Below are 552386 nucleotides of genomic sequence, written 5' to 3' on the forward strand. Positions count from 1 at the left end.
ATAGCACGAACACCACAAACAAACGAATCCGAGGACGAGCCGGTAGCCAAACTAGCGTATCTACGGCGCAGGAGAGGAAAGAGGTCACATACAAGAAAAGGAAGGAGGTCACCAGGAAAAACAGCAAGGGATTGCTCAAGGAAAAGGCGCGACCGGATACTATAGTCATCTCGGCAAAAGGCGAAGCGAGCTACTCACAGATACTGAGGAAAGTTAAATACCATAGCATTTGCAAATCTGGTAAGCGAAACGTTAGGCGAAAAGGCAGAGGTCTAGACGCTGTCCCACTGAGTGACCGTTGAGTGCAAGGACCTGGACGAGTTTACGACTAGGGAGGATATCTGTGAGGCGCTGAGGGGTCAAATCCAAGTACTGGACATAGCCCCTGAGAATATCAAACACAGACGGCGACGATAAAACTGCCAGCGGGATGCGCGAAAAAGGCCCTTTCAGTAGGTTTCCTGAAAGTAGGCTGGGCTAATTCAAGAATCCGCAAACGGATTAACATCACCAGATGTTTCAGATGCCTCGAATTTGGACATTTAGCAAGACACTGTACTGAATATATGCCGACGATGCGGAGGAAAAATCCATCTGGCTAAGGAGCGCCCTGGCCAACAGAAAATGAAGTGGACACAGCTGAACCTCAACCACTGCAAGGCTGATCAGGCCCTGCTGAAAATGCAGTAAATGTGTAAAGCGGCCATTTGGTCTCTCAAATCCCCGGTTCAGGAGGTCAGAGCAGCAAACGACGGATTCGTGAGAGCAAAAATTAATGGAATCACCGTCGCAACAGAGCTCCTCTCGTCATGGCCGGAGACTTTAACGCCTGGGCCGTGGAATGGGGAAGCAAGGAAACTAACGCGAGAGGGACCATCCTGCTAGAAGAGTTCGCGGCACTCGACGGGCCTTGCAAACGACGGGCAGGAGCTCACGTACTGCAAAGCCGGTAGAGGCTCTATTATAGACCTTACCTTGCTCAGCAGCTCACTTTATAGGGTAACTAAATGGAAACTCAGTAATGAATTCACAGTGCATTTCGAGATCCACGGGAGAGGATGGAGAAAACAGCAGCCCAAAACAACAGGCCGCAAATGGGACGACAACAGCCTAGACGAGGAAACCTACACGGAATCCTTACGTCATTCTCAATGGACTTGGGCCACGGAGTATGCAGACGACATGGCGCGACAGCTCATGGGAAACATTTCGGAAGAGGAGCACCTTGCTACTGGTGGAATGAGCAAATCAGCGACCTAAGGAAGGTCTGCCTGCGTGTTAGAAGGCGCTCTCAGCGTCAGGAGAAGCATTAAACGAAGCAAATCCAGCTTCCAGAAAAAATGCGATGAGGTCGTCACGAAGAAGATCCGCAGCCAGGTGACCTGCCCTACCACACTTGTTACTATAGTTGAGACACATTTCCCCCAACACCCACGACTGGAAGTAGCCAACCGCTCACTGAGCACGGAGCTAGTGTAGCAGATGTCGGCAGACGACGTATTAGCGGCAAGCCAGAAGGACCAGATGGGGTGCCAAACAAGGCGCTAAATTTAGCAATGCTAACGAAACCCGACCACTTCGCCAAAACATATACTAGATGTCTACAGGACGATGTATTCCCTAAGAGATGGAAGCGACAGAAACTAATCCTTCTACCGAAAGGGGACAAGCCAATAGAGGATGTAGGCCAATCTGCCTACAGGACACGGCGGGAAAGATACTGGAAAGGATTGTGTATGATCGACTATTTAGTGTCGTCGAAGAGAAAGAGGCCCTGTCCAAACAGCAATATGGATTTCGCAAGGCAAAGTCTACGGTCGATGCAATTAAGGCGGTGGTAGATATTGCCACTAAAGCAATAGAGGGAACCAGATGGAGGTAGAGAGACAAGGAGTAAATCAGCAAGCTGGTCGCGTATACTGGAAGCCTTAGACCGTATAGGGATACCGTCCTCCATTTTCCGTATAATATCCAACTACCTGTCCGATCGTGTATTGAGTTATGATACGGATGACGGTGCTAGGAGTTACACGGTCTCAGCAGGGATCCCACAGGGGTCGGTCCTGGGACCACCCTTGTGGAACATAATGTACGACGAGGTGCTCAGACTGCGATTGTCCCAGGGATGCAGAATCATAGGATTCGCGGATGACCACCTCTAGAAGTGGTGGGCAAATAAATAGAAGACGTGGATGCTGGATGCGTGGCGCTAGCCTGGAGCTGGCAGGCCACAAAACAGAGGCGGTGCTCAACACATCGAGTTTTCTAGATTTCAGGTAGACAGCCTTAGTATCGAGCCAAAGGATTCAATTAAGTATCTGGGGTCATGTTAGACAACAGGCTTAGTATTCCACCGCACGTAGATTACGTTAGCAAGAAAGCAGCCAAAATGCAGACGGCCCTTTCGAGGATGTTGGGACATAGGAGGACCTAAAGCAGGTAGACGCCTGCTCCTCGCGGGAGTTGTAGCCTCCGTGCTGCTATATGCTGCACCGATATGGGCTTTAGCGGTTGCAGGCCAGAAAGGCCTCCGAAGGAAGATGTCAATCCCCTATAGCCTCAGTGCTCTGCGCACCATTTCCGGATTCCGGATTGCGAACGGTGTCTGACGAGGCAGCTACAGTATTGGCAGGAATGCTGCCAGTACATATACTGGCTAAGGAAATGGAGAAAATGTACATGGCCCGAATAGCCACGGGAGACGCCGTCTCAATGGACGTCATCCGGTCGGAGAGAGCAACATCAATGGCAACTTGGCAGGAGAGATGGGACACCTCGAACAAGGGGAGATCACAAACTGATCTCCAGTCTGGAGCAATGGATCAGGAGACGGTGTGGCGAAATGAACTTCCACCCAACAGTTTTTCACTGGACAAGGCTGGTATAGGAAGTATCTCCATAGGTTCAGGCATGAGGACTCTCCAGAGTCCCCGAACTGCCCAAATATGGACGAAGACCCGGAGCTTGTGCTGTACCAAAGCTCGAGGTACAGAGAAGTTGTGGGCTCTTTACCTCCACTGTAGGGACTGGTAGCGTTCATGCTGGAAGGAGACAAGTGGAGAAATATAAGCTAGCTCATAATAGGCATCCAGAGGGATCTGAGACGATGCGAAAAGGAGCGACGACTAATGGATACTGCCTAAAATAGGCAACCCATCCCCGCGGGGAATGTGGTGTGTGAGTGGGGGGTGAGTTTAGTATCGTGCATACGACTGGCCCGGGCCATCAGTAACGAAGATTTTCACCTCCGTGCCGTAAGCAAAAAAAAAAAAAAAAACACACAGCCGTATGGCAAGCGGCCCACAGAATACTACCACAGTTGGTCATTGCTTGTCGTACGAGGCGACCGAAAAGATTCTGACTGCCATTAACCTGGCAATGGCCAGATCGATTACCTTCCTGGGCACTTAAAACAACTCGTGACCTCCGGCAGTGTCCAGGTATCCCCTGGGTAGGCAATGCACACCCGTGACGCACCTAGCTAATATGAGAAGTCGACTAAGACTAAGACCAGTAACGTCTTAGGTTGCAAAATCTGGAGAACTCTACACGACAAGACGACCCCTGGGCTGACGGCTGACAGTATTTTAGCGTCTCAGTAAGCGGAGAGAAATCTGGCCGAAATGACTGGTAGGTTAATGCTGTAACCGCACCCGTCCCGTTAAAACTTGGCAAATCTAGCACGCTCCTCGAATCGTCGCCATTTAGTTGGCAGTATAGGTTCAGATGTGATATTCCTGATTAACCCGGATCTGGCTCTGAACACTCGACATTATAAAGGCGGGTATCAACCCTCGCATGGCCTCACTGCTTTCGAAGACAACCATGAGATCTAAACGCGACTGTACAACGACCAAGGACAACGGCTTTGGAGTTGGGACCCTGTAATGTTTCATTTATATTTGATTTAAAAGTTTACTTGGGTTTTCAGAATGAGTTTATTCAAAGTAAAATATTGCGCTTAAGCTATGTATTCATGTATATACTTATGCTATTATTGGTTAACAGATACAAAGAGAGGGAGAGTGAGTAGCTTGCATATGCCTGTGTTAGTAGCATATATGTTGCTCATGGTATGCGCTCAGACGGAACGTGGGAAATGCAGCGTAAGCATAAACGGTCAGCTAGAGAGGCTAGTGAGCTACGCTGCGTAATATGAGCCAGAACCAATATATAAAGTGGCTCTGGGCTTGTTTAATGTATAATTGTTATTGTATGCGACAAAGTGTCGTATTCTTTATATTTGTATATAGGCTGTGCTTTTAATGAAATTAAATATTTTATTCAAAGTAAAATATTGCGCCTAACCTATGTATTCATGTATATACTTATGCTATTATTGGTTAACAGATACAAAGAGAGGGAGAGTGAGTAGCTTGCATATGCCTGTGTTAGTAGCATATATGTTGCTCATGGTATGCGCTCAGACGGAACGTGGGAAATGCAGCGTAAGCATAAACGGTCAGCTAGAGAGGCTAGTGAGCTACGCTGCGTAATATGAGCCAGAGCCAATATAAAAAGTGGCTCTGGGCTTGTTTAATGTATAATTGTTATTGTATGCGACAATGTGTCGTATTCTTTATATTTGTATATGGGGTGTTCTTTTAATGAAATTAATTATTTTGTTCAAAAATTTTTTGTATCTAATTTTTTTTATTATAGAATAATAAAATGTAATAAAATGATAAATATATTATAAATATAAAAATTATAGAGAGTTATCAGTTGAGAGTGATTGACGTGTTTTCCTTGTGCTCCAAGAATTTTATATATTGTTGCGCTTTAATCCATCTTTTTATTTTAAAATTTTGCATTTTTCTGTGCTTTATTTAATAAACTTATAAACTATGCGAAGTGTTATCTGTTGTGCAGCGTAAGTCTGTTAAATTTATAAAACGCGGCGTCAGTTCCGTGTTGTTGTTATTGCCTGTTTTAATTCTTTGCTTTTGTTTGTGCGTGTTTTCGCTGCATACTTTCTGCTTGTGCATCGCGCTTTCGCAAATTTTTTCTATTGCTTTGCGCTCAAAACAATTTGTTTCTGTACGAATAATTATTTTTTGAGTGTTTACTTGCTCCATCTTGTGCACCGTTTTAGTTTTGCTCTGCGCTCTCGCAACTTGCATACGCATTTAATAATTATGTCGTGCTGTAAGAAAGCGTGCACGTTCAAGCAGGCTGACGATTCTGCACTGCCACAATTTGTTAATTGCTCGCTGTGTGAGAATATGATGCATGCTTAATGTGCAGGTCTCACTGGGCGTGATTTCGGCAAGATCGCTGCAATTGCCAAGGGCTGCGGTGGCTTGCGTTGGTCGTGCCCAGAATGCATCGACAAGCAAATTGATTTCTCCAATATATCTAGGTATGGTAATATGATTAAGAAATAGAAATTTGTATTCTATCCTTATGAACTGTTTTTTTTTTTATTTTTATTATTCATTATTATGACGTTATTTCTATCTCTTATTTCCGTAACTTTATACGGACCAGTATATTAATAATCTAACTTATGACCTGGTTCATTTCTTAAGAAATACAAATTTTTGGTCTATCCTTATGAACTGCTTTTTTTTTATTTTTATTATTCATTATTATGACGTAATTTCTATCTCTTATTTCCGTAACTTTATACGGACCAGTATATTAATAATCTAACAAGATCGCTGCATTTGGCAAGGGCTGCGGTGGCTTGCGTTGGTCGTGCCCAGAATGCATCGACAAGCAAATTGATTTCTCCAATATATCTAGGTATGGTAGTATGATTAAGAAATACAAATTTTTGGTCTATCCTTATGAACTGCTTTTTTTTTTATTTTTATTGTTCATTATTATGACGTTATTTCTATCTCTTATTTCCGTAACTTTATACGGACCAGTTTATTAATAATCTAACTTATGACCTGGTTCATTTCTTAAGAAATAAAAATTTTTGGTCTATCCTTATGAACTGCTTTTTTTTTATTTTTATTATTCATTATTATGACGTTATTTCTATCTCTTATTTCCGTAACTTTATACGGACCAGTATATTAACAATCTAACAAGATCGCTGCATTTGGCAGGGGCTGCGGTGGCTTGCGTTGGTCGTGCCCAGAATGCATCGACAAGCAAATTGATTTCTCCAATATATCTAGGTATGGTAGTATGATTAAGAAATAAAAATTTTTTGTCTATCCTTATGAACTGCTTTTTTTTATATTTTTATTATTCATTATTATGACTTTATTTCTATCTCTTATTTCCGTAACTTTATACGGACCAGTATATTAATAATCTAACTTATGACCTGGTTCATTTCTTAAGAAATAAAAATGTTTGGTCTATCCTTATGAACTGGTTTTTTTTTTTATTTTTATTATTCATTATTATGACGTTATTTCTATCTCTTATTTCCGTAACTTTATACGGACCAGTATATTAATAATCTAACTTATGACCTGGTTCATTTCTTAGTAGGACTTTATCACCTATTGATATATCTATTTTGTTTGTTTTGTGGTCATATACTATCTTATTCTGTTTCTTATGTTTTTCTATCATTATTCTAGCTCTTTTGTATGCTACTTCCAATCTATATTTACTTTCTTTAGCATAATCATCTATATTATATACGGGTTCTATATTATCTATAATATTAAAATGTTTTGGTAAATTATTTGTTCTACCAAATACTAGCTCATATGGACAATAAATGTGTGCCATTGAGGGGGTTGTGTTGAAACAAAAAACGATATATTGAAGCCATACGTCCCAATCAGTTTTATCTACCGATATATTTGAACGTATGTATTCATTGAAAGTTCTATGACTTCTTTCTATTGTTTCAACTGTCTGGTGGTGGTGTGCCGTAGATGTTATATTTTTAATTTTAAGGTATTTCCACAAATCATCTGTCTGGTTACGCAGCCAAAACAACTGGAGCGACCTCGCAACTGATAAGAGCAGCATCTTAATTTTATCTTATAATACTCGCTCTGCAAAGCAAGTGCCTAAATTTCGCTCTTAAGAATTCATTAACATAGAGCTGCCGCTCTTCGCTGTAACGATCGTTTTATTGCCCTAGCTTTACTTATGCGAAGGCCTCGATGCTGCGCATCGAATTTAGTTAAGTTCGTTCGCTTTATGCCTTTGGTACGTCCCAATCAGTTTTATCTACCGATATATTTGAACGTATGTATTCATTGAAAGTTCTATGACTTCTTTCTATTGTTTCAACTGTCTGGTGGTGGTGTGCCGTAGATGTTATATTTTTAATTTTAAGGTATTTCCACAAATCATCTGTCTGGTTACGCAGCCAAAACAACTGGAGCGACCTCGCAACTGATAAGAGCAGCATCTTAATTTTATCTTATAATACTCGCTCTGCAAAGCAAGTGCCTAAATTTCGCTCTTAAGAATTCATTAACATAGAGCTGCCGCTCTTCGCTGTAACGATCGTTTTATTGCCCTAGCTTTACTTATGCGATGGCCTCGATGCTGCGCATCGAATTTAGTTAAGTTCGTTCGCTTCATGCATTTGGTACTCATCGGCCACTTGCATTACTCAAAATTATAACTAATAATTGTTTCTTCGCTAAAATTGGCACGTTCTAATTTGGGTTCGCTTGCCTATATACCAACTATTGTTCTTAAATAATAAGCACAGACCAATTCGGGTCTGTCTGCTTTTCGTAACTTTGAGAAATATAAAACAATTTTGAACACAAAAAATAAATAGTTATTTATTTCTATTGAAAGCTATTGAAAAAGCTCAATAGCGCAACATTTGGTGACCCCGACGTGATCTTTATTTTTGTTGTAAGATTATTTGCTTTACATTAAAGCAATAATCGGTACCTATGTAAAAGCTATTGCCGTTGCTTCATTACATAGCTTGACACTTGCGTTCGCCGAAGTTCTTATTGGACAACTATTGTTTTTTGAACGGTTTGCATGTACTAGCGATCACCGTTGTTGTTACTCAGTTACTCAGCTAGTTTCGCACGCGCTTTCTATCGCGCTTCTAATGGCAACCGAAAATAATGCCTCTAGTGCAGTGCCCTCTGCAAACAGGGTGACCTTTCTGAAGCGCAAAGTCATTTCAATTTATGACAGTTTGCAAACACTTCGAAATGCTCTAACTAATTCGCCACTTAGTGCAATTGATGAGTGCGGTCTTAGTGTTAGGCTGAAGCAAATCGAGCGGCTTCAGACCTCATTTGATATTATTCACACTTGCCTCGAAGAACTAGACTTTGATGAAATCGGTAATCAATTGCGTGAGGACTTCGACGAGTTAGCAATTTCTATGGAAATTTCGGTTCGAAGTGAAATTGCGAAACGTGTCTCAATATTGCCCTGCTCAACATTTCGCGACCAATCTGTGCTGCCCTCGCAGACAGTTAGAGCTAAGGCACCACAGTACCCTCAATAAAGTTGCCTACGTTCAGTGGTGGTTACACAGAATGGGCCGACTTCTATTCTATGTTCACAACCGTCATAGAAAATCATCCTGATCTAGCAGATATCGAAAAGCTGCAGCATCTTCGATCGTGCCTGAAGGATACAGCGCTGGACGCTGAACGCGATTCGATCATTGGAAATAACAAACGATAATTATGCCATAGCACTTAATTTATTGGAGAAAAGGTTTAATAATAGACGTTTGGTTTTTCAGGCACACATACTTGAGATATTGGGGCTCAAGAGGGTGGCAGGTGGTAGGCCGTGTCGCTAAGGCAGTTATCCGACCAATTCAACGCACATTTTCTCGCGTTAAAGAGCATGGGCAACTCCGAACAAATCGCTGGATGCATCATTGTGCAGATTATTTTACAAAAGCTGGACCCAATATCACAAGCCAAATGGGAAGAAAGGCTAGAGGACTCGTCGTTCGATAATTTAAATAATCGTGGGAGCATATGGCTACGTTTCTGGAGCAGAGATGCCGAACAATGGGAACCGTAAATTTTGCTATGGCAAGCTATGCCCCTAGCCATCAGGTGGGAAAATCTAGAGCAATTAACACCAGTAGATCGTCATTTATCGCCACTAACCACGACGCCCCTGTCTGCGTCTTTTGTGACAGCTCGATTTGAAAATTTGACCCCTGCATTACGGCTTAGGGAGGCAAAACGAGTTGCATTGTACTTGAATTGCCTAAAGAAAGGTCATCAATTGCGATCATGCAGCTCTGGATGCTGTCGGACCTGCGGGGCGAAACATCACTCTCTGCTGCATTTAAACAATTCCGTATTTCCGTCTGGTCAGCTGACTGAGCCTGCAAATTCATCGCCGATAGCCCATGCCTCTTTCGCTAAGCCATCGCCATCTACCTCCACATCTCTTGTTGCCCAGTATTTCAGTAGTGATGTTGTCGTCTTGGCTACGGCTATGATCTTTGTAAGAAATCTCTCCGGCACTTTGATACCTTGTCGTGCCCTTTTGGATTCTGGTTCTCAGCCTCACCTTATAACGTCGCGTCTTGCTCAACAGCTTCAGCTAAAGAAGCACAAGTCCGCAGCCATTGTCTCTGGTCTAGGAGATTCCCGTTTTGAAACAGAAGGAAACACGGTCACTATCACAATACAGTTTCAAGTCTCTGAATACTCAACATGCCTTACAGCGCTCTGGTAGCACCTAACATAACTGATAGTCAACCGAGTTTTACCTTCAACACGACGAATTGGAACATTCCCGCTAACATAAAACTTGCAGATCCGTCTTTCTTTAAACCTCAACACGTGGACTTGCTACTTGGAGCTAGCCTGTTTTACGACCTTCTCAGCGTCTGCCAGATAAGGCTTCTCCCAGGACTACCGTGTCTTCAAAAAACACGGCTTGGTTGGGTAGTTTCTGGAGGCGGACCCCGCTTGAGTGGTTCTATGCTAATGGCAAAGAATACTGCGGGCAAACTTGAGTCAAGTTCTGAAGAACGTGCTGATGAATTGGTTCGAAGATTTTGGGAGGAAAGTACACCTACCACTTCAAAGGAAGAAAACATCTGTGAAGAACCTTTCGTAAAGACTCATATCAGATTGACTAGTGGCCAATATTCAGTTCGTTTACCCTTCAAGCGAAGTTTGGAATGTCTGGGGACTTCATACCAACAAGCCTTTCGTCGCTTCCTGACCCTGGAACGCAAACTACAAAATCGTCCAGATCTGAAGATTCAATATTCAAACTTTCTAAAGGAATATTTGGATCCTGGTCATATGTCGCCTGTTGCTCCAGAGTCTATAGGACTTTGCCAATACTTTCTTCTTCATCACTGTGTCTTTAAAGAAGACAGTTCAACGACAAAATTGCGAGTCGCTTTCGACGGCTCAGCATCTACCTCGTCAGGTTATTCATTAAATGATCTATTGATGGCTGGACCTGTTATTCAAAGCTCGCTGTTTCATATCCTTCTTCGCTTTCGTAATTTCCCAATCGCCCTAACAGGAGATATTGGAAAACTGTATCGCTGCGTACGCGTTTCAGCACCGGATGATTTTCTCCAATGCATTCTATGGCGAGACTCGCTAGAACAGGATATAAAGATTTTTAAGCTGGATACAGTAGCATACGGAACAAAGCCAGCTTCATTCCTCTCTATCTGTTCTATGCATCAGCTGTCTATGGATGAGGAAACTAATTTTCCAATTGGATCTCGGATTTTGCGGCGTGACTTCTACGTTGATGACCTCATTTCAGGGGGTGATTCAATTCAAGAAGCAAAGGAACTTCTTAATCAGACGGCTGGAATCTTGGCAAGTGGGGGCTTCAAGTTGCGAAAGTGGTGCTCAAACAATTCTGCTGTACTGAAAGGGATACCCGTAGAGGACAGAGAATCTTCCCTAAAGTTTGATGATGGTAGCGACATCACCAAAACTCTTGGACTCGCTTGAGACTCAGCGTCGGATCGATTGTTGTTTTCGTTTTCGTCCATTCAGCAGAGATCTAAGCCATCAAAAAGGTCAATACTATCGACCATAGCTCGCTTGTATGACCCGCTTGGACTCATAGGGCCGATAATTGCCAAGGCTAAAATCTTTATGCAGCAGATCTGGAAGGAGAAGCTTGGGTGGGACGAGAGCTTGCCATCATCACTGGCAACAGCTTGGCATGATCTTTGCTGCAGTTTTGAGAAGGCACAGTTTCTTAAATTTCCTCGGCTCGTGTCAATACCTGCAGCAGAGTTAGAAGCTCACGGTTTCTGCGACGCCAGCATCGAAGCATATGGGGCCTGTGTCTACGTCCTTTCTCGACGAACATCAGCCAGTTGTCAGCTGTTGTGTTCCAAATCGCGTGTAGCTCCTCTAAAAACAATCACAGTTCCAAAGCTAGAGCTCTGTGGTGCCGTCTTATTATCTAATCTCATGCGTGAGATATCTAAAATGAATCTGTTTGATGGAAAATTCTACTGTTGGTCGGATTCTTCTGTATGCCTTTCCTGAATAAGGACCGAGCCCTGGAAGCTCAATGTGTTTGTGGCTAATCGCGTCACAGCAGTTCAAGAGCTAACTAATGGCATGGAATGGCGTTACGTGCCTACTTCACTCAACCCAGCAGATATACTCTCGAGAGGATCTACGCCCAGTGAATTATATCAATCGTCACTGTGGTTCAACGGCCCAGAATTTCTAGTTAAAAACAAATTGGACTGGCCTGCTTCTTGCTTGTCAGAAAGGACAGAACTCGAACTTAAAAAAAGGGTCCTTATTGCGTCATCTCCCTTCGTTGATATAACTGTCACTTGTAAATACGTCAACTCATTTGATACAATGCAGTGTATATTCGGATATATTTATAAATTCATACACAGAAGCAGGCATCCTGGACTAACAGTGTCTGATATACAACATGGGACCCAACTCTTACTAAGGCTTGTCCAGAGAGCACACCTGTGGGAAGAGATCAAATCATTGCAATCGAGAAGAGTTGTTAAACCATCCAGCTGTATCGCATCACTTAACCCTTTTTTGGATGATTTCGGAATTCTGAGAGTTGATGGGCGCTTGAAAAACTCTTCGCTGGATTTCGACGCTCGCCATCCAATAATTCTCCCGTGTCAGCACCCCATCACAAACTCGGTCATCACACGGTTTCACAATCGGGACTTAAACGCTGGTCTACGGGCACTTCTTGCTCATATTCGGTTGCAGTATTGGCCGATTGGTGGAAGGAAGACCGTATCCAAGGTGGTTGGAAAATGTGTGAGATGCTTTCGTGCCAAGCCTCGATTAATAGAGCATATAATGGGTGATCTGCCCAAAGAACGTTTGACTGCTTGTCGAGCCTTTGAAGTCTCTGGTGTTGACTATTGTGGAACATTTTTCTATAAGCCAGACGTACGAAATAAAGCTCCAGTCAAATGTTACATGGCTGTCTTCGTATGCTTCGCGACTAAAGCGGTTCACCTGGAACTGGTCAAGATTCTGTCGACAGCTTCTTTCTTGAATGCGCTTAAGAGGTTTATATCGACTCGAGGCTGGCCATCTCAGATATGGTCGGATAACGCTACCAACTTTGTCGGCGCCAAAAACGAGCTTCTGGATCTCAAGCGTCTATTTACAAGTCGTAATCATATTGAGTCAGTGCATAATTGATGTGACGCGCCTTCAATTCAATCGTCTGGATGGTTGGCAACGCGTAACGTACCTCCAACATTTGTTTTGGTCTCGCTGGCGTGAAGAATACTTAACACTGCTTCAGCAGCGCTCCAAGTGGCGTACTCCGAAACCAAGCCAATGCGTCAACGACATAGTCCTCGTAAAGGATGAAAAGCTGCCGCCTCTAAGGTGGCCACTGGCGAGAATCACAGAGCTAATCGTGGGAAAGGATTAAGTCGCTCGAGTGGCCATTTTGCGCACCGCAACAGGGGAAACGAGGAGAGCTGCAAACAAGCTATGTCTATTGCCCATTAGGGAATCTGTTGAAAGCCCATGCCTTCCAACGGGGGGAGAATGTCTGGTTACGCAGCCAAAACAACTGGAGCGACCTCGCAACTGATAAAAGCATCATCTTAATTTTATCTTATAATACTTGCTCTGCAAAGCAAGTGCCTAAATTTCGCTCTTAAGAATTCATTAACATAGAGCTGCCGCTCTTCGCTGTAACGATCGTTTTATTGCCCTAGCTTTACTTATGCGAAGGCCTCGATGCTGCGCATCAAATTTAGTTAAGTTCGTTCGCTTCATGCATTTGGTACGCATCGGCCACTTGCATTACTCAAAATTATAACTAATAATTGTTTCTTCGCTAAAATTGGCACGTTCTAATTTGGGTTCGCTTGCCTATATACCAACTATTGTTCTTAAACAATAAGCACAGACCAATTCGGGTTTGTCTGCTTTTCGTAACTTTGAGAAATATAAAACAATTTTGAGCACAAAAAATAAATTGTTATTTATTTCTATATGTGAAAGCTATTGAAAAAGCTCAATAGCGCAACATCATCTATAATTGAATTCTTGTATTCTGTTCCCATGTCCGTAATTAACGTCTTCATTGGACCGAACTTCAGAATAAATGATTCTAAAATTGCTTAAGCGACTGTGTTCGCCTTCCTTTTTGGAAGTGGTATGGCAACTAAATATTTAGTTAAGTCACATATTAGAGTGATTTTGGTAGCGGACCAATAGTGTCCACTATCACTCTGTCGAACACATTTATAGGCGTATCAGTTATTATTAATGGGGTCTTATTATGCTTGGTTATTTTAGCTTTTTGGCATTTCTAACATTTTGGTATGTAAACAGTAATATTTCGAAATATAATGTCTTTTGACCTTGGCCAAGGTTTTTGCAATGACTGTATGACCTCCTTGCATTGGATCGTCATGGAATATAGACAGTATAGCTTCTTTCTCATCTTGTTTTTCTACAGGGGTCACCGGGTTGAGTAGCGCTACTCTTAATGTATTCAATATTTTATTGACCATTTGTTTGAAATTGGCGGCAGCGGCAAATGCCCCGTGTTTAGGAGCGCCCTGGCCAACAGAAAATGAAGTCGACACAGCTGAACCTCAACCACTGCAAGGCTGCTCAGGCCCTGCTGACACAATCAATACGGGAGAGAAATACGGACGTCGCAATAATCTGCGAGCCATACAAGCCTATCGCTGGAAGTGGCTGGGTGGCAAGTAAATGTGGAAAAGCGGCCATTTGGTCTCTCAAATCCCCGGTCCAGGAGGTCAGAGCAGCAAACGACGGATTCCTGAGAGCAAAAATTAATGGAATCACCGTCTACAGTTGTTACGCACCCCCAAGCAGGGAACTGCGTCAATTTCAGACCATGCAGGAAGAAATATCAGAATACGCTCGCGATAGAGCTCCTCTCGTCATAGCCGGAGACTTTAACGCCTGGGCCGTGGAATGGGGAAGCAAGGAAACTATTGCAAGAGGGACCATCCTGCTAGAAGAGTGCGCGGCACTCGACTTGGGCCTTGCAAACGACGGGCAGGAGCTCACGTACTGCAAAGCCGGTAGAGGCTCTATTATAGACCCTACCTTGCTCAGCAGCTCACTTTACAGGCTAACTACATGGAAAGTCAGTAATGAATTCACGGTGCATTTCGAGATGCACGGGAGAGGACGGAGAAAACAGCAGCCCAAAACAACAGGCCGCAAATGGGAGGACAACAACCTAGACGAGGAAACCTACACGGAATCCTTACGTCATGCTCAATGGACTTGGGCCACGGAGTTAGCAAACGACATCGCGCGACAGCTCATGGGAAACATTTCAGAAGAGGAGCACCTTGCTACTGGTGGAATGAGCAAATCAGCGACTTAAGGAAGGTCTGCCTGCGTGTTAGAAGGCGCTCTCAGCGTCAGGAGAAGCATTAAACGAAGCAAATCCAGCTTCCAGAAAAAATGCGGTGAAGCCGATGAGTTACCGCGTGGGGCACGGCATACAAGGTCGTCACGAAGAAGATCCGCAGCCAGGTGACCTGCCCTACCACACTTGTTACTATAGTTGAGACACATTTCCCCCAACACCCACGACTGGAAATAGCCAACCGCTCACTGAGCACGGAGCTAGTGTAGCAGATGTCGGCAGACGACGTGTTAGCGGCAAGCAAAAAACTAGGCGACAACAAGGCTCCAGGACCAGATGGGGTGCCAAACAAGGCGCCAAATTTAGCAATGCTAACGAAACCCAAAGTCTACGGTCGATGCAATTAAGCCGGTGGTAGATATTGCCACTAAAGCAATAGAGGGAACCAGATGGAGGTAGGGAGACAAGGAGTAAATCAGCAAGCTGGTCGCGTATACTGGAAGCCTTAGACCGTATAGGGATACCGTCCTCCATTTTCCGTATAATATCCAACTACCTGTCCGATCGGGTATTGAGTTATGATACGGATGACGGTGCTAGGAGTTACACAGGGATCCCACAGGGGTCGGTTATGTACGACGAGGTGCTCAGAGTGCGATTGCCCTAGGGATGCAGAATCATAGGATTCGCGGATGACCAGCACTAGAAGTGGTGGGCAAAGAAATAGAAGACGTGGATGCCGGATGCGTGGCGCTAGCCTGGAGCTGGCAGGCCACAAAACAGAGGCGGTGCTCATCACAAGCCGCAAAATAGTCGAGTTTTCTAGATTTCAGGTAGACAGCCTTAGTATCGAGCCAAAGGATTCAAATAAGTATCTGGGGGTCATGTTACACAACAGGCTTAGAAAGCAGCCAAAATGCAGACGGCCCTTTCGAGGATGCTACCCAACATAGGAGGACCTAAAGCAGGTAGACGCCTGCTCCTCGCGGGAGTTGTAGCCTCCGTGCTGCTATATGCTGCACCGATATGGGCTTCAGCGGTTGCAAGCCAGAAAGGCCTCCGATGGAAGATGTCAATCCCCTATAGGCAGGCTCAGCGCTCTGCGCACTATTTCTAGATTTCGGATGAGGCAGGCACAGTATTGGCAGGAATGCTGCCAGTAGATATACTGGCTAAGGAAACGGAGAAAATTTACATGGCCCGAATAGCCACGGGAGAGGCCGTCTCAATGGACGTCATCCGGTCGGAGAGAGCAACATCAATGGCAACTTGGCAGGAGATGGAACACGGCGAACAAGGGGAGATGGACACATAAACTGATCGCCAATCTGGAGCAATGGATTAGGAGACGGAGTGGCGAAATGAACTTCCACCTAACACAGCTTATCACTGGATACGGCGGGTATAGGAAGTATCTCCATAGGTTCAGACATGAGGACTCTCCAGAGTGGCCGAACTGCCCACTGGTCGAAGACCCAGAACACGTGCTGTACCAATGCTTGAGGTACAGAGAGGTAGTGGGCTCTGTACCTCCACAGGAGGGTCTGGTAGCGTTCATGCTGGAAGGGGAGGACAGTGAAGAAATGTAAGCCAGCTCATAATAGGCATCCAGAGGGATCAGAGACGAAGCGAAAAGGAGCGACAACTAATGGATACTGCCTAAAATAGGCAGCCTATCCCCGCGAAGTAATGCCTTGCGGTGAACCCGCGGGGAATGTGTGTGAGTGAGGTGTGAGTTTAGTACGTAGTCACGTACTACGTGACGGAGTCAGCAATCGTGCATACGTTTGGCCCGGGCCATCAGTAACTTTCGAAGATTTGGACCTCCGTGCCGTAAGCACAAAAAATAAAGGAAACACACACATACACACACACACACACACACACACACACACACACACATTGTTCACACACGCACACACACACACCCGCACATGCGCACACGCGCACAACGCGAGATTGTACGCGCGATTTGCGACTGCTCCGTGAAATAAAACAAATAAACCTGTGAAATTAAAGTAAAGTTAGTGCACGTGTGCAGGGAACCGAGACAGGCCTAAGACACCAAAAGGTGCGTGGTGGTACTCACTGCGAAGCCCGTGCAGACCATTCCTGGGGTGGCGTCTACAGTTCCACGATCCAGGCGAGGGGAGTGGAGGAGTCTACTTGGCGTGTTTGTGCGCTTTGTGAGTTTTACCACTCAATTGTATTAGCCGTCTCGCAAAGCTATTTGTGCAGTTGGTTGTATTCACTCTAACAGCTGTTAGTAGTGTTGGCTAGCGCTGTTCACAGTCAGCTGATATGCACTACAGAGCCAGCTGCCAAACTGCGTAGCGGAGATTCCAACCAGGTGATAAGCTGTAACTAGCAGAATGTACAGCATACTTCGGGCTTACGCTGTTCTTGCTAAGCATTTAAGCTTTGGAGAAAGAACAGGCAAAGAAGCCGATATCGGTGCTCACTACAGGCTTCAGGGCAAAAAAGGAGCAAAAGGTCGGGGAACAGACCAATTTCCAACCCCCCCGCCGCGGCGGTGCCCATAAAAACGGGGCTCTGGTGACCGAGTCGGAGCGGTATAGCTCCCAGCGGTTAATAGCCAGATGGAAACCGTTGGCCACCGAGGGACTTTGCTGTAGAGCCCTGATAGTTAGAGCAGGTGCCCAGAGTGAAAAATGGAGGATGAGCTGCATGCCTTTGCGCGCCGCTCTGCACTACAGCGATCACCGTCACTCCAGGCGGTCACGCCAGTGCAGCAAAGAGTGGCTGTGTCGTCGCCGGCAAAAGCGAGTGAAGAGCTGCCAAGAACGCTAAGAGGCACGATTGAGAAGATGGGCTTAGTCCTAAACGGCTTAACGGCGCTGTTCAGCGGACAACGCCACATTAACGGGCTAATGCGAGAGGAACTCGCGAGAGTAGAAAGCCTGCAGAAGGTGGCGCTCAAGCTCTGTGCGCCGGAAACGAAGTGCGACGAGGCGCAAACGACGCCGTCATTAGCCAGACGTGCGGAGCCGAACGTGCTAAAAACGCGCCCAACGAAGCTCGGGGGCCAAAAAGAGGCAAGCACGCCCAAATGGATGGGGGATGGCGTGCCAGAGCAGCGCAGAACTCCCTCCAAGAAGGCTAAACGCCAGGGTCAAAACCCAGCTAAGCAGGCGGTGCTCAGTGAACGGAAGTAAGCGGACGCAGAAGCGTCCGAGAGCCGACGCCATTACAGTCCACGGAGTGGGTGACTGCACATATGCCGATATGCTCAGGCTCGTGAAAAGCGACCCGGCGCTCAAGCACCTAAGTGGCGATGCGCATGGCATTCGCAAGACCGCGAAGGGCGATCTTCTGCTGCTCCTCAATAGGAAGCCGGAGCACTCCGCAGTTGGATGGGTTGTCTGCCGTATTCGTGCAATAGACCAAACAAAGCGATGCTGAATGCGCGTTGAGTGGCCGGTAGTCGATGCATATGCGCCATTGCTAGTCTTCTTTTTAATTAAGACGATTGGGGCGCTGTGCGGACTACGCGACAGCTCGATGGCACCTGGCAGGATCAGCTCATCTACCTGTTCGTCAATCACCCTAGGCATGGCCGGACTCTTCGGGGATTCTTCCTGTGCTCCGCGATATGCGAGACTCCCTGCAGCCCGTCGAAGAGTTCCGACTCCAGTTCCGACTCCAGGAACTCCCAAAGTTCCGGATCCAGATCCGCTGGCCACTCTGCCGCTTCGATTCTGGGCTCTCTTCGCGTGTCGTCGCCTCCACCACTCCAACCTCTGGCAGTCGCTCCTGAGCACCTGTGTCCGTATGGATTATAGCCATTGCTCCTAGTCCCTCCGTTATCTGGCACCTTTCCGTGCCGCCTCCATTTACCAGCGTAGACCTGTCGCTGAAAGTCTACCCTACCACTACGAAGTCAACTGACTGTTTGTAAGCCTGGAGGAGAAAATATGAATGATATTAAAAGGGAAATGTATATTTTTTTGTACTCTTTACTTACCTTGATAGGTTCTTAATCCAGGTATAATGAGATATCTTGCTCTTCCAAAAGCAATAGATTAATATTTTGCCCCCGGTGCTCTTTGGTTATATATAGTGGTCCAACAATTTCATTAATTTCTTCATCATAGCCAAAGACATTTATCCCCAAGTAAGTATTTTGTTGCTCAAACAATTTAATGTCTTTGAGCTTTAATGGAAATTCCATATTAGATCTCTCTCTTGGAATTCATCTATCTTTGAACTTATGATGTATAAGTGGCTTACAATTATTTCTTCTAAGTCAGAAGACTTAGTAGCCACACACATTTCAGTTTGATGGGATTTAATCATTATTTCAAAATCTTCGTCTTCAGTATTCTTATTATTTATTTTCAAAAATTCAGCGAAAAGTTCAAGGGTGATTTTATACGAGGTGTGCACCAATAAAACGTTTTCGATTGTTGGAAGTAATAAGCTTCCTGCTTCCAATAGAAACTTTTCAGGGGACATAATGTTATCCGAAACATTGCTAAATAAACAGTGTTAGTCCTGTTTTGGAATCCGAATGCCGCACGTTGAACAGAGCCATCCAACGGTGTGAAGGTCTTTTTTTTGTGCTTATTTGTCCGCAAATGTTGTGCCCAGTGATTATGACCCACCGTTACTCCACAAACTTTTTCACTTTAAAACTTTCAGATAACTAAATAAATTTTATTTAAAAATAATACTCACTTCACTTCAGTTTCCCCCAGCCACAGCTCGCTGATAACATAGCACATATCACACACATACACACACACATACACACACACACTCACACACACACACACACACACACACACACACACACACACACACGCACACACACACAACTGTACACATAGAGATTGTTTTCATAGAGTGCGGACCTGTGAAATTAAAGTGAAGTTAGTGCACGTGTGCAGGGAACCGAGACAGGCCTAAGACACCAAACGGTGCGTGGTGGGACTCACTGCGAAGCCCGTGCAGACCATTCCTGGGGTGTCGTCTACAGTTCCACGGTGGTGTCAAAACCCAGCGAAGCAGGCGGTGCTCACGCATCAAAAGACAGCCCCTGCAAACTCCAACTTAGCTGGCCATAGTGGCAACCCAGAGAGCTGGACAGCAGTGAACGGACGTAAGCGAACGCAGAAGCGTCCCAGAGCCGACGCCATTACAGTCCGCGGAGTGGGTGACTGCACATATGCCGATATGCTCAGGCTCGTGAAGAGCGACCAGGCCCTCAAGCACCTAAGTGGTGATGTGCATGGCATTCGCAAGATCGCGAAGGGCGATCTTCTTCTTCTGCTGCGCCTCAATAGGAAGCCGGAGCACTCTGCAGATGAGCTTCAAGAAGCTGTGGGAAAGGCATTGGGTGACCGGGCAGTAGTAAGAACGCTAACCGAAACGTCCCAGGTGGAGATCAAGGACCTGGATGAGCTGGCGACTAAGGAGGAAGTACTCGAAGCGATTAAAAGTGCCTTACAAGACGATTCCTTGTCGATTGAAACGATCAAATCGCTGCGACCAGCATTTGGCGGCCAGCAAAGGGCCACAGTTACTCTCCCAGCGCCAAAAGCCAGGACGCTTGTCGAGAAGGCCAAAGTGAGAATCGGATGGGTTGTCTGCCGTATTCGTGCAATAGACCACCCAAAGGGATGCTTTAAATGCCAGGGTTTTGGGCACATTGCGGCGAACTGCACAGCGGAGACGATATGAAAGGAGCATGCTTCAGATGCGGGGACACAGGTCACTAAGCAAAGAGCTGCTCCAAGCCACCAAAATGTTGCCTTTGCATACGGAAAGGAGAAAAATCAACGGACCACGCTACAGGAAACTTTAAGCTCTGCAGCTCTGCGAATTTACAGCTGCATTAGATGCATTAGTAGACGACGCAAGGGGGCGGAAGGTCATTATTGCTGGTGACTTCAACGCCTGGGCAGTGGAATGGGGCAGCCAAGCAACTAACGCAAGAGGTCGTGCCCTGTTGGAAAGCTACGCAGCCCTAGATATAGCCCTGCTAAACTTCGGCTCGGAAAATACCTTCACTCGAGGTGGTATCGGATCCATAATCGATCTTACCTTCACAAGCTCGTCACTTTTTAGCGCAACAAAATGGCAACTAAGCGACTTATACACCGCAAGCGACCACTCCGCAATAATATGCACGATTGGTGAAGGAACTGCAGCCAGCACTAGAAGCCTAAGTCGGAAAGCTTACCGCCTGGATACTTTCGACCCCGTGGCCGTTTCGAATGCAGCCCACTCGCTTGCCATTGCCGGCAACGCAGAGTGAAGAGCCTCCCAAATGGCATGCCAGCTATCGCGTGCCTGTGATGAGAGCATGCAAACCCGGAAAACGTTTCGGCGCCACCTTGTACCCACGTACTGGTGGAACGAAAATATTGCCGAAGCACGACGGAACTGCATCCAAGCAAGGAGGATATACCAGCGAGCCCGAAGTAGACCCAACTATGCCGAACAGCAGCTAAGGCATCAGAGTGCCAGAAAAATACTAAAAAAGTCCATAAGAGATAGCAAACGAGAATGTTTCCTGGAGCTATGCGACTCAGCCGAATATGATCCTTGGGGCAAGGCGTACAAAACTGTCGTTAAAACGCCGGCAAACAAGCGCAGCCTTCTGACGCAAGTGAGCTGAAGTTGATTGTGGAAACGCTATTCCCAATCAGACCCGACGTATTACACACGCAAGCCATACCATCGAGCCACGTAGCAGCCATGCCGTCTCTCATCGACGAAGTCTCAGTCGAAGAGGTGCTGACGATCGCCAGAAGCCTAAAGCCCAGTAAGGCACCGGGTCCGGACGGAATCCCCAACCGAGCACTGAAACTAGCCATGCCCTTGCAGCCCGCGCAGCTCGTGCAGCTTTTTAACATGTGCCTAATGGAGAGAACTTTCCCCAAAATATGGAAACTCCAAACGCAAGTTTTATTACCGAAGCCTGGGAAGCCGCCCGACGACACATGGAGTACGTGCACAAAAAAGCAGCAGAGTCCTGTCGAGCGCTATCCAGGATTATGCTGAACACACGGGGACCGAAACAGCAGAGACGCCGCCTCCTTATGACCGTAAACCGAGCGGTAATAATGTACGCGTCCCCCATCTGGAGCAGAGCTATGGCTGTTCCCAGCTACAGCCGGGGCGTAAACTCTATTTATCGCCTACGGGTCAGCTGCGCATTTCGGACGGTATCGGACGAACTGGCAACAGAAGCTGTAGTTTGCTATAGAGCCCACGATGGAAGCGACAAAGGAAACTCGATTCGCACTGAGGCAAGTATGCAGAGCGTAGCACGATGGCAAGCACGCTGGGATCGCGCATCTAAAGGACGCTGGACGCATAGGCTTATCCCAAACTTGGATGCTGCTCAGGCCCTGCTGACACAATCATTACGGAAGAGAAAAACGGACGATGCAATAATATGCGAGCCATACAAGCCTATCGCTGGAAGTGGCTGGGTGGCAAGTAAATGTGGAAAAGCGGCCATTTGGTCTCTCACCGGTCCAGGAGGTCAGAGCAGCAAACGACGGATTCGTGAGACCAAAAATTGATGGAATCACCGTCTACAGTTGTTACGCACCCCCAAGCAGGGAACTGCGTCAATTTCAGACCATGCTGGAAGAAATATCAGAATACGCTCGCGATAGAGCTCCTCTCGTCATAGCCGGAGACTTTAACGCCTGGGCCGTGGAATGGGGAAGCAAGGAAACTAACGCAAGAGGGACCACCCTGCTAGAAGAGTTCGCGGCGCTCGACTTGAGCCTTGCAAACGACGGGCAGGAGCTCACGTACTGCAAAGCCGGTAGAGGCTCTATTATAGACCTTACCCTGCTCAGCGGCTCACTTTATAGGCTAACTACATGGAAAGTCAGTAATGAACTCACATTCAGCGACCACCGAGCAGTGCATTTCGAGATCCACGGCAGACGACGGAGAAAACAGCAGCCCAGAACAACAGGCCCCAAATGGAAGGACAACAGCCTAGACGAGGAGACCTACACGGACTCCCTACGTCATGCTCAATGGACTTGGGCCACGAAGTTAGCAGACGACATGGCGCGGTAGCTCATGGGAAACATCTCGAACGCGTTCGACTTATCCATGCCCAGGAGGATGCTAAACAGAAGAGGAGCTCCTTGCTACTGGTGGAATGAGCAAATCAGCGACCTAAGGAAGGCCTGCCTGCGTGCTAGAAGGCGCTCTCAGCGTGTCCGAGGCCACCCAGACTTTGCATCTAGTCTGTAACTCCTGCGGACAGCCAAGCGAGACCTCAAGAGAAGCATTAACCCAGCTGCTTCCAAAAAATATGCGATGAGGCCGATGTTAACCCGTGGGGCACGGCATACAAGGTCGTCACGAAAAAGATCCGCAGCCAGGGAATAACCTAGGTGACCTGCCCTACCGCCCTTGCCACTATAGTTGAGACACTGTTCTCCCAACACCTACGACTGGAAGTAGCCAACCGCTCACTGAGCACGGAGCTAGTGCAGCAAGTGTTAGCAGATGACGTGTTAGCGGCAAGCAAAAAACTAGGCGACAAAAATTCTCCAGGACCAGATGGGGTGCCAAACGAGGCGCTAAAGTTAGCAATGCTAACAAAACCAGACGCCTTCGCCGAGACATATACTAGATGTCTACAGTACGGTGTATTCCCTAAGAGATGGAAGCGACAGAAACTCATCCTTCTACCGAAAGGGGACAAGCCAATAGAGGAACCCTCGGGATACAGGCCAGTCTGTCTACTGGACACGGCGGGAAAGGATTGGAAAGGATTGTGTACTGGAAAGGATTGTGTATGACCGACTAGTTAGTCTCGTCGGAGAGGAAGAGGCCTTGTCCAAACAGCAATATGGATTTTGCAAGGCAATGTCTACGGTCGATGCAATTAAGGCGGTGGTAGATATTGCCACTAAAGCAATAGAGGGAACCAGATAGAGGTGGGGAGACAATGAGAAACTCAGCAAGCTGGTCTCGTATACTGGAAGCCTTAGACCGTATAGGGATACCGTCCTCCATTTTCCGAAAAATATCCAACTACCTGTCCGATCAGGTATTGAGTTATGATACGGATGACGGTGCTAGGAGTTACACGGTCTCAGCAGGGGTCCCACGGGGGTCTGTCCTGGGACCACTCCTGTGGAACATAATGTATGACGAGGTGCTCAGAGTGCGATTGCCCCAGGGATGCAGAATCATAGGATCCGCGGATGTCCAGCTCTAGAAGTGGTGGGCAAAGAAATAGAAGACGTGGAAGCGGCTGCGAATACATCCATAAGGATCGTGGCCAGCTATATGCCAAGCCACAAAATAGTCGAGTTTGCTAGATTTCAGGTAGACAGCGTTAGTATTGAGTCAAAGGTTTCCATTAAGTATCTGGGGGTCATGTTAGACAAGAGGCTTAGCTTTTGACCGCACGTAGATTACGTTAGCCAGAAAGCAACCAAAATGCAGGCTGCCCTTTCGAGGATGCTACCCAATATAGGAGGATCTAAAGCAGGAAGACGCCTGCTCCTCACAAGAGTTGTAGCCTCCGTGCTGCTCTATGCTGCACCGATATGGACTTCAGCGGTTGCAAGACAGAATGGCCTCCGAAGAAAGATGTCAATCCCCTATATCCCCTATAGTGCTCTGCGCACCATTTCTGGATTTCAGACGGTGGCGGACGACGCAGCCACACTATTGGCAGGAATGCTGCTAGTAGATATACTGGCCAAGGAAATGGAGAAAATTTACATGTCCCGAATAGCCACGGGAGACGCTGTCAACAAGGGGAGACAATTTGGAGCAATGGACTAAAAGACGGAATGGGGAAATAAACTTCCATCTAACACCGTTTTTTACTGAACACGGCGGCTACAGGAAGTATTTCCATAGGTTCAGTAATGAGGACACTTCAGAGTGCCCGAACTGCCCAATCTGGAAGAAGACCCAGAACACGTGCTGTACCAATGCTCAAAGTACAAAGAGGCTCTGTAGGCTCTGTAGCTCCATCGGAGGGACTGGTAAGTTTATGCTGGAAGGAGACGACAACTGGAGAACTATAAGCCAGCTCATAATAGGCATCTAGAAGGAGAGACGATGCGAAAAGGAGCGACGAATTATGGAGACTGCCTATAATAGGCAACCCATCCCCGCGAAGTAATACTTTGCGGTGATCCCGCGGGGAATGTGGTGTGTGAGTGGGTGGTGAGTTTAGTTCGTAGGTGCTGACGGAGTCAGCCAATCGTGCATATGCAGAGAAGCTGCAGAGAGCAACTGAGGCTTTGATTTCTGTTTACATTAATGCATCGACGCAGGGGCTCTGGCTCTGGGCTGATCGATTGGGAATTGCTTATATAAAGTGGTCACCATCAGTGAAGCTGCTGTGGCGACTTAACCGAATTAATAATGGGATCTATTTCAAAAGAAGTTGCGTCGTATGTATGAGTCGAAATATTTTATAGCACTTCGATCCTTAAGAGTTGGATTGTGTTTACATTAGATTGGATTTCAGTACAGCGGATACAGGGCTTGCAGCCTCAACTTGTTTGAACTCGACATTATATTGGTGTGAATGGGGTGGTGACAAGGGCTTAGCTCGCGCGCGCCCACACACGCGAACACGCACACACACTAACACAATGAGAAGTGAAAGTGTGTTGCGTTCAGTTCCCCGCTCCCATTATTTCCTATCTCGTGCAGCGATGCCTACAAGAAATACAAAACGCGTAGGTACTGTGTAAACAACAACGCCAATACGAACCTGTTAGGGTACTCTGCCACGTGTCCGACGATTCCTCGGCTGTTGATATGGAGAGGGAGAAATCACTATCACACTACTCCAGCAAGAGGAAAATGTCTCCGACCATAGAAATACGGGATATACCGGGATGGTCAACCAGCGTCGACCTGCTAGGAGCCGTATTTGCCAAAATCGAAGACGACCCGCCTGCTGCAGCCTCACTGATGCTTATAAAAAGCATACCGCGGCACTCTGACGGCTACTATGCAACTGGACACACGGCCGCAAGATGCCGAAGTAAGCCTGGCGCTTCATTATGCATCAACTGTGGAGAAGCCAACCACCCGGCGAAGGAGTGCACCTGTAAACCAAAACGCGTTATTTGCTCTAGACACGAGACTGTGAACGCGGCACACAATACCCTTAGCAGGGCATGCCCGTGCTTTATTAAAAAAGTTAATTAAATCAAATTAATCCAAATTACCTTAAACCACTGCAGAGCGGCCCAGGACCTACTTGACGAAACAGCACGGGAAGAGATTGCTGACCTCGCCATCGTCAGTGAGCCATACCATCGCAAACGATGGCATCTGGATCGCGAGTAATGACGGTGGCGCAGCAACTTGGAGCTGCGATAGCTCACCGGGGCAAATTACCTGCAGGAAAGCAGCAACCGGATACACTAGAGTCAAGTGTAGCGGTCTTTAGGTGTATAACTGCTACGTTGCTCCCAGTGTAGAAATCAGCGAGTTCGACAATATGGTGGATAGCATAACGAACGGTGCAAGAACGCGTTCACTAGTAATCATAGCGGGCGACTTTAATGCGTGGACTTTGAATGGAGAGGCAGCAGGACAACTCAACGTCGGCGTCTTCTGCTAGACGCGTTCGCAGCCCTCAATGTGACGCTTCTCAACGTTGGCAACAGGCAAACATTCAACAAAGCAGGCTTAGGATCTATTATCGACTTGACCTTTAGCCTATGCCTGCCGCCACGCGCGGCCTGATGATGTCAGACTTATACACACAGTGACCACCAGGCGATAATAAGACACTTAGCCGTCCAGCCCAAGTTAGAATACTGCCAGCTAGGAACTTGGAGCCACGACTCGCTCTGCCCAGAAGCGCTGTTGATAATGGTCGAGAGCATGCAACTTCCGGCCAGTAAATGTGCCGACCACTGTGCAAACCATATAGGAAGAACAACGCAGCCATGCTTAGACGTAGAGCCAGAAGACGCTACCAACGCTACCAAACAGGAGAAACGATTGCCAGGAAATGCAGAAAGACTACAGAGCGAAGAAGGCCGCACTTAAGAAGGCCATCAAGGCCATCATCGCTGAAGCCGACGTGGTAATGGGAAGAATATGCAGGATGCTAATGCCCACAAGTGAGGTCTAACTAGAATCAAACGTCACCACGCTCTTCCCCTCGCAGCCACGTACACTGCAAGGTCGACGGTAAAGTTGACGGATTCGGAGTAGGACCTGCAGACCCTGCCCCGGATACAGCAGAAAAAAGCCCCAGGACCTTACGGGATTCCAACAAAAGCGCTGAAGCTAATAGTGGCCAAGCAACCAGCAGTTTATGCAGCGATATTCAATAAAGGCATGCACGATCGCCGCTTCCCTACAAGGTGGAAACGCCAGAGCCTGGTGTTGCTTCCAAAAAGCGACAAACCACCAGAGGACCCGTTTGCTTATAGGCCACTATGCATGCTCGACGTGGTTGGCAAACTGCTCGAGGGAATATTTTGTAACCGACTGCACGACAAATTAGAAGAACGGCAAGTGCTATCTGAGCATCAGTTCGGATTGGGGAAAAAACGTTTCGCTACCCAAGCTATCAGCCATGTGGTAGACATCGCCACACAAGCCATCGAGGGGACCCGTTGACAGAATGTTCCGAAAAACTACTGCCAGAGATCCGAGTACCTGGTAAGCCTGATTAGTAATAATTTCTCCAACCGGGTGTTTCTGTATGACGTCTCTACAGGACAGCGGCAGTACGCCATACAAGGCGGCCTATAACAATGGAAGAATGGTAAGAGAAGTGGAGAGCTACTACCAATGGACACGATTGCTGATCCCGTACATACGCCCTTGGGTGAGTAGAAAGCACGGTCAGACTTATTTTTATCTAGTTAATTACTGACAACACGGGTGCTTTACATCCTATCTATAAAGGTAATAAACATGAGAACATGGACCCGTTTTGAACACACTGTGCGCAGGCCATAGAAAACGCTGATCATGTCTTTTTCGTCAGTCCTTTCTCTGCTGAGCGGCAAGAGCTTAGTCAAACTATTGGGAAACCTTTTATTATCAACGACTTACGAGATATCCTACTAAGCTTGCAAAACAATTGGATTGCGTCGCGAATAGCAAATAATGCAATACATGGCTTTTGCGACGCATCTACATAAGATCTAAAATGTAAGCAGTTGTCCCATCGCATCTGCTGGGCTTCAAATCTAGCGTGGCACCTCATAAGATGCAAATGATCCCGAAGATTGAACAACAGGTTAGATGCAAATACTATTGCTGTACAGACTCAATTATATCGCAGCTTTGGTACGGCCGACCAACATTCCTACGCTCCAGCTGCTCGGAATGTGGACCCACTTATGTAATCTCCGCTGAAGATTTCTGTGTCGTAAGGAGGTAAGCGACAGCCGGTGGAAACATATGACGGAATGGCGGACGGTCTGTTTTGGGCGTTAGCAGTGCCGATTTACTCACTAAGATTAGCGGCGCATCTCTCATATACCGAGTAATAGTAGTCGTACTTGGACCGCATGACAGAAATTGTTCCCATTGAAACGGCTTCTGATATGGCTCGCACTTGATCCAGCCGTGTAATATTTTGGGCCTTTTTTTCGGAATACTTCTTGTACTAATGGTTGCCTTAGTGCGGCCGACTGCTGCTGTTGGAGTCGGAGAAGCTCTGGAGGTGCTTGCGGACGGAACTGCTAATTGGTGTTTTGTCTCATCCCCTTTCCCAGTTAGCACTAATATATTCGTTTGCGCTATGTAATAAATTATACGTTGAGAAATTGAAATGGAGTTTGTAATTATTTTTATTAATATTACAATGTTTTATGGTATAGTGTGTGTACTTAAAATGCGATTTGGATTTATTACATCTTGTTAGTTACTAAGTATATATGTATGCATGAACTTGGTGTATGCTTGTGTGTTGGACTAAGCATATGCATTAACAATATTAATTGGGAAATAATGTTGTGAAGCACCTTGTCGGATTTATTGTGAAAACGTAATTCCCCATTTTCGTTTGATAGTTAGGAAAAAGTATGAGTGTGTACCTATGTACATACAAAAATTTTAAATTAGAATTATTTTGTAGTTGGAAGTAATTTCCACAAAATTTAACTAAACTGATTTTAGTTTAGATATACATATGTATATTATATACATAAAAACTAACGGGTATAGCCTGGCCTTGCCCATGACACTTATGTTATAAAATCAATACTCTGGCGTAGAATTTCGCAAATCGCTGAAACCCGTATTCATTATATTCTTATATATAGCTTTGAAAATAAGTTTGATGCAAATCGGACACAGCTTAAAATGCTCAAAAAATTACTTTAAAACAAGTCTTAAATGATCTTTTATGTAGATCTATGCATATGAATTTGAAGGTTACAGGTCACCCACCAAATTTTTGACTCCCATTTCCACAAAGGAGGAGGTGGCGAAGTGAACGTGCCAACCAAACCATACCGTTCTCTCTATGTACATACCAACTACTCCGCTAGGTCACAGCCCCGTACTACTTATTCTAGCGGACAGTAGCCTTACGCCCCAGCTACACTAGCGGGCCTTGGCCACGCACCAGCTACACTAGCGGGTCTGGGCTACGCATCAACAACACCTGCCGCACTGCTTTAGAGCCCTAGCGCTTCACTATTCACCTCTTTGTTATCACTCGAGCTCCTTGCTAGACACGTCTACTGGCCCTGATCGTTCTCCAAGAAGTGCCTGCACGCTCGCTAGCGAGCCGTGCGCTTGCCTCGCCCGCTCAACTTTGCCGCGAGCTTTCGCAACTTCGCCTCGGAGCTTTCGCTCTTCGCCGCCGAATTGAAGTTGGTCTCGAAGGCGGTGTTGAGCAACTGATCAGCAACGCACGGTTGCTGCGACGGCCGGCGATTAAATTCAACGGCTACTTGCCCATAACTACGCACTTATTCTAATAATACACAGACTATGCGCTTAACGGCTCCTTGCCTTTTAATTTTACTTTAACTAGCATAGTTTTAATACCTCCGCACATTGCCTTAACTGTTCTTATTACTAATACAATATTTACATACCATACAATACTTATATCCTATAACTATAATTTTGAACTATGGGGAGGCCACCTTAGTGGCCGCCTCACACATTAAAGAACATGATACCGATAAAGCTTTTAAGTGCCTTAACAAAAGTGCGCCGATTAAAAACGACACAAAGTTAAAACTAAAATTCTTAAAGATTCTTACAACACCTACCGTCAACTTATTTTTGGAGCGAGCCCCTTCTTAAACCTTTTTGTTGACTTCGCCTGATAGTTACTTCAAGTGCATCATGTTGAATTCTTTAAATTGGGTACAGTAACATACTGGACCAAATCAGCGACATTTAAGTCCGTGCGCGCAATGCACCAGCTTACCTTTAATGAGATGCATTTCCAATTGGATCTGATGCCATCAAGCAGGGTTTTACGTTGACGATCTCATCAGGTGCCAACTCAGTTGCTGAAGCCAGAGAGAAAATTCGTCAGACGTCCGGAAACTTCAACTTTAACTTTAACCCTGCAGGCGATCAGTTTGTCTATTGTTCCCCGTTTTTATGATCCGCTACGACTTTTTGAACCAGTCATAACTAAGGGAAAGATATTTCTTCAACATCTTTTTAAGGACAAATTAAATTGTGGTGAAAGCTTGCCAATAGCACATTATATGACCTGGAGCGAGCTATGCACCAGTTTTCGCAATATTCGCCATGTATCTTTTCCCTGAGTAGTACTCTTCGAAGAAGCTGATGTTGAAATACATGGATTATGCGATGCCACCGTGGAGGCCTATGGAGCCTACAACTACGTGGTGGCCAGAAGTCTACTGGCCACAAGTCGTATCCTTTGCTCCAAGTCTCGAGTTGCGCTTTAAAAACATTGACTGTCCCAAAACTGGAATTATGTGCGAAGGTGTTGGGTAATCAGATGCATGAAGTCAAGCGCACAGGCATCTTTGTCAGCCAGTTGTATAGCTGGTGCTATTCGTCCGTTATCTTATCCTGGATAAGAAATGAGCCCATCAAATTTAACTTTTTCGTGGCAAATAGTTTGGATGCCATACAAGAACTAACTGCCAGTTCCGACGTGCAAAAAATCCAGCTGATACTCTTTTTAGAGGCACAGTTCCCGATATCCTAGCTCAATCAGAGATCTGGTTTTATGGCATCATGGACTCACTGTTACAGACATTCATCACGGCACTCGCATTCTACTTCGGGTTGTACAGATAGCCAACATATGGGATGACATCAAGGAGATTCATTCTTATGGAAATATGAAAAAATCCAGCTCCGTTTCATCTCTTGCACCATTTCTGAATGAAAGGGTTGCCAGCTTAGCAATTTGTCCTTGGACTATGATGCGCAACATCTCATCCCATACAGCATCGGCGTCATGCAATGACCTTCACCCACTTTAGAACGAGGCCTTTTTTCGTCGAGCTTATGCTAGCAAGTTTTCCAAAGGAGCGTCTGGAAGTCGTTCGAGTCTTCAGTTTAACTGGAACCGATTATTGCGGACTCTTATTCTATAAGTCGGAAGTTTGTACAAGGCCGTCCATCAAGTGCTACGTCAGCGTCTTTAGTCTACCTCCAAGCTGTCGGTGGCGAGCCGGCGACGGAAACACTGTTCCTGTGATTCATTCTCCAAGACACCTTGGAGTCGCGTGCTATCTATGCTGGGACTATCGGGATGACGAGGAAACTCCTGTTCCCGCCAACACCGTCGTTTCGGATTCCTGCGTTGAGGGCGAGTCGGCTATTCGGGTCTACCTCCAAGCTGTCGGTGGCGAGTCGGCGACGGAAACACTGTTCCTGTGATTAATTCTCAAAGTCACCTTGGAGTCGCGTGCTATCTACGCTGGGACTATCGCGATGACGAGGAAACTCCTGTTCCCGCCAACACCGTCGTTTCGGATTCCTGCGTTGAGGGCGAGTGCTCGCCTGTCTCGAGCGTTATGTGTTCCTCCTCGTCTGGTGGATTGGACACCTCGTCGGTCGCTGTTGGGACTGTCGTCCCAGGCGACACTGGCGAGGGTGATGCCGGCGGGGGTGCCGGGGGCTCTTCCGACCCCATAAAGTATATATATCCTTGATCAGCATCAATAGCCGAGTGGATCTAGCCCTGTCCGTCTGTCTGTGACAGGACTCAAAGGCTGCAGTCTAGTTAAACAAACTGCGAAGTGCACAATGACATAATGTGAAGTAAAAAAAAACATTAAAACATTGCAAAAATCAAAGTATGAATCGTTCAAGTCTCGGACACAATACGAAAAAATGCCATCGAATTTGTTGGCAGTGGAAAGTGTCCAAAGGCAGCTAAAGAATTGAAAAAAAAAAAAAAACGACAGCATCAGCAGCAACAACGAGAAAAGAAAAAAAACATTACATGCCTCCAAGATACGTCATCTACTGAGAATTAAATTAAATTTAATTAAACAACAAAAGCTGCAAATAACCAGTGGATTATTTATTTGACGCCACCCCCACAAACACGGGGAAATCGGCTATTCGGGTCTACCTTCAAGCAGTCGGTGGCAAGCCGGCGGCAGAAAAACTGTTCCTGAGATTTATTCTCCAAGTCACGTTTGAGTCGCGTGCTACCTCCGCTGGGGACGACGTGACTATCGGGATGACGAGTAAACTCCTGTTCCCGCCGACTCCGTCTACCGTCCGCTACCCCCCAGAGCCATAAATCAAGTTAATAACCTGTAACATATCCACCCTACCATTATCATAAATCAAAGGGTATAACAATCCGTTAATACATTGTAACACTTTGTCATAATAAATAAAAATATACAAACGCCCAAGGTACATCAAAGGACCGCTTAGAATTACATAAACATTCCAGCGCACAATACGATCCATCGCTTATACATAAGCCGATCGCGGCGCGGGGGATTGCTTAGCATGCACTTTGCTGCTCAACTGGTCAAACCATTCACAACATATGCATGCCTTCTGCATATATATGCATATACCAACATACTTATACATACATATAAACACTTAGATATAAGCCAACATATAAGAACAATTCTCAATAAAGTAACACAACAGAGCAGACGCTCCAATCTTAAACGGTCTGTGTTTGAACTCATTATTTTGAAGTTAATACATGGCGACCGTGACAGGACTCACAGGCTGCAGTCTAGTTGAACAAACTGCGAAGTGCATAATGACATAATGTCAAGTAAAAAAAACATTAAATCATTGCAAAAATCAAAGTGTAAATCGTTCAAGTTTCAGACACAATACGAAAAAATGGCCGTGAATTTTTTGGTGGTGGAAAGTGTTCAAAGGCAGCTAAAGAATTGAAAACAAAAAAAATAAAAACAGCAGCAGCAGCAACGAGAAAATAAAAGAAACATATTACATGCCTCCAAGATAAGTCATCTACTGTGAATTAAATTAAATTAAATTAAACAACAAAAGCTGCAAATAATTGATGGCAGAGGAGCCCAAGTTCGAAACAGCTGTTCCTATTGAACAAAGGGAAAATACATAGACAATACTGCCAACGTTGTAAACAACGTCAAGATAATTGATCAAACAGGCGATATAAAATGGTATAGCAACTACATGGTTAGTACGCTTTCAAAAGTAAGAAAATTCCACTAAAAGAATGGTATGGAACGAAATTAAGAAACATCGAAGCATTTCGTTACAAATTTGATAAATCTTATAAATGCATCAATAAAGATGCAGTTATAAAACCGGAAACTTTAAAAAACCATATAGAAATAAAAGGGAATACAATAATATAGTTACCTTAGTAAATAGATATGAAAATAAATTCACATCTGAGCGCAATAGTAAATGTTTAAGGGTAATAATAACCCTAAACACAAGATTGATTACTGTCACCAATGGGCGACATATTCAGATACACGTGCCAGAAATTCTAAATCAATTGGCGGAGTTTGATCCCGACCAATTTAAAGAATTAAACGAATAAATTCTTTGAATCTATTAGAAACCTTAAAAGGCACACATAAGCATAGGGCGTTACTACATACATTCCAACTTTTCCGCTAGGTCACAGCCCCGTACTACTTATTCTAGCGGGCAGTGGCCTCGCCCCAGCTACCCTAGCGGGCCTAGGCCACGCACCAGCTACACTAGCGGGCCTTGGCCACGCACCAGCTACACTTGCGGGCCTAAGCCTCGCGCCTCCTGTACGGCCGTGCCTTGGCCTCGCAGCAACCACACCAGCTCCTTAGGTTAGGGCGAACCTCGGATATCTCCGATGTTTAGTACAAAGGTGACCGCCCGAGGATATAAAAGTCAGCATTTCCTCTTCTCCACTTCATTGCTACTCTTATTTACCTATTAATTTAAGTTTTCTAAACTAAGGCCCCGCCGCACTGCTTTTGAGCCCTGACGCTCCTTGCTCAACATGTCTACTCAACATGATCGTTCTCCAAGAGAGGTGTACAGAAGTTTTGTTATAAAAGGATCGTTAAACTCTTTAGATTATTGTTTAATGAATCCAAGTACATCTTTTGCCTCATTAACAATGGTATCTATGTGAAGATTGAAACAGAGTTTAGAATCAAAAATAACGCCTAGATCCTTAACTGTTAGTATACGTTGCAAAGGGATATTGTCGATTGTATAACTGACAAGATAAGATGTAGTACGATTAAATGTCATAAACATACACTTTGAACAATTTAGATGCAATTGATTGGCCGAACACCAAAGTTGCATAGCGTTCAAATCGTCTTGTAGACGAGAATTATCTAGGGGGTTAGTGTATGATAGAAAAAGTTTGACATCGTCCGCATACATGAGTACACGGGCATGTGATATAACAGAGGGAAGATCATTTATAAAAAGTGTAAAGAGATGACTACCTTGAGGAACACCAGAAGTAACGTGAACCCTTTTAGAGGTAGTCAACCTCAGTATTACTCTTTGGGTCCTACCTTTTAAATAAGAATTAATCCAAAGTAAAAGGGAGAGAGGGAAACCTATTCGGTCAAGTTTAAAAAGTAAAATGTCATGGTGCACAGAGTCAAACGCCTTACTGAAGTCAGTGTAAATGACATCAGTTTGCATTTTCGAAAGGAAAGCATCATTTACCAAGGAAGTAAACTCAAGCAGATTGGTCGTAGTTGACCGATTCTTTACGAATCCATGTTGAACAGGGGAAACAACTGATTTGCAGAAATGCTGCAAATTCGAAATGATTATTTTTTCAAATAATTTAGGAATAGCAGACAGTTTTGCAATGCCCCTGTAATTTTGTATATCACTCTTCCCACCTTTCTTGTGAAGAGGAATGATATAAGATTCTTTCCAAAGAGATGGAAAGACAGAAGTTTTAAGGGATAGATTAAAAAGCTTTAGCAATGGATAAAAAAGGAAAGAACTACATTCCTTGAGTAGGCAACTAGGAATATTGTCCGGCCCAGGAGAGTAAGAAGATTTTAGAGAGTTTATAGCTAATAGGAGGGAGGAGTGAGGCATGACCGTAGATGCTGATGTTTTTCAATATTGGTCAAATACGGATACTTATCAGTAGCCGTGGTGAACATATTCGAGAAGTCAGTCCATTCTGTGTAGCCTCCACTTAACTCCGGCAATTATGGTTAAGGCATCATCGGCTAAGACGGAATTGAAAGTGGAGAAATGTGGAGTCTGCTGAATTTTGCTTCGATTTCCACGCTCGCGTTAAAGGGACACTCGTAGCCGACTAATGGTTGACTCAAAGCTTGACTGAAGATACTCTTCAGCGCTGGCCTGACTCACATCCAACAAACTATCATAGATTGTTTCAAATTTCGCCTGCAAATCAGATCCCATACATATGTAATCTTGCAGCTCGTAGTCATCAACATCGCGAAATCGCACAGGATCAAGTTCAGAGGACAATCTATTGACTTGATCACTTAAATTCTTAATCTTTACATTAAGAACTGCAGCCTGTGTTGCAACCGCTTGATTAACAAATGTCGCCCCATTTACATATGCACTTGCACCTTCATCAAACATTGTTAATGTAGCGCACAACAAAGTTCACACAGCCGAAGTAAGCAGAAGGTTGTAAGTAGGAAAAAAGTGATCTCAAGTGAAATTAAAAATAATCTTAATTTGCTATATTAATAAAGAAAATACAATAAATAGGAAAAAAGAAAGTAAGAAAATTGTTAATAAAGTAAAGCAATGTAAGTTAGATAAAGAGTGTTAAGTGGATAGGAGAAAGAGAAAAGTAATGGGAAATCACCGACACGGTGGGGGAAAATTTTTCAGCCTGTCCGGCTAGCTATGCCCCTGCTCATAGCTGGGAATGGTCAGCGACTTCCCGAAGGTATCCTGAAAGCAACGATTTTATTAGGGGTAGAGACAGTTCGGTAGAGAAAACGTGATGCAAATTATTATAATTTTTACATAGCACGCGAAAAGAATTGTGCATAGCGTAATCAGTTGTGCACGTGGATAGTAATAAGGGGCGATAATTTCTGGTTGGTCTAGCCGGAACAGAGAATTGAAGACGCCCTAGCAGAAAAGTAGAATCAATGTCGCCAATAATCAACTTATGTAGAAGGACAACACCGAGAATTGTCCTACGGTTGATTAACGACGGAAGGTTGAGAAGAAGCAGTCTGCTGGAGTAGGACGGCAACCGAAGATTAGGGTCCCAATTTAAACCTCGTAAGGCAAAAAGCAGAAATTGCTTCTGAACAGATCCAATACGATCCTGGCTGTTGATATACTGTGGAGACCAGATGCAAGAGCAGTATTCAAGGATAGGGCGAACAAGAGAGATGAACAGAAGTTTTGTTATAAAAGGATCGTTAAACTCTAGACCATCGTTTAATGAATCCAAGTACACCTTTTGCCTCATTAACAATGGTATCTATATGAAGATTGAAACAGAGTTTAGAATCAAAAATAACGCCTAGATCCTTAACTGTTAGTATACGCTGCAAAGGGATATTGTCGATTGTATAACTGACAAGATAAGGTGTAGTACGATTAAAAGTCATAAACATACACTTTGAACAATTTAGATGCAATTGATTGGCCGAACACCAAAGTTGCATAGCGTTCAAATCGTCTTGTAGACGAGAATGATGTAGGGGGTATGTGTATGATAGAAAAAGTTTGACATCGTCCGCATAAATGAGTACACGGGCATGTGATATAACAGAGGGAAGATCATTTATAAAAAGTGTAAAGAGTAAAGGTCCATGATGACTGCCTTGAGGAACACCAGAAGTAACGTGAACCCTTTTAGAGGTAGTCAACCTCAGTATTACTCTTTTGGTCCTACCTTTTAAATAAGAATTAATCCAAAGTAAAAGGGACAGAGGGAAACCTATTCGGTCAAGTTTAAAAAGTAAAATGTCATGGTGCACAGAGTCAAACGCCTTACTGAAGTCAGTGTAAATGACATCAGTTTGCATTTTCAAAAGGAAAGCATCATTTACCAAGGAAGTAAACTCAAGCAGATTGGTCGAAGTTGACCGATTCCTTACGAATCCATGTTGAACAGGGGAAACAACTGATTATTTTTTCAAATAATTTAGGAATAGCGGACTGTTTTGCAATGCCCCTGTAATTTTGTAAGTTTTTGGAAAAAAGTAGTAAATAGGTTAGCAGAATCAGTGTCATTGTTAGCTTTATTCATCCCAAGAGAAAAAGAAGATTTTGTGCAAATTGCCTTTTACAACGAGTTAGATAATTCGCATAGCATTGAGATAATGACCTATTTATGGTGTTGGGTGATTTTAATGGCCGAATGTCTTGGTCATTATTCACTGTCGAAAATTATCTAGTGCCCTCACCACAGCACGATTTTATAAATTGCATGATTGATCTATCGTTGTTTCAAATCAATTCAATTTCTAATCATTTTTTAACGATTTTTTTATTTCTTATGTGTTCAAGTCCCCTCCTTTTGTTCTTTCTGAGTATATATATCATCCCACCTTAGAGATTGCAATGCTCTACTGTAATCTCCTCACTTCGTGCTCATCGGCCAATAAGCCTCACCGTTGATTTCGTAAAGGAAGCTATTTATTGCTGAATCAGCTTATTTATGCAACCGATTGGCTCTCTTATATGTCTCGGTTGATATGAATACTGCTACTATTTGACGTTCACTACCGACGATGGAAGCTCAGCATCGCGGCCGACGCACTAGCAGGGCATCCTCTAGAGGCCTGTCAGCAAGCAGTAGTGGCCAAGTCACAATACAAATAAGTCGCAATTATGCGTGCTATAATCGCCGTAGAACCAAACAATCTCTCAGACTACACAGCAGAGAATAGCCAGTTATATAGGCATTTGGACCAACTGTCGGACGACGAGGCCTGCAATGCCCCTGTACTTTTGTATATCAGACTTCCCACCTTACTTGTGAAGAGGAATGATATAAGAATTTTTCCAAAGAGATGGAAAGACAAAAGTTTCAAGGGATAGATTAATTAGCAATGGATAAAGAAGGGAAGAACTACAATCCTTGAGTAGACAACTAGGAATATTGTCCGGCCCAGGAGAGTAAGAAGATTTTAGAGAGTTTATAGCTAATAGGAGAGAGGAGTGTGAAATAATGGGGAAGGTATAGAACTGGCGGAAGAAATAGTATAAGGGTAAGAATAAGTATTAGGACAGACTGAAGGGTAAGTTGATAGGAAAAAATTAGAAAAGAGGTTAGCAGAATCAGTGTTGCTAGCTTTATCCATCCCAAAAGAAAAAGAAGATGGCAAACTTGAAGATTTACGCTTTAAGTTTAAAAAAATTATAAAACTGTCTCGGATTTTGGGCAAAGTGCCCTTTACAACGAGTCAGATAATTCTCATAGCATTGAGAATTAAGAAGAAATAAGTTCGACTTGGCTATGGAATATTTAGCCAAGTCTGTACACGAACCAGACTTATAAACTTTTTAAAATATTTGGATTTTACATTTTATAGATGTGAAAATTTTGGAGTAAACCAGGGTGGTTTTGAAAAAGTAGTCGAAGGTGTATATACTTCTATCAGCTCGACTCTGCAACTATCCTACGTTGTATGTATAAGAAGGTATTGACTTAGGAATACACACATCAAAGAGGGAGTTTAGGGTGATATAAAAACGAGAAAGAAGGGCTATCTTCGGCACGCCAAAGATCTAATACTCTTGCAGACCCAACCTTTTCATAATGCTCATAGTGCTTTGCCCCTATCTAAGAAGTACCGGGAAAATAGTATATCCGAGTTTGGTCAAGATATCTTGATAATCCAAATGTTTTTTCATACGACTTAATTTTCGACTGATCGTTCCTATGGCAGCTATATGATATAGTGGTCCGATCTTAATAGGATTTTGCATATATATGAGCAGCATAGTAAAACTAATAAATGCCGAGTTTGGTCAAGATATCTTGAAAAACAAAATGTTTTTTCATCCAAAAACCTAAATTTCGACCGATCATTCCCATGGCAGCTATATGATATAGCGGTCCAATATTAATAAAATTTTGCACATATATGAAGTAAAACTAATAAATGTCGAGTTTGGTCAAGATACCTTGAAAAACAAAATGTTTTTTCATACAAAAACTTAGTTTTCGACCGATCGATCCTATGGCAGTTATATGATATAGTGGTCCGATCTTAATAGGATTTTGCATATATATGAAGAGTAAAGTAAAACTAATAAATGCCGAGTTTGGTCAAGATATCTTGATAAACAAAATGTTTTTTCATACAAAAGCTTAATTTTCGACCGATCGTTCCTATGGCAGCTATATGATACAGTGGGCCGATCTTAATAGGATTTTGCATATATATGAGGAGTAAAGTAAAACTAATAAATGCCGAGTTTGGTCAAGATATCTTGATAAACAAAATGTTTTTTCATACAAAAATTTAATTTTCGACCGATCTTTCCTATGGCAGCTATATGATATAGTGGTCCGATCCAGCTGGTTTTCACATATGTGCTGCGTGCAACAGAAAGACGGAGTTCTGCAAAGAATCAGACAGACGGATAGACGGACATGGCTATATCGACTCGGCTGTTGATGCTGATTAACAATAAATATACTTTATGGGGTCGGAGATGTCTCCTTCTATGCTTTACACATTTCACGACAAAATTATAATACCCTCTGCAAGGGTATACAAATTAATGGCTGTATTCATATCAACTAAGTCATATAAGAAACCAACCAATCGGTTGCATAAATAAGCTGATTCAGCAAAGAATAATTCCCTTTGCAAATGCAACAGCGGGGCTTATTGGCTGATGAGCACGAAATGAAAGGATTACAATTTAGCATTGCAATCTCTAGAGTAGGATGATAGACATCCTCAGGAAGAGATAAAGGAGGGGACCTAGACACATTAGAAATAAGGTAGTCGTTAACAAATACAAGGTCAAGTGTTCTATTCAAATGATTAGAAATTGAATTGATTTGAAACAACGAAAGATCAAGCAGGCAGTCTATAAGATCGTGCTGTGCTGAGGGCACTAGATAATTTTCAGCAGTGAATAATGACCAGGAAATGTTCGGCAAATTGAAATCACCCAACACCATTAATAGGTCATTATCACGCACGTGTGAAGAAACTTCTTTAATACAAGTAATATGTTTCATATAAACTTGAATATCAGGAGAAGGTGGAGCATGTGACATAGATACAAGAGCAGTATTCAAGGATAGGGCTAGCAAGAGAGATGCACAGAAGTTTTGTTATAAAAGGATCGTTAAACTCTTGAGACCATCGTTCAATGAATCCAAGTACACCTTTTGCCTCATTAACAATGGTATCTATGTGAAGATTGAATAGAGTTTGGAATCAAAAATAACGCCTAGATCCTTAACTGTTAGTATACGTTGCAAATGGATATTGTCGATTGTATATCTGACAAGATAAGGTGTAGTACGATTCAATGTGTTAAACATACACTTTGAATAATTTAGATGCAATTGATTGGCCGAACACCAAAGTTGCATAGCGTTCAAATCGTCTTGTAGACGAGAATGATCTAGGGGGTTAGTGTATGATAGAAAAAGTTTGACATCGTCCGCATACATGAGTACACGGGCATGTGATATAACAGAGGAGAGATCATTTATAAAAAGAGTAAAGAGTAAAGGTACAAGATGACTACCTTGAGGAACACCAAAAGTAACGTGAACAAGTTTTGAGGTAGTCAGCCTCAGTATTACACTTTGGGTCCTACCTTTTAAATAAGAATTAATCCAAAGCAAAAGAGACAGAGGGAAACCTATTCGGTCAATTTTAAAAAGTAAAATGTCATGATGCACATAGTCAAACGGCTTACTGAAGTCAGCGTAAATGACAACATTTGCATTTTCAAAAGGAAAGCATCATTTACCAAGGAAGTATACTCAAGCAGATTGGTCGAAGTTGACCGATTCCTTACGAATCCATGTTGAACAGGGGAAACAACTGATTATTTTTTCAAATAATTTAGGAATAGCGGACTGTTTTGCAATGCCCCTGTAATTTTGTAAGTTTTTGGAAAAAAGTAGTAAATAGGTTAGCAGAATCAGTGTCATTGTTAGCTTTATTCATCCCAAGAGAAAAAGAAGATTTTGTGCAAATTGCCTTTTACAACGAGTTAGATAATTCGCATAGCATTGAGATAATGACCTATTTATGGTGTTGGGTGATTTTAATTGCCGAATCTCTTGGTCATTATTCACTGTCGAAAATTATCTAGTGCCCTCACCACAGCACGATTTTATAAATTGCATGATTGATCTTTCGTTGTTTCAAATCAATTCAATTTCTAATCATTTTTTAACGTTTTTTTTATTTCTTATGTGTTCAAGTCCCCTCCTTTTGTTCTTTCTGAGTATATATATCATCCCACCTTAGAGATTGCAATGCTCTACTGTAATCTCCTCACTTCGTGCTCATCGGCCAATAAGCCTCACCGTTGATTTCGTAAAGGAAGCTATTTATTGCTGAATCAGCTTATTTATGCAACCGATTGGCTCTCTTATATGTCTCGGTTGATATGAATACTGCTACTATTTGACGTTCACTACCGACGATGGAAGCTCAGCATCGCGGCCGACGCTCTAGCAGGGCATCCTCTAGAGGCCTGTCAGCAAGCAGTAGTGGACAAGTCACAATACAAATAAGTCGCAATTATGCGTGCTATAATCGCCGTAGAACCAAACAATCTCTCAGACTACACAGCAGAGAATAGCCAGTTATATAGGCATTTGGACCAACTCTCGGACGACGAGGCCTGCAATGCCCCTGTACTTTTGTATATCAGACTTCCCACCTTACTTGTGAAGAGGAATGATATAAGCATTTTTCCAAAGAGATGGAAAGACAAAAGTTTCAAGGGATAGATTAAAAAGCTTTAGCAATGGATAAAGAAGGGAAGAACTACAATCCTTGAGTAGACAACTAGGAATATTGTCCGGCCCAGGAGAGTAAGAAGATTTTAAAGAGTTTATAGCTAATAGGAGAGAGGAGTGCGAAATAATGGGGAAGGTATAGAACTGTATAAGGGTAAGAATAAGTATTAGGACAGACTGAAGGGTAAGTTGATAGGAAAAAATTAGAAAAGACGTTAGCAGAATCAGTGTTGCTAGCTTTATCCATCCCAAGAGAAAAAGAAGATGGCAAACTTGAAGATTTACGCTTAAAGTTTAAAAAAATTATAAAACTGTCTCGGATTTTGGGCAAAGTGCCTTTTACAACGAGTTAGATAATTCTCATAGCATTGAGAATTATGAAGAAATAAGTTCGACTTGGCTATGGAATATTTAGCCAAGTCTGTACACGAACCAGACTTATAAACTTTTTAAAATATTTGGATTTTACATTTTATAGATGTGAAAATTTTGGAGTAAACCAGGGTGGTTTTGAAAAAGTAGTCGAAGGTGTATATACTTCTATCAGCTCGACTCTGCAACTATCCTACGTTGTATGTATAAGAAGGTATTGACTTAGGAATACACACATCTAAGAGGGAGTTTAGGGTGATATAAAAACGAGAAAGAAGGGCTATCTTCGGCACGCCAAAGATCTAATACTCTTGCAGACCCAACCTTTTCATAATGCTCATAGTGCTTTGCCCCTATCTAAGAAGTACCGGGAAAATGGTATATCCGAGTTTGGTCAAGATATCTTAATAATCAAAATGTTTTTTCATACGACTTAATTTTCGACTGATCGTTCCTATGGCAGCTATATGATATAGTGGTCCGATCTTAATAGGATTTTGCATATATATGAGCAGCATAGTAAAACTAATAAATGCCGAGTTTGGTCAAGATATCTTGATAAACAAAATGTTTTTTCATACAAAAACTTAATTTTCGACCGATCTTTCCTATGGCAGCTATATGATATAGTGGTCCGATCGAGCTGGTTTTCACATATGTGCTGCGTGCAACAGAAAGACGGAGTTCTGCAAAGAATCAGACAGACGGATAGACGGACATGGCTATATCGACTCGGCTGTTGATGCTGATTAACAATAAATATACTTTATGGGGTCGGAGATGTCTCCTTCTATGCGTTACACATTTCACGACAAAATTATAATACCCTCTGCAAGGGTATACAAATTAATGGCTGTATTCATATCAACTAAGTCATATAAGAAACCAACCAATCGGTTGCATAAATAAGCTGATTCAGCAAAGAATAATTCCCTTTGCAAATGCAACAGCGGGGCTTATTGGCTGATGAGCACGAAATGAAAGGATTACAATTTAGCATTGCAATCTCTAGAGTAGGATGATAGACATCCTCAGGAAGAGATAAAGGAGGGGACCTAGACACATTAGAAATAAGGTAGTCGTTAACAAATACAAGGTCAAGTGTTCTATTCAAATGATTAGAAATTGAATTGATTTGAAACAACGAAAGATCAAGCAGGCAGTCTATAAGATCGTGCTGTGCTGAGGGCACTAGATAATTTTCAGCAGTGAATAATGACCAGGAAATGTTCGGCAAATTGAAATCACCCAACACCATTAATAGGTCATTATCACGCACGTGTGAAGAAACTTCTTTAATACAAGTAATATGTTTCATATAAACTTGAATATCAGGAAAGGTGGAGCATGTGACATAGATGTTCCGTGTAGGAAAAGACACCTTAACTGAGACAATCTCAGCGTCAGTAGGCGTACTAAAACAGAATAGTTCAGACTGAAGAGTGGCTTTAACGGAAATTAACACCCCACCACCTCGAGTCGGCCGATCATTTCTATACAAAATAAAGTTATTCGGTAAAATCTCAAAATCAGATTTGGTTGAGTTTAACCATGTATCTGAAAATGCTAAATTCTTTAAATCTCAGCAAGTCGACATGTTGATCGGAGCCAGTCTGTTTTTCGATCTGCTCTGACTTGGCCAGATCAAACTAGCTGCTGGACTGCCGATACTGCAAAAGACTCGCTTTGGTTGGGTCGCGACTGGAAGTGCTCCACACGAAGGAAAGTCATCGCTTGTGGCCAGGCGATTTTTGATGAATGCAGATCTGCTTGTAGACTCGCATCTGCAGACGAATGCACAAATTGATATATTGACATTCTGATAATAAATAAGGATTTGGTCAGGAGATGAAGCTAGAATTTCGGGGCAGAAATGGTACCCTGTATTGAAGGCACTGGAAGGGTGACAGGCTGGTTACACTTAAGGCTTGAACTCGTGAACAATCATGTGTGGAGGCCAAAATTTGGGATCACAAATGATTGGAAACATATCATGTGAAACATTTATTTTGAATGATGATATTTCACGAGGGGTGGAGAAATTAAATTTAGTTATTGACACGCTCGCAGAAGATTTGCTAGCAATATAGGCTGCCAATGACGCAGAAGTGGTGTCCGACGAAAGTCGAGACACAGAAACTTGCCTACGAGGGGCAACTACCGTTCGCATCTGAATCGGATGTCGCGAGTTGAGTCGCGTGTGTTGCGTGTTGTGTTTGATGGCTCAGCGACTACTGATTTTCTTTTAATGATGTAGTGATGGCGGGACCAATCATTCAACCTGTTATTTCACATTCTGATTCGCTTCCGCACATATCCTGTTACTCTGACAGCTGAAATTTGCAAAATGTATCGCTGTGTACGAGTGACTTCGCCTGATAGTTACTTCAAGTGCATCCTGTGGATACAGTAACATACGGGGCCAAGTCAGCGACATTTCATCCGTGCGCGCAATGCACCAGGTGGCCTTTAGTGAGATGCATTTCCAATTGGATCGGATGCCATCAAGCAGGAGTTTTACGTTGACGATTTCATGTCCGGAGCCAACTCAGTTGCTGAAGCCAGAGAGAAAATTCGTCACACAGCCGGGATTTTGTCTCATGGAAACTAAGCATCGAAAGCTTCCCCAATAATTTTTCAATGGAATAGCCTATGAAGATAGGGGATTTCCTCTAGGCCCTTGGTATGGGATCCAGCGATCGACCAGTTGTTATTTTCCTGCAGGCCATCAGTTCTCTCTATTGTTGCCCGTTTTTATTATCCGCGTGGACTTTTTGGACCAGTCATAAGTAAGGTAAAGATATTTCAACATTTTTTTTAATGTCATATTAAATTTGGATGAAAGCTTGCCAATTGCACATGATACTACCTGGAGAGAGCTATGCAGCAGTTTTCGCAACATTCGCCATGTATCGTTTCCCAGAGGTACTCTTCAAAGAAGCTGAAGGAGCGATACCAAGGTGGAGGCCTATGGAGCCTGCGTCTACATGGTGGCCAGAAGTCTACTAGCCACATGTCGTATTCTTTGCTCCATTAAAAACATTGACTGTCTTAAAATTGGAATTATGTTGAGCGAAGCTGTTGGGTAATCTGATGCATGAAGTCAAGCGCACTGGCATCCTTGTCAACCAGTTTTATTGATGGTGCAATTCGTTCGTTGTCCTATCCTGGATAAGAAATGAGCCCTTCAAATTAAACGTTTTCCTGGCAAATCGTTTGGCTGCCATACAAGAACTAACTGCCAGTATATAGTGACGATATCTTCCGACGGACTGAAATCCAGCTGACCTTGTTTTTAGAGGCACAGTTCCCGAGCTATGGTTTTATGGTCCACCGTATCTATTAAATGATTGCGTAAATTGGCCGGTTTCCTGTCTGCCTAATACTCCAACCATTGAATTGAGGAAAAGAGTAGTAAACAAGTACACTAACTCATTTGGCTCCATACAGCGTACATTCGGCTTAGTGTACAAATTTATGAAACGTATAAGGCATCATGGACTCACTGTTGCAGTCATTCATCACGGCACTCGCATTCTTCTTCGGGTTTAACAGGTAGCCAACATGTGGGATGACGTCAGAGATTCATTCTTATGGAAATGGGAAAAAATCCAGCTCCGTTGCATCTCTTGCACCATTTTTGAATGAAGGTGACCTCCTCAATGTGGGTTGCCGGATTTGTAATTTGTCCTTGGACCTTAATGCGCAACATCCCATTATACTGCCTCGGCGTCACGCACGCCTTACTAACAGTCTCTAAAGCAGTCAGTAGTTGTATGAGGTGCTTCAGAACAAGGCCTATTTTCGTCGAGCTTCTGATAGCAAGTTTTCCAAGGGAGCGTCTGGAAGTCCTTCGAGTCTTCAGTGTAACTGGAATCGATTATTGCGGACCTTTATTCTATACGCCGGAAGTTCCAACAAGGCCGTCCATAAAGTGCTACGTCAGCGTCTTCAGTTTCTTTACCAGCATGGCCATGAAACCACATTTACAACTACATTTGCAACTTCAGTTGGATGGAAGGTTGGTTGATTTGAAACGTCTCTTGCTAAATATTTACTTATTTCTTGGCTTAGGTTCTAAGTTTCTATAAAAACTTTAGTATCTTAACAGCTCAATTTCGCAGAAAGTACTATACTGTACTATTGCATATGTATAAACAACCACAAATATAAATTCTGAGTCCCAGTCGTCAAACCAAGTGGTCACATTCCGAGCCGCTCTGTATACTTCGGTCGGTTAACGGAAAGTACAAGTGTCAGCATAGTTGTCATATGCGGACCTCATATAAACATGAACTCAAGTGCATATCCCCTTGCGCTCCAGCCTAATCGAGCATAGCTTAATACCTAAGAACACATAACCGTCTCTCCGCTGCCTCTTCGCTGGTGTCAGCGCAGCTGCGAGACTTAGCCTCCTTTAGCTCCTAAGATATATTTCTAAAATCAGACACATGCACGGGACACTAGGTAATGGAGAGAGGTTAGGTAGAACACCGGTTAATAATGAGTCTTTATTAATTTGGCTCAGTTAACCTTATTTTTATTCACATCCGCTTACTACGTACTACTCTACACTATTTCACTAAGCCAAAACCCTGCCGCGCCATTTGGAGCCCTAGCGCGTCACTGCATATTCGAAGTCTCCCTTTTCTCTTTCTCTCGCTGACACAAGTACTAACCTCGGGGATCAATAGAAAAGTGCCGGCTCGCGCGCTAGCGATCTGTGCCCTTGCCTCGGCCGCTTAACTTTGCCGCGAACTTTCGCAACTTCGCTTCGGAGATTTCGCTCTCCGCCGCCGAATCGAAGCTGCGCTCTCGCAAGGAAGTGCTGAACAGCCGAGCACTTATTGTAGTAATATGCGGTTATCGGCTCCTTGCCTTTTAATGTTAACTTAAATTAATTATAATATCGGCGGCTTCTTGCCTATTACAAACCTACTATCTTGGCGGCTTCTACCCTCTTACAAATCTACTGCCGTATTCTAATACAATTAATGCTTATGAATTAGGAATCGATCAAAAAATACTGCCAATGGCTCCTTTCCATGACCTTAACGATGCAAGTGTCGGCTTCTCACTTCGAGCAGATGACGGTTACCTTACCCCTAGCATTTAACGTAACGTTGTATAGCCGTTCTCGGCGGATCCTCGTCTCTGCTTTGTTGTACACCATGTCGGTTGACAGGGATGTTCCTTGGGGAAACACCCGCCGTCCACAGGGGATGAAGGTCTCTTTGTTACGTTTTGAAAGGGCTCTTTCGGTGTGGGGTTTCTAGACCTCGGCAGCGGCGCTGCCTTTCGATCTCTGGTCCGGCACGCGTAGCTGCGGTTCTCCAATCGTCTCGGGTTCCGGGCGATACTTCTTGGGGATCGGTACCGGCGTCCCTCGACGCTGGCTTGTCGTTGGCTTCCACTTCGACGGCGCTTACCCCGGCGGCCGTTTGTCGACGGTGGTGGTTCCACCAGTGCCTTCTCCTGGGGTACACCACCCCCCTCGACGATCATTGGCACATAGTGTTCATGCCAGTTCATTGCTAGTCTGAACACAGCATTGAGTGAGCCTCACTCAGTGTAAGGCCCACCGCTATTGAGACTCGGGCCCTTATCGATCCATGTTGTTCAGGAAGCCACATAAATGCAACTATGACAAAGGCTTATGGCCTTTCCGTCACAAGCATTGGAGGAGTGTCCACAGCCGTGCTACGCTCGAGGCAACTCATATGTCTCGAGAGGTGGTCTTAATGGCTGACCCGCAACTCATGTTCATGCCAGTTCATTGCTGGTCTGAACATAGCATTGACATAACCTTGGGCCTCACTCAGTGTAAGAGAATAACTCAGTGAGACAGACTCACTCACTGAGAGAGACTCACTCATTAATACGATCCCAACTAAGATCAGCACTCTCCTTATAGTCTCCTTTCCACCTCCACAACTCCAACCAAAAATAGGTAAACTTACTTCAAATTATTTTTCTAATTATGTGAAATTACAAAAACCACTGGTTTCCTTCCATCATAACCAGTGGATTATTTATTTGACGCCACCCCCACAAACACGGGGAAATCGGCTATTCGGGTCTACCTTCAAGCAGTCGGTGGCAAGCCGGCGGCAGAAAAACTGTTCCTGAGATTTATTCTCCAAGTCACGTTTGAGTCGCGTGCTACCTCCGCTGGGGACGACGTGACTATCGGGATGACCAGTAAACTCCTGTTCCCGCCGACTCCGTCTACCGTCCGCTACCCCCCAGAGCTATAAATCAAGTTAATAACCTGTGAAATATCCACCCTACCATTATCATAAATCAAAGGGTATAACAATCCGTTAAAACATTGTAACACTTTGTCATAATAAATAAAAATATACAAACGCCCAAGGTACATCAAAGGACCGCTTATAATTACATAAACATTCCAGCGCACAATACGATCCATCGCTTATACATAAGCCGATCGCGGCGCGGGGGATTGCTTAGCATGCACTTTGCTGCTCAACTGGTCAAACCATACACAACATATGCATGCCTTCTGCATATATATGCATATACCAACATACTTATACATACATATAAACACTTAGATATAAGCCAACATATAAGAACAATTCTCAATAAAGTAACACAACAGAGCAGACGCTCCAATCTTAAACGGTCTGTGTTTGAACTCATTATTTTGAAATTAATACATGGCGACCGTGACAGGACTCACAGGCTGCAGTCTAGTTGAACAAACTGCGAAGTGCATAATGACATAATGTCAAGTAAAAAAAACATTAAATCATTGCAAAAATCAAAGTGTGAATCGTTCAAGTTTCAGACACAACACGAAAAAATGGCCGTGAATTTTTTGGTGGTGGAAAGTGTTCAAAGGCAGCTAAAGAATTGAAAAAAAAAAAATAACAACAGCAGCAGCAGCAACGAGAAAATAAAAGAAACATATTACATGCCTCCAAGATAAGTCATCTACTGTGAATTAAATTAAATTAAATTAAACAACAAAAGCTGCAAATAATTGATGGCAGAGAAGCCCAAGGTTGAAGCAGCTATTCCTATTAAACACAGGGAAAACACATAGACAATACTGCCAACGTTGTAAATAACGTCAGGATAATTGATCACACCGGCGATATAAATTGTTGGGGATCCTGTTATTATCACGATAGTGTCAGTTTTATAATTTCTGCTTACATAATAAAATTATTAAAAAAAGATACACGAGTGGGGCAAAAAACTTAGATAAGATCTAAAAATGAATAAGGATAAAATATATCACGTTTACGAAAGCTTTCCAAACTTACGCATTAATGCGATTAGAGTTTCACATTCCCATAGCGAATACGTATCAGTATATCAGTTCGAGACTGATTATATAGAAGCTTTCGGCGGAATCTGTAGCCCACTTATACACTACGATAAAGCAGAAAAGACAATGGTACTTTCAACACTACCATATGTCAGGGTCTAATTACCAAAAAAAAATACCCATATTGTTAGGTATAGCAACTACATAATTAGTACGCTTTCAAAAGTAAGAAAATTTCAGTAAAAGAATGGTATGAAACGAAATTAAGAAACATCGACGCATTTCGTTACAAATTTGATATATCTTACAAATCCATCAATAAAGATGCAGTTAAAAAACCGGAAACTTTAAAAAACCATATAGAAATATAAGTAAGGGAATACAATAATATAGTTACCTTAGTAAATAGATATGAAAATAAATTCACATCTGAGTTCAATAGTAAATGTTTGAGGGTAATAAAAACCTAAACACAAGATTGATTACTGTCACCAATGGGCGACATATTCAGATACACGTGCCAGAAAGTCTAAATCAATTGGCGGAGTTTGATCCCGACCAATTAAAAGAATTAAACGAATCAATTCTCTTAGGATCCTTAAAAGGCACACATGAGCTAACGCCCTATATACATACCAACTTCTCCGCTAGGTCTCAGCCCCGTACTACCTATTCTAGCGGGCCTTGGCCACGCACCAGCTACACTAGCGGGCCTTGGCCACACACCAGCTACACTTGCGGGCCTTGGCCTCGCACCAACAACAGTAGCGGGCTGTGGCCTCGCTAGCGAGCCGTGCGTTTGCCTCGGCCGCTCAACTTCGCCGCGAGGTTTCGCAACTTCGCCTCGGAGCTTTCGCTCTTCGCCGCCGAATTGAAGTTGGTCTCGAAGGCGGTGTTGAGCAACTGATCAGCAACGCACGGTTGCTGCGACGGCCGGCGATTAAATTCAACGGCTACTTGCCCATAACTACGCACTTATTCTAATAATACACAGACTATGCGCTTAACGGCTCCTTGCCTTTTAATTTTACTTTAACTAGCATAGTTTTAATACCTCGGCACATTGCCTTAACTGTTTTTATTACTAATACAATATTTACATACCATACAATACTTATATCCTATAACTATAATTTTGAACTATGGGGAGGCCACCTTAGTGGCCGCCTCACACATTAAAGAACATGATACCGATAAAGCTTTTAAGTGCCTTAACAAAAGTGCGCCGATTAAAAACGACACAAAGTTAAAACTAAAATTCTTAAAGATTCTTACAACACCTACCGTCAACTTATTTTTGGAGCGAGCCCCTTCTTAAACCTTTTTGTTGACTTCGCCTGATAGTTACTTCAAGTGCATCATGTTGAATTCTTTAAATTGGGTACAGTAACATACTGGACCAAATCAGCGACATTTAAGTCCGTGCGCGCAATGCACCAGCTTACCTTTAATGAGATGCATTTCCAATTGGATCTGATGCCATCAAGCAGGGTTTTACGTTGACGATCTCATCAGGTGCCAACTCAGTTGCTGAAGCCAGAGAGAAAATTCGTCAGACGTCCGGAAACTTCAACTTTAACTTTAACCCTGCAGGCGATCAGTTTGTCTATTGTTCCCCGTTTTTATGATCCGCTTCGACTTTTTGGACCAGTCATAACTAAGGGAAAGATATTTCTTCAACATCTTTTTAAGGACAAATTAAATTGTGGTGAAAGCTTGCCAATAGCACATTATATGACCTGGAGCGAGCTATGCACCAGTTTTCGCAATATTCGCCATGTATCTTTTCCCTGAGTAGTACTCTTCGAAGAAGCTGATGTTGAAATACATGGATTATGCGATGCCACCGTGGAGGCCATCGAATTTGTTGGCAGTGGAAAGTGTCCAAAGGCAGCTAAAGAATTTTAAAAAAAACGACAGCATCAGCAGCAACAACGAGAAAAGAAAAAATACATTACAGGCCTCCAAGATACGTCATCTACTGAGAATTAAATTAAATTTAATTAAACAACAAAAGCTGACAGTTTCGAGTAAAGAACATTCCAAAAATTATAATAAGCCAGCACTGACGTGCATGAACTTTTTCTCTAAAGCTTATTGCTGGTTTTAATAATTGCGTGCCGTCATTCTTTCTTACTTTAATCGCCAAAAAGTACAGTCGCATTATATTAATATAAAATAATATAGCTGTTTTACACGAAGAAATGATAAACCCACCTGCATCGGCAAGCAAGCTGGAAGTCTAACTCTTGAAAGGAAAGTAACCATATACATAATGCGTTCGCGGGCGCTAAAGCCTTACGGACGAAATAAATGGAAGGAGTTAAGGAACCTTTTCATGAGTGAGCCTGAACACAGCCTGATTGCCAACGAATTGCTGGCGCTGGGAATTGGCATTTTATTCGGCTACGATTGCCACATTTTGGTAGCCTATGGAAAGCCGCTGTGAAGTCATTTTTACCGCCTCGTCGATATACTCTTCTTTTATTTCATGATCTTGGAACCCTTATTTGCCAAGCATATGCCAAGTTAAATTCAAGACCTCTCTGTCCCATTTCAGAAAACCAAGCACCTTGGTGGTACTTAAGCCTGGCCACTCTGGGGCAAGTCAAACGCTTCTATTGACGAGCTCAACTTGACTCATCTGAACATCGATCTTAATTGCTGGCAACATATTAGATATCTTCTGCAGGAGCGTGGAAAGTGTCGCTATCACAAAGATCGCCGTTCTTCCTATTGATAACATTTCGGTTAAAAGCCTTCCATTTCCAAAAGGGGCAACATGTTTGCAGCAGAACGTCAATTAATTTAGTAAATGAATAATATCATGTTACACTGAACTGACATTGTCACTTAAAAAGACTTAAATATTCTTAAAATTTACATCACCAATCATCCATGTACTTCACCATTACTATTCATTTTAAACAGCAGCTTATAATACACGCACAAACTAAAACTCGGGTCTTATCTGGTTTTAAAAAATTAATAGTAAAAATTAAATAGATAAAACATTAAATAGATTGAAACGCATATATTATAAAAAGATACAAAGTCGTTGTGAGCTAAGCGAGATGCGGCTTCATACTGAAGGTTCGACTTTCGTGGCCTGCGTTCGGCTTCCACTTTCAGCATTCTTCGTCGCCTGGAAACAACGCTATCTGGAAACATCATCGCTTGGTATGGATCCACACACAACATACACCTAGCGTTGTGTACAACACCAGACACCAGATGTCCCTCTGGATGAGTTGGATCGGCGTTTTTGGCACGTTGAAAGCTTGGAAGAGCCTACAGTAATGGCCACCAAAGTAATCCCACCAAAGTGGGAGTGCAAGTAACATTTTGCCAATAATGTCCCGCTTACCATCCGAATATGCAGTGCGGTTGGCGTGAAGCGGAGTGCACAGCTTTTAGGAGAGTCTAATGAGCAGGCTTATCGTTGATTTCTTCGTCTTGGGTCCGAATTCGCATCTGAATGAGCAGTGCTCGGCATTCATCAAAGAGTTTTTGAATCTAAATCACATATCGCCAGTTAGCCAAGAGTAGATTGGCTGCGTTTTGTTGTATGTTGTGTTTGATAACTGAGCGACTACTGATTTTGGACTTTCTCTTAATAATGTACTGATAGCGGGACCAATCATTCAACCTAAGTTGTTTCACTTTCTGCAACTGACATTTGCAAAATGAATCGCTGCGTACGAGTGACTTCGCCTGATAGTTACTTTAAGTGCATCCTGTGGAATTCTTTAAATTGGGTACAGTGACATACTGGACCAAATCAGCGACATTTAAGTCCGTGCGCGCAATGCACCAGCTTACCTTTAATGAGATGCATTTCCAATTGGATCTGATGCCATCAAGCAGGAAATTCAACCTAAAGCTGCATTCAGAAATATGTTAATTTTTCATGCATGAAGTGACATTCTTAGGTCACAAATGCACTGACAAAGGAGTATTGCCAGATGTCCCTCATGATGCGGACAGCGCGAGACGATTTGTAGCATTCTGCAATTATTATCATCGATTTATAAGAAAGTTCGCCGATTATTCACGGCACATAACTAGATTATAAGGTGCGTAATCCATCTGGACCATCTAAATTAAACTTTTTCTCATCCGAAAAAATAACCTTTTTAAGAAAAAAATATTTAAAAATCTTATGTTGCATGTGTTGCATCTGCATGTTGCATGCAACATTACAAGACAACGATTCCTTACCAAGTCCCAGCACGTATCAAGGTTTTTAAAAGCGAATTCAAGTCGTGCTGCCTTGTGGTGATTTTTGAGAGTTGGCTGCTTCTTCATTACTCCTCGCACTATAGGTTTGGATGTTTTTAAAGTACGCCAAACGCACATTGGTGACACTGGAATGCTGGTGTATGCAGCAAGTTGACGACACGACAAGGTCGAATTACTTGCTTTTTTCAAAATTTGACGCTTGTTACGGCCAGACAGTTTGGATTTTCTTCCAGCATTATTATTTCTGCCGTATCCTTCCTCATTTTGTAAAAAATTATTGATTACGCAGCATGTTCGACCAATTAATTTCCCAATTTGGTTAATTAATAAGCCAGAGGCTTTAAAAGCGAGAATTTTCCCTTTTTCCTCTTCAGTCAAACGCGTTCCTCGTGGCATTTCAATGATTTTTTAAATAAAATTGATAAAATTCAAAACTACAAATCAAACAAGTTGATACGCACGCCTAAAAATCAGATTTTCGATTGTTTCGTATAATTTCGTTACAATAAAATTTCAGCAAAACAACGGCTATTAGAAGCAAACCTAACGGGACATTTCCAGCATAGGCTAAATATAGAATGTAACGGTTCTCTATTGCACATTATGCTTTGAATTCTCATTTTATTCCATCGTGCGAGTTGATTTAACAACATTTTCGATTTGTCGAGTGTTTGAAGTAATATTTTGATAGTTTCGTATAATTTCGTTACGAACCTTACATAAATAATGTTCCTTTTATTCAAAACCATTCGTCAAGTGAAAAAGCTAGTAAAAAAGCTTGCGCAGCGGTCGAACTCATAACAGTGACGGAATTCAGCTCCCAATAGCATATGCATCTCGTTCATTTACAAAAGGGAAAAGCAATAAGAACACAACAGAACAAGATATAGCGGCAATTCATTGGGCAATTACCCATCTTAGAGCAAATATTTATGGCAAACACTTTACTCTTAAAACGGATCATAGACCATTGACATATTTTTTTTCTATGAATAATCCCAGTTCGAAATTAACTTGCATGCGGCTAGAGCTAAAGGGGAGAGATAATTTCGTAGCAGACGCACTTGCGTGTATAAATATAAAATAGCTCAAAGATATGCTACATAAAGTCCTGAAAGTCACTACCAGGCGACAAAGTAGACAAAATAAAAACTGTACAGTAGAGAATTATGAACTTCTGCCAAGGCAGTCATAAAAATGTATCAAAGCCCAACGTACATGAAGTCACTACAAATGATGAAGTACGAACAGTAGTTATCTTGCGCATAACAGAATCTAAATATTTATTTTACCATGGACATCAAATTATCGGAAGAATTGAAGTTTGCGATTTATATACTAATAGAATCCTCGACTTAGGTTTCCATAGATTCTTTTAAAAATACGGGCAATAAAATATAAAAATCTTTAAGAGAAGCGCTACTCCAGCCGATAACCCAAATAATCGATGAAAAAGAAATACAACAAATACTGTCTACATACCATGTCGACCCAATTCAAGGAGGTCATAGCGGCATAACAAGAACGTTACGAAAGTCATATAACAGAGGACGTACGTATATGTCAACAATGCCAAATGTCTAAAACAAAGAAACACCTGTGAATGCTTTCGATGTAGTGATAGCGTACAGTTGACCCGCTATCTAAATCGGAAAATGGCAATGCATACATAGTCACATTTATATGCTACCTTACAAAATATTTGGTAGCCATTCCAATAAAAAGCAATAAATAATGTCGCAAAAGCAATATTCGACAATTTCATACTCAAGTTTGGTCCAAGGAAGACGTTCATCTCGGACATCGGACCAGAGTTTAAAAACCAGATTGTAACTGATTAATGCAAGTATATGAAGATCAAGAATCACACGTCTACTGCATATCAGCATCAAAAATTAGCGACAATGGAACGAAGTCATCGAACATTTAATGAATACATTCGTTCATACATCTCTGCAGACAAAACTGACTGGGATGTCTGTATTCAATATTTCACTGAAAGGCTTATAGGAAATTAGCATATGATGAAAAAACAATAAATTTTCAATCAAAAGTAGGAGCTAAAGTACTTGTAAGAATCGAAAATGGGCACAAAGATTTGCTCATGTCCAAGATTCTTGATAATCGTCCGTCCTCCTTCTTTATTGGCTTGCTGCTTTTTCTCTCCTGATGCTTAACTCGATACTTCTTCGCTTAGTTATCGATTCGCTGTGAATGGCAATGGGTTGAGATTGCCAGACGGTTACACAAGGATAAGCTAAAGAAATATATTCAATGAAACATTTCATAAAAATAGACTCTATTTTCATCAACCTGAAAAAAAGAATTTTTTTTTTGTTTTATTTCTTTTAAGAAAGTTAAAATAAAAATTTGTCAATGAACACAAGTGTTTTAAGAACAAGAGCTTCTAGTCGGGAGCTCCCGACTCGGGAGCAAAAAAACAGGATATCGATATCAATTTTTATCGATTGCTTGGAAACTCACTAAGTTATCGATTATCGGAAACAAACTAGACCTGCGCGGGCACTAGGAGTAACTACATCTAAAATTTCAAGTCTCTAGGTCATAGGTTCTGAGATCCTTGTGTTCATACATACGGGACAGTTGGACAGACAGACAGACAGACAGACAGACAGACAGACAGGCGGACATGACTAGATCGACTCGGCTATTGGTGCTGCTGATCAAGAATATATATACTTTATGGGGTCGGAGATGCTTCCATTTGATTTTGCACAGATACAATATACCCTTATATCCATTTTTGATGGGTTCAGGGTATAAAAAGAAATAAAACCACTTTCAATACATAAATTTATAATTAATAAATTAATCTATTTTTAAGATATACAATATATTAACAATAACACTAAATGACTACATGTATTACGTCATTACTTTAAAAAGGGAGGCGTGCATATCTACCTTACCATTATCATAAATCAAAAGGTATAACAATCCGTTAATACATTGTGATACTTTGTGATAATAAATACAAATATACAAATGCCCTAAGTTCATTAAAAGACTGCTAAGAATTATATAAACATTCCAGCGCACAAGCAATACGATCCATCGCTTATACATTAGCCGATCACGGCGCACGATGAACTCCGTCGCTACGCACTGGCTCATCTGCCTGCGTAACTGCCAACACCGGCTGTGCTCAAGCCTTCTTATCCGCTCGACCACCTAGTCACCGTACAAAAGACATTTCTGCGGTGTATTTCACGCCACATAACATCGACCAGAGCCGTGCGAAATGTACGTGTCACATGCAGAGGAATGGGCATAGCCACCTGCGTGTGCATCACGTATATGTGTGTGATTTAATTTCTTAGTTATTAATGCACAATCTGTCTGCGCAATATACACCACTTGCTAAGGTCAGCACAAATAGTACACCATATAATTTGAAGGTTTCCCAACACTCCCACGAAGCACTCCTTCGCTACGCACTGGCTCATCTACCTGCGTAACTGCCAACACCGGCTCTGCTCCAGCCTTCTTATCTATTATTTCTGCTGTGTATTTCACGCCTTGCTTAAAGAAGAATTAGATTCTTATTTGTATAATAAGACATGGACTTTAGTAGACCAAGCTCAAGGTAGAAACAAAGTTGATTGCAAGTAGAATTTTACCTTTTAAAGTGATGAAAATGGCAATCCAATTATAGATATAAAGCCAGGCTTATAGCACACAGGAGTATCTTATATAAGTTAACAACAAATAAATTCATACAGTCCCAACAAGAAGCATTGCAACACCTCATAAGAAGTGCAGCAAAATGCTGACTTGGTGTCTTTGCTATTTCCTCCACGCGCCGACCGGCAACCGCTGAAAATTCCAAGAATTGCCCAACGAGCCAACAACATCAACAGCGACGCCGCTGCCAACGCCGCTGCCGCTAAGCCGCAGGTTACTAGGGCTAGAATTGATTTAAGTTTATTTAGTTGCATATTAACATCCAATTAAGGAAGTCCTGCTTCCCTAAAAATTCTATTTTTTTTCTTCGTTTAGTAAACCTTTGAATTAACTGGCGCCCGAGCAGGGACCAGCTTGTGTTACAGTAGAACAAAACGTTCCTATGTACGCGTTTGTCGGTTATACGCGAAAATAAAACGAGTGCAACTTTCGTCGATTAAATTCAACGATTGGTGAAATTCGCGAGAGGCAATTGGAACTTAATTGTTCAATTTTGCCCATCGGTGGACAACGCATCTTGTAAGGCCCGCCCGCAGGATACTCTCAACGAAGACTGGTCGCAGGATCACCAGTAGATATCCAAAGGTTTCAAAAAGAATGAAGTCCGGACCGGCAGGGGAGGTTGCCACATCAGGAATAGTACTGTAAGTTAGAAATTAAGTGAAACACAAAAAAAAAACAACTAACACAAAAGGGAAATAGAATTATAAGAATAATAAATACAAAATAGTGTAGAACAATAAGCAAGATAAAGAAGTGTAAAACGATAAACAAATAAAGACTACGAATGTAGTATAAATTATTTCCAATATATTAGAGCCTACATCTTTGCGACTCCCAAGGAACCCTCCAAAGTAGAAGGAAGAAACCAGCCACTGCTTTTAAAAAAGAAAACAAAAACGATAAAAAATGCAATCCAAATATAGAGTAAAAAACGAGACAGAAGGGCTATCTTCGGTACGCCAAAGATCTAATACCCTTGCAGACCCAACCTTTTCATAATAATCATAGTGCTCTGCCCCTGTCTAAGAAGTAACGGGAAAATAGTAAATGCCGAGTTTGGTCAAGATATCTTCATAAACAAAATGTTTTTTCATCCAAAAACTTAATTTTCGACCGATAGATCCTATGGCAGCTATATGATATAGTGGTCCGATCCAGCTGGTTTTCACATATGTGCTGCGTGCAACAGAAAGAGGGAGTTCTGCAAAATTTTTATTAAGATAGCTTTAAAACTGAGGGACTAGTTCGCATAGAAACAGACAGACGGACATGGCTATATCGACTCGGCTGTTGATGCTGATTAAGAATATATATACTTTATGGGGTCGGAGATGTCTCCTTCTATGTGTTACACATTTCACGACAAAATTATAATATTCTCTACCCTTGCAGATAATAATATATTAGTAATATATCTCGTTTATGGCTGATGAAAGCAATTTAGTTGGGTCTCCAATAGTATCAGATCAACCACAGGTAGGCGGACATAACTTAAACAGACAGCAACAACGATAAATCGACAGACAAAACGAACATTTATAAATAGTCATGGCGAATAACGCAGAGCAGATGATAGCAGCCACGGTTACTCAGATTATGGAGCAACAACTGCGGACATTAGTAAAGCAGTTGGTCAACCCCTCTAGAGAGTTTAGCGTTGTACGCGACCAAGCAATTAACTAACAACCACAATTTGAATGACTTAGACAGAGTTCCGGATATGTTTAAAAGCCCCAGAGAATTCTCCGGTAATCCAGCGGAATTTAGAAGAAGAGCCTATGCAGCTGAGGCAGGTTCGCCAAAATACTTTGGCATATTGCACACACTGAGAAACAAAATCACTGGCAATGCCGACACGGCCCTCGAGTCGTATAATGTTCCCCTAAATTGGAACATTAGAATATCAGATGATAATGTTAGTGCAAGGTAGCAACCAACTTGTCGCTAATATTAAATAATGAAGGGGGATTTACCACGGATTCTTGGAATAAAGGAGCCGGCAGATTTACCTTCAGCCCTTCACTATTGTTTAATCAAAACTAACGCACTAACATGGCTTTGAATAGAATTCAACGAACACATTCCAGAAACCCAAATAGCAATGTACCACCACCAAGCAACGAACCTACCAGACCTAACCACAACAGGTATACGTACCCAATAGACCTTTTGCACCAAAACTACAACCACGTCCTGAGCCAATGGACGTGGACCAAAGCATCCGAACGAGGATGATAAATTACATGAACATACCCAATTTCGAAGTAGGGAAAAGACCTCCACCACCAGCAAACGCCACGGACAAAAAACAAAAAAAATGTCAACATACAAACAGAAGAACACCGAGACAGAAAACATTGACAACTATTTGACCATGGAGGAATACGTACAATCAATGCTAAATTACAAACAGCAGACTGAATACGAGCAGCCATTAAACGAATACGCCCAACAAATTGAAGAAACAGATGACCGACAAAATACACAATACGAACACTCAGACATTAATTTTTTAGTATAAAGAGCTCCTCTCTTCCTTACATAGAATGTAAAATGGGAAGCGGAAAGTTACTCAAAATATTAATGGATTCAGAATCAAACCGAAAAGATGGCCAACCGAAATTCGTGTCCGAACCTATTCCAAACGAAAATTAAAATTACACACCATAAGTTTGCTAATCTTTTCAATAGAAACGATTGAAAAATAAAATTCTTTCTCTTACCCACCCTTAAATCATTCGACGCAATAATAGGTAACGATAGTCTAAAGGAACTAGATGCTGCGATACAAAGTAATACCGATGACAAAACCTATGATAATAAACGAACAAAAAAATAGCCTTTATCAACTAGTTAAAATGCACCCACACCTATTCGCCAATCCGGACGAAAAACTGACATACACAAACAACGTCAGAGCAGAGATTCGAACAAAAACCAATTCCCCTATTTCCCCCTAATTCCTCCCCAATTTCCAATGTCTTTAAAAGACAAAGTACACAACCACATCAGAGAACTTTTAGAGGAAGGAATCTTCCGGCTGTGTGGATTGTTCCGAAAAAAGTAGAATCCTCCGGGCAAAAGAAATATCGCATGGTTATAGACTACAGGAAACTAAATAAAGAAACAAGCGCAAACAAATACCCTATACCCCAAATTAACGAGGTTGTTGGCACCGAGACTCGTGCCGGGGCGGGTATTCTGCAGGGACTTCTAGCGTCGAAAGAAACAACTCGATTCAATTCGATTCGTACGAAGCGGTACGATATAATATAATTCGAACGCTGAAATCTTTATTATTCTTTCATTATTTAACAACCTATATTTTACATGATTATGAGACTTACATTCGTGCTCCGCACGTGCTTCTGTTCTCTTTCACTTCTGCTCAGCTGCAAGCACAAAACGAAAATGAACCTCGACAGAAATGCAGCTTGTGCAGCTGCGTGCGATCGACTTATCATGTAAAAACTAATTCTAACGGTGCGCTTCCAGTGTAAGCAGCGAGAGATGCTTACAGAAAAAATGCGAGACCCAGTAGCACTTAGTCAACAGCTATTTTCACTTCGCCCCGTAACATTCCCCACCCCGTAATTCACGAACGTCCGTGCAGTGTGTTACCAACTTTAATGTCAAGCTTAGCTAGCTTGTCGGCGGGGCGAGTAATAATTCCATCGGCGGTTCGCACCACGGCACTTCGGACCTGGCCATCCCTTAAACGGTGCACGTCTACGACCACTCCTCTTGTCCAACACTTTCGCTTGGCACCGTCGTCCACTTTTATGACGATGTCGTCGACTGATATTGGTTCGAGTGGCGGTTGAAACCACTTAGTACGTCTGGTGAGTGTAGGCAGATACTCGCGCAGCCATCTCTTCCAAAATTGGTCAGCCAATTGACTGGCGACTCGGAAGCCTCGTGCCAAGCTAGCTCCGCCTTGCTCCCGTAATCCACTCACGCAATCCGCATGAATGACCTATAAGAAAATGATTTGGAGTCAGGGCTTCGGACTCAGATGTCTCCAAGGGAACATAAGTGAGTGGCCTTGAGTTGAGCACGCTTTCTACGTCAGCCAATGCTGCTCGTTGCACCTCCTCTCATAACCCAGAGGGCGGCAGAGTTTCCGACAGTATTGACTTTGTAGAGCGCACCATTCGTTCCCACGATCCTCCCATGTGGGGTGATCCTGGCGGGATAAAGGTAAACTCGAGTTCTGGGTACTGTCGCTCAATCAGAGCCGGCGATATACGTTCAATTTCATCTTTTAATACTCTGCTAGCGCCTCTGAAATTTTTGCCATTGTCCGACAGCATGCGGCGGGGGCAGCCACGTCTGGCCACGAACGACTTCAGAACGCATAAGTCTGTCAGTTGAGAGCGACGTAGCTATATCTAGGTGAACGGCGAGCACCGTGAGGCATGTAAATAGCACGCCCCAGCGCTTCTCGCGTCGCCGTCCAACGACAATGTCGTAGGGGCCGAAGTAATCCACTCCAGTATATGTAAACGGTGGAGTATAGAGCTATAATCGATCGATTGGAAGGTCGCCCATCCCTGGCGGCTTTGGGCGGGCGCGTCGTATGCGGCACGCTGGGCAGGTATTGGAAACTTCTCTCACCAAAGCTCGTAAGCCACAAACCCAGTACCGCTGCCGCAGTTCATTTACGACGATTTCGTTGTGTAGGTGATGATATCTGCGGTGATAAAACTCAACCAGCAGATACGTCAATTGATGTCTTGGCAAAATTATCGGGCGTCTTACGCAGACTTCGACTCCTATATTGTCTACCGGTCCTTTAATACGTAGAATGCCCGAGTCATCCACATAAGGGGAGCACTTAAACAGCAAGCTTTTGCAGATCCAGTCCTTCGTCCAATCTGACCTTCTTAGTAATATTCCGTAGGAAATCCAGTACGCATAGCTGTACGGCTTTCAATTTTTCTAGCTTGCTGAAACGCTGCAGATCCGGCAGAATACATCTCCAGGACGACGTGTGATTGGGTTGTTCTTCAGCATGGTACAACATGATTAATGGAGGGCCTATTTCCGATTGTGGCCACTGCGACTCTTCTAGATACAAAAATGGTGGTCCATTGAACCACCTGGTTGAGCCATGAATTTCAGGCGTTTTAGTCCATTTCGTACCATCGTCTGCCACGTTTTGAGCCGATGGTACCCATCGCCAGCTGTCCACATCTGATTCTTCTAAAATCTCTCCTATCCGAAGCACTATGAATTGCTGGAACTTTCGAGCATCGGAACGGATCCAGTAGAGCACATCCTTTGAATCTGTCCAGAATGTTCGTGTATGTATGCGTACCGACATTTCCTTTTGGATACATTTGGCCAGTCTCAGACCTAAGACCGCGGCCACCAGTTCCATTCGAGGTGTGGACACGGGCTTTAGGGGTGCTACTCTCGTTTTCGAGGCGACCAAACTGCAATGTACTTGGCCATCAAGTTCAGCCCGCAAAAATACAACTGCGGCGTAAGCATTCATACTGGCGTCTATGAATGTATGCATCTGCACAGCCTGGGCTGGGCTCACCCACTTCATCCACCGTGGAATGCGGACGGCATTCAAATTTGAAAGTAGATCAAGCCAGTGTTGCCAATCGGCTTCGTCTTCGTTGGTAAGGTCGTCATCCCACCCGGTATTGGATCGCCATATGTTCTGAAGGATGATCTTAGCGCGTATATTAAAGAATCCTAGCAGCCCGAGCGGGTCGAAAATAGACATGATCACACTCAGAACACCTCTTTTAGTTGGGCGCTCCTTAGATGCCTTCGCAAGCAAGTTCGGCGTCACCACAAACGTCGACAGATCTTGTCCAGGTAGCCACCACAGGCCTAAGACCTTCTCTTGCGCTTCATCCTGAGCGCTGATACGCTTGTCCAACTCCTCACAGTCATCTTCCAGCGCCTGTATAACTTGCTTTGAATTTGATGTCCAGCGGCGCATTTTGAAGCCGCCACTAGCATGAATCCTTTTTACAGTCTCAGCTAACTGTATCATTTCAGCTCCAGTATCCACCGACTGCAGCCAGTCGTCGACAAATGTGTTTTCGCAAATCGCCTTTACGGCATCCGGATGCTCCGCTACAAACCGCTCGGCATTGCGATTCTTGACGTAATTTGCTAGAGCTGGCGAGAAGGATGCTCCAAACGTCATGACTTGCATAACGTATGTTTCGGGGAAGCGTGACGAATCTCCATCACGCCAGAGAAACTTCTGTGCCGGTTGGTCTTCTAGGCGCACCTTGACTTTATGAAACATTTCCCTTATGTCGCCGGATACTGCGATAGGACGCTCTCGGAAGCGTATTAGCACCCCCATCAAAGATGCTAGTGTATCTGGACCTTTCAACAAACAATCGTTTAGCGACATGCCACTAACTTTGGCAGGCGCATCCCAAACCAGGCGCGTCTTTTTCTTGTTCGGATTGATGACTGTAAAGATAGGAAGAAACCACGATGTAGTGTTGCTACTAACTCACTTTCCTTCAACCGGCGGATATATCCCTTCTGTTTGTAATCGTGCATCGTATTCATCATGAACTCTTTCAATGGTGGGTCTTTTGACATCTTTGCCTCTAAACATTTCAGGCACTTAACAGCCATCTGATAAGAGTCTGGCAGGTGCATGCGATCGAACCTCCATAACAGGCCGGTCTGCCAGCGATTTTCGTCTTCCAGATAGGTTGTTGTTGCCTCCATAATCTGCATCGAGCGTTCGTCCTCTTTGGATCTCAGCGGATGTGAGGAAACGCTCACACCTAGTGACTCAATTGCACTGGCAAATATGTAGCTTCCGAGACTTGAGCAACTGTGGCCCGATACTTTGCTCTTGTAAGTCCAAGTTCGCTATTGTTCGCACGTTTTTTAAGGCATACTGAATTGTGTTATGTTCTGGAGCTGAAATGCTCACAGCCACGGACATCGACTCAGGTTCATTCTTGGTTATTTCCCCTGTCCATTTAAGACACAGCTGGGTCGCAGGACCATCTAATTCCAGCTCGTCTGCAAGCGCTCTTTCTATTAACGTACACTCAGCTCCTTCATCCACTAATGCATATGCGCGCACGCTTTTTGATTTACTATTGAGCGTGATTGGAACATATCGAAACAGTGTCTTACTTGCGGAGCTGCCGTGAAACATAACGGCAGACTCACTTGCCTTAATCCGGTGGTTGCTACCTTGGCCCGTGTGCTCGACTTTACTACCACTCATGGTAGGCGTATGCAGCAGCACATGGTGCGTTGACACGCAACCATCTACATGACACTTCTTCTTTGATTTACACTGTTGTGCACGATGACGTAGAAAGCAGCAAAAACAGACTTTCTTTTCCTTAACAAGTTCCCAGCGCTGATTTGTACCCATTGATCTGAAGTCGTCTCAATCTGATAAACGGTGGTTACCGGCGCACTTCGCACATGAAACCCTCCCCTGTTCCTGTTGTGAGCGTTGTTGCTGAGAACCCTCAGGGCTATCTACCGTGTTGTGCACAAAAATTCGCTCTCTAGTGGTTGCTCTTCTTTTCGTTATCAGCCAGTGGTGTCTCGTAGGGCGTGACCATAGTGGCGCACATTGCCACATTGAACAGCCAGTTATCAAAGGTGGCCAAACTGCTACCTTCATTCGACATTCGATGCCGGCCCCAATCCAATTTCATATCTTAGCAACAAGCTCGTTCAGCAGCGCGGGATAGTAAAGATATTCGTGCATACCAATGGCCGCTATCGTTGCGCAGTAGTTTTGGATAGCTAGGGCCAGTCGGATAACAGTGTTCAAGTTGTCCGAGTTTATTGCTGGTTCCTCTCAGAGCTTTTGCTGCAGAGCAGCATGTACTATTTCAGAGCGGCCATACAACATTCGCGATGTGCCTATAGCATACGGCACTTTAGCTGGGATCATACGGCACCGCATCCTGGGCTTGCCATCTGAGGCACTTCTGAAGCCTGATGAGATTTTTCTCATTGCTGAATCCACATCTCTCTGTCGATTGCTCATAGTTGCTGATAAAGATCAACCATTCCTCTGGTTTGCCTGTACAATGCACATTGAGCGCTCCCAGACCTGTGTGGCCCATGTACGCGGCAATACTGGGCTCCGTAGGCTGGTTAAACACCGCCGTATTTGCTTTATATGGCAAGCTGGGGTGTACACTCCAATTAGCCGCAAACCTGTTTCTGCTTGTAGATCACGTTCTGGTATCCCAAAGGGTCGACAAGAGCTCCCACTTTCTCAGTTCTTTGCTGCATTGGTGTTGAACTTTCCCTTGGACCAGTAACAGTGGACGACGTAGACGGACAGCCGCTATAAGTTTCTATGATTGCTGCCCCGCTACCTTTTTCTACACCGGCGACTTTATCTTGTACTCCAGCAGGAACAGGCGATCCGTTAGCCCTGTCCCGTTGACCATGCCGTTACAAGCGTTGCAGTTCCACCGGGTTGAATACTACTTGTCGTCCTTCTCGCACTTGCATCTTGCTCATCACCGTCAGCCATCTCGCCACACCAATACTATGAAATCCGCTTTGAGGTTATGGCTGCTAAGTGTGAGTCTAGCTCTTGTACCACGTGTCTCTCAATAGGCAGCTAAGGCTGTGACTTTGCAAGTCGCTTGCTTCGCAGAAATCTCCGCCGTAGCAGAGAATCCCTCGGACACCCTCTGCTGCAGAGAATATTTCAGAATGTTGGCACCGAGACTCGTGCCGGGGCGCGTATTCGGCAGGGACTTCTAGCGTCGAAAGAAACAACTCGATTCAATTATTATTCTTTCATTATTTAACAACCTATATTTTACATCATTATGAGACTTACATTCGTGCTCCGCACGCGCTTCTGTTCTCTTTCACTTCTGTTCAGCTGCAAGCACAAAACGGAAATGAACCTCAACAAAAATGCAGCTTGTGCAGCTTCGTGCGATTGACTTATCATGTAAAAACTAACTCTAACGGTGCGCTTCCAGTGTAAGCAGCGGGGGCTGCTTACAGAAAAAATGCGAGACCCAGTAGGACTTAGTAAACTGATCGGATCTTTGAGCGGAGACCCATCGTCGAATGGAAGTTTGAGTGAAACTCCCAAATTCAAGAGTAAGTTTGAGTGAAACTGCAAATTTGAGTTGAAATGCCATTTTGAGCAGATCTGAGCAGATTTCAGCCATTTTGTGAGTGAGGCACTGCCTACGTCATTGAGTGGATATTTGGAAACATAGTTGCAAATGGTAGAACGGGCTACAGTTATGGATAACTGCTCTACAACGTCAAGCCGCTCGACGCCATATTGCTCTGCAGGCATTGCACAGCCAACGCTCAGCTACACTCCGGCACAGGAGAACCAACAAGCGATAATTTTGAAGCCAACGCAGGCAACTGGGAACTTCGCATGGACGACTCCCAGGAACGATGTATGCCTGCCACGCAAATAACCAGATCTATCCGAGTTTGGAGGCCTGAGGATTGACCTATATTCTTCTGCGCGTTTTCGGATAAAACGTACAACTGTATGAATCTGCCGCCCAGAACAGCTAATACTCAGCCAGCTAATTAGTATTCGAGAGGTGCAGCCAATTCAGGAGCACAGCATACCTAAAATCGTGCCATATGCTATACGCGTAAGTAACCTTGCCGCCTTTCTACAATCGGCTAACGGGGAACAGCATTTAGCGAATCCTACACTACCATTAAGCAAGAGAGTGGAATGGGCCAGGCATGCAGCTACGATGAGGCCTTTTCCGACAGTCGTACATTTTAGCACGTGGTTAATGGACTACGCCAATGTGGTTTGTACGATTGTGGACGTCGATAGTAAGGAGCAAAGGCGTAGAGTGCTGCATGCCAGCATTGACCAGAATAATGAATGGCGTCACCGACGACGCACCAAACAGTGTCTTAACTGTAATGGACAACACACAGTGAGGGACTCCAACGAGTTTAATTTAGCCTCTCCGCCAAAAAGGTGGACAGTCGTAAAAAGGCACGGGCTTTGTTTTTCGTGTTTACGAGTTGGCCACATGGCAAGAGTCTGCAATAGGGCCAACGAATGCCAAGTTAATGGATGCCGCAAGAGACATCATGGACTTATACATGATCATGATGCCATGAGTCACAATGCTCCACAGCCAGCAGGTGATAGAGTGATGAATACTGGACAGATGCCGCAGCTAGCGGATCCTCACACAAGGGCACCGCAGTCAGTGAATGCTTCACTGACGCAACAAAGGAACTTAAGCTGTGTCGATTCGGATGGAGAACGCCTACTATTCGGCATATTGCCAGTGACATTGCACGCGGCCAATAAGCGGATCGATACGTACGCGCTCCTCGACGAGGGCTCGTCTGTAATGATGATCCACCACGAGCTAATGCGCGATCATACAGTGCGAATATACAGTGGCTTGGTGGAAGAACAACCAGAGAGCCGACCACAGGGGTAAGCATGGAAGTTAGTGGAGCGGACAAGCGCAAACGTCATGTGTTGCGAAATGTGTACGCCGTGCAAGTCATGTGTAAGTCATGCCTCCAAGCAGTGTCGCAGCCGATACCGACCCTTCGATGTGAAGATTACGTCACCAAATTCTATGCAAACTAGTCCCTCAGTTTTAAAGGTATCTTTATGAAATTGCATAAATCCCTCTTTATGTTGCACGCACCACAAATGTCAAAACCAGCTCGATCGAACAACTTTTTCATATAGCTTTAAAAAAATGTTGCTGATTATGATATCTTGACCAAACAATGCATTTATTCTTTTTACTATGCTCCTCATTTACATATGAAAACTCCTATTATAATTATTAATTAATTATAATCCTAACATATAACTGCTATAGAAACGATCGATAGATAATTAAGTCATTGTACAAAAAAAATTTTGTTATTCAAGATATCTTGACCAAACTCGGCATTTATTATTTTATCTATACTCCTTATATATATGCCAAATCCTGTTGAGATCGGAGCACTTCCATAGGAACAATCGGAAATTATTTAGTATTAAAAACTAACTTTGTTTATTATGATATCTTGACTTTACGCTTTTTATATGTGCAAAATCATATTAAGAACGAATCACCATAACATATAGCTGCCATAGGAACGATCGGTCGAAAACTAAGTTGTATGAGAAAAAAGTTTGTTTTTCATGATATCTGCTTGTGTGAAATACGAATAATTTCCGTTTGCAACTTGGGATTATAATATTTTAAAACAGGTCGACTGGTCAAAGCAGCATTTAATTTTTCAAATGCGACATGCTGCAATTTTAATGTCGGACAACGGTTTTACAATTACTCAACAAACCTACGAAAATAGGATTTCAGGTCCAAAAGTCCCTGAATATCCTTTATATCCCGGGGTATCGGAAAATTTGCAACAGCCTGGGTATTTTCCTTGCTGGCGGCTATAGTGCCCTTTTGCACTATATACGCTAAGAAGCTTGCTTTTCCTTGCAACAGTCGACATTTTGATGATTTTCCTGCATGTGGAGCACCTCCAGTCGTGACCCAACCAAACCGAGTCTTTTGCAGTATCGGCAGTCTAGCAGCTAGTTTGATCTGGCCAACGCAGAGCAGATCAAAAAACAGACTGGCTCCGATCAACATGTCGATTTGCTAAGATTTGAAGAGTTCAGAATCAGCTAGTTGTATGCTTGACGATATGTTCCATGATGCAGGGTGAAAAGTGAAACCAGGCTGATTATCGGTGGAGGAGGGTGCAATCAATGCCGGGATTCATGTGGAGTATTCTGACACTGGAGATTGGACATTGATGTTTACCGAAAAACCATCTGACGAAAATGCTGCAGCACCAATGCCAGAGACGACTGCTGTGGAATGAATTTGCGCAGCTTAACCTGATGAGCAAGACGAGAGGTGATGATATGCAATTGCGATTTTTTACATTGGTGACGGCATTGGCAAGTAGGAAGACATCGTGCTTAAGATGCGAGTCAATGGAGAGTGTCGACCATGAAGTCACCGCCCCGATGTTTTAAACATTGTATGAGCTAGAAACAACGCTGTGACTGCTTGTGTTGGCAAGATGCAACAGGCTATGATGTTTGCTTCCACAGACTTTGCAAGTGCTGGAACCACATACTCTTAGCTGATGTCCCCTTTTCAGGCAATTAAGGCACAGCGCAAGCCGTTTGTCCTCATGCAGGCGCAGCGAGGGCGATAATTTTGCGAATTGCAGACATTTATAAATGGAGTGGCCTGCGGCTTCACAAAATACACATGCATATGTTTCATTGTTGGTCACCACAAACGTTCTTCTTCTTGTGTTGTTCTGGCCCACCTGGGAGCCAGGCGTGTACATTGTAGTCGCGTGATCCGCATTTTCCAGCCTTTGACAACGCTTCTCAATGAAAGCTGTAAGCCGCTCACATAATGGTATGACGTCCAACGGAGCATCAGCCTCCCAGCTAACTTGCGTGGCGATATCTAGTTTTTGCAGCAGTGTATGTACTATGATGCAGCCGGCGATCTGTTCCACACTGCCCATCGATTTTAACGCACGTAAATGAGAGTTGACCTTATTTGAGAATTCGCGCAGTTGTGTCGTCGCACCCTTATCCACCTTTCTTAAACCCAAAATTTCAGCAATATGTGCCTGAAAAACAAGACGCTTGTTATTAAAACGATTATCAAGCAGTTCTAAGGCGGCAGCACATTTGCGTTTGACATTTTCAACGAGCGAGTTGTATCCCGCGCTGTTCCTTTGAGGCATGACCGTAGATGCTGATGTTTTTCAATATTGGTCAAATACGGATACTTATCAGTAGCCGTGGTGAACATATTCGAGAAGTCAGTCCATTCTGTGTAGCCTCCACTTAACTCCGGCAATTATGGTTAAGGCATCATCGGCTAAGACGGAATTGAAAGTGGAGAAATGTGGAGTCTGCTGAATTTTGCTTCGATTTCCACGCTCGCGTTAAAGGGACACTCGTAGCCGACTAATGGTTGACTCAAAGCTTGACTGAAGATACTCTTCAGCGCTGGCCTGACTCACATCCAACAAACTATCATAGATTGTTTCAAATTTCGCCTGCAAATCAGATCCCATACATATGTAATCTTGCAGCTCGTAGTCATCAACATCGCGAAATCGCACAGGATCAAGTTCAGAGGACAATCTATTGACTTGATCACTTAAATTCTTAATCTTTACATTAAGAACTGCAGCCTGTGTTGCAACCGCTTGATTAACAAATGTCGCCCCATTTACATATGCACTTGCACCTTCATCAAACATTGTTAATGTAGCGCACAACAAAGTTCACACAGCCGAAGTAACACACAACCTTTTGTTAATATATGCAATGAAATAATAAAATGAAATTATAAAATAAAATGGGAACAGAGGGGAAACGAAAGAGTAATGAAGAAAAAAAAAAGAAATCACGTGTAGTTACAAGCCTTTTTGTAACTAATTAATTAGCTCTGCTTTGTGTGCAAAGCAGTTCGAAGTTTTATATTTTGTCTTAAATGTATTTATTTACCGCACTTAATATAATTTTCGGAATGTTATTTATTTATTTATTTATTTATTTATTTATTAATGGTCGACAAAACGAGTGTCTTCCTCATTATTCGAAAGATTGTACAATAGAATTATATGCTTAAAGCCTAGTTAAAGGACACAATTTTCTAAATAGCATCACCGACCGATGGAGGTGTTTTATTTGCCAGTCCGGCCAGCTATGCCCCTTTTCACAGCTAATTTTGTCAGTGACGCTATTAGAGCCTACATCTAAGCAGAAGGTTGTAAGTAGGAAAAAAGTGATCTCAAGTGAAATTAAAAATAATCTTAATTTGCTATATTAATAAAGAAAATACAATAAATAGGAAAAAAGAAAGTAAGAAAATTGTTAATAAAGTAAAGCAATGTAAGTTAGATAAAGAGTGTTAAGTGGATAGGAGAAAGAGAAAAGTAATGGGAAATCACCGACACGGTGGGGGAAAATTTTTCAGCCTGTCCGGCTAGCTATGCCCCTGCTCATAGCTGGGAATGGTCAGCGACTTCCCGAAGGTATCCTGAAAGCAACGATTTTATTAGGGGTAGAGACAGTTCGGTAGAGAAAACGTGATGCAAATTATAATTTTTACATAGCACGCGAAAAGAATTGTGCATAGCGTAATCAATTGTGCACGTGGATAGTAATAAGGGGCGATAATTTCTGGTTGGTCTAGCCGGAACAGAGAATTGAAGACGCCCTAGCAGAAAAGTAGAATCAATGTCGCCAATAATCAACTTATGTAGAAGGACAACACCGAGAATTGTCCTACGGTTGATTAACGACGGAAGGTTGAGAAGAAGCAGTCTGCTGGAGTAGGACGGCAACCGAAGATTAGGGTCCCAATTTAAACCTCGTAAGGCAAAAAGCAGAAATTGCTTCTGAACAGATTCAATACGATCCTGGCTGTTGATATACTGTGGAGACCAGATGCAAGAGCAGTATTCAAGGATAGGGCGAACAAGAGAGATGAACAGAAGTTTTGTTATAAAAGGATCGTTAAACTCTTTAGACCATCGTTTAATGAATCCAAGTACACCTTTTGCCTCATTAACAATGGTATCTATATGAAGATTGAAACAGAGTTTAGAATCAAAAATAACGCCTAGATCCTTAACTGTTAGTATACGCTGCAAAGGGATATTGTCGATTGTATAACTGACAAGATAAGGTCTAGTACGATTAAAAGTCATAAACATACACTTTGAACAATTTAGATGCAATTGATTGGCCGAACACCAAAGTTGCATAGCGTTCAAATCGTCTTGTAGACGAGAATGAATGAGCCGACCACAGGGGTAAGCATGGAAGTTAGTGGAGCGGACAAGCGCAAACGTCATGTGTTGCGAAATGTGTACGCCGTGCAAGTCATGTGTAAGTCATGCCTCCAAGCAGTGTCGCAGCCGATACCGACCCTTCGATGTGAAGATTACGTCACCAAATTCTATGCAAACTAGTCCCTCAGTTTTAAAGGTATCTTTATGAAATTGCATAAATCCCTCTTTATGTTGCACGCACCACAAATGTCAAAACCAGCTCGATCGAACAACTTTTTCATATAGCTTTAAAAAAATGTTGCTGATTATGATATCTTGACCAAACAATGCATTTATTCTTTTTACTATGCTCCTCATTTACATATGAAAACTCCTATTATAATTATTAATTAATTATAATCCTAACATATAACTGCTATAGAAACGATCGATAGATAATTAAGTCATTGTACAAAAAAAATTTTGTTATTCAAGATATCTTGACCAAACTCGGCATTTATTATTTTATCTATACTCCTTATATATATGCCAAATCCTGTTGAGATCGGAGCACTTCCATAGGAACAATCGGAAATTATTTAGTATTAAAAACTAACTTTGTTTATTATGATATCTTGACTTTACGCTTTTTATATGTGCAAAATCATATTAAGAACGAATCACCATAACATATAGCTGCCATAGGAACGATCGGTCGAAAACTAAGTTGTATGAGAAAAAAGTTTGTTTTTCATGATATCTGCTTGTGTGAAATACGAATAATTTCCGTTTGCAACTTGGGATTATAATATTTTAAAACAGGTCGACTGGTCAAAGCAGCATTTAATTTTTCAAATGCGACATGCTGCAATTTTAATGTCGGACAACGGTTTTACAATTACTCAACAAACCTCCGAAAATAGGATTTCAGGTCCAAAAGTCCCTGAATATCCTTTATATCCCGGGGTATCGGAAAATTTGCAACAGCCTGGGTATTTTCCTTGCTGGCGGCTATAGTGCCCTTTTGCACTATATACGCTAAGAAGCTTGCTTTTCCTTGCAACAGTCGACATTTTGATGATTTTCCTGCATGTGGAGCACCTCCAGTCGTGACCCAACCAAACCGAGTCTTTTGCAGTATCGGCAGTCTAGCAGCTAGTTTGATCTGGCCAACGCAGAGCAGATCAAAAAACAGACTGGCTCCGATCAACATGTCGATTTGCTAAGATTTGAAGAGTTCAGAATCAGCTAGTTGTATGCTTGACGATATGTTCCATGATGCAGGGTGAAAAGTGAAACCAGGCTGATTATCGGTGGAGGATGGTGCAATCAATGCCGGGATTCATGTGGAGTATTCTGACTCTGGAGATTGGACATTGATGTTTACCGAAAAACCATCTGACGAAAATGCTGCAGCACCAATGCCAGAGACGACTGCTGTGGAATGAATTTGCGCAGCTTAACCTGATGAGCAAGACGAGAGGTGATGATATGCAATTGCGATTTTTTACATTGGTGACGGCATTGGCAAGTAGGAAGACATCGTGCTTAAGATGCGGGTCAATGGAGAGTGTCGACCATGAAGTCACCGCCCCGATGTTTTGAAATGACGTATAAGTTTCGGCTTCTTAAACAATGTATGAGCTAGAAACAACGCTGTGACTGCTTGTGTTGGCAAGATGCAACAGGCTATGATGTTTGCTTCCACAGACTTTGCAAGTGCTGGAACCACATACTCTTAGCTGATGTCCCCTTTTCAGGCATTTAAGGCACAGCGCAAGCCGTTTGGCTTCATGCAGGCGCAGCGAGGGCGATAATTTTGCGAATTGCAGACATTTATAAATGGAGTGGCCTGCGGCTTCACAAAATACACATGCATATGTTTCATTGTTGGTCACCACAAACGTTCTTCTTCTTGTGTTGTTCTGGCCCACCTAGGAGCCAGGCGTGTACATTGTAGTCGCGTGATCCGCATTTTCCAGCCTTTGACAACGCTTCTCAATGAAAGCTGTAAGCCGCTCACATAATGGTATGACGTCCAACGGAGCATCAGCCTCCCAGCTAACTTGCGTGGCGATATCTAGTTTTTGCAGCAGTGTATGTACTATGATGCAGCCGGCGATCTGTTCCACACTGCCCATCGATTTTAACGCACGTAAATGAGAGTTGACCTTATTTGAGAATTCGCGCAGTTGTGTCGTCGCACCCTTATCCACCTTTCTTAAACCCAAAATTTCAGCGATATGTGCCTGAAAAACAAGACGCTTGTTATTAAAACGATTATCAAGCAGTTCTAAGGCGGCAGCATATTTGCGTTTGACATTTTCAACGAGCGAGTTGTATCCCGCGCTGTTCCTTTGAGGCATGACCGTAGATGCTGATGTTTTTCAATATTGGTCAAATACGGATACTTATCAGTAGCCGTGGTGAACATATTCGAGGATTCAGTCCATTCTGTGTAGCCTCCACTTAACTCCGGCAATTATGGTTAAGGCATCATCGGCTAAGACGGAATTGAAAGTGGAGAAATGTGGAGTCTGCTGAATTTTGCTTCGATTTCCACGCTCGCGTTAAAGGGACACTCGTAGCCGACTAATGGTTGACTCAAAGCTTGACTGAAGATACTCTTCAGCGCTGGCCTGACTCACATCCAACAAACTATCATAGATTGTTTCAAATTTCGCCTGCAAATCAGATCCCATACATATGTAATCTTGCAGCTCGTAGTCATCAACATCGCGAAATCGCACGGGATCAAGTTCAGAGGACAATCTATTGACTTGATCACTTAAATTCTAAATCTTTACATTAAGAACTGCAGCCTGTGTTGCAACCGCTTGATTAACAAATGTCGCCCCATTTACATATGCACTTGCACCTTCATCAAACATTGTTAATGTAGCGCACAACAAAGTTCACACAGCCGAAGTAACACACAACCTTTTGTTAATATATGCAATGAAATAATAAAATGAAATTATAAAATAAAATGGGAACAGAGGGGAAACGAAAGAGTAATGAAGAAAAAAAAAAGAAATCACGTGTAGTTACAAGCCTTTTTGTAACTAATTAATTAGCTCTGCTTTGTGTGCAAAGCAGTTCGAAGTTTTATATTTTGTCTTAAATGTATTTATTTACCGCACTTAATATAATTTTCGGAATGTTATTTATTTATTTATTTATTTATTTATTTATTAATGGTCGACAAAACGAGTGTCTTCCTCATTATTCGAAAGATTGTACAATAGAATTATATGCTAAAAGCCTAGTTAAAGGACACAATTTTCTAAATAGCATCACCGACCGATGGAGGTGTTTTATTTGCCAGTCCGGCCAGCTGTGCCCCTTTTCACAGCTAATTTTGTCAGTGACGCTATTAGAGCCTACATCTAAGCAGAAGGTTGTAAGTAGGAAAAAAGTGATCTCAAGTGAAATTAAAAATAATCTTAATTTGCTATATTAATAAAGAAAATACAATAAATAGGAAAAAAGAAAGTAAGAAAATTGTTAATAAAGTAAAGCAATGTAAGTTAGATAAAGAGTGTTAAGTGGATAGGAGAAAGAGAAAAGTAATGGGAAATCACCGACACGGTGGGGGAAAATTTTTCAGCCTGTCCGGCTAGCTATGCCCCTGCTCATAGCTGGGAATGGTCAGCGACTTCCCGAAGGTATCCTGAAAGCAACGATTTTATTAGGGGTAGAGACAGTTCGGTAGAGAAAACGTGATGCAAATTATTATAATTTTTACATAGCACGCGAAAAGAATTGTGCATAGCGTAATCAGTTGTGCACGTGGATAGTAATAAGGGGCGATAATTTCTGGTTGGTCTAGCCGGAACAGAGAATTGAAGACGCCCTAGCAGAAAAGTAGAATCAATGTCGCCAATAATCAACTTATGTAGAAGGACAACACCGAGAATTGTCCTACGGTTGATTAACGACGGAAGGTTGAGAAGAAGCAGTCTGCTGGAGTAGGACGGCAACCGAAGATTAGGGTCCCAATTTAAACCTCGTAAGGCAAAAAGCAGAAATTGCTTCTGAACAGATCCAATACGATCCTGGCTGTTGATATACTGTGGAGACCAGATGCAAGAGCAGTATTCAAGGATAGGGCGAACAAGAGAGATGAACAGAAGTTTTGTTATAAAAGGATCGTTAAACTCTAGACCATCGTTTAATGAATCCAAGTACACCTTTTGCCTCATTAACAATGGTATCTATATGAAGATTGAAACAGAGTTTAGAATCAAAAATAACGCCTAGATCCTTAACTGTTAGTATACGCTGCAAAGGGATATTGTCGATTGTATAACTGACAAGATAAGGTGTAGTACGATTAAAAGTCATAAACATACACTTTGAACAATTTAGATGCAATTGATTGGCCGAACACCAAAGTTGCATAGCGTTCAAATCGTCTTGTAGACGAGAATGATGTAGGGGGTATGTGTATGATAGAAAAAGTTTGACATCGTCCGCATACATGAGTACACGAGCATGTGATATAACAGAGGGAAGATCATTTATAAAAAGTGTAAAGAGTAAAGGTCCAAGATGACTGCCTTGAGGAACACCAGAAGTAACGTGAACCCTTTTAGAGGTAGTCAACCTCAGTATTACTCTTTTGGTCCTACCTTTTAAATAAGAATTAATCCAAAGTAAAAGGGACAGAGGGAAACCTATTCGGTCAAGTTTAAAAAGTAAAATGTCATGGTGCACAGAGTCAAACGCCTTACTGAAGTCAGTGTAAATGACATCAGTTTGCATTTTCGAAAGGAAAGCATCATTTACCAAGGAAGTAAACTCAAGCAGATTGGTCGTAGTTGACCGATTCTTTACGAATCCATGTTGAACAGGGGAAACAACTGATTTGCAGAAATGCTGCAAATTCGAAGTGATTATTTTTTCAAATAATTTAGGAATAGCAGACAGTTTTGCAATGCCCCTGTAATTTTGTATATCAGACTTCCCACCTTTCTTGTGAAGAGGAATGATATAAGATTCTTTCCAAAGAGATGGAAAGACAGAAGTTTCAAGGGATAGATTAAAAAGCTTTAGCAATGGATAGAAAAGGGAAGAACTACACTCCTTGAGTAGACAACTAGGAATATTGTCCGGCCCAGGAGAGTAAGAAGATTTTAGAGAGTTTATAGCTAATAGGAGAGAGGAGTGTGAAATAATGGGGAGTGGTATAGAACTAGCGGAGGAAATAGTATAAGGGTAAGAATTAGTATTAGGACAGACTGAAGAGTAAGTTGATTGGAAAAAATTAGCAAAGAGGTTAGCAGAATCAGTGTCATTGCTAGCTTTATCCATCCCAAGAAAAAAAGAAGATGGCAAACTTGAAGATTTACGCTTCAAGTTTACAAAATTATAAAACTGTCTCGGATTTCGGGCGAATTGTCTTTTACAACGAATTAGATAATTCTCAAAGCATTGAGAATTAAGAAGAAAGAAGTTCGACTTGGCTATGGAATATTTAGCCAAGTATGTACACGAACCAGACTTTTTAAACTTTTTAAAATATTTGGATTTTACATTTTTTAGATGTGATAATCTGGGAGTAAACCAGGGTGGTTTTGAAAAAGTAGTCGAAGGAATTGACTTAGGAATACACACATCTAAGAGGGAGTTTAGGGTGATATAAAAAGAATTAATGGCTGTATTCATATCAACTGAGTCATATAAGAAAGACCAATCGGTTGAATAAATAAGCTGATTCAGCAAAGAATAATTTCCTTTGCGAAAGCAATAGCGGGGCTTATTGGCTGATGAGCACGAAATGGAAGGATTACAATTTAGCATTGCAATCTCTAAAGTTGGATGATAGACATCCTCAGGAAGAGATAAAGGAGGTGACCTAGACACATTAGAAATAAGGTAGTCGTTAACAAATACAAGGTCAAGTGTTCTATTCATATGATTAGAAATTGAATTGATTTGAAACAACGAAAGATCAAGCATGCAGTCTAAAAAATCGTGCTGTGCTGAGGGCACTAGATAATTTTCAGCAGTGAATAATGACCAAGAGATGTTCGGCAAATTAAAATCACCCAACACCAATAATAGGTCATTATCACGCACGTCTGAAGAAACTTCTTTAATACAAGTAATATCATTCATATAAACTTGAATATCAGAAGAAGGTGGGACATAAGAGCATGTTACATAGATATTCCGTGTAGGAAAAGACACCTTAACTGAGACAATCTCAGCGTCAGTAGGCGTACTAAAACAGAATAGTTCAGACTGGAGAGTGGCTTTAACGGCAATTAACACCCCACCACCTCGAGTCGGCCGATCATTTCTAAACAAAATAAAGTTATTCGGTAATATCTCAAAATCAGATATGGTTGAGTTTAACCATGTTTCTGAAAATGCTATTATGTCCGAATCGAAGGAAGTGCTGGCAATAAAAAGATTTTTTAGCTTTGAAGTGAGACCTCTGACATTCTGATAATGAATAAAGATTTGGTCAGAAGATGAAGCTAGTTTTTTGGGCCAGAAATGGTACCCTGTATTGAAGGGACTGGAAGGGTGACAGGCTCGTTACGCTTTTTAGGCTTGAACTCGTGAGCAATCATATGTGAAGGCCAAAATTTGGGATCACAAATGATTTGGAACATATCATGTGAAACATTTATTTTGAATGATGATTTTTCACGAGGGGTGGAGAAATTAAATTTAGTTATTGACACGCTAGCAGAAGATTTGCTAGCAATATAGGCTGCCAATGACTCAGAAGTGGTGTCCGACGAAAGTCGGGACAAAAAAACTTGCCTACGAGGGGCAACTACCGTTAAAGTAGGCGCTGATGGAGCTGTAGGTAATACAGGAGTTGGAGGAGCTAACGAGGCACAATGATTGTTTTTAACAATCTGGGCAAGATTGCGCGCAGGTCTACCTTTGCGGCCAAGTGCTGACGGGGCTGAGGCTATTTGATTAATTGGGACGGAATCAGGTACGGGCTCTACTGGGTCTAGTACAGGGCTTGAAGCCGGGGTAATTGGACAGTCGCTTGGAGAAGGCGATAAAGACAACATTGGAGATACCTCCAAGTTGCTAGGAAAAGACAAGAAAGTCGTAGGAGTCTGAACAGACGTAGAGGGCAATTGCAAAAGTTGAGGCTCCAACCGGCTATTGGTTGGGGACTCAAATTTATATTTGCCTAGCAACTCGAAACTCGAGTCAAAATTACTCGAGAGCTGCTTAGCCACATTATTTAATTTTAAGAATTGACTTCTCACAGAATTATACATTCTGGAGAAATCAATTTGCTTGTCGATGCATTCTGGGCACGACCAACGCAAGCCACCGCAGCCCTTCTTGGCAATAGCAGCGATCTTGTCGCAATCACGCCCAGTGAGACACAGCCAGCAATTAACGAATTGCGGCAGTGCAGAATCGTCAGCCTGCTTGAACGTGCACGGATTCTTACAGCACGACATAATTATTAAATGCACAAGCAACTTGCGAGAGCGCAGAGCAAAACGACACGAAAACGGTGCACAAGTAAACACTCAAAAAACAATTATTCGTACACAAACAAATTGTTTGGTGCGAAAAGCAATAGAAAGAAATTTGTGAGAGCGCGATGCACAAGCAGAAAGTATGCAGCGAACACACGCACAAACAAGTGTATGCACAGGGGAGCACAAAGGCAAAAGACTTAAAACAGCCAATAACAACAAACACGGAACTGACGCCGCGTTTTATAAAATGTAATTATTAACAGACACGCTGCACAACAGATAACACTTTGCACAGTTTATAAAAGCTTTTTAAATAAAGCACCGAAAAATGCAAAATTTTGAAATAAAAAGCAGGATAAAAGCGCAAAAATATATAAAAATCTTGGAGCACAAGTAAAACACGTCAATCACTCTCAACTGAGAACTCTCTCATGGTCGGCAGTCAACTCGAAATAGTTGTGCCTTGCTTGCGATCAAACGAAAAACTAAACTATATGCAAAACGAACGAAATTGAGCTCCGCTCAGAACGATGGGCAGTGGGCGTCAATGCAGGAGGCAAAGGGCCGATGAAGAGAGTAGGCAGCAACTTACAAAGAGCAGACATCATATGCTCTTAAGCTGTAATTATGTTTATTGTCTTCTGCTATTACTGCACGCAGCCGTCGCTGTTATCTCTTACGGTCACATGATCAAACAAAGATTTTTAATAAAGTAAAAAAATGTAAGTTAGATAAACAGTGTTAAATAGATAGGACAGAGAGAAAAGTAATGGGAAATCACCTAGCCCTTGGGGAAATATTTTTTCAGCCTGTCCGGCAAGCTATGCCCCTGCTCATAGCTGGGAATAGTCAGCGACTTCCCGAAGGGATTGTGCATAGTGTAGTCTGTTGTGCACGTAGATAGGAATAAGGCGCGATAATTTCTGGTTGGTCTAGCTGGAACAGAGAATTGAAGACGCCCTAGCAGAAAAGGAGAATCTATGTCGCCAATTATCTACTTATGTAAAAAGATAACACCGAGAATTGTCCTACGGTTGGTTAACGACGGAAGGTTGAGAAGAAGCAGTCTGCTGGAGTAGGATGGAAACCGAAGGTTAGGGTCCCAATTTAAACCTCGTCAGGCAACAAGCAGAATTTGCTTCTGAACAGATTCAATACGATCCTGGCTATTGTTCTACTGTCGAGATGCAAGAGCAGTATTCAAGGATAGGACGAAAAAGAGAGGTGTACAGAAGTTTTGTTATAAAAGGATCGTTAAACTCTTTAGATTATTGTTTAATGAATCCAAGTACACCTTTTGCCTCATTAACGATGGTATCTATGTGAAGATTGAAACAGAGTTTAGAATCAAAAATAACGCCTAATCCTTAACTGTTAGTATACGTTGTAAATCTAAGAGGTCTAAACTTACCTTACTACTACCAGGAGAGTAAGAAGATTTCAAAGAGTTTATAGCTAATAGGAGAGAGGAGTGTGAAATAATGGGAGGAGGAATGATATAAGATTCTTTCCAAAGAGATGGAAAGACAGAAGTTTCAAGGGATAGATTAAAAAGCTTTAGCAATGGATAGAAAAGGGAAGAACTACACTCCTTGAGTAGACAACTAGGAATATTGTCCGGCCCAGGAGAGGAAGAAGATTTTAAAGAGTTTATAGCTAATAGGAGAGAGGAGTGTGAAATAATGGGGGGAGGTATAGAACTAGCGGAGGAAATAGTATAAGGGTAAGAATTAGTAATAGGACAGACTGAAGAGTAAGTTAATTGGAAAAAATTAGCAAAGAGTTTAGCAGAATTAGTGTCAATGCTAGATTTATCCATCCTAAGACAAAAAGAAGATAGCATACTTTAAGATTTACGCTTGAAGCTTACAAAATTATGAAACTTTCTCGGATTTCGGGCGAATTGCCTTTTACAACGAGTTAGATACTTCTCATAGGTTTGAGATTTAAGAAGAAGGAAGTTCGACTTGACTATGGAATATTTAGCCAAGTCTGTACACAAACAGACTTTTTAAACTTTTTAAAATCTCTAGATTTTACATTTTTTAGAAGTGATAATCTGGGAGTAAGTAGTGAGTGAAAAAGTAGTCGAAGGAATTGACTTGGGGAAACTTCTTCAAAACTTATATCCTCATCTGGTACAACATTAAATTCGATTCTCATTTGAATGTTATCAATGACAGTGACTTTAACATCCAGTTTTCGTCTCGGACAATATTCGTCGACTTTTCATGTTTATCATTACACTGCACGGCACGGTGTCCTGGCTTACCACATTAAGGACAAGCAAAAGTATTTGTGGGACAGTCCTTTATTACATGTGATCGGCATCACATTTAAAACATTTATGGCTTTTGTTTGCTTGAAAGTGTTGACACACGGTAGGCTCTCTTTTTGCAATTGTCTATTCAGGTTAACTGGGCGGTGCGCAAGAACCACGAACTTTCTGATAGGTTTCTATCTGAGCTTTCAACTTAATACAATAGCGACTTGTTAGTTTTAGCATCCGGTATGCCTTCTATAAAATAGTCAAACTTTGCTCGTCGAGATCGATAGATTTTGTTATTTCCATCAACGCATATAAAAATTCTAACCTCAAATTCATTTTTAAACTGTTTGATTGTTCGAACTTGATACAATAGCTACTAAATAGTGTTAGAATCCTGTATGAATGTATCCTGTATCAATCAAACTCTTATCCTCGAGATCGATCCATTTTGCTATTTCCATCAACGCATATAAAATTTCTAACAATGACCAGGTATGTAAGTTCGTATGTCGGTTTGATCCTGTATCTATTAGTATTTTGAGTAATTTTCCGCTCCCCATCTTACATTCTATGTAAGGAAGAGAGGAGCTCTTTATCCTAAAAAATTAATGTCTGAGTGTTCGTATTGGGTATTTTGTCCGTCATCTGTTTCTTCAATTTGTTGGGCGTATTCGTTTAATGGCTGCTCGTATTCAGTCTGCTGTTTGTAATTTAGCATTGATTGTACGTATTCCGTTGTTAACGGAGAAGGCAGTTTTTTCTATGTCTGACTCCTTAATGGGTATTTGATGAAAGCCACTTTTCAAATCTAAGACAAAGAAAACGTTGTTATTGCCTAGCTGTGCTAGTACCTCGTTGATTTCGGGTATAGGGTATTTGTCTGCGGTAGTTTCTTTATTTAGTTTCCTGTAGTCTATAACCATGCGATATTTCTTTTGCCCGGAGGCATCTAATTTTTTCGGAACAATCCACACAGGTGAATTGTACGGGGATCGGGAGGGTCGGATGATTCCGTCCTCTAAAAGTTCTTTGATTTGTTGGGTATTCGTTTAATGGTTGTTCGTATTCAGTCTGCTGTTCGTAATTTAGCATTGATTGTACGTATTCCTCCATAGTCACATAGTTGTCGGTGTTTTCTGTCTCCGTCTATTCTTCTCCTGTTTGTATGTTGAAATTTCTTTGTTTTTTGTCCGTGGCGTTTGTTGGTGGTGGAGGTCTTTTCCCTACTTCAAAATTGGGTCTGTTCATGTAGTTTATCATCCTCGTGCGGATGCTTTGGTCCACGTCCATTGGCTCAGGACGTGGTTGGGGTTTTGGTGCAGAAGGTCTATTGGGTATGTATACCTGTTGTGGTTGTGTCTGGTAGGTTCGTTGGTTGGGGTATTGTGGAATCGGTCCATTAATGTTGTAGTCGGTGGTCCATGGTGTGTATTGGTTGGCCAAGGTGTATGGATCGGGAGTTGGGGCCTGAAGCTAATGGGTGGTGGCCTAAAAGTTTGAGCGAAAGAAGGCTGAGCTGTTCGAGGTGGCAGTGTAGGTGGTGGAATATTTCTATTTGGGTTTCTGGCATGTCTCTGTTGATTTCTATTCAGAGCCATGTTAGTGCGATAGCTTTGATTCTCTTGTTTTAAACAATGTGAAGGGCTGAATGTAGATCTGCTGGCTCCTTTATTCCAAGAATCCGTGGTAAATCTCCCTTCAAACCTCTAATGAAGGTATCTAATGCTTTATCTCGGTATAATTGGAGATAGCGCTTCAAATCAATACGACTCCAGGGCCGTGTTGGCATTGCCAGTGATCTTGTTTCTCACTGTATGTAATATGCCAAAGTATTTTGGCGAGCCTGCCTCAGCTGCATCGACTGCGAGTATACGATCTACACTCTTATTCCGCTGGATAACCGGAGAATTCTCTGAGGCTTTCAACTATATCCGGAACTTCGTCCAAGTCATTAAAATTGTGGTTAGAAGTTATTGTTTGGTCGTCTACATCACTAAACTCCCTAGAGGGGCTAACTAACGGCAATTGTTTTGCCAAAATCTGGCTAACCGTGGCAGCTATCATATTCTCTGCGTTATTCACCATGCGTCTATTTTGTAAACGTTCTTTTTTTAAAACCAGTGGGTGGTTTCTTACTTCTATTTGGGGTGTCCCTTGGTAGTCGAAAAGTTGGAATTAAGTTATACTACATTCATAGTCTTTATATTTGTTTGCTTATTGCTTCACAATATTTTGTATTTCTTGTTCTTTTAATTCGATTTTACTTATGTGTTAGTTGTTTGTTCGTTTGTTTGTTTTTCACTTCATTTCTAACTTACAGTACTATTCCTGATGTGGCAACCTCTGCCGATCCGGATTTCATCCTTTGGGTATCTACTGGGGATCCTGCGAACAGTCTTCGTTGAGAGTATCCTGCGGGCGCGCTTTACAAGATGTGTTGTCCACCGATGGGCAAAATGAACAATTAAGTTCCAAGTGCCTTTCGCGAATTTTACCAATCGTTGAATTTAATCGACGAGACTTGCACTGGCTTTATTTTCGCGTATAGCCGACTAACGCGCACGTAGTAGCACGAGCCGGTCGCTGCTAAATAAACTTAAATCAATCTAGCCCTAGCAACCTGAGGCTTAGCAGCAGCGGCGTTGGCAGCGGCATCGCCGCTGATGTTGTTGGCCCGTTGGGCAATTCTTGTTGGAATTTTCGGCGGCTGCGAGCGGAATTTGCGACATATGTTGAAGTCTGTGAGCGTCAGTCCGGATCAACGGACGTATGCTCTGTGTAGGTGAAACTCATAATTCTAGTTTTTAGGTTAAGTTTAATAAGGGTTGAAGTTTAAAATGAACAATCCCGCTCGTGAATTGGGATTCTTTTGCTAACCTCATCATACCCACCAATCGTGCAAAACCCTCAAAGCCGCCTCGGTTGATAGTCACGCCGCAGGCCGCATCATATCTACGGGCAGTTTGGGGCTCCGCACCTGGCGCAGCCGATATCCAACATATTTTTGGTGCCTCCTGTGAGGACGATTCTTGGCGATTGGACTGAGGATTTTGGATTGCTGAAGACAGTGCGACTTAATTGAAAAAGTTAGTGCAATTTGACAAAACGTGTAAGGTTAGGTATTCAGAATGGCTGAAAATCTCATGTATTTAACGCTTGAGCGAAGGAACTGGCAACCTCATGGAGAAATCATGAATCCGTACATACGGAAACCAAGCTCGAAGCCAGGCTAGAATCGCTGGTAGAATTTAACGCAGAATTTAAACGCAACTATCAGCACCTTGCACGAGTGCTAGATAACGAGGAGATTAGAACAAGGTATATCGATAAGGCAATCAGGGATGTGTTTAAAGAGTACGTTGTATGATCACAAGGAACACAGACATCCGACATCTTCCGCATTCAATGAGACGTGTTTGCATCAGAATATTGGCATTCACGGGGTTTGTGCAGACGTGTAGCTCATGTGTGAATTCGTTGGTATATTATATAGTGAAAAAGCTGCCTAAGCGATTTAGAGTAGGTTGGCGACGCTCAGATCTACCTACATTTGAAGAACTGTTTATTTACCTCGAGTCCTAATATAGAAAGATGATTACGGCATTGTCGGGAAGTTGCAAAAAAACGCGGCCACAGGAACAAAAAGCAAGGCGTATATGGCTTACATCCAAACCAAAGAGACGCAAAAGCTTCATTTATTACTCGACAAGCGGATATATGCATCGTCTGTGGCAAGGAGATTCCTCATTGGAACCTGTAATGTATTCAAAAAATTGTGTGCGTTGGATCGTAATTCAATTGTATTAAAACATCGGTTGTGTTTTAAGTGTCTTAGTCCGAATCATCACGCAGCTGCATGTGGCTGCTCGCGAAACTCTGCAAGGTGCTATGAGCGGCACCATACTTTAATTCACCTGTATAGAACGCGTGGTCAAATGGATGAGTCTAGAAACGACGCCTCATGGAAAATGGATACAAGTGCACAGCAAGTATCTACAAATCTAATCAACGGACAGGATGAAGTCCTACATTTTACAAGACAGGAGGTCTTGTTACCAAGAGCAATGGTGCTTATCGAGCCCAATCAGAACCAGGGTTCCCAAGCGTTGTTCATTTTGGAGAATGAAACCCAGCAACAAGGAAACGGGTACATATAAAAATCATTGGTTTAGTGCATGAAAGGAATACCGAAGCGTCTATAGGAATTGAGCTATATGATCCACAAGTAAAGCGCAAGATATTTGCGTATGTCCTGCCCAAGGTGAGTCCCAGAATTCGTTTAGCCAATCCTAATTATTTTTTCCGCAAGGTGTCGACATTTTTTTCTCGAGCGATATTTATGATGAGCTGATGCTAGGTGCAGCATACCGAGGACCAACATGATCACCTCTAGCACAAAATACGCATTTGGGCCATATCGTGTTTGGAAAGATCAACGAACCTGCATCGTTGGTATCCTCGCACACAGTGAAGATACACACTCATGATGTCAGTAAGGAGCTCGCAAATGTTTTACGTAAGTTTAGGGAACTAGAGCAATTCGACAATGAGTCCCCAGGTCTCTCACCGGAGGAGAGGTGGCGGAGGACTTTTTTGTCAATACTCATCGTCGCTTATCTTCGGGAAAATATATTGTGCGCTTATCCTTATTGTCCCCTCTGGGTCAAACTATGGTGATTGGTTCGTCATATCGAAGAGCACTGAAGCGACTAGATTATCTGGACAGGCGCCTGCGTGCAGACCCCAGGTTGAAAAAAGCATATTGTCACACCAAATGGAACGAGCTATGCCTAAAATTTATAACATCATGCAGTTATAAAGGAAACATCATCACCTACGAAGGTCCGAGCTGTGTTCGATATCTAGAGTAAGACAATCAATGGGAAGTCATTGAAGGATATCTTAGCATTTGGGCAAAAATTACACATGAAGCTTGCCTGGAGTTATTCTCCATTGGCGTGTTCAAAGATTCGTGTTTACGGCTGATGTTGAACTAATGTACAGGTGCATTAATATTCCAAGGGAAGATGCCCAGTACCACCGCATATTATTAAAACGCGATAAGAACGATGACATAGAGGAGTATACATGCTTCAGCACCCTATTTAGCTCTGCGAGTCATGCAACAGTTAGCTGCGGACGAAAAGGAGACATTCCCATTGTCAGTAGATGTAGGGAAACATCAGATATATGTTGATGACATATTTTCTGGAGCGGATAGTGTTGCAGAGGTGGCAGCTATCCAGAGTCAAGTCATTGGTATGTTACGCAGTGGCATATTTGAGTTGAGTAAGTGGGCAGTAATTGCCCAAAATTGTTAGAAAAGATATCTATCGAATTTCGAGAAACGAAGGGATTGTTGCAGCAGCAGAACTACATATCTTTTGTGATGTATCAACTCAAGCCTATGCAGCGGTTGTATATTTACGTGTTCCTTATCTTACGGAATTGCTGCTGTCAAAATTTAAGGTCTCGCCTGTAAAGACACAATTTACCATACCCAGCGCTGAGTTGTGTGCTGCTCGAAGCTGCAAAATTTTATAAGTATTAAAAGAGAATTTGTGAATTAATATAATATAGTTATGATAGCCATCGGTTGGATCCGTGGAGGAGGTACAAACTGGAAAAAAAAAAATCTGGAGGTCTCGAATGAAAGTCAATGGAGACAAGTTCCCTCGATTGATAATCCTGCCGACCATCTGAGGCGGGGAATTATCGTATCTAAGTTGACTGCATGTGAAATGTGGTGGACTGGACCGCAGTGGTTACAAGGTCCGTAAGAAGGATGGCCTTGCAATAACATTGATCAACAGTCACTCTCATATGTGTGTATTCAGACAATCTTGACTTGCCACAAGATATCATTGGACATGACTTCTACACGACTTCTTCAAATTATGCCATATGTTTAACGTTTTATTCGAAACTCTTGCATAATAGAGTTTGAGCTTAAGCGAAGTGAGTTATTAACAAATGAATTAGAGGAAAGCCTCAAAGAAGTAATAAGATTTGTGCAAAAGGACTGTTTTGAAAACGAATGAAAGACGCTCTCTTCAAGTAAGTCCGTCCCAAGAGAATGAGAAACATACATATTTATTGCCGCACACCACTCCAACTGTATACTTCTTCTATACACTTGAATTTTTATTTACTAAAAATATAGAGACATAAAAAAACGACACACACAAACTCCTAAACATGTATATACACATAAAACATATCACAAAACACAAAAATTTAAAATGTATAGAATTAAGGAAGTATATATCAATAAACTCTGGAGGGGGGATTGGTTCGGTGTGTGACGGTGGGCAAAGGGATACTTCGTACCGCTGCAGGATAGTGGCCTGTGTGTGGGTCTGTATACCCGTGATGGTTTGGAGCGGTTGACGAGCATGAGCTAGTAGGCACCTTTAATGCTGCCTCGCCATGTCTCGGGCCCTCCAGGCCACCACGCTCTCTGTGCGATGCGAATGCTCGATGCCCGACGCGAGCACTCGCTCGCCCATTCCTTCGGGGAGAGAATGAGTGAGAAAGTGAGTGTGTGAGAGATACCTTAGATAGATGAGTGTATAGTACGAGGGTGACATGTGTGTGAGAGCGGGAGTAAGCGAGTCGTAGTGTGACGGCATTATGGCGCCAACTCAATTTAAATCTAACTACTCTCATATCCATACCCCCTGTCACAACACACTGGTCTCACGCAGGACACCAAATATCAGAGATACCTCCCTCACGAACTCAGCTAGTCGTGATTGCACCTTGTATGGAGGCTCATAAGAAGCTGGAATCTTGGCAAGTGGGGCTTTAAGTTGCGAAAGTGGTGCTCAAACAATGCTGCTGTACTGGGATACCAGAAGAGGACAGAGAATCTTCTCTAACGTTTGATGATGGGAGCGACATCACCAAAACTCTTGGACTCACCTGGGACTCAGCGTCGGATTCAATACCTGCAGCAGAGTTAGAAGTTTATGTTGTCTACCAGCATAGAAGAATATGAGCCCTGTGTGTACATCCTTTCTCGACAACTATTAGCCAGTTGTCAAATGTTGTGTTCCAAATCGCGTGTAGCTCTTTAGAAGACAATCACTGTTACAAAGCCAGAGCTCTGTCTTATTATCTAATCTCATGCGTGGGATATCTAAATGAATCTCTTTGAAATATTCTACTGTTGGTCGGATTCTTCTGTATGTCTTTCCTGGCAACGACCGAGCCCTGCAAGCTCAATGTGTTTGTAGCTAATCGCATCACAGCAGTTCAAGAGATAACTAATGGCACTACGTTCATACTTCACTCAACCCGGCAGATACACTCTTGAGAGGATCTACGCCCCCCAGCCCTCTCCCTAACCAGTCTGCGTCTTATGTGATAGCCCTGGTCATAACATATAAAATTGTTATCGATTTGAAATTTGACCCCTGCAGTACTGCTTAAGGAGTAGAACGACATGCATAATTGCCTTATGAAAGGACATCAATTGCGATCATGCAGCTCTGGATGCTGTCGGATCTGCGGGACGAAACATCATTCCCTGCCCTAAATAATAATGATTCTGTTCTGGTCAGCTGACTACGCCTGCTGATTCATCGTCAATACCCCATGCTTCTTTCGCTAGGTCGTCGCCATCTACCTCCACCTCTCTTGTTGCTCAGTATTTCAGTAGTGATGTTGTCCTCTTGGTTACTTCGTTAAAAATCGCTACAGCACTTTGATAAGTTGTCGAGCCAATTTGGATTCCGGTTCTCAGCTTCACATTATATCGTCGCGCCTTGCTCAACAGCTTCAGCTGAAAAAGCAAAACTCCTCAGCTATTGCCTTTGGTCTAGTTGGAGATTGTCGTTTTAAAACAGAAGCAAATACTGTCATTATCACAAAACAGTCACAGCTCTATTAGCGACACGACGATTTGGAAAATTACCGATAACATACTTACAGATCCGTCGTTCCTTAAGCCTCACCGCATGGACTTGCTGTCAAAATTTGAAGAACGTGCGAATTGGTGCGAAGATTTTGGGAGACTCTTGCCTGGAAATTACACCTATTACTTCAAAGGAAGAAAATATTTGCAAAGAACAATTCGTAAAGACTCAAGTGAGGTTGCCTAGTGGCCAATATTAGGTTCGTTTACCCGAATGGAATGAATGGGTACCTTGAAGATTCAATACTCACATTTTTTAAAGTAAAACTTGGATCTGGGTCATATCCCGTGCCGTGACAGAGTCCTGATCACTGTCTTTAAAGAAGACAGTTCAACGACCAAGTTCTTAATCAATCTTGGCAAGTTAGGGCTTCAAGTTGTCGTCTCGTGTCCATACCTGCCACATATATAATAGTTCACGATGTCTATGGCGCCGTCTATCTCATGCTTGAAATATTTAGAATGAAGTTCTTTGATGAAAAATTCTACTGTAAAATAAAATTTGATTGGCTGGCTTCTCACTTCGTTGATATATCTGCCACTTGTATATAATGTAACGCGTATTCGCATATGTTTATAAATTCATACACTGAATCAATCATCCTGGACAAACAGTATCTGATATAAAACATCGTAACCAACTCTTAATGCGGCTCGTCCTACTGTATCAGCTGTATCACTTCACATCCCTTATTTTTGGATTCGACACTCGCCATCATTATCACTATAATTCACAATCGGTTCTTGGACACTTATTCGGACACAATATTGGCCGTGGTTGGAAAATGTGTAATTCCGCCCAAGACCAATCTTCCCAAGGATGATTGAGCGTTGAGTATTGTTGACAATTTTTTATCAGCCAAGCAAAATTTTCCAGTCAAACGTTACATGGCTGTCTTCGTCTGCTTCGCGACTACCGCAATACACCTGGAGCCGATCAGGGTCCTGTCGACGGCTTTATTCTTGAAAGCGCTCATGAAGTTTATCTCGCTTCCATTTTATCGGGGCCAAGATCGAGCTCTTGGACCATAAGCGTCTCTTTATTAGTCACAATATTATTGACTCAGTACATGGCTGACTCCAATAATCCAGCCAAGCATCACTTTTATGGTGCTGATGGCTTTTGTAGTCGCAATTTTGTAGAGTTTCGCACCCTAGTCACTAAGCATATATAATATATATAATAATGCTGGTTGTCTTTTATAGCACTGACATTAACTTAAGCCAAGATCTCGTTGCTGCGCTTTCGGTACACCTCGGCCTATTGCAGTATGCAAGCATATCGGCACGTATCTATTCGGGTTCGGTTGCCTTTGTAAACAAATAATAGTCCCCGACCAATTCTACCTGGCTCTAGTAATTTGCAAAAAATATATAAACAAATTGAAACAAATTAAATCTGTATAATTATTTCTAGTGTGAAAGTTATTGAAAAAGCTCGATAGTGAAAGATTATCCTATATGAAAGATATATACACACACATAAATGTAAGTGCTCAAAAATAAATGTTTGTGAATAATGTGTAAAATTTTTTTAAAAAGTAGTAATCTTTGACAATTTAATCTTTATTTATAAAAGTAGCGGGTATAACCCGGACGGTAAATAGACAACTTTCATACAAAAGTCCGCCAGTTTACCAAATCGGTAAAATTTGTATGTATTGTACTAAAAATAATTTTAAAGCAAATCTGAAAAAATTAACAGCACCAAAAATCTTGAATCGCATTTCACCCGGAGGAGTATAAATTTTTCGAAAAATGTGAAACACGTCTCAAACAATTTTCCATAAAGATTCTTGAAAATAAATTTGAGGGTACCAAATCACTGACCCACATATCCACCAAAGAGAATACATTTTTGAAAAAGTGGTGGAATTTCCCAAATTGCTGAAGCACGTATTCATTAAGTTCTTATGTAGAGCTTGTGTAGAACAAAACTTAACCGCATCAATAAAAATCTAGGAATCGCATTTCTAGCGGGATGCTTTGATTCTGCGAAAAATGTGGAACACGTCTAAAATGAATTTTCATACAAATCCTTGAAATCAAATTTGAGTGCGAAACATCAACCGATCGGATGGTAAACAAAAAAGTTTCATACAAACGTTTTGCGCGATGTTTCCATATTTGCGGGTGGTGTTACCCGAAACTCTGTCTTAACATAAGCCTTTCACAAAAGGTAACTACAGTATTAATTTCAGCTCCCAGCTCTTACGTTTTGAGCTGTGCGGGATTGCGTTAATCAGTCAGTAAGTCAGGACAAACAATTTTATTAAATATAGGGTTATTGTGGAATTTTTACATATTTTGTGATATTAAGTAGTAATTGAATGAGTCAATTAAATATTATTCTGGTTCAAGGGTCGGTATTTAAATATTGAAAACAACATTTATCTTATTACAAGCTTTGCAGAACTCCCTCTTTCTGTTTCCCGCAGCACATATGTCAAAACCAGCTAGATCGGACGACCGGACGAAAATTTAGTTGCTGAATGAAAAAACATTTTGTTTTCATATCATATAACTGCCATAGGAACGTGCCTATTTTATGTATCAAGATATCTTGACCAAACTGGGCATTAACTATTTTCCCTGCGCTTCTTATATACGGGCAAAGCACTATAAGCATTATAAAACGGTTGGGTCTGAAAGGGTATTAAATCTTCGGCCTGCCGAAGATAGCCTTTCTTTCTCGTTTGTCTTTTCATAGGTACCATATTTTCTATAACTTCTATAAAAAATATAAAGCACTTTATGCTCTTTAGATCTTTATCGAATTGGTAGTTATTGTCTAAATATTTCTGTATGCTCACTTCATGTGAGAGTATTTTGTTGTTGTAAATTACCCTCTCTCGTCGTAGCTTTAATTTAACTATAGGGCTACCGTGTTCCAAGTGCTGTAGGTTAATGTATTGTCCGGTCGTATATTTTTTCCGGTATGGCTTACTATACAGTTGTCACTAAAAATTAAATTTAATTTAAAAATCTCTCGCGTCTCAAAGCGCTGGGCAGATTTCGTCAGTGCAGACAAAAGGCCTCCGATATAGAGTGTGCAGCAGCTTACAAGCAGCCGGCAAGCATTATTTGCTTCTTCTAGGCTGTGATTGTGAGTGCTCTCTTTGGTTGTTGCCTACTCAGCTTATACATGCAAGATCGGGCTATACCCGCTAGTATTATTATAGCTAACAATTAAAACTTTACAACCATTTTTATTGGACTAAGTGCTGTCCATTTTCATACCGATTTGCGCAGTCTGCTATTTGACGCAAACATGTAATGCCAATGTAGCTTGCCTTCTGGGGTTCTCTCATATACATATAGATATACAATCGGAATCGTCAATATACAGCGTTTATAATTTGAAACCTAGCCGCTTTTGCTCTGAAAACCCTATTTGGAAGACTACTTCGGGCCGTCTGTGATATTAAGGTGATTTCAGAATTCATATGAAACCAGTTAATCATGTGTGTGTGCGATATACACTTACGATATCAAAATAAAATATACGACTATTAATTATATAGACTAATACAGCATACAAAGCCTGTCGTACGCAAGTAGACCTCCAAGCAAAAAGACCAGTATAGTAAATAATAATATATACCGTCAAAAAATTACAGCATTAATAGTTGTAAGCTATGAAAGCGACGAGCTTTTCACTTTGCTCATGTATTTTAAAACATATTTGAACGAGCTCCCTATTCTGTTTATCGCGCTTCCTATTCTCCCTGCTACTAAGAATGCAAATAATGGCAATTTTGCAGCAGGTTTAACTTTTTGATTATCAGACATTGTCAGACATTGGAATGTGCTAGGTACATGGGGCCCTGACAAGATCACTTTAATTTTTTGATATTAATTAAAATTCTATTACAGCGGATTATTGAATCATATGTTGAAAAACGACAGGGTACCACCTATGGACCTCCAAACCAACGATCAATGACTATATTTATAGATGACATTAACATGCCAGTCATCAATGAATGGGGTGATCAAATTACGAATGAGATTGTTCGTCAAATGATTGAGCAACGTGGATTTTATTCCTTAGATCGCCCAGGAGATTTCTCTACAATTATGGATATTCAAATGCTGTCAGCCATGATTCACCCAGGTGGAGGTCGCAATGATATCCCAAATCGTCTAAAACGCCATTTGTCTATATTCAATTGTACTTTACCAAGCAATAACTCGATTGATCAAATTTTTAAGAGTATTGGTGTTGGTTATTTTTCCCCGAGTCGATTTGAAGAAGATGTTGTACAGATAATACCATTACTGGTACCCCTGACTCGAGTTTTTTGGCAAAACGTTAAGGTCAAAATGTTGCCTACTCCAGCTAATTTCCACTATGTGTTTAACTTAAGAGACCTCTCACGCATTTGGGAAGGCGTTCTAAAAGTTAAGAGCGAAGAATGTAACACTGTAGATCAGGTGCTTAAATTATGGTGTCACGAGTGCACCCGAGTAATTGCAGATCGCTTCACCGTTGAGAAAGATAAAGTTTGGTTTTTAACTCGTATGCGCATTGATGCAGAATTTTATCTAGAAGAGTTTTTTGAACATTTTCCTGAAGAAGCATCTTATTGGGTAGACTTTTTGCGCGATGCCCCGGAACCAATGGAAGACGACGATGAGGATATTTCATTAGAACCCCCTAAGATCTATGAGGAAATACCAAGGTAATAATTTATTTTTTCTTTTTTAAAATTATTAATTAAAACTTTTTTATCAGTTTTGAATTTGTACGAAATAAAGTCATGTTCTTCATGTCACAATTTAATGAGTACATACGTGGCCTTAATATGGATCTTGTATTTTTCTCAGATGCACTGAAACATTTAATGATAATTTCCCGTATACTTAGTAATCCTCGTGGCAATGCACTGCTGGTGGGCGTGGGTGGGTCGGGAAAACAGAGTTTGACTCGACTGGCTTCATTTATAGCAGGATACAAATTTTTTCAAATTACTTTAACACGTTCCTACAACACCGGTAATTTAACTGATGATCTAAAGTTTATGTATCGAACTTCTGGCTTAGAAGGCAGCGGCATGACCTTCATATTTACAGATAACGAAATAAAAGAAGAGTCATTTTTAGAATTCATTAATAACATATTAAGCTCTGGTGAAATAGCTAATCTGTTTGCTAAAGATGAGATGGACGAAATTTACAATGAACTTATCCCAATCATGAAAAAGCAACAACCAAGAAGGCCACCAACTCAAGAAAACCTATATGATTTTTTCATAACGCGCGCTCGTTCTAATCTTCATATAGCTCTCTGCTTTTCACCGGTATATTTGTAACGTAATAATCATTAAGTTATTTAAATAATTTTTTTACAGGTCGGGGAGAAATTTCGACTGCGTTCACTTAAATTCCCTGGCCTTATTTCCGGTTGTATAATTGATTGGTTTCAGAAATGGCCAATAGATGCATGTGTGGCAGTATCCCGTCACTATCTTGGTGAGCTGGAACTTATATGTAGTGAAAAAGTTAAAGATCAGGTCGTTGATATTATGAGTTGGATTCACGAATCTGTACAAGATGCATGCTTTAGTTATTATGATCGTTTTCGCCGCCTAACATTTGTCACGCCCAAATCTCTAATATCGTTTTTGGAAAGCTACAAAATTCTTTATAAACAAAAGCAAAATCATATTGTCATAATGTCGGAACGTATGAGCTCTGGCTTAGACAAACTAGATGAGGCAGGCGCTTCTGTATCTGTGCTTAAAAAGGATTTAGTTGAAATGAATAAAGTTATTGCATTAGCTACTTCGGAAGCAGAAGAAGTGTTAGCAACTGTGGAACAATCCAAAGGAGCAGCTGAAATTGTTAAAGTAGAAGTGGCACAAAAGAAAGGTTCAGCGGAAGTTCTCGTAAAAAATATATCTGCTGTAAAACAAGTGGCAGAAGCTAAGTTAGAAAAGGCCTTGCCTGCTTTGGAAGAAGCCGAAGCAGCACTTAAAACTATTAAAGCGGCTGATATTGCTACTGTTCGCAAGCTTGGAAAACCCCCATACTTGATTACTCTTATTATGGATTGTGTCTGTATATTATTCCGCCGTCAGATTAAACCCATTCGTCCTGATACGGAGAAGACTTTTATACAAAGTTCCTGGGATGAGTCCCTTAAGGTGATGTCGGACACCAGCTTCCTTAGAAAAATCGTTGAATATCCAACTGACTTAATCAATGCTGAAATGGTTGACATGATGATCCCATATTTTCAGTATCCGTAAGTATATTAATAATTAAGTTTCATTGAGTAGATTCATAAATAGCCTTTTAAATGTAAATGAATATAAAATAATTTTACCGAACATAAAACTTAGCGAAATATAAACTTTCATTTATCACTTTGTATGCCTCGAACCTCGAATAAAAATGTGTAAAACCGGTATAATATAGTTATTCAAATGTATGTATCAGGCAGAATGAAGCTTTTCCGACCCCATAAAGTTTATATTTTCTTGATCAGAATCAATAGCTGAGCCGATTTCTGTCCCTCCCTCCGTATGTATGAACGCAAGGATCTCAGAACTAGAGAGTTGTAACGAACGTAGGTCCTCCTAATGCCCTCATAGTACGAATTTCTTCCGAAACCGTTTTCAGGTACAAATCGAAATCAAAATTCCGATTTTCGATAATAAGAGCTAAAGTCACCAAACTTTTAATATATATAGCTTCTAGAATATTATGCACAGATCAAGAATCTTTCATTTAATAGCTTTCGTGGCCTCCCTGCAACCACCATTAAACTTAAATTATTCCCTTAGCACCGCATTGCACCGATCGTTCCCATAGATTCCAGGGAATGTAATCCTCATCATCCATCTGGTTGCCCAAATGTCTATACAGATGCTTATTTTCTTCTATGTAGTCCGAGGACTTGACTGAAAAGTAGAATTTGGCCGAAAAGTCCGGACAAGCCAACACATTCGAAATCGTCTTATCCATGACCATTACTACACTTTCTTAAAGAGCGCCGTTGGCGGCTGTACCTGACTCGCGAAGTTAGCAACGAAATGCCTGTAACACGAAATTATCCCGAGAAACAGCCGTAACTTCTTACGATTAGTTGGGGCTCTAAGGTTACTTATCGTCTCTGTCCTCCGGATCGGTACACATCTCTTCCCCGCCAATGACATGTTTCAGAAAGACCAATCTTTCCCTGAATAAGCAGCATTTCTTTCTATTCAACCTGAGATCGGCAAGATGCTCCATCTCCAGCCTTGTCCAATGCTCGATGGAAGTCGCCAACGCTGAATGATAATACCTGTCCTTCAATTGCTTGTTAGTCTTCAGCCAGATCTTGTGCATACCTACCAGTTCCAACTCCATGAACTTCCGTAGTTGCGGATCCGGCGGCCACCCCGCTTTCTGGTGTAATTTTCCTTGAGACCAGCCAATAAAATCTGAAAATAAGGTTCCGTGGCGCCGTATATTTCATGCTTGAGATATTTAGAATGAAGTTCTTTGATGAAAAATTTTACTGTGAAATAAAATTTAACTGGCCGCCTTTTTACTTCGTTGAAATATCTGCCACTTGTATACAATGTAACGCGTATTCGCATATGTTTATAAATTCATACACTGAATCAATCATCCTGGACAAACAGTATCTGATATAAAACATGGTAACCAACTCTTAATGCGGCTCGTCCTACTGTATCAGCTGTATCACTTCACAGCCCTTTTTTTTGATTCGACACTCGCCATCATTATCACTATAATTCACAATCGGTTCTTGGACATTTTTTCGGACACAATATTGGCCGTGGTTGGAAAATGTGTAATTCCGCCCAAGACCAATCTTCGCAAGGATGATTGAGCGTATTGTTGACAATTTTTTATCAGCCAAGCAAAATTTTCCAGTCAAACGTTACATGGCTGTCTTCGTCTGCTTCGCGACTACCGCAATACACCTGGAGCCGATCAGGGTCCTGTCGACGGCTTTATTCTTGAAAGCGCTCATGAAGTTTATCTCGCTTCCATTTTATCGGGGTCAAGATCGAGCTCTTGGACCATAAGCGTCTCTTTATTAGTCACAATATTATTGACTCAGTACATGGCTGACTCCAATAATCCAGCCAAGCATCACTTTTATGGTGCTGATGGCTTTTGTAGTCGCAATTTTGTAGAGTTTCGCACCCTAGTCACTAAGCATATACAATATATATAATAATGCTCGTTGTCTTTTATAGCACTGGCATTAACTTAAGCCAAGATCTCGTTGCTGCGCATTCGGTACACCTCGGCCCATTGCAGTATGCAAGCATATCGGCACGTATCTATTCGGGTTCGGTTGCCTTTGTAAACAAATAATAGTCCCCGACCAATTCTACCTGGCTCTTGTAATTTGCAAAAAATATATAAACAAATTGAAACAAATTAAATCTGTATGATTATTTCTAGTGTAAAAGTTATTGAAAAAGCTCGATAGTGAAAGATTATCCTATATGAAAGATATATGCACACACATAAATGTAAGTGCTCAAAAATAAATGTTTGTGAATAATGTTTATTTACATTTAGAATAACAGTGTCTTTAGTATAAATTTTTTAAAAAGTAGTAATCCTTGAAATTAGTTATGTTTAGAAGGCACTACTGAATTATGAACCCTTGTCATGGATTAGCTTTTACGAATAACCAACAGGCATATGCGTGCTTAGAAAATGTACCAATACGAGACAGGTAGCAATTGACTTTTGAATTGTTCTGGAAAATTATCCTTTAATTTTGAAAGTACTTGTTCGCTTCTATTTTCTGGATTAGTTTTATGAATGTCATAATCTGTTAGATTTTCATAGAGGATTTTGCTTACTTTGACCAATCGGTCGAAATTAGTTGTGTTTAGAAGGCACTACTGAATTATTAACCCTTGTCATGGATTAGTTTTTTACGAGTCCCCAACAGAAACATGCGTGCTTAGAAAATGTACCAATATAACACAGGGTGCAAATGTAGTTAATTGTATAGATATCTATATGGCTGAAGTCTGGGGGGCTGTTCAGGTGAACTGGAATTATGTTATCTAACTTTGTCTGTCGTATTTCATGGCTAGGCATGCTAGCTTTGTTTGAAGTAAAGTGTTCTTTTTAAGTGAAAAGTTTCATTAATACCGTGATGGTTATCATTATTGTGATACTCGTTAAAAAGCATGTTGAATTGTGAATCCGTGTCACCCGATGCCGTAGGACTTCCCAAAGTCGACAGAAACAATTAATTTTACAACAGCCGCTAGAAGGCTAGTCGTCCGGATTACCGGCTGTTTTAAGTACCGCAGTTAATAGTGTTCCGACTGTCCTACCTGTGGCTAGAGGCGTAGTCTAGTCAGTTTCCACCGAAGAGACATCTTTTTGTTTCTAGGCTTGCCCCTCACTTCTGGATGTAAAAGCCTTTATACATGCAAAAGTTCATGCCCTCGATATAATGGAAGACAAATTTAAGTTCGCTTACTTTAAAATAATTATTTACCGAATTATAGGAATATAAGGCCAAATTGAAAAATCTGACTCCGATTTTATTACCACCTAATTCTAACTTAACTTGCTGAATAAAAAACTAATTTCTTCTTTCGAGCTTGCCTATCAGAAAGTTAGAGGTCTTAAATCTAAAATCGCCAACCTGTATTTAGATTAGCTTTTAATTTCCATATTATCGCCTTTACTGAGACCCTGATGAAACCGGATATTCTCAGACTCTTAAATTTGTACCTCCAAATAAGCCACTTATACTTACTCTTTCATAAGAACGCATTGATTGATTTTCGCATCTCGGAGATTGAGCTGGTGGCTGTATTTGGTATTTTGTCTATCTTTATTTCATGTTAATATTTACCTCCTCAAATCAGCTATCTATCTCCCTCTTCTTCGTCAAACGAATTTATTGATGGTCTATATAAACTGTCCTTACGGCAGGTTAAGGCAGGTGCGCAACTCAAGAAACACATCTCTTGATTTAATTTTCGTGTTGGATTCGTTCAACAGTGTTGTGTACAGGATCAATCCACTTACACTTCCTGAAGACTCTTTTCATCCAATTCTGGAAATAACCATTGATCATCAAAGAATTGACCTGATAAAAGACACTTTTCATCCAAATTTGGGGATGGTCATTGACTCACCAGACCGAGTCCCTATCAAGTTGTTTTCGAAAGGCTGATTTCCATAAGCCAATTGATCTTATTCTGCAAGTCGACTGGTCCCAACTGTACAATTGTGCACATATTGATGTTGCCATTAAACTTTTTTATTATACCTTGTACTCAATTTTTGATGACTGCGTCTTAATCAGCCAGCGATGCCTGTTAGGACTCCCTGGTCAAAAAACGTGAAGTCGAGGTGTTATAAAAAGCTTAAGCAGTTGCCCGACCAAATTTTTCCTCTCAAAATTCCATCCGTTACAAGAATTACCTTTGACGTTGTCGCCTTCAATTTTCACATAAAGCTGCCATAGGAACGATCGGTCAAAAATTAAGTTTTTTTTGTTTGTTTTTGTTTTTTGTTTTTCAAGAAATCTTGACCAAGCTCGACATTTATTAGTTTTACTACTTACTATCTTCATATAAATGCCATCCTCTTTTGATTAAGATCTTTCGATTAACTAAGCTCCCTTTCATTTTTGCAAAATCTTATTTACATCGGACTATTATATCTATTATCTGACATTGGTACGATCGGTCGAAAACTAGATTTTTGATTAAAAACCTATTTTGTGTATCAAGATATCTTGACCAGGACCGGCATTTTCTCTGTGCTTCTTAGATATGGGCAAAGCACTTTAATCATTATGAAAAGGTTGGGTTCGCAAGGGTATTAGATCTTCGGTGTGCTGAAGATAGCCTTGTTTTCTCGTTTTGATTTGTTATTGTATTTGTACACATAGTCGTAGCTTGTAGTTTGTACAATGGGCCATCAATGTCTTTACAAAATGCCGGCGTCTTAGTATTTTGTATGCATTATATTATGCAAAAGTGTCGTTATATGCTTCCTGAACCAAACTAAATCAGACTTTATTGCAGTAAATGTACAGGTTTGGTTACGTTTAAGGATGGATTTAAGGATTTAAGATATTTTATCATTGTCGAATAGACGCCAATTTTATTTTCATAAGGTACACTTAAGTTATATTTCTGTGGAGGACTTGATTCTAACATGAATTGCATACAAAAATCGTTAGTGGTTTCCTTAAAGTTCGGATTATTTTTTGGGTTGTATGCGACTGAGCGCATCTGTCAAAACATTAAGAGAGCACTGTTAATATATGAAGTTATAATCACAGTCGGCCTAACGGAGTTTCCAGCGTAAAAGTGCCATGTAAGTTGGGTTTGATGTATCGCCCCAAGTGGTTAGTGGTCCGATACAAGAGTGAATTTTCAGCCGTATAGGTCAGGTCAAAATTGTTTTAATGCTCACTTTCTATGGTAAAAGCTGTTATCTGCCTGTATACTATTCATTTCTACCCGGTGGTAAGTTGAAAACTAATTTGATTTTTCCAATTGATCTATAATATAATTAATCTTGGAAATGAGGTAGCGGTTTAATATTGAATTTTCATTGAGTTTTCTGTAATCTATTGCTAATCTCCATTTACATACCCTTGCAGAGGTTATTATAATTTTGTCGGGAAATGTGTAACGCATAGACGAGAAATCTCCGAGCCCATAAAGTATATATATTCTTGATCAGTATGAACAGCCGAATTAGCCATGTCCGTCTATCTAACTGTCTGTTTTTATGAGAACTAGTCTCTCAGTTAGTTTTAAAACTCTTTCTGTCGTTCGCAGCACATATATCAAATCCAGCTGGGTCGGACCGCTATATCAAGGTCAAGGTCAACATATCATGACTAAACTCGGCATTTATTAGTTTTACTAATTATTAATCCACTCTAACTTATATCTGGCATAAGAACGATCGGTCAAAAACTAAGATCTCGTATAAAAACTTTTGTGGTTTATCAAAATATCTTGACCAAACTTTTCCCTGTGCTTCTTAGATACAGGCTAAGCACTATGACCATTACGAAAAGGGTGGGTATGTAAGGGTATTAGATCATCTGGGTGCCGAAGATAGACTTTCCTTCTCGTTTGTTTTGTTCTTGAATTCTTTTTTTCGTACTCTCGACACTGAGCCCTTGTCCTTATAGAATATGTCGGTGTATTGGTTACATAATTGGATAAGGGATTTATTTCTTGTTTGTTAAGTTGCTCTTTTTTATTTTAATTAAACCATTAGGATTGGTATGCTAATTATAATTTTCATTTATTCATAAATAGTCGACAAAACGAGTGCCTTGCTCACTATTCAATAGATTATACATATTAATGCAAATTAATTGCTAATAGCTAAAGTTGGGTTGGTCAACCGAAAAGGACAATAATTATCAATAATCAACTAATGTAGAAGCACAACACCGAGAAGTGCGTATGGTTGGTTAACGACGGATGCAAGAGCAGTATTTAAGGAAGCGAGTGGGTGAGAGGAATATGAGTGAACACACAGGAGGAATTGGTTCCCACTTGACCATGCTGCAGCAGCATATTCCAAGCATACACGCTCCACATCCATATGTTGGCAGCCAAGCATTGTCCGGATTTATTTAGAATAGATGTTTACAAATTCCAGTTTATAAAATTTGAAGCTTAATATAATCACAAAGTTTTTGATATGGTATAGTTAAGGGTTTTATCCCGATATGATATAGCAAGTGTAATTATGTTTGTCTCATTTTTTCTTTGTAATTGATTGTGATTAATTGAGCATAACATCTTTAGACTGAAAGCGACGACAGCATTACTAGTATTTGGCATGCCATGCTGTTCTAATAAAGTTCTGTGAGGGAGAGGAGGTGACGTAAAATGGCAAGAGTGCAGGGCAACGCTAGGTGAAACATATCTGCTTGAGACAGAAAGCAGAATGCTGCAAATCAAAGTAATTTTTTCAAAAAATTTAGGAATAGCGGTCAGTTTTGCAATGATTACAATCATTTTGTATATCAGACTTCTCACCTTTCTTGTGAAGAGGAATTATATAAGATTTTTTCCAAAGGGATGGACGGTCAGAAGTTTCAAGGGATAGATTAAAAAGCTTTAGCAATGGATAAAGAAGGGAAGAACTACACTTCTTGAGTAGACAATAAGGAATATTGTCAGGCCCAGGAGAGTAAGATTTTAATGAGTGTAGCTAAAAGGGAAAAGGAGTCTAAAATAATGGGAGGAGGTATAGAACTATAGGAAGAAATATTTAGCCAAGTCTGTACACGAACCAGACTTTTGAAACCTTTTTTATCTTGGGAATACATACATCTTAGAGGGAGATTAGAATCTTTTAAAAAAAAAATATAATTATTCATATCAACAGAGTCATAAAAGGCCCATAAGGAACATAAATAAGCTGATTCAGCAATGAATAATTTTCTTTGCGAAAGCAACGGCGGGACTTGATGGCTGATGAGCACGAAATGAGAGGATTACAATTGAGCATTGCGATCTCTAAAGTAGGATGATATACATCCTCAGGAAGACATAAAGGAGGGGACCTAGACACATTAGAAATAAGGTAATTGTTAACAAAGACAAGGTCAAGTGTTCTATTCATGTGATTAGAAAATAAATTGAATTGAAACAACGAAAGATCAATTACGCAGTCTATATAATGTGCTGAGGGCTCTAGATAATTTTCAGCAGTAAATAATGATGTTCGGCAAATTAAAATCACCCAACACCATAAATAGGTCATTATCACGCATGTGTGAAGAAACTTCTTTAATACAAGTAACATGTTTCATATAAACTTGAAGTTCAGAAGAAGTAGGGACATAAGAGCATGTATAATAGATATTCAGTATAGTAAAAGGCACCTGAACTGAGACAACTGCGCTTCAGTAGGCGTACTACTATAAAAGTTTTGAGAGTGGCGTTAACGATAATTAATACCCCACCACCTCGAATTGGCCGATCATTTACCATATTTTATTGAAAATGCAATTATATCCAAATCGAAGGAAGTGCTGGCCGTGAAAAGATTTTTAAGCTGTGAAATGAGACATCTGACATTCTGATAATGAATAAAGATTTGTTCAGAAGATGAAGTTAGTTTGCTGGGCTAGAAATGGTTCCATGTAATGAAGGGACTGGAAGGGGGTGACAGCCTCTCTAAGCTTTTTATACCCTTGCAGAGGGTATAATAATTTTTTTGTGAAATGTATAACGCATAGGAGACACCTTCGATCCCATAAAGTATATATATTCTTGATAAGCATCAACAGTCGAGTCAATATAGCCATGTCCGTCTGTCTGTTTCTATGCGAACTAATCCCTCAGTTTAAAAGCTAATATTATAAAACTTTGCAGAAGTCCCTTTTCCTGTTGCACGCAGCACATACGTCAAAACCAGCTGGATTGGACCACTATATCATAGAGCTGCCATAGAAACGATGTTTTTCAAGAAATCTTGACCAAACTCGGCATATATTAATTATTTGTATACTCCTCATATATATGCAAAATCTTATTAAGTTCGGACAACTATATCATATAGCTGCTATTGGAACTAAATGTCGAAAATTAAGCTTGTATGAAAACACTTTTTGTTTTACAAGATATCTTGACCAAGCTCGGCATTTATTAATTTCACTATACTCCTCATATGTAGGCAAAATCATATTAAAATCGGACCACTATATCATATAGCTGTCATAGGCACGATCGGCCAAAAATTAAGTTTAGTTGTATGAAACAACATTTTGTTTTTTAAGATATCTTGAGCAAACCCGTCATTTACTAGTTTCACTATACTCTTCATACATAGGCAAAATCCTTTAAAGATCGGACCACTATATCATATAGCTGCCATAGGAACGATCAAACTTGGCCGTTACTAGTTTTACTATACTCCTCACATGTAGGCAATAATTATATTAAGATCGGAACACTATAGCATAAAGCTGCCATAGGAACGATCAGTCGAAAATTCATTTTTAGAAAAGAAATATGTTGCTTATCAAGACATCATGACTAAAATCGAAATTTATTAGTTTTACTATAATCCTCATATATATGCAAAACCCTATTATCATATAGTTGTCATAAGAACGATCGGTCGATAATTAAGTAGCATGAAAAACATTTTGTTTTTCAAGTAATCTTGACCAAACCCAGCATTTACCAGTTTTACTATACTCCTCATATATAGGCAAAATCTAATTAAGATAGGACCACTATATAATATAGCTGCTATAGGAACGATCGGCTTAAAATTAAGTTGTATGAAAAAAAAGTGTTGCTCATCGAGACATATTGACCAAAATCGGAATTTAATAGTTTCAATATACCTATCATATATGTATATGCAACATTTGGTGATCGGTCGAAAATTAAGTTTTTGTATGAAAAACATTTTTGTTTTTCAAGATATCTAGACCAAACTCGGCATTTATTAGTTTTACTTTACTCTTCATATATGTGCAAAGTCCTATTAATGTCGGACCGCTATATCATATAGCTGCCATAGGAAAGATCGGTCGAAAATTAAGTTTTTGTATGAAAAAACATATTGTGTGTCAAGATCTCTTGACCAAACTCGGCATTTATTAGTTTTACTATGCTCCTTATATATATGCAAAATCCTATTAAGATCGGACCACTATATAATATAGCTACCATAGGAACGTTTTATCAAAAGTTAAGTAATATGAAAAAGCATTTTATTTTTCAAGATATATTGACCAGATCATATATAGGCACAGTCCTATTAAGATCGGACCGCTATAGCATAGAGCTGCCCTTGGAACGATCGGTCGAAAATTAAGTTTGTTGAATTATAAAATTTTTTGTTTATGAAACTATTTTGACAAAACTCGGCAGTTATTACTTTGACTATACTCCCCATATGTAGGAAAAATCATATTAAGATCGGACCTCTATATATTAAATCTGCCATAGGAACGATCAATGGAAAATTAAGTTGTATGAAATACCTATGCTAACCTTGGTCATAACAAACAGCTGTTTCAATAGACTAAGATCACGACCTCTTATGTTTACATGAATGTTTGGCTTGTTAAGTTAAAAGATTTCGGTAATAATAAACAAGTAAGAGGTTCTAGTCGGGAGCTCCCGACTAGGGGATACCCTGAACCCTCTTATTTCAACACCAAATAAATTAATAAAAAAAAGTTCCCTTGGCAGGGCTCGAATTTGCAACTGACCCCATTACTTACTGTCGACTCTACTCAACCGCCACAACAGCAAAAAAAAAAAACATAAGACTTTCCCCGGTAGGGCTCGAACTCGCGACAGACCGCACCACTTGCTATGCCTCTACTTAGCAGCCACACCAACAATTAAGTACTTATGATAAAAAAGGAACTAAAATAACATTACGAAAAAAAAGATGGAATTACCATGCTATTAGAATGCGAAGCAGACGCGCATGAATGTGTGTGTGTACATGTATACATAAATTCTTAAAGCTGCTGCCCCATTCAATTGCGCAGTTGCATATAACTTTGGTTTTTCTTCTTCTTGATCTTTCTAGAGTATATCTTATTGTACCATAGAATATTTGTGTACTCTGAAAAAATCAATTGCATTTAAATTGTGGTTTAAATTGGTTGGCAATAAAAGATGGGTTATTAACTTGATTTATAGGTCTGTGGTGGTAGCGGGGTGGTAGCGATAGGTATAAAATGAAAGATACTTGACATATATAATATTCTGGAAGCAATATCATGTTTTATTATTATTATTTTCCCAATTTGCTCCAAAAAACAGGATGTCGATATCGATTTTTATCGATTGCTTAGAAACGGAGTAAGTTATCGATTATCGGATACAAACTCGATCTACGCAGGCACTAGGAGGACCTACAACTATTTCAAGACTCTAGCTTTAATACGTTCTGAGATCCTTGCGTTCATACATACGGGCGGACAGACAGACGGACATGGCTAGATCGACTCAGCTATTGATGCAGATCAAGAATATACATACTTTATGGGGTCGGAGATCCTTCCTTCTGCCTGTTACATACATTTGGATTTTGCACAAATGTAATATACCCTTATACCCATTTTTATTGGGTTCAGGGTATAAAAAAAAAGACGTCTTATTACTTTCAAGCATTGGGCGAGAGTGTTTTCTTCGTTTTTATTTAATTTTATTTGTTGTTTATTACATACAATTTTCTAAGTGAGCTCTGCCGCTAAGAGCTTCGGTAGAGAGAGAGAGTTGCAGTACATATGTGCCTATGTAATTATGTATATATATAAATATATATATATATATGTACAGATGGTACATACTCAAGAAGTGCTTACGCTAGCGATCTCACGCTGCGGCCAGTTTGCATAAGTGACGGATCCTATTACTGCACTTATGTATATTTAAGTTGGGCATATGACCACTCGCTATATTGAATACTCTACAATACTGTGGGCACATGATCATTTGGCATACAACATACTACAGCCTGACTTTCAAAAGAATCCTCAAGGGGCAGCAGAAACAGCTTGTTTACGGCTCTTCGGATAATTCCAGCTGTGGTCTTCAGATAAGCTACATGATTTACTCCATCATTCCCAGGAATGAAGTTAATTGCCCTACCAAGCGGCCACTGCATGGAAGGCAGATTTTCGTGTTTAACGAGTATCATATCGTTGATGCACAAGTCTGGTTTTTGAGTTTTAGCTCGCAGTTGTAGTAAGGTAGACGGTAGTCTTCACAAAATCGGGCCCAGAACACCTGTTGTAGCTGCGTCACACGCTGCCAGCCATCCAAACGGTCGTAGTTTAGTTTGGTGAAATCTGGCTTAATGATGGCTGTTGAAGGACCATCATGCAGTAGACGAGCAGGAGTCAGGACATCTTGATCTGCTGGGTTCTCTTTAAAGCGAGAGTAATGGACGTAAATTAACAATAGCTGTGATTGACAAACAAGAGTATGAAGATCTTCAAAGGTAAGTTAAAAGCGGCCGACAGAGTGACAGAAATGGTGCTTGGCCAAGTTCACTGCTGCCTCCCAGAGTCCACCAAAGTGCGGTGAACGGACGATGATGAATTTCGACTCGATGTCATCGGCGAGGCAGAATTGCCGAATTGTCTTCCATATGGGGATCGCTAAGCAAGAGACGTTTCAAATCAACCTGCTCATTCTTCAATCCAATGAAGTTTGGTGCGTTGTCGGATCAAATTTAACTGGGTTTAGGGGCACTCAAAAATGTAGCAGTCGATAAGTCCCTGACTAGATCTCTGTGCATTGCCTTGCTAGGAAGCAAATGAAGACGCTTACACATCAACTGACTGTTTTATAGACTGTTCTTAATCCAGCAATCGGCCAATATTTAAGTCGTCTTGGCTAGAAGTGTAGATTCCTCTCATGAAACTAAACGATGACAGCTAATCTGATTGCACGACGCCGAGGCAGTATAATGGTATTTTGCGCATCGTAGTCCAGGGAAGAATTACAGAGCCGTCCACCCACACAGAGGAGGTCGTGATGAATGTCTGAAACAGTAAGTCCATGATGCCATATACGCTTCATGAATTTGTACACATAGCCGGAAAAGTTGGAAATTTGAGCTCAGGTAGGCGTGTTCTGTTGGACAAAATCACGGTTTAGTTAGGCAAGTCCTCATGGAAGAAAGGTTAAGTGGGGCGGGTCGTTGGATTGATGAGCTGAATATTTGAGCGAACGCGAGCTATCGCGACTATGGCAATCAACTGGTCAAAATCACTGCGTACTTTTCTGCCAAGGTCATCGAAATCTAGCTCCTCTAGCGTCTTAACCGCAGCATTAACGGAACACTTTGTTTGTTCAATTAGCAATAGGCGCACTTCTAAGTCTACGGCATGAGAATTTATTTTCACTTGGCTCGTTCGAGTAATGCAGCCGGCCTGCGCTTAAGAAAGGAACGCTGTTTGCCTGCATATATATAATTCCGTTTATTTGATCGAATTTATATAAATTAGAAAGTTATTTGGCTGTGGCTCAGAAATAGTTTTTCGCTTCGCCTTGATCATCAAAGAATTAATCTGATAAAAGACGCTTTTCATCCAAAATTGGCGTTGGACATTGATTCACCAGACCGAGGGCCTATCAGGGAATCGGAATTAGCTGAACGTATGCGTTCTTTCCGAAAGGCTGATTTTCATAAGCTAAATTACCTTATTTCACAAGTCGATTGGTATCAACTGTACAATTGTGCAGACATTGATGTTGCAATTAAATTTTTTTTAAGATACCTTGTACTCGATATTTGATGTCTGCGTTCCTTTCCCAGTCGTCGACAGATCCTTGACCAGCTCTAGCTGAAGCAGACGAAGATACACATGTCACATTTGACTGGAACTTTATTTCGTATGTCTGACTTATAGACAAATGGCCCACAATAGTTGACGCCTGAGATTTCAAAGGCCCGACAAGCAGTCAAACGTTCTGTGGGAAGATCAGCCATTATATGCTCTACTAATCGGGGCTTGGCTAGAAAGCATCTCGCACATTTTCCAAACACCTTGGATACGGTCTTCCTTCCACCTATCGGCCAATACTGCAACCGAATATGAGCAAGAAGAGCCCGAGGACCAGCGTCTAAGTCCCGATTGTAAAACCGGAGAGTTTTTTAAGCACCCATAAACTCTAAGAATGCCGAAATTATTTATACTCTGAACCCATTAAAAATGGGTAAAAATGCAAATGCATGTAATAGTCAGAAGGAAGCATCTCCGACGCCTTAAGGTACAAATAGTCTAACCGTCTGTCCGTATGTATGAACGCTAGGATCTCAGAGCCTATAAGAGCTAGAGACATGAAATTTTAGATGTAGGTTATCCTAGTTCCTACACAGATCGCAGTTTCTTTCCGATTATCAATAATATACTCCGTTTCCAAGCAATCGATATAAACCGAATCAACATCCTGTATTTTGAGCAAATTGTTGCTTCTAGAATATTATAATTACATATGTACAACATATACTATAAGTACACATACACTCATGTATCCTAATACAGCATATATAACATATGTCCACAGCAGCTAATGCCAACCCCTCACACATAAGCCCTCAACTAAGCGCACCACATATGTACAATACAATACAATACACAATACACACCAATTTGTAACAAACAGCCCTAAACACCAAAATAATGAATTCTTGTTGAAAATAACAATTCTGGCGTGGGACCGATCATAAAATCAAAAACCAATAATAAAATTTATTTTGGGATCTTATAATCCCTGAGCGGTCACCATTTTTGCGGATACGATTTTCGAATGCGTTCGTGTCGATCATCGGCGCTGACAACGATTGTTCTTTAAAGGTCTTTTTCAATTCGCGTATCCCACCAGCTACCCCAATTACATAATCCAATACGCCTTGTGAAGAACTCATCGGCTGTCGGGATTTTGTCAATGCCTACGCCCTTGATCAGCATCAATAGCCGAGTCGATCTAGCCATGTCTGTTTGTCTGTCTGTCCGTCAGTCCGTTCGTCTGTCTGTCTGTATGTATGAACTTGAAATTTTAGATGTACGTGTGCTCATAGTGCCTGCGCAGATCCAGTTTATTTTCGATAATCGATAACTTACTCAGTTTCCAAGCAATCGATAAAAATCGATATTGATATCGTTTTGTTTGGGCAATTTTGGTAAATATTAAGAGCTAAAGTCACCAAACTTGACATATAGCTTCTAAAATAGAATATATATATGCATTTTATATTGGAAGACGAGGGTTCAGGGTATCCCCTAGTCGGGAGCTCCCGACTAGAACCTCTTACTTGTTCGATGACTTAGTTCTATTGTCCCTAATGTTTAATGATGATATGCAGTAGAGGTGAGATTCTTGTCTTTTTATTTTTACTAGCGTTCTTGTTATGCCACTGTGGCCTCCTTGAATTGGGTAGTCATGGTATTTAGACAATATATGTTGTATCTCTTTTTCATCTGTTATTTGGGTCACCGGCTGGAGTAGCGCTACTCTTAAAGATTTTAATATTACGTTGCCCATATTTTTAAAAGAATCTATTGAAATTGATTCAAAGATCTTTTCGCTCGGTGCCACTTTGAGTTGGCTGATTTTTAATATACCGGCTTCTGTTTCAAGCCTTCGGAAGAACTGACCTAGGTCCAGAATTCCATTGGTATATAAATCGCTAGCTTCAATTCTGGCGATAATTTTATTTCCATGTTTAAATAAACATTTAAATTCTGTTATGCGCGAGGTACAAACCAGTCTTCACTTGTTTTGAAGTCTAATTGGCAATTGAATTTTTTAATAAAATCAATGCCTATTATTCCATCACACGGTATTGAAAAATCTGTATCTTATAAATGAAATTCGTGTGGAATAATATATTTTGTGGATTGAAGTTCTATTGAAGTTGTTCCTTGAGATTTTATTACACCTTGGCCTTTGCCTTGGATGTTTATAATTTTTTCTTCTTGAATTTCGAAATTGTCTGAATTTATTTTTAAAAGTGAGATATCTGCACCAGTATCTATTAGGAATGTGAGTTTATTTTCAGTTGAATGATTATAAAAAGTGCCTAATATATTAAGACTGTAATTGATGGAAGGAACCTTTACAGTTACCGGCTGTTTCCTAAAGGGTTCTGAGAGTTTTCTGGCGTATTTTGCGCCATTCTCACATTGTTACTATTATAACCTTGGTTGGAGTTACCTCGGCCTCTTCCTCTATTTTGGCCTCGTCTTCCTCCACGGTTATTGTAATTATTGTTATTGTTGTTACCGTCTCGGTTATAATTGTTGTGGTTGTAATTTCTGCCACGATTATAACCTCGGCCTCCTCTATTATTATTGTTTGCACCTCGTCGATAATACAGGACAGTGTTACTTTGACCTGTTATCTCCGTGCAGCTATTAACAAATTTGGAGACTGCATCCTTCATATTTATGAATGTGCCTGCCTGCATAATAAGTTTTACCTTATCAATTGAACAATTTTGGGTCATAGCTTTTACAGCTGTTGTAGTGCTGTATTTGTTTGCTAGTGATTGGCTTAGACCTTCACTGATATAGGCGCCTTCAAGGGCCTTTGCCAGTTTTTCCACCTCTTGGGTGTATTGGTTAGCCGTTTTATTTTTCTGTTGCAAATTAAGAAGCTTAGCAGATACAACTTCAACCGATTCTCCTTTTACTGCATTACTTATTAAATTTCTCGCATGGCCTTTTAGCTTTGTTTTTATAAGGCTTATGGCCGTTAGCTCATGTGTGCCTTTTAAGGTTTCTAATAGATTCAAAGAATCTAGAAAACTGTAGATTTTCCGGCTTACCGTCAAACTCTGTTATCAGAGATGTGGCTAGCTTGATCAATTCTACAACTGTTTGTGCCATGTTTACTAATTTTGTATCTTCTATTTGGTCGTTTGTCAGTAGTGACTTATCAAATGTTACCGGTGTATTTAACACCGATGGTAGATAAAGCTGGAGATCATACTTTTTATTTAAGTTTACCAGATTATCGCAGATCAGTTTATTTTGACACTCGGTAACTAGACTCCTGATTTCATTGTACTCATATACAAGGATCTGAGTATGTTTAATTATGGTGGGTCTTAAAACTGGTGCGCTTTTATTAAGGCACTTGTATGATTTATCGAAATTTCCTCTATGCCGCGTTATCTTTTCTACTATTTGGGACCAGTCCATGTAAGCTTCCGCTACTTAAATATTTTATTTAAGCAGTGGCTTAGACCTTGTATAAGTCGTTGGCTCGAATCATGTAACGCTTCCTCAGTGATTTTTTATGAAGAAGATAAATCTTCAGAAGGATGTTTACTGAAGCTATTACAATGAGTATTATTAGCAATATGTTTGTTAACTGCACATGGGGACTGGTGTCTACGATTTCTACTACGTTAACTACATTGGCAGTGTTATCATCTGCCTTTGATTGTTTTCCCCCCATATTCCTATATAAATATTCTTGCTTTTTGATTTGACTACTACCTATGCAGACGTACTAAGACAATTGTTGTCTGCCCTAGAATCGGATGCTCGTCAATAATTGTTTTTATTTTGACGTAGGGTAGTGTAGACAAGATTATTCCTCTTTCTATTTTAGAACATGAATAGAGTGGACTTGTCACTGTGCCGAATATTTCTATATATTCGGATTCGAACTCATATACTGATATGAATTCTCTATGCCTTTGCAAAATTTGTATTGCTCGCATACGAAAATCTGTATAGTCGTTATATACTTTGTTAATCTTGTCCTCGATCATGCTAATTCTTGATCATAATTTTGAATTCCCTAATGAGACAAGCGGAGCACTTATTTCTTTATATTCTAACTGAACGAATTATAACTTTTTAATTTCCTCTTTTTAATACTAATATTTATATATAGTATGGAATCATACATAAAATTAAAAAGGAATTATCTAAAAAAATTTACAAATGCGTAATGTTAAATTTGTTTTCGTTTACTTTTACTGTACAAGTTGTTGTTTGTATCGTTCATTTGAGGTTTTATTACATATATTTATTAAATTTGATGCTTTTACTGTTCACAAGTCGGGTTTTGTTTTGCTTGTTTGTTTTCTGCTTAGAACGCATCTTAAAAATTTTTTTTTTTACAATCTGTATTTTTCCTACCTATTGTTTCGAATGGCTGTACGGGCCAAACGTCTTGCCGGTCGACTGAATTGTCGTCGGGCATAACAATTTTTAAGTTTTATTTATTACTATTTAATTTAATATGTTGGGCGCTGCCGGTACTGTTGTTATAGGGTCTTCTTCTTCTTCTTCCCACGTAGGCTTAAGGGGCGGTTTGCCTCTCATGTAACTCGTCTTAGTTGCTTAGTATTCCCTCGTAGGCATAAGCGGCGGTTTGCCTCTCATGCAACTCGTCTTAGTTGCTTAGTATTCCCTCATAGGCATAAGCGGCGGTTTGCCTCTCATGCGTTGGTTGTCTCTGCTTCCTTAGTGCGGCAGGTGCCCTCGCAATGGGGGCTGTGGAGGGGGCCCTCACAATCTGGTGGGCATCTGCGTGGGCGTGCTGGTATCTGTCTTGGCGGTGGACGATGATTCTTTGTTAGTTGTTTTATATTTATATCTGAGGGACAGAGCTCGCTCTTTGATTTTAATAACGATTCGAGATGCTCGAGCTCGTCATTTAGTTTTACTGCAGTGTCCCATGGGAGGAGATTTTTGCATTTATAAAGTAGTCTTACAATTTCAGACTTTCTCCGTCTGCGTCGCTCCTTAACGCCACTGCGTCTTGGCTTATTTTTTGTCTTAGAGCTCATGCCCTGTACTCACTTAGTATATTTTTGTTTTTTTTTTGTGTCCAGCTCCAGTCCAGCTCCAAGCAGGTTGTAGTTATTATTTGCTGTGTGTGTGTCTACTTTATGGTGAGCATGGCCCCGGCCGCCTGAGTGTGGGTGACATCGGTTTCACGCCATGTAAAAAGAGCATTTATTGTCAATGTAAAAAAGCCAGCACGTCAGTGCTGTTTAGTATCTTCGTTCAGAATGAATTTATTCAGTTGGATATACATATATACTTATGCTGTTATTCGTTAACAGCTACAAAGAGAGGGAGAGTGAGTAGCTCGCATATGCCTGAATTAGTGAGCATATATATTGCTCACGGAATGCGCTCAGACGGAGCGTGGGATATGCAGCATAAGCATAAATGATCACCTAGTGAGGCTAGTGAACCGCGCTGCGTAATATGAGACCGAGCCAATACATAATGTGGCTCTGGGCTCGTTTACCATATTATTGTTATTATATGCAACAAAGTGCTGCATACTTTATAATTAAGTACGGGGTATTCTGAAAGGGCATATACGCACTACACAGGTTTTAAAAAGAAATATTTAAGCAGGGCAATGATCTGGACAAAATGTTATATTGGACTATAAGTAATAAATAAAATTATTCATCATACAAATTCCACAAATTGAATGGTACCAGACAGCTGAAAAATTAAAGCTGCATATATCGCATTTCGACAAACCATATAGGTGCCTAAATAAGAGCGCATCAGTTATGCGACCAACCATAATTAAACACACTGAGATTCTTGTATATGAACACAATGAAATCAGGAGTTTAATTGAGAAGTGACAGAATAAACTCACAAGCTTACACAGAGTCCAAATTTCAGACATTTTACAACGTCTAAGGGATAATCTGGTAAGCTTAAACGAAAATAAAATATCCAGCTTTATTTACCATCGGCGTTAAACATTCCGATAACATTTGACAAGTCACTCTTGACAAACTCAAATAAAAACGACCAAATAGAAGACATAAAATTAGTAAACATGGCCAGACAGTTGTAGAGCATGCTGAGCATTCACTTTGCAGCTTAAGTGGTCAAGATATACACAACATATGTATGTCTTCTGCATACACATGAATACACCAATATACTTACACATAAATATAAGACATAGATGTAAAAATTGCATGTTTCGGATTAGCTGAACCCAGCACGAATATATAAGAAGCATTCAAAATAACTAAAACGTTCTCGTCTTTAACTATCGAACATGGCGACCGTGGCAAGTCTCAGGAGTAGTCTCCCGTCAATTAGAGTGTGAAAACGTGACTCTCCACAGGAATGGCAAATCAAACGGGCCCGCTACAGAGACATCCTTTCGCAGGATACTAACCAAAATATTACATATATACACACACGCGCAACAACAATAGCAGAAAAAATTAAAACAAATTAAATGAGAGCCGAATGTGCAATCTGAACGAAAGCTTCCGATTTAGGTAACGAACCAACTGTATCCACTATCACTATATCGAAAGCATTTACAGGTGTTTCTGTGAGAGCGAAAGGAGTTTTCGTGTGTCTTTCTTTTAGACATTTGGCATTTTTGACATCTACGTACGTACTCTTTTATATGACGTGTCATATTTTTAAAGTAGTGGTGTCTTTTTATTTTCGCTAGCGCTCTTGTTATGCCACTGTGGGCTCCTTGAATTGGGTCGTCACGGTATGTAGACAATATTTGTTGTCTCTCTTTTTCATCTGTTATTTGGGTCACGGGCTGGAGTAGCGCTACTATTAAAGGTTTTAATATTTTATTGCATATATTTTTAAAAGAATCTATAGAAACTGATTCAAAGATCTTTTTGCTCGGAGCCACTCTGAGTTGGCTGATTTTTAATATAACGGCTTCTGTTTCAAGCCTTTGGTAGCGGACCAACTGTATCCACTATCACTATATCGAAAGCATTCACAGGTGTTTCTGTGAGAGTCAAAGGAGTTTTTGTGTCTTTATTTTAGACATTTGACTCTTGTATGACGTGTCATATTTTTCCAGTAGTAGTGTCTTTTTATTTTTGCTAGCGTTCTTGTTATGCCACTGTGGCCACTGTAGACAATATATGTTGTATCTCTTATTCATCTGTTATTTGGGTCACCGGCTGGAGTAGCGCTACTCTTAAAGATATTAATATTTCATTGCCCATATTTGTAAAAGAATCTATTGAAACTGATTCAAAGATCTTTTCGCTCGATGCGTTGAGTTGGCTAATTTTTAATATACCGGCCTCTTTATGAGCCTTTGGAAGAACTGACCTAGGTCGAGAATTCCATTCGTATATAAATCGCTAACTTCAATTCTTGCGATAATTTTATTTCCATGTTTAAATAAACATTTAGATTCTGTTATGCGCAGGGTCACTACTTTTCGAACTTCATCATTTGAACTGACTTCATGTACGTTGGGCTTGGATACATTTTTATGACTTTGCCTTGGCAGAAGTTGATAATTTTCTACTGTACAGTTTTTATTTTGTCTACTTTGTCGCCTGGAAGTGACTTTCAGGACTTTATATTGCATATCTTTGAGTTATTTTATATTAATAGAGCAAAGTGCGTCTGCTACGAAATTATCTTTCCCCTTTAGGTATTCTACTGTGAAGTCGTATTCTTCAAGCTCTAGCCGCATGCGAGTTAATTTCGAGCTAGGATTATTCATAGAAAGAAGATATGTCAATGGTCTGTGATCCGTTTTAACAGTAAAGTGTTTGCCATATATATGTTGGTCTGGGATGGGTAAGAGCCCAGTGAATTGCTGCTAATTCTTGTTCTGTTGTGCTCTTATTGCTTTCCCCTTTTGTAAATGAACGAGATGCATAAGCTATTGGGAACTGAATTCCGTCACGGTTCTCAGTTAGAACTGCTCCGCAAGCTTGTTTACTGGCATCTTTATGAGCCTTTGGAAGAACTGACCTAGGTCGAGAATTCCATTCGTATATAAATCGATAACTTCAATACTTGCGATAATTTTGTTTCCATGTTTAAATAAACATTTTGATTCTGTTATGCGCAGGGTCACTACTTTTCGTACTTCATCATTTGAACTGACTTCATGTACGTTGGGCTTGGATACATTTTTATGACTTTGCATTGGCAGAAGTTGATAATTTTCTACTGTACAGTTTTTATTTTGTCTACTTTGTCGTCTAGGTAGTGACTTTCAGGACTTTATGTTGCATATCTTTGAGTTATTTTATATTTATACACGCAAGTGCGTCTGCTACGAAATTATCGCTCCCTTTTAGGTATTCTACTGTGAAGTCGTATTCTTCAAGCTATAGCCGCATGCGAGTTAATTACGAACTGGGATTATTCATAGAAAAAAATTATATCAATGGTCTATGATACGTTTTAACAGTATAGTGTTTGCCATAAATATATACTCTAAGATGTGTAATTGCCCAATGAATTGCCGCTAATTCTTGTTCTGTTGTGTTCTTATTGCTTTCCCCTTTTGTAAATGAACGAGATGTATATGCTATTGGGAGCTGAATTCCGTCACTGTTATGAGTTCGAACCGCTCCGCAAGCTTTTTTACTAGCATCTGTTATAATTCAAAATTCTTTGCGAAAATCAGGATATTGTAATTTGGGGTGCATACGTTCTTTTTAAGGTATTGGAATGTGTTTTGGCATTCACTTGACGAATGGTTTTGAATAAAAGGAACATTATTTCTATTTAATCTAGTTATGTGCCGTGAATAATCGGCGAAGTTTTTTGTAAATCGACGATAATAATTGCAGAATGCTACAAATCATCTCGCGCTGTCCGCATCATGAGGGACAGGATAATATTTGATGACGTCAAATTTCTTGTCATGTGGCAATACTCCTTTGTCAGTGCATTTGTGACCTAAGAATATCACTTCATGCATGAAAAATGAACATTTTTCTGAATGCAGCTTTAGGTTTTATTTCCTGCATACATTAAAACCAATAATTAAGTTTTTAATCATGTGTTTTTCGGAACATCCTATCACCATTAAGTCATCCATATAAACGAATGTCTGAGAGGGTTCTAGGCCCGAGAATGCTAGTCTTCATTCTCTGAAATGAATTTGGTGTTATTTTAATACCAAATGGTAATCGCGTGAAGCGATATGAGCCATTGATCGTTGAAAAAGATGTTATATTTATCTAATTTTCTTCAAGTTCAATTTGGTGGAATCCCTGACATTAAGTCAAGGCATGAAAAGTATTTAGTTCTGCCCAGTTGGTCTAGAATATTATCAATACTGGGGAGTGGGAATGCATCAGAAAGTAGTTCTTTGTTGATTTGGCGATAGTCAATTACTAATCGCCATTGGTAAAGTTTTTTTTTCGGAACTAACAAGAGTGGGCTGTTATACTCGGATACAGATGGTTCTACGATTTTGTCATTTATTAATTTCCCTACTTGTTTTTGAATTTCTTTGACGTGGCTATGCGGGCTTCTGTAGTTTTTAATATAAATGGTTTCATCATCTTTAAGTCGTAATGTTTGTTTATAAAAATTATTTGTCGCTATTGGTTGGGTTACCAGTCCGAACACATCACTATACTTGTGCATAATTCTGTTAGTTGACTTTTGAATTGTTCTGGAAAATTATCCTTTAATTTTGAAAGTACTTGTTCGCTTCTATTTTCTGGATTAGTTTTATGAATGTCATAATCTGTTAGATTTTCATAGAGGATTTTGCTTACTTTGACCAATCGGTCGAAATTAGTTGTGTTTAGAAGGCACTACTGAATTATTAACCCTTGTCATGGATTAGTTTTTTACGAGTCCCCAACAGAAACATGCGTGCTTAGAAAATGTACCAATATAACACAGGGTGCAAATGTAGTTAATTGTACAGATATCTATATGGCTGAAGTCTGGGGGGATTGTTCAGGTGAACTTGAATTATCTTATCTAATTTTGTCTGTCGTATATCATGGCTAGGCATGCTAGCTTTGTTTGAAGTAAAGTGTTCTTTTTAAGTGAAAAGTTTCATTAATACCGTGATGGTTATCATTATTGTGATACTCGTTAAAAAGCATGTTGAATTATCCGTGTCACCCGATGCCGTAGGTCTTCCGACTGTCGTCCTACCTGTGTCGCCTAAGCCTCTAGTCAGTTTCCACCCAAGATACATCTTTTTGTTTTTAGGCTTGCCCCTCACTTCTGGATGTAAACGCCTTTATACATGCAAACGTTCATGCCCTCGATATAATGGAAGACAAATTTAAGTTCGCTTACTTTAAAATAATTATTTACCGAATATAGGAATATAGGGCCAAATTGAAAAATCTGACTCCGATTTTATAATCACCTAATTCTAACTTAACTTGCTGAATCAAAAACTAATTTCATCTTTCGAGCTTGCCTATCAGAATGTTAGAGGTCTTAAATCTAAAATCGCCAACCTGTATTTAGACTAGCTTTTAATTTCCATATTATCGCCTTTACTGAGACCCTGATGAAGCCGGATATTCTCAGACTCTTAAATTTGTACCTCCAAATAAGCCACTTATACTTACTCTTTCATAAAAACGCATTGATTTTCGCATCTCGGAGATTGAGCTGGTGGCTGTATTTGGTATTTTGTCTATCTTTATTTCATGTTAATATTTACCTCCTCAAATCAGCTATCTATCTCCCTCTTCTTCGTCAAACGAATTTATTGATGGTCTATATAAACTGTCCTTACGGCAGGTTAAGGCAGGTGCGCAACTCAAGAAACACATCTCTTGATTTAATTTTCGTGTTGGATTCGTTCAACAGTGTTGTGTACAGGATCAATCCACTTACACTTCCTGAAGACTCTTTTCATCCAATTCTGGAAATGGCCATTGATCATCAAAGAATTGACCTGATAGAAGACGCTTTTCATCCAAAATTGGGGATGGTCATTGACTCACCAGACCGAGTCCCTATCAAGGAATTGGAAAAAGCTGAACGTATGCGTTGTTTCCGAATGGCTGATTTCCATAAGCCAATTGATCTAATTCCGCAAGTCGACTGGTCCCAACTGTACAATTGTGCACATATTGATGTTGCCATAAAACTTTTTTATTATACCTTGAACTCAATTTTTGATGACTGCGTTTAATCAGCCAGCGATGCCTGTTAGGACTCCCTGGTCAAAAAACGCGAAGTCGAGGTGTTATAAAAAGTGTAAGCAGTTGCCCGATCGGTCGAAAATTAAGTCGTATGAAAAAACATTTTGTTTTTCAAGATATCTTGACCAAACTCGACATTTACTATTTTCCCGGTACTTCTTAGATAGAGGCAAAGCACTATGAGCATTATGAAAAGGTTGGGTCTGCAAGGCTATTAGATCTTTGGCGTGCCGAAGATAGCCCTTTTTTCTCGTTTTCTGCTAATTTTACTCTGACGTATGGTAGTGATGAAGGTATCATTGCTTTTTCAGCTTTATAGCAGTGTATAAGTGGGCTACAGATTTCTATTTTCTCCTTTCTATTTTATAGATAAAGAGTAGATTATTTGCCCTACTCATGTATCTTTTCAACGATTTTATATCGTCTGTGTGATCAATTATCTTGACGTTGTTTACAACTTTGGCAGTATTGTCTTTTGCCTCACTTGAATCACTAAACCATCCCATTATGTAATTTCATTGTTTATATATATATATTCGACATTGGTCAAGATCAAACTGTCCCCCTTTGGTAGACATTAACAATACACCCTAAATATCACGCCACTGTCAATGTTCCCATCAGAGCACTATCCCACGCATAATTGCTGACGCAACTCAAACTTCACTCAATTTTGACTCAAACTCTCTCAAAGCGAAGTTTGCTAAGCGACCGCAACAGTTAGATAAATTAGTTCATATTCGGGAAGCAAATCTGAATGTACTCAACAAAAGTAGCCGTTAAGTGAAAATAGTAAATTGAAATATATTTTTTTATAGTAACCTAACGTGTAAAACTTAATTATATATATGTCAAGTATCTTTAATTTTATACCTATCGCCACCTCCCAGCTACCACCCCACTGCTATAAATCAAGTTAATATAGCACCTTTTACTGCCCACCAATTTAAGCCACACCTTAAATGCAATTCACTATTTCAGAATACACAAATCTTATAAGGTACAATAATATATATTGTAGAAAATTTCATAAAAAACTAAAGTTATATGCAACTGCGCAATTGAATGGGGCAGCAGCGGATAAAACTATATTAAATCATAATTGTATAAATAACGAAATAACAATAGAAGGAAACAATATAATAAAAATCTTTAATTGTTCACTGCAAATTAATGGAATTTCAATTTCAAACAATGTTAGATTATACTCAAAGCATTTACGTAAGCAATGATGTTATAAAATTAAAACCAATCTCGTTTGTATAAACGAAACAAATTATAAATGAACATACAAAATTTAACAATGTATTCCAGATAATTACAATAACCATATTTGTAATCATATTAATAAGTTTAACAATGTATTTGACATATAAGTTCAAAAGCATACCTAAGAAATTAATTATAAAATATAAAAAACCCAAAGTAAAAGAAACACCTACAATAATAGGAGATACACCAATTGTAAAAGAAGAAAATGTTACACTATATCCAAACTTAAACACCTGAGGACAGGCACTTTTCTAATGGTTGGGGGAGTGACATATCCATAGTCGCACCCACCCTTTAACATAACTTAGCACATAAGCATAAGCACAATTATAAACATTTCTAATATTGTAAACAAAGAGCCTGGTGATAACATCGACATTGGTCAAGATCAAACTGTCCCCCTTTGGTAGACATTAACAATACACCCTAAATATCACGCCACTGTCAATGTTCCCATCAGAGCACTATCCCACGCATAATTGCTGACGCAACTCAAACTTCACTCAATTTTGACTCAAACTCTCTCAAAGCGAAGTTTGCTAAGCGACCGCAACAGTTAGATAAATTAGTTCATATTCGGGAAGCAAATCTGAATGTACTCAACAAAAGTAGCCGTTAAGTGAAAATAGTAAATTGAAATATATTTTTTTATAGTAACCTAACGTGTAAAACTTAATTATATATATGTCAAGTATCTTTAATTTTATACCTATCGCCACCTCCCAGCTACCACCCCACTGCTATAAATCAAGTTAATATAGCACCTTTTACTGCCCACCAATTTAAGCCACACCTTAAATGCAATTCACTATTTCAGAATACACAAATCTTATAAGGTACAATAATATATATTGTAGAAAATTTCATAAAAAACTAAAGTTATATGCAACTGCGCAATTGAATGGGGCAGCAGCGGATAAAACTATATTAAATCATAATTGTATAAATAACGAAATAACAATAGAAGGAAACAATATAATAAAAATCTTTAATTGTTCACTGCAAATTAATGGAATTTCAATTACAAACAATGTTAGATTATACTCAAAGCATTTACGTAAGCAATGATGTTATAAAATTAAAACCAATCTCGTTTGTATAAACGAAACAAATTATAAATGAACATACAAAATTTAACAATGTGTTCCAGATAATTACAATAACCATATTTGTAATCATATTAATAAGTTTAACAATGTATTTGACATATAAGTTCAAAAGCATACCTAAGAAATTAATTATAAAATATAAAAAACCCAAAGTAAAAGAAACACCTACAATAATAGGAGATACACCAATTGTAAAAGAAGAAAATGTTACACTATATTTATTTATTTATTTATTTATTAATGGTCGACAAAACGAGTGTCTTCCTCATTATTCAAAAGGTTGTACAATATAAGTATATTCTAAAAGCCTAGTTAAAGGATACAATTTTCTAAATAGCATCACCGACCGATGGAGGTGTTTTATTTGCCAGTCCGGCCAGCTGTGCCCCTTTTCACAGCTAATTTTGTCAGTGACGCTATTAGAGCCTACATCTAAGCAGAAGGTTGTAAGTAGGAAAAAAGTGATCTCAAGTGAAATTAAAAATAATCTTAATTTGCTAAATTAATAAAGAAAATACAATAAATAGGAAAATTGAAAGTAAGAAAATTGTTAATAAAGTAAAGCAATGTAAGTTAGATAAAGAGTGTTAAGTGGATAGGACAAAGAGAAAAGTATTGGGAAATCACCGACACGGTGGGGGAAAATTTTTCAGCCTGTCCGGCTAGCTATGCCCCTGCTCATAGCTGGGAATGGTCAGCGACTTCCCGAAGGTATCCTGAAAGCAACGATTTTATTAGGGGTAGAGACAGTTCGGTAGAGAAAACGTGATGCAAACTATTATAATTTTTACATACCACGCGAAAAGAATTGTGCATAGCGTAATCAGTTGTGCACGTAGATAGTAATAAGGGGCGATAATTTCTGGTTGGTCTAGCCGGAACAGAGAATTGAAGACGCCCTAGCAGAAAAGGAGAATCAATGTCGCCAATAATCAACTTATGTAGAAGGACAACACCGAGAATTGTCCTACGGTTGATTAACGACGGAAGGTTGAGAAGAAGCAGTCTGCTGGAGTAGGACGGCAACCGAAGCAGTATTCAAGGATAGGGCGAACAAGAGAGATGTACAGAAGTTTTGTTATAAAAGGATCGTTAAACTCTTTAGACCATCGTTTAATGAATCCAAGTACACCTTTTGCCTCATTAACAATGGTATCTATATGAAGATTGAAACAGAGTCTAGAATCAAAAATAACGCCTAGATCCTTAACTGTTAGTATACGTTGCAAAGGGATATTGTCGATTGTATAACTAACAAGATAAGGTGTAATACGATTAAAAGTCATAAACATACACTTTGAACAATTTAGATGCAATTGATTGGCCGAACACCAAAGTTGCATAGCGTTCAAATCGTCTTGTAGACGAGAATGATGTAGGGGGTTAGTGTATGATAGAAAAAGTTTGACATCGTCCGCATACATGAGTACACGGGCATGTGATATAACAGAAGGAAGATCATTTATAAAAAGTGTAAAGAGTAAAGGTCCAAGATGACTACCTTGAGGAACACCAGAAGTAACGTGAACCCTTTTAGAGGTAGTCAACCTCAGTATTACTCTTTGGGTCCTACCTTTTAAATAAGAATTAATCCAAAGTAAACGGGACAGAGGGAAACATTCAATCAAGTTTAAGAAGTAATATGTCATGGTGCACAGAGTCAAACGCCTTACTGAAGTCAGTGTAAATGACATCAGTTTGCATTTTCGAAAGGAAAGCATCATTTACCAAGCAAGTAAACTGAAGCAGATTGGTCGTAGTTGACCGATTCTTTACGAATCCAGGGAAACAACTGATTTGCAGAAATGCTGCAAATTCGAAGTGATTATTTTTTCAAATAATTTAGGAATAGCAGACAGTTTTGCAATGCCCCTGTAATTTTGTATATCAGACTTCCCACCTTTCTTGTGAAGAGGAATGATATAAGATTCTTTCTAAAGAGATGGAAAGACAGAAGTTTCAAGGGATAGATTAAAAAGCTTAAGCAATGGATAGAAAAGGGAAGAACTGCACTCCTTGAGTAGACAACTAGGAATATTGTCGGGCCCAGGAGAGTAAGAAGATTTTAGAGAGTTTATAGCTAATAGGAGAGAGGAGTGTGAAATAATGGGGGGAGGTATAGAACTAGCGGAGGAAATAGTATAAGGGTAAGAATTAGTATTAGGACAGACTGAAGAGTAAGTTGATTGGAAAATATTAGCAAAGAGGTTAGCAGAATCAGTGTCATTGCTAGCTTTATCCATCCCAAGAAAAAAAGAAGATGGCAAAGTTGAAGACTTACGCTTCAAGTTTACAAAATTATAAAACTGTCTCGGATTTCGGGCGAATTGCCTTTTACAACGAATTAGATAATTCTCATAGCATTGAGAATTAAGAAGAAAAAAGTTCGACTTGGCTATGGAATATTTAGCCAAGTATGTACACGAACCAGACTTTTTAAACTTTTTAAAATATTTGGATTTTACATTTTTTAGATGTGATAATCTGGGAGTAAACCAGGGTGGTTTTGAAAAAGTAGTCGAAGGAATTGACTTAGGAATACACACATCTAAGAGGGAGTTTAGGGTGATATAAAAAGAATTAATGGCTGTATTCATATCAACTGAGTCATATAAGAAAGACCAATCGGTTGAATAAATAAGCTGATTCAGCAAGGAATAATTTCCTTTGCGAAAGCAATAGCGGGGCTTATTGGCTGATGAGCACGAAATGGAAGGATTACAATTTAGCATTGCAATCTCTAAAGTTGGATGATAGACATCCTCAGGAAGAGATAAAGGAGGTGACCTAGACACATTAGAAATAAGGTAGTCGTTAACAAATACAAGGTCAAGTGTTCTATTCATATGATTAGAAATTGAATTGATTTGAAACAACGAAAGATCAAGCATGCAGTCTAAAAAATCGTGCTGTGCTGAGGGCACTAGATAATTTTCAGCAGTGAATAATGACCAAGAGATGTTCGGCAAATTAAAATCACCCAACACCAATAATAGGTCATTATCCCGCACGTGTGAAGAAACTTCTTTAATACAAGTAATATGATTCATATAAACTTGAATATCAGAAGAAGGTGGGACATAAGAGCATGTTACATAGATATTCCGTGTAGGAAAAGACACCTTAACTGAGACAATCTCAGCGTCAGTAGGCGTACTAAAACAGAATAGTTCAGACTGGAGAGTGGCTTTAACGGCAATTAACACCCCACCACCTCGAGTCGGCCGATCATTTCTAAACAAAATAAAGTTATTCGGTAATATCTCAAAATCAGATATGGTTGAGTTTAACCATGTTTCTGAAAATGCTATTATGTCCGAATCGAAGGAAGTGCTGGCAATAAAAAGATTTTTTAGCTTTGAAGTGAGACCTCTGACATTCTGATAATGAATAAAGATTTGGTCAGAAGATGAAGCTAGTTTTTTGGGGCAGAAATGGTACCCTGTATTGAAGGGACTGGAAGGGTGACAGGCTCGTTACGCTTTTTAGGCTTGAACTCATGAACAATCATGTGTGGTGGCCAAAATTTGGGATCACAAATGATTGGGAACATATCATGTGAAACATTTATTTTGAATGATGATATTTCACGAGGGGTGGAGAAATTAAATTTAGTTATTGACACGCTAGCAGAAGATTTGCTAGCAATATAGGCTGCCAATGACTCAGAAGTGGTGTCCGACGAAAGTCGAGACACAAAAACTTGCCTACGAGGGGCAACTACCGTTAAAGTAGGCGCTGATGGGGCTGTAGGTAATACAGGAGTTGGAGGAGCTAACGAGGCACAATGATTGCTTTTAACAATCTGCGCAAGATTGCGCGCAGGTCTACCTTTGCGGCCAGGAGCTGACGGGGCTGAGGCTATTTGATTAATTGGGACGGAATCAGGTACGGGCTCTACTGGGTCTAGTACAGGGCTTGAAGCCGGGGTAATTGGACAGTCGCTTGGAGAAGGCGATAAAGACAACATTGGAGATACCTCCAAGTTGCTAGGAAAAGACAAGAAAGTCGTAGGAGTCTGAACAGACGTAGAGGGCAATTGCAAAAGTTGAGGCTCCAACCAGCGATTGGTTGGAGACTCAAATTTATATTTTGCCTAGCAAATCGAAACTCGAGTCAAAATTACTCGAGAGCTGCTTAGCCACATTATTTAATTTTAAGAATTGACCTCTCACAGAATTATACATTCTGGAGAAATCAATTTGCTTGTCGATGCATTCTGGGCACGACCAACGCAAGCCACCGCAGGCCTTCTTGGCAATAGCAGCGATCTTGTCGCAATCACGCCCAGTGAGACCTGCACATTTAGCATGCATCATATTCTCACACAGCCAGCAATTAACAAATTGCGGCAGTGCAGAATCGTCAGCCTGCTTGAACGTGCATGGTTTCTTACAGCACGACATAATTATTAAATGCACAAGCAACTTGCGAGAGCGCAGAGCAAAACGAAACGAAAACGGTGCACAAGTAAACACTCAAAAAACAATTATTCGTACACAAACAAATTGTTTGGTGCGAAAAGCAATAGAAAGAAATTTGTGAGAGCGCGATGCACAAGCAGAAAGTATGCAGCGAACACACGCACAAACAAGTGTATGCACAGGGGAGCACAAAGGCAAAAGACTTAAAACAGCCAATAACAACAAACACGGAACTGACGCCGCGTTTTATAAAATGTAATAATTAACAGACACGCTGCACAACAGATGACACTTTGCAAAGTTTATAAAAGCTTTTTAAATAAAGCACCGAAAAATGCAAAATTTTGAAATATAAAGCAAGATAAAAGCGCAAAAATATATAAAAATCTTGGAGCACAAGTAAAACACGTCAATCACTCTCAACTGAGAACTCCCTCTCCAAACTTAAACACCTGAGGACAGGCACTTTTCTAATGGTTGGGGGAGTGACATATCCATAGTCGCACCCACCCTTTAACATAACTTAGCACATAAGCATAAGCACAATTATAAACATTTCTAATATTGTAAACAAAGAGCCTGGTGATAACATCGACATTGGTCAAGATCAAACTGTCCCCCTTTGGTAGACATTAACAATACACCCTAAATATCACGCCACTGTCAATGTTCCCATCAGAGCACTATCCCACGCATAATTGCTGACGCAACTCAAACTTCACTCAATTTTGACTCAAACTCTCTCAAAGCGAAGTTTGCTAAGCGACCGCAACAGTTAGATAAATTAGTTCATATTCGGGAAGCAAATCTGAATGTACTCAACAAAAGTAGCCGTTAAGTGAAAATAATAAATTGAAATATATTTTTTTATAGTAACCTAACGTGTAAAACTTAATTATATATATGTCAAGTATCTTTAATTTTATACCTATCGCCACCTCCCAGCTACCACCCCACTGCTATAAATCAAGTTAATATAGCACCTTTTACTGCCAACCAATTTAAGCCACACCTTAAATGCAATTCACAATTTCAGAATACACAAATCTTATAAGGTACAATAATATATATTGTAGAAAATTTCATAAAAAACTAAAGTTATATGCAACTGCGCAATTGAATGGGGCAGCAGCGGATAAAACTATATTAAATCATAATTGTATAAATAACGAAATAACAATAGAAGGAAACAATATAATAAAAATCTTTAATTGTTCACTGCAAATTAATGAAATTTCAATTTCAAACAATGTTAGATTATACTCAAAGCATTTACGTAAGCAATGATGTTATAAAATTAAAACCAATCTCGTTTGTATAAACGAAACAAATTATAAATGAACATACAAAATTTAACAATGTATTCCAGATAATTACAATAACCATATTTGTAATCATATTAATAAGTTTATCACTGTATTTGACATATAAGTTCAAAAGCATACCTAAGAAATTAATTATAAAATATAAAAAACCCAAAGTAAAAGAAACACCTACAATAATAGGAGATACACCAATTGTAAAAGAAGAAAATGTTACACTATATCCAAACTTAAACACCTGAGGACAGGCACTTTTCTAATGGTTGGGGGAGTGACATATCCATAGTCGCACCCACCCTTTAACATAACTTAGCACATAAGCATAAGCACAATTATAAACATTTCTAATATTGTAAACAAAGAGCCTGGTGATAACATCGACATTGGTCAAGATCAAACTGTCCCCCTTTGGTAGACATAAACAATACACCCTAAATATCACGCCACTGTCAATGTTCCCATCAGAGCACTATCCCACGCATAATTGCTGACGCAACTCAAACTTCACTCAATTTTGACTCAAACTCTCTCAAAGCGAAGTTTGCTAAGCGACCGCAACAGTTAGATAAATTAGTTCATATTCGGGAAGCAAATCTGAATGTACTCAACAAAAGTAGCCGTTAAGTGAAAATAGTAAATTGAAATATATTTTTTTATAGTAACCTAACGTGTAAAACTTAATTATATATATGTCAAGTATCTTTAATTTTATACCTATCGCCACCTCCCAGCTACCACCCCACTGCTATAAATCAAGTTAATATAGCACCTTTTACTGCCCACCAATTTAAGCCACACCTTAAATGCAATTCACTATTTCAGAATACACAAATCTTATAAGGTACAATAATATATATTGTAGAAAATTTCATAAAAAACTAAAGTTATATGCAACTGCGCAATTGAATGGGGCAGCAGCGGATAAAACTATATTAAATCATAATTGTATAAATAACGAAATAACAATAGAAGGAAACAATATAATAAAAATCTTTAATTGTTCACTGCAAATTAATGGAATTTCAATTTCAAACAATGTTAGATTATACTCAAAGCATTTACGTAAGCAATGATGTTATAAAATTAAAACCAATCTCGTTTGTATAAACGAAACAAATTATAAATGAACATACAAAATTTAACAATGTATTCCAGATAATTACAATAACCATATTTGTAATCATATTAATAAGTTTATCACTGTATTTGACATATAAGTTCAAAAGCATACCTAAGAAATTAATTATAAAATATAAAAAACCCAAAGTAAAAGAAACACCTACAATAATAGGAGATACACCAATTGTAAAAGAAGAAAATGTTACACTATATCCAAACTTAAACACCTGAGGACAGGCACTTTTCTAATGGTTGGGGGAGTGACATATCCATAGTCGCACCCACCCTTTAACATAACTTAGCACATAAGCATAAGCACAATTATAAACATTTCTAATATTGTAAACAAAGAGCCTGGTGATAACATCGACATTGGTCAAGATCAAACTGTCCCCCTTTGGTAGACATTAACAATACACCCTAAATATCACGCCACTGTCAATGTTCCCATCAGAGCACTATCCCACGCATAATTGCTGACGCAACTCAAACTTCACTCAATTTTGACTCAAACTCTCTCAAAGCGAAGTTTGCTAAGCGACCGCAACAGTTAGATAAATTAGTTCATATTCGGGAAGCAAATCTGAATGTACTCAACAAAAGTAGCCGTTAAGTGAAAATAGTAAATTGAAATATATTTTTTTATAGTAACCTAACGTGTAAAACTTAATTATATATATGTCAAGTATCTTTAATTTTATACCTATCGCCACCTCCCAGCTACCACCCCACTGCTATAAATCAAGTTAATATAGCACCTTTTACTGCCCACCAATTTAAGCCACACCTTAAATGCAATTCACTATTTCAGAATACACAAATCTTATAAGGTACAATAATATATATTGTAGAAAATTTCATAAAAAACTAAAGTTATATGCAACTGCGCAATTGAATGGGGCAGCAGCGGATAAAACTATATTAAATCATAATTGTATAAATAACGAAATAACAATAGAAGGAAACAATATAATAAAAATCTTTAATTGTTCACTGCAAATTAATGGAATTTCAATTTCAAACAATGTTAGATTATACTCAAAGCATTTACGTAAGCAATGATGTTATAAAATTAAAACCAATCTCGTTTGTATAAACGAAACAAATTATAAATGAACATACAAAATTTAACAATGTATTCCAGATAATTACAATAACCATATTTGTAATCATATTAATAAGTTTAACAATGTATTTGACATATAAGTTCAAAAGCATACCTAAGAAATTAATTATAAAATATAAAAAACCCAAAGTAAAAGAAACACCTACAATAATAGGAGATACACCAATTGTAAAAGAAGAAAATGTTACACTATATTTATTTATTTATTTATTTATTAATGGTCGACAAAACGAGTGTCTTCCTCATTATTCAAAAGGTTGTACAATATAAGTATATTCTAAAAGCCTAGTTAAAGGATACAATTTTCTAAATAGCATCACCGACCGATGGAGGTGTTTTATTTGCCAGTCCGGCCAGCTGTGCCCCTTTTCACAGCTAATTTTGTCAGTGACGCTATTAGAGCCTACATCTAAGCAGAAGGTTGTAAGTAGGAAAAAAGTGATCTCAAGTGAAATTAAAAATAATCTTAATTTGCTAAATTAATAAAGAAAATACAATAAATAGGAAAAAAGAAAGTAAGAAAATTGTTAATAAAGTAAAGCAATGTAAGTTAGATAAAGAGTGTTAAGTGGATAGGACAAAGAGAAAAGTATTGGGAAATCACCGACACGGTGGGGGAAAATTTTTCAGCCTGTCCGGCTAGCTATGCCCCTGCTCATAGCTGGGAATGGTCAGCGACTTCCCGAAGGTATCCTGAAAGCAACGATTTTATTAGGGGTAGAGACAGTTCGGTAGAGAAAACGTGATGCAAACTATTATAATTTTTACATAGCACGCGAAAAGAATTGTGCATAGCGTAATCAGTTGTGCACGTAGATAGTAATAAGGGGCGATAATTTCTGGTTGGTCTAGCCGGAACAGAGAATTGAAGACGCCCTAGCAGAAAAGGAGAATCAATGTCGCCAATAATCAACTTATGTAGAAGGACAACACCGAGAATTGTCCTACGGTTGATTAACGACGGAAGGTTGAGAAGAAGCAGTCTGCTGGAGTAGGACGGCAACCGAAGATTAGGGTCCCAATTTAAACCTCGTAAGGCAAAAAGCAGAAATTGCTTCTGAACAGATTCAATACGATCCTGGCTGTTGATATACTGTGGAGACCAGATGCAAGAGCAGTATTCAAGGATAGGGCGAACAAGAGAGATGTACAGAAGTTTTGTTATAAAAGGATCGTTAAACTCTTTAGACCATCGTTTAATGAATCCAAGTACACCTTTTGCCTCATTAACAATGGTATCTATATGAAGATTGAAACAGAGTCTAGAATCAAAAATAACGCCTAGATCCTTAACTGTTAGTATACGTTGCAAAGGGATATTGTCGATTGTATAACTAACAAGATAAGGTGTAATACGATTAAAAGTCATAAACATACACTTTGAACAATTTAGATGCAATTGATTGGCCGAACACCAAAGTTGCATAGCGTTCAAATCGTCTTGTAGACGAGAATGATGTAGGGGGTTAGTGTATGATAGAAAAAGTTTGACATCGTCCGCATACATGAGTACACGGGCATGTGATATAACAGAAGGAAGATCATTTATAAAAAGTGTAAAGAGTAAAGGTCCAAGATGACTACCTTGAGGAACACCAGAAGTAACGTGAACCCTTTTAGAGGTAGTCAACCTCAGTATTACTCTTTGGGTCCTACCTTTTAAATAAGAATTAATCCAAAGTAAACGGGACAGAGGGAAACATTCAATCAAGTTTAAGAAGTAATATGTCACTCTCTCAAAGCGAAGTTTGCTAAGCGACCGCAACAGTTAGATAAATTAGTTCATATTCGGGAAGCAAATCTGAATGTACTCAACAAAAGTAGCCGTTAAGTGAAAATAATAAATTGAAATATATTTTTTTATAGTAACCTAACGTGTAAAACTTAATTATATATATGTCAAGTATCTTTAATTTTATACCTATCGCCACCTCCCAGCTACTACCCCACTGCCATAAATCAAGTTAATATAGCACCTTTTACTGCCAACCAATTTAAGCCGCACCTTAAATGCAATTCACTATTTCAGAATACACAAATCTTATAAGGTACAATAATATATATTGTAGAAAATTTTATAAAAAACTAAAGTTATATGCAACTGCGCAATTGAATGGGGCAGCAGCTTCAAGAATTTTCTGTATATATGTACACACACCCATTCATGAGCGCTTGCTTCGCATTCTAACAGCATGGTAATTTCGACTTTTTTCTGTAATGCTGTTTTAGTTCATTTTTTATCATAAGAAATTAATTATTGGTGTGGCTGCTGAGTATATGCATAGCAAGTGGTGCGGTCTGTTGCGAGCTTGAGCCTTACCGGGGAAAGTATTTTTTTATACCCTTGCAGAGGGTATTATAATTTTGTCGTGAAATGTGTAACGCATAGAAGGAGACATCTCCGACCCCATAAAGTATATATATTCTTAATCAGCATCAACAGCCGAGTTGATATAGCCATGTCCGTCTGTCCGTCTGTCCGTCTGTCTGTTTCTATGCGAACTAGTCCCTCAGTTTTAAAGCTATCTTAATGAAACTTTGCAGAACTCCCTCTTTCTGTTGCACGCAGCACATATGTGAAAACCAGCTAGATCTGACCACTATATCATATAGCTGCCATAGGAACGATCGGTCGAAAATTAAGTTTTTGTATGAAAAACATTTTGTTTATCAAGATATCTTGACCAAACTCGGCATTTATTAGTTTTACTTTACTCCTCATATATATGCAAAATCCTATTAAGATCGGACCACTATATCATATGGCTGCCATAGGAACGATCGGTCGAAAATTAAGTTTTTGTATGAAAAACATTTTGTTTTTCAAGATATCTTGACCAAACTTGGCATCATATATATGCAAAACCCTATTAAGATCGGACCACTATATCATATAGCTGCCATAGGAACGATCGGTCGAAAATTAAGTTTTTGTATGAAAAACATTTTGTTTTTCAAGATATCTTGACCAAACTCGGCACTCATTAGTTTTACTTTACTTCTCATATATATGCAAAATCCTATTAAGATCGGACCACTATATCATATAGCTGCCATTGGATGGATCGGTCGAAAATTAAGTTTTGGTATGAAAAAACATTTTGTTTTTCAAGATATCTTGACCAAACTCGGCATTTATTAGTTTAACTTTACTCTTCATATATGTGCAAAATCCTATTAATTTTGGACCGCTTTATCATAGCAGTTCGAAATAAATTGAAATGCGCTAATAACATACAAGGATTGCAACATTGTTATAAAATACCAAATGTTTGAAAACACAGAAACTAAAGTAGAAGGCAACATCAGAACTACGATACCACTTTACAAAGATGTAAAGGTAAACAATACGACAGAAGAACTAAACTTAAAAGGCTACATTTGAAGACCATTAAGTCCCATAACCGTATATCATTAAGAAGATCATAACAAATAACCTTATTACAATGTAAGCATGTCTTATAATAGTTACCGGGATAATACAACGCCTGCTGTACTTAAAAAGGACTACAACCGTCTTCACGCTGACAAATACACCAACGGCATACCTCCGTTATGGCCCTCCGCTTACTCCGCTTCCAAGTAAAGCGCAATAAGAGCCAGAAACAATATATAAGGTATTTCTGGGCTTGTTTAATGTATAATTGCTATTGTATATCGGGTGTTCTTTTAAGGCATATATTTACTTCGAATAAAGGCATTCTTAAAAACGAAGTCAATCAGCACTGGCGTGCTTATGTTGTTATTGTATAATACATATTATACATTATGAGAAGCATAGTAAATCCAAAATGTTTAATACAACATAATTATGGCTGCTATATGATATAGTGATCCGATCTTGATAGGATTTTGCATATATTTGAAGAGCATAACAAGAATAATAAAAGCCGAGTTTGGTCAAGATATCTTGATAAACAAAAATGTTTTTCATACATTTTAATTTCCGACTGTGCGTTCTTATGGCAGCTATATGAAATTGGCTTCCGACTTAATAGGATTTTGCATATATATGAAGAGCATGCCAAAACTAATAAATGCCGAGTTTGGTCAAGATATCTTGATAAACAAAAATGTTACTCATACATTTGTATTTTCGGCCGCTCGCTCTTATGGCAGCTATATGATACAGTTTACCGATCTCAAAAGGATTTTGCATTTATATAAAAAGCATAGTAAAACTAATAAATGCCGTTTCTATGGAAGCTATATGATAAAGTGGTCCGATCTTAATCGGATTTTGCATATATATGAGGAGCATAGTAAACCTAATATATGCCGAGTTTGGTCCTGGTATCTTGATATACAATGTTTGTTTTACACAACTTAATTTTCGTCCGATTGTTTCTATGGCTGCTATATGAGTAGATAGGAATCGTATGTTCTGGCACAGGAAGTGATGTCACCGGACGCTCATGGCCAAGGTGGAGCGGGGGTGTGCTATGTTTATATTTTTGTGCGCGCGCTCGCAAGTGAATGCTCATTGGAAAGGGGGAGCGGGGTGTGCTATGTTTATATTTTAGTGCGCGCGCGCGTTAGTGGATGCTCATGGGAAAGGGGAAGCGGAGCGTGTTATTTTTATAATTTAGTGCGCGCGCGCGCAAGTGGTCGCTCAAGGGAAAGGGGGAGCGGGGTGTGCTATTTTTATATATTTGTTTTCTGTCGAAGGGTTGTTGCTAGCACAGAGTCAGAACTATTTAAGTCTTTGGTATTTTACAGAGCTCTCTGAAAAGCTGGTATCATTGGTATTTTTTTCTCGTTATTCGGTTTAGCTTGATTTTGATATATTTTATATTTTGCTTCTTTCACCTTATCTTCACGTCCACTCTCACGGCCGGTTAAACGATGGGAATCGCTTATTCTTGACGCTATTAGAACCTACATATATGCAGAAGGGTGTAAGTAGGAAAAAAATGTTCCTAAGTAATTGTTTGGTCAAGTTACCGGTAGAGATAACAGCGACGGCTGCGTGCAGTAACAGCAGATGGAAATAATCATAATTACAGCTTAAGAGCAAATGATGTTTGCTCTTTGTAAGTTGCTGCCTACTCTCTTCATCAGCCCTTAGCCTTCCGCATTGACGCCCGCTCTTCATCGTTCTGAGCGGAGCTCAATTTCGTTCGTTTTGCATATAGTTTAGTTTTTCGTTTGATCGCAAGCAAGGCACAACTATTTCGAGTTGACTGCCGAGCAATATTATAACATTTCGTAAATTATAAGTGCCCTGTGCGGTAAATGAATACATTTAAGACAAAATATATACTTCGAACTACGTTGCACACAAAGCAGAGCTAATTAATAAGTTGCAAAAAGGCTTGTAACTACACGTTTTGGTGACCCCGACGTGATTCTTTATTACTCTTTCGTTTCCTTTCTGTGCGCATTTTGTTTTAAAATTTCATTTTGTTTTATAATTTCATTGAATATATATACAAAAGTTGTGCGTTACATGCTGTGAGCCTCAACATAAATTGATAAATGTAACCAAGTCTCTCTAATAACTGTACCTCACCGCATGCTTGTGCATATGCATACAGTTCGTCGTTGTACAAAGACGCCGTAGCAAAATCACCGTTAATCGTTCCGCGCAAATTTTGTATTGTAGTTCGGCTTTGTGGACTTTGTTGTGCGCTACATTAACAATGGTTGATGAAGGTGCAAGTGCAAATGAAAATGAGACGACATCTGCTAATCAAGTGGCGGCTGGTACACAGGCTGCAGTTCTTTAAGTAAAGATTAAGTATTTTAGTGATCGAGTCAACAGATTGTCCTCTGCACTTGATACCGCGCGACTTCGCGATGTTGATGACTTCGAGCCGCTAGATAACATATGAATGGCATCTGACTTGCAGGCGGAATTTGAAACAATCTATGATGGTTTGTTGGATATGAGTCAGGCCAGCGTTGAACAGGATCTTCAGTTTTGAGTCAACTATTAGGCGGCAACGAGTGTCCCTTCAACGCGAACGCAGAAGTCGAAACAAGATTCAGCAGACTCCACATTGCTCCACTTTCAATTCAGCCGCAGCCGATGATCCGTGCTCCACTTTTGTTGCTCCAAACTATAAAGATAAGGATCCGTATTTGACCAAAGAATCTTAGATCATTCCTCTTCACAAGAAAGGTGGGAAGTCTGATATACAAATTTACAGGGGCATTGCAAAACTGTCCGCTATTCCTAAATTATTTGAAAAAATAATCATTTCGAATTTGCTGCATTTCTGCAAATCAGTTGTTTCCCCTGTTCAACATGGATTCGTAAATTATGCTTTCCTTTCGAAAATGCAAACTGATGTCATTAACACTAACTTCAGTAAGGCGTTTGACTCTTTGCACCATGGCTGTTGGCACCGAGACTCGTGCCGGGGCGCGTATTCGGCAGGGACTTCTAGCGTCGAAAGAAACAACTCGATTCAATTCGATTCGTACGAGGCGGTACGAAATAATATAATTCGAACGCTGAAATCTTTATTATTCTTTCATTATTTAACAACCTATATTTTACATGATTATGAGACTTACATTCGTGCTCCGCACACGCTTCTGTTCTCTTTCACTTCTGCTCAGCTGCAAGCACAAAACGAAAATGAACCTCGACAAAAATGCTGCTTGTGCAGCTGCGTGCGATCGACTTATCATGTGAAAACTAATTCTAACGGTGCGCTTCCAGTGTAAGCAGCGAGGGCTGTTTACAGAAAAAATGCCCTGTAACATTCCCCACCCCGTAATTCACGAACGTCCGTGCAGTGTGTTACCAACTTTAATATCAAGCTTAGCTAGCTTGACGGCGGGGCGAGTAATAATTCCATCGGCGGCTCGCACCACGGCACCTCGGACCTGGCCATCCTTTGAACGGTGCACGTCTACGACCACTCCTCTTGTCCAACAGTTTCGCTTGGCACCGTCGTACACTATTATGACGATGTCCTCGACTGATATTGGTTCTAGTGGCGGTTGAAACCACATAGTACGTCTGGTGAGTGTAGGCAGATACTCGCGCAGCCATCTCTTCCAAAATTGGTCAGCCAATTGACTGGCGACTCGGAAGCCTCGTGCCAAGCTAGCTCCGCCTTGCTCCCGTAATCCACTCACGCAATCCGCATGAATGACCTATAAGAAAATGATTTGGAGTCAGGGCTTCGGACTCAGATGTCTCCAAGGGAACATAAGTGAGTGGCCTTGAGTTGAGCACGCTTTCTACGTCAGCCAATGCTGCTCGTTGCACCTCCTCTCATAACCCAGAGGGCGGCAGAGTTTCCGACAGTATTGACTTTGTAGAGCGCACCATTCGTTCCCACGATCCTCCCATGTGGGGTGATCCTGGCGGGATAAAGGTAAACTCGAGTTCTGGGTACTGTCGCTCAATCAGAGCCGGCGATATACGTTCAATTTCATCTTTTAATACTCTGCTAGCCTCTGAAATTTGTGCCATTGTCCGACAGCATGGGGCGGGGGCAGCCACGTCTGGCCACGAACGACTTCAGAACGCATAAGTCTGTCAGTTGAGAGCGACGTAGCTATATCTAGGGCTTCGGGCAATTTAACCGCTGGCTGCCGCTGCAACCGAGCGTTGTTGATCGGTTGCTCAACACCGCATTCAAGAGCGCAACTCCAAGTCGGAGGCAAAGAGCGAAAGCTCCGAGGCGAAGTTACGAAAGCTCGCGGCGAAGTTGAGCGGCCGAGGCAAGCGCATGGCTTGCAGGCGATCGCGCCGGCACTTTGGAACGAACGCTCAGGGTGAGTAGATGTGCATTGTGAGACGAGGAAGGTCATAAAAAGGTACAGCGGAGCACTAGGGCTCCAGAAAACAGTGCGGCAGGGTTTAGCTCGTGAGGTACTATAAAGTAGTAATAAGCGAGGAGTGAATTCTTTGTTTTCTGGTAACCTGGCTTACCTTAACATCGGAATTAAGTGTTTGGGTAGTAGATTTGGCTGGAGGCTCCGACCCAAAAGAGTAGCGGTACGAGGCCACGGCCCGATAGAGAGTTTGGGTAGCAGAGTTGGCTCGAGGCTCCGGCCCGATAGAGTAGTGGTACGAGGCCACGGCCCGATAGAGAGTTTAGGTAGCGGAGTTGGCGCAAGGCCACGGCCCGTTAGTGTAGTTGGCGCGGGGCCACGGCCCGCTAGAGTAGTTGGTGCAAGGCCACGGCCTGCTAGTGTAGTTGGTACGATAAGCCACGGCCCGTTAGTGTAGGCGTGCAGAAATAGAGCTAGGCTTTCTTTGGTCAGGATACTCACTCCCCTCCCCCTTATGCCATCCCTCCCAGCGAAATTATAAATATCTTGTAACTCGCCAGACCTGATGAGACTGAGAGTTATACCCCGTCCAGAAGCATCTTTACAGATGTATGAGTGTTCGTAATCCACTCACACATCATAAGTTTATGTTTCTTCTAGGTCATTATTTAATCATTAGTTTGATGGGATTCGAATAAATATGAAGATGAAAAGTGAATATGGTTAATGCCGAGTTTGGTCAAGATATCTTGATAAACAAAAATATTTTTCATACAACTTAATTTTCGAATGATCAGTCCAATGGCAACTATATGATATAGTGGCTCGATCCTAATGGAATTTAGCTTATATATGAGGAAAATAGTAAAACTAATAAATCAGAGGTTGATCAAGATATTTTGATAAACAAAAATGCTTTTCATACAACTTAATTTGCGGCCGTTTTTTCTGTCTGGTTACGCAGCCAAAACAACTGGAGCGACCTCGCAACTGATAAGAGCAGCATCTTAATTTTATCTTATAATACTCGCTCTGCAAAGCAAGTGCCTAAATTTCGCTCTTCAGAATTCATTTACATAGAGCTGCCGCTTTACGCTGTAACGATCGTTTTATTGCCTTTACATTGCTTTACTTATGCGAAGGCTTCGATGCTGCGCATCGAGTTAGTTAAGTTTGTTGGCTTTATGCATTTGGTACGCATCGGCCACTTGCATTACTCAAAATTATAACTTATAATTGTTTCTTCGCTAAAATTGGCACGTACTAATTCGGGTTCGCTTGCCTATATAATAACTATTGTTCTTAAATAATAAGCACAGACCAATTCGGGTCTGCCTGCTTCTCGTAACTTTAAGAAATATAAAACAATTTTGATCACAAAAAATAAATAGTTAATTATTTCTATTTGTGAAAGCTATTGAAAAAGCTAAATTGCGCAACATTTGATGACCCCGACGTGATTTTTATTTTTGTTGTAAGATTATTTGCTTTACATTGAAGCAATAATCTTAAAAGATACCACCTGGCATTTCGTTTTGATTATCAAGATATCTTGACCAAACTCGGCATATACTATTTTCCCGATACTTCTTAGATAAGGGCAAAGCTTTATGAGCATTATGAAAAGGTTGGGTCTGCAAGGGTATTAGATCTTTGGCGTGCCGAAGATAGCCCTTCTTTCTCGTTTTTTTTTAAATTTATTTGGTGTTGGAATAAGAGAGTTCAGGGTATTTCTTAGTGGGGAGTTCCCGACTAGAATTTCCTCAATGCTGCGCATCGAGTTAGTTAAGTCATTTCGCTTCATGCATTTGGTACGCATCGGCCACTTGCATTACTCAAAATTATAACTAATAATTGTCTCTTCGCTAAAATTGGCACGTACTAATTCGGGTTCGCTTGCCTATATATAAGCTATTGTTCTTGAATAATAAGCACAGACCAATTCGGGTCTGCCTGCTTTTCGTAACTTTAAGAAATATAAAACAATTTTGAACACAAAAAATAAATAGTTAATTATTTCTATTTGTGAAAGCTATTGAAAAAGCTAAATAGCGCAACATTTGGTGACCCCGACGTGATTTTTATTTTTTGTTGTTGTAAGATTATTTGCTTTACATTAAAGCAATAATCTTAAAAGGCATCACCTGGCATTTCGTTTTGTGCACTTTATATACATACATACTTATCGCCGTCGCTTTGCCTACTCTCTCGGTCGCTTAAAGTCTCTGCTCATTCGTGCGGTACTTACGTAAAAGCTATTGCCGTTGCTTCATTACATAGCTTGACACTTGCGATCGCCGATGCTCTTATTGTACAACTATTGTTTTTTGAACGGTTTGCATGTACTAGCGATCACCGTTGTTGTTACTCAGTTACTCAGCTAGTTTCGCACGCGCTTTCTATCGCGCTTCTAATGGCCACCGAAAATAATGCCTCTAGTGCAGTGCCCTCTGCAAACAGGGTGACCTTTCTGAAGCGCAAAGCTATTTCAATTTATGACAGTTTGCAAACACTTCGAAATGCTCTAACTAATTCGCCACTTAGTGCAATTGATGAGTGCGGTCTTAGTGGTAGGCTGAAGCAAATCGAGCGGCTTCAGACCTCATTTGATATTACTCACACTAGCCTCGAAGAACTAGACCTTGATGAAATCGGTAACCAATTGCGTGAGGACTTTGACGAGTTAGCAGTTTCTATGGAAATTTCGGTTCGGAGTGAAATTGCGAAACGTGTCTCAATATTGCTCTGCCCAACATTTCGCGACCAATCTGTGCTGCCCTCACAGACAGTTAGAGCTAAGGCGCCGCCAACACTACCCTCAATAAAGTTGCCTACGATCAGTGGTGGTTGCACAGAATGGGCCGACTTTTATTCTATGTTCACAACCGTCATAGAAAATAAACCTGATCTAGCAGATATCGAAAAGCTGCAGCATCTTCGATCGTGCCTGAAGGATACAGCGCTGGACGCGATTCGATCATTGGAAATAACAAACGATAATTATGCCATAGCACTTAATTTATTGGAGAAAAGGTTTAATAATAGACGTTCGGTTTTTCAGACACACTTACTTGAGATATTGGGGCTCAAGAGGGTGGCAGGTGGATCGGCCGTGTCGCTAAGGGAGTTATCCGACCAACTCAACGCACATTTTCGCGCGTTAAAGAGCATGGGCAACTCCGAACAAATCGCTGGATGCATAATTGTGCAGATTATTTTACAAAAGCTGGACCCAATATCACAAACCAAATGGGAAGAAAGGCTAGAGGATTCGTCGTTCGTTAATTTAATACCATCGTGGGAGCATATGGCTAAGTTTCTGGAGCAGAGATGCCGAACAATGGAAACCGTAAATTTTTCTATGGCAAGCTATGCCCCTAGCCATCAGGTGGGAAAAACTAGAGCAATTAACACCAGTAGATCGTCATTTATCGCCACTAACAACGACGCCCCTATCTGCGTCTTTTGTGACAGCCCTGGTCATAGTATATATAATTGTTCTCGATTTGGAAATTTGACCCCTGCATTACGGCTTAGGGAGGCAAAACGAGTTGCTTTGTGCTTGAATTGCCTAAAGAAAGGTCATCAATTGCAATCATGCAGCTCTGGATGCTGTCGGACCTGCGGGGCGAAACATCACTCTCTGCTGCATTTAAACAATTCCGTATTTCCGTCTGGTCAGCTGACTGAGCCTGCAAATTCATCGCCGATAGCCCATGCCTCTTTCGCTAAGTCATCGCCATCTACCTCCACATCTCTTGTTGCCCAGTATTTCAGTAGTGATGTTGTCGTCTTGGCTACGGCTTTGATCTTTATAAGAAATCGCTCCGGCACTGTGTCGTGCCCTTTTGGGGTCTGGTTCTCAGCTTCACCTTATAGTGTCGCGCCTTGCTCAACAGCTTCAGCTAAAGAAGCACAAGTCCTCAGTCATTGTCTCTGGTCTAGGAGATTCTCGTTTTGAAACAGAAGGAAACACGGTCACTATCACAATACAGTCTCAAGTCTTTGAATACTCAACATGCCTTACAGCTCTGGTAGCGCCTAACATAACTGATAGTCAACCGAGTTTTACTATCAACACGACGAATTGGAACATTCCCGCTAACATAAAACTTGCAGATCCGTCTTTCTTTAAACCTCAACGCGTGGACTTGCTACTTGGAGCTAGCCTGTTTTAAGACCTTCTCAGCGTCTGCCAGATAAGGCTTCTCTCAGGACTACCGTGTCTTCAAAAAACACGGCTTGGTTGGGTAGTTTCTGGAGGCGGACCCCGCTTGAGTGGTTCTATGTTAATGGCAAAGCATACTGCGGGCAAACTTGAGTCAAGTTCTGAAGAACGTGCTGATGAATTGGTTCGAAGATTTTGGGAGATAGAATCCTGCTTGGAAAGTACACCTACCACTTCAAAGGAAGAAAACATCTGTGAAGAACATTTCGTAAAGACTCATATCAGATTGCCTAGTGGCCAATATTCAGTTCGTTTACCCTTCAAGCGAAGCTTGGGATGTCTGGGGACGTCATACCAACAAGCCTTTCGTCGGTTCCTGACCCTGGAACGCAAACTACAAAATCGTCCAGATCTAAAGATTCAATATTCAAACTTTCTAAAGGAACTTTTGGATCTTGGTCATATGTCGCCTGTTGCTCCAGAGTCTATAGGACTTCGTCAATACTTTCTTCCTCATCACTGTGTCTTTAAAGAAGACAGTTCAACGACAAAATTGCGAGTCGTTTTCGACGGCTCAGCAGCTACCTCGTCAGGTTATTCATTAAATGAACTATTGATGGCTGGACCTGTTGTTCAAAGCTAGCTGTTTCATATCCTTCTTCTCTTTCGTAATTTCCCGATTGCCCTAACAGGAGATATTGGAAAAATGTATCGCTGCGTACGCGTTTCAGCACCGGATGATTTTCTCCATTGCATTCTATGGCGAGACTCGCCAGAACAGGATATAAAGATTTTTAAGCTTGATACAGTTACATACGGAACAAAGCCAGCTTCATTCTTCTCTATCCGTGCTATGCATCAGCTGTCTATGGATGAGGAAACTAATTTTCCAATTGGATCTCGGATTTTGCGGCGTGACTTCTACGTTGATAACCTCATTTCAGGGGGTGATTCAATTCAAGAAGCAAAGGAACTTCTTAATCAGACGGCTGGAATCTTGGCAAGTGGGGGCTTCAAGTTGCGAAAGTGGTGCTCAAACAATTCTGCTGTACTGAAAGGGATACCCGTAGAGGACAGAAAATCTTCCCTAAAGTTTGATGATGGTAGCGACATCACCAAAACTCTTGGACTCGCTTGGGACTCAGCGTCGGATCGATTGTTGTTTTCGTTTTCGTCCATTCAGCAGAGATCTAAGCCATCAAAAAGGTCAATACTATCGACCATAGCTCGCTTGTATGACCCGCTTGGACTCATAGGGCCGATAATTGCCAAGGCTAAAATCTTTATGCAGCAGATCTGGAAGGAGAAGCTTGAGTGGGACGAGAGCTTACCATCATCACTGGCAACAGCTTGGCATGATCTTTGCTGCAGTTTTGAGAAGGCACAGTTTCTTAAATTTCCTCGTCTCGTGTCAATACCTGCAACAGAGTTAGAAGTTCACGGTTTCCGCGACGCCAGCATCGAAGCATATGGGGCCTGTGCCTACGTCCTTTCTCGACAAACATCAGCCAGTTGTCAGCTGTTGTGTTCCAAATCGCGTGTAGCTCCTCTGAAAACAATCACAGTTCCAAAGCTAGAACTGAATTCTACTGTTGGTCGGATTCTTCTGTATGCCTTTCCTGGATAAGGACCGAGCCCTGGAAGCTCAATGTGTTTGTGGCTAATCGCGTCACAGCAGTTCAAGAGCTAACTAATGGCATGGAATGGCGTTACGTGCCTACTTCACTCAACCCAGCAGATATACTCTCGAGAGGATCTACGCCCAGTGAATTATATCAATCGTGACTGTGGTTCAACGGCCCAGAATTTCTAGTTAAAAATAAATTGGACTGGCCTGCTTCGTAACTCATTTGATACAATGCAGCGTATATTCGGATATATTTATAAATTCATACACAGAAGCAGGCATCCTGGACTAACAGTGTCTGATATACAACATGGGACCCAACTTTTACTAAGGCTCGTCCAGAGAGCACACCTATGGGAAGAGATCAAATCATTGCAATCGAGAAGAGTTGTTAAACCGTCCAGTTGTATCGCATCACTTAACCCTTTTTGGATGATTTCGGAATTCTAAGAGTTGATGGGCGCTTGAAAAAAACTCCAAGGTGGTTGGAAAATGTGTGAGATGCTTTCGTACCAAGCCTCGATTAATAGAGCATATAATGGGTGATCTGCCCAATAACTTTTGACTGCTTGTCGAGCCTTTGAAGTCTCTGGTGTTGACTATTGTGGACCATTCCTCTATAAGCCAGACGTACGAAATTAAGCTCCAGTCAAATGTTACATGGCTGTCTTCGTATGCTTCGCAACTAAAGCGGTTCACCTGGAACTGGTCAAGGATCAGTCGACAGCTTCTTTCTTGAATGCGCTTAAGAGGTTTATATCGACTCGAGGCAGGCCATCTCAGATATGGTCGGATAACGCTACCAACTTTGTCGGCGCCAAAAACGAGCTCCTGGATCTCAAGCGTCTATTTACAAGTCGTGATCATATTGAGTCAGTGCATAATTTTTGCATGGCTGATTCCATTGATTGGAAATTTATACCTCCTCGTTCACCGCATTTTGGCGGCCTTTGGGAAGCAGCAGTGAAGACAGCGAAACATCATTTTTATCGTGCTGTGCACCCTAGTCTGCCACTGAGCATCGATAATTAATTCCAGGCCATTGTTTCCACTTTCAGAAGATCCAGCAGATCTAGATGTGCTCACTCCAGCTCATTTCTTGATTGGTGGACCCAGCTCATCGTTCCTTGAACCTGATGTGACGCACCTTCAATTCAATCGTCTGGATGGTTGGCAACGCGTAGCGTACCTCCAACAACTGTTTTGGTCTCGCTGGCGGGAAGAATACTTAACACTGCTTCAGCAGCGCTCCAAGTGGCGTACTCCGAAACCAAGCCTATGCGTCAACGACATAGTCCTCGTAAAGGATGAAAATCTGCCGCCTCTAAGGTGGCCACTGGCGAGAATCACAGAGCTAATCGTGGGAAAGGATGGAGTCGCTCGAGTAGCCATTTTGGTCAAGATATCTTGATAAACAAAATGTTTTTCATACAAAAACTTAATTTTCGACCGATCGTTCCTATGGTATATGATATAGTGGTCCGATCCAACTGGTTTTCACATATGTGCTGCGTGCAACAGAAAGAGGGAGTTCTGCAAAGTTTCATTAAGATAGCTTTAAAACTGAGGGACTAGTTCGCATAGAAACAGACAGACGGACAGACGGACTGACGGACATGGCTATATCGGCTCGGCTGTTGATGCTGATTAAGAATATATATACTTTATGGGGTCGGAGATGTCTCCTTCTATGCGTTACACATTTCACGGCAAAATTATAATACCCTCTGAAAGGGTATAAAAAGAAGACAACAAACGCGCCTGCAACAAGATATTCTGGCGGCAGCGACGACACCAGAAGACCGACAGCGCTACATAGAGCGCATCAAAGAAAATAAAAGCTGAATTAAGACTTCGCAACCGAGCGAAGCCATGCAAGGGGGCCGCAAGTATGCGTAAGCCTTAACTTGCCATAGATTTAATTTCTACATGCGATTTGACGCACGTCAGTGCGAGTCGCAAAATACTAAACCTCTTAGACTTTCATTACTAACATATCTGGTTCGACAATTTGTTTTTTATATATATAAAATGTAATTTGAATTGTGAGCCAACCACATAAACTAAATAACTAACTTTTCCACGTCTCTGGCGCTGAGTATTTATACTTAGCTGCGTTTAGAATCTTAGTGTAATTGATAAATCTTGCAATAAGTTCATTGCAATGAAAATAACACTCCAAGATTTTGAAAATAAAATTCCATTTTCTTTCATGAACCTTAGATCGAAAAAAATTATTTTCATTGAATATATAAAGACTATTAAGACTACATAATGGGGTGGTTAAGTGACTCCAGAGAGGCAAAAGATAAGACTGCCAACGTTGTAAGCAAAGTCAAGATAATTGATAACACGGATGACATAATTGTGGATCCTGTTATTAATTATCACGATAGTTAACACTCTAACAAAATGTTCAAGAAAAGATACATGAGTAGGGCAATAACCTAGATAACATCTAGAAATGAATAAAGAGAAAATAGATCACATCTACAAAAGCTATTCAAATTTTCGCATTAATGAGATTAAAGTTTTACATTCGCATAGTGAATACATATCAGTACATCAGTTTGAGACTGATTATATAGAAGCTTTCGGCGCAATCAATAGCCCACTTATTCACTGCGATAAAGCAGAAAAGGCAATGGTACCCTCAACACTACAATATGTCAGGGTAAAATTAATAAAAGAAGACTATATGGTTAGTACGCTTACAAAAGTAAGATTTTTCCATTAAAAGAATGGAATGGAACGAAATCACGGAACATATAGACGCATTTCATTACAAATTCGATAAATCTTACAAATGCATTAATAAAGATGCAGTTATAAAAGCAGAGACTGAAAAATCATAGACATTTTAGTAAGGGATTATAATAATATACATAGTTACCTTAGTAAATCGTTTCGAAAACAAATTCACATCTGAGCACAAAAATAAATGTTTAAGGGTAATAAAATCCCCAAGCACAAGATTAATTACTGTCAGCTGTTGAGCTTATTGATGGTATCTTGATAACTAAAATTGTTTTTCATACAAAAACCTAATTTTTGACCGATCGTTTCTATCGCAGCTATATGTTTTAGTGGTCCGATTTTAATAGAATTTTGCTTATATATGGTGACCATAGAAAAACCAGTGAATGCCGAAATTGGTCTAGATATCTTGAAAAACGAGCAAATTTTTCATACAACTTAATTTGCAACCGATTGTTCCTATGGCAGCTATATGATATACTGGTCCAATCATAGTAAGATTATGCATATATATAAGGAACATAGTAAAACCAATGAATGCCGGGATTGGTTAAGATATCCTGTTAAAAAGAAATGTTTTTTTATAACAAAACTTAATTTTCCAACGATAGTTTCTATGGCATCTATATGATAGAGTGGTCCGATCTGTATAGAATTGGATATGTTTGAGGAGTATAGTAAAATAATATGTGCCGAGGCTGGTCAAGATATCTTAATATACAAAAATGTTTTTTATACAACTTAATTGTCAACCGATCGTTCCTATGGCAGCTGTATGATAGACTGGTCCAGCAGTAATAGGATTTTGCATAAATATAAGAAGCATAGTAAAGCTAACGAACAAATTTGTCATACAACTTTATTTTCGATATGGACGCAATACGATATTGGTTCGATCTTAAAAGGACTATGCATATTTATAAGGAGCACAGTACAACTAATAAATGCCTAGTTAATTCATGGTATCTTTATTAACCAAAATGTATATCAGACAGCAGACTTATTTTCGACCGATCGCTCCCGATGGCGGCTATATGCTATAGTATCCGGTCTTAATAGAATTGTGATATATATATTTAAGGAGCATAGTAAAACTAGTGAATGCCCAGCTTGGTCAAGATATTTTGATAAATAAAAATATTATATAGTGGTCCGATCTTAATAAGATGTTGCAAATATGTGAGGGGCATAGTAAAACGAATAAGCGCCTAGTTTAGACAATATATCATGAAATACGAACAAATATTCCATACAACTTAAATTTTGACCGATCGTTTCTATGACAGCTATATAATATAATGGGCCGACCATAATAGGAGATTACATATATATAAGGAGGAAAGTTAAAATAGCAAATGCCGAGTTTAGTCAAGATATCTTGATAAGCAGATATAAAAACTCAATTTATGACCGATCGTTTTTATCGCAGCTTTATAATATAATGGTCCTATCTTAATAGGATTTTGCATATATATAAGAAGCATAGTAAAAATAATGAATGTCGAGTTCGGTTAAGATATCCTGTTAAAAATAAATGTTTTTCATACAAGTTAATTTTTGACAGATCGTTCCTATGGCACCTATATGATATACATATACATGAGGAGCATAATAAAACTACTAATATTTAGATCATAATAGGATTTTGCATATATTTGAGGCGGAAGGTTGGTCAATATATTATAGTGTGTATATGCATTTAAAGAACACCCTTTATAAAGTATGCGACACTTTGTCACATACAATAACAATAATACATTAACATATCTGGTTGGACAATTTGTTTTTTATATTATATATATATTATATTATATATTATATATATATAAAATGTAATTTGAATTGTGAGCCAACCACATAAACTAAATAACTAACTTTTCCACGTCTCTGGCGCTGAGTATTTATACTTAGCTGCGTTTAGAATCCTAGTGTAATTGATAAATCTTGCAATAAGTTCATTGCAATGAAAATAACACTCCAAGATTTTGAAAATAAAATTCCATTTTCTTTCATGAACCTTAGATCGAAAAAAATTATTTTCATTGAATATATAAAGACTATTAAGACTACATAATGGGGTGGTTAAGTGACTCCAGAGAGGCAAAAGATAACACTGCTAACGTTGTAAGCAAAGTCAAGATAATTGATAACACGGATGACATAATTGTGGATCCTGTTATTAATTATCACGATAGTTAACACTCTAACAAAATGTTCAAGAAAAGATACATGAGTAGGGCAATAACCTAGATAACATCTAGAAATGAATAAAGAGAAAATAGATCACATCTACAAAAGCTATTCAAATTTTCGCATTAATGAGATTAAAGTTTTACATTCGCATAGTGAATACATATCAGTACATCAGTTTGAGACTGATTATATAGAAGCTTTCGGCGCAATCAATAGCCCACTTATTCACTGCGATAAAGCAGAAAAGGCAATGGTACCCTCAACACTACAATATGTCAGGGTAAAATTAATAAAAGAAGACTATGGTTAGTACGCTTACAAAAGTAAGATTTTTCCATTAAAAGAATGGAATGGAACGAAATCACGGAACATATAGACGCATTTCATTACAAATTCGATAAATCTTACAAATGCATTAATAAAGATGCAGTTATAAAAGCAGAGACTGAAAAATCATAGACATTTTAGTAAGGGATTATAATAATATACATAGTTACCTTAGTAAATCGTTTCGAAAACAAATTCACATCTGAGCACAAAAATAAATGTTTAAGGGTAATAAAATCCCCAAGCACAAGATTAATTACTGTCAGCTGTTGAGCTTATTGATGGTATCTTGATAACTAAAATTGTTTTTCATACAAAAACCTAATTTTTGACCCATCGTTTCTATCGCAGCTATATGTTTTAGTGGTCCGATTTTAATAGAATTTTGCTTATATATGGTGACCATAGAAAAACCAGTGAATGCCGGAATTGGTCAAGATATCTTGAAAAACGAGCAAATTTTTCATACAACTTAATTTGCAACCGATTGTTCCTATGGCAGCTATATGATATACTGGTCCAATCATAGTAAGATTATGCATATATATAAGGAACATAGTAAAACCAATGAATGCCGGGATTGGTTAAGATATCCTGTTAAAAAGAATTTTTTTTTTATAACAAAACTTAATTTTGCAACGATCGTTTCTATGGCATCTATATGATAGAGTGGTCCGATCTGTATAGAATTGGATATGTTTGAGGAGTATAGTAAAATAATATGTGCCGAGGCTGGTCAAGATATCTTAATATACAAAAATGTTTTTTATACAACTTAATTGTCGACCGATCGTTCCTATGGCAGCTGTATGATAGACTGGTCCAGCAGTAATAGGATTTTGCATAAATATAAGAAGCATAGTAAAGCTAACGAACAAATTTGTCATACAACTTTATTTTCGATATGGACGCAATACGATATTGGTTCGATCTTAAAAGGACTATGCATATTTATAAGGAGCACAGTACAACTAATAAATGCCTAGTTAATTCATGGTATCTTTATTAACCAAAATGTATATCAGACAGCAGACTTATTTTCGACCGATCGCTCCCGATGGCGGCTATATGCTATAGTATCCGGTCTTAATAGAATTGTGATATATATATTTAAGGAGCATAGTAAAACTAGTGAATGCCCAGCTTGGTCAAGATATTTTGATAAATAAAAATATAATATAGTGGTCCGATCTTAATAAGATGTTGCAAATATGTGAGGGGCATAGTAAAACGAATAAGCGCCTAGTTTAGACAATATATCATGAAATACGAACAAATATTCCATACAACTTAAATTTTGACCGATCGTTTCTATGACAGCTATATAATATAATGGGCCGACCATAATAGGAGATTACATATATATAAGGAGGAAAGTTAAAATAGCAAATGCCGAGTTTAGTCAAGATATCATGATAAGCAGATATAAAAACTCAATTTATGACCGATCGTTTTTATCGCAGCTTTATAATATAATGGTCCTATCTTAATAGGATTTTGCATATATATAAGAAGCATAGTAAAAATAATGAATGTCGAGTTCGGTTAAGATATCCTGTTAAAAATAAATGTTTTTCATACAAGTTAATTTTTGACAGATCGTTCCTATGGCACCTATATGATATACATATACATGAGGAGCATAATAAAACTACTAATATTTAGATCATAATAGGATTTTGCATATATTTGAGGCGGAAGGTTGGTCAATATATTATAGTGTGTATATGCATTTAAAGAACACCCTTTATAAAGTATGCGACACTTTGTCACATACAATAACAATAATACATTAAACAAGCCCAGAGCCACTTTATATATTGACGCAACTCGCCACTCTATTAGTAATATATGTAAGAAACAATTAATAATACCACCACCGCCGTGTCAGATCCCAAAGATGAAACAAACATGCCCTAAATACTGTAGTGGACCGCTCTTCAGTGGAGCATGCAACTCAACGTACATGACGAATACGACCTGTGCGATGACCGGAAACGTCCCCGCCTGAGCCCATAGGCCCAGGACATCAGCAGCAGCCAATCAATAAGGGCACGAAGGGCACACCGCCACTTGCGTGAACGAGGCAGCATCAGCGTGACACATCCGGCGACATCTAGCTGATGTAGCGGACGAGCAGCAGATGCAGCATAACTACACTTATTATTAATTTAATTATAAACATAAAATTTTTTTTGTTAAATTGAGCAGAATCTTTTCTGCCCAATAAGAAGCATAGCCCGTCAACCTGTGCGAAACGATAGGCAATTACCATGCTGTTGGAATATGAATGTGTGTGTGTACATGTAAACAGAAATTTTTATTCTGCCCCATCCAAATGCGCAGGTGCATATAACTTTGGGTTTTTTTTAACCAATCTTTACGAATTTATCTACAGTATATATTATTGTACCATAGAATATCTGTGTATTCTGAAAAAGTCAATTGCATTAAAATTGTGGCTTAAATTGGTTGGCATTAAAAATGTTGGATTATTAACTTGATTTATAGCAATGGTGTTTTGGCGGGGAGGCGGCGATAGGTATAAAATGAAAGATTAATGGGATATTTATAATATTCTAGAAGCAACATATAAAGTTTGGTGACTCTAGCTCTTAATACTTACCCAATTTGCTCAAAAAACAGGAAGTCGATATCGATTTTTATTAATTTCTTGAAAACGGAGTAAGTTATCGATTATCGGAAACAAACTCAATCTGCGCAGGGAGGACCTACTACTAAGATCGAGAAAATATACACTTCATGGGGTCGGAGATGCTTCCTTCTGCCTGTTACATACATCTGAATTTTGCACAAATACAATATACCAGGTTCAATGCATTCAGGGTATAAAAAGGAACTAAAATCGCAGTACAGAAAAATGTCGCAATTAGCATGCTGTTACAATGCGAAGCATACGAGCATGAATGTGTGTGTGTACATGTGTACAGAAATTCTTAAAGCTGCTGCCCCATTCAATTGGTTTTTTCTTAACCGATCTTTATGAAATTTTCTACAGTATATATAATTGTACCATAGAATATTTGTGTATTCTGAAAAAGTCAATTGCATTTAAATTTTGGCTTAAATTGTTTGACAATAAAAATTGGGCTATTAACTTGATTTATAGGTCTGTGGTGGTAGCGGGGTGGTAGCGATAGGTATAAAATGAAAGATACTTGACATATATATAATATTCTGGAAGCAATATCATGTTTTATTATTATTATTTTCCCAATTTGCATAAAAAAACAGGATGTCGATATCCATTTTTATCGATTGCTTGGAAACGGAGTAAGTTATCGATTATCGGAAACAAACTCGATCTGCGCAGGCACAAGGAGGACCTACAACTATTTCAAGACTCTTGCTTTTATAGGTTCTGAGATCCTTGCGTTCATACATACGGGCGGACAGACAGACGGACATGGCTAGATCGACTCGGCTATTGATGCTGATCAAGAATATATATACTTTGTGGGGTCGGAGATGCGTCCTTCTGCTTGTTACATACATTTGGATTTTGCACAAATACAATATACCCATGAACCCATTTTTAATGGCTTCACGTGTAAAAAGAGCACTTATTGTCAAAGAAAAAAAGGCAGCACGTCTGTGCTGTTTAGTATCTTCGTTCAGAATAAATTTATTCAGTTCTTATAATGTTCGCTTAGCCTTTGGATATACATATATACTTATGTTGTTATTCGTTAACAGCTACAAAGAGAGGGAGAGTGAGTAGCTCGCATATGCCTGTATTAGTGAGCATATATATTGCTCACGGAATGCGCTCAGACGGAGCGTGGGATATGCAGCATAAGCATAAACGGTCAGCTAGTGAGGCAAGTGAACCGCGCTGCGTAATATGAGACCGAGCCAATACATAATGTGGCTCTGGGCTCGTTTACCATATTATTGTTATTGTATGCAACAAAGTGCTGCATACTTTATATTTAAGTACGGGGTATTCTGAAAAGGCATATACGCACTACACCTCCCTTTTTAGAGAAATAACGTAACATTATGAATGTGTAGTTATTAAAAGAACTTAATTATTGAGGTTTTTTTTATTGTACAAAAAATTGAAATGTTTTTTTTTTATATAAGGTATAAAAATTTATAATTCGTTTATTTGTAAAGAATTTTTTTTTTTCATTCGGTTGATCAGGCCGTCATATATTTTTATTATATTTTCGGGTCTGCCTGCTTTTCGTAACTTTAAGAAATATAAAACAATTTTGAACACAAAAAATAAATAGTTAATTATTTCTATTTGTGAAAGCTATTGAAAAAGCTAAATTGCGCAACATTTGGTGACCCCGACGTGATTTTTATTTTTGTTGTAAGATTATTTGCTTTACATTAAAGCAATAATCTTAAAAGGCATCACCTGGCATTTCGTTTTGTGCACTTTATATACATACATACTTATCGCCGTCGCTTTGCCTACTCTCTCGGTCGCTTAAAGTCTCTGCTCATTCGTGCGGTACTTATGTAAAAGCTATTGCCGTTGCTTCATTACATAGCTTGACACTTGCGATCGCCGAAGCTCTTATTGTACAACTATTGTTTTTTGAACGGTTTGCATGTACTAGCGATCACCGTTGTTGTTACTCAGTTACTCAGCTAGTTTCGCACGCGCTTTCTATCACGCTTCTAATGGGAACCGAAAATAATCCCTCTAGTGCAGTGCCCTCTGCAAACAGGGTGACCTTTCTGAAGCGCAAAGCCATTTCAATTTATGACAGTTTGCAAACACTTCGAAATGCTCTAACTAATTCGCCACTTAGTGCAATTGATGAGTGCGGTCTTAGTGTTAGGCTGAAGCCAATCGAGCGGCTTCAGACCTCATTTGATATTACTCACACTAGCCTCGAAGAACTAGACTTTGATGAAATCGGTAACCAATTGCGTGAGGACTTCGACGAGTTAGCAGTTTCTATGGAAATTTCGGTTCGGAGTGAAATTGCGAAACGTGTCTCAATATTGCTCTGCCCAACATTTCGCGACCAATCTGTGCAGCCCTCACAGACAGTTAGAGCTAAGGCGCCGCCAACACTACCCTCAATAAAGTTGCCTACGTTCAGTGGTGGTTGCACAGAATGGGCCGACTTTTATTCTATGTTCACAACCGTCATAGAAAATAAACCTGATCTAGCAGATATCGAAAAGCTGCAGCATCTTCGATCGTGCCTGAAGGATACAGCGCTGGACGCGATTCGATTATTGGAAATAACAAACGATAATTATGCCATAGCACTTAATTTATTGGAGAAAAGGTTTAATAATAGACGTTTGGTTTTTCGGGCACACATACTTGAGATATTGGGGCTCAAGAGGGTGGCAGGTGAATCGGCCGTGTCGCTAAGGCAGTTATCCGGCCAATTCAACGCACATTTTCGCACGTTAAAGAGCATAGGCAACTCCGAACAAATCGCTGGATGCATCCATTGTGCAGATTATTTTACAAAAGCTGGACCCAATATCACAAGCCAAATGGGAAGAAAGGCTAGAGGATTCGTCGTTCGTTAATTTAATACCATCGTGGGAGCATATGGCTACGTTTCTGGAGCAGAGATGCCGAACAATGGAAACCGTAAATTTTGCTATGGCAAGCTATGCCCCTAGCCATCAGGTGGGAAAAACTAGAGCAATTAACACCAGTAGATCCCCATTTATCGCCACTAACCACGACGCCCCTGTCTGCGTCTTTTGTGACAGCCCTGGTCATAGTATACATAATTGTTCTCGATTTGGAAATTTGACCCCTGCATTACGGCTTAGGGAGGCAAAACGAGTTGCATTGTGCTTGAATTGCCTAAAGATAGGTCATCAATTGCGATCATGCAGCTCTGGATGCTGTCGGACCTGCGGGGCGAAACATCATTCTCTGCTGCTTTTAAACAATTCCGTATCTCCGTCTGGTCAGCTGACTGAGCCTGCAAATTCATCGCCGATAGCCCATGCCTCTTTCGCTAAGTCATCGCCATCTACCTCCACATCTCTTGTTGCCCAGTATTTCAGTAGTGATGTTGTCGTCTTGGCTACGGCTATGATCTTTGTAAGAAATCGCTCCGGCACTTTGATACCTTGTCGTGCCCTTTTGGATTCTGGTTCTCAGCTTCACCTTATAGCGTCGCGCCTTGCTCAACAGCTTCAGCTAAAGAAGCACAAGTCCTCAGTCATTGTCTCTGGTCTAGGAGATTCTCGTTTTGAAACAGAAGGAAACACGGTCACTATCACAATACAGTCTCAAGTCTTTGAATACTCAACATGCCTTACAGCTCTGGTAGCGCCTAACATAACTGATAGTCAACCGAGTTTTACTATCAACACGACGAATTGGAACATTCCCGCTAACATAAAACTTGCAGATCCGTCTTTCTTTACACCTCAACGCGTGGACTTGCTACTTGGAGCTAGCCTGTTTTAAGACCTTCTCAGCGTCGGCCAGATAAGGCTTCTCCCAGGACTACCGTGTCTTCAAAAAACACGGCTTGGTTGGGTAGTTTCTGGAGGCGGACCCCGCTTGAGTGGTTCTATGTTAATGGCAAAGCATACTGCGGGCAAACTTGAGTCAAGTTCTGAAGAACGTGCTGATGAATTGGTTCGAAGATTTTGGGAGATAGAATCCTGCTTGGAAAGTACACCTACCACTTCAAAGGAAGAAAACATCTGTGAAAAACATTTCGTAAAGACTCATATCAGATTGCCTAGTGGCCAATATTCAGTTCGTTTACCCTTCAAGCGAAGTTTGGGATGTCTGGGGACGTCATACCAACAAGCCTTTCGTCGGTTCCTGACCCTGGAACGCAAACTACAAAATCGTCCAGATCTAAAGATTCAATATTCAAACTTTCTAAAGGAACTTTTGGATCTTGGTCATATGTCGCCTGTTGCTCCAGAGTCTATAGGACTTTGTCAATACTTTCTTCCTCATCACTGTGTCTTTAAAGAAGACAGTTCAACGACAAAATTGCGAGTCGTTTTCGACGGCTCAGCAGCTACCTCGTCAGGTTATTCATTAAATGAACTATTGATGGCTGGACCTGTTATTCAAAGCTAGCTGTTTCATATCCTTCTTCGCTTTCGTAATTTCCCGATTGCCCTAACAGGAGATATTGGAAAAATGTATCGCTGCGTACGCGTTTCAGCACCGGATGATTTTCTCCATTGCATTCTATGGCGAGACTCGCCAGAACAGGATATAAAGATTTTTAAGCTTGATACAGTTACATACGGAACAAAGCCAGCTTCATTCTTCTCTATCCGTGCTATGCATCAGCTGTCTATGGATGAGGAAACTAATTTTCCAATTGGATCTCGGATTTTGCGGCGTGACTTCTACGTTGATAACCTCATTTCAGGGGGTGATTTAATTCAAGAAGCAAAGGAACTTCTTAATCAGACGGCTGGAATCTTGGCAAGTGGGGGCTTCAAGTTGCGAAAGTGGTGCTCAAACAATTCTGCTGTACTGAAAGGGATAGCCGTAGAGGACAGAAAATCTTCCCTAAAGTTTGATGATGGTAGCGACATCACCAAAACTCTTGGACTCGCTTGGGACTCAGCGTCGGATCGATTGTTGTTTTTGTTTTCGTCCACTCAGCAGAGATCTAAGCCATCAAAAAGGTCAATACTATCGACCATAGCTCGCTTGTATGACCCGCTTGGACTCATAGGGCCGATAATTGCCAAGGCTAAAATCTTTATGCAGCAGATCTGGAAGGAGAAGCTTGAGTGGGACGAGAGCTTACCATCATCACTGGCAACAGCTTGGCATGATCTTTGCTGCAGTTTTGAGAAGGCACAGTTTCTTAAATTTCCTCGTCTCGTGTCAATACCTGCAGCAGAGTTAGAAGTTCACGGTTTCCGCGACGCCAGCATCGAAGCATATGGGGCCTGTGCCTACGTCCTTTCTCGACAAACATCAGCCAGTTGTCAGCTGTTGTGTTCCAAATCGCGTGTAGCTCCTCTGAAAACAATCACAGTTCCAAAGCTAGAACTGAATTCTACTGTTGGTCGGATTCTTCTGTATGCCTTTCCTGGATAAGGACCGAGCCCTGGAAGCTCAATGTGTTTGTGGCTAATCGCGTCACAGCAGTTCAAGAGCTAACTAATGGCATGGAATGGCGTTACGTGCCTACTTCACTCAACCCAGCAGATATACTCTCGAGAGGATCTACGCCCAGTGAATTATATCAATCGTGACTGTGGTTCAACGGCCCAGAATTTCTAGTTAAAAACAAATTGGACTGGCCTGCTTCTTGCTTGTCAGAAAGGACAGAACTCGAACTTAAAAAAAAGGTCCTTATTGCGTCATCTCCCTTCGTTGATATAACTGTCACTTGTAAATACGTAACTCATTTGATACAATGCAGCGTATATTCGGATATATTTATAAATTCATACACAGAAGCAGGCATCCTGGACTAACAGTGTCTGATATACAACATGGGACCCAACTCTTACTAAGGCTCGTCCAGAGAGCACACCTATGGGAAGAGATGAAATCATTGCAATCGAGAAAAGTTGTTAAACCGTCCAGTTGTATCGCATCACAACCCTTTTTTGGATGATTTCGGAATTCTGAGAGTTGATGGGCGCTTGAAAAACTCTTCGCTGGATTTCGACGCTCGCCATCCAATAATTCTCCCGTGTCAGCACCCCATCACAAACTCGGTCATCACACGGTTTCACAATCGGGACTTAAACGCTGGTCCACGGGCACTTCTTGCTCATATTCAGTTGCAGTATTGGCCGATTAGCTGAAGGAAGACCGTATCCAAGGTGGTTGGAAAATGTGTGAGATGCTTTCGTGCCAAGGCTCGATTAATAGAGCATATAATGGGTGATCTGCCCAAAGAACGTTTGTCGCTTGTCGAGCCTTTGAAGTTTCTGGTGTTGACTATTGTGGACCATTCCTCTATAAGCCAGACGTACGAAATAAAGCTCCAGTCAAATGTTACATGGCTGTCTTCGTATGCTTCGCAACTAAAGCGGTTCACCTGGAACTGATCAAGGATCTGTCGACAGCTTCTTTCTTGAATGCGCTTAAGAGGTTTATATCGACTCGAGGCAGGCTATCTCAGATATGGTCGGATAACGCGGATAACGTCGGCGCCAAAAACGAGCTTCTGGATCTCAAGCGTCTATTTACAAGTCCTGATCATATTGAGTCAGTGCATAATTTTTGCATGGCTGATTCCATTGATTGCAAATTTATACCTCCTCGTTCACCGCATTTTGGCGGCCTTTGGGAAGCAGCAGTGAAGACAGCGAAACATCATTTTTATCGTGCTGTTGGATCTTGTGTTCTCAACTTCGAAGAGTTTCGCACCCTAGTCTGCCACTTAGCATCGATAATTAATTCCAGGCCATTGTATCCACTTTCAGAAGATCCAGCAGATCTAGATGTGTTCACTCCAGCTCATTTCTTGATTGGTGGACCCAGCTCATCGTTCCTTGAACCTGATGTGACGCACCTTCAATTCAATCGTCTGGATGGTTGGCAACGCGTAATGTACCTCCAACAACTGTTTTGGTCTCGCTGGCGTGAAGAGTACTTAACACTGCTTCAGCAGCGCTCCAAGTGGCGTACTCCGCAACCAAGCCTATGCGTCAACGACATAGTCCTCGTAAAGGATGAAAATCTGCCCCCTCTAAGGTGGCCACTGGCGAGAATCACAGAGTTAATCGTGGGAAAGGATGGAGTCGCTCGAGTAGCTATTTTGCGCACCGCAACAGGGGAACCGAGAAGAGCTGCAAGCAAGCTATGCCTATTGCCCATCAGGGAATCTGTTGAAAGCCCATGCCTTCCAACGGGGGGAGAATGTCTGGTTACGCAGCCAAAACAACTGGAGCGACCTCGCAACTGATAAGAGCAGCATCTTAATTTTATCTTATAGTACTCGCTCTGCAAAGCAAGTGCCTAAATTTCGCCCTTAAGAACTCATTTACATAGAGCTGCCGCTCTTCGCTGTAACGATCGTTTTATTGCCCTAGCTTTACTTATGCGAAGGCTTCGATGCTGCGCATCGAGTTAGTTAAGTTTGTTGGCTTCATGCATTTGGTACGCATCGGCCACTTGCATTACTCAAAATTATAACTTATAATAGTTTCTTCGCTAAAATTGGCACGTACTAATTCGGGTTCGCTTGCCTATATAAAAACTATTGTTCTTAAATAATAAGCACAGACCAATTCGGGTCTGCCTGCTTTTCGTAACTTTAAGAAATATAAAACAATTTTGATCACAAAAAATAAATAGTTAATTATTTCTATTTGTGAAAGCTATTGAAAAAGCTAAATTGCGCAACATTTGGTGACCCCGACGTGATTTTTATTTTTGTTGTAAGATTATTTGCTTTACATTAAAGCAATAATCTTAAAAGATGCCACCTGGCATTTCGTTTTGATTATCAAGATATCTTGAACAAACTCGGCATATACCATTTTCCCGGTACTTCTTAGATAAGGGCAAAGCACTATGAGCATTATGAAAAGGTTGGGTCTGCAAGGGTATTAGATCTTTGGCGTGCCGAAGATAGCCCTTCTTTCTCGTTTTTTTTAAATTTATTTGGTGTTGGAATAAGAGGGTTCAGGGTATTTCTTAGTAGGGAGTTCCCGACTAGAATTTCCTCGATGCTGCGCATCGAGTTAGTTAAATCAGATCGCTTCACGCATTTGGTACGCATCGGCCACTTGCATTACTCAAAATTATAACTAATAATTGTCTCTTTGCTAAAATTGGCACCTACTAATTCGGGTTCGCTTGCCTATATATAAACTATTGTTCTTAAATAATAAGCACAGACCAATTCGGGTCTGCCTGCTTTTCGTAACTTTAAGAAATATAAAACAATTTTGAACACAAAAAATAAATAGTTAATTATTTCTATTTGTGAAAGCTATTAAAAAAGATAAATAGCGCAACATTTGGTGATCGGTCGAAAATTAAGTTTTTGTATGAAAAACATTTTGTTTATCAAGATATTTTGACCAAACTCGGCATTTATTAGTTTTACTTTACTCTTCATATATGTGCAAAATCCTATTAATATCGGACCGCTATATCATATATCTGCCATAGGAATGATCGGTGGAAAATTAAGTTTTTGGATGAAAAAACATTTTGTTTTTCAAAATATCTTGACCAGACTCGGCATTTATTAGTTTTACTTTACTCTTAATATATATGCAAAATCCTATTAAGATCGGACCACTATCTCATATAGCTGCCATAGGAACGATCGGTCGAAAATTAGGTTATTGTATGAAAAACATTTTGTTTTTCAAGTTAATTTGACCAAACTCGGCACTTATTAATTTTACTTTACTCCTCATATATACGCAAAATCCTTTTAAGATTTGTATGAAAAACATTTTGTAAAGTAAAGTAAAGTAAAACTAATAAATGCCGAGTTATAATTTCTGTTTGGTCTAGCCGGAACAGAGAATTGAAGACGCCCTAGCAGAAAAGGAGAATCTATGTCGCCAATAATAAACTTATGTAGAAGGACAACACCGAGAATTGTCCTACGGTTGATTAACGACGGAAGGTTGAGAAGAAGCAGTCTGCTGGAGTAGGACGGTAACCGAAGATTAGGGTCCCAATTTAAACCTCGTAAGGCAAAAAGCAGAAATTGGAGACCAGATGCAAGAGCAGTATTCAAGGATAGGGCGAACAAGAGAGAAGTTTTGTTATAAAAGGATCGTTAAACTCTTTAGACCATCGTTTAATGAATCCAAGTACACCTTTTGCCTCATTAACAATGGTATCTATATGAAGATTAAAACAGAGTTTAGAATCAAAAATTACGCCTAGATCCTTAACTGTTAGTATACGTTGCAAAGGGATATTGTCGATTGTATAACTGACAAGATAAGGTGTAGTACAATTAAAAGTCATAAACATACACTTTGAACAATTTAGATGCAATTGATTGGCCAAACACCAAAGTTGCATAGCGTTCAAATCGTCTTGTAGACAAGAATGATGTAGGGGGTTAGTGTATGATAGAAAAAGTTTGACATCGTCCGCATACATGAGTACACGGGCATGTGATATAACAGACGGAAGATCATTTATAAAAAGTGTAAAGAGTAAAGGTCCAAGATGACTACCTTGAGGAACACCAGAAGTAACGTGAACCCTTTTAGAGGTAGTCAACCTCAGTATTACTCTTTGGGTCCTACCTTTTAAATAAGAATTAATCCAAAGTAAAAGGGACAGAGGGAAACCTATTCGGTCAAGTTTAAAAAGTAAAATGTCATGATGCACAGAGTCAAACGCCTTACTGAAGTCAGTGTAAATGACAACATTTGCATTTTCAAAAGGAAAGCATCATTTACCAAGGAAGTATACTCAAGCAGATTGGTCGAAGTTGACCGATTCTTTACGAATCCATGTTGAACAGGGGAAACAACTGATTTGCAGAAATGCTGCAAATTCGAAGTGATTATTTTTTCAAATAATTTAGGAATAGCAGACAGTTTTGCAATGCCCCTGTAATTTTGTATATCAGACTTCCCACCTTTCTTGTGAAGAGGAATGATATAAGATTCTTTCCAAAGAGATGGAAAGACAGAAGTTTCAAGGGATAGATTAAAAAGCTTTAGCAATGGATAGAAAAGGGAAGAACTACACTCCTTGAGTAGACAACTAGGAATATTGTCCGGCCCAGGAGAGTAAGAAGATTTTAGAGAGTTTATAGCTAATAGGAGAGAGGAGTGTGAAATAATGGGGGGAGGTATAGAACTAGCGGAGGAAATAGTATAAGGGTAAGAATTAGTATTAGGACAGACTGAAGCGTAAGTTGATTGGAAAAAATAAGCAAAGAGGTTAGCAGAATCAGTGTCATTGCTAGCTTTATCCATCCCAAGAAAAAAAGAAGATGGCAAACTTGAAGATTTACGCTTCAAGTTTACAAAATTAAAAAACTGTCTCGGATTTCGGGCGAATTGCCTTTTACAACGAATTAGATAATTCTCATAGCATTGAGAATTAAGAAGAAAGAAGTTCGACTTGGCTATATCGACTCGGCTGTTGATGCTGATTAAGAATATATATACTTTATGGGGTCGGAGATGTCTCCTTCTATGCGTTACACATTTCACGACAAAATTATAATACCCTCTGAAAGGGTATAAAGAAGATGGCAAACTTGAATATTTGCCCTTCAAGTTTACAAAATTATAAAACTGTTTTGGATTTCGGGCGAATTGCCTTTTACAACGAATTAGATAATTCTCATAGCATTGAGAATTAAGAAGAAAAAAGTTCGACTTGGCTATGGAATATTTAGCCAAGTCTGTACACGAACCAGACTTTTTAAACTTTTTAAAATATTTGGATTTTACATTTTTTAGATGTGATAATCTGGGAGTAAACCAGGGTGGTTTTGAAAAAGTAGTCGAAGGAATTGACTTAGGAATACACACATCTAAGAGGGAGTTTAGGGTGATATAAAAAGAATTAATGGCTGTATTCATATCAACTGAGTCATATAAGAAAGACCAATCGGTTGAATAAATAAGCTGATTCAGCAAGGAATAATTTCCTTTGCGAAAGCAATAGCGGGGCTTATTGGCTGATGAGCACGAAATGGAAGGATTACAATTTAGCATTGCAATCTCTAAAGTTGGATGATAGACATCCTCAGGAAGAGATAAAGGAGGTGACCTAGACACATTAGAAATAAGGTAGTCGTTAACAAATACAAGGTCAAGTGTTCTATTCATATGATTAGAAATTGAATTGATTTGAAACAACGAAAGATCAAGCATGCAGTCTAAAAAATCGTGCTGTGCTGAGGGCACTAGATAATTTTCAGCAGTGAATAATGACCAAGAGATGTTCGGCAAATTAAAATCACCCGATCGTTCCTATGGCAGCTAAATGATATAGTGGTCCGATCTTAATAGGATTTTGCATATATATGGAGAGTAAAGTAAAACTAATAAGTGCCGAGTTTGGTCAAGATATCTTGATAAACAAAATGTTTTTTCTTACAAAAACTTAATTTTCGACCGATCGTTCCTATGGCAGCAATATGATATAGTGGTCCGATCCAGCTGGTTTTCACATATGTGCTGCGTGCAACAGAAAGAGGGAGTTCTGTAGAGTTTCATCAAGATAGCTATAAAACTGAGGGACTAGTTCGCACAGAAACAGACAGACGGACAGACGGACATGGCTGTATCGACTCGGCTGTTGATGCTGATTAAGAATATATATATACTTTATGGGGTCGGAGATGTCTCCTTCTATGCGTTACACATTTCACGACAAAATTATAATACCCTCTGCAAGGGTATAAAGAAGATGGCAAACTTGAATATTTGCCCTTCAAGTTTACAAAATTATAAAACTGTCTCGGTTTTCGGGCGAATTGCCTTTTACAATGAATTAGATAATTCTCATAGCATTGAGAATTAAGAAGAAAGAAGTTCGACTTGGCTATGGAATATTTAGCCAAGTCTGTACACGAACCATACTTTTTAAACTTTTTAAAATATTTGGATTTTACATTTTTTAGATGTGATAATCTGGGAGTAAACCAGGGTGGTTTTGAAAAAGTAGTCGAAGGAATTGACTTAGGAATACACACATCTAAGAGGGAGTTTAGGGTGATATAAAAAGAATAAATGGCTGTATTCATATCAACTGAGTCATATAAGAAAGACCATTCGGTTGAATGAATAAGCTGATTCAGCAAAGAATAATTTCCTTTGCGAAAGCAATAGCGGGGCTTATTGGCTGATGAGCACGAAATGAAAGGACTACAATTTAGCATTGCAATCTCTAAAGTTGGATGATAGACATCCTCAGGAAGAGATAAAGGAGGGGACCTAGACACATTAGAAATAAAGTAGTCGTTAACAAATACAAGGTCAAGTGTTCTATTCATATGATTAGAAATTGAATTGATTTGAAACAACGAAAGATCAAGCATGCAGTCTAAAAAATCGTGCTGTGCTGAGGGCACTAGATAATTTTCAGCAGTGAATAATGACCAAGAGATGTTCGGCAAATTAAAATCACCCAACACCAATAATAGGTCATTATCCCGCACGTGTGAAGAAACTTCTTTAATACAAGTAATATGATTCATATAAACTTGAATATCAGAAGAAGGTGGGACATAAGAGCATGTTACATAGATATTCCTTGTAGGAAAACACACCTTAACTGAGACAATCTCAGCGTCAGTAGGCGTGCTAAAACAGAATAGTTCAGACTGGAGAGTGGCTGTAACGGCAATTAACACCCCACCACCTCGAGTCGGCCGATCATTTCTAAGCAAAATAAAGTTATTCGGTAATATCTCAAAATCAGATATGGTTGAGTTTAACCATGTTTCTGAAAATGCTATTATGTCCGAATCGAAGGAAGTACTGGCAATAAAAAGATTTTTTAGCTCTGACATTCTGATAATGAATAAAGATTTGGTCAGAAGATGAAGCTAGTTTTTGGGGCAGAAATGGTACCCTGTATTGAAGGGACCGGAAGGGTGACAGGCTGGTTACGCTTTTTAGGTTTGAACTCATGAACAATCATGTGTGGTGGCCAAAATTTGGGATCACAAATGATTGGGAACATATCATGTGAAACATTTATTATATCAGTGCAAGTCGCAAAATACTAAAATTTCTTAGACTTTCATTACTAACATATGTGGTTGGACAATTTGTTTTTTATATATATAAAATGTAATTTGAATTGTGAGCCAACCACATAAACTAAATAACTAACTTTTCCACGTCTCTGGCGCTGAGTATTTATACTCAGCTGCGTTTAGAATCTTAGTGTAATTGATAAATCTTGCAATAAGTTCATTGCAATGAAAATAACACTCCAAGATTTGAAAATAAAATTTCATTTTCTTTCATGAACCTTAGATCGAAAAAAATTATTTTCATTGAATATATAAAGACTATTAAGACTACATAATGGGGTGGTTAAGTGACTCCAGAGAGGCAAAAGATAACACTGCCAACGTTGTAAGCAAAGTCAAGATAATTGATAACACGGATGACATAATTGTGGATCCTGTTATTAATTATCACGATAGTTAACACTCTAACAAAATGTTCAAGAAAAGATACATGAGTAGGGCAATAACCTAGATAACATCTAGAAATGAATAAAGAGAAAATAGATCACATCTACAAAAGCTATTCAAATTTTCGCATTAATGAGATTAAAGTTTTACAATCGCATAGTGAATACATATCAGTACATCAGTTTGAGACTGATTATATAGAAGCTTTCGGCGCAATCAATAGCCCACTTATTCACTGCGATAAAGCAGAAAAGGCAATGGTACCCTCAACACTACAATATGTCAGGGTAAAATTAATAAAAGAAGACTATATGGTTAGTACGCTTACAAAAGTAAGATTTTTCCATTAAAAGAATGGAATGGAACGAAATCACGGAACATATAGACGCATTTCATTACAAATTCGATAAATCTTACAAATGCATTAATAAAGATGCAGTTATAAAAGCAGAGACTGAAAAATCATAGACATTTTAGTAAGGGATTATAATAATATACATAGTTACCTTAGTAAATCGTTTCGAAAACAAATTCACATCTGAGCACATAAATAAATGTTTAAGGGTAATAAAATCCCCAAGCACAAGATTAATTACTGTCAGCTGTTGAGCTTATTGATGGTATCTTGATAACTAAAATTGTTTTTCATACAAAAACCTAATTTTTGACCGATCGTTTCTATCGCAGCTATATGTTTTAGTGGTCCGATTTTAATAGAATTTTGCTTATATATGGTGACCATAGAAAAACCAGTGAATGCCGGAATTGGTCAAGATATCTTGAAAAACGAGCAAATTTTTCATACAACTTAATTTGCAACCGATTGTTCCTATGGCAGCTATATGATATACTGGTCCAATCATAGTAAGATTATGCATATATATAAGGAACATAGTAAAACCAATGAATGCCGGGATTGGTTAAGATATCCTGTTAAAAAGAAATGTTTTTTTATAACAAAACTTAATTTTCCAACGATAGTTTCTATGGCATCTATATGATAGAGTGGTCCGATCTGTATAGAATTGGATATGTTTGAGGAGTATAGTAAAATAATATGTGCCGAGGCTGGTCAAGATATCTTAATATACAAAAATGTTTTTTATACAACTTAATTGTCGACCGATCGTTCCTATGGCAGCTGTATGATAGACTGGTCCAGCAGTAATAGGATTTTGCATAAATATAAGAAGCATAGTAAAGCTAACGAACAAATTTGTCATACAACTTTATTTTCGATATGGACGCAATACGATATTGGTTCGATCTTAAAAGGACTATGCATATTTATAAGGAGCACAGTACAACTAATAAATGCCTAGTTAATTCATGGTATCTTTATTAACCAAAATGTATATCAGACAGCAGACTTATTTTCGACCGATCGCTCCCGATGGCGGCTATATGCTATAGTATCCGGTCTTAATAGAATTGTGATATATATATTTAAGGAGCATAGTAAAACTAGTGAATGCCCAGCTTGGTCAAGATATTTTGATAAATAAAAATATTATATAGTGGTCCGATCTTAATAAGATGTTGCAAATATGTGAGGGGCATAGTAAAACGAATAAGCGCCTAGTTTAGACAATATATCATGAAATACGAACAAATATTCCATACAACTTAAATTTTGACCGATCGTTTCTATGACAGCTATATAATATAATGGGCCGACCATAATAGGAGATTACATATATATAAGGAGGAAAGTTAAAATAGCAAATGCCGAGTTTAGTCAAGATATCTTGATAAGCAGATATAAAAACTCAATTTATGACCGATCGTTTTTATCGCAGCTTTATAATATAATGGTCCTATCTTAATAGGATTTTGCATATATATAAGAAGCATAGTAAAAATAATGAATGTCGAGTTCGGTTAAGATATCCTGTTAAAAATAAATGTTTTTCATACAAGTTAATTTTTGACAGATCGTTCCTATGGCACCTATATGATATACATATACATGAGGAGCATAATAAAACTACTAATATTTAGATCATAATAGGATTTTGCATATATTTGAGGCGGAAGGTTGGTCAATATATTATAGTGTGTATATGCATTTAAAGAACACCCTTTATAAAGTATGCGACACTTTGTCACATACAATAACAATAATACATTAAACAAGCCCAGAGCCACTTTATATATTGACGCAACTCGCCACGAATTGCCTTTTACAACGAATCAGATCATTCTCATAGCATTGAGAATTAAGAAGAAATAAGTTCGACTTGGCTATGGAATATTTAGCCAAGTCCGTACACGAAGCAGACTTTTTAAACTTTTTGAAATATTTGGATTTTACATTTTTTAGATGTGATAATCTGGGAGTAAACCAGGGTGGTTTTGAAAAATTCATAAATCAAAAATACAACGGGTGACTAAAAACTTAACACATAAAAAACGAGAAAGAAGGGCTATCTTCGGCACGCCAAAGATCTAATACCCTTGCAGACCCAACCTTTTCATAATACTCATAGTGCTTTGCCCCTATCTAAGAAGTACCGGGAAAATAGTATATGCCGAGTTTTGTCAAGATATCTTGAAAAACGAGCAAATTTTTCATACAACTTAATTTGCAACCGATTGTTCCTATGGCAGCTATATGATATACTGGTCCAATCATAGTAAGATTATGCATATATATAAGGAACATAGTAAAACCAATGAATGCCGGGATTGGTTAAGATATCCTGTTAAAAAGAAATGTTTTTTTATAACAAAGCTTAATTTTCCAACGATCGTTTCTATGGCATCTATATGATAGAGTGGTCCGATCTGTATAGAATTGGATATGTTTGAGGAGTATAGTAAAATAATATGTGCCGAGGCTGGTCAAGATATCTTAATATACAAAAATGTTTTTTATACAACTTAATTGTCGACCGATCGTTCCTATGGCAGCTGTATGATAGACTGGTCCAGCAGTAATAGGATTTTGCATAAATATAAGAAGCATAGTAAAGCTAACGAACAAATTTGTCATACAACTTTATTTTCGATATGGACGGAATACGATATTGGTTCGATCTTAAAAGGACTATGCATATTTATAAGGAGCACAGTACAACTAATAAATGCCTAGTTAATTCATGGTATCTTTATTAACCAAAATGTATATCAGACAGCAGACTTATTTTCGACCGATCGCTCCCGATGGCGGCTATATGCTATAGTATCCGGTCTTAATAGAATTGTGATATATATATTTAACGAGCATAGTAAAACTAGTGAATGCCCAGCTTGGTCAAGATATTTTGATAAATAAAAATATAATATAGTGGTCCGATCTTAATAAGATTTTACAAATATGTGAGGGGCATAGTAAAACGAATAAGCGCCTAGTTTAGACAATATATCATGAAATACGAACAAATATTCCATACAACTTAAATTTTGACCGATCGTTTCTATGACAGCTAGATAATATATTGGGCCGACCATAATAGGAGATTACATATATATAAGGAGGAAAGTTAAAATAGCAAATGCCGAGTTTAGTCAAGATATCTTGATAAGCAGATATAAAAACTCAATTTATGACCGATCGTTTTTATCGCAGCTTTATAATATAATGGTCCTATCTTAATAGGATTTTGCATATATATAAGAAGCATAGTAAAAATAATGAATGTCGAGTTCGGTTAAGATATCCTGTTAAAAATAAATGTTTTTCATACAAGTTAATTTTTGACAGATCGTTCCTATGGCACCTATATGATATACATATACATGAGGAGCATAATAAAACTACTAATATTTAGATCATAATAGGAAGGTTGGTCAATATATTATAGTGTGTATATGCATTTAAAGAACACCCTTTATAAAGTATGCGACACTTTGTCACATACAATAACAATAATACATTAAACAAGCCCAGAGCCACTTTATATATTGACGCAACTCGCCACTCTATTAGTAATATATGTAAGAAACAATTAATAATACCACCACCGCCGTGTCAGATCCCAAAGATGAAACAAACATGCCCTAACGACTGTAGTGGACCGCTCTCCAGTGGAGCATGCAACTCAACGTAGATGACGAGTACGACCTGTGCGATGACCGGAACCGTCCCCGCCTGAGCCCATAGGCCCAGGACATCAGCAGCAGCCAATCAATAAGCGCGAAGGGCACACCGCCACTTGCGTGAACGAGGCAGCATCAGCGTGACACATCCGGCGACATCTAGCTGATGCAGCGGACGAGCAGCAGATGCAGCATAACTACACTTATTATTAATTTAATTATAAACATAAAATTTTTTTTGTTAAATTGAGCAGAATCTTTTCTGTCCAATAAGTAGCATAGCCCGTCAACCTGTGCGAAACGATAGGCAATTACCATGCTGTTGGAATATGAATGTGTGTGTGTACATGTATACAGAAATTTTTATTCTGCCCCATCCAAATGCGCAGGTGCATATAACTTTGGGTTTTTTTTAACCGATCTTTACGAATTTATCTACAGTATATATTATTGTACCATAGAATATCTGTGTATTCTGAAAAAGTCAATTGCATTAAAATTGTGGCTTAAATTGGTTGGCATTAAAAATGTTGGATTATTAACTTGATTTATAGCAATGGTGTTTTGGCGGGGAGGCGGCGATAGGTATAAAATGAAAGATTAATGGGATATTTATAATATTCTAGAAGCAACATATAAAGTTTGGTGACTCTAGCTCTTAATACTTACCCAATTTGCTCAAAAAACAGGAAGTCGATATCGATTTTTATTAATTTCTTGAAAACGGAGTAAGTTATCGATTATCGGAAACAAACTCAATCTGCGCAGGGAGGACCTACTACTAAGATCGAGAAAATATACACTTCATGGGGTCGGAGATGCTTCCTTCTGCCTGTTACATACATCTGAATTTTGCACAAATACAATATACCAGGTTCAATGCATTCAGGGTATAAAAAGGAACTAAAATCGCAGTACAGAAAAATGTCGCAATTAGCATGCTGTTACAATGCGAAGCATACGAGCATGAATGTGTGTGTGTACATGTGTACAGAAATTCTTAAAGCTGCTGCCCCATTCAATTGGTTTTTTCTTAACCGATCTTTATGAAATTTTCTACAGTATATATAATTGTACCATAGAATATTTGTGTATTCTGAAAAAGTCAATTGCATTTAAATTTTGGCTTAAATTGTTTGACAATAAAAATTGGGCTATTAACTTGATTTATAGGTCTTTGGTGGTAGCGGGGTGGTAGCGATAGGTATAAAATGAAAGATACTTGACATATATATAATATTCTGGAAGCAATATCATGTTTTATTATTATTATTTTCCCAATTTTCTCAAAAAAACAGGATGTCGATATCCATTTTTATCGATTGCTTGGAAACGGAGTAAGTTATCGATTATCGGAAACAAAATCGATCTGCGCAGGCACTAGGAGGACCTACAACTATTTCAAAACTCTAGCTTTTATATGTTCTGAGATCCTTGCGTTCATACATACGGGTGGACAGACAGACGGACATGGATAGATCGACTCCGCTATTGATGCTGATCAAGAATATATATACGTTGTGGGGTCGGAGATGCTTCCTTCTGCTTGTTACATACATTTGGATTTTGCACAAATACAATATACCCATGTACCCATTTTTAATGGCTTCAGGTGTAAAAAGAGCACTTATTGTCAAAGAATGTTGTTATTCGTTAACAGCTACAGAGAGAGGGAGAGTGAGTAGCTCGCATATGCCTGTATTAGTGAGCATATATATTGCTCACGGAATGCGCTCAGACGGAGCGTGGGATATGCAGCATAAGCATAAACGGTCAGCTAGTGAGGCAAGTGAACCGCGCTGCGTAATATGAGTCCGAGCCAATGCATAATGTGGCTCTGGGCTCGTTTACCATATTATTGTTATTGTATGCAACAAAGTGCTGCATACTTTATATTTAAGTACGGGGTATTCTGAAAGGGCATATACGCACTACACCTCCCTTTTTAGAGAAATAAATTTACATTTTTTTTTTTTTTTTGTATAATAAGAAATTTTAAATGTTGGAGTATAAAATACAAAATTATTTAAGGTATAAAAATTTATAATTCGTTTATTTGTAAGGAATTTTTTTTTTTTCATTCGGTTGATCAGGCCGTCATATATTTTTATTATATTTTTTTTTGGAGTTCGAATTCATAAAGAGAATTTTGGACTATTAAGAATTAAAAACTTTTAATCCATTCTTATGAACTTTTTGTTTTTTATCTTTACTATCTTTAATAAATTGTTGTCATTATCTTCTATTTTCTCTTCTATATATGGTCCTAAATATATTGGGTCTAATTTGTGCCCCGTTTCGTTTTTTATAAGTTCTTTATCTCCTACTTTTAATTATAGTTTTTTGTTTTTTCGTCATATGCTAATTTCCTATAAGCCTTGGCTTTTTCTAACATAATTCTAGCTCTTTTGTATGCTATTTCTAATTTAAACTTTATTTCCTTAGAATAGTCATCTAAATTATAAATAGGATCTATGTAATTAGTTTTGTTTAAATCTATGAACCGTTTCGGAAGTCTGCCAAATACTAGTTCATATGGACAATACTCATGCGTTGCTGATGGTGTCGTGTTGAAGCAATAATTGAAATATTGAACCCAGACATCCCAATTCGTTCTATTGTCCCTAATATTTGATGATAATATGCAGTAGAGGTGAGATTCTTGATCTTCAAATACTTGCATAAATCAGTTAAAATCTGGTTTTTATACTCTGTTCCCAAGTCCGAGATGAACGTCTTCATTGGACCGAACTTGAGTATGAAATTTTCGAATATAGCCTTTGCGACATTATTTGCGCTTTTGCTTTTTATTGGAATGGCTACTAAGTATTTTGTAAGGTCACAAAAAATAATGTGACTATATATTCATTGCCATTTTCCGATTTAGGTAGCGGACCCACTGTATCCACTATCACTATATCGAAAGCATTCACAGGTGTTTCTGTAATTGTCAAACGAGTTTTCGTGTGTTTTTGTTTTAGACATTTGGCATTTTTGACATCTACGTACGTACTCTTTTATATGACGTGTCATATTTTTAAAGTAGTAGTGTCTTTTTATTTTTGCTAGCGTTCTTGTTATGCCACTGTGGCCTCCTTAAATTGGGTCGTCATGGTATGTAAACAATATTTGTTGTATCTCTTTTTCATCTGTTACTTAGGTCACCGGCTGGAGTAGCGCTACTCTTAAAGATTTTAATATTTCATTGCCAATATTTTTAAAAGAATCTATTGAAATTGATTCAAAGATCTTTTCGCTCGGTGCCACTTTGAGTTGGGTGATTTTTAGTATACCGGCTTCTGTTTCAAGCCTTTGGAAGAACTGACCTAGGTCGAGAATTCCATTGGTTATTTTTAAATAAACATGTTTAAATAAACATTTAAATTCTGTTATGCGCGAGGTACAAACCAGTCTTCACTTGGTTTGAAGTCTAATTGGCAATTGAATTTTTTAATAAAATCAATGCCTATTATTCCATCACACGGTATTGAAAAATCGGAATCTAATAAGAAACTCGTGTGGAATAATATATTTTGTGGATTGAAGTTCTATTGAAGTTGTTCCTTGAGATTTTATTACACCTTGGCCTATGCCTTGGATGTTTATAATTTTTTCTTCTTGAATTTTGAAATTGTCTGAATTTATTTTTAAAAGTGAGATATCTGCACCAGTATCTATTAGGAATGTGAGTTTATTTTCAGTTGAATGATTATAAAAAGTGACTAATATATTAAGACTGTAATTGATGGAATGAACCTTTACAGTTACCGGCTGAGAGTTTTCCGGCGTATTTTGCGCCATTCTCACATTGTTACTATTATAACCTTTATTGGAGTGGCTTAGACCTTCACTGATATAGGCGCTTTCAAGGGCCTTTGCTAGTTTTTCCACCTCTTGGGTGTATTGGTTAGCCGTTTTATTTTTCTGTTGCAAATTAAGAAGCTTAGCAGATACAACTTCAACCGATTCTCCTTTTACTGCATTTGATAGTTGCGTAATGTTTGCAGCAATTGTATGCTCATTACTTATTAAATTTCTCGCATGGCCTTTTAGCTTTGTTTTTATAAGGCTTAGCTCATGTGTGCCTTTTAAGGTTTCTAATAAATTCAAGGAATCTAGAAAACTTTGTAGATTTTCCGGCTTACCGTCAAACTCTGGTATCAGAGATGTGGCTACCTTTATCAATTCTACAACTGTTTGTGCCATGTTTACTAATTTTGTATCTTCTATTTGGTCGTTTGTCAGTAGTGACTTATCAAATGTTACCGGTGTATTTAACACCGATGGTAGATAAAGCTGGAGATCAAACTTTTTATTTAAGTTTACCAGATTATCCCTTAGACGCTGTAAAACGTCTGAAGCTTGGACTCTGTGGAAGCTTGTCAGTTTATTTTGACACTCGGTAACTAGACTCCTGATTTCATTGTACTCATATACAAGGATTTGAGTTTGTTTAATTATGGTGGGTCTTAAAACTAGTGCGCTTTTATTAAGGCACTTGTATGATTTATCGAAATTTCCTCTATGCCGCGTTATCTTTTCTACTATTTGGGACCAGTCCATGTAAGCTTCCGCTACTTAAATATTTTATTTAAGCAGTGGCTTAGACCTTGTCTAAGTCGTTGGCTCGAATCATGTAACGCTTCCTCAGTGATTTTTAATGAAGAAGATAAATCTTCAGAAGGATGTTTACTGAAGCTATTACAATGAGTATTATTAGCAGTATGTTTGTTAACTGCACATGGGGACTGGTGTCTACGATTTCTACTACGTTAACTACATTGGCAGTGTTATCATCTGCCTTTGATTGTTTTCCCCCCATATTTCTATATAAATATTCTTGCTTTTTGATTTTACTACTACCTATGCAGACGCACTAAGACAATTGTTGTCTGCCCTAGAATCGGATGCTCGTCAATAATTGTTTTTATTTTGACGTAGGGTAGTGTAGACAAGATTATTCCGCTCTCTATTTTAGAACATGAATAGAGTGGACTTGTCACTGTGCCGAATGTTTCTATATATTCGACCAACTCATATACTGATGTGAATTCGTATGGCTCGCATACGAAAGTCTGTATAGTCGTTATATACTTTGTTAATCTTGTCCTCGATCATGCTAATTCTTGATCATAATTTTGAATTACCTAATGAGACAAGCGGAGCACTTATTTCTTTATATTCTAACTGAACGAATTATAACTTTTTAATTTCCTCTTTTTAATACTAATATTTATATATAGTATGGAATCATACATAAAATTAAAAAGGAATTATCTTAAAAAATTTACAAATGCGTAATGTTAAATTTGTTTTCGTTTACTTTTACAAGACAAGTTGTTGTTTGTATCGTTCATTTGAGGTTTTATTACATATATTTATTGAATTTGATGCCTTTATTGTTTACAAGTCGGGTTTTGTTTTGCTTGTTTGTTTTCTGCTTAAAACGCACCGTAAAAATTTTTTTTTTACAATCTGTATTTTTCCTACCTATTCTTTCGAATGGCTGTACAGACCAAACGTCTTGCCGGTCGACTGAATTGTCGTCGGGCATTACAATTTAAGTTTTATTTATTACTATTTAATTTAATATGTTGGGCGCTGCCGGTACTGTTGTTATAGGGTCTTCTTCTTCTTTCCACGTAGGCATAAGGGGCGGTTTGCCTCTCATGCAACTCGTCTTAGTTGCTCAGTGTTCCCTCGTAGGCATAAGCGGCGGTTTGCCTCTCATGCAACTCGTCTTAGTTGCTTAGTATTCCCTCGTAGGCATAAGCGGCGGTTTGCCTCTCATGCGTTGGTTGTCTCTGCTTCCTTAGTGCAGCAGGTGCCCTCGCAATGGGGGCTGTGGAGGGGGCCCTCACAATCTGGTGGGCATCTGCGTGGGCGTGCTGGTATCTGTCTTGGCGGTGGACGACGATTCTTTGTTAGTTGTTTTATATTTATATCTGAGGGACAGGGCTCGCTCTTTGATTTTAATAACGATTCGAGATGCTCGAGCTCGTCATTTAGTTTTACTGCAGTGTCCCATGGGAGGGGATTTTTGCATTTATAAAGTAGACTTACAATTTCAGACTTTCTCCGTCTGCCTCGCTCCTTAATGCCACTGCGTCTTGGCTTATTTTTTGACTTAGAGCTCATGCCCTGTACTCACTCAGTATATTTTTTTTTTTTTTGTGTCCAGCTCCAGTCCAGCTCCAAGCAGGTTGTAGTTATTATTTGCTGTGTGTGTGTCTACTTTATGGTGAGCATGGCCACGGCCGCCTGAGTGTGGGTGACATCGGTTTCACGCCAGAGCTGGGTAACGGTTTTGGTCGTGTGAAGAAGAAGTCCTGTCACGGTCGCCATGTAAAAAGAGCATTTATTGTCAATGTAAAAAAGCCAGCACGTCAGTGCTGTTTAGTATCTTCGTTCAGAATGAATTTATTCAGTTTTTATTCAGTTTTTATAATGTGCTGTTATTTGTTAACAGCTACAAAGAGAGGGAGAGTGAGTAGCTCGCATATGCCTGCATTAGTGAGCATATATATTGCTCACGGAATGCGCTCAGACGGAGCGTGGGATATGCAGCATAAGCATAAACGGTCAGCTAGTGAGGCAAGTGAACCGCGCTGCGTAATATGAGTCCGAGCCAATGCATAATGTGGCTCTGGGCTCGTTTACCATATTATTGTTATTGTATGCAACAAAGTGCTGCATACTTTATATTTAAGTACGGGGTATTCTGAAAGGGCATATATGCACTACACCTCCCTTTTTAGGGAAATAACGTAACATTATGAATGTGTAGTTATTAAAAGAACTTAATTATTGAGGTTTTTTTTTTTTTTTGGTAAAAAAAATTGAAATTTTTTTTATTTATATAATAATAAATTTTAAATGTTGGAGTATAAAATACAAAATTATTTAAGGTATAAAAATGTATAATTCGTTTATTTGTAAAGAATTTTTTTTTTATTCATTCGGTTGATCAGGCCGTCATATATTTTTATTATATTTTTTTTTTTTTGGAGTTCGAATTCATAAAGAGAATTTTGGACTATTAAGAATTAAAAATGTTTAATCCATGCTTATTAACTTTTTGTTTTTTATCTTTACTATCTTTAACAATACTCATGCGTTGCTGATGGTGTCGTGTTGAAGCAATAAGTAAAATATTGAACCCAGACATCCCAATCAGATTTGTCTGCAGAGATGTATGTACGAATGTATTCATTAAAAGTTCGATGACTTCGTTCTATTGTCCCTAATATTTGATGATGATATGCAGTAGAGGTGAGATTCTTGATCTTCAAATACTTGCATAAATCAGTTAAAATCTGGTTTTTATACTCTGTTCCCAAGTCCGAGATGAACGTCTTTATTGGACCGAACTTGAGTATGAAATTTTCGAATATAGCCTTTGCGACATTATTTGCGCTTTTGCTTTTTATTGGAATGGCTACTAAGTATTTTGTAAGGTCACAAATTAATGTGACTATATAGCGGATTCACTGTAACCACTATCACTATATCGAAAACATTCACAGGTGTTTCTGTAATTGTCAAACGAGTTTTTATTTTTGCTAGCGTTCTTGTTATGCCACTGTGGCCTCCTTGAATTGGGTCGTCATGGTATGTAAACAATATTTGTTGTATCTCATTTTCATCTGTTACTTAGGTCACCGGCTGGAGTAGCGCTAGTCTTAAAGATTTTAATATTTCATTGGCCATATTTTTAAAAGAATCTATTGAAATTGATTCAAAGATCTTTTCGCTCGGTGCCACTTTGAGTTGGGTGATTTTTAGTATACCGGCTTCTGTTTCAAGCCTTCGGAAGAACTGACCTAGGTCCAGAATTCCATTGGTATATAAATCGCTAGCTTCAATTCTGGCGATAATTTTATTTCCATGTTTAAATAAACATTTAAATTCTGTTATGCGCGAGGTACAAACCAGTCTTCACCTGGTTTGAAGTCTAATTGGCAATTGAATTTTTTAATAAAATCAATGCCTATTATTCCATCACACGGTATTGAAAAATCGGAATCTTATAAATGAAATTCGTGTGGAATAATATATTTGGTCGATTGAAGTTCTATTGAAGTTGTTCCTTGAGATTTTATTACACCTTGGCCTATGCCTTGGATGTTTATAATTTTTTCTTCTTGAATTTTGAAATTGTCTGAATTTATTTTTAAAAGTGAGATATCTGCACCAGTATCTATAAGGAAAGTGAGTTTATTTTCAGTTGAATGATTATAAAAAGTGACTAATATATTAAGACTGTAATTGATGGAAGGAACCTTTACATTTACCGGCTGTTTCCTAAAAGGTTCTGAGAGTTTTCCGGCGTATTTTGCGCCATTCTCACATTGTTACTATTATAACCTTGGTTGGAGTTACCTTGGCCTCTTCCTCTATTTTGGCCTCGTCTTCCTCCACGGTTATTGTAATTATTGTTATTGTTGTTACCGCCTCGGTTATAATTGTTGTGGCTGTAATTTCTGCCACGATTATTGCCTCGGCCTCCTCTATTATTATTGTTTGCACCTCGTCGATAATACAGGACAGTGTTACTTTGACCTGTTATCTCCGTGCAGCTATTAACAAATTTGGAGACTGCATCCTTCATATTTATGAATGTGCCTGCCTGCATGATAAGTTTTACCTTATCAATTGAACAATTTTGGGTCATAGCTTTTACAGCTGTTGTAGTGCTGTATTTGTTTGCTAGTGATTGGCTTAGACCTTCACTGATATAGGCGCTTTCAAGGGCCTTTGCCAGTTTTTCCACCTCTTGGGTGTATTGGTTAGCCGTTTTATTTTTCTGTTGCAAATTAAGAAGCTTAGTAGATACAACTTCAACCGATTCACCTTTTACTGCATTTGATAGTTGCGTAATGTTTGCAGCAATTGTCTGCTCATTACTTATTAAATTTCTCGCGTGGCCTTTTAGCTTTGTTTTTATAAGGCTTATGGCCGTTAGCTCATGTGTGCCTTTTAAGGTTTCTAATAGATTCAAAGAATCTAGAAAACTTTGTAGATTTTCCGGCTTACCGTCAAACTCTGGTATCAGAGATGTGGCTAGCTTGATCAATTCTACAACTGTTTGTGCCATGTTTACTAATTTTGTATCTTCTATTTGGTCGTTTGTCAGTAGTGACTTATCAACGCATGCGTTTTCGTTTACTTTTACAAGACAAGTTGTTGTTTGTATCGTTCATTTGAGGTTTTATTACATATATTTATTGAATTTAAATGCTTTTATTGTTTACAAGTCGGGTTTTGTTTTGCTTTTTTGTTTTCTGCTTAAAACGCATCTTAAAAATTTTTTTTTTTACAATCTGTATTTTTCCTACCTATTCTTTCGAATGGCTGTACAGGCCAAACGTCTTGCCGGTCGACTGAATTGTCGTCGGGCATTACAATTTAAGTTTTATTTATTACTATTTAATTTAATATGTTGGGCGCTGCCGGTACTGTTGTTATAGGGTCTTCTTCTTCTTTCCACGTAGGCATAAGGGGCGGTTTGCCTCTCATGCAACTCGTCTTAGTTGCTCAGTGTTCCCTCGTAGGCATAAGCGGCGGTTTGCCTCTCATGCAACTCGTCTTAGTTGCTTAGTATTCCCTCGTAGGCATAAGCGGCGGTTTGCCTCTCATGCGTTGGTTGTCTCTGCTTCCTTAGTGTGGCAGGTGCCCTCGCAATGGGGGCTGTGGAGGGGACCTCACAAGCTGGTGGGCATCTGCGTGGGCGTGCTGGTATCTATCTGTCGAAGCGGTGGACGATGATTCTTTGTTAGTTGTTTTATATTTATATCTGAGGGACAGGGCTCGCTCTTTGATTTTAATAAGGACTCGAGATGTTCGAGCTCGTCATTTAGTTTTACTGCAGTGTCCCATGGGAGGGGATTTTTGCATTTATAAAGTAGTCTTACGATTTCAGACTTTCTCCGTCTGAGTCGCTCCTTAACGCCACTGCGTCTTGGCTAATTTTTTGCCTTAAAGCTCATGCCCTGTACTCGCTCAGTATATATTTTTTTTTTGTGTCCAGCTCCAGTCGAGCTCCAAGCAGGTTGTAGTTATTATTTGCTGTGTGTGTGTCTACTTTATGGTGAGCATGGCCACGGCCGCCTGAGTGTGGGTGACATCGGTTTCACGCCAGAGCTGGGTAACGGTTTTGGTCGTGTGAAGAAGAAGTCCTGTCACGGTCGCCATGTAAAAAGAGCATTTATTGTCAATGAAAAAAAGCCAGCATGTCAGTGCTGTTTAGTATCTGCGTTCAGAATAAATTTATTCAGTTTTTATAATGTTCGCTTAGCCTATGGATATACATATATACTTATGCTGTTATTCGTTAACAGCTACAAAGAGAGGGAGAGTGAGTAGCTCACATATGCCTGAATTAGTGAGCATATATAGTGCTCACGGAATGCGCTCAGACGGAGCGTGGGATATGCAGCATAAGCATAAACGATCAGCTAGTGAGGCTAGTGAACCGCGCTGCGTAATATGAGACCGAGCCAATACATAATGTGGCTCTGGGCTCGTTTACCATATTGTTGTTATTGTATGCAACAAAGTGCTGCATACTTTATATTTAAGTACGGGGTATTCTGAAAGGGCATATACGCACTACACAGGTTTTAAAAAGAAATATTTAAGCAGGGCAATGATCTGGAAATAATGTTATATTGGACTATAAGTAATAAATAAAATTATTCATCATACAAATTCCACAAATTGAATGGTACCAGACAGCTGAAAAATTAAAGCTGCATATATCGCCTTTCCCACAAACCATATAGGTGCCTAAATAAGAGCGCATCAGTTATGCGAACAACCATAATTAAACACACTGAGATTCTTGTATATGAACACAATGAAATCAGGAGTTTAATTGAGAAGTGACAGAATAAACTCACAAGCTTACACAGTCCAAATTTCAGACATTTTACAACGTCTAAGGGATAATCTGGTAAGCTTAAACATAAATAAAATATCCAGCTTTGTTTGCCATTGGCGTTAAACATTCCGATAACATTTGACAAGTCACTCTTGACAAACTCAAATAAAAACGACCAAATAGAAGACATAAAATTAGTAAACATGGCCAGACAGTTGTAGAGCATGCTGAGCATTCACTTTGCAGCTCAAGTGTTCAAGATATACACAACATATGTATGCCTTCTGCATACACATGAATACACCAATATACTTACACATAAATATAAGACATAGATATAAAAATTGCATGTTTCGGATTAGCTGAACCCAGCACGAATATATAAGAAGCATTCAAAATAAAGCTATCGAACATGGCGACCGTGACAAAAGTCACAGGAGAAGTCTCCCGTCAATTAGAGTGTGAAAACGTGACTCTCCACAAGAATGGCAAATAAAACGGCCCCGCCACAGAGACATCCTTTCACAGGATACTAACCAAAATATAACATATATACACACACGCGCAACAATAGCAGAAAAAAAAAATTAAATGAGAGTTGAATGTGCAACGTGAAGGAAAGCTTAAAAAATGTGCGTGTGTTCCACGCTGAACGCTGAAAATAAAGCAGTAGAAATCAACGAAGTCGAAGTCCACGTCGCCGTCAACGTGGCGACCACTCGCTAAAAAGCAATGGTAGTCTAACTGCAAATAATTGATGGCAGAGGAGCCCAAGTTCGAGACAGTTGTTCCTATTGAACAAAGGGATTTGCCGACGTTGCAAGACGCCTTGCAGGCAAATCCAGCCGCGGGACCACGCCCACTCAACAGTACCGGGCACGGCAGGAGAAAAAATCCAAAGAAAAAAAGAAGACAAAACGTGGAGGACAAGTGAGAAAGCTACTTCAACAAAAGCGCCTGCAACAAGATTTGCTGGCGGGAGCGACGACACCAGAAGACCGACAGCGCTACATAGAGCGCATCAACGAATTAAAAGCTGAATTAAGACTTCGCAACCGAGCGAAGCCATGCACGGGGGCCGCAAGTATGCGTAAGCCTTAACTTGCCATAGATTTAATTTCTACATGCGAATTGACGCACGTCAAGATACTAAAACCTATTAGACTTTCATTACTAACATATGTGGTTGGACAATTTTTTTTATATATATAAAATGTAATTTGAATTGTGAGCCAACCACATAAACTAAATAACTAACTTTTCCACGTCTCTGGCGCTGAGTATTTATACTCCGCTGCGTTTAGAATCTTAGTGTAATTGATAAATCTTGCAATAAGTTCATTGCAATGAAAATAACACTCCAAGATTTTGAAAATAAAATTCCATTTTCTTTCATGAACGTTAGATCGAAAAAAGTTCTTTTCATTGAATATATAAAGGCAATTAAAACTACATAATGGGGTGGTTAAGTGACTCCAGAGAGGCAAAAGATAACACTGCCAACGTTGTAAGCAAAGTCAAGATAATTGATCACACGGATGACATAATTGTGGATCCTGTTATTAATTATCACGATAGTTAACACTCTAACAAAATTTTCAAGAAAATTTACATGAGTAGGGCAATAACCTAGATAACATCTAGAAATGAATAAAGAGAAAATAGATCACATCTAGAAAAGCTATTCAAATTTTCGCATTAATGAGATTAAAGTTTTACATTCGCATAGTGAATACATATCAGTACATCAGTTTGAGACTGATTATATAGAAGCTTTCGGCGCAATCAATAGCCCACTTATTCACTGCGATAAAGCAGAAAGGCAATGGTACCCTCAAGACTACAATATGTCAGGGTAAAATTAATAAGAGAAGACTATATGGTTAGTACGCTTACAAAAGTAAGATATTTCCATTAAAAGAATGGAATGGAACAAAATCACGGAACATATAGACGCATTTCGTTTCAAATTCCATAAATCTTACAAATGCATTAATAAAGATCCAGTTATAAAAGCAGAGAATGTGAAAAATCATATGGACATTTTAGTAAGGGATTATAATAATATACATAGTTACCTTAGTAAATCGTTTCGAAAACAAATTCACATCTGAGCACAAAAATTAATGTTTAAGGGTAATAAAATCCCTAAACACAAGATTAATTACTTTCACCAATAGGCGACACATTCAGATAATAGTGCCAGAAATCCTAAATCAATTGGCGGAGTCTGATGCCGACCAATTAAAAGAATTAAACGATTCAACTCATTCAAGCGACGCTGAATATGGTAGTGACATTGAAACACTAGAAGAAAGTGATCCAATCGAAACAATAATAATATATAAAATTATTCACCATACAAATTCCACAAATTGAATGGTACCAGACAGCTGAAAAATTAAAGCTGCATATATCGCCTTTCCCACAAACCATATAGGTGCCTAAATAAGAGCGCATCAGTTATGCGAACAACCATAATTAAACACACTGAGATTCTTGTATATGAACACAATGAAATCAGGAGTTTAATTGAGAAGTGACAGAATAATAATAAACTCACAAGCTTACACAGTCCAAATTTCAGACATTTTACAACGTCTAAGGGATAATCTGGTAAGCTTAAACAAAAATAAAATATCCAGCTTTGTTTGCCATTGGCGTTAAACATTCCGATAACATTTGACAAGTCACTCTTGACAAACTCAAATAAAAACGACCAAATAGAAGACATAAAATTAGTAAACATGGCCAGACAGTTGTAGAGCATGCTGAGCATTCACTTTGCAGCTCAAGTGTTCAAGATATACACAACATATGTATGCCTTCTGCATACACATGTATACACCAATATACTTACACATAAATATAAGACATAGATATAAAAATTGCATGTTTCGGATTAGCTGAACCCAGCACGAATATATAAGAAGCATTCAAAATAAAGCTATCGAACATGGCGACCGTGACAAAAGTCACAGGAGAAGTCTCCCGTCAATTAGAGTGTGAAAACGTGACTCTCCACAGGAATGGCAAATAAAACGGCCCCGCCACAGAGACATCCTTTCACAGGATACTAACCAAAATATAACATATATACACACACGCGCAACAATAGCAGAAAAAAAAAAATTAAATGAGAGTTGAATGTGCAACGTGAAGGAAAGCTTAAAAAATGTACGTGTGTTCCACGCTGAACGCTGAAAATAAAGCAGTAGAAATCAACGAAGTCGAAGTCCACGTCGCCGTCAACGTGGCGACCACTCGCTAAAAAGCAATGGTAGTCTAACTGCAAATAATTGATGGCAGAGGAGCCCAAGTTCGAGACAGTTGTTCCTATTGAACAAAGGGATTTGCCGACGTTGCAAGACGCCTTGCAGGCAAATCCAGCCGCGGGACCACGCCCACTCAACAGTACCGGGCACGGCAGGAGAAAAAATCCAAAGAAAAAAAGAAGACAAAACGTGGAGGACAAGTGAGAAAGCTACTTCAACAAAAGCGCCTGCAACAAGATTTGCTGGCGGGAGCGACGACACCAGAAGACCGACAGCGCTACATAGAGCGCATCAACGAATTAAAAGCTGAATTAAGACTTCGCAACCGAGCGAAGCCATGCACGGGGGCCGCAAGTATGCGTAAGCCTTAACTTGCCATAGATTTAATTTCTACATGCGAATTGACGCACGTCAAGATACTAAAACCTATTAGACTTTCATTACTAACATATGTGGTTGGACAATTTTTTTTATATATATAAAATGTAATTTGAATTGTGAGCCAACCACATAAACTAAATAACTAACTTTTCCACGTCTCTGGCGCTGAGTATTTATACTCCGCTGCGTTTAGAATCTTAGTGTAATTGATAAATCTTGCAATAAGTTCATTGCAATGAAAATAACACTCCAATATTTTGAAAATAAAATTCCATTTTCTTTCATGAACGTTAGATCGAAAAAAGTTCTTTTCATTGAATATATAAAGGCAATTAAAACTACATAATGGGGTGGTTAAGTGACTCCAGAGAGGCAAAAGATAACACTGCCAACGTTGTAAGCAAAGTCAAGATAATTGATCACACGGATGACATAATTGTGGATCCTGTTATTAATTATCACGATAGTTAACACTCTAACAAAATTTTCAAGAAAAGATACATGAGTAGGGCAATAACCTAGATAACATCTAGAAATGAATAAAGAGAAAATAGATCACATCTAGAAAAGCTATTCAAATTTTCGCATTAATGAGATTAAAGTTTTACATTCGCATAGTGAATACATATCAGTACATCAGTTTGAGACTGATTATATAGAAGCTTTCGGCGCAATCAATAGCCCACTTATTCACTGCGATAAAGCAGAAAGGCAATGGTACCCTCAAGACTACAATATGTCAGGGTAAAATTAATAAGAGAAGACTATATGGTTAGTACGCTTACAAAAGTAAGATATTTCCATTAAAAGAATGGAATGGAACGAAATCACGGAACATATAGACGCATTTCGTTTCAAATTCCATAAATCTTACAAATGCATAAAGATGCAGTTATAAAAGCAGAGAATGTGAAAAATCATATGGACATTTTAGTAAAGGAATATAATAATATACATATACCTTAGTAAATCGTTTCGAAAACAAATTCACATCTGAGCACAAAAATTAATGTTTAAGGGTAATAAAATCCCTAAACACAAGATTAATTACTTTCACCAATAGGCGACACATTCAGATAATAGTGCCAGAAATCCTAAATCAATTGGCGGAGTCTGATGCCGACCAATTAAAAGAATTAAACGATTCAACTCATTCAAGCGACGCTGAATATGGTAGTGACATTGAAACACTAGAAGAAAGTGATCCAATCGAAACAAAGGCGGAAAGGACAACAATCTGTGAAATGGCACAAACAGTTGCAGAATTGATCAAGCTAGCCACATCTCTATTACCAGAGTTTGATGGTAAGCCGGAAAATATACAAAGTTTTCAAGATTCTCTGAATCTAATGGATACCTTAAAAAGACACATGAGCTAATAGCCATAACCCTTTTTTATAAAAGGCCATATGAGAAATCTAATTAGTAATGAGCAGACAATTTCTGCAATCATTACGCAACTGTCATATGCAGTGAAAGGAGAATCAGTAGAAGTTGTATCTGCCAAGCTACTTAATCTGCAACAGAAAAACAAAACGGCTAACCAATACACCCAAAATGTGGAAAAACTGGCAAGGCCCTTGAAGGCGCCTATATCAGTGAAGGTCTAAGCCAATCACTTGCAAACAAATACAGCACTACAACAGCTGTAAAAGCTATGACCCAAAATTGTTCAATTGTAAAACTTATCATGCAGGCAGGCACATTCACAAATATGAATAATGCCGTCTCCAAATTTGTCAAAAGTTACACGGAGGTAACAGGTCAAAATAACACAGTCCTGTATTATCGACTAGGTGCAAATCACAATAATAGAGGGCGAGGTTATAATCGTGGCAGAAATTACAGCCACAACAATTACAATCGATGCGGTAATAACAACAACAACAACAACAATAATTACAATAACCGTGGAGGAAGACGAGGCCAAGGTCGAGGAAGAGGCCGAGGTAACTCCAACCAAGGTTACAATAATAACAATGTGAGAGTGGCGCAAAATGAATCGGAAAACTCTCAGAACCCTTCAGGAAACAAGCAGTAAATGCAAAGGCTTATTCCAATTACAGTCTTAATATATATGTCACTTTTTATAATCATTCAACTGAAAATAAACTCACATTCCTAATAGATGCTGGTGCAGATATCTCACTTTTAAAAATAATTTCATAACATTTCAAAATTCAAGAGGACAAGGAACAACTTCAATAGAACTTCAATCGGCAAAATATATTATTCCACACAAATGTTCCATATCAAGAAATACATATTGGAATTTATGTTGCAAATACAATAGCAGCATCCAAACATGTATACATTCGCCTTCTAAACACAACTAATTTCGACCAATTGGTCAAAGTACTTTCAAAATTAAAGGATAATTTTCCAGAACAATTCAATAGTCAACTAACAGAATTATGCACAAGTATAATGATGTGTTCGGACTGAAATCACAACCAATAGCGACAAATAATTTTTATAAACAAACATTAAGGCTTAAAGATGATGAACCCATTTATATTAAAAACTACAGAAGCCCGCATAGCCACGTCAAAGAAATTCAAAAACAAGTAGGGAAATTAATAAATGACAAAATCGTAGAACCATCTGTATCCGAGTATAACAGCCCACTCTTGTTAGTTCCGTAAAAAACTTTACCAATGGCGATTAGTAATTGACTATCGCCAAATCAACAAAGAACTACTTTCTGATAAATTCCCACTCCCCAGAATTGATAATATTCTAGACCAACTGGGCAGAGCTAAGTACTTTTCATGCCTTGACTTAATGTCAGGGAGTCCACCAAATTGAACTTGAAGAAAATTAGAGAAATATAACATCTTTTTCAACGATCAATGGCTCATATCGCTTCACGCGATTACCATTTGGTCTTAAAATAGCACCAAATTCATTTCAGAGAATGAAGACTAGCATTCTCGGGCTGAGAACCCTCTCAGGCATTCGTTTATATGGATGACTTAATGGTGATAGGATGTTCCGAAAAACACATGATTAAAAACTTAATTGTTGTTTTTAATGTATGCAGGAAATAAAACTTAAAGCTGCATTCAGAAAAATGTTCATTTTTCATGCATGAAGTGACATTCTTAGGTCACAAATGCACTGACAAAGGAGTATTGCCACATGACAAGACATTTGACGTAATCAAATATTATCCTGTCCCTCATGATGCGGACAGCGCGAGACGATTTGTAGCATTCTGCAATTATTATCGTCGATTTACAAAAAACTTGGCCGATTATTCACGGCACATAACTAGATTATGTGGAAAGAATGTTCCTTTTCAATGGTCAAGTGAATGCCAAAACGCATTCCAATACTTTAAAGAAAACTTATGCACCCCACATTATTACAATATCTTGATTTTCGCAATGAATTTTGAATTATAACATATACTAGTAAACAAGATTGTGGAGAGGTTCTAACTCAGAACAGTGACGGAATTCAACTCCCAATAGCATATGCATCTCGTTCATTTACAAAAGGGGAAAGCAATAAGAACACAACAGAACAAGAATTAGCGGCAATTCATTGGGCTCTTACCCATCCCAGACCAACATATATATGGCAAACACTTTACTGTTAAAACGGATCACAGACCATTGACATATCTTCTTTCTATGAATAATCCTAGCTCGAAATTAACTCGCATGCGGCTAGAGCTTGAAGAATACGACTTCACAGTAGATAACCTAAAGGGGAAAGATAATTTCGTAGCAGACGCACTTTGCTCTATTAATATAAAATAACTCAAAGATATGCAATATAAAGTCCTGAAAGTCACTTCCAGGCGACAAAGTAGACAAAATAAAAACTGTACAGTAGAAAATTATCAACTTCTGCCAAGGCAAAGTCATAAAAATGTATCCAAGCCCAACGTACATGAAGTCAGTTCAAATGATGAAGTTCGAAAAGTAGTGACCCTGCGCATAACAGAATCTAAATGTTTATTTAAACATGGAAATAAAATTATCGCAAGAATTGAAGTTAGCGATTTATATACGAATGGAATTCTCGACCTAGGTCAGTTCTTCCAAAGGCTCATAAAGAGGCCGGTATATTAAAAATTAGCCAACTCAACGCATCGAGCGAAAAGATCTTTGAATCAGTTTCAATAGATTCTTTTACAAATATGGGCAATGAAATATTAATATCTTTAAGAGTAGCGCTACTCCAGCCGGTGACCCAAATAACAGATGAATAAGAGATACAACATATATTGTCTACAGTGGCCACAGTGGCATAACAAGAACGCTAGCAAAAATAAAAAGACACTACTACTGGAAAAATATGACACGTCATACAAGAGTCAAATGTCTAAAATAAAGACACAAAAACTCCTTTGACTCTCACAGAAACACCTGTGAATGCTTTCGATATAGTGATAGTGGATACAGTTGGTCCGCTACCAAAGGCTTGAAACAGAAGCCGTTATATTAAAAATCAGCCAACTCAGAGTGGCACCGAGCAAAAAGATCTTTGAATCAGTTTCTATAGATTCTTTTAAAAATATATGCAATAAAATATTAAAACCTTTAATAGTAGCGCTACTCCAGCCCGTGACCCAAATAACAGATGAAAAAGAGAGACAACAAATATTGTCTACATACCGTGACGACCCAATTCAAGGAGCCCACAGTGGCATAACAAGAGCGCTAGCGAAAATAAAAAGACACCACTACTTTAAAAATATGACACGTCATATAAAAGAGTACGTACGTAGATGTCAAAAATGCCAAATGTCTAAAAGAAAGACACACGAAAACTCCTTTCGCTCTCACAGAAACACCTGTAAATGCTTTCGATATAGTGATAGTGGATACAGTTGGTTCGTTACCTAAATCGGAAAATGACAATGAATATATAGTCACCTTAATTTGTGCCCTTACAAAATACTTAGTAGCCATTCCAATAAAAAGCAATAGCGCACATAATGTCGCAAAAGCTATATTCGAAAATTTAATACTCAAGTTTGGTCCAATGAAGACGTTCATCTCGGACATGGGAACAGAGAATAAAATTCAGATTTTAAGTGTTTTATGAAAGTATATAAAGATCAAGAATCTCACCTCTACTGCATATCATCATCAAACATTAGGGACAATAAAACGAAGTCATCGAACATTTAATGAATACATTCGTTCATACATCTCTGCAGACAAAACTGATTGGGATGTCTGGATTCAATATTTCACATATTGCTTCAACACGACACCATCAGCATGAGTATTGTCCATACGAAATAGTATTTGGCAGACTACCAAAACAGTTCATAGATTTAAACAAAACTAATTACATAGATCCTATTTATAATCTAGATGACTACTCTAAGGAAATAAAGTTTCGATTAGAAATACCATAAAAGAGCTAGAATTATGTTCAGAAAAATCCAAAACAGGAAATTAGCATACGATGAAAAACTTTGAATTAAAAATGGGAGATAAAGTAATTATAAGAATTAGACCCATTATATTTAGGACCATATTTAGTAGAAACGAGAAAGAAGGGCTATCTTCGGCACGCCAAAGATCTAATACCCTTGCAGACCCAACCTTATAGTGGTCCGATCTTAATAGGATTTTGCATATATATGAGGAGCATAGTAAAACTAATAAATGCCGAGTTTGGTCAAGATATCTTGAAAAACAATATGTTTTTTCATCCAAAAACTTAATTTTCGACCGATCATTCCTATGGCAGCTATATGATATAGCAGTCCGATTTTAATAGGACCTTGCACATATATGAAGAGTAAAGTAAAACTAATAAATGCCGAGTTTGGTCAAGATATCTTGATAAACAAAATGTAAAACTTAATTTTCGACCGATCGTTCCTATGGCAGCTATATGATATAGTGGTCCGAAATTAATAGGATTTTGCATATATATGAGGAGTAAAGTAAAACTAATAAATGCCGAGTTTGGTCAAGATATCTTGATAAACAAAATGTTTTTCATACAAAAACCTAATTTTCGACCGATCGTTCCTATGGCAGCTATATGATACAGTGGTCCGATCCAGCTGGTTTTTACATATGTGCTGCGTGCAACAGAAAGAGGGAGTTCTGCAAAGTTTCATTAAGATAGCTATAAAACTGAGGGACTAGTTCCACAGAAAAAGACAGACGGACAGACGGACATGGCTGTATTGACTCGGCTGTTGATGCTGATTAAGAATATATATACTTTATGGGGTCGGAGATGTCTCCTTCTATGCGTTACACATTTCACGACAAAATTATAATACCCTCTGCAAGGGTATAAAGAAGATAGCAAACTTGAAGTTTTGCGCTTCAAGTTTACAAAATTATAAAACTGTCTCGGATTTCGGGCGAATTGCCTTTTACAACGAATTAGATAAATCTCATAGCATTGAGAATTAAGAAGAAATAAGTTCGACTTGGCTATGGAATATTTAGCCAAGTCCGTACACGAACCAGACTTTTTAAACTCTTTAAAATATTTGGATTTTACATTTTTTAGATGTGATAATCTGGGAGTAAACCAGGGTGGTTTTGAAAAATTCATAAATCAAAAATACAACGGGTGACTAAAAACTTAACACTTAAAAAACGAGAAAGAAGGGCTATCTTCGGCACGCCAAAGATCTAATACCCTTGCAGACCCAACCTTTTCATAATACTCATAGTGCTTTGCCCCTATCTAAGAAGTACCGGGAAAATAGTATATGCCGAGTTTTGTCAAGATATCTTGATAATGAAAATGTTTTTTCATACGACTTAATTTTCGACCGATCGTTCCTATGGCAGCTATATGATAGAGTGGTCCGATCTTAATAGGATTTTGCATATATATGAGGAGCATAGTAAAACTAATAATTGCCGAGTTTGGTCAAGATATCTTGAAAAACAAAATGTTTTCTCATCCATAAACTTAATTTTCGACCGATCATTCCTATGGCAGCTATATGATATAGCGGTCCGATATTAATAGGATTTTGCACATATATGAAGAGTACAGTAAAACTAATAAATGCCGAGTTTGGTCAAGATATCTTGATAAACAAAATGTTTTTCATACAAAAACTTAATTTTGACCGATCGTTCCTATGGCAGCTATATGATATAGTGGTTCGATCTTAATAGGATTTTGCATATATATGAGGAGTAAAGTAAACCTAATAAATGCCGAGTTTGGTTAAGATATCTTGAAAAACAAAATGTTTTTCATACAAAAACTTAATTTTGGACCGATCGTTCCTATGGCAGCTATATGATATAGTGGTATAAAAAAGATTTTAAAGAGTTTATAGCTAATAGGAGAGAGGAGTGTGAAATAATGGGGGATGTATAGAACTAGCGGAAGAAATAGTATAAGGGTAAAAATTAGTATTAGGACAGACTGAAGAGTAAGTTGATTGGAAAAAATTAGCAAAGAGGTTAGCAGAATCAGTGTCATTGCTAGCTTTATCCATCCCAAGAAAAAACGAGAAAGAAGGGCTATCTTCGGCACGCCAAAGATCTAATACCCTTGCAGACCCAACCTTTCCATAATGCTCATAGTGCTTTGCCCCTATCTAAGAAGTACCGGGAAAATAGTATATACAGAGTTTGGTCAAGATATCTTGATAATCAAAATGTTTTTTCATACGACTTAATTTTCGACCGCTCGTTCCTATGGCAGCTATATGATAGAGTGGTCCGATCTTAATAGTATTTTGCATATATATGAGGAGCATAGTAAAACTAATAAATGCCGAGTTTGGTCAAGATATCTTGAAAAACAAAATGTTTTTTCATCCAAAAACTTAATTTTCGACCGATCATTCCTATGGCAACTATATGATATAGCGGTCCGATATTAATAGGATTTTCCACATATATGAAGAGTAAAGTAAAACTAATAAATGCCGAGTTTGGTCAAGATATCTTGAAAAACAAAATGTTTTTTCATACAAAAACTTAATTTTCGACCGATCGTTCCTGTCAGTTATATGATAAAGTGGTCCGATCTTAATAGGATTTTGCATATATATGAGGAGTAAAGTAAAACTAATAAATGCCGAGTTTGGTCAAGATATCTTGAAAAACACAATGTTTTTCATACAAAAACTTAATTTTTGACCGATCGTTCCTATGGCAGCTATATGATATAGTGGTCCGATCTTAATAGGATTTTGCATATATATGAAGAGTAAAGTAAAACTAATAAATGCCGAGTTTGGTCACGATATTTTGAAAAACAAAATGTTTTTTCATCCAAAAACTTAATTTTCGACCGATCATTCCTATGGCAGCTATATGATATAGTGCTCCGATCTTAATACGATTTTGCTTATATATAGGAGTAAAGTAAAACTAATAAGTGCCGAGTTTGGTCAAGATATCTTGATAAACAAAATGTTTTTCATACAAAAACCTAATTTTCGACCGATCGTTCCTATGGCAGCTATATGATATAGTGGTCCGATCTTAATAGGATTTTGCATATATATGAAGAGTAAAGTAAAACTAATAAATGCCGAGTTTGGTCAAGATATTTTGAAAAACAAAACGTTTTTTCATCCAAAAGTTTATTTTCGACCGATCATTCCTATGGCAGCTATATGATATAGTGGTCCGATCTTAATAGGATTTTGCATATATATGAGGAGTAAAATAAAACTAATAAATGCCGAGTTTGGTCAAGATATTTTGAAAAACAAAACGTTTTTTCATCCAAAAGTTAATTTTCGACCGATCGTTTTTATGGCAGCTATATGATATAGTGGTCCGATCCAGCTGGTTTTCACATATGTGCTGCGTGCAACAGAAAGAGGGAGTTCTGTAGAGTTTCATCAAGATAGCTATAAAACTGAGGGACTAGTTCGCACAGAAACAGACAGACGGACAGACGGACATGGCTGTATCGACTCGGCTGTTGATGCTGATTAAGAATATATATATACTTTATGGGGTCGGAGATGTCTCCTTCTATGCGTTACACATTTCACGACAAAATTATAATACCCTCTGCAAGGGTATAAAGAAGATGGCAAACTTGAATATTTGCCCTTCAAGTTTACAAAATTATAAAACTGTCTCGGTTTTCGGGCGAATTGCCTTTCACAACGAATAAGATAATTCTCATAGCATTGAGAATTAAGAAGAAAGAAGTTCGAATTGGCTATGGAATATATAGCCAAGTCTGTACACGAACCAGACTTTTTAAACTTTTTAAAATATTTGGATTTTACACTTTTTAGATGGGATAATCTGGGAATAAACCAGGGTGGCTTTGAAAAATTCATAAATCAAAAATACAACTGCTGACTTAAAAACTTAACACATAAAAAACGAGAAAGAAGGGCTATCTTCGGCACGCCAAAGATCTAATACCCTTGCAGACCCAACCTTTTCATAATGCTCATAGTGCTTTTCCCCTATCTAAGAAGTACCGGGAAAATAGTATATGCCGAGTTTTGTCAAGATATCTTGATAATCAAAATGTTTTTTCATACGACTTAATTTTCGACCGATCGTTCCTATGGCAGCTATATGATAGAGCGGTCCGATCTTAATAGGATTTTGCATATATATGAAGAGCATAGTAAAACTAATAAATGCCGAGTTTGGTCAAGATATCTTGAAAAACAAAATGTTTTTTCATCCAAAAACTTAATTTTCGACCGATCATTCATATGGCAGCTATAAGATATAGCGGTCCGACATAAATAGGATTTTGCACATATATGAAGAGTAAAGTAAAACTAATAAATGCCGAGTTTGGTTAAGATATCTTGAAAAACAAAATGTTTTTTCATACAAAAACTTAATTTTCGACCGATCGATCCTATGGCAGCTATATGATATAGTGTTCCGATCTTAATAGGATTTCGCATATATATGAAGAGTAAAGTAAAACTAAGAAGGGCCGAGTTTGGTCAAGATATCTTGATAAACAAAATGTTTTTCAAACAAAAACTTAATTTTCGACCGATCGTTCCTATGGCAGCTATATGATATAGTGGTTCGATCTTAATAAAATTTTGCATATATATGAGGAGCATAGTAAAACTAATAATAAATGCCGAGTTTGGTCAAGATATCTTGATAAACAAAATGTTTTTTCATCCAAAAACTTAATTTTCGACCGATCATTCCTATGGCAGCTATATGATAAAGCGGTCCGATATTAATAGGATTTTGCATATATATGAAGAGTAAAGTAAAACTAATAAATGCCGAGTTTTTAGATGTGATAATCTGGGAGTAAACCAGGGTGGTTTTGAAACACATAAAAAACGAGAAAGAAGGGCTATCTTCGGCACGCCAAAGATCTAATACCCTTGCAGACCCAACCTTTTCATAATACTCATAGTGCTTTGCCCCTATCTAAGAAGTACCGGGAAAATAGTATATGCCGAGTTTTGTGAAGATATCTTGATAATCAAAATGTTTTTGCATACGACTTAATTATTGACCGATCGTTCCTATGGCAGCTATATGATAGAGTGGTCCGATCTTAATGGGATTTTGCATATATATGAGGAGCATAGTAAAACTAATAAATGCCAAGTTTGGTCAAGATATCTTGAAAAACAAAATGTTTTCTCATCCAAAAACTTAATTTTCGACCGATCATTCCTATGGCAGCTATATGATATAGCGGTCCGATATTAATAGGATTTGGCACATATATGAAGAGTAAAGTAAAACTAATAAATGCCGAGTTTGGTCAAGATATCTTGATAAACAAAATGTTTTTCATACAAAAACTTAATTTTTGACCGATCGTTCCTATGGCAGCTATATGATATAGTGGTCCGATCTTAATAGGATTTTGCATATATATGAAGAGTAAAGTAAAACTAATAAATGCCGAGTTTGGTCAAGATATCTTGATAAACAAAATGTTTTTCATACAAAAACTTAATTTTTGACCGATCGTTCCTATGGCAGCTATATGATATAGTGGTTCGATCTTAATAGGATTTTGCATGTATATGAAGAGTAAAGTAAAACTAATAAATGCCGAGTTTGGTCAAGATATTTTGAAAAACAAAATGTTTTCTCATCTAAAAACTTAATTTTCGACCGATCATTCCTATGGCAGCTATATGATATAGTGGTCCGATCTTAATAGGATTTTGCATATATATGAAGAGTAAAGTAAAACTAATAAATGCCGAGTTTTGTCAAGATATCTTGATAATCAAAATGTTTTTTCATACGACTTAATTTTCGACCGATCGTTCCTATGGCAGCTATATGATAGAGTGGTCCGATCTTAATAGGATTTTGCATATATATGAGGAGCATAGTAAAACTAATAATTGCCGAGTTTGGTCAAGATATCTTGAAAAACAAAATGTTTTCTCATCCATAAACTTAATTTTCGACCGATCATTCCTATGGCAGCTATATGATATAGCGGTCCGATATTAATAGGATTTTGCACATATATGAAGAGTACAGTAAAACTAATAAATGCCGAGTTTGGTCAAGATATCTTGATAAACAAAATGTTTTTCATACAAAAACTTAATTTTGACCGATCGTTCCTATGGCAGCTATATGATATAGTGGTTCGATCTTAATAGGATTTTGCATATATATGAGGAGTAAAGTAAACCTAATAAATGCCGAGTTTGGTTAAGATATCTTGAAAAACAAAATGTTTTTCATACAAAAACTTAATTTTGGACCGATCGTTCCTATGGCAGCTATATGATATAGTGGTATAAAAAAGATTTTAAAGAGTTTATAGCTAATAGGAGAGAGGAGTGTGAAATAATGGGGGATGTATAGAACTAGCGGAAGAAATAGTATAAGGGTAAAAATTAGTATTAGGACAGACTGAAGAGTAAGTTGATTGGAAAAAATTAGCAAAGAGGTTAGCAGAATCAGTGTCATTGCTAGCTTTATCCATCCCAAGAAAAAACGAGAAAGAAGGGCTATCTTCGGCACGCCAAAGATCTAATACCCTTGCAGACCCAACCTTTCCATAATGCTCATAGTGCTTTGCCCCTATCTAAGAAGTACCGGGAAAATAGTATATACAGAGTTTGGTCAAGATATCTTGATAATCAAAATGTTTTTTCATACGACTTAATTTTCGACCGCTCGTTCCTATGGCAGCTATATGATAGAGTGGTCCGATCTTAATAGTATTTTGCATATATATGAGGAGCATAGTAAAACTAATAAATGCCGAGTTTGGTCAAGATATCTTGAAAAACAAAATGTTTTTTCATCCAAAAACTTAATTTTCGACCGATCATTCCTATGGCAACTATATGATATAGCGGTCCGATATTAATAGGATTTTCCACATATATGAAGAGTAAAGTAAAACTAATAAATGCCGAGTTTGGTCAAGATATCTTGAAAAACAAAATGTTTTTTCATACAAAAACTTAATTTTCGACCGATCGTTCCTGTCAGTTATATGATAAAGTGGTCCGATCTTAATAGGATTTTGCATATATATGAGGAGTAAAGTAAAACTAATAAATGCCGAGTTTGGTCAAGATATCTTGAAAAACACAATGTTTTTCATACAAAAACTTAATTTTTGACCGATCGTTCCTATGGCAGCTATATGATATAGTGGTCCGATCTTAATAGGATTTTGCATATATATGAAGAGTAAAGTAAAACTAATAAATGCCGAGTTTGGTCACGATATTTTGAAAAACAAAATGTTTTTTCATCCAAAAACTTAATTTTCGACCGATCATTCCTATGGCAGCTATATGATATAGTGCTCCGATCTTAATACGATTTTGCTTATATATAGGAGTAAAGTAAAACTAATAAGTGCCGAGTTTGGTCAAGATATCTTGATAAACAAAATGTTTTTCATACAAAAACCTAATTTTCGACCGATCGTTCCTATGGCAGCTATATGATATAGTGGTCCGATCTTAATAGGATTTTGCATATATATGAAGAGTAAAGTAAAACTAATAAATGCCGAGTTTGGTCAAGATATTTTGAAAAACAAAACGTTTTTTCATCCAAAAGTTTATTTTCGACCGATCATTCCTATGGCAGCTATATGATATAGTGGTCCGATCTTAATAGGATTTTGCATATATATGAGGAGTAAAATAAAACTAATAAATGCCGAGTTTGGTCAAGATATTTTGAAAAACAAAACGTTTTTTCATCCAAAAGTTAATTTTCGACCGATCGTTTTTATGGCAGCTATATGATATAGTGGTCCGATCCAGCTGGTTTTCACATATGTGCTGCGTGCAACAGAAAGAGGGAGTTCTGTAGAGTTTCATCAAGATAGCTATAAAACTGAGGGACTAGTTCGCACAGAAACAGACAGACGGACAGACGGACATGGCTGTATCGACTCGGCTGTTGATGCTGATTAAGAATATATATATACTTTATGGGGTCGGAGATGTCTCCTTCTATGCGTTACACATTTCACGACAAAATTATAATACCCTCTGCAAGGGTATAAAGAAGATGGCAAACTTGAATATTTGCCCTTCAAGTTTACAAAATTATAAAACTGTCTCGGTTTTCGGGCGAATTGCCTTTCACAACGAATAAGATAATTCTCATAGCATTGAGAATTAAGAAGAAAGAAGTTCGAATTGGCTATGGAATATATAGCCAAGTCTGTACACGAACCAGACTTTTTAAACTTTTTAAAATATTTGGATTTTACACTTTTTAGATGTGATAATCTGGGAATAAACCAGGGTGGCTTTGAAAAATTCATAAATCAAAAATACAACTGCTGACTTAAAAACTTAACACATAAAAAACGAGAAAGAAGGGCTATCTTCGGCACGCCAAAGATCTAATACCCTTGCAGACCCAACCTTTTCATAATGCTCATAGTGCTTTTCCCCTATCTAAGAAGTACCGGGAAAATAGTATATGCCGAGTTTTGTCAAGATATCTTGATAATCAAAATGTTTTTTCATACGACTTAATTTTCGACCGATCGTTCCTATGGCAGCTATATGATAGAGCGGTCCGATCTTAATAGGATTTTGCATATATATGAAGAGCATAGTAAAACTAATAAATGCCGAGTTTGGTCAAGATATCTTGAAAAACAAAATGTTTTTTCATCCAAAAACTTAATTTTCGACCGATCATTCATATGGCAGCTATAAGATATAGCGGTCCGACATAAATAGGATTTTGCACATATATGAAGAGTAAAGTAAAACTAATAAATGCCGAGTTTGGTTAAGATATCTTGAAAAACAAAATGTTTTTTCATACAAAAACTTAATTTTCGACCGATCGATCCTATGGCAGCTATATGATATAGTGTTCCGATCTTAATAGGATTTCGCATATATATGAAGAGTAAAGTAAAACTAAGAAGGGCCGAGTTTGGTCAAGATATCTTGATAAACAAAATGTTTTTCAAACAAAAACTTAATTTTCGACCGATCGTTCCTATGGCAGCTATATGATATAGTGGTTCGATCTTAATAAAATTTTGCATATATATGAGGAGCATAGTAAAACTAATAATAAATGCCGAGTTTGGTCAAGATATCTTGATAAACAAAATGTTTTTTCATCCAAAAACTTAATTTTCGACCGATCATTCCTATGGCAGCTATATGATAAAGCGGTCCGATATTAATAGGATTTTGCATATATATGAAGAGTAAAGTAAAACTAATAAATGCCGAGTTTTTAGATGTGATAATCTGGGAGTAAACCAGGGTGGTTTTGAAACACATAAAAAACGAGAAAGAAGGGCTATCTTCGGCACGCCAAAGATCTAATACCCTTGCAGACCCAACCTTTTCATAATACTCATAGTGCTTTGCCCCTATCTAAGAAGTACCGGGAAAATAGTATATGCCGAGTTTTGTGAAGATATCTTGATAATCAAAATGTTTTTGCATACGACTTAATTATTGACCGATCGTTCCTATGGCAGCTATATGATAGAGTGGTCCGATCTTAATGGGATTTTGCATATATATGAGGAGCATAGTAAAACTAATAAATGCCAAGTTTGGTCAAGATATCTTGAAAAACAAAATGTTTTCTCATCCAAAAACTTAATTTTCGACCGATCATTCCTATGGCAGCTATATGATATAGCGGTCCGATATTAATAGGATTTGGCACATATATGAAGAGTAAAGTAAAACTAATAAATGCCGAGTTTGGTCAAGATATCTTGATAAACAAAATGTTTTTCATACAAAAACTTAATTTTTGACCGATCGTTCCTATGGCAGCTATATGATATAGTGGTCCGATCTTAATAGGATTTTGCATATATATGAAGAGTAAAGTAAAACTAATAAATGCCGAGTTTGGTCAAGATATCTTGATAAACAAAATGTTTTTCATACAAAAACTTAATTTTTGACCGATCGTTCCTATGGCAGCTATATGATATAGTGGTTCGATCTTAATAGGATTTTGCATGTATATGAAGAGTAAAGTAAAACTAATAAATGCCGAGTTTGGTCAAGATATTTTGAAAAACAAAATGTTTTCTCATCTAAAAACTTAATTTTCGACCGATCATTCCTATGGCAGCTATATGATATAGTGGTCCGATCTTAATAGGATTTTGCATATATATGAAGAGTAAAGTAAAACTAATAAATGCCGAGTTTTGTCAAGATATCTTGATAATCAAAATGTTTTTTCATACGACTTAATTTTCGACCGATCGTTCCTATGGCAGCTATATGATAGAGTGGTCGGATCTTAATAGGATTTTGCATATATATGAGGAGCATAGTAAAACTAATAAATGCCAAGTTTGGTCAAGATATCTTGAAAAACAAAATGTTTTCTCATCCAAAAACTTAATTTTCGACCGATCATTCCTATGGCAGCTATATGATATAGCGGTCCGATATTAATAGGATTTTGCACATATATTAAGAGTAAAGTAAAACTAATAAATGCCGAGTTTGGTCAAGATATCTTGATAAACAAAATGTTTTTCATACAAAAACTTAATTTTTGACCGATCGTTCCTATGGCAGCTATATGATATAGTGGTTCGATCTTAATAGGATTTTGCATGTATATGAAGAGTAAAGTAAAACTAATAAATGCCGAGTTTGGTCAAGATATTTTGAAAAACAAAATGTTTTCTCATCTAAAAACTTAATTTTCGACCGATCATTCCTATGGCAGCCATATGATATAGTGGTCCGATCATAATAGGTTTTTGCATATATATGAGGAGTAAAGTGAAACTAATAAATGCCTTGTTTGGTTAAGATATCTTGATAAACAAAATGTTTTTTCCTACAAAAACTTAATTTTCGACCGATCGTTCCTATGGCAGCTATATGATATAGTGGTCCGATCCAGCTGGTTTTCACATATGTGCTGCGTGCAACAGAAAGAGGGAGTTCTGCAAAGTTTCATTAAGATAGCTATAAAACTGAGGGACTAGTTCCACAGAAAAAGACAGACGGACAGACGGACATGGCAGTATCGACTCGGCTGTTGATGCTGATTATGAATATATATACTTTAAGGGGTCGGAGATGTCTCCTTCTATGCGTTACACATTTCACGACAAAATTATAATACCCTCTGCAAGGGTATAAAGAAGATAGCAAACTTGAAGTTTTGCGCTTCAAGTTTACAAAATTATAAAACTGTCTCGGATTTCGGGCGAATTGCCTTTTACAACGAATCAGATCATTCTCATAGCATTGAGAATTAAGAAGAAATAAGTTCGACTTGGCTATGGAATATTTAGCCAAGTCCGTACACGAACCAGACTTTTTAAACTTTTTAAAATATTTGGATTTTACATTTTTTAGATGTGATAATCTGGGAGTAAACCAGGGTGGTTTTGAAAAATTCATAAATCAAAAATACAACGGGTGACTAAAAACTTAACACATAAAAAACGAGAAAGATGGGCTATCTTCGGCACGCCAAAGATCTAATACCCTTGCAGACCCAACCTTTTCATAATACTCATAGTGCTTTGCCCCTATCTAAGAAGTACCGGGAGAATAGTAAATGCCGAGTTTTGTCAAGATATCTTGATAATCAAAATGTTTTTTCATACGACTTAATTTTCGACCGATCGTTCCTATGGCAGCTATATGATAGAGTGGTCGGATCTTAATAGGATTTTGCATATATATGAGGAGCATAGTAAAACTAATAAATGCCAAGTTTGGTCAAGATATCTTGAAAAACAAAATGTTTTCTCATCCAAAAACTTAATTTTCGACCGATCATTCCTATGGCAGCTATATGATATAGCGGTCCGATATTAATAGGATTTTGCACATATATGAAGAGTAAAGTAAAACTAATAAATGCCGAGTTTGGTCAAGATATCTTGATAAACAAAATGTTTTTCATACAAAAACTTAATTTTTGACCGATCGTTCCTATGGCAGCTATATGATATAGTGGTTCGATCTTAATAGGATTTTGCATATATATGAAGAGTAAAGTAAAACTAATAAATGCCGAGTTTGGTCAAGATATTTTGAAAAACAAAATGTTTTCTCATCTAAAAACTTAATTTTCGACCGATCATTCCTATGGCAGCTATATGATATAGTGGTCCGATCATAATAGGATTTTGCATATATATGAGGAGTAAAGTGAAACTAATAAAAGCCGAGTTTGGTCAAGATATCTTGATAAACAAAATGTTTTTTCATACAAAAACTTAATTTTCGACCGATCGTTCCTATGGCAGCTATATGATATAGTGCTGCGTGCAACAGAAAGAGGGAGTTCTGCAAAGTTTCATTAAGATAGCTTTAAAACTGAGGGACTAGTTCGCATAGAAACAGACAGACGGACAGACGGACATGGCTATATCGACTCGACTGTTGATGCTGATTAAGAATATATATACTTTATGGGGTCGGAGATATCTCCTTCTATGCGTTACACATTTCACGACAAAATTATAATACCCTCTGCAAGGGTATAAAAAAGGGAAGAACTACACTCCTTGAGTAGTCAACTAGGAATATTGTCCGGCCCAGGAGAGGAAGAAGATTTTAAAGAGTTTATAGCTAATAGGAGAGAGGAGTGTGAAATAATGGGGGGATGTATAGAACTAGCGGAAGAAATAGTATAAGGGTAAGAATTAGTATTAGGACAGACTGAAGAGTAAGTTGATTGGAACAAATTAGCAAAGAGGTTAGCAGAATCAGTGTCATTGCTAGCTTTATCCATCCCAAGAAAAAACGAGAAAGACGGGCTATCTTCGGCACGCCAAAGATCTAATACCCTTGCAGACCCAACCTTTCCATAATGCTCATAGTGCGTTGCCCCTATCTAAGAAGTACCGGGAAAATAGTATATACCGAGTTTGGTCAAGATATCTTGATAATCAAAATGTTTTTTCATACCACTTAATATTCGACCGATCGTTCCTATGGCAGCTTTATGATAGAGTGGTCCGATTTTAATAGGATTTTGCATATATATGAGGAGCATAGTAAAACTAATAAATGCCGAGTTTGGTCAAGATATTTTGAAAAACAAAATGTTTTTTCATCCAAAAACTTAATTTTCGACCAATCATTCCTATGGCAGCTATATGATAAAGTGGTCCGATCTTAATAGAATTTTGCTTATATATGATGAGTAAAGTAAAACTAATAAGTGCCGAGTTTGGTCAAGATATCTTGATAAACAAAATGTTTTTCATACAAAAACTTAATTTTCGACCGATCGTTCCTATGGCAGCTATATGATATAGTAGTCCGATCTTAATAGGATTTTTCATATATATGAAGAGTAAAGTAAAACTAATAAATGCCGAGTTTGGTCAAGATATTTTGAAAAACAAAACGTTTTTTCATCCAAAAGTTAATTTTCGACCGATCATTCCTATGGCAGCTATATGATATAGTGTTCCGATCTTAATAGGATTTTGCATATATATGAGAAGTAAAGTAAAACTAATAAATGCCGAGTTTGGTCAAGATATCTTAATAAACAAAATGTTTTTTCATACAAAAACTTAATTTTCGACCGATCGTTCCTATGGCAGCAATATGATATAGTGGTCCGATCCAGCTGGTTTTCACATATGTGCTGCGTGCAACAGAAAGAGGGAGTTCTGTAAAGTTTCATTAAGATAGCTTTGAAACTGAGGGACTAGTTCGCACAGAAACAGACAGACGGACAGACGGACATGGCTGTATCGACTCGGCTGTTGATGCTGATTAAGAATATATATATACTTTATAGGGTCGGAGATGTCTCCTTCTATGCGTTACACATTTCACGACAAAATTATAATACCCTCTGCAAGGGTATAAAGAAGATGGCAAACTTGATATTTGCCCTTCAAGTTTACAAAATTATAAAACTGTCTCGGATTTCGGGCGAATTGCCTTTTACAACGAATTAGATAATTCTCATAGCATTGAGAATTAAGAAGAAAGAAGTTCGAATTGGCTATGGAATATATAGCCAAGTCTGTACACGAACCAGACTTTTTAAACTTTTTAAAATATTTGGATTTTACACTTTTTAGATGTGATAATCTGGGTGGCTTTGAAAAATTCATAAATCAAAAATACAACTGGTGACTTAAAAACTTAACATATAAAAAACGAGAAAGAAGGGCTATCTTCGGCACGCCAAAGATCTAATACCCTTGCAGACCCAACCTTATCATAATGCTCATAGTGCTTTTCCCCTATCTAAGAAGTACCGGGAAAATAGTATATGCCGAGTTTTGTCAAGATATCTTGATAATCAAAATGTTTTTTCATACGACTTAATTTTCGACCGATTGTTCCTATGGCAGCTATATGATAGAGCGGTCCGATCTTAATAGGATTTTGCATATATATGAAGAGCATAGTAAAACTAATAAATGCCGAGTTTGGTCAAGATATATTGAAAAACAAAATGTTTTTTCATCCAAAAACTTAATTTTCGACCGATCATTCCTATGGCAGCTATAAGATATAGCGGTCCGATATTAATAGGATTTTGCACATATATGAAGAGTAACGTAAAACTAATAAATGCCGAGTTTGGTTAAGATATCTTGAAAAACAAAATGTTTTTTCATACAAAAACTTAATTTTCGACCGATCGATCCTATGGCGGCTATATGATATAGTGGTCCGATCTTAATAGGATTTTGCATATATATGAAGAGTAAAGTAAAACTTAGTGCCGAGTTTGGTCAAGATATCTTGATAAACAAAATGTTTTTCATACAAAAACTTAATTTTCGACCGATCGTTCCTATGGCAGCTATATTTATTTATTTATTTATTTATTTATTAATGGTCGACAAAACGAGTGTCTTCCTCATTCTTCAAAAGATTGTACAATAGAATTATATGCTAAAAGCCTAGTTAAAGGACACAATTTTTTAAATAGCATCACCGACCGATGGAGGTGTTTTATCTGCCAGTCCGGCTAGCTGTGCCCCTTTTCACAGCTAATTTTGTCAGAGACGCTATTAGAGCGTACATCTAAGCAGAAGGTTGTAAGTAGGAAAAAGTGATCTGAAGTGAAATTAAAAATAAAAATATTAATAAAGAAAATACAATAAATAGGAAAAAAGAAAGTAAGAAAATTGTTAGTAAAGTAAAGCAATGTAAATTAGATAAAGAGTGTTAAGTAGATAGGAGAAAGAGAAAAGTAATGGGAAATCACCGACACGGTGGGGGAAAATTTTTCAGCCTGTCCGGCTAGCTATGCCCCTGCTCATAGCTGGGAATGGTCAGCGACTTCCCGAAGGTAGTGGTCCGATCTTAATAGGATTTTACATATATATGAGGAGTAAAGTAAAACTAATAAATGCCGATTTTGGTCAAGATATTTTGAAAAACAAAATGTTTTTTCATCCAAAAACTTAATTTTCGACCGATCATTCCTATGGTCGCTATATGATATAGTGGTCCGATCTTAATAGGATTTTACACATATATGAAAAAAAGTAAAGTAAAACTAATAAATGCCGAGTTTGGTCAAGAAATCTTGAAAAACAAAATGTTTTTCATACAAAAACTTAATTTTAGACCGATCATTCCTATGGCAACTATATGATATAGCGGTCCGATATTAATAGTATTTTGCACATATATGAAGAGTAAAGTAAAACTAATAAATGCCGAGTTTGGTCAAGATATCTTGAAAAACCAAATGTTTTTTCATACAAAAACTTAATTTTCGACCGATCGTTCCTATGTCAGCTATATGATATAGTGGTCCGATCTTAATAGGATTTTGCATATATATGAGGAGTAAAGTAAAACTAATAAATGCCGAGTTTGGTTAAGATATATTGAAAAACAAAATGTTTTTCATACAAAAACTTAATTTTTGACCGATCGTTCCTATGGCAGCTATATGATATAGTGGTCCGATCTTAATAGGATTTTGCATATATATGAGGAGTAAAGTAAAACTAATAAGTGCCGAGTTTGGTCAAGATATCTTGATAAACAAAATGTTTTTCATACAAAAATTTAATTTTCGACCGATCGTTTCTATGGCAGCTATATGATATAGTGGTCCGATCCAGCTGGTTTTCACATATGTGCTGCGTGCAACAGAAAGAGGGAGTTCTGCAAAGTCGGAGATGTCTCCTTCTATGCGTTACACATTTCACGACAAAATTATAATACCCTCTGCAAGGGTATAAAGAAGATAGCAAACTTGAAGTTTTGCGCTTCAAGTTTACAAAATTATAAAACTGTCTCGGATTTCGGGCGAATTGCCTTTTACAACGAATAAGATCATTCTCATAGCATTGAGAATTAAGAAGAAATAAGTTCGAATTGGCTATGGAATATATAGCCAAGTCTATACACGAACCAGACTTTTTAAACTTTTTAAAATATTTGGATTTTACACTTTTTAGATGTGATAATCTGGGAATAAACCAGGGTGGCTTTGAAAAATTCATAAATCAAAAATACAACTGGTGACTTAAAAACTTAACACATAAAAAACGAGAAAGAAGGGCTATCTTCAGCACGCCAAAGATCTAATACCCTTGCAGACCCAACCTTTTCATAATGCTCATAGTGCTTTTCCCCTATCTAAGAAGTACCGGGAAAATAGTATATGCCGAGTTTTGTCAAGATATCTTGATAATCAAAATGTTTTTTCATACGACTTAATTTTCGACCGATCGTTCCTATGGCAGCTATATGATAGAGCGGTCCGATCTTAATAGGATTTTGCATATATATGAAGAGCATAGTAAAACTAATACATGCCGAGTTTGGTCAAAAAATTTTAAACAACAAAATGTTTTTTTTTAAACAACTTAAGATTCGACCGATGGTTCCTGTGGGAGCTATATGATATAGTGGTCCGTTCTTAATAGGATTTTGCATATATATGAGGAGTATAATAATATTAATAAATGTGTAACTAATTTTCAACCGATCGGTCCTATGGCAGCTATATGATATAGTGGTTCGACCTTAATAGAATTTTGTACATATATGGGCAGCCAATAGTAATCGCCCCTTCTGGCGCCGTGGAAAGAGGACGACGCTGCTGCCGTTACCTCTCGGCGATGAGGTTAGCAAAATATTCGTAGATATTCGTAGATCTTTTGCGTAAAAAACGCTAGCCAACGTCCCTGGAGTTCTAAGCCATTGGTACCTACTGCTCGATCGACGCAGCTCTTCAGGTTTTCCGGGCGAACATGGCATTGAAGGCTTGACCAAAGTTGAAACTGCGCCTCCACACTTTCTGCCGCGGTTCCAGATGGAGTTGGCGCGAGCGTTTATCATAGTGTCGACGAATTTGCTCGTACGCGGTTTACAGGTGCTCCGCGACCTACTTTCGGCTTACAGCCTGTCTGTTCTTCGCATCCGGAACCATTCAGATACATGTACTGGCTAAACTCCGCGAAGAATTGTGTCACCCCTGTAGCGCTGTGCATTGCATTCCGTGATTCCATGTGAACCTGCCCAAGTAGGTATTTATCGCAGACAGCACATTGCGGTTCACGCGTTCGGCGGCGTTACTCTGAGGCGAGTAGCCCGGGGTACTACTGCATCGAATGATTTGGAAATAAAGTGCCGCCCATTATCGGAGTGAATCACTTGCCGCACGCCAAATTTAAAGAATACCTTGTGGACTAGGAGGTTGACAACTTTCGCCGCGGCAGCTTTATTCATGGTTTTCAGAAGGGTAAACTTTGAAATGTGGTATACAACGAGGAATATCCCCGCATATCCTCCGTATCGCATCGCATTGACCGTGGATACATTCCCAAGAGGTTGATGTATATCTTCTGTATTGGGTGGTCGGTGCGTACTTCGGCCACAATTCCGAACTGCATCGGTAGTTCTGTGCCTTGGTCTCCTTGCAACTGATGCATTTCCGCACGTAGTCCCCTATTTGTATAGCCTTGTTTGGCCAAACGTCTTCTCGTGCACCGTCCTCTTGAACATAAGTCTTTGCGCAATTTCAAATCCGGAGAATTCTGTTGTCCCGCTTAAGATTCTTTCTCGGTGACCGAATAGTTAATCTGCTGCTTGGCCGATTTTTCCTGTTTCTGTCGTCCATCTGTAGCAGCACGGCTCCTACTCTGTAGTGAGATCTGTCGCATTGGATAAAAAAAGGTTATTTAATATCCGCGTGAACTAATACCGGAGTCGGGATAAGGACTAATTTCAAGCTTTCTACGGCATTTATGGCATCGTCGCTCAACGCAAATTGACACGTTCTTTCCTTTAGGACATCAGTCAACAGTACTGGAATGTCATTGAAGTTCTTTATGAATAGACGATACCCCGCCGTACCTAGGGAGCTTCGTAGTTCCTTGGGTTCGGGATTTTCCGGATCGCCTTCTCTCATACCGGTTTCTTTCGGAATGGCCCGCCGCTTAAAATAAAACACTATTAGTTAAGGTGGCGGAAAGAGAATTTTGACTTCGCCGTGCCTATCGTGAGGTTTACGTTCTTCAGATACTCGGCCACCAACTAGAGGTATTTTAGATGCGTCGGAAAATCTGCCGATTATATTTCTACATCGTCCAGGTAAACAAACGCGTTTGACTGCAGACTAACCCGCGATTACCACATTTTCGGATCTGTTACACGGTCGTTGTCGCGTGGCCACCTCTGGGTTCGTTACCAATTTCTCCAATGCCGCTGGAGGTGCTTCGAACTTTTCGGCTGAGCTTAGTAGCTCTGGGGCTATCGAAGGCCTGCCTAAAGTCGATTCCCAGGTATACTTCCTCTCGCAGGTCCGCAAATGTAAAATACTATCACTTCTTTTTTACTACCGTATCTTACAGCCAGGACAACGCGGCATAAAATTGAGCGATTGGCAACCGCCACTGTCATTACCATCGATGGGTAAAACTCAGGCTGAGTTTTCCATCCCATTTCCTCCACTAACTCCCGGCATCCTCGCCCAAGCAGACAGAGGCGCCAGTGTCTCACATACCTTTCATTTGGATCCCAGCGACCTCCAATACCCCGTATACGCGCGGGTCTAGGCTATCTTTCCGTTGCACAGTTTCAATGACCAGGCGCCGTATCCTTTCAAATGATAATTGGCATTTGTAGGTACTCCTTTCCTGCTTCTCCGCGGTGGCCGACCTTGAACACGTCTATCCCGTTACCATCACACTCTTGCTGGGGGTTCCCGAAAAATTTTCTCATTGCGAACAGAATGTGTCGGGCTTTCCACATCTGTAACAGAAATCTTTATTATTCTTTTATTTATTAATGGTCGACAAAACGAGTGTCTTCCTTATTATAACATAGATTATACATACATCTATTGTATAGATAAAGAGTGTTAAGTGGCAAAGAGAAAAGTAATGGGAAATCACCGACACGGTAGGGGAAAAATTTTTCAGCCTGTCCGGCTAGCTATAGCCCTGTTCATATCTGCGAATGGTCAGCGACTTCCCGAAGGTAGTGGTCCGATCTTAATAGGATTTTACATATATATGAGGAGTAAAGTAAAACTAATAAGTGCCGAGTTTGGACAAGATATCTTGGAAAACAAAATGTTTTTCATACAAAAACTTTCATACAAAAACTTAATTTTCTACCGATCGTTCCTATGGCAGCTAAATGATATAGTGGTCCGATCTTAATAGGATTTTGCATATATATGGAGAGTAAAGTAAAACTAATAAGTGCCGAGTTTGGTCAAGATATCTTGATAAACAAAATGTTTTTTCTTACAAAAACTTAATTTTCGACCGATCGTTCCTATGGCAGCTATATGATATAGTGGTCCGATCCAGCTTGTTTTCACATATGTGCTGCGTGCAACAGAAAGAGTTCTGCAAAGTTTCATTAAGATAGCTTTAAAACTGAGGGACTTGTTCGCACAGAAACAGACAGACGGACAGACGGACATGGCTGTATCGACTCGGCTGTTGATGCTGATTAAGAATATATATACTTTATGGGGTCGGAGATGTCTCCTTCTATGCGTTACACATTTCACGACAAAATTATAATACCCTCTGCAAGGGTATAAAGAAGATGGCAAACTTGAATATTTGCCCTTCAAGTTTACAAAATTATGAAACTGTCTCGGATTTCGGGCGAATTTCCTTTTACAACGAATTAGATAATTCTCATAGCATTTAGCCAAGTCCGTACACGAACCAGACTTTTTAAACTTTTTAAAATATTTGGATTTTACACTTTTTAGATGTGATAATCTGGGAATAAACCAGGGTGGCTTTGAAAGATTCATAAATCAAAAATACAACTGGTGACTTAAAAACTTAACACATAAAAAACGAGAAAGAAGGGCTATCTTCAGCACGCCAAAGATCTAATACCCTTGCAGACCCAACCTTTTCATAATGCTCATTGTGCTTTTCCCCTATCTAAGAAGTACCGGGAAAATAGTATATGCCAAGTTTCGTCAAGATATCTTGATAATCAAAATGCTTTTTCATACGACTTAATTTTCGACCAATCGTTCCTATGGCAGCTATATGATAGAGCGGTCCGATCTTAATAGGATTTTGCATATATATGAAGAGCATAGTAAAACTAATAAATGCCGAGTTTCGTCAAAAAATTTTAAACAACAAAATGTTTTTTTTAAACAACTTAAGATTCGACCGATGGTTCCTGTGGCAGCTATATGATATAGTGGTCCGATCTTAATAGGATTTTGCATATATATGAGGAGTATAATAATATTAATAAATGTGTAACTAATTTTCAACCGATCGGTCCTATGGCAGCTATATGATATAGTGGTTCGACCTTAATAGAATTTTGTACATATATGGACAGCCAATAGTAATCGCCCCTTCTGGCGCCGTGGAAAGAGGACGACGCTGCTGCCGTTACCTCTCGGCGATGAGGTGAGCAAAATATTCGTAGATATTCGTAGATCTTTTGCGTAAAAAACGCTAGCCAACGTCCCTGGAGTTCTAAGTCATTGGTACCTACTGCTCGATCGACGCAGCTCTTCAGGTTTTCCGGGCGAACATGGCATTGAAGGCTTGACCAAAGTTGAATCTGCGCCTCCAGACTTTCTGCCGCGGTTCCAGATGGAGTTGGCGCGAGCGTTTATCATAGTGTCGACGAATTCGCTCGTACGCGGTTTACAGGTGCTCCGCGACCTACTTTCGGCTTACAGCCTGTCTGTTCTTCGCATCCGGAACCATTCAGATACATGTACTGGCTAAACTCCGCGAAGAATTGTGTCACCCCTGTAGCGCTGTGCATTGCATTCCGTGATTCCATGTGAACCTGCCCAAGTAGGTATTTATCGCAGACAGCACATTGCGGTTCACGCGTTCGGCGGCGTTACTCTGAGGCGAGTAGCCCGGGCTACTACTGCATCGAATGATTTGGAAATAAAGTGCCGCCCATTATCGGAGTGAATCACTTGCCGCACGCCAAATTTAAAGAATACCTTGTGGACTAGGAGGTTGACAACTTTCGCCGCGGCAGCTTTATTCATGGCTTTCAGAAGGGTAAACTTTGAAATGTGGTATACAACGAGGAATATCCCCGCATATCCTCCGTATCGCATCGCATTGACCGTGGATACATTCCCAAGAGGTTGATGTATATCTTCTGTATTGGGTGGTCGGTGCGTACTTCGGCCACAATTCCGAACTGCATTCGGTAGTTCTGTGCCTTGGTCTCCTTGCAACTGATGCATTTCCGCACGTAGTCCCCTATTTGTATAGCCTTGTTTGGCCAAACCTCTTCTCGTGCACCGTCCTCTTGAACATAAGTCTTTGCGCAATTTCAAATCCGGAGAATTCTGTTGTCCCCCTTAAGATTCTTTCTCGGTGACCGAATAGTTAATCTGCTGCTTGGCCGATTTTTCCTGTTTCTGTCGTCCATCTGTAGCAGCACGGCTCCTACTCTGTAGTGAGATCTGTCGCATTGGATAAAAAAAGGTTATTTAATATCCGCGTGAACTAATACCGGAGTCGGGATAAGGACTAATTTCAAGCTTTCTACGGCATTTATGGCATCGTCGCTCAACGCAAATTGACACGTTCTTTCCTTTAGGACATCAGTCAACAGTACTGGAATGTCATTGAAGTTCTTTATGAATAGACGATACCCCGCCGTACCTAGGGAGCTTCGTAGTTCCTTGGGTTCGGGATTTTCCGGATCGCCTTCTCTCATACCGGTTTCTTTCGGAATGGCCCGCCGCTTAAAATAAAACACTATTAGTTAAGGTGGCGGAAAGAGAATTTTGACTTCGCCGTGCCTATCGTGAGGTTTACGTTCTTCAGATACTCGGCCACCAACTAGAGGTATTTCAGATGCGTCGGAAAATCTGCCGATTATATTTCTACATCGTCCAGGTAAACAAACGCTTTTGACTGCAGACTAACCCGCGATTACCACATTTTCGGATCTGTTACGAGGTCGTTGTCGCGTGGCCACCTCTGGGTTCGTTACCGATATCTCCAATGCCGCTGGAGGTGCTTCGAACTTTTGGGCTGAGCTTAGTAGCTCTGGGGCTATCGAAGGCCTGCCTAAAGTCGATTCCCAGGTATAGTTCCTCTCGCAGGTCCGCAAATGTAAAATACTATCACTTCTTTTTTACTACCGTATCTTACAGCCAGGACAACGCGGCATAAAATTGGGCGATTGGCAACCGCCACTGTCATTACCATCGATGGGTAAAACTCAGGCTGAGTTTTCCATCCCAGTTCCTCCACTAACTCCCGGCATCCTCGCCCAAGCAGACAGAGGCGCCAGTGTCTCACATACCTTTCATTTGGATCCCAGCGACCTCCAATACCCCGTATACGCGCGGGTCTAGGCTATCTTTCCGTTGCACAGTTTCAATGACCAGGCGCCGTATCCTTTCAAATGATAATTGGCATTTGTAGGTACTCCTTTCCTGCTTCTCCGCGGTGGCCGACCTTGAACACGTCTATCCCGTTACCATCGCACTCTTGCTGGGGATTCCCGGAAAATTTTCTCATTGCGAACAGAATGTGTCCGGCTTTCCACATCTGTAACAGAAATCTTTATTATTCTTTTATTTATTAATGGTCGACAAAACGAGTGTCTTCCTTATTATAACATAGATTATACATACATCTATTGTATAGATAAAGAGTGTTAAGTGGCAAAGAGAAAAGTAATGGGAAATCACCGACACGGTAGGGGAAAAATTTTTCAGCCTGTCCGGCTAGCTATAGCCCTGCTCATATCTGGGAATGGTCAGCGACTTCCCGAAGGTAGTGGTCCGATCTTAATAGGATTTTACATATATATGAGGAGTAAAGTAAAACTAATAAGTGCCGAGTTTGGACAAGATATCTTGGAAAACAAAATGTTTTTCATACAAAAACTTAATTTTCGACCGATTGTTCCTATGGCAGCTATATGATATAGTGGTCCGATCTTAATAGAATTTTGCATATATATGAAGAGTAAAGTAAAACTAATAAATGCCGAGTTTGGTCAAGATATCTTGATAAACAAAATGTTTTTCATACAAAAACTTAATTTTCGACCGATCGTTCCTATGGCAGCTATATTTATTTATTTATTTATTTATTTATTTATTAATGGTCGACAAAACGAGTGTCTTCCTCATTATTCAAAAGATTGTACAATAGAATTATATGCTAAAAGCCTAGTTAAAGGACACAATTTTCTAAATAGCATCACCGACCGATGGAGGTGTTTTATTTGCCAGTCCGGCCAGCTGTGCCCCTTTTCACAGTTAATTTTGTCAGAGACCCTATTAGAGCCTACATCTAAGCAGAAGGTTGTAAGTAGGAAAAAAGTGATCTCAAGTGAAATTAAAAATAATCTTAGTTTGCTATATTAATAAAGAAAATACAATAAATAGGAAAAAAGAAAGTAAGAACATTGTTAATAAAGTAAAGCAATGTAAGTTAGATAAAGAGTGTTAAGTGGATAGGACAAAGAAAAAAGAAAAAATTTTTCAGCCTGTCCGGCTAGCTTTGCCCCTGCTCATAGCTGGGAATGGTCAGCGACTTCCCGAAGGTAGTGGTCCGATCTTAATAGGATTTTACATATATATGAGGAGTAAAGTAAAACTAATAAGTGCCGAGTTTGGTCAAGATATCTTGAAAAACAAAATGGCAGCTATATGATATAGTGGTCCGATCCAGGTGGTTTTCCCATATGTGCTGCGTGCAACAGAAAGAGGGAGTTCTGCAAAGTTTCATTAAGATAGCTATAAAACTGAGGGACTAGTTCGCACAGAAACAGACAGACGGACAGACGGACATGGCTGTATCGACTCGGCTGTTGATGCTGATTAAGAATATATATACTTTATGAGGTCGGTGTTGTCTCCTTCTATGCGTTACACATTTCACGACAAAATTATAATACTCTCTGCAAGGGTATAAAAAAGGGAAGAACTACACTCCTTAAGTAGACAACTAGGAATATTGTCCGGCCCAGGAGAGGAAGAAGATTTTAAAGAGTTTATAGCTAATAGGAGAGAGGAGTGTGAAATAATGGGGGGATGTATAGAACTAGCGGAAGAAATAGTATAAGGGTAAGAATTAGTTTTAGGACAGACTGAAGAGTAAGTTGATTGGAAAAAATTAGCAAATAGGTTAGCAGAATCAGTGTCATTGCTAGCTTTATCCATCCCAAGAAAAAACGAGAAAGAAGGGCTATCTTCGGCACGCCCAAGGTCTAATACCCTTGCAGACCCAACCTTTCCATAATGCTCATAGTGCTTTGCCCCTATCTAAGAAGTACCGGGAAAATGGTATATGCCGAATTTTGTCAAGATATCTTGATAATCAAAATTTTTTTTCATACGACTTAATTTTCGACCGATCGTTCCTATGGCAGCTATATGATAGAGTGGTCCGATCTTAATAGGATTTTGCATATATATGAGGAGCATAGTAAAACTAATAAATGCCGAGTGTGGTCAAGATATCTTGAAAAACAAAATGTTTTCTCATCCAAAAACTTAATTTTCGACCGATCATTCCTATGGCAGCTATATGATATAGCGGTCCGTATTAATAGGATTTTGCACATATATGAAGAGTAAAGTAAAACTAATAAATTGAGAGTTTGGTCAAGATATCTTGAAAAACAAATGTTTTTCATACAAAAACTTAATTTTCGACCTATCGTTCCTATGTCAGCTATATGATATAGTGGTCCGATCTTAATAGGATTTTGCATATATATGAGGAGTAAAGTAAAACTAATAAATGCCGAGTTTGGTTAAGATACCTTGATAAACAAAATGGTTTTCATACAAAAACTTAATTTTCGACCGATCGTTCCTATGGCAGCTATATGATATAGTGGTCCGATCTTAATAGGATTATGCATATATATGAGAAGTAAAGTAAAACTAATAAGTGCCGAGTTTGGTCAAGATATCTTGAAAAACAAAATGTTTTTCATACAAAAACTTAATTTTCGACCTATCGTTCCTATGGCAGCTATATGATATAGTGGTCCGATCCAGCTTGTTTTCAGATATGTGCTGCGTGCAACAGAAAGAGTTCTGCAAAGTTTCATTAAGATAGCTTTAAAACTGAGGGACTAGTTCGCACAGAAACAGACAGACGGACAGACGGACATGGCTGTATCGACTCGGCTGTTGATGCTGATTAAGAATATATATACTTTATGGGGTCGGAGATGTCTCCTTCTATGCGTTACACATTTCACGACAAAATTATAATACCCTCTGCAAGGGTATAAAAAAGATAGCAAACTTGAAGTTTTGCGCTTCAAGTTTACAAAATTATAAAACTGTCTCGGATTTCGGGCGAATTGCCTTTTACAACGTATTAGATCATTCTAGCATTGAGAATTAAGAAGAAATAAGTTCGACTTGGCTATGGAATGTTTAGCCAAGTCCGTACACGAACCAGACTTTTTAAACTTTTTAAAATATTTAGATTTTACATTTTTTAGATGTGATAATCTGGGAGTAAACCAGGGTGGTTTTGAAAAATTCATAAATCAAAAATACAACGGGTGACTAAAAACTTAACACATAAAAAACGAGAAAGAAGGGCTATCTTCGGCACGCCAAAGATCTAATACCCTTGCAGACCCAACCTTTTCATAATACTCATAGTGCTTTGCCCCTATCTAAGAAGTACCGGGAAAATAGTATATGCCGAGTTTTGTCAAGATATCTTGATAATCAAAATGTTTTTTCATACGACTTAATTTTCGACCGATCGTTCCTATGGCAGCTATATGATAGAGTGGTCCGATCTTAATAGGATTTTGCATATATATGAGGAGCATAGTAAAACTAATAAGTGCCGAGTTTGGCCAAGATATCTTGAAAAACAAAATGTTTTTCATACAAAAACTTAATTTTCGACCGATCGTTCCTATGGCAGCTATATGATAGAGTGGTCCGATCTTAATAGGATTTTGCATATATATGAAGAGCATAGTATAATAAATGCCGAATTTGGTCAAGATATCTTGAAAAACAAAATGTTTTCTCATCCAAAAACTTAATTTTCGACCGATCGTTCCTATGGCAGCTATATGATATAGTGGTCCGATCTTAATAGGATTTGCATATATATGAGGAGTAAAGTAAAACTAATAAATGCCGAGTTTGGTCAAGTAATCTTGATAAACAAAATGTTTTTTCTTACAAAAACTTAATTTTCGACCGATCGTTCCTATGGCAGCTATATGATATAGTGGTCCGATCTTAATAGGATTTGCATATATATGAAGAGTAAAGTAAAACTAATAGGATTTTGCATATATATGAGGAGTAAAGTAAAACTAATAAATGCCGAGTTTGGTTAAGATATCTTGATAAACAAAATGGTTTTCATACAAAAACTTAATTTTCGACCGATCGTTCCTATGGCAGCTATATGATATAGTGGTCCGATCTTAATAGGATTTTGCATATATATGAGGAGTAAAGTAAAACTAATAAGTGCCGAGTTTGGTCAAGATATCTTGATAAACAAAATGTTTTTCATACAAAAACTTAATTTTCGACCGATCGTTCCTATGGCAGCTATATGATATAGTGGTCCGATCCAGCTTGTTTTCACATATGTGCTGCGTGCAACAGAAAGAGTTCTGCAAAGTTTCATTAAGATAGCTTTAAAACTGAGGGACTAGTTCGCACAGAAACAGACAGACGGACAGACGGACATGGCTGTATCGACTCGGCTGTTGATGCTGATTAAGAATATATATACTTTATGGGGTCGGAGATGTCTCCTTCTATGCGTTACACATTTCACGAAAAAATTATAATACCCTCTGCAAGGGTATAAAGAAGATGGCAAACTTGAATATTTGCCCTTCAAGTTTACAAAATTATAAAACTGTCTCGGATTTCGGGCGAATTGCCTTTTACAATGAATTAGATAATTCTCATAGCATTGAGAATTAAGAAGAAAGAAGTTCGAATTGGCTATGGAATATATAGCCAAGTCTGTACACGAACCAGACTTTTTAAACTTTTTAAAATATTTGGATTTTACACTTTTTAGATGTGATAATCTGGGAATAAACCAGGGTGGCTTTGAAAAATTCATAAATCAAAAATACAACTGGTGACTTAAAAACTTAGCACATAAAAAACGAGAAAGAAGGGCTATCTGCAGCACGCCAAAGATCTAATACCCTTGCAGACCCAACCTTTTCATAATGCTTATTGTGCTTTTCCCCTATCTAAGAAGTACCGGGAAAATAGTATATGCCAAGTTTCGTCAAGATATCTTGATAATCAAAATTCTTTTTCATACGACTTAATTTTCGACCGATCGTTCCTATGGCAGCTATATGATAGAGCGGTCCGATCTTAATAGGATTTTGCATATATATGAAGAGCATAGTAAAACTAATAAATGCCGAGTTTGGTCAAAAAATTTTAAACAACAAAATGTTTTTTTTAAACAACTTAAGATTCGTCGATGGTTCCTGTGGCAGCTATATGATATAGTGGTCCGATCTTAATAGGATTTTGCATATATATGAGGAGTATAATAATATTAATAAATGTGTAACTAATTTTCAACCGATCGGTCCTATGGCAGCTATATGATATAGTGGTTCGACCTTAATAGAATTTTGTACATATATGGGCAGCCAATAGTAATCGCCCCTTCTGGCGCCGTGGAAAGAGGAGGACGCTGCTGCCGTTACCTCTCGGCGATGAGGTGAGCAAAATATTCGTAGATATTCGTAGATCTTTTGCGTAAAAAACGCTAGCCAACGTCCCTGGAGTTCTAAGTTATTGGTACCTACTGCTCGATCGACGCAGCTCTTCAGGTTTTCCGGACGAACATGGCATTGAAGGCTTGACCAAAGTTGAAACTGCGCCTCCAGACTTTCTGCCGCGGTTCCAGATGGAGTTGGCGCGAGCGTTTATCATAGTGTCGACGAATTCGCTCCTACGCGGTTTACAGGTGCTCCGCGACCTACTTTCGGCTTACAGCCTGTCTGTTCTTCGCATCCGGAACCATTCAGATACATGTACTGGCTAAACTCCGCGAAGAATTGTGTCACCCCTGTAGCGCTGTGCATTGCATTCCGTGATTCCATGTGAACCTGCCCAAGTAGGTATTTATCGCAGACAGCACATTGCGGTTCACGCGTTCGGCGGCGTTACTCTGAGGCGAGTAGCCCGGGCTACTACTGCATCGAATGATTTGGAAATAAAGTGCCGCCCATTATCGGAGTGAATCACTTGCCGCACGCCAAATTTAAAGAATACCTTGTGGACTAGGAGGTTGACAACTTTCGCCGCGGCAGCTTTATTCATGGCTTTAAGAAGGGTAAACTTTGAAATGTCGTATACAACGAGGAATATCCCCGCATATCCTCCGTATCACATCGCATTGACCGTGGATACATTCCCAAGAGGTTGATGTATATCTTCTGTATTGGGTGGTCGGTGCGTACTTCGGCCACTATTCCGAACTGCATTCGGTAGTTCTGTGCCTTGGTCTCCTTGCAACTGATGCATTTCCGCACGTAGTCCCCTATTTGTATAGCCTTGTTTGGCCAAACGTCTTCTCGTGCACCGTCCTCTTGAACATAAGTCTTTGCGCAATTTCAAATCCGGAGAATTCTGTTGTCCCGCTTAAGATTCTTTCTCGGTGACCGAATAGTTAATCTGCTGCTTGGAAGATTTTTCCTGTTTCTGTCGTCCATCTGTAGCAGCACGGCTCCTACTCTGTAGTGAGATCTGTCGCATTGGATAAAAAAAGGTTATTTAATATCCGCGTGAACTAATACCGGAGTCGGGATAAGGACTAATTTCAAGCTTTCTACGGCATTTATGGCATCGTCGCTCAACGCAAATTGACACGTTCTTTCCTTTAGGACATCAGTCAACAGTACTGGAATGTCATTGAAGTTCTTTATGAATAGACGATACCCCGCCGTACCTAGGGAGCTTCGTAGTTCCTTGGGTTCGGGATTTTCCGGATCGCCTTCTCTCATACCGGTTTCTTTCGGAATGGCCCGCCGCTTAAAATAAAACACTATAAGTTAAGGTGGCGGAAAGAGAATTTTGACTTCGCCGTGCCTATCGTGAGGTTTACGTTCTTCAGATACTCGGCCACCAACTAGAGGTATTTTAGATGCGTCGGAAAATCTGCCGATTATATTTCTACATCGTCAAGGTAAACAAACGCGTTTGACTGCAGACTAACCCGCGATTACCACATTTTCGGATCTGTTACACGGTCGTTGTCGCGTGGCCACCTCTGGGTTCGTTACCAATTTCTCCAATGCCGCTGGAGGTGCTTCGAACTTTTGGGCTGAGCTTAGTAGCTCTGGGGCTATCGAAGGCCTGCCTAAAGTCGATTCCCAGGTATAGTTCCTCTCGCAGGTCCGCAAATGTAAAATACTATCACTTCTTTTTTACTACCGTATCTTACAGCCAGGACAACGCGGCATAAAATTGGGCGATTGGCAACCGCCACTGTCATTACCATCGATGGGTAAAACTCAGGCTGAGTTTTCCATCCCATTTCCTCCACTAACTCCCGGCATCCTCGCCCAAGCAGACAGAGGCGCCAGTGTCTCACATACCTTTCATTTGGATCCCAGCGACCTCCAATACCCCGTATACGCGCGGGTCTAGGCTATCTTTCCGTTGCACAGTTTCAATGACCATTCGCCGTATCCTTTCAAATGATAATTGGCATTTGTAGGTACTCCTTTCCTGCTTCTCCGCAGTGGCCGACCTTGAACACGTCTATCCCGTTACCATCGCACTCTTGCTGGGGATTCCCGGAAAATTTTCTCATTGCGAACAGAATGTGTCCGGCTTTCCACATCTGTAACAGAAATCTTTATTATTCTTTTATTTATTAATGGTCGACAAAACGAGTGTCTTCCTTATTATAACATAGATTATACATACATCTATTGTATAGATAAAGAGTGTTAAGTGGCAAAGAGAAAAGTAATGGGAAATCACCGACACGGTAGGGGAAAAATTTTTCAGCCTGTCCGGCTAGCTATAGCCCTGCTCATATCTGGGAATGGTCAGCGACTTCCCGAAGGTAGTGGTCCGATCTTAATAGGATTTTACACATATATGAGGAGTAAAGTAAAACTAATAAGTGCCGAGTTTGGTCAAGATATCTTGAAAAACAAAATGTTTTTCATACAAAAACTTAATTTTCGACCGATCGTTCCTATGGCAGCTATATTTATTTATTTATTTATTTATTTATTTATTTATTAATGGTCGACAAAACGAGTGTCTTCCTCATTATTCAAAAGATTGTACAATAGAATTATATGCTAAAAGCCTAGTTAAAGGACACAATTTTCTAAATAGCATCACCGACCGATGGAGGTGTTTTATTTGCCAGTCCGGCCAGCTGTGCCCCTTTTCACAGTTAATTTTGTCAGAGACGCTATTAAAGCCTACATCTAAGCAGAAGGTTGTAAGTAGGAAAAAAGTGATCTCAAGTGAAATTAAAAATAATCTTAATTTGCTATATTAATAAAGAAAATACAATAAATAGGAAAAAAGAAAGTAAGAAAATTGTTAATAAAGTAAAGCAATGTAAGTTAGATAAAGAGTGTTAAGTGGATAGGACAAAGAAAAAAGTAATGGGAAATCACCACGGTGGGGGAAAATTTTTCAGCCTGTCCGGCTAGCTTTGCCCCTGCTCATAGCTGGGAATGGTCAGCGACTTCCCGAAGGTAGTGGTCCGATCTTAATAGGATTTTACATATATATGAGGAGTAAAGTAAAACTAATAAGTGCCGAGTTTGGTCAAGATATCTTGAAAAACAAAATGGCAGCTATATGATATAGTGGTCCGATCCAGCTGGTTTTCCCATATGTGCTGCGTGCAACAGAAAGAGGGAGTTCTGCAAAGTTTCATTAAGATAGCTATAAAACTGAGGGACTAGTTCGCACAGAAACAGACAGACGGACAGACGGACATGGCTGTATCGACTCGGCTGTTGATGCTGATTAAGAATATATATACTTTATGAGGTCAGTGTTGTCTCTTTCTATGCGTTACACATTTCACGACAAAATTATAATACTCTCTGCAAGGGTATAAAAAAGGGAAGAACTACACTCCTTAAGTAGACAACTAGGAATATTGTCCGGCCCAGGAGAGGAAGAAGATTTTAAAGAGTTTATAGCTAATAGGAGAGAGGAGTGTGAAATAATGGGGGGATGTATAGAACTAGCGGAAGAAATACTATAAGGGTAAGAATTAGTTTTAGGACAGACTGAAGAGTAAGTTGATTGGAAAAAATTAGCAAAGAGGTTAGCAGAATCAGTGTCATTGCTAGCTTTATCCATCCCAAGAAAAAACGAGAAAGAAGGGCTATCTTCGGCACGCCCAAGGTCTAATACCCTTGCAGACCCAACCTTTCCATAATGCTCATAGTGCTTTGCCCCTATCTAAGAAGCACCGGGAAAATAGTATATGCCGAGTTTGGTGAAGATATCTTGATAATCAAAATGTTTTTTCATACGACTTAATTTTCGACCGATCGTTCCTATGGCAGCTATATGATAGAGTGGTCCGATCTTAATAGGAATTTGCATATATATGAGGAGCATAGTAAACCTAGTAAATGCCGAGTTTGGTCAAGATATCTTGAAAAACAAAATGTTTTTTCATCCAAAAACTTAATTTTTGACCGATCATTCCTATGGCAGCTATATGATATAGTGGTCCGATCTTAATAGGATTTTCCACATATATGAAGAGTAAAGTAAAACTAATAAATGCCGAGTTTGGTCAAGATATCTTGAAAAACAAAATGTTTTTCATACAAAAACTTAATTTTCGACCGATCGTTCCTATGGCAGCTATATGATATAGCGGTCCGATATTAAAAGGATTTTGCACATATATGAAGAGTAAAGTAAACCTAATAAATGCCGAGTTTGGTTAAAATATCTTGAAAAACAAAATGTTTTTCATACAAAAACTTAATTTTTGACCGATCGTTCCTATAGCAGCTATATGATATAGTGGTCCGAAAACTAATAAGTGCCGAGTTTGGTCAAGATATCTTGATAAACAAAATGTTTTTCATACAATACCTTAATTGTTGACCGATCGTTCCTATGTCAGCTATATGATATAGTGGTTCGATCTTAATAGGATTTTGCATATATATGAAGAGTAAAGTAAAACTAATAAATGCCGAGTTTGGTCAAGATATTTTGAAAAACAAAATGTTTTCTCATCTAAAAACTTAATTTTCGACCGATCGTTCCTATGGCAGCTATATGATATAGCGGTCCGATCTTAATTGGATTTTGCATATATATGAGGAGTACAGTGAAACTAATAAATGCCGAGTTTGGTCAAGATATCTTGATAAACAAAATGTTTTTTCATACATAAACTTAATTTTCGACCGATCGTTCCTATGGCAGCTATATGATATAGTGGTCCGATCCAGCTGGTTTTCACATATGTGCTGCGTGCAACAGAAAGAGGGAGTTCTGCAAAGTTTCATTAAGATAGCTTTAAAACTGAGGGACTAGTTCGCATAAAAACAGACAGACGGACATGGCTATATCGACTCGGCTGTTGATGCTGACTAAGAATATATATACTTTAATGTGTCGGAGATGTCTCCTTCTATGCGTTACACATTTCACGACAAAATTATAATACCCTCTGCAAGGGTATAAAAATAATCTTAATTTTCAAAAATTGTTAAGAAATACAAAAAGGAGAAAAAAGAATGTAAGAAGATTGTTGGTAAAGTAATAAAATTTAAACTAGATATAAAAAATGTTAAGTAGATCGGACAAGGAGAAAAGTAATGGGAAATCACCGATCCGGATGAGGAAAATGTACAGCCCATCCGGCAGGCTAAGCCCCTGCACATAGCTGGGAATGTTCAGTGACTTCCCGAAGGTATCCTAAAAGCAACGATTTTATTATGGGTTGATTATTGGCGATATAGATTCTCCTTTTCTTCTCGGGCGTCTTCATATCTCTGTTCCGGAGACACCAACTTGAAATTATCGCCCCTAATTCATATCTTCATGCACAACAGACTACGCTATGCACAATCCTCTTCTGGTTGGTCTATCCGGAACAGAGATATGAAGACGCCCGAGAAGAAAAGGATAATCTATATCGCCAATAATCAACTTATGTAGAAGGACAACGACGAGTATTGTCCTACGGTTGGTTAACGACGGGATGTCAAGAAGAAGAAGCCTGCTGGAGTAGGGTGGCAACCGAAGATTAGGGTCCCAATTTAAACCTCGTATGGCAAAAAGCAGAAATGGCTTCAGAACAGATTCAATACGATCGTGGCTATTGCTATACTGTGGAGAGCAGATGCAAAAGCAGCATCCCGAAGGTATCCTGAAAGCAACGATTTTATTAGGGGTAGAGACAGTTCGGTAGAGAAAACGTGACGCAAACTATTATAATTTTTACATAGCACGCGAAAAGGATTGTGCATAGCGTAGTCTGTTGTGCACGTAGATAGTAATAAGGGGCGATCATTTCTGGTTGGTCTAGCCGGCACAGAGAATTGAAGACGCCCTAGCAAAAAAGGAGAATCTATGTCGCCAATCATCAACTTATGTAGAAGGACAACACCGAGAATTGTCCTACGGTTGGTTAACGACGGAAGGTTGAAAAGAAGCTTTCTGCTAGAGTAGGATGGCAACCGAAGATTAGGGTCCCAATTTAAACCTCGTAAGGCAAAAAGCAGAAATTGCTTCTGAAAAAATTCAATACGATCCTGGCTGTTGATATACTGTGGAGACCAGATGCAAGAGCAGTATTCAAGGATAGGGCGAACAAGAGATATGTACAGAAAATTCGTTATAAAAGTGTCGTGAAACTCTATAGACCATCGTTTAATGAATCAGAGTACACCTTTTGCCTCATTATGTATGTGAAGATTGAAGAGTGTAGAATCAAAAAGAACGCCTAGATCCTTAGCTGTAAGTATACGTTGCGAAGGGATATTGTCGATTGTATAACTGATAAGATAAGGGGTAGTACGATTAAATATCATTAACAAACACCAAAGTTGCATAGCGTTTAAATGGTCTTGTAGACGAGAATGATGTAAGGGATGAGTGTATGATGGAATAAGCTTCATATCGTCCGCATACATGAGTACACAGGCATATGTTATAATAGAGGGGAGATCATTTATAAAAAGAGGAAAGAGTGAGTACAAGATGACTACCTTGAGGAACACCAGAAGTAAAGTAAACCTCTTTAGAGGTAACCAGCCTCGTTATTACATTTTGGGACCTACATTTAAATAAGAATTTACCCAAAGCAAAAGAGTAGGATGGAAACCTATTCGGTCAAGTTTAAAAAGTAAAAAGACATGGTGCACAGAGTCAAACACCTTACTGAAGTCAGTGTAAATGACATCAGTTTGCATTTTCGAAAGGAAAGCATCATTTACCAAGGAAGTAAACTGAAGCAGATTGGTCGTGATTGACCGATTCCATTGCAGAAATGCTGCAAATTGAAAGCTTTGCAATGCCCCTGTAATTTTGTGTATCAGACTCTCCACCTTACTTGTGGCAAGGAGTGATATAGGATTCTTTTCAAAGAGATGGAAAGAGAGAAGATTCAAGGGATAGATTAAAAAGCTTTAGCAATGGGTTAATAAGGGAAGAACTACACTCCTTGAGTAGGCAACTTGGAATACTGTCAGGCCGAGGAGAATAACAAGATTTTAAAGAATTTATAGCTAAAAGGAGAGAAGAGTATGAAATATTGAGAGGCGGTTTAGAACTAGCGGAAGAAATAGTATAAGGGTAAAAATTAGTATTAGGACAGACTGAAGAGTAAGATGATTGGAAAAAATTAGCAAAGTGGTTAGCAGAATCAAAGTCATTGCTAGCTTTATCCAAACTTGAAGATTTACGCTTCAAGTTTACAAAGTTAAAAAACTGTCTCGGATTTTGGCAACTTGCCATTTACAACGAGTTAGATAATTCTTATAGCAATGAGAATTAAGAATAAAGAAGTTCGACTTGGCTATGGAATATTTAGTAGAGTCTATACACGATCCATTCAATTGTGAAAGCAACAGCGGGGTTTATTGGCTGATGAGCACGAAATGAGAGGATTACAATTGATCATTGCAATCTCTATACGAGGATGATATACATCCTCAGGAAGTGATTAAGGAGGGACCTAGATACATTAGAAATAAGGTAGTTTTTAACAAATACAAGGACAAGTGTTCTGTTCAAATAATAAGAAAGCATGCAGCTTATAAAATCATTCTGTGCTGAGGGCACTAGTGGCAGTGAATAATGACCAAAACATGTTCGCCAAATTAAAACCACCCAACACCATAAATAGGTAACTATCGCGCACGTGTGAAAAAACTTCTTAAATACAGGTAACATGTTTCATATAAATTTGAAAATCAGAAGGAGGAACATAAGAGCATGTAATATAGATATTCTATGTAGGAAAAGGGACTAGTTCGAATAGAAACAGACGGACGGACATGGCTATATCGACTCGGCTGTTCATGCTAATCAAGAATATATATACTTTATGGGGTCGGAGATGTCTCCTTCTATGCGTCACACATCCCACGACAAAATTATAATATCCTCTGCAAGGGTATAAAAAGACGAATTCATATTTCGGAATGAGAAAAGACGAAACAAACTAACACTCCGATTCTCAATCTTGAAAGGCAACGGCCCAACGTTTATATCAACTTCGGCACGCCGAGAATCTAATACCCCTGCGGACCCAACCTTTTCATAATGTTTATAGTGCTTTGCCCGTATCTAAGAAGCACATGGAAAATAGTTAATACAGAGTTTGGTTAAAATATCTTGATAAACAGAAAATGCTTTCTAATCAAAAACCTAGTTTTCGACTGATCGTTCATATGGCTGATAAATGATATAGTTGTCCCACGTAAAGACGACCTTGCAAAAATAAAGGGAGCATAGTGAAATCTTGAAATGCCGTGTTCAATCAAAATATCTTGAATGACAAAAAAGTTTTCCATACAACAACTTAATTTTTGACCGATCGTTCCTATGGCAGTTATATGATAGTGTACCGATCTTAATAGGATTTTGCGTTCATATGAAGAGCATTGTAAAACTAATAATGCCGAGTTTGGTCAAGATATCTTGAACAATAAAATGATGTTTTATATTATATGATAAAGTGCTCAGATCTTAATATGATTTTGCCTATATATGAGGAGTATAGTAAAACTAATAAATGCCGAGCTCTGTCAAAACATCTTTTAAATAAAATGTTTTTTTCATACAGGAACTTAATTTTAGACCTATCGTTGCTATGGCAGACAAATGATATAGTGGTCTGATAAAGCCTTCTTATAATGCTTATAGTGCTTTGCCCATATCTAAAAGCACAGGGAAAATAGTAAATGCCGAGTTTGATCAAGATATCATCTTGATAAACAAAAGAGGTTTTTAATCAAAAACCTAGTTTTTGACCGATCGTTCATATAGCAGACATATGATATACTATTCCGATGTAAATAAGATTTTGCAAAAATGAAGGGAGCATAGTGATATCCCCATGTGCCGTGTTTTCCATACAACTTAATTTTCGAGCGATCGTTTCTATGTCAGCTATATAATATAGTGGTCGATCTTAAAAAAATTATGCATATATTTGGGAGTAAATTAAAACTAATAAATGGCGAGTTTGGTCAAGATATCTTGAAAAACAAATCGTTCCTATGGCAACTATATGATAAAGTGGTCCGATCTAGCTGGTTTTGACATATGTGCTGCGTGCAACAGAAAGAGGGACTTTTGCAAAGTTTTATAAACATAGCTTCAAAACTTAGGGACTAGTTCGAATTGAAATAGACGGATGGACAGGCGGACAGACGGACATGGCTATATCGACTCGGCCGTCGATGCTGATCCACAATATATATACTTTACGGGGTCTGAGAAATCTCCTTCCATGCGTTACACATATCATGACAAAAATATAATACCGTCTGGGGTACGGGTATAATAAATGCCGAGTTTGGTCAAGTTATCTTGAGAAACAAAATGTTTTCTTCATACAACAACTTAATTTTTGACCGATCGTGCCTATATCAGCTATATGACATATTGAACCGATCTTCATAGGATTTTGCCTATATATGAGGAGTATGGTAAAACAAATAAATGCCGAGTTTGGTCAAGATATCTTAAAAAACAAAATGTTTTTTCATAAAACAACTTATTTTTCGATGGATCGATATATGATATAGTGGTCCGATCCTCAGTAGATTTTGCCTATATATGAGAAGTATAATAAAACTAGTAAATGCCGAGTTTGGTCAAGATATCTTAAAAAACAAAATGTTTTTTTATACAACTAAATTTTCGACCGTTCATTCCTATGGCTGCTATTTGATATAGTGGTCCGATTTGAATATGATTTTGCCGCTATATGAGAACTATAGTTAAACTAATAAATGCCTAGTTTGACCAAGATATCTTGAAAAACAAAATGTCATACAACATCTTAATTTTCGATCGATCGTTCCTATGGCAGGTAATTGATATAGTCGTCCGATCTTAATAGGATTTTGCATATATATGTGGGTGTGTATTACTCGAGGCAAGCCATTGCCCACATTCGAAGTACTCATAACAACAACGAGATCCCTAGACAACAACCATTCAACACACAACGAAGGTGATTTCGCCAGTCGAATCCGCTAAAGCAGAAGACGAAAACTTGCACGATGCAGAGAGTAGCGAGCCAAAAACGACAAAGACGGGGAGTTGCTGTTCGGCCTTAGATGAGAGAGCCTGTGAGAGCTGTTTTCCGAAACGAGGAATAGCGGCGAATCGCTAATCAAATAAGTTAATGCAACTATTTGTATAACCTTATCCAAAATATAAACCCCACATATTTGGGAGCTCACCCAGGAGAAAAGAAGTAAAATGGTTAATTGCTTCAGAGGTGTAAAAAAGGAAAGACTGAAGTGTTAAAATCGTGTGCAAAATAAAAGATAGTACTATTTTCTTTCTTAAAATCTCATTTGTAAAATGGCAAATTTAAACGAGTTAATTCAAAGAAGTCTGAGCAACGTCAAAGGCAAATATTTGTGCATTCACAAATTTGTTTTTGAAGCCGAAGGTGACAGGAATGACAGACGTCGTCTGCGTGAATTTAGTGGTCTAAAATATAATGAAAGCGACGAAACATTTTTGGTGAAAATCGTATACATATAAGAAAAATTGTCTGAGAATGACCTTGTATCGATTTGCACAGTGTTGGGAATAAGCCACAGCGTTGAAAACATTCCGTTAAGAAGTAGCAGCAGAAGCGAATCGACGGTTGCCGACAACGTGTTAATGAATTGCAAACACAACTCCTTATAGAAGTATGGGTGGTAGAATTCGAAAAACAAGCTTTGTTTTTGTATTGGAGAGATTTGTAAACGCTCAATTTTGCAAAGAAATCATTGCAAGGCATTGCGAAATTATTTGTGTTTCGAGGAGATGCTGCTTTGCATCCCACTTCGGCATTTTATCTATTTAATATTAATTCTAAGTAGATAAGATCCGAGTCTTTGTTCAGTGCGTGTATTTAGCTGAAGTGGAAGTGACAATGTGAGTGCAGTGTAGCATGATATTATGTTTAATACTAAATCAATTGACGTGCTGCTGCGAACATGCTTCCCCCGTTGGAGGTCGAAGGCTTCCAACCAAAGTTGTCTCGATAGGCAGAACGGCGATCCTTGTGATAACTTTCTTGACAAGTCCGCTTGCAGTTTGAATGATGGCCACCCGCACGACACCGTCATCTCCATTTATTGTTATGTCGACTCGGCCGAGAGGCCATCTAAGAGGGGGAATGTTGTCCTTCTTGAGCATCACGATGTCGCCAAGCTGAAGATTTCTCTTAGGAGAGCGCCACTTTCCACGCTCCTGCAGCAGTGAGAGCAGTAAGCAGTGCTCCACTTCTTCCAAAAGGTCTGCTGCATGTAGGAAACACGTTGCCATCGGCTTAAACGATCGATGTTCAGATGGGACAAGTCAGGCTCGTCAATAGAAGCCTTGGACTTGCCGCAGAGAAAGTGGCCAAGCGTAAGTACCTCCAAGTCGCTTGAATTTTCTGTAATGGGACAGAGCGGTCTTGAATTTAACAAGGCAGATATTTGGCAAATAAGGGTTCGAATTTCATGAAACGAGAGAACAGCATTTCCAACGACGCGGTGAAAATGATGATTGGCTGACTTCACTGCGGCTTCCCATAGGCCACCAAAATGTGGCGATTGTGGCGGAATAAAGTGCCAAGTGATTCCCAGCGCCAAGCATTCGTTCACGATCAGGCTGCGCTCTTTCAATTCATTTCGTGCGCCGACGAATTTGGTCGCGTTGTCAGACTAAATGGAATTCGGCTTGCCTCTTAGACTGACGAATCGTCTCAACGTAGCCATCAAAGGCGGAGTCGATAGATCTTCTACTAGCTCTAAGTGCGTTGCATTTGTAGAGAAGCAGACAAAAATGGAGATATAGCATTTTGTTGGCGGCCGATTTCTGACCTCTGATTTTCAGTTACGTGGAACGTAGGACTGGGCTTCTGCTGGTAGTGGAGCCATGAATCGTTCCAAAATTTTAGGTCGCATGCGATAGCAACGAACACATTTGTTCACGACTCTAGAAACAACCTTAAGTCCTGCAATGGGCCAGTAACATTGTCGCAAGGTCGCAAGCAGAAACTGCAGGCCAGCATGAAATTATGTGTTATGGTAATGCATGATTACTGAATAGGTTACTAGATGCTGTTTGGGTAAGAGTATAGGGTGCTTGGCTTTGTATTCAAAGTTGGAATTCTGAAGCCGATTACCAACGCGCATAAGTCCTTTGGGATCTAATATGCGATACAGAGATCGGAGTTCGCTTTTAAGTGGCAGCGGCTTGTTGGAGCGGAGCGCCTTGTAATCCTCAATGAAATGTATAGTCTGAATACTTTTGATGAGTAGGTGTGTTCCTTGTGTAATAGATTTAGAAAGTTCACTACACGTCACGTCTGTACCTTTTGACTTTTGTTTACAGAATATTTTTTCAATATATTCTTATGATTAAGACCGCATAGCTGCGCTGCCATATTTTGTCTTATCAGCATAATCCGGAGATAGAGAGTTATGTACATTTATATATACATATACATAGTCGCACCCACCCCTTAACATAACTTAGCACATAAGCGACCGCAACAGTTAGAGAAATTTGGTCATATTCGGGAAGCAAATCTGAATGTGCTCTACAAAAGTAGCCGTTAGTTAGTTTTCAATATAAATGGGTTCATCGTCTCTAAGTCATAATGTTTGTTTATTAAAATTATTTGTCACTATTGGATCGGTTTCCAGTCCGAACACATCACTATACTTGGTGCATAATTCTGTTAGTTGACTCTTGAATTGTTCTGGAAAGTGTTTTAATTTTGACAGTAATTATTGTTTTTTTTTTTTTTTTTGGTTTAGTGTTATGAATGTCAATATCTGTTAAATTTTTCTATTGGATTATGTTTACTTTGGCCAATTGGTCGAAATTAGTTGTGTTTAGGAGGCGAATGTATATATGCTTGGATGCTGCTATTGTATTTGGCACATAAATTCCATTATGTATTTCTTGATAACGAACAAATATATAATCATTTACTGTATTAATGTCTATTTTTCGAATTATTTGGTGATTGGTGATGATTGCAGCAATTGTCTGCTCATTACTTTGTGGCAGTCTCATCGCCAAAGTAAAATATCCATATTCGATAAATGATAGTTAAGTCGCACATTGGTGACCCAGACGTTTGAATAAACGCAAAAGTTGCAGTAAAACATTCAGTCTACTACTTAGCAATTACCAAAATTGATGGACCCAATCGTCCACGTTTACCCACAAAACACCTCTCATCAAAGAATAAAGTGATTCCGATGAACGAAAATTGAACATGCTTATATACGAAGTGCGATTGGGCGATCTCAAGCCGTCACAGTTGTTGAACCGCATGAACCGACGAGGCCATAAAAGCACTTTGGTTGGAACGTCTTCCAGACAATGTTCGCGCCATCGTATCTATCGTTGACGGCGACTCGGCTCTCTAGCCGAGCTCTAGCCGAGTCTCCCTGCAAGCAGACAAAATATTGGAAGCCCAGCGCCACTCATCAGTATGCGCACTGCAGAAAGACACCAACAACGGCAAACTTCAAGCGGAAATCGACGAGTTGCGCAAGGAGATGCGAAAACTGCGAAAACCACAGTCAACTTCGGTCTACGCAGAAAAATAAACTGGCAATTTGTCATCGCTGACGTCACCAAACCAATGATTGGAGCTGATTTCCTACACGAATACGGGCTACGGCGACGTACGCAGAAAACTCCTTACGGACAGCTCTAAAAAGCTTTACATAAGGGCACAACGTCACTGTGTCTCCAGTGACCAACGACCGTTTCGAAGTACTGCTACGCAAATACAGCGACTTGTCCATGCCCTGCAAGTACGCAGCACACGATGTAATGACGACAGTACAGCATCACATCTTCACAAAGGACCAGACCGTATTATCAAAAGCGCGTCGGCTGAACCCTGAAAAATTAGCTATAGCTAAACGGGAATTTGACTACATGCTGAAGCAGGGCTTTTGCAGTTCAAGCAGCAGCCAATGGGCAAGCCCACTACACATGGCAGCCAAGAAGAACAAAAACATTGCAACGATTCATGGCTCAAAGTCATTGTTTACATTGATGTCATCTGCATCGCAAAATGAAGAGGACCATTATCAGCACGTCAAGGATGTGTTTGGCAGACTACGGCAGCATGGACTGCGCATAAACGCCTCAAAATGCATCTTTGGGCAACCACAAGTGGATTTCCTGAGCTATCATGTCACAAAGACCGGCATAGCTCCGACCAAGGATCGGATACAGGCAATCATAGGTTTCAAAAGACCCACACTGGCGCACGAGCTCAAAAGTTTTTTAGCGATGCTTAACGTGTACAGACGATGCTTACCTAATGAAGCTTTTAAGCAAGGACAACTGCAAAAGCTAACCAAAAGTAACAAAAAGTTGGACAAGACGCCAATAGTATGGAACGCCGAAGCAGACCAGATGTTCGAGCAGTGCAAGACCGATTTGGCACGCGTGTCAACATTATCGCATCCGTCCGCAAATGCTAAACTGGTACTGCATGTTGACGCGAGTAACTTCTGCGTGGACGCAGCCTTGAGTGAGTCCCGAAGCGGATCCCTCAAGCCGCTCGGTTTTTTCTCTAAACGGATATTGGAATCGCAGAAACAGCAAAGCACTTATGACCGTGAGTTGCTGGCGATTTTTCTGTCCGTCAAATACCTTTCACATATGATCGAAGGGCATCTGCACAGTACTGACCATAAGCCGCTTACTATTGTTTTTCTTCAGAATCCAGACAAAACGAAACCTAAGCAAACTCGACAGCTCAGCTTTATCAGCGAATATACAACGGTTATCCAGCACTTCGCGGGCAAACAGAACGTCGTCGCAGATACGGTGTCTAGAGTTGAAGCGATCTTTAACGACGATCAAATATACTTTATGGAGCTAGCCTTAAGTCAACAAGCAGACGCGGAATCGCAACAAATCCAACTTTACGACTCAACGACATTGTTATACTGTGAAATTTTGTCAAAACGAATCCGTGCGTATATCACACACAGCTACCGCAAGCATGTCTTCAATTCCATTCCACTGAGAACAATCATTTTTTCCTTTACGTATATGAAATATAAAGTAAGGTTATATCATTTGCAGCTGTGTATATAGATACCCATCGCCGAAAAATCGAAAATATTAGTTGTTATAGAATGTGGTTGGCTTACATTTCGGTTTACAATTCATCTTTGTTTTTTATTTTAAAAACATTCACAATTATGCAGCCCGTTTGCGTTGTTTCGCACCAACGCGAAACTGCTCATCTAAGTGTTGAGGACGTTCTGTGTAGCGTTGTCAACTTCCAGTCCAACGTTGCTCATTTACTTCTCGGTATCTGCTGCTGTCGTCCGAGGCCTATGGACTCAGGCGGTGCCGGTGCTGGTCATCGCACAGGCTGTCTTTGGTTTACTCGTTCGTGTCATCTGTAAAGTTGCTTCTGTTGTTGTTGGTTAATTGTTGTTGATTCAGATACATATACTGTTGCAATTTTTGTTTATATTATTAATCAATCGTTGTTTTTGACGCACTCTCATTATGCACTATTAATAATTAATTTTTTTTTATTTGCCGCACAATAATTTAGACATTTTAATTCTTATTTATTATTATTTTTTTTAAACACAAATGGTAAACCACTTTCACGCTCGCCATGTAATAGATTCAAGTAGTTAAATACACGGGCACTTCAGTGCGGTTTGACTTTAATTTTCAGAATGTTTTATTCAATGTATTCTTATGGCTAAGACCGCATAGCTGATCTGCCAGTTACGCCAGCAGCGGAGCGGTTTAATACATATTTTGTCTTTCAGCATAATCGGGAGAGAGAGAGTCTTATGTACAGTTATGTATATATTTATATATAGTGACATATACATAGTCGCACCCATCCTTTGACATAACTTAGCACATAAGCATAAGCACAAGTATAAACATCTCTAATATTGTAAACAAAGAGCCTGGTGATAACATCGACATTGGTCAAGATCAAACTGTCCCCCTTTGGTAGACATAAACAATTCACTTCATCAGAGCAATATCCCACGCATAATTGCTGACGCAACTCAAACTTCACTCAATTTCGACTCAAACTCTCTCAAAGCGAAGTTTGCTAAGCGACCGCAACAGTTAGATAAATTAGTTCATATTCGGAGTCTTAATGTACTCAAGTAGTCGTTAGTGAAAGTAATAAATTGAAATATTTTTTTAGTAACTGAACGTGTAAAACTTAATTGGCGCAGTCGGTAGGATACGTCGGGAAAAAGTAAAGTCGCTAAAGGACAATTCGCAGATCTAACGCACAATCGCGACCGTAATTGTTGTCGGTGTGTGGTAAACGTTTTCTCGAATACGTATCCGCACAAGAACCTTCGGATCACTAGTAGCCGAATAACATTGATCCTTTGGGCAATAAAGCTACTACAGCTAATAACGACTGACTTTCCATATCTTTTGATCCCTGCAATTCGTTATTACTGGGTCTTTTTAAGACACACACACACACAAAAAAAAAAAAAACATTAAAACAACAATCCATCACAAACTTAAACACCTCAACCAGGCCCTTTCACAACTGACAGGTGCCAAGCTTTGACGGATCAACGGAAAATCTCAACGCTTTCATTAAAAGGATCGGTTACATCCTACACCTGTATCCAACCCGTGATGTTAGACAACACAACATCTTATACGGAGCCATCGAATTGCAAGTCACAGGAGATGCTCAGAGAATTTCACAAAGGACAGCAGCCAACACCTGGCAGGAGCTGAGAAATGCATTGATTGAAGAATACAAAGTGCAGACACCATTTGAAGAACTCCTTCGACGCTTATACAATACGAATTACCAAGGAATCGTCCGTAAGTTCATCGAGGATCTCGAAAATAAATCTTTTGTTATAGTACGTTTTGTTAGCAGTACGACACTTTATACAAATGGCATGAATAACACAATCAAAGATTTAATAACAAAAAAATTTCATAATGTTAGCCAGATACGACATTACGTCGACACAAAAACTAAAGCAATTAGCGCAAAAAAAAGGAATGATGAAAATCAAAATGTTTCATTGACATAGGTTAAACCATAAATCTAATGAAAACAAACCGCTTAAATTTCCGTTTCCAACGAAACATTAAAGGTTCACACCATAAATGGTGTTATTGAATTAAAACAAAGCATACGATTAGGAGCAAGCAAGATTTGTCCGAGTAAACAAAAATTCTTCTCAGAGCATTATGATGTTCTGATTGGGAGAGAATACCTTGAAGCATGTCAAGCACAAATAGACTATGCACAAGGATACGTAACTTTAGCAGAATTTAACTTTTGTTTTAGATATGATGACGTGGAGGTCGATGAGGACATGACCGCACAAGAGTGCCTTGATCCACCCTCAACAGAGGACAGACCATTTAACTTTGCTATTAATAACGAATTAATAGAAAATAATGAGTTTAGAGTAGAGCACCTAAATTCAGAAGAAAAAGAAAAAATTAAAAAAGTTTTACATGAATTTCGTGATATCCATTACCATGATGGTGACAATTTGACTTTCACTAGTACAATTAAACACAAAATTCTAACAAATCATTAGGACCCAATTTACAAGCGCCCATACAATTATTCTCAAATATACGATGAGGAAGTAAATAAACAAATAAGCGATATGATAAAACAAAATATCATACGTAAATCCAAATCCCCTTACTGCTCACCAGTAATAATCGTTCCAAAGAAAAACGATGCATCTGGAAAGCAAAAGTTCCGGTTAGTCATAGATTACCGCAATCTCAATGAATTAACTATTAATGATAAATACCCTATCCCGATCATGGATGAAATATTAAAGAAGCCTTGAAAATGTCAATATTTCACAACCATTGATCTAGCCAAAGGCTTCCACCAAATCCAAATGGATCCTGGTTCAATACCCAAGACCGCATTTTCGACTAAACATGGCCTTTACGAGTACACTTACATGACATTTGGTCTTGAGAATACACCTGCTACGTTCCCAAGCCATATGAACATCTTAATCTTAGAAGATTTAGAAGCTTAGCGAAGCTAACCTAAAACTACAGTTGGATAAATGCGAGTTGATGAGAAAAAGAAACTGAATTTCTCGGTCACATCCTCACAACTGAGGGTATAAAACCAAGTCCCAAGATGCAAGCAATTGTCAAATTCCCAATTCCAAAAACCCCAAAAGAAATTAAATCATTTCTAGGATTATGTGGTTTCTATAGGAAATTTATAACAATTTCGCTAATATAGTAAAACCATTAACACTTAAATTAAAAAAGGGAGCAAAAATCAATATAAATGACAAAGACTACGAATTAGCGTTTGAAAAGCTAAAAGTACACATAACATCCGACCCAATTTTAATATACCCTAACTTCGAAAAACAATGTTCATTAACTACAGACGCAAGTAATATGGCAACAGGGGCCGTCCTTTCGCAAGAGCATAAGCCTAAATGCTATGCAGTAGAACTTTCAACGAGCATGAGATTAATTTTTCGACGATTCAAAAAGAATTAATAGCATTCGTTTGAGCCCCTAAATACTTGAGGTCCTATCTTTTTGGTCGACAATTTTAAATCGTTAGTGATCACAGACCACTCGTCTGGTTAAATAACTAGAGAGAACCTAACATGAAATTACAACGATGGAAAATCAAGCTAAATGAGTTAAATTTCCAAATTAAATACGTCCCAGGAAAAGAAAATTATGTGGCAGATGCTCTGTCCAGATTTCAATTAAACGAAAACTTCTTAGGCGAAGATACCATTAGCACAAAAGCAACCATACATAATGCTCAAGGAGACAACAGTAACAGTAACAAATCACAGAAAGACCTCTTAATTATTATAATCGACAAATAGAGTTTGAAAAGGGAATCGAGAACGAAACAAACGTTACGAATTACTTTCATAAACCCAATATAAAAATTACATACAAAGACATAGTTAAAGCGCATGCCAAAGAATTAATAAATCAATACTTATGCACTAAGAAAAGTGTGATATACTTCCACAACGAAGCAGATTTTCCAATTTTTCAAGAAGCCTACTTAGAAACTTGTCTGAATAATTCAACAAAGGCAATGAAAAAACTAGTAAAATATTAATAGACCTTCAAACATTCCCATAATTCAAAAAACTAATTTTCAGAAAACACAAAGAATTATTACATCTAGGAATTAAAAAAACTATTAATTGGTTTAAAGAAACCCACTCTTTCCCAGATTATCAAAATTTAATTTAAAATCTATTAAACGAATGTGAGATTAGCAACATCGCAAAAACAGAAAACAATGATACAAAATAAACTTTCGACATAACTCCGGAAATCGTTTATATCCGAGAAATATATGTAATGGATTTTTACATAGTAGGAGATAAACAATTTTTATCTTGCATTGATATCTATTCAAAATGTGCATCATTAATAGAAATAAAAAGTAGAGACTGGTTAGAAACCAAATGAGTTATAATACAAGTATTCAGCCAAATGGGTAAGCCCATCGAAATAAAATCAGACAAAGACTCAGATTTTATGTGCACAGCTTTACAATCATGGCTAAAATCAGAAGCAGTAAATATTAACATATCCACTAGTAAAATGGTATATCCGACGTAGAACGATTTCATAAGACAGTTAACGAAAATTAAGAATCATTAACAGCGACTCAGACGTCGAAAATACACTTCAAAAATTTTAAACTATAATCAACACTTACAATCATAAAACAAAGCACAAAATGACTAACAGAACACCAGCGGACATATTCATATACGCAGGTACACCAGAGTATGACACTCAAGCATTAGCTTGAATGTCATAAACTAATAAATAACCACAACAATAAACGAACAAATTATGATTTCGACTCTAGGTACAAACATTCACCATTAGTTGAATCAAAGACGACAACCCCGTTCAAGAAAATAGGAGAACTAAGACAAATTGACGACAAACATTTTGAGGAAACAACCAGAGGCAGGAAAATAACACATTACAAAACCAAATTCAAAAAGAAAAAGAAGACTAATCAAAGCAAATATAACAATTACAGGTCGTCAACAGACAGCGATCAAAATATACAAGCACCAGCTTAAACTAATTATTATAATATCACTATCAATAACTGTAAACCATATAAATGCACAAAGCTTTAAAAATTTATCCTATCAACGCTATCATAGACAATCCGACAAATTACGAATTCCACTGTTTAATGGTTAATATAACCGAAACCGAAGTTAAGAATTTAATAACCTAATACAAATCGAATACCTAGTAGAAAAATTAAACGGGACTCACTGGGCGTGATTGCTACAAGATCGCTACATTTGCCAAGAAGGGCTGCGGCGGCTTGCGTTGGTCGTGCCCAAGCAAATTGATTTCTCCAGAATGTATAATTCTGTGAGAAATCAATTCGATTTTCCAGTTGCTTGGTAAATATAAATTCGAGTCCCCAACAAGCTGGAGCCTCAACTTTTACAATTGCATTTTCGAAAGGAAAGCATCATTTACCAAGGAAGTAAACTCAAGCTGATAAAATGGTATGTAGTAGTACTATATATTTATGTATATATTACATTAATCAATTCCCTTGAATATATATGTATAAATTCATCATTCACTTACATCGCCCTAATACTCCTACATACCATTTTATCAGCGCATGAATTTTATGTATATATATATATGTAAAAAAAATATAAATAATATATTTCAGTTTATTATTTTCACTAACGGCTACTTTTGTTGAGTACATTCAGATTTGCTTCCCGAATATGAACTAATTTATCTAACTGTTGCGGTCGCTTAGCAAACTTCGCTTTGAGAGAGTTTGAGGCAAAATTGAGTGAAGCTTGAGCTGCGTCAGCAATTATGTGTGGGATAGTGCTCTGATGGGAACATTGACAGTGGCATGATATTAAGGGTGTTTATGTCTACCAAGGGGGACAGTTGACCAATCTTGAGCAATGTCGATGTTATCACCAGGCTCTTTGTTTACAACATTATAAATATTTAAACTTGTGCTTATGCTTATGTACTAAGTTATATTCAAGGGTGGGTGCGACTATGGATGTCACTCCCCCAACCATTGGAAAAGTGCCTGTCTTCAGGTGTTTAAGATTGGGTAGCGATCGCTAAAGGATAATTAATTCACAGATCTAACGCACAATCGAAACCAAAATTGTTGTCGGTGTGTAACAAACATTTTCTTGAATACGTATTCGCACAAGAACTTTCGGGTCACTTGTAGTCTATTAACATTGACCCTTTGGGCAATAATGATACAACAGTTAATAACGACTGGCTTTGCAAATCTTTTGATCCCTGCAATACGTTATTACTGGGTCTTCACTGGGTCGTCATTAAAAGGATCGATAACATCCTTCATCTTTATCCAACTCGAGATGTTAGACAACACAGCCTCTTATACGGAGCCATCGCTGGAGATGTTCAGAGAGTTTCATAAAGACAGCAGCCAACACTGCAAACACCATTTGAAGAACTCCTTCGACGCCTATACAAAACGAATTACCAGGAAACGTCCGTTCATCGAGGATCTCGGAAATAAATATTATGTTATATTAAATAAGTTAGCGTTAGAAAATATACCCAGTAATAAGACACTTTATACAAATGCTATGAATAACACAATCAACAATAAACAATCAACAATCAACACAATGTTAGCCAGAAACGACATTACGTCGACACAAAAACTAAAATAAGTAGTGCAAAGAGAAGGTTTATATGAAAAAAGCGTAACTGATAAACCTAAAACTAATAATGTTCAGGGAAATAAAAATAAAAATCGTAGGAAGAAGGGAAATTATCAGCAAAATGCTACCCCAACCACCTGTTAAAGTGGCTATTCCAACACGAATCTGAGTTATCACGTGCAAAATAAACAGCACAATAACTCCGAAAACAATCAGAAAGCTCACCAAGACTTCCATCTCAAATTGAGTCAGGGTAGATCCCAAAATCCCTTAAGTTGTCAAAATATGTCCCATTCACGCTTGAATGCACCGAACCCTCCGACTAAACGTCACAGAGATAGCACCAGTGGGCACATCCGACAACGTTCATCAACAAGCCTCGGAACAACCAGAAGAAATCCATTCATAAAATTTATTATGAATTACGAAGATCTAAAATGTGTCATTGACACAGCTTCAACCATAAATCTAATAAAAACAAACCGATTAAATTTTCCAATTTACAACGAAAAACAAGTAAGAGGTTCTTGTCGGGATCTCCCGATTAGGGAATTCCCTGAACCCTCTTATGCAAATAAATTAAAAAAAAATTCCCTTGGCAGGTTTCAAATTCGTAACTGATTGCTTGCTCTACTCAAAAGCCACACCAGCAATACAACAAAAAATTACTTTCCGTGGTAGGGCTTGAACTCGCGGCGGACCGCACTACTTGCTATGCTGCTACTCAGCAGCCACACCAATATCCTTATGAAATTGTATACAGTATTATTGTACTTATTGTACCATAGAATATTTGTGTATTCTGAAAAAGTCAAGCATTTAAATTGTGGTTTAAATTGGTTGGTAATAAAAGTTGGGTTATTAACTTGATTTATAGCTGTGTGGTGGTAGCGGGGAGGTGGTCAGCATCCCGAAGGTATCCTGAAAGCAACGATTTTATTAGGGGTAGAGAAAGTTCGGTAGAGAAAACGTGATGCAAACTATTATAATTTTTACATAGCACGCGAAAAGGATTGTGCATAGCGTAGTCTGTTGTGCACGTAGATAGGAATAAGGGGCGATAATTTCTGACGACCTAGCAGAAAAGGAGAAGATTAGGGTCCCAATTTAAACCTCGTAAGGCAAAAAGCAGAAATTGCTTCTGAACAAATTCAATATGATCCTGGCTATTGGTATACTGTGGAGACCAGATGCAAGAGCAGTATTCAAGGATAGGACGAACAAGAGAGATGTACAGAAGTTTTGTTATAAAAGGATCGTTAAATGAGTCCAAGTACACCTTTTGCCTCATTAACAATGGTATCTATGTGAAGATTGAAACAGAGTTTAGAATCAAAAATAACGCCTAGATCCTTAATTGTTAGTATACGTTGCAAAGGGATATTGTCGATTGTATAACTGACAAGATAAGGTGTAGTACGATTAAATGTCATAAACATACACTTTGAACAATTTAGATGTAATTGATTGGCCGAACACCAAAGTTGCATAGCGTTCAAATCGTCTTGTAGACGAGAATGATGTAGGGGATAAGTGTATGATAGAGAAAGTTTGACATCGTCCGCATACATGAGTACACGGGCATGTGATACTATAAGCAACATATCATATTTGGTGACCTAGCTCTTACTATTTACCCAATTTGCTCAATAAACATAAACAAACAATAAATATGTCGATACCGATTTGCCATTAGTCGATCTAGCCATTTTCGTCTGTCTGTCCATCTGTCCGTCTGTCCGTATGTATGAACGCAAGGATCTCAGAACCTATAAGAGCTACAGATTTTAAATTTTAGATTTAGGTGCTCCTAGTGCCCGCGCAAATCGAGTTTGTTTCCGATAATCTAACTTATAGCTTACTTCGTTGCCAAACAAGCGATTAAAATCGATATCAATATTTTGTTTTTTGGGCAATTTTGGTAAATAATAAGAGCTAGAGTCATCAAACTTGACATATAGCTTCTAAAATAGAATATATATATGCATTTTATGTTAGCAGAAGAGGGTTCATTGTATCCCGTGGTCGGGACATCCCAATCAGAACCGTTTGCTTGTTTTTATTTAATCGAAGGAAAAAAGAATCTGTTGAAGTATGGCGTTGCAGGGCTTCCAGGTAAAAACGGGCGAATTGCTGGTTATTGCGGGACCGTTTCTGTTCTGAAAAATTTAACTTTTTCCAAGTTGAAGAAAAACACGCATTTTCACCAAAAGGTAATTTTTTCGTCTCTCTGTATTTTTAGAATGTATATCTAGTTCTAATTCCGGTTCGATAGCGACGGCCAGATGCTCTACTTTGGTAAGCATGCCGCCCGCCTATTGTAGTATTACAAAAAAAAAAATGAGAAGGTAGTGGTTCTGTTTTTATTGATGAGCGCAGTTTTCGGACAGTATCCACCCTTGTACTGTGTTTTGGCCAATGGGTTGACGACATCGTTCGCAGGATACCTTGCAGAATTTACTCGGGATAGACATCGGGGCCCAACAACTGGCCCATCACTGGGTGGAACAAGCGATCGACTGCCAGTCGGACGTTGTGGAGTCCGGTACTAAAGTTTAGGCATCACCTACAGTATAACCTCTCGTTGGAAGATGGGGATCCAGGCCGATCCTGGATCTGACGGCCAAGAAAGCGTTGTCTGTACAGGCGCGGGAGACGGATAGTACGGAAGCCTTTGCTAAAGATGCATCGATAAGACTTACCGTAGAGCACGGGTCTAAAGTGCCGCCTTGCCGTTTCCAAGGGGGATTACTACTTTCGGGAGCACAGTTGTCCTCTTGTGCTCCATTAAGGTGAACAGGAAGATAGTGGTGTGGATTGGCTGGTCGCCCTAGCACTTGCGACACTTGCACTTGCGTCGACATGACTCCGGAGTGTTGGTGAGCTAAGCAGTTTGGGTGGAAGCAGAAGTGGACTTCTGAGGGTGCGGAGGGCACCTTGGCCCTGGCACGGTGGAACAGCATGTTGTGACGTCCCTTGCACGGAAAATAAATATGAACGCTAGCGCAATCTTTCAATAGTTGCTGTCTGGCGAACCAGTTTAGGCATGAGACAGAGTCTCGATCACGGGCATATGTAGGAAACGTGGCTATAAACGCACAGACCGGTTTTTCTTCTGACAATTGGCAGAGGTGTGACTTTGTGGTAACTGTTGCTTCGAAGGCTCTCAGGTAGTTGGATTCTTTTTGTGGGTTTGGCGGCTCCGTAAACAAGTCTCGGAAAGTAGGCCGGGCTAAGTAATCCCCACTGAAAACTTCAATAATGTCATATGGCGGAAGACTGCAACCCCTGGGCATGAAAAAGTTGGAAGTGGGATGTGCAGCTTGTCTATTTAAGACAATGGCTCTTTCTATTTTTGCACGAAGTTGAGCCGCACACGTCGCTTATAACCGGAGTACGAGTAATCATATTTTGCTTGCATACTAATACTCATAAGGTCTTAGTCTGATCGGAATTGTAAAGTGAACAGTGACACGTTACTGTACACTGCGTCATTAATCTTTACTTTAAACTGGCCTAGTCGGTCGGTTATCTAAACGAAGTGGATCAGTTCCATATCACTTGATTTCTGCATCTTTTACGTAGTCGAACTGGTTATTTTCGGGGTAACAGTTGTTGGAATCGGACTCACAGGTTTGCAGACGGATGTGCTGATACCCTCGACTTTGAGTTTCCCAAAACCGTTTAGGTGAAGTTAAAGGCCGCTTTTACTCCTTATCGAACGATGCTGTGAATTGGTTTGGGCTGTTTTGATAACCAGCGATAGGCATACTAGGCTCTTCACTGAATTATAATAATCGGATAAAATTTGGACAAAAACCTAAAAAATTTGAACTGGCCAACCGAAAACTGAATGAAAAATGGCACAGGCGCGATGGAATCGAGATATCAGAACAAATATATAAAATACTTTTTGCAACACTTTGCTAAAATATGAATTAATAAATACATAAGGCCAGCCACACATAAGCATATAAACATTCCACTCGATCAGCCACATATGCGCAGACCGAAAGAGGCGCATGAGAGGCGCTTAGCATGCATCTAGCCGCCAGAGACATTGGTTGTGTTATACACATATATTATGTTATACCGTCTGCATAAACATATATACCAAATATATAAAATAACAACATTGTTAATTTAGCTTAAGTTCATTACATGTATGAAATAAGAATTCAGAAAGAAGACAGAAGTCAAATGGAGCAGACGGTCCATCACCAAAACACGCTATTTTGAATACAAGAACCAGAGGTTTACAAAATGGAATGATGGAAATGATGTGCAGTATAGAAAACAACAAAGTCGGATAATTTTACTAAATTAAATAATTAATAATTAAGCGGAACAACAAATTGATGAGCTCGGAAAGAAACACGTTTATTTTTAACGCCGATCAGTGGAAAATTCTGAACAAATAATTATTATTTATAAATTATTATAATAATATAGAAAAAATAATGCATGTGTTACAGCCCTGGTGTTTGTGTTCTTTTTGCATTTGCCAATTAATTTGATAAAAGAAATCTAAATTGTTCTTAAGACTGTTGTGTAAAAAATGAAAAAAGATACACATGTATGTATATATACAGTGATTCTTTTTTAATTAACTAAATATATGGAAGAGTGCATACAATTCTAATCTAAATGGAGCGAAAGCCTTATTTTGCTGATGTATATTAATGTACTTACATTCATCAGTATGGTGAACGGTTAAATTTTAGGTATGCACATGTACAGACATTATTCTGACAATCTTTTGGTGGTACTGTATATTTGTGTTTGATTTTTTTGGAAAAAAATTATCTCGCTTTAATCACGAAAATGTGAAATGGAGAAAATATGTAAAAACAGATGGATTGGGCACACAAATATGAAATCGAACTCGAATTGCCGCCATTTTGGCAATGTCCCGGATTGCTACTTAACTTATTTGGCGTTGATTGGACTTGGAATTTGCTATTCCCGCATGTCCAGCCATGCGTGCTGGGACGAACTAGATATTCCGATTAAATTATGTGCAATTTTTCTAAGTTGAAGAAAAACATGTTGTTTAGTAGAGGGTTATTTTTCGTCTGGTCTCCAATTAAAACTTTGGTGGTTTGGTTATATGGTTACTTTTCGTCTGTATTTCCTAATTATATGTTACAATGTTTTTAGTGTAAATGTGAGTATAAGTGGTTTATGTTTTTATTCTAGTACCGGAATCAGAGCTAACTAGATACACTTCTTGTGTGAGCACACACGAAAAGGAGTAAAGTCAATAGACCCCACTATAGGGAGCTTTAATAGGCCAGGGTATCGCAAAATGAAATGTTACGGTTACTTCATCTAAACTCTAACCACTACATAGCTGCTTAAGCCATCTTAGAGCAGGCTTTTAGTAAAATGTGCAGAAAACTGATAAAAAAAGGCCACACGAGATTTGCCAGAATGCCAGAATGCTTTCTGCACCTACGTGACTCGCCCGAATATGATTCTTAGGGCATGGCATATTAATTGTCCTTGAATGTCTCTACGCTGGCAAGCAAATGCTTCCTTCTGTGATTTAAAGTTGATAGTGAAAACGCAATTCCCAATCAGACTCGTCGTACTACGTATGTAAGCCGGCCCACCGAGCCACTGAGCAGCCACGCGGGTGCTTATTGATGAAGTCTCAATCGAAGATGTACTGACGATCACCAGAAGCCCTATGGCTAATAAGGTGCCGGTTCTGCTTGGAATCCTCAACCTAATCTGAAACTAGCCATGCGATAGTTCGTGCGGCTTTTTAACGTGTTTGTAATGGAGATGGAAAGTCCTGGTATCATCCGACACCAAACGCGAGTCCTATTACCAAACAGGTAAGCCGCCAGAAGATCCATCGTCATACAGTCTGATTTGCCTCGTGGAAAGGTTGGGCAAAGTCCTGAAGAAGCTAATCTGCACCAGGCTTGAATCAGCTGTCGACAATAATGATGGAGGTGTTTTATTTGCCAGTCCGGCCAGCTGTGCCCCTTTTCACAGCTAATTTTGTCAGTGACGCTAATAGAGCCTATATCTAAGCAGAAGGTTGTAAGTAGGGAAAACGTGTTTTTAAGTAAAATTAAAAATAATCATAATTTGCTATATTAATAAAGTAAATACAATAAATAGAAAAAAACAAAGTAAGAAGATTGATAATAAAGTAAAAAATTGAATGTAATATAAAAGGTTGTTAAGTAGATAGGACAAAGAGAAAAGTAATGGGAAATCACCGACCCGATGGGGGAAAATTTTTTCAGCCGGCAAGCTATGCCCCTGCTCATAGCTGGAATGGTCAGCATCCCGAAGGTATCCTGAAAGCAACGATTTTATTAGGGGTAGAGAAAACGTGATGCAAACTATTATAATTTTTACATAGCACGCGAAAAGGATTGTGCATAGCGTAATCTGTTGTGCACGTAGATAGGAATAAGGGACGATAATTTCTGATTGGTCTAGCCGGAACAGAGAGTTGAAGACGACCTAGCAGAAAAGGAGAATTTATGGTGCCAATCATCAACTTATGTAGAAGGACAACACCGAGAATTGTCCTACGGTTGGTTAACGACGGAAGGTTGAAAAGAAGCTTTCTGCTAGAGTAGGATGGCAACCGAAGATTAGGGTCCCAATTTAAACCTCGTAAGGCAAAAAGCAGAAATTGCTTCTGAACAAATTCAATATGATCCTGGCTATTGGTATACTGTGGAGACCAGATGCAAGAGCAGTATTCAAGGATAGGACGAACAAGAGAGATGTACAGAAGTTTTGTTATAAAAGGATCGTTAAATGAATCCAAGTACACCTTTTGCCTCATTAACAATGGTATCTATGTGAAGATTGAAACAGAGTTTAGAATCAAAAATAACGCCTAGATCCTTAATTGTTAGTATACGTTGCAAAGGGATATTGTCGATTGTATAACTGACAAGATAAGGTGTAGTACGATTAAATGTTATAAACATACACTTTGAACAATTTAGATGTAATTGATTGGCCGAACACCAAAGTTGCATAGCGTTCAAATCGTCTTGTAGACGAGAATGATGTAGGGGATAAGTGTATGATAGAGAAAGTTTGACATCGTCCGCATACATGAGTACACGGGCATGTGATACTATAAGCAACATATCATATTTGGTGACCTAGCTCTTACTATTTACCCAATTTGCTCAATAAACATAAACAAACAATAAATATGTCGATACCGATTTGCCATTAGTCGATCTAGCCATTTTCGTCTGTCTGTCCATCTGTCCGTCTGTCCGTATGTATGAACGCAAGGATCTCAGAACCTATAAGAGCTAAAGATTTTAAATTTTAGATTTAGGTGCTCCTAGTGCCCGCGCAAATCGAGTTTGTTTCCGATAATCTAACTTATAGCTTACTTCGTTGCCAAACAAGCGATTTAAATCGATATCGATATTTTGTTTTTTGGGCAATTTTGGTAAATAATAAGAGCTAGAGTCATCAAACTTGACATATAGCTTCTAAAATAGAATATATATATGCATTTTATGTTAGCAGAAGAGGGTTCATTGTATCCCGTGGTCGGGACATCCCAATCAGAACCGTTTGCTTGTTTTTATTTAATCGAAGGAAAAAAGAATCTGTTGAAGTATGGCGTTGCAGGGCTTCCAGGTAAAAACGGGCGAATTGCTGGTTATTGCGGGACCGTTTCTGTTCTGAAAAATTTAACTTTTTCCAAGTTGAAGAAAAACACGCATTTTCACCAAAAGGTAATTTTTTCGTCTCTCTGTATTTTTAGAATGTATATCTAGTTCTAATTCCGGTTCGATAGCGACGGCCAGATGCTCTACTTTGGTAAGCATGCCGCCCGCCTATTGTAGTATTACAAAAAAAAAAATGAGAAGGTAGTGGTTCTGTTTTTATTGATGACGACCTAGCAGAAATGGAGAATTTATGGTAACAATCATCAACTTATGTAGAAGGACAACACCGAGAATTGTCCTACGGTTGGTTAACGACGGAAGGTTGAAAAGAAGCTTTCTGCTAGAGTAGGATTGCAACCGAAGATTAGGGTCCCAATTTAAACCTCGTAAGGCAAAAAGCAGAAATTGCTTCGGAACAAATTCAATATGATCCTGGCTATTGGTATACTGTGGAGACCAGATGCAAGAGCAGTATTCAAGGATAGGACGAACAAGAGAGATGTACAGAAGTACACCTTTTGCCTCATTAACAATGGTATCTATGTGAAGATTGAAACAGAGTTTAGAATCAAAAATAACGCCTAGATCCTTAATTGTTAGTATACGTTGCAAAGGGATATTGTCGATTGTATAACTGACAAGATAAGGTGTAGTACGATTAAATGTTATAAACATACACTTTGAACAATTTAGATGCAATTGAATGGCCGAACACCAAAGTTGCATAGCGTTCAAATCGTCTTGTAGACGAGAATGATGTAGGGGATAAGTGTATGATAGAGAAAGTTTGACATCGTCCGCATACATGAGTACACGGGCATGTGATACTATAAGCAACATATCATATTTGGTGACCTAGCTCTTACTATTTACCCAATTTGCTCAATAAACAGAATGTCGATACCGATTTGCCATTAGTCGATCTAGCCATTTTCGTCTGTCTGTCCATCTGTCCGTCTGTCCGTATGTATGAACGCAAGAATCTCAGAACCTATAAGAGCTACAGATTTTAAATTTTAGATTTAGGTGCTCCTAGTGCCCGCGCAAATCGAGTTTGTTTCCGATAATCTAACTTATAGCTTACTTCGTTGCCAAACAAGCGATTAAAATCGATATCAATATTTTGTTTTTTGGGCAATTTTGGTAAATAATAAGAGCTAGAGTCATCAAACTTGACATATAGCTTCTAAAATAGAATATATATATGCATTTTATGTTAGCAGAAGAGGGTTCATTGTATCCCTTGGTCGGGACATCCCAATCAGAACCGTTTGCTTGTTTTTATTTAATCGAAGGAAAAAAGAATCTGTTGAAGTATGGCGTTGCAGGGCTTCCAGGTAAAAACGGGTGAATTGCTGGTTATTGCGGGACCGTTTCTGTTCTGAAAAATTTAACTTTTTCCAAGTTGAAGAAAAACACGCATTTTCACCAAAAGGTAATTTTTTCGTCTCTCTGTATTTTTAGAATGTATATCTAGTTCTAATTCCGGTTCGATAGCGACGGCCAGATGCTCTACTTTGGTAAGCATGCCGCACGCCTATTGTAGTATTAAAAAAAAAAAAAAAATTAGAAGGTAGTGGTTCTGTTTTTATTGATGAGCGCAGTTTTCGGACAGTATCCACCCGTGTACTGTGTTTTGGCCAATGGGTTGACGACATCGTTCGCAGGATGCCTTGCAGAATTTACTCGGGATAGACATCGGGGCCCAACAACTGGCCCATCACTGGGTGGAACAAGCGATCGACTGCCAGTCGGACGTTGTGGAGTCCGGTACTAAAGTTTAGGCATCCTACAGTATAACCTCTCGTTGGAAGATGGGGATCCAGGATCCGGATGACGGCCGAGAAAGCGTTGTCTGTACAGGCGCGGGAGACGGATAGTACAGGAAGCCTTTGCTAAAGATGCATCGATAAGACTTACCGTAGAGCACGGGTCTAAAGTGCCGCCTTGCCGTTTCCAAGGGGGATTACTACTTTCGGGAGCACAGTTGTCCTCTTGTGCTCCATTAAGGTGAACAGGAAGATAGTGGTGTGGATTGGCTGGTCGCCCTAGCACTTGCGACACTTGCACTTGCGTCGACATGACTCCGGAGTGTTGGTGAGCTAAGCAGTTTGGGTGGAAGCAGAAGTGGACTTCTGAGGGTGCGGAGGGCACCTTGGCCCTGGCACGGTGGAGCAGCATGTTGTGACGTCCCTTGCACGGAAAATAAATATGAACGCTAGCGCAATCTTTCAATAGTTGCTGTCTGGCGAACCAGTTTAGGCATGAGACAGAGTCTCGATCACGGGCATATGTAGGAAACGTGGCTATAAACGCACAGACCGGTTTTTCTTCTGACAATTGGCAGAGGTGTGACTTTGTGGTAACTGTTGCTTCGAAGGCTCTCAGGTAGTTGGATTCTTTTTGTGGGTTTGGCGGCTCCGTAAACAAGTCTCGGAAAGTAGGCCGGGCTAAGTAATCCCCACTGAAAACTTCAATAATGTCATATGGCGGAAGACTGCAACCCCTGGGCATGGAAAAGTTGGAAGTGGGATGTGCAGCTTGTCTATTTAAGACAATGGCTCTTTCTATTTTTGCACGAAGTTGAGCCGCACACGTCGCTCATAACCGGAGTACGAGTAATCATATTTTGCTTGCATACTAATACTCATAAGGTCTTAGTCTGATCTCGTCGGAATTGTAAAGTGAACAGTGACACGTTACTGTACACTGCGTCATTAATCTTTACTTTAAACTGGCCTAGTCGGTCGGTTATCTAAACGAAGTGGATCAGTTCCATATCACTTGATTTCTGCATCTTTTACGTAGTCGAACTGGTTATTTTCGGGGTAACAGTTGTTGGAATCGGACTCACAGGTTTGCAGACGGATGTGCTGATACCCTCGACTTTGAGTTTCCCAAAACCGTTAAGGTGAAATTAAAGGCCGCTTTTACTCCTTATCGAACGATGCTGTGAATTGGTTTGGGCTGTTTTGATAACCACCGATAGGCATACTAGGCTCTTCACTGAATTATAATAATCGGATAAAATTTGGACAAAAACCTAAAAAATTTGAACTGGCCAACCGAAAACTGAATGAAAAATGGCACAGGCGCGATGGAATCGAGATATCAGAACAAATATATAAAATACTTTTTGCAACAGTTTGCTAAAATATGAATTAATAAATATATAAGGCCAGCCACACATAAGCATATAAACATTCCACTCGATCAGCCACATATGCGCAGACCGAAAGAGGCGCATGAGAGGCGCTTCGCATGCATCTAGCCGCCAGAGACATTGGTTGTGCTATACACATATATTATGTTATACCGTCTGCATAAACATATATACCAAATATATAAAATAAGAACATTGTTAATTTAGCTTAAGTTCATTACATGTATGAAATAAGAATTCAGAAAGAAGACAGAAGTCAAATGGAGCAGACGGTCCATCACCAAAACACGCTATTTTGAATACAAGAACCAGAGGTTTACAAAATGGAATGATGGAAATGATGTGCAGTATAGAAAACAACAAAGTCGGATAATTTTACTAAATTAAATAATTAATAATTAAGCGGAACAACAAATTGATGAGCTCGGAAAGAAACACGTTTATTTTTAACGCCGATCAGTGGAAAATTCTGAACAAATAATTATTATTTATAAATTATTATAATAATATAGAAAAAATAATGCATGTGTTACAGCCCTGGTGTTTGTGTTCTTTTTGCATTTGCCAATTAATTTGATAAAAGAAATCTAAATTGTTCTTAAGACTGTTGTGTAAAAAATGAAAAAAGATACACATGTATGTGTATGTACAGTGATTCTTTTTTAATTAACTAAATATATGGAAGAGTGCATACAATTCTAATCTAAATGGAGCGAAAGCCTTATTTTGCTGATGTATATTAATGTACTTACATTCATCAGTATGGTGAACGGTTAAATTTTAGGTATGCACATGTACAGACATTATTCTGACAATCTTTTGGTGGTACTGTATATTTGTGTTTGATTTTTTTGGAAAAAAATTATCTCGCTTTAATCACGAAAATGTGGAATGGAGAAAATATGTAAAAACAGATGGATTGGGCACACAAATATGAAATCGAACTCGAATTGCCGCCATTTTGGCAATGTCCCGGATTGCTACTTAACTTATTTGGGTTTGATTGGACTTGGAATTTGCTATTCCCGCGTGTCCAGCCATGCGTGCTGGGACGAACTAGATATTCCGATTAAATTATGTGCAATTTTTCTAAGTTGAAGAAAAACATGTTGGTTTAGTAGAGGGTTATTTTTCGTCTGGTCTCCAATTGAAACTTTGGTGGTTTGGTTATATGGTTACTTTTCGTCTGTATTTCCTAATTATATGTTACAATGTTTTTAGTGTAAATGTGAGTATAAGTGGTTTATGTTTTTATTCTAGTACCGGAATCAGAGCTAACTAGATACACTTCTTGTGTGAGCACACACGAAAAGGAGTAAAGTCAATAGACCCCACTATAGGGAGCTTTAATTGGCCAGGGTATCGCAAAATGAAATGTTACGGTTACTTCATCTAAACTTTAACCACTACATGGCTGCTTAAGCCATCTTAGAGCAGGCTTTTAGTAAAATGTGCAGAAAACTGATAAAAAAGGCCACACGAGATTTGCCAGAATGCCAGAATGCTTTCTGCACCTACGTGACTCGCCCGAATATGATTCTTAGGGCATGGCATATTAATTGTCCTTGAATGTCTCTACGCTGGCAAGCAAACGCTTCCTTCTGTGATGTAAAGTTGATAGTGAAAACGCAATTCCCAATCAGACTCGACGTACTACGTACGTAAGCCGGCCCACCGAGCCACTGAGCAGCCACGCCGGTGCTTATTGATGAAGTCTCAATCGAAGATGTACTGACGATCACCAGAAGCCCTATGGCTAATAAGGTGCCGGTTCTGCTTGGAATCCTCAACCTAATCTGAAACTAGCCATGCGGTAGTTCGTGCGACTTTTTAACGTGTGTGTAATGGAGATGGAAAGTCCTGGTATCATCCGACACCAAACGCGAGTCCTATTACCAAACAGGTAAGCCGCCAGAAGATCCATCGTCATACAGTCTGATTTGCCTCGTGGAAAGGTTGGGCAAAGTGCTGAAGAAGCTAATCTGCACCAGGCTTGAATCAGCTGTCGACAATAATGATGGAGGTGTTTTATTTGCCAGTCCGGCCAGCTGTGCCCCTTTTCACAGCTAATTTTGTCAGTGACGCTAATAGAGCCTATATCTAAGCAGAAGGTTGTAAGTAGGGAAAACGTGTTTTTAAGTAAAATTAAAAATAATCATAATTTGCTATATTAATAAAGTAAATAAAATAAATAGAAAAAAACAAAGTAAGAAGATTGATAATAAAGTAAAAAATTGAATGTAATATAAAAGGTTGTTAAGTAGATAGGACAAAGAGAAAAGTAATGGGAAATCACCGACCCGAGGGGGGAAAATATTTCAGCCGGCAAGCTATGCCCCTGCTCATATATGGAATGGTCAGCATCCCGAAGGTATCCTGAAAGCAACGATTTTATTAGGGGTGGAGACAGTTCGGTAGAGAAAACGTGATGCAAACTATTATAATTTTTACATAGAACGCGAAAAGGATTGTGCATAGCGTAATCTGTTGTGCACGTAGATAGGAATAAGGGGCGATAATTTCTGATTGGTCTAGCCGGAACAGAGAGTTGAAGACGACCTAGCAGAAAAGGAGAATTTATGGTGCCAATCATCAACTTATGTAGAAGGACAACACCGATTATTGTCCTACGGTTGGTTAACGACGGAAGGTTGAAAAGAAGCTTTCTGCTAGAGTAGGATTGCAACCGAAGATTAGGGTCCCAATTTAAACCTCGTAAGGCAAAAAGCAGAAATTGCTTCGGAACAAATTCAATATGATCCTGGCTATTGGTATACTGTGGAGACCAGATGCAAGAGCAGTATTCAAGGATAGGACGAACAAGAGAGATGTACAGAAGTACACCTTTTGCCTCATTAACAATGGTATCTATGTGAAGATTGAAACAGAGTTTAGAATCAAAAATAACGCCTAGATCTTTAATTGTTAGTATACGTTGCAAAGGGATATTGTCGATTGTATAACTGACAAGATAAGGTGTAGTACGATTAAATGTTATAAACATACACTTTGAACAATTTAGATGCAATTGAATGGCCGAACACCAAAGTTGCATAGCGTTCAAATCGTCTTGTAGACGAGAATGATGTAGGGGATAAGTGTATGATAGAGAAAGTTTGACATCGTCCGCATACATGAGTACACGGGCATGTGATACTATAATCAACATATCATATTTGGTGACCTAGCTCTTACTATTTACCCAATTTGCTCAATAAACAGAATGTCGATACCGATTTGCCATTAGTCGATCTAGCCATTTTCGTCTGTCTGTCCATCTGTCCGTCTGTCCGTATGTATGAACGCAAGGATCTCAGAACCTATAAGAGCTAAAGATTTTAAATTTTAGATTTAGGTGCTCCTAGTGCCCGCGCAAATCGAGTTTGTTTCCGATAATCTAACTTATAGCTTACTTCGTTGCCAAACAAGCGATTAAAATCGATATCGATATTTTGTTTTTTGGGCAATTTTGGTAAATAATAAGAGCTAGAGTCATCAAACTTGACATATAGCTTCTAAAGTAGAATATATATATGCATTTTATGTTAGCAGAAGAGGGTTCATTGTATCCCTTAGTCGGGAGCTCCCAATTAGAACCGTTTACTTGTTTTTATTTAATCGAAGGAAAAAAGAATCTGTTCAAGTATGGCGTTGCAGGGCTTCCAGGTAAAAACGGGTGAATTGCTGGTTATTGCGGGACCGTTTCTGTTCTGAAAAGTTTAACTTATTCCAAGTTGAAGAAAAACACGCTTTTTAACCAAAAAGTAATTTTTCGTCTCTCTGTATTTTTAGAATGTATATCTAGTTCTAATTCCGGTTCGATAGCGACGGCCAGATGCTCTACTATTTTCCCGGTACTTCTTAGATAGGGGCAAAGCACTATGAGCATTATGAAAAGGTTGGGTCTGCAAGAGTATTAGATCTTTGGCGTGCCGAAGATAGCCCTTCTTTCTCGTTTTTTTTCTTTTTTGTGTGCGTCGATCCGTGCTTGTTTAACACATGCCGAACACTACTGTGCCAGGTTTCGATGATCTTCCATGCTCCCTGTGCCCGTAATTCCGCTCCTGCTCCATTATTTCAGAGAGTGAGAAACTTAGCTTAGGAATTTCTGTATAAGTGCCAATCTGTGTACACCAGAAAATGATAATTAAAAAAAAGTACACGGCGCAGAGCACCTTTTGGGATTGGCACCAAAAATGAAAACATGGAAAGGTTGTTCCGTCCGACTTTGGGCTTTGCTTCTTCAAACTACGGTCAGCTATGTACCAATTGATAGCTGCCTGCATGGACTCAAGGCAATGGGAATTCTGTGGACCAATGCCATTAAGCATGAATTTCTTTTCTGTAGTATTTAAACTTACTGCCTTGGATTTTAAATTTAGCACAAAAAAAATACTACAAAAACGTGCTTGCAGATTAAGCTAAGCTTTAAGCTAAATTATTAAATGCGACTGCTCTGGTTGACAATCACTGGTCGAAAGGTTGAGTCTGGCTTGCAGAAGTGTCATCTAACCTCAACGTGTCGAAAATTCGCAGACAGGCATTTTTCTTGTAGATCGAACACAAGTGTGCAGTTTCCAAGTGTAATCGAGTAATTTTATATTTCAGCTAACAATTTAAATACATAAATATATATATAGTGACATATCCATAGTCGCACCCACCCTTTAACATAACTTAGCACATAAGCATAAGCCCAAGTATAAATATTTCTAATATTGTAAACAAAGAGCCTGGTGATAACATCGACATTGGTCAAGATCAAACTTTCCCCCTTTGGTAGACATAAACAATTCACCCTAAATATCACGCCACTGTCAATGTTCCCATCAGAGCACTATCCCACGCATAATTGCTGACGCAGCTCAAACTTCACTCAATTTTGACTCAAACCCTCTCAAAGCGAAGTTTGCTAACCGACCGCAACAGTTAGATAAATTAGCTCTTATTCGGGAAGCAAATCTGAATGTACTCAACAAAAGTAGCCGTTAGTGAAAATAATAAACTGAAATATTTTATTTATATTTTTTTACATATATATATATACATAAAATTCATGCGCTGATAAAATGGTATGTAGGAGTATTAGGGCGATGTTAGTGAATGATGAATTTATACATATATATTCAAGCGAATTGATTAATGTAATATATGTATAGTATAGTAACCTAACGTGTAAAACTTGATTGGCCCAGCCGGTAGGATACGTCGGGAAAAAGTAAAGATCGCTAAAGGATAATTAATTTCCAGATCTAGCGCACAATCGCGACCGAAAGTGTTGTCGGAGTGTAATAAACATGTTCTCGAATACGTATCCGCACAAGAACCTTCGGGTCACTAGTAGCCTAATAACATTGACCCTTTGGGCAATAAAGCTACTACAGTTAATAACGACTGGCTTTGCATATCGTTTGATTCCTGCAATACGTTATTAATGGGTATTTTTAAGACACACACATAAAAAAAAAAACATTTAAACAATGATCCATCACAAACTATAATCTAAAATAAAATAAAAATCATCTAACGAAAAAAAAAAAAGTGTATTACATCAAGATGACCATGGAATTATCAGAACAGCACCTCAACCAAGCCCTTTCACAACTTAGACAGGTGCCAAGCTTTGACGGATCAACAGATCAACTAAACGCCTTCATTAAAAGGATCGATTACATCCTACACCTTTATCCAACCCGAGATGTTAGACAACACAGCGTCTTATACGGAGCCATCGAATTGCAAGTCACAGGCGATGCTCAGAGAATTTCACAAAGGACAGCAGCCAACACCTGGCAGGAGCTGAGAAATGCATTGATTGAAGAATACAAAGTGCAGACACCATTTGAAGAACTCCTTCGACGCTTATACAACACGAATTACCAAGGAAACGTCCGTAAATTCATCGAGGATCTCGAAAATAAATCTTTTGTTATATTAAATAAGTTAGCATTAGAAAATATACCTAACAATACGACACTTTATACAAATGCTATGAATAACACAATCAAAGATGTTATTACAAAAAAATTACCAGATAGACTTTTCATGATGTTAGCCAGATACGACAATACGTCGACACAAAAACTAAAGCAAGTAGCTCAAAGAGAGGGATTATATGAAAATAGCGTTATTGAAAAACCTAAAAATAATAATGTTCAGGGAAATAAAAGTAACAATCGTAGGAACATGGGAAATTATCAGCAAAATGCTAACCCAACCACCAGTTCAAGTGGTTATTCCAACAAGAATCAGAGTTATCACGCACAAAATAAACAGCACAATAAGTCCGAAGACAATCAGAAAGCTCACCACGAGTTCCAACAGAAATTAAGTCAAGGTAGATCCCAAAATCCCTTAAATTGTCAAAATCAGTCCCATTCCCGCTTGAATGCGCCAAACCATCCGACTAAACGTCACAGAGATAGCACCAGTGGGCAGATGAAAATAGGCACATCCGACAATGTTCATCAACAAGCCTCGGAACAACCAGAAGAAATCCATTCATAAAATGTATTATGAATTACGAAGATCTAAAATGTGTCGTTGATACAACCATAAATCTAATAAAAACAAACCGATTAAATTTTCCAATTTACAACGAAAAACAAGGAAGAGGTTCTTGTCGGGATCTCCCGATTAGGGAATACCCTAAACCCTCTTATGCAAATATATTAAAAAAAAGTTCCCTTGGCAGGGTTCAAACTCGCAACTGACCGCATTGCTTGCTCTACTCAACAGACACACCAGCAATACAACAAAAAAGTACTTTCCCCGGAAGGGCTTGAACTCGCGGCGGTCCGCACTACTTGCTATGCTTCTACTCAGCAGCCACACAAATAAATAAGTACTTATGATAAAAAAGGAACTAAAATAGCAATACAGAATAAAGTCGCAATTACCATGCTATTGGAATGCGAAGCAGACGCGCATGAATATGTGTGTGTACATTCTTAAAGCTGCTGCCCCATCTAATTGCGCAGTTGCGTATAACTTTGGTTGTTTCTTAACCGATCCTTATGAAATTTTCTACTGTATATCTTTTTGTACCATAGAATATTTGTATATTCTGAAAAAGTCAATTGCATTAAAATTGTGGTTTAAATTGGTTGGCGTTAAAAGTTGGTTTATTAACTTGATTTATAGCTGTATGGCGGTAGCGAGGAGGTGGCGATAAGTATAAAATGAACGATTCTTGCCATATATATAATATTATTGAAGCAACATATCATGCTTGGTGGCTCTAGCTCTTATTATGTACTCAATTTGCTTATAAAACAGGATGTCGATATCGATTTTTATCGAGTGCTTGGAAACAGAGTAAGTTAACGATTATCGGAAACAAACTCGATCTGCGCAGGCACCTACATCTAAAATTTCAAGTGTAGCTCTTATAGGTTCTGAGATCCTTCAAACATACGGACAGGCGGACTGACAGACAGACGGACAAGGCTAGATCGACTCGGCTATTGGTGCTGATCAAGAATATAGCAATACGACACGACAAATGCTATGAATAACACAATCAAAGATGTTATTACAAAAAAATTACCAGATAGGCTTTTCATGATGTTAGCCAGACACGACATTACGTCGACACAAAAACTAAAGCAAGTAGCTCAAAGAGAGGGATTATATGAAAATAGCGTTACTGAAAAACCTAAAAATAATAATGTTTAAGAAAATCCAAATAACAATCCTAGGAACATGGGGAATTTTCAGCAAAATGCCAACCCATCCACCAGTTCAAGTGGTTATTCCAACACGAATCAGACTTATCACGCTCAAAATAAACAGCACAATAAGTCCGAAGACAATCAGAAAGCTCACCACCAGTTCCAACAGAAATTAAGTCAAGGTAGATCCCAAAATCCTTTAAACTATCCAAATTAGTCCCATTCACGCTTGAATGCGCCAAACCCTCCGACTAAACGTCAAGGAGATAGTAACAGTGGGCAGATGAAAATGGATACATCCGAAAATTTTCATCAGCAAGCCTCGGAACAAACAGAGGAAATCCATTCATAAAATTGATTATGAATGACGAGGTTCTAAAATGTGTCATTGACACAGGTTCAACCATAAATCTAATGAAAACAAACCGCTTAAATTTTCCAGTTTACAACGAAACATTAAAGGCTCACACCATAAATGGTGTTATTGAATTCAAACAAAGTATACGATTAGGAGCAAGCAAAATTAGTCCGAGCAAACAAAATTTCTATATTCATGACTTCTCAGAGCATTATGATGTTCTGATTGGGAGAGAATACCTTGAAGCATGTCAAGCAAAAATAGACTATGCACAAGGATCCGTAACCTTAGGAGAATTTGTTTTAGATATAATGACGAAGAGGTCGAAGAGGACATGACCGCACAAGAGTGCCTTGATCCACCCTCAACAGAGGACAGACCATTTAACTTCGCTATTAATAACGAATTAATAGAAAACAATGAGTTTAGAGTAGAGCACCTAAATTCAGAAGAAAAAGAAAAAATTAAAAAAGTTTTACATGAATTTCGTGATATCCATTACCATGATGGTGACAATTTGACTTTCACTAGTACAATTAAACACAAAATTCTAACAAATCATTAGGACCCAATTTACAAGCGCCCATACAATTATTCTCAAATATACGATGAGGAAGTAAATAAACAAATAAGCGATATGATAAAACAAAATATCATACGTAAATCCAAATCCCCTTACTGCTCACCAGTAATAATCGTTCCAAGGAAAAACGATGGATCTGGAAAGCAAAAGTTCCGGTTAGTCATAGATTACCGCAATCTCAATGAATTAACTATTAATGATACATACCCTATCCCGATCATGGATGAAATATTAAAGAAGCCTTGAAAATGTCAATATTTCACAACCATTGATCTAGCCAAAGGCTTCCACCAAATCGAAATGGATCCTGGTTCAATACCCAAGAGCGCATTTTCGACTAAACATGGCCTTTACGAGTACACTTACATGACATTTGGTCTTGAGAATACACCTGCTACGTTCCCAAGCCATATGAACATCTTAATCTTAGAAGATTTAGAAGCTTAGCGAAGCTAACCTAAAACTACAGTTGGATAAATGCGAGTTGATGAGAAAAAGAAACTGAATTTCTCGGTCACATCCTCACAACTGAGGGTATAAAACCAAGTCCCAAGATGCAAGCAATTGTCAAATTCCCAATTCCAAAAACCCCAAAAGAAATTAAATCATTTCTAGGATTATGTGGTTTCTATAGGAAATTTATAACAATTTCGCTAATATAGTAAAACCATTAACACTTAAATTAAAAAAGGGAGCAAAAATCAATATAAATGACAAAGACTACGAATTAGCGTTTGAAAAGCTAAAAGTACACATAACATCCGACCCAATTTTAATATACCCTAACAGACGCAAGTAATATGGCAACAGGGGCCGTCCTTTCGCAAGAGCATAAGCCTATATGCTATGCAGTAGAACTCTCAATGAGCATGAGATTAATTTTTCAACGATTCAAAAAGAATTAATAGCATTCGTTTGAGCCCCTAAATACTTGAGGTCCTATCTTTTTGGTCGACAATTTAAAATCGTTAGTGATCACAGACCACTCGTCTGGTTAAATAACAAGAGAGAACCTAACATGAAATTACAACGATGGAAAATCAAGCTAAATGAGTTTAATTTCCAAATTAAATACGTCCCAGGAAAAGAAAATTATGTGGCAGATGCTCTGTCCAGATTTCAATTAAACGAAAACTTCTTAGGCGAAGATACCATTAGCACAAGAGCAACCATACATAATGCTCAAGGAGACAACAGTAACCATTTACAAATCACAGAAAGACCTCTTAATTATTATAATCGACAAATAGAATTTGAAAAGGGAATCTAGAACGAAACAACAGTTACGAATTACTTTCATAAACCCAACATAAAAATTACATACAAAGACATAATTAAAGCGCATGCCAAAGAATTAATAAATAAATACTTATGCACTAAGAAAAGTGTGATATACTTCCACAACGAAGCAGATTTTCCAATTTTTCAAGAAGCCTACTTAGAAACTTGTCTGAATAATTCAACAAAGGCAATGAAAAAACTAGTAAAAGATTAATAGACCTTCAAACATTCCCATAATTCAAAAAACTAATTTTCAGAAAACACAAAGAATTATTACATCTAGGAATTAAAAAAACTATCAATTGGTTCAAAGAAACCCACTCTTTCCCAGATTATCAAAATTTAATTTAAAATCTAATAAACGAATGTGAGATTAGCAACATCGCAAAAACAGAAAACAGGGATACAAAATAAACTTTCGAAATAACTCCGGAAATCGTTTATATCCGAGAAAAATATGTAATGGATTTTTACATAGTAGGAGATAAACAATTTATATCTTGCATTGATATCTATTCATAATGTGCATCATTTATAGAAATAAAAAGTAGAGACTGGTTAGAAACCAAATGAGTTATAATACAAAGATCTTAACCTAATATAATTAATACTTATAACTAAAGAAAATTAATGCGTTGTCCCGCCAGCGGCGCTTTGCCGTAATTTGGCCAAAGGGATGACGGCTCCTTGCCGTGAAAACTGTGGGGTGGCTGGTATCCTTAGCCGCCTCTCAAGGGTTCGAACTCGCAGCTGACCGCGTTACTTGCTGCCGACTATACTCAACAGCCACACCAGAAAAAAAATAGAACTTTCTTCGGTAGGGCTCGAACTCACGACAGACCTCACCACTTGCTATGTCTCTACTCAGCAGCCACACCAATAATTAAGTATTTATAAAAAAGGAACTAAAATAGCAATACAGAAAAAAGTCGCAATTACCATGCTATTAGAATGCGAAGCAGACTGAATGTGTGTGTGTACATGTATACAAAAATTATTAAGGTGCTGCCCTATTCAATTGCGCAATTGCATATAACTTTGGTTTTTCTTGACCGATCCTTATGAAATTATCTACAGTATTTCTTACTTTACCATAGAAAAAGTCAAAAAGAAAAAAGTGAAAAAGTCAACTGCATTAAAATTGTGGCTTAAATTGGTTGGCAATAAAAGTTGGGCTATTAACTTGATTTATAGCTTTTGGGCAGTAGCGGGGAGGTGGCGAGAGGTATGAAATGAAAGCTACATGACATCTATAATATTCTAGAAGCAACATATCATGTTTGGGTATAAGCCAAAAGTAGAAGACATGAAGAAATGTTACACTACTCAAATTAATCACCTGAGGACAGGCATTTATCTAATGGTTGGGGCAGTTACATATCCCTAGTCGTACACAGCCTTTAATATAACTTAGCACATAAGCACAAGTATAAACATTTATAATCTTGTAAACAAAGAGCCTGGTGATAAAATGACATTGGCCAAGTTTAAACTGTCCCCCTTTGGTAGACATAAACAATTCACCCTGAATATCACACCACTGTCAATGTTCCCATCAGAGCATTATCGCACGCATAATTGCTGACGCAGCTCATACTACACTCAATTTTGACTCAAACTCTCTCAAAGCGAAGTTTGCTAAGCGACCGCAACAGGTAAATAAATCAGTTCATATTCGGGAAGCAAATCTGAATGTACTCAACAAAAGTAGCTGTTAGTGAAAATAATAAATTGAAATATATTATTTATATTTTTTTACAAAGCGAGGTTTGCGGTTTGGCTTGTCCCAAAATCATGAGCTTTTGCTGAAAATAACAATTCTGGCGTGGGAGCGATCATAAAATCGAAAACCACATAAACATCCGCCACAATCGTTATTCCCCCCAAGTGCCCAGTTTGCCAACGCAGCTCAGATTCAGGCTCTTACAATATTCTAGAAGCTCATTAAAAGAGCATTGTTAAAACAGAGCGAGCTCATGATCTTGAGCCCTCAGCCGAGGTTTGCTAAGCGTTGATAAGATTATTGAAGTTGAGTTTAACTGAGGACTTTAAATCTTCAAGTTGCATTGTGCACAAATAGTAAACTCCAATATCCCACGCCTGTTGAAATAAAGTTATATAGTTTTTAAACAACGCGTATTGGCCTATGTGATTGGCGCAGCCGATAAGATACGCAAGTGATGTAAGGCTATTAAAGTACAATCGTTGCCCCAGGTCATTAAGGCAAATAGTGGTCGGCGCTGATGATCGACGCGAACGCACAAGCATTCAAAAATCGTATCCGCTAAAGGACACACGCAAGACTTGCTGCGTGTACTCATTGACCGTTCACGGATTATAAGATCCCAATTCCATAAGATCAAACAAAAAACAAGACATTGCAATTATCTAGTACTCAACTAAGTATTGATCCTTCGAACAATCAGAGTAACTAGGTAAGGATTTTTGTTCACTACACAACAGTGAGTGTGCCCTTGGCCTTGTATATCTTTGATCTAAAAAAACTACATCAAGAACAATAAGAACAAAAAAACTGAAAAGTGAACACCATGGCACAACCAAATAAGCCAGTATTCCAACTAAGCAAGCAACACCTTTCACAAGCACTAGTCCAAATAAGGCAACTGCCAACATATCATGGAGCCACCCAGGATCTAAGCGTCTTTATAAGACGCATCGTCTTCGTAATGCAGTTATATCCAATGAGGGATATTCCAATCCAGGTCATTCGGAAAAACTCCAAACAACGGTCAAACAACAAAACAAAAAAAATTATAGGAACACTACATGAAAATCAAAATCCCAGGGCGATTATAGACCACTGACAAATTTAAAGTTTAGTCAAAATCTAAACAAAAGCAGGGCACAAAACCCTCTTAATTACCAAAGTCACCAAAAACATTCATCCGCCCCCAATCCGCCAACAAAAACGCAACGCAAAAACGGTAAAGGTCACATGAAAATTTTCATCAAACTGCCTCGGAAACCGAAGAAAACAAACCCATTTATTAAACTTACTATGAACATTAAAAACCTAAAATATGTAATGGATACGGAAGTTCCAACAATGGTACAATAGTACTAAATAAAAATATTTCGCTGAAACCCAGCAAATTTTGCCCCCCTCATCAGAAATTTTATCTACATAAAATTTCAAAAAATTGTGAGTTATTATTAGTTGGAGACTTCTTAGAGAGGACTCAAGCCCTAATAAATTACAAAGATAAAACCATACGGATAAACGAATATACATTTACCATGCAAAACTATTCGGATAGCGAAATGTCAGCGAATGAGTCAAAAATCGAGTATCTCATACCGCCCCCATCTGATGATAAACAATTTTTGTTCGCCATTAATAAAGAATTCCTCCTCGATCATCTAAACGATGAAGGGAAAGGCAAATTAACTAAAATCTTACATGAATTTGGTGATATCCAATACCGAGGTGAAAATTTGACCTTCACAAGCACGGATAAACACGTCATCCAAACTAAACATGAAGACCCGGCTTATAGCAAACCAAACAAATATGCTTAAACATTCGACCAAGTCGAAAACCAGATCAAACAAGGAATAATTCGTAAATCGAAATCCCCTTACTGTTCGCCAATTTGGATCATACCGAAAAAGAGGAATGCATCCGGCAAACAAAAATTTAGAATAGTCATTGACTATAGAAACCTAAATGATGTTACTATTGATTACAAATATCCCTTAGCAGCAATGGATAATTTATTAGACAAACTGGGAAAATGTCAGTATTTTACTTCCATTGACCTCGCTAAGCTTTCTCAACTAAAAATGGACATTACGAGTACACTCGAATGCCGTTTGGGTTGAAAACCGCACCTGCAACGTTCCAACGCTGCATGAACAATCTGCTTGAAGATTTTATCTACACAGATTGTCTTGTCTATATGGACGACATTATTATATACTCCACTTCATTGGTGGAACATATTTTGCCATTGAGGCAGGTATTCGAGAAATTAAGAGAAGCAAATAGACAAATGTGCAACTAGACAAATTCATGAAAAATATAATAACAACTGAAGGTATTAAACCTATCCCAGCCAAAATTGACGCAATTCAAAAATTACCAATGCCTAAAACAACGAAGGGATTAAATCATATTTAGGACTTTGCGGATTTTACCGAAAGTTCATACTAAATATTGCGAAAATAGCAAAACCAATGACAGCTAAACTAAAAAAGGGCGCAGTCATTTTTTTAATAGAAAAACCATACATCGAATCATTTGAGAAGTTAAAATTACTTATAATGTCCGATCCGCTACTTGTGTATCCCTATTTCGAAAAACAATTCTCACTACTAATATTGCTATAGGAGCAGTATTATCACAAGAGATTAAAGAATACCTATGCACTAAGAAATGTGTAATTTACTTCCATAAAGAAGCAGACTTCATTATTTTCAATAAGCTTATGTTGAAATAATCAAGCTAAATAACTTAACATAAGTGATGAAATCAACTAAACAAGTTATAGATATCCAAACCTATGTAAAGTTCATAGAAATCATCCTTAAAAATCATAAAGACAATGCACCCAGGCATAGAAAAAGTTACAGCCCTTTTTAAAGAAAAATACTATTACCCTGGCTACCAGAAGTTGATACAAGACATCATAAGTAATTGCGAAATATGCAATATAACAAAGACAGATCATACTAAACTCACTTCTTAAATGACTCCAGAAACGTTCAACCCCCGAGAGAAATACGTCCTGCATTTTTATATCATTGACAATAAACAGTTTCTATCATGCATAGATATTTACTCAAAATACGCATAATTAATAGAAATAAACAGCAGAGATTGGCTCGAAACGAAAGGATCAATCCTCCAAATTGTAATGGTCGCAATTTTCCTATTTAAATTAAACCGCGTAAGCGATCTAACAGCTTGCGTTTGTGTAACGAAGCTATAGCAATCAGCTTTTGTCTGTCACGGTCAGCTGCGAATGATTCTGCCGCTGCTATAAACCGCCTGCGTGCACGTTGGCAGCGCAGCTATCTTCAATCTAATCCGCGAAAGAAAAAAAAAGCTCTGAGACCCTATATAAGCCTGTAGGTCCCGGATATAACCCTTCTTTTTTTCAAAAATTTCTTTACCATCAAAGGTTTGGCTACGGCAGTTCGGACATAGCCCCACCAAAAAAAAAAAAATTAGACTAAAAGCATCAGTCGTTTAATTCGTTGAATTTAAATTCCAACTAAACTGAACCAAAAACAAAAAAATAAAAAACAAAAAGGAAAACCCTAAAAGTGGCCGATGGGCGAAACATCAATTTTTTTGTTCCTTTGATGATAAACCTTTCGCTACGCCAGCCGGCCACGAGCACCTCACCGGCATATATTTCTTTGTGCCAAGATCTGGTCACTGTTTTAACCAGTTCTTGTCTACGTGTCGAAAGTAATTTTTCGAGGAATCAATCTTGCCGCCGCCGTCTCTGACATAAAAACCCACTTATTTTGAGGCAACCGCCACGTGTGCCCATTGGACGGCACTGTAATTTCTTGGGACGGCAATGTCATTTCTGCCCCCTTTAAATAGACGTCAGCCTCAACTGCGGATCAGCTGCCATTCCCTTGCTCATGCCAGCAAGAACAGGCAGGCGCCGTTTCCACAGCCTGGAATCCGGAAGAGGGAGTAGCCTTTTGGGCCCCATTGATGCGCCGCTGATCAGAAGCCCAGATGACATCGCCCATTAAGTTGGCCGGAGCGTGCAGATGCATGAAAATTGCTGCTAAATGTTATTAGTAAAAAAATTGTTAATTAAATCTTGTGGGAGACTCCCAAAAGTTTGTGCTAAGTGCATTTATTAGGGCCCTCAAAAAACCGCGTGCAAGAGCAGGGAAAAAGAAAAAATTTACATCTATATACATATCTTTATATATGTAGAAAGAAATAATAGTATAAATCTATCCCCCTTCTTGTTGGGGTAGAGTCCAGTCATTTCTGAATTTTTTTATGTTTGTTTTTTAATTTTTCCCACTTAGTTTCGGAGAGTATCTTCTAAGTACTCACAATTTAAAAACCCTCCTGTGCCATAATAATATAATCAAAACAATTAAAAGCCCCAGAGAAGACAAAAGAAAACAAATGAAAGAAAAAAAATAAATAAAATTTGCTGCAAACTCTCCGCTGGAAGGCCTTTCATCGAGGAATACATGTAAGTCTGTACCTTTTGTTTTGAGAATATTTTCTTATTTTGGCACAGATAAGCACAGCCAAGCTGACATGCGCACCTGCTGAGTTTTTTTTTTTCGACTTTCTGTTTCACATTACGCTTTAGCTCCGATCAATATGTTTATGACCGTGTCAGTCTGGTGAATGCTTATCATCTTTCATTCTACCAACACCCCGCTCAATTATTAGCTGAAACAGAAGCAACCTAAAAGAAAAGATTTTTAACAGAATCAAATATATGTACACAAAGATGTTTCATCGTATTCATTGATTAGCTGGTTGCGCTGCGCTCCGATTTGCCCATGCGCTTCGATCTTAACCTTCTGTTGCCCATATTTTTTTTTCGACCATACAATTAATAATCAACTACAATTATATTGACTCTATTATAATAAATTTTTTTTTCTTTTGCCGAATACACTTTAGTTCAATTTACTAATGTCATTTTTTTTCTTGTCTTTATTAAAATGCACTTTAGCGAAATATTGAGATTTTTTTTTTATTTTGCTCAATAAGAAAAAAAATATTAACTGAATAGTTTATAAAATGAATTATTTTTGAAGAATATTTGAGCCATTGTAAAAATATTAACTGACTAGTTTTAGTTACGGAATTATTGTTGAATCATTAATGCCACTTGTAATAAGATGCAGATTATCCAACGGAAGGATTCAATTTCATTGAATAATGCTTTTGTTTATAATAAATATGGTGACATGGTGATATAATGTCGTAGAAGATTTTTTTTTTTTTTGGGATCTTCAAAACCTTAAACGCTGAAGATCATGGCTGGGAGAGTATCGAACGCGAGAATCAGCTTACATCCAAGACTTCGCCTCTTCGGAATATATATGCCTTAATGAAAGCTATCACCATTGTATTGGCACTCTAAGTGCTCGTTAAGTTATGCCTGTTAGAGATTTTGTTTCTTCGGAGTATCGGTCTCCAATTTAGATTCTGTAGGGATCCTAAAATAAAATTGTGTATGCAGGTCGAGACATGGCAAAAAGAACCCCCCCACCCGAAAGAGCTAGGGAGCAAGAGGATTCCGCCCTGCAATGCTAACTCAACCACGAGGACCCTCGGTGAATACTTCCCGAATTATTTTGTGAAGATTGGCTGCCAATCGCCGTCACCGTTGCTACCCGATATGTATTGCTAGAATAGCTTCACCACAGTACATGCGATATAAATTTTTGGCGCCCAATCATGGGTCCCGAGGTGTCTATAACAAAAAAAAAAATGAGTCTTTATATTATTGTCCACGCACGCTGACGTCGATGTGACAGTTTTAGACTATCTTCCGCATGCGCAGATACTGGTAGTATACAAGATAGTAATTATAACTACGGTGCTTACAATTCAGAGCTTAAATTATGCCGAGAATCTGACCTTACTATATTGTTGAGTGCCTATATATAAACACGACTATAGTTATTAACACCAGCTATACAATCGGTCCCATACATTTGCTCGTTTTCTTTCTTATAATTTTGGAGAAACAACAGATTAGGTTTGCTTACGTAGAAATACTTTCATATGCAATTTTAGAATACTGCATATTTTGATAAGATATCAGTACTGATTGCTACTTGATAGCTTGTGGATGGTTAACTAAATCTCAGTCTTCGTGGAGCCAAAAGTTATAAAGTCAGATTGAATGGTTTTGTATTAACGACACTATCAAAGATAGTTAGAATTTTGCCCGGAACTTGGCCATATGCTGCTATGCATATCCTTGCCGAACATTTCTGACTGGATTAAAATGTTGAATGTTACAAACCGTTTTCTAAAGTAGTTTCAATAAACCAGATAAATTACCAACTTTCATTATATTTCGTAATTAAAAAAAAAAAAATAAATAAAAAAAAAACTTCTACTCTATGTTGCCAAACCAATGTCACGAATCAGGAAAAATTTAATTAATCATGTTGCCTTTACACAGCCCACAAAATGTACAGCCGTCGTCAGAGAGAGCTGATAACCACTGTGTTCTATGCCAGTTAGTAATGGACAATACACAGTCTTGCTATTGCACCCCTTGTAGGCATGTTTTTCACAAACTTTGCTTGGAAGGTTGGTTGGTAAACCATGCTAAATATCCCAGTTGTAGTGCTGTGATTGACCCAGCCTCAATTAAATTAGTTGTTGGAGATTGCTCGCCGAGAGGAAAACAATTTGCCCCACCTCCACCTACGAACATAGGGAGAACGGTAACGGGCAGTCTAGCAAAATCTCTTAATCCTGGTCCTACCCAGAGTGGCGAGAATCCAACAGCAAGGTTATTAGATGGAAAGGGTGTTGCTTGTGATGTACCACAATCAGGACTCGACGCTAGCAATAGCACGAATCCACCTGAAATCGCTCCTGCACGACCAGCTCCTGGTGTAAGAAGAAGAGAAAGACCCACTCAGTCCAATAATACCCGCCAAAATCTGGGAGTGGACTATAGGATAATTCAGGAGATGATCGAACAATCAATCACTCGCGTTATGTCATCACTGCAAATACAAGCAACTCCCTTTCCAAGAGTGTTGCCAACCCCGATCCCGGTGTCGCCTAGTAGTTCTTCATTCCGAAATGGAAAAATTGCTGACACCATGCAAAAATGGAATCTTTATTTCGATGGGTCTACAAAAGGATTAGGGGTAGAAGAATTTCTATATAGAGTCAAAACATTGACTGATGATACTTTAGACAGCGACTTTATGGGTCTCTGTAAGCACTTACATGTTCTATTTTTAGGCAAAGCCCGTGAGTGGTACTGGCGGTACCACAAGCAGGTAGACCACATAGTCTGGACTGAATTTTGTACTGCACTTCGCCATCAGTACAAAGATTATCGCTCCGATTTTATGAGCAAGGAACTAGTAAGAGCTAGAAAGCAAAACCCTGGGGAATCATTTGTGTCGTTCCATGACGCTGTAGCGTCACTGATCGATAAATTTGCAATTCAAATTGACGAGGAATTAATCGAAATTTAAAAAAATAATTTATTTCCCGAAACCCGACATAAACTGCTATACCAGCCAATAAGTTCAGTTGGCCATCTACGTAGATTGGTCCAAATGAACGAGAATTTAGTTTATGAGCTCAGTTGTCGCACTGATGGTATGAATAAATCCAGGACTATTGGCCATCGCCAAGTATATGGACTAGAAGAGTCTTTTATTGAACCGGAGGTAGAAAATTCAGTAGATACAAACTTTGACATCGCAGCAACTCGTAGATGTCATGCCAACTTTAAATGTTGGAACTGCGAAGAGCAAGGGCATCTGTGGGAAAATTGCCTTGCTGACCGCCGTATATTCTGTTACGGATGCGGGGCACCCAACATCAATAAACCCCAGTGCCAAAACTGTATCCGTAAAGCTTCGGAAAACCAACAGAAGGGTGCATCCAGCAGCAGTCGGATGCCCCCAAAATTCTAATTAATTCCCATACGAACTGTGTACGTGTGGACCAAAGCAAAAGCTTGGTCCCTACACCGACTTTAAAGTCACATTCCAACAATTTAGAAATAGCTAAAACTATTAAATTACGATTTTTACCATATCATGAACGGTAAGCTAATTATTTGCATGTCCGAAATAAGATTTTTGCTGATAGATCCAACACCGTATAGATATAGGAGACGCACGTCCAGTGAAACAAAGATTCTATCCTGTAAGTCCGGCCGTAGAAAAGTTGTTATATGCAGAAATTGATCGCATGTTGCACCTTGGAGTTATTGAGCCGTCTGTAAGCGCTTGGAGCTCGCCTATGCGACTCGCCCTTAAGCCCAACAAGGTGCGCCTTTGTCTGGATGCTCGAAGACTGAAAGACGCCACAAAAAAATATGCTTATCCGATGGCATTTTTTCGCGGCTATATAATTTCCAAACATAGATTTGAAAGACGCCTATTGGCAAATAGAACTTTCCGAGGATTCAAAGCCTCTCACTGCTTTTACGGTCCCCGGAAGACCGCTATATCAGTTTAAGGTCATGCCCTTTGGCCTTTGTAACGCGCCTTCTACCATGTGTCGGTTAATGGACGAGATAATTCCTTCTGACCTGCGCTATTGCGTGTTTGGTTATTTAGATGATCTGTGTATTGTGTCAGAAGATTTCAGTTCACATCTGGCGGTATTGGTTCGCATCGCTGAGCAGTTTAGAAAAGCCAACTTGACTTTAAATATTTCGAAAAGTCAATTCTGTGTAACAAGTATCAATTATCTTGGTTATGTGATTGGTAGCGGAGGTATTTGCACAGATCCGGAAAAAGTAGCTTGTATTGTAAATTGGCCGCCGCCAAAAAACTTGAAGCAAGTTCGTGGATTTCTAGGAGTTTGCGGTTGGTCTCGTCGGTTTATATGCAACTTTTCCGATCTCACTTGCCCCATAACGGACATATTATCGACAAAGAAAAAGTTTGAGTGGACCCCTGAAGCACAGACCGCAATGGACAACTTAAAAACAGTGCTAACATCCTCGCCGGTTTTAAAAAATGGTGACTTTAAGAGGAAATTTTTCTTACATTGTGACGCTAGTGATTTTGGCATTGGCGCCGTTTTAGTACAGATGTCTGAAGATAATGAAGAACAACCGATAGCTTTCATGTCAAAAAAATTAAGCCGTGCGCAGCGAAACTATAGTGTTACCGAGCGTGAATGCCTAGCAGTCATATTAGCCATCGAGAAGTTCCGATGTTATTTGGAACTCCAGGAATTTGAAGTGGTTACCGACCATTCTAGTTTGCTATGGCTTATGCGCCAGCAAAATATATCGGGTAGACTGGCACGATGGGTGTTTAGACTGCAACAATTTAAATTTTCCGTCTCCCATCGGAAAACCAAAGAACACATTGTTCCCGACGCTTTGTCTCGGTTGCCTGAGAATGAAATCGCTCAATTAGACATGGGTCCTGTAATAGATCTTGAGTTTGATACATTTATGGACGCTAGCTATTTACAAATTAAAGAAAAATTTTCCCAAAATTTTACTCAGTTTTCGGACATAAAAATCGTTGATAAGTTTTTGTATTTTGTTTTTGTAGACTCGACACCAGAAAGTCCTTCATGGAAACTATGGGTGCCTGATCGATGTGCTCAAACAGGCATGCAAAAAAACCATTGAGAAAATCCGCAGACATTTGTTCTGGCCAGGATTAGTTAAAGATGTACGTGAATACATACGAAATTGCGAGATATGTAAAGAAACTAAGGCTCCAAATTATACCCTTTGGCCACCTATGGGTGCTCACATCCCAACTTGCAGACCGTTTCAAAGGCTTTATATTGACCTGCTTGGGCCATACCCTAGAAGCAAAAGCGGTAATGTGGGATTGTTAATAGTCTAAGAACACAGCTCTATATTCACCGCTGAGCAATGCTGCAGAACGAGTTAACCGCTCAATACTCGCCGCCATTCGCTCGTATTTAAAACAGGATCAGACCCATTGGGATGAACATATTACAGGAATTTCACGCTCCTTAAGGTCTGCTCTGCACCAATCGATTGGGTGTTCTCCATACCGTGCCCTATTCGGGGTGGGTATGATCACTCATGGTACCGATTACAAATTATTGAAGGAGTTGTCCTTATTGGAAGAACCGCTGGTCCCCCTGTTCCGGTCTGACCATTTGGCATTGCTAAGGACAGATATTCAGAAAAACAGCAGGAAAGCCTATGAGCGCAATGCGGCTCAATATAATTTACGCAGCAAGCCTGTTTCTTTTCGTGAAGGACAGGAGGTGTTCTGTCGAAATTTTGTGCTTAGTAAATTCTTACACAATTTTAATGCTAAACTGGCTCCCCAGTTTATTAAATGCCGTGTCAAAGAGAAACTCGGTAATTGTTTTTATTCCCTTGAAAATCAGCAAGGAAAAGAAATTGGCACTTTTCAAGCCAAGGACATTAGAGTCTAATTCCCGCTAATATACCCGTCTAACGGTAGGATATTATCGGGTGGTGTAATGGTCGCAATTTTCCTATTTAAATCCTGACCAAACCAAACCCAGATCTACCTCTACACACCTACGCCATCGGGCCGTGGCCTCGTACCATCTATGCTAGCGGGCCGTGGCCTCGCTCCAACCACACTAGCGGGCCGTGGCGTCGCACCAACTCCACTATCTAAACACTCTATCTTTCTACCGGGCCGTGGCCTCGTACCACTATGCTAGCGGGCCGTGGCCTCGCACCAACTCCACTAGCGGGCCGTGGCCTCGCACCAACTCCACTACCTAAACATCAACCGGCAATGCCCACCCCGGAGCCACAATCTTGTACCGCATGCCCCTCGTTCAAGGTTAGGTCAAACACCGGTTAGTTCCGATGTTAAGGTAGGCCGGGTTACCAGGAAACAGGGAATAATCCAATACTTTTTAGATAATTACAACGTTGGCACTTTATTCTCTATTATTCATTCCGACCTTATCGTAAATCCTAAGCTAAACCCTGCCGCACTGTTTTCTGGAGCCCTAGCGCTCCACTATACCATCTATGATTTCCTTTATCTCGCGCAGCACTTCTACTCACCCTTAACGTTCGATCACAATTGCCGGCACGCTCGCCGGCAAGCCATGCGCTCGCTTCGGCTGCTCAATTTCGCCGAGAGCTTTCGCAACTTCGCCTCGGAGCTTCCGAATTGAAGTTGCGCTCTCAAAGACGGTGTTGAGCAACCGATCGACAACGCACGGTTGCAGCGGCGGCCGAGAGCAGGAACTGCTTCCACGCCCGAGACGGTCAAACTCGGGGTGGGCGCCTGCAAAAGCCCGTACAGCTGGGAGCTTCTGAGGTCAGGTTCCGACTTTTGTTGTTGCCGTCCACCAAAGTCGGGTGGGACGCCCCAAGATGGCGGCTCAAGAGTTTTAGCATACTGGGATTCCAGCTCGGCGAGCCGAGCCCAAATCCCAGTCGAATGACCGCCCTCCTGCACGTAGGTGGACAGCCGCTTACGTAGCTCCTCCACGCGCCCCTCATTTTCCAGCCCAAACTCCTGGGCGATCGCCACTAACTCCTCTTTGCGTCGCTGGTGAATCCAGCGGACGCCTACCCCCGGGTTTTGGCACTCATCTGCCTCCATCCTTTATTATCTACTTCCTTGCTAGTCGAGGTCGCTGTTTCCCTCTCTTCCCGTTCTAGGGGTTCCGTCGGTCCCTTTACTATTCCTCTCTCCTTTTCTTAGTGTTGGTGTCTTTTCACTTTTTTTTTTATTTTTTTTTTTTTTTTTTTTTTTTGCCGTGGCCTCGCTTCAACCACACTAGCGGGCCGTGGCCTCGCACCAACTCCACTACTTAAACATCAACCGGCAATGCCCACCCCGGAGCCACAATCTTGTACCGCATGCCCCTCGTTCAAGGTTAGGTCAAACACCGGTTAGTTCCGATGTTAAGGTAGGCCGGGTTACCAGGAAACAGGGAATAATCCAATACTTTCAAGATAATTACAACGTTGGCACTTTATTCACTATTATTCATTCCGACCTTATCGTAAATCCTAAGCTAAACCCTGCCGCACTGTTTTCTGGAGCCCTAGCGCTCCACTATACCATCTATGATTTCCTTTATCTCGCGCAGCACTTCTACTCACCCTTAACGTTCGATCACAAGTGCCGGCACGCTCGCCGGCAAGCCATGCACTCGCTTCGGCTGCTCAATTTCGCCGCGAGCTTTCGCAACTTCGCCTCGGAGCTTTCGCTCTTCGCCGCCGAATTGAAGTTGCGCTCTCAAAGACGGTGTTGAGCAACCGATCGACAACGCACGGTTGCAGCGGCGGCCGGCGGTTAAATTCAAATTCACTATTTAAATCAATTATAATATTCGCGGCTCCTTGCCTCTTTGCTACTAATCGAACTGTTTATATCACTGATGGATCCTTGCCTCTTATTTCACTAAGATCTTAACCTAATATAATTAATACTTATAACAAGAAAATTAATACGTTGTCCCGCCAGCGGCTCCTTGCCGTAATTTGGCCAAAGGGATGACGGCTCCTTGCCGTGAAAACTGTGGGGTGGCTGGTCTCATTAGCCGCCTCACACCCCCCCCTCACTTCGGACAGGTGACGGTCACGTCGCCTTTCGCGTTCAGCGTCACGCTGGTCTCGCTCTCCCCGTCGGACACGAGGAACCGAGTACGTCACACCGGAAGCGGCGGATTCGCGCCTCTCTGGCGATTATGTCCACCACGCCCGACGACAACGGTGTTCCAAGAGGAAACACCTTCCAGCCTGAGGGGGTGGAATCGGGCACGGGTTCCTCGACGGGGCCTTCCGGTTTCATCCCAACGTCAGCACTGTGGGCGATCGCCTCGACTTCGGTGTCGGGTTTCTTGGGGTGGCTCTCCGGTGTGACCCTCACGTCGACACTGCGGGCGACCGTGTCGACCTAGATGTGGGGTTCCTCCTCCAGCACTGAGTCCAGGCTAGTGTCCCACCCGTCGATGCCAACGAAAAGGTCCACTATGTCGTCCCACAACTCGCTCTCCGTGGGAGTCTTTAGAGCCATGGGAAAGCTTGGGCGACGAAGCCGTCACCTCCGCGTCCTCTTCCTTGGCCCAGACTTCATCCCGGCCTTCCTGGTGAACCGTGAAGGAACTTTTTTGGGATGGCGCCTTACCTTCTTGGCCGAACCAGGCGTCTTCTAACTCCCGCCGGGCGATGCTGTCGGGTGTCTCGGCGCGGGCAACAGGCACGAGCGCGGGCATCTCGTCCTCGTCGTCGAGCCACTCCTCCTCCGATTCCTAAGGAGAGGTTCCGTTTGGCGCCTCGGCGCGGGTTGGGGAAACGGCCGAGTTCGCCGCGTCCTTGGTGCTGAGATTGTGCTCCTCCCCGACCTTCTGGCAGACCGCAATCGGTATCGGCCAGGCTTCGGGATGCCCTCCTCGAGAAGCGATCTGGTAGCGGCGGTTATCCTTCCCGAGCTGGGGAGGACCCTCCTGGAGCTCGCGGGGCGAACGCGGCACGCACCGCTGCGATCTTTGGGCTTCTCGGTCTCCGTGCGAAGTCTCTTCGTGGCCGACGAGGATGCTCCCTGGGGACTGGGTCGGCGATGGCCTCCACTCCGGCGACGCTCGCCCCTTGCGGCTCTCCGTCGACGATGGCGGCTGCGTCGGCGCTTTCCGCCGGGGCCTTCTTCGGCACCCCCCCATTCGCGCTTTGCGGGGTTCAGACGGGGTTTGTTGGCTACCACGGGGACTTTTGCTAGGTACCGCAGCGTTATCCTGGGAAACTGGCTGCCCGGGTCTACCTCCAGACGGTGGGTGGCAAAGCGGCGACGGAATTCCGGCTCGTCCTCTGTTGACGGGTCCCCTCCCACTAAGAGTTCTGGGTTGAGGCTCAGCGGGTCTGCTTCCCCGTCGTTTGCGCGGGTACCTTTCAGCACCTCCGTCGGTGGCGACTCCGCGTCGCCGGCCGACGGGGATATCTCTTCTCCTACCGCCTCCACGTCCTGCGCTGGTGGTATGTGCTCTTCCGTTCCGAACGGTGTGGACTCTTCCTCGTCCATCTCGCCGGCCGCGGTTGGGGTTGCCGGCTCTGATTATTGTGCCGAGTGGGATGTGAGGGGCGGAGATGCAGACTCTTCCGCGTACGGTGGCGAGTTCCGGGCGAACGGTGCCTTCACGAACATTGTCGTGACCTCGGCTGCCATCAGCAAGACCATCCCGTCTAGCCTCTCCATTATGCCAGTCCGCCGGGAGAATAGTGTATGGCGGAACTGGCGAGGCGGTCCTTCTTGCCGTTTTCTACTATAGTACTCACGCCCCTGGCGTGGGTCACACGGACGGCCTGCGGCTCCCGGCCCGGGTAAAGGCTCGGTGTCCCCGCTGCTGTTGTCTTCGTCTGACGATATGACGATAACTTCGGGTTCCATCTGAGATTGGTTAACTTACTCTTTACTTATTTGTTAATGCCCTATTCTCTAAGTGCGGGTCACACTTTACTATGCCTATTCTGAATTATGTTGTTAATGTTAGTTTTATCTACGCTTAATCATAATAGTTTCGTTGGGCGACGGGTGTTGCTCTCATCCTTCGCTTACTCGAGGGCAGTTGCGTTCCCTGGATCTTCGTCTTCTTCGTCGCTCATCGTCTTTCTTGAAACCATTCCAATTGTGAGATGTTGGCCACCCTCTTCTTGCGGTCGTCTGATTTCACCAGCCGCACAATATTGGGGGATATGAATTTGACGACTTTGTAGGGGCCGTCAAATTTGGGTGCCAACTTTGCGGCGAAACCTTCGGGAGCGTTGGACAACTGGTGTTGAATCAACAGGACCATCGAGTCGAACGAGGGCCGCCACTCTCGCCTCCGCAAGTTGTAATGCCTGCCCTGGTCCTTTGATGCGCGCTGGAGGTTGCTGTGGACGATATCAAAAATTTTTTTTAGCCTATCCGCCTTTGTCTTAGGGTCGAGCGGACTAGTTGCGGACCCCGGAGTTACCTGATCGTACAGAGCTGCGGGTAACCGAGGTTCCCTGCCCTGCATCAGGAAAGCGGGACTAAAGCCCGTTGAATCTGCCTCGCTCGTGTTGACCGCCAGCAAGATCTCGGGCAAGAGTTCATCCCATGAACTTTGGTGGCCCTCAATAAATTGCGCTATCATGGTCTTTACAGTCCGGTTAGTCCTCTCAGGGACCCCAAAAATGACTTGGAGCTCCGACTCGTAAATTGTACCCCGTTGTCGCACACAAACTTTCTAGGTACCCCGAACCTACTTAGAATCCTCTCTCGAAACGCAGTTTGCAGGTGTGCTGCCGTGGCTCTTCTGAGAGGGACCAACCCCACCCATTTCGAGAAAGCGTCATGGAACACCAATAGCATCGTGTTTCCATGTTTCGACCGTGGAAGGGGTCCGGCGAAGTCCGCGCAAAGTACCGCCATCGACTCTGCCACCTGCCTCGTCAGCATGCGACCAGCCGGTTTGAGTTGCTCACTCTTGAATTTTTGGCAGTCTTGGCAACATTTCACGTATCTGGCGGTATCGCGGAACATACCCGGCCAGTAGTACCGCTGGGCTAACCTCGCCACCGTTTTTCTGACACCTTGATGTGCGGCCGTGGGAGCATCATGACATTCCCGCAGCACCCTCTGGCGTTGACCACTGCCTACGCATAGTTTCCAAGGGATGTAGTCCTCATTGTCTATTCGGTGACCCAAATGCCTATATAGCTGTCCGTTTTCCTCGGTGTAATCCGGGAACTTGGCTGGCTCTTCGTCGATTCTAACACGCATCCTCGCGACCCATTTGCAGGGGGCCTCGGCCGCCACTGCTTGTTGACAGGTCTCTAGAGGATTCCTCGACAGGGCATCGGCCACGACGTTGAGCTTCCCTCGACGATAATGAACGTCAAATTGGAATTGCTGCAGTTCCAATGCCCATCGCGCAATCCTTCCTGACGGGCTCTCGATCGAATTCAGCCACTTGAGCGCTAGATGGTCCGTTATTTCGTCGAATCGGTACCCTTCTAGGTAGCAACGCAACTTCCGGATCGACCACACGACGGCCAGGCACTCTTTCTCAGTGGCGGAATAGTTTACCTCGGCCTTCAGCAACTTTCGGCTCGCGTATGCTATCACCCGCTCTTGTCCATCGATCGTCTGCGTCAGCACTGCACCGAGGCCATACTCACTCGCGTCAGTCTGCAAGACGAACTTGGCCGAAAAGTCGGAGCAAGCCAACACAGGGGCAGTCGTCAAGCTCTCCTTCAATTGACGCAATGCCTCCTCCTGTTCCTGCTCCCATGCCCATTTCTGCCCCTTCTTTAAGAGTGCTGTGAGCGATTGTACCTGTGTCGCGAAATTGGGTACGAAACGCCTGTACCATAACGCCATCCCGAGACACTGTCGCAGTTCTTTGCAATTTGTTGGGACCGTCAGGTTTCGTATCGCCTCCACTTTCTCCGGATCGGTCAGTATCCCTTCTCCGCAAATTACATGTCCTAGGTAGACTAACCTCTCCCGGAAGAAGCTGCATTTTTTCCTATTTAACCGGAGATTAGCCGCCCTTAGCCGGTGGAATACATCCCTCAAATTCTCTACATGCTGTGTTTTCGTCGCTCCTATTACCACGATGTCGTCTAGGTAAGCGAACGCATGAGGCTCCATCTGCGGGCCTATTACCGTATCCAAAGCGCGCTGGAATGTCGCACACGCCGAGTGTAAGCCGAATGGCATCACCCGCCATTGGAAAAGACCTCTTCCAGGGACTGTGAACGCCGTACACTCCCGGCTATCGGCTGCCATCGGTATCTGCCAGTACCCGTGCTTCAAGTCCAGAGTGGAGATGAACCGGGCGTGGCGCAACCGCTCCAGGATGTGGTTAATACGAGGCACCGGATAAGCGTCCGGAATGGAATGCGCATTGAGTTGTCGGTAGTCAATGCACATACGCCACTCGCCAGCCTTCTTCTTGACCAAGACGATCGGGGCGCTCTGCGGACTACGCGACGGCTCGATGGCATTTGCCCGGATCAACTCATCCACTTGCTCGTCGATCACCCTCTGCATGGCCGGATTCTTGGGGTAGTACCTTTGTTTCAGCGGCTTGTGATCCTTCAGCCGGATTCGGTGCTCCGCGATGTGCGAGATTCCCTGCAGCCCTCGAAGAGAGCCAGCTCTGACTCCAGGAACTCCCTCAGTTCTGGATCCAGATCCGCTGGCCACTCCGCCTCTTCAATGCCGTTCTCGCCTTCTTCTGGCAACACTTCGACTCCAGACAGAACTCCATGGCCGCTCGATTCTGGCAATCGCTCCTGGCCTTCTATGTCCGTTTGGATTCTGGTCATCCCTCCTACTTCGTCCTTTCTCTTGCACGTTCCCGCCGTGCCGCTTCCGTAGCCATTAAAAGTCTGCCTCTGCAGCTCTATGCGCCACCTCTTGGGTTCTCCAGGCTGTCGATTCGTGCCGGACTTTACTCCCCTTTTCCTGACCTTTTCCGTCGAAAGCCGAGCAGGTATTCGCTCCTCATGACTTGGGAGGCCTGCCTTTGGCTCCCTCTGTAGCCGAGCAGGTGCCCCCATCATGACTTGGGAGGCCTTCCTTTGGCTCCCTCTGTAGCCGAGCAGGTGCTCCCTTTCCATGCCTTGGGAGGCCTTCCTCCGGCTCCCTCTGTAGCCGAGCAGGTGCTCCCTTTCCATGCCTTGGGAGGCCTTCCTCCGGCTATCTCTATAGCCGAGCAGGTGCTCCCTTTCCATGGCTTGGGAGGCCTTCCTCCGGCTTCCTCAGTAGCCGAGCAGGTGCTCCCTTTTCATGCCTTGGGCGGCCTTCCTCCGACTCCTCGCTCGTTCCTGGCCTCACGCCCGGTGTCGTCGCTGCTTCTAGGACCAATTCCGCCTCGCCGCAGCGTATTGTGCTATTCATCGCCCCCAAAAAATCCATACCCAGGATTACATGGTCCAGCATTGAGGGCATGATGAGCATCGTCATGCTGATCGTTTTTCCCCCTAAGCTGGTGTCTACTCTCAAAGCCTTTTCTACCTCTAGGGTGGACCCATCTGCCAGTCGGATACGTGCCTGTATTTCCTCCGCTCTTCCCCGGATCGACCATTTGCGTACCCAGTCCTCACTCATTAAGCTACGAGTGGCTCCGGTATCGATCGTGGCGGGCATCGTTCGTCCACCAATCTCTACCGTAGCGACGATCCGGGCACCGTCCACCTTCAGCGGATGTCTTATTGTTCCGTGTGTATTGGCGCCGACCCGATCCTGGTCCGGACGACGCCGTTGCCCGTTTCCCGTCTCCGCGCGGCGGCAACACTCCCGACTACTTCGGCCCCGGCTTCCACATACCCAACAAAATAAGACAGGGGCGTTGGGACATTCCCTGACAAAATGCCCCTCCTGTGCGCACCTACGACACGCCCGTCGCGGATCATATCCGTTCCCGGCCTCTTGGCTCATCATCTGATGGGCCACCACTGCGTGAGTTACAGCGGGTGGGGTGGAGACCCTGTTGTCCACGACGGTCGTCCCGGATCCACTGGGAGCAGACCGGAACGGATTGAGATGTCCCGAGGACTGCGCCGTCCTCGCCCACTCTGCACTATTTGAACTAGAGACACCCTGACCCAAGGGTTGGCTGCCTGAGTACTCCGCCCTCTGCCTCACGACGGTCTCGTATTCTACGGCCAGTTGAGTTAGCTGGGATAGGATAGAAAAGTCTTGCCGTCATACATAGAGCCTGTATTCCGGAGCGGCGTTCTCGTAGATCCGATGCAGCTCTTGTGCCGGCTCGTATCTAGCGTGGTGCATAAGAGCCCTCAGCTCTATCAAATATTCCTTGAACGCTTCACCTACGCGCTGCCTCCGGGATCGGATCTCGTCCTCAAGCCTCTCGAAGTAACGAGGGGGCAAGAAAAACTCCAAGAAATCCCTCCTAAACACGGCCCACGTCACATCCCTTAGCCCACTGCTCAGAAACCAACGAGCAGCCCTATCGCAGAACACCTCGCTCATTGCCCTGGTCGAGGGCTATACCATAGGTGATAGCGCGCTCCTCGAGGTCCTCTAACAATCCAAGGGGGTCGGAGCGTCCATCGTACCTCATACCCCACTTCCGAACTTGCTCCGGGACATTGGGAAGTGGCCTCGCCTCCGATGGATGGTGCGGCAGGGACCACCACCCGGTTCAACAGGGGACCTCCCCACCTCTGCGTTGACCGCAGTTGCTCGGCGGTCTTTATTTCCACCGAGAGCAGGAACTGCTTCCACGCCCGAGACGGTCAAACTCGGGGTGGGCGCCTGCAAAAGCCCGTACAGCTGGGAGCTTCTGAGGTCAGGTTCCGACTTTTGCCGTTGCCGTCCACCAAAGTCGGGTGGGACGCCCCAAGATGGCGGCACAAGAGTTTTAGCATACTGGGATTCCAGCTCGGCGAGCAGGTGGACAGCCGCTTACGTAGCTCCTCCACGCGTCCCTCATTTTCCAGCCCAAACTCCTGGGCGATCGCCACTAACTCCTCTTTGCGTCACTGGTGAATCCAGCGGACGCCTACCCCCGGGTTTTGGCACTCACCTGCCTCCATCCTTTATTATCTACTTCCTTGATAGTCGACGTCGCTGTTTCCCTCTCTTCCCGTTCTAGGGGTTCCGTCGGTCCCTTTACTATTCCTCTCTCCTTTTCTTAGTGTTGGTGTCTTTTCACTTTTTTTTTTTTTTTTTTTTTTTTTTTTTTTGCCGTGGCCTCGCTTCAACCACACTAGCGGGCCGTGGCCTCGCACCAACTCCACTACCTAAACACTCTATCTTTCTACCGGGCCGTGGCCTCGTACCACTATACTAGCAGGCCGTGGCCTCGGATAATTCCGATGTTAAGGTAATCCGGGTTACCAGGAAACAGGGAATAATCCAATACTTTCAAGATAATTACAACGTTGGCACTTTATTCACTATTATTCATTCCGACCTTATCGTAAATCCTAAGCTAAACCCTGCCGCACTGTTTTCTGGAGCCCTAGCGCTCCACTATACCATCTATGATTTCCTTTATCTCGCGCAGCACTTCTACTCACCCTTAACGTTCGATCACAAGTGCCGGCACGCTCGCCGGCAAGCCATGCACTCGCTTCGGCTGCTCAATTTCGCCGCGAGCTTTCGCGACTTCGCCTCGGAGCTTTCGCTCTTCGCCACCGAATTGAAGTTGCGCTCTCAAAGACGGTGTTGAGCAACCGATCGACAACGCACGGTTGCAGCGGCGGCCGGCGGTTAAATTCAAATTCACTATTTTAATCAATTATAATATTCGCGGCTCCTTGCCTCTTTGCTACTAATCGAACTGATTATATAACTGATGGCTCCTTGCCTCTTATTTCACAAAGATCTTAACCTAATATAATTAATACTTATAACTAAAGAAAATTAATGCGTTGTCCCGCCAGCGGCTCCTTGCCGTAATTTGGCCAAAGGGATGACGGCTCGTTGCCGTGAAAACTGTGGGGTGGCTGGTCTCCTTAGCCGCCTCTCAAGGGTTCGAACTCGCAGCTGACCGCGTTACTTGCTGCCGACTATACTCAACAGCCACACCAGCAAAAAAAATAGAACTTTCTTCGGCAGGGCTCGAACTCACGACAGACCTCACCACTTGCTATGTCTCTACTCAGCAGCCACACCAATAATTAAGTATTTATTATAAAAAAGGAACTAAAATAGCAATACAGAAAAAAGTCGCAATTACCATGCTATTAGAATGCGAAGCAGACTGAATGTGTGTGTGTACATGTATACAAAAATTATTAAGGTGCTGCCCCATTCAATTGCGCAATTGAATATAACTTTGGTTTTTCTTGACCGATCTTTATGAAATTTTCTAGAGTATTTCTTACTTTACCATAGAATTTTTGTGTAGTCTGAAAAAGTCAACTGCATTAAAATTGTGGCTTAAATTGGTTGGCAATAAAAGTTGGGCTATTATCTTGATTTATAGCTTTTGGGCAGTAGCGGGGAGGTGGCGAGAGGTATGAAATGAAAGATACATGACATCTATAATATTCTAGAAGCAACATATCATGTTTGGGTATAAGCCAAAAGTAGAAGACATGAAGAAATGTTACACTACTCAAATTAATCACCTGAGGACAGGCATTTATCTAATGGTTGGGGCAGTTACATATCCCTAGTCGTACACAGCCTTTAATATAACTTAGCACATAAGCACAAGTATAAACATTTATAATCTTGTAAACAAAGAGCCTGGTGATAAAATCGACATTGGCCAAGTTTAAACTGTCTCCCTTTGGTAGACATAAACAATTCACCCTGAATATCACACCACTGTCAATGTTCCCATCAGAGCATTATCACACGCATAATTGCTGACGCAGCTCATACTTCACTCAATTTTGACTCAAACTCTCTCAAAGCGAAGTTTGCTAAGCGACCGCAACAGGTAAATAAATCACTTCATATTCGGGAAGCAAATCTGAATGTACTCAACAAAAGTAGCTATGAGTGAAAATAATAAATTGAAATATATTATTTATATTTTTTTACAAAGCGAGGTTTGCGGTTTGGCTTGTCCCAAAATCATGAGTTCTTGCTGAAAATAATAATTCTGGCGTGGGAGCGATCATAAAATCGAAAACCACATAAACATACGCCACAATCGTTATTCCCCCCAAGTGCCCAGTTTGCCACAGCAGCTTGGAGAAGGCGATCAAGACAACATTGGAAATACATCCAAGTTGCTTGGAAGGGATAATAAAGGCGTAGGTGTCTGAACAGACGTAGAGGGTAATTGCAAAAGTTGAGGCTCCGACCGGCGATTGGTTGGGGACTCGAATTTATATTTACCAAGCAAATCAAAACTCGAGTCAAAATTACTCGAGAGATGCTTAGCCACATTATTCAATTTAAGGAATTGATTTCTCGCAGAAATATACATTCTGGAGAAATCAATCAATCACAGAAATATACATTCTGGAGAAATCAATTTGCTTGTCGATGCATTCTGGGCACGATCAACGCAAGCCGCCGCAGGCCTTCTTAACAAATGCAGCGATCTTGTCGCAATCACGCCCAGTGAGACCTGCACATTTAGCATGCATCATATTCTCACACAGTCAGCAATTAACAAATTGCTGCAGTGCAGAATCATCAGCCTGCTTGAACGTGCACGGTTTCTTACAGCACGAGAGCGTAGAGCACAACGAAAACGGTGCACAAGATAGAGCAAGTAAGCACTCAAAAAGCAATTATTCGTACACAAACAATTCGTACACACAAAACTTACTCCGTTGCCAACCATTAGATAAACATCGGTGTCGACACCTGTTTTTGATCAAATCGGATAAATAATAAGAGCTTGACTCACCAAAGATGAGTTAAATTATACACGAAGTCGCTGGGCCGATGTGCCGCAGTGAAAGTCGAATTAAAAACTAAATTTAAAAAAGATTGATCAAAAATACCTAAGCTATTGTGTGCTTTCACAACGGCCGCTAGAATGCTTAGCTTGCGCATCGTGCGCTGCCGTCGTGCAAGAACATCCGGCCCAGAGCTATGTCAGCATCTGCGGCTGGTGTTATGTTGCATTTTGCTGACCCCTGTTAGCTCGTAAGAGCATCCGCCTCAGTGCTATATCAGCATCTGGAGCTGGTCTCATTGGCCTCTGTTAGCTGCTCCTTTTTTATGTTAAGGCCGCCCTCGGCCGTTCCTATCTCGGCAATCACCTTCTTAATCTCCTTGCCCCAACAAGATGGCTTTTACTACGCTGTCGACGCTTCTAATTTCGTCCTTGACTTCCTTGATGATCTCCAGGTTACGTTCATTCAGGCGATGAAGGTAGGGGAGACAACACGTCTGGTGGCCGGTGACGTTCAGAAGGGGAGATGTCGCGATGCCGGGGAACTTACTCTGGACGTTGTTGCGATTCAAGTACTTAGTTTCGTTGATCAGAGCCCAATTATTGAACGTGATTAGATTCGTTCCGTGAACCCAAGTCTCAGTACCGTTGTCAGCGCAAACTCTAGAAGGCCGGTTATTGATGATCAGAATTCCGTCATCGACCCATGTGATCGGGTCTAAGTGACTCGGCTGCATTTCGCAGTTTGCCAAGCCACCAGCATGCAGCTCTCTGGCACAAGAGCTGGTCGGTGAAAGTTGACAAAAGGTTCCTCCCGGCGTGGAAGTGCAATTCTTAAAGGCAAGCAGTTGATCTCCGCACTCAGCTATAATGTTGTCGTCAATTTGTAGCACAGCATTCACAGCATCACCTTTCTGCAAGCCATTTTGATTTCAAATCTGCGTGATCTAATATATTTGGGCTTATGATATTAATTTTTGCAAGGGTAACAGCGAGCATCAAATTCTGCATTTCCATCAGCAACATTCTATTCCGAGCTAAAAGAGTTTCGTATAAACGCCCGGAATCTATCTGATTCTTTTTTGCCTTTTAGTAATGTGTTGACACTTGTATTGAGTTGATTGATTTGTTCATGAACTTTTGTGTTGATAGCTACCTGTTGGTTGTAAGAGTTCACCAACTGTAACTCAGTGTATTTGATCTTCTCGAAGTCACTGGCGTCAGGTGTTCCCGCAACTACTTTGAGGGCTGTGCCCAAGAAATCTAAACTTCTTACCACCCTGTGGTGCACGCCAAGAGGTGGGTCGCATCTACGCTTAGAAGCTTTCTCATGTGTGACTGCGGAAATATTTAGCATAGCTCCATTGTTTCGTTTACCATTTTCTCGTACTCAGAGATGTTTGCTGTGTGCCTGACGAAATTGAATTCCTCCCAGACCAGAACTTGGCCCTGAACAATAGAAATACATTGGCGTGTGAGTAATTAGTCACACGCGCTGCCGCATTTGCAAAAAATAGAAATAGCAGAAACCCGAACCTGCGGAAGACAGACAAAACGGACCAAACCATTACAACGTATCTTCCTAAAGGAAATGCCAAGTGGCGTAAATATTAAAACTTGAACGTGAAGCCTAGTGGCACAAATGTTGAAACTTATAGTTAAATTCAAGATGCATATAATCGATGTTTTATTTCAGCTCTCGCCCTACTTAAGGTTGTCCTTGTGGACCACCCTCCCTCCAATGAGAACGGTCGTACCAAGGTCTGCCTCTACGATCCGTTCTTCACATAAGGGCGTAAGTTTATTGCCAAGCCTGCGGTTTCTTTTTACTACAACTTTTTCGCCTACTTCAAAGACTCTATTCTGTCGCTGGTCGTTCAACCTAGCACGGTTCTTGTGCACTTCTTAACTTTGCTGATATTTCCCTTTCGGGTTCGCCTGAGGGCACATGGAGGTCATCAACAGGTCTCTTGTTGATGACCGAATGTATTGTCTTGTTATACTCAATCGTGGCTAGCATTATGACTTCGACTGAGTCACTGATGTTTCTCTCCAGCTTGAGACAACGTGCCAGCTCGGCTAGCGTGCTATGGAAGCGCTCGACTTGACCATTGGAGGTGCTATGCAGCGGCGGCGCATTAACAATATGGATTCCATAGTTGTTTAACAACAGGGTCTTTATCGTTTGAGAATTCATCGAAGGCTCGTTGTCGCAATAAATTGTTCTGGCTCGTGGAAAGAAATTCGTGAACTGAAGTAGTGGAGCTTTTAAATCCCCGATAGTGCGCGACTGAATTGGTTGTACGACTACAAATTTAGAGAACTTATCAACACAGGTCAAAATAAAATTTGTTGTCCGTGGAAAAAATATCAATGTGTAGCAATTCCCCAGGAGTCTCAGGGATCGGAGTTTCTCCCAGCTCCTGTCTTTTCGGGTCTCTATCGTATTTGGCTGCTGAGCAGATTCTACAACTTTCCGCAATTTCTATATCAGCATCTGGAGCTGGTGCCGTTGGCTTCTGTAAACTTACACACACACATTCATGCGCGTCTGCTTCGCATTTTATCAGCATGGTAATTACGACTAATTTGTGCAATGCTATTTTAGTTCCTTTTTTATCATAAGTTCTTAATAATTGGTTTGGGTACTGAGTAGAGTTATAGCAAATGGTGCGGTCTGTCGCGAGTTCGAGCCCTACCGGCGAAAGAACTTCTTTTTTTGTTTTGCTGATGTGGCTGTCGACAGCAGGTAATGCGGTCAGGTGCGAGTTCGAGCCCTGTCAAGGGCATTTCATACCATATGTTAGGCAACGACATGAACACCACCAAGATTAAACCAAACATGTACACAGAAGTCGAGCTCGTAAAGCAAAAAGAAAAAACAAGTAAGAGGTTCTAGTCAAGAGCCTCCCGAGTAGGGGATACACTGATCCCTCTTTTTCCAACATCAAAATTAAAAGCTATATGTCAGCTCTTATTAACCGAAATTGCCCAAAAAACAGGAGATCCTTGCGTTCATACATATGGACGGACGCCCGGTCGGAAGGACGGACAGACAGACGGACATGGCTAGATCGACTCGGTTATTGATGCTGATCAAGAATATATACACTTTATGGGGTCGGAGATCCTTCTGCTTGGTACATACATTTGTATTTTGCACAACCCTATTACCCATTTTTAATGGGTGTAGGGTATTAAAAGTAGAGATAACGGTCGGTCGAGACCACGCTTGCACATGTGTGCACAAATGCGCGACGCAGTCAGCGTCGGCGTCAAAGGGCCGGTAAGGCGTTGCGGTTGTACAGTGGGAAGAATTCAGTTCACGCGCGGTGGTCACTGAATTCTGCGGTACAGTTGGCGAAGGAAGTGAATCATAAAAGAAAAAAGGAAAATGAAAAAAAAAATTAACTAAGACAATTAAAAAGAGCACCAAGTGGGTTAATTTTTTTGGTTCTCGTGAAATGAACGGAAGAAAATATATATAGCAGTGAGGGGAGTACCTGCTCGGCAACAAAAGGAGGATACCAGGGAGGAAGCGAGGAAGGCTTTCCAGGTCATGAAAGGGGAGTACCTGCTCGCAACAGAGAGAGGATACCAGGAGGGAACCGGAGGAAGGCCTCCCAGGTCCGGAAAAGGGAGCACCTGCCCGGCCACCGATGGAAAGAGGAAAGAGGAAGGGAACGTTGAAGGGGTTTCACGCAGGATAGGACAACGCGCTTAAATGTCCAAAAAGCGGCCAGATAACGGAGGGATTCGAAGAAATGGCAAGAATCCATACGGACACAGGTGATCAGGAGCGACTGCCAGAGGGGAGCGATCATGGAGCTCTATCTGGGGTTGGAACGGTGCCCGGAGGAGGCGAGACGCGAAGCGAGCCCAGCATCGAAGAGGCAGAGTGGGCAGCGGATCTGGATCCGGAACTTTGGGAGTTCCTGGAGTCTGAACTGGCACTCTTCGAGGGGCTGCAGGGAGTCTCAGAGAGATTTTTCACCCTTTCTCAAAATAGAGTGTTATAACTATTCATAAGTGATAAACTCATCTCAGAGAGAGACTTCTTTGTTGAGAGTGATTAACGTGTTTTACTTGTGCTCCAAGATTTTTATATATTTTTGCGCTTTAATCCTGCTTTTTATTTCAAAATTTTAAATTTTTAGCTGCATTTTTAAAACGCCGCGTCAGTTCCGTGTTGTTGTTATTGCCTGCTTGGATTATTTTGTTTTGGTGCTCCCCTGTGCATACACTTTTTTGTGCGTGTGTTCGCTGTTGCATATTTCTGCTTCGGCATAGCGCTCTCGCATATTTTTGATGTTCCTTTTCGTTGCAAACAATTTGTATGAATATTTTGTTGAGCATTTGCTCCCTCTATTTTTGTACACCCTCTCAGAACTTCTGTTTTGCAGCGTAAGTCTGTTAATTATTGCATTTATAGAACGCGGCGTCAGTTCCGTGTTGTTGTTATTGCCTGTTTTTATTCTTTTGCTTTGGTGCTCCCCTGTGCATACACTTGTTTGTGCGTGTGCTCGCTGCAACCTTTCTGCGTGTGCATCGCGCTCTCGCAAATTTTTATACCCTTGCAGAGGGTATTATAATTTTGTCGTGAAATGTGTAACGCATAGAAGGAGACCTCCGACCCCATAAAGTATATACATTCTTAATCAGCATCAACAGCCGAGTCGATATAGCCATTTCCGTCTGTCTGTTTCTATGCGAACTAGTCTCTCAGTTTTGAAGCTATCGTAATGAGACTTTGCAGAAGTCCCCCTTTCTGTTGCATGCAGCACATATGTGAAAACCAGCTGGATCGGACCACTATATCATATAGCTCCCATAGGAACGATCGGTCGAAAATTAAGTTTTTGGATGAAAAAACATTTTGGTTATCAAGATATCTTGACCAAACTCGGTATTTATTAGTTTTGTTTACTCTTCATATATATGCAAAATCCTATTAATATCGGACCGCTATATCATATAGCTGCCATAGGAACAATCGGTCGAAAATTAAGTTTTTGTATGAAAAACATTTTCTTTTTCAAGATATCTTGACCAAACTCGGCACTTATTAGTTTTACTTTACTCCTCATATATATGCAAAATCCTATTAAGATCGGACCACTTATCATATAGCTGCCATAGGAACGATCGTTCGAAAATTAAGTTTTTGTATGAAAAAACATTTTGTTTATCAAGAAATCTTGACCAAACTCGGCATTTATTAGTTTTACTTTACTCTTCATATGTATGCCAAATCCTATTAAGATCGGACCACTATATCATATAGCTGCCACAGGAACGATCGGTCGAAAATTAAGTTTTTGTATGAAAAACATTTTGTTTTTCAAGATATCTTGACCAAACTCGGCATTTATTAGTTTTACTTTACTCTTCATATATATGCAAAATACTATTAGATCGGACCACTCTATCATATAGCTGCCATAGGAACGATCGGTGAAAATTAAGTCGTATGAAAAAACATTTTGATTATCAAGATATCTTGACCAAACTCGGCATATACTATTTTCCTGGTACTTCTTAGATAGGGGCAAAGCACTATGAGCATTATGAAAAGGTTGGGTCTGCAAGGGTATTAGATCTTTGGCGTGCTGAAGATAGCCCTTCTTTCTCGTTTCTATTGCTTTTCACTTCAAACAGTTTGTATGTGTACGAATAATTGTTTTTTGAGTGCTTACTTGCTCAATCTTGTGGACCGTTTTCGTCTTGCTCTACGCTCTCGCAACTTTTATACGCATTTAATAATTATGTCGTGCTGTAAGAAACCGTGCATGGTCAAGCAGGCTGATGATTCCGCACTTCCGCAATTTGTTAATTGCTGGCTGTCTGAGAATTTCCCAACAAGGGCTGCGGCGGCTTGCATTGGTCGTGCCCAGAATGCACCGACAAGCAAATTGATTTCTCCAGAATGGAAATTGCACACTTGTGTTCGATCTACAAGAAAAATGCGTGTCTGCGAATTTTTGACACGGTGAGGTTAGATGACACTTCTGCAAGCCAGACTCGACCTTTCGACCAGTGATTGTCAACCAGAGCAGTCGCATTTAATAATTTAGCTTAAAGCTTAGCCTAATCTGCAAGCACGTTTTTGTAGTATTTTTTTTGTGCTAAATTTAAAATACTAGGCTGTAATTTTAAATACTACAGAAAAGAAATTCATGCTTAATGGCATTGGTCCATAGCTGACCGTAGTTTGAAAAAGCAAAGCCCACAGTCGGACGGAACAACCTTTTCATGTTTTCATTTATGGTGCCAATCCCAAAGGGGTAAATATTTCTTTCCTGTTGCGGACCAGCCGCTCATTGCTTTTGCGCTGTGTACTTTTTTCTAATTATCATTTTCTGGTGTACACAGATTGGCACTTATACAGAAACTCCTAAGCTAAGTTTCTCACTCTCTGAAATAATCGAGCAGAAGCGGAATTACGGGCACACAGTAGTGATCGCACACAAAAAAGAAAAAAAAAATAAAAGTTATAAGTGAGCAAACGAAAGTGCCGCCGTTTGTAATAGTCCGAGCCATAACCTACAGTGAAAAATATTTTTGATTTAACAAGTTTGCTATGCTCGAATAATTTAATTGTATAAGTTATAATAGTTAATTACCGAGCGGCCGACCTGGCGACTAAGAAGTGCATATTTTTTTTGTTTTTGTTTCGATAATATTCCCTTTTTATTTCTTAATGTTTTTTTTTTGCGTAGGGTATAATGTGCTAAAGCAAAAAGTTGCCGAGATAACAAAAGGTGAAAAGCAAAGTGATTTTTCTCGGCAAATGAAATTTTTAAAACTTTAATTCATCTAAAACAATGCGTCAGAAAAATATACCCTGCCTTTAAACATATTTATAAATACCACTCGTATGGACACCGCCGAAAGTACTTTCGTCGCTGGATCTGCTAAATGGTAAGCTGGAGCACCCCATTATAATTTACAATTGTTCTGTTTACCCAGGGTATTACTTGGCAGGTGCAGGAGCCAAATTAAGTTTTTATTTTCAACGACAATTTTAAACAGTTGTTGTTGTTTTATCGTCTTGTTGTGCCAAAGCGTGAACCGAGCTTATGTGAAACCTGAGTAAACAACGGTAAAAAAAATTGATATCAAATTGGCGAGTGTTTGATCAGTCGCATGTAATGCATATTAGCTGTGCACCGTACAGTAATGGCGCTAAATATTAAGCACACCTCCGGTAAATTTATTAAACAGCTAAAATGGCCTTTAGTCGCATAATATAATTTGCATGGCTAAATCCTACTTTTATTATAACGATACATATTAGTGTCTTTGACATATATAAAATATACATATTAACCCTTACTGTTTTCAGCAACTTTTCGCTTCGGTATATTAATAAAATAAATCAACTAGTGTTTGGCCTAGAGTAAGCAAAAGATATGTAAAATTTGGTTAGTGGTAGGGAAGCAACTATAATATAATAAATTATCATTGCTTCTAATTTAAAGTAAAATTAATTCATTTATATGTTGTAATATCTTTTGGAATGTTAAGGAATAACTACAACTTAAATGAAAGATCTAATTAACATATATAAAGAAGTTACCATGAATTCTAACTAAGACCCTTTCCCATTCCGGGATTTATGAAAAGCAGACTTGAGTCAATGTAAACAATATCGAGGGTGTACAAGGGATCGTCTCAAACATGTCTTGGCCCTTGGACGATCATGGTAGGGTGGGCATACCCTGCTTCCAATTTCCATCTCTGGGGTAGCTATCGTACACTATACATTCATAAATAAGTGCAGACCTACTTTTCTTTTTCTTCTCTTGTCTATGATGTCGTTCCAACCGATTGATAGGCGACCTGTTCCCCCAAAACAACACGCGAAATTTTAATAATAAATAATTTTCAAACGACATCTCAGAATTTTTTTCTGAACCCCCCATTGCCGACGAGATAGAGCCGGACTCTGTAACTATCCTACGTTGTATGTTATAGTTATTATTAATTATTACTGGCGCCCAAACTTGTGGGGACTGATCTGGCAAGCCCCGATCTTAAATACAATAGACCTATTTTTTTTCTCAATCAGTTGGAACATGGTTCCATTTCCCTTGTCCTTGTTTATTGTTGAAAGGCTATGGATTACCTAGCATTTCTAAATAGCTCAGGTCCGAGTCTAGAAAACAACAAATAAACGCATGTCCATTAGTTTTGATTGCTGGATAAGTTGGTTTTTCAAATTAACTGTGAGCTATCCTTGTAGTCTTAATTATTTTGTGGAATGTTTTTGTTCTACGGCCTACCGCTAAAAGGAAACAAGGTATTAGGATACGTGAATTGTTAAAATGATCACAACCCAGTTACCACATATCTCTTCCTCTTCTCTGTGTTACTTCAGCTTATTTCAGGCATAGATTATAACATTTTGTTCCCTCTTTCTACCTGTTAAAATCTTCCTGGATACTGTATTGGTGGCTAATGATCCTGGTGTAATTAGTGTTGCTCATGCGTTTTCTTAACTAGGAAGACAATTGGATTGATTAACCTTATATTACAGTATACCGCTGAATTTCAGTGAAAGACGGTAGCATACTTATCATACTTGATAATTCTAGCGATCAGGCATACTGCCGTTTGCTATGCGGCTGATCGTTGCTTTATCAACATATCAAAAAGAAACTATCGAATACAATATGTTGTAAATAATCGTATATTATAAATGCCTTTATTTGTTGCACATTTATGAACAGTGTTATTATTACTCAGGAAAGTGGCTCATAAGTTCCGGAGTTCCAATGATGCCAACAATGCAACAAGGCCCCAAAATTGAGCAACTCCTGTTAGGAACCGAGCTATGTCCAGATCGGATAAGCCAAATAATCGCCAATTGGAAACTGAAATTTTTCGGTAGGTCAGGCATATTTGTTGAAGACTTCATAAATCGCGTAGAGGCATTAACCATCCAAACGTTAGACGGCAATTACAAACTATTAGCACGTTATGTTAGTAATTTGTTTGAGGGAAGCGCAACCGAGTGGTTTTGGCGCTATCACAAAAGCGTACATGAAATTAATTGGGAAGAATTGAAAAGCGCCTTGCGAGTTCAGTTCAGGGTAGAGCGTACAGATGTAAGCATTCGAGCTGCAATAGACCGTCGCAAGCAAAAGGCCAACGAATCCTTCGATGAGTTTTACGAAGCTGTTGTTGCAATAGAAGATGCATTATCTGAGCCCTTGCCAGAAGCATATTTATTGGCATCTATTAGATCAAATCTATTACCGGAAATCCAACACGAGCTTTTATTTGAAAAGATCGAAAGCATAACTAAGTTGAGAAGCGTTGTTAGGATGCGAGAAGTGTTCTTCCAGACAATACCCCAAGTGGGGAAACCACGACCTGCTCCAAGGCCAGCACCCCGATTTGTACACGAGGTTGATACCAATTCTGACAATGAATCAGTTACAAGCGATAACGATGTAGCAGCCATAAGTCTGACCTGTTGGAATTGTGGCAGCAGTGGCCATCGTTATCAAGACTGCGTGGCCGATCGCCGCGTTTTCTGTTATGGCTGTGGTCAAGCAGACACATATAGACCAAGTTGTGCTAGATGCCGCGTGCACCTCCGAAAAGTGCACACAGACTATTAGAATCGAAAGCAGAATGCAGCACATATTAGAAGCTTCTAGTGCTTCTAATATATATCTACTGGACTTTACAGACTTACCAGAGGTACCTTTACACAATCGTTTTCAAAATACTGGTGCGTCCGTTAGTTGCATTGGTGGCAGGTTTGTTAAAAACATTACAAGATCGAATACCTCACAAACTCATGTGCTCTACTATACGAACTGCAAATGGTAACACACAGAGGGTTGTCGGAAAATTACGTACCGAAGTACAGTATAGAGGAAGTACAAAGACTTTGACCTTCTATCTAGTCCCATCGTTAGTTCAGCATCTTTATTTAGGTATTAATTTTTGGGCCGAATTCTATTTACTGCCGTCCGTCTTGACGAATACTGCCAATTTGGCCAACATCGAAGGTCCAGATATGGGTGTATATCGACCATTGACGGAATCGCAACGAATAATTTTGATTGCACTAGGTGTAATTGAGGAGTCAGACAGTGCCTAGTTGTCGCCAGTGGTACTTGTGTATTGAAAGTCGTAAAGTCAATGAAGTAACACGAAAATACGCATATTCCATGCCGCTAAGCGACGGGATACTGAGCCGCCTTCCGAAGGCTGAGTACATAACTAGTCTTGACTTAAAAAATGCCTATTGGCAAATACCACTAGAACCAAGTTCTCGGGATAAAACAGCCTTTACAGTGCCAGGTAGAGCCCTCTACCAATTTACGGTCATGTTTTTGGCCTAGCCAATGCACCGTCGACGATGTCAAAGCTAATGGATAGAATAATCCCTGTTAGGTTGAAAAATTAAGTTTTTATATACTTGGATGATCTGCTGATAGTTTCTGAATCTTTTGAGAAACATATTGTTGTATTGAAAGAGATAGCCATGTGCCTTTCTAACGCAGGATTGACAGTATATGTTGAGAAAAGTAAATTTTGCGTAAAAGAAGTGAAGTATTTAGGCCATGTGGTCGGCTATGGAACGGTAGCTATGGACCCTGAAAAAATTTCGCCGATATATAACTATCCAGTGCCCCGCTCATTAAAACAGCTTCGCCGTTTTCTGGGTATGACTGGATGGTACAAAAAATTTATTTGCAATTTTGCTTCTCTAGCATCACCGCTCACCGATGCCCTCAAGCACAAACGTCGTTTCGAATGGTCGGAATTAGCTTAAAATGCCTTTCAATCTCTGAAAAGGGCGATGTGCCAAGCTCCAGTATTGCATACACCAGATTTTGAGTCCCCATTTTATATTCACTGTGACGCGAGTTACACCGGTGTTGGAGGAGTCCTTATGCAAATAAATAAACAGGGCGATGAGATTCCCATTGCCTATATGTCACGAAAACTGAATCAATGTCAAAGAAACTATTCGGTTACCGAAAAAGAGCGTTTAGCCGCAATAGTATGTATAAAAAAAATCCGTGCATGTGTTGAGGGTCAGTCTTTTACTGCGATTACTGATCACGCGTCCTTAAAATGGCTGATGGCCCCAAAAAACCTAAGCAGACGATTGGCACGATGGGCGTTGAAGCTGCAGGGGTATACCTTTTCGATTCAACATCGTAAAGGATCCAAAAATATTGTGTCCGACGCGTTATCACGAACTTACACTGAGGACTTATCGGCCATCGACGTCTCCACCTTTATAGACCTGCAATCGCCTTGTTTTCAATCGACTGGCTATCAGGATCTGCGTACAAAAATAGAGAAAAACCAAAATCAGCTACCTGACGTCAAAATAGTGGATGGTTTTATCTATAGGCGAACTGAGCACGCAACAGGAGACAAAGTTGCCGATAATTTAGTTTGGAAATTATGGCTTCCCTTAGAGTTAGTTAGTGCCTATAGCTATAGTACATTCAGATTTGCTTCCCGAATAAGAACTAATTTATCTAACTGTTGCGGTCGCTTAGCAAACTTCGCTTTGAGAGAGTTTGAGTCAAAATTGAGTGAAGTTTGAGCTGCGTCAGCAATTATGCGTGGGATAGTGCTCGGATGGGAACATTGACAGTGGCGTGATATTTAGGGTGAATTGTTTATGTCTACCAAAGGGGGACAGTTTGATCTTGACCAATGTCGATGATATCACCAGGCTCTTTGTTTACAATATTAGAAATGTTTATACTTGTGCTTATGCTTATGTGCTAAGTTATGTTAGAGGGTGGGTGCGACTATGGATATGTCACTATATATATATTTATATGTATTTAAATTGTTAGCTGAAATATAAAATTACTCGATTACACTTGGAAACTGCACACTTGTGTTCGATCTACAAGAAAAATGCGTGTCTGCGATTTTTCGACACGGTGAGGTTAGATGACACTTCTGCAAGCCAGACTCGACCTTTCAACCAGAGCAGTCGCATTTAATAATTTAGCTTAAGGCTTAGCCTAACCTGCAAGCACGTTTTTGTATGATTTTTTTTGTGCTAAATTTTAAAATACAAGGCAGTAAGTTTAAATACTACAGAAAAGAAATTCATGCTTAATGGCATTGGTCCACAGAATTCCCATTGCCTTGAGTCCATGCAGGCAGCTATCAATTGATACATAGCTGACCGTAGTTTGAAGAAGCAAAGCCCAAAGTCGGACGGAACAACCTTTCCATGTGCTTTTGCTTCCAAAAGGTGCTTTTGCGCTGTGTACTTTTTTTTTAATTATCATTTTCTGGTGTACACAGATTGGCACTTATACAGAAATTCCTAAGCTAAGTTTCTCACTCTCTGAAATAATGGAGCAGAAGCGCAATTACGGGCACAGGGAGCATGGAAGATCATCGAAACCTGGCACAGTAGTGTTCGGCATGTGTTAAACAAGCACGGATCGACGCACACAAAAAAGAAAAAAAAACGAGAAAGAAGCGCTATCTTCGGCACGCCAAAGATCTAATACCCTTGCAGACCCAACCTTTGCATAATGCTCATAGGGCTTTGCCCCTATCTAAGAAGTACCGAGAAAATAGTATATGCCGAGTTAGGTCAAGATATCTTGATGATCAAAATGTTTTTTCATACGACTTATTTTCGACCGATCGTTCCTATGGCAGCTATATGATAGAGTGGTCCGATCTAAATAGGATTTTGCATATATATGAGGAGCATAGTAAAACTAATAAATGCCGAGTTTGGTCAAGATATTTTGAAAAACAAAATGTTTTTTCATCCAAAAACTTAATTTTCGACCGATCATTCCTATGGCAGCTATATGATATAGCGGTCCGATATTAATAGGATTTTGCACATATATGAAGTGTTGCGCTATTGAGCTTTTTCAATAGCTTTCACAAATAGAAATAATTAACTATTTATTTTTTGTGTTCAAAATTGTTTTTTATTTCTCAAAGTTACGAAAAGCAGGCTGACAAGAACAATAGTTTGTATATAGGCAAGCGAACCCGAATTAGAACGTGCCAATTTTAGCGAAGAAACAATTAATTTTGAGTAATGCAGGTGGCCGATGCGTACCAAATGCATGAAGCGAACGAACTTAACTAATTCGATACGCAGCATCGAGGCCTTCGCAAAGTAAAGCTAGGGCAATAAAACGATCGTTACAGCGAAGAGCGGCAGCTCTATGTTAATGAATTCTTAAGAGCGAAATTTAGGCACTTGCTTTGCAGAGCGAGTATTATAAGATAAAATTAAGATGCTGCTCTTATCAGTTGCGAGGTCGCTCCAGTTGTTTTGGCTGCGTAACCAGACATTCTCCCCCCGTTGGAAGGCATGGGCTTTCAACATATTCCCTGCTGGGCAATAGGCATAGCTTGTTTGCAGCTCTTCTCGTTTTTCCTGTTGCGGTGCGCAAAATGGCTACTCGAGCGACTCCATCCTTTCCCACGATTAGCTCTGTGATTCTCGCCAGTGGCCACCTTAGAGGCGGCAGATTTTCATCCTTTACGAGGACTATGTCGTTGACGCATAGGCTTGGTTGCGGAGTACGCCACTTGGAGCGCTGCTGAAGCAGTGTTAAGTATTCTTCACGCCAGCGAGACCAAAACAGTTGTTGGAGGTACGTTACGCATTGGCAACCATCAAGACGATTGAATTGAAGGTACGTCACATCAGGTTCAAAGAACGATGAGCTGGGTCCACCAATCAAGACATGAGCTGGAGTAAGCACATCTAGATCTGCTGGATTTTCTGAAAGAGGAAACAATGGCCTGGAATTAATTATCGATGCTATGTGGCAGACTAGGGTGCGAAACTCTTCGAAGTTGAGAACACAAAATCCAACAGCACGATAAAAATGATGTTTCGCTGTCTTCACTGCTGCTTCCCAAAGGCCGCCAAAATGCGGTGAAAGAGGAGGTATAAATTTCCAATCAATGGAATCAGCCATGCAAAAATGATGCACTGACTCAATATGATTACGACTTGTAAATAGACGCTTGAGATCCAGAAGCTCGTTTTTGGCGCCGACAAAGTTGGTAGCGTTATCCGACCATATCTGAGATGGCCTTTATTTCATGGGCTTTATTTCGTACGTCTTATAGAAAAATGGTCCACAATAGTCAACACCAGAGACTTCAAAGGCTCGACAAGCAGTCAAAAGTTATTGGGCAGATCACCCATTATATGCTCTATTAATCGAGGCTTGGTACGAAAGCATCTCACACATTTTCCAACCACCTTGGAGTTTTTTTCAAGCGCCCATCAACTCTTAGAATTCCGAAATCATCCAAAAAAGGGTTAGGTGATGCGATACAACTGGACGGTTTAACAACTCTTCTCGATTGCAATGATTTGATCTCTTCCCACAGGTGTGCTCTCTGGACGAGCCTTAGTAAGAGTTGGGTCCCATGTTGTATATCAGACACTGTTAGTCCAGAATGCCTGCTTCTGTGTATGAATTAATAAATATATCCGAATATACGCTGCATTGTATCAAATGAGTTACGTATTTACAAGTGACAGTTATATCAACGAAGGGAGATGTCGCAATAAGGACCCTTTTTTTAAGATCGAGTTCTGTCCTTTCTGACAAGCAAGAAGCAGGCCAGTCCAATTTGTTTTTAACTGTATATTCTGGGCCGTTGAACCACAGTGACGATTGATCTAATTCACTGGGCGTAGATCCTCTCGAGAGTATATCTGCTGGGTTGAGTGAAGTAGGCATGTAACGCCATTCCATGCCATTAGTTAGCTCTAAACTGCTGTGAGCTTGCAGGGCTCGGTCCTTATCCAGGAAAGGCATACAGAAGAATCCGACCAACAGTAGAATTTTCCATCAAACAGATTCATTTTAGATATTTCACGCATGGGATTAGATAATAAGACGGCACCACAGAGCTCTAGCTTTGGAACTGCGATTGTTTTCAGAGGAGCTACACGCGATTTGGAACACAACAGCTGACAACTGGCTGATGTTCGTCGAGAAAGGACGTAGGCACAGGCCCCATATGCTTCGATGCTGGCGTCGCGGAAACCGTGAACTTCTAACTGTGCTGCAGGTATTGACACGAGACGAGGAAATTTAAGAAACTGTGCCTTTTCAAAACTGCAGCAAAGATCATGCCAAGCTGTTGCCAGTGATGATGGCATGCTCTCGTCCCACTCAAGCTTCTCCTTCCAGATCTGCTGCATAAAGATTTTAGCCTTGGCAATTACCGGCCCTATGAGTCCAAGCGGGTCATACAAGCGAACTATGGTTGATAATATTGACCTTTTGGATGGTTTAGATCTCTGCTGAATGGACGAAAACGGAAACAATAATCGATCCGACGCTGAGTCCCAAGCGAGTCCAAGAGTTTTGGTGATGTCGCTACCATCATCAAACTTTAGGGAAGATTCTCTGGCCTCTACGGGTATCCCTTTCAGTACAGCAGAATTGTTTGAGCACCACTTTCGCAACTTGAAGGCCCCCACTTGCCAAGATTCCAGCCGTCTGATTAAGAAGTTCCTTTGCTTCTTGAATTGAATCACCCCCTGAAATGAGGTTATCAACGTAGAAGTCACGCCGCAAAATCCGAGATCCAATTGGAAAATTAGTTTCCTCATTCATAGACAGCCATAGCTAGCACGGATAGAGAGGAATGAAGCTGGTTTTGTTCCGTATGTAACTGTATCCAGCTTAAAAATCTTTATATCCTGTTCTGGCGAGTCTCGCCATAGAATGCATTGGAGAAAATGATCCGGTGCTGAAACGCGTACGCAGCGATACGTTTTTCCAATATCTCCTGTTAGGGCGATCGGGAAATTACGAATGCTGATGCTGAGATGCTGAGCCGTCGAAAACGACTCACAATTTTGTCGTTGAACTGTCTTCTTTAAAGACACAGTGATGAGGAAGAAAGTATTGACAAAGTCCTATAGACTCTGGAGCAACAGGCGACATATGACCAAGATCCAAATATTCCTTTAGAAAGTTTGAATATTGAATCTTCAGATCTGGACGATTTTGTAGTTTGCGTTCCAGGGTCAGGAACCGACGAAAGGCTTGTTGGGTTGACGTCCCCAGACATTCCAAACATCGCTTGAAGGGTAAACGAACTGAATATTGGCCACTAGGCAATCTGATATAAGTCTTTACGAAATGTTCTTCACAGATGTTTTCTTCCTTTGAAGTGGTAGGTGTACTTTCCAAGCAGGATTCTATCTCCCAAAATCTTCGAACCAATTCATCAGCACGTTCTTCAGAACTTGACTCAAGTTTGCCCGCAGTATGCTTTGCCATTAACATAGAACCACTCAAGCGGCCTCCAGAAACTACCCAACCAAGCCGTGTTTTTTGAAGACACGGTAGTCCTGGGAGACGCCTTATTTGGCCGACGCTGAGAAGGTCGTAAAACAGGCTAGCTCCAAGTAGCAAGTCCACACGTTGAGGTTTAAAGAAAGACGGATCTGCAAGTTTTATGTTAGCGGGAATGTTCCAATTCATCGTGTTGATAGTAAAACTCGGTTGACTATCAGTTATGTTAGGCGCTACCAGAGCTGTAAGGCATGTTGAGTATTCAGAGACTTGAGACTGTATTGTGATAGTGACCGTGTTTCCTTCTGTTTCAAAACGAGAATTTCCCAGACCAGAGACAATGGCTGAGGACTTGTGCTTCTTTAGCTGAAGCTGTTGAGCAAGACGCGACGTTATAAGGTGAAGCTGAGAACCAGAATCCAAAAGGGCACGACAAGGTATCAAAGTGCCGTTGCGATTTCTTACAAAGATCATAGCCGTAGCCAAGACGACAAAATCACTACTGAAATACTGGGCAACAAGAGATGTGGAGGTAGATGGCAATGACTTAGCGAAAGAGGCATGGGCTATCGGCGATGAATTTGCAGGCTCAGTCAGCTGACCAGACGGAGATACGGAATTGTTTAAATGCAGCAGAGAATGATGTTTCTCCCCGCAGTTCCGACAGCATCCAGAGCTGCATGATCGCAATTGATGACCTTTCTTTAGGCAATTCAAGCACAATGCAACCCGTTTCGCCTCCCTAAGCCGTAATGCAGGGGTCAAATTTCCAAATCGAGAACAATTATATATACTATGACCAGGGCTGTTACAAAAGACGCAGACAGGGGCGTCGTGGTTAGTGGCGATAAATGACGATCTACTGGTGTTAATTGCTCTAGTTTTTCCCACCTGATGGCTAGGGGCATAGCTTGCCATAGCAAAATTTACGGTTTCCATTGTTCGGCATCTCTGCTCCAGAAACGTAGCCATATGCTCCCACGATGGTATTAAATTAACGAACGACGAATCCTCTAGCCTTTCTTCCCATTTGGCTTGTGATATTGGGTCCAGCTTTTGTAAAATAATCTGCACAATGATGCATCCAGCGATTTGTTCGGAGTTGCCCATGCTCTTTAACGCGCGAAAATGTGCGTTGAATTGGTCGGATAACTCCCTCAGCGACACGGCCGATCCACCTGCCACCCTCTTGCGCCTGAAAAACCAAACGTCTATTATTAAACCTTTTCTCCAATAATTTAAGTGCTATGGCATAATTATCGTTTGTTATTTCCAATGATCGAATCGCGCCCAGCGCTGTATCCTTCAGGCACGATCGAAGATGCTGCAGCTTTTCGATATCTGCTAGATCAGGATTTTCTATGACGGTTGTGAACATAGAATAAAAGTCGGCCCATTCTGTGTAACCACCACTGAACGTAGGCAACTTTATTGCGGGTAGTGTTGGCGGCGCCTTAGCTCTGTCTGTGAGGGCAGCACAGATTGGTCGCGAAATGTTGAGCAGAGCAATATTGAGACACGTTTCGCAATTTCACTCCGAACCGAAATTTCCATAGAAACTGCTAACTCGTCGAAGTCCTCACGCAATTGGTTACCGATTTCATCAGTCTAGTTCTTCAAGGCTAGTGTGAGTAATATCAAATGAGGTCTGAAGCCGCTCGATTTGCTTCAGCCTAACACTAAGACCGCACTCATCAATTGCACTAAGTGGCGAATTAGTTAGAGCATTTCGAAGTGTTTGCAAACTGTCATAAATTGAAATGGCTTTGCGCTTCAGAAAGGTCGACCTGTTTGCAGAGGGCACTGCACTAGAGGCATTATTTTCGATTGCCATTAGAAGCGTGATAGAAAGCGCGTCCGAAACTAGCTGAGTAACTGAGTAACAACAACGGTGATCGCTAGTACATGCAAACCGTTCAAAAAACAATAGTTGTACAATAAGAGCATCGGCGATCGCAAGTGTCAAGCTATGTAATGAAGCAACGGCAATAGCTTTTACGTAAGTACCGCACGAATGAGCAGAGACTTTAAGCGACCGAGAGAGTAAGCAAAGCGACGGCGATAAGTATGTTATATATAAAGTTCACAAAACGAAATGCCAGGTGGTGCCTTTTAATATTATTGCTTTAATGTAAAGCAAATAATCTTACAACAACAAAAATAAAAATCACGTCGGGGTCACCAAATGTTGCGCTATTGAGCTTTTTCAATAGCTTTCACAAATAGAAATAATTAACTATTTATTTTTTGTGTTCAAAATTGTTTTATATTTCTCAAAGTTACGAAAAGCAGGCAGACCCGAATTGGTCTGTGCTTATTATTTAAGAACAATAGTTTGTATATAGGCAAGCGAACCCGAATTAGAACGTGCCAATTTTAGCGAAGAAACAATTATTAGTTATAATTTTGAGTAATGCAAGTGGCCGATGCGTACCAAATGCATGAAGCGAACGAACTTAACTAATTGGATGCGCAGCATCGAGGGCTTCGCATAAGTAAAGCTAGGGCAATAAAACGATTGTTACAGCGAAGAGCGGCAGCTCTATGTTAATGAATTCTTAAGCGCGAAATTTAGGCACTTGCTTTGCAGAGCGACTATGATAAGATAAAATTAAGATGTTGCCCTTATCAGTTGCGAGGTCGCTCCAGTTGTTTTGGCTGCGTAACCAGACATGAAGAGTAATGTAAAACTAATAAATGACGAGTTTGGTCAAGATATCTTGAAAAAAAAAAAAGTTTTTTTTCCATACAAAAACTTAATTTTCGACCGATCGATCCTATGGCAGCTATATGATATAGTGGTCCGATCTTAATAGGATTTTGCATATATATGAGGAGTAAAAAAAACTAATAAATACCGAGTTTGGTCAAGATATCTTGATAACCAAAATGTTTTTTCATCCAAAAACTTAATTTTCGACCGATCGTTCCTATTAAGATCGGACCACTTTATCATATAGCTGCCATAGGAATGATCGGTCGAAAATTATGTTTTTGGATGAAAAAACATTTTGTTTTTCAAGATATCTTGACCAAACTCGGCATTTATTAGTTTTACTATGCTCCTCATATATATGCAAAATACTATTAAGATCGGACCACTCTATCATAAAGCTGCCATAGGAACGATCGGTCGAAAATTAAGTCGTATGGAAAAACATTTTGATTATCAAGATATCTTAACCAAACTCGGCATATACTATTTTCCCGGTACTTCTTAGATAGGGGCAAAGCACTATGAGCATTATGAAAAGGTTGGGTCAAGGGTATTAGATCTTTGGCGTGCCGAAGATAGCCCTTCATTCTCGTTTTTCTTATTTTTTTTTTTTTTTTGCGTTGGGTATAGTGTACTTAAGCGAAAAGTTACCGAGTTAACAATAGGTGAAAAGCAAAGTAATTTTTGTCGGCAAATGAAATTTTTAAAACTTTAATTCATCTAAAACAATGCGTCAGAAAAATAAACCCTGCCTTTAAACATATTTATAAATTCCACTCGTATGGACACCGCCGAAAGTACTTTCGTCGCTGGATCTGCTAAATGTTCTGTTTACCCAGGGTATTACTTGGCAGGTTCACGAGCCAAAAAAAGTTTTATTTTTAACAGCCAAATGAGCATGCATATGACAATTTTAAACAGTTGTTGTTGTTTTATCGTCTTGTTGTGCCAAAGCGTGAACCGGGCTTATTTGAAACCTGAGTAAACAACGGTAAAGAAAATTGATAACAAATTGGCGAGCGTTTGATCAGTCGCATGTAATGCATATTAGCTGTGCACCGTACAGTAATGGCGCTAAATATTAAGCACACCTCCGGTAAATTTATTAAACAGCTAAAATGGCCTTTAGTCGCATAATATAATCTGCATGGCTTAATCCTACTTTTATTATAACGATACATATTTGTGTCTTTGACATATTTGCATATATAAAATATACATATTAACCCTTACTGTTTTCAGCAACTTTTCGCTTCGGTATAGTAATAAAATAAATCAACTAGTGTTTGGCCTAGAGTAAGCAAGAGATATGTAAAATTTGGTCAGTGGTAGGGAAGCAACTATAAAATAATAAATTTTCATTGCTTCTAATTTAAAGTAAAATTAACTCATTTATATGTTGTAATATCTTTTGGAATGTTAAGGAATAACCACAACTTAAATGAAAGATCTAATTGACATAAATAAAGAAGTTACCAAGAATTCTAACTAAGACCCTTTCCCATTCCGGGATTTATGAAAAGCAGACTTGAGTCAATGTAAACAATATCGAGCGTGTACAAGGGATCGTCTCAAACATGTCTTGGCCCTTGGACGATCATGGTAGGGTGGGCATACCCTGCTTCCAATTTCCATCTCTGGGGTAGCTATCGTACACTATACATTCATAAATAAGTGCAGACCTACTCTACTTTTTCTTCTCTTTTCTTTGTCTATGATGTCGTTCCAACCGATTGATAGGCGACCTGTTCCCCCAAAACAACACGCGAAATTTTAAAAATTAATAATTTGCAAACGAGCATTTGACATCTCGGAACCCCCCATCGCTGACGATATAGAGCCGGAAATCTAGCGCGTGCTCCGTAAGGTGTCTATACTTCTATCAGCTCGACTCTGCAACTATCCTACGTTGTATGTTATACGCGTCTGTAAAATTCTATGAATCTCTGCTGTGGATAATTCTATTGTAAATTCTTCACGAAGTGCGGCTGTAAAGACTCCCAATCTCTAACTTCTCGCAAACTTCTAACAAATGATTTTGCAGCCCCAGTTAACAACTGTTTGGCATATATAAAAAATTGTTGTTTGCTCCACTGCACTGTCAGAGACTGAGAATTGTTAAAAACTGCCTTCTACATCTTTTAACGTAAACCACGATCTGTTTTCTGTTCGTTCTTCATTTGGTGCAACATTCTGTCCTGGGCTACTTAAAGACTCATCGTCGTCTTCCTCGTCGTGGTGGCCATAATGAAGTAACAATCTGTTTTGTAATTCGCGTTTTACACCGGTCGTCTGCAAACTAAGCTCGGATAATTTTAGTCGCAGGTCCGTGACTCTATATACCATTGCTGTAGTAGGGCGTCCGCAAGGCTTCCAGATGAACTTTACGAATTTCTGTATCGTTGGGGGAGCGTTTCTGCTCTGCACAAATTTACTTAAGAAGGTTTTGAAAAAAAAACACGTTTGTTCGCTTGCAGGTTATTTTTTCTTCTGTTTTATATTTTCAGAGTACATTACAATGTATTAGTGTAAGTGAGGTGAATTTCATGTTCCATGGACTGGTTCCGGAGTTACATGGCGGTTGGATGGCGACTGCCGAAAACACTTCTTGTGTGAACATGCCGCCCGCCTTGCAGTATTGCGAAAAGAAAAAGGGAGAGGGAAGTGGCTCTGTTCCTACTGGAGAGCGCAGGAGCCGGACAGTATCCATACCGTGTTTTGGGCCAGTGGTGCGCCGCCATGGCTCGGCAGGGCGCCTTGGAGAATTAAATCTGGGTAGATATCCGAGCCCAAAACCAGATTGGAGATTTCCGGCTGGAACCAGCGATCGTCTGCCAACCGAACGTTGTTTAAAGGCTCAGTTTCTCGCTGACGAGCTTCGTTGGAGTTCGATACCGGAGATTAGGCATTACCTGCAGGATGACCTCTCGCTGGAAGCTAGAGGTCCTGGAACTTATAATGGCCGAGCAAGCGTTGTATTTAACGACGCGGGTGACGGGTAACCCGGAGGACTTTGTCAAGGATGCGTCGATAAGACTTACCGGACAGCACGGGTATAAAAGTGCCCGAGTGTCGCGGGTCGCCGTTTCCAAGTCGGATGAGTGCTCTCGGGAGCACGGTTGTCCTTTTGTGTTCCATTAAAGTCGACAAGGAGATGGAAATAGCGGATGAAGGCGGCGCGGAGCGTCGCGCTTGCGACGCATGCGACGCGCTTCTTGGGAATGAAGCAAGGTGTGATGGTCGCCCTGGCACTTGCGGTACTTGTAATTGCGGCGACTTTATACGGTTGGTCCGCAGAGCTGTGGATCTATGATTCTAGTCTTTACTGGAGATTCTACTGGATGGAGAATGGAGACTAGATTCTATCGGGAGCAGGATCAGCTTAGAGATAGGTCTCTTGGAGACACCTCGGGCTGTTAGCACGTCGACCACTCGGACTCTTTGGTCGTCGCTAGGATAGGTCGTTTGGATTCGACCTAGACGCCAGTCATTAACTGGAAGATTATCTTCTTTAATAATGTCTAGATGGTCCCGTTGTAAGTCCCGCATTGGAGTTTGCCATTTGTTTCTTTTGTGTAACTCTAAAAATTATTCGCGTTTCCAACGGAGACAGAACTGTTGTTGCAAAGCTTTCAAGCGCTGCCAGTGGTTGATGATGGATGCGGCGTTTTCCTTGATCTCTGGCTCAGTGACGGAAAGTAGAGGACCCCCGACTAGAAAATGACCGGGAGTCAGAGTTAAGAGATCAGTAGGATCTTCCGACATTGGAGATATTGGTCTTGAATTTAGGCATGCTTCAACTTTGGATAGGAGCGTGGAAAGCTCTTCGAAGGTGTATTTGGAGCTCTTAACACCTGCCTCCCACAGGCCACCCATATGCGGTGCACTAGGAGGGTTGAAGTACCAGGACAGCTCTTACACGACCATATGCTCATATAATTCTATTACCATCTAGAAAGGGGTTAAAATTTAGGAGTTTGCTGGAAGTGAGCTGTTTCTTCGTGCTCAAGCAAGTGTACTCTGACGAGTATGCTTGTCTCTGAATCAGGAGAATGAGTCTTTCTTGTTCATAAGAAATCTCGTTACTGTCAATTTCAATAGTTGACGGGAGCGACAATCGTTTGCAACGCTTGAAGAAGCGATAGATGTATGCTAAAACTTACAGGGCTCGATCGAACTTGGAGAAGCGCTCGAGGATAGAAAATGAGGGAGCCGTGTTTGCGAGGCTTACTTTAACCGTACGTTGGTCTATTGTCGTATCTGGGAGGGGATATGAAGGAATGGGCCATAAGTGCTGAGGTTGGCGTAACCATTCTGGCCCGTGCCACCACAGATCATTGTTAGCTAACACTTGTGGTGGGGCACCTCTGCTCGCTAGGTCCGCTGGATTGTACTCGGATCGTACATGGGACCATTTATTGGAGTCGGTGTCCTGAGTAATTTTTGTGACTCTGTATGCTACAAAGGTAGTCTAGGCGCATGGTGGCTTATGAAGCCAAGCTAGCACGATTGTGGAATCTGTCCAATAGAACCAGTCGCCGCCAGCGGAAGATAGCTGGGACAGAAGTGCTGCTCCGCACAGCTCTAGTCGTGGCAAGGATACCGTCTTGACCGGAGCGGCCCTCGTTTTCGCTGTTAGGAGATGTACTGAGATACGATCTTATTTCTCAGTGCGCACGTAAATGGCGGCCCCATATGCACGCTGCGAAGCGTCACAAACCCCGTTCTTAGAGCCAGATCTCCTGCATGAATATTTTTGCCTGAATAATGACTGGACCCAGCCAACCTGCTGATCGAACAGTTTGGCAATCTATGAAAGGACTTCACGTTTAGTTGTTAGCTTGGATGGAAAAAGAACTCATCGATGTCAGCTTTCCATCTGATCCCGAGAGTCTTTGCCGAACTGGCTTCTTCGATCTCTAAGAATTCTCTGATAGGGCATGTGTTTGGGATGCACAAGTATCTGCCGATACATTTTCGTGATATCGGCATTGAAGACATATCGGAAGAAGCGCCAATTTAGAACTTCAATGGTTAAGTCGGATTGCAGAACGGGCCCTGCATGTAGCACATCGTTCAGGCCTTTACCATTCGATGACAGGTGGTGCTTGTGAACAGCATGGTATGGTAGATAAAAGTTATCCAAACATTCCATTGCTTGGATGGACTTGTCGCATGTGACCTAAGTCCAGATATTCCTGGATCACCGCATCGTACTTCTCCTTAAGGGGGGCATTTTTTGCCAGACGATTCTCATTTCGACCTTGAATGGCCTAACCAAATGTGATCGGAATTCTTGAATGGAAGTGTGATCTGCCGTTTTTATCCCTTCTACTGTTTTTTTTGGAAATTGCGCTCACAAAACAGGTCGGATGCCTATTCCAGCATTACTGGAATATCCTCCACCTCTCAAAATTTTGTGAGCAGTTTATCCAAGCTCGCATTTGGATTCAGCGAGACTTGAGTCGAAAAGGATGCGACCGATTTGGCACTGGTCTTAGAAACGGGGCCTGTAAGGATCCAGCCGAAAATCGTTTCTTGACCAAGGAGAGTACCACATATGTTGGGATAGGAGCCACCTAACAATATTGATGGGAACGCGCCGAGAAGCATGTCTATCTGTGAGCTCCTATAGAAAGAGGGATCGGCCAAGTGTAATTTTGCAAGTTCTTCCAAAGCGGTTTGGGAGATGGTGTAGGAGGGCAAATTGGCTGCTAGCTTTGGAAGAGCATAAGCCGTGGTTTCAATATGAACCCTGGGCTTTATCGGAGAGCCAATATTAAAATGGCAAAGTTTTTGAGGTTGAGCCGAAATAGCTTGATTCAAACCGGAGACCTGTGCGTCGACGGGTTGATAAGTTTAACCCTTTAAACAATCGCTCTGAAATAAAGGTCGCTTCAGACCCAGAGTCGATTAATGCCCGAGCTGTATACTTTGTGCCCAAATGACACACTTGGATGACAGCCGTGCCGAGGAGAACACCATGTGAGTTTGCGGAAAAGTAGTGGACTGTATAGACGAAGGTGTTGTGGAATCTGAGGGCACCTGGGGTCTGTCACAGTGGAGCAGCGTGTTGTGACGTTCCTTGCACGTGAAACAACTATGTGCGCTGGTGCAGTCTTTCAACTGGTGCTGTCTGGCGAAGCAGTTTAAGCACAACTTTTGTTGCTTAATGACGGAAACTCTCTCGGGTACGGACATTTGTAGAAAACGTAGGTATAGACGCACAGGATGGTTTTCCTTCTGACACAATTTGCAGTGTTGTGACTTTGTAGTCACTGTTGCTTCGAAGGTTCTCAGGTGGTTGGACTCTTTTCTTGTAGGTTTGGACTGGGATGGCGTATGTGCGGTAGGTCGTACATCCTCTATCGCCTCCAAGGTGCGATATCGGTCGATCAGAAATGAATTCATCTTGGACCATTGAGGTATCTCTGCTTTATCGTGGAGCGATTGTTCCCATAACGACAGCGTGAGCTTAGGCAATATAGAGGAGCACAAGAAAATAAGCAGACAATCCCAATTTTCGGTGCTCACCCTGGACAAATCCAGAGCCGTTAAACATCCCTGGATTGTACCCTGAAGCTCTTTAAGGGCGGCTCCAGACTCATGTGTTGCTGAGGGGAGATTGAAAAGAATTTTCAATTGACTATTGACTATAGTCGATTATTCTCAAATCTCTCCGTCACGCTCGCCCACGCTGACTGAAAGCCGTCATTCGTGAGCGGGGACTTGGAGACAATTGCCCTAGCTCCGCCGCTGGTTTTGGAATTTAAAAGGAATAATTTTTCCACCGGCGTCAATCTAGGATTGTTAATATAAGCCGCTGTAAACAAGTCTCGGAAAGTAGGCCAGCGTAGGTAATCCGCACTGAAAACTTCAGTGTCGCATGTCGGGAGACAGCAACCCCTGGACATGGAGAAGTTGGAGGGAGTTTGCTCAGCTTGTCTATTTGAAGCCGTGGCTGTTTCTATTTTTTAACTTAATTAAGCCGCACATCGCTCGTAAATGGAGTACGAGTAATTATATTTAGCTTGCATAGCCACCAGGTCACTGCTGCTGCAAGCGCCTTTGTTGAGAGCTTTGGAACGTAACTTGTACTCGCGTTCTACCTTTTCCCATAAAGTCTTAATCTGATCTCGTCGGACTTTGAGAGTGAACAGTGACACGTCACTGTCTTACGGACGGTTGTACTTGTACAACCCTGAGTTTCCCGAAAACTGCTCTAGGTGAGGTTAAAGGTCGCTTTGACTCCTCAACGGACGGTGCTGTGAGTCGTTTGTGGCTGCTTTGATCCACACCGATTGGCATACTAGGCTCTTCACAGAGCCAAAAATTGTAATAACCAGGTGAAATGTGATCAAATACAAATAATTTGAATCAGCCGAGCGAAAACGGAATAAGAAATGGTACAGGAACGATGGAATCGAGATATCAGAATAAAATGGAATGACCGAAATGGTGCTCACTATTGAGTCCAACGAAATCGGAAAATTTTGTTAAATTAATTATTTAACTAATAATTTTCTAAATTGATGCTTATTTAGCTTCCTTTACTTGAGAAACAATCTAATTATTTCTTTATTGAAACACCAGATAAAAGAATTAATTCTCTTTTGACAAGGCGGTCGAGTAGTGGAAACGGATTGCGCAAAAAAATTGATGCTTATTGCTTATTACTTGTTGAGCTCAAGAAGAAGTAGGTTTATTCTAAACGCAGCTCAATGGAAGGTTTTTAGTCATAGAATTATTTGTATAAATTGTTATTTTTAAGAAAAATCGCACGGATATTCGATTTGTTACGCAACTTTATTAAGTAAACGCAGCTCAATGGCAAAGTGGAATGATACAAAAATATAAAAGTTTCTCAGAATCAGTTTATCGAAAACCGATCTTGATACTTCACATCCTTGATGTTTGTTTACCTTTTGCACTTGCCAATTAATTGGTAAAAATAAATATATAAATTGATCTTGAAGCTGCTGTGGAGGAAAAATAGAATAGAAAATAGAAAAATAAAATAGAAAACATATAATATGATGTGCGTGTGTGTGTATACATGCAGGTGAATTTGCACAGTGTGGTTTTAATTAACTAAATACCAATCAGAATTGTGTCTTTTTTTTATATTTAGGTATGTGATTATTTGGTGAAGGTTAGAATGGAGAAGAGCATACACTTGATGTACTTGCGTACATCAATATGGCGATCGGGTAAATTTTTGGGTATGCACTTGTACATATATGTATATACATACATATGTACAGACACCAATATGGCAACCTTATCGGAGTCACTTTCTGTTTTATTTGTTTTAATATTTGTCACTTTTTAGATGCACTTATGGCCACGAACAATATTTTATTTGCGGTTTTTTTTCTTGAATTTTTAAATACAATTGCCTGTCCCTTTAACTACGGACAATGTGAAGCGAAAAAATATGTTCAGACACACCAATATGAATTAATCGGACTGGGGTTGCCGGAAATTTGGCAATGGACGAGTTGAGGTAGGTGCACTGCTACTTATCTTGTTTGAATTTGTAGCTGTTCCTGAAACCTTTTATTGCAGATCCACCAATGCTTGCTGGGGCGAACTGGATATGCCAAATGTTAATGAAGTATCCGGCTCGAAGGACCAAATGATTTAGTAGGGCGTCCGCAGGGATTCCAGATGAACTTTACGAATTTCTGTATAGTTGGGGGAGCGTTGCTGCTCTGCACAAATTTACTTAAGAAGCTTTTGAAAAAACCACGTTTGTTCGCTTGCAGGTTATTTTTTCTTCTGTTCTATATTTTCGGAGTAAATTACAATGTATTAGTGTAAGTGAGGTGAATTTCATGTTCCATGTACTGGTTCCGGAGTTACATGGCGGTTGGATGGCGACTGCCGGATACCTGCATCGTTACAACTGCACGAATATTTTAAATCTTAAGAATTGATATTTTCAGATCTTCTATAAAATTATCAATAACATATTTCTAACATGGAAAATTCAACTGCATACGTTTATCGGATAATATCAATATAGCTCTAATGTATATATTCAGATAAATCGATAAATCCGAAAGTCGCAACTTCGTAATTTACATCAGCGTCAAACTTAAGCATCAACACACGTTGTATATACAATTTATGCCTATATAACACAGTCCTGCATTCGTTCTTTTCTTGTCTATTCAATCAAAAATTCCGGACGAGCCCCCAATTTGTACGATCCCAGGTTTCGGTAAAACGCAAATGTTTTTATTGAATGTGGAATTAACTTAAACGAACATGAATGTGGCTTAGATGTAGTTTTAATCTTTTAGGAGTTACAAAATTATACGTGCGTGCGATGCTCATGAGTTATTGGTATCGACTGACTCTAATTCGTTTACATTCTGTACACGTTCGAGCGACTTCTGCTAATTTATAGACGACACGATCAGAAACGACAGCTAGTAAGTGTTTGACGTTGATTATCATATCCTTTATATCATGTAAAACATTTATTTTGAATGATGATATTTCACGAGGGGTGGAGACATTAAATTTGGTTATTGACACGCTAGCAGATTTGCCAGCAATATAGGCTGCCAATGACTCAGAAGTGGTGTCCGACGAAGGTCGAGACACATACTTGCCCACGAGGGGCAACTACCGATAAAGTATGAGCTAATGGGACTGTAGGTAATACAGGAGTTTGACAAGCTAAAGAGGCACAATGATTGATTTTAACAATCTGGGCAAGATTGCGCGCAGGTCTACCTTAGCGGCCAGGACGGTGCTGAGGCAGTTTGATTAACTGTGACGGGAACAGGTACGGGCTCTACTGAGACTACTACAGAGGTAGAAAGAGTGGTAATTGAACAGTCGCTTGGAGTAGGCGATAAACAACATTTGAGATACATCCAAGTTGCTTGGAAGGGATAATAAAGGCGTAGGTATCTGAACAGACGTTGAGGGCAATTGCAAAAGTTGAGGCTCCGACCAGCGATTGGTTGGGGACTCGAATTTATATTTACCAAGCAACTCGAAACTCCAGTGCAGAATCATAAGCCTGCTTGAATGAGCACGGTTTCTTACAGCACGAGAGCGTAGAGCAAAACGAAAACGGTGCACAAGATAAAGCAAGTAAGCACTCAAAAAACAATTATTCGTACACAAACAAATTGTTTAGAGCGAAAAGCAATAGAAAAAATTTGCGAGAGCGCGATGCACAAGCAGAAAGTATGCAGGGAACGCACGCACAGGGGAGCACCAACGCAAAAAAATAAAATCAGGCAATAACAATAACACGGAACTGACGCCGCGTTTTACAAATGCAATAAATAAAAGACTTACGCTGCACAACAGAAAACACTTTGCACAATCAATAAAAACTTTAAATAAAGCACCGAAGAATGTAAAATCACGAAATAAAAAGCAAGATTAAAGCGCAAAAATATATACAAATCTTGGAGCACAAGTAAAACATTCAATCACTCTCAACTGAGAAATGTCTCTGAGCTAAGAGCTATAGACTTGATGTAGGTCCTCCTAGTGCCTGCGCAGATCGAGCTTGTTTCCGATAATCGATAACTTACTCCGTTGCCAACCAGTAGATAAACATCGATGTCGACATTCTGTTTTTTAGTCAAACTGGATAAATAATAATTGCTAGAGCCACCAAACATAATTTGTTGCTCCTAGAATATTATAGATATTTCAAGTTTCTTTCATTTTATACCTATCGCCACCTCCCCGTTACCACCCAACAGCTATAAATTAAGTTAATAACTCAGCTTTTATTGAAAACCAATTTAAGCCACAATTTAAATGCAATTGACGTTTTCAGAATACACAAATATTCTATGGTACAATAAGATATACTATAGAAAATTTCATATAGATCGGTTAAGAAAAACTCAAGGTTATATGCAACTGCGCAATTGGATAGCACAGCAGCTTTAAGACTTTTTCATACGCGTCTGCTTCGGATTTTATCAGCATGGATATTACGACTATTTTCTGCAATGCTATTTTAGTTCCCTTTTTATCATAAGTCCTCAATAATTGGTCTGGCGGTGGTGCGGTCTTTTGTTTTTCTGGTGTGGCTGTTGAGTGTGTCGACAGCAGGTAATGTGGTCAGTTGCGAGGTCGAGGCCTGCCACGGGAACTTTTTTAAATTTAAATTTTTAGAAAAAAGGGGTTCAGAGTATTCCCTATTCGGGAGCTCCCGACTAGAACCTCTTTCTAGTTTTATAATGTTTTTATTAATTATCCAATTAATTTACAATCTTATAGTGAATATCTATACAATAATCTATTATTATATCCTTGCAGAGGGTATTATAATTTTGTCGTGACATGTGTAACGCATAGAAGGAGATATCTCCGACCCCATAAAGTATTTATATTCTTGATCAGCAGCAACAGCAGAGTCGATAAAGCCATATCCGTCTGTCCGTCTGTCTGTTTCTATGCGAACTAGTCTCTCAGTTTTGAAGCTATCGTAATGAGACTTTGCAGAAGTCCCCCTTTCTGTTGCACGCAGCACATATCTCAAAACCACTATATCATATAGCTGCCATAGGAAACGATCGGTCGAAAATTAAGTTGTTGAATGAAAAAACATTTTGCTTATCAAGATATCTTTACACAAACTCGGCATTTATTAGTTTTCCTGTACTTCTCATATATATGCAAAATCCTATTAATATCGGATCACTATATCATATAGCTGCCATAGGTTCGATCGGTCGAAAATTAAGTTTTTGTATGAAAAAACATTTTGTTTTTCAATATATCTTGACCAAACTCGGCATTTATTAGTTTTACTATACTTCTCATATACAGGCAAAATCATATTAAGATCGGGCAACTATATCATAAAGGTGCCATAGGAACGATCGGTCGAGAATAAAGTTAAATGAAAAAATATTTTGTATTTTAAGATATCTTGACCAAATTCTACATTTATTAGTCTTACTATACTCCTCATATATAGGCAATATTCTATTAAGATCGGAGCACTATATCATATATTTGTCATAGGAACGATCGGTCGAAAATTAAGTTGTGTGAAAAAACATTTTGTTTTTCAAGATATCTTGACCAAACTCGACATTTATTAGGTTTACTATGCTCTTCATAGAAAAGTAAAATCCTATTCAGATCATTACACTATATCATATAGCTGCCATAGGAACGATCGGTCGAAAATCAAGTTGTTGTATGGAAAACTTTTTTGTCATTCAAGATATTTTGATTAAACACTGCACTTAAAGGTTTCACTATGCTCCCTTTCTTTTTGCAAAATCTGTTTTACATCGGACTACTATATTATATAGCTGTCATTGGAATGATCGGTCGAAAACTAGGTTTTCGATTTTAAATCTTTTTTGTTTATCAAGATATCTTGCCCAAACACGGCATTAACTAGTTTCCCTGTGCTTCTTAGATACGGGCAAAGCAGTATATTAAAAGGTTGGGTCTGCAAGGGTATTAGATCTTCGGCGTACTGAAGACAGCCATTCCATATCGTTCTATCATCTTGAGAACTTAAAGCTACTTTTGTTATTTTTTGAGTGAACAATTTATGTAAGTTAGATCTAAAAATTAACATATTTGTTGTATATGATTTATTATTGAATAGATATCCTTCAATGTATTTCGTTCCGATGTTTTTCAAAATTGATATTTGAATACCCTTTGCCTTTTTAACACAACCTACGTCCTCAAGTTTCAATTATCATCTCTAATATCTGCATAAAATTCCTTAGTCTTAATTGTATATATTAAGGAGCCTGTATCCATATAATTTAATGCTAGATCAGATCTTATACTGTAAAACCTATATATATGGGCTTATTATAATAGTTATGCAATCTTTTCATTTGGATTGCATACTTATTGTTCGAGGATTTCACTCAGCTATGAAAGTTTAATGCGTTTTTTGCGTTTTTTAACGTTTTCCATGGTTTTCCCATATACTGCATTATTTCATAGCTTAAAAAATCTCTTCAAAATTATTTTATATTTCGACTATTATTATATTTATTAATATCAATATATTTTCTTAACCAAAGAGACTGCTCAAACCGTAATATACGGTAATTCTTAGTTAACCGCAATCCAGTATGAATACATTGTTGAAGATTTCTATAATGTATAAGATATTTATATTTAAGACAGCGATACGCTTTTCAACTGTACATTTTGCAGTCGGTTTTTTATTGCTTGGACAAAACGGCAACTCGTTATGCATATCATGAAGGGATGCTGGGTATTCTAAATCTACTTCAAGAATATATCCATATTCTTACGTTTCAGAAATTGAAAATAAATAAAATGATCGTATTGCATCCTCACTTAACCACTGGAAATCACCATATGGAAGATATTGTGTCATCGATCACCCATAGATTATTTGAATCCAAATTCATTAAATATTCAGAGGGTTTTGTGCTATCATAATCATTCACTGATGATTAATTTATTAAATATTAAATATCTCTGACAACATTGTACTAATCCCACACGAATAACATTTTGTATAAATCTTAGCATATCTATGTCTGTAAATAATTCTAATTGTATTCCAGTTGTTTTTAGCATAGCATCCCAAGATGTGTAGCACCCCCCCTGCGTAATAATGTGCTGGTTCCAATGAATATTATTGCAAATTAAACGACAGTTTCCGAAAACACATCTAAGCAAAAGTACAGCTGTCTTTAAATACAGCTACATATAATCTTTCAGGGTTTTACAATTAAAAACCTCACACGTTCTGAGCGTATAAATAATCATCATGTAAACATTCTCTATTTGCAAGACTGTTGAAAAATTTGTCCCTTGGTGAAAGAGCAGTTTCTTGCATATATTCAAATTAAGTAAAGTATTCACTGTGGAAAACTCCCTTCCTATGTACTAGATTAAAGTGTGTTTCGTCCGGCTAGGTGCCATCGAGCTGTCGCGTAGTCCGCACAGCGCCCCAATCGTCTTAGTCAAAAAGAAGACTAGCGAATGGCGCATATGCATCGACTACCGGCTACTCAACGCGCATTCAGTCCCAGATGCCTATCCTGTTCCCAGGATTAATCACATCCTTGAGCGGTTGCGTCACGTCCGGTTCATTTCCACTCTGGATTTGAAGCAAAGGTACTGGCAGATACCGATGGCAGCCGATAGTCGGGAATGTACTTATGAATATCTCTGACAACATTGTACTAATCCATGAATATCTTTGACAACATTGTACTAATCCCCCACGAATACCATTTTGTATAAGTCCTTGCATATCTATGTCTGTAAATAATTCTAATTGTATTCCAGTTGTTTTTAGCATATCATCCCAATATAACCCCGGTGCTGTGTAATAATGGGCTGCGTCCAATGAATAAATATTCTTGCAAAATTAATGAAAACATATGCAAGCAAATATACATTTGTCTTTAAATACAGCTCCATATAATCTTTGAGGGTTTTACAAGTAAAAACTCTCCACACGTTCTGAGCGTGTAAACAATCATCATCTTAACATTCTTTATTTGCAAGACTGTTGAAAAATTTTTGACTTGGTGGTAGAGCAGTTTCTTGCAAACATTCAAATTTAGTAAAGTATTCATATGGAATAACTCCCTTCCTGTGTACTAGATTAAAGTATGTTTTGTCCGGGAAAACCCGTTTAACAATCTTGAAATTATTATGTTCTAAATTAGAGCTAATACCATCTAAACTTATCGCCATAAATCAAAATGCGTCTAAAAAATGTATATTCAAATTTGTATTATGCTCTGCTGTATACATGTGTATTGAGAGCTGTTCAGACAAGAGGGATACTTAGCCGTCGCTACTTCAATGAAGTCGGTTCTGACTCCGGAACCAGAACAAAATTATTCACCACTCACATTCACACTCACACTTAAGCATTGTAACATAGAATCATAAAATACAGACGACAAATAACCTAAAGAGTGGACAAACGTGTTTTTCTTAACCCAACGGAAAAAAGGTTAAAACATAATACCATTATTTGTTCGGCTTTATACGGATGGTCCACACACCTGTCGATCTACGATTTTGGTCTTCACTGAAGATACTACTTGATGGAAAATAAAAACTAGGTTCTATCGGAAGCAGGATCAACTTAGAGATCGGTTTCTTGGAGACACCTCGGGCTGTTAGCACGTCGACCAATCGGACTCTTTCGTCGTCGCCAGGATAGGTCGTTTGGATTCGACCCAGACGCAAGACATTAATTGGAAGATTATTTTGTTCAATATATATATATATATCCCGATGTATATATCGTGTTGGAGTTTGCCATTTATTTATTTTTTGTAGTTTTAAAAGATATGCATGTTTCCAACGCAGACAGAACTGTTGTTGCAAAGCATTCAAGCGCTCCCAGCGGTTGATTACGGACGTGACGTTTTCCTTGATCTCTGATTCTCCGGCGGAAAGTAGAGGATGCCCGACTAGAAAATGACCGGGAGTCAGAGCTAAGAGATCAGTGGGATCTTTCCTCATTGGATATATCGGTCTTGAATTTAGGCATGCTTCAACTTTGAATAGGAGCGAGGAAAGCTCTCCGGAGCTCTCTCTTCCCACAGGCCGCACTTGTGTGGCGCACTAGGGGTTTGGAAGGCCAGGACAGTTTCTGGAGACTGTAAGTGGCCTGGAGTTGCGACTTATAGCCTCAGTCCACTGAAAACATTTCTGACCGTCGTCTCTCGGTGGAATGGCTTCAGCTGCGAGATGTTGGCCATCCGCTTCTTATGTTCGCCAGGTTTCACTAAACGCACAATATTGGGGGATATGAACAAGTTTGGGTACCAACTTCGCGGCGAAAACCTTGAGGACAGTACGGGGCGGTGTACTGGACCTCTACGCCCAAGGACTCCCGAAAATCCATGTAGGTCCGGCTTGTGAATTGTACCCCATTGTCACAACCGAACTTTTTCCCTCCTTCGGAACGCGGATTGCAGATGTGCCGCCGTGGCTCTCCTGAGAGGGACCAGCTCCACCCACTTCGAGAAAGCGTCATGGATCACCAGTAACATGGTGTTGCCATGTTTCGACCATGGAAGGGGCCCGACGAAATCCGCGCAAAGTACTGCTGTCAGCATATGTCCAGCCGGCTTGAGTTGCTCTCTTGAACTTTTGGCAGGTTTCGCAACACTTCACGTACTTGGCGGATTCAAGGAACATACCCGGCCAAAAGTGCCTTTGGGCTAGCCTCGACACTGTTTTCCTCACGCCTTAATGACCGGCCGTTGAGCATCATGGCCTTCCGCCAATACCCTCCGGCGTTGACTATGGGCCACACATAGCTTCCAGGGAATGTAGTCTTCGTCGTCCGTCCGGTGGCCCAAATGCCTATATAGCTGTCTATTCTCTTCTATGTAGTCTGTGAACGTGGCCGGTTCCTCGGCGATTCTAGCACGTATACTCATGACCCCCTTGCAGGGTGACTCGGTTACCACTGCTTGTTGACAGGTCTCTAGAGGATGTCTTGGACGCGACAGTCTGGGACGAATCTGGCGGAAAACTCTAGACAAGCCAACACAGGGGCAGTCGTCAAGCTGTCCTTCAATTGTCGCAATGCCTCCTCCTGTTCCTGATCCCATGCCCATTTCCGCCCCTTCTTTTAGAGCGCTTTTAGCGGCTGCACCTGAGTTGCGCAGTTGGGAACGAAGCGCCTGTACCATGACGCCATCCCGAGACACTGCCGCAACTCCTTACAATTTGTCGGAGCCCTCAGGTTACGTATCGGTCTGGATCGGTACGCATTTCTTCCCCGCAAATGACGAGTCCTAGGTAGACCAACCTCTCCCGGAAGAAAGAGATATTTAATTGCTAATCATCAGTATATGAATGATTATGATAGCACAAAACCCTAACAATATTTAATGAAATTGGATTCAAATAATCTATATGGATATTTCCATATGGTGATTTCCACTGGTTAAGTGAGGATGCAATACGATCATTTTATTTATTTTCAATTTCTGAAACGTAATAATATGGATATATTCTTTAAGTAGATTTAGAAAGTGTACAGTTGTTTTTTTTTTTTTGTAGGCCACCAGGCCACCATTGTTGTTGAGAGCTACCTGAAGCCTGTTGCAGATTAGCTTCTCCAGCACTTTGCCTAACGTGTCAAGGAGGCAAATCGGCCTGTATGACGATGGGTCGTCTCCATTAGGCACATGTTAAAAAGCTGCACGAACTGCGCGGGCTGCAAAGACATGGCTAGTTTCAGTGCTCGGTTGGGGATTCCGTCCGGACCCGGTGCCATACTGGGCTTTAGGCTTCTGGCGATCTTCAGCACCTCTTCGGTTGAGACCTCGTCGATGAGAGACGGCATGGCTGCTACGTGGCTCGATGGTATGGCTTGCGTGTGTAATACGTCGGGTCTGATTGGGAATAGCGTTTAAACAATCAACTTCAGCTCACTTGGGTCAGAAGGCTGCGCTTGTTTGCCGGCGTAGAGTCTTTTGGGTCTACCTCGGGCTCGCTGGTATATCCTCCTGGCTTGGATGCAGTTCCGCCGTGCTTCGGCAACATTTTCGTTCCACCAGTACGTGGGTACATGGTGGCGCCGAAACGTTTTCCGGGCTTGCATGCTCTCGTCACAGGCACGCGATAGCTGGCATGCCATTTGGGAGGCTCTTCTCTCTGCGTTGCCGGCAGTGGCAAGCGAGTGGACTGCATTCGAAAGGCCACGGGGTCGAAAGTATCCAGGCGGTAAGCTTTCCGACTAAGACTTCTAGTGCTGGCTGCAATTCCTTCACCAATCGTGCATATTATTGCGGAGTGGTCGCTTGCGGTGTATAAGTCGCTTAGTTGCCATTTTGTTGCGCTAAAAAGTGACGAGCTTGTGAAGGTAAGATCGATTATGGATCCGATACCACCTCGAGTGAAGGTATTTTCCGAGCCGAAGTTTAGCAGGGCTATATCTAGGGCTGCGAAGCTTTCCAACAGGGCACGACCTCTTGCGTTAGTTGCTTGGCTGCCCCATTCCACTGCCCAGGCGTTGAAGTCATCAGCAATAATGACTTTCTGCCCCCTTGCGTCATCTACTTATGCATCTAATGCAGCTGTAAATTCGCAGAGCTGCATGCTTGGGGCCAGGTAGCAGCTGTATATCCACAGGCTGCCGTATTGTGCGCGTACAAACCCAGTAAAAAACTTTGTTGTTGTCAGCGATGTCGATGGGTCGCCACATACCCAGAGCGCCGCTTTTCCATCCTGATCCTCGGTCCATATTCTCGGGCAGTTGGATTCTCGGTGGTGGGGTTCGCTGATAATGGCAATATCAATGCTCCAAGATGTTAAGGTTTATTTGGAGTAACCTTAACATTTCATTTTGCGTACTGCCTCGCGTTACGCCGGACATTTAAAACTTCCTGTAGCGTGGTCCGTTGATACATTTTGGTGGCTTGGAGCAGCTCTTTGCTTCGTGACCTGTGTCCCCGCATCTGAAGCATGCGCCTTTCATATCGTCTCCGCTGGTGCAGTTCGCCGCAATGTGCCCAAAACCCTGGCATTTAAAGCATCGCTTTGGTTGGTCTATTGCACGAATACGGCAGACAACCCATCCGATCCTCACTTTGGCCTTCTCGACAAGCGTCCTGGCTTTTGGCGCTGGGAGAGTAACTGTGGCCCTTTGCTGACCTCCAAATGCCGATCGCAGCGATTTGATCGTTTCAATCGGCAAGGAGTCGTCTTGTAAGGCACTTTTAATCGCTTCGAGCACTTCCTCCTTAGTCGCCAGCTCATCCAGGTCCTTGATGTCCACCTGGGACGTTTCGGTTAGCGTTCTTACTACCGCCCGGTCACCCAATGCCTTTCCCACAGCTTCTTGAAGCTCATCTGCGGAGTGCTCCGGCTTCCTATTGGGGCGCAGCAGAAGATCGCCCTTTGCGGTCTTGCGAGTGCCATGCACATCGCCACTTAGGTGCTTGAGGGCCTGGTCGCTCTTCACGAGCCTGAGCATATCGGCATATGTGCAGTCACCCACTCCGCGGACTGTAATGGGTTCGGCTCTGGGACGCTTCTGCGTTCGCTTACGTCCGTTCACTGCTGTCCAGCTCTCTGGGTTGCCACTATGGCCAGCTAAGTTGGAGTTTGCAGGGGCTGTCTTTTGATGCGTGAGCACCGCCTGCTTCGCTGGGTTTTGACACCACCGTGGAACTGTAGACGACACCCCAGAAATGGTCTGCACGGGCTTCGCAGTGAGTCCCACCACGCACCGTTTGGTGTCTTAGGGTTGTCTCGGTTCCCTGCACACGTGCACTAACTTCACTTTAATTTCACAGGTCCGCACTCTATGAAAACAATCTCTATGTGTACAGTTGTGTATGTGTGCGTGTGTGTGTGTGTGTGTGTGTGTGTGTGTGTGTGTGTGTGAGTGTGTGTGTGTATGTGTGTGTGTATGTGTGTGCTATGTGCTATGTTATCAGCGAGATGTGGCTGGGGGAAACTGAAGTGAAGTGAGTATTATTTTTAAATAAAATTTATTTAGTTATCTGAAAGTTTTAAAGTGAAAAAGTTTGTGGAGTAACGCTGGGTCATAATCACTGGGCACAACATTTGCGGACAAATAAGCACAAAAAAAGGCCTTCACACCGTTGGATGGCTCTGTTCAACGTGCGGCATTCGGATTCCAAAACAGGACTAACACTGTTTATTTAGCAATGTTTCGGATAACATTATGTTCCCTGAAAAGTTTCTATTGGAAGCAGGAAGCTTATTACTTTCAACAATCACCCTTGAACTTTTTGCTGAATTTTTGAAAATAAATAATAAGAATACTGAAGGCGAAGATTTTGAAATAATGATTAAATCCCATCAAACTGAAATGTGTGTGGCTACTAAGTCTTCTGACTTAGAAGAAATAATTGTAAGCCACTTATACATCATAAGTTCAAAGATAGATGAATTCCAAGAGAGAGATCTAATATGGAATTTCCATTAAAGCTCAAAGACATTAAATTGTTTGAGCAACAAAATACTTACTTGGGGATAAATGTCTTTGGCTATGATGAAGAAATTAATGAAATTGTTGGACCACTATATCTAACCAAAGAGCACCGGGGGCAAAATATTAATCTATTGCTTTTGGAAGAGCAAGATATCTCATTATACCTGGATTAAGAACCTATCAAGGTAAGTAAAGAGTACAAAAAATATACATTTCCCTTTTAATATCATTCATATTTTCTCCTCCAGGCTTACAAACAGTCAGTTGACTTCGTAGTGGTAGGGTAGACTTTCTGCGACAGGTCTACGCTGGTAAATGGAGGCGGCACGGAAAGGTGCCAGATAACGGAGGGACTAGGAGCAATGGCTATAATCCATACGGACACAGGTGATCAGGAGCGACTGCCAGAGGTTGGAGTGGTGGAGGCGACGACACGCGAAGAGAGCCCAGAATCGAAGCGGCAGAGTGGCCAGCGGATCTGGATCCGGAACTTAGGGAGTTCCTGGAGTCGGAACTGGAGTCGGAACTCTTCGACGGGCTGCAGGGAGTCTCGCATATCGCGGAGCACAGGAAGAATCCCCGAAGAATCCGGCCATGCCTAGGGTGATTGACGAACAGGTAGATGAAGTGATCCTGCCAGGTGCCATCGAGCTGTCGCGTAGTCCGCACAGCGCCCCAATCGTCTTAATTAAAAAGAAGACTAGCAATGGCGCATATGCATCGACCAGGATTAATCACATCCTTGAGCGGTTGCGTCACGCCCGGTTCATTTCCACTCTGGATTTGAAGCACAGGCACTGGCAGATACCGATGGCAGCCGATAGTCGGGAATGTACTTATGAATATCTCTGACAACATTGTACTAATCCCCCACGAATACCATTTTGTATAAATCCTTGCATATCTATGTCTGTAAATAATTCTAATTGTATTCCAGTAGTTTTTGGCATATCATCCCAATATAACACCGGTGCTGTGTAATAATGGGCTGCGTCCAATGAATAAATATTCTTGCAAAATTAATGAAAACATATGCAAGCAAATATACATTTGTCTTTAAATACAGCTCCATATAATCTTTAAGGGTTTTACAAGTAAAAACTCTCCACACGTTCTGAGCGTGTAAACAATCATCATCTTAACATTCTTTATTTGCAAGAGTTAAAAAATTTTTGCGTTTCTTGCAAACATTCAAATTTAGTAAAGTATTCATATGGAATAACTCCCTTCCTGTGTACTAGATTAAAGTATGTTTTGTCCGGGAAAACCCGTTTAACAATCTTGAAATTATTATGTTCTAAATTAGAGCTAATACTATCTAAGCTTGCAGCCATAAACCGAATTGAATCTTAAAAAAGTATTTCAAAATTTGTATTATACTCTGTAATATATGTATATTTTGAAAGGGAAATGTAAATTGTAGGTAGAACCTTAATTTCACCTTCAATTTTGGACAACTCTCTTACAAACAAATGAGACAATTTTGTAATTTATGTTTCAGGCATTGGGAGCTGTTTCTCTATATTTACTAATTAAGTGGTAATGATCCCGTACTCTATCTAAGTTTAAAATCTTAGTGCAAATGTGGCAATTTATACCATTTTTAAATGTATGCTCATCTTCTAATCTAGTTTCGATTGGCTTTACAGTAGATAAATTTTTGCTATAAATCTCTGTTGCATCTGCAATGAGAGATGTTACAAGATGTAATTATACCTTTTTCCAATTCGTTATATAACGAATTTATCTAAACTAGAATCATGCAGATTTTATGAAATATGCGTAAGCAACAGGAATGTGTTCTTGGATGCTCATTACATTCTCGCTCACATTCCAGTTGATATATTTTAAAACGCACTAGAAATCAGCATTGATTATTTGCATATGTCATAAATTTTACACTCGACTTATCCGCTGTTGTCGTTATGCGATAAGCTTAAGCATACATTACAGAAATGTAATTTCCTCGTAAGCGAAGTCAACTGATTGTGTGGAAGCCTGGAAGAGAAAATATGATTGATATAAAAAAAAAGTGTATATCTTTTTTGTACTCTTTACTTACCTTGATAAATTCTTAATCCAGGTATAATGGGTTATATCTTGCTCATTTGTGTCGAACTCCTATGCATTTTTTCATTATCCTACCATTATCATCTCTAATATCTGCATAAAAGTCCTCAGTTTTAATTGTATATATAAAGGAGCCTGTTTCCATAAAATTTATTGCTAGATCAGATTTAAACTTTCCTACCATATAATCATAATGAAAATCATACAGCAAAATTTCGAAGAATCTTATACTGTAAAACCTAAATGTATGGGCTTATTATAATAGTTATGCAATCTTTTCAATTGGAGTGCCTACCTATTGTTCGAGGATTTCACTCAGCTATGAAAGTTTGATTTTGCGATTAATGCCCCTGATCCCAGCCCATGCCAATTTAATGTTCTTGCGTTTTTCAACGTTTTCCATGGTTTTCCCATATACTCCATTATATCATAGGATAAAAAAATCTCTCTCGAAATTATTTTATATTTCCATTATTATTATATTTATTAATATCAACATATTTTCTTAACCAAAGACTGCTTAAACCGTAATATACGTAAATCTTAGTTAACCGCAATCCAGTATGAATACATTGTTGAAGATTTCTATAATGTATAAGATATTTATATTTCGGTCTTAAGTCAGCGATACGCTTTTCAACTGTACACTTTGCAGTCGGTTTTTGTTTGCTTGAACATAACGGCAAGTCTTTATGCATATCATGAAGGGATGCTGGGTATTCTAAATCTATTTCAAGAATATATTTATATTCTTACGTTTCAGAAATTGAAAATAGATAAAATGATCGTGTTGCATCCTCACTTAACCACTGGAAATCACCGTAGGGAAGATATTGTCTCATCACTCACCCATATAGATTATTTGAATCCAAATTCATTAAATATTCAGAGGGTTTTGTGCTATCATAATCATTCATATACTGATCTTTAGCAATTACATATCTCAGACAACATTGTGCTAATCCCACACGAATACCATTTTGTGTAAATCTTTGCAAATGTCTATGTCCAATCTATGTCTGTAAATAATTCTAAATGTAATTCATTTGTTTTTAGCATAGCATCCCAAGATGTGTGGATTCGAGACAGACGCAAGTCATTAATTGGAAGATTATCTTGTTCAATATATATATATCCCGCTGTATATCTCGTGTTGAAGTTTGCCATTTGTTTCTTTTTTGTAGTTTTAAAAGATATGCATGTTTCCAACGGAGACAGAACTGTTGTTGCAAAGCCTTCAAGCGCTGCCTGCGGTTGATTATGGACGTGACGTTTTCCTTGATCTCTGATTCTCTGGAAAGTAGAGGATGCCCGACTAGAAAATGACCGGGAGTCAGAGCTAAGAGATCAGTGGGATCTTTCCTCATTGGATATATCGGTCTTGAATTTAGGCATGCTTTAACTTTGAATAGGAGCGTGGGAAGCTCTCCGGAGCTCTCTCCTCCCACAGACCGCACTTGTGTGGCGCACTAGGGGGTTTGAAGTGCCAGGACAGTTTCTGGAGACTGTAAATGGTCTGGAGTTGCGACTTATAGCCTCTGGCCACTGAACACATTTCTTTCGCCGTCACTCGGTGGAATGGCTTCAGCTGCGAGAGGTTGGCCACCCGCTTCTTATGTTCGTCAGGTTTCCCTAAACGCACAATATGAATTTGACGACCCTATAGGGCCGTCAAGTTTGGGTACCAACTTCGCGGCGAAACCCTTGCGGCCAGTACGGGGCGGTGTACTAGACCTCTACTCTCTACTAGACCTCCCGAAAAGCCTTGAAAGTCCGGCTTGTGAATTGTACCCCATTGTCACAACCGAACTTTTTGGGCACCCCGACTCGGCATAAAATCCTCCCTCGGAACGCGGATTGCAGATGTGCCGCCGTGGCTCTTCTGAGAATCACCAGCTCCAACCATTTCGACAAAGCGTCATGGAGTAACATGGTGTTGCCATTTTTCGACCGTGGAGGGGGCCCGACGAAATCCGCGCAAAGTACTGTCGTCAGCATATGTCCAGCCGGCTTGAGTTGCTCGCTCTTGAACTTTTGGCAGGTTTCGCAACACTTCACGTACTTGGCGGTGTCACGGAACATAGCCGGCCAATAGTGCCTTTGGGCTAGCCTCGACACTGTTTTCCTCACGCCTTGATGACCGGCCGTTGAGCATCATGGCATTCCACCAATACCCTCCGGCGTTGACCACGGGTCACACATAGCTTCCGGGGAATGAAGTCTTCGTCGTCCGTCCGGTGACCCAAATGCCTATATAGCTGCCCATTCTCTTCTATGTAGTCTGGGAACGTGTTCGGTTCCTCGGCGATTCTAGCACGTATACTCACGACCCCCTTGCAGGGTGGTCTGGTTACCACTGCTTGTTGTCAGGTCTCTAGACGATGTGTTGATAGTGCGTCGGCCACGACGTTGAGCTTCCCTCGACCTTAGTGGACGTAGAATTGGAACTGTTGTAGCTCCAGTGCTCATCGCGCGATCCTGCGATCAAGTTGTGCCACTTAAGTGCCAGGTGATCCGTTATCTCGTAGAAACGGTACCCTTCTAGGTAGCAACGCAGCTTCCTTATCGACCAAGCGATTGCCAGGCACTCTTTCTCGGTGGCGGAATAGTTCACTTCGGCCTTCAGCAACTTTCTACTCGCGTACGCTATAGTCTGATCCTGCTCTTCTATCGCCTGCGTCAGCACTGCGCCGAGGCCGTACTCGCTCGCGTCATTCTGAGATGAATCTGGCGGAAAAGTCTGGACAAGCCAACACAGGGGCAGTAGTCAAGCTGTCCTTCAATTCCTGATCCCATGCCCATTTCCGTAAGAGCGCTTTTACCGACTGTACCTGAGGTGCGCAGTTCGGAACGAAGCGCCTGTACCATGACGCCATCCCAAGACACTGCCGCAACTCCTTACAATTTGTCGGGGCCCTCAGGTTAAGTATCTGTCTGGATCGGTACGTATTCCTTCCCCGCAAATGACGTGTGTTAGGTAGACCAACCTTTCCTCGAAGAAAGATATTTAATTGCTAATCATCAGTATAGGAATGATTATGATAGCACAAAACCCTAACAATATTTAATGAAATTGGATTTAAATAATCGATATGGGTGAGCGATGACACAATAACTTTCATATGGTTATTTCGAGTGGTTAAGTGAGAATGCAATACGATCATTTTATTTATTTTCAATTTCTGAAACGTAAGAATATGGATATATTCTTGAAGTAGATTTAGAAAGTGTACAGTTGTGTGTGTGTTTTTTTTTTTTTTTGGATTCAGTTTATTTTGCTTAGTTATTTAGCTTAGGTTATAGTTGGCGTATTGTTTAGGTAGCGTGGATTGCCTGCGGAACGGCCGCGAAGCATTGCTTCACAGGCATGTTCTTGCTACCTAAATATCCGCGGTTCTCCGTCTGCTGCGCTCAACTCTCCTGAGTTCTCGCATTACTTCTGCTGCGAAGGTGCTGGCAGCGTCCCACTTTTGAGCGGTCTCTATCATGCTCGTGACCAGGTTGTCCACCGTGATAGGTCTGCCCATGATGTCCTCCAGTTTCTGTCTGTTCGCAGCGAAACGTCCACACTCGAATATGACGTGATTGGCGTCCTCTATGATTCCTCTGCCACACCAAGAACACTCGTCTGTGTTGTCGTGACCGAATCGCTTTAAGTAGCTCCTGAAGCATCCGTGGGATAGGAGCTGCGTTAAATAAAAATTAGTATTGCCATACTTGCGATTTGTCCAGGCTTCCAAGTTTGGGATAAGCCTATGCGTCCAGCGTCCTTTAGATGCCCCATCCCAGCGTGCTTGCCATCGTGCTACGCTCTGCATCCTTGCCTCAGTGCGAATCGAGTTACCTGTGTTGCTTCCATCGTGGGCTCTATAGCAAACTACAGCTTCTGTTGCCAGTTCGCTTAGCGGGACCATTCCTGCGATAACCAGCGCCGCTTCGTCCGATACCTTCCGGAATGCGCAGCTGACCCGTAGAGCGCTTAGGCGATATATAGAGTGTACGCCCCGGCTGTAGCTGGGAACAGCCATAGCTCTGCTGCTTTTTTGTGTACGTACTCCAAGTGCTTTTTGAACGACATTCTTGTGTCTAGCACGTTACCCAGGTACTTTAGCGCCCTTGCTGATTCTATTGTCGCACTGCCGACTCTTATGTGCGCTGTTTCCACTCTTTTTCGACTGCTGACTAACACCGCTTCTGTTTTGTGAGCAGCCAGCTCGAGTCCATCTGCTGCCAGCCATTGGTGCACACGGTCAATACTGTGGTTGCACGATTCCTCTACGTCCTTCAATTCCTTGCCGACGACTATAAGGGCCATGTCGTCCGCGAAGCCGATGATACTTGTATCGATCGGGAGTTCCAGTCGCAGGATGCCATCGTACATGATGTTCCAGACGAGGGGTCCTAGAACTGAGCCTTGGGGCACTCCAGCGGACACTTGATGTGTAGTGGGGCCGTCTGCGGTGTCGTATTGCAGCAGTCTTCCAGTAAAGTAGCTGCGTATCGTCTCCTGAAGATAATATGGGACGCGGAACGTTGACAATGCACCCAATATTTTTTTCCCACCTGGCTGTGTTAAAGGCGTTTTTAACATCCAGCGTGACGATGAGGCAGTACTCTTTTGTGCCGCTTTTCCATCTCGATCCTTGGATGGCGTTTGTTGCTATGCCGACCACTTTCTCGAGAGCGTCTTTTGTAGACTTTGCCTTGGTGAAACCAAATTGGTTTTGGGACAGGCCACCATTGTTGTTGACAGCTACCTGAAGCCTGTTGCAGATTAGCTTCTCCACCACTTTGCCTAACGTGTCAACGAGGCAAATCGGACTGTATGACGATGGGTCGTCGGGCGGCTTCCCAGGCTTCGATAATAAAACTAGCGTTTGGAGTTTCCATATTGTGGGGAAAGTTCTCTCCATTAGGCACATGTTAAAAAGCTGCACGAACTGCGCGGGCTGCAAAGACATGGCTAGTTTCAGTGCTCGGTTGGGGATTCCGTCCGGACCCGGTGCCTTACTGGGCTTTAGGCTTCTGGCGATCTTCAGCACCTCTTCGACTGAGACTTCGTCGATGAGAGGCGGCATGGCTGCTACATGGTTCGAAGGTATGGCTTGCGTGTGTAATACGTCGGGTCTGATTGGGAATAGCGTTTCCACAATCAACTTCAGCTCACTTGGGTCAGAACGCTGCGCTTGTTTGCCGGCGTAGAGCCTTTTAACGACAGTTTTGTACGCCTTGCCCCAACGATCGTATTCGGCTGAGTCGCATAGCTCCAGGAAACATTCTCGTTTGCCATCTCTTATGGGCTTTTTTAGTATTTTTCTGGCACTCTGATACCTTAGCTGCTGTTCGGCATAGTTGGGTCTACCTCGGGCTCGCTGGTATATCCTCCTGGCTTGGATGCAGTTCCGCCGTGCTTCGGCATATTTTCGTTCCACCAGTACGTGGGTACATGGTGGCGCCGAAACGTTTTCCGGGCTTGCATGCTCTCGTCACAGGCACGCGATAGCTGGCATGCCATTTGGGAGGCTCTTCTCTCTGCGTTGCCGGCAGTGTCAAGCGAGGGGACTGCATTCGAAAAGGCCACGGGGTCGAAAGTATCCAGGCGGTAAGCTTTCCGACTTAGGCTTCTAGTGCTGGCTGCAGTTGTGGGTTTGAGTGTGAGTGTGTGTGTGTGTGTGTGTGTGTGCTATGTGCTATGTTATCAGCGAGCTGTGGCTGGGGGAAACTGAAGTGAAGTAAGTATTATTTTTAAATTAAATTTATTTAGTTATCTGAAAGTTGTAAAGTGAAAAGGTTTGTGGAGTAATGGTGGCTCATAATCACTGGCACAACATTTGCGGACAAATAAGCACAAAAATAAGGCCATCACACCGTTGGATGGCGGATTCCAAAACAGGACTAACACCCTGATTATTTAGCAATGTTTCGGATAACATTATGTTCCCTGAAGAGTTTCTATTGGAAGCAGAAAGTTTATTACTTCCAACAATCGAAAACGTCTTAGAGGTGCACACCTCGTATATAATCCGCTTTGAACTTTTGGCTGAATATTTGAAAATAAATAATAAGAATACTGATGGCGAAGATTATGAAATAATGATTAAATCCCATCAAACTGAAATGTGTGTGGCTACTAACTCTTCTGACTTAGAAGAAATATTTGTAAGCCACTCATACATCATATGTTCAAAGATAGATGAATTCCAAGAGAAAGATCTAAAATGGAATTTCCATTGAAGCTCAAAGACATTAAATTGTTTGAGCAACAAAATACTTACTTGGGGATAAATGTCTTTGGCTATGATGAAGAAATCATCGAAATTATTGGTCCACTATATCTAACCAAAGAGCACCGGGGGCAAAATATTAATCCATTGCTTTTGGAAGAGCAAGATATATCTCATTATACCTGGATTAAGAACCTATCAAGGTAAGTAAAGAGTACAAAAAAATATACATTTCCCTTTTAATATCAATCATATTTTCTCCTCCAGGCTTACAAATAATCAGTTGACCGTAGTGGTAGGGTAGACTTTCAGCGACAGGTCTACGCTGGTAAATGGAGGCGGCACGGAAAGGTGCCAGATAACGGAGGGACTAGGAGCAATGGCTATAATCCATACGGACACAGGAGATCAGGAGCGACTGTCAGAGGTTGGAGTGGTGCCCGGAGGCGACGACACGCGAAGAGAGCCCAGAATCGAAGCGGCAGTGTGGCCAGCGGATCTGGATCCGGAACTTTGGGAGTTCCTGGAGTCGGAACTGGCACTCTTCGAGGGGCTGCAGGGAGTCTCGCATATCGCGGAGCACAGGATCCGGCTAAAGGACGACAAACCATTACACAGCGATATTACCCGAAGAATCCGGCCATGCCTAGGGTGATTGACGTTCGTCAATCAAGGTAGATGAGCTGATCCGGCTAGGTGCCATCGAGCTGTCGCGTAGTCCGCACAGCGCCCCAATCGTCTTAGTCAAAAAGAAGACTAGCGAATGGCGCATATGCATCGACTACCGGCTACTCAACGCGCATTCAGTCCCAGATGCTTATCCTGTTCCCAGGATTAATCACATCCTTGAGCGGTTGCATCACTTCCGGTTCATTTCCACTCTGGATTTGAAGCACAGGTACTGGCAGATACCGATGGAAGCCGATAGTCGGGAATGTACTTATGAATATCTCTGACAACATTGTACTAATCCCCCACGAATACCATTTTGTATAAATCCTTGCATATCTATGTCTGTAAATAATTCCAATTGTATTCCAGTTGTTTTTAGCATATCATCCCAATATAACCCCGGTGCTGTGTAATAATGGGCTGCGTCCAATGAATAAATATTCTTGCAAAATTAATGAAAACATATGCAAGCAAATATACATTTGTCTTTAAATACAGCTCCATATAATTTTTGAGGGTTTTACAAGTAAAAACTCTCCACACGTTCTGAGCGTGTAAACAGTCATCATCTTAACATTCTCTATTTGCAAGACTGTTGACAAATTTTTAACTTGGTGGTAGAGCAGTTTCTTGCAAACATTCAAATTTAGTAAAGTATTCATATGGAAAAACTCCCTTCCTGTGTACTAAATTAAAGTATGTTTTGTCCGGGAAAACCCGTTTAACAATCTTGAAATTATTATGTTCTAAATTAGGGCTAATAATATCTAAGCTTGCAGCCATAAACCGAATTGAACCTTAAAAAAGTATTTCCAAATTTGTATTATACTCTGTAATATATGTATATTTTGAAAGGGAAATGTAAATTGTAGGTAGAACCTTAATTTCACCTACAACTTTTGACAACTCTTTTACAAACAAATGAGGCAATTTTGTAATTTATGTTACAGGCATTGGGAGCTGCCCCTGTAAATTTACCAATTAAGTGGAAATGATCCCGTACTCCACCTAAGTTTAAAAATGTGGCAATTTATAGCATTTTTAAATGTATGCTCATCTTCTAATCTCATTTCGATTGGCTTTACAGTAGATGTTACGGGACGAAGTGAAAATAGCTGTTGACTAAGTCCTACTGGGTCTTGCATTTTTTCTGTAAGCAGCCCTCGCTGCTTACACTGGAAGCGCACCGTTAGAATTAGTTTTTATTCATGATAAGTCGATCGAACGCAGCTGCACAAGCTGCATTTTTGTCGAGGTTCATTTTCGTTTTGTGCTTGCAGCTGAGCAGAAGTGAAAGAGAACATAAGCGCGTGCGGAGCACGAATGTAAGTCTCATAATCATGTAAAATATAGGTTGTTAAATAATGAAAGAATAATAAAGATTTCAGCGTTCGAATTATATAATATCGTACCGCCTCGTACGAATCGAATTGAATCGAGTTGTTTCTTTCAACGCTAGAAGTCCCTGCCGAATACGCGCCCCGTCACGAGTCACGGTGCCAACAGTAGATAAATATTTGCTATAAGCCTCTCTTGCATCTGCAATGAGAGGTTACAAGATGTAATCATATCTTTTCTCCTATTCGTTATATAACGAATTTATCTAAACTAGAATCATGCAGATTTTATGAAATATGCTTAAGCAATAGGAATGTGTTCTTGAATGCTCATTACATTCTCGCTCACATTCCAGTTGATATATTTTAAAACGCACTAGAAATCAGCATTGATTATAAAAGGTGTATATAAGCTATTTGCATATGTCATAAATTTTACACTCGCCTTATCCGCTGTTGGAAGCTTCGCCATGGATCCTGTCGTTATGCGATATCCTTAAGCATACATTACAGAAATGTAATTTCCTCGTAAGCGAAGTCAACTGATTGTGTGTAAGCCTTGAGAAGAAAACATGATTGATATAAAAAAGGAAGTGTATATCTTTTTCGTACTACCTTACCTTGATAGGTTCTTAATCCAGGTATAATCGGATATATCTTGCTCATTTGTGTCGAACTCCTATGCATTTTTTCATTATCCTACCATTATCTTCTCTAATATCTGCATAAAAGTCCTCAGTTTTAATTGTATATATAAAGGAGCCTGTATCCATATAATTTAATGCTAGATCAGATTTAAACTTTCCTACCATATATTCATAATGAAAATCATACACCAACAATTTCGAAGAATCTTATACTGTAAAACCTAAATGTATGGGCTTATTATAATAGTTATGCAATCTTTTCAATTGGACTGCATACCTATTGTTCGAGGATTTCACTCAGCTATTAAAGTTTGATTTTGCGATTAATGCCCCTGATCCCAACCCATGCCAATTTAATGTTCTTGCGTTTTTCAACGGTTTCCATGGTTTCCCATATACTGCATTATTTCATAGCTTAAAAAAATCTCTTTCGAAATTATTTTATATTTCGTTTATTATTATATTTATTAATATCAATATATTTTCTTAACCAAAGACACTGCTTAAGCCGTAATATACGTAAATCTTAGTTAACCGCAATCCAGTATGAATACATTGTTGAAGAATTCTATAATGTATAAGATATTTATATTTCGGTCTTAAGTCAGCGATACGCTTTTCAACTGTACACTTTGCAGTCGGTTTTTGTTTGCTTGAACATAACGGCAAGTCTTTATGCATATCATGAAGGGATGCTGGGTATTCTAAATTTATTTCAAGAATATATCCATATTCTTACGTTTCAGAAATTGAAAATAGATAAAATGATCGTGTTGCATCCTCACTTAACCACTGGAAATCACCGTAGGGAAGATATTGTCTCATCGCTCACCCATATAGATTATTTGAATCCAAATTCATTAAATATTCAGAGGGTTTTGTGCTATCATAATCATTCATATACTGATCTTTAGCAATTAAATATCTCTGACAACATTGTGCTAATCCCACACGAATACCATTTTGTATAAATCTTTGCATATCCGTAAATAATTCTAATTGTATTTCAGTTGTTTTTAGCATAGCATCCCAAGATGTGTAGAAAAATCAGTTGACTTCGTAGTAGTAGGGTAGACTTTCAGCGACAGGTCTACGCTGGTCATGGAGGCGGCACGGAAAGGTGCCAGATAACGGAGGGACTAGGAGCAATGGCTATAATCCATAAGGACACAGGAGATCAGGAGCGACTGCCAGAGAATGGAGTGGTGCGAGGAGGAGGCGACACGCGAAGATAGCCGATGGCAGCCGATAGCCGGGAATGTACGGCTTTCACGGTCCAATGAATAAATATTATTGCGAATTAAACGACAATTTTCGAAAACACATCTAGGCAAGAGTACAGCTGTCTTTAAATACAGCTACATATAATCTTTCAGGGTTTTACAATTAAAAACTCTCCACACGTTCTGAGCGTGTAAATAATCATCATCTAAACATTCTCTATTTGCAAGTCTGTTAAAAAATTTGTCCCTTGGTGAAAGAGCAGTTTCTTGCATATATTCAAATTAAGTAACTATGGGAAACTCCCTTCTTATGTATTAGATTAAAGTGTGTTTCGTCCGGGAAAACTCGTTTAACAGTTGTGAAATTTATATGTTTTAAATTTAGAGCTAAGACTATCTAAACTTGCTGCCATAAATCGAAATGAGTCTAAAAAACGTATTTCCGAATTTGTATTATGCTCTGTAATGTATGTGTATTTTGAAAGGAATATGTAAATCTGTTAATTGAAAGGTAGAGCCTTAATTTCACCTTCAACTTTTGACAACTCTCTTACAAACAAATTAGCATCATAGAATGTGTTGCGGTAGAGCGTCCGCAGGGCTTCCACGTAAAATTTTATTGAATTGCCGAATCCTTTTTGTTCTGGTTGCGGAATCAGAACCAACTTCATCGAAGTAGCGACGGCTAGATACACTTCTTGTGTGAACATGCCGTCCGGATTGCAGTGTTGCAATAAATTGGAAAAATGAGGAGGTAGTGACTCTATTTACTGGTGCCACACCGGCTCCTACCGGACAGTATCCACCCGAACACTGTGGTTTGGGCCAATGGTGCGACGCCGTTGCTCGGCAGGACGCCTTGGAGAATCAGTTCGGGGTAGATGTCCAAGCCCAACACCAGATTTGCGATTTCCGGCTGGAACCAGCGATCTTCTGTCAGTCGGACGTAGTTGAAGGGCTAATTCAGTTACTCACTGATGAGCTTCGATGAAGTCCGATATTGAAGATGAGGCCGGCAGGACTCCACGGTGTGTTGGTGAGTTAGGCAGTTTAGACAATATTTGTTTACCAGAACTGCTCGGAGTCTCTTCTCGGAAGACAGCCCCATTTCCGTAGCGCGTGGACTTCTAGACATACTCGGCATCAGAACGATCCCGTTGCCAGGCGGCTCTTAGATCGGCCATGTTGTTAACGTGGAAACAGCGTTCTGCTACGTGAAGAAGGTTAAAACATAATACCATTATTTGTGCGGCTTTATACGGATGGTCCACACACCTGTCGATCTACGATTTTAGTCTCCACTGGAGATACTACTTGATGGAAAATAGAAACTAGGTTCTATCGGGAATAGGATCAGCTTAGAGATCGGTTTCTTGGAGACACCTCGGGCTGTTAGCACGTCGACCAATCGGACTCTTTCGTCGTCGCCAGGATAGGTCGTTTGGATTCGACCCAGGCCCAGACCCAGATTATCTTGTTCAAAATATATATATATCCCGTTGTATATCTCGTTGGAGTTTGCCATTTGTTTCTTTTTTGTAGTTTTAAAAGATATGCATGTTTCCAACGGAGACAGAACTGTTGTTGCAAAGCCTTCAAGCGCTGCCAGCGGTTGATTATGGACGTGACGTTTTCCTTGATCTCTGATTCTCTGGCGGAAAGTAGAGGATACCCGACTAGAAAATGGCCGGGAGTCAGAGCTTAGAAATCAGTGGGATCTTTCCTCATTGGATATATCGGTCTTGAATTTAGGCATGCTTCAACTTTGAATAGGAGCGTGGGAAGATCTCCGGAGCTCTCTCCTCCCACAGGCCGCACTTGTGTGGCGCACTAGGGGGTTTGAAGTGGCAGGACAGTTTCTGGAGACTGTAAGTGGCCTGGAGTTGCGACTTATAGCCTCAGTCCACTGAAAACATTTCTGACCGTCGTCTCTCGATTGAATGGACTCAGCTGCGAGATGTTGGCCACCCGCTTCTTATGTTCGCCAGGTTTCACTAAGCGCACAATATTGGGGTATATGAATTTGACGACCCTATAGGGGCCGTCAAGTTTGGGTACCAACTTCGCGGCGAAACCCTTGCGGAAAGTACGGGGCGGTGTACTGGACCTCCACGCCCAAGGACTCCCGAAAAGCCTTGAAAGTCCAGCTTGTGAATTGTACCCCATTGGCACAACCGAACTTTTTGGGCACCCCGACTCGGCTCAAAATCCTCCCTCGGAACGCGGATTGCAGATGTGCCTCCGTCTCTCTCCTGAGAGGGACCAGCTCAACCCATATCGAGAAAGCGTCATGCAACACCAGTAACATGGTATTGCCATGTTTCGACCGTGGAGGGGGCCCGACGAAATCCGCGCAAAGTACTGCCGTCAGCATTTGTCCAGCCGGCTTGAGTTGCTCGCTCTTGAACTCTTGGCAGGTTTCGCAACACTTCACGTACTTGGCGGCGTCACGGAACATAGCCGGCCAATAGTGCCTTTGGGCTAGCCTCGACACTGTTTTCCTCACGCCTTGATGACCGGCCGTTGAGCATCATGGCATTCCACCAATACCCTCCGGCGTTGACCACGGGTCACACATAGCTTCCGGGGACTGTAGTCTTCGTCGTCCGTGCGGTGACCCAAATGCCTATATAGCTGTCCATTCTCTTCTATGTAGTCTGGTTACGTGTTCGGTTCCTCGGCGATTCTAGCACGTATACTCACGACCCCCTTGCAGGGTGGTCTGGTTACCACTGCTTGTTGTCAGGTCTCTAGACGATGTCTTGATAGTGCGTCGGCCACGACGTTGAGCTTCCCTCAACGGTAGTGGACGTAGAATTGGAACTGTTGTAGCTCCAGTGCTCATCGCGTGATCCTGCCTGAAGGGTTCTCGATCAAGTTGTGCCACTTAAGTGCCAGGTGATCCGCTATCTCGTAGAAACGGTACCCTTCTAGGTAGCAACGCAGCTTCCTTATCGACCAAACGATTGCCAGGCACGCTTTCTCGGTGGCGGAATAGTTCACTTTGGCCTTCAGCAACTTTCTACTCGCGTACGTTATAACCTGCTTCTGCTCTTCTATCGCCTGCGTCAGCACTGCGCCGAGGCCGTACTCGCTCGCGTCAGTCTGGGATGAATCTGGCAGATAAGTCTGGACAAGCCAACACAGGGGCAGTAGTCAAGCTGTCCTTCAATTCCTGATCCCATGCCCATTTCCGCCCTTTCTTTAAGAGTGCTTTTAGCGACTGTACCTGAGTTGGGCAGTTGGGAACGAAGCGCCTGTACCATGACGCCATCCCGAGACACTGCCGCAACTCCTTACAATTTGTCGGGGCCCTCAGGTTACGTATCGGTCTGGATCGGTACGTATTCCTTCCCCGCAAATGACGTGTGCTAGGTAGACCAACCTTTCCTCGAAGAAAGATATTTAATTGCTAATCATCAGTATATGAATGATTATGATAGCACAATACCCTAACAATATTTAATGAAATTGGATTCAAATAATCGATATGGGTGAGCGATGACACAATAACTTTCATATGGTTATTTCGAGTGGTTAACTGAGAATGCAATACGATCATTTTATTTACTTTCAATTTCTGAAACGTAAGAATATGGATATATTCTTGAAGTAGATTTAGAAAGTGTACAGTTGTGTGTGTGTTCTTTTTTTTTTTTTTTTGTATTCAGTTTATTTTGCTTAGTTATTTAGCTTAGGTTATAAGTGGCGTATTGTTTAGGTAGCGTGGATTGCCTGCGGAACGGCCGCGAAGCATTGCTTCACAGGCATATTCTTGCTACCTAAATATCCGCTGTTCTCCGTCTGCTGCGCTCAACTCTCCTGAGTTCTCGCATTACTTCTGCTGCGAAGGTGCTGGCAGCGTCCCACTTTTGAGCGGTCTCTATCATGCTCGTGACCAGGTTGTCCACCGTGATAGGTCTGCCCATGATGTCCTCCAGTTTCTGTCTGTTCGCAGCGAAACGTCCACACTCGAATATGAAGTGATTGGCGTCCTCTATGATTCCTCTGCCACACCAAGAACACTCGTCTGTGTTGTCGTGGCCGAATCGCTTTAAGTAGCTCCTGAAGCATCCGTGGCCTGATAGGAGCTGCGTTAAATAGAAATTAGTATTGCCATACTTGCGATTTGTCCAGGCTTCCAAGTTTGGGATAAGCCTATGCGTCCAGCGTCCTTTAGATGCGCGATCCCAGCGTGCTTGCCATCGTGCTACGCTCTGCATCCTTGCCTCAGTGCGAATCGAGTTTCCTGTGTTGCTTCCATCGTGGGCTCTATAGCAGACTACAGCTTCTGTTGCCAGTAACGTGTCAAGGAGGCAAATCGGACTGTATGACGATGGGTCGTCGGGCGGCTTACCAGGCTTCGGTAATAAAACTAGCGTTTGGAGTTTCCATATTGTGGGGAAAGTTCTCTCCATGAGGCACATGTTAAAAAGCTGCACGAACTGCGCGGGCTGCAAAGACATGGCTAGTTTCAGTGCTCGGTTGGGGATTCCGTCCGGACCCGGTGCCTTACTGGGCTTTAGGCTTCGGGCGATCGTCAGCACCTCTTCGACTGAGACCTCATCGATGAGAGACGGCATGGCTGCTACGTGGCTCGATGGTATGGCTTGCGTGTGTAATACGTCGGGTCTGATTGGGAATAGCGTTTCCACAATCAACTTCAGCTCAGTTGGGTCAGAAGGCTGCGTTTGTTTGCCGGCGTAGAGTCTTTTAACGACAGTTTTGTACGCCTTGCCGCAAGGGTCGTATTCGGCTGAGTCGCATAGCTCCAGGAAACATTCTCGTTTGCCATCTCTTATGGACTTTTTTAGTATTTTTCTGGCACTCTGATACCTTAGCTGCTGTTCGGCATAGTTGGGTCTATATCGGGCTCGCTGGTATATCCTCCTGGCTTGGATGCAGTTCCGCCGTGCTTCGGCATATTTTCGTTCCACCAGTACGTGGGTACATGGTGGCGCCGAAACGTTTTCCGGGTTTGCATGCTCTCGTCACAGGCACGCGATAGCTGGCATGCCATTTGGGAGGCTCTTCTCTCTGCGTTGCCGGCAGTGGCAAACGAGTGGACTGCATTCGAAAAGGCCACGGGGTCGAAAGTATCCAGGCGGTAAGCTTTCCGACTTAGGCTTCTAGTGCTGGCTGCAGTTGTGTTGTGTGTGTGTGTGTGTGTGTGTGTGTGTGTGTGTGTGTGTGTGTGTGTGTGTGTGTGTGTGTGTGTGTGTGTGTGTGTGTGTCTGTGTGTGCTATGTGCTATGTTATCAGCGGCTGGGGGAAACTGAAGTGAAGTATTGTTTTTAAATAAAATTTATTTAGTTATCTGAAAGGTGTTAAGTGAAAAGATTTGTGGAGTAATGGTGGCTCATAATCACTGAGCACATTTGCGGACAAATGAGCACGAAAAAGCACGAAATGTTAAACCTGTGGCATTCGGATTCCAAAACAGGACTAACACCCTGATTATTTAGCAATGTTTCGGATAACATTATGTTCCCTGAAAAGTTTCTATTGGAAGCAGAAAGTTTATTACTTCCAACAATCGAAAACGTCTTAGAGGTGCACACCTCGTATATAATCAGCTTTGAACTTTTGGCTGAATATTTGAAAATAAATAATAAGAATACTGATGGCGAAGATTTTGAAATAATGATTAAATCCCATCAAACTGAAATGTGTGTGGCCACTAACTCTTCTGACTTTGAAGAAATATTTTTAAGCCCATCATAAGTTCAAAGATAGATGAATTCCAAGAGAAAGATCTAAAATGGAATTTCCATTGAAGCTCAAAGACATTAAATTGTTTGAGCAACAAAATACTTACTTGAGGATAAATGTCTTTGGCTATGATGAAGAAATTAATGAAATTATTGGACCACTATATCTAACCAAAGAGTACCGGGGGCAAAATATTAATCTTTTGCTTTTGGAAGAGCAAGATATATCTCATTATACCTGGATTAAAAACCTATCAAGGTAAGTAAAGAGTACAAAAAAATATACATTTCCCTTTTAATAACAATCATATTTTCTCCTCCATGCTTACAAACAATCAGTTGACTTCGCATACGAGGAAATTACATTTGTATAATTGTGCGGCGGGTAGACTTTCAGCGACAGGTCTACGCTGGTCATGGAGGCGGCACGGAAAGGTGCCAGATAACGGAGGGACTAGGAGCAATGGCTATAATCCATACAGACACAGGTGATCAGGAGCGACTGTCAGAGGTTGGAGTGGTGCCCGGAGGCGACGACACGCGAAGAGAGCCCAGAATCGAAGCGGCAGAGTGGCCAGCGGATCTGGATCCGGAACTTAGGGAGTTCCTGGAGTCGGAACTGGCACTCTTCGAGGGGCTGCAGGGAGTCTCGCATATCGCGGAGCACAGGATCCGGCTAAAGGACGACAAACCATTACACAGCGATATTACCCGAAGAATCCGGCCATGCCTAGAGTGATTGACGAACAGGTAGATCGTCTTAGTCAAAAAGAAGACTAGCGAATGGCGCATATGCATCGACTACCGGCTACTCAACGCGCATTCAGTCCCAGATGTTTATCCTGTTCCCAGGATTAATCACATCCTTGAGCGGTTGCGTCACTTCCGGTTCATTTCCACTCTGGATTTGAAGCACAGGTACTGGCAGATACCGATGGCAGCCGATAGTCGGGAATGTACTTATGAATATCTCTGACAACATTGTACTAATTCCCCACGAATACCATTTTGTATAAATCCTTGCATATCTATGTCTGTAAATAATTCAAATTATATTCCAGATGTTTTTAGCATATCATCCCAATATAACACCGGTGCTGTGTAATAATGGGCTGCGTCCAATGAATAAATATTCTTGCAAAGTTAATGAAAACATATGCAAGCAAATATACATTTGTCTTTAAATACAGCTCCATATAATCTTTCAGGGTTTTACAAGTAAAAACTCTCCACACGTTCTGAGCGTGTAAACAATCTTAATATTCTCTATTTGCAAGACTGTTGAAAAATTTTTGCCTTGGTGGTAGAGCAGTTTCTTGCAAACATTCAAATTTAGTAAAGTATTCATATGGAAAAACTCCCTTCCTGTGTACTAGAAAACGGGAAAACCCGTTTAACAATCTTGAAATTATTATGTTCTAAATTAGAGCTAATACTATCTAAGCTTGCAGCCATAAACCGAATTGAATCTTAAAAACGTATTTCCAAATTTGTATTATACTCTGTAATATATGTATATTTTGAAAGGGAAATGTAAATTGTAGGTAGAACCTTAATTTCACCTTCAACTTTTGACAACTCTCTTACAAACAAATGAGACAATTTTGTAATTTATGTTACAGGCATTGGGAGGTGCCCCTATAAATTTACCAATTAAGTGGTAATTTATAGCATTTTTAAATGTATGCTCATCTAATCTCATTTCGATTGGCTATACAGTAGATGTTACGGGGCGAAGTGAAAATAGCTGTTGACTAAGTCCTACTGGGTCTCGCATTTTTTCTGTAAGCAGCCCTCGCTGCTTACACTGGAAGCGCACCGTTAGAATTAGTTTTTATTCATGATAAGTCGATCGAACGCAGCTGCACAAGCTGCATTTTTGTCGAGGTTCATTTTCGTTCTGTGCTTGCAGCTGAGCAGAAGTGAAAGAGAACAGAAGCGCGTGCGGAGCACGAATGTAAGTCTCATAATTATGTAAAATATAGGTTGTTAAATAATGAAAGAATAATAAAGATTTCAGCGTTCGAATTATATTATATCGTACCGCCTCGTACGAATCGAATTGAATCGAGTAGTTTCTTTCGACGCTAGAAGTCCCTGCCGAATACGCGCCCCGGCACGAGTCTCGGTGCCAACATTCTGAAATATTCTCTGCAGCAGAGAGTGTCCGAGGGATTCTCTGCTACGGTGGAGATTTCTGCGAAGCAAGCGACTTGCAAAGTCACAACCTTAGCTGCCTATAGAGAGACACGTGGTACAAGAGCTAGACTCACACCTAGCAGCCATAACCTCAGAGCGGATTTCATAGTATTGGTGTGGCGAGATGGCTGACGGTGATGAACAAGATGCAAGTGCGAGAAGGACGACAACTAGTATTCAACCCGGTCAACGGCACAGGCTAACGGATCGCCTGTTCCTGCTGGAGTACAAGATAGTCACCGGTGTAGAAAAAGGTAGCGGGGCAGCAATCATAGAAACTTATAGCGGCTGTCCATCTACGTCGTCCGCTGCTACTGGTCCAAGGGAAAGTTCAACACCAATGCAGCAAAGAACTGAGAAAGTGGGAGCTCTTTTCGACCAATTGGGATACCAGAACGTGATCCACAAGCAGAAACAGGCTGCGGCTAATTGGAGTGTACACCCCAGTTTGCCATATCAAGCATATACGGCGGTGTTTAACCAGGCTACGGAGCCCGGTACTGCCGCGTACATGGGCCACACAGGTCTGGGAGCGCTCAATAGATCGATTGAGCACGTGCCACGGCAGCAATTTGACAATGTGCATTGTAATAATGCGATGTCATGGAATGGATCACTGACACCTGCGCAAATCAGCGCGCGACATGTCATCAGCAAATATTTACCAATTTTTACAGGCAAACCAGAGGAATGGTTGATCTTTATCAGCAATTATGAGCAATCCACAGAGAGATGTGGATTCAGCAACGCCCATCAGGCTTCAGAAGGGCCTCAGAGGGCAAGCCCTGGATGCGGTGCGCGGAAAACTGCGAAGTGCGCCGGTAACCACCGTCTATCAGATTGCGACAACTTCAGATTAATAGGTACAAATCAGCGCTGGGAACTTGTTAAGGAAAAGAGGCTCTGTTTTTGCTGCTTTCTACGTCATCGTGCACAACAGTGTAAATCAATGAAGAAGTGTCATGTAGATGTTTGCGAGTCAACGCACCATGTAGTGCTGCAAACGTCTACCATGAGTGGTAGTAAAGTCGATCACACGGGCCAAGGTAGCAACCACCGGATTAAGGCAAGTGAGTCTGCCGTTATGTTTCACGGCAGCTCCGCAAGTAAGACACTGTTTCGATATGTTCCAATCACGCTCTATAGTAAATCAAAAGGCGTGCGCGCATATGCATTAGTGGATGAAGGAGCTGAGTGTACGTTAATAGAAAGAGCGCTTGCAGACGAGCTGGAATTAGATGGTCCTGCGACCCAGCTGTATCTTAAATTGACAGGGGACATAACCAAGAATGAACCTGAGTCGATGTCCGTGGCTATGAGCATTTCAGCTCCAGAACATAACGCAATACAGTATGCCTTAAAAAACGTGCGAACAATAGCGAACTTGGACTTACCAGAGCAAAGTATCGGGCCACAGTTGCTTAAGTCTCGGAAGCACTTATCTACGCTTCCTATTCTGCCGTATAACAACGTCAAGGCTCAGCTTATCATTGGTTTAGACAATATCAAAATAACTGCACCCTTGGAGATACGAGAAGGTGAAAACGACGACGTCATAGCAGCGCGAAGCAGACTAGGATGGGCCGTATATGGCCGCCCCATTGTGGGAGACAGCACCACGCCTCGGCTGCTACACATTTGCCAGTGCAGTGCGGCGCGTGGGATGGACGAACCTCTGAAGAACTGTTTTTCAATTGAGTCACTAGGTGTGAGCGTTTCCTCACATCCGCTGAGATCCAAAGAGGACGAACGCTCGATGCAGATTATGGAGGCAACAACAACCTATCTGGAAGACGAAAAGCGCTGGCAGACCGAACTGTTATGGAGGTTCGATCACATGCGCCTGAAATGTTTAGAGGCAAAAATGTCAAAAGACCCACCACTGAAAGAGTTCATGATGAACACAGAACACATTACAAACAGAAGGGATATATCCGCCGGTTGAAGGAAAGTAAGTTAGTAGCTAACACTACATCGTGGTTTCTTCCTATCTTTACAGTCACCATTCCGAACAAGAAAAAGACGCGCCCGGTTTGGGATGCGGCTGCCAAAGTTAGTGGCATGTCGCTGAACGATTGTTTGTTGAAAGGTTAAGATACACTAGCATCTTTGATTGGGTGCTAGACGCTCCGAGAGCGTCCTATCGCAGTATCCGGCGACATAAGGGAAATGTTTCATCAAGTCAAGGTGCGCCAAGAAGACCAACCGGCACAAAAGTTTCTCTGGCGTGATGGAGATTCCCCGAAATATACGTTATGCAAGTCATGACGTTTGGAGCATCCTGCTCGCCAGCTCTAGCAAATTACGTCAAGAATCGCAATGCCGAGCGGTTTGTAGCGGAGCATCCGGATCCCGTAAAGGCGATTTGCGAAAACACATTTGTCGATGACTGGCTGCAGTCGGTGGATACTGGAGCTGAAATGATACAGTTAGCTGAGACTGTAAAAAGGATTCATGCTAGTGGCGGCTTCGAGATGCGCCGCTGGACATCAAATTCGAAGCAAGTTATACAGGCGCTGGAAGACGACTGTGAGGAGTTGGACAAGCGTATCAGCGCTCAGTATGAAGGGCAAGAGAAGTTCTTAGGCCTGTGGTGGCTACCTGGACAAGATCTGTTGACGTTTGTGGTGACGCCGAACTTGCTCGCGAAGGCATCTAAGGAGCGCCCAACTAAAAGACGTGTTCTGAGTGTGATCATGTCTATTTTCGACCCGCTCGGGCTCCTAGGATTCTTTAATATACGCGCTAAGATCATCCTTCAGAACATATGTCGATCCAATATCGGATGGGATGACGACCTTACCAACGAAGACGAAGCCGATTGTCAACACTGGCTTGATCTACTTTCAAATTTGAATGCCGTCCGCATTCCATGGTGCATGAAGTAGGTGAGCCGAGCCCAGGCTGTGCAGATGCATACATTGACGCCAGTATGAATGCTTACGCCGCAGTTGTATTTTTGCGGGCTGAACTACATTGTAGTTTGGTCGCCTCGAAAACGAGAGTAGCACCCCTAAAGCCCGTGTCCATACCTCGAATGGAACTGATGGCCGCGGTCTTAGGTCTGAGACTGGCCAAATGTATCCAAAAGGAAATGTCGGTACGCATACATACACGAACATTCTGGACAGATTCAAAGGATGTGCTCTACTGGATAGGAGAGATTTTAGAAGAATCAGATGTGGACAGCTGGGTACCATCGGCTCAAAACGTGGCAGACGATGGTACGAAATGGACCAAAACGTCTGAAATTCATGGCTCAACCAGGTGGTTTAATGGACCACCATTTTTGTATCTAGAAGAATCGCAGTGGCCACAATCGGAAATAGGACCTACATTAAACATGTTGTACCATGCTGAAGAACAACCCAATCACACGTCATCCTGGAGATGTATTCTGCCGGATCTGCAGCGTTTCAGCAAGCTAGAAAATTGAGAGCCGTACAGCTATGCGTACTGGATTTTCTACGGAATATTACTAAGAAGGTCAGATTGGACGGAGGACTGGATCTGCAGAAGACGCTGCTCCTTAAAAGAAGCAATGAAATGGATGTGATTTTTATCCGGATTTGTCAAGAAGAGGAGTCTTATAGTGAGATCACCTGCTTAAGGTCGGGGCGCCGCTTAACCGATCGCAAAAGCTTGCTGTTTAAGTGCTCCCCTTATGTGGATGACTCGGGCATTCTACGTATTAAAGGACGGATAGACAATATAGAAGGAGTCGAAGTCTGCGTAAAACTCCCGATAATTCTGCCAAGACGACATCAATTGACGTATCTGCTGGTTGAGTTTTATCACCGCAGATATCATCACCTACACAACGAAATCGTCGTAAAAGAACTGCGGCAGCGGTACTGGGTTTGTGGCTTACGAGCTTTGGTGAGAGAAGTTTCCAATACCTGCCCAGCGTGCCGCATACGACGCGCCCGCCCAAAGCCGCCAGGGATGGGCGACCTGCCAATCGAACGATTATCGCCCTATATTCCACCGTTCACATACACTGGAGTGGATTACTTCGGACCCTACGACATTGTCGTTGGACGGCGTCGTGAGAAGCGCTGGGGCGTGCTATTTTCATGCCTCACGGTGCGCGCCGTTCACCTGGATATAGCTACGTCGCTCTCAACTGACATACGCATGCCGTCGGACAATGGCACAAATTTCAGAGGCGCTAGCAGAGTATTAAAGGATGAAATTGAACGTATATCGCCGGCTCTGATCGAGCGACAGTACCCAGAACTCGAGTTTACCTTTATCCCGCTAGGATCACCCCACATGGGAGGATCATGGGAACGAATGGTGGGCTCTAGAAAGTCAATACTGTCGGAAATTCTGCCGCCCTCTGGGTTACGAGAAGAGGTGCTACGAGCAGCATTGGCTGACGTAGAAAGCATGCTCAACTCAAGGCACTCACTTATGTTCCCTTGGAGACATCTGAGTCCGAAGCCCTGACTCCAAATCATTTTCTTATAGGTCATTCAAGCGGATTGCGTGAGGGAGGATTACGGGAGCAAGGCGGAGCTAGCTTGGCACGAGGCTTCCGAGTCGCCAGTCAATTGGCTGACCAAATTTGGAAGAGATGGCTGCGCGAGTATCTGCCTACACTCACCAGACGTACTAAGTGGTTTCAACCGCCACTCGAACCAATATCAGTCGACGAAACTGTTGGACAAGAGGAGTGGTCGTAGACGTGCACCGTTCAAAGGATGGCCAGGTCCGAAGTGCCGTGGTGCGAACCGATGGAATTATTACTCGCCCCGCCGTCAAGCTAGCTAAGCTTGACATTAAAGTTGGTAACACACTGCACGGACGTTCGTAAATTACGGGGTGGGAAATGTTACGGGACAAAGGGAAAATAGCTGTTGACTAAGTCCTACTGGGTCTCGCATTTTTTCTGTAAGCAGCCCTCGCTGCTTACACTGGAAGCGCAGCGTTAGAACTAGTTTTTACATGATAAGTCGATCGAACGCAGCTGCACAAGCTGCATTTTTGTCGAGGTTCATTTTCGTTTTGTGCTTGCAGCTGAGCAGAATTGAAAGAGAACAGAAGCGCGTGCGGGGCACGAATGTAAGTCTCATAATCATGTAAAATATAGGTTGTTAAATAATGAAAGAATAATAAAGATTTCAGCGTTCGAATTAGATTATAACGTACCGCCTCGTACGAATCGAATTGAATCGAGTTGTTTCTTTCGACGCTAGAAGTCCCTGCCGAACACGCGCCCCGGCACGAATCTCGGTGCCAACAGTAGATAAATATTTGCTATACACCTCTCTTGCATCTGCAATGAGAGATGTTACAAGATGTAATCATACCTTTTCTCCAATTCGTTATATAACGAATTTATCTAAACTAGAATCATGCAGATTTTATGAAATATGCTTAAGCAATAGGAATGTGTTCTTGAATGCTCTTTAAATTCTCGCTCACATTCCAGTTGATATATTTTAAAATGAACTAGAAATCAACATGGAATATAAAAGGTATATATAAACTATTTGCATATGTCATAAATTTTACACTCGCCCTTTCCGCTGTTGGAAGCTTCGCCATGCATCCTGTCGTTATGCGATATGCTTAAGCATACATTACAGAAATGTAATTTCCTCGTAAGCGAAGGAACTCTTCAGTGGTGGGTCTTTTGACATAGTGCTGCATACGCCTACCATGAGTGGTAGTAAAGTCGATCACACGGGCCAAGGTAGCAACCACCGGATTAAGGCAAGTGAGTCTGCCGTTATGTTTCACGGCAGCTCCGCAAGTAAGACACTGTTTCGATATGTTCCAATCACGCTCTATAGTAAATCAAAAGGCGTGCGCGCATATGCATTAGTGGATGAAGGAGCTGAGTGTACGTTAATAGAAAGAGCGCTTGCAGACGAGCTGGAATTAGATGGTCCTGCGACCCAGCTGTATCTTAAACTGACAGGGGACATAACCAAGAATGAACCTGAGTCGATGTCCGTGGCTGTGAGCATTTCAGCTCCAGAACATAACGCAATACAGTATGCCTTAAAAAACGTGCGAACAATAGCGAACTTGGACTTACCAGAGCAAAGTATCGGGCCACAGTTGCTTAAGTCTCGGAAGCACTTATCTACGCTTCCTATTCTGCCGTATAACAACGTCAAGGCTCAGCTTATCATTGGTTTAGACAATATCAAAATAACTGCACCCTTGGAGATACGAGAAGGTGAAAACGACGACGTCATAGCAGCGCGAAGCAGACTAGGATGGGCCGTATATGGCCGCCCCATTGTGGGAGACAGCACCACGCCTCGGCTGCTACACATTTGCCAGTGCAGTGCGGCGCGTGGGATGGACGAACCTCTGAAGAACTGTTTTTCAATTGAGTCACTAGGTGTGAGCGTTTCCTCACATCCGCTGAGATCCAAAGAGGACGAACGCTCGATGCAGATTATGGAGGCAACAACAACCTATCTGGAAGACGAAAAGCGCTGGCAGACCGAACTGTTATGGAGGTTCGATCACATGCGCCTAAAATGTTTAGAGGCAAAAATGTCAAAAGACCCACCACTGAAAGAGCTCATGATGAACACGATGCACGATTACAAACAGAAGGGATATATCCGCCGGTTGAAGGATAGTAAGTTAGTAGCTAACACTACATCGTGGTTTCTTCCTATCTTTACAGTCACCATTCCGAACAAGAAAAAGACGCGCCCGGTTTGGGATGCGGCTGCCAAAGTTAGTGGCATGTCGCTGAACGATTGTTTGTTGAAAGGTTAAGATACACTAGCATCTTTGATTGGGTGCTAGACGCTCCGAGAGCGTCCTATCGCAGTATCCGGCGACATAAGGGAAATGTTTCATCAAGTCAAGGTGCGCCAAGAAGACCAACCGGCACAAAAGTTTCTCTGGCGTGATGGAGATTCCCCGAAATATACGTTATGCAAGTCATGACGTTTGGAGCATCCTGCTCGCCAGCTCTAGCAAATTACGTCAAGAATCGCAATGCCGAGCGGTTTGTAGCGGAGCATCCGGATGCCGTAAAGGCGATTTGCGAAAACACATTTGTCGACGACTGGCTGCAGTCGGTGGATACTGGAGCTGAAATGATACAGTTAGCTGAGACTGTAAAAAGGATTCATGCTAGTGGCGGCTTCGAGATGCGCCGCTGGACATCAAATTCGAAGCAAGCAGGATGAAGGGCAAGAGAAGTTCTTAGGCCTGTGGTGGCTACCTGGACAAGATCTGTTGACGTTTGTGGTGACGCCGAACTTGCTCGCGAAGGCATCTAAGGAGCGCCCAACTAAAAGACGTGTTCTGAGTGTGATCATGTCTATTTTCGACCCGCTCGGGCTCCTAGGATTCTTTAATATACGCGCTAAGATCATCCTTCAGAACATATGTCGATCCAACCTTACCAACGAAGACGAAGCCGATTGTCAACACTGGCTTGATCTACTTTCAAATTTGAATGCCGTCCGCATTCCATGGTGCATGAAGTGGGTGAGCCGAGCCCAGGCTGTGCAGATGCATACATTGACGCCAGTATGAATGCTTACGCCGCAGTTGTATTTTTGCGGGCTGAACTACATTGTAGTTTGGTCGCCTCGAAAACGAGAGTAGCACCCCTAAAGCCCGTGTCCATACCTCGAATGGAACTGATGGCCGCGGTCTTAGGTCTGAGACTGGCCAAATGTATCCAAAAGGAAATGTCGGTACGCATACATTCACGAACATTCTGGACAGATTCAAAGGATGTGCTCTACTGGATAGGAGAGATTTTAGAAGAATCAGATGTGGACAGCTGGCGATGGGTACCATCGGCTCAAAACGTGGCAGACGATGGTACGAAATGGACCAAAACGTCTGAAATTCATGGCTCAACCAGGTGGTTTAATGAACCACCATTTTTGTATCTAGAAGAATCGCAGTGGCCACAATCGGAAATAGGACCTGCATTAAACATGTTGTACCATGCTGAAGAACAACCCAATCACACGTCGTCCTGGAGATGTATTCTGCCGGATCTGCAGCGTTTCAGCAAGCTAGAAAAATTGAGAGCCGTACAGCTATGCGTACTGGATTTCCTACGGAATATTACTAAGAAGGTCAGATTGGACGGAGGACTGGATCTGCAGAAGACGCTGCTCCTTAAAAGAAGCAATGAAATGGATGTGATTTTTATCCGGATTTGTCAAGAAGAGGAGTCTTATAGTGGGATCACCTGTTTAAGGTCGGGGGGCCGCTTAACCGATCGCAAAAGCTTGCTGTTTAAGTGCTCCCCTTATGTGGATGACTCGGGCATTCTACGTATTAAAGGACGGATAGACAATATAGAAGGAGTCGAAGTCTGCGTAAAACTCCCGATAATTCTGCCAAGACGACATCAATTGACGTATCTGCTGGTTGAGTTTTATCACCGCAGATATCATCACCTACACAACGAAATCGTCGTAAATGAACTGCGGCAGCGGTACTGGGTTTGTGGCTTACGAGCTTTGGTGAGAGAAGTTACCAATACCTGCCCAGCGTGCCGCATACGACGCGCCCGCCCAAAGCCGACAGGGATGGGCGACCTGCCAAACGAACGATTATCGCCCTATATTCCACCGTTCACATACACTGGAGTGGATTACTTCGGACCCTACGACATTGTCGTTGGACGGCGTCGTGAGAAGCGCTGGGGCGTGCTATTTACATGCCTCACGGTGCGCGCCGTTCACCTGGATATAGCTACGTCGCTCTCAACTGACATACTTATGCGTTCTGAAGTCGTTTGTGGCCTGACGCGGCTGCCTTCGCCGCATGCCGTCGGACAATGGCACAAATTTCAGAGGCGCTAGCAGAGTATTCAAGGATGAAATTGAACGTATATCGCCGGCTCTGATCGAGCGACAGTACCCAGAACTCGAGTTTACCTTTATCCCGCCAGGATCACCCCACATGGGAGGATCATGGGAACGAATGGTGGGCTCTAGAAAGTCAATACTGTCGGAAATTCTGCCGCCCTCTGGGTTACGAGGTGCTACGAGCAGCATTGGCTGACGTAGAAAGCGTGCTCAACTCAAGGCCACTCACTTATGTTCCCTTGGAGACATCTGAGTCCGAAGCCCTGACTCCAAATCATTTTCTTATAGGTCATTCAAGCGGATTGCGTGAGAGAGGATTACGGGAGCAAGGCGGAGCTAGCTTGGCACGAGGCTTCCGAGTCGCCAGTCAATTGGCTGACCAAATTTGGAAGAGATGGCTGCGCGAGTATCTGCCTACACTCACCAGACGTACTAAGTGGTTTCAACCGCCACTCGAACCAATATCAGTCGACGAAACTGTTGGACAAGAGGAGTGGTCGTAGACGTGCACCGTTCAAAGGATGGCCAGGTCCGAAGTGCCGTGGTGCGAACCGATGGAATTATTACTCGCCCCGCCGTCAAGCTAGCTAAGCTTGACATTAAAGTTGGTAACACACTGCACGGACGTTCGTAAATTACGGGGTGGGAAATGTTACGGGACGAAGGGAAAATAGCTGTTGACTAAGTCCTACTGGGTCTCGCATTTTTTCTGTAAGCAGCCCTCGCTGCTAACACTGGAAGCGCAGCGTTAGAACTAGTTTTTACATGATAAGTCGATCGAACGCAGCTGCACAAGCTGCATTTTTGTCGAGGTTCATTTTCGTTTTGTGCTTGCAGCTGAGCAGAAGTGAAAGAGAAGAGAAGCGCGTGCGGGGCACGAATGTAAGTCTCATAATCATGTAAAATATAGGTTGTTAAATAATGAAAGAATAATAAAGATTTCAGCGTTCGAATTATATTATATCGTACCGCGTCGTACGAATCGAATTGAATCGAGCTGTTTCTTTCGACGCTAGAAGTCCCTGCCGAACACGCGCCCCGGCACGAATCTCGGTGCCAACTTGCATCTGCAATGAGAGATGTTACAAGATGTAATCATACCTTTTCTCCAATTCGTTATATAACGAATTTATCTAAACTAGAATCATGCAGATTTTATGAAATATGCTTAAGCAATAGGAATGTGTTCTTGAATGCTCATTAAATTCTCGCTCACATTCCAGTTGATATATTTTAAAATGCACTAGAAATCAGCATGGAATATAAAAGGTATATATAAACTATTTGCATATGTCATAAATTTTACACTCGCCTTATCCGCTGTTGGAAGCTTCGCCATGCATCCTGTCGTTATGCGATATGCTTAAGCATACATTACAGAAATGTAATTTCCTCGTAAGCGAAGGAGGAGAAAACATGATTGATATAAAAAAGAAGTGTTTATCTTTTTGGTACTACCTTACCTTGATAGGTTCTTAATCCAGGTATAATGGGATATATCTTGCTCATTTGTGTCGAACTCCTACCTACCATTATTATCTCTAATATCTGCATAAAAGTCCTCAGTTTTAATTGTATATATAAAGGAGCCTGTATCCATATAATTTAATGCTAGATCAGATTTAAACTTTCCTACTATATAATCATAATGAAAATCATACAGCAAAATTTCGAAGAATCTTATACTGTAAAACCTAAATGTATGGGCTTATTATAATAGTTATGCAATCTTTTCAATTGGAGTGCCTACCTATTGTTCGAGGATTTCACTCAGCTATGAAAGTTTGATTTTGCGATTAATGCCCCTGATCCCAGCCCATGCCAATTTAATGTTCTTGCGTTTTTCAACGTTTTCCATGGTTTCCCATATACTGCATTATTTCATAGCTTAAAAAAATCTCTTTCGAAATTATTTTATATTTCGTTTATTATTATATTTATTAATATCAATATATTTTCTTAACCAAAGACACTGCTTAAGCCGTAATATACGTAATTCTTAGTTAACCGCAATCCAGCAATACATTGTTGAAGATTTCTATAATGTATAAGATATTTATATTTCGGTCTTAAGTCAGCGATACGCTTTTCAACTGTACACTTTGCAGTCGGTTTTTGTTTGCTTGAACAAAACGGCAAGTCATGCATATCATGAAGGGATGCTAGGTATTCTAAATCTATTTCAAGAATATATCCATATTCTTACGTATCAGAAATTGAAAATAAATAAAATGATCGTGTTGCATCCTCACTTAACCACTGGAAATCACCGTCGGGAAGAAATTGTCTCATCGCTCACCCATATAGATTATTTGAATCCAAATCCATTAAATATTCAGAGGGTTTTGTGCTATCATAATCATTCATATACTTATCCCACACGAATACCATTTTATATAAATCTTTGCATATCTATGTCTGTAAATAATTCTAATTGTATTTCAGTTGTTTTTAGCATAGCATCCCCCCTGTGTAATAATGGGCTGGGTCCAATAAATAAATATTATTGCAAATTTAACGACAATTTTCGAAAACACATCTAAGCCAAAGTACAGCTGTCTTTAAATACAGCTACATATAATCTTTCAGGGTTTTACAATTAGAATCTCTCCACACGTTCTGAGCCTGTAAATAATCATAATCTAAACATTCTCTATTTGCAAGACTGTTGAAAAATTTGTCCCTTGGTGAAAGAGCAGTTTTTTGCATATATTCAAATTAACTAAAGTATTCACTATGGAAAACTCCCTTCCTATGTATTAGATTAAAGTGTGTTTCGTCCGGGAAAAACCGTTACATCGTTGTGAAATTATTATGTACTAAGTTAGAGCAAATACTATCTAAACTTATCGCCATAAATCAAAATGCGTCTAAAAAATGTATATTCAAATTTGTATTATGCTCTGTATACATGTGTATTGAGAGGTGTTCAGACAAGAGGGCTACTTCAATGAAGTTGGTTCTGACTCCGGAACCAGAACAAAATTATTCACCACTCACACTCACACTCACCCTTAAGCATTGTAACATAGAATCATTGAATACAGACGACAAATAACCTAAAGAGTGGACAAACGTGATTTTCCTAACCCAACGGAAAAAAGGTTAAAACATAATACCATTATTTGTGGGGGGATTTATACGGATGGTCCACAGACCTGTCGATCTACGATTTTAGTCTCCACTGAAGATACTTCTTGATGGAAAATAGAGACTAGGTTCTATCGGAAGCAGGATAAACTTACTTACAACTGTTACCACGTCGACCAATCGGACTCTTTCGTCGTGGCCAGGATAGGTTGTTTGGATTCGATCCAGACGCAAGTCATTAATTGGAAGATAATCTTGTTCAATATATATATATCCCGCTGTATATCTCGTGTTGGAGTTTGCCATTTGTTTCTTTTTTGTAGTTTTAAAAGATATGCATGTTTCCAACGGAGACAACAGTTCTGTTGCAAAGCCTTCAAGCGCTGCCAGCGATTGATTATGGTCGTGACGTTTTCCTTGATCTCTGATTCTCTGGCGGAAAGTAGAGGATACCCGACTAGAAAATGGCCGGGAGTCAGAGCTAAGGGATCAGTGGGATCTTTCCTCATTGGATATATCGGTCTTGAATTTAGGCATGCTCTGCGGAGCTCTCTCCTCCCACAGGCCGCACTTGTGTGGCGCACTAGGGGGTTTGAAGTGCCAGGACAGTTTCTGGAGACTGTAAATGGCCTGGAGTTGCGACTTATAGCCTCAGTCCACTGAAGACATTTCTGACCGTCGCGTCTCGATGGAATGGCTTCAGCTGCGAGATGTTGGCCACCCGCTTCTTATGTTCGAAGGTTTCACTAAGCGCACAATATTGGGGGATATGAATTTGACGACCCTATAGGGGCCGTCATGTTTGGGTACCAACTTCAGCGAAACCCATGCGGAAAGTACGGGGCGGTTTTCAGGACCTCTACGTCCAAGGACTCCAGAAAAGCCTTGAAAGTCCGGCTTGTGAATTGTACCCCATTGTCACAACCGAACTTTTTGGGCACCCCAACTCGGCTCATAATCCTCCCTCGGAACGCGGATTGCAGATGTACCGCCGTGTCTTTCCTGAGTGGGACCAGCTCCACCCATTTCGAAAAAGCGTCACGTATTTTCGAATTTGTATTATGCTCTGTAATGTATGTGTATTTTGAAAGGAATATGTAAATCTGTTAATTGAAAGGTAGAGCCTTAATTTCACCTTCAACTTTTGACAACTCTCTTACAAACAAATTAGCATCTTAGAATGTGTTGCGGTAGAGCGTCCGCAGGGCTTCCAGGTAAGCTTTTATTAAATTGCCGAATCCTTTTTGTTCTGGTTCCGGAATCAGAGCCAACTTCATTGAAGTAGCGACGGCTAGATACACTTCTTGTGTGAACATGCCGTCCGGATTGCAGTGTTGCAATAAATTGGAAAAATGAGGAGGTAGTGACTCTATTTACTGGTACCACACCGGCTCCTACCGGACAGTATCCACCCGAACACTGTGGTTTGGGCCAATGGTGCGACGCCGTTGCTCGGCAGGACGCCTTGGAGAATCAGTTCGGGGTAGATGTCCAAGCCCAACACCAGATTTGCGATTTCCGGCTGGAACCAGCGATCTTCTGTCAGTCGGACGTAGTTGAAGGGCTAATTCAGTTACTCACTGATGAGCTTCGATGAAGTCCGATATTGAAGATGAGGCCGGCAGGACTCCACGGTGTGTTGGTGAGTTAGGCAGTTTAGACAATATTTGTTCACCAGAACTGCTCGGAGTCTCTTTTCGGAAGACAGCTCATAAATCTTTGACATTTCCGTAGCGCGTGGACTTCTAGACATACTCGGCATCAGAACGATCCCGTTGCCAGGCGGCTCTTAGATCGGCCATGTTGTTAACGTGGAAACAGCGTTCTGCTACGTGAATAAGGTTAAAACATAATACCATTATTTGTGCGGCTTTATACGGATGGTCCACAGACCTGTCGATCTACGATTTTAGTCTCCACTGGAGATACTACTTGATGGAAAATAGAAACTAGGTTCTATCGGGAATAAGATCAGCTTAGAGATCGGTTTCTTGGAGACACCTCGGGCTGTTAGCACGTCGACCAATCGGACTCTTTCGTCGTCGCCAGGATAGGTCGTTTGGATTCGACCCAGACCCAGACCCAGATTAATTGTTCAAAATATATATATATCCCGCTGTATATCTCGTGTTGGAGTTGGTCATTTGTTTCTTTTTTGTAGTTTTAAAAGATATGCATGTTTCCAACGGAGACAGAACTGTTGTTGCAAAGCCTTCAAGCGATGCCAGCGGTTGATTATGGACGTGACGTTTTCCTTGACCTCTGATTCTCTGGCGATAAGTAGAGGATACCCGACTAGAAAATGACCGGGAGTCAGAGCTAAGAGATCAGTGGGATCTTTCCCCATTGGATATATAGGTCTTGAATTCAGGCATGCTTCAACTTTGAATAGGAGCGTGGAGAGCTCTCCGGAGATGTATTTGGAGGTCGAGGTAGACTTATAAAATAGAGTTTTAAAATTCATTACACCTGCCTCCCACAGGCCGCACATGTGTGGTGCACTAGGGAGGTTGAAGTGCCAGGGCAGTTTCTGGAGACTGTAAGTGGCCTGGAGTTGCGACTTATAGCCTCTGTCCACTGAACACATTTCTGACCGTCGTCTCTCGGTGGAATGGCTTCAGCTGCGAGATGTTGGCCACCCGCTTCTTATGTTCGCCAGGTTTCAATAAGCGCACAATATTGGGGGATATGAATTTGACGACCCTATAGGGGTCCAACTTTGCGGCGAAACCCTTGCGGACAGTTCAGGGCGGTGTACTGGACCTCTACGTCCAAGGACTCCAGAAAAGCCTTGAAAGTCCGGCTTGTGAATTGTACCCCATTGTCACAACCGAACTTATTGGGCACTCCGACTGGACTCAAAATCCTCCCTCGGAACGCGGATTGCAGATGTGCCGCCGTGGCTCTTCTGAGAGGGACCAGCTCTACCCATTTCGAGAAAGCGTCATGGAACACCAGTAACATGGTGTTGCCATGTTTCGACCGTGGAAGGGGCCCGACGAAAACCGCGCAAAGTATTGTCGTCAGCATATGTCCAGCCGGCTTGAGTTGCTCGCTGCTTGAACTTTTGGCAGGTTTCGCAACACTTCACGTACTTGGCGGCGTCACGGAACATAGCCGGCCAATAGTGCCTTTGGGCTAGCCTCGACACTGTTTTCCTCACGCCTTAATGACCGGCCGTTGAGCATCATGGCATTCCGCCAATACCCTCCGGCGTTGACCATAGGCCACACATAGCTTTCAGGGAATATAGTCTTCGTCGTCCGTTCGGTGGCCCAAATGCCTATATAGCTGCCCATTCTCTTCTATGTAGTCTGGGAACGTGGCCGGTTCCTCGGCGATTCTAGCACGTATACTCACCCCCTTGCAGGGTGACTCGGTTACCTCTAATTGTTGACAGGTCTCTAGAGGATGTCTTGATAGTGTGTATGTGTGTGTGTGCTATGTGCTATGATATCAGCGAGCTGTGGCTGAGGGAAACTGAAGTGAAGTGAGTATTATTTTTAAATAAAATTAAGTTATCTGAAAGTTTTAAAGTGAAAAGGTTTATGGAGTAACGGTGGCTCATAATCACTGGGCACAACATTTGGGGACAAATAAGCATAAAAATAAGGTCCTCACACCGTTGGATGGGTCTGTTCAACTTGCGTCATTCGGATTTTAAACAGGATTAACACCCTGTTTATTTAGCAATGTTTCGGATAACATTATCTTCCCTGAAGAGTTTCTATTGGAAGCATTGGATTTCATCTATCTTTGAACTTATGATATATAAGTTGCATACAAATATTTCTTCTAAGTCAGAACACTTAGTAGCCACACACATTTTAGTTTGATGGGATTTAATTATTTCAAAATCTTTGCCTTCAGTATTCTTATTATTTATTTTCAAATATTCAGCGAAAAGTTTATAACTAATTTTATACGAGGTGTGCACCTCTAAAACGTTTTCGATTGTTGGAAGTAATAAACTTCCTGCTTCCTACCTAAGCCTGATCCAAGTGGGTAGGTTGAGCGCTTTCTTCGCGAAGTTATCATGGCGACACTGTTTATGCTCAAGCACATGAGCAAGACAAAAGTTCTGGACGGCTGGTTGGTTGTACAGTGCTGCCAACTTGAACCGGAGTACATGCGTCTACGTAAAAAAGCAAACACGCGCGAAAGTATGCCACGCTATGTGGGTATACATGAAGACAGCTGCAGACTCAAGGTACGAAATTTTACAGAAGGTCACGGATCCGACCAAGTCAACTCCTGCCGCATAGCGGTGTACTAAAAAGGGGCGCTGGCGACCGAGCTGGAGCGTTTAAGCTCCTATCTGTAAAACGCCAGTGAGAAACCATTGGCCACCATTGGAGCCACAAATCAGCAGCGATGAGCGCCACAACTGGCAGCACGCCCGTTAATGCAAGCAAGCAAAACTCTATCCCCACACTGAGCCCAGTAAAGTGTGGAAGCGACCCACTGGACCCCCTTACGTAACTGTAGACATGGGCTGACAAGTCGGGCATTCTAGGACCTTAATAAGCAAGCTGACACCTTGTCGAAATAGCTCCTAGGTTAATGCTCTCCTCGCCCCCGTCCCGCTAAAACCTTGGCAGGCCTCGTAGAACGCTTGTCGTATGTCGCTTGTCGTATTTCACCATTGGCCGTGCAGGCTCAGTTGATATTCCCTGACCACCACTGATCTGGCTCTGAACTCCGCCTCCCATAAGGAACGGAGTCAACCCTCGCGTGGACCTCACTCCATGGAAAGGCAACCACGGGATCGCGAAGGTGACTGCACAATACACACGACAACAACGGCTTCGAGTTGGGACCCAATTAAGCACAATGATGAACTAAAACAACAAAAGCACCACCCCACTAGGTGGACAAGAGGAAGAAGGAATACGCCAGGCCGACCCGGCCAGCCCTACGAACAAGCCACGGAGCACCCCGCCCGAGAAGGGCAAGGCAAATACCCAGGAGATCGAAGAGATTGGCTCGATACTGGACGAGCTACTGTTCATGATTAATTGCAAGCAGCCAGCGATGAGGCACATAAACTTGGCCACTAAGGGCATGCTAGCGGGACTAAAAGAGCTGCAAGATGTAGTCAAAACGCAGCTTACGGAAAACCTGTGCAAATCAGCAGCAGGAGAGCTGATCCTCAAGCTCCAGAAGCCATCGGACCCAGCTACCGACCAGTTGCATGTGGCAATCAGCAGCGCACTTGCTGGAAAAGCTGCCGTCAGAACCCTGCAGGAAACGGTGCAAATGGAGGTTCTAGATATCGATGAGTCCACGACAGCAGATCGCTCAAGCCAAAGAGATGCTTCAGATGAATGGGATTCGGCCATACATCCACCAGATGCAAGAGCCAGCATCCGGTGGGAAATGAGACGTGTTTTAAATGCGCAGGTACTGGGCATAAGTCTGGACAGTGCACGCATGGGTCAAAGTGCATCCTCTGCACAAGAATGGGCACGGGCACTAGCCAAGCCACGCACTCAACTCTGAGCAGGAACTGCCCAGAGTATAAGAAGGCCTACAAAGCGCTTAAAAATGGTTAAGTTCCTGCAACTTAGACTAAACCATCAACTTAAACCTGCAACTTAAACTACCCATCATTAGCGAACCGTATACACCCAAAAATATCGGAGTGTGGCACGAAAGCCTAGACGCTGGAGCAGCACTATGGAGCTGCGGACAGGCACCACACCAGCTCACTCAACGGATGGCTCGCAAAGGGCTTGCTAGAGCAAAATGTGGTCGCATATACGTTAATAGCTACTACATACCACCAAGCATACCCTTGGCAGAGTACACAGCCATTATTGAAGACATCGCACAGGACGCGCACGGAAAGTCTCCAGTGATAATCGCCGGGGACTGCCACGCGTGGGCCACAGAATGGGGCAGCAGCAGAACGACACCAAGGGGAACCATCCTGCTGGACATACTTGCCTCGCTGATTGTCTGTCTGCTGAACATCGGCACAAGAAGCACTTACAGCAAAGTGGGTCGCGAGTCGATCATAGACCTGACGGTTGCCAGTCCAGACGTTGCCCGAGACACCCAATGGCATGTATCGGATGCATACACCCACAGCCACCACTTTGCGGTAATAACGGACACCTCCCACCTTGGAAGCAAAGGCGCCAGTAGAAGGCTCCAACACATTGGATACAAGATGGACACTATGGACCTGGAAAGACTCCTCCCTATGGTAGAAGGACTTGGTATAAGAGGCGATGCCAACAGCTATGCTGAGGGGATAGTAGAGACTATCACCAACGCATGTGACGCTATACTGACTAAAGTTCGCAAGGGTGGAAACTCACACAGACCGGTAGCCTGGTGGAACGAGGACATAGCCAAAGCGCGCAAAGAGTGCCTCGCAGCTAGGCGGAAGAGCCAACGGTCAAGACCGTCCCCCAATTTTGAGCACCATCTACAGAACTTCAGAGCCAAGCGGAAATTACTCAAGGAAGCTATCAGACGCAGCAAATCCCGATACTTCCAAGAGCTTTGCGACGCTGCGGACGTGGAGCCCTTTGGACTAGCTTACAAGCTAGTCATGGGAAGGCTATGCAGGCAACCAATGCCAACAAACCCGGAACAGCTGAAACAAATAGTTTTAACGCTCTTTCCTCGACAGACACCTAGAATTGCACCGCAACTACCAGCAAATGGAATAAACGACTGTGCACCCACCGACGACAATGAGGTACTGAGCATTGCTGCGAAGCTAAAGGCCGACAAATCCTCTGGACCAGACGGAATACCGAACGGGGTAATAATGGTAAAAATATTTGAGCGGATAATTTGCAATCGCCTAGAATGCAACGCTATCCAAGGCACAAGATGGACAGGTGGCACCAAACACTACTGCCTAGTCTGTACGTTGGATGCCAAGAACGCGTTCAACTCAGCCAATGGGACAAAAATACTGAAAGCGCTAACGGCCAGACACATCCCGAGCCAATTAATAAAGTTAGTGACCAGCTACTTCCAGGAAAGAGTGCTAAATTACGACACGGAAGACGGCCAACGTCAGTACAGGGTAACTGGAGGCGTTCGTCAGGGCTCTGTTCTCGGGCCGCTACTGTGGAACGTCATGTACGACGGAGTACTGCGCCTTTGCCTACCAGAGGGCAACGCAATCATTGGGATCGCCGATGACATCGCTGTTGTTACTGTGGCGAAGAAACTCGATGAGGTCACTCTTAGGAGCAGTGCGGCCATCAACAGGATAATTGAGTGGCTATCCCAGAACGGACTCACGCTAGCGGAGCAGATATCGGAGGCAGTCTTAATAAGAAGCAGAAAGATAGTTGAGACGACATCGTTGCGCGTTGGCAGTGCTATTATTAAGTCCAAGCCCGCCATCAAATACCTGGGAGTCATGATAGACCACAGACTGTCGTATAAACAGCACCTGGAGTATATTAGCCACAAAGCGGCCAGTGTTACAACAGCCATTAGCCGAATGTTGGCGAACACCAAAGGACCAAGGCAGAGGAGCAGAAGGCTAATCGCTGGAGTGGTGACGTCCACAATCCTCTACGCATCCAACATATGGGCCCCCGCAATGGAGGTTGCATCTTACAGCCGAGGATGCAATGCTGCATACCGACGATGTGCATTGCGTGCAGCCACCTGCTTCCGCACTGTATTGGAAGACGTGGCCTTAGTACTGGCAGGCATGATCCCACTCGGCCTGATGGCGGCCGAAAGGCAAAGTGGCGCAACCACCAACAGGCAACTGAGGGACAACACCATCGAACAATGGCAAAGCAAAAATATTGACTGGGCGTGGCTGCTTTAAAGCGCACCTGTACAGGCTTAATCATGAGGGCGAGCACTGTGGACACGGTGTGATTGAGGACGCGGAGCACGCATTGTTCCACTACCCAGTCTATAGACGCGAGCGAGACAAAGCGACGGCGGGCAGAAATGTTTTGTCTCCGGAGAATCTCTTGGCGCGAATGGTGGCCACTGAAAAAGGATGGACAGCCGTTGCTAGCATGGCATCGGCTATAATGAAGGAGCTGCGACGACAGGAGAGGATCCGACGCGGCATCGACTGATGAGCGGCTGATATACAGCCGTACCCCGCCCTGCGAAGTAGTACTTTGCGGCTGTCCCGCAGGAGCGGGCTACAACTTTCTACTCCCCATAAAATACCCTTTCCTTCTTTGTCTGTCTTAGTTCCCCCTTGTAAAATGTTAAGCCGTTATTTTCTTTTCTTCCAAAATAAATAAAAAAAAAATAAAAAAACACACACACACACACACACACATACACACATACACACACACACACACACACACACGCACACGCTCACAGACACACACACACACACACACACACACACACACACACACACACACACACACACACAAACACACACACACACACACACACACACACACACACACACACAGACACACACACACACACACACACACACACACACACACACACACACACACACACACACACACACACACACTCACACACATACACACACACACACACTCACACACACACACACAAATGGAAACATAGCACCCCGTACTTTTCCACATATCCATCCAATTCCCCTTCCAACCAAATATTATTTGCTCATAGGATGTAATTTTGATTGCTGTGTTATGCTGTTACGCAAGCACCCGCCGGTGTTGTCTCTTCTGGTTACTTGACCAAACACCTAAAAACCAACAAAAAATATTATTGTGTCTTTGGCCAATGGTCCCTGTTCCTGCAATAGAAGTGGTGGCTTCGCATGGACTAAGCGGATGTGGATGTGACGGTGTAGCAGGAGCGACACCCGCGAATTTTTCGAGTGGCTTGTTAATAAACACTACGTCATACCCTCTAGACAAGTAGGTTTAATCCATTTGAAACATTTTCCCCTCCAACCCCTTTATCCCAGCAAACCCTATCCAGTAGCTCCTTTTCAAGTGGCGCTTGAGCATGGACAGGTGGCATATTTGAGCTTCAAAACCTAAAATTTGTAGTTAGGTATACCCCAGATTAATATACCCAAAAATTAAATGTTTCGGTCCTGAACCACCAATTAATAAGTAAAACTGTTACTTTTAACTAACTTCTTATGTTTATTTCTTCCTAGTCAATACACGTTTGAAGCCGCAAAAGTAGCTTGTGGCAACGTCGCTGGTCTATTATCCTGGACAATGGCTATGGCTAAATATTTTGAAGTTAATAAAGAGGTTCTTCCACTAAAAGCAAATTTAGCCGTTCAAGAGGCAAAATATCAAAGAGCTTCGGAGGACTTACGTGAAGCCGAAGAGCTACTACAACAAAAAGAAAATGAATTAGCGGATGTCCAAAGGACTTTGGAAGAAGCTGTTTCTAAAAAACAAACCGTTTTGACTGAAGCAAAAAAATGTCAGGACAAAATGGATGCTGCAACTGCGCTAATTGGTGGATTAGTTGGCGAAAAAATCCGGTGGACAGAACAAATTGCATCATTTAAAAGTGAGACGGAACGTTTGGTTGGTGACGTTATTTTGCTTACTGCATTTCTATCTTATACCGGTCCCTTTAATCAAGAATTTCGAAGCTATTTTTTAAGCATTTGGACTAAACAAATTATTGAAAAAATGATTCCGATTTCAGCGAGCGTAAACGTTATAGATAATCTTACAGATCGATCACAAATTGGTGAATGGAATATCCAAGGTTTACCCACAGATGAACTGTCTATTCAGAATGGGATTATTGCCACGAAAGCAAGGCGCTTTCCACTGCTTATTGACCCACAGTCACAGGGCAAAGTTTGGATTAAAAATATGGAGAAACAAAATCAACTGATTATTACAGCTCTTAACCACAAATACTTTCGTAATCATATTGAAGATTCACTTAATTTGGGGCAACCTATTATTATTGAAGATGTGGCAGAGGAGTTAGATCCCTGCCTAGATAATTTACTGGATCGCAATTTGCTTAAGGTTGGAACACAATATAAAGTTAAAATAGGCGACAAAGAGGTTGACTGGAATCCAGACTTTAGGTGCTACATTACAACCAAGCTTCCTAATCCCGCTTATACGCCAGAAATATTTGCTCGAACATCTATAATTGACTTTACTGTCACAATGCGTGGATTAGAAGACCAATTATTAGGTCGTGTCATACTTACTGAAAGAAAAGAGCTGGAAGATGAACGTGTACAATTAGTGGAGACAGTCACTATAAATATGAAGAAAATGAAAGAGCTAGAAGCAAATCTATTACATAAACTATCTACCACACAAGGTAGTTTACTTGATGATGTAACAGTGATTGAAGTACTAAACACAAGTAAAAACACAGCCATAGAAGTCAAAGAAAAAATTGAAGTAGCTAAAGTAACTGAGGGCAAGATAAATGCTGCGCGTGAAGAATATCGCGTCGTTGCTACTCGTGGAAGTGTGCTATACTTCCTTGTTTGTAGTATGACAATGGTTAACAACATGTACCAAACTTCACTCGTACAGTTTTTGGACCGTTTCGATGCTTCTATGCATAACTCAGCCAAAACGCATATAACACAAAAGCGTATCAAACGAATTATAAACTACCTGACTCTTGAAATTTACAGGTATAAGTCCCGTGGACTGTATGAGAAAGATAAATTTCTTTTTGTACTTCTTATGGCATTAAGTATTGATCGACAGTTAGAGCTGATTACATTTGACGAATTCCAGACATTTATAAAAGGAGGCGCCGCGATTAATCTGAATGACTGTCCTCCGGTGCCATTTCGCTGGGTAACAGATGAAACATGGCTAAACTTGGTGCAGCTCACAAATCTATCCCCGTTTGTCAACATACTTACAAAAGTTAGTGGAAATGAGAGAGCCTGGTTCATATGGTTCAAAAAAGATTCCCCTGAAAATGAAATCATACCAGATGGTTTCAATTCACTCGATCCGTTTCGTAAGATGCTTCTTATACGCTCCTGGTGTATGGACCGAACTATTGCTCAAAGCCGAAAATATATATCTCACTCATTGGGTGAACGTTTCGCGGAACCTGTCGTTCTTAATTTTGAAGAGTTACTATTAGAGAGTAGAGAGCTTGTCCCAATGATATGTTTTCTTTCACTCGGCTCAGATCCATCATCTAATATAGAATTGCTAGCTAAAAAGAATGAACTCAAATGCCACCCAATATCAATGGGCCAGGGACAAGAGATCCATGCTCGTAAATTAATTTCGACATGCATGGATGAAGGCGGGTGGGTGCTTTTGCAAAACTGTCACCTTGGTTTGGAGTACATGAACGAGTTAATGATTCAAATTTTGGAATTAGAACGGCAAAGTAAACAATTAATTAATCCAGGATTTCGCATTTGGATTACCACCGAGCCTCACCCTATGTTTCCAATAACACTATTACAGATGTCACTTAAATATACAAATGAACCTCCAGCGGGAATACGAGCGGGACTTAAGCGAACTTATACCAATTTGTCCCAGGATTTTCTGGATTATTCACAGTCGCCATTTTATTTATCTCTTGTCTATTCTATATCCTTTCTTCATACCGTGGTACAAGAAAGACGTAAATTTGGGCCACTTGGATGGAATATCCCCTATGAATTTAATTCTTCTGATTGGTTGGCCAGTTGCTTATTTGTTCAAAACCATTTAGATGATCTTGAACCAGGAAAGGGTATAAGCTGGGTTACCGTACGTTATATGCTTGGAGAGGTACAATATGGTGGACGTGTTACCGATGATTATGACAAGCGACTTCTTAATACATTCACGCGTGTTTGGTTTCATGATGCTCTTTTCGAGGACAATTTTCAGTTCTTCAAAGGATACATCGTATACAGCTTCAAAGAACGTGAAGCATATTTATCAGCCATTGACAATATGTTGAATGTCGACCCTCCACAGGTTTATGGATTTAATTCGAATGCCGAAATAACATATCAAACTAATACGATGCGTAATATTTTGGAAGAAATAATGTCCATTCAACCTAAAGGTAAGCATTTAACAAATTATTATCTTATATTCCCTAACTTTTAAAGTAAAAAGTAACAGAAAGTGAGCAAAAATAAAAGTAACTTAAAAAAAACGTAACTTAAGAAAAAACTTAATTTTTCTACATATTTAAATAGAATCTTCAAGTGGAACTTCCGAGACTAGAGAGGATCGAGTTTCCCGTCAAGTTAGAGAAATGCTTGGTAAAACTCCTCCAGCGTTCGACTTATTTGATGTTAAGCAAGTTCTCATTGCTGCAGGTGCTACAAGTTCTATGAATATATTTCTACGCCAAGAGATTGATAGAATGCAAAGAGTTAAACACATTTAATTGATATAGTAAATACCTTATTTTTAAGACTTTTTCATTCTAGATCATACTTCTTGTGCGTAACACTTTTAAAGATCTCCTACTTGCTGTTGAAGGAACTATTATAATGAGTGAAAACTTAAGAGATGCTCTGGATAATATTTTTAATGCTCGGGTACCAACTGTATTTAAGCGTGGTAGTTGGGTTTCCTCTAGCTTAGGCTTCTGGTTTACCGAACTTATTGACCGCCATACGCAGTTCTACAATTGGTGCTTTGGCTCGCGTCCAGTTGTCTTTTGGATGTCTGGATTTTTTAATCCACAAGGGTTTCTTACGGCTATGCGTCAAGAAGTTGCTCGGGCGCATCAAGGCTGGGCCTTAGATCAAGTAACAATGCATAATGATGCACTGAAAGTTGGTCCAGAGGAATGCAAAAAGCCGCCCAAAGAGGGAGTATTTGTACATGGATTATATGTAGATGGTGCCGGCTGGGATAGACGTACATCGCGCCTTGTGGAATCAACTAATAAAGTTTTATTTACACTTATGCCAGTTGTGCATATCTATGCCATTTACTCAACAGCTGCCAAAAATCCAAAACTTTACACATGTCCTGTCTATAAGAAAATCAATCGCACCGATCTTAATTATATCTGCCCACTGTGGTTGCAATCTAATAAGCCACCAGATCATTGGGTCCTACGTGGCGTTGCTTTGCTATGCGATGTTAAATAAAGAATTATAGTTTATGTTAAACTGTCAATTACAATATATAAAATTATTAAGTATTGAACAAAATAATAAATGTAATTTGAGCTGACTGTGGTTGTCAACTTTCTATTTAAAAGGTGTCGACTTGTTAAATTGAGTAATAAATAAGTAAGTCCTGCCCTTAACCTATACTAGTTAACCGCTATGCATCACATAATTAACGTCGTGATGTTCCTGCCAGCTTACCGGTAAACAAACGAACTTAAATGAACTGCACCAGTCCTCTAGAAAAACCAATGAGTTATTATTCTGTTGTTATTACTGCATTTTCATTCCCTTACAGAGGGTATTCTAAGTTGGCCGTGAAATGTGTTACGCATGGAAGGAGACATCTCCAAAGCCATAAAGTATATATATTCTTGATCAGGATCAACATCCGTCCGTTTGTTTCTATGCGAACTAGTCTCAGTTTAAGGCTATCTTAACCAAACTTTAGAGAAATCCCTCTCTCTTTTGCACGCAGTACATATGTGGGAACAAGCTAGATCGGACCACTAAATTATGTAGCTGCGATAGAAACGATCTATGTTAGGTTGTGATGCCAAAGATAGGGAAGACCTCGTGTTGGCACCGAGACTCGTGCCGGGGCGCGTATTCGGCAGGGACTTCTAGCGTCGAAAGAAACAACTCGATTCAATTCGATTCGTACAAGGCGGTACGATATAATTTAATTCGAACGCTGAAATCTTTCTTATTCTTTCATTATTTAACAGCCTATATTTTACATGATTATGAGACTTACATTCGTGCTCCGCACGCGCTTCTGTTCTCTTTCACTTCTGCTCAGCTGCAAGCACAAAACGAAAATGAACCTCGACAAAATTCAGTTTGTGCAGCTGCGTGCGATCGACTTATCATGTAAAAACTAATTCTAACGGTGCGCTTCCAGTGTAAGCAGCGAGGGCTGCTTACAGAAAAAATGCGAGACACAGTAGGACTTAGTCAACAGCTATTTTCACTTCGCCCCGTAAACTAATTGTTCTAATAAATTTAAACGTATCAAATTATAAAAAAGCAATAGAGCGATTTCGCTCAGTTTCTGAAAATCGAAAGTTGTTTGTAATTATGCTCTTGCAGATCTCTTTCTGGCCACATAAACTAGGAAAAGATGCATTCCTGCCAAGCTATCTCCTCCAAAGAAGTCAAACACGCATACAATCTTTCCTTAAGTCAAAGTTGAAGTAACATGATAGTTGCGATATGCCCAAAGCGCTTACGGCATAACAAAATATACCAATATTTTAGTTGTACGTGCATTTTCAGGCATCTCGGTAATAGTGCTAGCCTGGTTCAGCAAGCCATCAAGAAAAGAGACAAGGCTCGTGCCTAATAGTATCGGTAAGAGCACTCGACCTAGAGGCAATTGCCACAAAATTAATTGTTAGCCCCAATCGAACCAATCAATGATATTATGAAGCAAATCCGCCTTACAAATACAATTTAGAAATGTTTTTTTTTTAATTCGCCTATAACTGAGTCATGGCCTATTGAACCGTTTCATGAAGCGTTGTCAGTTTCCGAACATTCAACTCAATTCATATCAATGTGGCAGAGGAGTCGTATCCCTTACTAGATATTTTAAGAGGCAACAAAGAGGCTGACTGGAATTCAGATTTTTTATGTTACGTTACAGACAAGCTTCCTAATTCTCCTTGAACGTCAGAAATAGTTGCATTAATATCACAATGCGTGGATTAAAAGATCAATAATTCATTAGTGGAATTTGTTCTGAGCTGGAAGATGCAATTAGTGGAGACTGTCAATATAAATGAAAAAAACCAAATTGCTGGAAGCAGATCTAATACATAATTTATCTACCAGACAAGGTAGCTTACTTAATGATGTAACAGTGGTTGCTGTACTAAACACATGTAAAATCTTAGCAATAGAAGTTAAGGATGACATTGAAGTAGCTAAGGAATATCGCATAGTAGCTCGCACGATTGTGATATACCTCCTCTTTTTGGAACGCATATAAAATATCAGTTTTTCAAGCTAATTATTTGACTCTTTTCTCTTTTGTGAGAAGAATAAATTTTGATGTGTGCTTCTTATGGAATTATATATTGATCGTAAGTTAGAGCTGATTACATTTGACCCTGAGATTAATTTATTTTAAAACGCCATTTTATTTAACTGTTTTTTATTCCATATCCTTTCTTCATAGTGTGATACAAAAAAGTTAAGCTTTACCTGAAAAATTATATATAATTATTTAGAAAACTGATGGCTTTAAAGCACGTATATTTGATGCTCCTCGTGCTTATTGGATAATACTATAATACTATACTATGTATAATACTATAACAGACACTAAACTTTATAAGCCTAAATTAAACTATGGCGGCGAAGCCAGGGGAATTCGCTCCCAAAGCAACTGATAACGTTTCATTACGCTCTCACTTCACATTTTAAATTCAATTAATTAAGCAATGTGCGGATCTTGGTGCTTGGGCGCTTCATTAAACAGGTAGCCAAGTTAACATTTGCCTACAAGCCGCGCCGTCATTTTGCCAATCAGGCACTGCGGGGTCGGCAGATTGTCCTCGGTGACGACGACAAACTCTATCACAAAAACGTTGGCCGGCGATGGTGCCGCGCTTGGAGACCTTGCACATACTCCTTCCGCATTGAAGGAGACATCTCCGACCCCATAAAGTAGATATATTCTCGTTCAGCATCAACAGCCGAGTCTCAGTTCTAACGCTATCTATATGAAACTTTGCAGATGTTCTTTCTGTTGCATGCACTATATCATGTAGCTGCCATAGGTACGATCAAAAAATTATTGTCATTACAATCGTCGTTGTCGTTCCCCTATTATACTCAACCACTGTAAATTATTAAGGTGTCCGAGACTAAGTGCTTGTATACTATTGCATAGCAAGCCAGTTGCAGCCCGGTTCTTTTGTCCAAATTATTCAAAACAATTTACATATATAATAAATATATAATGCTAAAAGCCTAGTGCGACTACACAATTTTCTAATAGCATCACCGACCGATGGAGGTGTTTAATTTGCCAGGCCGGCAAGCTGTGTCACAGCTAATTTTGTCATTGACGCTATTAGACTCTACATCTAAGAAGCAGGATGATGTTGTGCCTTGCTTGCGATCAAACGAAAAAACTAAACTATATGCAAAACGACCCAAATTGAACTCCGCAGCAACTTACAAAGAGCAAACATCCTTTGATCTTAAGCTGTAATTATGTTTATTGTCTTTTACTGTTACTGCACGCAGCCGTCGCTGTTATCTCTACCGGTCACTTGACCAACCATCCTCACCCCGTTGGAAGGCAAGGGACTTTCAACATCATCCGGTTTTGGCAGCAATCATAGCTTTCGTACGGCTCTGCGTATGACTCCATTCGCAGTCTAAAGCACTGCAACTCTATATACCCCTTCAGATCCCGAGATCAGCTCTAGAACTCTAGCTAATGGCCACTTCAATGGGCCTTCCTTCCTTAGTCCCTTGAAGTCATCGCCAAGAGTAGCCATTTGCACTGACCGCAGAAACAGATGTATGCCATGATCCACGTGGCTTAAAGTTACCTCGGATTCGATTTACAAACTTGTAAATATAAGCAAAGACGCGTTGCGCTGCAGTACCTTTTATCGGAGTTCGGGCAAGGATTCGACAGATACACAGGAGGCATGCCACTCTTGCCTTTCTTTTCTGAGAAAGCTCGAGCCATGGGCCCATAACGATGACCTGAAAAGCTCACTGGGCAGCGCTACTTGTGAAATTATTACCGCCGGGTTTAATTTAGTGGGAATATGATGCCATTCCATTCCAGTGGCGAGTTCTTGGATGGCTGCGTCCCGATTGGCAACGAAAATATTGAATTTGGAAGCATCATTGCGAATCCAAGCCAAAACTAAAGCAGAGTCTGACTAGCAGTAATAACGACAGTGAAACACATTCAATTGGCAGATTTCGCTGGGAAGCTCAGCCAACAATGCAGCTCCGCAGAGTTTTAGCTTTGGTACAGTGATGGTTTTCACAGGCGCAACACGCGACTTGGAACACAAGATACGTACGCTTGTGTTACCATGGCACTTTGAAACAGTATAGACGCATGCTCCATAAGCGCTCAGGCTGGCATCACAAAATCCGTGAATCTCAACTGTGCTGTCTGATGAGGTTGCACGACGGGGATACTGGAATTGCTGAGTCTGCTCAAAATCAGCGAAGAAGTTGACCCAGGCTGTGCTTAAGTGTACAGGCAAGCTCTCATCCCAGTCCAGTTTTTCTCTCCAGAGATCCAGCATAAAAATTTTTGATTTTGTTATTACAGGACCAACAAGACCAAGGGAGTCGTAAAAACGAGCAGTTGAGGAGAGGATTGATCGTTTTGTCAGTCTCGAGGCTAGCCTCAGTGGAGAAAAAGAAAAAAGAAAACAGTCTGAGACGGGATCCCAAACGAGGCCTAACTTTTTCGTGATATCGCTGCCATCGTTGAACTTAAGCAGCGATTCTCTATCCTCGTCCGATATGCTTTGGAGTACAGTAGCGTAGCCAGAAACTGGTTTTCGCAGCTTAAAGTTGCCCTTGGCGAGAAGTCCAGAAGTTTGCTTCAATATCTCAACTGCTTCCTGAACACAGCCACCACCAGAGATAAGATCATCCACGTAGAAATCCCTTTTAATAATGTCAGCGCCAATAGGAAATGCCTTCTGCTCATCCATGGCCAGTTGGTGCATAGCCCGCACTGAGAGCAACGATGCTGGTTTTGTGCCGTAGGTTACGGTGTCTACTTTGTAAGTCTGTAGCTTCTGGTGCTGAGAATAACGGCACAGGATACCATGAAGATAGGTTCGACTCGTACGCATCGATACATTTTGCATATGTCGCCTATGAGGGCGATTGCGAATGTACGTAAACGCATCAGTATCGAAAACAGTTTCGGTTGGATGGTAGGACCTGCCATCAGTGCATCATTAATTCATCATTCATCATTCACTCCATTCAGTTCATCATTTAGCTGATCCATCAAACACGACCCTTAGCTTGGTTGTAGTACTAGCTTACTTCAGCACGCAGTGATGTGGCAGATAGTATTTGCATTGGCCCAGTGCAGCTAAGCTAACAAGTGACATATGATTTAAGTCAGGATATTCCTTGATAAATGTTGCATACTGGGTTTTCAATGTTGGATTGCGGCCTAGTTTCCTTTCTAAGATAAGGAATCGGCGAAGCGCCTGTTGATAGGAGTCACCCAGCTGATCCAGACTTAGTCGAAGCGGTAAGCGAACTGAATACTCACCATTTGGCCTGAAAGTGTGCCTCGCAGTCACGCTCTCTAGCTCCCACAACCGACGGATTATTTCGTCAATTTGTGCATTCGTCTGCAGATGCGAGTCTACAAGCAGATCTGCATTCATCAAAAATCGCCTAGCCACAAGCGATGACTTTCCTGCGTGTGGAGCACCTCCAGTCGCGACCCAACCAAAGCGAGTCTTTTGCAGTATCGGCAGTCCAGAAGTTAGTTTAATCTGGCCAACGCAGAGCAGATAGAAAAACAGACTACCTCCGATCAACATGTCTTGCTGAGATTTGAAGAATTCAGAATGTTCCATGATGCAGGGTCAAGAGGGAAGCCAGGCTGATTATCGGTGATGGATGGTGCAATTAATGCCGGGATGCATGTGGACACTTCAGACACTCGAGATTGGAAATTGATGTTTACCGAAAAATCATTTGACGAAAACGCTGCATCACCAACGCCAGAGAGGACTGCTGTGGAGTTGAATTTGCGCAGCTGGAGCTGATGAGCAAGACGAGAGGTTATGATGTGCAATTGCGACCCAGACTCGAGCAACGTACGGCAGGGCACCAAGGAGCCAGCGTAATTTTTTACATTGATTACGGCGGTGGCAAGTAGGATGACATCGTGCTTAAGATGCTGGTCGATGGAGAGTGTCGACGATGAAGTTGCCGCCAGGATTTTATGAGATAATAAGTTTCGGCTTGTGAGCTAGAAGTAACACTGTGACTGCATGGGTTGCTACGGGTTGCAACATGCTATGATGTTTTCTCCGACTCTGCAAGTGCTGGAATCACAGACTTTCAGCTGATGTCCCCTTTACAGGCAATGAAGGCACAGCGCAAACCGTTTAACTTCATGAAGGCGCAGCGATGGAGATAATTTTGCGAATTGCACACATTTATATATGGAGTGGCCTACGACTTAACAAAATACACGTGCATATGTTTCATTCTTGGTTACCACAAACGTTCTTCTACCACTGTTGTTCTGGCCCACCTGGGAGCCAGGCGTGTACATTGCCGTCGCGTGATCCGCATTTTCCAGGCTTTGACAACGCTTCTCAATGAAAGCTGTAAGCCGCCCACATGATGGTATGACGTTAGCTTGCGTGGCGCTATCTAGTTTTTGCAACAGTATGTGTACTATGATGCTGCCGGCGATCTGTTCCACACTGCCCATAGATTTTAACGCAAGTAAATGAGAGTTGACCTTATCTGAGAATTCGCTCAGTTGTGTCGTCGCACCCTTATCCACCTTTCTTAAACGCAAATTTTCATTAATATGTGCCTCAAAAACAAGACGCTTGTTATTAAAACGCTTATCAAGCAGTTCTAAGGCGGTGGCATAATTAGCGTTTGACATTTCCAACGAGCGAATTGTATTCAGCGCTGTTCCCTTGAGGCATGACCGTAGATGCTGAAGTTTTTCAATGTTGGTCAAATACGGATCCTTATCAATGACCGTGGTGAACATATTCGAGAAGTCAGACCAGTCCTCCACCAAACTCTGGCAATTTAAGGTGAAGCAATCGAGAGTGGGTTGGAACAACAAAAGTAGAGCGCGGATCATCGGTTGCGGCGAAATTGAAAATGGAGCAACATGGAGTCTGCTGAATCTTGTTTCGATTTCCGCGCTCGCGTTGAAGGGCCTCTCGTAGCCGCCTAATGGTTGACTCAAAGATTGACTGAACGCTCTCTTCAACGCTGGCTTGACTCACATCCAACAAACAATCATAGATTGTTTCAAATTTCGCCTGCAAGTCAGATAACATGCATATGTAATCATGCAGCTCGTAGTCATCAACATCGCCATTTAATAAGCAGATGTCGCCCCATTTTTATTTGCACTTGCACTTTTATCAAACATTGTTACTGTAATAACAAAGTTCACACAGCCGAACTACAATACAAAATTTGCCCGCACAAGTGTTTGTCGAGCAACGATTAACGGCGATTTTTCTACGGCGTCTATGTACAATGACAAACTGAATGCATATGCACAAGCCTGCGGTTAAATACAGTTATTAGAGAGACTTTGTTAAATTGATCAGTTTATGTTGAGGCTCGCAGCACTTAACGAACAACCTTTTGTCAATATGCGCAATGAAATTATAAAATCAAATTATTAAACAAAATGCGAACAGAAGGTAAACGAAAGAGTAATAAAGTCGGGGTCACCAAAATGTGCAGTTACAAGCCTTTTTGCAACTAATTAATTAGCACTGCTTTGTACGCAACAAAACTTGAATTTTTATATTTTGTTTCGAATGTATTTATTTACCGCACAGGGCACATATTATAATTTACGAAATGTTATAATATTGTTCGGCAGTCAACTCGAAATAGTTGTGCCTTGCATGCGATCAAACGAAAAAACTAAACTATATGCAAAACGACCCAAATTGAGCTCCGCAGCAACTTACAAAGAGCAAACATCCTTTGATCTTAAGCTGTAATTATGTTTATTGTCTTTTACTGTTACTGCACGCAGCAGTCGCTGTTATCTCTACCGGTCACTTGACCAACCATCCTCACCCCGTTGGAAGGCAAGGGACTTTCAACATCATCCGGTTTTGGCAGCAATCATAGCTTTCGTACGGCTCTGCGTATGACTCCATTCGCAGTCTAAAGCACTGCAACTCTATATACCCCTTCAGATCCCGAGATCAGCTCTAGAACTCTAGCTAATGGCCACTTCAGCGGCGGTAGGCTCCCATCCTTTACAAGGACGACATCGTTGATGGAGAATCCTGGTTGAGGAGTGCGCAATTTGAAGCGCTGTTGAAGATCCTTGAAGGTAAAGTGCGAGTCAGGATGCATCGTTTTAGTGAAGCATATGATCAGGCTAATGTAGCGTTTCACGGGAGGCCTGTTGCGGACTTGTAGAGGAATGGTCCACAGTAATCAACGCCAGTGACCATAAAAGGATACGATGTGTCGAGACGATCAGTTGGTAGATTTGCCATTATATGCTCTGCCAATTGTGACTTGGCACGAAAACAGATTGTGCATTTGGCAACAATGCTAGAGACTGTTTTACGACCGCCAATGGGCCAATATTTGGCAACAATACCTCGCTGGCGAGGCAATATAATCGGATGTCGCGCTGAGAACAACGGTTAACGATAAATTTTTCTGCTGTCTACCGATGCAGAGTAAGCCGAAGTCGTCAAAGAATGGCGCGAGAGAGGCCATTGAGCTAGACCGTTTGACGGGTCTTCCTTCCTTAGTCCCTTGAAGTCATCGCCAAGAGTAGCCATTTGCACTGACCGCAGAAACAGATGTATGCCATGATCCACGTGGCTTAAAGTTACCTCGGATTCGATTTACAAACTTGTAAATATAAGCAAAGACGCGTTGCGCTGCAGTACCTTTTATCGGAGTTCGGGCAAGGATTCGACAGATACACAGGAGGCATGCCACTCTTGCCTTTCTTTTCTGAGAAAGCTCGAGCCATGGGCCCATAACGATGACCTGAAAAGCTCACTGGGCAGCGCTACTTGTGAAATTATTGCCGCCGGGTTTAATACAGGGCACTTATTATAATTTACGAAATGTTAAAAGATTTATCGGCAGTCAACTCGAAATAGTTGTGCCTTGCTTGCGATCAAACGAAAAACTAAACAACTATATGCAAATCGACCCAAATTGAGCTCCGCTCAAAACGACGGGCAGCGGGCGTCAGTGCAGGAGGCAAGGGGCTGATGAAGAGAGTAGGCAGCAAATTAAAGAGCGCAAACATCATTTGATCTTAAGCTGTAATTATTTTTATTGTCTTCTGCTGTTACTGCACGCAGCCGTTGCTGTTATCTCTACCGGTCACTTGACCAAATGTACCCTGAAAACAACGATTTAGAAGTAAATAAAGTTCCTTAGAGAAACAATCAACAATCAACAAGGAAGACAAAACCGAGAATTGCCCTACGGTTAGTTAATGACGGAAGATTAAGAAGAAGCGGCTTGCTGGAGTAAGATGGCATCCCAAGATAAGGGTCCCAAACAAAAACTTCTAATGCAAAAAGCAGGTTCTGAACAGATTTAATACCATCCTGTATATTGTTATACTGCGGAGACCAGATGCAAGAACAGATGCATTGTTCGAGCGAGCCAATGTATTGAAAATATTGTGCCGTCGACTTAGAAGTGAGCCTATTGCTTGTTGAACAAACGAAGTCTGCCGTTAATGCCATGCTTTACTCGGAAGAGGAGCTATATTTCGATGAAAATGACACCAAATTACGTGATGATGTTGGGAAGAACTCGCGTTCTCGTCAATATTCAGCGTCGTCAATCTAACTTACAAACCAAACCGTAATCTTGGCCAACAGAATCCGCCTGCCCGTGCTCCAAATGGATAGGCGCAATCAAAGGTTGGAGAGCATGCAACATGCCATTTCATACCATATAACCAATAATCAGATGAGCAAATTAAACCATAGGACTAATCACAGCAAAAGAATGCTTGTAGCTGAGACTAACCAAAATGGGTGCAGTTTTTGTGATGCATCTGGTAACGGGATCTACAGATTTAGTAATTTCGGAAATTTGTCTCCATCCCTTTGGCATAAGGAAGTCATGAAACATTGTTATAACTGCCTAAGGAAGGGACACAAGACTCGGACTTGCAGTAGTAGTCATTGGCGTACTCGTGGAAGAAATCATCATACACTCTTGCATTTTGTTGCTTCAAGAGAAGCTAAAGCGTCGACACCACTACATACATCGGCTGATTTGGGCGCTGCCCCTTCGACACACTCACTCTACTATCTCTGTTGCTGTCCAAGGACTTCTGTCTTGTCTTGTGCTCCTGGCCCCAGCAGTGGTACTGGTAATGAACAGTTCTGGTTCCTTGGTTCCCTGTAGCACCTTATTAGACTTAGGCTCTCAGTTGCACATGGTCAAATCCCGTTTCGCACAGAGACATCAGTTAAGAAAAACCAGATCGTCGACAGTTCTCATGGGTCTCGGAGACACAAACGTCTCTACTGAAGGATCAGCTGTTTTTATTCACATGATGTCACAAGACTCAGATTATTCAGGCACCTTTGATGCTCTTGTGACAACAATTACCGATAGTTAGCCCGTCTTCGTCATCAATACATCAGACTGGATATTTCTCTAGAACATAATGTTGGTAGTCCTGCGTTCAACAAACCACAGCTAGTGGATCTCTTAATTGAAGCGAGCCTCTTCTATGAGCTTTAGTCTGTTGGCTAATTACTTTTGCCAGGATTACCTATTCTGCAAAAAACTTGTCTTGGTTGGGTCGTGTCCGATTTGAGAGACCGCGCAGTATCTCGTTGTTGGCTGCCCGCCGCACTCCTGATAGCGAAGCTAGTCAGGTGGACGTCCGTCTGCATGACTTGGAAAGGCGTTCTCGGGAGGTTGAAAGCTTGGAAGAGCCTATAGTAAAGGCCACCAAAGAAGAGGCGGAATGCGAGCAGCATTTTGCCAATAACTTCTCCGCCTACCATCCGGCGAGTATTCAGTGCGGTTGCCTCTGAAGCGGGGTGCAGAGGTTTTAGGAGAGTCTTAGGGCCAGGCTCATCGTCGACTTCTCAGTCTTGAGCAAAAATGGGTCGGAATTCGCATCTGTAGGAGCAGTCGAGGCATTTATCAAAGTGTCTCTGGATCTAAGCCACATGCCGCGAGTTAGTACAGATTTAAGTGGCTTTTGTAAATATATCCTCTCACATCATTACGTTTTAAAGGAAGACAGAACCACAACCAAGTTGCGTGTTTTGGCATTCTCTTAATGATGTGCTGATGGCGTGACCAATCGTTTAACCTAAGTTGTTTCACATTCTGATATGCTTCCGCACATATCCTGTTGCTCTGACAGCTGACACCTGCAAACTGTATCGCTGTGTCCGAGTGACTTCACCTGATAGTTACTTTCAGTGCATCCTGTTGAGGGCATCGCCTCAATTCAATGTTTCCAATCATTTATGATCCCAAATTTTGGCCTCCACACATGATTGTTCACGAGTTAAAGCCTAAAAAGCGTAACCAGCCTGTTACCCTTCCAGTTCCTTCAATACAGGGTACCATTTCGGCCCCAAAAAACTGGCTTCATCTTCTGACCAAATCTTTATTCATTATCAGAATGTTAGAGGACTCATTTCAAAGCTTAAAAATCTCTTCATGGCCAGCACTTCATTTGATTCGGATATAATAGCATTTTCAAATAAAACTCAACCATATCTGATTTTGAGGTTTTATCGTATAACTTTATTTTGTATAGAGGTGGTGGGCTGTTAATTGCCGTTAAAGCCACTCTCCAGTCAGAACTTTTCTGTTTTAGAACGCCTACTGACGCTGAGGTTCTCTCAGTTAAGGTGTTTTTTCCTACAAGGAATATCTATATAACATGCTCTTATGTCCCCCCTTCTTATGATATTCAAATTTCTATGAAACATACTACTTGTATTAAAGAAGTTTCTTCACACGTGCGTGATAATGACCTATTTATGGCGTTGGGTGATTTTAATTTGCCGAACATCTGTTGGTCATTATTCACTGCTGAAAATTATCTAGTGCCCTCAGCACAGCAAGATTTTATAGACTGCATGCTTGATCTTTCGTTGTTTCAAATTGATTCAATTTCTAATCATGTGAATAGAACACTTGACCTTGTATTTGTTAACGACTACCTTATTTCTTATGTGTCTGGGTCCTCCCTTTTTCTCTTCCTGAGGATGTCTATCATCCAACTTTAGAGATTGCAAAGCTAAATTGTAATCCTTTCATTTCGTGCTCATCAGCCAATAAGCTCCGCTATTGCTTTCGCAAAGGAAATTATTCTTTGCTGAATCAGCTTATTTATTCAACCGATTGGTCTTTCTTATATGACTCTTCCTGAGGATGTCTATCATCCTACTTTAGAGATTGCAATGCTCAATTGTAATCCTTTCATTTCGTGCTCATCAGCTAATAAGCCCCGCTGTTGGATTTGCAAAGGGAATTATTCTTTGCTGAATCAGCTTATTTATGCAACCGATTGGTCTTTCTTATATGACTCAGTTGATATAAATGCTGCCATTAATTTTTTTTATTAGATGTGTGTATTCCTAAATACCTTCGATTACTTTTTCAAAACCACCCTGGCTTACTGCCAGATTATCACATCTAAAAAATGTAAAATCTAAATATTTTAAAAAGTTTAAAAAGTTGGTTCGTGTACAGACTTGGCTAAATATTCTATAGCCAAGTCGAACTTCTTTCTTCTTAATTCTCAATGCTATGAGAATTATCTAACTCGTTGTAAAAAGCATTTGCCTAACATCCTAGACAGTTTTAAATTTTCAAGTTTGCCATATTCTTTCTATCTTGGGATGGCAAAAGCTAGCAATGAAACTAATTTTGCTAACCTCTTTGCTAATTTTTTCCAATCAACTTACTCTTCAGTCTGTCCTAATACTAGTTCTTACCCTTTTACTATTTTTTCAGCTAGTTCTATACCGTCTCTCATTATTTCACACTCCTCTCTCCTATAAGCTATAAACTCTTTAAAATCTTATTACTCTCCTGGGCCGGACAATATTCCTAGTTGTCTACTCAAGGAGTGTAGTTCTTCCCTTCTTTATCCATTGCTAAAGCTTTTTAATCTATCCCTTGAAACTTCTGTCTTTCCATCTCATTGGAAAGTATCTTATATCATTCCTCATTACAAGAAAGGTGGTAATATTCAAAATTACAGAGGAATTGCAAAACTGTCCGCTATTCCTAAATTATTTGAAAAAATAATCACTTCGAATTTGCAGCATTTCAGCAAATCAGTTGTTTCCCCTGTTCAACATGAATTCGTAAAGAAGCGTTCAACTACGACCAATCTGCTTGAATTTACTTCCTTGGTAAATGATGCTTTCCTTTCGAAAATGCAAACTGATATCATTTACACTGACTTCAGTAAGGCGTTTGACTCTGTGCACCATGACATTTTACTTTTTTAACTTGACCGAATAGGTTTCCTCTGTCTCAAGGTAGTCAACTTGGACCTTTACTCTTTACTCTTTTTATAAATGATCTCCCCTCTGTTATATCACATGCCCGTGTACTCATGAGTGCGGACGATGTCAAACTTTTTCTATCATACACTTATCCCCTACATCATTCTCGTCTACAGCACGATTTGAACGCTATGCAATTTCGGTGTTCGGCCAATCAATTGCATCTAAATTGTTCAAAGTGTATGTTTATGACATTTAATCGTACTACACCTTATCTTGTCAGTAATACAATCGACAATATCCCTTTGCAACGTATACTATCAGTTGAGGATCTATGCGTTATTTTTGATTCTAAACTCTGTTTCAATCTTCACACAGATAGCATCGTTCATGAGGCAAAGGGTTTACTCTGATTCATTAAACGATGGTCTAAACGATCCATTTATAACAAAACTTCTGTACATCTCTCCTGGTCGCCCAATCCTTGAATACTGCTCTTGCATCTGATCTCCACAGTATAACAATAGCCATGATCGTAATGAATCTGTTCAGAAGCTATTTCTGTTCTTGCCTTACGTTGTTTAAATTGGGACCCCAATCTTCGGTTGCCATCCTACTCCAGCAGACTGCTTCAACCTTCCGTCGTTAACCAACCGTAGGACAATTCTCGGTGTTGTCCTTCTACATAAGTTGATTATTGATACATAGACATAGATTCTCCTATTCTGCTTGGGCGTCTTCAATTCTCTTTTCCGGATAGACCATGCAGAAATTATCGCCCCCATTCCTATCTGCGTGCACAACAGACTACGCTATGCACAATCCTCTTCGCGTGCTATGTAAAAAATTATAATAGTTTGCATCACGTTTTCTCTACCGAACTCACTCTACCCCTAATAAAATCGTTGCTTTCAGGATACCTTCGGGAAATCGCTGATCCACCGGATGATTTCCCATTACGTCTCTGTTTGTCATATCTACTTAACACTCTTTATCTAACTTACATTGCTTTATTTTATTAACAATCTTCTTACTTTCTTTTTTCCTATTTATTGTATTTTTTTTATTAATATAGCAAATAAAGATTATTTTTAATTTTACTTAAGAACACTTTTTTCCTACTTACAACATTCTGCTTAGATGTAGGCTCTAATAACATCACTGACAAAGTTTGCTGGCCGGACTACAATTAAAACACCTCCATCGCTTGGTGATGCTATTTAGAAAATTGTATTCTTTAACTAGGCTTTTAGACTATAATTCTTTTATCTTTTGTATAATCTATTAAATAATGAGGAAGACACTCGTTTTGTCGGCCATTAATAAATCAAAAAAAAAAAAAAAAAAAGGACATCGAAATCTTTAAATTGAATACAGTAACATACGGCACGAATTCGGCATCATTTCAGTCTGTGCGCGCAAAGCACCAACTGGCCTTTGTTGATCGTGATGCACTTCCAATTGGATCGGATGCCATAACGCAGTCATTTTATGTTGACGATTTCACTTCCGGAGCCAACTTAGTTGCTGAAGCCAGAGAGAAAATTCGTCAGACGGCCGGGATATTGACATCTGCGCAAGTCAGTGCTCGACACGTAATCAGCAAAGTCTTACCAATATTTACTGGCAGACCAGAGGGATGGTTGATTTTTATCAGTAATTATGAGGAATCCACAGAGAGATCAGCTATGAGGAAAATCTTATCCGGCTTCACAAAGCTTATGATACCAGTTACAGTGCCGTATAAGCATATTGCGAATGCTGTATACCCGTTTTGAAATAGTATATTCTGCGCTGAAAAAAAAGCTACGAGAGGAGCCAGCATAAAAATCGAAGAAATTTGAACACTGTTATCCGACTGCCGTTAGCTGTTCAAAACTATTGCGCAACGGGGCAAGGGCAATGAGCCCAGTTTACAATATTTTGCATTTGAGTCTAACCGCCGGGTAGTAATTAATAGACCGGTAAATAAAGTGAATATAACGAGGTTAACGAAAGAAATCGCGAGCTCTTGTATTCTCGGGCGGTATTATTATTCCTAACATCGGGGATAGCCGATGTTCACCCTAACCTAGTGCTTGCATGTGGTACGAGGCAATGGTACGGTAGAATAGGTGTCGTGAACATAGAGAGAGAGTGATGGTCATTCACTCCACACTCCACAGCGTGCGCGCGCCAGATGCGACAGCGAGACCACGTCAGCGTCAAAGGGCCGTTAAGGCGTCGCGACATAGGCTGTACGGTGGAAATTCAACTCTCGTGCGGTGAAAAGTTGAATTTGTCAGTACAGCCAGCGCAAGCAATGAGTATGCTTAAAACTAAATAAAACGGAGTAAACTAATTTTGTTTTTTTTTTTTTTTTGGTGGAGTGACCAGCGAAAAAAAAATTTTCATAATAAAATATTAATATTAAAATAAAACCATAAAGAAAATTAATTGAAGGGAATAATAATAATAATTGACAATAATCAGTTAATTATTTTGTCTTATTTTTTTTTAACAATAAATAACATCAATAATATTAATAAAAAGGGAAGCTAACGACCAAAGTGAAGGATGCTCGACGTTTGACAATATTAAGTGCTTTCTTGGTTGTTAACTCTGTGAAATCGACGAGGATCACTTAAGATGATTAAACCTACGGAGCGGAAGTTGTGGACACCGATCCCAAGTTACGGTCGGTGAAGAGTGAAGTTAAACCAAAAAAAAAACTCAGGGTGAGTGGAAAGCCTATCCCTGTTGTGGCCGTCACGGGGGTGGAAGAGGCTCACGGTTCCGAGGAAAATGGAGCTCAACGAGCAACCATGACTAACGTTGGTGTGGACAGGAACCCGATCGAGCCTATTAACATGGGGGACTGCCAGATACGAACACGCCACTCCCGAGGTGCACACAGGAGAAGCAATTCGCTAGGGAATGTCCAAACACACCTGACGTCTTCTGATGCGTATGTGGGAGCCAGGGCAAGAGTACTCAAGATTGTTGTCGCCGCACGGAGGCGGGAAATGGACTACGGCGTCGTCCAGGCCAGTATCGGGTCGGCGCCGACACACACGGGACTCGGAAATAGAACACACACTGAAAGTGGACGGTGTCTAAATCTTCGCTACGGTAGAGATTGGCGGGCGAAAGATGCCGTCTACCTTCGAAACCGGGGCCACTCGTAGCTTCATGGGCAAAGATTGCGTTCTCAGGTGGGCGATTCGAGGAAGAGCGGAGGACGTACAGGCACGCATTAGGCTGGCAGATAGGTCTACCCTCTCAGTAGGGAAAGCCTTGCGGTCAGACATTGGCCTAGCGGGGAAAACAATCAGCATGTTGATGCTAATCATGCCCTCCATGCTAGACCACGTCATCCTAGGGATGGATTTCTTGGGTGCGATGAGAACTGCAATTTGCTGTGGCAATGTGAAGTTGGACCTAGAGAATGAAAAGCGGGAGCATCTGCTCGGCAACAGAGAGTGGATACCAAGAGGGAACCGAAGGAAGGCCTCCCAGGTCATTGTAAGGGGAGCACCTGCTCGGCAACAGAGAGAGGAGACCAAGAAGGAACCGAAGGAAAACGGAGCACCTGCTCGGATCAGAGAGAGGATTCCTCGAGGGAATCGGAGGAAGGCCTCCCAGGTCAGGATGACGGAGCACCTGCCCGGCAACCGATGGAAATAGGAACGAGGAAGTGAGCGTCAAAGAGTCTAAAAGGCGGCGGGTAGAGTTGCAGCGAATGGTCTACGCTGGTCATAGGGGCGACACGGCGGGAACATGCCAGAGAGCTGAAGAATCAGAAGGAACGGTCAGGATCCACACGGACACAGGGGATCAGGAGCGACTGCCAGATTGGAGCGAACATGGAGCTCTATCTGGAGACGCAGAGCGAGCCTAGTATCGGAGTGGCAGAGTGGCCAGCGGGTCTGGATCCGGAACTTAGGACGATCCTGGAGTCGGAACTGGCACTTTTCGAGGGGCTGCAGAGTCTCGCACATCGCAGAGCATCGGATCCGGTTGAAGGATAACAAGCATTTGAAGCAGAGATACTACCCGCAGAATCCGGCCATGTAGAGGGGATCGACGAACAGGTAGATGAGCTGATCAAGGCAGGTGCCATCGAGCCGTTGCGTAGTCCGTAGTAAAGAAGAAGACTAGCGAGTGGCGCTGTGCATTGACTACCCACAGCTCAATGCGCATTCCGTTCCGGATGCTTATACCGTTCCCCGAATCAACCTCATCCTTGCGTCAATTTTAGGATAGCACGACTGCCCCTGTGTTGGGCACTCCGGACTCTTCCGCCAAATTCGTCTTGCAGAATGACGCGAGTACGGCCTCGGCGCAGACGCAGACGATTGAGGGACAGGAGCGAGCCGGAAGTAAGTGAAAGTGAAAGTGAACCTAGAGGGGTACCGTTTCGACGTGATAACGGCTCATCTGGCACTACGTCTGCCAATGCTGTTCGTAGCACCTCCTTTCGTACCCCAGAATTATTATTTTATTATTTTCATATATTCAGCGAAAAGTTAAAGTTCACTTTATATTAGTTGTGCACCTCTAAAACGTTTTCCATTATTGGAAGTAATGAATTTGCTGCTTCCAATAGGAACTCTTCATGGAGCATAACTTTATCCGAAACATTGCTTTAGGAATAGGTGTTAATACGGTTTTGGAACCTGAATGCCGTAAGTTGTACATAGCCATCCAAAGGCGAGAAGGCCATATTTTTGTGCACATTTGTCCGCAAATGTTGTACCCAGCGATTAAAATCGACCGTTACATTACAAACCTCACAAAAGCGCTGTGCACCTTGAACATTGTTTGCTGGTCTTGAAGAAATTGTTTTTGCTGTTGTTTGTTGACATTTTCACTTTACAATTTTCAGATAACTAAATAAATTTATTTAAAAATAATATTCACTTCTTTTCAGTTTCCCAAGCCACATTATAGCTCGCTGATAACAAAGCAGCGGACTCCCCCTCCCCTCAATTCCAACCAAATGTGATCTTGCTCCCCACACAAATGGAAATTTAACACCCCCATCCCCTTTGTCAACACACAAGTGTCAACATAAACAAAAATATTCCCCGCTCCTCCTTTATGTTATCTTGCTTCCCACACGAAAATAGAAACAGAAGACCGCCGCCCCTTCCTAATGAGCGTCAACTTAAGCGTGCGCAAAAATATGAACATTGCATAGGAAACATAAGTGAGCGGTCTTGAATTGAGCATGTTGTCTACCTCCTTTCGTACCCCAAAGTGCGGCAGAACGTTTGAATGAAACTTTTTTGTTTACCATCCGATTGGCCTCAAACTCAATTTCAGAGTTTTTTGCTTTAATTCGTTTGACAAGTGTTTCATACTTTTCCAAAAATGTATTCCTCCTTGTCGGAAATAGGGGAAAACGATTTGGTGGGTGACGTTTCGTGCTCAAATTCATTTTCAAAGCTATATGAAAAATTATTTGAGACGTATTTCAAATTTTTCGCAAAATCTAAACTCCTTTGGTAGAAATGCAATTCAAAGATTTTTTGGGCGATGTTTTAAGTGGTGTCCGATTTACTTCAAACTTATTTTTAAAGCTCTAAATAAGAACTTAATGAATACATGTTTCACTAATTTGTAAAATTCCACTCGAAACAGTTTCCAAATCATTTTTAAAGCTATTCGAGAGCATTGATTTTATAACATAAGTGATTTCATTTTATACCTATCGCCACCTCCCCGCTAACACCACACAACTACAAATCAAGTTAATAACAAGACTTTTATTGTCAACCAAGTTAAGTCACAACTAAAATGCAATTTGATTTTTCAGAATACACAAATATTCAATGGTACAATAAGATATACTGTAGAAAATCAAAAAAAAAGATCGGTTAAGAAAAAGACAATTGGATGGGGCAGCAGGTTTAAGAATTTCTGTATACATGTACACACACACATTCATGCGCGTCTGCTTCGCATTCTAACAGCATGGTAATTGCGACTTTTTTCTGTAATGCTATTTTAGTTCTATACTCTAGTTTTATACCCTGAACCCATTAAAAAAAGAATATAAGGGTATATAGTATTTGTGCGAAATCCAAATGTATGTAACAGGCAGAAGGAAACATCTCCGACCCCTTAAAGTGTATGTATACTTGACCAGCATCAATAGCCGAGTCGATCTAGCCATGTCCGTTTGTCTGTCCGTCCGTCCGTCCGTCCGTATGCATGAACGCAAGGATCTCAGAACCTATAAGAGCTAGAGACTTGAAAGTTTAGATGTAGGTGCTCCTAGTTCCCGCAGATCGAGTTTATTTCCGATAATCGCTAACCTACTGTTTCCAAGCAATCGATATCCATATCATGTTTTTTGTGAAATTTTGGTAAATAATAAGAGCTAGAGTTACCAAAATTGACATATCTTCTAAAATGGAATATATAGTTAAAAAAGTACTTAAGTACTTAATTATTGGTTTGGCTGATCAGTAGAGGCATAGCAAGTGGTGCTGTCGGTCGCGAGCTCGAGCCCCACCGGGAAAACTATTTTTTTTTTGTTGGTGTGGCTATTAGGTTTAGTCGACACCAAGTAATGCGGTCAGTTGCCAGTTTGAATCCTCCCAAGGTTACTTTTTATATACCCTTGCGAGGGTATTATAATTTTGTCGTGGAATGTGTAATGCATAGAAGGGAGTCCATTAAGTATATATATCCCTTATCAGCATAAACAGCCAAATCGATTTAGCCATGTCCGTCTGTCTGTTTCTATTCGAGCTAGTCTCTCAGTTTTAAGGCTATTTTAATGAAACTTTGCATAAGTCCCTCCTACTGTTGTACGCAGCACATATGTCAAAACCAGCTGATTCGGACCACTATATCATATAGCTGCCATAGGAACGATCGGTCGAAAATATGGTTATTGTATGAATAGCATTTTGCTTATCAAGATATATTGATCAAACTCAGCATACATTAGTTTTACTATGCTACTCATAAATATGCAAAATCGTATTAAGATTGGATCACTATATCATATAGCTGCCATAGGAACGATCGTTCAAAAATTAAGTTGTTTGAAAAAACATTTGGTTTTTCAAGATGTCTTGACCAAACTCTACATTCCTTAGTTTTACTATACTCCTCATATATAGGCGAAATCATATTAAGATCGAACCACTATATCATAAAACTACCATAGGTACGATCGGTCGAAAATTAAGTTGTTGTATGAAAAAATATTTTTTTCACGATATCTTGACCAAAATCGACAATAATTCGATCTACTATTATCTTCATATAAATGCAAAATCCTATTAAGATCGGTTCAATATATCATATAGCTGATATAGGCACGATCGGTCGAAAATTAAGTTGTTGTATGGAAAACTTTTCTGTCATTCAAGATATTTTGATTAAACACGGCATTTAAAGATTTCTTTATTTTCCCTTCATTTTTGCAAACTTTTATGTACATCGGACTACTATATCATATATTTGCCATAGGAACGATGGGTCGAAAACTAGGTTTGCGATTAAACACCTTTTTTGTTTATCAAGATATCTTGACCAAACTCGGCATTTACTATTACGGGCAAACCACCATAAGCATTATGAAAAGGTTGGGTCTGCAAGGGTATTAGATCTTCGGCGTTCCGAAGATAGCCTTTCTTTCTCGTTTATATTATTAATAGCTTTTTTCAAGCACAATTTTCATTTTCAAACGAATAATTCTTATGAAAATCCAACCACTATCTCTCTCTTGGAATTCATCCATCTTTGAAGTTATGATGACTGAGTGGCTGACGAATATTTCTTCTAAGTCAGAAGACTTCGTAGCCACGCACATTTCAGTTTGATGGGATTTGATCATTATTTCAAATTCTTCCCCTTCCTAATGAGTGTCAACTTAAGCGTGCGCAAAAATATGAACATAGCATAGGGAACATAAGTGAACGGTTTTGAGTTGAGCATGTTGTCTACGTCTGCCAATGCTGTTCGTAGCACCTCCTTTCGTACCCCAGAATTATTATTTTATTATTTTCATATATTCAGCGAAAAGTTAAAGTTCACTTTATATTAGTTGTGCTCTAAAACGTTTTCCATTATTGGAAGTAATGAATTTGCTGCTTCCAATAAGAACTCTTCATGGAGCATAACTTTATCCGAAACATTGCTTTAGGAATAGGTGTTAATCCGGTTTTGGAACCTGAATGCCGTAAGTTGTACATAGCCATCCAAAGGCGAGAAGGCCATATTTTTGTGCACATTTGTCCGCAAATGTTGTACCCAGCGATTAAAATCGACCGTTACATTACAAACCTCACAAAAGCGCTGTGCACCTTGAACATTGTTTGCTGGTCTTGAAGAAATTGTTTTTGCTGTTGTTTGTTGACATTTTCACTTTAAAATTTTCAGATAACTAAATAAATTTATTTAAAAATAATATTCACTTCTTTTCAGTTTCCCAAGCCACATTATAGCTCGCTGATAACAAAGCAGCGGACTCCCCCTCCCCTCAATTCCAACCAAATGTGATCTTGCTCCCCACACAAATGGAAATTTAACACCCCCATCCCCTTTGTCAACACACAAGTGTCAACATAAACAAAAATATTCCCCGCTCCTCCTTTATGTTATCTTGCTTCCCACACGAAAATAGAAACAGAAGACCGCCGCCCCTTCCTAATGAGCGTCAACTTAAGCGTGCGCAAAAATATGAACATTGCATAGGAAATATAAGTGAGCGGTCTTGAATTGAGCATGTTGTCTACCTCCTTTCGTACCCCAAAGTGCGGCAGAACGTTTGAATGAAACTTTTTTGTTTACCATCCGATTGGCCTCAAACTCAATTTCAGAGTTCTTTGCTTTAATTCGTTTGACAAGTGTTTCATACTTTTCCAAAAATGTATTCCTCCTTGTCGGAAATAGGGGAAAACGATTTGGTGGGTGACGTTTCGTGCTCAAATTCATTTTCAAAGCTATATGAAAAATTATTTGAGACGTATTTCAAATTTTTCGCAAAATCTAAACTCCTTTGGTAGAAATGCAATTCAAAGATTTTTTGCGCGATGTTTTAAGTGGTGTCCGATTTACTTCAAACTTATTTTTAAAGCTCTAAATAAGAACTTAATGAATGCATGTTTCACTAATTTGTAAAATTCCACTCGAAACAGTTTCCAAATCATTTTTAAAGCTATTCGAGAGCATTGATTTTATAACATAAGTGATTTCATTTTATACCTATCGCCACCTCCCCGCTAACACCACACAACTACAAATCAAGTTAATAACAAGACTTTTATTGTCAACCAAGTTAAGTCACAACTAAAATGCAATTTGATTTTTCAGAATACACAAATATTCAATGGTACAATAAGATATACTGTAGAAAATCAAAAAAAAGATCGGTTAAGAAAAAGACAATTGGATGGGGCAGCAGGTTTAAGAATTTCTGTATACATGTACACACACACATTCATGCGCGTCTGCTTCGCATTCTAACAGCATGGTAATTGCGACTTTTTTCTGTAATGCTATTTTAGTTCTATACTCTAGTTTTATACCCTGAACCCATTAAACAGGCAGAAGGAAGCATCTCCGACCCCTTAAAGTGTATGTATACTTGACCAGCATCAATAGCCGAGTCGATCTAGCCATGTCCGTTTGTCTGTCCGTCCGTCCGTCCGTCCGTATGCATGAACGCAAGGATCTCAGAACCTATAAGAGCTAGAGACTTGAAAGTTTAGATGTAGGTGCTCCTAGTTCCCGCAGATCGAGTTTATTTCCGATAATCGCTAACCTACTGTTTCCAAGCAATCGATATCCATATCATGTTTTTTGTGAAATTTTGGTAAATAATAAGAGCTAGAGTTACCAAAATTGACATATCTTCTAAAATGGAATATATAGTTAATAAAGTACTTAAGTACTTAATTATTGGTTTGGCTGATCAGTAGAGGCATAGCAAGTGGTGCTGTCGGTCGCGAGCTCGAGCCCCACCGGGAAAACTATTTTTTTTTTGTTGGTGTGGCTATTAGGTTTAGTCGACACCAAGTAATGCGGTCAGTTGCCAGTTTGAATCCTCCCAAGGTTACTTTTTATATACCCTTGCGAGGGTATTATAATTTTGTCGTGGAATGTGTAATGCATAGAAGGGAGTCCATTAAGTATATATATCCCTTATCAGCATAAACAGCCAAATCGATTTAGCCATGTCCGTCTGTCTGTTTCTATTCGAGCTAGTCTCTCAGTTTTAAGGCTATTTTAATGAAACTTTGCAGAAGTCCCTCCTACTGTTGTACGCAGCACATATGTCAAAACCAGCTGATTCGGACCACTATATCATATAGCTGCCATAGGAACGATCGGTCGAAAATATGGTTATTGTATGAATAGCATTTTGCTTATCAAGATATATTGATCAAACTCAGCATACATTAGTTTTACTATGCTACTCATAAATATGCAAAATCGTATTAAGATTGGATCACTATATCATATAGCTGCCATAGGAACGATCGTTCAAAAATTAAGTTGTTTGAAAAAACATTTGGTTTTTCAAGATGTCTTGACCAAACTCTACATTCCTTAGTTTTACTATACTCCTCATATATCGGCGAAATCATATTAAGATCGAACCACTATATCATAAAACTACCATAGGTACGATCGGTCGAAAATTAAGTTGTTGTATGAAAAAATATTTTTTTCACGATATCTTGACCAAAATCGACAATAATTCGATCTACTATTATCTTCATATAAATGCAAAATCCTATTAAGATCGGTTCAATATATCATATAGCTGATATAGGCACGATCGGTCGAAAATTAAGTTGTTGTATGGAAAACTTTTCTGTCATTCAAGATATTTTGATTAAACACGGCATTTAAAGATTTCTTTATTTTCCCTTCATTTTTGCAAACTTTTATGTACATCGGACTACTATATCATATATTTGCCATAGGAACGATGGGTCGAAAACTAGGTTTGCGATTAAACACCTTTTTTGTTTATCAAGATATCTTGACCAAACTCGGCATTTACTATTACGGGCAAACCACCATAAGCATTATGAAAAGGTTGGGTCTGCAAGGGTATTAGATCTTCGGCGTTCCGAAGATAGCCTTTCTTTCTCGTTTATATTATTAATAGCTTTTTTCAAGCACAATTTTCATTTTCAAACGAATATTTCTTATGAAAATCCAACCACTATCTCTCTCTTGGAATTCATCCATCTTTGAAGTTATGATGACTGAGTGGCTGACGAATATTTCTTCTAAGTCAGAAGACTTCGTAGCCACGCACATTTCAGTTTGATGGGATTTGATCATTATTTCAAATTCTTCCCCTTCCTAATGAGTGTCAACTTAAGCGTGCGCAAAAATATGAACATAGCATAGGGAACATAAGTGAACGGTTTTGAGTTGAGCATGTTGTCTACGTCTGCCAATGCTGTTCGTAGCACCTCCTTTCGTACCCCAGAATTATTATTTTATTATTTTCATATATTCAGCGAAAAGTTAAAGTTCACTTTATATTAGTTGTGCACCTCTAAAACGTTTTCCATTATTGGAAGTAATGAATTTGCTGCTTCCAATAGGAACTCTTCATGGAGCATAACTTTATCCGAAACATTGCTTTAGGAATAGGTGTTAATCCGGTCTTGGAACCTGAATGCCGTAAGTTGTACATAGCCATCCAAAGGCGAGAAGGCCATATTTTTGTGCACATTTGTCCGCAAATGTTGTACCCAGCGATTAAAATCGACCGTTACATTACAAACCTCACAAAAGCGCTGTGCACCTTGAACATTGTTTGCTGGTCTTGAAGAAATTGTTTTTGCTGTTGTTTGTTGACATTTTCACTTTACAATTTTCAGATAACTAAATAAATTTATTTAAAAATAATATTCACTTCTTTTCAGTTTCCCAAGCCACATTATAGCTCGCTGATAACAAAGCAGCGGACTCCCCCTCCCCTCAATTCCAACCAAATGTGATCTTGCTCCCCACACAAATGGAAATTTAACACCCCCATCCCCTTTGTCAACACACAAGTGTCAACATAAACAAAAATATTCCCCGCTCCTCCTTTATGTTATCTTGCTTCCCACACGAAAATAGAAACAGAAGACCGCCGCCCCTTCCTAATGAGCGTCAACTTAAGCGTGCGCAAAAATATGAACATTGCATAGGAAACATAAGTGAGCGGTCTTGAATTGAGCATGTTGTCTACCTCCTTTCGTACCCCAAAGTGCGGCAGAACGTTTGAATGAAACTTTTTTGTTTACCATCCGATTGGCCTCAAACTCAATTTCAGAGTTTTTTGCTTTAATTCGTTTGACAAGTGTTTCATACTTTTCCAAAAATGTATTCCTCCTTGTCGGAAATAGGGGAAAACGATTTGGTGGGTGACGTTTCGTGCTCAAATTCATTTTCAAAGCTATATGAAAAATTATTTGAGACGTATTTCAAATTTTTCGCAAAATCTAAACTCCTTTGGTAGAAATGCAATTCAAAGATTTTTTGCGCGATGTTTTAAGTGGTGTCCGATTTACTTCAAACTTATTTTTAAAGCTCTAAATAAGAGCTTAATGAATACATGTTTCACTAATTTGTAAAATTCCACTCGAAACAGTTTCCAAATCATTTTTAAAGCTATTCGAGAGCATTGATTTTATAACATAAGTGATTTCATTTTATACCTATCGCCACCTCCCCGCTAACACCACACAACTACAAATCAAGTTAATAACAAGACTTTTATTGTCAACCAAGTTAAGTCACAACTAAAATGCAATTTGATTTTTAAGAATACACAAATATTCAATGGTACAATAAGATATACTGTAGAAAATCAAAAAAAAGATCGGTTAAGAAAAAGACAATTGGATGGGGCAGCAGGTTTAAGAATTTCTGTATACATGTACACACACACATTCATGCGCGTCTGCTTCGCATTCTAACAGAATGGTAATTGCGACTTTTTTCTGTAATGCTATTTTAGTTCTATACTCTAGTTTTATACCCTGAACCCATTAAAAAAAGAATATAAGGGTATATAGTATTTGTGCGAAATCCAAATGTATGTAACAGGCAGAAGGAAGCATCTCCGACCCCTTAAAGTGTATGTATACTTGACCAGCATCAATAGCCGAGTCGATCTAGCCATGTCCGTTTGTCTGTCCGTCCGTCCGTCCGTCCGTATGCATGAACGCAAGGATCTCAGAACCTATAAGAGCTAGAGACTTGAAAGTTTAGATGTAGGTGCTCCTAGTTCCCGCAGATCGAGTTTATTTCCGATAATCGCTAACCTACTCTGTTTCCAAGCAATCGATATCCATATCATGTTTTTTGTGAAATTTTGGTAAATAATAAGAGCTAGAGTTAACAAAATTGACATATCTTCTAAAATGGAATATATAGTTAATAAAGTACTTAAGTACTTAATTATTGGTTTGGCTGATCAGTAGAGGCATAGCAAGTGGTGCTGTCGGTCGCGAGCTCGAGCCCCACCGGGAAAAGTATTTTTTTTTTGTTGGTGTGGCTATTAGGTTTAGTCGACACCAAGTAATGAGGTCAGTTGCCAGTTTGAATCCTCCCAAGGTAACTTTTTATATACCCTTGCGAGGGTATTATAATTTTGTCGTGGAATGTGTAATGCATAGAAGGGAGTCCATTAAGTATATATATCCCTTATCAGCATAAACAGCCAAATCGATTTAGCCATGTCCGTCTGTCTGTTTCTATTCGAGCTAGTCTCTCAGTTTTAAGGCTATTTTAATGAAACTTTGCAGAAGTCCCTCCTACTGTTGTACGCAGCACATATGTCAAAACCAGCTGATTCGGACCACTATATCATATAGCTGCCATAGGAACGATCGGTCGAAAATATGGTTATTGTATGAATAGCATTTTGCTTATCAAGATATATTGATCAAACTCAGCATACATTAGTTTTACTATGCTACTCATAAATATGCAAAATCGTATTAAGATTGGATCACTATATCATATAGCTGCCATAGGAACGATCGTTCAAAAATTAAGTTGTTTGAAAAAACATTTGGTTTTTCAAGATGTCTTGACCAAACTCTACATTCCTTAGTTTTACTATACTCCTCATATATAGGCGAAATCATATTAAGATCGAACCACTATATCATAAAACTACCATAGGTACGATCGGTCGAAAATTAAGTTGTTGTATGGAAAACTTTTCTGTCATTCAAGATATTTTGATTAAACATGGCATTTAAAGATTTCTTTATTTTCCCTTCATTTTTGCAAACTTTTATGTACATCGGACTACTATATCATATATTTGCCATAGGAACGATGGGTCGAAAACTAGGTTTGCGATTAAACACCTTTTTTGTTTATCAAGATATCTTGACCAAACTCGGCATTTACTATTACGGGCAAACCACCATAAGCATTATGAAAAGGTTGGGTCTGCAAGGGTATTAGATCTTCGGCGTTCCGAAGATAGCCTTTCTTTCTCGTTTATATTATTAATAGCTTTTTTCAAGCACAATTTTCATTTTCAAACGAATAATTCTTATGAAAATCCAACCACTATCTCTCTCTTGGAATTCATCCATCTTTGAAGTTATGATGACTGAGTGGCTGACGAATATTTCTTCTAAGTCAGAAGACTTCGTAGCCACGCACATTTCAGTTTGATGGGATTTGATCATTATTTCAAATTCTTCCCCTTCCTAATGAGTGTCAACTTAAGCGTGCGCAAAAATATGAACATAGCATAGGGAACATAAGTGAACGGTTTTGAGTTGAGCATGTTGTCTACGTCTGCCAATGCTGTTCGTAGCACCTCCTTTCGTACCCCAGAATTATTATTTTATTATTTTCATATATTCAGCGAAAAGTTAAAGTTCACTTTATATTAGTTGTGCACCTCTAAAACGTTTTCCATTATTGGAAGTAATGAATTTGCTGCTTCCAATAGGAACTCTTCATGGAGAATAACTTTATCCGAAACATTGCTTTAGGAATAGATGTTAATCCGGTTTTGGAACCTGAATGCCGTAAGTTGTACATAGCCATCCAAAGGCGAGAAGGCCATATTTTTGTGCACATTTGTCCGCAAATGTTGTACCCAGCGATTAAAATCGACCGTTACATTACAAACCTCACAAAAGCGTTGTGCACCTTGAACATTGTTTGCTGGTCTTGAAGAAATTGTTTTTGCTGTTGTCTGTTGACATTTTCACTTTAAAATTTTCAGATAACTAAATAAATTTATTTAAAAATAATATTCACTTCTTTTCAGTTTCTCAAGCCACATTATAACTCGCTGATAACAAAGCAGCGGACTCCCCCTCCCCTCAATTCCAACCAAATGTGATCTTGCTCCCCACACATTGCGGGAGACTGCAACCCCTGGACATGGAGAAGTTGCTCAGCTTGACTATTTAAGGCATTGGCTCTTTCTATTTTCTCACTTAGTTGAGCCGCACAACGCTCGTACACGGAGTACGAGGGATCACATTTTGCTTGCATAGCCACCAGGTCACTGCTGCTGCAAGCTCCTTGGTTGAGAGCTTTGGAACATAACCCGTACTCGCGTTATACCTTTTCCCATAAAGTCCCAATCTGATCTCGTGTGACTTAGAGAGTGAACAGTGACACGTCACTGTCCGCTGCGTCACTAATCTTTACTTCAGATTGGCCTAGTCGGTCAGTTATCGAAACGAAGTCATTCAGTGTCATTTCGCTTGACTTCTGCATCTTTTGCGTAATTTATCTTGGAATCGGATTCACAGGCTTGCGGACGGTTGTGCTGGTACCCTCGACCTTGAGTTTCCCAAAAACTGCTCTAAGTAAGGTTAAAGGTCGGTTTGACTCCTTATCGGACGGTGCTGTGAGTCGTTTTTGACTGTTTTAATCACTACCGATTGGCATATTAGGCGCTTCACAGAGCCGAAAATTGTAGTAATCGGGTGAGATGTGATCAAATACGAAGAAATTGAATCAGCCGAGCGAAAACGGAATTAGAAATGGCACAGAAATGATGGAATCGAGATATCAGAATAAATGGAATGACCAAAATAGTGTACACTTTTGATTCCAACAAAACCGGAAAAATTTTCTTAATTAAAAATTTTACGAATAATTTAATAAAAATAATTTAGTGGAAACTTCTTAACTTATAATTATTAATTATAAATTTTTTTAGAATTAAGAAGAATAATGCATGTGTTTGTATTTTATTAATTAAACGCAGTTCGATGGCAAAGTGGACACATACAAAAATATTAGAGTGGGTCAGAATAAGTTTATCGAAAACGGATCTTGATATTTAAAACCCGGGTGTTGTTTACTTTTTGCACTTGCCAGTTCATTGTAAATAATTAATATAAATTGTTCTTGAAGATACTGTGGAAAAAAATTAAAAAACGATACAATAGAATGTGTGTGTATGTACAAGTTAACACTTAAGAATTGCACCAAAGTAAGAAACTTGCACAATACTTATATTGACCCATTTACTACCTAACGCATTCCGCTGACACATGAGTTCAGCGGCCTGACCGCAACGGTCAGCAGCGGTAACCTGATACTTGACTATGCTGCAAGTTTCCGCGTTGTCGCTTATGCTGAGTCGGCTTACCGACTGTAGCTTTGTAGTTTATAGATCCAAGTTTTAGGTATAATTCCAATTCAATTTTATACCACAATTCAGTTTTGTATTTGACGTTTAAGAATAAACTTACACTACTCCGGCACGCTGCCGTAAATACCATTTGTTATATATTACAAAATCATTGCTGAGCCACAAGGCCAGTAATTAGCAAAGAGAGTGAAGTCAAACTCTCCACCATAATCGTCCTAAATATCACTGGACTAGGCATCGCTGGACGAGAGACGGATCAACTATCGCATCGCCGGACCAGCAGATCTATATAATCGGCGCCCAACGTGGAGCAGCACAGTGCAACAACTTCGCCCTCGTAAAGACACATTGGCAGAGGTGCACCGAGGCCACTGAAGCTATCTGGACAGCGAAGACTGCGGCGTTGGAGCTTAATTCCCGTTTAGTAGTTGTCTTAGAATCATGAAAGTGGGCTTTTCCTTAACTCTTTTCAAGTCAATTCAAAAGAAATTTTAAAAAAAAGCACATTATATTTTGCATTACCTATTACTCGATTATAAATCTATAAAGAAAAATAATAATAATAAGTTATACGGCATTGAGAGCTTTGATTGATAAATAAGCTAGATATTGGTCACTTGTATTCCCACTCTATTCATTAGTTGTCTTTACGTAACTTTGTAGTTAAACGCTTTGGCGTAACATGACACGCCAGCGTATTGGAACTCACGCTTAATCATCAAAATATTGAATTGTTTATCTGTAGCGAAGGCACATGAGCTCTTCATTCTGACAATACAGAACGCCCGGCCACTGTTCAAGTGACTCAGAATCTGACTGTGACACTCAGGCCCTTATTCGCAGACCAAAACTGGAACCCGTTGTTCCCCCAGCGCCTAGCAACATGAACGCTGAACAACTCAGGGCAATAATGCAGACGGCTATCTCCAGCGCCTTAGCTGAGCAAGCTGCTGCAAACCAACAGAGAGAACAAGAGTTAATTCAAAGAATTAACCAAATGTCTAAACAGATAGCGGCTGTGCGCATTACTACGCCAGAAGTGCAAACGTATGTGGCCATTGAAATAAACAATGAGATACGCTGCGACGAGCCACTTGGCGCCGTCAAATGCTTGCCCGAGTTTACCGGAGCACAAGAATCTTATGTGTCGTGGCGGCAAGCAGCGCTGGCAGCCTATCAAATTTTCAAACCATATAATGGCAGTTCACGCCACTATCAGGCGGTTATCATTATCAGAAGCAAGGTCAGGGGCCCTGCTGATGCAGTACTAGCTTCGTTTGGCACAGTATTGAACTTTGATGCGATTATAAATCGCCTCGATTTCACGTATAGTGACAAACGACCCATCTATGTAATAGAACAGGAGTTAGGCACCTTAAGGCAGGGGGGCCTATCGCTACTTCAGTATTACGACGAAGTAGAAAAAAGCTGACTTTACTGACCAACCAGGTTAATATGTCATATGAGCCAATTATGGCTAAAAGATTATGCGAGAAATTCCGTGATGACGCATTGCGCGTTTTTATATCAGGTCTCAAACGCAACCTCACAGACGTGCTTTTCGCGGCTAAGCCAAAGGACTTACCCTCGGCACTCGCCCCAGCACAGGAGGTTGAATCTAGAGATATGCCATTGCGGCTAACTACGCTAGAAGCCAGGAGGAAAAAGAGCGTAGACCAAGCACTAAAGTGCAGAATAGCCAGCAGAGGGAGCCACAGTCAAATGGCCAGAAAAACCCACACTACAATAAGCAGGCCAGGACGGAAAGCCAATCCGATCAAAAGAGCGGCCGACAACCGAGTAACAATACGGCACCAGTGCCCATGGAAGTTGACCCTTCCATATCGAGGATGCTACAGCCCTCACAAGCCCTAGCTTATGTAAACAAGAGATCAGCCCAATCTGATCGCACAAGTTCTCAGAGAAAGCAGCAAAGGGTAAACCACATTGCACAGGGCGCACCAGGGGGGTCAGAGTCATATGCCACAGCCGCTGATAGCGCGGTGTCGCAAATTGACGACGATGGCAACAGCGATGCTGGTTCGGATGTGCTCAATTTTTTAGGAGCAAGTCCCTGCTACCTCTCATCCGACGAAGAGTAGCGGGGACTGATATGAAATTCCTCATCGATACGTCGAAAAATTTCATTCGACCATATGAAGGATTAAAAGGCGTTTGCCCGGTTGACAAAAATTTCACAATTCATTCAATCCATGGCACGACAAACATCACACAAAAATGCCTTGTGTCGATGTTCAATACAAAAGCTACATTCTTTATTTTACCAGATTTGTCAATGTTTGATAGCATCATAGGCCTCACTTTGGTTAGCTTCAGGACAACTCAAGTGGGGTACGGAAGTCGAAAAAATCACCTTCCACACTTGTGCCAACGTAAATTTCACAAAAGGCTTTTGCAGACCCAGATGAAGCGTTGCCGTATAACACATCAGTCGTGGCTACCATTAGGATATCCATATCCAATGGGAGCAGCTGATTTCGTTAAAAAAGAAATCAAAGATCTGCTAAAAAATGATATAATTCAAAAGTCCGTCTCTCCCTACAATAACCCAATATAGGTAGTAGACAAGAAGGGCACTGATAAAGCAAGCAATATGAAAATGAGGTTGGTAATGGACTTTCGTAAACTTAACGAAAGAACCGTGCCTGACAAATACCCTATGCCAAATATATCAATGATATTGGGGAATTTGGGGAGAGTCAAATTCTTTTCAACATTAGACCTAAAGTCTGGTTATCACCAGATCATACTCGCCAAACGCGACCGTGAAAAACCTCTTTCTCTGTGAACGGGGGGAAATACGAGTTCAAAAGACTCCCCTTTGGATTAAAGAATGCAGCAAGCATCTTCCAAAGAACCATCGACGACATACTGCGAGAGCAGATTGGCAAATTTTGCTATGTTTATGTCGATGACGTAATCATCTTTTCAGAAGATGAGGAATCCCACATTAAACACGTGGATTGGGTCCTCCGTTGAAAAACCACGTTTTTTTAAAAAAATCGTGAACTTTCTTGGTTTCATAGTCACCAGCACTGGCGCCACGACGGATCCTGAAAAGGTAAGGGCAATACAGGAGTATCCAGAACCTAAAACACTGTTCGAGGTCAGATCATTTCTCGGCCTCGCAAGTTATTACAGATGTTTCATTAGGGACTTCGCCGTAATAGCAAAACCCATCTCGAACATCTTGAAGGGTGAAAATGGAACAGTCAGTAAGCATAGGTCCAGAAATATAAAGGTTCAATTCTCTGAGGTGCAGCAAAGGGCGTTTCAGAAGTTGCGCGATATTTTGTCATCCGAGAATGTAATGCTCAGGTACCCCGATTTTAAGAAGCCATTCGATCTAACAACCGATGCTTCGGCTCACGGCATAGGTGCACTTTTGTCTCAAGAGGGTCGTCCTAGAACATTGAAGGACAGCGAGGTTAACTATGCAACAAATGAGAGAGAGTTATTGGCCATCGTATGGTCCTTTGCCAAGTTAAGGCACTATTTGTATGGGGTGAAAGACATTAATATCTTCACTGACCATCAACCCTTGACCTTGGCAGTTTCGGAGTCCAATCCAAATGCGAAGATTAAAAGGTGGAAAGCGCGCATTGACGAGTCTAATGCACGTATCTTCTATAAACCTGGCAAGGACAATCTGGTTGCGGATGCCTTGTCAAGACAGCAGCTCAACGCTGTAAATGAACAAGAGGTTGAGTCCTGCGCAGTTTCACCCAAATGCGTAAATGCTCTCCACTGTAATTTACACACGCTTGCAAGGATACAAGATGCATTGGTTCGAAGATACCCGGCCACAAAATTCTGGCACTGCAAAAATCGCGTAGTGGACGTATTTGCGGTTGGAGAAAGAAGGGAAATCCTCACAGCCGAGCATAATAGGGCCCATAGGTCTGCACAGGAAAATATTAAGCAGGTACTCTCGGAGTACTACTTTCCAAAGATGGCAAAAATAGCCAATGAAATAGTACAAAATTGCAAAATATGTGCTAGGGCTAAATATGATAGACACCCCACAAAACCAGAGCTTGGGAAGACACCGATCCCCTCACATGTAGGAGAGATGTTACACATAGACATTTTCTCCACTGACAGGAAATACTTTCTCACTTGCATCGACAAGTTCTCTAAGTTTGCTATTGTCCAACCGGTCCCTTCAAGAACCATTGTGGATCTGAAGCCAGCTTTAATGCAACTAATGAATTTTTTTCCAAAAGCCAGATCCATTTACTGTGACATTGAACCGTCATTGAATTCAGAGACCATCGTGACTATGCTCGCAAACAACTATGGGGTCAGCATTTCAAATGCACCACCATTGCATAGCATCTCGAATGGACAGGTTGAGCGCTTTCACAGCACTCTGTTAGAACTAGCCAGATGCCTAAAGATCGATAAAGGTATAAGTGACACCGTAGAAATCATTTTACTGGCTACGAGTGAATACAATAAGTCGATCCATTCGGTCATCGACAAAAGACCAGTTGACGTGGCTCAGGCGCACCCAGACGAGCCACAAGAGAACATACAAAACAGGATCAGAGACGCCCAGACGGCGCTCAGAGCTAGGTTCTCCCAAACGGCAGAATAGGGTCTTCGACGTTGGTGACAAAGTTTTGGTCAAGTCCAACCGAAGGCTCGGCAACAAACTCACACCTTTATGTGATGAGAAGGCCGTTGAAGCAGACCTGGGGACCGAGGTCCTCATTAAAGGGAGGGTGGTCCACAAGGACAACTTGAGGTAATCACTACGAGAATAAGGCCCTTGAAGTCTTCTCTTATAATACCAATCTGTTTAGCCGCTTGGCTCGCTTCTTCCAATTAATTATAAGACTTAGATATTAGCGTGTGCCCTCAGTTTAAGTTCTGGTGGTGGTGGGTTAAACAATATTAAAACACAAAAATAGCTAAAATTCCCATTCCACAGGTTTGAACTAATTCTCATCTTGTCCCTGTCCCTGGCTTCGCCGCGCGTCACCGATTATTCAAACGCTAGGTACATCCCGATAGTGGATGGACGAATCCTGGTGTGGGAGGATTTCGCCTACATTAAACACTCGGCGAATCTTTCAGAATATGCACGTGTGGTGGAGGAAACGGTCAGTTTGCTTGACATGTTCCCACAATCTCACATGAAGAAGCTCCTAAAGGTGGACACAGCTCACCTGCAGGACCTGCTGGAAGCGTTAGGCGTACAGTTGACTAGAAGTTTTGACTTCCTAGGGTCCATGCTGAAAGTAGTAGCAGGCACTCCGGATGCCAACGATTTAGAAAGAATAAGATTTACAGAGCAACAACTAATACATGAAAACAATAGACAAATAGAGATTAATTCTAAGGTACAAGACCAAGTTAATAAGCTTACAATTACTGTCAATCAAATTCTCAAGGCCACGAAAAATACACAAGTAAACACTGAACACTTGTATGAAACTCTATTGGCTAGAAATAGGATGCTGATGATGGAATTGCAAAATTTAATGCTTGCAATATCATTAGTAAAAGCAAACATTGTAAGCACGAACATTTTAGACCATATTGACTTGAAATCAGTTTGGCTTGAGGAGCCCACCGACACCCCCCATAGCAGAACTTTTGTCCGTTTCGTCCGTTAAGATACTACAATCGAACAACGCTTTATACTTCATTATTAGGTTCCCAAAAGTTAAGCTAGCTTGTAAGAAAATCACAATTTATCCCGTCATTCAGAAAGGCGTAATACTGCGAATAACAGACAACACTGTGGCAGAGTGTGATGAAAACGTTCACGCTCTCGAAAACTGCACCGCATCCCCTGGAGCGACTTTCTGCAGATTCTCAAAGGAAAGCTCATGCGCCAGAGAGCTTCACGCTGGGGGGGTGGCTAACTGCGAAACCCAGCCTAGAAACCTGGAGCCAATTACTCAGGTGGACGAAGGGATGCTAATTATCAACGACAAGCTAGCAGAAGTGCAAGTTGATAACGGCCATAAGACCTGGCTCCAAGGCACACACCTCATTACGTTCGCTGAACGGGCTAACATCTTGGATAGAATCCCAGGAACGGCGAACTCTCTCTGAACATTACGGCCAGCCGAGATATACTAAGTCTTCCATATCTCCATCTATTGAACGAACGTAATGTGGAGGCAATTCAACAGTTCAGGGAGCAAATCAATGAGGACCGGGCCTACCGAGTTTTGTGAATAGCAGGAGCTATCTGTTGTGCAACCGTTTTTATTGGGTTGACACTTTGGCGAATCACCAAGAAGAGGAAGACTGCAAGGCGGCTGAGAGAGGTGATTGCCGGCATAGGGTCGACCGAGGACGGTCATAAACTCGAGGGGGGAATAGTTAACACTTAAGAATTGCACCAAAGTAAGAAACTTGCACAATACTTATATTGACCCATTTACTACCTAACGCATTCCGCTGACACATGAGTTCAGCGGCCTGACCGCAACGGTCAGCAGCGGTAACCTGATACTTGACTGCTGCAAGTTTCCGCGTTGTCGCTTATGCTGAGTCGGCTTACCGATCCAAGTTTTAGGTATAATTCCAATTCAATTCTATACCACAATTCAGTTTTGTATTTGACGTTTAAGAATAAACTTGCACTACTCCGGCACGCTGCCGTAAATACCATTTGTTATATATTACAAAAGCATTGCTGAGCCACAAGGCCAGTAATTAGCAAAGAGAGTGAAGTCAAACTCTCCACCATAATCGTCCTAAAAATCACTGTACTAGGCATCGCTGGACGAGAGACGGATCGACTATCGCATCGCTGGACCAGCAGATCTATATAATTTACATGCAGGTGAATTTGTAGATTTTGGTTTTAATTAAGTAATTGTGTTATTTTTTTTTTTTTTTTTATATTTATTTAGGTCTGTGCTATTTGGTGGAGAAGTGCATACACGTGCATACACGTATTGTTCAACGGAGCGAAAGCCTATGTATGCAGCTATCTCTTGATATACTTGCATACATCAATATGGCGATCGGGTAATTTTTTTTTTTTTTGGTACGCACTGGTTTATATATATATATATATACGGACACCAATGTGACGAATTGTTTTTTTTGGAGTCACTTTCTGTTTTATTTTTTTTAATATCTGTCACTTTTTAGATACCCTTATGGCCGCGAACAATATTTTATTTGAGTTTTTTTTTTTGCTGTTTGAATAAAACTGCCTTTCGCTTTAACCACGGAGAATGTGAAGCGAAAAAATGTGTTCAGACAAATAAATTAATAAGTCGGACTGGACTTGCCGGAATTTTGGCAATGGACAAATTGGAGTAGGTGCACTGCTACTTATCTTGTTCGGATTTGAAGCGGTTCCTGAAAACTTTTATTGCAGATCCACCGATACTTGCTGGGACGATACTGAATATAGATAGCCAAAAATTGTAAAAAATATCCGGCTCGAAAGACCAAATGTAGTGGTAGGGCTTCCAGGTAATCTTCTGATAAATTTCTAAATTCTTGGGGGAGCGTTTATGGTCTGCACCATTTTTTTTTCTTGTTGGAATAAGAAAAACACATTTATTTAATCTTTAGGTTAATTGTCGGCTGTATTTTCTCATTCTATGTTACAATGCTTTAGTGTGTCAGTGTAAGTGTTAGTTCTGAATATGATTTTTTGTTCTGGTTCCGAAGTCAGAATCCACTTCATTGAAGTAGCGACGGCTAGATACACTTCTTGTGTGAACAGAACTTATCGAATAAAAAGTAAAATGCATGGAAAATTTGCTGGTTTTTCGAAATGTATTGTCTAAAATCGGCATTTATTAGTTTTACTATGCTCCTCAAATATATCCAAGTAAGATCGGACCACTATATCATATATTTTCCATAGGTACCACCGCTTGAAAATTAAGTTGCTGTATGAAAAACATTTTTGTTTATCAAGATATCTTGAAAAAAAACTTGGCAGTTATTAATTTTAGTATGCTCCATATATAAATGCAAAATTCTTTTATGAACGGACCACTGTATTATATAGCTGCTATAGGACCGATCGGTCGAAAACTATACTCAAATATATGTAAAATACTATTAGGATCGGACCACTTTATCATACTGCTGCCATAGGAACCATGGGTCGAAAATTATGTTGTTGTATGAAAAACATTTTTTTTATCAAGATATTTTAGTTTTTAGTTTTTAATTTTACTATGCTCCCCAAATATATGAAAAATCCTTTTAAGATCGGACCTCTATATCAAATATCTGCCAGTAGAACCAATGGTCGAAAAATAAGTTGTTGTATAAAAATCATTCTTGATTATCAAGATATCTTGGCCAACCTCGGCATTTACATACATATATCTTATTTAAAAGGAAGAACCTAAAGAGTAATGCTGAGGCAGACTACCTCTAAATAGGTTCACGTTCGTTCTGGTGTACCTCAAGGCAGTCATCTTGGAACTTTACTCTTTACTCATTTAATACCCTAAATTCATTGAAAAGGTAACAGGCACAAGGAAGCATCTCCGACCCCATAAAGTACATATATTCCTGATCAGTATCAATAGCCGAGTGGATCTAGCCATGTCCGTCCATCCGTCCGTTCGTCCATCCGTCCGTATGTATGAACGCAAGGATCTCAGAACCTCTAAGATCTAGAGACTCGAAATTTGAGATGTAGGTCCTCCTAGTGCCTGCGCAGATCGAGTTTGTTTCCGATAATCGATAACTTACTCCGTTTCCAAGCAATCGATAAAACTCGAAATCGACATCCTAGCAAATTGGGTAAATAATTGGAGTGGATATTTTGCCTTTAGATTATTATATATATGTCAAGTATCTCTCATTTTAGACCTATTGCCACCTCCCCGCTACCACTATGAATCAAGTTAATAATCCAACTTTTATTGCCATCCAATTTAAGCCACAATTTAATTGCAATTGACCTCTTCAGTATACACAAATATTCTATGGTACAATAAGATATACTGTAGAAAATTTCATAAAGAACGCAAATTAAAAGTGAGTGACGACAAAATGGATTCTGCTGCTATTGAACAAATGGAAGCACCTTCCATTCAGGAGTACCTGGAGGTGTTTCCAAACGATGGACCACGCCCACTCACAATAGCTGAGTACCGTGCATGGCAGGAGAAAAAATCTGAAGAAAAAAAGAAGACAGAACGTGGAAGACAAGTGATTAAAATACTTCAACAAAAGCGCCTGCAACAAGATTTCCTGGCGGCAGCGACGACACCAGAAATTTGTGTAAGCCTGAACTTGCACATCAGTGCAAGTCGCAAAACACTAAAACCTGTAAGGCTTTCATTACTAACATATGTGGTTGGAGAATTTTTTCATATATAGATATGAAATGTGATTTGAATTATGAGCCAACCACATAAACTAAATAACTAACTCTTCCACGTCTCTGGCGCTCAGTATTTATACTCATCTGCGTTTAGAATCTATGTGTAATTGATAATTTTTGCAATAAGTTCATTGCAATGAAAAAAAGAGGAATATATGTTTTTCTTTCTTGATAAAATCCCATATAAGATTAAGAGAAAAAATAATTAAATGAAAGGGTACACCAAGATTATGAAAATAAAATTCAATTTTCTTTCATGAACGTTAGATCGAAAACAAATTCTTTTCATTGAATATATTAAGACAATTAAAACTTCATACAGTGATTCCAGTGAGGCAAAAGATAACACTGCCAACTTTGTAAACAACGTCAAGATAATTGATCACACGGATGACATAAACGCATTGTGGATCCTGTTAATAATTATCACGATAGTATTAGTTTTGCACACTCTATGTTAAGCATAACAAAATTATCAAGAAAAGATACATGAGTAGCAAATAACCTAGATAACATCTAGAAATGAATATAGCACATCTACGACAGCTATCATAATTTTCGCATTAATGCGGTTAAAGTTTTACATTCGCATAGCGAATACATATCAGTACATCAGTTCGAGACAGATATTATAGAAGTTTTCGGCGCAATCAGTAGCCCACTTATTCACTGCGATAAAGCTGAAAAGGCAATGGTACTTTCAACACTACCATAGGACAGGGTAAAATTAATAAAAGAAGGAATTCCATATTTAGGTATAGGAACTATATCATTAGTACGCTTACAAAAGTAGGATAATTCCATTAAAAGAATGGAATGGAACGAAATCGCGAAATATATAGACGCATTTCATTCCAAATTCGATAAATCTTACAAATGCATTAATAAAGATGCAGTTATAAAAGCTGAGAACCTGAAAAATCATATAGAAATTTAGTAAGGGAATATAATAATATAGTTAGTACCTTATAAATCGTCGGATTATAATAATATAGTTACCCTAGTAAATCGTTTCGAAAAAAAATGTTTAAGGGTAATAAAATCCCTAAACACAAGATTAATTACTGTCACCAATAGGCGACACATTCAGTTAAAAGGGCCAGAAAGTCGGCGGAGTTTGATGGCGACCAATTAAAAGAATTAGACGAATCAACTCAGTCAAGCGACGCTGAATCTGATAGTGATATCGAAACACTAGAAGAAAGCGATCCAATCGAAGCAAAAGAGTATTCGACAACATTCTTCGAAATGGCACAAACATTTGCAGAATTTATCAAATTAGCCACATCTCTATTACCAGAGTTTGATGGTAATCCAGAAAATCTGCCAGCTTTTCTAGATTCTCTAAATCTATTGGATACCTTAAAAGGCACACATGAGCTAACAGCCATAAGCTTTATAAGAGAGAAATCTAATAAGTAATGAGCAGACAATTGCTGCAATCATTATGCAACTGTCAAATGCAGTAAAAGGAGAATCGGTAGAAGTTGATTCTGCCAAGTAACCTAATCTGCAACAGAAAAACAAAGCGGCTAACCAATACACCCAAGAGGCGGAAAAACTGGTAAAGGCCCTTGAAGGAGCCTATATCAGTGAAGGTCTAAGCCATTCACTTGCAAACAAATATAGCAATACACCAACTGTAAGAGCTATGCCTCGTGCATTAACGCCCGCTGCCCATCGTTATGAGCGGAGCTCAATTTCATTCGTTTTGCATTTAGTTTAGTTTTCGTTTGATCGCAAGCAAGGCACAACTATTTCGAGTTGACTGCCGAACAATGTTATGACATTTCGTAAATTATAATAAGTGCCCTGTACGGTACATAAATACATTCGAAACAAAATATAAACTTCGAATTTCGTTGCATACAAAGCAGTGCTAATTAACTAGTTGCCAAAAGGCTTGTAACTACACATTTTGGTGACCCCGACGTGATTTCTTTCTTTTTTCCTTATTACTCTTTGGTTTCCCTTCTGTTCGTGTTTTGTTTTATAATTTCATTTTTAATTTCATTGCGCATATTTACAAAAGGTTGTGCGTTAAGTGCGAGCCACAACATAAAGTGATCAATTTAACCAAGTCTCTCTAATAACTGTACTTAACCGCATGCTTGTGCATATGCATTCAGTTTGTCATTGTACATAGACGCCGTAGCAAAATCGCCGTTAATCGTTGCTCGAAAAACACTTGTGCGCGCAAATTTTGTATTGTAGTTCGGCTTTGTGAACTTTGTTGTGCGCTACATTAACAATGTTTGATGAAGGTGCAAGTGCAACTGCAGTTCTTAAAATAAATATTAAGAATTTAAGTGATCGTTACAATATATTGTCCTCTGAACTTGATCCCGTGCGACTTCGGGATGTTGATGACTACGAGCTGCATGATTACATATGCATGCCATCTGACTTGCAGGCGAAATTTGAAACATTATATGATAGTTTGTTGGATGTGAGTCAGGCCAGCGTTCAAGAGGATCTTCAGTCAAGCTTTGAGTCAACCATTAGGCGGCTACGAGTGTCCCTTCAAAGCGAGCGCGGAAATCGGAGCAAGATTCAGAGACTCCACATTGTTCCACTTTCAATTCTGCCGCAGCCGAAGATCCGCGCTCTACTTTTGTTGTTCCAAACCACTCTCGATTGCCTCAATTTAAATTGCCGGAGTTAAGTGGAGGATACACAGAATGGTCTGACTTCTCGAATATGTTCACCACGGTGATCGATAACGATCCGTATTTGACCAACATTGAAAAAAGTCAGCATCTACGGTCATGACTCACAGGAACAGCGCTGGATAAAATTAGCTCGTTGCAAATTTCAAACGCTAATTATGCTGCCGCCTTAGAACTGCTTGATAGGCGTTTTAATAACAAGCGTCTTGTTTTTCAGGCACATATTGCTGAAATTTTTGGTTTAAGCAAGGTGGATAAGGGTGCGACGACACAGCTGAGCGAATTCTCAGATAAGGTCAACTCTCATTTACGTGTGTTAAAATCGATGGGCGGTGTGGAACAGATCGCCGGCTGCATCATAGTACACACACTGCTGCGAAAACTAAATAGCGCCACGCAAGCTAGCTGGAAGGATGATGCGCCGTTGGACGTCATACCATTATGTGAGCGGCTTACAGCTATCATTGAGAAGAGTTGTCAAAGGCTGGAAAATGCGGCTCACCCGACGGCAATGTACACGCCTGGCTCTCAGCTGGGCCAGAACAACAGTAGTAGATGAACGTATGTGGTGACCAAGAATGGAACATATGCATGTGTGTTTTGTGAAGCCGCAGGACATTCCATTTATAAATGTCTGCAATTCGCAAAATTATCTCCCTCGCTGCGCCTTCATGAAGCCAAACGTTTTGCGGTTTGCGTTGTGCCTTCATTGCCTGAAAAGGAGACATATGCTCAGAGTTTGCGGTTCCAGCACTTGCAGAGTCTGTGGGAGCAAACATAGCCTGTTGCATCTTGGCAACACAGTCACAGCGTTGCTTCTAGCTCACACAATGTTCAAGAAGCTGAAACTTATACGTCATCTCAAAACATCCTGGCGGCAACCTCATCGTCGACAATCTCCGTCGACCAGAATCTTAAGCACGATGTCGCCCTACTTGCGACCGCCGTCATCAATGTAAAAAATCGTACTGGCTCCTTGGTCCCCTGCCGTACGTTGCTCGACTCTGGGTCGCAATTGCACATCATCACCTTTCGTCTTGCTCATCAGCTCCAGCTGCGCAAATTCAACTCCACAGCAGTCCTCTCTGGCGTTGGTGATGCAGCGTTTTCGTCAAATGATTTTTCGGTAAACATCAATTTCCAATCTCGAGTGTCTGAAGTGTCCACATGCATCCCGGCATTAATTGCACCATCCATCACCGATAATCAGCCTGGCTTCCCTCTTGACCCTGCATCATGGAACATTCTGAATTCTTCAAATCTCAGCAAGACATGTTGATCGGAGGTAGTCTGTTTTTCTATCTGCTCTGCGTTGGCCAGATTAAACTAACTTCTTGACTGCCGATACTGCAAAAGACTCGCTTTGGTTGGGTCGCGACTGGAGGTGCTCCACACGCAGGAAAGTCATCGCTTGTGGCTAGGCGATTTTTGATGAATGCAGATCTGCTTGTAGACTCGCATCTGCAGACGAATGCACAAATTGACGAAATAATCCGTCGGTTGTGGGAGCTGGAGAGCGTGACTGCGAGGCACACTTTCAGGCCAATTTAAAGCGTCTGCCGACTGGCGAGTATTCAGTTCGCTTACCGCTTCGACTAAGTCTGGATCAGCTGGGTGACTCCTATCAACAGGCGCTTCGCCGATTCCTTATTTTAGAAAGGAAACTAGACCGCAATCCAACTTTCACAACCCTGTAAGCAGCATTTATCAAGGAATTTTTTCAGTTAAATCATATGTCACTTGTCAGCTTAGCTGCATTGGTCCAATGCAAATACTTTCTGCCACATCACTGCGTGCTGAAGGAGGAAAGCACTACAACCAAGCCTAGGGTGGTGTTTGATGGATCAGCACCTACTACCTCTGGACACTCGCTGAATGATGCACTGATGGCAGGTCCTACCATCCAACCGAAACTGATTTCAATACTGATGGGTTTTCGTACATTCGCAGTCGCCCTCACAGGCGACATATGCAAAGTGTTTCGATGTGTACGAGTCGAACCAGCAGACAACTATCTTCAATGTATCCTTCGGCGTGATTCTCAGCATCAGAAGATACAGGCTTCCAAATAAGACACCGTTACCTACGGCGCATAACCAGCATCGTTCCTCTCAGTGCTGGCTATGCACCAACTGGCCATGGATGAGCAGAAGGCATTCCCTATTGGCGCTGACTACGTGGATAATATCATATCTGGTGGTAGCTGTGTTCAAGAAGCAGTTGAGATATTGAAGCGAACGTCTGGACTACTCGCCAAGGGCAACTTTAAGCTGCGAAAGCTCCAAAGCATACCGGAAGAGTGTAGAGAATCGCTACTTAAGTTCAACGAGACTGACAAAACGATCAATCCTTTCCATAATTGCTCGTTTTACGACCCCCTTGGTCTTGTTGGTCCTGTAATAACAAAATCTAAAATTCTTAAAATCTACCAACTGAAAGTGTTTAACTGTCGGTATTACCGTTGGTCAGACTCTGCTGTAGTTTTGGCTTTGATTCGCAATGATGCTTCCAAATTCAATATTTTCCTTGCCAATCGGGTCGCAGCCATCGAAGAGCTCACCACTGGAATGGAATGTTATGCATCATATTCCCACTGAATTAAACCCGGCGGACCAGTGAACTTATCAGGTCTCCGTTATGGACCCATGGCCCGAGCTTTCCTGAGAAAGAAATGGAAGAGTGTCGTGCGTCCTGTGTACCTGTCAGAACTCCGACACAAGGTATTACTCTGAACTGCAGCGCAACTTGATCTCCCAATTGGCTGCAAGTTCATCAACTCGTTCTCCAAGCTGCAACGCGTCTTTGCTTACATTTACAAGTTTGTAAATCGAATCCGAGGATATGAGGTAACTGTAAGCCACGTGCATCATGGCACACATCTGTTGCTACGGTCAGTGCAAAAGGCTACTCTTGGCGATGACTACAAGGCACTCATGGAAGGAAGGCCTGTCAAACGGTCTAGCTCAATGGCCTCTTTCGCGCCATTCTTTAACGAGTTCGGCTTACTCCGCATCGGTGAACCGTTGAAAAATTCGTCGTTGGACTTCTCAGCGCGTCATCCGATTATATTGCCTCGCCAGCATCCTTTCATAAACGGAATTCGCATGCTGAACCTCGCGCCGTATTGGCTTCGATTCGGCTCCAATACTGGCCCATTGGCGGTCGTAAGACAGTCTCTAGTATTGTTGCCAAATATACAATCTGTTTTCGTGCCAAGCCACGATTGGCAGAGTACATAATGGCAGATGTACCAGCTGATCGTCTCAACATATCGTGTCCTTTTATGGTCACTGGCGTCGATTACTGTGGACCATTCTTCTACAAGAGCGAAGTCCGCAACAGCCCTCCCGTGAAATGCTTCATTAGCCTGTTCATATGCTTAGCTACAAAGGCGGCACATTTAGTGCTTGTAAAGGATTTGTCTACAATATCGTTTCTAAACGCCCTAAAAAGGTTCATCCTAACTCGCACTCAACCTTCAAGGATCTGGTCTGACAATGCGACCAACTTCCTAGGCGCTAAGAATGAGCTCGCAGATCTGAGCGGCCTGTTCCTGAGTGTCGAGCATGTCAAGGCTGTTCACGAGTTTTGCCTATCCGACTCAATTGAATGGTCGTTCATCCCTCCTCGCTCTCCACCCTTTGGCGGGCTATGGGAAGCCGCTGTGAAGACTGCGAAGCACCATTTTAATCGCTATGTCGGCCCTTCCATCTTGGACTTTAATTCGCTGTGCACGCTCGTCTGCCGCATGACGGCAATTATTAATTCTCGTCCATTACTTCCACTTTCAGAGCATCCCGATGATCTTGACGTCTTGACACCCGCACACTTCCTGGGTACAGTACCATTCGTCATACATTAAACCTGATCTAAGGAAGCTTAATTTCGGCGCGTCACATACCTCTAACAAGTATTTTGGGCCGTTGGCGCGAAGAGTATTTAACGCTTATTCAACAGGGCTCAAAATGTCACACTCCTCAGCCAGGATTCACCATTAATGATGTCGTCTTTGTAAAGGATGAGAACCTACCGCCGCTGAAGTGCCAATTAACTAGAGTTCTAGAGCTGATCTCGGGATATGATGGGGTATCTAGAGTTGCAGTGCTTCAGACTGCGAATGGAGTCATACGCAGAGCCGTACGGAAGCTGTGCTTGTTCCCAAAACAGGATGATGTTAAAAGTCCCTTGCCTTCCAGCGGGGGGAGGATGTTTGGTCAAGTGACCGGTTACGTGCAGCAGAAGACAATAGACATAATTACAGCTTAAGAGCAAATGATGTTTGCTCTTTGTAAGTTGATGCCTACTCTCTTCATCGGCCCTTTGCCTCCTGCATTAACGCGCGCTGCCCATCGTTCTGAGCGGAGCTCAATTTGGGTCGATTTGCATATAGTTGTTTAGTTTTTCGTTTGATCGCAAGCAAGGCACAACTATTTCGAGTAGACTGCCGAGCAACATTTCGTAAATTATAATAAGTGCCCTGTGCGGTAAATAAATACATTCGAAACAATATATAAAACTTCAAATTTCGTTGCACACAAAGCAGTGCTAATTAATAAGTTGCAAAAAGGCTTGAAACTACACACACTTTAAAAAATATATTCAAATAATTTCAAAATTCAAATAGAAAAATTTATAAACATCTAAGGCATAGGCCAAGGTGTAATAAAATCTCGTGAAACAACTTCAGTAGAACTGCAATCAACAAAATATATTATTCCACACGAATTTCATTTAGTAGACTCAAATTTTTCACTACCGTGTGATGGAATAATAGGCAATGATTTTATTAAAAAATTCGATTGCCAATTAAATCAATCAAACCAAGTGAAGACTGTTTTAAAATTAGACCTCAAAACTTAAATTATCCTATTTATGTTCCAATAACATATAGTGCTGGCAACAATACAGTTTTTCTGCCAGCCAGATCCCAAGTAATTCGAAAAATAGACATTAATTCAGTAAAAGATTATTTATTTGTTCCAAATCAAAAAATACATAATGGAATTCATGTTGCAAATACAATAGCACCATCCAAACATGCATACATTCGCCTTCTAAACACAACTCATTTCAAACAATTGTTTAAAGTAAACCAAATCAAATATGAAAATTTAACAGAAATCGATATTCAAACCAATAATCCAGAAATAGAAATCAGAAGCCCGCATAGCCAAGTTGAGGAAATCCAAAAACAAGTAGGGAAATTAATAAACGACAAAATCGTAGAACCATCTGTATCCGAGTATAGTAGCTTGCTAGTTCCGAAAATCATTACCAAATTCGGAAGAATAGAAATGGCGATTAATAATGGACTATCGCCAAATTACCAAAAATTACTTTCTAATAAATTCCCACTCCCCAGAATTGATGATATTCTAGACCAACTGGGCAGAGCTAAAAACTTTTCATGCTTTGACCGTTCAAACCAAGTGAAGACTGGTTTATACCTAGCGCATAACAGAATTTAAATGTTTATTTAAACATGGAAATGAAATGATCGCAAGAATTGAAATTAGCGATTTATATACCAATGGAATTCTCGACCTAGGTCAGTTCTTCCAAAGGCTTGAAACGGAAGCCAGTATATTAAAAATCAGCCAACTCAAAGTGGCACCGGACGAAAAGATCTTTGAATCAGTTTCAATAGATTTAAAAATTTGGGCAATGAAATATTAAAATCTTTAAAATTAGCGCTACTCCAGCCGGTGGCCCAAATAACAGATGAAAAAGAGATACAACCAATATTGTCTACATACCATGACGACCCAATTCAAGGAGGCCACAGTGGCATAACAAGAACGCTAGCAAAAATAAAAAGACACTACTACTGGAAAAATATGACACGTCATATAAAAGAGTACGTATGTAGATGTCAAAAATTCCAAATGCCTTAAACAAAGACACACACGAAAATTTCTTTAACTCTTACGAAAACACCTGTGAATGCTTTCGATATAGTGATAGTGGCTACAGTTGGTCACAATATAGTCACATTAATTGTGACCTTACAAAATATTTAGTAGCCATTCCAATAAAAAGCAAAAACGCAAATAATTTCGCAAAAGCTATATTCGAAAATTTCATACTCAAGTTGGTCCAATGAAGATGTTCATCTGGGACATGGGAACAGAGTACAAAAACCAGATTTTAACTGATTTATGCAAATATATGAAGATCGGGAAGCTCACCTCTACTGCATATCATCACCAAACATTAGGGACAATAGAACGAAGTCATCGAACATTTCATACATCTCTGCAGACAAAACTGATTCGAATGTCTGGACGCATGAGTATTCTCCATACTAACTAGTATTTTGCAGACTACCAAAACAGTTCATAGATTTAAACTAAACTAATTACATAGATCCTATTTATAATCTAGATAACTACTCTAAGGAAATAAAGTTTAGATTAAAAATAGCAAATAAAAGAGCTAGAATTATGCTAAAAAGGCATGGTTTATAGAAAATTAGCATACGATGAAAAAACAAAAAATTTTTAATTAACAAGTAAGAGATTCTTGTCGGGAGCTCCCGACTAGGGCATACCCTGAACCCTCTTATTCCAACACCAAATAAATTAATAAAAATAAGTTCCCTTGGCAGGGCTCGAACTCGCAACTGACCGCATTACTTGCTATCGACTCTACTCAACAGCCACACCATCAAAAAACAAAAATTATAATACTTTCCCCGGTAGGGCTCCAAATCGCGACAGACCGCACCACCTGCTATGCCTCTACTCAGCAGCCACACCAACAATTAAGTACTTATGATAAAAAAGGAACTTAAATAACATTACAAAAAAAAGATGCAATTATCATGCTGTTAGAATGCGAAACAGACGCGCATGATTGTGAGTGTGTACATGTATACAGAAATTTTTAAAGCTGCTACCCCATTCAATTGCGCAGTTGCATTTAACTTTGGTTTTTCTTAACCGATCTTTATGAAATTTTCTACAGTATATCTTATTGTACCATACAATATTTGTGTATTCTGAAAAAGTCAATTGCATTTAAATTGTGGTTTAAATTGGTTGGCAATAAAAGTTGGGTTTATTAACTTGATTTATTGCTCTGTGGTTGTACCGGGGAGGTGGCGATAGGTATGAAATGAAAGAAACTTGAAATATCTATAATATTCTAGAAGCAACATATCATGTTTGGTAGCTCTAGCTCTTATTATTTACCCAATTTGCTAAAAAAAAACAGGATGTCGATATCGATTTTTATCGATTGCTTGAAAACGGAGTACGTTATCGATCATCGGAAACAAACTCGATCTGCACAGGCAGTAGGAGCACCTACATTTAAACATTTCAAGTCTCTAGCTCTCAAAGGTTAAGAGATCCTTACTTTCATACATACCGGTGGACGGACGGACGGACGGACGGATAGACAGACGGACATGGCTAGATCAACAATAAATATACTTTATGGGTTCAGAGATGCTTCTCTCTGCTTGTTACATACATTTGGATTTTGCACAAATACAATATACCCTTGCACCCATTTTAATGGGCTCAGGGTATAAAATTAGAAGATAATTATAACATTTACATTTAAGATAGTAGGAATAAGAAACAAAAAGTACATAAGGATAGGTTAAAAATATATAATCAATTAAATATTTCATGAAAAATAAGGTCCTGATCAACCTAATAATAAAAATATATAATAAAATATATAATCAATGAAACATTTCATGAAAAATAAGGTCCTGATCAACCTAATAAAACACAATTTTAGTATAATGAAATATATAATAAAAAACAAATGGGCATAAAACAAAGAAAATTTAAATTCTTCTAGGAAAGTCGAATGAAAAATTTAAAGTTGAATGAAGTTAAAGTAAATCAAATATATAAAATAAAAAAAAAATTTTATCAGTGAACACAGAAATTAAAAAAAATAAAAAGAGAGATACACATTTTAATACACTTAAAATATATTAATTTTAATATTTTTAAAACACTTGTAAAGAAGATACACGTAAAACAACAAAAAAAAACATTTAAAAATAATTATTATTATTAATTTCAATATTTTGAATATCGGCTTTAACAATCTCTAAATGACTACATATATTACGTCATTTCTTTAAAAAGGGAGGTGTAGTATACCTATCCTGCCAGTAATACAAATCAAAGGGTATAAAAGTAAATACATACATTATGACAGTCAGTAATTATAAATATACAAATACCGAAAAGACCACACTTAAACATATAAACACACCAGCGCATATGTCATACGATCCACCACTTATATACATGCCAATCGTAGCGCGTGGGAATGCTGAGCATGCACTTTGCAGCTCAAGTGGTCAAGATATACACAACATATGTATGCCTTCTGCAAACACATGTATACACCAATATAACACTGAGGAGCAGACGCTCCAGATGAAATTATCTGTTATTTACATTATATTACATCACCATATCATATAGCTGTCATAGGTATGATCGGTCGTAAATAAAGTTGTAAAACAAATATTTTTGTTTATCAATATGTTTATACCAAACTCTGCATTTATTAGTTTTGGTTGTATATACATATGAAAATACTGTTAGGATCGCACCACTATATCATATAGCTGACATAGAAACGATCGATCGAAAATTGAAATAGCTTGACTAAACTCGGCATTTATTAGTTTTATATACATATACATAAGTGAAATAGAAACGATCGGTCGAAAATTATCTTGTATGAACAAAATTTATGTTTATCAAGATATCTTGGACAAACTAGACATTTATAAGTTGTACTATGCTCCTCAAATAATGAAAAATCCTATTAAGAACGGACCACTATATCATATATTTGCCATAGGTACCATCGCTTTAAAACTAAGTTGTTGTATGAAAAATATTTTTGTTTATCAAGATATCTTTACCAAACTTGGCATTTATTAGTTTAATTATGCTTCTCATATACATGCAAAATCCTGTTATGATCGGACCACTATATCATATAGCTGCGAAAGGAACGATCGGTCGAAAATTAGTTGTATGGACAATTTGTTCGTTTTTCAAGATATCTGACCAATCTCGGCATTTATTAGTTTCACTATGCTCCTCAAATATATGCAGAATCCTATTAACATCGTACCACCAATATCATATATTTTCCATAGGAACCATCGGTCTAAAATTAAGTTGTTGCAAAAAGAAATTTTTTGTTTATCAAGATAACTTGACCGAACCCGGCATGTATTAGTTTTAAATATATATGCATATGTAAAATACCACTGTATCATGTTGCTGTCATAGGTACGATCGGTCGAAAATAGAGTTGTATATTAAATATTTTTGTTTACCAAGATATTTATACCAAACTCGGCAGTTTGTTAGTTTTGTTTATATACATATGAAAATATTATTAGCATCGCACCACAATGCCATATAGCTGACATAGAAACGATTGGTCGAAAATGAGGTTGCATGTAAAATTGATCGTTTTTCAAAATGTATTGACCAAACTCGGCATTTTTAATGCTCCTCATAAATGCGAAATCCTATTAAGATCGGATCACAATATCATACTTCTGCCATAAGGAACTGTTGCGCTATTGAGCTTTTTCAATAGCTTTCACAAATAGAAATATGTAACATTATTTTACGTCCTCCAATTAGTTTCTATATTTGTTAAAAGCAGGCAGACCTTAATTGGTATGTGCTTAATATTTAAGAACCATAATTTTGAATAGGCAAGCGAGCCCGAATTGGTACGTGCCATTTAAGCGAAGCGATAATTCAGTAGTTGTAGTTTTAAGTAATGCAAGTGGCCGATGTGTACCAAATACATGAAGTAATCAAACGTAGCTAACTCGATGCACAGCATCGAGTCCTTTTCTTAAGTAATTCTAGGACAATAAAACGATCATTACAGCGAAAATCGCCAGCTTACTGTAATTACAATCTTAAAAGCAAAATTTAGGCAATTGCTTTGCAGAGTACTACAAGATAAATTAAGATGATGCTCTTATCAGTTGCGAGGTCGCTCCAGCTGTTTTGGCTGCGTAGCCGGACATTCTCCTCCCGTTGAAAGGCATGGGCCTTCAACAGATTCCGCGATGGGCAATAAGGACAGCTTGTTTGTAGCTCTCCTCTATTCTCCTGTGGCGGTGCGCATAATAGATAAGCGAGGGCTGCTGAAGCAGCGATAAGTATTCTTCACGCCAGCGAGACCAAAACAATCCAGACGATTGAGTAGAAGGTGCGTCACATCATGCAACGAACGATGAGCTGGGTACACTAATCAAGAAATGAGCTGGAGTGAGCCTGGAGTTAATTATTGATGCTAATTGGCAGACTAACGTGCGAAGCTCTTCGATGTTGAGAACACAAGATCCAACAGCACGATAAAAATGTGCACTGTATCAATGTGATTGCAACTGATGAAAAGACGCTTGAGCTCCAGAAGCTCATTCTTAGCGCCGACAAAGTCGGTAGCGTTAACCGACCATATCTGAGATGGCCTGCCTCGAGTCGATTTAAGCGTCTTAAGCGCATTCAAGAATGAAGCCGTCGACAGATCTTTGACCAGCTCCAGGTTTAATCGCTTTAGTCGCAAAGCAGACGAAGACAGCCATGTAACATTTGACTGGAGGACCTTTTTTTATCTTCTAGTTCTCTCTTTTTTGACAAGCAAGAAGCTGGCCATTCCAATTTGTTTTTAACTAGAAATTCTGGGCCGTTGCACCACAGTGACGATTGATCTAATTCACTGGGTGCGGCGCAGGATCGAATCTATATCGTGCTGGGTAACCTGGCTCCGAAGGTCATATAACTACGGCCAGTACACCAACTACATACAACTACGGCCAGTACACCACATGTATACCCAGACTGCGACAAAACAGATTGTACACAAAAAACCAAAATAACAGACCCTACCCTAATATCACATTCCATCACAGGACATTGAACGCGAACATTTCGCCATCAACCACTACAAGAAAAACTTCTCATGTTTATTTGATATTCTGATAATCTCTACTTCCGTCAAGCTTCTCGGATTCCCCGGCCCGCTGCGCAATTATGGGTCCCCAACTCGTGCCATATAAGACTCCAGCGACGGGGATCCTAAAGCCAAGGGATTCCTTTTGTCTGTACCCTCATTAGTATCCTTTTATTTTCTTTGTGTACCTACCGACTTCAAAGAACCCGGGTGCGTTTTTGAAAAATTGGGCGCCATATAGTTACAAAACTGTTTGTTTCTCGGTGGGCCGCGCCGGCTGGCTCATCGGTTTCTCTGGGTGAAGTCCATTCCTGGCCCGCAGTCCCCACAATCGATAACAACAAAGCTACACGTCTGTAGCAAAAAAGAAGGAAGAACTTCTAACAGATGAACAACATGTACAGCTGTGACGATAAGTAAAGGTAAACAACAAAACATTTTGGCCATGAGATGGCGTGCATCAACCTGTGCCGGCTGCCTATGGCAGCTATATTATATAGTGGTCTGATCTTACGAGGATTTTGCATATATATGAGGAGCATTGTAAAACTTATTAATGGCGAGTTTTTTTATTTTTTTATTTTTATTTTTATTTATTTATTAATGGTCGACAAAGCGAGTGTCTCCCTCATTATTCAATAGATTATACAATAGAGGAGTATATGCTAAAAGCCTAGTTAAAGAATACAATTTTCTAAATAGCATCACCGACCGATGGAGGTGTTTTATTTGCCAGACCGGCCAGCTGTGCCCCTTTTTACAGCTAATTTTGTCAGTGACGCTATTAGAGCCTACATCTAAGCAGAAGGTTGTAAGTAGGTAAAAAGTGTTCTCAAGTAAAATTAAAAATAATCTTAATTTGCTATATTAATAAAGAAAATACAATAAATAGGAAAAAAGAAAGTAAAGCAGTGTAAGTTAGATAAAGAGTGTTAAGTAGATAGGACAAAGAAAAAAGTAATGGGAAATCACCGACCCGGTGGGGGAAAATTTTTCAGCCTGTCCGGCAAGCTATGCCCCTGCTCATAGCTGGGAATGGTCAGCGATTTCACGAAGGTATCCAGAAAGCAACGATTTCATTAGGGGTAGAGAAAGTTCGGTAAAGAAAACGTGATACAAACTATTATAAATTTTATATATATATAACGCGAATGTAATTGTGCATAGCGTAGTCTGTTGTGCACGTAGATAGGAATTAGGGGCGATAATTTCTGGTTGGTCTAGCCGGAACAGAGAATTGAAGACGTGTGCACGTAGATAGGAATTAGGGGCGATAATTTCTGGTTGGTCTAGCCGGAACAGAGAATTGAAGACGCCCTAGCAGAAAAGGAGAATCTATGTCGCCAATAATCAACTTATGTAGAAGAACAACACCGAGAATTGTCCTACGGTTGGTTAACGACGGAAGGTTGAGAAGAAGCAGTCTACTGGAGTAGGATGGCAACCGAAGATTAGGGTCCCAGTTTAAACCTCGTAAGGCAAAAAGTAGAAATTGCTTCTGAGCAGATTCAATACGATCCTGGCTATTGTTATACTGTGGAGACCAGATGCAAGAGAAGTATTCAGGGATAGGGCGAACAAGAGAGATGTACAGAAGTTTTGTTATAAAAGGATCGTTAAACTCTTTAGAGCATCGTTTAATGAATCCAAGTACACCTTTTGCCTCATTAACAATGGTATCTATGTGAAACAGAGTTTAAAATCAAAGATAACGCCTAGATCCTTGACTGTTAGTATACGTTGCAAAGGGATATTGTCGATTGTATAACTGACAAGATAAGGTGTAGTACGATTAAATGTCATAAACATACAATTTGAACAATTTAGATGCAATTGATTTGCCTGTCCGGCAAGCTATGCCCCCGCTCATAGCTGGGAATGGTCAGCGACTTCCCGAAGGTATCCTGAAAGCAACGATTTTATTAGGGGTAGAGACAGTTCGGTAGAGAAAACGTGATGCAAACTATTATAATTTTTACATAACACGCGAAAAGAATTGTTGTGCACGCAGATAGTAATAAGGGGCGATAATTTCTGGTTGGTCTAGCCGGAACAGAGAATTGAAGACGCCCTAGCAGAAAAGGAGAATCTATGTCGCCAATAATCAACTTATGTAGAAGAACAACACCGAGAATTGTCCTACGGTTGGTTAACGACGGAAGGTTGAGAAGAAGCAGTCTACTGGAGTAGGATGGCAACCGAAGATTAGGGTCCCAGTTTAAACCTCGTAAGGCAAAAAGTAGAAATTGCTTCTGAGCAGATTCAATACGATCCTGGCTATTGTTATACTGTGGAGACCAGATGCAAGAGAAGTATTCAGGGATAGGGCGAACAAGAGAGATGTACAGAAGTTTTGTTATAAAAGGATCGTTAAACTCTTTAGAGCATCGTTTAATGAATCCAAGTACACCTTTTGCCTCATTAACAATGGTATTTATGTGAAACAGAGTTTAAAATCAAAGATAACGCCTAGATCCTTGACTGTTAGTATACGTTGCAAAGGGATATTGTCGATTGTATAACTGACAAGATAAGGTGTAGTACGATTAAATGTCATAAACATACAATTTGAACAATTTAGATGCAATTGATTTGCCTGTCCGGCAAGCTATGCCCCTGCTCATAGCTGGGAATGGTCAGCGACTTCCCGAAGGTATCCTGAGAGCAACGATTTTATTAGGGGTAGAGACAGTTCGGTAGAGAAAACGTGATGCAAACTATTATAATTTTTACATAACACGCGAAAAGAATTGTGCATAGCGTAATCTGTTGTGCACGCAGATAGTAATAAGGGGCGATAATTTCTGGTTGGTCTAGCCGGAACAGAGAATTGAAGACGCCCTAGCAGAAAAGGAGAATCTATGTCGCCAATAATCAACTTATGTAGAAGGACAACACCGAGAATTGTCCTACGGTTGGTTAACGACGGAAGGTTGAGAAGAAGCAGTCTGCTGGAGTAGGACGGCAACCGAAGATTAGGGTCCCAATTTAAACCTCGTAAGGCAAAAAGCAGAAATTGCTTCTGAACAGATTCAATACGATCCTGGCTGTTGTTATACTGTGGAGACCAGATGCAAGAGCAGTATTCAAGGATAGGGCGAACAAGAGAGATGTACAGAAGTTTTGTTATAAAAGGATCGTTAAACTCTTTAGACCATCGTTTAATGAATCCAAGTACACCTTTTGCCTCATTAACAATGGTATCTATATGAAGATTGAAACAGAGTTTAGAATCATATATAACGCCTAGATCTTTAACTGTTCGTATACGTTGCAAAGGGATATTGTCGATTGTATAACTGACAAGATAAGGTGTAGTACGATTAAATGTCATAAACATACAATTTGAACAATTTAGATGCAATTGATTTGCCGAACACCAAAGTTGCATTCAAATCGTCTTGTAGACGAGACTGATATAGGGGATTAATGAATGATAGAAAAAGTTTGACATCGTCCGCATACAAGAGTACACGGGCATGTGATATAACAGAGGTAAGATGGATGATAGGATAGGTTAAAAATATATAATCAATTAAATATTTCATGAAAAATAAGGTCCTGATCAACCTAATAATAAAAATATATAATAAAATATATAATCAATGAAACATTTCATGAAAAATAAGGTCCTGATCAACCTAATAAAACACAATTTTAGTATAATGAAATATATAATAAAAAACAAATGGGCATAAAACAAAGAAAATTTAAATTCTTCTAGGAAAGTCGAATGAAAAATTTAAAGTTGAATGAAGTTAAAGTAAATCAAATATATAAAATAAAAAAAAAAATTTATCAGTGAACACAGAAATTAAAAAAAATAAAAAGAGAGATACACATTTTAATACACTTAAAATATATTAATTTTAATATTTTTAAAACACTTGTAAAGAAGATACACGTAAAACAACAAAAAAAAACATTTAAAAATAATTATTATTATTAATTTCAATATTTTGAATATCGGCTTTAACAATCTCTAAATGACTACATATATTACGTCATTTCTTTAAAAAGGGAGGTGTAGTATACCTATCCTGCCAGTAATACAAATCAAAGGGTATAAAAGTAAATACATACATTATGACAGTCAGTAATTATAAATATACAAATACCGAAAAGACCACACTTAAACATATAAACACACCAGCGCATATGTCATACGATCCACCACTTATATACATGCCAATCGTAGCGCGTGGGAATGCTGAGCATGCACTTTGCAGCTCAAGTGGTCAAGATATACACAACATATGTATGCCTTCTGCAAACACATGTATACACCAATATAACACTGAGGAGCAGACGCTCCAGATGAAATTATCTGTTATTAATTATATTACATCACCATATCATATAGCTGTCATAGGTATGATCGGTCGTAAATAAAGTTGTAAAACAAATATTTTTGTTTATCAATATGTTTATACCAAACTCTGCATTTATTAGTTTTGGTTGTATATACATATGAAAATACTGTTAGGATCGCACCACTATATCATATAGCTGACATAGAAACGATCGATCGAAAATTGAAATAGCTTGACTAAACTCGGCATTTATTAGTTTTATATACATATACATAAGTGAAATAGAAACGATCGGTCGAAAATTATCTTGTATGAACAAAATTTATGTTTATCAAGATATCTTGGACAAACTAGACATTTATAAGTTGTACTATGCTCCTCAAATAATGAAAAATCCTATTAAGAACGGACCACTATATCATATATTTGCCATAGGTACCATCGCTTTAAAACTAAGTTGTTGTATGAAAAATATTTTTGTTTATCAAGATATCTTTACCAAACTTGGCATTTATTAGTTTAATTATGCTTCTCATATACATGCAAAATCCTGTTATGATCGGACCACTATATCATATAGCTGCGAAAGGAACGATCGGTCGAAAATTAGTTGTATGGACAATTTGTTCGTTTTTCAAGATATCTGACCAATCTCGGCATTTATTAGTTTCACTATGCTCCTCAAATATATGCAGAATCCTATTAACATCGTACCACCAATATCATATATTTTCCATAGGAACCATCGGTCTAAAATTAAGTTGTTGCAAAAAGAAATTTTTTGTTTATCAAGATAACTTGACCGAACCCGGCATGTATTAGTTTTAAATATATATGCATATGTAAAATACCACTGTATCATGTTGCTGTCATAGGTACGATCGGTCGAAAATAGAGTTGTATATTAAATATTTTTGTTTACCAAGATATTTATACCAAACTCGGCAGTTTGTTAGTTTTGTTTATATACATATGAAAATATTATTAGCATCGCACCACAATGCCATATAGCTGACATAGAAACGATTGGTCGAAAATGAGGTTGCATGTAAAATTGATCGTTTTTCAAAATGTATTGACCAAACTCGGCATTTTTAATGCTCCTCATAAATGCGAAATCCTATTAAGATCGGATCACAATATCATACTTCTGCCATAAGGAACTGTTGCGCTATTGAGCTTTTTCAATAGCTTTCACAAATAGAAATATGTAACATTATTTTACGTCCTCCAATTAGTTTCTATATTTGTTAAAAGCAGGCAGACCTTAATTGGTATGTGCTTAATATTTAAGAACCATAATTTTGCATAGGCAAGCGAGCCCGAATTGGTACGTGCCATTTAAGCGAAGCGATAATTCAGTAGTTGTAGTTTTAAGTAATGCAAGTGGCCGATGTGTACCAAATACATGAAGTAATCAAACGTAGCTAACTCGATGCACAGCATCGAGTCCTTTTCTTAAGTAATTCTACGACAATAAAACGATCATTACAGCGAAAATCGCCAGCTTACTGTAATTACAATCTTAAAAGCAAAATTTAGGCAATTGCTTTGCAGAGTGAGTACTACAAGATAAATTAAGATGATGCTCTTATCAGTTGCGAGGTCGCTCCAGCTGTTTTGGCTGCGTAGCCGGACATTCTCCTCCCGTTGAAAGGCATGGGCCTTCAACAGATTCCGCGATGGGCAATAAGGACAGCTTGTTTGTAGCTCTCCTCTATTCTCCTGTGGCGGTGCGCATAATAGATAAGCGAGGGCTGCTGAAGCAGCGATAAGTATTCTTCACGCCAGCGAGACCAAAACAATCCAGACGATTGAGTAGAAGGTGCGTCACATCATGCAACGAACGATGAGCTGGGTACACTAATCAAGAAATGAGCTGGAGTGAGCCTGGAGTTAATTATTGATGCTAATTGGCAGACTAACGTGCGAAGCTCTTCGATGTTGAGAACACAAGATCCAACAGCACGATAAAAATGTACACTGTATCAATGTGATTGCAACTGATGAAAAGACGCTTGAGCTCCAGAAGCTCATTCTTAGCGCCGACAAAGTCGGTAGCGTTAACCGACCATATCTGAGATGGCCTGCCTCGAGTCGATTTAAGCGTCTTAAGCGCATTCAAGAATGAAGCCGTCGACAGATCTTTGACCAGCTCCAGGTTTAATCGCTTTAGTCGCAAAGCAGACGAAGACAGCCATGTAACATTTGACTGGAGGACTTTTTTTATCTTCTAGTTATCTCTTTTTTGACAAGCAAGAAGCTGGCCATTCCAATTTGTTTTTAACTAGAAATTCTGGGCCGTTGCACCACAGTGACGATTGATCTAATTCACTGGGTGCGGCGCAGGATCGAATCTATATCGTGCTGGGTAACCTGGCTCCGAAGGTTATATGACTACGGCCAGTACACCAACTACATACAACTACGGCCAGTACACCACATGTATACCCAGACTGTGACAAAACAGATTGTACACAAAAAACAAACTAACAGACCCTACCCTAATATCACATTCCATCACAGGACATTGAACGCGAACATTTCGCCATCAACCACTACAAGAAAAACTTCTCATGTTTATTTGATATTCTGATAATCTCTACTTCCGTCAAGCTTCTCGGATTCCCCGGCCCGCTGCGCAATTATGGGTCCCCAACTCGTGCCATATAAGACTCCAGCGACGGGGATCCTAAAGCCAAGGGATTCCTTTTGTCTGTACCCTCATTAGTATCCTTTTATTTTCTTTGTGTACCTACCGACTTCAAAGAAGCCGGGTGCGTTTTTGAAAAATTGGGCGCCATATAGTTACAAAACTGTTTGTTTCTCGGTGGGCCGCGCCGGCTGGCTCATCGGTTTCTCTGGGTGAAGTCCATTCCTGGCCCGCAGTCCCCACAATCGATAACAACAAAGCTACACGTCTGTAGCAAAAAAGAAGAAAGAACTTCTAACAGATGAACAACATGTACAGCTGTGACGATAAGTAAAGGTAAACAACAAAACATTTTGGCCATGAGATGGCGTGCATCAACCTGTGCCGGCTGCCTATGGCAGCTATATTATATAGTGGTCTGATCTTACGAGGATTTTGCATATATATGAGGAGCATTGTAAAACTTATTAATGGCGAGTTTTTTTATTTTTTTATTTTTATTTTTATTTATTTATTAATGGTCGACAAAGCGAGTGTCTCCCTCATTATTCAATAGATTATACAATAGAGGAGTATATGCTAAAAGCCTAGTTAAAGAATACAATTTTCTAAATAGCATCACCGACCGATGGAGGTGTTTTATTTGCCAGACCGGCCAGCTGTGCCCCTTTTTACAGCTAATTTTGTCAGTGACGCTATTAGAGCCTACATCTAAGCAGAAGGTTGTAAGTAGGTAAAAAGTGTTCTCAAGTAAAATTAAAAATAATCTTAATTTGCTATATTAATAAAGAAAATACAATAAATAGGAAAAAAGAAAGTAAAGCAGTGTAAGTTTAGATAAAGAGTGTTAAGTAGATAGGACAAAGAAAAAAGTAATGGGAAATCACCGACCCGGTGGGGGAAAATTTTTCAGCCTGTCCGGCAAGCTATGCCCCTGCTCATAGCTGGGAATGGTCAGCGATTTCCCGAAGGTATCCAGAAAGCAACGATTTCATTAGGGGTAGAGAAAGTTTGGTAAAGAAAACGTGATACAAACTATTATAAATTTTATATATATATAACGCGAATGTAATTGTGCATAGCGTAGTCTGTTGTGCACGTAGATAGGAATTAGGGGCGATAATTTCTGGTTGGTCTAGCCGGAACAGAGAATTGAAGACGTGTGCACGTAGATAGGAATTAGGGGCGATAATTTCTGGTTGGTCTAGCCGGAACAGAGAATTGAAGACGCCTTAGCAGAAAAGGAGAATCTATGTCGCCAATAATCAACTTATGTAGAAGAACAACACCGAGAATTGTCCTACGGTTGGTTAACGACGGAAGGTTGAGAAGAAGCAGTCTACTGGAGTAGGATGGCAACCGAAGATTAGGGTCCCAATTTAAACCTCGTAAGGCAAAAAGTAGAAATTGCTTCTGAGCACATTCAATACGATCCTGGCTATTGTTATACTGTGGAGACCAGATGCAAGAGAAGTATTCAGGGATAGGGCGAACAAGAGAGATGTACAGAAGTTTTTTTATAAAAGGATCGTTAAACTCTTTAGAGCATCGTTTAATGAATCCAAGTACACCTTTTGCCTCATTAACAATGGTATCTATGTGAAACAGAGTTTAAAATCAAAGATAACGCCTAGATCCTTGACTGTTAGTATACGTTGCAAAGGGATATTGTCGATTGTATAACTGACAAGATAAGGTGTAGTACGATTAAATGTCATAAACATACAATTTGAACAATTTAGATGCAATTGATTTGCCGAACACCAAAGTTGCATTCAAATCGTCTTGTAGACGAGACTGATATAGGGGATTAATGAATGATAGAAAAAGTTTGACATCGTCCGCATACAAGAGTACACGGGCATGTGATATAACAGAGGTAAGATGGATGAGTGAGTAGAAAATGCGAGCACTCTTCTGCTTCTGCTTCACTCTTAAAGTTTGTGTGTCAACATGGCAGACCAGCCACAAGATAATAACAATACTGCGACATATATATAGTCCTGATCAGCACCAATAGCCGGGTCGATCTAGCCATGTCTGTCTGTCTGTCTGTCCGTCTGTCCGTATGTATGAATGGAAGGATCACAGAACCTATAAGAGTTATAGATGTAGGTGCTCCTAGTGCCCGCGTTGATCGAGTTTGTTTCCGATAATCGATAACCTACTCCGTTTCCAAGCAATTGATAAAAATCGATATCGATTTCCTGTTTTTGAGAGCTAGAGCTAGAGTCACCAAACTTGACATATAGCTTCTAAAATAGAATATATATATATGCATTTGATGTTGGAAGAAGAGGGTTCGGGGTATCCCCTAGTCGGGAGCTCCCGATTAGAACCTCTTGTTTTATATTATTACATAAAGTTTTACATTTAAATGATTCTTCTTATTTATTTTTTAAAAAGTGATATATGTAATGACATATGTACTACACCCACAACATGTACTATAAGTACACATACCCTGATGAATCCTAATACAACACATATAACATATATCCACAGCACCTAAAGCCATCCCCTTATGGATAAACCCTAGCAACTAAGCGTACCACATATGTAACATGAGACACCCAGCTCAAAATGCAGCTCAAATTCAGGCTCTTAGAATATTCTAGGAACTCATTAAAAGAATGAGCATTGATTAAAGAGAGCGAGCTCATGATCTTGAGCCCTCCGCCGAGGCTTGCTAAGCGTTGAAAAGATTATAGAAGTTGTGTTTAACTGAGGACGTTAAATCGTCAAGTTGCATCGTGCACAAATAGTAAACTCCAATAAGCCACGCCTGTTGAAATAAAGTTATATAATTATTAAACAACGCGTATTGGCCTATGTTAATTGGCGCAGCCGGTAAGATTCGCGAGTGATATAAGACTATTAAAGGACAATCGTTGCCCCAGGTCATTAATATATATATGCATTTGATGTTGGAAGAAGAGGGTTCAGGGTATCCCCTAGTCGGGAGCTCCCGACTAGAACCTCTTGTGTCATATTAGTACATAAGGTTTTACATTTAAATTATTCTTTTTATTTATGATTAGAAAAATGATATATATAATGACATATGTACTACACCCACAACAGATACTATAAGTACACATACACTATGTATCCTAATACAGCACAGCACCCAAGGCCAACCCCGTATGCATAAGCCCTAGCAACTAAGCGTACTACATATGTTACATGAGACACCCAAATTTATTTATTTATTTTATCTAGTACTCAACTAAGTATTGATCCTTCGGACAATCAGAGCCATGAAAAGAGCTCTTAAGAAGAACTTATAATACCCCATTCACCGGAAGTATTCGTAAGTTTGTAGAAGAACTAGAATATAAGTTATTTGTCATATCCAATAAGTAAATACTAGAAGACAATCTCATGAATACCATGTTGTATACAAATGCATTAAAGAACACAGTTTAACACGTTATTATGAGAAAGTTTCTCGATGAGTTATTCATGATATAAGCTCATCATTATATAATGACAGTTTCAAAATTAAAACAGGTAGCTTAAATAGAACGCGTCTATGATTTAGTATTGCCCGATAGAAACAAAAGTCCAAACAATCAAACCCTTTCAGTTAATTACAACAAAAATCGAGGTAATATTAAGTACGGGAAAACTCCAAATTATAATCAATCAACAAAACAAAAAACTATAGTAACACTATACAAAAACCAAAATCCCAAATTTACTGTAGTCCACAGTGCACAAAACCCTCTAAATTACCAAAATCACCAAAAACATTCATCCGCCCCCAATCCGCAAATAAAAAGGCAACGCGAAAGCGGTAGTGGTCACATGAAAATGGAAACGTCCAATAAAAATCGAAGTAACAATGAGTACGGAAAACCTCCAAATTACGGTCAAACACCAAAGCAAAAAAATTATAGTAACACTACAAAAAAACCAATATCCCAAGTCGATTATAGTCCACAGATAAATTTAGAGTTTAGTCAAAATCTAAACAAAGGCAGGTCACAAAACCCTCTAAATTACCAAAATCACCAAAATCATTAATCCGCCCAATCCGCCAATAAAAAGGGAATGGGAAGGCGGAGGTGGTCACATGAAAATGGACACGTCCGAAATTTTTTTTCAAACTGCCTCGGAGTCAGAAGCCGAAGAAGAACCAACCCATTTATCAAACTAACCATAATAAAATGTGAATTAAAATAATAATGAAGTCACAATTGATAACAAATACCCCATACCATCAATGGATAGTATATTAGACAAGCTCGGTAAATGTCAGTATTTTACTACCATTGAACTCGCTAAGGGCTTTCATCAAATCCAAATGGATAACAGTTTAATTACTAAGACAGCTTATTCAACTAAAAATGGACATTACGAGTCCACTCGAATGCTGTTTGGTTTGAAAAATGCATCTGCAGCATTCCAATGCTGCATGAACAATCTTGTGGAAGATTTAATCTACACATATTGTCTTGTCTAGTTAGTGGAACATATATTGCCATTGAAGAGAGTCTTCATGAAATTAAGAGAGGCCTGTCTAAAACTGCAATTAGATATATGTGAATTTATTAAATAACAAACTGAATTAACTGAGGGTATACAATTTACTCCAAAATTGCCAAAATTGAGGTAATTCAAAAATTCCCAATACCCAAAAAAACGAAGGAAATCAAATTATTTTTAGGACTTTGCGGATTTAACCGAAAGTTCATCCCAAATCTTGCGAAAATAGCGAAACCAATGGTGGCAAAACTAACAAGTAAGAGGTTCTAGTCGGGAGCTCCCGACTAGATAATACCCTGAACCCTCTTATTCCAACAACAAATAAATTAAAAATAAAAAAAGTTCCCTTGGCGAGATTCGAACTCGCAAATGACCGCAGGAATTGCTGTCGACTCTACTCAACAGCCACATCAGGAAAAAAAACTTCTTTCTAATGCAGGACTCGAACTCGACAGAACGCACCACTTGCTATACTTACACTTAACAGCCACACCAATAATTAAGTACTTATGATACTTAGAATGCGAAGCAGACGCGCTTGAATGTGTGTGTGTACATGTTTACAGAAATTCCTAAAGCTGCTGCCCCATTCAATTGCGCAGTTACATATAACTTTGGTTTTTTCTTAATCGATTTTTATGATATTTTCTACAGTATATCTTATTGTACCATAGAGTATTTGTATATAATAAAAAAAATCATTTGTGGTTTAAATTGGTTGGCAATAAAAGTTGGGTTTATTAACTTGATTTATAGCTGTGTGATAGTAGCGGGGAGGTGGCGATAGGTATAAAATGAAAGATAATTGACAGATATTTAATATTCTAGAAGCAACATATCGTGTTTGGTGACTCTAGCTCCTGTTATTTACCCAATTTGCTTAAAAACAGGAGGTCGATATCGATTTTTATCAATTGCTTGGAAACGGAGTAAGTTATGGACTATCGGAAACAAACTCGATCGGCGCAGGCACTAGGAGCACCTACAGTGCAGTCATAAATATAAAAATTAAATTATACACAGAATCATTTGAAAAATTAAAATTACTTATAATGTCCGATCCGATACTTGTATATCCCAATTTCGAGAAACAATTCTCACTAAATACAGATGCCAGTAATATTGCTATAGCAGTATTATCACAAGAGCATAAACCAATCTGCTACGCAAGCAGAACACTAAATGAACACGATATTAATTATTCGGCAATAGAAAAAGAACTTTTAGCTATTGTCTGGGCCACCAAAAACTTCAGGCCCTATCTTTTCCTTGGCAATCACAAGCATCTAGCTTGGTTAAATAACACGAAAGAATCAAATATGAAGCTAAGAAGGTGGAAAATCAAGCTAAATGAGTTTGATTACCATATCAAATATGTCTCCGGAAAGGAAAATTATGTAGCAGACTTTTTATCACGAATTAAAATAGATGAAAATCTATTAGGCGAAACTCCAGATAGCATAACCATACACAGTGCACAGGAAGACAACGAAAACCATATTCCTATTACAGAAAGACCTATTAATTATTATAAGAGAGTTCATAAAAGCTTAACACAGTAGAAACAATAACACTACTTTCACAAAATAAATATTAAAATTTCTTATCAGGAAATGACAAATGAATACGTTAAAGAAATTATTAATGAATATCTATGCACTAAGAAAAGTTTTATTTACTTCCATAATGAAGCAGACTTCATTATTTTCCAAAAAGCCTATGTTGAAATAATCAACCCAAATAACAACACAAGTGATGAAGACAACTAAACAAGTTATATATTCGAAACCTATGTAAAGATCATGGAAATCATCCTTAAAAGTCATAAGACCTTATTGCATCCAGTTATAGAAAAGGTCACAGCCCTTTTTAAAGTAAGGTACTATTACCCTGACCACCAAAAGTTGATACAAAATATCATAAACGAATGCGAAATATGCAATATATCCAAAACGAAACATAGAAATACTAAACTTTCCTTTCAAACGACTCTAGAAACGTTTAATCCCCGAGAGTAATACGTCATGGATTTTTATATCGTTGACAATTCTATCTTGCATAGACATTTACTCCAAATACGCAGCATTAATAGAGAAAACAGCAGAGATTGGCTCGAAATAAAACGAGCAATCCTCCAAATTGTCAACCTAATGGGTAAACCAATAAAAATGAAAGCAGATAAAGATTCAGCATTCATGTGCGCAGCACTCCAACTATAGTTACAGTTCGAAAAGATACAAAAAACTACAACTACTAGAAAAAATAGAATTTCTGATATTGAGAGATTTCACAAAACAGTTAACGAGAAATTTAAAATAATATACAGCGAATCCGATCCGTAAAATAAATTAACAAAATTTGAAACGATACTTTATACGTATAATCAGAAGACAAAACATAATACAACTAAAAGAACACCAGCCGATATCTTCATATATGCCGGAACACCCGCATATTATACCCAAGAATATAAACGTAATAAAATAACAAACTTGAAAGAAAAATGCCAAGAGTTTGAAATAGATACTAGATTTAAAGAATCACCCCTAGTAAGATCTACAACCCCATTCACGAAAACGGGAAGCCCCAAACAATAGACGATATATGCCCGATTTATTATAAAGTAAAATTTGTTAAATTTGCTTACAAGCAATAACTATAATTTGTTAAATTGTCTTACAATTATCGGTAATTTATCTGAACAACTTTTTTTTATTTATAAGCAGTTTTATTAACTTTGTTTAATTAGGGAACATTTAATGTTCAATTTAAAGTTATAAATAAGAATCTAATAAAAAAATGCGTCTTAATTTTTTTCCAATAAAAAAAGGTATTTCCTCATAACAGTTATTCTTTTTGACCGCTTTCATTTTTAAAATCCATCATCAATTTAATCACTCTCAAATCTTCTTTTGCATATATATCGACTAGTGTTTACCATATAGCGAGCAAAATTAACGCATTTCGAGTATTTAATTTGATAGTGCAGAGCTGCCTTAAAAGTGCATTTGAAAAAATAACTTGACTTGCTCGTCGCGTAACTCGAAAACTTGGTGCAATTAGATTTCTGGAAACGAGAGGATGCATTTCTAAATTAAATGCGAGCAATATTATGTATTGCATAAAAAAAAATATAGTGGAAGGAAGTAGAATGAGCATTGCAAAATTTACCAAAGGCAGTTTCGAAGCGAAGATTATTGATTCGCAGGGTAAGTTGAGCTTGACATTTCTCCCTTCAATAATTGTATTTGTCTGCATATGCACTTTTATTTAATTAGAAAATCGTGAAATACTGGACCAGCAATGTCAGAAACTTAATAATGGTATGTACATACATCAATAACCGTTTTTCCATTTTCGCATATGCATATTTACACAATATTCTATATACATATGTACATAGGCAATACAATTATAATTTTTTTTATTTAAATTAAAATTAATCATACATCAAATATTTATAGACTTACTAAAAGCAGCCACTTAGTTAAATGAAAGTGGAAGAAGCAGCTCATAAATCAAATACTGACACAAAAAATAAAATTAACCTACGATAATTTGAAACTTTTGGTATGTGTGCAAAAATTTAAACTAAGGCAGGACTAAATAAAAAATCATTTGCATTATACTTCTGACAGAGTTATGTATATTTTGTAATGTATTTATTATTATATGTTAAGTCTTAAATATGCATAATTGTGAGTACCACAGTTTTAAAGCCAGACTCGGAAAATTACAAAAGATTTATAGCCTTCTTAGTTTTTGAAAACAATTTAATTATCATTTGTATAAACAAGTAAGACCCTGAGCCCTCTTATTCCAACATCCCTTGGCAGGGTTCAAACTCCCAACTGACAGTAATACTTGCTTTCGATTCTACTCAACAGCCACACCAGGAAAAAACAAGTAAGACGCTCTATTCGGAAGTTCCCGACTAGGGGAAACCCTGAACCCTCTTCTTCCAATATCAAATGCATATATATTCTATTTTGGTAGCTTTATGTCAAGTTTGGTGACTCTAGCTTCAAAAAAAAGGATATCGATATCGATTTTTATCGATTGCTTGGAAACGGAGTAAGCTTTCGATCATCGGAAACAAACTCGATCTACGCAGCCACTAGGAGCACCTATATCTAAAATTTCTCTAGCTCTTATAGGTTCTGAGATCCTTGCATTCATACATTTGGACAGACGGAGATGAGTAGATCGACTCGACAAGAATATATATATACTTTATGGGGTCGGAGATACTTCATTCTGCCTGTTACATACATTTGGATTTTGCACAAATACAATATACCCTTATACCCATGTTTAATGGGTTCAGGATATAAAAAGAATTCTTCCCCGGTAGGGCTCGAACTCGCGACAGACCGCACCACTTGCTATGCCTCTACTCAGCCACACCAATAATTAAGTACTTATGATAAAAAAGGAACTAAAATAGCATTACAGAAAAAATCGCAGTTACCATGCTGTTAGAATGCGAATCAGCCGCGCATTAATGTGTGTGTCTACTTGTATACAGAAATTCTTAAAGCTGCTGCCCCATTCAACTCCACTGCCCAAACTCTTTATCGGGCCTTGGCCTCGTACCACTACTCTTCGGGCTGGAGCCCCGCGCCAACTCCACTACCCAAACGCTCTATCGGGCCGTGGCCTCGTACCACTAGTCTATCGAAACACCAACCAGTAATGCCCACCCCGGGGCCACAATCTCGTACCACATGCTCCTGATCGAGGTTAGGTCGAAAGCCAGTTAATTCCGATGTTAAGGTAAGCCAGGTTACTAGAAAACAAAGAATTATCCGGTTTCTTCTCGATAATTATAACATATATACTTTATTCACTCCTCGCTTATTGCTACTTTATAGTACCTCACGAGCTAAACCCTGCCGCACTGTTTTCTGGAGTCCTAGCGCTCAGCTGTACACTCTATGGCCTTCCTCGTCTCACAATGCACTCCTACTCACTCTTAGCGTTCGTTCTAGGCGCCCGATCGACGGCAAGCCATGCGCTTGCCTCGGGCGCTCAACGTCGCCGCGAGCTTTCGTAACTTCGCCTCGGAGCTTTCGGTCTTCGCCGCCGAATTGGAGTTGCGCTCTCGTATTCGGTGTTGAGCAACCGATCAACATCGCACGGTTGCAGAGGCGGCCCGCGGTTAAATTTAAAATCGCTCTTATAACTTTCGTGGCTCCTTGCCTCTTTACTCACTAATGTAATTGGTGATTATATTATAATTTGCCTCTTATATAACTATTACCATCAAGACATAAACACATTGTTGGGTTGTCCCGCCAGCGGCTCCTTGCTGTAATTTGGCCATATGAACGATGGCTCCTCGCCAAGAAGACTGTGGGCACGACGCCCGCGGATTCGCGCCCGCGGATTTGCGCCTCTCTTGCGATCAGTTTCACCACGCGCGACGACAACGGTGTTCCGCGGGGAAACACGTTCCACCCCGAGGGGGTGGAATCGGGCACGGGTTCCTTGGCGGGGCTCTCCGGCGTTACCCCAACGTCGGGCGACCGTCTCGACTTCGGCTTTGGACTGCTCTTCCAGTCCGAGTCCAGACCCGTCGATACCGTCGAAAAGGTCCACGATATCATCCCACAATTCGCTAGCGGTGGGAGTCTTTAGAGCCATTGGAAAGGAGTCCCTGGCAGAACTATAAGGCTTGGGCGACGAAGCCGTCACCATCGCGTCCCATTCCTCGGACCACACCTCACCCCGGCCCTCCTGGCGAGTAACGAAGGAGTCTTCTAGGGACGGCTCCTTGCCTTCTTGGCCGAACCAGGCGTCCTCCAACTCCCGCCGGGCGATGGTGTCGGGTGTCTCGACGCGGGCAATGGGCACGAGCGAGGGCATCTCGCGTCCTCGTCCCCTTTCGAAAGATTGCGTCAGACGACTCGGCGCGAGCTGTGGACACGGGCGAGTTCGCCGCGTCCTTGCTGCCGAGACGGCGCTCCTCCACGACCATCTGGCAGACCGCAATCGGTATCGGCCAGGGTTCAGGATGCCCTCCTCGAGAAGCGATTTCGCAGCGGCGGTTATCTTTCCCGAGCTGGGAAGGACCCTTATGGCGCCCTCAATTATCTAAACTTTATTATAATGGTTTCGTTGGGCGAGGGGTGTCACTCTCCTCCTTCGCCTACTCGTGGGCATTTACGTGCCCTGGATCTTCGTCTTCTTCGTCGCCCGTCGCTTTTTGGTAGAATGGTTTCAACTGTGAAATGTTGGTCACCCTCTTCTTATGCTCGCCTGATTTCACCAGCCGTACAATATTGGGGGACATGAATTTGACGACCCTGTAATGTGGGTGCCAACTTTGCGTCGAAAACTTCGGCTGCGTTGGACAACTGGAGCTGCCTCAATAGGACCATCGAATCCAGCGAAGGCCGCCACTCTCGTCTTCGTAAGTTGTCCTTTGATGCGCGCTGGAGGTGGCTGTGCTATGTAAAAATTATAATACCCCTAATAAAATCGTTGCTTTCAGGATACCTTCGGGAAGTCGCTGACCATTCCCAGCTATGAGCAGGGGCATAGCTAGCCGGACAGGCTGAAAAATTTTCCCCTCACGTGTCGGTGATTTCCCATTACTTTTTCTTTGTCCTATCCACTTAACACTCTTTATATAACTTACATTGCTTTACTTTATCAACAATCTTCTTACTTTCTTTTTTCCTATTTATTGTACTTTCTTTATTAATATAGCAAATTAAGATTATTTTTAATTTCACTTGAGATCACTTTTTTCCTACTTACAACCTTCTGCTTAGATGTAGGCTCTAATAGCGTCACTGACAAAATTAGCTGTGAAAAGGAGCACAGCTGGCCGGACTGGCAAATAAAACACCTCCATCGGTCGGTGATGCTATTTAGAAAATTGTATCCTTTAACTAGGCTTTTAGCATATAATTATATTGTAAAATCTTTTGAATAATGAGGAAGACACTCGTTTTGTCGACCATTAATAAATAATTAATAAATAAATAAATAAATAAATATAAAAAAATTTCTTTTAGCCAATCCGCCTTTGTCCTAGGGTCGAGCGCACTAGTTGCGGACCCCGGAGTCACCTGATCGTACAGAGCTGCGGGTAACCGAGGTTCCCTGCCCTGCATCAGGAAAGCGGGCCGTCGGAGCATCATGACATTCCCACAGTACCCTCTGGGGATGTAGTCCTCATCGTCTATCCTGTGACCCAAATGCCTATATAGCTGTCCGTTTTCCTCGATGTAATCCGGGAACTTGGCTGGCTCTTCGGCGATTTTGGCACGCATACTCGCGACCCATTTGCAGGGGGCCTCGATAACGCATCGGCCACGACGTTGAGCTTCACTCGTCGCTAATGGACGTCAAGTTGGAACTGTTGCAGTTCTCATGCCCATCGCGCGATTCTTTCGGACGGATTCTCGATCGAGTTGAGCCACTTGAGGGCTAGATGGTCAGTTATCACGTCGAACCGGTACCCTTCTAAGTAGCAGCGCAACTTCCGGATGGACCACACTATTGCCAGGCACTCTTTCTCAGTGGCGGAATAATTCACCTTGGCCTTCAGCAACTTTCGGCTCGCATACGCTATGACTCGCTCTTGGCCATCAATCGTCTGCGTCAGCACTGCGCCGAGGCCATAGTCTGCAAAACGAACTTGGCGGGAAAGTCGGGGCAAGCCAAGACAGGGGCAGTCGTCAAGCTATCCTTCAATTGACGCAATGCCTCCTCCTGTTCTTGCTCCCATGCCCATTTCTGCCCCTTCCTTAAGAGCGCTGTGAGTGGCTGTACTTGCGTCGCGAAGTTAGGGACGAAGCGCCTATACCATGACGCCATCCCGAGACACTGTCGCAGTTCTTTGCAATTTGTCGGGGCCCTTAAACTACGTATCGCCTCCACTTTCTCCGGATCAGTATGTATTCTTTCCCCGTAAATCACATTTTTTTCTATTTAACCTGAGATTGGCCGCCCCTAGCCGGCGGAATACCTCCCTCAAATTCTCCACATGCTGTTCTTTCGTTGCTCCTATTACCACGATGTCGTCTAGCTAGGTGAATGCATGAGCCTCCATTTCCGGTCCTTTTACTGTATCCAATGCTCGCTGAAAGGTAGAAACGCCGAGTGTAGACCAAATGGCATCATCCGCCATTGGAAAAGATCTCTTCCAGGGACTGTGAACGCCGTACACTCCCGACTATCGGCTGCCATCGGTATCTGCCAGTACCCGTGCTTCAAATCCAGAGTGGAGATGAACCGGGGCGCTGTGTGGACTACGCGACGGCTCAATCGCAATTCACGGATCAGCTCATCCACTTGCTCGTCGATCACCGTCTGCATGGCCGGATCCTTGGGATAGTATCTCTGTTTCAACGGCCTGTCATTCTTCAGCCGGATTCTGTGCTTCGCGACTCCCCGCAACCCACGAAGAGAGCCAGCTCTGACTCCAGGAACTTCCTCAGTTCTGGATCCAGATCCGCTGGCCACTCCGCCTCTTCGATGTCGTTCTCGCCCCCTCCTGGCACCACTTCGTCTCAAGATAGAACTCAATGACCGCTCGATTCTGGCAGTCGCTCCTGGTCCTACGCCGTCTTTACCATGGCACGTTCCCGCCGTGCCGCTTCCGTAGCCAACATAAGTCTGCCTTTGCAGCTCTAGGCGCCGCCTCTTGGGTTCTTCGGGCTCTCGATTTAAGCTGGACTTTACTTCCCTTTTCCTGACCTTTTCCATTGGGTGCCGAGCAGGTGGTCCCCTTCCATTACCTGGGAGGCCTTTCTCCGGCTCCCTCTGTAGCCGAGCAGGTGCTCCCCTTCCATTACGTGGGAAGCCTTCCTCCGGCTCTCTCTGTATTCGAGCAGGTACTCCCCTTCCATGACTCGGGAGGCCTTCCTCCGGCTCGCTCTGTAGCCGAGCAGGTGCTCCCCTTTCATGACTCGGGAGGCCTTTCTCCGAAACTCTCCCTGTAGCCGAGCAGGTGCTCCCCTGTCATCACCTGTGAGATCTTTCTCCGACTCTTCGCTCGTTCCTGGTCTCACGCCCGGTGTCATCGCTGCTTCTAGGACCAGCTCTGCCTCGCCGCAGCGTATTGGGTGCCCATTGCACCCTAGAAATCCATACCCACGATTACATGGTCTACGTCTACTCTCAAGGCTTTCTCCACCTCTATGGAGGACTCATTCGCCAGGCGGATGCGTGCCTGTATTTCCTCCGCTCTTCCCCGAATCGTCCACTTGCGTAATCAGTCTTCACTCATGAAGCTACGAGTGGCTCCAGTATCGATGGTGGCAGGCATCGTTCGTTCGCCGATCTCTACCGTAGCGACGATCCGGCCACCGTCCACCTTCAGCGGGTGTCCTACTACTGCGTTCCGTGTGCATCGGCGCCGACCCGATCCTGGTCCGGGCGACGCCGTTGCCCGTTTCCCGCCCCCGCGCGGCGGCAACACTCCTGACTAATTCGGCTTCCACATATCCAACAAAATAAGACGGGGGCGTTGGGATATTCCCTGGCGAAGTGGCCTGCGCGCACCTACGACACGCGCGTCGCGGATCATATCCGTTCCCGGCCTCTTGACTCATCATCCGATGGGCCACCTCTGCGTGAGTTGCAGCGGGTGGGGCGGAGACCCTATTGTCCACAACGGTTGTTCCGGATCCGCTGGGAGCAGACCGGAACGGATTGAGATGTCCCCCCCGGGACTGTGCCGTCCTCGCCCGTTCTGCACTATTCGAGCTCGAGACACCCGTGGCTACGTTGGCTGGCTGCCTAAGTACTTCGCCCTCTGCCTCACAACGGTCTCGTATTCCACGGCCAGTTGAGTTATCTGGGATTGGGTAGAAAAGTCTTGCCGTCGCATATAAAGCCTGTATTCCGGAACAGCGTTCTCCTAGATCCGGCGCAGCTCTTGTGCCGGCTCGTATCTAGCGTGATGCATAGGAGCCCTCAGCTCTAATAAATATTCTTTTAACTCTTCGCCTACGCGCTGCCTCCGGGATCGGATCTCGTCCTCAAGCCTCTCGAAGTAACGAGGGGATAGGAAAAACTCCAGGAAACCCCTCCTAAACACGGCCCACGGCACATCCCTTAGCCCACTGCTCAGAAACCAACGAGGATCCCTATCGCAGAACACTTCGCTCATTGCCCTGGGCATGCGGTCGAGGGCAATACCATAGGTGATGGCGCTCTCCTCGAGGTCCTCTAAGAACCCAAGGGGGTCGGAGCGGCCATCATACCTCATAACCCACTTCCGAACTTGCTCCGGGACATTGGAAAGTGGGCTCGCCTACGGGTGATGGTATGGTCTAGTGTGGTAGGGATCACCACCCGTTTCAACAGGGGACCGCCCTACCTCTGCGTTGACCGCAGTTGCTCGGCGCCTGCAAACGCCCGTACAGTTGGAAGCTCCTGAGGTCAGGGTCCGACTTTTGACGTGGCCACCCGCCAACGACCCATGATGGCGGCTCAAGAGTTTTAGCGTACTGAGATTCCAGCTCGGCAAGCCGAGCCCAAATCTCATTCGAATGACCGCCATTCTGCACGTAGGTGGAGAGTTTTGGCACTCACCGGCCTCCATCGTTTATTATATACCTTCTTTGTAGCCGACGTCGCTGTTTCCCTCTCTTCCAGTTTTAGGGGGTTTATTTATACAACATTTTATTTTTATCCACTTGTTTTTATTTATCTTCAGCCACTTCACGAAATAAAAAAAAAGTAATTCTCTCGACGTTCTTGACACTTTCACCCGCGTTCGTTTGATTCGTTTGCCGCTTGTTCTGTTCTTATTGTTCACTTCGTTCGCATTCAATCTTAAAGTGCGACTATCCTCACTGCCCCCGTCAACGGTACTGACGAATTCAACTTTTCACCGCGCGTGAGTTGACCTCAGTAGCCGCCTCACTTCGAGGAGGTGACGACACTGTGGGCGACCGTCTCGAACTCGGCGTTGGGATCCTTGGTGGGGCTCTCCTGATATAGTAGTCCGAACTTAACAGGATTTTGCATGTGTAAGGAGCACAGTAAAACTAATATATGCCGAGTTTGGTCAAGATGTGTTGATAAACAATTGTTGTTTATACAACTTAATTTTCGACCCAGTGTTCCTATTGCAGCTTTATGATAAAGTGATCCGATCCTAATATGATTTTGCCTATATATGAGGTGTTGAGTTACTAATTTTTTTTAGCAACTGTTTAGAACCTAAACCAACAAATAAGTAGACTTTGGGCTTTCACAACAACACGTTATAATTTAGTTTATTAGGCAAATTTATGTGGATTATAAGGTTATTTGGTTGTGGCTCAGAATTGGTTCTTCGCTTCGGCTCGATCAACAATGAATTGAGCGAGCAGACAAAAAAGGAATATGCAATTTATAGTAGCTGCTACAAGTACAAGAAAGGCTTGCCAACCTTGTTTATAATAAACAGCTGTTCCACTAGACCAAAATAACAACCTCTTCTTATGTTTACATGAATGTTTGCTTATGCTATTTGATGAGGCGAATAGTAAATCTAATAAATGCCGAGTTTGGTCAAGATATCTTGAAAAACAAAATGTTTCTTTACACAACAATTAAGTTTTCTACCGATCGTTCCTATGGCAGCTATATGATAAATACTTTATGGGGTCGGAGATGTCTCCTTACACATTTCAAGATAAAATTATAATACCCTCTGCAAGGGTATAAAAACGACGATGAGTTTTGCCTTCAGTGGGCGTTAATAGTAGCCATAAGGAACTTGAAACATAATGCTGATAGGTGTGCCCCATATAATATTGATGATATAAGGAGTCCAATCATTAAAATTGATGAGATATTCTCACTCAAATTTTATAATATGGAATTTCCCTTAAAGCTCAAAGACATTAAATTGTTTGAGCAACAAAATACATACTTGAGTATAAATGTCTTTGGCTATGATAAACACATTAATGAAATTATTGGACCACTCTAACCAAAGAGCACCGGCGGAAACTTATTAATTTTTTGATTTTGGAAAAGCAAGGTATATTCCATTATACCTGGATTAAGAATCTATCAAGGTAAGTAAAGAAAACATAAAAGATATACACTTTTTTTTTATATCAATCATATTTTCTCTTCCAGGCTTACACACAATCAGTTGACGTCGCTTACGAGGAAATTACATTTCTGTAATGTATGCTTAAGCTTATCGCATAACGACAGGATGCATGACGAAGTTTCCAACAGCGGATAAGGCGAGTGTAAAATTTATGACATATGCAAATAGTTTATACCTTTCATAATCAATGCTGATTTCTAGTGCGTTTTAAAACATATCAACTGGAATGTGAGCGAGAATGTAATGAGCAGACAAGAACACATTCCTGTTCGTTATATAACGAATTGGAGAAAAGGTATGATTACATCTTGTAACATCTCTCATTGCAGATGCATGAGAGATTTATAGCATATATTTATCTACTGTTGGCACCGAGACTCGTGACGGGGCGCGTATTCGGCAGGGACTTCTAGCGTTGAAAGAAACAACTCGATTCAATTCGATTCGTACGAGGCGGTACGATATAATATAATTCCAACGCTGAAATCTTTATTATTCTTTCATTATTTAACAACCTATATTTTACATAATTATGAGACTTACATTCGTGCTCCGCACACGCTTCTGTTCTCTTTCACTTCTGCTCAGCTGCAAGCACAAAACGAAAATGAGCCTCGACAAAAATGCAGCTTGTGCAGCTGCGTGCGATCGACTTATCATGTAAAAACTAATTCTAACGGTAAGCAGCGAGGGCTGCTTAAAAAAAAATGCGAGACCCAGTAGGACTTAGTCAACAGCTATTTTCACTTCGCCCCGTAACATCTACTGTAAAGCCAATCGAAATGAGATTAGAAGATGAGCATACATTTAAAAATGGATAAATTGCCACATTTGCACTAAGATTTTAAACTTAGATGGAGTACGGGATCATTACCACTTAATTGGTAAATTTACAGGGGCAGCTCCCAATGCCTGTAACATAAATTACAAAATTTCCTCATTTGTTTGTAAGAGAGTTGTCAAAAGTTGAAGGTGAAATTAAGGTTCTACCTACAATTTATATTTCCCTTTCAAAATATACATATATTACAGAGCATAATACAAATTTGGAAATACGTTTTTAAGATTCAATTCGGTTTATGGCTGCAAGCTTAGATAGTATTAGCTCTAATTTAGAACAATAATTTCAAGATTGTTAAACGGGCTTCCCCGGACAAAACATACTTTAATCTAGTACACAGGACGGGAGTTTTTCCACATGAATACTATACTAAATTTGAATGTTTGCAAGAAACTGCTCTACCACCAAGCCAAAAATTATTCAACAGTCTTGCAAATAGAGAATGTTAAGATGATGATTGTTTACACGCTCAGAACGTGTGGAGAGTTTTACTTGGAAAACCCTCAAAGATTATATTATATGGAGCTGTATTGAAAGACAAATGTATATTTGCTTGCATGTTTTCATTAATTTTGCAAGAATATTTATTCATTGGACGCAGTCCATTATTACACAGCACCGGGGTTATATTGGGATGATATGCTAAAAACAACTGGAATACAATTAGAATTATTTACAGACATAGATATGCAAGGATTTATACAAAATGGTATTCGTGGGTGATTAGTACAATGTTGTCAGAGATATTCAAGTGCTAATCCTAAGTTTATGAATGATTATGATAGCACAAAACCGTCCCAGTATGGTGATTTCCAGTGGTTAAGTGAGGATGAAATACGATAATTTCATTTATTTTAAGTTTCTTGAAGCAGATTTAGAATACCCACAATCCCTTCATTATATGCATAACGACTTGCCGTTTCGTCTAAGCAATCAAAAATCGACTGCAAAGTGTACAGGTTAAAAGCGTATCGCTGACCTAAGACCGAAATATAAATATCCCATACATTATAGAAATCTTCAACAATGTATTCATTATGGATTGCGGTTAACTAAGAATTGCCGTATATTAAATATTAGAGATGAACTTGAAATGAAATTCGACTCATCTGAACATTCTGATGATCATGCTCATAAATATGCCCTAAACATAGTTAATAAAAAGTCTTGGGAATGAGAAAAGATGAGAATATTGGTAGGACAATGAAAGAATTCATAGAACTTCTACCCATAATGTACTGATTGAAACTTGAGGCCGGAAGTTGTGTTAAAAAGGCAAAGGGAAAATTAAGAAATCAATTTTGGAAAACATCAATAAATCAGATACAACAAATAATATGTTAATTTTTTAGATCGAGCTTACATAAAGTGTACACTCAAATAATAAAAAAAGTAGCTTCAAGTTCTCAAGATGATAAGAAAAAACTAAGAGATGATTGTATACATATATATGCATGGATCACTATAAGATTATAAACTAATTGGTCAAATAAAAACATTAAAAAAAAACTGACTCGACCTTTTAATTTTATTCTGAAATTGTATATAAATTGAGAGAGAGATTGAGAGTTGAACGGAGGTACCTTAAAAAATTACCATTAAACTTCAGAGAGGAAGATGTATAAATACCGTATATCATATTCAGTAGATCTACATTACAAATGCTGCTGTATTCAAAAAATATAAGAATGAGCGATTACCAGCGTTTAACCGGCCTTGACCGTGAACGTGAAGATAAGGTGAAAGAAGCAAAATATGAAATATATCAAAATCCTGCTAAAACAAATAACGAGATAAAAACACCAATGATTACAGCTATTCAGAGAGCTCTGTAAAATACCGAAGATTTAAATAGCGCTAACTCTGTGCTAGCAACAACCATTCGACAGAAAACACTGGATAGGGAGCCTCATCAAGAACACTCAATATCTAAATTCAATCCAACGAACTATCACCATCAACAGATATTTTTCAATATGATACATGGAGTTTAAATTCAAATTCAGATTTAATAAAACATCGTGAATTTCAAGAAATTGTAATATCTAGAATTCGTGAGCTTTTTGATGAGGATCATGATACCGTTGAAGTCCCTGAAACAGACATTGAAGATGAGGAGGCAACATATTTAACAATTGACATTATTATTTGAATCAAGAAGCTCAACCAATAATATTATCAGATAGTGAGGAAAAACTATTAAAGTAATAAAATTTTTTTGAAGAATAAAATCATATATATTTTACAAAACTATATCCTTCTTGTTTATTATATTTATATAAAAGAAACTTTGCGAATAATTAAATATTCAGCTCTTAATTATTCCTCAAAAACTTTAACGGATTAAACCTTTTCTTCATATACCATTGTTCATGCCTGTTCATTGCTAGTCTGAGCACAGCATAGACTGAGCCTCGCTCAGTGAGTCAGACTCACTCACTGAGAGAGACTCCTACTTATACGATCCCAACTAAGCTCAGCACTTTCCTTATGGTCTCCTTTCCACCTCCATAGCTCCAACCAAAAAATATGAAAATCACACAAATATATGTTTATATGCAGCCGAATTAATTTGCTAATAAAGTGACACTACAAAATCCACTGGTTTCCTTCCATCAAACCCTGAAAAATACTTATTTGACGCTAACTTCACAAACATTGGTCTTTGGAGCCGGATATTATCAACCGTTCGCCCCCACACAAATTTTTTTGGCAAATATAAGTAAATACAAAATTTCTCTCCTCTAGTATCCGCCATATTTTTCCGCCATACCTCTTTCCTAAGATAAGTGATTGGCGATTTTCTGATTATATATACATGTTCATATACATATATATATATAGTGACATATCCATAGTCGCACCCACCCTTTAACATAACTTTGCACATAAGCATAAGCACAAGTATAAACATTTCTAATATTGTAAACAAAGAGCCGGGTGATAACATCGACATTGGTCAAGATCAATCTGTCCCCCTTTGGTAGACATAAACAATTCACCCTAAATATCACGCCACTGTCAATGTGCATAATTGCTGACGCAGCTCAAACTTCACTCAATTTTGACTCAAACTCTCTCAAAGCGAAGTTTGCTAAGCGACCGCAACAGTTAGATAAATCAGTTCATATTCGGGAAGCAAATCTGAATGTACTCAACAAAAGTAGCCGTTAAGTGAAAATAATAAATTGAAATATATTTTTTTATAGTAACTTAACGTGTAAAACTTAATTGGCGCAGTCGGTAGGATACGTCGGGAAAAAGTAAAGATCGCTAAAGGATAATTAATTCCCAGATCTAACGCACAATCGCGACCGAAAGTGTTGTCGGAGTGTAATAATCATTTCCTCGAATACGTATCCGCACAAGAACCTTCGGGTCCCTAGTAGCCTAATAATATTGAACCTTTGGGCAATAAAGCTACTACAGTTAATAACGACAGGCTTTGCATATCGTTTGATCCGTGCAATACGTTGTCACTGGGTCTTTTTAAGACACACACACACACACAAAAAACATTTAAACAATAATCCATCACAAACTATAATCTAAAATAAAAGTGCAAAATCAAAGTACAATAAAGTTTAAGCCTACAAACTCAAAACTATTTAAAAACAAATAAAATCATCTAAAAAAAAAAAAGTGTATTACACCAAGATGACCATGGAATTATCAGAACAACACCTCAACCAGGCCCTTTCACAACTTAGACAGGTGCCAAGCTTTGACGGATCAACGGATCAACGAAACGCCTTCATTAAAAGGATCGATTACATCCTACACCTGTATCCAACCCGAGATGTTAGACAACACAGCATCTTATACGGAGCCATCGAATTGCAAGTCATAGGAGATGCTCAGAGAATTTCACAAAGGACAGCAGCCAACACTTGGCAGGAGCTGAGAAACGCATTGATTGAAGAATACAAAGTGCAGACACCATTTGAAGAACTCCTTCGACGCTTATATAATACGAATTATCAAGGAAACGTCCGTAAGTTCATCGAGGGTCTCGAAAATAAATTTTTTGTTATATTAAATAAGTTAGCATTAGAAAATATACCTAGCAATACGACACTTTATACAAATGCTATGAATAACACAATCAAAGATGTTACAAAAGAAAGATTACAAAAAAATTACCAGATAGGGTCATCATGATGTTAGCCAGATACGACATTACGTCGACACAAAAACTGAAGCAATTAGCTCAAAGAGAGGGATTATATGAAAATAGCGTTACTGAAAAACCTAAAAATAATAATGTTCAGGGAAATCAAAATAACAATCCTAGGAACATGGGGAATTATCAGCAAAATGCCAACCCATCCACCAGTTCAAGTGGTTATTCCAACACGAATCAGACTTATCACGCACAAAATAAACAGCACAATAAGTCCGAAGACAATCAGAAAGCTCACCACCAGTTCCAACAGAAATTAAGTCAAGGTAGATCCCAAAATCCTTTAAACTATCCAAATTAGTCCCATTCACGCTTGAATGCGCCAAACCCTCCGACCACTGTCAATGTGCCCATCAGAGCACTATCCCACGCATAATTGCTGACGCAGCTCAAACTTCACTTAATTTTGACTCAAGCTCTCTCAAAGCGAAGTTTGCTAAGCGACCGCAACAATTAGATAAATCAGTTCATATTCGGAAAGCAAATCTGAATGTACTCAACAAAAGTAGCCGTTAAGTGAGAATAATAAATTGAAATATATTTTTTATAGTAACCTAACGTGTAAAAGTTAATTATATATAAATTGTTTAAATATATAAAAATAATCGGGTCCAAACTAAAAACAGTTTAGTTAAATTTTGTGGTAATTACTACAGAATAAATCTCCGTCGAAATTTGTATACGCTGAACCCATTAAAAATGGGTATACTAGTGTATATTGTACTTGTGCAAAATCCAAATGTATGTAACAGGCAGAAGGAAGTATCTCCGTCCCCATTCATTCTTGATCAGCATCAAAAGCCGAGTCGATCTAGCCATGTCCGTCTGTCTGGCCGTCTATCCGTCCGTCGGTCTGTCCGTCCATCCGTATGTATGAACGCAAGGATCGCAGAACTTATAAGAGCTAGAAATTTTAGATGTAGGTGTTCCTAGTGCCCGTGCAGATCGAGTTTGTTTCCGATAATCGATAACTTACTCCGTTACCAAGCAATCGATAAAATCGATCGATATCTATATCCTGTTTTTTAGGCAATTTTGGTAAATAATAAGAGCTAGCGTCACCAAACTTGACATATAGCTTCTAAAATAAAATATATATATATACATATTCACACCAACAGCATTTTGAACCACTGCTATTCATAAGCTAATTGCATGCCATATCCCATTGTGTGTTTACAAATTGAATAATCATAACAATAACATGCCTTCTGCATCCGAATTCAAATAACGCTAACAGCAGCAAAAATCGTAAGAGCAGAATGCCTTCTCAGCAGCCAAGCTCACATATTGTCAACAAGCATTTATCAACAAAAACTGAACAACAGAAAGGCGCTAGCATAAACAAGCTGCGCAAAAAGTCACGTACTCCAATTATTATTTAGCTTTAAATACAGCGTAAGCCAATTTTGTTAGCTTAGTCTTACTCCAGATATTCAACATAATAAACCGATACAGATTCACGGTCGGGAAATATAGTTTTTTATTTCCAAACTTATAACTACGTTATTGGCGCAGACGGTAGGATAGCACTTTGTGAACAGAAATAAATTAAAGTTCGTGAGTGATACGATCAATTAAAGAGAGGCTTATCCATACAACTGGTGTCTTCTCTGATCAACAAGTGTAATTGTGCACAGTATTACAACTAAATCGAATATATTTCAACTCCAAAATTCGCTATCCGCAAAAGAACTTAACGTGTGAAAACAATTTAAGCAACGTATAAATCCAATTCGGTCGTTGCAACAAAGTCAATTTCGTGGCACAAAAAAAAAAATGGAGCAACCAGAAGGCTCTCATGTGGCTGCACTTGCAGCAATGAATAAATTAAACGACCAAAATTTAAACCAATTGCTTCAACAAATACGGAACGTGCCAGCCTTTGAGGGAGACCCTATAACCCTGGGTCCATTTATCAGAAGGATGGATTACCTGCTTCAACTGTACTCTACTCACAATGAACGTCAACAATGCATCATATTCGGGGCGATTGAGCTCCAGATATCCGGAGATGCCCAGAAGGTTCCTAGAATGCTGCAAATCAACAACTGGTCCCAACTGAAGGAAGCCTTAATCTCCGAATACAAGACGCAAACACCCGTGAAAGAACTACTGCGAAGACTATATAATACCAATTATCAAGGTAATTTACGTAAATTTTGTAGTGAGGTAGAGTTTAAGATAATAATTATAACTGACAAGTTAGAATTAGAAGGGAATTTAGATAACTCCAAATTGTACACAAACGCTATGCATAACACTGTAAAAAACTTGATAAATAAAAAATTACCAGATAGACTCTTTATGTCACTCGCAAAACATGATATATCCACTATTTCCAAATTAAAACAAGTAGCTCAAATGAAGGGCTACTATGAGGAAACATTATTATAACAATAATAAAAAACAAAATACTAACAATGCTATAAATTATACAGGCAATACTAAACCTCAATTTACCCCAAGTTACATAACTAACAATAATCAAAGCCACAATTTTTCACATCACCCTCCGAACAACCAAACTTATATTAACCAAAATAAGCAACTAGCTCAAGAATTCAAACAGAATTTACAACAAGCACAAATAAATAACCCCATAAATCAAAATATTTCTCAAGGTAGATATATACCAAATCAACCGTACAAGAGTATACGAGAAAATACTAGTGGTTCCCAAAAAATGCAGGTTGATGAAAATTATCAACAATCCGAAAACTATCAGGGTAACTATGTACAAGAAGAGTATGGTTGTCAGAACAACCAATATGAGGTGTTTCAGAAATTAAAATTAATAACAGACGCTACAGATGTCTCATTGACACTGGGTCGTCAATAAATATGATGAGGGAAAACTTCCTTAATATACCAGTTTATACAAGACCTCCTTCGATTAGAACCATGACAGGGATATCAAACTAAAACCATTATGTATCCACTGCACCTAATAAACTCTTTAGGCAAGATCAGATATTTTACATACATGATTTTTCACCTCATTATGATATACTTTTAGGCAGAAATTTATTAAAGGCAAACAACGCCATAATTGACTACGCTCATGACAGAATAATAATTAGCGAGAGATCGTTCAATCAGAAGAAATTAGTTTGGGATCCAAATTCAGAAAAAAACTTTGAAGCATATTTAAAGCCAGAAAGTTATACACTAGAAATTAATTACGCAATAAGTAATGAAATAACATCGGGAGAAGATTACCGAGTTGATCATCTAAACGTTGAAGAAAAATCAAAACTATTAAAATTACTGAAAAATTTCAGTGACATTCAATATCGAGAAGGTGACAATATGACCTTCACGAGCATTGTTAGGCACGAAATTAATACACATCATGAAAATCCAATTTACAAGAAACCATACGGTTACCCTTTCGCTTTCGAACAAGAAGTCGAAAAGCAAATTAAAAATATGCTAACCCAAGGTATTATTCGGCATAGCCAGTCGCCTTATTGTAGTCCCTTATGGATCGTACCAAAAAAGGCAGACGCCTCAGGAAAGGCAAAATTTAGATGAGCGGTCGATTACAGAGGAAAGTTATACACTAGATATTAATTACGCAATAAGTAATGAAATAACATCGGGAGAAGATTACCGAGTTGATCATCTAAACGTCGAAGATAAATCAAAACTATTAAAATTACTGAAAAATTTCAGTGACATTCAATATCGAGAAGGTGACAATTTGACCTTCACGAGCATTGTTAAGCACGAAATTAGTACACATCATGAAAAGCCAATTTACAAGAAACCATACGGTTACCCTTTCGCTTTCGAACAAGAAGTCGAAAAGCAAATTAAAGATATGCTAACCCAAGGTATTATTCGGCATAGCCAGTCGCTTTATTGTAGTCCCCTATGGATCGTACCAAAAAAGGCAGACGCCTCAGGAAAGGCAAAATTTAGATTAGTGGTCGATTACAGAGAATTAAACGACATTACAATCAATGATAAATTCCCCATTCCAAACATGGACGAGATTTTGGGAAAATTAGGAAGATGTTCATACTTTACAACAATAGATTTAGCAAAAGGTTTCCATCAGATTGAGATGGACAAGAACTCAATTAATAAAACAGCATTTTCTACCAAATACGGACATTACTAGTATACTCGAATGGCATTTGGACTTAAAAATGCACCAGCAACATTCCAAAGGTGCATGAATCACCTTCTTCGTGATTTAATTAACAAGCATTGTCTTGTTTATTTGGACGACATTATTGTCCTCTCCACATCACTTGAAGAACATTTAAATTCAATAAATAAAGTTTTTGAAAAATTAATTTAGACAGGCAAATTTGAAACTTCAATTAGATAAGTGCGAGTTTTTAAAAAAGGAAACCGAATTCTTAGGCCATATTATAAGTCCAGAAGGCATACGGCCAAACAAATTGAAAGTAAAAGCAATACAAGAATTTCCTTTGCCAAAAACATCAAAGGAAATTAAATCATTTCTAGGTTTATGTGGTTATTATCGAAAGTTCATTCCAGATTTTGCAAAAATTGCAAAACCCATGACTCTTTACCTAAAGAAAGCGGCAAAAATTGATATCAAAAATGTTGAATACAATAAAGCCTTTGAAAAATTAAAAATATTAATTATAAACGACCCAATATAAGTATGTCCAGACTTTAATAAAAAGTTTCAGGTAACAACCGACGCAAGTAATTTTGCAATAGGAGCTGTGTTGTCACAAGATAACAAGCCAATTAGTTTCTCAAGTAGAACGTTAAACGATCATGAACAAAATTACAGTACAATAGAAAAAGAGCTTTTAGCAATAGTGTGGACAGTAAAATATTTTCGCCCATATTTATATGGCAGACCATTTGACATTTTAAGCGATCATAAGCCACTCGTTTGCCTAAACAACATTAAAGAACCCAACGTGAAATTACAACGTTGGCGTATTAAACTTAGTGAATATAATTTCTCAATCAAATACTTAGAAGGAAAATTAAACCACGTAGCAGATGCTTTATCACGCATCAAAATTGAAGAAAATATGCTAGGCGAACAAGATATTAACACAGAAGCTACAGCAAATAGCGCTGAAGAAGATAAACAAAATTTAATACATTTAACAGAAAAACCATTAAACTATTTTAGAAGACAAATAGAAATGACTAGAAGTGATATCGAGCAAATAGAAGTTGCACCATATTTTAAAAAATTAAGAATAAAAATCGAATATTTAAACTTAAACATTGAAAAAGCTAAACAGATATTGATAAAACATTTTTGCAACAATTCAAGCGTATTATACATTGAATACGATTCCGATTTTGAGATAATACAACAAGCCTTTAAAGAAATAATGAACCCCAAAACAACTCGAATATTACGAACAAATATTAAACTGAAAGACATTAGGAGCTATGCAGAATTTAAAGAAATAATAGTTAGCAACCACAAGAAACTTTTACATCCAGGCATCGAAAAGATGGTCATACTTTTTAAAGAAACATATTATTACCCAGACTATCAAAATTTAATCCAAAACATAATTAACGAATGTGAAGTTTGTAATCTAGCTAAAATTGATCACAGGAACACATCTTGTAAATTTAAAATTACACCAGAAGGAGAAAACTGTAGAGAAACTTACTTAGTAGACATTTATTCAATAAAAAACCACAGCTATTTAACATGTATTGATTTATATTCATAATTTGCAAATGTAATTGAACTTAACGGCGAGGATTGGATGGATAAATATTTAACAACATGGGAAAACCTATAACTGTGAAGGCAGATAGGGACAGTGCTTTTATGAGTCTTGCCCTGAAAGAATGGTTGAATAAGGAAAAAGTTGAAATTCAAATAACAAGTTAAAATGGTGTAGCGGATATAGAAAGACTTCACAAGACAATTAATGAAAAAATACGCATTATAAATACTGATGACGAAGAAAATAGACTCATGAAAATTGAGGTAATTTTATACACTTATAATCATAAGCTAAAACATAACTCTACTGGAAGAACTCCAGCTGACATTTTCATTTACGCAGGTACACCTAATTATAATACCCCAAATTATAAAAGAGACTAGAATAAATAATCTTAATAAAAACCGAAATGATTTCGCAGTAAATACAAAGTTTAGGAAAGCACCCATAATTCACGGTAAATTACATAACCCTTACAAACCCACTGGGAAATTAGATCAAATTGACGAAGATCATTTTGAGGAGACTAACAGAGGTCGAAAAATTAAGCATTATAAAACAAATTATCAAAAACAAAATAAATTAAATATGACCAAATATTTACAGGAGGATTTTTCTGGCACTAATGATATCAACACTATTACCAGGAAGTAATAACCAGTTTATATTATTATTAACCCTATTAAATCAAATAATGGATACTTACTCTTTAAAATAGGCATGATAGACATACCCGATAATTACGAGCACCACTGCCTCACAATAAATTTAACAAAGACAGAAGACACATATGACAAATTAATGTTACAAACAAACAAATTTAAGGACAGAATACAAATTCAATATTGGACAGAAAAGTTGCAAAGAGAAATAAACGGTATCCGAATAGTAAAAAGAAGTAAGAGAGGATTACTTAATTTCGTGGGAACAACATACAAATACTTGTTTGGAACTTTAGATAACAACGATACGGAGGAACTTGAAGAAAAAATGAATTCAATAGCTCAAAATAGTATTCAAATAAACGAACTCAACCATGTTATTGAAGCGGTCAACCAAGGAATAGAAATAGTAAACAAAGAAAGAGAAGAAAGAGAAGAATTTAAAGAACTGGAGCTACTTGCATTCAACTTACAACAATTCACAGAATATATTGAAGATTTAGAAATGGGAATGCAACTAACTAGATTGGGAATTTTTAATCCAAAATTATTAAAACACGACTATCTCACAAACGTTCCGAAAGCTACTTAACATAAAAACATCTACTTGGCTTAGATCAGATACGAATGAAATTTTGATTATTTCACACATTCCTAGAGAAATAAATAAAACCCCATTATACGAAATTCTACCCTACCCGGACGATGATAAAAATATTTTACAAGACGAAACACAATACAAATACTACTCACATAATAATAATTTATACAACAAGGACAAGAAAAAATTAACTATTAACCAATGCATATTAGGCATAATAAAACAAACTAACACTAGTTGCAGATTTTCAAAAACACATCTAATAACACAAAGTAACTATATCGAACCAAATATACTTATAACATGGAACTTACCCAAAATCACATTGAATCAAAACTGAATTAAAAATGATATCTTAATTGAGGGAAATAACATAATAAAAATTCATAATTGCTCAGCAATACTTAATGAGATATCTATAAGCAATTTGAACTCAGACTACACACAGAGTATATACGTAAGAAATAATATTATTAAATTAAAGCCACTTTCGTACATTTAAACAAAAGAAATCATTTTCGAAAATATTAAAGAAATGAAAATATTCCAAATTATAATAATTACAGTATTTGTAATCATCATATTAATCATAATAATGTATCTAGCATATAAGTTTAAAAATATACCCAAACAAATATTTATCAAGAAAGTAAATGTTATTGATCAACCACCTGCACAACTCCCAGTTGTACTTGAAATCGAAAATTAACAAGAAAATTTAAATATGTTACCAAAATTGTATCCTTGCATTTAAAGAATATTTTTTATTATACTTACCTTTTTCATATACCCTACACGCGTGAGGACACGCTTTATTTTTAGTGGGGAGGAGTGACATATTCACAACAACAGCATTTTGAACCATTGTTATTCATAAGCTAATTGCATGGCATAACCCATTGTGTGTTTACAAATTGAATAATCATAACAATAACAAGCCTTCTGCATCCGAATTCAAATAACGCTAACAGCAGCAAAAATCGTAAGAGCAGAATGCCTTCTCAGCAGCCAAGCTCACATATTGTCAACAATCATTTATAAACAAAATCTGATCAACAGAAAGGCGCTAGCATAAACAAGCTGCAGCCGCTGTCCCTTTGCAAAAAGTCACGTACTCTAATTATTATTAAGCTTTAAATATAGCGTAAGCCAATTTTTGGACGGCAGTCTTACTCCAGATATTCAACATAATAAACCGATACAGATTCACAGTCGGGAAATATAGATTTTTTATTTCCAAACTTATAACTACGTTATTATATGCATTTGATGTTGGAAGAAGAGGGTTCAGTGTATCCCCTAGTCGGGAGTTCCCGACTAGAACCTCTTACTTGTTTGTATTTACATCCGTACGCACTCGTGCACTCTCCTAACTTTAAAACAAAAAGAAAAAAGGTTGAGTTAATTACCTGTCCGCATTTAATCCGACAAGTTGCTTCACAATAACGTTTCCAAATTGAAGTTGTTAATTCATGTTCTTGGTCTGACACCCAAACATACACCAGGTTCACCAGCACGTATTTTACATACGCACACATATTCTTCTATTAAATCCGAATATAATTGTCCAAATGCATTTGAATTCACACCATCTTTAACATCTCTTAATATTCAATAACAATAAACACAAACGCGAACTCAATTTTCTGCGAACACATTTGTGCAACCACATAGTACATACATCCGATATAAAATTCCAGAAATATGTGCTGTGTGTGTCCACATATATTATTTTGGTGTACAATCGAATACTCTTTAAAATAAATAATACAGCACACATAATTATAATTTGCAATTGCAACCGGCATACAGTTTGTCAAGTAATTGTTTGCAAAATGAAAAACAGCACACAAATTCATTTTCAAACTAATATTTTACCGAATTATTTTTTCTTTTTATTTTTTTATTGCATATTATTATTATTCTAGGTATTCTTCATAGATATAAGGCACAAACATAATAAAATTCAAAACGCAAATGTAAAAATAAACAGACAAAATTAAAATGAGGCAATTTTTGCGCTGTCAATTAATTCTTTGCAAAATGCAAACACAATTCGAAAAAGAGTCCAAGCTACCTAACGGTACTCCGAATTCGAAGAAATTTGAATGAATGAATGCGTGAGTCATTGATATGCAGTGTTCTAAGCGATTTTGCGTTTTTGTCTAGGGGAAATCTGCTAAAGAATTGGCGGAAATTTTCGCAATTAAGCTAAGAACTATTTTTAATGTTGATAACCGCGCTGAAAAAGAAAACAGATTGGAATTAAAGCACTCCGGAGGCAGACCAGCGAAGCTCACTAGACGCGATCATGGAAAAATTTTAAAACAGATCAACGATCAACCTCAAACTAGCCTCTGACAATTGGCATCGGACTTAAAAAATGACTGCAGAAAGACAGTGAACCACGAGACAGTTCGTAAAGTCTTTAAAGTGCATAAATACTCCTCGCAAGTAGTTATTTTTTGTGACGAGACAAAAATAATGTTATATTATCATGACGGACCCAGCAAAGTTTGATGAAAGCCCAATTCACCTCTGGAATCGAAGAATATAATACCAACAGTAAAGTTTGTCAAGCTTTCGGTTATGGTTATGGCTGCATATCGTCGACAGGTGTTGGTGAGCTGGTAAAGGTTGGCTTCGAAGATCCTCAAAACCCCAATAAACAGAAGTACAAGCTTTGTCAGGACAACGACCCCAAGCACAAACGTTTTTGTGCAGGACTTGGCTACTGTATAATTGCAGCAAGGTCATTGACACACCTGCCCAAAGTCCTGACTTAAACCCAGTAGAAAATTTGTGGGCTTTCCTAATGAAGTGCGTAGGAAAACGGAGCCCAACTAATAAAAACACTTTCATCACTTTAAACTTTAACTGATTAAACCTCTCCTCATTTACCATTGTTCATGCCTGTTCATTGCTAGTCTGAGCACAGCCTAGACTGAACCTCACTCAGTGTGAGAGAGTCACTCAGTGTGACAGACTCACTCACTGAGAGAGACTCTCACTAATACGATCTTCACTAAGCTCAGCACTCTCCTTATGGTCTCCTTTCCACCTCCATAGCTCCAACCAAAAAATATGAAAATCACACATATATCTGTGTGTAACCAATTTATTTATTTATTTATTTATTAATGGTCATCTAATCGAGTGTCTTCCTTATTATTCAATAGATTATACTGTGAGGCGGCTAAGGAGACCAGCCACCCCACAGTTTTCACGGCAAGGAGCCGTCATCCCTTTGGCCAAATTACGGCAAGGAGCCGCTGGCGGGACAACGCATTAATTTTCTTTAGTTATAAGTATTAATTATATTAGGTTAAGATCTTAGTGAAATAAGAGGCAAGGAGCCATCAGTAATATAATCAGTTCGATTAGTAGCAAAGAGGCAAGGAGCCGCAAATATTATAATTGATTTAAATAGTGAATTTGAATTTAACTGCCGGCCGCCGCTGCAACCGTGCGTTGTCGATCGGTTGCTCAACACCGTCTTTGAGCGCGCAACTTCAATTCGGCGGCGAAGAGCGAAAGCTCCGAGGCGAAGTTGCGAAAGCTCGCGGCGAAGTTGAGCAGCCGAAGCGAGCGCATGGCTTGCCGGCGAGGATGCCGGCACTTGTGATCGAACGTTAAGGGTGAGTAGAAGTGCCGCGCGAGATAAACGAAATCATAGATGGTATAGTGGAGCGCTAGGGCTCCAGAAAACAGTGCGGCAGGGTTTAGCTTAGGATTTACGATAAGGTCGGAATGAATAATAATGAATAAAGTGCCAACGTTGTAATTATCTAGAAAGTATTGGATTATTCCCTGTTTCCTGGTAACCCGGCTTACCTTAACCTCGGAACTAACCGGTGTTCGACCTAACCTCGAACGGGGGGCATGCGGTACGAGATTGTGGCTCCGGGGTGATCATTGCCGGTTGGTGTTTAGATAGTGGAGTTGGTGTGAGGCCACGACCCGCCAGTGTAGTTGGTGCGAGGCCACGGCCCGCTAGGGTGGTCGGAGCGAGGCCACGGCCCGATAGTATAGATGGTACGAGGCCACGGCCCGATAGTGTAGGTGTGCAGAGGTAGATCTGGGTTTGGTTTGGTCAGGATACTCACCCCCCCCCTTTAAGCCCTCTCACCCCGCGAAATTATAAATAACTTGTAACTCGCTAGACCTGGTAAGACTGAGAACTATACCCCGGCTAGAAGCTACCTTACAAGTGGCGCCCGAGCAGGGACCTGAGGCGTTTAGGGGTGTGGCATGGCGGCGGATTAGATCCCGCAAGCATGCCCGAATAGGTATTTTCCAAAAAAAAAAAAAAAAATATATAGGGTATTTCTAGTCGGGTATACCCTAGAGGGAAGGTAACTTAGTAGAGAGTACGAAAATGAGAAGGTCATGTATGTGCGAAATATGAAAATAGGGTATTAAGTAGTCCGGCATACCCCTGAGAACATTTCTATACCTCGTGTTAGGCATAGCCAGAAAATGAACACGTGCAGCTGGTGAGTGACAAAAATGCTGGCAGCAAGCCGGCAAGTAAGATAAAGAGACGAAAACATAACGGTCGGTCGTGAGAGTACAGCGCGCGCGCGCCAGCCGGGCGATGTCGAGACCACGCTCGCACACGGGTGCCCACACGCGCGCCGCAGTCGACGTCGGCGTCGAAGGACCGTTAAGGCGTCGCGGCAGTGGCTGTACAGTGGGGCGAATCCAACTCACGCGCGGTGAAAAGTGGAATTCGCGAGTACACCTGTCGAGGGCAGTGAAGTGGTCACTCTTTAAGTAAATAATAATAAAATTTTCTTTTATAAATCAAATTAATTCAACAAAAAAAAAAAAAAAATGCAAATAAATAAAAATAAAAAGTGATAAGACACCAACACCAAGAAAAGGAGAGAGGAATAGTAAAGGGACCGACGGAACCCCTAGAACGGGAAGAGAAGGAAACAGCGACGTCGACTAGCAAGGTAAAGGATGGAGGCAGGTGAGGCCAAAACCCGGGGGTAGGCATCCGCTGGATTCATCAGCGACGCAAAGAGGAGTTAGTGGCGATCGCCCAGGAGTTTGAGCTGGAAAAGGAGGGGCGCGAGGAGGAGCTACGTAAGCGGCTGTCCACCTACGTGCAGGAGGGCGGTCATTCGACTGGGACTTGGGCTCGGCTCGCCGAGCTGGAATCCCAGTATGCTAAAACTCTTGAGCCGCCATCTTGGGGCGTCCCACCCGACTTTGGTGGACGGCAACGGCAAAAGTCAGAACCTGACCTCAGAAGCTCCCAGCTGTACGGGCTTTTGCAGGCGCCCACCCCGAGTTTGACCGTCTCGGGCGTGGAAGCAGTTCCTGCTCTCGGTGGAAATGAAGACCGCCGAGTAACTGCGGTCAACGCAGAGGTGGGGAGGTCCCCTGTTGAACCGGGTGGTGGTCCCTGCTACACTAGGCCGCACCATCCATCGGAGCCGAGGCCACTTCCCATTGTCCCGGAGCAAGTTCGGAAGTGGGGTATGAGGTACGATGGACGCTCCGACCCCCTTGGGTTCTTAGAGGACCTCGAGGAGCGCGCTATCACCTATGGTATAGCCCTCGACCGTATGCCCAGGGCAATGAGCGAGGTGTTCTGCGATAGGGCTGCTCGTTGGTTTCTGAGCAGTGGGCTAAGGGATGTGCCGTGGGCCGTGTTTAGGAGGGATTTCTTGGAGTTTTTCTTGCCCCCTCGTTACTTCGAGAGGCTTGAGGACGAGATCCGATCCCGGAGGCAGCGCGTAGATGAAGCGTTCAAGGAATATTTGATAGAGCTGAGGGCTCTAATGCACCACGCTAGATACGAGCCGGCACAAGAGCTACATCGGATCTACGAGAACGCCGCTCCGGAATACAGGCTCTATGTACGACGGCAAGACTTTTCTACGCTATCCCAGCTAACTCAACTGGCCGTAGAGTACTAGACCGTCGTGAGGCAGAGGGCGGAGTACTCAGGCAGCCAACCCTTGGGTCAGGGTGTCTCTAGTTCAAATAGTGCAGAGTGGGCGAGGACGGCGCAGTCCTCGGGATATCTCAATCCGTTCCGGTCTGCTCCCAGCGGATCCGGGACGACCGTTGTGGACAACAGGGTCTTTACCCCACCCGTTGCAACTCGCGCAGAGGTGGCCTATCAGATGATGACCCAAGAGGCCGGGAACGGATATGATCCGCGACGGGCGTGTCGTAGGTGCGCACAGGAGGGCCATTTTGCCAGGGAATATCCCAACGTCCCTGTCTTATTTTGTCGGGTATGTGGAAGCCGGGGCCGAAGCAGTCGGGAGTGTTGCCGCCGCGCGGAGACGGGAAACGGGCAACGGCGTCGTCTGGACCAGGATCGGGTCGGCGCCAATACAAACGGAACGCAGCAATAAGACACCCACTGAAGGTGGATGGTGGCCGGATCGTCGCTACGGTAGAGATTGGCGGACGAACGATGCCCGCCACGATCGATACGCGTACGCAAATGGACGATCCGCGGAAGAGCGGAGGAAATACAGGCACATATCCGCCTGGCAGATGGGTCCACCCTAGAGGTAGAAAAGGCCTTGAGAGTAGACACCAGCTTAGGGGGAAAAACGATCAGCATGACGATGCTCATCATGCCCTCAATGCTGGACCATGTAATCTTGGGTATGGATTTTTTGGGGGCGATGAATACCACAATACGCTGCGGCGAGGCTGGTCCTAGAAACAGCGACGACACCGGGTGTGAGGCCAGGAAGGCCGCCCAAGGCATGAAAAGGGAGCACCTGCTCGGCTACAGAGGGAGCCGGAGGAAGGCCTCTCGAGGCATGGAAAGGGAGCACCTGCTCGGCTACAGAATGAGCCAGAGGAAGGCCTCCCAAGGCATGGAAAGGGAGCACCTGCTCGGCTACAGAGGGAGCCGGAGGAAGGCCTTCCAAGACATAGAAAGGGAGCACATGCTCGGCTACAGAGGGAGCCGGAGGAAGGCCTCCCAAGGCATGGAAAGGGAGCACCTGCTCAGCTACAGAGGGAGCCGGAGGAAGGCCTCCCAAAGCATGGAAAGGGAGCACCTGCTCGGCTACAGAGGGAGCCGGAGGAAGGCCTCCCAAGGCATGGAAAGGGAGCACCTGCTCAGCTACAGAGGGAGCCGGAGGAAGGCCTCCCAAAGCATGGAAAGGGAGCACCTGCTCGGCTACAGAGGGAGCCGGAGGCAGGCCTCCCAAGTCAGGAGAAGGGAGTACCTGCTCGGCCCTCGACGGAGAAGGTCAGGAAAAGGAAGGTAAAGTCCGGCCCGAATCGACAGCCCGGAGAACCCAAGAGGTGGCGCATAGAGCTGCAGAGGCAGACGTAGCCATTAGAAGTCTGCCTTTAGAAGTCTGCCGGAAGTGGCACGGCGGGAACGTGCAAGAGAAAGGACGAAGTAGGAGCGATGACCAAAATCCACACGGACATAGAAGGCCAGGAGCGATTGCCAGAATCGAGCGGCCATGGAGTTCTGTCTGGAGTCGAAGTGGTGCCAGGAGGGGGCGAGAACGGCATTGAAGAGGCGGAGTGGCCAGCGGATCTGGATCCAGAACTGAGGGAGTTCCTGGAGTCAGAGCTGGCTCTCTTCGAGGGGCTGCAGGGAACCTCGCACATCGCGGAGCACCGAATCCGGCTGAAGGATGTCAAGCCTTTGAAACAAAGGCACTACCCCAAGAATCCGGCCATGCAGAGGGTAATCGACGAGTAATCGAAGTTGATCCGGGCAAATGCCATCGAGCCGTCGCGTAGTCCGCACAGCGCCCCGATCGTCTTTGTCAAGAAGAAGACTGGCGAGTGGCGTATGTGCATTGACTACCGACAACTCAACGCGCATTCCATTCCGGACGCTTATCCGGTGCCTCGTATTAACCACATCCTGGAGCGGTTGCGCCACGCCCGGTTCATATCCACTCTGGATTTGAAGCGCGGGTACTGGCAGATACCGATGGCAGCCGATAGCCGGGAGTGTACGGCGTTCACAGTCCCTGGAAGAGGTCTTTTTCAATAGCGGGTGATGCCATTCGGCTTACACTCGGCGTGTGCGACATTCCAGCGCGCTGTGGATATGGTAATAGGGCCGCAGATGGAGCCTCATGCGTTCGCTTACCTAGACAACATCGTGGTAATAGGAGCGACGAAAACACAGCATATAGAGAATTTGAGGGAGGTATTCCACCGGCTAAGGGCGCCCAATCTCCGGTTAAATAAAAAAAAATGCAGCTTCTTCCGGGAGAGGTTAGTCTACCTAGGACATGTAATTTGCGGAGAAGGGATACGGACCGATCCGGAGAAAGTGGAGGCGATACGAAACCTGAGGGCCCCAACAAATTGCAAAGAACTGCGACAGTGTCTCGGGATGGCGTCATCAGCCAGGTACAGCCACTCACAGCGCTCTTAAAGAAGGGGCAGAAATGGGCAAGGGAGCAAGAACAGGAGGAGGCATTGCGTCAATTGAAGGAGAACTTGACGACTGCCCCTGTGTTGGCTTGCCCCGACTTTTCCGCCAAGTTCGTCTTGCAGACTGACGCGAGTGAGTATGGCCTCGGTGCCGTGCTGACGCAGACGATCGATGGACAAGAGCGGGTGATAGCATACGCGAGCCGAAAGTTGCTGAAGGCCGAGGTAAACTATTCCGCCACTGAGAAAGAGTGCCTGGCAATCGTGTGGTCGATCCGGAAGTTGCGTTGCTACCTAGAGGGGTACCGATTCGACGTAATAACGGACCATCTGGCGCTCAAGTGGCGGAATTCGATCGAGAGCCCGTCAGGAAAGATTGCGCGATGGGCATTGGAACTGCAGCAATTCCAATTTGACGTTTATTATCGTCGAGGGAAGCTCAACGTCGTGGCCGATGCTCTGTCGAGGCATCCTCTAGAGACCTGTCAACAAGCAGTGGTGGCCGAGGCCCCCTGCAAATGGGTCGCGAGTATGCGTGCCAGAATCGCCGAAGAGCCAGCCAAGTTCCCAGACTACACCGAGGAAAACGGACAGCTATATTGGCATTTGGGTCACCGGATAGACGATGAGGACTACATCCCTTGGAAACTATGCGTAGGCAGTGGTCAACGCCAGAGGGTGCTGCGGGAATGTCATGATGCTCCTACGGCCGGACATCAAGGTGTCAGAAAAACGGTGGCGAGGTTAGCCCAGCGATACTACTGGCCGGGTATGTTCCGCGATGCCGCCATATACGTGAAATATTGCGAAGACTGCCAAAAATTCAAGAGTGAGCAACTCAAACCGGCTGGTCGCATGCTGACGAGGCAGGTGGCAGAGCCGATGGCGGTGCTTTGCGCGGACTTCGTCGGAACCCTTCCACGGTCGAAACATGGAAACACGATGCTATTGGTGTTCTATGACGCTTTCTCGAAATGGGTGGAGTTGGTCCCTCTCAGAAGAGCCACGGCAGCACACCTGCAAACTGCGTTTCGAGAGAGGATTCTAATTAGGTTCGGGGTACCTAGAAAGTTTGTGTGCGACAACGGGGTACAATTTACGAGTTGGAGCTTCAAGTCATTTTTGGGGTCCCTGGGTGTAGAGATCCAGTATACCGCCCCGTACTGTCCGCAAGAGAATCCCACTGAGAGGACCAACCGGACTGTAAAGACCATGATAGCGCAATTTATTGAGGGCCACCAGAGTTCATGGGATGAACTCTTGCCCGAGATCTCGCTGGCGGTCAACACGAGCGTGGCAGATTTAACGGGCTTTAGTCCCGCTTTCCTGATGCAGGGCAGGGAACCCCGGTTACCCGCAGCTCTGAATTTCAAGAAATTGTAATATCTTGAATTCGTGAGCTTTTTGATGAGTATCATGATACCGTTGAAGTCCCTGAAACAGACATTGAAGATGAGGAGGACGACATATTTAACAATTGACATCATTATTTGAATCGAGAAGCTCAACCAATAATATTACCGGATAGTGAGGAACGACTATTTAAATACCAAAATTTGTTTGAATAATAAAATCATATATATTTTACAAAACTATATCCTTCTTGTTTATTATATTTTCATAAAAGAAGTTTTGCGAATAATTTTTTAAAATTAATCAATCTAATATTCAGCTCTTAATTATTCCTCAAAAACTTTAACTGATTAAACCTCTCCTCATTTACCATTGTTCATGCCTGTTCATTGCTAGTCTGAGCACAGCATAGACTGAGCATCTCTCAGTGTGAGAGTCACTCAGTGAGACAGACTCACTCACTGAGAGAGACTCTCTCACTAATACGATCCCAACTAAGCTCAGCACTCTCCTTATGGTCTCCTTTCAGGTGGAAAGCTCCAACCAAAAAATATGAAAATCACACAAATATATCTTTATATGCAGCCGAATTAATTTGCTAATAAAGTGACACTACAAAAAACCACTGGTTTGTTTCCATCAAACCCTGAAAAATACTTATTTGACGCCAACTTCACAAACATTGGTCTTTCGAGCCGGATATTATCAACCATTCGCCCCCAAACAAATTTTTATGGCAAAGATAAGTAAATACAAAATTTCTTTCCTATATACATATATTCGGCAGTATCCGCTATATTTTTTCCGCCATACTTCTTTCCTAAGAAAAGTGATTGGCGATTTTCTGATTATATATACATGTACATATATATTCATATATATATATAGTTTAAATATATATAAATATTCCGGTCCAAACTAAAAACAGTTTAGTTAAATTTTGTGGTAATTACTATCAACTACGGAATAAATCTACTTCGAAATTTGTATACCCTGAACCCATTAAAAATGGGTATTAGTGTAAATTGTACTTGTGCAAAATCCAAATGTATGTAACAGGCAGGAGGAAGTATCTCCTACCCCATAAAGTATATATATTCTTGACCAGCATCAATATCCGAATCGATCTAGCCATGTCCGTCTGTCTGTCCGTCCGTCCGTCTGTCCGTCCGTCCGGCTGTCCCTTTCCTCCTTGCGACTAAGAAATCTTCATCGGAGATTACATCAGTTAAGGAATTGCACAAGTGCTCACAATTATTTTACGTGCAAGTGTCGTCATAATACATTTCACAATTGGGCCCTACGGTAGCCTCGATGCCACAAGCAACAGCTCCCTCCAATATCCGTACACTCCACTCCATCTCAACAAACGAATGTTCACAATTATGTTGCAATTACCACGCACGGCTACATTTATTTCCGAGCGACTCTTCCACCTGATAAGGCTGCCGTACAAATCCGTGCAGGCACAAGTATCTCCTTCAAAGCTTTGTATCCAAATCGAGGCATCAGCCTACGTCCTACCACATTTGGCAGGGAATCTACCATCATGTTCGATCCCCCAAAGTTTATTGACAACTCTGCCAAAAGTTCAGTTAGCTGACCCTAATTTCCACAAGAGTTCGCAGATAGATGTGCTGATCGGCGCTGATATCTTACCGTCCATACCAACAGGCGGATCCCACCCTAATATATGTGGCACGTTGCTGGGCCAGAAACTATTTTCGGCTAAAATGCTCCGACTATTTCTATTTTAGTCATCCTACCTTTTCGGGAACCTACTCACATAGACTTAGGACATTCAAGATCTATCGCACTAGCTCAGTTTTTAAAGAACGCGAATTGTTAAAAAAGAAACCATTCTTTGAAAGAGCAGTACGGCTCATTGATTCGGAAGTATTTCGACTTAGGTCATATGACACAAGTCTCTCCAAACAGCAACCTCAATAATTTTTACTTGCCGCATCATGCTGTTTTTAAGCCTGACAGCACCACAACAAAGGTTCGTGTTGTGTTGAACGCCTCCAGCCCGTCCTCCAATGGCAAGAGTCTAAATGATATCCGACACACGGGACCAGTACTCCAATCCAATCGGACGATTCAGGTACTAAAGTGGCGATTCTACCTCGACGTTTTCAATGCCGATATAAATAAGATGTATCGGCAAATCCAGGTCGATCCAAGACATATGCCCTAACAACAAATACTTTTTCGCAATGAGAACAAAGAACTTTGCGACTTCGTACTTAATACAGTTACCTTTGAGGTAAACTTGCTCGCGATATACGAGAATAATGTCCCATCGCATCTGATATAATTGAAAATTATATGTATGTCGATGATGTTCTAGCAGTTGTGGGCAACCACAATTGGATTTCCTGGGCTGTCATTTCCCAAAGACCAGCATAACTCCGACCAAGGATCGGATACAGGCAATCATAGATTTAAAAATACCCACACTGCCGTACGAGCTCAAAAGTTTTTTAGCGAAATATAAATATTCCATACATTATTGGATTCTTCAACAATGTATTCATTATGGATTGCGGTTAACTAAGATTTGCCGTATATTAGTGGTGAACTTGAAATGAAATTCGACACATCTAAATATTCTGATGATCATGCTCATAAAAATGCCCTAAAGAGAGTTAATAAAAAAGTCTTGGGCATGAGAAAAGATGAGAATATTGGTAGGATAATGAAAGAATTCTACCCAAAATGTACTCATTGAAACTTGAAGCCGGAAGTTGTATTAAAAAGGCAAAGGCATAATTGAAAAATCAATTTTGGAAAACATCAATAAATCAGATACAACAAATAATATGTTAATTTTTTAGATCGACCTTATATAAAGTGTACACTCAAAAAATAAAAAAAGTAGCTTCAAGTTCTCAAGATGATAAGAGAAAACTAAGAGATGATTGTATACATATTTGTGCATGGATCACTATAAGATTATAAATTAATTGGTCAAATATAAACATTTAAAAAAAAAACGGACTCGACTTTTTAATTTTATTCTGATATTGTATATAAATTGAGAGAGAGATTGAGAGTTGAACGGAGGTACCTTAAAAATTACCATTAAACTTCAGAGAGTAAGATGTATAAATATGAAATATATCAAAACCCAGCTAAAACAAACAACGAAAAAAAAAAAACAATAATGATAACAGCTATTCAGAGAGCTCTGTAAAATACCGAAGATTTAAATAGCGCTAACTCTGTGCTAGCAACAACCATTCGACAGAAAACACTGGATAGGGAAGCATCATCAAGAACACTCAATATCTTAATTCAATCCAACGAACTAGCACCATCAACAGATATTTTTTAATATGATACATGGAGTTTAAATTCAAAAAAAGAAATTGTAATATCTAGAATTCGTGAGCTTTTTGATGAGGATCATGATACCGTTGAAGACCCTGAAACAGACATTGAAGATGAGGAGGACGACATATTTAACAATACACATCATTATTTGAATCAAGAAGCTCAACCAATAATATTATCAGATAGTGAGGAACAACTTTTTAAATACCAAAATTTTTTTGAATAATAAAATCATATATATTTTACAAAACTATATCCTTCTTGTGCATTATATTTTCATAAAAGAAGTTTTGCGAATAATTTTTTAAAATTAATCAATCTAATATTCAGCTCTTAATTATTCCTCAAAAACTTTAACTGATTAAACCTCTCCTCATTTACCGTTGTTCGTGCCTGTTCATTGCTAGTCTGAGCACAGCATAGACTGAGCCTCACTCAGTGTGAGAGAGTCACTCAGTGAGACAGACTCACTCACTGAGAGAGACTCTCTCACTTATACGATCCCAACTAAGCTCAGCACTCTCCTTATGGTCTCCTTTCAGGTGGAAAGCTCCAACCAAAAAATATGAAAATCACACAAATATATCTTTATATGCAGCCGAATTAATTTGCTAATAAAGTGACACTACAAAAAACCACTGGTTTGTTTCCATCAAACCCTGAAAAATACTTATTTGACGCCAACTTCACAAACATTGGTCTTTCGAGCCGGATATTATCAACCATTCGCCCCCAAACAAATTTTTATGGCAAAGATAAGTAAATACAAAATTTCTTTCCTATATACATATATTCGGCAGTATCCGCTATATTTTTTCCGCCATACTTCTTTCCTAAGAAAAGTGATTGGCGATTTTCTGATTATATATACATGTACATATATATTCATATATATATATAGTTTAAATATATATAAATATTCCGGTCCAAACTAAAAACAGTTTAGTTAAATTTTGTGGTAATTACTATCAACTACGGAATAAATCTACTTCGAAATTTGTATACCCTGAACCCATTAAAAATGGGTATTAGTGTAAATTGTACTTGTGCAAAATCCAAATGTATGTAACAGGCCGGAGGAAGTATCTCCTACCCCATAAAGTATATATATTCTTGACCAGCATCAATAGCCGAATCGATCTAGCCATGTCCGTCTGTCTGTTCGTCCGTCCGTCTGTCCGTCCGTCCGGCTGTCCCTTTCCTCCTTGCGACTAAGAAATCTTCATCGGAGATTACATCAGTTAAGGAATTGCACAAGTGCTCACAATTATTTTACGTGCAAGTGTCGTCATAATACATTTCACAATTGGGCCCTACGGTAGCCTCGATGCCACAAGCAACAGCTCCCTCCAATAAATCCGAACACTCCACTCCATCTCAACAAACGAATGTTCACAATTATGTTGCAATTAACACGCACGGCTACATTTATTTCCGAGCGACTCTTCCACCTGATAAGGCTGCCGTCTGCTTCGCAATCTAACAGCAATCTACCGGATAAAGTATTATTTTTTTTTTTGCTGGTGTGGCTGTTGAGTAGAGTCGACAGCAAGTATCGCGGTCGGTTGGGAGTTCGAACCCTGCCAAGGGAACTTTTGCTCCTAGTTCCCGCGCAGATCGAATTTATTTTCGATAATCGATAACTTACTCCGTTTCCAAGCAATCGATATCGATATCCTGTTTTTTTTTTTTTGGCAATTTTGGTAAATAATAAGAGCTAGAGCCACCAAACTTGACATATCGCTTCTAAAATAAAATATAAATGCATTTGATGTTGAAGGAAGAGGGTTCAGGGTATCCCCTGGTCGGGAGCTCCCGACTAAAAACTCTTAGTTGTTTCTAATATAGCATATTTTATAGTTGATATATAAACTTATAACAGCTACATGTATCGAGTCGTTCTGTTGCATCATCGGACGATCATCGACAAGATGTTAAATGTATCCCAAATTGAGATTTATTGAGATCACAATATGACCGCTCCAGTAGGTAGCTTCTGAACAAATCCAGAAAATTCAGCTTTAATTTAAGACAACATCCTGAAAATCTTCGTAAGCGCTTCAATATTATTAATAATTGAGCGGAACAATGAAATTAATACGTCCATTGCAGCTTGCCGTGGAAAAATTACTAATCTTTTAATATAACACAAACATTTTTAATTCCTTTGATAAGACAATTTTTTTTATTTATATTGTATTGTACATATTATATATATATACATATACTAAAATTTACCCGCTTGATAGCTGCACACATCATGCTGATTTGAATGGGAACCACACATTCAGGCATTCATTTAATCATAGTCTTCGACGCTTATTTTTAGCATATATTGTAAGATGTCTTTTTCCTGACATCCATACGTAATTATACGTTTGCTTTTAGTTTTTTCGCGAACCCTTCTTTTAGTTGAGTTGTAATTGTCCTCATCGATCTCCCACGAGAGCACTGCATCTGCCCTTAAATAGATTTGATGAAGCTTGTTTATGTCCCTAAATGGGTATGGAGGTTCTATTCGAAATACTCGATCGACCGGGTGTAAAGAAGATTGATTTCTTTGACAATAATTTCATATTGTTTTCCGCCAATAAATGTAAGATATGCAGTAATAGTCATTTTCTTAGGATCACTACGAATACATCCGATCGGTATCAGAATATGCGATGAAGTAAATAAGTAGCGGTGAATACTCAACCAAGCGGTCATGGATAAGTAGACAGTAAGTATCACATGTTGAAGTATTTCCTGTTGCTAAGTATAGGAATCCGAACATCAATGGGTCCGGTTTTAGCTGCCTCATTCTGATAAAATAAGGCCACATCAACAATGGGGGCATTTTGTTCAAATTCATTAGGTGTTAGCAGTGTTTGAGGTTCTTTCAAATTATATGAAAGATATTACGCTTTCTTGAAATAAACGTACATATAATACAAAACAGCAAATTGTCTGCGCTCAAAATTGAAATTTAAATCATCGTATGTATATGTTTGAGTTCAAATGAACTTTAAAATTTAAAAAATTGTTTGTAATCATTTTTCCCTCCGAAATTAATATGAATAATGCAAATCGAGGATTTTTCTATTAGTTGCAAGCTTTTCATTCCAAGAGTGTTAAGCGCCATCTGTGAGTGATAGATTCATATACTAGTCCCAGCTGCAGAATGCCATTGGGAGGGAGCTTCCACTTTAAACATTGCATGTAGAATTTCCAAGTTATCTTGAAAATATTTAGTTTATACTCAACGGTGCCAACTTTAGTTTGAAATACGCCACTCAAATTCTAATTCACGAGCAGTATTTGCTCATGTTTACAATTTAATAGGATTTTGTTATAGTCTTAAGTAAGCCCGACTAAACATTTTAGAGGTACATTACCTCTAAACAAACCAGCGTTCGCAAGCATTCCACTCTCTGATTTATTTAAAGAAACATAGTTTTTTATAGTTGAAGTAACTCCAACCAATCGAGTGCGATCAATTTCACTTCCATTTAGTTCATATCGAATTTTATCAAATTAATATGCCATGCAGTTATTTTAGAGTTTTCCTGTAGCAACTGATGTATCAGCATCCGTAGTAGTCGTAGCAACCGAACCTTCTATGCTAATGAGACTTTCATGCGGTAAAACAGACAAATCTTGGTTTTAAATTATAATTTTTGAATTATAAACTTTGCGACTTCGTACTTAATACAGTTACCTTTAAGGTAAACTTGCTCGTGATATACGAGAATAATGTCCCATCGCATCCGATATAATTAAAAATTATATGTATGTCGATGATGTTCTAGCAGTTGTGGGCAATCACAAGTGGATTTCCTGGGCTACCATGTCCCAAAGACCGGCATAACTCCGACCAAGGATCGGATACAGGCAATCATAGATTTCAAAATACCCACACCGACGCACGAGCTCAAAAGTTTTTTTTAGCAAAATATAAATATTCCATACATTATAGAAATCTTCAACAATGTATTCATTATGGATTGAGGTTAACTAAGATCTGCCGTATATTAGATATTAGAGATGAACTTGAAATGAAATTCGACACATCTGAACATTCTGATGATCATTCTCATAAATATGCCCTAAAGAGTTAATAAAAAGTCTTGGGCATGAGAAACGATGAGAATATTGGTAGGATAATGAAAGAATTCATAGAAATGTACTCATTGAAACTTAAGGCCGGAAGTTGTGTTAAAAAGGCAAGGGCAAGATTAAAAAATAAATTTTGGAAAACATCAATAAATCAGATACAACAAATAATATGTTAATTTTTTAGATCGATCTTACATAAAGTGTACACTCAAAAAATAAAAAAAGTAGCTTCAAGTTCTCAAGATGATAAGAGAAAACTAAGAGATGATTGTATACATATTTGTGCATGGATCACTATAAGATTATAAATTAATTGGTCAAACAAAAACATTAAAAAAAAAAACTGACTCGACTTCTTAATTGTCAACAGATTTTTTTCAATATGATACATGGCGTTTAAATTCAAATTCAGATTTCATAAAACATCGTGAATTTCAAGAAATTGTAATATCTAGAATTCGTGAGCTTTTTGATGAGGATCATGATACCGTTGAAGTCCCTGAAACAGACATTGAAGATGAGGAGGACGACATATTTAACAATTGACATCATTATTTGAATCGAGAGCTCAACCAATAATATTATCAGATAGTGAGGAACAACTATTTAAATACCAAAATTTGTTTGAATAATAAAATCATATATATTTTACAAAACTATATTCTCCTTCTTTATTATATTTTCATAAAAGAAGTTTTACGAATAATTTTTTAAAATTTATCAATCTAATATTCAGCTCTTAATTATTCCTCAAAAACAAAAACTGATTAAACCTCTCCTCATTTACCATTGTTCATGCCTGTTCATTGCTAGTCTGACCATAGCATAGACTGAGCCTCACTCAGTGTGAGAGAGTCACTCAGTGAGACAGACTCACTCACTGAGAGAGACTCTCTCACTAATACGATCCCAACTAAGCTCAGCACTCTCCTTATGGTCTCCTTTCAGGTGGAAAGCTCCAACCAAAAAATATGAAAATCACACAAATATATCTTTATATGCAGCCGAATTAATTTGCTAATAAAGTGACACTACAAAAAACCACTGGTTTGTTTCCATCAAACCCTGAAAAATACTTATTTGACGCCAACTTCACAAACATTGGTCTTTCGAGCCGGATATTATCAACCGTTTGCCCCCACACAAATTTTTATGGCGAAGATAAGTAAATACAAAATTTCTTTCCTATATACATATATTCGGCAGTATCCGCTATATTTTTTCTGCCATACTTCTTTCCTAAGAAAAGTGATGCCATGTCCGTCTGTCTGTCCGTCCGTCCGTCTGTCCGTCCGTCCGTCCGTCCGGCTGTCGTTTTCCTCCTTGCGACTAACAAATCTTCATCGGAGATTACATCAGTTAAGGAATTGCACAAGTGCTCACAATTGTTTTACGTGCAAGGGTCGTCATAATACATTTCACAATTGGGCCCTACGGTAGCCTCGATGCCACAAGCAACAGCTCCCTCCAATAAATCCGTACACTCCACTCCATCTCAACAAACGAATGTTCACAATTATGTTGCAATTAACACGCACGGCTACATTTATTTCCGAGCGACTCTTCCACCTGATAAGGCTGCCGTACAAATCCGTGCAGGCACAAGTATCTCCTTCAAAGCTTTGTATCCAAATCGAGGCATCAGCCTACGTCCTACCACATTTGGCAGGGAATCTACCATCATGTTCGATCCCCCAAAGTTTATTGACAACTCTGCCAAAAGTTCAGTTAGCTGACCCTAGTTTCCACAAGAGTTCGCAGATTGATGTGCTGATCGGCGCTGATATCTTACCGTCCATACCAACAGGCGGATCCCACCCTAATATATGTGTCACGTTCCTGGGCCAGAAACTATTTTCGGCTGGATTTTATCCACCACCGCATCCACCGCAATCTCGTCATTCTCGACTCGAATATCTGTCTCTCATGACGACCAATTAGACATCATTCTCACAAAATTTTGGGAGGTGGAGGACATTCAAGTCAAACTGGTAAAATGCTCCGACTATTTCTATTTTAGTCATCCTACCTTTCCGGGAACCTAATCACATAGACTTAGGACATTCAAGATCTATCGCACTAGCTCAGTTTCTAAAGAACGCCAATTGTTAAAAAAGAAACCATTCTTTGAAAGAGCAGTACGGCTCAGTGATTCGGAAGTATTTCGACTTAGGTCATATGACACAAGTCTCTCCAAACAGCAACCCTAATAATTTGTACTGCCGCATCATGCTGTTTTTAAGCCCGACAGCACCACAACAAAGGTTCGTATTGTGTTGAACGCCTCCAGCCCGTCCTCCAATGGCAAGAGTCTAAATGATATCCGACACACGGCACCAGTACTCCAATCCAATCGGACGATTCAGGTACTAAAGTGGCGATTCTACCTCGACGTTTTCAATTCCGATATAAATAAGATGTATCGGCAAATCCAGGTCGATCCAAGACATATGCCCTAACAACAAATACTTTTTCGCAATGAGAACAAAGAACTTTGCGACTTCGTACTTAATACAGTTACCTTTGAGGTAAACTTGCTCGCGATATACGAGAATAATGTCCCATCGCATCTGATATAATTGAAAATTATATGTATGTCGATGATGTTCTAGCAGTTGTGGGCAACCACAATTGGATTTCCTGGGCTGTCATTTCCCAAAGACCAGCATAACTCCGACCAAGGATCGGATACAGGCAATCATAGATTTAAAAATACCCACACTGCCGTACGAGCTCAAAAGTTTTTTAGCGAAATATAAATATTCCATACATTATAGAAATCTTCAACAATGTATTCATTATGGATTGCGGTTAACTAAGATTTGCCGTATATTAGTGGTGAACTTGAAATGAAATTCGACACATCTAAATATTTTGATGATCATGCTCATAAAAATGCCCTAAAGAGAGTTAATAAAAAAGTCTTGGGCATGAGAAAAGATGAGAATATTGGTAGGATAATAAAAGAATTCTACCCAAAATGTACTCATTGAAACTTGAGGGCGGAAATTGTATTAAAAAGGCAAAGGCATAATTGAAAAATCAATTTTGGAAAACATCAATAAATCAGATACATCAAATAATATGTTAATTTTTTAGATCGACCTTATATAAAGTGTACACGCAAAAAAAAAAAGTAGCTTCAAGTTCTTAAGATGATAAGAGAAAACTAAGAGATGATTGTATACATATTTGTGCATGGATCACTATAAGATTATAAATAAATTGGTCAAATATAAACATTAAAAAAAAACTCACTCGACTTTTTAATTTTATTCTGATATTGCATATAAATTGAGAGAGAGATTGAGAGTTGAACGGAGGTACCTTAAAAATTACCATTAAACTTCAGAGAGTAAGATGTATAAATATGAAATATATCAAAATCCAGCCAAAACAAATAACGAAAAAAAAAACAACAATGATAACAGCTATTCAGAGAGCTCTGTAAAATACCGAAGATTTAAATAGCGCTAACTCTGTGCAAGCAACAACCATTCGACAGAAAACACTGGATAGGGAAGCCTCATCAAGAACACTCAATATCTAAATTCAATCCAACGAACTAGCACCATCAACAGATATTTTTTAATATGATACATGGAGTTTAAATTCAAATTTAGATTTAATAAAACATCGTGAATTCAAGAAATTGTAATATCTAGAATTCGTGAGCTTTTTGATGAGGATCATGATACCGTTGAAGTCCCTGAAACAGACATTGAAGATGAGGAGGACGACATATTTAACAATACACATCATTATTTGAATCAAGAAGCTCAACCAATAATATTATCAGATAGTGAGGAACAACTATTTAAATACCAAAATTTTTTTGAATAATAAAATCATATATATTTTACAAAACTATATCCTTCTCGTGTATTATATTTTCATAAAAGAAGTTTTGCGAATAATTTTTTAAAATTAATCAATCTAATATTCAGCTCTTAATTATTCCTCAAAAACTTTAACTAATTAAACCTCTCCTCATTTACCGTTGTTCATGCCTGTTCATTGCTAGTCTGAGCACAGCATAGACTGAGCCTCACTCAGTGTGAGAGAGTCACTCAGTTAGACAGACTCACTCACTGAGAGAGACTCTCTCACTAATACGATCCCAACTAAGCTCAGCACTCTCCTTATGGTCTCCTTTCAGGTGGAAAGCTCCAACCAAAAAATATGAAAATCACACAAATATATCTTTATATGCAGCCGAATTAATTTGCTAATAAAGTGACACTACAAAAGACCACTGGTTTGTTTCCATCAAACCCTGAAAAATACTTATTTGACGCCAACTTCACAAACATTGATCTTTCGAGCCGGATATTATCAACCGTTCGCCCCCACACAAATTTTTATGGCAAAGATAAGTAAATACAAAATTTCTAATTCTATTCTATCCTATTTAAGATGTTTTCCGCCATACTTCTTTCCTAAGAAAAGTGATTGGCGATTTTCTGATTATATATACATGTACATATATATTCATATATATATATATAGTTTAAATATATATAAATAATCCGGTCCAAACTAAAAACAGTTTAGTTAAATTTTGTGGTAATTACTATCAACTACAGAATAAATCTACTTCGAAATTTGTATACCCTGAACCCATCAAAAATGGGTATTAGTGTAAATTGTACTTGTGCAAAATCCAAATGTATGTAACAGGCAGGAGGAAGTATCTCCTACCCCATAAAGTATATATATTCTTGACCAGCATCAATAGCCGAATCGATCTAGCCATGTCCGTCTGTCTGTTCGTCCGTCCGTCTGTCCGTCCGTCCGGCTGTCCCTTTCCTCCTTGCGACTAAGAAATCTTCATCGGAGATTACATCAGTTGAGGAATTGCACAAGTGCTCACAATTATTTTACGTGCAAGTGTCGTCATAATACATTTCACAATTGGGCCCTACGGTAGCCTCGATGCCACAAGCAACAGCTCCCTCCAATAAATCCGTACACTCCACTCCATCTCAACAAACGAATGTTCACAATTATGTTGCAATTAACACGCACGGCTACATTTATTTCCGAGCGACTCTTCCACCTGATAAGGCTGCCGTCTGCTTCGCATTCTAACTATTTCTATTTCATCTATTTTTTGTAATGTTATTTAAGTTCCTTTTTTATCATAAGTTCTTAATTGTTTGTGTGGTTGCTGAGTAGAGGCATAGCAGGTGGCGCGGTCTGTCGCGAGTTCGAGCCCTACCGGATAAAGTATTATTTTTTTTTTGCTGGTGTGGCTGTTGAGTAGAGTCGACAGCAAGTATCGCGGTCGGTTGGGAGTTCGAACCCTGCCAAGGGAACTTTTGCTCCTAGTTCCCGCGCAGATCGAATTTATTTTCGATAATCGATAATTTACTCCGTTTCCAAGCAATCGATATCGATATCCTGTTTTTTTTTTTGGCAATTTTGGTAAATAATAAGAGCTAGAGCCACCAAACTTGACATATAGCTTCTAAAATAAAATATAAATGCATTTGATGTTGAAGGAAGAGGGTTCAGGGTATCCCCTGGTCGGGAACTCCCGACTAAAAACTCTTAGTTGTTTCTAATATAGCATATTTTATAGTTGATATATAAACTTATAACAGCTACATGTATCGAGTCGTTCTGTTGCATCATCGGACGATAATCGACAAGATGTTAAATGTATCCCAAATTGAGATTTATTGAGATCACAATATGACCGCTCCAGTAGGTAGCTTCTGAACAAATCCAGAAAATTCAGCTTTAATTTAAGACAACATCCTGAAAATCTTCGTAAGCGCTTCAATATTATTAATAATTGAGCGGAACAATGAAATTAATACGTCCATTGCAGCTTGCCGTGGAAAAATTACTAATCTTTTAATATAACACAAACATTTTTAATTCCTTTGATAAGACAATTTTTTTTATTTATATTGTATTGTACATATTATATATATACATATACTAAAATTTACCCGCTTGATAGCTGCACACATCATGCTGATTTGAATGGGAACCACACATTCAGGCATTCATTTAATCATAGTCTTCGACGCTTATTTTTAGCATATATTGTAAGATGTCTTTTTCCTGACATCCATACGTAATTATACGTTTGCTTTTAGTTTTTTCGCGAACCCTTCTTTTAGTTGAGTTGTAATTGTCCTCATCGATCTCCCACGAGAGCACTGCATCTGCCCGTAAATAGATTTGATGAAGCTTGTTTATGTCCCTAAATGGGTATGGAGGTTCTATTCGAAATACTCGATCGACCGGGTGTTAAGAAGATTGATTTCTTTGACAATAATTTCATATTGTTTTCCGCCAATAAATGTAAGATATGCAGTAATAGTAATTTTCTTAGGATCACTACGAATACATCCGATCGGTATCAGAATATGCGATGAAGTAAATAAGTAGCGGTGAATACTCAACCAAGCGGTCATGGATAAGTAGACAGTAAGTATCACATGTTGAAGTATTTCCTGTTGCTAAGTATAGGAATCCGAACATCAATGGGTCCGGTTTTAGCTGCCTCATTCTGATAAAATAAGGCCACATCAACAATGGGGGCATTTTGTTCAAATTCATTAGGTGTTAGCAGTGTTTGAGGTTCTTTCAAATTATATGAAAGATATTACGCTTTCTTGAAATAAACGTACATATAATACAAAACAGCAAATTGTCTGCGCTCAAAATTAAAAATTAAATCATCGTATGTATATGTTTGAGTTCAAATGAACTTTAAAATTTAAAAAATTGTTTGTAATCATTTTTCCCTCCGAAATTAATATGAATAATGCAAATCGAGGATTTTTCTATTAGTTGCAAGCTTTTCATTCCAAGAGTGTTAAGCGCCATCTGTGAGTGATAGATTCATATACTAGTCCCAGCTGCAGAATGCCATTGGGAGGGAGCTTCCACTTTAAACATTGCATGTAGAATTTCCAAGTTATCTTGAAAATATTTAGTTTATACTCAACGGTGCCAACTTTAGTTTGAAATACGCCACTCAAATTCTTATTCACGAGCAGTATTTGCTCATGTTTACAATTTAATAGGATTTTGTTATAGTCTTAAGTAAGCCCGACTAAACATTTTAGAGGTGCAGTACCTCTAAACAAACCAGCGTTCGCAAGCATTCCACTCTCTGATTTATTTAAAGAAACATAGTTTTTTATAGTTGAAGTAACTCCAACCAATCGAGTGCGATCAATTTCACTTCCATTTAGTTCATATCGAATTTTATCAAATTAATATGCCATGCAGTTATTTTAAAGTTTTCCTGTAGCAACTGATGTATCAGCAGTAGTAGTCGTAGTAGTCGAAGCAACCGAACCTTCTATGCTAATGAGACTTTCATGCGGTAAAACAGACAATTCTTGGTTTTGAATTATAATTTTTGAATTATAAACTTTGCGACTTCGTACTTAATACAGTTACCTTTGAGGTAAACTTGCTCGTGATATACGAGAACAATTTCCCATCGCATCCGATATAATTGAAAATTATATGTATGTCGATGATGTTCTAGCAGTTGTGGGCAACCACAATTGGATTTCCTGGGCTATCATGTCCCAAAGACCGGCATAACTCCGACCAAGGATCGGACACAGGCAATCATAGATTTCAAAATACACACACTGGCGCACGAGCTCAAAAGTTTTTTAGCGATGCTTGACGTGTACAGACTATGCTTACCTAATGCAGCTTCTAAGCAAGGACAATTGCAAAAGCTTATCATGGGCAACAAAAGGAAGTAAAAGACGTCAATAGTGTGGAACGCCGAAGCAGACCAGATGTTCGAGCAGTGCAAGACAGTTTTGGGACGCGTGACAACATTAGCGCATCCGTCCGCAAATGCTAAACTGGTACTGCACGAGTAACTTCTGTGTGGGCGCAGCCTTGAGTGAGTTGCGAAACGAAACCCTCAAGCCGCTCGGTTTCTTCTCTAAACAGATATCGGAATCGCAGAAAAAGCAAGGCACTTATGACCGAAGGGCGCAGCTGCACAGTACTAACCGAACATAAGCCGTTTACCTTTGCTTTTCTGCAAAATCCAGACAAAACGACACCTAAAAAACTCGACAGCTCAGCTTTATCAGCGAATTTACAACGAATATCCAATACATCGCGGGAAAACAAAATGTCGTGGCAGATACGCTGTCCAGAGTTGAAGCGCTCTTTAACGACGATCAAATAAATTTTAGGGAGCTAGCCTTAAGTCAAGAAGCTTATTGAGCATTCTTCACTAAAACTAAAGCAAATCCAACTTTACAACTAAAGCTAAAGCAAATCCAACTTTACAACTTTACAACATTATTATACTGCGACAAATCATCAAAGAGAATCCGTCCGTATATCCGTAAGTCCGTAAGTCTTCAATTCCGTTCATAACTTATCGCACCCAGGTAAGCGCGCTAAGGTGAAACTCGTAACTGAACGTTTCGTCTGGAGAGACATGAAACGAAACATAGCTCAAATGGTTAACAACTGCATCAGCTGCCAGCAGTCAAAAGTCAGCAAACACAACAAAGCAGCGCTTCAAGAATTCAACCTGCCTGAGAAGCGATTTAACTAAATATTCACCTTGATTTAATTGGCCCGTTGCCACTGTCCAACAATTGCAGGTACTGTCTGACGTACATTAACCGGTTCTCACGCTGGCCGGCAGCAGTCCCCATAACAGACATAACGGCAGAGACGGTAGCTAAAGCTTTATTGCATGGTTGGATTGCAAACTACGGCATGCCACACTTCATAACTACCGATCAAAGCAGACAGTTTTAGTCTAAATTGTTTAAGGAACTTACACAGTTGACGGGATCCAAGCACCGGCGAACAACAGCATACCAACCACAAGCCAATGGCATAGTGGAATGAATGCACAGGACGCTGACGACCGCCATTAAATGTCACACTGATTCGAAGTGGACCGACAGCCTTCCCAGCGTACTACTTGGCTTACGAGCAACATTTAAAGCAGATCTCAACGCCTCTCCAGTGGAAATGGTTTACGGGACAACTTTAAAAAATATCGAAAATGAATTCATCAAGCGCCCAAGTTCAACCATTTCCAAGCTGAAACCTGTAATTACATCACACCATGTCATATTACTAATCGATGAATCTATATCAGAATACGGTTGCTAACAGCTGAAGCTTTATGTAAATTTTTCTCTTGCGAATAAACTACGAAATTGAATAGACCTGTCTTACGGTCCAATCCTTTTGTGCGTTGATTGGGATACCTCCCCTTAACATTAAGGATTAAAGAAACTCGTAGTGATATTACATTTGACAGTTGTCAAGTTGTGCATATAATGGGTTCTCTATATCAAATAGACAAACTTGAAGACAAGAATTACGATTCTTGGGCTGTACAAAAGGGCAGTGTTCTGGTGCATGCAGAGATATGGGAATAGGCATCGGGTGCTATCAAAAAGGAAGATCCTGGCGAAGCCAATTGGCGCGGCAAAGATAGCAAGGCAATTGGGTTATATACAAAATTGTGAGATGTCTTTTGCAGCTTCGACAAAGTTTAAGGTGGTGCACCAGCCAACGGGACCGGTGCGTAAAGTGTCTTTATAGAAAATGCAAACGTCAGACGGTCAAAATGTGTGTGTGGCGTCAATAGGCATCCTTCTTTCTAGCCTATCAAAAGATTACGAAAACTTTGTTGTCGCAATTGAGACGTGTGATGTGTGAATTTGAAATTTTGTATATCAAAGTAAAGGAAGAGGAAGAGGGAAGATCAAATGCTCGGATAAAATGGTGAAACGCATGTTTTTACAGTTTTTCACGTTAAATGTAAAAACATGCGTCTCTCCATTTTATCTGCCAGCATTTGATCTTCCCATGTTTTTACAGTTAACGTGAAAAACTGTAAAAACATGCGTTTCTCCATTTTATCTGTCAGCATTTGATCTTCCCTCTTCCTCTTCCTTTACTTTGATATACAAAATTTCAAATTCACACATCACACGTCTCAATGGCGACAACAAAGTTCTCTTCAGTTGAAAAAAGACATAAACAAAGAAGTAAGAGGTTCTTGTCGTTCTAACATCAAATAAATTTAAAAAAAAAATTAATAGTATTTTTTATACATATGCCGAGTATAGTAAAACTAATAAATGACGAGTTTGGTCAAGATATCTTGAAAAACAAAATGTTTTTCATACAACTTAGTTTTCGACCGATCGTTCCTATGACAGCTGTATGATAAAGTGGTCCGGTCTTAATATGATTTTCCCTATATATGAGGAGTATAGTAAAACTAATAAAAGTCGATTTTGGTCAAGATATTGTGAAAATCAAAATGTTTTTTAATACAATTAAATTTTCGACCGACCGTTCCTATGACAGCTATATGATATAGTGGTCCGATCTTAATAGGATTTTGCTTGAATAAGAGGAGTAAAGTAAAACTAAAAAATGTCGAGTTTGGTCAAGATAGCATGATAAACAAAATATTTTTTTCATACAACAACTTAATTTCCGACCGATCGTTCCTATGGCAGCTCAATAATATAGTGGTCCGATCTTTATAGGATTTTGCATTTAAATAAGGAGGATAATAAAACCAATAAATGCCGAGGTTGGTCAAGATATCTTTATAAACAAGATGTATTTTTCATAAATAAACTTAATTTTCGACCGATTGTTCCTATGGCAGCTATATGATATAGTGGACCGATCCAGCAGCATATGCGCAGCGTGCATCAAAAAGAGGGACTGCTGCAAAGTTTCATTAAGATAACTTTAAAACTGAGAGACTAGTTCGCATAGAAACAGACAGACGGTCTGACGGAACAGACGGACATGGCTCTATGCCTCTACTCAGCCGCCACACCAATAATTAAGTACATATGATAAAAAAAAGGCACTAAAATATCATTACAGAAAAAAGTCACAATTTCCACGCTATTAGTATGCGATGCAGACGCGCATGGTTGTGTGTGTGTACATGTATACAGGAATACTTAAAGGTGCAGCCCCATTCAATTGCGCAGTTGCATATAACTTTGGTTTTTCTTAACCGATATTGATAAAATTTTCTACAGTATATCTTATTGTACCATAGAATATTTGTGTATTCTGAAGAAGTCAATTGCATTTAAATTGGCTATCAATAAAAGTTGGGCTATTAACTTGATTTAAAGCTGTTGGTTGGTAGCGGGGAGGTGGCGATTACGAACTCCTCTATAAGACAGGTATGTTACGCTATCACGTATCCCTGTGATCAATAATATTGGATCAGTAGCCTCCACCCAGCACAGTGCAGACAGTTCATGCCACAACTTAATTCCGAGCATAGAAGCTCCAATTAACGTATTCAAAAACCAGATATTTCTCAGTAAAGCCAACGAAACAAATTACGAATTCCATATCCCATTCTCAACATTCCACAGGCATACGATTACTCGACCAAATTTCTCAGAACAAGACCGATGATCGATAACTTACTCCGTTTCCAAGCAATTGATATCGACATCTTGTTTTTTTTTTAGCAAACTGGAAAGTAATAAGAGCTAGAGCCACCAAACATAATTTGTTGCTCCTAGAATATTATAGATATTTCAAGTATCTATCATTTCATACCTATCGCCATTTCCCCGCTACCACCACTCAGCTATAAATCAAGTTAATAACCCAACTTTTATTGCCAACTAATTTAAACCACATCTTAAATGCAATTCACTTTTTCAGAATACACAAATATTCTATAGTACAATAAGATATACTGTAGAAAATTTCATAAAGATCGGTTAAGAAACACCAAAGTTATATGCAACTGCGCAATTGAATGGGGCAGCAGCCTTAAGAATTTCTGTATACATGAACACACACACAAAATGCGCGTCTGCTTCGCATTCTAACAGCATGGTAATTGCGTTTCCAAACAATCGATACAAATCGATACAAATCGATATCGAAATCCTTTTTTTTTTGGCAAATTTGGTAAATAATAAGATATTTCAAGTATCTTTCACTTCATACCTATCGCCACCTCCCCGCTACCACCACTAAGCTATAAATCAAGTTAATAACCCAACTTTTATTACCAACCAATTTTAGCCACAATTTAAATGGAATTGACTTTTTGAGAATACACAAATATTCTATGGTACAATAAAAAATACTGTAGAAAATTGTATCAATATTGGTTAAGAAAACCCAAAGTTATATGCAACTGCGCATTCTAAAAGCATGGTAATTGCGACTTTTTTCTGGTTCATTTTTTTATCATTAGTACTTAATTATTAGTGTGGTTGCTGAGTAGAGGCATAGCAAGTGGTGCGGTCTGTTGCGAGTTCGAGCCCTACCGGGGAAAGTATTTTGTTTTATTCCCTTGCACATTGTAATTTTGTTGTGAAATGTGTAACGCATAGAAGAAGACATCTCCGACCCCATAAAGTATATATATTCTTGATCAGCATCAACAGCAGAGTCGATATAGCCATGTCCGTCTGTCCGTCCGTCTGTTTCTTTGCGAACTTGTCTCTCAGTTTTACAGCTATCTTAAAGAAACTTTGCAGAAGTTCCTTTTTCTTAGGAACGATCGGTCGAAAATTAAGTTGTTGTGTGAAAAATTTTTTTTGGTTTTCAAGATATCTTGACCATACTCGGCATTTATTAGTTTTACTTTACTCCTCATACATATCCAAAATCCTATTAAGATCAGACAACTATATCATATATGTAGATGCCATAGGAATGATCGGTCGAAAACTATCTTGTTGTATGAAAAACTTTTTGTTTTTCAAGATATCTTGACCAAACTCGGCATTTATTAGTTTTACTACACTCCTCATATAAATGCAAAATACTATTGATATGGGACACTTTATCCTATAGCTGCCATAGGAACGATCGGTGGAAAATTGAGTTGTATGAAAAAACATTTTGTTTTCCGAGATATCTTGACCAAACTCGGCATTTATTAGTTTTACTATACTCCTCATATATATGCAAAAGCCTATTAAGATCGGTCCACTTTATCATATATCTGCCATAGGAACGATCGGTCGAAAACTATCTTGTTGTATGAAAGAACATTTTGTTTATCAAGGTATCTTGACCCAACTCGGCATTTATTGGTTATACTATACTCCTCATATATGTGCAAAATCCTATTAAGATCGGACCACTATAACATATAGCTGCCATAGGAACGATCGGTCGAAAATTAAGTTCTGTATGAAAAACTTTCTGTTTTTCAAGATATCTTGACCAAACTCGGCATTTATTAGTTTTACTATACTCCTCATATAAATGCAAGATCCTATTAAGTTTGGTCCACTATATCATATAGCTGCCATAGTAACGATCAGGCGAAAATTTTGTTATTGTATAAAAAAATTTTTTGTTTTTCAAGATGTTTTTATATAATAGATTGACACAATATGTAGTTCATATATAAACTAATAGCAGCTACATGTATCGAGACGTTCTGTTGCATCATCGGACGATCATCGACAAGATGTTAAATGTATCCCAAATTGAGATTTATTGAGATCACAATATGACCGCTCCAGTAGGTAGCTTCTGAACAAATCCAGAAAATTCAGCTTTAATTTAAGACAACATCCTGAAAATCTTGTTAAGCGCTTCAATATTATTAATAATTGAGCGGAACAATGAAATTGATACGTCCATTGCAGCTTGCCGTGGAAAAATTACTAATCTTTTAATATAACACAAACATTTTTAATTCCTTTGATAAGACAATTTTTTTTATTTATATTGTATTATACATATTATATATATACATATACTAAAATTTACCCGCTTGATAGCTGCACACATCATTCTGATTTGAATGGGAACCACACATTTTATAGCTGCTGATTTGATCAGATGACAGCACAGTAGCATTCATTTAATCATAGTCTTCGACGCTTATTTTTAGCATATATTGTAAGATGTCTTTTTCCTGACATCCATACGTAATTATACGTTTGCTTTTAGTTTTTTCGCGAACCCTTCTTTTAGTTGAGCTGTAATTGTCCTCATCGATCTCCCACGAGAGCACTGCATCTGCCCGTAAATAGATTTGATGAAGCTTGTTTATGTCCCTAAATGGGTATGGAGGTTCTATTCGAAATACTCGATCGAGCGGGTGTAAAGAAGATTGATTTCTTTGACAATAATTTCATATTGTTTTCCGCCAATAAATGTAAGATATGCAGCAATAGTCATTTTCTTAGGATCACTACGAATACATCCGATCGGTATCAGAATATGCGATGAAGTAAATAGGTAGCGGTGAATACTCAACCAAGCGGTCATGGATAAGTAGACAGTAAGCATCACATGTTGAAGTATTTCCTGTTGCTAAGTATAGAAATCCGAACATCAATGGGTCCGGTTTTAGCTGCCTCATTCTGATAAAATAAGGCCACATCAACAATGGGGGCATTTTGTTCAAATTCATTAGGTGTTAGCAGTGTTTGAAGTTCTTTCAAATTATATGAAAGATATTACGCTTTCTTGAAATAAACGTACATATAATACAAAACAGCAAATTGTCTGCGCTCAAAATTAAAATTAAAATCATCGTATGTATATGTTTGAGTTCAAATGAACTTTAAAATTTAAAAAATTGTTTGTAATCATTTTTCCCTCCGAAATTAATACGAATGATGCAAATCGAGGATGTTTTCTATTAGCTGCAAGCTTTTCATTCCAAGAGTGTAAAGCGCCATCTGTGAGTGATAGATTCATATACTAGTCCCAGCTGCAGAATGCCATTGGGAGGGAGCTTCCACTTTAAACATTTCATGTAGAATTTCCAAGTTATCTTGAAAATATTTAGTTTATACTCAACGGTGCCAACTTTAGTTTGAAATACGCCACTCAAATTCTTATTCACGAGCAGTATCTGCTCATGTTTACAATTTAATAGGATTTTGTTATAGTCTTAAGTAAGCCCGACTAAACATTTTAGAGGTACATTACCTCTAAACAATCCAGCGTTCGCAAGCATTCCACTCTCTGATTTATTTAAAGAAACATAGTTTTTTATAGTTGAAGTAACTCCAACCAATCGAGTGCGATCAATTTCACTTCCATTTAGTTCATATCGAATTTTATCAAATTAATATGCCATGCAGTTATTTTAAAGATTGCCTGTAGCAACTGATGTATCAGCATCTGTAGTAGTCGTAGCAACCGAACTTTCTATGCTAATGAGACTTTCATGCGGTAAAACAGACAAATCTTGGTTATGAATTAAATTTCGAACTTCATCGTTAACATTTAATGATTGAGGATAGGGTGTATAAGTATGATGTTCCTTTTTCCTTATACTATCATCAGAATAAGATTTTTCATGAACATTTAAAATGCTGTCGTTTGCCATTGTTTTCTAGAGATTTTAGGAATATTTTATTTGCTGGTGTAAGTGCACTCCTAGTTGACCTTCGTCCGTTCCGAAGATGAGCGACTATTTCGTATTACTGGCTTCCACACGTTTTTATTACTGTAAATTATCTTTCTCGTGGTCTCAAATTTAATCGAAGAGATACTTTTTTACGTAAGTTAATCAAGTCACCGTCTTGATAAATAATTCTTATCGTTAATGTGCTTATCTCTCTTGTATATAATGGCAAGGAAATAAGGTTGTGTGGGATCTTATTCTTTTCATATCCCGGTGCAACGTTGAGAGCAAATTCATGAAGCCTATGCGATAAGATATTGTTTACATATGATCCGTTGATAATATTACAATCCAATCGAATTGTATTCCCCTTATAAATATTTACCCCTAAAATCTGAGGTATATGTAACGTTCGGTACTAGAACTCTGTTTTTAAATCCAAGTAATTGACCAATCGAATGATTTTTATTAAAATGTCTTGGCTAACTTTTACTCAACAACGTTACACCATAAGAGTTTTGTTATTGCTTTCAATTGTGAGATTAGAGTGATAAGTAATAAGTTTTCGTTCTATCAAATTATCTAATTATCAACAATGTCCTCCTGTATGTTCCCAAAAATGAAAAAGATTATTAGTCCGATCAACATTTGGAATTGAATTGTACATATGAAAATCAACTAGAGAGCATTCGAAAGGAAGGAAAGTATTTTGCAGTTAAAATTGTCCCTTTCCCAGTTATAATTATTGTTGTTACCATTTTGAGAAACGAATGTTTAATAATATTAAATTTACTTAATCTTATAATTTATTATATAATTTTATTATAGTGAATTATTTAAATTATAATAAATGCATCAAATCCTATTCCATATCTTCCATTGTCTATTGCGTCATCCTTGCTAATCAAAAGAAACCCATATATGACAAATTTGTATAAATGTTTCGAAATTCATATCGACACTCACATGATCTTGATAAATGTGCTTCATATTAAGTTGATCTCGATTATTATTAAATTGTCATTATCGCACACAAGATGTTTTGTTTTGTTTTTTATGTCGACCCATACAAAAGTATGAACGTATATTATCTTGTTTTTCACATGCTACATCATCAAATATCATTATCGAGCTATCCTTAGCTTTCTCAGGTGGTATAACACCTTCGTTCTCAGTAAACGAGAAATATCCCATTCCTTTTATTGGGGTCACTAGATTTTTTAAGTATTCATATTTCGTTTGAAATTATGATTTTGAGTATTAGTAAATATTTTTAAGTTTTAATCCATTTGGACTCTCTATTAAGCTGATCATAAGATTTTGTCTTTCCGCTATATTTGTCTTTCTATATTATTATTATTTTTTGCTTCCTTTAATGCATATTTTATGATTTTATTCTAATTCAAAATTTTGCATTTTTCGGTGCTTTATTTATAACGCTTTTATCAAAACAGAAATCAAAACAGTTGTTGCAGGTATGTTACGCGTTGCCAACCATCCAGACGATTGAATTTGAGGTGCATCACATCAGGCTCAACGAACGATGTGCTGGGTCCACCAATCAAGAAATGAGCTGGAGTGAGCACATCTAGATCTGCTGGATCTTCTGAAAGAGGAAACAATGGCCTGGAATTAATTATTGATGCTATGTGGCAGACTAGAGTGCGCAACTATTCGAAGTTGAGAACACAAGATCCAACAGAACGATAAATATGATGTCTTCACTGCTGCTTCCCAAAGGCTGCAAAATGCGGTGAACGAGGAGGTATAAATTTACAATCAATGGAATCAGCGATGCAAAATTTATACACTCAATCAATATGATTGCGACTGATGAAGTCGCTTGAGATTCAGAAGCTCGTTCTTGGCGCCGACAAAGTTGGTAGCGTTATCCAACCATATCTGAGATGGCCTCCCTCGAGTCGATATAAACCTCTTAAGCGCATTCAAGAATGAAGCTGTCTACAGATCCTTGACCAGTTCGAGGTGAACCGCTTTAGTCGCGAAGCAGACGAGGACAGCAATGTAAAATTTGACTGGAACTTTATTTCGTACGTCTGGCTTATAGAAAAATGGTCCACAATAGTCAACGCCAGAAACTGCAAAGGCTCGACAAGCAGTCAAACGTTCTTTGGGCAGATCAGCCAAGATTTTTATATATTTTTGGGCTCTAATCTTTCTTTTTATTTCATAACTTTCCATATTTCGGTGCTTTTTTAAAAAAGCTTTTATAAATTGTGCAAAGTGTTTTCTGTTGTGCAGCGTAAGTCTGTTAATTATTGCATTTATAAAACGCGGCGTCAGTTCCGTGTTGTTGTTATTGCCTGTTTTTATTCATTTGCTTTGGTGCTCCCCTGTGCAAACACTCGAACGTGCGTGTGTTCGCTGTATACTTTCTGCTTGTGCATCGCGATCTCACAATTTTTTTCTATTGCTTTTCGCTCCAAACGATTTGTTTGTGTACGAATAATTGTATTTTGTGTGCCTACTTGCTCTATCTTGTGCACCATATTCGTTTTGCTCTACGCTCTCGCAACTTGCATACACATTTAATAATTATGTCGTGCTGTAAGAAGCCGTGCACGTTCAAGCAGGCTGATGATTCTGCACTGCCGCGATTTGTTAATTGCTGGCTGTGTGAGAATATGATGTATGCTAAATGTGCAGGTCTCTCTGGGCGTGATTGCGACAAGATCGCTGCAATCGCCAATGTATAATGTTTAATTCTGTTAGAAATCAATTCCTTAAATTGAATAATGTGTCTAAGCAACTCTCTTGGTAAATATAAATTCGAGTCCCCAACCAATCGCCGTCTGGAGCCTCAAATTTTGCAAATGCCCTCTACCTGCCGTACCTGATTCCGTCCCAGTTAATCAAACTGCCTTAGCCCCGACAGCTCCAGGCCGCAAAGGTAGACCTGCGCGCAATCTTGCTCAGATTGTTAAAAACAATCATTGTGCCTCTTTAGCTCCTTTATTACCTACAGCCCCATCAGCGACTACTTTAACGGTAGTTGCCCCTCGTAGGCAAGTTTTTGTGTCTCGACTTTCGTTGGACACCACTTCTGAGTCATTGGAAGCCTATATTGCTAGCAAATCTTCTGCTAGCGTATCAATAACCAAATTTAATTTCTCCACCCCTCGTGAAATATCATTCAAAATAAATGTTTTACATGATATGTTCCAAATCATTTGTGAACCCAAATTTTGGCCTCCACACATGATTGTTCACGAGTTCAAGCCTAAAAAGCGTAACCAGCCTGTCACCCTTCCAGTCCCTTCAATACAGGGTACCATTTCTGACCCAAAAAACTAGCTTCATCTTCTGACCAAATCTTTATTCCTAATCAGAATGTTAGAGGTCTCATTTCAACGCTTAAAATTCTTTTCATGGCCAGCACTTCCTTCGATTAGGATAAAAAAGCATTTTCAGAAACATGGTTAAACTCCAAACCATATCTGATTTTGAGGTTTTATCGAATAACTTTATTTTGTATAGAAATAATCGGCCGATTCGAGGTGGTGGTGTGTTAATTGCCGTCAAAGCTACTCTCGAGTCTGAACTATTCTGTTTTAGTACGCCTACTGACGCTGAGATTGTCTAAGTTAAGGTGCCTTTTCCTACACGGAATATCTATGTAACATGCTGGTGGGACATAAGCCCACCTTCTTCTGATATTCAAGTTGAAATAAAGAAGTTTTTTCACACGTGCGTGATAATGACCTATTAATAATGTTGGGTGATTTTAATTTGTCGAAAATCTCTTGGTCGTTATTCACTGCTGAGAATTATCAAGTGCCCTCAGCACAGCACGATTTTATAGACTGCATGCTTGATCTTTCGTTATTTCAAATCAATTCAATTCCTCATCATTTGAATAGAATACTTGACCTTGTATTTGTAAACGACTACCTTATTTCTTATGTGTCTAGGTCCCCTCCTTTATGTCCTCCTGAGGATGTCTATCAATCTACTTTAGAGATTGCAATGCTCAATTGTAATCCTTTCATTTCGTGCTCATCAGCAAATTAGCCCCGCTGTTGCTTTCGCAAAGGAAATATTACTTTGCTAAATCAGCTTATTTATTTAACCGATTGGTCTTTCTTATATGACTCAGTTGATATGAATACAGCCATTAATTTTTTTATATAAGTCAACTCCTTCGACTACTTTTTCAAAACCACCCTGGTTTACTCCCAGATTGTCACATCTAAAAAATGTAAAATCTAAATATTTTAAAAAGTTTAAAAAGTCTGGTTCGTGTACACATTTGGCCAAATATTCCATAGCCAAGTCGAACTTCTTTCTTCTTAATTCTCAATGCTATGAGAATTATCTTAATCGTTGTAAAAGGCAATTTGCTCAAAATCCGAGACAGTTTTATAATTTTGTAAACTTGAAGCGGAAATCTTCAAGTTTGCCATCTTCTTTTTCTCTTGGGATGGATAAAACTAGTAATGACACTGATTCTGCTAACCTCTTTGCTAATTTTTTCCAATCAACTTACTCTTCAGTCTGTCCTAATACAAACTCTTACCCTTATACTATTCCTTCCGATAGTTCTATATCTCCCCCCATTATTTCACACTCTTCTCTCCTATTAGCTATAAACTCTTTAAAATCTTCTTACTCTCCTGGGCTGGACAATATTCCAAGTTGTCTACTCAAGGAGTGTAGTTCTTCCCTTTTTATCCATTGCTAAAGCTTTTTAATCTATCCCTTGAAACTTCTGTCTTTCCATCTCTTTGGAAAGAATCTTATATAATTCCTCTTCATAATAAAGGTGGGAAGTCTGATATATAAAATTACAGGGGTATTGCAAAGCTGTCCGCTATTCCCGAATTATTTGAAAAGATAATCACTTTGAATTTGCAACATTTCTGCGAAACAGTTGTTTCCCCTGTTCAACATGGATTCGTAAAGAATCGGTCAACTAGGACCAATCTGCATCACATTTTCTATAGCGAACTTTCTCTACCCCTAATAAAATCGTTGCTTTCAGGATACCTTCGTGAAATCGCTGACCATTCCCAGCTATGAGCAGGGGCATAGCTTGCCGGACAGGCTAAAAAATTTTCTCCCACCGGGTGATTTCCCATTACTTCTCCCTTTGTCCTATCTACTTAAAACTTTTCATCTAGCTTACATTGCTTTACTTTTTTACCAATTTTCTTACTTTCTTTTTTCCTATTTATTGTATTATCTTTATTAATATAGCAAATTTTGATTGTTTTTAATTTTACTTAAGAACACTTTTTTCCTACTTACAACCTTCTGCTTAGATGTAGGCTCTAATAGCGTCACTGATAAAATTAGCTAGACGGACTGGCAAATAAAACACCCCCATCGGTCGGTGATGCTATTTAGAAAATTGTATCCTTTAACCTGGCCTTTAGCATATAATTCTATTGTATAATCTATTGAATAATGAGGAAGACACTCGTTTTATCGACCAATAATAAATAAATAAATTCATTGATATACCTTCAGCGGTTAAAAATCAATTATAATGTTCTTTCTTTGTTTTTATACCCTGGACCCATAAAAAATGGCTTTAAGGTATTTGTGCAAAATGCAAATGTCTGTAACAGGCAGAAGGAAGCATCTCCGACCCATAAAGTATATATATTCTTGATCAGCATCAAAAGCCGAGTCGATCTAACCATGATCGTCCGTCTGTCGGCCCGTCCGTCTGTCTGTATGTATGAACGCAAGGATCTCAGAACCTATAAGAGCTAGAGACTTAAAAATTTAAATGTAGGTGCTCCCAGTGCCTGTACAGATCAAGTTTGTTTCCGATAATCGATAACTTACTCCGTTTCCAAGCAATTGACAAAAATCGATTTCGACATCATGTTTTTTGCGCAAATTGGGTATATAATGAGAGCTAGAGCCACCAAACATGATATGCTGCTTCCAGAATATTATATATACGTCAAGTATCTTTTATTTTATACCTATCGCTACCTCTCTGCTACTATCACACAGCTATAAATTAAGTTAATAACCCAACTTTTATTGCCAACCAATTTAAGCCACTGACATTTTGAGAACACACAAATATTCTGTGGTACAATAAGATATACTGTAGAAAATTTCATAAAGTTCGGTTAAGAAAAAACCAAAGTTATATGCAACTGCACAATTGAATAGGGCAGCAGCTTTAAGAATTTTTGTATACCAGTACACACACACATTCATGCGCCTCTGCTTCGCATTCTAACATTATCGTAATTGCGACATTTTTCTGTAATGCCTTTTAAGTTTATTTTTCATCATAAGTAATTAACTATTGGTGTGGCTGCTGAGTAGACATCAAGTAATGCGGTTAGTTGCTATTAGTGGATGCTCATTGGGAAAGGGGAGAGTGGGGCAGGGGGTCTTGTTCTGTGGGAAGCAAGATCACATACTGCCGGAGGGGGGGTGCGTTGGTGTCGCGTGCGCTATACGGGAAGTGGGGGAGGAAGGGGAATTGGGTGGACATGAGAAAAGGACGGGGTGTTATGTTTCCATTTGTGTTTGTATGTGTGTGTGTGTGTCTCTGCAGCTTGAGTGTGGGAAACTGACTATAACTAGAGTTTTTGATTATATATATATATATTATTTTTGTACCCTGAACCTATTAAAAATGGGTAAAAGTGTATATTGTATTTGTGCAAAATCTAAATGTATGTAACAGCAAGAAGGAAGCATCTCCGACCCCATAAAGTATATATATTCTTGATCAGCATCAATACACGAGTTGATCTAACCATATCCGTCTGTCTGTCTGTCCGTCCGTCCGTCCCTATGTATGAACGCAAGGATCTCAGAACCTATAAGAACTAGAGACTTAAAATTTTAGTAGTTGCTCATAGTGCCTGTGCAGATCGAATTTGTTTCCGATGATCGATAACTTACTCCGTTTCCAAGCAATTTATATCGACATCTTGTTTTTTTTTTTAGCAAACTGGAAAGTAATAAGAGCTAGAGCCACCAAACATAATTTGTTGCTCCTAGAATATTATAGATATTTCAAGTATCTATCATTTCATACCTATCGCCATTTCCCCGCTACCACCACTCAGCTATAAATCAAGTTAATAACCCAACTTTTATTGCCAACTAATTTAAACCACATCTTAAATGCAATTCACTTTTTCAGAATACACAAATATTCTATAGTACAATAAGATATACTGTAGAAAATTTCATAAAGATCGGTTAAGAAACACCAAAGTTATATGCAACTGCGCAATTAAATGGGGCAGCAGCCTTAAGAATTTCTGTATACATGAACACACACACAAAATGCGCGTCTGCTTCGCATTCTAACAGCATGGTAATTGCGTTTCCAAACAATCGATACAAATCGATACAAATCGATATCGAAATCCTTTTTTTTTGGCAATTTTGGTAAATAATAAGATATTTCAAGTATCTTTCACTTCATACCTATCGCCACCTCCCCGCTACCACCACTAAGCTATAAATCAAGTTAATAACCCAACTTTTATTACCAACCAATTTTAGCCACAATTTAAATGGAATTGACTTTTTGAGAATACACAAATATTCTATGGTACAATAAAAAATACTGTAGAAAATTTTATCAATATTGGTTAAGAAAACCCAAAGTTATATGCAACTGCGCATTCTAAAAGCATGGTAATTGCGACTTTTTTCTGTAACGCTATTTTGGTTCATTTTTTTATCATTAGTACTTAATTATTAGTGTGGTTGCTGAGTAGAGGCATAGCAAGTGGTGCGGTCTGTTGCGAGTTCGAGCCCTACCGGGGAAAGTATTTTGTTTTATTCCCTTGCACATTGTAATTTTGTTGTGAAATGTGTAACGCATAGAAGAAGACATCTCCGACCCCATAAAGTATATATATTCTTGATCAGCATCAACAGCAGAGTCGATATAGCCATGTCCGTCTGTCCGTCCGTCTGTTTCTTTGCGAACTTGTCTCTCAGTTTTACAGCTATCTTAAAGAAACTTTGCAGAAGTTCCTTTTTCTTAGGAACGATCGGTCGAAAATTAAGTTGTTGTGTGAAAAATTTTATTTGGTTTTCAAGATATCTTGACCATACTCGGCATTTATTAGTTTTACTTTACTTCTCATACATATCCAAAATCCTATTAAGATCAGACAACTATATCATATATGTAGATGCCATAGGAATGATCGGTCGAAAACTATCTTGTTGTATGAAAAACTTTTTGTTTTTCAAGATATCTTGACCAAACTCGGCATTTATTAGTTTTACTACACTCCTCATATAAATGCAAAATACTATTGATATGGGACACTTTATCCTATAGCTGCCATAGGAACGATCGGTGGAAAATTGAGTTGTATGAAAAAACATTTTGTTTTCCGAGATATCTTGACCAAACTCGGCATTTATTAGTTTTACTATACTCCTCATATATATGCAAAATCCTATTAAGATCGGTCCACTATATCATATATCTGCCATAGGAACGATCGGTCGAAAACTATCTTGTTGTATGAAAGAACATTTTGTTTATCAAGGTATCTTGACCCAACTCGGCATTTATTGGTTATACTATACTCCTCATATATGTGCAAAATCCTATTAAGATCGGACCACTATAACATATAGCTGCCATAGGAACGATCGGTCGAAAATTAAGTTCTGTATGAAAAACTTTCTGTTTTTCAAGATATCTTGACCAAACTCGGCATTTATTATTTTTACTATACTCCTCATATAAATGCAAGATCCTATTAAGTTTGGTCCACTATATCATATAGCTGCCATAGTAACGATCAGGCGAAAATTTTGTTATTGTATAAAAAAATTTTTTGTTTTTCAAGATATGTTTTTATATAATAGATTGACACAATATGTAGTTCATATATAAACTAATAGCAGCTACATGTATCGAGACGTTCTGTTGCATCATCGAAAGACCATGGACAAGATATCCCAAATTGAGATTTATGGAGATCACACAATGGCCGCTCCAGTAGGTAGCTTCTGAACGAATCCAGAATCTCAGCTCTTCATTTAAGACAACACCCTGAAAATCTTCTGTAAACGCTGAATTGATACTTCCATTGTAGCTTGCCGTGGAAAAATTGCTAATCTTTTAATAAAACACACATTTTGAACTCTTTTAATGAAACAATTTTTTTTATTTATATTGTATTATACATATAAGAAATAAACCAATTTTTTTTTTTTAAGATTTTTAATATTAGTAGATATCATAAATCAATTGTTTAAAGTAGTCCGATATCAAATAGTTCAGATATATACCTGATGATAACTGCACACATCATGCTGATTTCAATGGAAACCACACTTTGAAGATTGCGAATTCTTTGACAATAATCTTATATTATTTTCCGCCAGTAAATGTAAGATATATGACAGCGGTACTCATTTTCTTGGGATCGTTACGAATACATCGGAATGGTATCATACTATGCGATGAACTAAAGAGGTTAACGGTGAATACCCAATCAAGCGGTCATGGATAAGTAGACAGTAAGCATCACATGTTGAACTATTTCCTGTTTCTAAGTCTATAGAAATTCGAAATTCAATGGGTCCGATTTTAACTGCCTCATTCTGATAAAATAAGTTTTCTTGAAATCTAGGGTACATATAATACAAAACAGCAAATCATCCGCGATCAAAATTTAAATTTAAATCATCGTATGGATATGTTTCTAAGTTCAAATGAACCTTTAAATTTAAAAAATTGTTTGTAATCAGTTTTCTCTCCGAAATAAATACGAATAATGCAAATCGGGGACATTTTTTATTAGCTTCTAGCTTTACATTCCAAGTGTGTTGAGCGGCATCTGTGGAAGAGAACTTCCACTTTAAACATTTCCAGTTTTGCTTGATTATTTAGTATTATATGTTGTATTTCCAGGTTATCTTGAAAATGTTGAGTTTAAACTCAACGGTTCAGCCTTATTTTGAAATACGCCACGCAAATTCTTATTCATGAGCAGTATCTGCTCATGTTTACAATATAATAGGATTTTGTTATAGTCCTCTGCAAGCCCGAGTTAAGATTGTACATACCTATAAACCATCCAGCTCTCGCTAGCATTTCACTCTCTGATTTATTTAAAGAAACATAGTTTTTATAGTTGAAGTAACTCCAACCAAGCGAGTGCGATCAATTTCGCTTCCATTAAGTTCATATTGAATTTCATCAAATAAATATGCGATGCAGTTATTTTTAAGTTTGCCTGTAGGAACTGATATATCAGCGTACGTAATAGTCGTAGCAACCGAACCTTTTATGCTAAGGAGCCTTTCATGTGGTAAAACATACAAATCTTGATTTCGAATTATAATTCAAACTTCATCGTTAACATTTAATGATTGAAGACAGGGTGTATAAGTATGATGTTCGTTTTTCCTTATAGTATCATCGGAATAAGGTTTTTCACGAACATTTAAAATGCTGTTGTTAGCCATGTCCGTCTGTCTGTCTGTCCGTCCGTCCGCCTGTATGTATGAACGCAAGGATCTCTGAACCTATAAGAGGTATCGAAAATTTAGGTGTAGGTGCTCCTTGTGGCCGCGCAGATTTTGTTTGTTTCCGATAATCGATTACTTACTCAGTTTCAAAGCAATCGATAAAAATCGATATCGATATCCTATTTTAGGCAATTTTGGTAAATGATAAGAGCTAGAGTCGCCAAACTTGACATATAGCTTTTAAAATAGAATATATATATGCATTTGATCTTGGCAGAAGAGGGTTCAAGGTATTCCCTAGTCGAGAGCTCCCAACTAGAACCTCTTACTTGTTTTTTATTGTAATTTGTCATTCTCGTGGTCTCAATTGCTTACATATGATCCGTTAATAATATTACACTTCAATCGAATTGTATTCACTTTAAAAATATTTACCCCTACGGTAACGTTCGGTACTAGAACTCTGTTTTTAAACCCAAGGAATTGACTAATCGAAAGATTTTTATTAAAATATATTGGCAACCTATTACCCATCACCGTCACTTGAAGTGTATTGTTATTGCTTTCAATTGTGAGGTCAGAGTGATGAGTAATAAGTTTTCGTTCTATCTAATTATTTATGATGAAATCAACAATGTCCTCAAGCTCATGTGATCCTACAGGTACTTCAATCGCATGTTCGTATTTCAAGATATATTGACTAATCACGTCATTTATTAGTTTAACTATGCTCTTTATATAAATTCACAATCCTAATAAGATCGGTACACTATATCATATATCTCCCATAGGAACGATCGGTCGAAAACTAGGTTTTTGATTAGAAACGTCTTTTGTTAATCAAGATATCTTGATCAAACTCGGCATTCCCTAAGCACTATAAGCATTATTAAAGAATGGATCTGCAAGGGTATTCGAAGATAGCCTTTCTTTCTCATTTTTATTGTTAATTTTCATTCTTGAGGTTTCGAATGTAAACGAAGCGTTACTTCTTCCTCACGCAAGTTAATCAAGTCAACGTCTTGATAATTATTCGTATCGTTAATGGGTTTATCTCTATGGTGTTTAATGGCAAGTAAGTAAAGATGTGTGGGATCTCAATTATTTTATATCGCGGTGCAACATTGAGAGGTAATTCATGAGCGTATTCGATAAGATATTGTTTACATATGATCCGTTAATAAATTTACTCTACAATCGAATTATAACGTTCGATACTAGAACTCTCTTTTTAAATTAAACAAATTGACCAAACGAATGATTTTTATTAAAATGTCTTGGCTAACTTTTACTCACCACCTTCACTTGAAGTGTATTGTTATTGCTTTCAATTGTGAGATCAGAGTGATGAGTAATAAGTTTTCGTTCTATCCAATTATCTATGATTAAATCAACAATGTCCTCAACCTCGTATGATCCCACAGGTATTTCCATCGTATGTTCCCAAAATGAAAAAGATTACTAGCCGATCAACAATTGGAATTGAATTGTACATATAAAAATCAACTAGAGAGCATTCGAAAGGAAGGAAATTAATTTTCAGTTAAAATTTTGCCTTTCCCAGTTACAGTTATTGTTGTTACCATTTTGAGAAACGAATGTTACATGAATCTAAATTTACTTAATTTTACAATTTATTATATAATGTTATTATGCTGAATTATTTAAATTATAATAAATAATTCATACGTTTGACATAAATAAAATGAGTCGATGTTTTTATGTCGATCCATACAAAAGAATGAACGTATATTATCTTGTTTTTCAAATGGTACATCATCAAATATCATTATCGAACTATCCTTAGCTTTCTCGGATGGTTTAACACCTTCGTTCTCAGAAAACGTGAAATATCCCATTCCTTTTATTGGGGTCACTAGGTTTTTTAAATATTCATATTTGCAATAATGATTTTGAGTATTAGTAAATAGTTTAAATGATAATCCATTTGCACTCTCTATTAAGCTGATCATAAGATTTTTCTCTCCGCAGTTATATGGACCTACAATTAATCCTCTAATTGAGTTTGGTAATAGCACACTGTGTTAAATATTATTTTTATTGGATGAACAATCAATATTTCTCACTTCTTTATATTATTTTTTGCTTCTTTAAATGCATTATTTATGATTTTATTCTCGCGATTATAAATCAATTAAAATGTCATTATTTATATGCCCTGAACCCATTAAAAATGGGTATAAGTGTGAAAAATGCAAATTTATGTAACAGGCAGAAGGAAGCATCTCCGACCCCATAAAGTATATATATTCTTGATCAGCCTCAATAGCCGAGTCGATCTAGCCATGTCCGTCTGTCTGTCTGTCCGTCCGTCCGTCTGTATGTATGAAAGCAAGGATCTCAGAACCTATAAGAGCTAGAGACTTGAAATTTTACATGTAGGTCCACCTAGTGCCTGCGCAGATCAAATTTATTTCCTATTAACGATATCTTACTCCGTTTCCAAGCCATCGATAAAAATCAATATCGATATCCTGTTTTTTTTAGCAAATCGGGTTGCTTTTAGAATATTACATGTATGTCAAATATCTTTTATTTTATACCTATCGCCACCTCCCCGCTACCACCAAACAGCTATAAATCAAGGTAATCACCCATATTTTATTGCCAGCCAATTTAAGCCACAATTTAAATGCTATTGACTTTTTGAGATTACACAAATATCCTATGGTACAATAAGATATACTGTAGAAAATTTCATCAATATCGGTTATGAAAAACCAAAGTTATATTTAACTGCGCAATTGAATGGGGCAGCAGCTTTAAGAATTTCTGTATACAAGTAGACACACACATTCATGCGCGTCTGCTTCGCATTCTAATAGCATCAAAATTGCCTAATGCTATTTTAGTTGCTTTTTTATCATAAGTACTTAATTATTGGTATTGGTGTGGCGGGGAATGTAGTTTTCTTTTTTATACCCTTGCAGAGGGTATTATAATTTTGTCGTGTAATGTGTAACGCATAGAAGGAGACATCTCCGACCCCATAAAGTATATATATTCTTAATCAGCATCAACAGCCGAGTCGATATAGCCATGTCCGTCTGTCCGTCTGTCTGTTTCTATGCGAACTAGTCCCTCAGTTTTAAAGCTATCTTAATGAAACTTTGCAGAACTCCCTCTTTCTGTTGCACGCAGCACTTATGTGAAAACCAGCTGGATCGAACCACTATATCATATAGCTGCCATAGGAACGATCGGTCGAAAATTAAGTTTTTGTATGAAAAAACATTTTGTTTATCAAGATATCTCGACCAAACTCGGCATTTATTAGTTTTACTATGCTCCTCATATATATGCAAAATCGTATTAAAATCGGACCATTATATCATATAGCTGCTTTAGGAACGATCGGTCGAAAATTAAGTTGTATGAAAAAACGTTTTGTTTTTCAAGATATTTTAACCAAACTCGGCATTTACTATTTTCCCGGTACTTATTAGATAGGGGCAAAGCACTATGAGCATTATGAAAAGGTTGGGTCTGCAAGGGTATTAGATCTTTGGCGTGCCGAAGATAGCCCTTCTTTCTCGTTACTCTTGAAGAGGGTATTATTTTGTCGTAAAATGTGAAACGCATAGAGAAAGACATCACCGACCCCATAAAGTATAGATATATCTTTGATCAGCAGCAACAGCCGAGTTGATAGAGCCATGTCCGTCTGTCCGTCAGTCTATTTCTATGCGATCTAGTATCTCAGTTATAAAGCTATATTAATGAAACTTTGGAGAAGTCCTTCTGTCTTTCTGTTACCCACATCACATATGTCAAAACCTATAACATATAGCTGCCATAGAACGTTTGGCCGGAAATTAAGTTTTTGTATGAAAAACATTTTGTTTATCAAGATATCTTGACCAAACTCGGCATTTATTATCATTATAATTCTCCTCATATATATGCAAAATCATATGAAGATCGCCCCACTATATCATATAGCTGCCATAGGAACATTTTGTTTTTCAAAATATCCTGACCAAACTCGGCATTTATTAGTTGTCCTTCACTTCTCATATAAATGCAAAATCCTATTAAGATCAGACCATTATATCATATAGCTGTCATAGGAACGAAAAATACTATTGAAATGGACACTTTATCATATAGTTGCCATAGGAACGATCGGTCAAAAATTGAGTTGTATGAAAAAACATTTTCTTTTCCAAGATATCTTCACCAAACTCGGCATATATTAGTTTTACTATATTCCTCATATACATATATGCAAAATCCTACTGAAATGGGACACTTTATCATATAGCTGCCATAGGAACGATCGGTCGAAAATTGAGTTGTATGAAAAAACATTTTTTTTCCAAGGTATCCTGACCAAACTCGGCATTTATTAGTTTTACTATACTCCTCATATATATGCAAAATCTTATTGATATGGGACACTTTATCATATAGCTGTCATAGGAATGATCGGTTGAAAATTGAGTTTTGTGAAAAAACAATTTGTTTTCCAAGATATCTTGACCAAGCTCGGCATTTATTAGTTTCACTAAACTCCTCATAAGTAGCCAAATCCTATTGATATGGGACACTTTATCATATAGCTGCCATAGGAACAATCGGTATAAAATTGAGTTGTATGAAAAAACATTTTGTTGTCCAAGATATCTTGACCAAACTCGGTATTTATTAGTTTTACTATACTCCTCATATATATGCAAAATCTTATTGATATGGGACACTTTATCATATAGCTGCCATAGGAACGATCGGTCGAAAATTGAGTTGTATGAAAAAACATTTTGTTTTCCAAGATATCTTGACCAAACTCGGCATTTATTAGTTTCACTATACTCCTCATATATAGGCAAATCCTATTGATATGGGACACTTTATCATATAGCTGCCATAGGAACGATCGGTAGAAAATTGAGTTGTATGAAAAAACATTTTGATGTCCAAGATATCTTGACCAAACACGGCATTTATTAGTTTTACTATACTTCTCATATATATGCAAAATCCATAGGAACGATCGGTCGAAAATTGAGTTGTATGAAAAAACATTTTGTTTTCCAAGGTATCTTGACCAAACCCGGCATGTATTAGTTTCACTATACTCCTCATATATATGCAAAATCCTATTGATATGGGACACTTTATCATATAGCTGCCATAGGAACGATCGGTCGAAAATTGAGTTGTATGAAAAAACATTTTGTTTTCCAAGATATCTTGACCAAACTCGGCATTTATTAGTTTTACTATACTCCTCATATATATGCAAAATCTTATTGATATGGGACACTTTATCATATAGCTGCCATAGGAACGAATGGTCGAAAATTGAGTTGTATGAAAATACATTTTGTTGGCCAAGATATCTTGACCAAACTCGGCATTTTTTAGTTTTACTATAGTTCTCATATATATGCAAAATCCTATTGAAATAGACACTTTATCATATAGCTGCCATAGGAACGATCGGTCGAAAATTGAGTTGTATGAGAAAACATTTTGTTTTCCAAGATATCTCGACCAAACTCGGCATTTATTAGTTTTACTATACTCCTCATATATATGCAAAATCCTATTGACATGGGACACTTTATCATATAGCTGCCATAGGAACGATCGGTCGAAAATTGAGTTGTATGAAAAAACATTTTGTTGTCCAAGATATCTTGACCAAACTCGGCATTTATTTGTTTTACTATACTCCTCATATATATGCAAAATCTTATTGATATGGGACACTTTATCATATAGCTGCCATAGAAACGATCGGTCGAAAATTGAGTTGTATGAAAATACATTTTGTTTTCCAAGATATCTTGACCAAACTCGGCATTTATTAGTTTCACTATACTCATATATAGGCAAATCCTATTGACATGGGACACTTTATCATATAGCTGCCATAGGAACAATCGGTCGTAAATTGAGTTGTATGAAAAAATATTTTGTTTTCCAAGATATCTTGACCAAACTCGGCATTTATTAGTTTTACTATACTCCTCATATATATACAAAATCCTATTGACATGGGACACTTTATCATATAGCTGCCATAGGAACGATCGGTCGAAAATTGAGTTGTATGAAAAAACATTTTGTTGTCCAAGATATCTTCACCAAACACGGCATTTATTAGTTTCACTTAACTCCTCATATATATGCAAAATCCTATTGCTATGGGACACTTTATCATATAGCTGCCATAGGAGCTATCGGTCGAAAATTGAGTTGTATGAAAAAACATTTTGTTTTCCAAGGTATCTTGACCAAACGCGGCATTTATTAGTTTTACTACACTCCTCATATATGTGCAAAATCCTATTAAGATCAGACAACTATATCATATATGTAGATGCAAAATCCATTAAAAATTGGTATAAGGGTAAATTGAATTTGTGCAAAATCCAAATGTATGTAACAGGCAGAAGGAAGCATTTCCGACCCCATAAAGATATATATTCTTGATCAGCACCAATATCCGAGTCGATCTAGCCATGTCCGTCTCTGTCTGTCTGGCCGTTCGTCCGTCTGTAGGTGCTCCCAGTGCGCAGATCGAGTTTATTCCCGATAATCGATAAGTTACTCCGTTTCCAAGCAATCGATAAAAATCGATATCGACATCCTGATTTTTGAGCAATCGGGTAAATAATAAGAGCTAAAGTCATATGTTTTTTCTAGAAAATTATATGTATGTCAAGTATCTTTTATTTTATACCTATCGCCACATCCCCGCTACCATCGCACAGTTATAAATCAAGTTAATAACCTAACTTTTATTGCCAACCAATTAAACCACAATTTAAATGCATTTCACATTTTGAGAATTCTTTGGTACAATAAGATTTACTGTCGAAAATTTCATCAATCTCGTTAAGAAAAACCAAAGTTATATGCAACTGCTCAATTGAATGGGGCAGCAGCTTTAAGAATTTCTGTGTACATGTGCACATACACATTCATGCGCGTCTGCTTCGCGTTCGAATAGCATGCTAACTGCGATTTTTTTCTGTAATGGTATTTTAGTTCCATTTTTATCATAAATACTTAGTTTTTAGTGTGGCTATTAAGTAGAGGCATAGCACGTGGTGCACATTAAAAAAGGGTGTATGGGTTTATTGTATTTGTGCAAAATCCAAATGTATGTAACAGCAGAAGGAAGTATCTCCGACCCCATAAAGTATATATATTCTCGATCAGTATCAGTAGCCGAGTCGATCTAGCCATGTCCGTCCAGATCGTGTTTGTTTCCGATAATCGATATTTTACTTCGTTTCCAAGTCATCGCTAAAAATCGATATCGATATCCTGATATATGGGTAATTTTGGCAAATAATAAGAGCTAGAGTCACCAAACTTGACATATAGCTTTTAAAATAGAATATATATATCCTTTTGATGTTGGAAGAAGAGGATTCAGGGTATCCCCTAGTCTATAGCTCCCGACTAGAACCTCTTATTTGTTTTTTCTTTTTATACCCTTGCAGAGGGTATTATAATTTTGTCGTGAAATGTGTAACTCTATGCTATAAAGTATTGATCAGCATCAACAGCCGGGTCGATGTAGCCATGTCCGTCTGTCTGTTTCTATGCGAACTAGTCCCTCAGTTTTAAATCTATCCTAATGAAACTTTGTAGAAGTCCTCTTTCTGTTGCCCGCAGCACATATGTCAAAACCAGCTGAATCGGACCACTATATCATATAGCTGCCATAGGAACGATCGGTAGCAAATGTAATTGTTGTATGCTTAATAACTGCTCTTAAACTGTATAGCAGATCAGAAAATAGATGAGAATTTACCAAAGGAAATTTCAAAGACTAGAAAGGGTTTGAAAAACTAATTTCAAAGTATTAAATTAGGAAAAGCTGAATCCGCTTTACAACTGGAAGAAACATTAAAGCCCATAACTGTAGCATTGCAAAAAATCGTTACTAAGAGAAATAAATTAAATAATACATTTACGAAACCGAAGAAAGAAGAGCAGTCGTACACACAACTTATTTCAAATACTGGAATTAAGCCAGAGTTAGTTCGCATTTTAGACAAGGGAAATTGGATGATGAGAATGATTGATAATTTTTTGTTTTTTTTTTTTTGGTATATATTAATGGTCGACAAATCGAGTGTCTTCCTCATTAATCAATAGATTATACAATAGATAATAGAATTATATGCTAATAGCCTAGTTAAAGAATGCAATTTTCTAAATAGCATCACCGACCGATGGTGGTTTTTTTTATTTGCCAGTCCGGCCAGCTGTGCCCCTTTTCACAGCTAATTTTGTCAGTGACGCTATTAGAGCCTACATCTAAGCAGAAGGTTGTATGTAGGAAAAAGTGTTCTCAAGTAAAATTAAAAATTACTTTAATTTTCTATATTAATAAAGCAAATACAATAAATAGGAAAAAATAATGTAAGAAGATTGTTAATAAAGTAACGCAATGTAGGTTAGATGAAGAGTGTTAAGTAGATAGGACAAAGGGAGAAGTAATGGGAAATCACCGACCCGGTGGGGGGAATTTTTTTTAGCCAACAAGCAGCAAGAGCCGTTAGACGGTCTGATGGGCTCGGTGTTGATATTGCAACAACAATTACAAGAAGTGCTCCGCCTAGGTGGAGACTCTACACCGCCCGCTGTACCATGGTCAAATTCAAGCCAATAATTTGAATGAATTCAGATGCCCGGTTTCATTGGCTCATCTACTGCTCATTCAAAATTATATTCCTGGAAAAAATAGCAACTTTTACTTACCTCCAACTTACCTTTTATTAGTTAATTCCCAAACCAAATCTTTATTTTAGTACTTACCCGTTACTTACCTCCTTATTATTTTTACCTACCTCATTTACTTACCTTTTTAATTTATCCTCAAGCAGCTATTATTTTCCTAAAAATATACCAATCTCATCACAAATTGCATTTCTCAATGCAACACAACTCAATCATCAATGCAATTGTCAACAAGTTGCAAAAAAAAAACAAAAATGCCACAACAAATTGCCAGCCATGTTCCGCTATGTGCGCCTCTGTGTCTGCTCGCTCACAACACTCCAGCTTTTCCAATGCTCGAATACAGTAAGCTTATGCACACACACGCGCACAAGAGCGCGCTTCCTATTCGTCAATGCGCTGGCGCACACTAAAACATAAGCAGACGAAACGAGATGTCTGTTCCACACTTGCCCACCCCATGACCAATGGCAACAGAAGCTGCTATTCGCATCCCTAACGGCCTACGAGGGAAGACGGGCAACTTCCTTTTCAAGATAAGCTCCAGAAATCCACAATTGGCAGCATCAAACATCATCACTCCTTTACACACACACACACAATCACATCGAGAAAAAGCAATGAACACAAACACAGCACACAATATGCTTATCATTGCCTCTTCTCACCAATGAATCTGCCAATTCAAATTCCACTTGCTAAAAACTTCTCCATCTCAACCATCTTTTTTATCCCGATCCCCAATTTTCTTATCAACTGCGGAGATTTTTTTAAATTGGGAAAACAAAAATCAAACAATTAACACAGGACGGACATGAAGCGGAAGAAATAGTATAAGGGTAAGAATTTGTATTAGGACAGACTGAAGAGTAAGTTGATTGGAAAAAATTAGCAAAGAGGTTAGCAGAATCAGTGTCATTGCAAGCTTTATCCATCCCAAGAGAGAAAGAAGATGACAAAATTGATGATTTACGCTTCAATTTTACAAAATTATAAAACAGTCTCGGATTTTGGGCAAATTGCCTTTTAAAACGAATTAGATCATTCTTATAGCATAGAGAATTAAGAATTAAGAAGTTTGACTTGGCTATGTAATATTTAGCCAAGTCTGTACACGAACAAGACTTTTTAAACTTTTTAAAATATTTAGATTTTATATTTTTTATATGTGATAATCTGGCAGTACACCAGGGTAGTTTTGAAAAGGTAGTCGAAGGTATTGACTTAGGAATACACTCATCTAAGAGGGAGTTTAGGGTGATATAAAAAAATTAATGGCAGTATTCATATCAACCGAGTCATATAAGAAAGACCAATCGGTTGCATAAATTATCTGATTCAGCAAAGAATAATTTTCTTTGCGGAAGCAACAGCGGGGATTATTGGCTGATGAGCCCGAAATGAAAGGATTACAATTGAGCATTGCAATCTCTAAAGTAGGATGATAGACATCCGCAGGAAGAGATAAAGGAGGGGACCTAGACGTAAGAGCATAATATATATATATTCCTTGTAGTAAAAAACACCTTAACTGAGAGAATCTCAGCGTCAGTAGGCGTTCTAAAACAGAAAAGTTCTGACTGGAGAGTGGCCTTAACGGCAATTAAAACCCCACCACCTCGGGTCGGCCATTCATTTCTATACAAAATAAAGTTATTCGATAAAACCTCAAAATGAGATATGGTTGAGTCAAACCATGTTTCTGAAAATGCTATTATATCCGAATCGAAGGAAGTGCCGGCCATGAATAGATTTTTAAGCGTTGAAATGAGACCTCTAACATTCTGATAATTAATAAAAATTTAGTCAGAAGATGAAGCTAGTTTTTTGGGTCAGAAATGGTACCCTGTATTGAAGGGACTGGAAGGGTGACAGGCTGGTTACGCTTTTTAGGCTTGAACTCGTGAACAATCATGTGTGGAGGCCAAAATTTGGGATCACAAATGATTTGGAACATTTCATGTGAAACATTTGTTTTAAATATTTCACGAGGGGTGGAGAAATTAAATTTGGTTATTAACACGCTAGCAGCAGATTTGCTAGCAATATAGGCTTCCAATGACTCAGAAGTGGTTTTCGACGAAAGTCAAGACACAAAAACTTACCTACGAGGGGAAACTACCGTTAAAGTTTGCGCTGATGGGGCTGTAGGTAATAGAGGAGTTGAAGGAGCTAAAGAGGCACAATGATTGCTTTTAACAATCTGAGCAAGATTGCGCGCAGGTCTACCTTTGCGGCCAGGAGCTGACGGGGCTGAGGCAATTTAACTGGGACGGGATCAGGTACGGGCAGGTAGAGGGCATTTGCAAAATTTGATGCTCCAGACGGCGATTGGTTGGGGACTCGACTTTATATTTACCAAGAGAGTTGCTTAGACACAATATTCAATTTAAGGAATTGATTTCTCATAGAATTATACATTATACATTGGCGATTGCAGCGATCTTGTCGCAATCACGCCCAGAGAGACCTGCACATTTAGCATGCATCATATTCTCACACAGCCTGCTTGAACGTGCACGGCTTCTTACAGCACGATATAATTATTAAATGTGTATGCAAGTTGCGAGAGCGTAGAGCAAAACGAAAATGGTGCACAAGATAGAGCAAGTAAGCACACAAAAGACAATTATTCGTACACAAACAAATTGTTTGGAGCGAAAAGAAATAGAAAAAATTTGCGAGAGCGCGATGCACAAGCAGAAAGTATGGAGCGAACACACGCACAAACAGGTAAACACTTGTGCAAACGCACAGGGGAGCACCAAAGCAAAAGAATAAAAACAGGCAATAACAACAACACGGAACTGACGCCGCGTTTTATAAATGCAATAATTAACAGACTTACGCTGTACAACCGAAAACACTTTGCACAATTTATAAAAGCTTTTTTAATAGAGCACCGAAATATGCAAAATTATGAAATAAAAAGAAAGATTAAAGCGCAAAAATATATAAAAATCTTGGCTGATCTGCCCAAAGAACATTTGACTGCTTGTCGAGCCTTTGCAGTCTCTGGCGTTGACTATTGTGGACCATTTTTCTATAAGCCAGACGTACGAAATAAAGTTCCAGTCAAATTTTACATTGCTGTCCTCGTCTGCTTCGCGACTAAAGCGGTTCACCTCAAACTGGTCAAGGATCTGTCGACAGCATCATTATTGAATGCGCTTAAGAGGTTTATATCGACTCTTCATCAGTCGCAATCATATTGATTGAACGCAAAAAATTTTGCATCGCTGATTCCATTGATTGTAAATTTATACCACCTAGTTCACCGCATTTTGCAGCCTTTGGTAAGCAGCAGTGAGGACAACGAAGCATCATCTGGATGGCTAGCAATGCGTACCATACCTGCAACAACTGATTTGATCTCGCTAGCGTGAAGAATACTTAACACTGCTTCAGCAGCGCTCCAAATGCCGAGCTCCGAAACAAGGCCAATGCGTCAACGATATAGTCCTCGTAAAGGAGGATAATTTGCCGCCTCTAAGGTTGCTACTGGCGAGAATCACCGAGTTAATCGTAGGAAAGGATGGAGACGCTCGCGTAGCCATTTCGCGCACTACAACAGGAGAAATGAGAAGAGCTGCAAACAAGCTGTGCATATTGCCCATCAAGGAATCTGCTGAAAGCCCATGCCTTCCAAAGGGGGGAGAATGTCTGGTTACGCAGGTTACAACTGGAGCGACCTCGTAACTGATAAGAGCACTATTGTTCTTAAATATTAAGCACTGTCTAATATGGGTCTGCCTTCTATAGAAACAAATTCGAACAAAAGAAATAAAATAAGGTTAATTATTTTTATTTCTGAAATCTATAGAAAAAGCTGTAAAGCACAACATTTTGTTGACCCTGACGTGATTGTTGTTATTAGATTATTCGCTTTACAACACAACAATAATCTTAAAAGACACCACCTGACATTTCGTTTTGTGCGCTTTATTTATATACTACACTTTATATACTACCTACTCTTTCGATCGCTTAAAGTCTTTGCTCATTCGTGCGGTACTTATGTAAAAGCTATTGCTTTTGCTTTGTTACATAGCTTAACACTCGCGCTCGCCGAAGTTATTACATCTATTCTTCCTTGAACGGCTTGCATGTACTAGCGATCACCGTTGTTAGTTACTCAGCTTGTCTCGCACACGCTTTCTATCAAAGCTTCTAATGAAAACCGAAAGTAATGCCTCTAGTACAGTGCCCTCTGCAAACAGGGTGACTTTTCTGCAGAGCAAAGCTATTTCAATTTATGACAGTTTGCAAACACTTCGAAATGCTCTAACTAATTCGCCACTTAGTGCAATTGATGAGTGCGGCAAGTCGAACGGCTTCAGACCTCATTTGATATTACTCACACTATCCTCGAAGAGCTAGACTTTAATGAAATCGGTAACCAATTGCGTGAAGACTTCGACGAGTTAGCAGTTTCTATGGAAATTTCGTGTCTTAATATTGTCCTGCTCAACATTTTGTACCAATCTCTGCTGCACTTAAATAATAATAATTCTGCTTTTGTTCTGGTCAGCTGATTGAGCCTGCTAATTCATCGCCGATAGCCCATGCCTCTTTCGCTAAGTCGTCCCAACTACCTCTACTTCTCTGGTTGCCCAGTGTTTCAGTAGTGATGCCCGTCCTCTTGGCTACTGCTATGGTCTTCGTTAAAAGTGGGTCCGGCACTTTGATATCTTGTCGAGCCCTTTTGGATTCCGGTTCTCAGCTTCACCTTATAACTTCGCGACTTTCTCAACAGCTTCAGCTAAAGAAGCACAAGTCCTCAGCCACAGTCTCCTGTAGGAGATTCTCGTTTGAAACAGAAGGAAACATGGTCACTATCACAATACAGTCTCAATTCTCTGAATACTCAACACTGATGATAACTGATGGTCAAATGAGTTTTACTATCACCAACACGAATTGGAGCATTCACGATAACATACAACTTGCAGATCCGTCTTGCTTTAAACGCGTGAACTTGCTGCTTGGAGCTAGCCTGTTTTACGATCTTTTCAGTGTCGGCCAGACAAGGCTATTCCCAAGAATACCATGTCTTCAAAAAACACGGCTTGGTTGGGTAGTTTTTGGAGGCGGGCCGCGTTTGAGTGGTTCTACGTTAATGGCAAAGCAAAGCAAACTTGAGTTAAGTTCTGAAGAACGTGCTGAAGAATTGGTGCGATGATTTTGGGACATAGAATCCTGCTTGGAAATTACACCTACCACTTCAAAGGAAGAAAATATTTGTGAAGCACATTTCGTAAAGACTCATATCAGATTGCCTAGTGGCCAATATTCAGTTCGTTTACTCCTCAGGCGTCATACCAACAAGCCTTTCGTCGCTTCCTGACCCTGGAACTACAAAAACGTCCAGATCTGGAGATTCAATATTCAAACTTTTCAAAGGAATTTGTGGATCTTAGTCATATGTCGCCTGTTGCTCCAGAGTCTATAGGACTTTGTCATCGCTGTGTCTTTAAAGAAGGCAGTTCAACGACAAAGTTGCGAGTCGTTTTCGATGTCTCAGCAGCTACCTCGTCAGGTTATTCATTAAATAAAATATTGATGACTGGACCTCTTATTCAAAGCTCGCTGTTTCATATCCTTCTTCGCTTTCATAATTTCCCGATCGCCCTAACAGGAGACATTGGGAAAATGTGTCGATACTTACCCGTTTTAGCACCGGACGATTTTCTCTAATGCATTTTGTGGCGAGACTCGGCAAAACAGTATATAACGATTTTTAAGCTGGATACAGTTACATACGGAACAAAGCCATTTTCATTCCTCTCTGTCCGTGTTATGCATCAGCTGTCTATGGATGAGGAACGTAATTTTCCAGTAGGATCTCGGATTCTGCGGCGAGACTTCTACGTTGACAACCTCATTTCAGGGGATGATTCAATTCAAGAAGCAAAGGAAATTCTTAATCAGACGGCTGGAATCTTGGCAAGTGGGGGCTTCAAGTTGCGAAAGTGGTGCTCAAACAATGCTGCTGTACTGAAAGGGTTAGCCGAAGAGGAAAGAGAATATTCTCTAAAGTTTGATGATGGCAGCGTCATCACCAAAACTCTTGGACTCGCTTGGGACTCAGCGTCGGATCGGTTGCTGTTTTCTTTTTCGTCCATTCAGTAGAGATCCAAAGCGTCCAAATCGGTAATCGCCAAGGCTAAAATCTTTTTGCAGCAGATCTGGATGGAGAAACTTGAGTGGCACGAGAGCTTCCCATCATCACTATCCACAACTTGGCATTACATTTGCTGCAGTTTTGAGAAGGCACAGTTACTTAAATTTGCTAGACTCGTGTCAATACCTGCAGCAGAGTAAGAAGTTCACGGTTTCAATGACGCCAGCATCGCAGGATAGGCGGCCTGCGTCCTTTCTCGACGAACACCAACCAGTTATCAGCTGTTGTGTTCCAAATCGCGTGTAGCTCCTCTGAAAATTATCACAGTTCCAAAGCTAGAGCTTTGTGGCGCCGTCTTACTATCTAATCTCATGCGTGAGATATCCAAAATAAATCTCTTCGATAGAAGAGTAAGTCGGATTTTTCTGTATGCCTTTCCTGGATAAGGACCGAGCCCTGCAAGCTCAATATGTTTGTGGCTAATCGCGTCACAGCAGTTCAAGAGCTAACTAATGGCATGGAATGGCGCTACGTATCTACTTCACTCAGCCCGGCATATATATTCTCGATCTACGCTCAGTGAATTAGATTAATCGTCATTGGGTTCAACGGCCCAGAATTTCTAGTTAAAAACAAATTGGACTGGTCTGCTTCTTTCTTGTCAGAAAAGACAGAACTCGAACATAAAAAAGGGTCCTTATTGTGTCATCTCCCTTCGTTGATATAACTGGCACTTGTAAATACGTCAATTCATTTAATACAATGCAGCGTATATTCGGAAATATTTATAAATTCATATAAAAGCAGGCATCCTGGACTAACAGTGTGTGATATAGAACATGGGACTCAAATATTACTAAGGCTCGTCCAGAGAGCACATCTGTGGGAAGAGATCAAATCATTGAAGAGAAGAATTGTTAAGCCGTCCAGTTGTATCGCATCACTTAGCCCCTTTTTTTTGACGATTTCGGCATTCTTACAGTTGATGGGCGCTTGAAATACTTTTCGCTGGATTTCGACGCTCGCCATCCAATATATCTCCCGTGTCACCATCGCATCACAGATTCAGTCATCACACGGTTTCATAACCGGGACTTACACGCTGGTCCACGGGCACTTCTTGCTCATATTCCGTTGCTGCAGTGGCCGATTGGACCGTATCCAAGGTGGTTGGAAAATGTGAGATGCTTTCGTGCCAAGCCCTTATTAGTAGAGCATATAATGGCTGATCTGCCCAAAGAACGTTTAACTGCTTGTCGAGCCTTTGCAGTCTCTGGCGTTGACTAATGTGAAAACAATTTCTTGACATAATGTATATCCGATCTCGATCTGCGGACACTTAAGCGGTCCCATTCCTTGTTGGAGACATTCTGTTTATCAGCAAATAGCTTGGTTATCAATATCTAAACATGCGGTCGCGGGGTGTAGACTTAGCCGCAATGTGCCGGTGGGGCCTCAGTGTTAATCTGTAGTGATCCTTAAGAAATCCGTGGCCCTTTTGATATTTTCCACTCCCACAGAGCTGTTGAAATGACCGACCGGCCACGCTGAATTTATATATGAGTACATGAAAGCGTAGTTGCGCTATGGCTGGCCGGTAGCTAAGTAAGATTTTACCCACTGATTAATTAAAAGCGAATATCACCTGGTGGTGGAAAAGTGCTGTCCTTAAAAATCCGAAGCGGTGTATAGCCACTGCACTTTTAATAACAATGATTTAAGTGCGCTTAAGGTGTGCGTCTTCTTCTTGTTCTGTTGTCGAATTGAAAGAGAGCGCTACTTGGCAATCAGACCTTCTGCCTTCCTTCAATTTCAGCAAAGACACAACTACCATCATCAATTCAATTATTATTCACCACATCTTAATGGAAACGGTGATGTGGACTGATCTATCGAGCATTCCTTCATTCTCACGTAAGTGCGAGAATTACCTTCGTGACCGTGGTCGATGGTAACAAGTTGTAGGTGAAAGGGTTAGTTCAGTTGTCCACCGTTAGTTATGTAGATATTAATTATGAATTTGAAAATAAAGACATGGACGTTTGTCCAGTTTGAAAAGTAAATGCGATCTGATATATTCGACCAAGTGTCGTTCTTAAGTAGGCTAAGTATAACAATATATAAGAGTGTATGTATGTATGTATGAATGTGTGGTTATCGTTGGTGGGTTCAAGACTACTGAGTTGACGTCTCAAGTGGTCGCTGATGTTGATGTTTCTGCATCCTGTTAAATAGCTGACATTGGTGCTTATACAATTTGGGACAACGTACGCTGTTCATCGTCTTGTTGGTATGTAGATACATATGTACTTACATTTGTGCTACGTATTTATTTGCTGCTTCTTGGTGGTTTCGTGGGTGGTGTGATTGATAAGGTATCTCCTCCGCCTCTTGATTGAAGAGAGGCCCATAACGAACGTATGGAACAAACGAAATGCGTTTATGTAGGTGACGGAGTGAAGACGGTTGTTGTCCTTTTTAAATACAGCAGAAGTAGTATTATTCCGTTTACTATTATAAGACATGCGTTAATTTGTAATAAGGTAATTTGTTGTGATTTTTAATGGTGAGTATACGGTTATGGGTTTTCATGGTCTCCAAATGTAGCTTTTTAAAGTTTTTTTCTTCAATGGTATTGCTTACCTTTACTTCTTGTAAAGTGGTATCGTAGTTCAGATGTTGTCATCTACCTCAGTTTCCGTGTTTTTAAATATGTTGTCTTTTATAACAATGTTGCAATCCTTGAATGTTATTAGCTCATTTCCATTTATTTTGGGCTTATCTTGACGTTTACTCCATTTAGTACGAAAATAAAACCTTTTTCTGGTTTTGCTCTCGTTTGCCAGCCTCCATTACGTCACATGTTGCGTTTTCTTCATTTATTAATCTTTTTAGGCCGCTTATATTCTACTTTGGAACCCTGGCAACTTGTGTCTTACAAAAGTATTGATTATAAATTTTGTTACATTTTTATTAAAAAGTTGATCACAAACAATCTTCTTTGAAATCCCAAAGGTGCTCCTAAAGTTCCTGATTGATTTAACAACATCTATACTGTTTCTAGACGGTATTGTGTAGCATCTTGATACTTTATCTATTATTGTTAGTACTTTGTTGTTGTTGATTGTGTATATATCCGTGTGAATTATGTCTAATAGTTGTTGGGGCGTTTCTCTTTCCTGAAATGCGACTTCGTGTTGGTTGCCTATCGTATTTCATACTCTGATAGCCAGTCGCAGTTTTTAATAGTTTGGGCTATTTTTTGTATTATGTGAGTGAAGTATATCATTCTATTTAAATGAGCTAGCGTATCGTCCGATCCTCTATGGTTATTCTTTATGTGGTATTCTCTGATTTCTCTTTGTTGTTCGTCAAGTGTCAGTATTTCTCTCCGAAATTCCCGTCATCTGACTAGCTTGTAGAGTTATGCTTGTAGGCTATGTGAGAAGAATTTAGAATAAACGGTCTGGACTGTTCTGAATATGTCGTATGTTGCGAATATTGCACAAGTCTTGTTTGGTTTTAAAATGGTTTATAGAATTTTTGTTATCGTTTTTCGTCCAAAATAGGTTCTGCTACGATGCGTCTAATTTTATTTTTAAATGGAATCTCGATTTTCGTGTTTGGATTTACATCTTGCTTTAATATAAGCTGTATATTGAAGTCATTCTCTGCTATTGGTATAAACTGTTCTATATTGTCTTGTTCCTTCGTTTGATTCGTGGTCATTTATGTTTACGTCTAGCTTGTCTTTGGTTGTAGTAAATTCCTTTTTCAGCAACCGCTATTTAATAAGCTGTTACTATATCCGGTTGGGTCTCTACCTCTTACTGTTGAATATCTGTTATCTTTTCGTACAGAATTCCCACTGGGTAACTTTGAAGTGAAAGGATGCCTAGGTCTGCCATAAGGCTATGTTCGGTTCTCTTGTTCGCAAAGTTTAAGTTTATTCTTTATTTCGTCCCATCTCAACCTAGCTCCCGATTTGAATATTACTTCATGCGCTTTTCCCTGGATCTTATTTCTGATTTCTCTTAGTATCACTTGTCCGGTTGGCGTTTGGTCTGCTCCTCTTATTAACATTAACATCTCCTCAACGTCTGTGATAAATTCCCTAAGTTCTTTCATGTTCCCGTCGGTTGTTGTTGGCATGGTTTTTATTAAATCGGAAATTTTAAAGGTACCTATTATTTCTTGCATGTGCAAGATGGCAGGTTGTGGGGGTATTTCCTGATCCATGGACAAAGTTTCGGATGCTTCTTCTCTAATATCTGGGATGCTAAAAGTGCGTTTGGCACCCCTTGTAGGAATAATTCTCCTTATCCTAACTAAGTTAGACATGAACGACATCATGTTGTAAATATGTAATTATGAACTGTATATGTATGTATATATGTTGCTTATTCATGGGTATATTATTAGTGTTACATAGTATATATTTATATGTCTTGGTTAATTTATTTTTTTTCCTTAAGTTTGTGTGTTTGGTGTTGTTACTCCGTGTAGTGAGAATGAAGTTTTTTTTAATAGTGTCTGTAAAAGGTACTTATAATATAAGTTTGCGTTATTTATGTGCAATGTATCAAATCTTTTTCTGGCGTAAAGTTTCAAATTGTTTTGAATTTAATTTGGTGTTGTTTTTTTTTGTTTATAAATTGTTTTTTCTTAAAGAAGGTTTGTCTTGTATTTTATTTCCTCTTTTTTTATTTTTATTCGCATTCTTTTTGTTGTCACTCTGCAATCTGCAGACCCTTTTTTTTTTCTGCCCGATACAGCAGGTTTATACCATCCATGTATATACATCAACCTGTATATCAATGTATGTTTTCTAGCACAAAAAATGGGTTGCATGGCGACTAATACATGTGGGTTATCTATTATTACTATTTTGTTATTATTTATTTTCATATGTTCTCATATGTTCTCGACGTAAACGAATAATGTCACGCCAATGCTTCTCATATTTGGGCAAGCCATACACACACTCGTACATTTCACTTTCATACCCAGCGGACTAAACTATCTCAAAGGATATCGGAAACTGGTAAAATGCGAGAATTTACCCGACAAAACTATCGCAAACACATCGGGAAACGATACGTTTATTTTTTTTATGATATTTTTTGGTGATATTTTTATGGATTGCAACATCAGTTATTATATGGCGCCAGGAGCCCATAATAAATTTGTCATATGTCTTTTCGACATTTTCGACTAATCCAATGACCTTAAAGAAAATGTGAGATTTATAAGTAAATAGTAAACATATTAAATTTAAAGTTCCAATTTTTAAAGGACTTCGTTTCTTTGAGACATTCTTCAAATGCCTCAAAGTCCCCAAGAGTTTCCTTTGGCCTGTCCGCAAGCTCGTCCCTTGATTATGGACATTTCGTTTCTTAATGAAATAAGTACAGCCCCTTGACGGTCCATTTTCCGCATCTGATGCATCAAGTTAAATGTATCTGCAACTATATTAGAAAAATTCAATTAAATGTGGATACATTTAAAATTTTTGCATTACATAACCGGAATGATTAAATTGGCCTTGTGGAATATTAATTACTTAGATGTTTGATGGATTATTAGGTAATTCTGAATGTAGATGAAATAAAAATGAATATAAAATACATTAAATGTAAAATTCTGTTTATATGTTACCTATACTGTAATTAGGACTATTGTCGTCTCCTCCTCCATTTTCGTGCCATCCAAAATAAAATTGTATGATGAGCTCAATATTATATGTAATCAGTCAATTAAAGGAAAGAAAGGGTGTATACCATTTTCTTCGAAATGAAATATTTTGCCTGATATTTTTTCAACCTTATGTAGCACTACTTTTGATCCAAATTGAGTTCTTTGGAAAAGAATATGCCTACAAAGGTGGAATTTATGGGAAATGTAAAAAATGGCTCTAGGTCAACAACTAATCCACTATGCAAAATGTTATCAATCATGTTATCAATTGCAATAATCCTATATATTTAAAATTGGTTGCCATCCTTTATAAAAAAAAAAAAAATTATCGCGCTCTTTTAGATCAAAATACCAGTGCTTATATGAAATTTTACCTTTGGATCCATTGAAATTCAAAGTTTTTCTTTAAGAGCAACTTTTAAAATATTGCGTTCTACAGTTCGATTGTATGATTGCTCCAAGGAGTAGTCTGACTTTTCACCATTTTTTTTAGATGCCTCAGACAGAATTCAAATGAAAAGGAAATTATAGTGTGCAGATAACCATACCGTAAATATTGTTTGCTTAAACGTGTTAAGCAATGAAAATTAAATGTAAGCATCGGAAACATATATAAATTAGGCACTTGGCTTACAAAGTCATTTAGCAAACTGGAAGCAAGAGTTTTGTGTGACACAATACTCCTTGTGGAGAAGTCTAATTCCTAGTAATAAAAAATGGTTGTATAGATTTGAATCTAAAATGTGCTTCAAAGCAATGAGTCCGGTATACAATAAAAATGTACGAAAGTCCGTTGCCTTAAGTCTGTCGAGATTGTCTAAAAATCTAACTTCTTTATTGAATTCTCTTGAAAAAAATTTTTTGAAGCGTATCAGTTTATTATTAAGAGAAGTTAGGGAGTGCCGACTCAAAGGCTCTCGCTAAAACTGATTTTGTGACGCCAAAACAAACTACGTGCATATAGTCTAGTGGAAACTGATTTACTAAATCAATCGGCGAATTTTCCAGAATAAGTTTGCTTTGTATGTTGTCGTGCTCTAATTGAAGACGGTTTCGGAAGCTGTAATTGGTTCGTGGAGGATTACAAGATCCTCTAAAAATTACTTGCCTGCTAAAAGTTTCTCCCTTTTGAACGCAATAGTTGCATGAGTAAATCCCAGAGTGGTATTTCTCACCCAAAATGAAGGCGCGGGACGGCGCATCTCAAATAAATGCTCAAATAGATATTTTCGAATTGCGTATCTCGAAACATCCTGCCCTCTGTGATCAACTCTTATAATTCACAGACAAATTCTTCCAAATAAACATTACGATCACGGGGTTTGGAATGACGTACATATATTCCACCTACAAATACTGGCTTTGTACCATTGACGTTAATCAAAATTGGGCATGTTTGTTCGTTTGTGCTTATACACAATGGAATCTCGTCTACATTTATATTTAAACTTATATTGGAAGAAAGATAAGAGAAATTGGAAAGGAAATCCGTTACCGCGTCCTTTAACCCTTAGTGAACGTACTCGCCTGGAACAACGATTCGTTTCACAATGCCACGTGAGGTACATTTTATTGTACGTAAGTCCCGTGGTAAGCCAGGAATTTTTTGCCCAACAGCATAAGCTGTCTTTTTACTAATTTTATTAGCGGACAGCCACTGGGCTTAGCGAGTATTAACCTCGGTTGAACTGGAATGTTCTGTAGATAGCAAATCATTGCTATCTGAAAATAATGAATTTTAATATAATCTAATTTCTACTTCATTTTCTTTAGCTATCTCTGACGAGCCTCGCAAATATTTTGTCTGCTATTTCTTTTATATGGCATTTTTTAACTTTCCATTTGATATGTTTATTTATTGATAATTTTTTTTTAAATTTAATAAAATATTTAATTACACTCTGAAAGGAAATAGTTTAGTTATTAGCTTACACTTATTAATTACTTACCTTTCTATAGAAATGCAATTTCGGCGGACAATAAAAAAAGAGAACAAAGGAATTTTTCAACCCCCAAAAAACGATCTGAGTAGGAAAAAACAACAAAAACAACACAGCATCCGAATGCCACTTCGCTTTTATACCCTGAACCCATTAAAAATGGGTATAAGGGTATATTGTATTTGTGCAAAATCCAAATGTATGTAACAGCAGAAGGAAGTATCTCCGACCCCATAAAGTATATATATTCTTGATCAGCATCAATAGACGAGTCGATCTAGCCATGTCCGTCTGTCTGTCTGTCCGTCCGTCCGTCTGTATGTATGAAAGCAAGGATCTCAGAACCTATAAGAGCTAGAGACTTGAAATTTTACATGTAGGTCCACCTAGTGCCTGCGCAGATCAAATTTATTTCCTATTAACGATATCTTACTCCGTTTCCAAGCCATCGATAAAAATCAATATCGATATCCTGTTTTTTTTTAGCAAATCGGGTAAATAATAAGAGCTAGAGTCACCAAACTTGACATATAGCTTCTAAAATAGAATATATATATCCTTTTATGTCATTCCTTGTTAACACTTCCCTGAGTCACGAGCAGCTAACGTCGTTAAAGGAGTTGGTAGCGCTGTACCCAATGCTATACCAAGAATTGCACTCCCAAAATCCTTCTGGATTTGTATACCCTGAACCCATTAAAAATGGCTGTAAGGGTATATTGTGTTTGTGCAAAATTCAAATGTATGTAACAGGCAGAAGGAAGCATCTCCGACCCCATAAAGTATATATATTCTTTATCAGCATCAATAGCCGAGTCGATCTAGCCATGTCCGTCTGTCTGTCCTTCCGTATGTATGAACGCAAGGATCTCAGAACCTATAAGAAGTAGTTAAATTTGAAATTTTAGATGTAGGTGCTCCTAGTGCCTGCGCAGATCGACTTTGTTTCCGATAATCGATAACTTACTCCGTTTCCAAGCAATCGATAAAAATCGATATCGACATCCTGTTTTTTTTTAGCAAATGGGGTAAATAATAAGAGCTAGAGCCACCAAACATGATAAGTTGCTTCTACAATATTATAGATACGTCAAGTATCTTTCATTTTATACCTATCGCCACCTCCCCGCTACCACCACTCAGTTATAAATCAAGTTAATAACCCAATTTTTATTGCCAACCAATTTAAGTCACAACTGAAATGAAATTGGCTTTTTCAGTACACACAAATATTCTATGGTACAATAAGATATACTGTAGAAAATTTCATAAAGATTGGTTAAGAAAAAACCAAAGTTATATGCTACTGCGCAATTAAATGGGGCAGCAGCTTTAAGAATTTCTGTATACATGTACACACACACACATTCATGCGCGCCTGCTTCGCATTCTAACAGCATGGCAATTGCGAATTTTTTCTGTAATGTTATTTTAGTTACTTTTTATACCCTGAACCCATTAAAAATGGGTATACCCTTATACCCATTTTTAATTGGTATACCCATTTATAATGGATTTGTGCAAAATCGAAATATATGTAACAGGCAGAAGGCAGCATCTCCGAATCCATAAAGTATATATATTCTTGATCAGCACCAATAGCCGAATCGATCTAGCCATGTCCGTCCGAACCTATAAGAGCTAGATGCTTGAAATTGTAGATGTAGATGCTCCTAGTTCCCGCGCAGATCGAGCTTGTTTCCGATAATCGATAAATTACTCAGTTTTCAAGCAATCGATAAAAATCTATATCTTTATCCTGTTTTTGGGCAATTTTGGTTAATAATAAGAGCTAGAGTCACCAAATAAAATAAAATATACATTTGCATTTGATGTTGGAAGAAGAGGGGTTCAAGGTATCCCCTAGTCGGTAGCTCCAGACTAGAACCTCTTACTTGTTTTATCATAAGTACTTAATTATTGCTGTGGCTGCTGAGTAGAGGCATAGCAAGTGGTGCGGTCTGCCGCAAGTTCGAGCCCTTCCGGGGAAAGTTTTTTTTTTTTTTTTCTGGTGTAGCTGTTGAGTAGAGTCGACTACAAGTAATGCGGTCAGTTGCGAGGTCGAACCCTGCCAAGGGAACTTTTTTTATTAATTTATTTGGTGGTGGAAGAAGAGGGTTCAGGGTATCCCTTATTCGGGAGCTCCCGACTAGGTCCTCTTACATGTAACTCTCTCGCTCTCATGACAATGTTGCACTCTCTGAGCACGATTAAAGCTCGTGTTCGTGTGTTTTGCGATAAAAATATATCCCAGGCGTTTTCTGATCACATGCGAGCTCATTTGTGAGCATTTTGCGAAGCTCTCTCTGAATGCTCGCCTGTTGGTCCGCTGGGTATACACGTATATATGTGTCGCTCGTATTGCTTAGAGCATAAATTGTTATACACTGAACCCATTAAAAGTCGGTATAAGGGTATAGTGTATTTGTGCCAAATCCAAATGTATGTAACAGGCAGAAGGAAGTATCTCCGACCCTATAAAGTATAGCCGAGTCGATCTAGCTATGTCCGTATGTCTGTTTCCAAGCAATCGATAATAATCGATATCGAATTCTAAAATAGAATATAAAGACATTTGATGTTGGAAGAAGAGGGTTCAGGGTATCCCCTAGTCATGTGCTCCCGATTAGAACTTCTTACTTGTTTTTTTTTTTGTGTTAGCGGCGGCTTGCTTTTGCCAACATATATATTATTCTTTTATCTTAGCGTGTTGTTTTTGTTTAATGCATTTGTTTTTAATGAAAAAAGGTTGCACTGAACTTGTTTCATTTTCACTTCACGTTTACATTTTAACCAGACTCACGTTATTGATAACATAATCCTCCACATCTTTCGGGGGTACGGGTTTCAGTCCAGTTTGAAAAGTAAATGCGATCTGATTTATTCGACCAAGTGTCGTTCTTAAGTAGCCTAAGTATTACAATGTATGTGTATGTATGGATGTATGAATGTGTGGTTATCGTTGGTGGGTTCAAGACTGTTAAGTTGATGTCTCAAGTGGTCGCCGATTTTTCTGCATCCTGTTAAACTGCTGACATTGGTTTTTATACAATGTGGGACAATGTACTGTGGTTCATGTGGTCATCGTCTTCTTGGTGTGTAGATTGGTTTGAATATAGTTGAGTTTAGTTGCTACGTATTTATTTGATGCTTTTGGTGGTTTCGTGGGTAGTGTGACTGATAAGGTAACTCGAGCGAAGAAACGCGCCGTCGCCGAGATAGCAAACAGCGACTACGATGGGATGAATTCATAATAGTTCGGTGACTTTTCTAACTATAAGCGGGTGCTGGTGGGATGGAATTATAAATTTTTGTGCCAATTGGTCCCTACAATGCAGTTACGTTGGCTAAGAATTTTTTGAGAGTACATTAACTGAAAAAAAGAACTGCTGGTAATTCCGACACAAGTTTTTATATCCTTAAGATAATATACGCCCAACATTTTTCCTAACTCACTTGCTAATTCATAATAAGACTGACCAAGCTGTCGAACAACTGTGGCTCTATTATTATTTGACTCTACTTTATTAATGACATTGGCAGTGGAGTCCACTGACTTAACGTCTACTATTGCCATTTTGGGCGTATATATTTTTAGAATGTATATAACTATTTGTTGTATCTTCAGTAAATTTTACTATTGCATTGGTTTGCATTTACGTTAACAAGTTTTTCTACCTATTGGTTTGTATAGCTTTACGGGCTATACTTCTAATTGAGGGGAGATGGTTCCGCACAGTTTTACAAATTTTATTATATATAACTGTTGCTCCAGATGTCCAGTTGTCCTCCGCGTCAGCTGGTCGTCGCCGGTTTGGCTACGCTGACGCTCCTTCGTAGGCGAAAGTGGCGGAGTGCCCCTCGCGCTGTTCCCTTCTTTTGCTGCTAGTGTCCGTGGCCTTTTGGCTCAGGCGGGGCCGGTGCCGGTCTTCGCAGTGGTCTTTGGTCTCAAGCATGTGAATTCGCATGCTGGAGCGTATAGTGATCCAGGGCAGTCGTTCGGGCAGACGTCAGTTTTTTTCGGCAACGGCTTTGGAGATGGTGGTTTTTTTTATTAGTTTTTCATTTATAACTTTGATATTTGCTGAGTGAGTTGCGGTATTTGGCTTTCTTTGCTGGAGGGTTTCTTTCAGAAAATCAAGATCGGCAGTTAATTTTTGTGCCGTTGCCCATGTGGGCGGCGTATTCGTCTATAATAGCCACTTAATGTATTTTGTTTTTCGCACTCGCACTCTACTCACTCAGACTTTCAGTTTTTTTTTTTTTTTTTTCAATCTCTAAGTCTCCCGCGCTGGCGTAAGGGACGGATTGCCTCTCACACTTGTTGACTTCTGGTCATCACTTGAAACGCTTTTCATAGTTGTTGTGTTTTTTTGTTTAGGACCATATCACGCTCGCCATGTTGAGAATGATTTGATTTTTCAATAATCCTTTTATTTATTTGGGAGCAGCGAAGGTTCCGCTTCCAACATTCAGTTGAATCTGATTTTTACATTTTTCCTTAAGTTCTAAGTAAGCCATCGCTGCGCTGCCCATAGTTGGACAGCAGAGAGACGGTTATGTATATTCTATATGTTATATGTATGTAATTATGCTCTCTTAAGCTGGAGCGATAGGGTATATGCATGCCCTTGATTTCGGTCAAGTGGTCGGCGCGTCTAACAGACTATAAGTGGGTGCTGGTATAATGGGATGAAATTATGAATTTTTGTGCCAATTGGTCCCTACTACGCCGTTTCGTCGGCTAAGAATTTCTAGAGAGGACATTAACTGAAAAAAAGAACAGCCGAATATCTTGACACAAGTTTTTATATCCTTAAGACGTCCAAAATTTTTCCTAACTTATTTGCTAATTCATAATAAGACTGACCAAGCTGTCGAACAACTGTGGCTCTATTAAAGACAGGTGCTAGTTGGCTACTGAATTTCTTTTTGGCTTCGCTCTGGGCAGAATTCCTCGCGTATACACTCAAATTCTTAGTTCTTTATCACAACTTTGTAAGCGTAGTCGCGACCGTCTAGGATCATATTCTGGCCAAAACATAAAAAGTATGGCGAGTAGCCAGTGCTACGGTAAATGGAAGCTCTCAAGGATCCGCTTATCTCACCTAGATGTAGGGCCCACCTATGTACGCTCGAATGGCTGCCAAAGCCTACCGGTTAAGACGGTCACTTACGATGGCTTGTGGCGAATGTATAGAATGTATAGTACAAATATGCGAGACACCAATCCGAGTCAAAAATGCCCTAAAATATCCATATTGTGATCCATTATCCATTAGTATAGATTCAGGGATGCCGAAGGTATAAAATATAAACTTGTACAAGTATGTACAAATGTAAGGGCAATAAACTTCTTCAGAGGGTGCAACAAGTGAAATTTAGTATGGTGATCAACCACAATCTGATATTTCCGTTCTTGGAGCGAGGTACGGCGCTAATAAATCTATATACAGCTTTTGAAAGAGTCTTTCAGATGACATTGGTTTACCCAGTGGTCTCAAAACACTGTTCGGGTTTTTAGTTGAACGACAAACTATACAATTTGAAACATAACTGCTGATTTGCGACACCATTCCAGGCCAAAAGAGAAATCATTTGAGACATTCAATCATTTTCCCAGTTCCGTGGTGCGCCGCGTCTGGAGGATCATGTGCACGCTGTAAAACGTAAGCCACTAGTTCGGAGGGAATCCAAAGTTTCTATGAACCCGATTCTTGAGCTTCAACTCCTTACGCATATTCTATTCGTTTATAAAAGAACTTGTCTACTATTTTTAGAGCTGGTAATCTTGATTTATGTTACTCAATTTGCACTATCAATTTACTGTACTCCAGCGACTTGAATTCAGCAGATTCAAAAACGAAAATCCTTGTAGGCGAATGGACCATCGTACTAGATGGCCAGAAAGATCTTTCTGTCTCATTAACCATAACAACGAAACATGATCGGTAATGACCGTAAAGACTTATCCTTCTATGTACGCTCGAAATTTTTGGATGCCTTTGATCACCGCTAAGCACTCTAGCTCTGTTACCGTATAGTTCACTGACATAATTGCAATCGGCATTTCCGTGCCGTCTTCGCCTTCTTAAGCTAAAATGCAACCAAGCCCATGCAGACTGGCATCACATAGCAAAAATGGCTTAGAAAAGTTTGGGGAACTAAGACAGGAGCTGATGTTAGCTTTGCCTTAAGGTGGTCGAATGCAGCCAGAGCTCAACTATTTCAGACGTAATCCTTGCTTTTTCTCCATAAATCAGTCAGTACCATCCCGAAAGTCCCAAAAACCTTCTCAGTTGTTTCACTGTCGAGGGAACTGAAAAACTCTGAGTAGCGCTGACTTTATCAGTGTGAGTACGCAACTTGCCATCGCCGATAATGAAACCCAGATATTTTATATCTTTCATGCAAAACTTCGATTTAGCAATGATGATGGTCAGATTAGCTTTTCTGAAACACTGCGCCACTTTGGCTGAAAGAATAATGTGAGTCTCGAAATCATCTGAAAGGAGAAGCAGATCATCTAAGTAGACAAAAATTCTCTCGTTCTGAGGTGGGGTGGAATCAAACGATCCTTATAACGACATAGCGTCTGCGCGGCGTTACACAATCCGAACGGAATCCCTTTTTACTGACACAGAGGACGATTCGGGATAGTGAACGCCGTACATTCGCGAGACTTTTGCTCTAAGGTCATCTGCCAAAAGGCATACTTCATATCTAGCCCCCTAATGAAAGGGGTGACTTTATTGACTTCCATAGAATCTAAACATAGACGAACTTTGGATCTTTTCTTAACCAGAAGACAGTTGCTACTCCACGAACTTTTGGACTTCTCAGTGACTCCTAATGCCAACATGTGCTCGATCTCTACAATTACTTTGGTTGTGCCTCGATAAGTAACGTTTGACAGAAGACGACCCACTACTAGATACTCCAAATTGTTTACGGTTCGTATACGACCTGAACATCTCTTAACTTTTGGATGCATCATCAACTGTTCCACAGCCTTAGCGCCTATGCAACTAATCATAGCGCCAGAATCGAGTAAAGAGAAATATTCATGACCTTCCACACAAATCTGGGTAAAAATACGATTGTCAGAAAAGTGCAGTATAGAAGACACAAGTTTCTCGCGACTGGAACGGATCGCTTTCGAGAATGAACGCAGTCGCAGAGTAGAACGTCTAGGTGGCTCGGATTGCTTCACTTGACTAATATCTCCAAAGATTCGGTTTCGAACAGCCATGTACTGCGCGAGCCGAAGGTGATAAGGTTGACAAAAATTAGTAGTTGGCTTAGTTTGACTGACAATCTTGGTATGAACGCCCTGCCGGCTATTATCTGAATCGGCATCGACTCCAGACATCAAGAACCATCGGGCTTACTGCTTCAATTGCGTCAATTGCGACAGAGGATCTTTCTTCTGTGCATCCTTCAACCCGTTTCCCGAAGGGTTACAAACTGATTATTTTGATGTAAAAGTGTCCTTGGCTCCAGGCAATCATCAAACCGGTGACCTGGCTGGCCACAATTCCAGCACTTTAGAGGCTTTCGCTGAATAGCAGACATCTCCGCTGAATCATCCAATACTGAAACGCCTGTGCGATACGGAAAACTATTCTTTTGATCTCTTTTGATCTCCTCTCTTAATCGGGGTGATTTGCTAATGCTAAGGTGCATAAGCTCGTAACTGATCGAAGTTTTCGCATTACGAATTAAAAGTAGGACAATGGAAAGCTCGTAAATTGGATTACGCAACCGCCCTTCTAATTTCTCCTTAGCGAATTAATATTCTTCAAACGGTTCCCTCTCTCCTTGCCGTCTAGAGATTGTTAATTCCCAGATATCCATGCCGTATCGTTGTCTTCAAATTTCTTACGGAAATCAACACAAAACTGTTCCCATGTGAAGCTGGGATTGGATTGGTAGAATTTCCAATATCAGTCGTTTGCATTGCCTCCAAAGAGGAGATGCAAATGGTCCCACAAAAGGCTATAATCACCTTGCAAATTTTGCTTCGTCAATGCGCGAATCCTGTAAAGGAATTCCTCGGTCAGAAGACCTTCCTTGGGACTATCAAATATTATACGCCAGCCTTAAAACATATTAAGATTTTTCTCACTTGGGATTGGACTGTGACTGGTGGTGATTTGACTACTGCGAGAAGTACCACTAGTTTGGCCTACTGCTTGAGCTCTGGCCAATTGGCCGGACGGTTCAGCTTGGCCGTTGAGTCATTAGAGACCGAGCTCCTAACTTAATAGCGGATACCTGCGTTTGAATCAAGGCCGTCAATTGTTGCAGCAGTACTTGTTGCTAAGATTGTACAGTCTGGAAGCTTGCATTGGCTGGGAACCCACTGATTGTCTTGATGGATTTCGTGAAGCTATGGCTAAAGCTGAATTTTTTAATTTATTTATTTATTAATGATTGAAAAACTAATGCCTTCCCCATTATTTAAAAGATAAGATAATATATAATGGAATTATATGCTAAAATCCTAGTTAAAAAATACAATTTTCTAAACAGCATCACCGACCGATGGAGGTGTTTTATTTGCCAGTCCGGCCAGCTGTGCCCCTTTTCACAGCTAATTTTGCCAGCGACGCTATTAGAGCCTACATCTGGCAAGCTATGCCCCTGCTCATAGCTGAGAATGGTCAGCGACTTTCCGAAGGTATCCTGAAGGCAACAATTTTATTAGGGGTAGAGAAAGTTCAGTAGAGAAAACGTGATTTGTATTATAATTTTTACATAGCACGCGAAAAGGGTTGTGCATAGTATAGTCTGTTGTGGACTTAGATAGGAATGAGGAGCGATAGTTTCTGGTTGGTCTAGCCGGAACAGAGAATTGAAGACTCCCTAGCAGAAAAGGAGAATCTATGTCGCCAATATTCAACTTATGTAGAAGGACAACACCTAGAAGTGTTGTTGAGAAGAAGCAGTCTACTGGAGTAAGATGGCATCGGAAGATTAGGGTCCCAATTTAAACCTCGTAAGGCAAAAAGCAGAAATTGCGTTTGAACAGGTTCAATACGACCCTGGTTATTGTATTACTGTGGAGACCAGATGCAAGAGCAGTATTTAAGGATAGGGCGAACAAGAGAGAGTACAGAAGTTATGTTATAAAAGGCTCGTTAAACTCTTTAGACCTTTGTTTAATGAATCCAAGTATACCTTTTGCCCCATTAACGATGGTATCTATGTAATGCCTAGATCCTTAACTGTTAGTATACGTTGCAAAGAGATATTCTCGATTGTGTAACTGACAAGATAAGGTGTAGTACGAGTAAATGTCATAAACATACTCTTTGAACAATTTAGATGCAATTGATTGGCCGAACACCAAAGTTTCATATCATTCAAATCGGCTTGTAGACGAGAATGATGTAGGGGATTAGTGTATTATAGAAAAAGTGTGACATCGTCCGCATACATGAGTGCACGGGCATGTGATATAACAGAGGAGAGATCATTTATAAAAAGAGTAAACAGTAAAGGTTGTAACGAACACGACGGCTACGCTGGGCTCGTCTCGCCTAACACTCGTGTTGTGCATTGGGAGCATACTCCGTCTACGGGTTACGACCGTGCTCAGGTAAGTGCGTGGGCTCTTTTGCTCCCTAACACACTCGACGCGTCAAGTATAATAAAGAAAATAAAAGGAGGCAGAGTTAAGGTATGACGGAATACCACGATATATAAGGAGCAGCGACTACGATCTGCAAGCAGAATATATCATATAGAGCCGAGGAGCTAAGATGTTGGCTGCCCTCGGTCTTCACCCACCCTGCCTGTAGCTGCATCTGCGATTGTCATTGCAACTACCCTTTTGTACGCGATATTATTTACCCAAGGTGCCCAAAAAGGAATTCGGATTTAATTTTATCATATATATAATTGTATTCAAAGAAGATTTAAATTCATGTTCGTACTTCATTATAGATTACGTAATAAAAACAACGTTTTTCTTTCTTTAGAAAACCGAACTCAATCAGGCCAAAAACACACATGAATGAGATTACACTTCGAAACTAATATGATGTTAAATCACTGCTGATCTGAATGATCCACGAAAATTATCTGTATTTACGAAGGCTGATTAGGAGTACACCCACTGACTATAACCACGATTCAAATCGATGTGTTGGCTTATTACCTTTTGTTCTTTCATACAGTACTCACTACTTTAGTATGATCCAACGATGTCAGCAGGTCTGTTGCCCTTTTATTGCCCTTCATTTAGCATGTTCAGGCTTTTGAGCAACTTGTAATCATTGCCATGCTTAATCATATATTGCCCAAGCACAACGAAGTATGGAGAAATCCCAATAGACTGGTGTATGGTGTTTCTTAAAGAACTATTTATACTACTAATGTATACATACCATTGGCTTTGGTCGGACCGAATATATGTGCGCAATCGATCGATTAACTCTTTCCACTGCGGTTGCCTGTGGCGAGTATACACCGGTACAGATATGCTGTATGCCGTAGTTTAACAAGAGTAAGGAGAATTCCAGGGTTTCAAATTGAGTGCCATTGTCACTCACTATTATCTCGGGTACTCCAAAACAGTCAAAACTATCTTCTTGCAGTATATCTACCACTACTTTGACATTAAGCCTTTTTATGGGCTTGAGAAATGTGAACTTTGAGTAGTGATCCAGAATGACGAATATACCAATGTTTTGTTTTTCCGATGGCGGGTACCAACATATAACCTTTGGAAAGGCCTTTCATTGACCACTTGGTTTCCCATGGTTGGCTTGAGGCATCGATTAGGAACTTTAGACGTTTGACAGCACTCGCAGTGGCGTATGTACTCGCGTACGTCAACCACCATGTTCGGCCAGAACAAATTCTGCGCATACATTCCAAACATTTGGCCATCCCACAATGCGCGGATGTTGGTTGATCATGTGCTGCTTTCATAACATTTAAGCGTAATTCAGATGGCACAAATAATTTCCAACCCTTTTCATGTGCTTGTCTAAACTACTAGCTGAGAATTCATTTCGGAAATATATATAATCATCTACAACGAAAATCTGGCAAGTTGGAACGAATAATATTAGCTTTTCGGCAGTATTCGTTGGATCGAAATGCCTCCGAAGAAAAGTCGATTTCATGGTATACTTCTAGGTCCAACGCAGCTACTTCCTCTGCTGGCTCAAAGGCACTGGAAAGCGTGTCTGCGACCATATTCTCACTACCCTTGCGATGTTTTATAGAAAAATTATATTCTTGTAATTTGAATGACCATGTAGCTAGTCTACCACTTAGATATTTTTGGTTCTTTAGCCAACGTAAACTTGCATGATCAGTCACGACTTTAAAATCGTGTTCTTCGATGTACATGTGAAATTTTCTTACAGCCAATACAAATATTTGACTTTTGTTAAACAAAAATTTCTTTTACGGATATTAATGGTCAAACCTGCACTACGCAATCGTGTGCGATTTCAGCCAAATGATAATACGATAATACAAGTAAATCATCAAAGTAAACCATAACATGACCATTCATGTCGTAAGGAATTACGTGATCCAACAATCGGCTCATGGTATGCGGTGCATTGCACAATCCGAATGGCATCCGCTCAAATCGATATAGCGGCCTGTTCGGGATTGTGAATGCTGTTTTTGCCCGCGATGATTCATCCAAGCATATTTGCCAAGTGGCATCTTTTAAATCGATTTTCTACATACAATATACAGGATGAAGTCCACTTGTCAAGCCATATAAATTTAGTATAGGATAAGCATCCTTACTGGTCACTTCATTTACCTTGCGGTAGTCTAAACAAAATCGGACTGTTCCAGGCTTAACAATCAATATCGCGGGAGATGACCATGCGGAATATGGAATATGGATCTACTTCTTCGCCCAACAATTTTTCCCTTGCTGGTGATAACGGATAAAATCTCTGTTTTATTGGCTGGGCATCCCCAGTATCGATGATATGTTCCACAAGAGTAGTCTTTCCTAGACCATCACTTTCAAACGAAGGAAAAGAGGTGATTACTGATTGTAAGCGTTTCTTTTGGGCTAGTCTTAACGACAACTGCTTTGAATCAACTTCTTCGAACTCCACTGAATTCAGGGTTTTCGAATGATGATGATGAAATGCCAAATGCTCTCCAGAAATCTATTCCACATAGAACGTTTTCCTTGATAGACGGGAGTATTGAGAGTTCAAAATTATTTGCAATAGAGTTATAAACGATAGGAATTGGAATGGAACCTACAACATGTTGTTTTTGTCCGTCTGTGGTTCTCACAGAAAGTCTGAGTGAGTAGAGTGCGAGTAATGGGCAAACGTGGGGGCCAGAAAAACAAAATAAATAAGAGAATAGCTCACATTAAGTGGCTATTATACACGAATACGCCGCCCACATGGGCAACGGCACAAAAATTAACTACCGAAAGAAACCCTCAGGCAAAGACAGCCAAATACCGCAACTCACTCAGCAAATATCAAAGTTATAAATGAAAAACTGATGAAAAAACCACCATCTCCAAGCCGTTGCCGAAAAAACCTGACGTCCTGATGCCCAAACGACTGCCCTGGATCACTATACGCTCCAGCATGCGAATTCACATGCTTGAGACCAAAAACTACTGCGAAGACCGGCACTGGCCCCGCCTGAGCCAAAAGGCCACGGACATCAGCAGCAAAAGAAGACAACAGCGCGAGGGGCACTCCGCCACTTTCGCCTACGAAGGAGCGTCATCGTAGCCAAACCGGCGACGACCAGCTGACGCGCAAGACAACTGGACATCTGGAGCAACAGTTATATATAATAAAATTTGTAAAATTGTGCGTAACCATCTCCGCTCAATTAGAAGTATAGCCCGTAAAGCTATACAAACCAATAGGTAGAAAAACTTAACGTAAATGCCAAGCAATGCAATAGTAAAATTTACTGAAGATACAAAAAATAGTTATAAATACATTCTAAAAATATAAAAATGGCAATAATAGACGTTAAGTCAGTGGACTCCACTGCCAATGTCATTAATAAAGTAGAGTGAAATAATAATGACTTAATGAACTAATACACACACTGCCCAAATTGGTTTTATAAACTATATAAATTACATAACAAATGTTTAAAAAAGAAATATATGAGCCAGGCAAATGACCTATACAAAATTTAAAGTCAATTTTCGTATCGAGAATTTTATTCGCTAAGCTCCCTTTAATCACGCTTTTCGTAGCCCCACTATCAATCAAGGCTAAGTAATGCTGATTGAATATTTACAAATTCGTGAACGGCCGCACATCGTTTGATCGATGATCAATTGCTGAAATACGGTGCTTATTTAGTGAGCGTCGCTGCTGCGTCCATACGACGAAGGTTCTCCGGAGAGTTTTCCGAAACAGGGTTACACTTTCTACAAGTGGGTTTGTAAGTGTCAACGGCACCACAGCCGTAACAAAATACACGACGAGCTTTTAAACATTCATGATATCTGTGTCCCTTTTCCTCGCAGTTCCAGCAAATCAATTTTTCCGGTGAATATATAGCATTTAAGTCGCCAGTTTCTACCAGATTCTGCGTAAGATCCGTCATTGTTGTATCTTCAATGAGGTAGTCTACCTCGTTGACTACTCGTTGTGGCTTAATTGGTCGAGAAATTTGATTGGAAAGGTAATTCAAATAGAACGCTTCATGCTTGTGACATTCTTTGCGTAATGTCGCAAGACTCGGAGTATTTACTTGAAGTATTTCTTGTCTTAATTCAGGTTTTCGGTTGCGCTTGACATTGATCACTAACTCTGCGTCTGACATTGGTTCCCGTAACGCATCTGACAAGGCAAGAATCGTATCTGAAAATGCATCAAAGCTTTCGGACCCTCGTTGTTTGCGTCTTAAAACCATGTCTTTTATGTCTTCGTCTGATCTGTGGTTTTTATATCTTTCTCGCAAGCATGTGCACAAATTGAACCAGCCTGTTTGGTCACTCAGTCAGTGGCTTGTGTACCACCAACAAAAAAAATGAGCTGGGGTAAGAACATCAAGGTCTTCTGGATCTTCTGAAATGGGAATCAGTGGCCTAGAATTAATGACTGCCGCTATGTGGCACACATGGACACAAAGCTCTTCGAATCCCAGCCACAGCCCGATAGAAGTGATGTTTTGCAATTTTTACCGCCGCCTCCCAAAGGCCACCAAAGTGAGGGGAGCACGGGGGATGAAGCGCCAATCAATTGTGTCCGAGGAAGAGATTTTTTAGCTCCAACGGCTCGTTTTTGGCGCTGACAAAATTGGTGGCATTGTCATACCAAATCTGACGTGGCTTGATATATAAAGCGATTTAGAGCATTGAGAAATGAACACGTAAATAGATCCTTACCAGCTCTAAATGAATGGCTTTCGAGGCGAAGCAAATAAATACGCTGATGTAGCATTTTATAGGAGCTTTGTTTCGAGTGTCAGTCAGGCTTGTAGAAGAATGGTCCGCAAAATTCCACACCAGTTATATTAATCGCTCGAGCTTCAACAAATCGCTCATTTGGAAGATTAGCCATTACGTGTTCCGCCAAGCGGGGCTCGTTCCAGAAACATCTGATGCATTTTTTTACAATGCTGGAAACTGTTTTGCGGCTACCAATCGGCCAATATTGCAGACGAATTGCTCCAACAAGTCAAATACTCGTTGAATAACAGAAAAAGAATAAACATATTTGTACCTTAATATGGCATCATCTGCAGAATTTATGATGAGCAACACTCTTTTGTGTAACTCCAGTATTGGTTTTTCAAGAAGACAAGTCGCAGGCCAGCACCTTTGTGGATCAGTCAAAAATTCAGGACCACTAGACCAAAGTTTTGACTCTATATACTCGTCGTGAGTGGCCCCTCTGGAGAGAATATCAGCTGGATTACTGGCTGTTGGAACATAATGCCACTGGAATCCCGCTTTTAGTTACTGGATGGTGGCTATCCGATTGGCAACGAATACGTTGAACTTCGACGATTCATCTCGGTTCCATGATAGACATATTGATGAATCTGACCAACAATGAAATGTACTGGCAAATAATTAAGATTCAGTTACTTCCTGCATCAATTGGGCTAACAAAAGTGCGCTACAAAGCTCGAGTTTTGGTACCGTAACAGTTTTAAGTGGAGCCACTCGTGATTTAGAACAGAATAGGCGTGAACTGTATGTATTCCAATCCAACCGAGGAAAGGTGGACTACTGGACATTTCTGAAAGTTAGGCAAAGTTCCTGCCAGGCAGTATTTAGAGAAGGTTGGAGACTCTCATCCCAATCTAAGTTTTCCTTCCTAGTGGATCGTAAAAACGACAGAACAGATATCATGCAACGTTTAAGAGTCTGATTGGCAGCCATGAGAGAAAACATTAATTTATCAGTTGAAGGATCCCACGCAAGGCCCAAGGTTTCGGTAATGTCGCTTCCATCGCTAAATTTTAAAAACGATTCCTTATCCTTGTCAGGAATGCCTTTTAGCACTGCACAGTGACTCGAGCACCATTTTCTGAGTTCAAAGCAACCTTTAGATAGGATGCCCTTTGTTTAACTTAATGCGTCGATCGCCTCTTGGATCGAGCCACCACCAGATATAAGTTCGCACCAATTGGAAATGAATGTTGCTCGACGACTGCCAAGCTGGTTTTGTGCCTTACGTAACTGTGTCCAACTTGAAGACACTTAATTCAAAATCAGTAGAACTTCGCCACAAGATGCATTGTAGGTTGTTATCTGGGACCGTAACTCTGACACAGCGATACATCTTGCTAATGTCTCCAGTAAGGGCAACATGGATCGTGCGAAATCGCATCAAAATGTTTAACAGTTTCGGTTGTTGACTGCCCAACCATCAATACTTCATTCAGCGAACATCCAGTGCTGGTGATAGCTGAACCATTAAACAAGACACGAAGTTTGGTGCTCGTGCTTTGTTCCTTCAGCACGCACTGATGAGGAAACAAATATTTGCATAAATGTAACGACTTTGGAGGGACAAGAGTCATATGTCCGAGCTCCAAATACTCTTGAATGAACGCGCAATACTGGGATTTATGGTTGGGATGACGATGCAACTTTCCGTCAAGCGATATAAATCTGCGAAATGCCTTTTGGTAAGATTCACCCAATTGATCCAGAGTGAGTTTGAGAGGGAGTCGCACGGAATATGCTCCTGTTGGAAACCTTTGGAAATGCTTAACAAAATGCTCCTCACAGTCAAGCTCTTCCTTTCCTTTTTTCGGTTCGGCCATCAGAATCAGTGTGGACATCAGACGATAAACTATTGGCCAAAAGAGAGGTACCGCCTTGCTGGGAACCGCCATCTGCAACTATACAGCTAAAGCGTATCTACAGCAGAAGAGGCAATCCCGATAGCAGTTTTATTTGCCTCGTAGAAAAGACCAGCGTTGATTAATAATTTAACACCAGGCGGCTTTTAAAAGCAAGGGTCAGCGAGGCGAATATTTCCAGGCACATTCCAATTAGTTATATTAAGGGCGATGCTTGGATTGCGATCTGCTGTAGTGGAAGCTACGATGGTTTTGAAAATTGCAGAGTACTCGGACGTTCGAGACTATAGATTGACGGTCACAGTGCATCCATCAGTAGCGAAAGGGACGTTATTAAGTGTAGCTGTGACCCACCATCCATTACAGCACGACACGGAACTATAGTCCCAGACCGATTTTTAACTAGTGCAAAAGCAGTGACCAGGAACACAACATCGCTGCTGAGGTTGTGGGCAATAAGAGAGGTAGAGGTGGGGGCTGAAGAAGCTGCTGTAGGAGTGACAGAGTGATGAATCGAATGCAAAACGTCTTAATGCAGAAGTGTGGTGCTTGGAGCCACATGTGCGACAAGTTCCAGAATTCCATTGTAGTATGCATATATATTTAATATCTACTGTACCAAGAGTACTTAAAGAGAACACACTGTAACACCTTGTTGCAATGTTTATATGAACAAAACCCCGGTTATAAACCAAGTGGCCGAAATATGAGTCGATCAGCGCGCTCACAGAATGTGCAAGTGTCAGCATTCTGTTAGACGCGCCGACCTCTTGACCGAACTCAAGGGCATGCATATACCCTAGCGCTCCAGCTTAAGAGAGCATAATTACATACATATAACATATAGAATATACATAACCGTCTCTCTGCTGTCCAACTATGGGCAGCGCAGCGATGGCTTACTTAGAACTTAAGGAAAAATGTAAAAAATTCGCTGCTCCCAAATAAATAAAAGGATTATTGAAAAATTAAATCATTCTCAACATGGCGACCGTGACATGGTCCTAAACAAAAAAACAACAACTATGAAAAGCGTTTCAAGTGATGACCAGAAGTCAACAAGTGTGAGAGGCAATCCGTCCCTTACGCCAGCGCGGGAGACTTAGAGATTGAAAAAAAAAAAAAAAAAAAACTGAAAGTCTGAGTGAGTAGAGTGCGAGTGCGAAAAACAAAATATATAAGAGAATAGCACACATTAAGTGGCTATTATAGACGAATACGCCGCCCACATGGGCAACGGCACAAAAATTAACTGCCGATCTTGATTTTCTGAAAGAAACCCTCCAGCAAAGAAAGCCAAATACCGCAACTCACTCAGCAAATATCAAAGTTATAAATGAAAAACTAATAAAAAAAACCACCATCTCCAAAGCCGTTGCCGAAAAAACCTGACGTCTGCCCGAACGACTGCCCTGGATCACTATATTTATTTTATTTATTTATTTATTTATTAATGGTCGACAAAACGAGTGTCTTCCTCATTATTCAAAAGATTGTACAATATAATTATATGCTAAAAGCCTAGTTAAAGGATACAATTTTCTAAATAGCATCACCGACCGATGGAGGTGTTTTATTTGCCAGTCCGGCCAGCTGTGCCCCTTTTCACAGCTAATTTTGTCAGTGACGCTATTAGAGCCTACATCTAAGCAGAAGGTTGTAAGTAGGAAAAAAGTGATCTCAAGTGAAATTAAAAATAATCTTAATTTGCTATATTAATAAAGAAAATACAATAAATAGAAAAAAAGAAAGTAAGAAAATTGTTAATAAAGTAAAGCAATGTAAGTTAGATAAAGAGTGTTAAGTGGATAGGACAAATACGCTCCAGCATGCGAATTCACATGCTTGAGACCAAAGAGCACTGCGAAGACCGGCACCGGCCCCGCCTGAGCCAAAAGGCCACGGACACTAGCAGCAAAAGAAGGCAACAGCACGAGGGGCACTCCGCCACTTTCGCCTACGAAGGAGCGTCAGCGTAGCCAAACCGGCGACTACCAGCTGACGCGGAGGACAACTGGACATCTGGAGCAACAGTTATATATAATAAAATTTGTAAAACTGTGCGGAACCATCTCCGCTCAATTAGAAGTATAGCCCGTAAAGCTATACAAACCAATAGGTAGAAAAACTTGTTAACGTAAATGCAAACCAATGCAATAGTAAAATTTACTGAAGATACAACAAATAGTTATATACATTCTAAAAATATATACGCCCAAAATGGTAATAGTAGACGTTAAGTCAGTGGACTCCACTGCCAATGTCATTAATAAAGTAGAGTCAAATAATAATGACTTAGAACTAATACACACACTGTTAATAATAATTTTTGTTATTATGTGCCCAAATTGGTTTTATAAACTATATAAATTACATAATAAATTTTTAAAAAAGAAATATATGAGCCAGGCAAATGACCTATACAAATTTTAAAGTCAATTTTCGTATCGAGAATTTTATTCGCTAAGCTCCCTTCAATCACGCTTTTCGTAGCCCCACTATCAAACAAGGCTAAGTAATGCTGATTGAATATTTACAAATTCGTGAACGGCCGTACATCGTTTGATCGATGATCAATTGCTGAAATAAGGTGCTTATTTAGCGAGCGTTGCTGCTGCGTCCATACGACGAAGGTTCTCCGGAGAGTTTTCCGAAACAGGGTTACACTTTCTACAAGTGGGTTTGTAAGTGTCAACGGCACCACAGCCGTAACAAAATACACGACAAGCTTTTAAACATTCATGATATCTGAGTCCCTTTTCCTCGCAGTTCCAGCAAATCAATTATTCCGGAGAATGTATAGCATTTAAGTCCCCAGTTTCTACCAGATTCTGCGTAAGATCCGTCATTGTTGTATCTTCATGGACTACCTCGTTGACTAATTGGTCGAGAAATTGGATTAGAAAGGTAATTCAAATAGAACGCTTCATGCTTGTGACATTCTTTGCGTAATGTCGCAAGACTCGGAGTATTTACATGAAGTATTTCTTGTCTTAATTCAGGTTTTCGGTTGCGCTTGACATTGATCACTAACTCTGCGTCTGACATTGGTTCCCGTAACGCATCTGACAAGGCAAGAATCGTATCTAAAAATGCATCAAAGCTTTTGGACCCTCGTTGTTTGCGTCTTATAACCATGTCTTTTATGTCTTCGTCTGATCTGTGGTTTTTATATCTTTCTCGCAAGCATGTGCACAAATTGAACCAGCCTGTTTGGTCACTCAGTCAGTGGCTTGTGTACCACCAACAAAAAAAATGAGCTGGGGTAAGAACATCAAGGTCTTCTGGATCTTCTGAAATGGGAAGCAGTGGCCTAGAATTAATGACTGCCGCTATGTGGCACACATGGACACAAAGCTCTTCGCATCCCAGCCACAGCCCGATAGAAGTGATGTTTTGCAATTTTTACCGCCGCCTCCCAAAGGCCACCAAAGTGAGGGGAGCACGGGGGATGAAGCGCCAATCAATTGTGTCCGAGGAAGAGATTTTTTAGCTCCAACGGCTCGTTTTTGGCGCTGACAAAATTGGTGGCATTGTCATACCAAATCTGACGTGGCTTGATATATAAAGCGATTTAGAGCATTGAGAAATGAACACGTAAATAGATCCTTACCAGCTCTAAATGAATGGCTTTCGAGGCGAAGCAAATAAATACGCTGATGTAGCATTTTATAGGAGCTTTGTTTCGAGTGTCAGTCAGGCTTGTAGAAGAATGGTCCGCAAAATTCCACACCAGTTATATTAATCGCTCGAGCTTCAACAAATCGCTCATTTGGAAGATTAGCCATTACGTGTTCCGCCAAGCGGGGCTCGTTCCAGAAACATCTGATGCATTTTTTTACAATGCTGGAAACTGTTTTGCGGCCACCAATCGGCCAATATTGCAGACGAATTGCTCCAACAAGTCAAATACTCGTTGAATAACAGAAAAAGAATTAACATATTTGTACCTTAATATGGCATCATCTGCAGAATTTATGATGAGCAACACTCTTTTGTGTAACTCCAGTATTGGTTTTTCAAGAAGACAAGTCGCAGGCCAGCACCTTTGTGGATCAGTCAAAAATTCAGGACCACTAGACCAAAGTTTTGACTTTATAAACGCGTCGTGAGTGGCCCCTCTGGAGAGTATATCAGCTGGATTACTGGCTGTTGGAACATAATGCCACTGGAATCCCGCTTTTAGTTACTGGATAGTGGCTATCCGATTGGCAACGAATTCGTTGAACTTCGACGATTCATCTCGGTTCCATGATAGACATATTAATGAATCTGACCAACAATGGAATGTACTGGCAAATAATTAACATTCAGCTACTTCCTGCATCAATTGGGCTAACAAAAGTGCGCTACAAAGCTCGAGTTTTGGTACCGTAAGAGTTTTAAGTGGAGCCACTCGTGATTTAGAACAGAATAGGCGTGAACTGTATGTATTGCAATCCAACCGAGGAAAGGTGGACTACTGCACATTTCTGAAAGTGAGGCAAAGTTCCTGCCAGGCAGTATTTAGAGAAGGTTGGAGACTCTCATCCCAATCTAAGTTTTCCTTCCTAGTGGATCGTAAAAACGACAGAACAGATATCATGCAACGTTTAAGAGTCTGATTGGCAGCCATGAGAGAAAACATTAATTTATCAGTTGAAGGATTCCACGCAAGGCCCAAGGTTTCGGTAATGTCGCTTCCATCGCTAAATTTTAAAAACGATTCCTTATCCTTGTCAGGAATGCCCTTTAGCACTGCACAGTGACTCGAGCACCATTTTCTGAGTTCAAAACAACCTTTAGATAGGATGCCCTTTGTTTAACTTAATGCGTCGATCGCCTCTTGGACCGAGCCATCACGATATAAGTTCGCACCAATTGGAAATGAATATTGCTCGACACCTGCCAAGCTGGTTTTGTGCCATACGTAACGGTGTCCAACTTGAAGACACTTAATTCAAAATCAGTAGAGCTTCGCCACAAGATGCATTGTAGGTTGTTAATGTCTCCAGTAATGGCAGCATGGATCGTGCGAAATCGCATCAAAATGTTTAACAGTTTCGGTTGTTGACTGCCCAACCATAAATACTTCATTCAGCGAACATCCAGTGCTGGTGATAGCTGAACCATTAAACAAGACACGAAGTTTGGTGCTCGTGCTTTGTTCCTTTGTCCGAGCTCCAAATACTCTTGAATGAACGCGCAATACTGGGATTTATGGTTGGGATGACGATGCAACTTTCCCTCAAGCAATATAAATCTGCGAAATGCCTTTTGGTAAGATTGGTAAGATTCAATTGATCCAGAGTGAGTTTGAGAGGGAGTCGCACGGAATATGCTCCTGTTGGAAACCTTTGGAAATGCTTAACAAAATGTTCCTCGCAGTCAAGCGCTTCCTTTCCTTTTTTCGGTTCGGCCATCAGAATCAGTGTGGACATCAGACGATAAACTATTGCCCAAAAGAGAGGTACCGCCTTGCTGGGAACCGCCATCTGCAACTATACAGCTAAAGCGTATCTACAGCAGAAGAGGCAATCCCGGTAGCAGTTTTATTTGCCTCGTAGAAAAGACCAGCGTTGATTAATAATTTAACACCAGGCGGCTTTTAAAAGCAAGGGTCAGCGAGGCGAATATTTCCAGGCACATTCCAATTAGTTGTATTAAGGGCGATGCTTGGATGGCGATCTGCTATAGTGGAAGCTACGATGGTTGTGAAGATTGCAGAGTACTCGGAAGTTCGAGACTGTAGATTGACGGTCACAGTGCATCCATCAGTAGCGAAAGGGATGTTATTTAATGTAGCTGTGACCCACCATCCAATACAGCACGACACGCAACTATAGTCCCAGACCGATTTTTAACTAGTGCAATAGCAGTGGCCAGGAACACATCGCTGCTGAGGCTGTGGGCAATAAGAGAGGTAGAGGTGGGGGCTGAAGAAGCTGCTGTAGGACTGACAGAGTGATGAATCGAATGCAAAATGGCTTAATGCAGAAGTTTGGTGTGAATTGCATTGTAGTATGCATATATATTGAATATCTACTGTACCAAGAGTATTTAAAGAGAACACACTGTAACACCTTGTTGCAATGTTTATATGAACAAAACCTCGGTTATAAACCAAGTGGCCGAAATATGAGTCGATCAGCGCGCTCACAAAATGTGCAAGTGTCAGCATTCTGTTAGACGTGCCGACCACTTGACCGAAACCCTCCAGCAAAGAAAGCCAAATACCGCAACTCACTCAGCAAATATCAAAGTTATAAATGAAAAACTAATGAAAGTCTGAGTGAGTAGAGTGCGAGTAATGGGCAAACGTGGGGGCCAGAAAAACAAAATAAATAAGAGACTAGCTCACATTAAGTGGCTATTATACACGAATACGCCGCCCACATGCGCAACGGCACAAAAATTAACTGCCGAAAGAAACCCTCCAGCAAAGAAAGCCAAATACCGCAACTCACTATGCAAATATCAAAGTTATAAATGAAAAACTAATGAAAAAACCACCATCTCCAAAGCCGTTGCCGAAAAAACCTGACGTCTGCCCGAACGACTGCCCTGGATCACTATACGCTCCAGCATGCGAATTCACATGCTTGAGACCAAAGACCACTGCGAAGACCGGCACCGGCTCCGCCTGAGCCAAAAGGCCACGGACATCAGCAGCAAAAGAAGACAAAAGCGCGAGGGGCACTCCGCCACTTTCGCCTACGAAGGAGCGTCAGCGTAACCAAACCGACGACGACCAGCTGACGCGGAGGACAACTGGACATCTGGAGCAACAGTTATATATAATAAAATTTGTAAAATTCTGCGGAACCATCTCCGCTCAATTAGAAGTATAGCCCGTAAAGCTATACAAACCAATAGGTAGAAAAACTTGTTAACGTAAATGCAAAGCAATAAAATAGTAAAATTTACTGAAGATATAACAAATAGTTATAAATACATTCTAAAAATATATACTCCCAAAATGGTAATAGTAGACGTTAAGTCAGTGGACTCCACTGCCAATGTCATTAATAAAGTAGAGTCAAATAATAATGACTTAGAACTAATACACACACTGTTAATAATAATTTTTGTTATTATGTGCCCAAATTGGTTTTATAAACTATATAAATTACATAACAAACGTTTAAAAAAGAAATATATGAGCCAGGCAAATGACCAAAGACAAAATTTAATTTAAAAAAGAAAAAAAGAGAGCACTAACAACATTGAAAAAAAAAAAAAAATCCTATAATTAACTTTGTAACTTTAAGAAAATGACATAAAACAAATATAATGAATTACAAATAAAAAGAAAATATATATATATATCTATATATTAATAAAAATATGACTACACTAAAGACAATAAGAGCAACATATAATAGAGTTCAGTTTACCCTCATTTTAAAGAAAGACTTCATATCCATAAAATAATTGATTAGAATGAATTATATAAAGAAATAAATAACATAAAAATTGACTTTGATAAATCATATAAGTCACACAAAACAGGAAAATTCAAAAAAATACTATTAAGAAACATGTAGAAATACTAGTAGAATGCTTTAATGAAGCACGTATACTAATACATGGCCAGAGAAAACAATTAAATCAAGATCATTGGTCCCAAGTATCAATATTTTTAATTAGACTACGATCTAATTTAATATCAATTAAAGTAAAGTTCAATTTAGATACATCAGTACCGACCATACTTAACACTTCTCTAAGAGTTGAAACTGGTGATGAACCGGAATCAACAGAACAAACTGATACTGACCAAATAGAATAGAATAGAATAGAAGAAGAGCTTGCGAAGACAAACCCTAAAATAGAAGAGCAAGATTTAAATAATCTTACCATTCCAGCTGTTTTGATGTCACCATGGCGCAAACTAATATTGATTTTATTAATACAGCATCCAAGCTTATACCAATTTTTGATGGTAAAGCTGAAAACTTAACAAGTTTTTCTTGATGCATTACAAATATTAGAATTAAAAAAGGCGAACACGAACAATTAGCAGTTTCTATAATAAAATCAAGCCTAAAAGGTGTCGCCAGAAATCTAGTCGGAAATAAGACAACAATAACTGAAGACATTTCCAGATTAAAAAGCAGGTGAAACTGTAGAAGTATTGTCAGCAAAACTGATGAACCTACAGCAACGCAATAAAACTACTAACCAGTAGATACTAGATGTCGAGCAGTTGACAAAAACGTTAGAAGGTGCATATATAACAGACGACTTACCCCTAGAGTTAGCCAGAAGTTATTCCACTCAGCATGCAGTTAAAGCAATAACTAAAAATTGCACAATCGATAAGGCAAAACTTATCATGCAAGCTGGTACCTTCAATACTATGAATGATGCCATATCAAAATTTGCAAATGGTGGCACAGAAGCAACCAGACAGCCAAACACTGTCCTATACGTGGACCGCGGACGTGGAAATCATAGAGGTAACTTTCGCAGTCGCAACAATATTTACAACAATAGCACCCAATACAATAATGGCCAATATAAAGGAAACCCAAGAGGCCGTGGCAACTCAAGTCGAGGCCACAACTCTAATAGCCCAAGTAATATTAGAGTAACCCATAATACATCGGAAAACTAACAAAACCCTTTAGATATTCAACAATAGAAAATGCAAAGGTTCATACCATTAATCTCGGTCAGAATTTGTTTGTATTATTCAACCATGTGGCTACAGGAAAAGAACTTGTCTTTTTAGTAGACACAGGTGCCTAATAACTTAAAATTTTCAATTTATGTTCCAATAACATACAGTACTGGCAACAACTCAATACTTCTGCCAGCAAAATCCCAAGTTATTAGAAAAATCCAACTAAATTCAAAAGAAGACAGTGTATTGATTCCAAATCAAGAAATTAGGCATGGTATTTATACCATAGCAACATCTAAAAACGCTTTTATAAGACTACTCAATACAACAAATAAAGATCAAGTAGTCAGTACAAATAATTTAGCGTATGAATCACTTTCCAGCTACGAAGTAGTCAAAACTAATCTTGAAAATAGATAAAAGTCTGTAATATCTCAACTCTTAAAAAACTCTACAATCCAAATCACAGCTTTCAAGCTTATGCACCCGATATAATGATATATTCGGATTGGAAACCGAACCAATAAGCACAAATAATTTTAATAAACAAAAACTTAGATTAAAAGATGATGAACCAGTGTGTATAAAAAATTACAGAAGCCCACACAGTCAGATGAACGAAATACAGAAACAAGTCGGAAAATTGAACACCTACGGGATTGTTGAACCATCTGTATCTGAATACAATAGCCCATTATTACTTGTCCCTAAAAAACCATCTCTAGGTTCAGAGCAAAAGAAATGGCGATAAGTGATTGACTATCGTCAAATTAATAAAAAATTACTGTCCGACAAATTTCCACTCCCAAGAATCGATGATATTTTGGATCAACTTGGACGAGCAAAATATTTTTCATGTCTTGACTTAATAATGTCAGGATTTCATCAAATTGAACTCGAAAAAAGTTCAAGATATATAACGTCATTTTCAACGAGCAATGGCTCGTATCGCTTCAAGCGATTACCTTTCGTACTAAAAATAGCTATAGTCATCATTTCAGAGAATGATGACTATAGCATTGTCTGGATTAGAACCTTCACAAGCATTCCTTTATATGGATGACTTAATAGTTATAGGTTGTTCCGAAAAACATATGCTTAAAAACTTAACAGACTTTTTGAGAAATGTAGGAAATAAAATCTAAAGTTACATCCAGAAAAATGTTCATTTTTTATGCATGAGGTGACTTTTCTCGGTCATAAATGCACAGATGAAGGAATACTTCCGGACGACAAGAAATATGATGTCATTATGAATTACCCTAAGACGCACGTGCGGATGCTTTGGTCCACGTCCATTGGCTCAGGACGTGGTTGGGGTTTTGGTGCAGAAGGTCTATTGGGTATGTATACCTGTTGTGGTTGTGTCTGGTAGGTTCGTTGGTTGGGGTATTGTGGAATCGGTCCATTAATGTTGTAAGTCGGTGGTCCATGGTTTGTATTGGTTGGCCAAGGTGTATGGATCGGGTGTTGGGGCCTGAAGCTAATGGGTGGTGGACTAAAAGTTTGAGCGAAAGAAGGCTGAGCTGTTCGAGGTGGCAGTGTAGGTGGTGGTATATTTCTATTTGGGTTTCTGGTATGTGTCTGTTGATTTCTATTCAGAGCCATGTTAGTGCGATAGCTTTGATTCTCTAGTTTTAAACAATAGTGAAGGCCTGAAGGTAGATCTGCTGGCTCCTTTATTCCAAGAATCCGTGGTAAATCTCCCTTCAAACCTCTAATGAAGGTATCTAATGCTTTATCTCGGTATATTTTTGTCATAAGGGTTTCGGATTCCCTATTTAATTCCATGCAGCCTACTTTATTTAATATCAGCGACAAGTGGTTGTAAACGACCTGGTAAAATTCTTCTACTGTTTGGTTGTAACCTTGCACTAACATTGTCATCTGATATTCTAATGTTCCCAGATCTCTTTTGTCTGCGTAGTGCAGCGTGAGACATTTGAAGATAGCGCTCCAATTTAGGGGAACATTATACGACTCGAGGGCCGTGTCGGCATTGCCTCAGCTGCATAGGCTGAGAGTATACGATCTACACTCTTCATCCATGAGCTAAATTCCGCTGGATTACCGGAGAATTCTCTGAGGCTTTTAACTATGTCCGGAACTCTGTCTAAGTCATTCAAATTGTATTTGGCAGTTATCGTTTGGTCGTCTACGTCACTAAACTCCCTAGAGGGGTTGACTAACTGCTTTACCAATGTCGGCAGTTGTTGTGCCAAAATCTGGCTAACCGTGGCTGCTATTATCTGTTCTGCGTTTTTCGCCATGACTCTTTTTTGTAAATGTTCGTTTTGTCAGTCGATATGTCGTTGTTGCTGTCTGTTCGAGTTATGTCCACCTACCTGTGGTTGATCTGATACTATTGGGGGCCTAACTAAATTGCTTTTATTAGCCATAAACGAGATATATTACTTATATTGTATATTTTAAGATATTTTCGAAGTATATTTAAATCTAGTGTTAATTTTTTACTCTATATTTTAATTGAATTTTCGATCGTTTTGTTTTGTTTTTAAAACCAGTGGCTGGTTTCTTCCTTCTACTTTGGAGGGTCCCTTGGGAGTCGCAAAGTTGGAAATAATTTATACTACGTTCGTAGTCCTTATATTTGTTTATCGTTTTACACTTTTTTATCTTGCTTATCGTTCTACAATATTTAGTATTTATTATTCTTATAGTTCTATTTCACTTTTGTGTTAGTTGTTCGTTTGTTTTTTTTTTTTTTGTTTCACTTAATTTCTAACTTACAGTACTATTGCTGATGTGGCAACCTCCCCTGCCGGTCCGGATTTCATCCTTTTTGAAGCCTTTGGGTATCTACTGGGGATCCTGCGACCAGTCTTTGTTGAGAGTATCCTGCGGGCGAGCCTTACAAGATGCGTTGTCCACCGATGGGCAAAATTGAACAATTAAGTTCCAATTGCCTTTCGCGAATTTAACCAATCGTTGGATTTAATCTGGTTTTATTTTCGCGTATAACCGACTAAAGTGCACGTAGAAGCGTTTTGTTCTGTTGTAACACGAGCCGGTCCCTGCTCGGGCGCCAGTTAATTCCAAAGTTTATTAAACGATGAAAAAAATATAATTTTTAGGGAAGCAAGGCTTCCTTTATTTGATATTAATTTGAAAATGAATAAACTTAAATCAATTCTAGCCCTAGTAACCTGTGGCTTAGCGGCAGTGGCGTTGGCAGCGGCGTCGCTGCTGATGTTGTTGGCCCGTTGGCCAATTCTTCTTGGAATTTTCGTCGGTTGCCAGTCGGCGCGTGGAGGAAATGGCACAGACACCAAGTCAGTTTTGCTGCACTTCTTATGAGGTGTTGCAATGCTTCTTATTGGGACTGTATGAATTTATTTGTTGTTAACTCTTCCCCCTTTGATTTAAGCTTGTCCTCAAGCGATCATCAGAAGAAAGGTATGTTGTTGAACCTGAGGGTGTTGGCATCTGTATTTTGTATTTGTATATGTGCTGGTTCTTTTTTGGGTCTCTCTTGTTCTTTGTTCAGTTGCAGTATTATATTTTTCTTATTTTTCTTCATTACGTGTAATACACAGGTAAGAAGGATGGCAACTGTGAACAGAGCTATGAAACCGACTCTATTTGCTATAGAGTGCGTCTGAAGTTTTTGCATGTTTTTTATGTTGTTGATGTGCAATTCTTTATTCTTTCGTTTTCTATTGGGGTTATTTGTATTGTTGGATTTCCTAGGGTCATGACGGTGACCTCTAGGTTGCTGAACTCTTGTTTGTTGATGAATAAGGTTTCGTTCCAGAAGTTAATCATGTAGGTGCCTCTCACGCGTGTCTTCTCTTCTTGCCATCTAATAGTGCCGTTGAAGTCGTTCACTAGTATAAGTCCCTCGACGATTTCCTCGATCTCCGGGATATGATCTGCATTGCTAAAGCCACAGTGCGCTTGCTCTCCACTAACTAACTTAGGTATACAATTATTATTGTTCAAGTTTACAATTTTTGATTTGTTACAAATTTTAATATAATGGTATCTTTTACAATTGTTGTTTATGCGATAGCTTGTTTTATTACAATGAAACAGTTCGTTAAATTCTAGATTTATTATATTGTTGTTTTTCACTACTGGCCTTATTATAGCATTTTTGCATTCTATTTCTTCTGAATTTGGAATTTTTACAATATAAAACAGAGTGGTTCCATTATGCAAAATGGATACATCTGCGAATTCTAGCATTTCTTCAATATTTAAAGGTGGCATTTTGCTTTTATTAAAGTTATCGTTTACTATCTCTATTTATTTTTCGCCAAGTAGGAATGTATTTATTAAATTCAATTTCGCCCATTGTATGGCGTACTTAATGTTAATTATTTTTTCTATTATGAGCCTAATTTGATTTTGTTAGCTAATAGTAACAACTTGCTCAATTTTAATTTAAATTATTTTATGCAACACTATAATGTTAACTACAAAATCACTTCGGGGTCACAAAAAAGATGTTTTATTAGCACTTAATAGCGAGAAGATAAGGATGTTATAAAAACCACATATTCTTATAAGTTCATGCAACGGGTTGATTTATTTATATGCTTATAGCAAAAGTATCGACAATATTCGAGAATATACAATTTTTAGCGAAGCGATCGATAAGAGATCCGATATAGCGAACATACGAGACAAGAATGCATTGCGGCGTCGCTAGCATTGATGCGCTAGCCGCTTAAGACAAAATCCAAAAAAAAAAAAACAGAAGCTACGATGAGCACAAAGCGCTAAATAGTTAACAGCAAATAATATGAGTTTTTTTTTGACATGCGGAAGGCGCATAACAAAACCAAATAGTGACATTGCTTGATGAAGGGAGCATAGGTAAATGTTTAAATGCCGTGATTAATCAAAATATCATGAATGACATTACCGATTCGACCGATCGTGCCTATATCAGCTATATGATATATTGTACCGATTTTAATGGGATTTTGCTTTACATGAAGAGCATAGTAAAACTAATAAATGTCGAATTTGGTAAAGATACCTTAATAAACAAATGGTTTTTTCATACAAGAACTTAATTTTTGACCGATCGCTCCTATGGCAGATATATGATTTAGTGGTCCGATCTTAATAGGATTTTGCCTATATATGAGGAGTAAAGTAAAACTAATAAATGCCGAGTTTGGTCAAGATATCTTG

The 552386-nt window shown here is 40.0% G+C and overlaps 6 protein-coding genes across 6 annotated transcripts; 3 read left to right on the forward strand and 3 right to left on the reverse strand.

Annotated features, from left to right (window-relative positions):
* Positions 1–13965: 13965 nt before the first annotated feature.
* Positions 13966–14757, forward strand: LOC138911597 (uncharacterized). Its single transcript, XM_070210975.1, has one exon. It carries the CDS (start codon positions 13966–13968, stop codon positions 14755–14757), a length of 792 nt encoding a protein of 263 aa, XP_070067076.1.
* A 9435-nt stretch (positions 14758–24192) lies between these two features.
* Positions 24193–24543, forward strand: LOC138911598 (uncharacterized). The gene has a single exon (XM_070210976.1). The coding sequence runs from the start codon at positions 24193–24195 to the stop codon at positions 24541–24543; it is 351 nt and encodes a 116-aa protein (XP_070067077.1).
* A 36786-nt stretch (positions 24544–61329) lies between these two features.
* Positions 61330–62047, reverse strand: LOC138911599 (uncharacterized). The gene is made up of 2 exons (XM_070210977.1): positions 61886–62047; positions 61330–61710 (listed from the first exon to the last, which is right to left on the reverse strand). Exons 1-2 carry the CDS (start codon positions 62045–62047, stop codon positions 61330–61332), a joined length of 543 nt encoding a protein of 180 aa, XP_070067078.1.
* A 524-nt stretch (positions 62048–62571) lies between these two features.
* Positions 62572–64965, reverse strand: LOC138911600 (uncharacterized). Its single transcript, XM_070210978.1, has 3 exons — positions 64663–64965; positions 64232–64598; positions 62572–64184 (listed from the first exon to the last, which is right to left on the reverse strand). Exons 1-3 carry the CDS (start codon positions 64963–64965, stop codon positions 62572–62574), a joined length of 2283 nt encoding a protein of 760 aa, XP_070067079.1.
* Positions 64966–86317: 21352 nt separating this feature from the next.
* Positions 86318–368548, forward strand: LOC26530795 (dynein axonemal heavy chain 8). The gene is made up of 8 exons (XM_032433316.2): positions 86318–86400; positions 87258–87414; positions 94048–94856; positions 94910–95474; positions 95526–96421; positions 364532–367404; positions 367541–367719; positions 367778–368548. The coding sequence occupies exons 1-8, from the start codon at positions 86318–86320 to the stop codon at positions 368447–368449; spliced, it is 6234 nt and encodes a 2077-aa protein (XP_032289207.2). The 3' UTR covers positions 368450–368548.
* Positions 368549–372381: 3833 nt separating this feature from the next.
* LOC138911601 (uncharacterized) lies at positions 372382–376576 on the reverse strand. Its single transcript, XM_070210979.1, has 5 exons — positions 376406–376576; positions 374718–375263; positions 374178–374465; positions 373520–374037; positions 372382–373411 (listed from the first exon to the last, which is right to left on the reverse strand). Exons 1-5 carry the CDS (start codon positions 376574–376576, stop codon positions 372382–372384), a joined length of 2553 nt encoding a protein of 850 aa, XP_070067080.1.
* Between the last annotated feature and the right edge of the window lie 175810 nt (positions 376577–552386).

Source organism: Drosophila virilis, unplaced genomic scaffold (genome assembly GCF_030788295.1).
Source record: "Drosophila virilis strain 15010-1051.87 unplaced genomic scaffold, Dvir_AGI_RSII-ME tig00001657, whole genome shotgun sequence".
Classification (NCBI taxonomy): domain Eukaryota; kingdom Metazoa; phylum Arthropoda; class Insecta; order Diptera; family Drosophilidae; genus Drosophila; species Drosophila virilis.

Excerpts from the sequence above, each read along its gene's own strand:
- LOC138911601 (XM_070210979.1), bottom strand. The coding sequence starts at position 376,576 with ATGCATCCTGACTCGCACTTTACCTTCAAGGATCTTCAACAGCGCTTC. Across the intron at positions 374,038-374,177 it reads TTTCGTCAAATGATTTTTCG|CAAGACATGTTGATCGGAGG; the intron begins GTAAACATCAAT and ends TTCAAATCTCAG. Across the intron at positions 373,412-373,519 it reads CCACATCACTGCGTGCTGAA|GTCCTACCATCCAACCGAAA; the intron begins GTAAGCTAGTAC and ends CACTGATGGCAG.
- LOC138911600 (XM_070210978.1), bottom strand. The coding sequence starts at position 64,965 with ATGAGTGGTAGTAAAGTCGAGCACACGGGCCAAGGTAGCAACCACCGG. Across the intron at positions 64,599-64,662 it reads CTGAGTCGATGTCCGTGGCT|CGAACTTGGACTTACAAGAG; the intron begins GTGAGCATTTCA and ends TGCGAACAATAG. Across the intron at positions 64,185-64,231 it reads TATCCGCCGGTTGAAGGAAA|TCATCAATCCGAACAAGAAA; the intron begins GTGAGTTAGTAG and ends CTATCTTTACAG.
- LOC138911597 (XM_070210975.1), top strand. The coding sequence starts at position 13,966 with ATGAAGTCGACACAGCTGAACCTCAACCACTGCAAGGCTGCTCAGGCC.
- LOC26530795 (XM_032433316.2), top strand. The coding sequence starts at position 86,318 with ATGGTGCTTATCGAGCCCAATCAGAACCAGGGTTCCCAAGCGTTGTTC. Across the intron at positions 87,415-94,047 it reads GAAAAGGAGACATTCCCATT|CGGATTATTGAATCATATGT; the intron begins GTCAGTAGATGT and ends ATTCTATTACAG. Across the intron at positions 96,422-364,531 it reads ATCCCATATTTTCAGTATCC|TCAATACACGTTTGAAGCCG; the intron begins GTAAGTATATTA and ends ATTTCTTCCTAG.
- LOC138911598 (XM_070210976.1), top strand. The coding sequence starts at position 24,193 with ATGCAGGCTGCCCTTTCGAGGATGCTACCCAATATAGGAGGATCTAAA.
- LOC138911599 (XM_070210977.1), bottom strand. The coding sequence starts at position 62,047 with ATGCTGTCGGACAATGGCAAAAATTTCAGAGGCGCTAGCAGAGTATTA. Across the intron at positions 61,711-61,885 it reads GAGGATCGTGGGAACGAATG|GTCATTCATGCGGATTGCGT; the intron begins GTGCGCTCTACA and ends ATTTTCTTATAG.